The sequence below is a fragment of the Chironomus tepperi genome, unplaced genomic scaffold, assembly GCF_022539635.2.
Source record: "Chironomus tepperi strain 1889 unplaced genomic scaffold, CSIRO-AGI_Ctep_v1 contig_177, whole genome shotgun sequence".
Lineage (NCBI taxonomy): Eukaryota > Metazoa > Arthropoda > Insecta > Diptera > Chironomidae > Chironomus > Chironomus tepperi.
This window is the reverse complement of record NW_027226299.1, coordinates 1579954-2091516: the sequence shown is the minus strand read 5'-3', so window position 1 is coordinate 2091516 and position 511563 is coordinate 1579954. Positions and strand designations below refer to the sequence as shown.

At 31.2% G+C, this 511563-nt stretch overlaps 52 protein-coding genes and 8 long non-coding RNA genes across 81 annotated transcripts; 26 read left to right on the top strand and 34 right to left on the bottom strand.

The window, feature by feature from the left end:
- Positions 1-25783: 25783 nt before the first annotated feature.
- Positions 25784-28043, bottom strand: tj (traffic jam). Its single transcript, XM_070638998.1, has one exon. The coding sequence runs from the start codon at positions 27580-27582 to the stop codon at positions 26218-26220; it is 1365 nt and encodes a 454-aa protein (XP_070495099.1). The 5' UTR covers positions 27583-28043; the 3' UTR covers positions 25784-26217.
- A 1009-nt stretch (positions 28044-29052) lies between these two features.
- On the bottom strand, positions 29053-30772 carry LOC139089544 (ciliogenesis-associated TTC17-interacting protein). The gene is made up of 2 exons (XM_070639097.1): positions 30248-30772; positions 29053-29772 (listed from the first exon to the last, which is right to left on the bottom strand). Exons 1-2 carry the CDS (start codon positions 30554-30556, stop codon positions 29053-29055), a joined length of 1029 nt encoding a protein of 342 aa, XP_070495198.1. The 5' UTR covers positions 30557-30772.
- Positions 30773-31079: 307 nt separating this feature from the next.
- On the top strand, positions 31080-32964 carry Tektin-A (Tektin A). The gene is made up of 4 exons (XM_070639096.1): positions 31080-31172; positions 31229-31740; positions 31795-32316; positions 32373-32964. The coding sequence occupies exons 1-4, from the start codon at positions 31080-31082 to the stop codon at positions 32962-32964; spliced, it is 1719 nt and encodes a 572-aa protein (XP_070495197.1).
- Positions 32965-34628: 1664 nt separating this feature from the next.
- LOC139089369 (calpain-A-like) lies at positions 34629-37740 on the top strand. The gene is made up of 7 exons (XM_070638892.1): positions 34629-34763; positions 34828-35192; positions 35246-35693; positions 35750-36605; positions 36661-36888; positions 36946-37073; positions 37134-37740. Exons 1-7 carry the CDS (start codon positions 34719-34721, stop codon positions 37413-37415), a joined length of 2352 nt encoding a protein of 783 aa, XP_070494993.1. The 5' UTR covers positions 34629-34718; the 3' UTR covers positions 37416-37740.
- A 1400-nt stretch (positions 37741-39140) lies between these two features.
- On the bottom strand, positions 39141-41633 carry LOC139089370 (cuticle protein CP14.6-like). Its single transcript, XM_070638893.1, has 3 exons — positions 41512-41633; positions 39792-39925; positions 39141-39721 (listed from the first exon to the last, which is right to left on the bottom strand). The coding sequence occupies exons 1-3, from the start codon at positions 41521-41523 to the stop codon at positions 39466-39468; spliced, it is 402 nt and encodes a 133-aa protein (XP_070494994.1). The 5' UTR covers positions 41524-41633; the 3' UTR covers positions 39141-39465.
- A 17505-nt stretch (positions 41634-59138) lies between these two features.
- LOC139089382 (endocuticle structural glycoprotein SgAbd-2-like) lies at positions 59139-60976 on the top strand. The gene is made up of 5 exons (XM_070638915.1): positions 59139-59251; positions 59327-59376; positions 60092-60429; positions 60488-60560; positions 60621-60976. The coding sequence occupies exons 1-5, from the start codon at positions 59243-59245 to the stop codon at positions 60808-60810; spliced, it is 660 nt and encodes a 219-aa protein (XP_070495016.1). The 5' UTR covers positions 59139-59242; the 3' UTR covers positions 60811-60976.
- A 1596-nt stretch (positions 60977-62572) lies between these two features.
- LOC139089379 (rhoGEF domain-containing protein gxcJ-like) lies at positions 62573-140985 on the top strand. Of its 10 annotated transcripts, none has more exons than XM_070638905.1 (19): positions 62573-63210; positions 65677-66532; positions 69718-70126; positions 70482-70665; positions 121639-121716; positions 122786-123091; positions 125504-125604; positions 125855-125946; positions 126185-126453; positions 126539-126793; positions 129435-129569; positions 130168-130373; positions 130595-130715; positions 132907-133017; positions 133323-133469; positions 133656-133736; positions 133909-134212; positions 134695-135067; positions 135465-140985. In XM_070638905.1, exons 2-19 carry the CDS (start codon positions 65719-65721, stop codon positions 135760-135762), a joined length of 4284 nt encoding a protein of 1427 aa, XP_070495006.1. In that variant the 5' UTR covers positions 62573-63210; positions 65677-65718; the 3' UTR covers positions 135763-140985. The 10 variants fall into 10 exon arrangements, with proteins under 10 accessions (XP_070495006.1, XP_070495007.1, XP_070495004.1 ...); XM_070638906.1 differs by having other exon boundaries at positions 65600-66532; XM_070638903.1 differs by having other exon boundaries at positions 62573-63284.
- On the bottom strand, positions 72983-74639 carry Ssk (smooth septate junction protein snakeskin). The gene is made up of 3 exons (XM_070638916.1): positions 74451-74639; positions 73410-73736; positions 72983-73348 (listed from the first exon to the last, which is right to left on the bottom strand). The coding sequence occupies exons 1-3, from the start codon at positions 74499-74501 to the stop codon at positions 73241-73243; spliced, it is 486 nt and encodes a 161-aa protein (XP_070495017.1). The 5' UTR covers positions 74502-74639; the 3' UTR covers positions 72983-73240.
- A 13011-nt stretch (positions 140986-153996) lies between the features above and the next one.
- Positions 153997-160259, top strand: LOC139089541 (anoctamin-4). Its single transcript, XM_070639095.1, has 16 exons — positions 153997-154142; positions 155268-155467; positions 155545-156649; positions 157128-157541; positions 157627-157740; positions 157820-158053; positions 158236-158401; positions 158481-158628; positions 158691-158760; positions 158835-158904; positions 158980-159039; positions 159105-159197; positions 159298-159304; positions 159468-159513; positions 159582-160056; positions 160129-160259. Exons 2-16 carry the CDS (start codon positions 155277-155279, stop codon positions 160257-160259), a joined length of 3324 nt encoding a protein of 1107 aa, XP_070495196.1. The 5' UTR covers positions 153997-154142; positions 155268-155276.
- Positions 160260-163282: 3023 nt separating this feature from the next.
- bgm (acyl-CoA synthetase bubblegum family member 1) lies at positions 163283-169897 on the top strand. Its single transcript, XM_070638914.1, has 4 exons — positions 163283-163453; positions 166510-166930; positions 167208-168028; positions 168270-169897. The coding sequence occupies exons 2-4, from the start codon at positions 166578-166580 to the stop codon at positions 169073-169075; spliced, it is 1980 nt and encodes a 659-aa protein (XP_070495015.1). The 5' UTR covers positions 163283-163453; positions 166510-166577; the 3' UTR covers positions 169076-169897.
- Positions 169898-170944: 1047 nt separating this feature from the next.
- On the bottom strand, positions 170945-180202 carry LOC139089356 (DNA-binding protein D-ETS-6-like). Its single transcript, XM_070638873.1, has 4 exons — positions 179523-180202; positions 172930-173055; positions 172355-172463; positions 170945-172297 (listed from the first exon to the last, which is right to left on the bottom strand). Exons 1-4 carry the CDS (start codon positions 179917-179919, stop codon positions 171910-171912), a joined length of 1020 nt encoding a protein of 339 aa, XP_070494974.1. The 5' UTR covers positions 179920-180202; the 3' UTR covers positions 170945-171909.
- Positions 180203-189515: 9313 nt separating this feature from the next.
- mrva (minerva) lies at positions 189516-194002 on the bottom strand. Its single transcript, XM_070638968.1, has 4 exons — positions 193703-194002; positions 192699-193395; positions 191885-192309; positions 189516-191755 (listed from the first exon to the last, which is right to left on the bottom strand). The coding sequence occupies exons 1-4, from the start codon at positions 193866-193868 to the stop codon at positions 191484-191486; spliced, it is 1560 nt and encodes a 519-aa protein (XP_070495069.1). The 5' UTR covers positions 193869-194002; the 3' UTR covers positions 189516-191483.
- A 1152-nt stretch (positions 194003-195154) lies between these two features.
- LOC139089480 (uncharacterized) lies at positions 195155-197294 on the top strand. The gene is made up of 4 exons (XM_070639034.1): positions 195155-195407; positions 195463-195586; positions 195978-196689; positions 196753-197294. Exons 1-4 carry the CDS (start codon positions 195301-195303, stop codon positions 197190-197192), a joined length of 1383 nt encoding a protein of 460 aa, XP_070495135.1. The 5' UTR covers positions 195155-195300; the 3' UTR covers positions 197193-197294.
- A 271-nt stretch (positions 197295-197565) lies between these two features.
- LOC139089540 (uncharacterized) lies at positions 197566-198931 on the bottom strand. The gene is made up of 3 exons (XM_070639094.1): positions 198771-198931; positions 197919-198710; positions 197566-197860 (listed from the first exon to the last, which is right to left on the bottom strand). The coding sequence occupies exons 1-3, from the start codon at positions 198929-198931 to the stop codon at positions 197566-197568; spliced, it is 1248 nt and encodes a 415-aa protein (XP_070495195.1).
- Positions 198932-199740: 809 nt separating this feature from the next.
- LOC139089446 (uncharacterized) lies at positions 199741-200383 on the bottom strand. The gene is made up of 3 exons (XM_070638993.1): positions 200306-200383; positions 200163-200252; positions 199741-200104 (listed from the first exon to the last, which is right to left on the bottom strand). The coding sequence occupies exons 1-3, from the start codon at positions 200359-200361 to the stop codon at positions 199804-199806; spliced, it is 447 nt and encodes a 148-aa protein (XP_070495094.1). The 5' UTR covers positions 200362-200383; the 3' UTR covers positions 199741-199803.
- An 82-nt stretch (positions 200384-200465) lies between these two features.
- LOC139089457 (uncharacterized) lies at positions 200466-201150 on the bottom strand. Its single transcript, XM_070639008.1, has 3 exons — positions 201040-201150; positions 200847-200936; positions 200466-200793 (listed from the first exon to the last, which is right to left on the bottom strand). Exons 1-3 carry the CDS (start codon positions 201093-201095, stop codon positions 200499-200501), a joined length of 441 nt encoding a protein of 146 aa, XP_070495109.1. The 5' UTR covers positions 201096-201150; the 3' UTR covers positions 200466-200498.
- A 123-nt stretch (positions 201151-201273) lies between these two features.
- On the bottom strand, positions 201274-202530 carry LOC139089404 (uncharacterized). The gene is made up of 3 exons (XM_070638943.1): positions 202220-202530; positions 201653-202027; positions 201274-201589 (listed from the first exon to the last, which is right to left on the bottom strand). The coding sequence occupies exons 1-3, from the start codon at positions 202495-202497 to the stop codon at positions 201298-201300; spliced, it is 945 nt and encodes a 314-aa protein (XP_070495044.1). The 5' UTR covers positions 202498-202530; the 3' UTR covers positions 201274-201297.
- Positions 202531-202955: 425 nt separating this feature from the next.
- On the bottom strand, positions 202956-203889 carry LOC139089539 (uncharacterized). The gene is made up of 3 exons (XM_070639093.1): positions 203669-203889; positions 203306-203605; positions 202956-203250 (listed from the first exon to the last, which is right to left on the bottom strand). The coding sequence occupies exons 1-3, from the start codon at positions 203866-203868 to the stop codon at positions 202956-202958; spliced, it is 795 nt and encodes a 264-aa protein (XP_070495194.1). The 5' UTR covers positions 203869-203889.
- A 308-nt stretch (positions 203890-204197) lies between these two features.
- On the bottom strand, positions 204198-205115 carry LOC139089559 (uncharacterized). The gene is made up of 3 exons (XR_011544307.1): positions 204962-205115; positions 204471-204869; positions 204198-204413 (listed from the first exon to the last, which is right to left on the bottom strand). It is a non-coding gene; the product is annotated as an uncharacterized lncRNA (long non-coding RNA).
- Positions 205116-205413: 298 nt separating this feature from the next.
- LOC139089538 (uncharacterized) lies at positions 205414-206690 on the bottom strand. The gene is made up of 4 exons (XM_070639092.1): positions 206523-206690; positions 206161-206469; positions 205771-206103; positions 205414-205711 (listed from the first exon to the last, which is right to left on the bottom strand). Exons 1-4 carry the CDS (start codon positions 206660-206662, stop codon positions 205414-205416), a joined length of 1080 nt encoding a protein of 359 aa, XP_070495193.1. The 5' UTR covers positions 206663-206690.
- A 349-nt stretch (positions 206691-207039) lies between these two features.
- Positions 207040-208371, bottom strand: LOC139089431 (uncharacterized). The gene is made up of 4 exons (XM_070638974.1): positions 208163-208371; positions 207780-208100; positions 207429-207716; positions 207040-207369 (listed from the first exon to the last, which is right to left on the bottom strand). The coding sequence occupies exons 1-4, from the start codon at positions 208351-208353 to the stop codon at positions 207072-207074; spliced, it is 1098 nt and encodes a 365-aa protein (XP_070495075.1). The 5' UTR covers positions 208354-208371; the 3' UTR covers positions 207040-207071.
- Positions 208372-208840: 469 nt separating this feature from the next.
- Positions 208841-210204, bottom strand: LOC139089347 (uncharacterized). Its single transcript, XM_070638861.1, has 4 exons — positions 210028-210204; positions 209644-209967; positions 209227-209586; positions 208841-209166 (listed from the first exon to the last, which is right to left on the bottom strand). The coding sequence occupies exons 1-4, from the start codon at positions 210147-210149 to the stop codon at positions 208872-208874; spliced, it is 1101 nt and encodes a 366-aa protein (XP_070494962.1). The 5' UTR covers positions 210150-210204; the 3' UTR covers positions 208841-208871.
- Positions 210205-210584: 380 nt separating this feature from the next.
- LOC139089348 (probable salivary secreted peptide) lies at positions 210585-211176 on the bottom strand. The gene is made up of 2 exons (XM_070638863.1): positions 211025-211176; positions 210585-210870 (listed from the first exon to the last, which is right to left on the bottom strand). Exons 1-2 carry the CDS (start codon positions 211144-211146, stop codon positions 210636-210638), a joined length of 357 nt encoding a protein of 118 aa, XP_070494964.1. The 5' UTR covers positions 211147-211176; the 3' UTR covers positions 210585-210635.
- A 268-nt stretch (positions 211177-211444) lies between these two features.
- On the bottom strand, positions 211445-212933 carry LOC139089488 (uncharacterized). The gene is made up of 3 exons (XR_011544303.1): positions 212781-212933; positions 211842-212730; positions 211445-211784 (listed from the first exon to the last, which is right to left on the bottom strand). It is a non-coding gene; the product is annotated as an uncharacterized lncRNA (long non-coding RNA).
- Positions 212934-214074: 1141 nt separating this feature from the next.
- LOC139089487 (uncharacterized) lies at positions 214075-215597 on the bottom strand. The gene is made up of 3 exons (XR_011544302.1): positions 215441-215597; positions 214611-215388; positions 214075-214418 (listed from the first exon to the last, which is right to left on the bottom strand). It is a non-coding gene; the product is annotated as an uncharacterized lncRNA (long non-coding RNA).
- A 1368-nt stretch (positions 215598-216965) lies between these two features.
- Positions 216966-217543, top strand: LOC139089442 (uncharacterized). The gene is made up of 2 exons (XR_011544300.1): positions 216966-217104; positions 217162-217543. It is a non-coding gene; the product is annotated as an uncharacterized lncRNA (long non-coding RNA).
- On the bottom strand, positions 217134-217750 carry LOC139089440 (uncharacterized). Its single transcript, XM_070638986.1, has 2 exons — positions 217558-217750; positions 217134-217489 (listed from the first exon to the last, which is right to left on the bottom strand). Exons 1-2 carry the CDS (start codon positions 217689-217691, stop codon positions 217207-217209), a joined length of 417 nt encoding a protein of 138 aa, XP_070495087.1. The 5' UTR covers positions 217692-217750; the 3' UTR covers positions 217134-217206.
- A 254-nt stretch (positions 217751-218004) lies between these two features.
- On the bottom strand, positions 218005-218537 carry LOC139089339 (uncharacterized). The gene is made up of 2 exons (XR_011544289.1): positions 218390-218537; positions 218005-218327 (listed from the first exon to the last, which is right to left on the bottom strand). It is a non-coding gene; the product is annotated as an uncharacterized lncRNA (long non-coding RNA).
- A 370-nt stretch (positions 218538-218907) lies between these two features.
- Positions 218908-226152, bottom strand: LOC139089338 (activating signal cointegrator 1 complex subunit 2 homolog). The gene is made up of 10 exons (XM_070638840.1): positions 225670-226152; positions 225020-225177; positions 223737-223954; positions 223501-223675; positions 223374-223433; positions 223208-223309; positions 223047-223149; positions 219908-219999; positions 219526-219849; positions 218908-219465 (listed from the first exon to the last, which is right to left on the bottom strand). The coding sequence occupies exons 1-10, from the start codon at positions 225812-225814 to the stop codon at positions 219157-219159; spliced, it is 1686 nt and encodes a 561-aa protein (XP_070494941.1). The 5' UTR covers positions 225815-226152; the 3' UTR covers positions 218908-219156.
- Positions 226153-228822: 2670 nt separating this feature from the next.
- LOC139089283 (protein phosphatase 1 regulatory subunit 14B) lies at positions 228823-291542 on the top strand. 2 transcript variants are annotated; one of them, XM_070638763.1, is made up of 7 exons: positions 228823-228973; positions 242811-242946; positions 262832-262874; positions 287071-287389; positions 288333-288407; positions 290376-290423; positions 290493-291542. In XM_070638763.1, the coding sequence occupies exons 4-7, from the start codon at positions 287177-287179 to the stop codon at positions 290532-290534; spliced, it is 378 nt and encodes a 125-aa protein (XP_070494864.1). In that variant the 5' UTR covers positions 228823-228973; positions 242811-242946; positions 262832-262874; positions 287071-287176; the 3' UTR covers positions 290535-291542. The 2 variants fall into 2 exon arrangements, with proteins under 2 accessions (XP_070494864.1, XP_070494863.1); XM_070638762.1 differs by lacking the exon at positions 228823-228973 and adding an exon at positions 235644-236002.
- Positions 291543-296788: 5246 nt separating this feature from the next.
- EMC3 (ER membrane protein complex subunit 3) lies at positions 296789-297826 on the bottom strand. Its single transcript, XM_070638761.1, has 3 exons — positions 297614-297826; positions 297147-297556; positions 296789-297089 (listed from the first exon to the last, which is right to left on the bottom strand). The coding sequence occupies exons 1-3, from the start codon at positions 297760-297762 to the stop codon at positions 296890-296892; spliced, it is 759 nt and encodes a 252-aa protein (XP_070494862.1). The 5' UTR covers positions 297763-297826; the 3' UTR covers positions 296789-296889.
- Positions 297827-298057: 231 nt separating this feature from the next.
- Scgalpha (sarcoglycan alpha) lies at positions 298058-300618 on the top strand. 2 transcript variants are annotated; one of them, XM_070638928.1, is made up of 5 exons: positions 298058-298387; positions 298450-299238; positions 299314-299394; positions 299627-299755; positions 299928-300618. In XM_070638928.1, the coding sequence occupies exons 1-5, from the start codon at positions 298206-298208 to the stop codon at positions 300061-300063; spliced, it is 1317 nt and encodes a 438-aa protein (XP_070495029.1). In that variant the 5' UTR covers positions 298058-298205; the 3' UTR covers positions 300064-300618. The 2 variants fall into 2 exon arrangements, with proteins under 2 accessions (XP_070495029.1, XP_070495030.1); XM_070638929.1 differs by lacking the exon at positions 299314-299394.
- Positions 300619-301108: 490 nt separating this feature from the next.
- On the top strand, positions 301109-302462 carry LOC139089373 (uncharacterized). The gene has a single exon (XM_070638896.1). The coding sequence runs from the start codon at positions 301146-301148 to the stop codon at positions 302364-302366; it is 1221 nt and encodes a 406-aa protein (XP_070494997.1). The 5' UTR covers positions 301109-301145; the 3' UTR covers positions 302367-302462.
- On the bottom strand, positions 302361-304156 carry LOC139089374 (selenide, water dikinase 2-like). The gene is made up of 3 exons (XM_070638898.1): positions 303941-304156; positions 303762-303866; positions 302361-303570 (listed from the first exon to the last, which is right to left on the bottom strand). Exons 1-3 carry the CDS (start codon positions 304071-304073, stop codon positions 302750-302752), a joined length of 1059 nt encoding a protein of 352 aa, XP_070494999.1. The 5' UTR covers positions 304074-304156; the 3' UTR covers positions 302361-302749.
- Positions 304157-304517: 361 nt separating this feature from the next.
- On the bottom strand, positions 304518-305539 carry LOC139089518 (heterochromatin protein 1-like). Of its 2 annotated transcripts, none has more exons than XR_011544306.1 (3): positions 305347-305539; positions 305006-305290; positions 304518-304766 (listed from the first exon to the last, which is right to left on the bottom strand). XR_011544306.1 is itself a non-coding variant. In XM_070639073.1 (3 exons), exons 1-3 carry the CDS (start codon positions 305356-305358, stop codon positions 304519-304521), a joined length of 537 nt encoding a protein of 178 aa, XP_070495174.1. In that variant the 5' UTR covers positions 305359-305539; the 3' UTR covers position 304518. The 2 variants fall into 2 exon arrangements, 1 of the variants encoding a protein (XP_070495174.1); XM_070639073.1 differs by having other exon boundaries at positions 305355-305539.
- Positions 305540-313111: 7572 nt separating this feature from the next.
- On the top strand, positions 313112-320094 carry alka (glycine receptor subunit alpha alkaliphile). Its single transcript, XM_070639091.1, has 6 exons — positions 313112-313176; positions 313956-314278; positions 317936-318280; positions 318356-318532; positions 318933-319180; positions 319265-320094. Exons 1-6 carry the CDS (start codon positions 313112-313114, stop codon positions 319460-319462), a joined length of 1356 nt encoding a protein of 451 aa, XP_070495192.1. The 3' UTR covers positions 319463-320094.
- A 696-nt stretch (positions 320095-320790) lies between these two features.
- Positions 320791-327766, bottom strand: LOC139089317 (multidrug resistance-associated protein 1-like). Its single transcript, XM_070638810.1, has 10 exons — positions 327567-327766; positions 325707-326006; positions 325175-325647; positions 324296-325117; positions 324103-324233; positions 323201-324019; positions 323039-323138; positions 322742-322980; positions 322581-322679; positions 320791-322519 (listed from the first exon to the last, which is right to left on the bottom strand). The coding sequence occupies exons 1-10, from the start codon at positions 327597-327599 to the stop codon at positions 320964-320966; spliced, it is 4572 nt and encodes a 1523-aa protein (XP_070494911.1). The 5' UTR covers positions 327600-327766; the 3' UTR covers positions 320791-320963.
- A 724-nt stretch (positions 327767-328490) lies between these two features.
- Positions 328491-336868, bottom strand: LOC139089320 (multidrug resistance-associated protein 1-like). The gene is made up of 11 exons (XM_070638812.1): positions 336293-336868; positions 333612-333911; positions 333083-333555; positions 332129-333027; positions 331331-332075; positions 331058-331131; positions 330941-331001; positions 330639-330880; positions 330481-330579; positions 330266-330419; positions 328491-330205 (listed from the first exon to the last, which is right to left on the bottom strand). Exons 1-11 carry the CDS (start codon positions 336320-336322, stop codon positions 328783-328785), a joined length of 4500 nt encoding a protein of 1499 aa, XP_070494913.1. The 5' UTR covers positions 336323-336868; the 3' UTR covers positions 328491-328782.
- A 123-nt stretch (positions 336869-336991) lies between these two features.
- On the bottom strand, positions 336992-338435 carry LOC139089395 (uncharacterized). Its single transcript, XM_070638930.1, has 3 exons — positions 338039-338435; positions 337893-337981; positions 336992-337755 (listed from the first exon to the last, which is right to left on the bottom strand). The coding sequence occupies exons 1-3, from the start codon at positions 338403-338405 to the stop codon at positions 337495-337497; spliced, it is 717 nt and encodes a 238-aa protein (XP_070495031.1). The 5' UTR covers positions 338406-338435; the 3' UTR covers positions 336992-337494.
- Positions 338436-339461: 1026 nt separating this feature from the next.
- On the bottom strand, positions 339462-342223 carry LOC139089445 (uncharacterized). Its single transcript, XM_070638992.1, has 3 exons — positions 341634-342223; positions 341471-341559; positions 339462-341182 (listed from the first exon to the last, which is right to left on the bottom strand). The coding sequence occupies exons 1-3, from the start codon at positions 341896-341898 to the stop codon at positions 340871-340873; spliced, it is 666 nt and encodes a 221-aa protein (XP_070495093.1). The 5' UTR covers positions 341899-342223; the 3' UTR covers positions 339462-340870.
- A 1531-nt stretch (positions 342224-343754) lies between these two features.
- LOC139089482 (uncharacterized) lies at positions 343755-344787 on the bottom strand. The gene is made up of 3 exons (XM_070639037.1): positions 344516-344787; positions 344333-344421; positions 343755-344269 (listed from the first exon to the last, which is right to left on the bottom strand). The coding sequence occupies exons 1-3, from the start codon at positions 344772-344774 to the stop codon at positions 343994-343996; spliced, it is 624 nt and encodes a 207-aa protein (XP_070495138.1). The 5' UTR covers positions 344775-344787; the 3' UTR covers positions 343755-343993.
- Positions 344788-345256: 469 nt separating this feature from the next.
- On the bottom strand, positions 345257-371849 carry puc (dual specificity phosphatase puckered). Its single transcript, XM_070638980.1, has 4 exons — positions 371093-371849; positions 367107-367247; positions 360060-360284; positions 345257-347659 (listed from the first exon to the last, which is right to left on the bottom strand). Exons 1-4 carry the CDS (start codon positions 371151-371153, stop codon positions 346968-346970), a joined length of 1119 nt encoding a protein of 372 aa, XP_070495081.1. The 5' UTR covers positions 371154-371849; the 3' UTR covers positions 345257-346967.
- Positions 371850-376676: 4827 nt separating this feature from the next.
- SerT (Serotonin transporter) lies at positions 376677-387899 on the top strand. Of its 5 annotated transcripts, none has more exons than XM_070639149.1 (13): positions 376677-377293; positions 380303-380910; positions 381208-381236; positions 381301-381325; positions 381396-381420; positions 381485-381572; positions 384113-384156; positions 384226-384392; positions 384490-385237; positions 386051-386093; positions 386156-386313; positions 386372-386539; positions 386642-387899. In XM_070639149.1, the coding sequence occupies exons 2-13, from the start codon at positions 380576-380578 to the stop codon at positions 386717-386719; spliced, it is 1908 nt and encodes a 635-aa protein (XP_070495250.1). In that variant the 5' UTR covers positions 376677-377293; positions 380303-380575; the 3' UTR covers positions 386720-387899. The 5 variants fall into 5 exon arrangements, with proteins under 5 accessions (XP_070495250.1, XP_070495249.1, XP_070495248.1 ...); XM_070639148.1 differs by having other exon boundaries at positions 376677-377301; XM_070639147.1 differs by having other exon boundaries at positions 376677-377347.
- A 1534-nt stretch (positions 387900-389433) lies between these two features.
- Positions 389434-392084, bottom strand: LOC139089422 (uncharacterized). Of its 2 annotated transcripts, XR_011544295.1 has the most exons (3): positions 391923-392084; positions 389617-389743; positions 389434-389547 (listed from the first exon to the last, which is right to left on the bottom strand). It is a non-coding gene; the product is annotated as an uncharacterized lncRNA (long non-coding RNA). The 2 variants fall into 2 exon arrangements; XR_011544294.1 differs by lacking the exon at positions 389434-389547 and having other exon boundaries at positions 389607-389743.
- On the top strand, positions 389687-392879 carry dah (discontinuous actin hexagon). The gene is made up of 5 exons (XM_070638966.1): positions 389687-389838; positions 389904-390052; positions 390138-391523; positions 391941-392150; positions 392220-392879. The coding sequence occupies exons 1-5, from the start codon at positions 389804-389806 to the stop codon at positions 392327-392329; spliced, it is 1890 nt and encodes a 629-aa protein (XP_070495067.1). The 5' UTR covers positions 389687-389803; the 3' UTR covers positions 392330-392879.
- A 779-nt stretch (positions 392880-393658) lies between these two features.
- HDAC6 (histone deacetylase 6) lies at positions 393659-399627 on the top strand. 2 transcript variants are annotated; one of them, XM_070638867.1, is made up of 10 exons: positions 393659-394009; positions 394759-394935; positions 395000-395536; positions 395870-396112; positions 396307-396366; positions 396497-396693; positions 396766-397098; positions 397334-398570; positions 398632-398719; positions 398849-399627. In XM_070638867.1, exons 1-10 carry the CDS (start codon positions 394007-394009, stop codon positions 399166-399168), a joined length of 3195 nt encoding a protein of 1064 aa, XP_070494968.1. In that variant the 5' UTR covers positions 393659-394006; the 3' UTR covers positions 399169-399627. The 2 variants fall into 2 exon arrangements, with proteins under 2 accessions (XP_070494968.1, XP_070494969.1); XM_070638868.1 differs by lacking the exon at positions 396307-396366 and adding an exon at positions 396193-396252.
- Positions 399628-399874: 247 nt separating this feature from the next.
- LOC139089476 (uncharacterized) lies at positions 399875-400974 on the top strand. The gene is made up of 2 exons (XR_011544301.1): positions 399875-400385; positions 400458-400974. It is a non-coding gene; the product is annotated as an uncharacterized lncRNA (long non-coding RNA).
- A 1040-nt stretch (positions 400975-402014) lies between these two features.
- Positions 402015-420129, top strand: LOC139089536 (pupal cuticle protein 36-like). Its single transcript, XM_070639090.1, has 11 exons — positions 402015-402195; positions 405058-405389; positions 405462-405588; positions 405666-405786; positions 405962-406204; positions 407203-407255; positions 415302-415381; positions 415482-415599; positions 419477-419552; positions 419621-419635; positions 420011-420129. The coding sequence occupies exons 1-11, from the start codon at positions 402187-402189 to the stop codon at positions 420115-420117; spliced, it is 1281 nt and encodes a 426-aa protein (XP_070495191.1). The 5' UTR covers positions 402015-402186; the 3' UTR covers positions 420118-420129.
- A 4951-nt stretch (positions 420130-425080) lies between these two features.
- Positions 425081-426993, top strand: LOC139089342 (larval cuticle protein LCP-17-like). Its single transcript, XM_070638844.1, has 2 exons — positions 425081-425224; positions 426378-426993. The coding sequence occupies exons 1-2, from the start codon at positions 425216-425218 to the stop codon at positions 426738-426740; spliced, it is 372 nt and encodes a 123-aa protein (XP_070494945.1). The 5' UTR covers positions 425081-425215; the 3' UTR covers positions 426741-426993.
- A 708-nt stretch (positions 426994-427701) lies between these two features.
- LOC139089455 (uncharacterized) lies at positions 427702-430373 on the top strand. The gene is made up of 3 exons (XM_070639006.1): positions 427702-429456; positions 429633-429921; positions 429984-430373. The coding sequence occupies exons 1-3, from the start codon at positions 429442-429444 to the stop codon at positions 430307-430309; spliced, it is 630 nt and encodes a 209-aa protein (XP_070495107.1). The 5' UTR covers positions 427702-429441; the 3' UTR covers positions 430310-430373.
- A 3634-nt stretch (positions 430374-434007) lies between these two features.
- Positions 434008-436298, top strand: LOC139089433 (uncharacterized). Of its 3 annotated transcripts, XM_070638977.1 has the most exons (7): positions 434008-434157; positions 434539-434695; positions 434804-434912; positions 435518-435552; positions 435622-435685; positions 435857-435920; positions 435991-436294. In XM_070638977.1, exons 1-6 carry the CDS (start codon positions 434122-434124, stop codon positions 435891-435893), a joined length of 438 nt encoding a protein of 145 aa, XP_070495078.1. In that variant the 5' UTR covers positions 434008-434121; the 3' UTR covers positions 435894-435920; positions 435991-436294. The 3 variants fall into 3 exon arrangements, with proteins under 3 accessions (XP_070495078.1, XP_070495076.1, XP_070495077.1); XM_070638975.1 differs by lacking the exon at positions 435857-435920 and having other exon boundaries at positions 435991-436298; XM_070638976.1 differs by lacking the exon at positions 435857-435920 and having other exon boundaries at positions 434864-434912; positions 435991-436285.
- Positions 436299-442030: 5732 nt separating this feature from the next.
- Positions 442031-449968, top strand: LOC139089535 (uncharacterized). Its single transcript, XM_070639088.1, has 7 exons — positions 442031-442121; positions 442723-442838; positions 443477-443679; positions 447972-448026; positions 448367-448661; positions 448757-448853; positions 449830-449968. Exons 1-7 carry the CDS (start codon positions 442113-442115, stop codon positions 449889-449891), a joined length of 837 nt encoding a protein of 278 aa, XP_070495189.1. The 5' UTR covers positions 442031-442112; the 3' UTR covers positions 449892-449968.
- Positions 443752-444436, top strand: LOC139089354 (uncharacterized). Its single transcript, XR_011544290.1, has 2 exons — positions 443752-443872; positions 444098-444436. It is a non-coding gene; the product is annotated as an uncharacterized lncRNA (long non-coding RNA).
- Positions 449969-450924: 956 nt separating the features above from the next.
- Cpr49Ah (cuticular protein 49Ah) lies at positions 450925-458648 on the top strand. The gene is made up of 5 exons (XM_070639087.1): positions 450925-451329; positions 451891-451916; positions 457746-457936; positions 458028-458148; positions 458235-458648. The coding sequence occupies exons 1-5, from the start codon at positions 450990-450992 to the stop codon at positions 458454-458456; spliced, it is 900 nt and encodes a 299-aa protein (XP_070495188.1). The 5' UTR covers positions 450925-450989; the 3' UTR covers positions 458457-458648.
- A 414-nt stretch (positions 458649-459062) lies between these two features.
- On the top strand, positions 459063-461745 carry LOC139089360 (putative ATPase N2B). Of its 2 annotated transcripts, XM_070638881.1 has the most exons (7): positions 459063-459252; positions 459326-459624; positions 459712-460142; positions 460349-460375; positions 460449-460767; positions 460829-460948; positions 461491-461745. In XM_070638881.1, exons 1-7 carry the CDS (start codon positions 459153-459155, stop codon positions 461611-461613), a joined length of 1419 nt encoding a protein of 472 aa, XP_070494982.1. In that variant the 5' UTR covers positions 459063-459152; the 3' UTR covers positions 461614-461745. The 2 variants fall into 2 exon arrangements, with proteins under 2 accessions (XP_070494982.1, XP_070494983.1); XM_070638882.1 differs by lacking the exon at positions 460349-460375 and having other exon boundaries at positions 459064-459252.
- Positions 461746-461850: 105 nt separating this feature from the next.
- Dera (deoxyribose-phosphate aldolase) lies at positions 461851-463585 on the top strand. Its single transcript, XM_070638883.1, has 3 exons — positions 461851-461992; positions 462053-462406; positions 462886-463585. Exons 1-3 carry the CDS (start codon positions 461956-461958, stop codon positions 463431-463433), a joined length of 939 nt encoding a protein of 312 aa, XP_070494984.1. The 5' UTR covers positions 461851-461955; the 3' UTR covers positions 463434-463585.
- LOC139089362 (uncharacterized protein DDB_G0290301-like) lies at positions 463424-466008 on the bottom strand. Its single transcript, XM_070638884.1, has 3 exons — positions 465862-466008; positions 464569-465325; positions 463424-463709 (listed from the first exon to the last, which is right to left on the bottom strand). The coding sequence occupies exons 1-3, from the start codon at positions 465868-465870 to the stop codon at positions 463705-463707; spliced, it is 771 nt and encodes a 256-aa protein (XP_070494985.1). The 5' UTR covers positions 465871-466008; the 3' UTR covers positions 463424-463704.
- Positions 466009-467155: 1147 nt separating this feature from the next.
- LOC139089533 (proteasome assembly chaperone 4) lies at positions 467156-467512 on the bottom strand. The gene has a single exon (XM_070639086.1). The coding sequence runs from the start codon at positions 467510-467512 to the stop codon at positions 467156-467158; it is 357 nt and encodes a 118-aa protein (XP_070495187.1).
- A 16521-nt stretch (positions 467513-484033) lies between these two features.
- Positions 484034-484790, bottom strand: LOC139089474 (uncharacterized). The gene is made up of 2 exons (XM_070639030.1): positions 484677-484790; positions 484034-484619 (listed from the first exon to the last, which is right to left on the bottom strand). Exons 1-2 carry the CDS (start codon positions 484682-484684, stop codon positions 484052-484054), a joined length of 576 nt encoding a protein of 191 aa, XP_070495131.1. The 5' UTR covers positions 484685-484790; the 3' UTR covers positions 484034-484051.
- Positions 484791-485792: 1002 nt separating this feature from the next.
- trbl (tribbles pseudokinase 2) lies at positions 485793-507183 on the top strand. Its single transcript, XM_070638785.1, has 6 exons — positions 485793-486081; positions 487944-488953; positions 492527-492655; positions 493621-493781; positions 500634-500825; positions 503406-507183. The coding sequence occupies exons 2-6, from the start codon at positions 488285-488287 to the stop codon at positions 503719-503721; spliced, it is 1467 nt and encodes a 488-aa protein (XP_070494886.1). The 5' UTR covers positions 485793-486081; positions 487944-488284; the 3' UTR covers positions 503722-507183.
- The last annotated feature ends 4380 nt before the right edge of the window (positions 507184-511563 follow it).

The following is a 511563-nucleotide window of genomic DNA, read 5'->3' as shown; positions in this document are numbered from 1 at the left end:
TGAAAAAAAAATACAAATCCCCTCGAGAATGTTTAGGTCAATTTATTCGATTTCGATCATTACCTAAACTTTATTATTTTTTATTGAATGAGTGTTTCTTTCTGTTTTCTTTGCACAACAAATTGCTGTATACGGCAGTGGCAATAGCAGAAAAAAAATTGATATTGAATGAATGTGAGTGAGATAAAAAAATCAGAATCAGTTCGGGGATGTTTTGTCCTGCTGGTATCATTGATGATGACACTATTTATGGTGATTGAGATTGTGAGATGTTTATTAAAATAATAAGGCACAAGATAATTTTTTCTATACTTCGAATTCTACAGGGATGAACTTGCTACTGTTTTTTATTATCATACGATATACAAGTCCTGAATGCAGTCAGTGAATGAGTCTTTTTTATTCAGTCACAAAATGAAAATTTCGTTGAACAAAAAAAAGAAGAGAAAAGCGATCTGATTAGATTGATGTAAGGGAGGAGAAGGTACAATGTTGTTCAATCTATTCTTCTTCATTTCTCGTCTTCTTTGCAGTCACACAACATGGCATCGACAAATTGCATTCAACCCCATTCACATTATCAAGGTGGAAGACAAAACACCACAAAAAATAAATCTTTACAGTTTCGTCTCTGACTGACTCACTTGCTTCCATCTAATCATACATGCTTCATCTATCGATTCACTTTTTATGACAATTTTTTATGACATTCCAACAATTCACATTATACTCAGTGTCAATTATCTCCTCACTTTGATATTTCTCTAAGCAACTTTTGGAACTCCAAATTCTTATGTTAAATTTTCCAGCTCATAAATCAAAACCAAAATCAGTTTAAAGTTAATTTAAATCACAATTTAATGACAATAATGAAGTGATTCTTATTGTTCACAAATTAAAATCACAACCCTCAATTTAAAATCACAAAACGTGTTTTAAAAAGTACCAAAAAACAGGCAGGAAGAGTGCACTGAAGGTCAAGCATGCGAATCATCCCTTATCAATTTCTCGAAATGCACATAAATCGTGCGAGGGAGAAGAGATTCAAAACATTTTTCTTCTTTTTTGTTTAAAAAATGGAATAAAAAGTTGTGCTATTTTGATGAAGTGCTTGTTATTGAATTAATGGCTCTGTTCCGGAATTCACTGATAGACTGGCGAATAAAATGTGAATGAATTTATGTATGGAGAAGTCATGCGAGGAAAATCTTTGGGGATGAAAAATTTTACACGCTTCCTTTCATAATAAAATTGAAGAGCATGCAGGAACTAGAGATTTTAGTTCAATAAAAATTTTGTTGATATATTGCAATTGGATTTCTGTTCCTGCGAATTCAGTTAGATATCAATTTAATTGAGATTTAGAATTTAAGATCCGTGCATGATGCAGTAAATAAGCAGAAATTGATAAGGATCAAACGATTCAGATTAAGAATCATAAGAAAATCAAAAGTTCATCCCTCGATGAAAGGCAGACGAGGAAGAAGAAAAATGTAAATTTTCTCAATCCCTCAACTCACACACAACCCTCTGACATGCAATAAATTCACTACAAATCGATAATATATTGGCGATAATTACCCACATTCAATGCGACATGTTTTGAATTATAATTCAAGAGATTTTCTCCTTATCTCCTGTAATTGATCTGAAATTGATTTTAAAGGTTTAAATGGAATGGATAATAGGAATGAGAAAAGGATTCCGGATATAGAAAATTGTGTCACCCGCATTAAATAATGAAAATGATAAATAAATTAAAACAGGAAGACTGAAAATCTCAGTCAAAATGAGTAGTTAGAGATGTGCCGTAAATATTTTATTTTTTTACTTTAATGACTCCTTCATTCCATTCAGACATGCGCTTGGATACACAACTCTAAAATGGGGGGTGTGTTTATGAGATTTTTCTGTCTTTTCCGCAGTTTTCCATCCTCGACGTGTTACTAACGAAACAATTATGTGGATTATGATGGAAAAATGTTCTTCTTATTCATCGCCATGACTGTCCTGTGATGGAATCGACAGACTTATTGGATCTTCTTATGATAAGTGTCAAGTTCTTACATCTCATTGATACTAATATAATGATCCTTCACATCCTTAAGCCGATAATATCAATTTAGTTTAATGATTCCATATATCGGAATGTGCGTATGTTATCCCTTTCACATACATCCTTATTATCGTTGCCTATACTGGGGAAAAATATTCACACGAGGATTATTAATGCTTACGTAATGTTACTACATCAATTTCTATGGACAATATATTGCTGTGAATTTCCCTTTAAGTCTGAAATTGATGGAATTTTCATAGGCGAATTTTGGATCATTAATCATGGATCTTGTACATTGTTGCTTCTTCTAAAGGAATTGATTCTGAAAATCTTTGTTATTATGAGCAGCTTTAAGAATCTTATCAGTTTTCAAGAGATTTTCCTTGAATTTTCAATCGATCTAAAATAGTTCCAATCAAGTCTCATGCATGCACAAGAAAAACTTCTTAATCTTGAATTTTCCTTACTCTTGTAATTCAGTACATGTCGCATTGAATGTGGGTAATTATCGCCAATATATTATCGATTTGTAGTGAATTTATTGCATGTCAGAGGGTTGTGTGTGAGTTGAGGGATTGAGAAAATTTACATTTTTCTTCTTCCTCGTCTGCCTGTCATCGAGGGATGAACTTTTGATTTTCTTATGATTCTTAATCTGAATCGTTTGATTCTTATCAATTTCTGCTTATTGCACTACTGAATCATGCACAGATCTTAAACTCTAAATCTCAATTAAATTGATATCTAACTGAAATCGTAGGAATAGAGGAAATCCAATTGCAATAAATCAACAAAATTTTTATTGAACTAAAAACTCTTGTTCCTGCATGCTCTTCAATTTTATTATGAAAGGAAGCGTGTAAAATTTTTCATCCCCAAAGATTTTCCTCGCATGACTTCTCCATACATAAATTCATTCACATTTTATTCGCCAGTCTATCAGTGAATACCGGAACAGAGCCATTAATTCAATAACAAGCACTTCATCAAAACAGCACAACTTTTTATTCCATTTTTTAAACAAAAAAGAAGAAAAATGTTTTGAATCTCTTCTCCCTCGCACGATTTATGTGCATTTCGAGAAATTGATAAGGGATGATTCGCATGCTTGACCTTCAGTGCACTCTTCCTGCCTGTTTTTTGGTACTTTTTAAAACACGTTTTGTGATTTTAAATTGAGGGTTGTGATTTTAATTTGTGAACAATAAGAATCACTTCATTATTGTCATTAAATTGTGATTTAAATTAACTTTAAACTGATTTTGGTTTTGATTTATGAGCTGGAAAATTTAACATAAGAATTTGGAGTTCCAAAAGTTGCTTAGAGAAATATCAAAGTGAGGAGATAATTGACACTGAGTATAATGTGAATTGTTGGAATGTCATAAAAAATTGTCATAAAAAGTGAATCGATAGATGAAGCATGTATGATTAGATGGAAGCAAGTGAGTCAGTCAGAGACGAAACTGTAAAGATTTATTTTTTGTGGTGTTTTGTCTTCCACCTTGATAATGTGAATGGGGTTGAATGCAATTTGTCGATGCCATGTTGTGTGACTGCAAAGAAGACGAGAAATGAAGAAGAATAGATTGAACAACATTGTACCTTCTCCTCCCTTACATCAATCTAATCAGATCGCTTTTCTCTTCTTTTTTGTGTTCAACGAAATTTTCATTTTGTGACTGAATAAAAAAAACTCATTCACTGACTGCATTCAGGACTTGTATATCGTATGATAATAAAAAACAGTAGCAAGTTCATCCCTGTAGAATTCGAAGTATAGAAAAAATTATCTTGTGCCTTATTATTTTAATAAACATCTCACAATCTCAATCACCATAAATAGTGTCATCATCAATGATACCAGCAGGACAAAACATCCCCGAACTGATTCTGATTTTTTTATCTCACTCACATTCATTCAATATCAATTTTTTTCTGCTATTGCCACTGCCGTATACAGCAATTTGTTGTGCAAAGAAAACAGAAAGAAACACTCATTCAATAAAAAATAATAAAGTTTAGGTAATGATCGAAATCGAATAAATTGACCTAAACATTCTCGAGGGATTTACAGAAGGGATGAACGGATAGAAGAGAGATAAATAGGGGTGGAATCACAATTTTTCTTTATTCTTCTTCATGTTAAATCCCCCTTCCAACATTAATTCCATACATTTATCGTAAAAAAAGTTAAGAAAGTCAAAAGAAGTCAATTTTTATTTACTGAATTGATAAAAGAAACTTTCCAGAGCTCAACTGTCATCGATAATGTTGGAATTGACGGCATAAAGTAAATACATACAAGTAAAATTAGCATCAGAAAGGAAATTTTTTATGTCTTTACTTTGTAGTCAAAAGTGTCATAAATTTTGTATCCACTAGCTTCTATCCTCCAGTTCCTTTAAAAAAGAAACAAATGAAATTTATTGACCATAAAACCAAAAATGCAAGCAGGATAAGATTGCGTGAAAGATAAAATAAAGAAAATGTTTGAAACAAATCATAAATGTTGTTGATGCTCTGAATCCCGTACATGTACATGTATGTATATTGACCCTCTCTTTATGCTCATCTACCGTTATCATTATTATGCCAAACATGTGTCCTTTTATGGTCGACAGTATGAATGCATAAATATTCTTTTCAACAAGATCTTTAAATTATTCTTTCTTCTGCTTGTTGTTTTGCATTTTTACTGCGTGTGATGAACGCATGGACGTTTTTGTGAGCGTGGATTTGATGAATTGGAAGAAAATCATGAATTTTACGATAACGTTTATTTGAGATTTGAATAATATTAATTGTACTTAGTTGAAAACCCCTTTTCATATTAAATGTTCATTCTATAATTTAACACTGAAGAATAAACATCTTATTTATTAATAAATCTGTGATGAAGTCGTTTAATTAAACTTCATTGACCACAATATTAAAAGGTTTTATCTGTGCTTTGTATCATTTGAGTTAGATAGTGGATCTTAAGGAATTTTATAATATCTAACACTGAATCTTGATAAAATTTGTAAGAATTATAGCCAAACTTTGATGAGCAAGCCAAAGTTCTTAGTATAATCAAATTTACTATCAATTTATTCACTTTCTCATCACATCCATCAGGTTTCTGCTTAAAAATTCAAAACCATTCCAAAGTAAAATGAAACCAATTTACAGAAAATGTCTTCAAGTGCTTCTTTTACTCCAACAACTTTGATTAGTCTCGTTTTGATAAAAACGTAGGTGAACCCTTTCGTATTCATTCACACGATCCATGTCATAAAAATGATAATCATGCATACCAACAAATCATGAGAATCTCTTACCTTTCCATTTCAATGGATGATGACGATAACACTTGAACGATAATCCAACCAATTTTGTGTATACATTTATTGGAAAATGTCATGACTGTGATTTTACTATTGCTCATGTTGTTAGTGGATATACATATATTTCATACATGTGCACTTTTAACCACACGAATTGTAAATCATACAACAATAATAATATCTCTATCTTTTCGAGGATGATTATTGTGGATAATAATGGCTGCATTTGTTATTACAATAATGGTTTATGAAGTGGATTTATGTAATGATGAGAAATGCAATAAAAATTCAAGACGAACTTCTTTTTTTTTCATTAAATTGTCAACGACTTGTGTAAATATTGAATGCTTGCCAAAAAGATTATTTCAAAATGATATCATGAGAATGAAAATTGAGATTTACGGAAGAGATTATCTGTACAAATTATTTACGAGCTTATAAAAGATGACTGTTAGGTGAATTGTCTAAGGTTGAGAATTATGAGAGGAATTAATGGAAATGTCATGAGATTTTGAGGATGTAATGAACAATGGGTTATCGTTTTAATTTACATGCTCTAGATCGTCTAGATATTTTGAGGTTATGTACGAATTTAGTATGAAAACGGCTCATTACATCATACTTATTATTTGATATCACTAAATTTATATGGTTATCATACTTCTAGGGACTTCATTGCTGATTTTTAATCAAAATCGAGTCTAAAATACTCATTCAGGTCAAAAAATTCCAGAAAAACAAAGAACCGTCCTAAATTAAATTTAAAACAGGCACACGTGTAGTCATACTCAAATTTAAAATATATCAGATTCACACTCAACAGCTCGAAAGAATTAATCTACCCCAATTTAATGTGAAAATTTTATTTATTTATTTACTTTGGTCATTTTTGGGGTTTATAAATTTATGACATGGTCACTTTACTCTTGATTTAAATGGCATAGACAGATAAGTGTTTAAAAATCAACATCCAATTTACATACTTTACTTAGTAGTGCTGTAAAATGAGACCACTAAACTTCCTGACACGTTTCACAAATAAATTATGACTTGTTTTTCATTATTTAACCATAAAATATGTATTCGAGAATACACACGAACTCTATGGACGGAATCAGGTTAGTGGTGTAAACTGAGATTGACCAGAAGTAGTAGAAATATAGCCACAAGGATACAAAAATATGTTATCGAATTAAAGTAAAGTGAAATATTATCAGTAGTCTGACAAGAAATTCTTCTTTTCTGTTTACTTTATAGCAGCACATGAAGTTATTTATGGCAGCACAACAAATTACTAATCGCTGACAGGAAAAAAATGTCATAAATCTTAAAAATGCTTTTATTTTCTGTAAACAAAAAGAATTTCTTGAAGAAAATTTCTTGGGATTGTCCGGAGCCCATAAAATTATTAGCAGCTACTGATGAGAGATGATTTATTAGTTTTGATCGATATATTTCTGCTGGACGATAAAGTTGGGATTTTAATTTATTGGAATTAATTGATTTACTCGAGGGACACAAATGAAGAAGGCTTCGCCACGAAGCATTTAAGGCTCCGCTTAATCTCTTTTGGTAACAACAAATGGGAGCCGTCTATGTTTGGCGTCCTCGGGTGAGTCAATTTTGGATGTTCAACTAGATTATGTAGGGAAATCTCATAACATAACCTTCAAAGCTCGACGCGAGTTCAATGCTTTACTTACTTTGTAATCCTGACTGTTTTAAACAATCTAGTTGCAACTTAGTAGCAGGTTAAGCGATAATAACATGAATAAACATAGATAACAGCGGATATCTACCCATTTAATCCACAAATAGAGTCATATTGACTCCAATTTCCCTCAACCATACTGGATTATCTTCAATAAATTTACCCTCAATATACATCAAGTAAGTATCTAAGCATGAAAGTCAATAGACGAATTTATCGTCTTAAATAAAGAGAAAGTCAATCGAGAAAAAAAATATTTTATTCATTCCATGCTTCGTTCTTCATGTCACTCGTGTAATTTTCCTTTTTTCATTCTCGTTAACACAAAAAATTCATTCACCATAAATAAAAATTGAGAAAAAAAGGAAAAGAAAAATAAATAAACGAAATATCGTTCAGACATTCGATTGTCCTAATAAAAATATCAATTTGCAATTATAATTTTATACATGTTGTTCAATATTTCTATTTATAAGGGATGAATGAATTGAGTCGAAAGACATGATAATGTTGTTTGAATGGCTATAGAGGAGATTCTTCTTTTCATCTTCATTACATCTATAAAGGACTATGATTAGATGAAAATGCGAGTCAATTTGTTATGATAATTTAATTATCGACAATCTAGCGAGAGAAAAATTTTCAATCTTCTAATTGCTGTGAATTATTCTGATTGCGGAGAATGGATGGGAAGAAGTAGAGTGGATGAATAATTTTTTGGAACTTTATTGTGCATTTAAGGAGTGAATTATGGCGAGTTTTGGATTAAATTTAATTTTACTAGAGACTTCCCTTCAACATAGCTCGGATAGGGACTCGAACCCCATATCCTACGATTTCCGGCGTCATGCTCCTACCACCAGACCACCAGGGATTGCTAGGGTGCCTGGCACAAAGCACACTTAAATCTCCTATCTCTATCAAGTGCGCATTACACAGCTCTTATCGCTGTATTGGACCACAATCCAACATGAGCTTATCAAACTTGATTTAGAGCACAGTGCTCTAAACTTGAACTGACCTTAATCGACAAGAATGTAGATCTGAGATTGACTGTGTGCCGCGACCCACAGTGTGCTTACCACCAAGGTGTGCCGTTTTAAAAAGTTTCCCTCTTACTAGTCAAAATGCCTTAATTCCCACAACATCTACCCCTTCAAAAATTGCACCACAAAAAATATATCCACGAATAAAAACTCAACTGTGCGTTAAGAATGCGATTTACGAAGAAAATTGCTCAAACGTTTTCTATTCAACTGTCTTCATTTTCTCTCAGAACTCGTTACGTATATCCTTTTTCATGTGTTCATGCCGGTATATGCGTTGCGGGTGATTGTTATAATTCGATTTTTGAGATTGATGTGTTCGACTTTAAAGAGCATTTACGTGATTTTTCTATAATCAGATTCTTTGAATCGTCAAGCGTGAAAATTGTTGAATTTTTCTATTTATTTCAAAATACTAACGTAATTTTAGGTTTTCAGTTGAATTGTTCTTGCGGTTTTCCAACAACTTACTGTTTTTATGTATGCAGTTTATGTCAAGCATGTAGTCAATAGGTAAGACTGTTGGGAAACCTTAAGATTGCGAGACATAATACGATTGTAATTTTCTGTTTAAAAATGTAACTGCAAAAGGGATTTTGTTAATTGACTTTTTGCTCGACTTGACATTATTGACCCAAAATAGCAAGTGGGAATTAAAGTAGGTCAGTTAATAGTTGTGTTTATGATTTTGTTGGTAGTTAAATCAAAACGAAAGTACATTATCGTGTACAGCTAAAGCAATAATTGTGTCTTGTAAATTATCAAGTCTAATATCGTTGCCGAGATTGCTGTGCGGACAGCTGTGCATAAGAGCTTGTCATCTAAACATCGATATAAATGCCAATTGTGTAAATATTCTAAAGAATCACATTTTAAATACTTAATATGTGAAAAACAATAGGATTTAGTCAGTTTAAAACATTTTATCACACATTGTAAGGAACACAGTAAAGACATTGTAGAATCAGGTGTGAAAAGAAGCACAAAACACTTCATTTATGTAATCCCATTAAATAATTCACAAAGTATTATGCTACAATATCAATGCTATAAAGTAGTATCAAAATTCCTCTCGTTTCACATGAGCATTTTAGTAATTAACCTCGAGACTGCCTGTGTACTGTAACTTAATACATACAAAAATTCCCGAACAATGCAAAAATTTAGATATAAATGATCCTGCATAAGTCAGACGATTTCTCCAAACTATAAAAATGTGCATAGTTGCTTTAACTCAAGTTTCATGATCGGTCACATGTATTGATAAATGAGAAACAACAGGTATGATATGAAATAATTTATAAATAAATTTCAAAATTGCTAACACATCAGCAGCTTTCAATGACGTTAATATTGATTCTCAAATAACACAAAAGTAGAAATCGATTTTTTTGTCTATTGTCTTGTGTCGTTTTTCTTCTCAGCATTGGCTCAACTGCAAAATACTTTTATTAAACTTAAAAAGCAGATCCTACCTCCACTGGAGCATATTCACACCGTTTAACAACTTTTATGTAATTTTATTTTTGTTTACATTTTTGGAAGTTCAAAATTTGAACCTGAACTTTGTAGAAAATTCAAATTTTAACGTTTTTTTTTAGAATTTAGTCTAATAAACACATATTTTCCGTGTTTTTGGGTCAAATAAAATTATCAGCAAAACGGTTTTATCCCCATATAAAAGTATAACTCCGGCATGGTGTGAATATAAAAATCGTACGGAACTTATGCATAGCATGGGAATATATGAATTTTTGCTGATTATGGTGTTTTATGAAAGGAAAATTGAAAAATAATTTTTTATTTGTTTTAAAATTGTGATTCATATTAAATTTGTCTCATTCCATCCTTCCTGATGATTCTTCTTTAATTTGAATTTGTGAGAAGCTGGGTTATGGAAATTGTTTATGTGGGAAAAAGTAAGCTAGTTCGAGAAACTTAGAATCCTAAAAGAATCACAAAGATTCAAATCGACGATAAAAACTTCTTAAAGTTACAGTTCTTCCCAGATTTTTTTACAATCCAAAGAATATGTTAACTGCTCCAATAGGCACACATACATGCACGTAAATCTCATAAACCACAAAAGAAAATCAAATGAAAAATAAGGAAATCGGAGAGAGAAAAATCTTGTCGATAGATAAATTGAAACCCACCCTATTCACGTACAAGGTAGTTCAATTTTACGACTAAATTTCATTGTTGGAAATCTTTTTTGAGGCATAAAAATCGGAAATCTTTTATTTTTTGTGATTCTCCAATTCTTTTGCTGATTAAAAAATTTATCCAGCTTGGGAAGGAAGTTCTGTATTTACACATAATTATAAATTCAAGATAATACAGAATCAACTCATTATTGGAAACAAATTAATTAAATTAATGGCAATACAGCCAGCAAAAAGGTAGTCAATATTTACTTTGAATTAACCCTTTTCTCACTGCTACTCATTGTTGTTGCTCCTCTCAACAAGTCAAACAATTCAATTTATTACGAATTTTATGTTAATTTAATGCAAATAAAATGGTAATTATTTCATTTTTGCTATATCATCTTCCTTCTGCATGAGCTCATCGATGTGTTTTGCAAAAAAATAAAAGTTTTTTTTTTTAATTTTTTCTCTGTTTGGTCGGAAAAAGTTGCTAAATGAAAATGATTTAATTAACTTAATGCTGTTTATTGAGTTTTATTACATTGTTTATTGCATGCGATTTTGCCTTTCAGTATCAGAAGGAGGAATTGAATTTATTTTGTTGGAATTGATAGTTATTAGTATTATTGAGTTTGAAAATTGGATCGGGATCCTGCTTTTGAGGTTAACTTAAGTATCATATCGTAATCCTTAATTTTTTGTTACTCTTACTAACTTAACATTACTGAATCCGACATTATGCTGATTTCATTACCTAGTGTCATCCGTCATAGGTAATCTGGAATTAGATTTTGATTCCGTGCTTAAATATTACGATGCTGCTCACTCGAAGGCTCATTTATACGTAGCTACATATTTTGATAATTTCATTGAACTTTCTTATCTTTTCGTGTAATTTCCCTTAACAAAATATAGTAGATTTCAGCAGAAATTAATATTCAGCTGTAACTTGATTCACTTTATCATGATTTCCTGTAAATATTATGATTTGAAATTCTCGTGTATTTGACAAAGTCATTGACATGAAACAGCTTGCTGCTACTTGTTATCTCTACTTCATTTTTAAACAACTTAAATAAAGTTACTAGGTAAATAAAAATCACATCAGATAACCAGCTCCGCCTCCTTATTCCCAATACAATTGTAATTCATCACTCATCCATAAACTCCGTTTAACATTCAGGACCTTGAAAAACAAATAATAATAAAATAAATGATGTCATTAATCAATCAACATCCGTTCCTTATGAATCAAGTCATGATGTATTTATGAAAATGATTAGAGAAGGGCGATTAATGGTGAAAGGTCGGTGATGATGATGATGAAAAGTTGCAACACGCCACTTGACACACAAAAATCTTCATTGAGAATATAAAGGAACAAGAAGAATAATAGGAAATTACATAAATTGAAGGGGAATGAGTGAAAATGAAAAATTGATAGTAAAATTTGATGACTTAACACTTCCAATAGAGATGTTTGTGCACGTCTAAGCTCACACACATACACACTAAGCAATATAAAGTATGTACATGAACCAGACAGTTAGTGAAAATTGGAAAACGCAACAAGCAGCAAAAAAGTGCACATCAATACATACCAAAATGCTAAATCAAGATTTTTTTCGGCAACATCAGCTAATAGTTGGGTGAAATGGGAAGAAAAGGAATTTTTTAGTTGCTGAGAAGCAGGAAAATTCGTCCTTGAAAAAAAAAGTTGATGCAGCAAGAGCAAAGATTCCAACGGGAGAATGAGAAATGTTGATTAATCGATGAATGCGAAAATTGTGGTGAATAAGGATTTTTTTCTCTCTCTGTGTGCCTTTTAAAGTCTGCAGTAACAGCTGATTCCATCACATGCTTTTCACTATGATGGAAAATATCAAAGTCGGTGAACTTTAAGTCAACATAAGGAAAAGGAAATTCGTTCCGATTGCCATTTTTTTAATTTATAACATTGCAATGTTTTTTATGGCCTTTTTATGATGATAGTTTACTGTCCAATCGCCCACATTATGCTTCCTCTCCTTTCCATTCGTTTTAATTCTATGAGCACAAATCTTTTTATTGATTTCAAACAATGAAATTGAATATGCCGAGATGAAAAAGAATGGAAAAAAATATCTGTACAACATAATATTAAACCATGGCACATATTGTGACTTTGTGACTTATAAAAAACAGCACATTTAGATTAAAAAGACATGATTAAGGGACAAAATTTATCGATATTTATTTATTGCCTTTTCCTTCTGCTTCTTCTTCTTTCTACAATATCACTGATGTCTAAGACATTCGTCTTTGGATGATTCTGTAGTGCTGACTGCCTGAATGGTACATATTGTCCAGAAATTCGCTTTATTTCAATTGAACTTAATTAAGTTCAAATTAGTTCAAATCGGTTCAAATTTAGTTCAATCCAGTTCAGTTCAATCCAATTCAGTTTAAATAAGTTCAATTTAGTTCAATCCAGCTAAAATAAATTTTATTCAAATCAATTCAATTTAAATTAGTTTGCATCAGTCAAATCATGTCAAATAACTGCGTCTTAGTCCACATTCCAAGCATTTGAACTTATTCTTATCATTTTTTACTGATATTATGTCTCTCCATCCTCAATTCTGTGGGATGATTTGAATGTTGCGAAATTTCCATTCACATTATATCCAAAACTTTTATTTATGGAAATAATGATTCACATAACACTGAAATCATCCCTAACAGTCATACATGTATTCTTGATTCTTCTTATTCGGGGTAAAATGCGAAATGTATCGGAATAAAATTTATTAGGTGAAATTTATGGCCATTTCTTTGTTTGTGATATTGGCTTCCTCATATTGCGACTGAGATTTTCTTTCTCTTGCCAATATGTTACTGATTTTCAATGTCCACTACTGCTGCTGCTGTTTTTATCTTATTGGAAAATATAAAGAAAAGTTACTTAACAATATCTGCATGAAGGAAGTTTTATTTTTTTATTGAAAATCATCCTTTCAGGACTTTTTTTATAGATTTTAGTTGAATAGTCCATGTTTAAAATTAGTAAATTTGATTCCTTTTTTTAGGATAATGTAATTGACAATTTAGGAATTGAATGTTATGTGAAATCGATACTTTTTTATATTGATTCACTTATTCTACATGATGATACAATTTGAGGAATATTTTGGGAGATTTTTATGATTTTGAAACTACTATACTTTAATGGAGGACCTCCTTCATGCTCTAACACATATTTCTTATCTGACACTAACTATACGAAGCATTTTAAAGAGAGAAAAATCCCTAAAGAATCAAGGAAAAACCAAAAGTCACTCAATGACAAGATAATTTTAATTAACAGTTCCATAAACTTAACGATCATCGTCTTATGCGCGTTGAAAATCTCTTCTTATCAATTTTCATTCTTAAAAAACATGCCGCGTAATTCCAAATAGGATTCTCATTTTTGTGGCCAACTCATTTAATTTTTCATAGCGGTTGAAAATGAGCAGCCGAGAGGAAAGGAACATAATTTTAATTTAATGGAGCTAAGCTTCTCACCCTACGATTTAATGGGTAAGTAAATTGTGTGATGATGATTTTTTAAATATTATTTTGTGGAACCCCTCGCTAATTTTATTTGGCTCGTGAATGACTGAATGGAGAATAAGAACGACGATGAAGAGTACTTAACGAAAAATTTCTTAAATGAAGCAAGCATTCATAAAAATTTCCATAACTCAATTGATTGCTCTTCTAAACATCTAAATTGGAATTACATGCCAAACTTCTCGATTGTTTCTTCTTACTCTAACGCGCGTTATTGCTTCTTTATATATTTTTTTCTACTCTGCGATTTTGTGCTGCTATCAAATAACTTTCTTATTCGCTATATAAGATATCCTCTAAATATCAATTCTAGTTAATCGAGCAGAAAATGTATAAAGCATATGGAATTATAAGAAATAAATGGAATATTTCATAAAACCGGATATTACAGATTGAAAAGATTTCCTAATAAGATAAAATTTATAAGAAAAATTGAGTGTATGTAACATACATGTGCGGGGGAAAATCAAATTATTTCTTGTGTTTTTCTTTTTTGTTCGATTTGTGGCTTTTTTTTGTGTAATAAATAAGAAAACATCAATTTCTGTATTTCGTTTGGGAATATCGAAAAAGTTTTTTTGTTCTTGTTCTTTGCTTGTTTTGCTGCTCCTCTCGTTCAATTACTGAACAAATTCAATGATGATGAAGAAAAGTTTGGATATAAATATGAAAGTTTGATGGAAAATAAACAAAAATTTTAGGAATTTTCCTGAATTTGTTGAGGCGCATTTTAAAAGATTTGTGTTAATCAGAATGTAGAAATCCTTAATTTAGTTAAAAATTGGTCGATTTACTATTTATTGATAATTATAATAACAAGAACTTTCCTACAGATTTAATAAAAGAGATGTTTATTCTTTGAAATTCAAAATAAGACTAAATATTATATGAAAGGGTCAACAACTATGAAAGGGGAAAATCAGCTGATTGTAGTTGTTAATGTAATTTGAAAATCAAACGACAGTTGACGGAGAAAAGTACAAAGTTGAACTTCATGTAACAACCAAGTCCAATCAATAAGCGGATGTTATCCAGACATAGTTGCAAATTCAATTTAACAAACTGCAATAATATTCCACAGAAAAATGAGACCTCACGAGGTCAACAATGTGAATTTTTCATGATAATTATTGAATTATGATATAACAATTGGAATTGGAATCAAATTTCAAGAAAAATATGAAATATTAAGCGTAATTTTAAAGTCTGATATGTTTGTTCATTCTGATCTGGTGCTGGTAACGAGAATGAACTGGAAATTAATGATTTTAAAAGATTCAAAAGATACTTAGGATAGCAAAGTATTGTAAATTTTGGTCTTTGTAGTCTTGTTCTAATGACTGACAAGAGAAGACTTCTACAGACCAAAACGCACAGTAAAAGGAGCAAGAACTCCAACCACATCCTAAAAAATTGTCCTCTTTATTTTGCGATAATAAATTTTAATAGAAATAATTTCTTTCTCGTTCTTAATCCTCAAATCAATTTAGGTTATCAAAAGAAAGGGATCTTATACTTAATAGCACAGAATAGGAGAGAAACGACTGAGAATTATAATTTTAAAGACCTTCCTTTTTACAAATAACTTTCTTTATGTTATAGAACGTAATAATAAGTAAGTAAGTATATTCAAAGATGAAAGACTTAAATCATACTTTATGTCATAAAATAAATTCTCTTTTAAGTTGTAGAAATTTTCATTTCTATCTAAATTATCATCAACAAATGGATGGAAAAATTAATTTAATTTTTTTTGTGGGAAAATTCTGCATTATTTCATTTTTCTGTTGGATATACAAATTATTATAATTAAGTTGTCAATTAAACAACAATTTATAGCTGAAAAAAAGTCAACTTATCCACATGAATCAATTATATTGATGAGGCATAATGAGGAGTCACGTTTATTATGACATATGTGATTATGCTGCAATTTTTTTGCATCGAATTTCCAATTTGTGCGAAAAAATATATCGTTGATTGCAATGTGAGTTCAATAAACTGCTTCGAAACTTTTAAGTCCAAAAAGATTTTGTTTCAATTTTTATGTGTCAAATAAAATGAAGAGTTTTATGTTCTTTTTGCAAGAAGATTTTATGCTCATAAATCGGAGTATAGACAATATAATATTTTCTGTTTCACGATGACTCTAATCGCGATCTGAAATAACTTTGGGAATATTAAACCCGAACTGTACACTCAGATGTAGATTTATGAAAGGGCCTTAGATGCCTCAAAGACGTTCCTTACCCCTCCACCCGCTACCAATTAAAAAATCTGGCTTTTGCATTCTTCTAACCCAAATTAGCATTGGTTCAGCACCAAGTCAATGCCATGTGTACTCCATTCAATATTCTCATCATTAGATTTTTCGATTTTTTGAGCTACGGGTTTTCAAAACATGAGGAGTATATGCGACACACTGTTGAAGACCTTATAAAGGCCCTTTTCAACCTATTCTGAATATAAAATTCCATTTATGACCTATTTTTTTGATCCAGTTTTATTCATGCCAAAATCAAGAATAATCGCACATTCAACCCAACCCTCTCAAATATGTACCTCATACACGGCTCGGGACGCAGAACGAAGTGTGTATTAAATATAAAGAAGGGTGAAAAATCTTTTGCAACATTTTTGAACCAGAAAAAAAGGGGAAAAAATATTTTTCTCTCACTGTACGGAAAGAAAGAGGAAATTGATACCAGACGAAAACGTTTTAAAGCTCATAAATAAATGTGAATTAATATACACTTAATTTTCACATGAAAAATTGAATAACTGTGTAAAATTATTCCATGAAGGGATGTCTCAATATACTGTTAAGATAATTTTTATTATGCTATTCTGAATTTATATTTTCATGTTTGTACAAATTAGATTTGTTTCGCAATGTATTTAAAAATTTATATTTTTGATTGTTGGATGTGATATTTGATATGATTTTGAAGAGTTTTTGTGTTGACTTTTATGATTCGATTCAATATGTTTAAATGAGTTAAGGGTAACAATTTGATGTTGAGGTAGTTGACTTTAAGTAGATGTTCATTATTTTAGTAATTGCTATACAATTGGATGTTGCCGAAACATTGAAGATTCCTCCTTTCTATCGCCATTCGTTAAAAGCTTGAATTAATTTTGACCGTTAATTTTCAAAAAAATTGATCGTTAATATTGAACCTTATATTTGAACTTTTCAGACACAGACTAAACAAACAAATCATGAAAATTCCAGAAATTCCTTTATTATAATACAATCAAATGGCCTACAAAATTGAAATTCAATCTAGTTTATATAAATTTTCCACGACAAAATCTATCGACGATCAATGCCTTCGCGTTTTTCCAATAAAACATCAAGTTCACATGAATGACTTTAATCACAAATCTGGACTTGTTTTTTCATGATCGTTCCCACGTCCATCTAATGAACTTTTTTTTGTGTCTACACTGTTGCAAATTATCAACAAAAGTCACATTAAACTCATTTTAATAATATAAACTTCCTCTGATGATATCAATAAAATCTATTTCGTAAATTAAAGTTGGCATTGATTTTGTAAACAATGTAGTTCGTTGCTGTGTAAACTTTCACCTATCAGACACACACGACATTTTACTTATCAAGAGTCAATGACCAGAATAGGGTCGAATTTGATTAGAATCATAAGATCACCTGATGACTTCCTCAATTCTCATTTAGTCATGAAATCTATGCCGATTTATATTAAAATAGTCATTGCATTTCATGACACAAACGAGCCAAAACAAGAAGAAGAAATGAAACTTAAATTCCCTTTCCCCGAATTCTGCTGACATGTGTCGTTTCAGGTGGCCCGAGGACGTTTGAAAGGGAATTTTATTGTGCATAATTTTGCTTCCAACATCACATTTTTGCCGACGTCAGATCATTTCTGGCTTGAGCCACTTTTTTTTCTCCTCTTTCTCTCCTTCCAATTTCCTTACGGTACATGCTACATACATTTTTCAGTAAAAATCAGTTGATACTATTTTATATGAAGAGAGATCAACAGTGAGAAATTTGATGAAGCAGACTTATTGATCCGACTTTCTATTTTTTCCGGAGCTTTAAATCTTTTTTTTGCTGTTTTTGCTACTGTCCCGATTTAATCTAAAGCCACAGTCCACACACAAAGAATCGAAGACGATGAGGAAATGGTTTAATGAAAACTATCGATTTTTCATTCAATCCAAAGAACATTTTTGTGTCGTCCCTTTTGCCCATGAAAATTCGATCTTTGATTTGCTGTTTATTTCAGCTATGGACGACGACTGTTCATAAAATAAAGGAATAATTCTATGAAATTTTTGTTTTATTTTTTTATTATTAAATATCCTCACATGACCAACATGAGAGTGAGAGCATTATTGTACATTGATAGCATTATGTGGTCATAAGGCATTTACACTTTTAACAAGATTTTTTATGGCATAGACACACATTGCCTTTATGTTCTAAATATGCAAAAATTATTGTTTGTATGTGTGTAATATCACAAATGCGAGTGAGAGGAACTGAGTTGGATTTTATGTGATGAGGGTGATTATTGCGCATTTTTGGATGGCATGCCGTGCCTAAAATGCTAGATATTGGAACTCAAAGACCAGAGCTTGAAATCGACTTGGACAGTGGACAGTGTTAAGATCAGCTTAGTCCTCACCGAAATCAGTTTTAATTTGATCTGCATCCTGTCTTTTTCCGTTCATACATTTAATTACAGAAAAATCATGATGAATTCTAGAGAATATAAAGCTATGCAACATCTGAAACATATGCAATTCTCACTAACAAAGATTAAAGGTTGAACAGATCCAGTTTCAACGTAAAGCAGCATAATCAGCAATTTGTGAAACAGAACTGCTTGATAATTAGCTATAAATATTGAAATTTGAGCATATTCATATCAAAAGTAACAGCTAGAGATTGTAAAATATTTTATATAGTAACAGGTGGGAACAACTGGATTCCTTGAATGTCTATAAATAATTTTGCAAGATTGACTAATGTTTCTCAAGGATTTTGAAACTAGTTTTCATTGAAATTTACAAAGACAACTACACTTACACCTTTGACAGTTAAGAACCATCCAAAGGTATATGAAATATAACTCCTGAAAATCGAACCAACTTTAAGCCATGAATAAAATGATCAAGTATCAGACGCCAAGAATATAAAATTGATATTTGATTTGAATTATCAACTGCTCAACTCGTGTCACTTGAAGGCAATCGAATGTATTATAATCAGGCTTGTAGAATTTGATATTTGACTATTTTGTTGCTTTTTCAATGCATTTACTAACACTTTGCAGTCAACCTAATTTTCTGCCGGCAAGTTAGACAAAAAAAAAAAACAGCCATTACTGTGTCGGTTGGTCATCTTCCCATAATTTTGACGTTTTACTGTCAATACGGCTTATAGCGGTTCCTTATCGATCATGTTATGTCGCTAAGATGTGATCTAAGCCAGTGGTGGACGATGTTTTATTTTGCATGGCACACTTTGTTGGTAAGCTTCGATCGAAACTAGTGTGTCATGACAGTTGCCTACCATAGATCTACAATACTAAGAAACCATTTGATCTGGATTCTTTTGGCCCTCTTGAACCCTTATAACCGATTCCATTCAAACTGTATCAATAATCAACTTCATTCCCGAATAAAGTGAACTGTACATTCGCACATATTTATCAAAAATAAGAGTTCATAAAAAATATTAAGAATATAAAAAAGGGATGAATGGATAGATACACAGAGGATTACAAACCAACACATCACATCACATTTATGCAGTTAGGGAGAATTATTATTAAAAAAAATCACATGTAATGATGTGAGATGGTCAAGCTGGAAGAGATAAAGGACACACTGAATAAAAAAAAGGGGTTTTGTCCGTTTGCAGGAAATAATCATGAAATATTATGGGCGGTTTGACTTGTAATGTGTCGTCACAAGTGTAGAACGAGCATTTAAATCGAACGACTTACGGCAGCAGCTTTAAATGACCACAAAATAGCAACTCCTATCTCGTTTACTTTTATTTATTTGCGCAACTTTAAAATTATTGCAATTTGCAAATAAAAATCGAATTAAACAAAAATTTTTTTATGGACGTCATCAAGAAAAGGTTCATTGACATGAATTTTTTGTTCACTGAGCTGTTCTATTTGTGCACTTTAATCAAACAACTTTATTAATAATATGAAATGAATTATATAGACACTTTTTTTTTGCTCACATCAGCACGTCGTCTATGCCTATAAAATGAAATCGATTGTTAGTTAGAGCTCATAAAGACATAGAATTGATTTAATTAGCTATCGACTGTCTAATCAGTAATCGCGCAAAATCACCGATAAGGATGACGGAAATGGCAGCAAAACTTTTCAAGCTTGACTTAAGTTTTGCTTATTTATCGCCTGAAAAATCGGAAAAACAAATACAAAAATTTTCCCCCTTTTTTCTGGCTCAATCTCAATCTCATCTCACTTTTTATGTACATTTGTATCACGAAAGGAAGCGATAAGAAGGGAAAAATTATTATTTTTCATTTGATGGATAAAAACCACGCCTACAATAAATTTCTCTTCTTATTCTATTCCATCTACAAATGTCTATTGCTTCTCCGTCTTTGGATTGTACACTCAATGAATGACTGACGCAAACATTACAATTGAAGGAAATTCGTTACGCAATTTTCCGATTGTGATCTGTAATAAAAATTATTTTATTTCCTTTATTTTTTGTTTTTGAAGAATTTCGATTGTTAAATAAATTAAAGTTGTTACGTTTTATGTCATTTGTTATGGTAGGGTGGGTGATGAAATGGATGGGAACCTTTGAGCTGAAATTTGATGGAACTTATTAATGATTTGAGGTTCGTTTGAATCGCTCAGAAAGGAAATGGTGACAAATTGGCTGAAAATGAGAGTGAAGGATAGCGGTGTGCCGACTTGTTCCCATTACCAGGTACTTACTTACTTGGTTACTTCGTTGGTCACACAGCTCTATCGCTGGTAATCAATTGAGATCCAAGACCTTCCTAAAACATCCCTTAAAGCTGGCTCTATCGTTGGTCTCCATCTGACAATTTCCAAATTCAAATGCAATACTTTCTCGATGGACAGTTTAGTACTAAAGCGAAAAGGTTACAAAAAGGCTGAAAATGTGTTCAAACGATAGTCATGTGCTAACTTGCTCTCAGTTCCAAGGACTCCATCTAAATTTCAATTCAAGCAAGTCTTCAATACTGGACAAGTCAAATTTCATCCCTAAACCCCACAACGTCCATTAATACCTCATCAAAATTTTAAAACAAAAGTAATTTTTCATTCCAAACTCAAAAATCCCTTTAAGAACAAATAAAAAAATCCCTGCAACAATTTGCTTGACAAAGCCAATGAACGTGTTAACTACACAAGCATTACATCCCTTAATCTACCATGTTCAATGTCATGCACATGTCAATTTTCTTTTACACTTCATGACCTACAATTAGTGTCACTCAAGTTATTTAAAAAAAATTGAAATTCACACATAAACCAGGAAGGAAAAATAATTTTTTTTTGCTATGAAGGAAAAAGTCGGGTGAAATTTGATACTTGCTTGTTGTAAAACGTTCTTGGAAATTTTCTTTAAAGCCTCAAGAACATGTTTACAATTTCTTCATTCTGCTGAAATGGCTTCTCATATTTTTTTATGTTTTTACTTTACGTACAAAAACTTTTATTTTTAAAAAAATAGAAAAATAATTTTATATGTAATGTCATATGTACCACTTCAATCTTGATGATGATCAAATTTTGGCGCCTTTCAACTGTAAAAATGCTAAACTTACGGCATCTAAAAGAACTGAGAGAGATAATCAAATGTCTAAACACAGAATCAGATGATTTTTCATTTACAATATTTGTGCTTTATACTTTATCGCAATCTAATGCCATATACCAGTGGTGGGCAACCTTTGTGACACGGCACTCTTTACCAAAATTCTCAGGAAACACCATGAACAGTATGTCGTGTTTAATTTTGTCTAGGCTTACAACTTAAGTGTATCGGCAATAAAAGGTTGTCCACACCACTGCCATATACTTTGAAAGAAGACTGAAAATTGTAAACAACTTGATTCCCTTCATTGCTCCTCTTTCATTCACAATTCATATGATACATTTACGGCATAGAAAACGTAAACAATTTTTATGTACAAAAAAAATTATTATATCGATGTGTTGTTGTGCCTTACTGCCTTGATAAGAATATAAAGTTTTACTTTTATTGGATGTGCTGTTTTTAAGAAGGCTGTTGGTGAAGAATTTATGATTCTTGAAATCAACAACTTTAACGGTTTTAAATTTTTCAAATTTTTACCGGATTCTGAAAATTTTAAATTTTAGGTTCAAATTTTTTTTGAGGTTATACTTACTTTTAAAACAATGGACAAAGCGCCATGCCTAAATAACCTTCCAATTCAACTCATTCATACTCCATCCGCTCTTCTTCTTTCATGTGACAATAAACTGAAATGAAAAACAATAAAAAATGTCTGAAAATTAGATTGTTTACATTTCATCCCGAGAATACTAATTTTTTGTCATTTATTTCATTCTCGTATACAACTCTTGTTACTCAGATATGCTACTCATATCTATATCATGTCACTTACTCGAGTAGTTTCATTTTTGATGGTGTTTCATGATAAGATGAGATTCCGTTTCTGAAGTTTTGGAAAAATAACACCATTAAGTCTCATGTAAGAGGAAAAATAAGACAAATTCCATCAAGATTTTATTACTTTTTGTTGAGTTGATGGAACTTTTGGGTTCGGATGTGAGCTGTTACTGAATTTGAAATTCAAATATTTCAATTATGGGAATTTTGTCGTGTCAGTAGGAATTGAGTGGATTAATTGGAGTTTTGAGAACTAAATTATGCAGAATATGATGGGAAATGGGAAGCGCAGCTAGCGATAGAGCCAGTTTTAGATGCCATGGATCACAAACTGTTCTGTGCGACCATCGAAGTGAGTAAGTGAGAAAAATGCGAATTAAGTTTGTAGAAAGAATTGAACTTATTGTTAGAGTTTGAGAATATTTTTGGTAGATGTGATGATTTCTGGATATGCTGCATAAAGCTTCGACAAGAAAAGTCAATGCTGAAACTCAAAAATATGAACCAAAATTCAAATTCTCTGAAAAATCAATATAATAACAATCAACAAATACCAACGAGTCACAAAGCAGCTACTCCAAATTCCACATCATCCAAAGGTCCATTCTGTAAACAACTTAAAGCCTTAAACAATAAATTGTCATAAAAACTCTCATAAAATTGGTCTCAATGACTTTAAAAGCCATCTACAAACAAGTCGTATGCTATGAAAAAATTTATTAATTTTTTGCTGAAATAAGAAGAAATTAATTGTCGTGATCCTGTTGCTTTCCATCACTCATTCATGGCATTAACGAGGATGTTGATAAGGAAATAACTTTAGTCGTTACTTTAACATTTTTGATTTTTTATTTTTCTTAATTTTTGTGTCTTTAATTGTCATAAAATTTACAATTTTTTTTAAGATTTATGAAAGATTTTCTTTGTCTTATTTTTTAAATCCTTCTGATATTTACAATGAAAATTTTAATATTTTTCATAATTTTTTATTTACCCATATTCACATCGTATAACACTTCCTGAGCGACACAAATGAAGAAGACTCCGGTATGGGGTTTTTAGGCTTCTCCTAAACCTCTTTTATCAATCTCAAATGGAAACCGTCTGTTTGGTCTATTTGGTCTTAAAAGCTACTCGGCGGATCCTTCTTCATTTGTGTCGCTCGGGCTTATGTGAATTTATTTTATCATATTGAAACCAGAGCTCGAAGTCGACCCAAATTTTGTGGAATTTGGAAAAGTCGACTTGAGTCTGAATCCATTAAAAATTGAGTCGATTTCGAGCTCTGATTGAAACTTTTATTTTCTAGAATTTAAATTATTTGAGGAGTTTCTTGATCATCGACAGTCAATTTTAAATCAGTTCCTGTCAAGTTTCAAAAAATTTAAATAATTTCAAAGTTGAAAATTAAAAAAATTCTAAAGTTGAAATTGTTTGAAAATAAACAAAACTTATTTGCAGTATTTGTAGCTATGGTACCTAGATTTTTCATGAGAAAATGAAGAAATCCATAAAAAATTCATTTTTATGCATTATGTGAGTAACTTAAAACTCATTATTTACGGAACTATTCAACTTAAAAATAATATTATTTTAATAATAATCATAACACAACCATTTTTTGTATCAACAGTTTTAATGCAGGTTGCAAACTTCACTTAGAAACTTGATTCACTTAAAAAATTATTTTGTTGGAATTAAAATTTGAATTTAAATTAATAAAAATATTTATAAATTATTAAATTTTTGTTTTTTATTGCAAAATGTTTCAAATAAAATGGAAGATTTTGAAGCTTAGCTCTTATTTAATGAGTTAAGGAATGCCTTGCACCCCATCAGGCAATCGTCCATAAATACCAGCTCGGTACCTAAAATCGACCATTTTGCCTGTTAAGTCTACAAATCAATTTGTTTTAAAATTAATCGAGAATCTGTGCATGAATGCAGGAATAAGTCAGTGATTAGAAATTACATGACACAGATTATTGCAAACTCATCACTTTGTGCAGAAGTGATTAACACGAGACATGATAATGACATGATGAATGAATTTCAAAACAACACTTTGTACTCGTGTGAATCCTTACGCTGATTGAGACTTGTGAACTTGAATTTTTGCACGGATAGTTCATCGGATGTGGTCAATAAGTGTGGAGTTGCTTATTATTCACAAAAACTCAATCCACGTCTGTTTTAAAATTTTCCATTCGCTACAAAGATTCACATCCTTCAAATCTCAATCAAATCAGCACAATCACAAATTATTAAATCTTCCCTATTATTAGACTTAAATGATAAGAATGGTCATTTCCATATACAATGTAGTCACAATGCGATGGCAACAATGTAGTCTGATATTGAACTTGCACAATCAATCTTCCATCGTCAAGCTATTGCAACATGAATCTTTTGTTTTTAATAATATAAAAACTAGAGTCTTCCTCATTTATGCAGACACTCGGGGTCATTAACTATAGAGAAATTATCCCACACATATCGACAGATCAATTCAATGGAAATAGAAAGAAATTTGAACTTTAAATAGTATTATTTATATATCTAGACTCTCATTCATTCAGCTTTAAATCACATTATGAGATTAATTGCATTTACGAGATTGCACGTTGATCAATGAGAACATTTTTGTTTTGATTTAATTTGGATTTCATTGTATACCGGATACATCAATTGATGGAGTATCGATTTGTCGTTTTGAGATTGGAAGTTGGAGATGCATAATTGGAGCTGTGGGAAGTTTTAAATTAGGTAAATTTTAATAATTTGGAATTCTGAAGTTCAAAAATTCAATTTTTAACTAAAATTTTTGAATTTTGAAGTTCAAAACACAAAATTGTCAAAAAGTTGACAAATTACAAGCATTAGTCATAGAATTTTGCCACAATAGACTTTTGCTATTCATTATTCTATGATTCGTATGTTAAATAATCAAATTAAACTCAAATTGTCCTAAAATTATGAATTTAAATTTAAATATGAGAAAATATTCATAGCTTACTATTGCAAAAATTTCCTTTAAAACCTTCAAATTTACCAAATTTAAAGCTTTTAATCCTTACATCTCTGAATTATGCAAATGCAACTTCAAAACTTCCATTAATGTAAGTAAATAACAAAAAATCCAAATGAGTAACAACTTAATAATTAAAATTGAAGTGAAAAAGTTTTGTTTTCATTTTTGCGCGACAACTTTTTGGCATCAAATGAAATGAAAAATAATTAAAACAAAGAAATGTAATAAAAAGTAGAATTTCACACGGAAGACATTTTGCATGTATGTATGTATGACGAAATATATGTATAAGAATTTATGGAAATGTTACTTATTTTTTGATTCTAAAGAAAGGTAATGTGAACCTAATTTTTGTGTCTCTTTTTCTATGCCGTGAAACCTGAACTTCTTTTCTGACTTGTCTATCAAAAGAGAGAGAAAGAGAGAGAGAGAAGGAAGAAATAGAGAAAGAGAGAAAAAAAGACGACAAAAAATTGAAATTCAATAATATTTTTCATTTCTTGCATAAAAACTTATTTTTCATATTTCAATAATTTTTCTTTAATTCATAAACTTTCAAAATCGTCCGATCCACGGTGGAGGTTGCTGACGATCCATTTGCCTCTGACGTCATAGATAAAATTCGGGTGACGAATGTCCGTCGGAATGTAAATCTTGTTGACCGTTGCGTGCATTATTGGACGCCACCGTTCCACCACCACTGCCTGTCGACTGCAACTGTAATCTCTGCTTGAGTTGATCGCGTTCCTGTGAAACACGAGCTAAATCCATTTGCATTTTCTTTAACTCAACATGTAAATTACGATTTGTTATTTCCAAGTCATGACGCTGTTGAAGTCGTTTGCTGCGACAATTTTGTGCATATCCACGATTCTTCAGGGTTCGTCGCTTCTGCTTCAATCGTACAACTTCCTCACGAGGATATCCATGAAGACGCTTATTTAATTCACGTACTGTTAATGACATCAAAAGCTCATCATTTACAATGTCATCAGCATTTCTACCCACACACGAACCATTATAACTGCTTCCAGTACTACTTGTACTACTCGCACTCTCACCACGTCCATTATGATGATGTAAACTGCTATTATGATGATGTGGCAATCGTGGCGATAATGTTGATGCAGAACCAGCTGAATGTGGACGATGAGATGGTCCATTACAACTACCGATATTAGGACCAACTGATCCAGGATGTAAGTGTGCATGTGCATGACTGTGTAATGATTGTGGATGATGAATATTTAATGCATTATGTTCTAATTGTGTAAGATAACCATGTTGTAGTGCATATGATGAAGGTGGATTTGGATTAAGTCCATTCGGTAGTGTACCTGATGTCATAAATGGTAGTTGACCGTTAAGATTGTCTTTTCGCTCCCAGTCAGCAGTCTCTGGGTGCATATGGTAATTTAATGGACGTAAATCCAATGGTTGCTCACCTCTCGTTATTGCATGTGGTAAGAACATCATATCATCACATAAACTACCCGATTGTCGGTGTGGCTGATAATATGGATAATTTTGTGTGAGCGTAGGTGAACCAACAGGCGGCGTTTCAGGTGGTGTCGATGGCGCCCCATTTACTGATGGTGAAATTATGACTGGTTGACCATGAGTCGGCGGATGAGGATACGTATCAATAGCTGCAGGTGATATTGAATGTACTTTCCTCTCATCATTATGATACCAAACACCAGGACCAGCTGTAACTGATTTTATCCTTAATGCTGGACTATTTGTAGTGCTAATTGTGTTATTGTTACTTTCTGCTGATGGAATTGGAGGATTTATCCATATTTTTGTTGTTGGCGGTGTTGGCTCTTCTCGTTTGACATTTGACTGTTGTAATTGTTGTTGCTGTTGTTGCTGCTGCTGCTGCAATTGCAACTGTTGTGCTGCCTGCTCGGCATCTAGGTGACTCAGAACAAAGTCTTGCACATACTCATCGGCTAATGTATTTTCTTCCATTTTTTTATTATTTAACTTTTTTGTGTAAATTGTTTCTTTTAATTCACAAATGTTTGTTGTCTTTACTTTATGCAATTGGACGTTGCACAATAAATTATTTATTCACAAAACAAAGAATGATATGACAAACTTAAAGTAACTTTTTTAATGTTCTGTATGTTCCGGTTGAATTTTTAATTTCATAAAAAGTTGTTTTTAGTTCCACAAAAATCACAAATTCACAATTTTCTTATGGAAATTTCGTCACTAATTCTTTTTAATCCTCTTTTGTGTGGTTTTTCTATTCACTTTTCCACATTTTCATTTTTTTCAATTCCTTAGGAATTTTTCCATATTTTTTTTTAAATTTTCTTAAATTTTCCGGCTTTAATTCACAATTTATTTAATATTTTTTCATTTAAATCTCAGTTCATTTCACAAGAAATATACAAATATTAAGTCCCATAAGAGACGTCCGTTCACATTCGCGATGCAGAAACAAATGAGGAAAATTCTATGTCGACGGCTTCTAATATGAATGAGGATCTCTTTTATGCATATTATAATAATTATACGCTCACATGCACACACATACAGTACAATGTTGTTGTGGAGTAGAAAGAAAAATGGTGTACAAGTGAGCAGAACTGTGGATTCTTTTTTTTTTTGTTAAATTTGTGCTCCAATAAAAGTCAATGCTGAAGTTAAATACTTGAAAATTTCCCCTACTCGTTGACTTAAACACACCCACAGACGATGGTTGTTTATTGTGATTTGTGAACTCAATGTAAGGATTTTATGTGGTGTGGAATGATGATGTCAAGTGCGCATGGCAAGTGGAAGCTGTATTGATAAGGGAAAACTAGGGATGTGTGAGTGATTGTGTAACGAGATTTAGAATTTTGAATTGTTTGAATTTTTAAAAAACGTTAAATTTAATTTATTGAAATTTTTAAAACCAATTATTTTTAATAATTTTATGAATCCACGGCTGCAGACGACTGACCCAAAAATTCGAGGGTATTAATAAATCCCAATTTGACCCACCAGAGGTGGACAACATTTTATTTTTTTCGGCACACCTCGATTGAAATACTCGACCACATTCATGGCACACTAGTAGTGCCGCGGCACACAGGTTGTCCACCACTGCTTCAAACTGAGAAAATTCAATTTATTCGCTATACTAACTGCAATCTTTGTCAAGTCTGTTGCTAAATTTCAACATAATGAATCACGAGTAAATTTCGTAATTCAAAACTCAAATACATATGAGACTCTGCAAGGTTCTTTGAATCCGACACCTCATTTTCATATTTTTCTTGTTGTTTTTCAGAGCTTCAAAAATTTGTCATCGTCGCTATGCTGTTTACCAGAACAAATATAAACCAGATTTTAATTTCTTTTATATTAAAAAATAAGAATTGTGCAAAATTCAGCAATATTGGAACTGTTATTGTTTATTGGTGAATTTTAAATTGGAAAATTCTATCAATTTTGCTGAGTCCGTCGCTCGACTGTTTTGAATATTTGCAATTGGACATTGACGTTAGTGTTGCGTTCTAGTTTTCTTATGAACTCTGCTGTAAAGTTCATAATACCTTCGGGTTTGCATTTGATTAAGCTTAGGATGTAGTCATTGAGCACTAACTTCATTTGTGGACTTTCAAACTTTTTCTTCAATTCTTCTTTCCTTTTTGCTTTATATTCGAGAAACATTGACATAAGTTCGACATCATCTTGCCAATGTTTCTGTAGATATTTTGTGTATTTAGCTTGGAATGGATCAACCAATGGATTGCTGTGGATGAAGTAATTTTGACTTTCACAAATCTGCTTCAGCATTTGACCTGATTGCAGCAAGAAGAAGCTTGAAATTTTCTCAATTTTCTTTTCCTCATAAATGATTATCCGGTCAACACGTTTAACTGTCAGTGCGTGGTCATTCATAAATTTAAGTTCATTTCCGTGAAACCAAAACTGCGTCAATGCAAAATCTCCATCAATATCACATGTATATGCTTGAATGCATTTGTTAAAATTCTCAATAATCAATTTTCTAATCATGAGTGCTCTAGCACCAGCAGATAAAAAATCCCCAGACTTCTTCCATTCAACGTCTCCACTAAAGCATTCAGTGTCTTTATCCTTTGTTATCGATTTAGTCAATCGAAGTCCATTATCAGTTGAAATGATGAAAATTGTCTTTTCCTATACAATGAGTAATGGAATGGAATTAAATTTGGTAATGCATTGTGAAAGGAGATGTAACTGAGGTTGATTTGGATTAAGAACTGTAATTTTCAATATTTTTATGAATTACGCAATTCCTTAGGATTTGTGTTGAATTTTCTAAACATCTCTTGTCGAAAATAGCCAGAATGACTTTATCACTGAATTACTCACTAATTAAAGTTATGCTGTACAGTTAATCTGAATATTAAACGATGTTATTTGTTTGCTGATTAAAATAAAGTAAAATTTTTATATGAAAAGGGTTTGCAACTATGAAAGGGGAAAATCAACCAATTGTTGCTCAGATAATTCAAATATGAAATGACCGTTAATAAATTCTCATTAATCCTTAGCTTAGTCGCCTTAAATTCTTTCTAAGCTGCATTATCAAATAAAGTCATAACTTCCAACCCTCGACATCAACTTTAATCATTATTGAACATGAACATACCATAAACTCGCTATCGCTGCATTTTCTCTCAATCCGTTTTTCATGAACTAACTTCAAATCCTTTGTGACAACTGAAAGACTTTCATAAATTGTACGTTCACCATTGACAAACATTTGTTGTATTGAGAATATTAAAATATTTCCATCTGATAATTCCTCAATCATTAGACATGCACTGCCAATTTGATTTGTATTGTCTATGTCTGTTTCAGCTTCAATATCAGATGATTCAGAGCCATCTGTCTTCTGACTGATTATGAAGGTTTCGTAGAAGCTAAGGTCCTTGATATTATTTATTGGAAGTGACATTTGCTCGTGAAATTTTTTTGGAGCTTCATCAAAGCAGGCGGGTGGGGCGTTTCTTGATGAGTGATGTCTTTGTGGACTTTGAGGTTCTAGCCAGACGCTTGATGCTCGTTGATATTCTTTAGCAGGCTCCACTTCCTCCTCACCTTTTACTTTGATCGAGTCATTGATGTACAAAATGTCTTTGTCAACTGTTTTTAAGAAGTCTTGTCCTTCAAAATTAAAACTTTTGCATTTTTCTTCATCTTTCTTTGGTATTTCCTTTTTTGTTGTACAGTTTTTGACAATTTTAACGTTTTTAAATTCCATTTTAATTCTAATACTTCCAAAAATCAATTTTTTGATAAAAATTCCAAAATCAAATTTTGACTTCAACTGAAAATAAAATTCAAATTTTCAATCAAAGTTGTCATAGCATTAAAAATAAATATCCCTAATATTCATGAACTTCATTTCCATAATGCTCCAAAGGAAAACTTTACACATGTTTGATCGATTAAAAGTGAAGTTCAGCAGTTGAGTTAAAATGGCTTGCAATTGCTCTAGCATTAAACCGTGTACACCTTGTGGTATGTGTTCAGGAATGGGTGGATTATCGACATTTAAGAAGAATGATAATGTAAGGCAATTAAGAACTTTAAATAACTTAAATTAATACAAAATTTCTAATTCCAGTTCCGAGTTTCTTCAGCTCTTGACGAATTTGACGATGTTTGTGGACCTGAACGTGGATTTAAGCTTAAAGATCCTTTAAGATCAAGAGATTGTAAGATTCATGTAGAAGAAACTGTAAGGGAACCTGATCCATACCATCCAAAAGTTATGAGTATGCTAAGAGAATCCAAGGATTCATCCTTACAACCTCCATCAAGCAGAATTCTTCAGCGGCCACTTCCAGAAGATTATGGCATTCAAACTAGTCCACTCGGACTTCCAGCTGAAAAGCCTCAGTGCTACTTGCCACAAGAAAATGATGATCATGTCATTGTTCCATCAGCACAGGCGCAAATGATGCAAATTGGACCATGGGCTACAGGAAGAGTCGATTGGAGTCCATTAGGTGGATTGACAGGTACACGTCCTGTTGTTGATTCTTATTCGATTACAAGATTCAGCACGAATGAATGGAGAAGAAGGAATTATGATACATTAAAAGCTGCAGATGATGCTATTGCTAAAAGTATCGTGTAAGTTGAGTCTAGTTCCATAAAAAAATCATTTTAATTAATTCATATTTTTAGGGTCGAAAACTCAGCCAAGAACTCTATAATGAGATCATATGAAGTCACTGAACATAATCAGTCAGATAATTCAAAAAGACTTCAAAATCGAGCACGAGACATCGATGACTGGAAGCAGTGCCTTGAAAGAGCGATTCGCGCAATGACTGATGAGATTTGTACTTTAGAGGAACAACGCAGACGCTTGAAGCAAGCCATGAATGTCTTGCAAATGCCTGAATCAATTGTGACTGAATGTCTTGAGACAAGAACTCGCCGACCAGACAACGAGATTGTAAGAGATGAGCCTGAGGAGGAGCTGATTAAGGAAAAAGCATTGATATCTGAAATTCGATTGCTGTTCATCAAAACTTTGTCTGAAATTGAGGCACAACTCCGAGAAAATCGGACAAATAAGGATCGAATGGAATTTGACTGGAGTGACAAGTCGGATGCTCATGAGAATGATTCTAGGAACTGCCAATTAAGCAACAAGTCTCTTGCAATAATGTTCAAAGCAGGAGCTACTAGATTTCCAGCTGAGTAAGCTATTAAATTCCTGAAATTTTAATTCCTTACTTTCATTCTGTTTATTTTAGTCAATCCACTGAAATTTATTGGGAACAATACACAGTCGACAACCTTAATTCAGCTGAAAATTGTCGCAAAAAATCAATCCAGCTACGATCAACTCTCGATGCAATTCTAATGAATTCTGCAAGAGACTTGCGTACACAAGCTGACAACTGCGACAAAGCTCTACACAACAGGATCATTTGCATGGATGAAATACGTCAGCGTCTTGAAAATGAACTGCGAACTTGCCTTCGTCGTCTAGCTGATACTGAAATTCAGATTGAGAAGCTTCAAGTCGCCATCCGTAACATGGACTATCCAATGAAAGTCTCACAAACACGACTTGATAATCGCCATCAACGTCCAAGAGTCGAAAATTGCAGAGATGAGTCACAATTTGCTTTAATTGGTGAAGTCAAGTCCATCAATGATTCCATTTCCATTCTTAATGAGGAATTGAAGAATTCTCATGAAATGAAGAAGCAGTTGATGATTGAACGTGGCAATTTGGAGCGTGAGATCATGCTTAAAAGGAGAACAATTAATATTGACCGTGAAAGGATTCAGTTAATAAGGACTTCATTCCCAAGCACAACTGCTCTGACTGGATATTGAGGATCTTAAGATTTTGCACAGGATTTGATGATTTTTTTCATAGCTTAGTTGACTTTGTTAGATGCTAGTCCATAATTTTCAATTTTCAATAAAACACAGGATACAAGATAATATTTTGCAGTTGTTCCTTTGCTATGGCAAAATTCAAAACAAACGAGGGGAGTGTTTTGATGTCAATTCGATAACTAAAGCCGCTAAAAACTGTACGAATTCAAATTTCAAAAGTTCGTTACACAAAATATGTTCATAGTCTTCAAAATGGAACATTGGAATGGAAACTGGATTAATCAGGTTGGTCAAAATGACTATTATCTTTAGTATTATGTCACTTGCTTAATAGTGATCAAATTAGAAATGTAATTAAAAAGATAAATGTGGAGAAAACTTAGTTGCAACGGCCGATTGTGTAATGAATAATTTGAAAATTTAAAAGCCGTTATAGAATTTTAGAATTTAAATCCTAGATTAGAGATAAATCTACGGATTTAGATGCTATAAATTAAGCAATCTACAATATTAACACTGTAATGAGAAGGAGAATATCTCGGACTGTATACTCAACATGCTGAAAATTGGTTCTCTTTATCTCCAGCCATAGTAGTATCCAGCCCTTGATTGTGATTATAAGAATAAGAATATATGCTAAAAATAACGACTCATCAAAAATTTGTGACTACACATGAGGATCATCTATATTAACAAAGTCATTAACCAATTCACGCTTTGTGTATCGTAAATGTATCATTCATAATAATGCATCATTTTCGAAGTAAACCGCATGCATGAGAGAAACAATGACTTTTCGCTCACAATGCCACTTGTTCCTAGAAAATAAGAAAAATAAATTTTCACGACAATTTTCTCTTTTCCTCGAAATTTTCTACTTCTTTATGATTTTTTTGTTTATATACGAATCTTATCTTGTCAGACATAACATGCCGAACAAATCACATTTTGTCTACAGAATAATTTACAATAATTATTACAGCGATTAGCCATCAATGAGAGATAATAGTCCTGTCCACCCACATGTGGACATTACACACTTAATGAGAGTTTTATTGTTCCTAATACCAAATTATTGTGTACCTTATCGTAAACCAAACTTGTAACAATAATATATAAATAGATCACTTTTTAATGGGAAGGAAGCTGAATGAAAAAAAGTAAATATTTTTTGCATAGGTGGAAGCGTCACAAATTTTCTTTATTTTCGCTCATTTTTCTTTGAATTTCAGAGTTGGTATTGGGGAAGCTGGCTTGGGTATGGACTAGATTGAGGATGGTTACACTGTTTTGTCATCAATATGAAAACGAATACATGATTTGCGCAGTGTTTTCCAAACTTTATGCCGATATGTTTTGGAGGTGCCTTGAACTGCATACCGTGAGAGGTTTTGTAGTGGCTTAGCCCCAAAGTGAGCCGTTTGGACCTATTCAGCATTAAAATCATAAAAAATCAGATTTTAAGTAACTTCCGAGTGGCCGGAGGGTGCTTTCCTAATCCAGCTTACTTCAAGCATCCCGATCACCAACTCTGCCCGAAAGTGTAGCAAGAGTATAGAAACATGATCCCGAGACATGAGAATAATACATCTGGTACTCTGACAAATATTTTCTCTCATTTATTTTGTCACATAAACCTTACTTTGAACTGATATCAAAGGAACTTTAAAAGAAAATTATTATTTTTTGCTCAGTCTCGATTTAAATTTTCGAAAGTGAAAAGGTGTCTTAGACAAAAAATTAAGAATATGCTTAATCGAAGATATACGTTCGACGGTCAACCAATTTATTTAGTAAATTTTCCTCGAATTTTTGTGTCATAAAATTTATTTGTGCATTATTTGCATTTCTTTAAAGCTTGGCGAGCATGCATCTGAACTACATCGACAAATAGAAATTCAAGATTTTTATACTATACGACAGCAGTGTGTCAATGCTGGGAATTTATTCGAAGATCGTGAATTTCCGGCAGAAGATAAAAGTCTTTTCTACTCACGGCCAGCGGATAGACGATATAAGTGGCTAAGACCATTTGAAATTTGTAAGGATCCAAGATTTTTTGTGGAAGGATACTCTCGATTTGATGCCCGACAGGGTGAACTTGGTGATTGCTGGTTTCTTGCTGCAGTTGCAAGCTTGACTCAGGATGAGAAATTATTTTACAGAGTTGTATACGCTGACAATAGCTTTAAGGAAAATTATGCTGGTATTTTCCATTTCTGGTAAGTATGACTGCAATTTCATGCTAGAATTTCAATTCCTATTTTGATTGTAGCTTCTGGAGATTTGGAAAATGGGTTGAAGTTGTCATTGATGATCGCTTGCCAACCTATAAAGGACAACTAGTCTACATGCATTCACCTAATAAGAACGAATTTTGGTCAGCACTGCTTGAAAAAGCTTATGCCAAATTACATGGAAGCTATGAAGCACTAAGAGGTGGTAACACAAGTGAAGCACTTGAAGACTTTACTGGCGGAGTGTCTGAAAGATTTCAACTAAGTAAAGCTCCTGCAAATTTATTTGACATCATTGAAAAGAGAACTAAGAGGAACTCAATGATGGCTTGTTCTATTGATCCTAACCCCCACGTTATTGAAGATAAGACAGCTCAGGGACTAGTCCGTGGTCATGCTTATGCTATAACAAAGGTTCAGATGATTGACATTGTTACACCAAATACTAAAGGAAAGATACCGTTGCTGCGATTAAGGAACCCATGGGTAAGCAATTGTGTTCAGCAGTACATAGTCGAATGCTAAACCTTTAATACTTTTAGGGCAATGACATTGAGTGGACTGGATCTTGGAGTGACAAATCACCTGAATGGCGCTATATCCCAGACTATGCAAAGAAGGAAATTGGACTAACCTTTGAGCATGACGGGGAATTCTGGATGTCTTATAAAGATTTTCTTAGAAATTTCGACAGCTTAGACATTTGCAATTTAACTCCTGATTCATTTTATGATGATCAGCAAGCATCAAGAAAGAGACAATGGAATATGAATGTGTATGAAGGTCAATGGGTACCAGGAATAACAGCTGGTGGATGTAAGAATTTTATTGATACTTTTCATCGTAATCCACAGTATGTGATGAAATTAGAAGATCCAGATGAAGATGATGACATTGATAAGTGTACAGTCATTGTGTCACTGATGCAGAAGTATCGCAGAATGAAGAGAAGTATGGGGCTGGACTTTCTGACCATTGGATTTGAAATTTATCAAGTTCGTGAGACTGACTTGGACCAAAAACCGCTGAAAATGAATTTCTTTAGAAGCAATCGAAATGTAGCAAGAACAAATGAGTTTATAAATCTACGCGGAGTTTTTGGACGTTTTGAATTATCACCTGGACATTACTTGATAGTTCCATCAACATTTGAACCAAATATGGAAGGAGAATTCCTAATTCGAGTCTTTTCCGAAAGTAAGAATGTCTTTGAGGAAAATGATGAGACAGTTAGATTGGCAGATGTGGATAGAAGAGTTATAAGTGATCTTCCTGATGTAGTAGCACCGACACCTGAGAGATTGTCAATTGAGAAATTATTTTATGAGATAGCTGGTACTAATGCTGAAATTGGGTGGATAGAGTTGAAGAAAGTCTTGGATCAGTTTATTAGGAAAGGTTTGTATCACTTCTGTGTTGCTGCTCAATTTGTATTTCATACATTTCTCTATAGAACTCATGAAAGAAGGCAGAAAAGTCACATTCACAAGTGGCTATCCATTAAACTCAGAAGCCAAGGATAATGCCTTAATTGAAGTCATTGAAAGTCCTTTCCAAAACTTTTTGAAAATAGTCCGTGAAATATTTTGCTTCAGACATAAAAGGACTGAAACTCATTTACCAGACAGTGGTGCAGTAGAGGGATCTAATAGCCAATTATCTGCTACAGCTGCTCAAAATGGTAAGTTTTAGTCCAAGTTTATTTTATGAGTTGAGATTGTCTAAAATTCAATTTCAGAATCTGAAAATGGTGGATTTTCTAAGGACATGTGCCGTTCAATGGTGGCAATGCTGGATGTTGACAGGTCTGGAAAGCTTGGATTAGAAGAATTTAAGACCTTGCTGTATGAAATCGCTAAGTGGAAGGTAGTTATTAAATTCGTCAGTGCCAGAAGAATTTCAATTCATGCTTCTCTCAAATTTCAGGCTGTATTCAAGCTCTATGACAAAGACCAAAACAATAAACTCGATACTAATGAGCTGCGTGATGCCTTAGAATCAGCTGGTTATCGTCTTAATTATCAAATTCTGACCTCACTTCTTTATCGTTATGGATCTCCTGATAATACAATGTCTATTGATGATTTCATCATGTGTGCAGTCAAAGTTAAAACAATGATTGAGCGATTTAAGGAAAAAGATCATCATAACAGAAATACTGCGACATTTACAGTCAATGAATGGATTGCGAGAGCTCTTTATTCATAAGATTGATTTATTGTATGGTGAAATTTATATTTGTTACTCGGTGTTTGTTTGACTGTTGACTGATTTTATATTTTTGTTATTTTGACCCGCACATGACTAATGGTGTCCGCATGGTGGCTAACTGGATAGTATAGTCAAAATCAAGTGATATCTGCAACCACTTAGTAATCATTTGTTTTTAACTAAATTGTCGGTTGACCACCATACGGACAGCATTTGTGATTGTGCTGATCGGTATGTTAATACTTTTAGAAAGTAAATTTTTGTGAGTAATCTTGTGTATATTTAAGTATGATAAGGAATTTACTCACTAATGGCTTTATAATCTACTGAATTTGTTAATTTTATGAGAGCAGAGTAATACTACTTGATCTTTTCAGTTCTAAAATTTAGATTTAATAATGATTATGCCAATTTAAAATGCAGATCTAGTAGTCTGAGTCAAGCTACATCAAGTTAACCAAACATGCATTATAAGGACAGTTCAACACTCAATCCAATTTTATGACCGACTTGATGCCGTTCAGGTGACTGATTTTCTCTACTGCCGTGGTGGGCAACCTTTTTTTCGTGTCACATTGCTCTAATCCAACTCATCTGAGTCAGAAAACGTTTGTTCCTCAATAAAACCTTTTAGATTGCGGTTGTCGTCATTTTTTTATCATTCACAAGTCTGACCAGATAAGACTAGACATTATTTTTATTAGGATTTGACACAAAATTTAATTGGTTGCGAATTATGTCTGACAGAAAATCAATCTATTTTTATTAGTTTACTGTGATTTATAACTCAGTTAATACTATTAAAATATTATAACAGCCATAAAGCTCAATGAATATTTTAACGTCTGGTCAAATAAATCCTCGCGACTCTTGCACAAGGAATTTTTCAAGATTTTGTCATAGTAGCCGTAAGGTGCTCATTTATTTCCCATGCCAACGCATATTTACATATTCTAAATCAAATTAGTGTGTAGGAGTCGGATGATATCATTTCATAGCTGCATAAACAGTACAAAATGACAAACAATGAACAGATCTACAAGATAACTTGATGTAATAAATCAAAAGCCAAAGGAGTGGCTTCTAACGCATCTATTAATTTTTCTCACGGCGAATCTCAAAAGTCTTCTTATTTATTGATTCCAAATTTTGCATTTTATTAGCACCTAGAAAAATTAAAACTCCTCAAAATAAGCAATTCATAGCAAAGTCAATGCCATCATTTTCATCACGTAGATGCCCATCAGCTGTTTGCGTGATGTGTATCCATTCTAATTGACCTACAAAATCCGATTGTGTAATTTTAAAATACACACTGGGAGCAATTTCCATATTGCATCAGACACGGCGTCTCATCTTATTATCCGAGCAAATTGTCAAATTATTCGTGTTAATGGTATTTTTAAGATATAACTAATTACCAATATGCGTATAATAGTCAAGTTAATATGTTTGGTAAACTCATTTAAAAGTCTAAATAATTTCATTGTGCAGCTATAATTCATTCACGTGCTGTGAAAAGCTATGTAAATTTTAAAGATAAATCAGATGGGCTGCTCCTTAAGTGATCTTTTTCGCAAGTTTTTTGACCTTGTTTTAATTCAAAATTTCAACGAACTTTCTAAATTCAAACTTAAATTTATTTTAACGAACTTTTCAAATTTGAACTAAGTTTTCACAGCAAAATCTGAAAGACAAAGGAAATTGAAAACAAAAGCATACTTTGTGTTTTTGAACTCTTTAAATTCTTTGCAACCTTTTATTTACGAAACATTCAAATTTCTCAATAAAATTTTTACACATTATATTTAACAAGATATTTCATAAAGGAAGAGATGGCTTAGAAATATCATAAAAGATTTAAAATGGGTAGATTAAACAGACATCATTGAGATTTGAAGATGAAAAAGAAGAATAAGAGAAATGAATATGAAATAGTATTTAGCATCACACACAGTTCATTCATGAATGGCAACAATATTAATCAATCAACTGATGGCTGATGGCTATAAAAATGTTGATTAATAGTCAATCTAGTTGATATGATTTAGAATCGTCCGAATGGTCTGGCTGGTCTGAGTTGTGGGGCAACAGCTGGCAATGGCAATGGTTCGACTGGTTTTGGGAGATGAGCGCCTTCGGCTCTGAAACCATTTTCATCAGCGATGTATGTGACTGTGTAGACGATGCCATCAGGGCCAGTGTATGAGTAGCTTCCTTGCATGACTTGAGCTTCTACGTTTGTGCCTGGGTTCTTAAGATATCCTTGTTCATCAGCTCTGATTCCGTTGGATGTTTCGTAGCTGAATTTGTGAATTAAAAGATTTTTAATTAAAATTACAGACTCAGTCGTGATCAACTTGACCCATTTACCTGGAGACGTATGAGTTATCAACTGGATTTAAGTCATAAACTTGTTTCAAGATAATTGCGTCTTTTTCAAAGTTGGATGCTGGAACTGGACGGAATTGAGCAGATGCGCATGCAACAGCAATCGATAAAACAATCTATAGAGTATATTGGAATTAATTTAATTAATCATTCTAACTAGCTGCTTATGTATATGAAATATTGAAATGGCTGCTTATAGTAAAGTGCTACGAGGTATAATAGGTGATTCAAGATAGAATATGGGAGGTGCAATTGCTGTTATTTATTGATGATTACACCTGCTGTTAAGATGCAGTCAACTTCTAATGCAATTCTCAATGAGCAATTGGATAATTTAATTTGCGAATATTGAGTAATGAGATATAATTAATAAGTTTGGCAACTGATTTGTGTTGGATGTGATTGAAAACTTTAAAAATGATCAATTTTGAGCACTTAATTATGTGAAATCTTATGGACAAAGATCAATGGTGCTTTCATGGCTAATAATAAGCCCAATTTGTGAAGAAATAATAGATTCCTACACTTCGCGGCCTTGTCTGCTCGAGAAGATGGCTTTGGGAATTTTTCGTAAGCATAAAATTTACTTAGTCACTTGAAATTTAAATTTACAAGCTTTGAACTGTCTAATTAAAAATTTTTAAGTCATTTAAATTGTAATTTTTTATGATTGTTTAGCTATGAGGCAATTTCCTGAGTTCTATTAGATGTAATTACTGTGGTAATTGCTTTAATATTTAAAAATGTTTTGAAATTAATTAAAATGTAGCTTTTGGATGATGCGGGGCTATAGCCACTAAACTGAAATTAGTAGAGATTGAATTCCAAAATTGCTTCATATTGAGCATGCAATACATTGTAAAAATAGCCTACTTTCAGGTCAATACTTCCTTATCTTTTGATCTACCAGATCAATAATATTCAATAAATTCTAGTCTTATTGCTAAAAGAGCCCCTAAGGATCGATAATCCTAAATTATCATTCTCTATTAACAATATTTCACTTTATCTCTTGATCTTTAGCTTTCCTGCCGAGCACTTCTCTTCATTATCTATCTCATGCTCATCCATTGATCAATGCAACACCATAGATCAATTCACACCTAATCCTGTTATAGACCAAACGATTGTGGTCGGCAAATGATCGCCAATTTGCATTCATTTGCATATATTATGGCTATCAAGATGCCTCCTGCTGTCCATTTTATTAAATTATTGGCTTCATTCTATGAAGTTCAGTTATTGAATTTTTACGATCTCAAATTTGCATTAAAGGCTTTTTTCCTTAGAAATTTTAACTTAAAGTCATGAAATTGCTTCATAAATTGAAAATTATATAAATCCTCAATAGATCTAAATAAAGTTCAGAAATGTGGCGATAAATTTCTATTAAGGTGCATCGTGCAGGTTGGGCAATGCAATATTTTAATAATTTTTATGGAACATCACAAATTGCATCTTCAAAATATCACTTGCACAATTTATTTAAATGCAACAAAATAAGGTGAGAAACATTCAGGTATCTCCGATTGAATTTATTAGCACCATTAGCCTTTGGCTCATTTATTCTCACGCCGTACACGCTTGATGTAAATAAATTACACTATTAACAGTCACAATAATTAGTTTATGATGTAATCCAATGAATCGTCCTGTTTTTTAATCCTCACAGCACTTAATAATATTTTTGTAAGGAACTTACAAGGAATTTCATATTGAATATTTTTTTGTAAATTCTTTTACTTGACTGAATGAACTAATCAAATTGAAGTTTTAGAGTGTTTTGATTTTTTATGGGTCTGTGCATCGGTTTTTATATTAAAAAAATGATCCACCACTCATACTTACTGTGATGATTTTACTTTTGTTTTTTTTTTTCATTCCTAGATGCGGCTTCTCTCACTATACACGAAATATGATGAGCTACAACAACAACAACAATAAATAAAGAGCATTGAGACAGTAGTGTTAAAAACGCTAAGTTAAGTTAAGGCAGAAAATGATTTTTTTTAGAGTTTACGGCCAACATCTACTCAACAATTTGTAATATAAAATATATTTTTTTCAGCTTTAATCATACCACACTCTTTGCTATACACAGTCGGTTGTTGCAATACTTACTTGTTCGGGTAAAGGAGGCTGGAACATTTTTTACTTACTTGCTTCTCTCGATGATCTTTTTCTTTCGCGATCATATTCAATTACTATTCCATAAAATATATCAAACTGATTAGGCTGTAAATCTATATCAGCTGTTGATGTTACGCAAGTTCTGTGGATTATTGCACTAGTGATATAAAAATTTATGGACTTTAAGGAAGGCAATTTAGTGACATTTAGCTTTAAATTTTCAACTTAATTAATCATAAAGATGGCAAATGACAAAATTAGTCTGTGACACTTCTCACAGATTTTTGAGTGACTAAGGAACGTCAAGGCTGTAAATAAGTCTTCCAAATTTAGTTCCAGAATGCAAAACAGTAGCAAACAAGTTGCCATAAAGAGCCGAAAAATTATGACACTAATTTGAAATTAATCACAAAGGATTAATTCTGATGCACTGAGATTGTCATTTTATTCTCTCATCGATTGTCATGTACTTAGTGCTTTAATAATGTCTTGTTCTGAAATTGCATGATATTCTTGTAAATGCAGAGATTTTGGTTCGATTCTTGCAGTTCTATAGATGAACTTAATGTCAATCTTCTTATGGACACCATTAACATTAAGTCCCGATCAGGAATAATTCCCCATCAACGCGTAACCTGCTGAAAAGTAATTTCATGGCAATGAACATTAAGATGAGCCATAAAAGACATGAAAAGCCACAAGAGACCTATGCCTTGCGATAAATTTACATGATCTTGAAATGATCGATTAGCCAAAATCGATCGCGAATCTTCATTTTAACAAATAGCAATCATGCCTTGAACTTTGAAAGTTCAGGAGTTATTTATGCTTTCCGAATTTGAAATTTAGATATTAATACTGTTATTTATGCCTCATAATTCAAATATGAATGGTGCTCTTTATGCAACTGCATTAATTAAGATTCACAAGACTATGACAACCCCAAATTTTGCAATATAGCCTCATCTAAATCACACAATGGCAAAGAATCACCCCAATACCAAATGTGTCACTTCGTAGGTGTGATCAAAAGACACCGAAAGTTCCTTGAATATTGAATTAATTAAATACAGGTTATATATATTGTGCTGACTACAAGAAGTGATTTTTAATGATATGCAATGGTTACTAAAATGCACTTTTTGTCATAAACAAATCGATAATTAAGATAAGCATAAGTAAGCCCACTTAAAAGCTCATTACAAGTGATTGTCACTAAACTCAATTGAAGGTCATTGAATTAAGAATGACAGAAGTGCAATATTCTTAATCATATCCAACTTCATGGGTGTTCTTCAACCCGGATTAAACCTCTTCCTACACAACCTTCATAGAATTCATAAAATAAATCAGGAGCCATTCATGAATATCACGTTACAAGTTATTTCTTCCAAGAAGCTCCGTCACGGTTTTAACGGAAATTCCAACTTTGAAATATTTCGCATAATTTTCTTCATCATGTTCAACATACTTTTCAGCCACTCCCTCATTAAGCAAATAATATTTTGATCGCGAAGTTATTTAACGTGAAATTTATATTTTAAAGATTTAAATCACATTAATTTAATTAAACGCAGAAAAATATAGAAAAACAATTATATCCACAAATCAGTGACTGATTGGGGCAATTTAAAAATGCGATGTAATAAGCTTTAACGAAGGCTAACTTACTTCTTTTTTAATCAGAGTTGGTGAATATTGTCGACGTACACTTGAAGATCTTGGATGTACTCTCCTGAACAGCAATTAGTGTGATACGGCAAGAAATCCGATTCAAGGTCAACTTGACTCTGACCTGAGGTAGAATTTCATGGAATTGACCTAATGCAAGAGTCACGCTGGTCTTGAGCTAGATTATCAGTCGTTTCTTCGTCGTGTGCCTTCCGGGTCTAGATATTATCTCTAGTACAGATCACAGTCGGTTAAGAGTTTTTATGGAAAGCTTTAATAGCGCATTATGGTTGTAGGGACGTATTCAGGATTGCAGTAGCCTCATGCATGAGGGTATTGAACACAAAATAGATGGGAAGGGAGGTTTGAAGTTGTAGTCACTCCTAACATAATCCCAAGGTACCAACTCTGTCTTCAATATTTAACCTAATAATTTTCATCTCTTAGATTTATTGCATTAAAAATGTTAAATAGATACGATGATTAATTACATGTTATAAGTATAAGAGAAACTTTATAGGGTGAAGAAGATGGGAAGGAGGCAGGCGAATAAAATGCAAAAAATAAGCGTTGTTAAATCATCAAAAAAGATTAATAAAAATATGCTACGTGAGAAGATTCTTTTTCACGACTTTAAATTACTATTCAACATCCACACGACAACGAGATCATCTGAATTATTATAAAAGCATCTCGATGCCTAAGACTTAAGCTTGTCCATAATCAATTTGATATTTTATGTAATTTTTTTCAGCTTGCGGTGCTCTCAAAAATCTGTGTGTAAAATGTATCATCAAGCCATGCAACTAGCTTGGTAAAAGGTTGAATATACATTTTCATACTTAATGCTGTTCAATGTAGCGTCAAATTGCTATATTAAATGTTAATATTGAGTTCAAGAATTTGCATCAATATGCAAATCGCAGACTTGAAAAACGCATCATTAATGACCATTAAAATCAATTTTGTAACATCGAAATGTGTTATTTATGCCCAAAAATGTACAAATTTGTCTTTTACAGGAGCAATTTAATGTCTTCTTCTCGCTTGAAGCAATTACTGAGTGTGACTATTAAATGAAGCGGAAATTGTGCAAATTTGTCCAAACTTCAAGTCAACATGCCTCATTAATTAAGAAGCAATGAAATTTTTGGGCAGCTTTGAAGTGTTAGGAAGAGTTGTTGGGTAAGATACAGTAATTAGCACATTAATGTATGGGTTCTGACTATTTTCATACTACATCCTTGATGCAACGCTTTAGAATGCGAATTCTCGAATGCAATCATAAAACTTAATATTTTTAAAGTCACTGGAACTATTAAATGAGTTATTTTTATGTAAAAAGTGCTTTCAAAAATTTTGTCGTGACTGCAAAGAGGCATTTTAATAGTCCAGAAGCCATAAATGACTCAACATGTGACTAGACCACCATCAAAAGATTCAGATGCATAAGCAAGAAGCATGGATAATCTAGGCTTAAAAAAATTTTAGCAAATAAATATTAAAAGCATCTTAAAACCAAATTACACTGGATCAGTGGTGGGTAACCAATGTGCTGCTGTTCATTAGTGGGCAGACAAACATTTATTAAAGATTTTAATAAACGGAAAAATGTCAGAAAAGCAAATTTTGTGATGAGACAGCAATTTTGTGATTGTGACCTGAGACAGGAAATGCCATGAACTATAAATCATGGGAGGTTTTGGCCGAGGCTTACAAACAAGATGTTCCGTGACACACAGGTTGCCCACCACTGCACTAGATAAAATTTCATTAACCAAATGGCATTTAAGGATATTTCAGAAGCTAATTTAATTCACAATCCACTTTACCTTCGCTTATGCATTCATCTGCAGATGAAATAAAAATTCTTCTTAAACTTTTTAGCATGAGAAATAAAAGCTATTGTTTGTATTTCTTCAAAAAGCCGGCAAGATGATGATGCATAAGAAAGAGATGAAGAAGAAGAAGTCGACGTCGAATCAAAAAAAGTGTTTCAAATGTGAAAGAAAGAAGAAACAAACATGAAAGAAAACAAGTTGATGGGAAGTCAAGGTCATATTGAATAATACCGTACGACAATAAGATACAATTGATGATTTTAATTTACTCTTGTGTGTCTCTTTTGTTTTATGCTTCCTGAGAGTATAGCAGCGCCAAAAATTTATGATGAAATTTTTTTCTAAGAAATAGAAACAATAATAAATTTTTGAATTGATTCGAGACTCTATTTCAGTGCTGTTCAACCTTTTTTAACTCATGGCACACCTTGGAGGTAAACTTTGACAGAAATCATACACAGGTCATGGCTTTTTTAATGTTTCGGTATTACACTATTGTGCCATGACACACAGGTTGGACAATTCTGCTCTATTTCAAAGAGATTTTGAGTTAGATTGATAGGTTTAAATGTGCAATGACTGATGAAGTAGTTGAAGCTTTGGGATCATTGTTACTAGAAATGAGAGAATGGATGATGGACAGCACAACAATCTGGCTTTTTAGGTTCTTTTTCTAAGTTTAAGATGCTAAATTTTGAACAAGTATGAGTTTAAGCAGTTCCATTTCATGACAATTCCCAATTTTGTCACCATCTAATCTCCTCCAAACTATACCAAAATTGCAGACAAATTATGAAAATTATACAATTATTTTTGTGTCTATTGTATAACAAAGAAATAAGATCGCCCACCCTTGAAATGAGAAAAGAGAGTTGACCCGTGATCTTTTTTTGTATACAAAACAATCCATGTGATTCTATTTAAATTAAATTTGCTTGAGATGCTTCGAGCTGATAATTAGATTTAAATTTTAAAACGGAAATAGAAGGCAGTAATTTTTTTTCTTCTATTCAAATGAAGTTAGCTTATTATTTCGAGATATAGAATGGTTTGGGATGTTGAATATGGTGTTTTGGATATTCTCAAATAGAATTCAAGTTAGCAAAGCTTTTATGCAAGCTTTGAATAACATCATTAACTAAAAGTTTAATTTTAAATCTTACTTCAATTTTTGAACTTAAAAATCAAAACTTTGAATTTGAAGTTCAAATTTTGATCAAAAATTTCAATTTTTACGATTTTATCTTAAACTTTGAAGATAAGTATTGAACTTTAAACTCGTTTTTTGAACTTTAAATTCAAATTTTGAACTTCCAGTTTACATTTTGATAAATTTTTGATCTAGAAACTTACAAAATCTTCTCTATTTTGAATTGAAAAGCATCCAACAAAAGCGCTTATTAAAATTCCATAATCCTCATTCCTAATACTTCTACATCAACTTCATTACAGCAATTGCATCAATTACCAAAGTGGGAAGATACTATAATTAATAATATCAGAATAGTATGAAGTATTAATTGCAGACTGTCATTAAAAATGTGCATTCTCTCCCAATATTTATGATGAAATTTAATCTCATATGGCGATTCAAATATCTTCATCTTTTTTCGCTTACTTGGAAGCATTTAAATAGCTAGAGATATATAAAATAGTAAAATATGTGTGAGTGAATGAGAAATGCGTATTTATTAAACAAAATAATGCAACTGACATCAAATCATTTACTTTTAATATGACGATTTTATTCAAACGAATTGAGAAATGTGGAATAAATCGCATGCTGCAAAAAATGTAAATTAAATTAATGCAAAAATATTTTCATATTTACTTAATTCTGCATAAATATCTCATTAGAATGATTCATAAGGATCATGTCATCGAGTCTAGCCTTCAATATGCCAATGAGTTGATTGTGATCAGATGATCGTGTGTTGGGACAAACAAGAGAATTAATTGGATACAAAATGTGATAAGATTGGACATTTCTGTAAGGCTTGACTCATAAAAAATTAGAAGTAATTAAGGGTCATTAGATACTCAAATATTTCAGACATCAGATATTTAAATTTGTGAATTTTTACAAGACTGCAGAGGTGCTAATCAAGCGCCAACCGGAAAATTGAGTAAGGAAACAAAAATAAATTGCATGAAGCAGAAACTAAATGCCTGCAATTCAAGATGTGTATATTAAGAAATTAGCAACTCAGAAAAATATTAATGACATAATAAACTAGCAGTTGTGTCCATTTTGAGACACTGATGCATCCAATAAAGTTGTAATAAATCAACAAATGAATAATTAGCTTGAAATGTTCTAAACGGTATGATTTAACATTGATGTCTAGTCAGCAATAGGATTAAGAAGCTTAATGTTGGCATATGATCAAAACTGTATATTTACATCATTCGCAAATGACCCCCAAAAATAAATATAGTCATTTAATTGTCGCTCAAATAAAATGATAAAAATGTTCAGCATGAAGAATGTGATGATCACGATTAGAGGCGTGGAATTTTAATATCCATCACATGTGCATTCCTATCCACATGCCATTATCAAATGCTTACAGGAATCGACACTCTATTGGTTTAGGCAGAAAAACTCATTATTTGATTAAATCATGAAAACCTGCTGATTTATTTACGTGCTGAACTTAACAGAGCATGTCCATTCTTCATTTTAGATAGCATTGATGAATCTGTTGACTAAGACATGCACGCTCTTTAATTAATTATTCAACCTTTTCCTAGATTCTTTTATAGCACCTCAAAATCTCATCCGTAGATTAGATTGACAAATGATGACTATAGCTGATCAAGACGTTCCTTCACATTAGCATGTTTTGATGCATCTTACATAATAGAACAATCAACAAAGCATCACTCAGTTTACATTAAGAACTCAACAGCTGATCATCTAAATATCAGGAAGTGTCAGTTACTCCGAAATTCTTTCCCGTTCTCTTTTACTTCTTATTCTTCTACACAAGTCACTTGACCTATGAAAGAACACAATGTAAACACCGATGAATCAATGAATATCTTATGGATCTCACATTTGGTAAATGAGTTTCACTAAATTAAAATGATGAATTAAAAGATCAATAAAATAACAAGTTCATGTCTTAATATTTTTTGCGAGTCAATAAAAATCAATCATTTACTTTGTTTCTTCTTGCTTGTGTGGATTTTTTGGCGTGAGGTTGGAATTATGGATGCAAATTTTTGATACTTAATGTAGAGATTTAAATAACTCGCTCAAATCCTGGATGGTTTTAATATTTTGTAGTTGACATGCTTATTTTGCAGCTTACATAGATTAAATAAACATCCATTGGTCCAACTTATGCTTCAGTTGATCGATCATTAATAGAAATGTTAATCTCAGCACGCAGACTGTACGTGAAAGTCATGATAATAAATTGTTCCTAATAACATCAACGAAAATTACTTATGGCCTACTCATTGTTCAGTAGTCTTACAACTGCAATAGATGATAATGACACTCCTTACTTGGATGTCCGATGGAATTTTAATCATTATAGACATTACATTACCTTGAAATAAATTGAAATTGTCTGAAGCACCCCAGGTCCTTTTGATATTTTAAAATAATTGACTAAATTATGCTGTGTGTAGATAAAATTAGTTACAATATGCCAACTTAATGGCTTAATGCTCATCTTTGGAAGAATATTGCAATTGTAAAATCAACAGCGGAAACTAAGAATGGAAACGTGCAGCGATGGGCTATCTGTGTGTCGTGTGTACCTAAAAAAATTTAAATTTTGGAAATCCTATGAACCGTATGCCGCAGTGTGTCCAACATTACTAAAGTCTAAAAATAACATTTTTGCACTGTCATAACTTCATTACTTCATATTAATCGCAACGATCAATTAAACTATTTTGCAGCAATAAACATCTAATTCCTATGACCACAGATGATGGCCAATTTTGCAATTTTGCTCTTCCTTTTTGAGTCGACAATAAAGTTAGATCCTATTACTTCTTTAATTATTTGTGTAGGTCAGTTACTTCATAAATACTCGACAAAAATTTTGTAACTGATACTCAATTTTCTTGTAATGAGTCAGCGATTATTTCCGAAAAAAGAGCCGCGAGAAATAAAGGCAAAAGATGAGGTGACGGTGAGATTCATGAACTTGACATCCAATTAAACAAGTAATTCAGTCACTTATTGCACAGGTCTTTTTTAATTTCCACCAAAAAGATTGCCTGCATGTACATAATAAATGTCAGCACGAGCATTTTTTGATGGCTTATTTTAAACTATTTTGTTTCACTCAATATGGAATGTTGATCATCTTCTAGTGCTGTACACGAGTATATTATGTTTAATACAATTTTTATATAGAAAATATGGATATGTCGAAGTCAATAAATAATAAATTTTACTTTATATAATTAACTTCTGACAAGTTAATGTGAATCATGGTCATTTATAGATGAAAAACTGGTCTCAGTATAGTTTCATGTGAGATAATTGGAGTGAAGTTGCATGAGGTGCCTTTAGCCGGTCAGGTAGGCCACGAATCGGGTCATAAGCATTAATTTCATTATTGCAAGATATTTACTTGGAAGTATCAAATAACTAAGGGTGAATTAAAGCTTGATTAAAGCTGTTTCGGTTCCATATCTGATGATTCACACGATTTTTTGCCTTATATCGAATCCAAAAATATTTAAAGCATTTTACAAAAAAATTCCAATCCTTAAATGCTTAAAGCCCATAAATTCCAATCATACATAGTTTTCATAAACCCAACTTCACCAGTGGTGGGCAACCTGTGTGCCGGGGAACATTAATGTGTCCCTGAAATTGAATGAAAATGTCGTGAATCTCAAGCCGAGATCGGTTCTGGTCGTATCTTACCATCAATATGTGCCGAAGCACAAAAAAGGTTGATAACCACTGAACTATACATTACACATCATCCAAGCATCATCACCTTTTATTTCTCAATTAGTTCCGAATTAAAACACAATAAAAATTCCTATTATTAATACTTCATATATTAATCGTGATTCCATCCTTCTTTTCATCTCATTCATATGCAAATTAGTATGTTTCATGAGAAATTCAAACGACATGATTCCTACGACTTACGCAAAGTTCATGATGTATGTTATGGTTGGCATTAAAGAATATTTCAATTAATATGTTAAATTTTATTGTTTATAATCAGATTTGATTGATGAATAAATTATAAGGAATTAGGGAGGTGAGGGTGGAGTTATTGATTTATGAGCCTGAGGAGGTTTTGTACATTTTTGGATGTTTTGTTAGCAGTAAGTAACCCCAGATAGCAAAAGTGAGTTGATCGATACAATATCCGGCATCAGGTCGTCGTGACTCTAGCTCAGTGCCAAATCCGCCACAATTTAAAGCCACATTAGCTAATTAAGAATATTATTCAATGAATTCTCTGTCAAAACTGCTCAAAACCAAAGCCACATAAATATCAAATCCAATTCATTAATTCATCCAATAAATTATCGAATTATCAGCAACAATGTAATATTTTCAATCACATACTACATATACTTACACATCAAGCAGCTAATCCAGCATTTTATTAACTAAAACTAGTGCTCAAAAGCATCAATAATTATGATTTTATTGCGATAATCAAGTTGTAATAAAATAGAAAATTTTATGTGAAGTCATACACGATGTAAAACTTGATTCCAACATTTTTCCAATCTCAGAATCAATAAGATGTTGCATCAGTTACCCCTGAGCTGAATGTTTTCTTTATTAACACCAAAAACAATCATCCACGATTCCGAAAAAATCCCCATTCTTAGCCTTTACATAAAATTCGAAAGCATGACTTAATGAAATTAACTAAAACTTTTAGGGGTCGTTCAGTTATTACGTAACGTTCTCTTAAGGGGGTGGTTTAGGGGGGTTGATGAAGATTGCTAGGGAGGAAGGGTAGAAGAGTCAAAAAGTCGGCATTTCAAGTAACGTAATAAGCAAATAGACCTAATAACAAACAAATTTGTTTCTCTTCTTCTAGAAAGATTCATGATCAGCAACATGCAGGGAGCGCTCAATGCCAAATTCTACGTCGTTTTAGCCTGCGAAAAAATTTTGATTTCTCACAATAAAGTCATAATTTTTGTTCATTCATCATTTTTTATTTGTTATAGAAATAGTTAAGAAGATGATAAATGCCTGTGTGAATATCAGCAGGAGATCACAATATTGACTGCACATGCAGTAGCTAGTTCTGGGTGATGAAAAAGAGATAAAAAGAATTTTAATTGAATTTTCACGTTGAATAATGTATGGCCGTGATATTTGAATGCCTTCTTTGTGATGTAAATATTCGTGCATTGTGCCTGTCTATTTTCTTTGTTCAAATGGAAGAAATTTGTTTATTCTTCATAGACTGCGACATTTTGTGGAATATAAATTGTAGATAGTCTCAGAAAACTTGTAAATTGACACTTAATTAATTGCTTTTAGTGACGGAACAATTTTTAAAAATTAGAGAAGATGCTATGATGCAAGATTAATAGGCTTCATGGACAGAAATCTGCAGGGGACTGATTATTTTGACTAGTTTTTGGTATAAACATGTCAAAAATAAGTTAAAGTCGTGCATCAATTGTATTTATTGATTCCAATTTGTAGCTTGATTATGGCTTTTAGATAAGAATCTAGAACTTTAAATTATGATAAATTTGATCGATTTAGAGTAAAAAATTAAGACAATTTATAAGCGATGGCAAGCTTCACATTAAGAATTTCATAAAATATCATGATCCAATAAAGTTAAATTGCTTCCATCGATTCCAAATTTAATTGATTTTTTGCTCTTTCTCTTCTACTTCTATAACAATCACAAACTCTGATCTACTCAAAATAAAATGCCAACATTTAAGCTCATCCAATTTGCCTGGAGTTCCAACCATATCAAGGTCGAACGGAGAAGAATTTCTAAGATCTCAAAAACACAATTAAAGAAATTGACTTTGAATAAAATTTTAGTATTTTCCCAAGCCTCTTTAATGCCTCAATTATTCTTCGTCGCACCCTCACAAAAAGTAATGATATATATCTATGACAAAATATTTTTATTACATGCGCATGGTAATAAATAACATCACTATGATATGTAATTTGTATAACTGATCATTACATTATTACCAAATAGTGCAAATGGGATGCTATGCAAATGGAAATAATAGAAACAATAATCAACATTTTTGAACGTGTTTGGTTCATTAATTTATTGTATGATGTCTCTTGGGAAACTTTTGTTATAAAAATGATTAACTTATTAAAATTTGAAATTTAACGAACTTTGGAAATTTGAATTTTTATAGCAAAATTATAGCAAGTTTGAAGAATCATTTCTCAGTTTTATATTTGATTTTACAAAATTTAACGACTTTTTAAGAATTTGAATTTTTATATGAAAATTATAGCAACTGCAAATTATGATTTTATTAAGCTCATAACGAGCTTGAACATGCACATTAATCGACTCTACTTAAACTGCAATTTTACTTACAATTTTTCTCTCTTTTTCAATTCGCATCGTAATGACAAATTAAAGATCATAATTTATCGCTAGCGGATGCACTGTTCATTGTTTATAAGCTAAGTGTTTTGAGTCATCATCATCACTTCATTATGAATATGTCGCGTTCAATTAAATAAGGTGTAAATATGGCATCGAGAATTAATTTAAAAAACAGTATAATTGTCGAAATTAATTGAATTAGCAATTCATATGAATTAATTCTAGTTTTTCAGGTAGAGTCACGTAACAGGATCGTCCATAATTTTCATGAATTATTGTATTTTACGCTAAACTGCATGAGAATTCTAATATTATTTATTTTCATAGAAATCATTAAGGTTTAAATATCAAATTCTCAATGGAAGTTAATAAGGTGTTTAGGCTATGAATATTCATGACTATACGTGCTGATCTGATTTCCTGACTCATTCTCTAACTCGCTTTGTTGCTGAAATATTTTTATTTTTATTATGAGTACATCCAGTTTATAATTAAATAAGCACTGTCAGTTCCAAAAATCATTAAAATATTTTTACTGCAGTTGATGTGCCGCAATTACCGCTTGATCATGCTTTATGAGGTTGTGAAATTTATTCAGTTCCAAGAATTAGATCTGCATGGATCTAATTGCTTAGTAAAATCTGTCAAAATTTGGGTTTAGGATTCAAGTTCAGCTTCATTTGTTTCCTGTCCGTGCTCTAATTTTTTGCTGGTCGTTAAAATCGTGTTAATTATTTACAGTTGAACTTTATGCTGACTATTTGATCATTTTTGCAAATAAATCTTTAAGCAGCTAGTTTCCTGATTTTTTGTGTGACTCTCAAATCCAGTAGCAGTCCTTGATGACTACTCTGCCTTCAAATGTCTATATTAGCTTCCATTACCGTGCAAAAAGTTTGCAATTAGCTTCAAAATTGCTTAATTTCTGCGTCTTACTGTGTCTGCCTGAAGACGATTGAGCATCTGACCTACATGATCGACATATCTAGGATCATAGCTTTTAATTGAATTTTATCGCAAAAAACTCAACGGTTAAGTTCATAAATCCATTTCAGCCATAAACTATTAAAGTGTAGAAAGCAAGCTCATTACATGCTTAACATAATAGCTGACTTTGTTTGCACAATCTCATGCAAAAATAAATAAGCACACATACCTTAAGCTGATGAATAAAAAAGGTTCACAAAACAATTTCATTAAATTGAAAAAAGCACTTTAATTATTTTTAGTACCCGAGGCGTATCAACATTCATAATTGACATTTGTTCCAATCCACAATAATTATTTCTACTTAATGCAAATGAAACAGAAATGTCAAGAATTGACCTATATCAGGAATTACTGGGCTTGAAGATATTATGATGTGCGTTTCAAGAGTCTTTTGGTTTCTTAATAAGCATAAAGTTTCAATCTTTCAACAATCCTTGATTGTTCTTGCTTCGAGACATCAGTCAATTATATTTTTAAGCGATTCCTTTAATGCGATGACAAAAAGTGGAAGTTAATTATGACATTAATATTCTTAATGAAGAAGGAGGTAATGGTAAATGGGAATGGTGAGTTCTGAAGGTAATCAGAGAGGTTGAAGGACATTCAGGATGTGATGCTCGACTTAATGAACCTGTTTAAGTCAAATCTGGTCAAATCCATTTGTTAGATCATGACATAACCTCAAAAATTAAATAAAACTTTGAAACTTAGTCTATATTGTAAAAAGTTTACAACAAGTCATTCCAAAAGTACATCTCATTACCCTCCTAACCTCGATAACTGCATAACTTTGCCATTCCTCATTCAAAATATTCTTAAATCCATCATAAACACCATTAAAAGATACCCGACAGATTACATAATCCAGCACACTTTTCCTTTCCAAAAGCGTCTTCCAAAATATCACAAAAACTGGTCTTCAATAGCTTGCAAATTATGAAGTGAAAGATAGACACCATCCAATGGAATGAAAATTATGACTAGGCTATTAAAGTCCAAAAAGAATGATGAACTGATATAAGAAAATTAATGGAATAAAAGAGTATTACATAATAATTATATTCATAGTAGCAACTAAGCCACAAGCAGCACGACTTTTTAAATGTAATACGTATAATATTAATCAAAATAGCTATAAAGGTAAACGATGTGAGAAGCAAATTGGACAATTAACCTAAGCATAAATTGATAATGCAAAAATGATCGTCATTCTGACTTTATGCTGTGATGAAATTTTCAAACAATCTAATGCTGTAGTAACTGCAGTCATGCATGCGATTAGATTGATTAGTGTTATAAAGGAAAATAATGGACGATAAAATTGTTCATTAAGGGATAGAAATTATTAAGTGTGAATTAAAATGAATGGCTTTTATCACACGTTTGGCTATTTACAGTCATTAAGTTATTAGGAAAGTAGAAAGGAGATAAAGTATTAATGGATGTAGAAGGTATGTCGAATATCAGGTGTAATAACAGATACTAGACTTGCTCTATATACTTTTTATGGACTTACTTACTTTGCTGGCCAGACAGATCAATTGTGATTCATGGTCTCCCTCAGACGGCGTCTATAGCTGGCTTCCGTATGCCAATTTCCAATACCAAGTACAATACTGTTTCTATCGACAGCTTCCTTCCAGCTTTTAATGGACCATCTAAAAAAATATTTGGCACTAGCTCAATGCAGCAATTAACTTTGCAACTTAGTCACTTGAATCCCAACAACCATGAACTTAATACCTACAATATAAAAAATATGACATCCGTGTAAAGATAAATGACAACATGAATTACCTAAATAGCAAATATTCGATTAATATGAAAATAAGTAGAATGAATTGATGTACACGAGCAGCAATAATAACCATATTACTAATATTATTAATTCATTACATTGTAGATTGATTTGCAACAAGTTCATATTTAAATGAATTGCCATCAATTAAGTTATGATACATCTTGTTACATGTCTGATGCCGCTAATGTTCGATGTCTGCAACATTTAATTTGTTGATTCTATAAAGGTCACATGTCAATTTCTTCTTTGAATTTTCTTGTCCACATGTCAACAGCTTGACATCTTTACATTAATAATAAAAAAATGAGTTACGAAAGTTTTTGCATTGGAAAATTAGAGCAGTATAGCATGTTAGAAAATGATTAAGAGTAGTCTCACCTTAGAGCGTTATGTAATAAGTGAGTGACCTCTCAGAATCAGTTTTATAATTCAAATCAGCAGAGGCTCAAAGATTGATTCTCGGGACATGCAAATAGACCGCTTTTAGGTAACATTGTGGTCTTTCTGTACCATGACAGCATGCTCTATGCCTGTTAGGGATTGTTTCGAGGAATAAATTCAAGCAGACGCTCAACTAGTGCCAGATTATATCAACTTATGCTATTCGGGACTATTTTGCAACAAGATAATTCAATGCATGCTGAATATACTACAAAGTATCTCTTTCTCAAAAATTCGTGAATTTTTACATTAAACGATTCCATCAAGATTGTATGATTTGTATGATGCATGATTTCAGAACACTTAAAGACGTTTGATTCACACTTTGTATAATTTGCTAAGGGACCGTTCACTTATAACGTAACGCAAACAATCGACTTGAATCCAGCATCCTGAAAATGAATGCTCTGTCTGAATCGTAGCAAAATATAGATCATCTGTTCCTCCCTTCGTTAAGAGCGTCACGTAACTAATGAATGGCCCCCAACATAAAACTCTTCAAAATCCAACATTTTTTCTTTGGCATCTTGCAAAAGAAATTGAGATTTAATGCTGATCACATTGTCTTTTGCGAATATTGGGTGGCTCATTCAAATTTATGAGATATTTTTAGGTTGCGAAATTCCTTCAATCTTTTATTCCTTCATCTGCTGTATCTTCATACATCTTACGATCTGCATAAATGAAAATGTATTTTTAATTCAAGTTATGATAGATTCTTGTGAATAATTGAAAATTTGCCGCTGGCTAGCTTGAAGAAAACGTTTGGCAATGCAGGTACATAAGCAACTTAAGGTTTGATTCATTGCTGCAATTTTTTAATTCATAAATTGGCGAGATTGTTGTTAGAAAGGAAGAAAAATGTCAAGAAGAATAAAGCAACTAAAACAATGACCGGCAAAATATGAAATTGGAGTCTTTATGAAGTTATTAAGCAGTAAAAATTACGCAATTTTCCGCCTCAAAAATTGATACAAAATTCTTTAATCGACCTTCAACTTAATAGTTTCAAATTCAATAAAGGTAAAGGTAAAAGTTACATCCCGGCATCTTTTGTAGGTCTACTATGTTAACAATAAAGGTCGTAGATGATAATCATCAAAATTGAACTTCACACAATCTCTTCTACTTCTTTTGTTGCTCTTTAATTACACGATTTTTTCGGTAATGTAAAACTCAATGCGGCATGAAAAAAATATCAAAAAAATCATGTCAGTAGAAATAACAGAATTCGGAAACTCAATCGACATGGGAGGTAAGTTGAAAAAGTTTATGAGGTTGATGAACTTTGAACGCACTTGCAGTTGAGTAGACTTACTTGTTTATTGTCTTTGTATGACTTATCACAGAGGTGGGCAAACTGTGTGTTGTTTTTAGCTTCGATCAAGACTTATCACAAAGGTGTTCCACAAAAATAAAAGGTTGCGAACAACTGACTCATCAGATCGGTCACTATTGACGTAAAGCTTGAACCTGAATCATGTTTAAATCACTCCTAGATTATTGCTAGTACTGTCTGACAACAGTGCCCTCAAAACTATGAATGCTTTAGAATACCGACAAAATGCAACCCATCTCAAATTTTACATTCATTTCCAGCTACTCAAATTTACATAAACTGTACAAAACGTTGTAACATGCAAGTACATCAATACAGCATGGGTGACTTACTCTTCACTTCCACACATCAAACTTTTTTGCATCTTTCCTTTCCATTCTCTTCATCTTCTTCAATCTGCATCAAAATTTTCAAATGAAAATGAAAAGAATGGAACAATTTTTTGAGGCTTTAACATTGAAAAAAAGCGAACGTAAGAAGTGCAAGAAGAGGAAGAACAGAATAAGAAGAAGATTCGCGTTATGATTTCATTTCATTTATCAAGTAGGTTATTGGATGAAGGTTCTTGAGATGATCGGTAAATTTGAATATCTCATTGTTTGGCCAAGTGACGATGCATGTAAATTTTACAATGAAGATTTTCAAGAATGAATTTATGGATGATGGAGATGATATGGTTTATTGAGGTGTGTTTTTGGAGATGAAGGGGGTTTGCGTGGATGCAGTTTGACTGGATTTTTGGTTGATGTATTTGAATTTGAGGATATCAATTGCACAATAGAAAAATGTTGTCAAACTGTGTCAATTAGTGAGTTGGTCAGAACGGGATGAAGCTATTGAGTCGGTATGGCGTATTTTGGATGTACCGGCATTTACAGAGGAACGTAACAGACTATCCCGAAAATCACACGGATGAATTGATTCTAGTGTGAGGCCGATTTACAACAAATCATGTCTAGGGTCAGATTTATGCTGGTCTGAGGCTGGATTTTCAGCTTTTTCTACGCCATGTTACTCTAATGAATATGCCACTCGGGAGTTAAGTGCTTAATTCTTCACTATTTCATTATACTACTTTAGAGCAAGTCATAAAGCACCTGCAAATTAATTGAAAAATTCTTAAGCAACGGGAACAAACAAAGCTCAAAATAATCCAGGAAACCATGAATCAGCAATATCTTTTCAATTTCCATTCAATCTATTACACAGTATTGTATAGATACATACAGTTTAAATATCAAATGCGCTCTATGCCATCTATTCATCAATGACATACCTGACTTATTCTTATTAATTACCATTAACATCTTCAATTGTTGGTGTTCATTTCTTGCATCGCCCTCTTATTCTTCTTCTCCTCATTATGTTACTTTATATGTTTTATTAAATATGCAATTGTTGCGATTATAAGAATTGTTGTTGTTCATTTATTTCGTACATACGTAAGTACACATCAAAATATGAATAAACGCATCAAAATCCATTTCCATTAAAATTTTTCGTTAACAATAGTATAAATATAAACATCGCCGAAAACTTAGAGTATAGTCTCATTTCAATCATCTTAGATATAACATTAATAAAAATTAATAATCCTCTCCTTTTTGGTTAAACCTTAATTTTTATTTTGTGCAAAAAAAATATTTATAGAAGAAATGTTTGTGGTAATAAAAGTGGAATTAACAAATTTTTATAGTCGGTGTGCAATTTCAATTCTTATTTTTTTTTCTTCTATATAGTTATTGATGTTATCAGTGATGATCGCTATTGCGGCTGGATCGCATAGCAAGTTAGTATTTTTATTAATAAACATTTAAAGTTTCAAAATAATTTTATGAAATTTGACTCAAATTGTTATTCTTAAAAATGTGAATCATGATAGTCTAATGGATGTGTAAAGTTCATACTATGGGGTATATTCCTGAGTGCAATTTGAAGCAAAAAATGGAAAAAAAATATTTGGATCCATTAAACGAAGAGAGCTCAAAATTTGAAGGATTTGAACCTTAAATACTCTTAGTTCTAATGCATTTTCAATAATCGTGAATTATTTTTTTCTGAAAATTTGGATTCTATTGCTACATACTATCCAAAACACACGACTTAGAAATGCCCAAAGATCTCGTACCAGACAAGCGTAGGTAGTCATAGGACAGATTTGATAAAATTCGCTCTGATACCAGGTTCAAATCAGCTTGGAGCGGAATTTTCTGCCATTTCTAAGTCGTATGCCGTTTGGTATAGATAGCTTATAATGACAGTAGTCTTCACTTTCCATTAAGCTTCATCATTTTGTATCTTTCAAACTACTTTGTATCTTTCAAACTACTTTGTATCTTATCATATAAAATGCAACGCCAAACAAAATTTATGGAGCACGACAAAAATCACTATCAATTACATTTCGTTTCATAAATTCAAACTACCTCAATGAACTATTATATCCATAATTCACAAAATATAAATCATCGCGAACTTAAAAATTACATAAAATATTGTTTCAGTTACAACCAATTCAACAAGCAACAATACCAAAATGTGCAACAATCGCAATCGGGTCATTATCAGAATTACCAACATCAAGCTCATCATTCACAATTTAACAAGCCACAACAGCATCAACAGCCACCTCATCACTTCCAACAGCAACAAGCATTCCAGCCAAACAGAAATGTCATCCCAATTACATCTTACAAGAATGAAATGTCACCTGATGGCAGTTATCAATACAGTTACTCAACTGGAAATGGAATTAAGGCTGATGAAAGTGGATACTTGAAGAATGTCGGACAACAAAAGGCTCAAGTTGTTCAAGGATCATATTCTTATACATCACCCGAAGGTAAGTTAGACTAGTTAGTTAGGAATTGAGTTTCCGAACAATATTGGTATTATTTCAGGTCAACCAATCCAAGTCAGATATCAAGCTGATGAATACGGATTCAGAGCTGAAGGTGCACATTTGCCAACAAGGTGAGACTAAGATTTGTTCCTGAAATGACCAATTAATAACTTCCCAAAAATCATTTCCAGCCCACCAATCCCAGAAGCCATCCAAAAATCATTGCAATTGATTGCCAGAACTCAACCAGCTCCAGCTACTCATAATTATGGAGGATGGTCAGCACAACCTCAAAAGCAACAACATCAACAACCTCAATCACACCAAAATCAACAACAACAATCACACCAACAATGGCAACAACCAAAGAGATGGAACTAAATTGAACTAAAGATGACGATTAAGGATAAAGGCACTGGAAGATAGATGTATTTGATTTTTGAAGGATTCATTGGATGTCCAAGAATCTTACAAAACCTGTTGTAAATATGAAAAATTAAAGATTAATAAAATTGCAAATGATTTTTAAGAAAATCAAAGAAAAGAATTTTGTAGACTTACTTACTTCACTGACTATATGGATCATGGTCTCTCTTAAATGATGCCTGATGCTAAATCTATAGCTGAACAATATTTACTAATTGTTTATGAAAAGCGAATTACCCCTTGAGCCTATGCAATCCGAATTACATCATCATATCTTAAGATATATGTCTGATACATGCGATATTCGATAGGTTAAAAAATCATCCAATCAGTAACCAAGTTAGAGTCACACCGGCTTGGTGCCGGATTTGGGATCGATTAAATGTCTTGTGCTGTTCGAGTTAAATTCGATGGAAATCATGAAGATTAATGAAACCAGTCTAAAATTGTATAAAGGGGTTTGCAACTACACATGAAGAGGGGTATACAACTATAACAGAGGTAGGCAGAAGTAGCACTGCAACTTAATTGACTGTTGCTATATTTTCAACATTCATTATACTTCCTATTGTTTTCAAACTATCTAAGTCGGTCAACAGTACGTATATTTAGTATATCATACTCAGGAAGTTCTAAATCAAAGACATGTCTATGCTAGATTATTTATTTTTTGAGTGAATGCCAAATGTACATCTTCTTAAAATTATTTGCACTTTAACCTCAAAACGTCTTTCCAATCTTACACGTGCAGAGATGCTTAATGTTCTGAATCTAAAAAGTGTTCATTAGCAACGACTTTAAATCATTTTTTTCGGCATCTCATGCTTGTATTCTCAATAACAGATGTGGAAAACAGTCTAGAGACTTCTTAGTTCTGAAAAACTTTTCAACTTTATAAAACAAAGTTCTTTTTTGCACAGTTGATGAAACAAAAGAAAATTCAGCACAATGAAAAGTCTTTTAAGTCTTTTTGAGAAACAATAAAAAATCCACATGCGTTCAAAAACTTCTAAAGTTTCACAATTCATGAAGAAGAAGAAGAAATGGAAGAGAACATGCATACATAAAATCAGTCAGAGGAAGAAGATGATGAACTAAGAATCTATCTATGACAATGACCTATCTCAACCAATAGATTATTCTGATGTCGGTTTATACTCAATCCATGCATCTTATTATTTACATTCAACCACGTGCTCTTATGTTCTCTCTGTGTATTGTGTCTCATTTGTATGCGGTTTGCGTTTCCCCGTTTCCATGTATTGATTAATTCTCGATCATTAATTTTGCACTTGTGTGTTGCGCTTCTCGCTCGCAGAGCTAATAAAACATTCAGCACATATATTATTAATACACACATGTGTCACATGAAACTACTTCTATAAAAATGACATCATCTTATACTGCCTGCCTTTTTTTGAACCAAATGAGAGAGAATATCAATCACATTGTGGATGTATTTGTGCATGATAACTGAATTTCATCACCGTTGCCATTTGATTGCTTGTCTGAATATGGCAAGGAATTGATCACATACTCACAAAAGGCTTCCATCAATACAACATTGTCACATACGATTCCAACATTCTCAGTCTGAAAAACTGTGTGATCTACAAATGTGAAAACTTGATTATTATTATTATTAATTCAACGTGAATGCATGCAGCATTGCAATGTGGAATCGAGATGAGTGTGTAGATATTCACAACTGTATGTGCCGTAAGCTGTTCAGTTGAGCATTCAACTTCGTTCTTGTGTGTTGCAAAATAATAATAATAAAGAAATAAATCGACACTTTGATCTTGTAAAGCTATAAGATATATTCTTTATGTCATCATCCCTGACTAAGAAAAAAAAAAGCGAAACACTTTGAACATTCATCGTTTTGTAGTTTCTCATCATTTTGCCTGCTTCTCTTTACTCTCCCAAAGTGATTGACTCATTCAACGCGTTTTTTCCTTCCGAGTGAGGCACACAAAAATATTCAAAATACAAAAATTATTTGTGAAATCTTTTTCCTCGATCGGAAAACAATAGACAAAAAAAAATTGGATATACCAGTGTATGAAGTGATAACGTGAAAAATAAAGAGAGTAGTTTTACCAATACTGCCGCAAATTGTTTCTTTTATCACAGCAAAAAAGACCTTAAAATAAAATTTCATTTTACATTCTCGTTCCTCATTCACGACCTCCTCCTCAGTGTTTTTCATTTACTCAGTATTTGTTATTAAGATTGATAAGAATTCTGCCTTTTTTGCTTCGCGCATTCATACCTGTTGAATTTTTTTTTCCTCTTTTTTTCTTGTCGAGTGATTGAAGGAATGAAATGAAATTTAGTGCCGGACTATAAAAAGTAAAGAACTGTGTGAAATTTATTTGTTCTTAGTATCGCGAAAGAAACTTCCCTTCTTCTCATTCTCAATTCATGTGTGTAGTGTATTTATGCATAACTAGAGGTTCCAATAAAATCTCGGAAAAATATCGAAATGAAATTGTGGAGAAAAAGTTGACCATGTGATGCAGTATAGAGCAGAATAATACATTTGACATACAGCAACTCATTGTGATTCATTAAGTGAACTAGAACTTATTAATGAATATTAAATAGTTTGGATAGTTGTTTTCATACTTTAGATAAATACGCGGGCAGTGTGTATGTTGTGACATTTTACATTCAATGAAATATGACCGATGCACTAGCTTGAAAATATTATGCAGAAGTGAATCGAAATTCTTGAAATTTTTGTATCAAAATTTATATAATAGGAAGTAAAAATCAGCTGATAAACATTGTGATTGTGGAATCCTATACTTAAGTTGTGGATGAATATAAATCCTAGTGAGAATATCTATGGTTACTGAACTTTGTGATGAAATCAAGTTATATGGATTTTATTAATCAGTGCTGCTCAAAATATACACCGGAAGACACTAGTGTGACTAAGAGAAAGATTCCTTAGAGTCGTGAAATGTATTATTGTGTATTACATTAGCAAAATTAATACTAAATAAATGGTTCAAATCCAAAAATTGAATATGACGATTTCTCATATTAATCCAATAGTCGTTTAAATCAGTGATGTGCATCCTTTGTTCATGAAACATCTAAGTATCATCTTCCGACCAGATAAGGAACATGCTCATGATTGTACTCTCAAAATTGAGCATGCTCAATTAAATTGATTGAGTTTACTCATTGTCTGTTAGGTCTACAGCACATAGGTTGCCCATAACTGTCATAAATTGCAATTCTGACGACAATGCTGACCCTTTGTATTATTAATTTATTTATTTAATGCAACTAAATCAAAGCATCAGCAATAATTAAAGACTTTGACCTAATTTAATTCAGATTATTTATTAACTGTTCAATTAATGATTGAAAACTTTAATGTAGCTCTTGAACCTTTTACATACTGCGCATCACAGTTTACATACTCCTGATTCAAATCATGTTTCCCTACAAACACGATTTTACAAGAAAAATCGACCTTGTTTATCTTTGAAAATTTAGAAACTTAAATCTTAGATACCATTAATCACAGATAATATCAACAAATCTATTAATAAACCCATATTCAGAGTAGGCACATAAGTCACTAAAAATAAAGAATATTGACGATTTTAATGACCTGTGGAAATTGTCATTTATGATTGCCGAGACAAGCGAATCGTCGTAAAATAACATCGAATTAATAGTGATGTAAAATTCATTAAGTGTTTATTGCTTTTTAGATCAAAGGCATTGACGGATAGATTCTCGAGTTACGAATAGTATCTTGTACTTACTCATAGCTGGTCGATGATTCAGGAAATTCTGATTTTCACTCAAAATTCTAAAGAAATTTTTGTTAATTTTCTCCAAATTTCAAAGCCTACTTTAACCAGATAGCAGAATCCCTAATTATCATATCTGATTCACATCAGCACTCGTGTGTAAATTGTGATTTTGTTTAAAGATAATTAAACAAGTGATGATACAAAGATAATGTTTTTGTTGCTATAAGTTTAGTTATGTCATTAACTTATACTACAAGATTATTGGATTAAGAGAGAGATTTCCTAGTCTATATTTTTGTTTTGCGTACATAAAAGCCACGCAGTATAGTAATATTTGTATAATATAAACTGCCGCTTAGTTCGCAAGTCTAGAATGTAAATAATCTTATCAGCGTCGTAAATTCCACTACAATAGCAATTGCAACTAAGCAATAAATTTTCATAATTCAGAAGTAATCAAGTTTTTCCGAGACACATCACGATTGGAATCTCTACATACATATTAGTGTCATGTGTTTAAAAATAAAATAAGAAAAAAAGAAGTGAAAAAGAAGAAAAAAGAGAATTTGAACACACATTTGATATTATTGTTCATGTTATTGTTGTTATTGGATTTTTAGTCATCATTTATATGAAATCAATGAGCTGTCCTTTGTTCCTACTTAATTTTTTTGGCTATACGCTCAATTATTGTCTTTAAAATGAAACTTTGAATCGACCTATTGGCTTAGATTCCACGAAAATAATTTTTTTAATAGTTGTAAAGTGATTTGCCTAACTGGATCTTCATTAAATGATGAAAACAGCAATAACAAGCATAAGAATATCAAGTGCATGTGAACTAAACAAAGAAATCAACTCCAAAATAGCTGAAAATTGATTGTTTTGAATAATTTTCGAAAAATTCGAATTTTCGAATTTCGAACATTTTTTGAAATAGTTCAAATCATCTAAATTTTCAGTTCTTATTGGCTGTAAGAACCTCTAAACAACACGTAAACCATCTTTACGTTAATAAACAATATTCTTGTGTATCTAGATTAACGATAGCCTAATGTGATTGTGTGTATTTTGTGCAAAAATGAATACAAGTGGTAAAAATTCTCGTAAGAACACAGCAAAGCCCGTACCAAAGAAGAAGGTGAAGCAACATCAACAGAATCCAAATACAAAAGTAAATGAAAATATAACAAAAAGTAGCAGCATCAAGGCAAATAATAACAATAATAATAAAATCAGTATAAATAATAACAATAATAATGTTAAGAAAGATGTTAGTGAAATTCCATCGACAAAAAAGGCACCAGTTGTTGATGTGCCAACGACGAAAAAGTCTGAGGAACCAACGACAAAGAAACTTGAACGCTCAAATAGTTTTATTGAACGTACATTATCAAAAATTTATAATAAGTTAAGTGACAGTATTGACAATCTAACAAAAATAGGAACTGTAAAGGAAACAACAACACTTGATACACCGACACCGAATGTGTCATCGCCATTTAAATTCCAAAGAAGTTTAACATTAAACTCATTTCAATTGAAGAAAAATTATCGTAAAAGTATTCTCGAGAATTCTCGATTAGAAAAGTTGAGTGAGGAGAAGATAAGTGAAAGTGATAAAGCGCGTACGCCAACAACACCGCCAAAATCTCCAACACCCGTTACACTACGATCACGTTCACCGACAACGTTTCGGCAATCAATGCCAGCCGGATCGTATGATAATGTCGATTTTCTCAAACCACCGAAACTGGAACGTTCTGATAGCTTTATCTCATTGATTAAACGGAAAATTAGCTTCAATGAGAGTAAGCCACCCGCGACAATGAACTCCAATTGGGCTGTATCGTTGCAAAATCTTCAACAAATCGATAATATGGTCAGTTATGAAGGTAAGCTTGCTCTCTTCTTTTGTATTCCATTACTCACTCAATTTGGACAGTTTATGTCTTTTGAATAAATTTTTATAAGCTGTGAAGGAAATTATATTATTTCTTATGGCTGAGTTTTAGCACTTTTTTGTTAATGGATTGACGGCATTATTGATTCTGTTTGTCTATTTGTTCTGTTTTGATGGTCATTGACGGCTATTGAAAAGGAAATTGTCAATCAGATTCACTTTTTAGTTGAATTTGAAGAGTTTATGATAAGTTAATGGCCTTGTGGTACTGGTTGATGATTGTCCAGAGTTGGAATTAGTGTCACTTTCTTCTTGACTTGGGAAGATGTTAGCCAACTTCCGCGTGTAAAGAGGTATGACTGTTAAAATTTAGAACAGTGGTGAACAACTTTGTTTCTATGGAACACCTTTGTTGTAAGCCTTAATCAAAACTGCACATGGTACATGGTTCATCCACGACACTAGTCTACCGCGGCACATAGCTTCCCCATTACTGATCTAGAACATTAAAATAACTTCCTGGTTAAAATAACTAATTAGAGGTAATAAGTCGCTCACTGCACTTAACATGTCCATAAATATAACTTCATTGCCTTCCTCTTTCATCCACTCTCGTAAGAAATAACCTAAAAAGTATTTTCTGCATCAACAAATACGGCATTTTATTTATGCGGCCATATGAAAGATTTCATTACTTGTCATTTTATAAAATAGTGAAATTGATTCGCAGACATTTTGGGATTTAGTGATTCAATGCTGATTATTGAAGGAATGCATATAATTAGTTTTTAACTTTACCGGCGATTCCTCTAATTAAAGCTAGTTTTGTCATATGCGTGTACTATGAACTGAAATATTTATTCCTAGAAAGTCGGATTGATACAGAATTTACGGATAAATGCTTGATAAAAAGCTAGTGATTGATGGATTTCAAATTAGATTCAATTAAAGTTGTTTTGAATGAGTTTTGTGAGTCATCTGAAGAATTTAATATCTGCAAAAGTTTCTTAGTGCATGACTAAGGAGTTGACAAATAAATCTTGTGATCTCATGGACATTAAAATTCGAAGATTCACGGAATTGGAAGTTTAAACTTGAAAATCGCCGACTTCCGAAACTTATCGCAAATATTGAATGGGAAACAAAAACAATTTCACGATATTTACCTTTAATCAATAAGTACTATTGTTTTTACACTAATATAGGTGCTTTTATAGCAGCAAACAGAATTTTATGGGAAAAAACTTACCCATATATCGCTTCTTTTTTAATGACTTTATTACATTGAAATTTCCTGTCTTCATAATAAGACATAAAATTGGCAGAATGACATAATTTTCATAATAAGGCATGATCAATCAAGCAATAGTATTTATTCTCCGATTCCATAATTTGCTATCTACGAATCAAAATAGTGCAATCAGCTGGAAACAAGTGGAACTGATAAGAAAGTATTAATTGAAAGTTTTTTCAGAAATTTTTCGATTTCGTCATCTGTTTCCGTCAATGGATATTGAAGAAATGTTTTTGAGTTTCTCCTTTAAATTGGTAAAATTGGAATTAGGCAAGGCTAGGCAATTTTGCTACTAGTTGTAGAAACTTTTAGTATACTCCTTTTAGCATAATCCTTTTGGTATACTGCTTTATGTATGTTCCTAATAGTGTACTACTTTGAGTATACTGCTTATAGTATACTTATTATAGTATACTCCTTTTATGATGTTCCTATTTCTAGTAAAGTACAACTTCTTACTCTATATTAGCATACTTACACCCAGTTCCTGAAATATCAGTCCCAAATTTATCAGTTTATAAGAAATACATGTCAATAGTCACCCCAGACACGACAGTCTAAGTTTGTTGCTCAAAAAGAAAGAAACAAATGCCATTTTCGATGTCTGAATGTTATCAAAGCCTATTAAAAACTTTTATTTTTCTTCCACCAACTCAAAATTAATTAGCAGGCCAACGAGTTGGAAATTGAATTCAAACAAACTAATTATGGCCATTATTAGATAAATGTGATTCATTGAGTATTTTATAAATATGGACTGATATGACTTAAATTAACTAATGCAATTAGGTAATAAAAGGCATTGCGAATTTCTTGTGGAATGCTGCTTGCTAATTATTATTGAAAACCTCTCAAACGTTTAATCAAACAAAAAGAAAGGTCAACAACCTAGTCACTCAATACCATCAAAATTCTGTAGTTAAATGTTTCTCAAAAATGAATACATTTCAGTCAGCATTTCTTCTACGTCACTAGTAATTCAATTACATAAAGCTTAATAGTTTCGTGACAAAATTTAATTTTTTGACGTGTACTAACTTAAATGTATCATTGAAACAAGTCGCTAACATCTAACACATGTGAATCGAATGTTTGAAACATTTTTCGTGATTATTTGCCGCTTGATTTGTTGATTAATACAGTTTACGTTACATTAACTCGTGTTTTAATGAATTATTAGATGCTAATAATATTAATAATTTGTTCAGAATGTGTAGTACATGGTTTGGGGATTCTGATGTACTAAGTCGGTATGACTGGGAATTCAGGATGTTTCATATTGAATTCTAAGATTTTTAGTCGTTTAGGGTTTTGGTTCCTGTTGCTTTGGACTCTCAAATTGTGTCAAAAGCAGTGTTGTCCAAACTTTTTTACGTCAAGGCAACTCTCGACTAAAACTGCACACGACATATGGTCTATGGCTTTTTCTAAAGCATTCGGCAGCTCACTAGAGTGGCGCGGCAAACAGTTTGGGCAACACTGCTTTATAGATGATTAATCATTAAAGTAATTCAAATTAAGAAGTTAGTTTCAACTTAAAAATGTAAATTTTCAGTATATTGTGACATCCTATAAACCATTTAGAACTACTCAAGATATTGTCTTAAATGCCTACCTCCAGTAACAGTAATAAATAGTCAATCAATGTGAAATTGAGCTAACAAAAAAGAAGAAAATTAACACAAAATAGTACACATGTCATTTATAAATACTCAATCAACCTACCACAAATCCATTAGAACCTTTCAATAATCCAACATGTTCAATTTCCAAGAATACATGACAGCCAATCTTTATAGTCCATTAAATTAGAACATATTCTTCAATATGATATGTCTAACCAAAAACAAATTTATATTTTTGTATTCTCCATGTCCATTTAGATCTATCATTTGTTGATTATGACAAGTTTAATCGATACGAAGTTCAAATTGACAAGATGCTCAATCGACTGCATCGTAAGAATATGGCAATGAATGATGATAATAAAATTACAAAATCATCTCCGCAAGACACGACACAATCGTATGACAATAACAATGGTATTAATAATTCAGTGGTTTTGAGGCGTCGCATGACGAAAGTGTCGAGTGTGGGTGACTTCAGTAAGAATTTAGATCGTGAAAAGAACCTTTACCGTCAGAGCATTGACAGTAATAAACTGAAACTGTTGAGTTCCATCAATCTTGATACACACCGATGGAGTCAGGTGTTAGACGAGCACAATGATCCAATTGAATGGCTTTCACTTGAGAAGAACACACCGCAGCAAGGAAATTTAAATCTAATTTCGTAAGTGAAAATGATGAGAAGAGCTTTAAGCTTGTTGAGTAAATTTAATTCTGTCTTCTTCCTTACTGCTGATGGATATTGTTTGGATTCGTGGAAGTCTGTCTTGTCTGTTGCATATTTTTAGGGTAGTAAAAAAGTCATAGTAAGCATTGATTTTTCAATCACAAAAATTTAAGTTTTCCAAGAAAATCAGTTAAAAATACCCAAAAAGAATTTAACAGCCACCTGCTTCCATCTGAAAAATGTTCATCTAAGCAGCACCCACTAAAAAAAAGTTTAAAGTACAACTTTTCCATACCCAAAATCATCATCAGTTGTCACTTCCTCTAATTCTTCTTCCTTCTCTCACACTCAGCAACGACCAAAATGATTCACCTATAAAATCAAGCATATCAAGTCTACAGAAGCAGAAATTCAACGATTACGAAAGAATGTCAACGACGGACATCCATAAGATGGTAGTCACACGTAAAACTCAGTCATGCGAGAATTTTCAAAGTAATAAAAATCTGAACGATACATATGGGGATCTCATAATGGTGAGTGAACAAAACAGAAACTTTTTTTTTATTTATTTGGATAGTCACCTGTCAGAAACTGTCATTCCTTAAATATTTTATTATATTCAATTCAATGCAAGTTTGTGTATATAAATTCTATGATAATACTTTATGTTAAAATATGGATTTAAGAATACTGAAAATGGTTTAAAGAATATTGTTAGACTTAAAGTTTACGTGCTTCGTTGGATATAACAATTTAAGGAGGAATTTAGGTATTCACGTCGTTCATTCATGCTTTTCAATTCACCATGCTTTAAGCTCCAAGTTGAGTTGAATTTTGTATGAAGTCAGGTGCACTCTTGCAGTCTTTGTTGATTTCAAGCTCAAAAACTACTAAAATTTTACAATCTAAATAATTAAAGCCTTAGACCAGGTCAACTTGAATTTTGTATGCAGTCGAGTCGACTTTTCATACAAAATCCAAGTCTAATTCGTGCTCTTCCTTAATCAACTTGCCCAAACATGCATAGAGCATGCTTCCATGGTATAGAAATACCACTATGCTACATAAAAGCAGTCTGCTTGCATGTGAGGGTTGAAGCATCAGCATTAGCACTTGATAGTGTTAAACGATTATGTAAGGAAAAGCTCTTCCTGGAAGGCATATAGTCTAGAAAAAAATCCGACCTCAAGTCGGTCTTAGGTCAGACTCAATCCAGCCTGAGGCTTAATATTTCACCTTGTCTAAGTCTCGTGTCCTTCAGTCCCATGAGAAGACCAGACTACCTTACCCATTCAAAAAAGCATACAATCCCATACCCAAACCTTCCACAATGCTATCTTCTAAGCCTTACAAACTAAATCACTAAATTCATTTCCCATAAAAATAACTATAACATTGTGTAATACAAAAATCTTCTACCTTATCTTAAAGTAAATATTTATCTATTCCATACATATGTTACAACTATTACCAACACAAGGAATGCACGTAGTTCGTGCCAAAAACATTGCGAAATGTTCCAACTCTTACAAGTGTTGGTCTCGTTTTAACTTGTTGAAAATTTATGTTCATAATTTTTTTTTTCGTACCTTACAAGTTTGTTTGATAAAATTTTTATGATAATGTCTATGGAAGTTTTGTGTGGGAATTATTGATAAGGTTTGTACGAGAAATTCCATTAACTGGGCTTGTATATGATAGAAGTAAATTATTTTTCTGTTTGACTTTCAATGTTGCTGTTTATAATTTTGTTTGGTTGTTATTTCTCTGATGTAATTAAAAAGTTTTTGGATGCGACTCTTAATTATTAATGACATAGTTAGTCGTCTGTATGCAGCAACAGTTGATGGGACGAAAATATTTAAATACTGGACGTAATATGGACGTAATTCAGGCAGAGTTTCTGTAAGGTTTGACAACTTACTTCGTCGTACTTCGCAGACACTTTGTCAGACAGCTGTCGGGAAGCATATGATAAGAGTGCGCGATACTAGGTCTTAGATGCAACTAAAAATGAATTTTAAATGAAATATTGATGTGCTTTCCAATTTATCTTCAATATTACAAGGACATGTACCTTTAAATCCAGCTAAAGATAGTCCAGTACTAATACTACCCTTCCATTACCCTTTGATGATTACCCTTGAAGGTACACGACGTAGTTCTAAGCCAGTTTGACTGTGGTCCTAGACCAAATTCGATGAAATTCAGTTTCAGGCCATAATTAGGTCGGCATGTAGCCGGATTTGTGTCCATTTCTACTCCAGTGAGCTTTCCGGGCAGTATTGTCCTAGAATTCCATAATTTTCCATCTCATTGAAGCTAATGCGAACAATATCCTACATTACATGCTTTAAGCTCTCATGTAATATCACCCAGATCTTAATACTCCTAGCTCCAATACAAAAATTTTCAATTTTTACTGCCACTCAATGCCATTTTCAAAGCATCTACCTCGCTAGTAACACAATTCCCATTTTACAGAAGATGAGAAAAAAACAAGTTTCTCGTTTACTTCAGAATTGTATCTCATTTTCCACTTTCATCCTTTTGGCATTTACGATGCTGCACATTTAAATTTTGCACATTTTAAATTTATATTCCAACAGTAATAACAGTTTAAAGCTTAGAGGGGAAAATGCTTCGGTATATAATTCATTAGCAAGTTCACTATAAATTTTATTAGTCATATCTCCAGCTATCTACTTTATGGCATTATCTCAACACTTATTGGATGAATCATCATTTTCATTAGACTACGTATTTTATAGTCTTTCGTGAACGCGCGTAAGCTATTAAATCTGCCTCACATGTTCCTAATTCTAATGAATTTTTTGAAAAATGCTTGAATTTTTTGGGTTGTTGGCTTTTTATTCCTAACTTATTGAATGTTTTCACATAAAAGTTGACACATTGTACATTCCCTATATAAACTTAAGCTATAAATGTAATTATTTCTACTGCTGCATGTTTTTGTTTGTATTAGATAATACTGAATTATCCATAAAAAGTAAGTTCCTTAAGCTAATGTCAAATGTAAAAATGATGAAATTTAATTATAATCCATGAATATTTGTAATCTTAAATAGTAACTGCTTCCATCTGAGCTTAGTATTTGCTATTTTCATGCTTAGCATAATGAACAAATGCCAAGACTGAATCGGCGAGGTAAAGGGCTGCCACAAGGAGTGTCAAGTATCCCATAATCAAACCAATCTAGAATAGTAAGAGACATGCTGTATATTTTACAATAATTGTGCCTGATTTCCACACTTACCATTCGTTCTGATGCCAAATTGGCAAAATCGTGTGGTGCTTGATATCCGTGCCAATAATGAAGTGCTGTTCCTGCAACTCCCAACCACAAAAGTGTACCGACGACATTCATGATTGTGTCTGATAGCTCTCGCTTATGCTTTGTTGTTCCGAAGAGATATGTGAACAGTTGGACAGATGTGTAGATCAAGAAACCAACATAAACTCCAGATGCTATAATTTCGGCATCTGCTGACTTCTCTTCATTCAGATTCCACGTTCCACCAACACCCAAAAAGTCACCTCCATAACCGAATCGATAAAGTATCAAAACAATGATATTTAGGACCTAAAATGATATTTTCATCATTAATCATTGAATGACTAATTATCTTTCACTAATACACGCGTGAAAAATTGATTGCGACATTTTTGGTTTCTCATGAATTTTATTCTCTTATCGTAACCACACCTAGTTCATGATATGAAGTCACTCAAGCTTTCATTTTATTTCATAAATTATTAAAGAAGTTTTCTTCTACTTTTAAATCCTTTTCTCCTTAAATTTCCTTTGATATTTTAATATAATGGGAAGAAGAAAAGCTTACTTTATATCTTTTGAAATGAGATCCTTTTGAACTTTGAGCTTTGTTGATTCAAATTGTCTTTTGACATTAAGGTAAGGATTGCAGAACTAAGTTTTTTTCTTTTGAGTCTTGAGCACTTGTTTGTTGAAATTATATGGGTTTGTTAATTTTTGGTTATGTTCTTTGGAAGTATTCATAACTTTATGGATTTGTCATCAAAATAGGCTTGGCTTATTGCAAATTTACTTTTTCAAATTCTACAAAACCGTTAAATTTTTCAAATTCTACAAAACCGTTAAATTTTCAAATTATACAAAACCGTTACATTTTTAATTTGATTGAATTTTTCTCAAATCTTCAAACTGAATTTTTAATTTTTACTGCACTTTTTTGCCATTAACATTTTCTCAAGGTGATATCGCCATTGTTATTTTTCCATTTTCCACTTTTATTCACAATTTTTCCACATCACTTACCAGCTTGAAAACTTTGACAAATATTGTCGCAATTGTTTCAATTGACACCATTCTGAATCTTTCTTTTTATCCTCTTTGCTGCTGATTCTTTTTATGCTTCTCAGTTGAATCCACTCAGATTAATTGCAGAACTAAGTTTTTTTCTTCCTTTTGAATCGACTTTCGAATAATAAATGATGTAAAACTTGAGCACTTGTTTGTTGAAATTATATGAAAAATTTATGAAAATATCTTTGTGTATGTGTAAGATAAGATAAGGAATTACCTGTTTATATGACTATAAGTTTCGATTATCGACCTTTTACTGTACAAAATTTACTCACATAGTTAACTTTTTATCATTTTTGTGAAACTCATACCTGACATAGTTGATAAGATAAGATAACAGTAATGTTGCGTGATAAGATAAGCGGCAAGTCTCGTAAACAGTCAACGCATATACGCGGATTTTTCTTATATATAGCATGCTTATTCATATACACATAAGGAAAATGCTGTTAAAAATAAATTCGTGACACAATTTTTCTCCTCATTTTTTTAACGTAGCTAGAAACTGTTTACATTATTCAATGGAACATAAGCAGTATTTCTTTGAACGACATTATGAATCACACAAACATTAAAATCAACTCGCTGCTCGTGCCTTCTTTTCACTTTGTTGCTGTTGTGTGTGAGATTTACGACTAGAGATTTTTTTAAAATTGCGTAATGCACAGAATCTCGTGAGTAAAATTGAGATGGATTTGTCAAAAGCCCCATAAAATTATTCGATTATTTTTCCTTTACAGTAAACTGTAAATTGCTTAAGAGTTCGGATGTGGGTTGACGTAATTTTGCATGACCGCGGTTAATTTTGGTTCAATGAACTTAGTTTCTGAGGGATTTGTTCTCATTTAGAGTAAATATTAAATGACATTGAGACATATGGGAATTTCATTGTGCATACACTTGGAAGGAGATTTGATTATTGATATGAAAAGTGACTGTGTGGGATGGATGAAAGTGAAATTAGTGGATTTTGAAGGTATAATGAGTGGCTTGGATGGTATAGGGTGCCAAAAGGTAGCTTAATGCCGATTCTGTCTTTATATTGACAACTTGTGGTTTCCGGGTTTAGACTTGTCCATATTAGCACAAAATTAGCAAATATCCACAAGGAAGTAAACACATTCTAAATTATTTATTGAATTGACCAGTCTAGGAACTTTAGAAGTATATAATCCACAAAATTGACTCATGCATGGTTAACTCAATACTTCAAGCATTAAATAATGAAATGATCTAGTTGCTCTGGTAGCAAATCAACCAATCTAATGCATATTACATCATCAGACTCTAGTCTTAACATCCTCGTCTATGAAAAATCAAGAAAATCTAATTTTCTCCATTAAGCACTTTCCATTTCCTTGCATAAAATTAAATAGATTTAAGCACATGGATGATTTAATATCGTTCCTGTCTCTTAGTGTGCTTCATAAGCAGTTTTCACTCAAGGAAAATTTTAATTTCTAGTCTAATGAAATAATCTTTCATTTTTTGCTCTCTATAGCTGTAAAGTTGATGATACTGCTGATGTTAATGTTATTATGAATGACAGTTCATACGTACGAGAGTAATGACTTCATTTATGACATCATGACAGTGAAAAATTTGACATAAAAAATTTATTTACGGAAATATATGAATAGATGTAGATGTAGATGTATAATAAATAAATAAAGGGCTTTAACAGCCTCCTTCTTCTTGCCTGGATTAGTGTCTATTTTATTAGACAAAATTTAATTTCGAAGATTTTTCATTTATGTTAAAATATTCATGACTTTTTTCTCCTTCTAGTCTTTAAACTTGCTTATGCTATCTTATGTAATCAACATACAGCGAATATGTAATGCACATAACCATACCATAAGGTTGATGGTAATTGCCATACTAAAGAAAATATTTCTATCTAGTTCATGTAAGGAAAAAAGTCATTTCATTCTGTATATGAAGGGCGTTCTCTCTTCATTTGCTCGCTTTATGATTGCGATATTGTCTATTGAGTTTATAAATTAAATTGGTTTTATTGCAATTGACAACTCGTTTGATTACATTTTTCATAAGTCTCGAGAATATTCAGCATTTTCGTAGGATTTGAGTGACTTTTTAGGGAGAGTTTGAAAGGATGTCAATTTCTCTTAAAGTACGTGAAAATACACCCTGAAGAGACATTTTTGAGTTGACAGAATTTCTGTAGGATCACATTCTAGCACCAAGTCAAAGTGAAGTTTGGTGTAAAGCTAGATTCGAAGTTGAAATGGAACTAGCTCGTGTATCATCCAAATTTCTCAAACTCGTGTATAATCAAATAAAATTTTACATTTAAGTATCTTGGTATGGTTTAGTGATGCTGTAAAGAGTAGATTAATAAAATTAATCACAGTCATAATCCTTAAATCATACTTAAACTTGAGCTTATGGCAAAATCTTACTCATAAATTAATATACGAGCTTTCTGGTATTTTAATCCTAAGCCATAAGGCTTAAATTACAATTTCTAGTATTTATATCTTCACTGTAGCTGTAAAGTTTCAATCAAAGTACGTTATTCTTGCAAGGTGTCGGATATCACTGTTGCTATTTGCGTTAATGTTCGAGTATCTCAATACTTTTCGAAAAGTGCACTTAGTGTTGGATAAGGGCGTATTCAACAGGAGTGAGAGGGGTTAAAGGTCAAACCGATCGAGTATCAATCCATGCTCTGACTCTTTGATTCAATCGTTGTAGCATCTAGAAACGAAATAATTCCAAATTTGTCATTCTGCCAGCAATGCTTTCAATTTATCCGAAATTAATATGCATTAAAAATTAATAAATGATCAATTAAGAGTCATATCATCGTATCAAGCATCCCTCAACATAATATCCAGAAATAAATTTATTCATTTTAATGTCAAAATTACCATTCACATGTTGTCATACATTTTATTGAATCGAAAACAATTGAATTAATTTTAATTTTCATTTCAATTTTAAATTGAATTGCATTTGCGGTTGATAAAATACAATAATTGCTTCCAGTCGGACTGCTGCTGAATGAATTTTTATAAGCATTTAAACAACATTTAAATTAAAATGTCAGAACTTCAATTTTTTTCCACAAGAAAATGACTTTTTTCATTTGGAAAATAATTTTTAAGCTTAAAAGTTTCAAGTGAAACTTTTTGTGAGAGCTTTCAAGAAACTTTATCTTCATCGTGAATTATGAGCTTTTTTTGGAAATTTAAAAAATATTATGAAGACTTGATACAGACAATATTATTTTTACAAAGTTTTTTTTTAATATTATTTTAGCTGAATGGAAATTTTTCAGATTATGCTTAATGAGAAAATATAGTTTTTTATTGTTAATCCAATAAAACTTATTTTGTATTGTATATTTATTCAGTGCTTCCGTTTTTGTTTTTTGAATGATGGAATTTATGAGTAAATTCTCTTTTTTTTGGTTTATTTAATTTTTTGAGAATGGCTATAAAACATTTTATGATGTGTATTTTTTTTTGGTGTATGATATAGTCAAGGACTAGGCACTTTAAATTAATTTTTTGTTTAGTTTATTTTCACATGTGTGAAAAATTGACAGTGGAAATGAAAATTTATCGTCAGTCATTTAGACGTAGTTTATTGGATAGTTTATAAATTTGAGAATGCTTTTGATTGATTTATTTGTTTTGCTAATGTATTGTTCAATAAATCGAGGAATTTTGATTAATTAAATTTGTAAAGGAATTTCATTAAATTAAACAAAATTTCATATTAGACTCGAAGAGCACAAGTCGGTTAATCGATCCAAAACCCGAGATCAGGCTGACGTGACACTGACATGAAGATAGATTTAAACGGAATCCGACATCTAGAAATGTCTTTAGAGTCACGTCAGAGTCACAACGTCATTTTTGCTCTCGATCCATACCGAAAAGTGCGGTTCTAGATTTTTAATAATCAGATTGTCCTTTAACAATTCTTAACCCTTATCTTCAAGCTATAACTAAGCATCTATTCAAATTCCAAGACTTTTGTTACTTTTCCACAATTTTTATCAATTTCAAGCACAGACAATCTGGCAGTCAATGCCTTTCTTGTCACTATGGCGCCACAGTAGACATTATAATGATTTAATATCATCAATTTCCCATCAATAAACCAGATAATTTTCATGTTTAAAGCAATTTAAAGATTTGTTAAATTAAATAAACGAAAAAAATGATTAGATTCTGTTTTAATATACACAACAGTCAGAAGACGTGATTGAAAATTTAGATTGAGATTAGTTTACTGATGTATGTCGATTAGGGAGATATCGCGAGTTGACTTAATTGAATGAGTCTGACTTAAACTGACTTCTAATCGGATTATTTCAACAATTCTAGCAGAATGTTGAGTTTTATCCAAAAATGAATATGAGAGGTAGTTGACCCTCTAACCCCCCTTTGAAGACACCCCTTATTGTTTAGGAATGATCGTAATAAGCTTCATAATAAGCTTTTGTCATGTATAATCCAAGATTCATCAAATAACAATTCGTATTTGGATTACTAGGCATTAAGAATATGTATTTGAATGCCTGAATAACTGCCTTGACTTGAGAACGTCTTCAAAAATAATTTCAAGTTCAAAATTAATTTTTTCTTTCTAATTTGTTTAATCAACAAATAACCGTGTTCTTTCATCATTGCTTTTAACTCCTGAGAGTTCACATAAACACCAGACATAAACTTCCTTAATAATTCATACAAAAAAAAAAGAATTCCTCAAACATTTTCATTTTCATTGAGCGAGGAGGAACAGCAAAGCTAAAAAAAGAAAGAAAGAAAAAAATAAACAACGGAGCAGTAAAACTGATTTTCATTTCTCACTGTCTATTTTGTGAATGAAATCTTTTTTTTCCTCATTTCTTTTTGTTTCGCTGTTGCTGAAATCATAGCGCATGCCTTTATTTACAAAAATATTCATGAGAAAATTTTTCTTTTTAAACGAAAGTGTGAGAATGAAAGAGAACTAAAATTTTAATGCACGTTTAGGTATAAGCTCATCGATTTATATATTTTCTCTAGTATGCGAATAAAGTCACGTGGAGGAAGCATGTATGTCTCTCTGTTTACAATCGAATGAAATTCTCTCTCGACAGTCATTGAAAAGCTTTAGATTCGTTAAAAAAAGCTCGTCCGAGGACTTGGATGTTTTGTGAAATTTGCCAGTTGGAAAATAGCAAGCATTCAGTCATCATTTTGGTTTTTCCGATACTAGTCGATATAACTTTTAGTTGTTCCATTCGTGTTGTTGTTGTAGCATAAGACAATTTTCAAATTATTGAAAAAAAAAAAATTAAATAAATTAAGAAATTAAAAAAATAAATTTTTTTGGAAGTGAAATTTGAAAGTGAACGAATTTTTTTGTGAAGAAATGAATAAGGAATAAGAATGTGAGAAAATGTGCGTGTCGATCAGATGTTGAGAAATTCAATTACAAACCCTTAATTCCATCTCACCCTTACGCCTTTATTGTTTAATATCACAATATTTCTCGCAACCAAAAATGCCACAAAGACCGAAAATAAATTAAAATTAAAATGAGGAACGAAGTTCTTCATACATGATGTAATGAGATTGAGAGTGAAATGAGTTTACAAAATATGAATCCTTTTTGTTCTACTGTGAAATATTTTCTTTTAAAATAAAAAAGCTGCTTTTTTATGATTGATTGATGCAGCATGAGCTTGAGGCTATGAAAAAAAAAATTCTGGCACTTTATTACATCACTTTGTGAATAAAAAAAATCTTGTTATGATGGATTTATGAAGGAAATCTTGATTTTTAATAAGAACAATTTTTAATATTTTCTTCACGACTTATGTCAGGAAAATGTCAGAGCATTATGAAATACACGACTCATGTCATGAATGAAAAATCTTCACAGCTTAAAATGATTTGTTTATTTTGACATTTTTATGCGAAACAAATGTCATGCAATTTTAATCAATAAGTCATTATCTTATCTGTTGATAACCTTTATGGATAATGCAAAAATTAATCTAATTTTTCATGAAATTGATTTGATCACAAAATGATTAAATTTGAATGACAGAATTGTATTTGGATTGACTTTAACCCGAGTTGTAACCAAGGGCCTATTCAAGGAGTGTTTTGGAAGTCAAATCTCATCTCCATTTTTGGAAAATTCTTTAAATTGTCAAGGGTTTTTGACTCTTACTCTAGCTTCTATACTACGAATATAAAATTAGATTCAAATTTGTAGAAACACATTTCGTCTCGGGTAGAAAGTGAGTTTTTTTTTGTCAATGACACCTTGAGAATTAAAGCTGAACAAATAAAAAAAAAAAATATGGAACATTCCAAATATTTTAGATATTAAAGAAATTGTTAGGAACTCTTTGACATGAATAAAAAAATGATAACTTCTATTTTAATCTGTCAAGAGTATTAATGACAAAATAAAAGCTTTTTAGATTTAGAGCACAGCCAGAATTGAGCTTTATGACCCCATTTGACTCTGCTATACTCTGAAACTTGTACATAGGGTTTAGTTTTCTTATTAAATTGCAACTCTGGACTAATAAATTGACAACTTATCAGGAAAAAATTGTCACAAACATAAGAATGCCCCAACCCATTTGTATCTATCCTCCCAAAAAAAATCCTATTTTCTGTAACAATTCCATATAAAAAGTGTTTACGTATCACTTTCATTAACATTTATTGCTTATGAATTGTCAGGAATTTTTCATATCCATTCTATTATTTTCACTCAAACTCAATTCAACGTAGTCGCACGTACAGTGATTCCATATATAATTCACTCAGCTTCCATACACACACAAAAAAAAGAGAAAAGCCAGAACGTACCATGAATGAATAAAAAAGAAATTATTTTTTTAATTGAGGCAGTCATACTTCATGGAATTTAATTTTTTTGTATTCATCCATAAATCACTCAAAATGTGTGGATGATACATGAAGGATCATAAAAAATATTTTATTTGGAAATACGGAAAAAGGCATTTAAATTTATTTGAATATTCAGCGGGAATAAAAAACACACAGCACACGTGTGAGAGATGCGATGGGAATAAAAGTAAAAAATTCAATCTTTAAAATTAAATTTTTTTTGTGAGAGAATTAAAATGTGTGATTTAAACTTTTTAATCTATTTGAGTAAGATTGATCGGATTATACGATTTTGAGGTAATTTAATCAACCACTTGGAAGTTGAAATTCTTGGGAAATTTTATGGGATTTGGGGGATTTAATTGTTTTTTGATGTAGAAAATTGTATTATTGATGCCTGAAATGTTTCTGGGAATCCAGAGCTTGAAGTCATCTAGGATTTTTTATGGAAAAGTCGACTCGACTCCGTGAAAAAGGTTTCGATTTCTGTGGAAATCGTCAAAGAGTTTTACTGTGGAAAGCCACTTTCAGTCAGTTTGACTAAAGATGACTAAGTTTTCTCAGTATTATTTGAAAAATATGCGAGTTGACACCTTTCCACAGAGAAAAATCAACACAGTTTTGTTGTTGCTGAGTTGACCAAAATAAGCCAAAATTCCTATGGATGCGCTAATGTTGTCATGATGTCTGTTTTCAAATAAAAATGAGAATTTTTGTATTCGACTGAAACACTTGATATTTCTCAGATGATGGCTCTTCGGGTATTAACTCTTTGGGTTCAATCCTTCCCGCTAGATATATCCCTTGCCTAGAAATACTCTATTGTATGACAAGAATATTTTCTAAATATCTACAACAATCTAGACCTTATTAGAACAATCGAATTTTAATTCCTCTTCTGCAAAAAACTAGTTCATCATTAAATAATCTCAGAAATAATTTATTCGCAAGCATAATTAAACCTCTCATCCTTCCTCATTGTGCATACATCCCATAAATCAAACATTTTAGAACAGTCTTAAAAGAATAAAAACTTAATGAAAATAATTATAAAAAGTTCAAGGAATGAGTTTTACATAATTGGGGCTGCACATCATCCACAATATTGTAGATTAAACTAGCATAAAATTCCAAAGAAACATCAAAAGCCCGCCCGACATTCATGACACATAAAGAAGCACTCATGAGTGAGCAAACTTTTCTGCTGGCAACAACCATGAAAAGTATAAATATCAGCAATTTTTTAATGTGAAAATTATGCTAAATACAATTAAGTTTACCGTGCTCTTGTGCTTGCGCTCATTTTTTGCATATCAAAAGCATATTTAATGATTTTTTTTTAAAATTTTTTTACCCCATGCCACATGTGAAATTTGTAATATTACCAAAAAAATTCCTTAAAATTCCGTTTCTGTGAAAAACAAACACATTATTTCTTATAAAAATTTCAACATTGCATGCAATGCTGTTAAATAAAAAGTTGATAGTCGATTGCTTTAGGTCACTCAATAGCGCATTTAATGCACATAAATTCAGATCTAGATACATAATCAAATTAAATTAATTACTTCGTGAAAAGGTGCAATTAAAACATGAAAATTTATTACCAAAGTGAATTGGGACTGAAACTTTATTTTTTGTGAACTTTCTCATTCTGGAAGGAATTTCGTATGTAAGTAAACACTTGAGGACTTGAGTGTTGAGTGCTGATAAAAAATTTATAAACATGCACAAGTTGATATTAATGAACACAATGGTCAATATTGATATACTCTGTCATGAATATTTGACATTAGATAGTTTTATTTGACAGATAAGGAATTTTAATTTCGGAAGCGCTATACCCTTGGTGTAATTGTAGGTTATCAGGTCTTGTGCGTGGAAATTACTTTGATTGCTAGATTAATGAAACACTCTTATAGCTTTCTCATCAAAAGCTATTTTTATGAATGTCAATATTTATTCTGTGCGATGAAGTAATGAGTTTTTGTGTATATTTGTGGATTATCGATGTGCTGAAATTGGAATGTTAATGTCTTGACAATATGTTGTACGAAAATATTCTCAGATTTCTTGGAAAAATTGCTATTATGCTTGTGAAATTTCATTAATTTTCTATTTTTATGAAAACAGACTGTTCTGAGTTTTGGATTCATTCAGTATTGATATTTATAGAAGTCTAGAAGGAATAGGGGAAGGGCTATGTGGTGGCACAGAGCGTCATCTACATTTACAATGAGCTGTGATGCTCAGAAATACAGCCGAATGGGAAAACTACTTGAAAACTTGTTAATGTCACAAGACTGGACTTGGATATTCAATACTAACATCCTTGCTATTGATGGCTAAGTAAGAAGCCTGTGGGGCTTTTTTAGGTTTTATTGACCCAGCAAGCCGCCATACTTAACATAAAAGCGATGAATCCTAAATAGATACAACCGTCGTAATTGGTCAGCTGTCACAATTCCATTAAAGACCCACCTTAATGACTATATTGTCGAACAATATCCAACAAAACATTTAATATATCTCCTTTATAAACAGTCATTTCAACAACCATTTTTTCCACATGCAAATCAGCTCTAAAGAGCCAGAAAATCGCGCTATTATAAATGCGGAAATACAAAAAAATCCATTTGAAATGAAAATTCCGTGCCGTGCCGTAAGGTGAATGTTATATTAAAGCTGATAATTCCGTTATTATCTAACAATGCAGACAATCATACTCTCACACTTAATGTTCATACACATAGTTCAGCATGAAAAGTATTATTTTCACTCACTATAAAATGCAATTTTCATTTTTATGCGAGCAGAACAATTTCCCTATGAATGTTCCGATGGAAAATTTTCTCGTGAAAATGAAACTTTTTATGAGCAAAAAAAAATTTTTTTTCCATATGTAAAACTTTAATAAACTTGTGACCTTCCACCATGATGATGTCGACGATAAGTATGATTATCCCTTTTTTATTTAACATGTACTTATCCTACATACGACCTCATTACACCCAGAGCTTAATCTGTCTGCTAAATGTCACTGAAAGATGACAAAAAAAATTTCAATTAATCCTTTATGTATTTAATCACTCATCCATCACTCAATGGAAATTTTAATTAATGTAATCTTAAATTTAGGATGATTTTTCATCTCGATGTTAGGCTGACTTCAATCGGTAAGGGCTTTGGTTTGCTAATTTATCGGCAACTGCCTTTAAGATGAGGATTAGAGGGTTGCTAAGAAAAGCTAAGTCGTGTGGCTGCTAAGAAGAAAATGTTGCTATAATTGACTTTAAAACTGCAAAGAAGTTTTAAAATTTGAAATAACAAATTAAAAGCTTTACTTTGTGATTGACGAGAATATCTTGAGAATTTAATTTTGAACAAACATTCGAAATTCAAGAGAAATGAGGAAGTTTTCATTAGATGTTATTAAAAGCAGGGTTGGTAATCGGATAATTGAGACGATAGAGCTTGTGTAGGGCATGGTCAAAATCATTCAGGCGACGTGGTGAACCAATCCCTCCCCCCTCACACCTCTACCAAATTAAGATTTTGAATTCAAAAACCGAATTGGTTCCTCTAACAACTCTGTTTCAAATGTTGCTCAAAAGTAATCTTTCTCAAAACTTCATTCTCATCCAGACACAAGCGGAAGCTCGAAATTTCTACAATCTATTAAATGCAATACACGTTCCTCATCAAATACTATTACACAGCATGATTTTTTGCCTTTAAAATATTGATTTTAATTTATTTCTTCAACATTTTATGATTGATGCATAATTTGTGTATACTCGTACTTGTCTGACGAGCACTCTTTACATTGGAAATAACGTAAATATGCTGATGAGTAATGAAAAGTTTGTTTTTACATTTTCTTCACGCTTTTATGGCTGTTGCCTTTAATTTTCTAAATTACGATATTTTTCCCCGAATTTTTCAACACTTTTTTAGTTGTCAGGTGGATATAGTCATAACTTTATATCCACTGACTTTTCTTTTCGCAATCATTTTGTGGTTTTATCATGACGATGTCATAAATTCACAGCAGGAATCAACCAAATGTATTTTTATGGATTTAGCAGTTTTCATGTCGTTCAAGCAATTTATTTTGTTGCTTTTTATTGCTTTATTTTTATCAAATCTATGGGAATTCTTGTGGATTGTTCTGGATGGGGATGGGAAATTCATGAAGTATAAGCTTAAATTGGAAGGAATTTTTGCAATTCTTGAATTCGTTCGAGAATGCAGGGCAGTAGTTTTGGACAGCAGAAAACTGTGGTTCTGTGTATCTTAAACGCAGTAAATGCAGGTCTGCAGCTCTTGACACTAGTCTACAATATTCACACAGGGACTCCTTTAATTTGCACAAAATCAAGGCAAAAAAGAGCAACTTCCAAAAATAAATCACAAAATTCGATCAAATCACTAAAGCAAGCAACTTTTAAAGCTTCCTTTCCATCAACCCTTCTTCCTTCAACTTCAAAAATGCGTGAAAATGAAAACTTATGTTAGAGATAATCAATTTTAAAATAAATTATATTTTTCCCTTCTTCCATCCTTTCCTTTTCGATGACGTGTTTAAAGCAATAAGTGGAAACAAAGTATAATGGATGAATGGATGGGAAAAATGAGTTATGGTATCTATTACAACATAAATAGTTTCTTTTTCATCGTCTTTAAATTTCATCATTTTCCTTTTATATTATGGAATTTTGCTGGACGGAGAGGAGTTAAGGTTGTCTTGTTCTATCAAAGTATAAAGTGTATGGAGGAAAATAAGAATTGGGATTAAATTTTAAGCTGATTCTCTGGAAATGGGTCAGTGGAATGTATTCTGGATGTTTGGGCTATTTATATTGCAATAGAAATCAATGCAGTAGTATGAAATCAATTTACACTGATTTAAACATAAAATCAATAATATAGAAAATACTGACAGCATTCTATACATAATTGACATTCAATTGAATTAGCTGGATCTATCTAGTATTGACTATTATGCATTCATTGTTCATAATTCCATTTGATTCTCTTATTTATTTATAAATAACGGAAGTAATTTTCTACATTTCTATTGTTAACGACAAATTAAGGCGTCACACGAGTACAAATGGTGTTGGAGGATTATTACGCCTGAACAATTGATGAGATTGAATGTAATTCCTTAGCTAATTTAATGGAAATGAATTTGAAAGGTCAATCATTTATAGAAATCTAGTTGAGTCAATTTGGTTCCTTTTTTATCGATTTAAAGGCAATATCGGGCCTCAAAATCTAGGTAAAGCTCTTATGACATGTAAATTCTATAATCAGCTCCTAATTTCGACAATCTCGGTTGTAACTCACTACACGAAAAATCAATCATTCAAATTGCATGACTTCCTCTGTAAATTTACAACGAATTTCGCATTGAAATCACATATAGGTGTAAAGATAAAGCAATTATTGTACCTGTATAGTCATTAACCACCAATCAAGTATAAAATAATTCGAAAATCACATTATATTCACCGGTAATTACAGACTACACAATGAATTTAGCAATTTTTCATTATCAATTCTGTTCTATGTAATTACTTCTTACTGAAAATTTGAGAATTATCTAGACAGTAAAGTGAAAATCCATTTTTCATGTAGTTTAACTTTGAATTTATCCAGTTTTGTTGTAAACAAACTAACTTTCGTGCAGATAATTGACTTAAACTATTAACTTATAAAAAGCTCTTGTTTGTATGAATATGAAGGTAAAAGTTAATTTTTATTTTTGATCCAAACGTGCTTTACATGTTATTTAGTAACCAAAAAAACTGAAGGAAACAAAGTAGAATCAGTCTGTGAAGGATAATGCGCAAAAATAACAATATTCGACGTACACAATAATTTACTATGTAGAACGTAATTGCTTTCTTCAGCAGTTCAACAATTAATGTCGTGGCGTACATAAATTAGTTTCTTTACCCAAACTTCTACCTAACTATGTCATAATTTCCTCACGGCAACAAACTACAAAAATGACAAATTAAATTAGATTTGAAAGAAATTTTTGGCTGTTATTAGGTAAAATGCAATAGAGTGCGGGGTTGAGGTGGAATTAAGGAAATGATGTTGAGATATTTTAATATCTTAATCAATAAATGAACAGCTTTTTGTTTATGAATTTTGTTTCTATTTTGAGTTATTTATTGCGGAATTTGCGTTTGACAGGAATAATGATTGAATTATAAGCCTTTTATATTTGAATATTATTTAATTTGAATTTCAAAGTCCTTTGAGATTAATGTTCGAAAAGTTCGAAATTTAGTTCCGAATTTTCGAAATTAAAGTTCAAAAAATTTGAACCTTAAGTTCAATTTTTGAGAAATCTTGGCAATTTTTGTTCGAAATTCTTCGAAAATGAAGTTCAAAATTCAAAATCTTTCGATATTTAAGTTCAATTTTTGAACTTTGGCTAATAATTCAATTAAAATTTCTCAAACTATTTCCAACATCTAAATTAATCCCATCCAAAATGACAGATATAAGCATGTAGAAAAATAAATATTTTAAATAAATCGTAAAGACCAAGAAAGAAAGAAAAAAAGTTCAATGTGTATAATTTTTTTGTGAATTTTAATGGAGAGGCAAAAGTATGAATTGAGTTGAAACGAATGCTATATCTAGCAATTAATCATCCGCATCAACCCTATAGTTACCTTACTTACGTAAATCATATGACTCTTGGAAATTATGTCACCGTTCCTGAGACTTTTACTTTGAAATTGAAATAGCAAAGAAAAAAATATTTTTGTGAGGAAGGAAAAAAAGGCAAAAATCAATTCTAAATGTAAGTATTTATATCCATTAATATTCCAACACGAAATGATATTTGTGTACGAAATTCGTTGATTTATTGAAGTGCACAAAAGAAAAATTCCTTTATTACCATCATTAATTTAATTATTCATGCAGGTATACGAGGCAAAAAAAAATCTCAAAAAAACTAATAAAAATCGCCACAAATTTCCAAATTATATTAAACATGTCGACACACATAAAATACGCGTCATAAGTTCGTGTTTATCCAGTATTTCTCTTCTTCTCTCTAGTCTATTGTGTCGCACGAGAGAAAAAAAAGCTAATAAACTTTTCGCGTGCTGCGCTTCAAAAAGCCAACAAAAATAATAATGGTAAAAATAACATTTCTCATTTTATCAGTTGAATTTCGATGGGTGAAAAGAAGAAAAAGTTCGGGAAGCAGTCAAAATCATGTATTGTATTTTTCACGTAAAATTGAATAGAACAAAATTTCTTCATTGAATGTTGTGCGTCTCCCGCCTGCAATCTTCTTTATTGTCAGATTGGAAAAATATATAGGAACAGGGGTTGGATGAAGGTTGGGGGGATGAAAGTAAAGTCGCAATATTGACAGTATTGATGATAGTGGTTAGAGCAGAATAGAAGTTCAAGTGAGCATTCTGGTAAGCCTAGTACGCAGCTCACAATAGCTTAGTGACAAGAGCATACGGCTAAAAATCACATTTTAAAGCTACAAGACCTCACTCTTTAGCCGTTAGTTATGGTAATCCTAACAGACAAAGAGCATGCTTTCATGGTGTTGAAATACCACTACAAAACCTCAATTCTTAGCCCACTAGACACAATTACATCCCTAAGTTAATTTATTCTAAAATCCCAGCTCCAAAACCTGTCGTCACCGTATTGAGCAAATGTCAAAGTAAGTGAAACAGAGCAAGAGAATCAATAAATAGACACACAAAACGAACGAGAGGCACGACGAGGTGGAAAAATCGAGAATGAAAAGAAAAGCTGAAATTTAATTCAATTCCTCGTAATGTCTCCCTTTTTCCAGTCTTTTGTTTTATTTTGCTCAATTTTTCCGTTTCTCCTCTTTCTATCTTCACGGCAACAGTGTGATGTTTTATGTTCGATTAAATATCGAATTACATTAAGTGCTGATTCTTTTTTTTTTTTGTGGCTTTCTATTATCAGTGGGAAAAATGGACGAATGGATGAGTTTTATGAACTGGAAATTTTTTATTTCTGAGGTAGTGAATTTTAATGACGATTGGAATTTTTATCAAGTAAATTTGTCATAAAATCAATGAGAATCAAAGAGAAATTAGGATGATGATTTTGTGCTTCGTGAGGGTTGGGCCGGAAATTTGCATAACAAAGGGATACAGAAATTTCTGGTTTGTCTTTAAGGAAACTTCTTGAGTTTAAGTAAATTCAAATAAAATATTCATTATTCTGTTATTGCGTTAGGGAGATTGGGGATATGAATTGAGATTATTTTTATTTTTGGACTAGATGAACTTTGATGGAAAATCAATAAACGGACGTTGAATATGCATTTGATAAGCTACATACCCTGATAGCAAAGAGGCCGCTTTTAGGTACCGTAGTGGTATTTTTGGTAACAAAACTTGATACTAGCCAGTCAGCAATCGAGCCAGATTTAGACAGGAACTAAGGGAAGCTATGAGTTACAATTGATTTAATTCCTACCCAATATATACCAATACCCAATATACCAAATGGATTATGGAATTTTAAAATCCAATATTTTGAACATAAAGTAATGTTGCACCTGCATACTTTATAATAATAAAGAACAAATTCCAATTAAGCAGGAACAAAAAATATTCCAAAAATTTCAATATTCATATTGCAGTAAAATTAATATTTCATTCAGCACAATAAAATGCAATAAATTTTTAATGTTATTGCTACAAGAGGAACAAATTGTTTTATAGTACATGCACACAGGCATGAAACAATTCAGGTTAACGTTATAGAACTAAAATCGTTAATCCTTTCCGTTGAAAACTAACCGATGCATATCCTTAAAAATTGACTTCATATGGAAATTTTCACATATTGCAAAATTCACGCACAAAAACCACAAATCAATTTCTAGCAGTATTTCCACAAGACATCCAACAAAAAGTATTCCACAACACGTGTAATTTATTGCTATGTAGTACGCTCTGACGACTTCGACTGATGATGTGAAGTGTAATGATGAAAATTTACTTGCCGATCTCATTCTATTTGTGGCAGATTGGTTTTTTCATAACTGAGCGACTTTTGTCAATGCCTTCGATTCGTTGACATTGATTGCATTCAGTTTTCTTTATATCACTTTTTCTGATTTACTGAACTAAGCTGATCAAAATAAATAATTTTGTTGTAAAATAAATTGGAAATTGTTTTTAAGGAACATTTTTGGGTAATTATTTTAAAATCTATTAAGTAAATTGAGATGGAAACTGTAAGCTTCTTATAAGGCTGGAGTAGATTTGAATTATTTTTAGGGTTCTGGATCAGGAGAAGGGGATATTGAGAATTTAGGATTTTTTTTTTCTGTGGATACTTATTTACTTCAGTGGTTATATTTCGAATTTATCCTTCGAAAGGATGGCTCAGTTTGGGATGTTAAGTACTTTTGTGACAATTTTAAGTGTGTGGTCAAAATCTTATTTTGGACCACTAGGACCCCTATAGATAGGCAAATTCCCATCAAGTTTAAGACTCGTCATGTCAAGACTGCTTACTGCTTTGCGACTTAAATTTAGGCATTATCTCAGACCATACAGGCATAGCAACATATCGTCATTAAATTCTAGTCAAAACATATAACCCCAAATATTCAACTCTAGAATGTTCAAGACTAAAGATCTTTCGATTTTCTAATCAAATTACATCCAACAAAAACTATTTATAGACGAATAGTTTCACCTACCAAAAATTAACAGCAACTCTCACGACACCAAACAGACCGAGAAAGTTTTACACGTGCTTTGCCGAAAATTGATTAAGTTATTAAGACTGTTTAAAGTTGTTGTGTAAATTCATTTTGTACACGCATAGAATGTCTTCTAGCTGGATAAATTTCCGTAATTTCTTTTTCTCACCCAAATAAACACACCCACTCATATTCACACACATATTAAATTTCAAAGCCTTTTACGGTATCTCCTTGTGAACAAGAAACAAATATGTAGGAACAATAAATGGCAGAGAAATTGAGTCATAAGATATTAATGATGTCTATTAAGGATGTTGTAGGATGCTGATAATATTTCATAGAAATCAATAATAATATCCATTAAGTGATGCTGTTAACTGTTGACAATTAATGATTGACATAAATATTGTTGATATTTTAGTTGAATTGCGACATATTTGTATGTCCTGTTTCCTTTCCTTTTGTATTCAATTTTCGGTGTAAGTTTGATGGCTGCCTTAAATCGATATTTGATCACACAATATGTTTTGGGTTGGCTGATCATCTATATAATAGTAAATATTACACTTTTCGTCCTTTTCTTCTCTTCTTCTTCGTCTTCCTCCCTCGACTTGACATTTTACGGAATGAATGCCAACAATACTTTCTACTTTCTTTGCTACACTTCTTATCCTATTGAGATATTTTCAAGAGTAAGTTGACCGTAAAATTTCTTGTCAACGTTTCAAAGAAGGGGAAACGAAACGGACTCGGTATTAACAAGATGGAATGAAAAAGGATCTTGCAATTCTAAAAGAGAATTTTATTTGCTGGAATAGATTCATTCTTTGTTGAATTTTTGATGGCGGAATGTTTGATTTGACTTCCTGAAGTAATTCTCATTGGATATTGATGAAATGGGAAATAAGCTGTAATGTTTTAAAGTTAATACTTCGAATCAAGTAATGATTGTTAAGAATGGCTCATAACTCAAGATACCATAATGACAAGCTAGCAGAAATTCGTCCATAAAAATGGTAATTAAGGATAAAATCATTATTATATCCAACAGATAGGTGAACATAATAAAGTTCATTAAGTATCATCGATAAATTCTCATGTCCCATAAAATATGATTAATAATCTTACGTGGAATTTTCAGTCAGTCCTCGTACTAAAGGACGTAGTCAGAAATGAAGTCTTGCTTATGACGCAAAAAATAGAGGAAGTATATCATCCAAAAAGGAGTTTAATCCCAATTAAAGGTTTTTGAAAGGACACAAAGTAGACAGAGACCGGTATTATGAATCCATATGCACTCCATATAATCTGTGAGCTCCATTTGCCATCCGTATTGATAATAAATAGAGCCTTTGTTTTTAGTTCGTAATTACCATCCTACTTCAATTAACTCAAAATAGCCTGCCTTATCAACTCAAACTCTCTATTCAATTGTACCTACATTCACAGTCTACTGTAGAACACACAAAAAATCCATATTCAGTTGTAAAAGCAGCAAATAACCAATTCTTTAAGAGCCAAAAAGCGGAAAGTAAATTTGAAAATGTAAAATGCAAATATTCTTTCATAATATTCCCATAATGTCACGACGAAAGGTACATACATAAAAGGAAGCAAACGAGCAAGAGAGACGGAAAATAAAATGACATTAGTAGCAGCAGTCTCAATGCCATATGTGAACGTACATTGAAAATTGAATAAAAATAAGAGAGAAAATTTAGCAAGGCTGAATGGGTTGACACAGAAATTCCTGAATAACAGCTTAATTAGCGCTAACGAATTCAACTCACCATAAAAATTTTCATTTATTGAATTCATATTTTCAATTTAATTGATATAATTGAAGCTTTTGTTATTTTCTGTGCTTGCATATGCAAAACAATAACAAAAAATTGTTCAACTTTGCAGACTGCCGAACAATAAAAAATACTGTTTATTGTGGAATTTTATTGGTGCCTCCCTTTTGTGTCGGTGTTTTTCAGTTTTTCAATAATAATACCTATTATAGAATTGAAAAGAATGAATTGCACGTGGGGATGTCAAGGGATGGGAAGCTAGGGAGCAGTTTCCCACTGTCTTTTGTCAATATGGCTAGACATTGTGAACAAAACACATTTTCAATGCCTGAACTTACAGGTTCTTCTCAATGACAAGCACCACCGTCATTTCATGAGTTTTTATTAGACCATGAGACGATTCATTGTTCATTTATTGATTGCTCCGCATAGAGACAAGCATTATCCTTGATTATTAATTATCACAAGCTAATGAGTAACAATTGATGTTGTTGCTGAGACGAAAAAAAGAGCTTTAATTGATTTTCAATTTCGACAATGATGATGGAAAAATTACGGAAACGAGAGAAAGCGTAGGAATACGAAAATCAAGCTGTATAGTATTGATTAATTTTGAATAAAAGTATAATTTATATTGTCTCGGATGGATTTAATGACTAAATGAGAGATTGTTGAATAGTTTCGAGTGGGATAATTAGCTTGAATTATTTCGGGTTGAATGAGTTTTGTGGATAGGTCATGGATACATCTGATTGTTTTATTTGATGCTTAAACAATTTGTCAATTTTAACGACTTAAAATATTTTGAATTTTTTTAACGAACTGAACTTTAAAATTTTGAATTTTTAACGAACTTAACGGATTCTCGGCAGTATTTGAACCTTTAATAATTCATCAAAACCTGATGTGAATAGCAAGCACATCCATTTAGCAAAGCACATTAATGCATACAAAAGCTAAGAATATTTACGTTATCTCCTAATGACTTTTATTCTTCCTCATTATAATTTATAATTCATAATATCTAAAGATCTCTTTCCATATACTACAAGACTCACATTCTCTTTGTATAATGATGACTAGTCAAAACACACAAATGTGCGTGGATAGATAGTAACGAAGTAATGAATCATTAATCAAATTTATGCATATCTCTAGCATTTCGACTTGTACTTCCCACTCTTTTACTTATATAATTCTTCTTTCGCGCTTCCGTTCTTTTACTTATATGATGTATGTCATGTTGATATTTGTATGACGATGATTATTATTGTTCTTATTATTATAATTGCCTGAGTATTTCCACGTATGTAACATTAGTCTCTGCTTTAATTAGAATAACAAAACATGTTTGTATGCTTTTTGTACACAAATAAACTTTTACTTCTTCTTGTTTCCTGTTAAACAAAGTTTGTTAGCTTTAAAATAAACTTTTGGGGCTAATCTGTTATTTACAAACATATTTAGATCATCCTTGTCATTCAAATCACGTCAAATTAAACAGTTTTTTGTTTCAAAATGTTCGAATAGCCTTTCCGGCCTCAAAGCTTTAATTAAATCACGATATTCTGCTTGAATAAGTAGCTACATTTTAGTAATCATAATCCCATGCAGGAAGTAATTAGAATTCAGAAAGCATTCGTGCCAAGTCATTATAGCCAAAGCTTTTTTAAGGAATAATAACTATATATGTGATAAGGATCATTAGGGGGAAATTGTGCTTCTTAATTAAGTTTTGGGTAATGAATTTGGAAAATTTGAAATTTAGCGAATTTTTGTATTTCAAATTTTTAAGAAAATCTATAAAAATTATTATTTTATAGGAACTTTTATAGCAAAAACTTAAAACTTCAAAAATGCATTTGCTAATGATTCTTACTTAAATTTCCCTAAAAGCACATTTCATCACAAAGCTTCTAATGCCAAAATATGCATGTCTTGCACTAATTGAACCTTAGACAAACAATAATGTAGAAAATATGAGAATTTATGGATGTAATAACAAATATAATGCAATATTTATGACTAGTAGATTCTAACATCGCAATTATGGCAAGTGTGAGAACAAATGCAATCCCATCCTCATGTTTTGAATGAATAAAAAGGGAACTAATGTAATCAATGAGATTCTTGGCACATATTCAAATTTTTTTTTCATCCTTTTTTCATCAGGAAAACAAGGAAGATTCGAACGTCATTTGTTTACCAAGCATTTCATACCCAAAAAACCCACCCATCGTATAGTTTCCGTGACCCAAGAAAATTTAATCTATTCAATTTATCTATCCATTCATCTACAATAAAGTTTGTTCAGGTGAAGAATGCCGAAAAAAAGGAGGAAAGGAGAATCAAAAATTGGGGAAAGCGAGAGAAAATTTCCGCTGTATGAATGAACTTTCATTCTTTCATTCCCTTAAGGCGTTCGTTCGTTGTTCCTAATTTTATTACATATCATATCCGCTACATTACGCTCTCGTTGTTTTAAAGACGAGTTGAAATGAGAATGAGGGAAGAAAAGTTCAATTTATAATCCTCATAAAAATGAATCAGCAAGAATGGAAATTCTACATCTGAATAAATTGAAAAAAAAAAGATGAGAAAAAGGAATCGAAAATTGTTTTGATATAAAAAAATTGGAAATGGAAATTTAAAAGCTTATTATTTTCGTTTGAATGTTTATAATTGGAAGTAAAATGAGAAATTTGTGTATTGAGAATAAACATCTGCAGACTTCCTTTCACTTAAAGTCAAATGGCAATTTATGAGAGACTTCATATGACGTCAAGTGTTTAGACATGAAAGATGGTCAGGGACAATCTCAGAAGGCACAGTGGCCATGAATCCAGCTTCAGGTCAATATGAATCAGGCCATAGATCAGATCCGATAAATTTTGATTTCAGGTCAGAGTTAAGTCAGTCTGTAGCCGGATTTTCAGTCATTTTTAAGGTCATGTGCTTTCCGGGATCGAAGTGAGCAAGAAATCATAAAAATATTGTTCAAAAATACCAAACAGTACTTGGAATTCATCTTAATGCCAATGCCGTAATATTTTTGGAATAGAATTTACTACATCCGACCTTTTTAGAGCAGAGGTGTATTCAGTGGGAAGGCGTTTTGGTGGGGGTATCCCCACCTCTCACCTTCACTTCCTCAAAAATATCTTAGTATGCCTCTGCTTTAGTGCCATGTAGATATTTACTATGGAATTACATCACATAAATTCAGATAATTTTTACCTTTTAATTCCTCAACTGACCGACCAGATTCTTTGGATTTTCTGAAATTCTGATACAGCATCTAGAGATTCATCTCAATACCCAAGAAATATTTTATATCTCATTTAAAAAGATCCATCAAATCCAACTATTCATTAATATTCATTGAATATTAAGAATTTATTGCTTCCTACTCCGAGAATTCCAATCATCAAATCTGAATCAACATTAAAAGTCACCAATCCGAAATAAATCGGATTGTCTAAAAATAGCCTCAATTCATCTTCATTGCCAATATAAATACATTTTTGTGTAGTCTTTCCACGAAATATATTTCATAAATTTGAATTCGACTAAGGAAATATGACTTCATTCAGTCGCGATATTGTTAATCGAATTTGAATGCTGCTTACGTTCTTCATTGATGTTCAATTTCCCTTTCAGCGATGATTTTTCATTTGAATTTTCCGAGAATTTTCATTTTGTAATTTATTTTTCCTATGGGAATTCACCCCCAACACTTGGGATTTTCTTCTTATCTCCTTCTTTTTTTCTATTTTAAGTCATCCTGATTTCTTATTCCATTCGCTTCAATTCGCATTCCCACTCGTAATGAAAAAAGTTGAAATTGAGATGACAAACAAAATGTTTACAGAACGAATTCTTATCTTGTGTTGGCTTTTTTTGCGGTGCTGCTTACACAACTTCTTTCTCTTCGTCCTTAAAAAAATATAGGGAATTTACAAGTCACAACTTATTTTCTTGTTTTCGAATCTTAAAATGAAAATTTTTATTGTATACAAAAAAATAATATAAAATGGAATTTGAAAAGGCATGAAATAGAGAACTTACAAGTTATACTTATAGGAAGTGATGGAGACACAGTTTTACACCTCCTTGAGGACATTCTACCGAAAAGTTTTACTTGCTTCCCTTTTTGCTTCTTCTTCGTTTTTGATTTATCGTAGACAGAAGTTTGGAGGATGATAAGATTGAAGGGTTTATGGGACGCATCTAGATATGGGTGAGGGGATGGTTTGATATTTTCGAACATTTGTTGTTGCTTGAAATCTTAGGGGAATTTGATACTTAAGTTAAGGCTAAGCATGAGCGGTTATTATTGATTTTGGTACAATCTGCTCGTCTAGATGAGACGCTTGACTTTACCCCTGCCTGGTGCTGAATCTTCTCCATTTGTCCTCACCTCATCAGTAAATTACTGCATTGGACTCTACTATTTATCATTTTTCCAAAAAAACAGCATAATTTTAAAGCCATAAAACCTGCAGATCATAAAAACAGCACCAGACATTGTAAATGACCAGCAAAAATAATTTATTTCATTACCAAGAATTAAAGTCAGCATGATTACTATTCAAAAAAGTTATGTTTAATCAGTCAAATGCAAATTTTAATTCCCACCAAGGCGTCCACGCCGCATACTTGCTTATGCATAAAACAAGAATAATTCATCTATTGCAGAGTTGTCAATTCAGATCCTGCTTGAGTAAGAATTTTAATGTTTAGCTTTGTTACTATATGACTCATATCAGCATTAAGTCTCAAGTGTGTACTCAAATCCCAACTCTGATCCAAAGTGCCAATCAACAATTTTTTACATTCTTAATTAAAGCAGATATATTTAAAAACAATCCCTTGTTAGCCCTAAACAGACTGAATATACTTTATTCGTCAATTAAATTTACTTCATTTTTTATGTCCGTACAATTTTGACATTCTATGTACATTATCTGAAAATTATCGTCATAAACATCATCACAACTCGAATAATGAAGCTTTATCTTTTGTATAATAAAGTTGTGAATCTTTTTCATAAAATGTTACATAAAAATTCAAGCATATAATGTAGCCGAGGAAAGGTTTCATATATGAGGAGAAAACTTATCGTTTGAAGCCTTTTTATCTATGCAGGATTATGAGAATTTCGTTAGGCACAGATCCATTCAATGCAAAAGAAAAGAAAATATCATTTTCTGACCCACATTTTTACATGATTTCATTTCCATTTTTAGCAATAACTTCGTATCATGACAGCCCGCTAGAAACGACTCATATTTGATTTAATTCGCATCCATAAATTTCTTTTAAGCTATCATCATAAACCTTTATTTTTAAAACCATAAAAGAGAAGAAAAAAATGCACGAAATGGAAATGAAAATATTATTTCAGAAACTTTTTTCCGTCCGGGCTTTGCCTTTGCTTGTTTATTCTTCTTTTATTCGCATTACATTTCAACTTATCCATAAGTTCAATCTTCCGTTTATTGCTCGCTCGTCGTTACTGACGTAATCGAATTACGATAAAGATTTCAAGCTTGCTGGAAAATATGAAATTCAATTCGAAAGCAATTAAGTCGCAATAAAAAGCAATGAGTTATGAGAGTTGGAAATTTTTGTGAATATGTCTAATTGAATTTCTGTTACAATAGTTCTTACATCTGTAATGCTTCTTTGTTGATTAATTGCATTCTTTTGTTTGAAATAAATCGAATTGGATAGCATATCAGAGAGACAATTGGACTTGTGCTGCAAAGTAGCTTTATTACATGAATGACATTCTCCTGACACAGGTTCTTGTGACTCATTGATTTTTTAAGATTCCTTTGAGAACACAAGTAGGAAAATGTCTAGCACCAGGTCGACATAAGGTCGGATTATGCACATTCCAAGAATCAAGTATATTCCTATTGACACTCTAGGTTCAAATCCCACAATCATAATTATAAACGATTGACAATATTAAGTGATTGCTGATTCATATCCTTCAATCAATACAGATAAGCTGGTTCCATTTGACTAAAAAACATTCAAAACCCACACAGTAATTAATCCAATTCACAAATTAATCTCCATTTTCCCCATGAATCACCAAATATTTTCACCCCAGAAAATTCATTCCATCAAAATCCATGCATAAAGCATGTATGCATAGCATTTAATCTGATAATAATATCAGGAACGAATGAATGTATGGCAAAGCATAAGTATTCATTGTGCTGACACTTGAATGAAGTTTAATGCTGGTCATTAAGAGAGATTCTTATCAGCATTGATTCTAACGACCAATTCACTTTGCTGGCATTCTGACGAGAATCATTTGTGACACAAAAGACTTATTTTTGGAATAGGAAAGCATTAAGTCAGTTTTTATTGTAGTTTTTTTGTGTGTGGCTTTAATTGTATTGGAGTAATGTAATTTTGGGGAGCTTCTGTTGGGAGTGTTATGGCTTTAAGATTGTATCTATGATGTGATGGGACTGTAAGATTTACAGTCTAAATGGATCATGTGAACATGTTGGATGTGCTCCCTTTATCCCTAACGACCCACAAAAAATGTGATGCATTCATCCAGAATGATTTAACAATTTCCGATTCCTCACATAAAATTCCTTAACTGAATGCCTGCTCGCCCTTTTGTTTACTTCTATAATATCCCGCAAATACTGTAGGATATGTAGATAGTGAGAGAAGAAATATTATTTCATGGTTTTATTGCTGTCTTCATGACTTGCTCATTCACCTAAGCACTTTTTTATTAAGTATAATGGTTCTTTAATATTTCTCGCAACATAATGTTGCTTCGGGTGACAGCCTTCGAGGAAAGTTTATGCCTTATAATTGTACTGTTAAAAAGAAATCTGATATAATGCTTCTTTTTGTACAGAATGAAATTAAGGTCAGAGATTCATGACTTCTTTGTGAAATTAAGGAAAATGTAAAGAAAATTTGAATTTTAACGGTTTTGTAAAATTCAAAATTTAACAGATTTGTAGAATTTAAATACTTACAAATTTAAAAATTCAAATTTCTCAGAAACGTTATTTTAGGATTTTAGAATAAATCAAGCTTGAAACTTTTTAATTTATGCTTCCCAAAAGCATGTCTTAAACCCAAAAGTTATGCAGAACAAAATTAAATTACCTGATACCTTAAGACACGAAATCTCATTAACTTCTAATTATCATTAATAATTCAATAAAATGCTTCTAATTCTCTTAATGCTGTAAATGTAAGTCATAAAGCACATAATACCCACAAAATTGTAAAATAATTACCTTAATGTGAAAATCGACAGCCACATTTGAACACATTTCTGATTCAATCAACTTTTGTCGTTAATATTTTCATATGGATAAGTTGGAATGGCTTGATGTTAGTGAACTTTTGTCTTGAAACAAAATATTCCTCATTATAATGCTCAAAATAAATCAGAACTAAACTTTTCTCATCTTCAAAAAAATATGTTCAAATTTGAGTCTCTTTTAAAACTTTTAACAATGCGATATTATTTTTAATTCACGATAAGAGTTGAATATGACAGGAGCATGCAATGAAGTTAATTAGAGTTTCTTCCTTTTCTGCCTTCTCGAATAGCATACAGTAAATTTTACTAATCAATTTTACGAACAAGAATCAACTCAAAATGTGTACAAAATGAAGGTAATTTTCATGTAATTTCAAATCTCTGAAAATTTCTCCATAAAACTCTATGAGACATAAGATTATATTTTGAGGAAGTTTGTGCGTGGGAGTCAGAAACGACTTTTTGGTGATTTTTAGAAGAAGTTTCAAAGTTCAACGGACTTCAAGAATTTAAAAATTAACGATTTTGTAAAATTCAAAAATCAAATTCAACGTTTTTGTAAAATTCAAATTTAATAAAAATTTAACGGTTTTGACAAGTTTTTACAAAATGCAGACAAAACCCATACTGAAAATCTAAATTCCTTAACATTCTCAAAAGCTCCGCTAACAAGAATCTCAATGACAAGATCCGATATGTCGAAGAATGTCGCTCGCTTCTCGTGGAGGGGAAATTACATCTGTAATATTATTGTGCTAAGCAGCAATGCTAAGTGAAGAGGAGCCCCACACACAATGAACATTCTTGACGTTTTTTTCGTCGATTTACGTTAATTTTTCTCTTTACGATCTCGTAAAAATTAATTACCGTACAAAAAAATGGAAAGTGTAAGGAGCGAGACTCGAAAACTTTTCCCCTCGATCTTCCTCTAAAATGCCAAATTTTTTTCTGGTTGCGCTCTTAATTAAAAACATTTGACATGATAAATTAAAGCAAAAAAAAAGCTTTGAATTTGTTCATTTTGCTTTTGACAAAAAGGGCTTGATTTTATGTTAAAAATAGAAATTTTTCGAGGAAACCTCTAATGCCATTGTGTGGCATAAAGGCAAAAGAATAAAAAATGTATTTCTTATTTTCTCATTGAAAAAGAAAAAAATATTAATGTTAAGGGAGGAGAAAGTTGGTGGAACAACAATGACATAATAATATTATGTATAACAACAAAAAACTTAATTTATTAGCTTATGCTATTGTACTCACCATCATGATGTTGCTTTATGCTAAAATTGTTGTTGTTGTTCTTTTTTGCATATAATAGAATATTGTTGAGGGTTGTATGTGAAATGTGAGGGGATGAGCAACAGAAGGCAAACAATTTTGTGTTATTTAAAACAAAAAAAAGTCACATTTGTGAATGATCTCAAGAATTCCTTTCTGTTGTGGCTTTTTAAGTTTTCAAAATTAAATTTTTTTGTGCATGTTCATTTTTCCTTAAAATAGAATCAAATGTTTCCCTTGTATTTATTTAATTTAATTGCGAGAGAAATTTTCTTCTTTTTCAAGTTCCTACACGTGAAGCACAAGAGACAAAAATAATTACTAAAAGCTGTCACTAAGTTGAAATAAATGTTTAATGAAATAAAATCATATTTTGAGACAAAGAAAATTCCAACAGTTGAATTCTTATGGGCTGGGCTAAAATGACATTTTGTGTTGAAATAATGGAAGAAATTCTCTTGGATCTAATTTGATGCTTGTGTACATTTTTCAGTGGAATTGTGAATTTACGGCATTTGATGGACTCAGAAGTGAAATAAATTGTTCAGTTGGTTTGATGTTATTTTTGGATGACATTTCGAGCTATTTTGCAACTCGGAGTTCAGACAGAGGGCGTTCATAAGCTAATGCAACTCTAAATGTCAGACAATTTCGAATTTTAGTGTTGTGGTTTCGCGAATCATACAAAGTATTTTCAACCCACTCAACTTCACAGTCATGTGCCAATTTAAATTAATATCTCAAAAGCTCTTCTTACCAATTTAACATTATAGGTCAGCAAAATAGAATTCTTGATTCTTAATAAAAGGCAGAAAAATCTATAAATATCTCCTAAATTTAAACTTGATCTATTCAAGTTCATTACACTGAGTCATGAAAAATTTGAACCCACATCAAAACTTGAAAACTGCTTAAGTGAAAAATTTTCATATTTAGGTTAAAATGTCAGTAGAACTGATAACTCAATTTTTCCCATAACTTATTTTTCCGTACGTTATCATGAAAATGGGAAAATTCTTAAAATACTTGAAGCGAAACTCGAATTTTTGCCATGCAGGCAAATTCTATAAAATCAATTAAAATTGTTAATGATCAATATGACAAAATTAATTACTAAAAATAATTGCTGCATGTATAAATCAATCAAAAATTTACAATTATAACGAGGCTTCCATTTTATAGACAGCACATTCATTCCATAAATAAAGATCATATTAAAAATGTCAATTAATCCTCCATATTTAACCCCCAAAACACTACGTTAAATGAAAAATTAATGTCAGATATTTTAAGTGATAATAAAGATAATTGTTCATTATAACCTCATTTTCTCGGTTTATGAAAAGCGCTCTGAGAATTTCGACAATTTAAGAGCTTCAACCTTCATTATAAACTTTTTTAAGTTTATGATAAAGCTTTTGGGAATAATTTTGTTTTGCTTTACAGAAGTCATAAGCGTAAAGATATAACATGTTAAAAGTTTTTAATGCTTTAAGTATTGGAACATGCTTAATTAACAAAACTTTGTGAAACATTGCTTGTAGACTATGACTTTTAGAACTTTTTCGTGTACAAGCTTAAACGTTTCTTGTATGAAGTGACTCAAAAAAGTCTGTTTTACATGACTAGTTCATTAAGAGACATTATTGTTATGTCTTTCTATTTTTAGAATTTTTAGAATTCGGTTAATAGACCAAAACTCTAATCCAATCAAAGTGTGACTCAGATTTGGTATCAGATTCGATTTATGCCGACGTCACGACAAAGTCACGTCAGGCCTGGTGCCGGATTTAGGATCGATTAACTGCCTTGCGTTATTCGAGACTCTTAATTGATCAAAACTGCCGTAAAGCTTGAGGACTTATTTAAATTTAGCGTTGTTTAAGGTTTCAGGTAAAGCGACTCACAATTTTCAAAAGTTTTGCCTTAATACACAGTTAAAAAGCAATTATATTCTCAAATTATAATTACCCAGCAATTAGGAATCTTAATATTTAATAGCTTCTACGTAAACTTCAGTTCATTTTCTCCACGAGCTGCACTTAAATAACACAATATTGTTCATTAGATAATTATCTTCTAAACATCCACTTGAACAGCTTAAGCGTATGAAGTTAGTGTTGAATATTTATAAATCTTTCCATGACCTATTGTCATTTTGCGACTAAATTTACAGTCATTCAAGAATTCTTGTTGTCACGATTATTATTAATAGAATTTAAAGGTTTTAAGATTTTCAAGGCGATAAAACAAAAGGTTGAAACTTTTCTTTTGGCTGTTCGTGATTTGAACAATTGGGTTCTATTAATGAATGACAGAAATAATTTAAATTTGTTCTATTTTTTGTTAGTTCCATGAAAAACTGGGTCGAATTTTCTAAATTTAAAATAACTTTGTAGCCATAAATAAAGTTGAACATGTTTATTAAAGGATAAATAGTTTTATTTTTGAGTTGGTTGTAATCGAATAAATAAGCTTGAAGGCAATGGCAAAAACAACTTTATAAACTAATCCTTGCATGAGAATACATTGTTAATTCTATTATTGATGATTGACTTTATTGATGTCATCTACAATTTTCCAAGAATTTGAATACAAAAACAACTCCTCGAGTTATTGTTGACAATGCTTAATTCTTAATATCATGAGACATTGTGCTTTGTCTCTTTGATATTCACCTACACACTTCTACACCTACTCTGTGCATGAAAGTTTTCTGGCTGTTTTCAGCAAAATTTCAATTAATTACAAATCAACTCAATTATTCAACATCTTTTGTCATTTTGTGAAAGTAAACTTTGACTATAAACAACTGAGAATCGAATTCCAAGAAGGTCTTCCTAAATGTCAGACAGTTATACAAGCTTCATGTTCCTTTCTTTAAAATTAATTATTGCCAAAATGGAAAATTTCATAAAACATTTCAAAAGTCTAAACAAATCTGTTTTTTTGGCTAGGTTAGCTTATTTTTACAAAACATAAATTTAGCATTGCAACATATTGAATAGCAAAAATGTGTGGATTTACAATGATTTCAATAAAACAGCTTGTTGCATATGAATTTTGCCATCTTTCTCTCAACATTGTTCATAATTGCATATATTCATGTGCCAAAATGAGCATTTCAGAGCCAATAAACTCTTCGAAGTGGAAATTTTTTTCATATATCTCGCAAGATATTTTAAAACTTAAGAAACCGTTAAAGCTACAAGTGGTTCAATATTTACCAAAAAAGTCATTCCACTTAACTGTTGTTCTAATGCTTGCGTCTTGGCTTCCCCTCATGTGTATCTAATATGTTACACATTTTCGCACAAAAAATATCGATTTTGGTTTAGAGACGAATGTGAACTTTACATGAATAGGAAGAAAATTCACGAGAAGATAGAAGCATATTCACTTTATAAAATAATAAGAACAGAAATAAACCATAATTTCGACAAGATGTGCTGCTTTTTTGCACGATGAAATTTTCATAATGAAGATTTATAGTTCAACATTTGTCATTCATGATTATGGAAATTGCTTCAATTCCGCCTGATAAATGAATATACTTAATGTTGATTGCTGTTGTTTTTACGTATCAAAAGTTATGGTTGGAAGTGTGTGTGAAAATATTTAAATGAAATGAGAATTTCATGATGGGGATGATTAATTGAGAAGTGTAGTTGTTAGCGGGATTTTGAGGGATGAATAATGAAAGCTGTATGTCTATTTATTAAGTGATTCATGAAAAATTCAGAAAAAATCGATCACAAGCAGCTGTATACTGTTCCCGTATCCATGCTCCACATCTCTTAAAAAATAAGCTCAATAAGACATTTATGTTTAGCAATATATCCAAATAATGAAGTGTTACGTGACTGTAAAGCAATATGTGTAGACAACATCCTCCAATATTTGCTACCTCTCTTCATCTTGTGTCTGTATATTTTATACATCCTCTTCTTCTTCCTTCAAAATCATTTTACATTGTTGTGCAAAATATTATTTCCAAAAAAAAAAGATGGAAAATTTACTCAAACCATTTAGCTTTTGCTCGTCTTCTTATGATGATGCATGCCTTGAATGTTTATAAAAAATATACCGAGAAAAAAATATGGAACACAAAAGATTCCGCTTTCATATTATAATGGAGTTGTAATAATAGCAACGAATTTATCATTCAGCCTTTTAGAGCATCTAAATCTCGAAATGTTTCCAAATATTTTTAGAGGATTTGAAATGGAATGTAATGTATTTGAAATGGATTTATTGTGGATAAAACGCATTTGTTATAAATTATTCAAAAATTTAACGGTTCTTAGCAATTCAAAAAATTTACCACGTGTTTTTTCTCACTTCGAATATTTGTTGTGTTATTTTGCAACAATTAAGCAATCTTTGCACAAAATGAGAATATATCCTCAATCTACAACGCGGAGCAAGCGACTTACAAGTAAAAACATCAACAAAGAATGTCTGAATTCCAAAATTTGTGCAAAAATATTTTCACATTCTGCCTCTTTTTAATTCTGATTCATATTTTTCTTTCCTTTTTAATATCCCGTACACCATAAAATCTCAATTGGCAGTTTTACGACTTTAAAATATATAAAAATATCAGTTCGAAATTTTTATTCGTACATCTTGAATTTCTCCGTTCCTCAACACCTTCATTATTATATTTTTATTTCCTCTCAGCGGAATCTCTAATTTAACAATTTACAATAGAATATTTTCCGCTATAAAAATACAATTTTATTTGAAAAAGTGAGGAATTCTCATCAAGGAAATTTACTAGGAGAGCAAAAAAGTCATTTGAACACAACGACACGACGTAATGGACGAAAAAATAACAATAGTGATGAGTATAACAGGACGAAGAAACTCAAATAAAAGCTCGTAAATTTTTATGTCTTTGACATATTTTTCCGTTTTTTTTTTTCTTTTCTTTTCTTGTTCTGATAAAAAAGTGAAAGAATTTAACTTGAAGCATAAGCTTCCGGTGAATGTAAAGAGAGAAAGAAATCGTGGCAACGACATGAGTGTGAATTTATCATGTCGCATTTATTTAGACATTTTACTTTGAATTTAATTTTTTCCTGTTGTTGTTAAGAGACTTGAAGGAAATTTTGATATTCCTTTATTTAGCGACAGTTGATTTTCGTCTACACTTTCCTGCTTTTAAAGATAAGGAGACTTGAAATGAAGAATATTTGAAATCGTAATATTTGGAAGTTAATTAAACAAAGGAAGGCATTGAGTAGTTAGAGACAAGAAGCTTTTGTTCCTTATTCATAAAAACCTAAAATACGCTTGCTTACTTACTTACTTCACTGACAGTACAGATCGATTTTGAACATGACCTCCCCTAGATGTCAGTTCCCGATTCAACAAAGTCAAACTAAACGACCTCACTCAAAGTAGCTTCCACATGCCTGTCCATATAAAGTGAAATTACCTTAGTTACAATATAAAAATTCATATTCAACTCGAATGCAAATCCAATAGCTGTTCATTCAACTTGAAAACCAATACATGCTCTTCTATCTCATACCCTCAATCAGGTCAGCCATTCAAAACGGCTACCAACAAGAAAAAAATTGTAAGAAACATGATATTTTATTTATAACAGTACTGCATACCAAAAGCTGGAACTACTCGATTATTCTGATAATAAATTTGCCCCGATAAAACCCTTAACATTATCGCTTAACCTCACGCTGTAGGGGTTAAAAGCAACTTACAAAATTTATAAGTCGTTAATGCGTGTTCCATAGTTGAAAATAGTTTCATAAAGGGAAACATGAGCTGACTTTAACTTTTTATTTTTTGTGTTGCTTCATAAAATATTTTATATAAAGATATATCTGCCTTTAAAGGCAATCTCCACGTGAATGCTATGCTTTTCATCATGCCACATAGAAATAGTATAGAGCAAGTCTATGTAAATTTGCTGAAAAACATTTATATCCTTTGGGAAAGGAAGAAAAACTTTTGATTTCCTTTTTTTGTCCGGGATGAAAAAGCCCTTTCTCGTGTGCTTGTTTGATTGACAAACAACAAGGTTGGACGATTTGGAAGAATTCAATAGAAATTTTATAGCAAAAAAAATGATTTATATAAAATTGAGATTTTATGGGTGTGAAATGGATTTTACGTTGGATAAAAATAACTTTCTAAAAGTCATTGTGCGCCATTGATTTTTTTTTGGATTAAATTGGTTATGAAAATTCTTTATGGATTCTTTATGACATTCCCGAAATGACTTTGAAGACCATTGAACGTCGTCAATACTTTGAGGTATTTTTTATTCGAATAATTTGAATTGTTTATGATAGATTAAGAGTTTATGATGGGAATCGATATCATGCGGTTATAAAGTGGGATTTACCGAAAGCTTTTTGAAGCTTTTGAATGCAAAAAGTGATTGGAATCATTTGAATTCTATGTAAATTTTATGGTAAGCAATACATCCGTTTTTCATACGGGAGCTTATCGGATCAAAAGTTTTTCAGCAGAGAATATGCTGATAATTTTTAATGGAATGTGCTGTATGGGGAATAACATTGAGTAATAACTCCTTGAGGATTTTCATGAACAAAAGTTGAAATTTCAAAAATTACAAAACCGTTGAGAACGTAAATTTTAATAATTAAGTATGTGAAAATTCTCCCAATTTTAATCCCATGCAAGCAGCACAATTACCGTAACAGCATCCATAATACCACAATAGTTCTCTTCCCATTTTCACCAATTTACAAAAGCTTTAACAAGCTTACTGAATTTGAAGTGGAAGTAATGAAAATCCCATTTCAAACTAATTGAAAATGTACTTATACCCAGTGTATATCAGCAATCATTATGAATCTATAAAATCATTCAATTTAAATAAAGTCCCTTTTTCCATGACCTTTTTCACAAAAGTTTTCCCTCAGCTCAACATTAAATGTCACTATTATATTTCTGGCTCCTGCTTTTTGCCTTTAAAAATAACATGGCAATTTGAATTGAAATAGCCAATAAAGTCAACCATTGTACCAACCGCAGTTTGGAGAAAATTGTAAAAAGTATAAATTTTTATAATGTTTTGTGGTGTAAAGGAAGTAAAAAATCAATTTAATTTCCTTTCTTTCTTTCTTTTACTTTCTTTGATGAAATTAGCTTTTGTGTAAACGTGGTGAAAGGTAATGAAATTCTTTTGGTTTTAGTGCAGGAATTCATGTTTTGAGAAATTAAATTTTTGGGTTTAGATGATTGCTAAAAAGAAGCTGCATCACTTAAAGCAGTGTTGTCCAAATATATTTCTGCCATGGTACAATTATCTAGTGAGGCACGAATGAAACCGGACATGACAATCGGTCCATACTTAAAGTAAGAGAATGCCAAAAAAGAAAATACTTCGTAATCCCGCGAAGATAAACTGCAAGTTGGAAGAAAGTTCTTGAAGAAAAGTTTCTGAAATTCTTGAAAAGGAACTGGGGTGTATTCAGGCTTTCTCGATGTTTATCACATGACCATTTTGAGATCGATAAACTTGCAGCTCATTTCAGGTGTTGAAAGAATCACGGAACATGAAGTCATTGCCAAGTGACCCAACACCCCCTCTTTTGTTCCTTAACACCTCCTTTTCCTCATTTTCCTTTAAGAATAAGTTACCGATAATAAAAATATCATAAAAACTTTGATATAGTCATTCATAATCCTCAGTCAGTTTACTACCAAAACTATCGAACGGGAAATAATTTGCTAAGTAAATCAACAGACTGAATGTTCTATTTTTAGCACTGACCATTTCCTATCAATATTTACTCATGTCTATTTTAACTATAATCTTTTGAATTTCAATCGAATTTATTTACACAAAAACGGAACGAACATTGGAAATACCAATAAGCAAATTAAAATTCATGAGAACGGAAAAGCTTCAATTAATCAGAAAAGTCAATAAACATTGCAGTTTAGTCACTGCAGAAACAAAAAATTCAATTCATTTCCATTTCTCGCCGATAAATTCCTTCTTGTGGATATTGAGGCATTTATTCTCGTTCTGTGGAGTCTCTTGAGAATTGCACATTGTAAGCTGATCTCGTTTCTGTTTGTGCATGAATAAAATTTTTTCTGTTCCTTTCTTTTAAGCCACAATTTTTTTAAAAATAAGAAAGAAAAAGTTTGTTGCCATACACATTGGATGTTTATTTGAATTTACTTGCTTAATGGATGTTGGGGAACAGACTCGGGTTTTTGATGTTTTATGAGTGTGGATATTCAATGGAAATAGAATAACATTGCTATGAGATATGAGCAAATTGTGTAAATAAATTACTGGTCATTTGATGCATATTGGTGAATGTGTTTAAATATTTAGAGATTTATCATGCTGATGGTGTTGGATGTTTAGAGGTTTTTATGGTATTTATAAGGAATGTCTAGGATATCTTCATGAAATAACACTAAGGCAAAGTACCAAAATTACTCAATTAAGAGCTTGTTTTAGTCGATAGCCTTTAAAGCATGAGAAATAACAGATTGGACAATTTCAAAGTGCCGCGGTAATTCCTTAAGCACTCTCACAACATCCATACTCATTATTCCATGTTCTAACTCTCTATCAATAACTTTCTCCTCTATCCATCGATTTTTGTTTTCTAATGCCTTCGTTCACCCCATTCAATGCCTTTTTCTATCCATTTTCTTACGCTGCACGAAAACCAAAAAAAAGGAGGAAAAAAAAATAAAAGTGGAATCGAGGCAAAGGTGTGTTTGAATTTTTACGGTTATAAAAAGATATAAAAATAGTATTACGAGCTATCAAATTCCCATTGGTACTTTTTCGCATTGAAATTTACATAAAGGCTCTATTGATAAACAAGGTGTGCTTTTCTTATTCATTTTATTTTCCATAGACATCCATAGAAAGAAAATAAGAATCTCGAGGTTGACCTGTACCACACTCCTGTTCCAAACTCTTTCAAAGACGCAAATGTATTCACAATTGTGATCAAAGTACATCCACAAAAAATGCGCGTAATTCCTCAAGCACTCTCACAACATCCATACTCATTATTCCATGTTCTAACTCTCTATCAATAACTTTCTCCTCTATCCATCGATTTCTGTTTTCTAATGCCTTCGTTCACCCCATTCAATGCCTTTTTCTATCCATTTTCTTACGCTGCACGAAAACCAAAAAAAGAAGAAAAAAATAAAAATAAAAGTGGAATCGAGGCAAAGGTGTGTTTGAATTTTTACCTATTGGTTAGAAGGTAAAAAGATATAAAAATAGTATTACCGCAAAAAAAGCTATCAAATTCCCATTGGTACTTTTTCGCATTGAAATTTACGATAAAGGCTCTATTGATAAACATCATAAATTTATAAGTATAAGTTTGATGCTTTTCTTATTCATTTTATTTTCCATAGACATCCATAGAATTAGAAAATAAGAATCTCGATGCAGGAGTGTAGCCGAGAAGACACTGTACCCAAAATAATACACTCCTGTTCCAAACTCTTTCAATAGACGCAAATGTATTCACAATTGTGAAGAGTTCATAAAAGAAAGCCCGCTTCATCCTCGAACTGGAAAATTGAGAGGAACACACCAAAAAAATATTGATTTTAATACAGTTTTATTAAATAAAAAAGTTGTGCTTTATATGTTGTAAATTGAATTTGAATCGTTATTGTGTACCGATTTATGAGACGATATGATAGGATCTGGTATAGATCCTGTACATTGAGAGTGAATGAGAATGAATTTTCTTTTCATATTCGAGTTGTTTATGAAGTTGGACTTTATTAGAGATAGAATTGGGTGATATGGGAGGGCATTTTGTCTGTTAGAATTAGACTATAGCTTAGAAAAGTTCTACGAATAAGTCAGTTAGAAGCCAAAACGGATAATTTGTCCAAACTTTGTGATATGGCTAGCAGTAAAGTCAGATGAAAATCATGTTGTAGTGGTCTTAGCTGCACATCGGATCATGGTTTCGATAGTTTAATGCTGGAAATTCAGACCAAAACCAAATTTTAAACCACATCCAAAAAACTACGCTTTTCAACTCAACTCTCAAAAGTTTCCCAAACTTTCCCAACAAATAAGTGAATATGCAACATTTTGTGCTACGTTACAAATATGATTTATTGACTAGTTTATGAACCAGTTCATATATAAAATCATTTCTCTTCTTTATTCATTGAAAAATACTACATTGAATGAAAAAATTATTTTTTCAATTTTTTGTTCTCCTCTTTTGCTCTCATTTTACCGATTTTTATTTTTCAACTGTAATATATCACCCTCAACTATACAATTTTCAATAACATATCGTTTCATTCAGGCAACATACCGTGAAAGAGAAAAAAAGCTCAATTTGGTTTATGTTCACGCTCGATGGAGCTATATACATATACATACTATGGTTGAAATATGTAGTTATTGTGAAAATGAAAAAGGATTATAATGACGATATTGATGCTTATGGTAGCAACTTATTTTTTGTGTTATAAGGACATATATGAGTATATGGATGCATTCATGTAAAAGTATGAAATGGATTCTTGAGGGTTGTCTTGAGGCGTTACACTGTTAGTATTTTAAATAAGTTCAATTTTTCTGAAGTATATTCAAGTGGTTTTTGATGAATACGATGAATGGGGTAGTGAAGATTGCTTCATTTTGTGGATTATTATGAGCAACTATAAAGGAATCTCAATGCTATATTTATAATGGTTTGATTTTATGTGGCTACCAAAATTTCGTACGTGTCTATTCTGATCAATAATATCCCACAACTTACTGTTTGATCGAAAATTCTAGCAATTACATCCCCGAATCTAATACATGACCTAATTTCACATTATCTCGATTTGTTAGCAATAAATCAACTAGAATGTGTAGTATTAAGTTACATTCAAACATTTTCTGGCAGCCAGAATTGGTAAGGCTTAAGAAATCTACAAATAGCTTCAAACATTGCGTATGCTTAACGAAATAAATATAATTTACCATCTCTGGCTATACGATATCTACACATCCATTTCCTACCAAATGATAACATCACTTCATTGATTTAAGGAATCATTGACCATACAAAGCCAAATATAGGACACAATAAATTGCATTATCGAAATTAATTTGGGAAACAGATATAAAAAAACTTCTCGGACACAAATGTCGTATATGTCGACAATTCATCAATCATGCCAGGAGGATTAGTCGTTTTATTTCATGTCTCAGAGGCTTTCCTCTACCTATTCTTTTTTCTGTTGATTTGTCCGGAAATCCTCACAAATAGAAACTAATTTCCATGAGACAGTAGATACAATAATAAGTGTAAATCTACGAAATAACTAAATTCATTTATCTAGTCAGAAACAAAAAAAAAGTCGACATGGAGTAGGTATTCATTTGGGTTCCGTATTTATCTTTTTCATTATTGCAGCAAGAGGAGTAAAGTTGTTCTATATCAATTGATATAACGACAATACGACAGACAAAAAAGAGAGAAATAAATTTAATTTATTATCAAGATTTTATCATTCGTTCCGTGTCTTCTTTTCACTTCAGCATACATTTTAATATCTATTTTCTCAATTGTAGAGTCTCTTTTTATTTGACTATTATGAACAAAATGTTATTTTTGTATTCGATTTCCTTTTTATGCCTACCTTCTTACGTCATTGAAATAATGAATTTAAGTGAGTGAAGAGATTTACTGAGAAATACATTAAGTATTAGGTATCTTGATTCACCAAGTCCCTAGAGGCTTGAAATTGGACACTGATGATGAAATGCGTACACATCAACAGTAAATTGACAGGTTTTTGTCAGAAAAAAAGCTATATTCCCTTGAATCATCAAAAACCCAACTCGAAATTCCCAAAAATCCTCAAATAATACACCTTACCATAAACAAACTCCATAAAACCGTATCATATTGTAATCCTACCATTTCAGAAGCAGTAAAAAGTGAAAGAGTAAAGTGAAAATTTTCTGCCTTAAAAGTGAGGATTAAAATGAAAAAACAACAATCTCATGCGAGTCAAGTGAATAAAAGGCACGATTTTTATTACAACTAACTTTCAAATCCATCGCAACAACAAGAGATCGAACAAGCAATAAACATTTATTTACGTTTCTAGGGAGGGGAAATGAATGTCGGAAAGAGCCAAATTCTCATAAGAAGATAGAAATTTAATTAAAGGGGATTTTTTATGGTTGAGAATTTTTATTGTCTGATCACAATGATAATAATAATAGATGATGAGATTTTGCCGAAATAATTTTCTATTTTTGTCAGATAATAAGCTTGATTAGAATGTTGAAGGAGGGGTCAGAAGTCAAGAAAGCTTGGGTGCTAGGATTTAAGAGGATTGCTTTGTAGGAATTGATTTTTAGGAGACTTATTAATAGAATTGTACAGTAAATTCAACATTTTATTATATTTGACATTTGAAAAAACCCAAAAAGGTCCAACTGAATAACAATACATCCCAACATCATTCAAACTCTCCTCACTTTTCTAAAACTTTGTCCATTTACTCAATTTATTGTTCAAACAATTCCTGAAACATTTATCATTCTACTCCAACACATTCCCAGGAAATACTAAAGTTCACTTCGACGAATTGCTTTTGTTATCGTCCTTAATGTTGCCCATAATGTTTACTAATTTCCTGACAAATTATTCAAGTGGAAATTTATCGAAAATCCCAAATCAATAATTTAATGTTAGCAGAAAAAAGTTTGGATGAACTAATTAGTATGCTCATGATGACGTCACGTATTAAACACCAAGTATTGCCTTTATTCTGTCCACTTCATCCAAAATAATTTATGATACTTCCTAGTTCACAGGTTGTGGTGACAAATTTCTTAATGAGCTATATCTTAATGTATTGTGGTTAATATGTATGCTATTGATGAATAAATCATAGAATAGTGAGTTATTAGGCACACCTGATTAATTTTCCTTACAATCCTGGAAATAATTTATATTTCTAAGGAATATTTTCTAATTTTAGATATTCTGAATATCGTTACATTAATAAATCACGACTAAAAATCCAATAATATGCTTGATTATCATGACAACTTCCATTCTCAATGCACCAATACATCCAAACAATCTGATTACTTTTCAATTCACAAAAAACTTTTTCCAATCTCAATTTCACTTAAGTAAATACTTAAATTAATTGAATGAGCATAAAAAAATGTTCAGAATGGGTTCATTAGCCTCGTCGTGCGCCTCATTTCGAATTCTTCTAAAATCTCAATATTATCGATATTTCGAATTCGACAATAATGAAATTGAATAAATAAATTAACATAACACTCAATAAATTTACTCCAATTTATTGCCGTGAATTTCAAGCATGTAAAATATTCACATGATTTTCAAATTAATTGAGATGTTCAAAGCTCATTTAAAATTTATAAAGGGGTGTTTGCTTTCTTCTTCATTAGGTTGATGAATTTTGGAACGAGTTTGTTTACACGCTGTGCACAGTTCCAACACCTCAACATGGAAATCAAATTAGAGTTTTGAGGTTAAAAGGCGTATAAACTAGATTTTTGTAGTTTAGATGCCTTCAAACTGGAATTTTATGCTTTGAAACTAGAGTTCAACGATAAAGATGTCTTGAAAGTAGAATTTTGAGGTTAAAGTTGTTCAGAGGTCAATTTATACCTCCCATACTTATGAATTCTTCATACAGTAAATCAATTGACCCATACTCTAGTATGAGTATCAAAAATCTCTTATTTCAGAGTAAAACTTCAATTTTTGAAGACTTTCATATCATATCCCTTTGACTTGAATACCCAACCCTATCATATTGCTAAAAATATCAGCAAATTGAATTAAAAAGTAGACAATAAAGAGTAGAAGAAAGTCTATTGAGCACATAATTATTTACCCATCATTATGTATACAATAAACGTGCGTACGTATCTCGGAATCAAATGTTGTCGTTATCGTTATTTGTTATATTGATTATGATGAGGAGAGGAGGAGAAGGAGAAAGAAAATTAATCGATTTTTCCCAAGCGTAAATTTGACATAAAGAAAAGCTAAAGGAAATGGAAAAAAAAGTTGACGTTCACTCAAATAATTTGACATTGTCGATAATATGAAATTAAGATGCATTTCGTGAGATATTGCCTCGATATACCGATGAATGTTGATTCAATTACATGATATCTATCACGTTCACCAATTTTTTTCTTCTTTTTCTGTTACTTTCATTGTGTAATTATAGAATATAATTAGATACACACGTAGTGGGAGCAAGAAGAATACACACAAAAAAAATGTCAACAAATGGCAATCAAACATAAAACGGCCTAAATGTTCACATAAAACTGGGGGGAATAAGTCTTAAATATTCAATAATTTTGGCGAAAAGGATAATGAACGAGAAAAATCCACAGCAACGAAATGAAAAAAAGCATCGAAAGCTAATTAGAAGTCCTGAGAAATTATCACCATGTGATTTTGATCCATTTTATAATCCATCACTATTATCAGCATCAGCAAATGTCTTCATTAATACAAATCAATTTCAACCAACAACAAATCACAGTCGCTCATCGCCGACGAAAACTTATAATGATCAATTTCCGCCACAGCAACAAATTTGGTTCAACAATGAATCGCCGCAGCATCAGCAATTTTCATCAAACGCCACACTTCCGCCATCATCTTCATCCCCATCGATAGCATTACATCGTAAGCCAAGCATTACGATAAAATATAGTAAAGATGATGATTTACATCATACATCATCGACGTCATCTCCAGCACTTCATCAAAAGATATCAAAATCGATAGATTTAAATCATCCATTCATTATGACATCAAGCACAATATCAAGTGAAATGAAGGACCAAATGAGCAATAATTTTCTTATCAATTTTCCTGGATGTTATGATGTTAATTCATCATCATCGTCGTTATCATTAAAGAATCAACAACAACATCAACAGCAAATTATTGAGAAGAATTTATCGCCATTCAATTATAATGATGAATTTAATAACAGCTCAAATGTTTATAATACGAAATCAACTGACATTTATCATCAATCATCACCCGTATCACAGTCATCGCTTAACCTCAATTTAATTGTGAATCAGCATCAGCAGCAGCAACAACAAATCATTTCAAATAGCATTTGTGGCGGTCAAATTGTATTCAATAGCAATAATCCATTTTTGAATGATAATTTTGATTCAATTACGAACGACATAAGTGGTAATGATGGAAATAAATTGGATAATTTCTTCAATATCCATGATTCAAATGATTCAGAGCTTCTTTTTCTGTCCGATGAAGTTACGACGACAACAACAATCGAGCATGGCACGATGATGAAGGAAAACGATGATAATTTAAATCAGCAAGATGAACAAGCGCTGAAAAATAAGCGAGAGAAATTCTCAAACGCCTCGCCGACAATGAAAATTTGTTTGGTCGTCTCACCGCCTACGAATAAATTATTTCAAGTAAGTATATTCGATTGTGACACAAAGACGTATCAATTTGTATTCTGTAGAATTTTTGAGGCTTTACTTTCTTTCTTTTTTGTTGCCTTTTTTGCACAATTTTTAATAAGGGTTGCATAATTTTCAGGTTTGAATTTTGAACTTGAAGCGATGCTTCTAAAATTTTTGTAATTGAAGCGTAGCTTTACATTTTGTATTCAAAATTTTAATTTTTATTGTTTGAAACTAAAAGCGTTGCTTTAAAAATTTTGAACTTAAAGCATTGCTTCAAAAATATTCTGAACAGGATTTAGAATTTGATATTTTTAGAAATTAAATAAAAGAATTTCCACTCCCTGACTAACACTTCCAAAAGGAACTGAAACCTGAAAATAAATTCTCCAGATTGCCATCTCACTGATCTCAATACATTATAATTCAATTACATTTTTTCGTCTTTTCGTTTTTGTGTCAAAATTAAATAAAAAATTCGAGATGTTTGCAGAATTTATAAATAGCTTTAGATATGAATCCATACTTTCCATACACTTCTTATTATTTTATTTTGTGTACTTTTTCCGCCGTTTCGATAAAATGTTGTAGAATCTCTTCAAGTTTTGTTGTTTGAATAAGAAGAGAGAAATGTTAACAAGGATGATGTTTTCAGCTATTTTTGATGGACATTTCTGGGAATTTTGGATGTGCTTCGCTGTATTATCTGCTCAATTTGCAAATTTTGTTGACATGGTTTAGATATTTTTGGGTGGCTTTTTGAAATTTTCAATTTTGATTGTAACCATCATTACGATTATATGCTTTCAACCCACTCGCTCCCGATTGTAATATCAAATGTCTTGTATTTCATACTGCAAAATAACTGCCAGCTACTCAATTTATTATGGATGTTGAACAACAAGTTGAAAAGTTTCAAATTTCATTCCAATCAATTTTTAAAACATTCTCAAATGTCTCGGAAAAAAGATCTAAAAACTTGAACGTGAGCACAACACGTGCATTATTGATTTTCCTTTATTCCCAAAACAAGATATGATCCGCAAGAAAAATCACTTCAAAAACTTTAAGTTTTATAATTCAATTTTTCACCGATCAATAGCTAGTCAAGGTAAAGTTAGTAAAATATTTTGATTTTAATTCAATCATTTCCTTTTAACGATTCACGTTTTGGCACAAGAAGAGAATTTTTACTTCCGAAATGGATTTTTCTTCAAATATTTATGAGACGTACAGCTGTTCGTCCGTAAGGTTAAGAAATTTTTCTACCGTAGAGCAGCTGTGAATTTCGATTCGTTAAGTGATAAGTGAGTAAGGCAAAATTGTTGAGAAAGGTTCCAACTATCATCAATTTACGAAAATTTCATAACACAGCGAAAAAAAGGTACGAAACCATAAACCGAATAACTTTCAGTGTAAATTGATTAAGATTTGAAATGAAAACTTTTTTTGAGAAGAAACATTTAGTGTTCTTCATGTAATTAATTTCCAGCATTTTTACTGCCACTCCAAATAATTAAAGGTTAAAAACTGTTAATTCACATTATGTACCTTTTCATAATTCATGCTCTCGTGTTGTACGTAGGATGTTTAAATACACCCGTGAATTTTTGTACAAAAAAGTCATGTCAGGCACGTTTTTAACAGATTTTCAGACTCTTTTTATTTTAAAAGGCTTTTTGTTTCTGAACTTGACTTTTTGTCTAGCATTTCATTGTTTTCTTGTTTTCATGAATTTATGATCTGTGTAAATGGATACAAATTTAAAAAGTTTCGAGAGCAATGGTCTCTAACTGTCCCGAGCGGCACAAATGAAGAAAGGTCTACCAAGAAGCTTTTAAGGCTTCTCTAAATCTCTTTTATTAACACCAGACGGATGACGCCTCCAAATGGTTGACGAAGTTTCCTTCATTTGTGTCGCTCGGTGTTTTATCGATCCTCCCTTAATTTTGAAGGCAATGGAAGACGACCTCTTTAAATATAAATTCAAAAACCTTCCCAAATGCAATAAAGTTCTATCATCAATGACCTAGTTATTCAAGCATCAACACTCTCCTATTAATCCAAATTCAGTTGTAGTAAATTCCATCCCAACGAATGCGTCGTCACGTTCATTTTTCAAGTACCTTTCAAACTGATTTATTCGTTATTTCAATTCACCAAAACGTAGCAAATGTAGCAAATTCAAAAGGCAAACCTCGAGGAAAAAGAAGTTTTTTTGTACATCTTTAATAAATTCAATTCAAACTACAGCTATTGCTATCCATGCCTTAAGGAAGCTTGTAGCGGAAGAGAAGAAAAAGAAAAGAATTTTCTCAATACTTGGAAAAACTTTTCCAACATTTCAACTATTTATTTTTTATTTTAAGAAATTTCCTTTTCACATATTCGCTTCCTCCCGTGGGGATTAACATGAGACAATATTTTCCCTATGGTTTTGTGTATTTATTTATAGAGAAATGGGAATTTAATATATTATATTAAGATAGACGTGTGATTTAATGTGTAAGCTATGGAAAGCTTTACATGACAGCCGCATATCTACCGTTTTTTGAGTATAAAATTTAATATTCAAAGGAATTGATGAAGGAAGTAATATTTTTAGACAGATGTGCTTTTTGGGATGATTTTCAAAATTTTCTTGGGTGTTAGTAATGAAAAATGTTTGGTAATCCTTTAAGACTGTTTCAATATTCCTAATTTCCCCAATGAAACCCTCAATCTTTCGAAAATTTCCTGCGGTAGTCATGAACTTGTAGCAATTTCTCCATATAATCAATTTCTTCGTGAATGGATAGATGACTGAAATAGCAGTGATGATAAAAACAACATTAGTAGCTTATGCAAAGTGACTTAAAGAGCTTAAAACATTTTTTTTATTCTGTTTGTCGCACACAACAGCTTTGAAGATGTGTGGAGAAAGAATTTTCTCTTTTCCTTCCTTTCAATCTTGAAGTCAATGATTTTATTTTCTCTGTGGAAAGCTATCGATTTTTTTTCATTCATCCATTATTTATGGACTTTTCACAGACACTTATCATTGGCAATGCTTATTGCTTATTATGAGCTTTTTTTACGGATGAACGGAAGGATGAAAAGCAGCAAGCGAAGAATTTTTCTTATCAGCTGTAATTTACCTTGTAAAAAACGAGAAAATTTAAATTTTTGTGTCTTCAGTTCTAATGGAAACTTCTTAATCCTCTTATCTACATGACGCGAATTGAAAAACATATTTTGTGGAATTAACTTGTGCAGGTTAAGAAAGATTAAATGTAAATATTTTAATAGAGTTATTTCAAAGCATATTTTTGCTTGGTCAGTGCAAAATTCAGGAACTAAAATTAAAATTCTAAGAATTGAATCCTTTGAATTTGAAGCTCATGGCATTTCCTTTCTAGATGATTCTGTCAGGAAATTCAATTTTAAGGTTGAATCAACAGGAAATATTTCATTTCTATATCTGAGCTACTCAAAAGTTATTCTTTGAAAATTTATTGCTTTTATAAAAGTTTCATAGCAGCAGTCACATAACTGCTAGCATATAAGACACTAGAGTCATGTTGCGCTGTCATTTGATCATCCAAAAATATCCATTACATAAATCAAAATAAAATTTTCTCATCTATATCAATCACCATGACCAAATGTTGGTAATTGGCTGTAATTTGATTTGAACTTGTACAATAAATTCTATTTCTGACAATTTAACATGAAAATATATTATTGTAGCTATTAATGTTGTTACACAATGGCCAGAAAAAAATAGCAATCAATTTCCAAGAAGCTATCATGAGATTTCTCTGGTGTGAAAATTGTCAAGTGACTAGACTATCTTTGGAATTATTAATGTAATAAGCTTTTAGCAATCACGTTGAGTAGCCACATTGAGAAAACATTTGCAATACTTCACAATATGACTTGCTGTGCATTTTAAGTGTGAAAAACATTTGAAATGTTGGAGACAGAATGGATTTTCTAAGAATAAGAAAAGTTAATTACTATTCCACAAAATGGATTCTGAGAATGTATTGAAGGACATTCAAGATTTATGAAACCCTCACAGCAGCTGTACCTTAGTCAAATCAACTCAATGAATATTTTCGTAAGGCAACTATATCTAGATCGTCACATTGAAAATTCACAAAAAAGGTCAAATTTAAATAAATTTTGCTAATTTATTTAAGTAAAATGTCATCCATCTGCAAGAGAGTATTCATCACTGCTTATTGTCTATCTCTGTGCATCTTATAAATGTTGAACCTTTTGTTAAGATTTGAATTAAGCAACTCAAGTGGAATGAAAAATTTTCAAATGAAAAGCTCCGAGCAAGCAACTTTGTACTCTTAACATCATTATCCTTTCTGCTCATCTCGCAGCGATGATAAACTTTCAATATCATAAATGCAACTTCCTTTTAGAGCACTACAAAGCATAATTGACATTATTCACTATTCTTATTCATTTCCTGAATTAATTAATTTAATTATAAGTTTCATTCCTTATCTGTATGCACAAACTGAATTGAGTTGAATATATTTTTTAATCTAAGTAAACAATTCCATTCATAATATTTATTCATGAATATTAACTTAATTTCATTTACAGTTGAAATCGAAAAGTTTAACTCATCTGGACCGCATCCAACCGCAAATAAATATTTCATCAAACGATATTCCGTACAAGGTAAGCATAAGCAACAAAAGTAATATTTCTTGTGTTCATCCAAGACTGAAAATAAATGCGAAAAGAAAAGCCTTCATCATTCTTAATCCACTCCTATCATCATGATGAGATATTTTATGAGATTTCTTCTTCCTCCTTTTGTTTGCATCGTTCGTTTTCAATCGGATCACATTCTTTATTCACTTGATGAGGAGATTTACCTTTATCTTTATGAATAGTCCTTTTTTTTTTGTTGTTGTTGCTGAGATGATGATTATGACAGAAAATGATATGAAGTAAATCAATTGAAGTTTTGGGCTTTCTATGAGAGTATTTTAAGGATAAATCTTGTTAAAGATTGGTCTGATTTGGGCAAGAATTTACGTCATACTATAAACATGCTCTGAACTTTTCGTAGAATTTATTAAAATTTTCTTGCTACTCAAGAATTTTTACGTCTTAAATTAAATTTATTTTTCGATATTTTTATATAGCCGTAAGCAATAAAGTTGTTCATTGAGAAAAACGTATATCTAAAAATAATTCCATTTTCGTAGAAAAAAAAGTTCTGTAAATAGGAAGTATTGAGCGTTTTTTAAAAAGTTCAGGGAATATGCAGGCTTTGCATAAATCGTATTTCCCATAATTCAATAAGATTGAAGAACATTCGAAGAAAATTTCTTATTGAGTTACATGACTGATCTTTTGAATTTGCTTCATCAGTCATCCCAAACCAACAACTGCGTCACAACTTCCATTAAATCATAAATCATCATGAAATCGTACAAAAATAAAATAATTTGATCAATAATTCTTGCATAAATCACCATTATTTCATAAATTGCGCATTTTTGCCTCAAATTCACCTTTTATTTCTGTTTTAACTTTTTATTCCTACCTTGCTAACGAATTGGAATGACCAACGACGTCGATAAAAATACATTAAATGAAATAAAAATTGAAAATAATACTCTGAACATAATTTTATGTTTACTATTATTACAACACTTTGGTCGTCTATGACAATAAAAATAACATTTTCGTTCATGAACTTTCATACCGACCGTCTCACGTTCATAAACGTTAATAGAATACTAATGGCAACCTCGAAAATGGAACATCAAGTAATAGTCAGGCAGATAAGGCAGGTCAAAATACTAAATTTATGACCGCATTAAATTGTCATCAAAATGAATCTGCTAGCACTAATTGTATCGTTAATGATGCACCAATTTCACGTCATGATAGTACAATCACAACAAATCTTCCCGCCATAAGCTCGTCACATAGTGAAAGTCCAATGAAATCATCATCATCGTCTACAAATATTAAAAAGAAATCATCATCATTCCTACATCGTGATTATAATCGAAAACCGATTCTTGCAAGGAGTCAAGTGAGTAGTTGAATAGCTAAATTGCTGTATACACAAGAATCGATGTTATTTGCTTATGTTGCATGGTTTATGAACGAGAAAATGAGAAACGGAAGCTTTCTAGATTGTTATAATCCGTTTGAGTTCAAAGTAAAAGAAGGAAAGCTTCTTTACACAGATTATCATTTATGTTATTTTTTCCAGTGCTGTTCTTGGCAGTCTTCTTGAGCTATATTTTTTTTTCTTCTTGTCATGATTTTAATATTTAATCTAGAAAAATTAGAATTAAATTTCTGTTTTCTTTCTCTGTAATTTTGTTTATATTGTAAAATGCTCGTGATGTAACTGTCTGAGCATTTACCTTCTTATTCGTCTAGTTTGGAATGACATATTTTGTTTCTACAGTCAAGGGCAGTTGTTGAATCGAACAAAGAAAATGCTTTTGCTTGACTGTTTATTCTTAGAAGGGCTGAAAGACTCAAAGCAGGCAAGATTTGTGATGTCTTTTGCTAAAATAAAGGAGAAAAGTTTATGGACAAAGCTTTTCTGTCTTAGTTTGAAGAATTCAATTACTTAATTGAGTAAGCTTTAGTCTTTCTAAAAGATCTTCCAAGAATTAGCTTGAACCTTGAAATTTTTGGAAAATTCTTCAAAATTCAAAGACATCCTTTAAAAAACCTTCAATTCTGTTCTTTTTTACTTGCTAAATTCACTGTTTTATGTAACTGTAAATCTTGTTCTCCTTACCACAGTTAACATTCTTCTTATCCTCTTCATCTACATTTCTTGTATTTGCAAATTGTGAATTTGCTTCCACAAAGGAAAATAAACATTTTATTTCTCCTTTTTTTCCATCTTCCTATAGATGATGATAGAGATAGACTACAAAATGTTACATTCAGAAATTTATATTTACAAATAAAGCTATTTATATTTATTTTTTTCGTACTTAGAAACTTTTTTCTGTTTTTGAATAAATTTTTTTCTACAATTTTTGCATACAAATTTATTCAGAGAAAAATCTCTGAGCTCTTTTGGTTTTTAAAATATTTTTTAACAAATTTTCTGATTTCCATTTCGTAATTGAATTTTTAGATTTGAAAATTTTAATTTTACACAAACATTTGTTACTGTTTATTTTATTTATTTGTATAAAATCTCTGTATTAATGAAGTAATTATGATGAATTACTATGGTTACCTTAATACAGTGGTGGGCAACCTTTTTTGTACCACAGCAGATGCTGGTGGTAGGTCTAGAATGAAACTGAACACGGCTCATGGCACTTTTGTGCCGCGACACACAGGTTGCCCACCACTGCCGTAATATGTTAACATGTAAACACCACTTCCTGCATTTATACAATAAAAAATAAATGTTTACAATAAAACTTTTTATGAACTTTAAGTGGTTGTACAGACAATAATGAGAGAATCTTCTGAAAAATCCTCAACAAATTACAGTAATGCTTATGCATTCATGTCTCGTCCGAAAGTTCATACATTAAATAAATATTTCAACATCGTCTCAGGATGAAAAATGTCAACCTTTTCGCAAGAATATGAATTGGCAGATTCTAAATCAACTGAAAAGTGGTTGTTCTTACGGCTTATCATGCTTTCAACTTCACTGTGCACTTAACCTCTAGCCACCTGACCTTTTCTGGAAAATGATATATTTAATCTACCTTTTAACCCTTTTAAAATGTGTAACTTGCCATGTTAAAAATGAGATACAGGACGTACTACTCTCATTATTCTGGAAATGTGCGCTTAATGTAGATAAGGAAATAAAGCTGCGGAGTTAGGTTTATTAAAGGAATGAGTGTACAAGGGTTTGAATCATTTTTGTCATAAATTCAGAAGAGATGCCAATAATTTTCAAAAAATTGTTCATGCTATGTCTCTAACTTCCCAATAATTTCCATTTCTCACATTTCTTGAGGAAAAGTGCACGAAACTTTTATTGCCACTTAGTAGGTGATATATGAAGCATAAAAATATTCAAATATCCATGTAAATTAACGTTCCGAGACATGCAAAACCCATGAAAAATATTTTTTCACACCGAAGAAATTTCATTCCGCAAAATAATTCAATTTAAAAAACGTTCATTCTAATTAAACCGTCTGATATATAATGCATGTGAAATTCCATACTATATGTCTCAGCCATATACCGAGGAAGGAAAAATACTGAATTAAATGAAGCAGGACGAAAAGTTAAAAATAAAATTCAGTAATAAAATTAATTATGTATTAACGGTGAAAATATTTTTTTACTCTCGCTTGTATAAATAATCCCTTTTTAATTTGAGTCATTCCCTAGTGGAAATGGAAAAAAAAACTTTATTTTTATAATTTCGAAAACGGCAAAGAAAAGCTTTTAATTTTATTTCATATTTTATTCTCTTTTTCTCTTCGTATACGCTTAGGTGTCAAGTTCAGAGTACTTTTCCGTGTGCTTTGATACAGAGAATGGATTTAAAGATAAGGATGAAATATTTATAGCAGCTACAAAAGGCATTGCTCTTGGGTAAGTTATACATTTCCTTTCAGCATAAGTAGTTAAAGTAGGCCATAAATTTCGAAAAAGAAAAATAGGAAATGAGTGTATTTAGTTGAGAGTAATTAAAGCACTGAAAGATTTATTAAATATACTTTTTTTTTCTCTACCTGAACCTCTCTAATTTTACTCAATTTTTCATCCATTCCTTCTTTTTATATCCAACAATCCATTCATGAAAATGAATGAAAATTTATGGATTTCAAACACATAAACACAGAGATTCACTGCGTCAGGCAATGATTCAGCGAAGCTTGAGCTTTTCACGGATAAGTGTGATAGATTATGGCATGAATAATTCAAACGAATTGGGTAAGGATTATCAAGTTTATTACAATATACTTTAAACCTTTTTTTTGTGCCTCTTAGATTATATTCATAGCGATGGATGTATGAATATGTAATGTATTTGATTATTATATGGTCAAATATAATGAGTATCCACATTGTTAACCCTTTTTTCCAACCATACATATCTTTTCAACAAATGTGACCCACACCTGATATTTATGATCTTTACACATCTTTTTCATTCTTTATCCATTCATAGGCATACCACAATATTTTGGTCCACTTCATGTAAATACGGACATTGGCATTCTTGCTGGACATTCGTTGCTTGTTACGGAAAAGGAAAATGTACAAAAGAAATCTGGTCATTATGTGCTGAAGAAAGCGAATTCTGTAGGATATCGAACGACGACAAGTCGATTGTTTAGTTCTGTATCGACTGAGGAGTGTCTTGAGACGAACGATACAACAAAAGTAACAAAACAAACAAAACAGAGATTATGGTCTTTGCAATTGTTTGGTGTTAAGGTTTGTGGAAATTTGATTTGAGCTTTGTGATGGCTGTTGACTGAGCCCGCATTTATTCTTAAATTGTCTTCTAATTTCTATTTAGAATCCACAACAAAATCAACTCTGTGAACTTCTTAATACGTACACAAAAAACGGCGTTCCAAAATCAAAGTCTTCCTATATAAATTCCGAATACTCAGATGAAGCGCTCGAGGCATTGTATGGATTACCACAGTCGTGGAGAGATTTCGTCAATCCATGTGATATTAGTGAAATTGAAACAAAAATACAATCAGCAATTTGGGAATTAGTGGCAACAGAAGTGGATTATATTCATGCTATACAAACTGTAACTGATGTAAGTAGATTGTTTCCTTATGAATATGAGAAGATTTATAAATAAATGCAGAATTAAATTTATTATGACAACTGTAAGTGAACACAAAAAGTAAATGCATGTATGTATGTACACAAATCAAATTTATTGTGTACAATTCAAGTTATGCGAAACATCATACTCCGTTATTATTATGATATTCTTATCATATTACCGTAACATGTGTGTTATGTATGCAAAGCACATTTCATGATGTAAATAAAACTGAATAAATTATTTTTGGATACATCGAAGCCGTTGAGAGTTTCCAGAGGCACTGTTTTTCAAAACTTTTATGAAATTAAATTTTGAGTTCAAAAATAGATCGATTATGCATAAAATATTGAATATGAGTAGTGCAACGTGAATTATGTGTCCAAAATAATAATGGATATATGCTCATATTTTACGTCAAGATTAGACAAGCCCACACCATTTTGAAATGCAATTTTAATAAAAAAAATTTTCTTCGCTTCGTCACTCACATGCTACAAACATCCTAGACAATATACCGCCTATACATAAGAAAGCTTTTCATCCTTCCTGTCAACCAAAATTTGAAATATTTACTTAATATTCGTGTCGAACATTGATTGATTTGCGATGATATGCAATATGTATATATTTACATACGATTTTATTATAGCATTTGATCTGACTGGTGTCGAAAATTTGGCTGTGACGTACATATGAAAATAAAAAGACACGTGTCTCTTGTACTCTCGTCACCCGATGTCAACAATTTCTTTACTTATTCTTCTTCATGTTGTTTTTTCTGTCAGATTCTTTACTTCCTTGGTATTTAAAGGAAAAGTTAAGTACTTCAAGTTTTGTTTTCTTTGCCAATGAGATCTTTAAGTAGTTCATACTAGTTCATGCAGACAATCAAGAATGTAATTCAAGTTAGGTGATGAGACATAACTTATCTAGATTAAAGTTTTAAACTTTGGCAAATCCACTTGATGTCTAAGTATGAAGCAACAAATACCACAAGAAAACAAAAGTTAAGAAAGTCTGCGGTTTTTTGGCTTCATTTACCGACTGATTATTATCATTTTATAGATGCTTCATGTCTCGTTAATCACAAAATTAAGTATCTTCGAAAGTGTTTCTGATTAATTTATTATACGGAATATTTTTGTGTCAAAAAGTTTCGTAGCTATCCACAAAAATTTTAGACTATATTTCTAGGAATACAATCTTCATTGGCTTCAAATTTTACCATAAATTTCGTCAAGAGCAATTCAGAGTCGCATGAATAAATGAGCATAATAATGTTGAAATTTGAACAAATCCCATGTACACAACCTAGTCATTGAATGAATTCCACATACATCATACTTAAAAAAGCACATAATCTTCTACATATTTACATTTATAGCTACTCAAACATTCCTCATGTCAAAAAGTGAACAAGCAAATGTTTTAATTAAAATAGTTTTCAAGCGCTTTCATATTAGTTTCATTTTGAAGCATAAATTAGGAATTTTACATGATGAATAAACACAGCATTTATGACAAAAGGCTCCGAGCACGTGTTTACATGTCATTCGGAATTACGATTGTAATACATTAAGTTTTTGATTTTCCCAAGATTTTTCAGTCCAATAGACTTTGAAAACTACTTGACTAGATGTTTATCAAATTAAAGTTTGAGAATTAGAGTCCAAAAAGTGCTCCTTTAATTCAATTTACGAGCTCACAAATTTCATCAATTAATCAAATTTATTCAACCGTAATCATGCAAAAAGTAAACAAATTCTAAGCGAACTCTTAAACATAGCACTACACGACTCAGATTCAGCAAATGATAAGAAGAAAATAGCAAACAAAATCGATAAAAATTCAATTACTGCCAACCAAAATGAAAATTTATGTTTGAATATTAAGAGCATGAGAATTGAGGAAATAATCGATTTCGCGGGGAAAAGAATAATAATCGTGCTTTATGCCCTTTTGCTGTACTTTCTATTATCCAAATTATAGAGCTTATGATACGAATTAAAGCTATTGAGAACGTATGAATGGTCACAAAATGCTTAAATTTGTTGACAACATTAAGATTTTGATCTTGAGTTGTGATTTGTAGTGAGATTGGTTGGCAACAGCAGTAGTATTTGGTATTTTCAAATTCTTAAGAAGCTTTATAAACTCATTGATTAATTCGTCCTATTGATAACATTAATAAGGTCAATTAAGAGCTATTAAATGCTTAGAAATGTCCTATAACTGACTAATCTATTGCTCCACATAAATCGACTCTATTTAAATACAATTTATATTCAAAACAAATTCAACTTAATTCTTAATAAACTTTGTAGAATATTTATTGCCTTTTTGTCTTAAATTGCCTCCAGCACTCAACACATTTAAGAAGAAAATTGATAAAATCTCAACGGAATAAAAGGATCTACCAAGAAAATACAAAATAATAATAAAGAAATTTGTTCTTGCCTCAAGATTAAAAATCTGAAAAGGCAGCCTTAAAGCACAATAACACAAAAGCTAATTGAATCGAATAACGAGCAATAATGATTGTTGAAAATAATGTCAGACATAATGATTTGTAATTTTTACTTTACTTTTCTAATGTATTTCTTATTTATTTCTTCCTCACTCGCAGCTTTTTCTTTCGTGTTTGGAGGGAATTCAATCTGAAAATCTACTTAAGGATATCGATCAACATAAACTTTTCTCCAACATTCGTGATATTGTTGATGCGAATCTAAAATTGTGGTCGCTTTATTTATATCCAATGGTGAGTGACCTTATTGTTCTTCTTGTTTCCTATGGCTGCTTCATACATTCAACGCCATTTGATATGTCTCCTTAAATTTTTCCTTCTTTTCTTTTAACATTTTTTCGGAAATAAAACGAGGAAAAATTTATGATTGAGGCAAATGGGCCGACTTCCTAGTTAGATAACATGACTATATAAATACATGACCATCGTAATATTTTTTTATGTTTTCCACTGGCATTTCCTTAAAAATTCTTCTAAATAAATAAAACTAAGTGCAAAAGCTAATAAATTTGTCAAGTCTCGAGGCCTTTCTAGGAAGACAGTCTCTCATTCACTTGTTTATGGGTAAGTCTACGAGAAATTGATGGTTTATAAAAGCATGGCAGTCATTTTAATTGATAAGTGTCAAAACAGTCAACCAGAGATTTACAAATCAGAAATATTCAAAATTGAAAATACATCCCCAGAGGTAAAAATAATGCTCATGCTGCACAAATTGAGGAGCAAATATCTCGAAATCAAACAACAACCCCATCAGAATCTCGTAGATATACCCATTAAAACATATATACATGTTCAACTAACAGCAAATATGTATCTATAAATAATTTAGGTCAAACACAGCATGCTAACCGGACACTTAATGTGCATCGATTATTTTCAACAAGGCTTCACAAATTTTGCTTGCATTTTTGAGCCATACACAAAGTATTGTGCAGAGCAAGTGCTATGTCAGAATTATTGTAAGGACTTGAATCGAAACAATGCACTTTTTACCTCATACTTAGCATGGTGTGAAGCACAGAAAGAATGTAATAGGTAGGTTTTCATTAAATACGTTTAACCACCACAAAATGCATGTTTGCAAATTGAATTTTAATAGCTATCAGGTGTAAAATTACTACCAATTTCAATGAATTATTCAGATTAATTTAATTTTTCGGATTTGCTCCTGCATTTGTCAACTGTGTGGTTGTAAACTAAATTTACCCGCAAATTGATTTACTGAATATTTTATTTTTATTTTTTTCATTCTATAGACTGCGACTTGCTGATATTCTCGTTCGTCCAATGCAACGATTGACCAAATATAATTTACTATTGTCTGCCATACGAAAGCATCTAACGGAAGAGACTGAAGCGGAAATAATGGATAATATGGTAAGTTATCATACAGATGTTTTACTTATTGTTCATTTGTTCGCTCTCTACTCCGTCAACATTAGCTGATAAAACAATTTGTTAGCTACGAGGAAGTGCATCATGACTTTTTCTGGTTGAAATGACATTATTCAGTAGAAAAATGCTTATGTAAATGTAGCATTGTGATTTGTTAGTGGGAGATAAAGCTTGAACGAGGAATAAGAGTGAATAAATTGGAGAAAAGTTTAGAGATGGGAGAACATAAGCGCTTTATAACATAGATTTTTTTAATGCTTTAAAATCAACATATTCCTATAAACTCCCTTAAGCCAATTATCATACATGATTTATCATAGACAGGCAGATCAAATTAAGTCTATTAACCCTACTCAAAACTCTGCTAATCCCTTTTCTTTACATGCTAAATTCATACCATGTCAAAGCGATTGAATAGCACATCATGACTACAAATGAGCAAACACGATGTGTTTTAAAAGCATCATTCAACCAAGCTTTAATCTATTTACACAATGAAGTCATGCATACAATGATTTTCTATGGAAAAAATAAAATAGACGAAATATTCTACACGACGATGAAGATGAAAATTCCTTTTTTGATTGCATTGACTGAAATGTTATAATAAGCTGAGGTGACAGCATTTAGCAAGCTTTAGCATGTAACTGTCAATGCATAAATATATTGATCGATTTAAAAATGCACATTAGAGAAAATTTTCCTGATGTATTTGTGCAAATATTTATTTATGAAGAATATGGAAATGATTGAGTTTTTCTCACATTTTCCAAGGGATTGGAACCTCTCAAAAATCCATTTTAAGCTCAAAAGTGGCAAAACATGCACGATATATTAAAAGCTTTGTAGACACTTCAGTAATATGAATAAAATATTTCTATGATTCACTAGACAATTTTTATGTCCAATGAATTTTATATGTAGACAGAACTCATCCACACCTTTCAATTTCACTTCTATATCATTCCATATGGCTTATACATCATCATAAAAATATAAAATGTTTAATTTTCCATACAAATCGACAGATTTGACAGAGAAAAAAAATCATATTTTTTATGCGAATTTATCCTCTATGCAAATGCTACAGTATGCAAACAAGCATAAAATTCTTCACCATAATAAAAAATCATTGAAAGCAAATTTCAAAAGAGAAATTTCAACATTGAGGTTTTCTTTATTATGGTGTATACGTATGCATTTACTCACGTAAGCCACAAAATGAAATGCAGATTGAAAAAATAAAATCTATTGAAAAATCATTCATTTGAACTTTCTGCATCTGTATAAACTTGCAATCGGTTAAAATCATTTCCTTTTTAACGTGTTCCGTTTTATGCTGATGTTGATATTCATTTGAATAAACTTAGAAGTGATATTGGTACTGCTGGCAAATGTTCAATGATTTGTTAGATTTCGTACATGAATGAGTTTCAATCTCTTTACAAATTGCATTATTGATGAATTATAAGAGGGAACTTTAGGTCATGTTGATTTATTTGAACATGACGGAATGTATTTTACTCAAATTAGCAGATTGAGGAATTAAGATCGATGAATATAGTAAACAACAGTTGTTTACAAGTGAAGGTTTCAGGCATTATTGAGGAATGTTTTATAAAAATTTAGGATATGATCCGGCTATGATCATAAACCCTAAATCAACCGGATTCATGAAAGGTTTCAAAACCTTAGAAGGATTAAAAGCAGACATCCTTTAAAAGCAATAAGTCATGATATGCATATTTAAAATGTCTCATTCAAAAATGCAGCATTAGCATAATAAGTATAAAAATTTTTCTTTCATACTTGACTTGCATTTTTAAAGATCTCAAGAATCTGCAGTAAGCTGCATTTTTCTACTTTTCAGAGCTAGCCAGTTCCTTTCATTCGTTTGTGAGTGGAAAGCCGTTGTCACATTTTAATTGAAAAATTTTTCTCTGTGTAGCACAAACGCCATCAAAAAATAAGCCATCATAAACGTATCAAATTGTCATCAGCATGTTTCTTTTTCATCTTAATTGAATCGTTAAATATAAAAAGAGAAACATAGAGTAAAAAAATGTAGAAGAGAAAGTCATAAAACATCCTTATCTCCCTCTTTTCAATCTCAATTTTCTCGTTGAAAAACATAAACTATTTATTTATTTATTATTATTTTTCTCAACCATAGATACACTCGGTAGATGAATTTGTTTGCAGCGTTAATTCACATCTGACAACAAGACAAGAGAATGAGCGACTGAAAGGCATCATGGCACGAATCGAGAGTTATGATGTTGTGGTAAGTGAAATGACTGAGAAATTGTTTTATTTACCTTAAAAAATGAGAAAAAAAGTTTTTATTCATTCACCAGCACGAGAAAGTTTAGCTCAATAAGCTTTTTTTTAAAGGAAGATTGAAACTTTTTCTTATTTTTCTCAATTCAACAAGAAGAAAAGTTCCATTCTTATCGCGTATCAGCTCTTGAATGAAAAGAATTATGTTGAAACGTGTCTGAATATGTTAAATACTGATATATCTCAACTTTCTTTTATTCACTTCATTTCCTTTTCTTCTTTATCCTAACAAACGAAAAAAAAATAAAGGATTCAAACAATGAAAGCCTGGAAAAGCTTATAAAGCAATATAGTCAGATGTTCGATTTATGTGCGCCAATGAAGGGTTGTGCCATAAGTCAAGGTCGATATTTATTTCTGGAAGGCGATATGAAGTACAAAGATAATAATGCTAAGGTAAATATAGAGATAAAAATAACATGATATGATTAAGTATTTGACTGAATGAGATTGAGGGTGATTCTATTATCTGATCGTGTATGAATGAATATGTTAGTGAGACTCACGAGGATGCATAGAAAATAATCAATATTTATTTTTTCCTCCTCTCTTCTATATTTCGTCTATTTTCGCTAAATGAAGATGGATGTTCATTGCTTCCTCCTGACCGATATATTACTAATTTGTAAGCAAACTGCCAAAAAAGGTCATGGAAATCTAAAGGTAAGGATTCTGATTAATTTAAATTGTCACATCAAAGTGTAATGCTTTCTGAACCTAAGTGACATATTGAAACCTCTTGATACCATGTCACTTTCGTTCTACTTTATCCTTGCATTCAACATTTCTGACATGTATCCTCCACCATCCATTTAATTTCATATCAAATTTAAAGGTGATACGACAACCCTTCATGACCGACCGATTGGTAATCAAACTTAGAGAAAAGGAAAATGCAATCCATTGTGTGTACCTGAATGACTTTAATATGGTCATCGCTGCATTTGTATTACAATGTCCGGAAGCTAAAAATTGGTATGAAGGCATCACTAAAGCACGTCATATCTTTACCAAACTCAAACAAGGCACATTTGTTGATGCACAAGGACATTCGGTTAAAGTTCCACAACAACATCATTATTTACTCAACAATACTGATAGTATAAGCATCAGGAAGTCGCCTGTGGGAAGCTCTATTGGTAAATATTCATTAAATCTTTGGATATATTATATTGCTGCAATAAAACTGTGTTTGAACACCATTGTAATGAAACTGTCTAATGTGGTTAGGATATTTTGGGAAATATGTCGGATTAATACTTAGTAGCATCAACAGCATTGGTTTAATTATTTGAAACCGGCATTTTAATCTACTTAACTTTGATTTTCTTCAGCAGACATATTTATTATGTTGCCTGAAACGTTCAAGCAATTCCATTGTTAAAGAGCTGACAATAGCTCTCTTGAGAAGGTATTCAAAGTAAAATTGCAACTTTAGTATTACATGCTATAGACTCAATTCTTTGAATCAGAAGATTTTAATTAAAATTGTAATTGATCCCTGTTGAACATTACACACTAATTGTGAAAAAGTTTACTTCTTCTCCCTTTACTAATTACTCCTTCTACAACTCTACACTCAATTCAAAACTTAATTAATTTAATTTTTCCACTTATGTAGTCTCATCACTCAACAATAGTCATAGTGGATCTGTTGAATTAAATGAATCGAAAACTGTGTCGGTAGATTTCGATAAAACAAATTCAATATCAAGCGATGAAGGCTCATACAATCTCCATAAAGCACACTCGTCAGCAAGCAATCGAAAATTGAGGCAGACATCGTCAAATTCACTTACTGTACAATCATTTAGTACACATCTTAATCAATCTATGCCGAATCTTACAAGTGGTCCTTATCATACAAATTCACATAGTACATTATTGTGTGTGCCGGGTGCAACGAAAAGTCATTCAGCACATTCTAGTCATTCTGGGAACTTGTTATCGCCTAGTCAACGTGGAATATCATATCCACCACCAAGTCCAACAAGGTATGTAGAGAAATTCACCCCTAAGTACGGAATTCTGATTTTATAGCATACATTGCACTTAAAATAATTCCTCCTACCTCTTCAAAACTTACTCATCCAGAAAGATTCGTAATAAGGATGAAAATTCATTTTCACAAATTGATTTTACCACAAACAATCCTTAAAAGCTTTTTGGCATTTCTATTTGAAATGTTTATGTATACAAGTCAAAATTTATTTAAATTAATTCTTTGAGTGAAATTCTCTTAAGAAATTCGACGGGGTAGAAATGAAGGAACATAGAATTTTTTTAGTATAATTAATGAAACTTCAAGACATTCTCATTTAAATAAATTTTTCATTTTATTCTCCTTATTTTCTTCTTCTTATTCTTAAATTATATACACACAACACACAGAGCAACCCTCCGGCGTGGTTTTGCATTTTCATCTTCAATTAACAATAAGAACCCGCCACTAATTAAATCCCGTAATGTAACATCACAACATAGCATAAATTGGACTCAACAACAAAGTATGGCAGCACAGCAACAACAACAATTAGGTTTAATGGCGACAGCAGCTGGAACTGCATCATCGACATTACAAGCACAATCGAGTCAAATTCAAGTTGTATACGAACCCGTTGAACAATCAAAATCTACAGATGCAACAAATCAACAAGATATCGATTCAACAAGAAATGAAACAACATAATACATGCTAAAACTTAAGAGACTCTTTAGAATGCAATAGTTTTAGTAGTATAGGGTAGTGAAATGATGATAATGATGATGATTTCTATTATTACGGTTGGATATAGATAAAAAACAAAACAAAAGAGAATAGTGTCTTAGTGAGCGAAAGATGTCGAGAGTTGGTTGACTTTTTGATTGTATTTTATTTCTTCAACAAAGTGGAATGTGTATTTATGCACAGTACGCTATGGTTTTAGAAAGATATAACTATTTTATAATATTGTATAAGAAATCATCAATGAATCGGTGAACTTGTGGTGAGTGAGATTATTACGGTATTTTAGTTCGGTTTTTGTTTTTCTATCACTTTTTTTTGATCCTTGATATGATTTTGTCAGATTTTTGTGCTTAATATTCAGATCAATTGGTGTAGAATCTACAAAATTTTATGATGAAAAAGCATCGCCCGAGTTCGACGAGCAACATCCTACATATTGATTGAGGGACCAGTTTCTGATGGGAAATTCTAATTATACAGTCGATTAAACTTGATAGAAAATTGGAAAAGCTTAGTGAAAATCCATAGAAACTTAATTCAAGACTTGATCTTTCTTTTCAGTACCTAAAATATATTAAAAATGCTCAAAATCTATAAATTTTAAAAGAAATCTGACAAAATCATTTCAAGCATCAATTTTTGCTGTACGGGGTAGAAAATTGATCGAAAAATTTTCATTCATGCAATTTAATGGGGGAGAAAAATAAAATGTTGTTCAATATCAATATCGTGAATATCAAGCACACACACAAACTCACAAACAAAGTATTTTTTTCTGATCGTATGTGGATCTATAAAAGAAAATTTAAACCATCCCATCGCAAAAAAAAATAGAAGTGAGATAAGGAGAAATCTTTTTATCTTCTTTGCTCTCATGATGGGTGATATAATATAATAAATAAATTTATTCTATGAAAAAAAAGATGAATTTCACATTGGATATTTTGTACTTTTTGAACAAAGAAAAAAACAAAAAATGATGAATATAAGAAAATTTTATTCTGGGAAACTTTTTTTTTGTGATTTGAGCTTTAGGAAATTTTGTGAGATAAAAAATTTTTGCTTAAGATTCAATTTCTTTCGGCAGATTTGATTTTATGTTTGAATGCATGTAGGTTGAAAATGATCAACAATCTTTTTAAAAGCATTTTTTGTCAAGTTGCGTGGGATAAAATTGTTTGACTAATATTGATTCAGGACTAACTAAACTAATTTTATTTTTGTGTAGATCCACAATATTTTAATCTTGAAGATTTTTTTCTTATTCCTTGAGGGTTTTACTAAGGCTTTAAAAATAATGAAATCTAGTGATTTTGTGGATTTTAATTTTCAAAACATCCAGTTTATTAATTAAATTCTCAGAAGGTGTTATACCTTTTCTATGAAAGAGCTCTGACCCAATTACAACGGAAATGTTAATTAGTATTCATCGCTTTTTCAGCACATGCTGCTTTTGTGCTCCATCAATCATTCTAAAACCTTTACAATATAGTATTTATTATAAAATCCCGATTGACACAAGTCTTTTATGGCATCCAAGTGACGGCCACATGACGTCTAAATGTCAATTTTTATGGCAGTTAACATGATTACCTTGGATGCTATGAATTAGTTGTGGAAATGAACATAAAATCCATTTCGAAAATTTTATCAAATCCAAAAATTTAAACTCAAATCACAAAAAAGCTTCCCGTAAATTAAAAAAATTGTTTAGGGAAATTTTTAAAAACAAACCAATTTTTTTCAAAATGATCAAATTTGAGAAGAAAAAAATTTTTTAAGCAAAAGTGGAAGATGAAAAAAAAAATGTAAACGAATCTATTTCCCTTTTTGTACTTGAACCAAGCAATATAAATGAAAAAAAAAACTTAAACAGAGAGAAAAATTATTGATGAAAAATTCCTAGTGATGTATGTAGTGTTTTAACAGATAAATAAATATATTTAAAAGATTTATTAAAAAAATTTATTCCAAACATAAACAAATATGACTTTTTATAGTATAGTAAGGAATAATGAAACTTAAAAGACAAGAAAACAAAAACTCACAACAATGAATATAAAATTTGTTTGAATAAGAAATTTTAAAAATGAAGAAAAAATAAATTTTTAAAATGAAAATTTTAAAAGCATTCCAAACATGTACGCTAAACATTTCGTTTTATGATTGTTCCTTTGACTTTTTTGACTTAGAAAATAAGGAAGACAAAGAATAATAAAAACACACGACAAAAAAAGTTGGAGGAAAAATGCTGTGTAAATACAAATAATCATAGATTTTAGGACGCAAAGAAATGAAAGAAGATGAAATTGAAACAAAAACCCCTGTATGTAAAAAAGTAATAATATAAAAAAGTAAATTAAGTTTGCTCTTTTCTAATTTTCTTCTTGTAACATAATATGATAAAAGATTTAATGAAAGTTAGTACGATGGTTGAATACGTATGACGATGTTAATGAGCGACATGAAGTTGAGATTGGGCGATTCCTTAAGTGAATGCAAATGTTTCAAATTTTGTTAGTTGTTGTTTATTTTATTGTTTTTAGCAAAAAAAAAAGTTCAAATTAATAAGTAAAATAATCAGAATTTGATGCGAAAAATAATCCAAAATTGATTAATTCTGCTTCATAGATGCAAAAACTTCAATCAGATGCAAACCCTAAAAACTCTATTTTGATGAAAATTTGAATTTAAACTTATTTATCAACAGTTATCTAAAGCAATTAATATCAATCTAACCTTAGCATTCAATGAAAATCAAGTTCCTATTAAGAAATTAAACTTCATTCAAAGGATTTCCCATTTTCAACTTCTTTCTATTTCGTTGGTTCTCAGGCGATATATAATGTGAATGCATGCACATTTGTATGCAAGATGTGAATGTACTTAAGTACTCTATCATTGCATAAAAACGGTTGTTTTTGTCTTTTTAATGTTGTGGAAAGGGTAGACTTGGAAAAATAATAAAAAAGCTTTAAACTTTAATGACAAGAAGGGCAAAAAAATATTTTTCGAAGGGGAAAGAAACTACGCTTGTGTGTGATTTTAATCATTCCTCTTTATGAAGAATAAAAGTAAATATTGAATAATAAATGAGAATAATCATAATAATATTCATTAATTAACCTCTTAATATTAAACATTCATGAAATCAAATTCTATGAAGTATGTTATATAATGGAGAACTTTTCATATTTTTAGACATAAATGAGCTTTTTGAAAAAAAAAAAAATCGCTACTTTTTGAGATACAAAAAAAAATATTTGCGTAGTTTTTCTCCCCTTATTTCATAATGAAAAAAATAATGAAAAAACTTTTAAAAACTTTTTCATTTTTTTTGCTGAATCGTTTTTGATTCAACATAAGAATAATGGCACTAAATATATCATATAAAAAAAGTTGAAAGACTTTGATTCATTTGCTTCTTTTTATTTTTCTTTATTTCCTCCCTTTTTTCGTTCCATCATGTGAAAAGCTCATAAGACACTTTTTATACGTAAAGAGCTTTCTTCCTCAAAAAAACAGTATGAATCCACAGCATCTCTATTTTCATTTCATTTTTTATATAACTTCTTTTTTTGTTTCGGTAGAGAAAGTATCAAAGTTAAAAACATCTGCTGTTCCTTGCGTCAAATTGACGACTCTATATTTCTTGCCTCCGTAGTAAACACTTAAATAATGCCATCATACCGTAAATCCATTAAAATATGTTGGTAAAAAATTTTATTCTCTTAAAAAAATATGAGTTCTTTTTTCTCATTTTAATTATGATAATTTTCACTGTAAACTTCCTTTTGCTACAGCTTTTACTCATAGAAACAAAGAAATTCAAATTATTTAATGAAGTCTCTAAACAGAACGAGAAGGATTGTGTGTTAAAAATGGGTAGATGATTTAATTTTACTCTAATGAAAATGTAAATCATTATGCTGATGTTTGTTGAGGGTTTTATAGAGAATTGAGAATTATATGATGTGGAGATTTCCTGTTTTGGTGGGTTTGTTCTTCCGAATTTCAAGTTTTATTTGTGCTTTAATTATTTATATTACCAAAAAATTATAAAGAATTGAAAAACTCTTCACAATTTTGAAAATCGATTCTTCCATTTATTTCAAATTAATCCTATAAAAACCCACCCCAACCGCTGTTATTATCAACCACAACTTTTAAATTCAAACACAATAGTCCACAGAAGCAGATAAGGGAGTGAAAAAAAGTATCATTTGTTTTAAAATTATTTACAAATAAGATGGGAGAAGAACAGCAAAATCGAGAGTAGAAGCTAAAAGTGATTAAGTATAAGTGATCATTATAAATCAACTTTTGAATGAAACTTTACAAATGAATCAATATCAATTCATAAACTTTTCGCGACGAGAGGGAGAAAATTAAGAAAATTTTTGTTTCCTCGCGGGAAAAAACTTTTTCATGTTCATTTACAGTGCGGTAGATTCTGCCACGTCTGTTCACTAATTTATAAGAGAAAAAAGAAAAAAATGTTTGGAAAAATTTCTCAATAAGTTGCTCATTTTTGTGAAATTGATCGTGTTTGTTTTCTTGAGTTGATGATGTCCTAGTGTCGAATTTATTGGTAATATTTATGAGTTTATTAGATGAATATTCACTGTCTGTCCTTGATGATCAGCTGTGATTTCTTCTTGTGACGACCCCAATTTTTCGCTTGAAGAAAGTTGCTTTCCTTCAATTTAAAGCACCTTTCGGTAAATTAAAAAGGGGTTGCACAAGAAAAATTCAACACTGATTCTCAAACTGATAATTAAAGGTACCAAAAATCACACCCATAAAGTTATTTTCATTTCTAACCGAATAAAGTCACAGACAAACAGAACAAACAAATAATAATAATAAATTGATCACCCGATTAAAATGTCTATTGAAAGAGGGGCTCATTTGAAGACATTTTATTCTGATTGTGATTAACGGAAGTAAAACAATTTTTTTGCAACCACAGAAAAATTCAAAGCCAAAAGCTATATATTGGGAAAAGAAAAAGTTCATTTTTATTTATGTTATGTGATTGTATTAATTTCCGCTACCCTCATTTTTATTTCGCAACATTGTTTCCATTGAAAATAAAAATGAGAAAAAATATGGTTTTAAATTGAAATAAAATAAAAAATTGCTAAAAGGCAAACAGAGAAAAAGGGCAGAAGCAGAACAGAACATTATGGCTGTTTCATTCATTTTACATATTAAATGCTTTCAGGTCATAAAAGGTGCTAGTTTAATTTGCAACATCAAAGGTAATTAACAGAGTTTAAATTAATGAAATTTAGCTTTTAGTTAGTTGCATGTTATATAATTAACTGTTTTGTAAAGCTACGGTTTTGTGTGAAGTATTGCAATTATTGAAATGAGATTATTTACTAGAATGTGTTGCAGAGTTGGAGATGTGAATTTGATATTCTGGTTCAAGGTATTTTCACGCATCAGTAAATGTTGTCGAGGAGGGAAGGACATTATAGATTTAAAAGATGAGAAGTAAAGTAATTCTTTAAGTTTATTGGAAGTTAAAAAAGGAAATTCTTATGCTTTTTATTACAGAAAATTCCAGCAATTCCAAATGAACTTATGTCAGTTTCATGACGAAGCTGTATAAGTTTTAAAAATTTTTTTTACAAAAATCAAGGACAATGCCTCATAAGCATGTGTATCGCACTCCTGAACTTATCGATAATTCATTATTTGCATAACATTGAACCTCGCAGTGAGAATCATTATACTAATTAATAAAAGTCCGATAAATCATGATTAAATGAATGGAGTGCAGCAGACAGAAAATCCTTCATGCTCTTGAAAAATTTAATGAATAATTTATCATATTTAAAAAAAAGCATAAATATTGAAAAACTTTTTCATCCTACATATGAGAAATAATTTATTTTAATTTGTTTTCTAGTTGCATCATTTGCGCCCAAGTTTCATTTTATAAGCATCATTAATTAAAGAATAAAAGAAGCGAATGAATATGCTGCTCGTGATATTGATATTGTTTATAATAAAAATTTATATCACAACTTTTTTTTGTTTTATGGCAATCAATAACTTTTATAGTTCAATGTGGAAATATATTTTTTGTACATAGATATACAGGATTAACATGAATTATGTATCTATTTTAGTTGAGCAAAAAAAATGTTGATGAAATTTATTAATATTGAATGTTTTTTATCTGAAGCATGTAAAAGATCCCATCTGGAATTATAGCTCTTCTCGTTGTTATGGATATTTTTATGATATTATGTCATTTAATCAAAATTGTTCTATAAGAAAAATCTTAAACTGTCTCTCAAATTTATTTGAGTATAAACTTTTCAAAAAAGTGTCCCATTTGCAGAATTTAGCTCACAATGCACAGTAAAATAAGCAAAGACAAAAACTACAACACGATTATCGTAATAGTATCATATTATGCATCTGGGATGTGCAAGGACATCTCTTGTTTATAATTATTCTGCAGGTGTGAATTGCAGCTTTGAGATTTATTTAACTGGCAAAGTTCTATCCATAAACAAATGAGCAAGGGTTTGTGTTTCTTTATGATGCAATTTGAATAATAAAGTACTTCAAGGTTTGGTTTCAACTTCAACATAATATCCAGAAATGTGAAAATCACCAATAAGTTCATCAATAAATCATTTTCTCAAATTTTCATTCATCCACACTTTTATCATCCATAAGCATACGTCACATGAGCGAGAATAGGAATAAATCATATAAAATATCCCATTAATTCATAATAAAAAATGTTCGCAAATTATAAACTGATTTTACGATCACGTACCGAATATTTAATCAAATATTTCCACCCCTTGAACACAATCATTATTATCAGCATAGCACGTTCGCATAATGTTCTCACATAAATAGTTAAAATTTATGAACGTATTTCGTCATGGCAATGAAAATAAATTTTTGCAGCTAAATTTTCAATCATTTTTATTTTTGAATTCGTGGCATATTTGTCAGAAAATTGTGAAAGTAATAAAGTACTATCATCAAGTAATATGGGAGGATACAAAGGAAATTTTACAGTACAAATTTGTCAACTTCTTTGATTATGATGTTTGAAGAGGAAGTTTGGGAAAATTACGTTATATTTACAAAAAGAATGACTTTTATGAAGGTACGAATTATTGACAAATGATGAATTTTTACCATAAACTTGAAATTAGTTTGAATAATCTTCATTATGAATACTTTTGTAAACTTTCACTTTTTCACAGTCGAAAGGTGTTTGACCTAATCGAGCAACAACTAGTCATTAAAATTCTCATCACGGAATATAAAAACGCTTCATATTCATCGATAATCCTCAATCCCTTTCCACGATTCGATTTTATTACAATCAAAGGAGATAAAAAATTCAATTCCTAATGTAATTTATATCTGATGAAATCTCATGAGATATAAACGTGCATACGAATCGAAATCCAAGATGTAGTAATCCACGAGAGAGAAATGAGATGAAAGAACTTTTTATTACAGCTCACAAAACCGTAAGATTTGAATTAAATAAGCCATTTAAAAAAGATTGTTAAATTTTTTTCATTGGAATCATTAAAAAGTTTTTCTTTGAAATTTTAAAGTTTCAAATTGCGCTGCTCGGTATGATTTTTATGTCGTCGACGACGGTATTCCAATTGCTTATTAAAATTCACAACTATCTGCAGACAGCTTTTGAGTTCTCATTATAAGAATAAAAAAATGTTCAAAAAAATTTAGAGGTGTTTTGTTGAAGCGCATTGGTAATTAGGCTAGTTGAATATTAAAAATTTTGATGAGTTTAGCTTAACTAACTTCATGTTTTGCATAGTCAACTTTCTTTATCTGCTGTGTATAACAGTTTCATCCCATCTACTCGACGTTACTAGCCTAACAAGTGGAAAAATGTCGGGAATATTAAACATGATTTGCAGCACTTATTAAACTTTAAAAATATGCTACAAAAGTTTCTCTGTAGCACAATTGCGCTTTTGCAAACTTATGATTTTATTCATTCTAAGAAAAAGTCAGCAAAAGTTCTTGTTAAAAGTGAGAAAAGCACAAGTATATTGCGAATATTCGACGACTATGAAATAAATGCAAACGACTAGTCAGCTAACTTCAAAGTTCTTCCGTTTTTTTATATATTCAAATATGAAGGAAATGTGGAGCACATGGAGAAAATCTTATTAAACTTTTTTTACGTCTTTCTCCTGGAAAAAACTCAAATGTGTAGCACCTTTATAGAATTAAGGTAAAAGGAATGGAATTATTACATTTATTTTTAGCATCACAGCACGAATCATTGCCGTGTAAAAAGGTTCGTTGTACTTTTTTTCGGCTGACATTATATAGAAAATGAAACAAAAAAGGAAAAAAAATCTGTGAATCATTCAAGTATATTCATCGCATTTCATTCATAATTCCTCACTTACTCTTTCAATCTCCACCGTCACCTTCCTCTTTCTATTCTTCTTTTCTTTTAAAAAGCTTTTGTGTGTAAACTTGTTATATGAATGGAAGTGACGATGATAAAATGGAAAAAAGCAAATAACTGTGAAGAAAAGATGAGAAAAATTGGAGTGCGTAAAAGGAGAATTCTTATTTTTAATATCATGAATTAGATTTTTCGCTTTTACTTTATGTTCCTATTGTTGCAAGGTTAAAGCATTAAATATGAAAAGGTGTTGCTATAAGTGAAAGTATACGAGGTTTAATTCTTTTGAAAGGGCACGAAAAAATTTTGTATTCACTCTTCTTTAATGCAACCAAATATATTCCATCAAAAGGTATGAACTGTTTGAAAGATCATAAAGCTTCTCTTTGATCCATTGTGTATCCAGTAATCATCATATATAATTCCGATACGATTTCACGTTTTGCAGATTGCAACAGTATTTTGAATACAATGTAATGAGATTTCATGAAGGTAATTTGAATACTTAAAGGATTACATGAGTTGTTGAACATTTATATATAGACGTCTGCGGTTTATCACTGGGTGAATTATTCTCAATACCTGTCGAATTCGAGACGATAATTAATTGTTTTCAATGTACTGTTCAGATATTTTACATAATTTGTCTCTTGTTACTAAAATTTCGAGATACTTAATTACTTATTTATGTAACATGGAATGATATAAATTTTTGGCGAAGAAGTTGTAAAACTAAAGAGGCGCCAGATGTGTCTATATTATCAGTTTCAAAGGATTTTACTGTAAATTATTGTACTAAACCCTTTTAATTCATACCTCTATAACGGAATCTTTTCCCCACAGTCATTAATTTCTGTATTAAAATAATTGAAATTAAAATTGCCTCTCTTTGTATTTATATGGAGCCTTTAGTACACCAAAACGTAAATAAAATTTCACTTCCAAATATAAAATTAGTTTATTAAAAAAACTTTTGTAATACCGCTTAATAGTCTCCATGGAAATTAATTATGTAACAACAAATAACCTTATTTTGCAACACGTTTATAATGTTGCTAATGGTAAATATTATTTATATATAGGCTTATAAATCAGCTGAGGGAGAACAAGCATCACACTTGTATGTATGGTCAAAGCTCTATTAAACTCCAAAATAGTGAAAATATTTTGGGTAAATATTCATCGAATTTTGCTTTCAAATCACGTGCTGATAATAAATGACTTTGGAAGAAAATAAGTTTTTCCTATTCGCATTTTATTTTTGTTGTTTATTTGAAGCATACGGAGGATTGAAAGCTGGAAACGTTTGAGATTAGAGGAAGTCTAGTCAAGATTAGAAGATTTTTCATCATGAAAATTGATTGCATTTTTGGACATGTTAAGGTAAATGCTGATTCATTGTTTTAATATAATGAAGTGTTCTGATTTTGATCACATATCAGCCTCTCCTAAGGCGCATTTTAGGGAATTGTCACGTATGTTTCCGTGACATAGATAAATAGTTTAAATTCCCAAAAACTCAAAACCAAAGGATTTGTTTCTATAGTGAATTCCAATTACAATATAAGGACTGCCTTCAAAGAAAGATATTCTATTTCATCCAATACATTATAAACACAAATACAAAATCAAGATGTTCCGCATATATAAGATACAAATTCAATACCAGAAAATTGCATTCTTAAATTTCAAAGAATATCGATTTGCCTGCAGAAAATTTCAGTGCCATTCAGTTTATGTCTATGATGAGCCATCAATAACAAATGAACAAAATTTTCTGCAATTTCCTTTTCATTTGTTGTATTTCGAAGTATTGTCATTAAAGCAATTGAAGAAAAAATAGAGTACATAATGTATGCAGGAAGATGTATTCTTCATGCAATTTTAAAGTCGAGACACATACGTGAATGTATTCAAAATGATATGTATTTGAGGGAAAAAAAAATTTCATCATAAACAAAGGCAATAAAATTTTTATGAGACTAATTTCATTTTATGGGAATTTAATCAAAACAAGAGACAGAGACAGACACGTCGAGAGGGTGAATATCTCAGTAGAAAATGTTTATATTAATAATGACGATGAGGAAATGTTGAAGACATGCGAAGATGTCTTTTAAAAATTGAATTACGTATGCTTTCGTGATTTTTTATGCTTGAAGTATATGAAATAAATACTTCAATTTATGTCTTTAAACAGATAAATAAATAAACAAATAAGTAATGCATTTGAGCACTTAGACCTGATCCTGACATACAAATAGAAATCCAATATTAATCAATTATTTTGATTATGATGATGATAAATCTACTCTAAGAAATTTGACGTCAATAATTCAATTTACTTTTTATTATGTGCATAAATGCAATATTTTTTACAACTCAATTTTCAGTATGCCATGATGATGATGATGAGGAAAAGCAGAAAGGCAAATATTTATTTAATATGGAAATAATTTAATATGAGAAAATTTTTACAGTTCAACTGAATATCTTCATTAAGAGACGAGTAATGAAGAAAGTAAGTTGTCTATCAAGATTCTCATCAGTCATTGGTGACTAGAACAGATAATTTAATTTTCAGTCTTAATTATGTTTTATTAAATTTTAAAACGAGAATGATTATATTATGGAAAAGAAACTTGAGTTAAAATTGAAAGTTGGACATCTAGAAATGAAACAATGCATTTAAATTTTCATTTACAAATGAACTGAAACTGAAATTTAACTTTATTTAGTTTTCTTAGTAATATCAAATTGAATCAGAAACATTTATAAATTCGTTTAAAATTTAAATTATTCATAACAAAAACCAATAGACTTGACGATTATGCAGCAATATTTTTGAATAGATCCTTCCGCATATTCTTTTATAAAATTATTGAATCCTTTCATATTCAATTTTTGTGAATTTTCTTCATATACAATCATTTTTCGAAAAATTAATGATACATATCAAAAATATGAAATATACAAAAGTGCTTGAGATGTGGGCTGGTATTTATTATAAAATTGTATTGAAAAGCATTTTCGAAGGATTTTTGTACAAGTTTTTTTAAAGCTTTTAATAGTATTCAAAATCCTTTTTACTACACAAAGTAAAAATAGTTCTCATATTTCATAAATAATCTACAAAAATAAATCTGAATCTCCACGAAATTTCAAATGCTAAAAATGTAACAGGAATTTTTCTTCATACAGATTTTTCATCGTTAGGATATTGCAATATTGTGAATATCTGTTCTAATTTATTTTACAAGAATTATTGTTTCACATTCACTAATCTGATATACACGACAAAAATATATTTTTTTTCACTCAACAGTTGCAATTCTACAACTCTTAATATACATCATGTATAAATAAGGATAAAAAAATATATATTCTGCAGAGACGAAGCTCTACAGTTCTGTGCATTCAAATATAAAATAATTTATTCATTCATTCATTGTGAATATGATATGTGATATGGTACGAAACACTGCATCGCTTATGTTATGTGCATGTATATAAAGATAAATAGAAATAAAAGAAATTTCAATGAAATATTTTAAAATAATTGTGGATGTGTAGGCGTTTTCATCAATTCATAATATTCAAAATAGTAAACAACAGGATTATATTGTATTTATTTTTAAAATTGTATAGACATGATTATTAAGAAGAAGGAAATGTACAATAAAATGTGAAATGTAGACATGAACTGATCATACATATAAATTACACGTGCTGAAGGGAAAAGTTTGCATGTTTGTAAACCTTTTTGTACTTTTTCATGGACATGCTATTAATAACTCTTTGAAAAAAAGCTATGTTGAATAGAAAAGCTTCCAAAACAATTTAACAAAACCGCAAAACAATGTTGATTCCCTGACCACCATAAAACATTAACTGAACATGAAAGGGATGAAAATTTTACCAAACTTAAGTACTTCCATAGAAGATTCAATTTATATCATCGCAAAAATATTAAATTGAATAATGAACCACACAATAAATTGATCATAACTTGATGAATGTGAGCATAAAATTTTTACGATCGAGTGTGACGCTTGAATGACAAACATTATTCCTTACAGTTTGGATTATAACAAATGACTGACGGTGTGTGAAATAAAAATCAACTTCCTTAACATCATTGAGCTTTTTTGACGAAGCAATCATTAAAACAGACATGCGCGATGAGTCCTTATGAGGTGAATTGTCGTTGATGTGAGGACTTGGGTGGTTTAATTAGACACTTGATTATTTGTAAATAAAACACAGCAGCACATTTGCATGTACTTAAGAATATTGCATAAGAAATGCATTGCGGAAGTTAGTCAATTATAAATATTGCAAGTCAAGCAAAGGATCAAAAGTTTAAACTCATAATCTTTCACTTTTTTGTGATGAGATAAGTCAGTCTATGAGAAAATGAGGAAAATATTTTAAATAATTAAGAAAAATCATTAATTATGAGAGAATCCTGCATCTTTTTCTTTCCTTTCAAACATAATTAATTTTTTTATCGCAATTTTTCTTTCTTTCGTTGAATTAAAGGAGCTGCCTGGAGTATTTATTTATGTGGAATCATTATCGTAAGTATGAAGAAGAAGAAACTAATGCAAGAAGAAGTAAAATAATCGCTTCCAGAAATTTATTTTTATGTGAATAATTTTTCCAAACAATTTTGTAATTTATCTTCATCACCGTGCTCTCAATGTACTTAGTCTTACGAAAAATACAGGTATAAAATAGAAAGAAACCCAAGTGCATCGGAATTTTTTTTTCCTTTTAAGAAATTGGAGTACTTCAAGATATGGAAAGTATTGCAGAAGATGTAATAAATTATTGAAAATTCAAAAAGGATGTGAATGAATAAGACGCGTTTATCAGAATGAATGGTATTTAAGTTATGACATTTTGAAGGATGGCAGGCTGTAAATTTATTGTTTAAGGCTCTTTGGGAATCTTGACTGACTTTTATAAGTTTTCGCATAATGTATTCAGTTTAGACTTATTGTACGATTAATGCTTGTTGAATTAAAAAGTTATAACTGTTTATGACAAATACCTGTTGCCTTATCATTGCATGTCTATCAGCATTGACAGTAAATTTGTTTAATTGTTGTTTTAGTTTATTAAATGAACTAATTGACATAGATAATTATTAACGAGCAACTGTTCCACTTTCAAAATTAATATATTAAAGAATGAATTATTTCATATATAATTTTTCACACTATATTTCAACCTGTCGAAGAAAGCTTTAATAAATTACAATTCCTTCTTATTACTCTCCAAAGCAACGAAGAAGAAATTAATCCAATCTCACAACATAAAGAAAGAAAAAAAAACTTTCAAAAGTTCAGAAAAAATACCATAATCTCACTTAACTATTTTTCTTTCATTGCACTTACAAAATTACTCACTAGCCTTAATGTCGACGATATAACAAAAAACGGAATAAAAATAGATGGAAAGTTTTAAATGAAATAAATTTTTCATGATCATTTAAAAACTTTTTTCTTTCTTGAAATGATAAATCCTTCGATAATTACGATACTTTTTTTGGAAAACAACTTTTCAATAGATAATATAACGATTAAGGGTTGGGAAAAAATACAAAACATCGTACATGGAAATAATTCCCTTTACAGCTATGATAAATAAAAATTTTAGCACATTTTTTTATGAAAGCAGAAACATGAGACATTAAAATCCCACTTCAACTAGCAAAGCATAACATATTGACAAACTTCAGCTCCCAGAACCGCAATGGTATGAAGTCTCATACATGAGAGAGAACATTAATTTGATTTGTGTTATTTTATATCGGACCCTTGAAAAAATTTACTGTTGAACTTTATAAAATAAAATGAAAAAGTTTTGTTTTGAAGGATTTGGATGATGTACATGACGTGGGAGCTTAAGCATATTCAAATTCAATCAATTTATAGGGATGAATATGGTATGAAAACTTACAAGGGTGTTTAATTTTACATGTTTTATTGCTGTCAAGTTAAATTTAATTTTAAACACCCAGAGAGAGCAGAAAAAAGCTATAAAAATAACCAGACATGAACACATTCACATTCGATTTAATATGACAGATTTTTTTACTTTTTATTGACTTAAACGATCGTAAAAACAACAGTTGTCGGTAAACGCATAAAATGAATGTAAGTACAAAAGAAATAATTGTATTTATAGAACAATGAATGGCTCAAAATAACTATTACAATGAGAGGTAAGAGGAAACATAAGTTGAATAAAAAGAAAATACCATGAGAAACTTCCTCAATACGATAGTTAAAATATGTATCAGGTGTGGACGGAAAAATATAATTACGAAGCTTACGCTATGATATGATCCTAAATATTTCATGAAATTTTTCTTTCGTTATTGTTTCCATTGAAAATCTAAGCTCATGTAATATGACGTAAAGGCTTTTTACGAGTCTCGCACGCTATAATGTGTTGTTTGTTTGTATTTTGGTTACTCTTCATGGCTGTTTCCTTTTATTTTTGTAACTAATACCAAAAATATACTCATAGATACTTAAATATTGTGGCATTTAAGTGAGTGGGTGGTTTAAAATTTATGAGTATACTTTTACTAGCTCTATACTTGATTTTTCGGTTATTGAATCTATATTTATTTATTATTGTGTAAATATATGGGAAATTAGAAGCAATTTTCATATCCTTCGGTTTTCCTGAATTGAGTATTTCAAAGCTCTTTACCCAAAAAATTTCATCCCCAAAAAAATATCATTTAAAATTACAAAGTCAAAAAAAAAATTAAATTTATCAATGAAACTCATTCAATTTAATTCTATTAACTGAATGAGCAGCCACAAATTTATTTTTAACAAAATTAATTCAATAAAATCATAATCGGAAAACTCATTTATTCTATCCATTAATTTCAATTAATGATGATTTCCGTTTTGTCGGCGTAAAGGCTTTTAAGTATCAAATCGTGTAAACAGGATTATAAATAATTCAATTGAGTACCCTTAACCCATTTCCCGAAACTCTTTTCGTATTCACAACAATTTCAGTATTTTTTCCAGTACGTCATATCAGCGACATTTGAAAATTTGAGCATGAATGTTTAATATAGTTTCAGCCTTTCGTTCTTTTGAAATAATACTCAATTTACATGAAAACTTGAACACAGAAGCGATAATTACTAGGTTCTAGTTAAATATCAAATTGTTTAGTAAAGTGTTAAATATAACTCAAGAAACGGTTATATAAATAGACCCTCAGAAATAATTTATAAAGTACATATCATAAAAGTTTTAAAAGTTTGTTTGCTTACAACAATGACGCACTTATACACGTGGGTTATACTGTCTATTTTGTCAATGAGTTTAGAATTTCGGAATTTTGAAGTTTAACAATAACTCCTACTTATCTTAAAAAATAGCTTAAATGTCAAAAGACCGGTCAATTTTCATGATTATCTTTCAACATTCAATGAATAGATTTTCAATAAAATCGAACCTTCAAACTACAGGTCAAGTATAATAAATTGGAATAATAGATCACGTAAATCAAGTTATGAAGCATTACATATGCGATTTCATCGAACGATGAGCACTCGAATTAAAAGTCTATCTAGCATAATTCCTACTATTCACATGAGCAATCATTGCAGGCTTGCATACCGACATGCAAACATCATTATCATAAAGAATAATTCAATTATTGCCAAACAATCATCATGCACGCAGTGATATTAAATTTCATATGTGTTGTTCCTTATTCGAGTATTATCCTGGCAATGATTTAGCAAAATACGTCATAAAATATTCATGTACATCATTGTCTTTATCGTGACCAATAAAGCACAATAAATAAAAGTTCGGTTTCAACCTTGAATTTCTATGAAGCAAAAACATTTATGGACATGCGATTAATAATTAATGCATTCCGTTGGAAGTTTTTTTTTTCAGTTGCCATCATACATTCACTATATATCATTACAATTGTCATAAAGAAAATTTATTCCAAAAGATAGTTTATTGTTGTTTACATACAAAAAGCATGTGTATTTGTAGCTTTCCAATATCCACACGAATTGAATAATGTTAAAATCCTTTTCGAATTATTTTTGTATGGAGAGACTTACAACGACGTTTGGCAAACATTTTCTTCTTTAAAAGATAAATATTTAATCATAACATTGACATGCTTTTCAACGACAGCGTAGGAAGTAATAAATGTGACATTTCTAGAGTTGTTTTGTACAGTTTTGTTGTTGCATGAGATAATCAAGTATTTAGTATATCGTTACACAATTGCTATCGACGTAATCCTTCAAGATCAAGAGGGATTATTAAAGACCATCAATTTGTTTTTCTAGATAATGCTGAGTTATAAGCAAGTCTGAGATGGTGGGCGACCAATCGAGCGAGTGAGAGTGTTTTTTTAAGCCTTATTAAATTTTTGATTAATCTGCTTTTTTTAAGAGCAATACCTCGTCTGAATTTGAACATACCCGATCACCACATTTCATCAAATTAAAGCTTAAAGAACTTTCCAAAAATAAATTGTAGGTAGAAGACAATGTTCTGATGTGAATGTATCATATTATCACTGCAAGCATGTAAGATAATATAAGCTATAATAAATTTTCCACAACATTCTTCAACAGTTCCTAAGCAACAAGCATACAAGTCAACCGCATTGCAATACAGCTGCATAGAGAGCAATAATGAACTTTCACCATGACAATGTGTGTCATACACAAAACATACAAAATAGTAATGTCCTTTGGCGGTCAATTTCGATACATTGTCATTATCAATTATGTGTAAGAACGATGGAATACTGTTCATATGGTTGTATTCACACGACAGACATACAACAATCACTTTATAGCAGCTGGTCTTTCCATTGTGCCTTTAATTTATTTCATTTTTCCAATACAGATACTTTCATTTTACTTCGGGAAATTGTAGTGAATGGACATAAAAAAACGGTTTTTCAAAATCTATTTTTTTCAATCTACCATATTTTTTATTATCTGTAAAGAAGAGGTTGTAAATCAATCAGGACGAATATAATTGTGCTATTTTTTATAGTTTCGTATTTTTATCCTGCAATGGCAGCTGTGTTTGGAAGATAAATGCTAAAAATATAAAATATAATTTATAAGTTTATAGTACAATTCCGGATTATTTTAAAAATATTTATTAAGTGCTGTCTACTCAAGAAAACTTTATGATTGAAATTATCTAGCTAGTCAATATAAAAGTTTTACAGAAGTAAGCAAGTCAATGAAAAAAAGTTAACTAAATTATTCAAAACGATGAGAACAATTGATATCAATTTTTTAAAATGCCAACCTATCTAGGTTAAAACGTGAAGTGAAGTTGCAATAAAAAGAGTAAATTGTTTATTGTGCAAAGGAGTACTTTGAGAAATGGCAGTTAAAATAATTCATATTTAAAGACCAGTCAATAACTAGAACTTATTGAATAAATATCACTAGTTATTGATTTTTTTTTTACCTTCATATGTATATCCACACAACATATTCGGAATGTGAACTTTTTTCTGTGATAAATAATTCATCAATCACTTTATTTTTTTTCTTCTACATATGATGACCATAAGTTTTTATTAGAACCAAAAAAGTTTATGTTGTGACAGTTTGTGCCTTTCTAAAGAATTTACAAATAAAAAATCAATTTATTGATGGATAATGGACAAAAATAATGAAATGGATAATAATGAAAATTTTAATGGTACAAGACCAACTGGAAATGATAAAAAATTCTTAAAAATTTATTCTGGTGGATATGACGAATCATTAGATACTGGTGAATTCGGAAGAAAAGCACATTCAAGTCCGAGTAAATCGGGTGGATTTTTTAATGAGGAAGAAAAAATTTTTGAGGTGAGCTTACTTTCTTGTTCTGTCAACTTTCAAGGTCCCGTAGCTACATATTTTGAATATTTTAAATGAATGTCATGCTTTTGATATTGACTGAATTAGAAGTGTATAATTATCACTCATATCCAATCATTTTACTCTTTTTCATTGTATGTAATTACGCGATGTAAGAGAGAAATTTATACAATAAATGTCACATGTAATGCTTTCATAATTCATACTAATAATACCAATATCAACAAAATTATTAATATGTCCTGAGTGAGTTTAACTGATAAAAAAAAAAAATATTTTATGTAATTTCACAATTATAATGCTATAAATACTTTAAAACGTTCAATGAGAATCAGTTAAACTATTTTTAAAATTTATACTAAATAAATCATAGCAAATTGAGTTAGCTAATTTTTTGCTGTTGTTCTAGTAAGGTCTACATTAAAGCAAAATGTACTTTTCAACAGGTGGATTGTCTTCTTATCAATAGAACTATAATCCTTCATTTTTTACACTTAACATGTACATTGTATCCCCTAAAGCTAATTTCAACCCCAATTTCTTGACATACACCGAAATTCTTAAATTAGCCTTGACACAAGAACAAATCAACGGAATTTCATCAACAATTCTAATTAATCGTAGATAAACAAGCATAATAATCCCAATAGACTGTAGAAGTTCCATTAATAACCTTCGCATGTATGTTTTCCCAATATTTACATGATCATAAAGAATTAATAGACACATGCGAAATAAAATGACATTACACAATACAGTCGTTCTATTGATGATTACGATGATGGTGCATGCAATAAAATATATATGAATTTAGAAAGGAACAGACATGAGTTGTGACATGAATAGGATACTACTAACAAATATTGATTTCATGCGAATACATCTGCGATAGAACATTACAAAGTAAATTACATCCACGTATTGAAATTATATTGAAATTGCGTGATTTAATTTCTTACTGTTTTCACATTCACGTGCGTAAAAAATTAATACGGAAAAAAATCATTTATTGAAAGCTTGTTGTAGTCTTCTTATTTTTAGCTTCATTCAATCATTCAGTAATTTTTGTTTGATGTTATATTCTTTTTATAATCCTCATTTTCAATAATGTAGGAAGGTAAAATGTACAAGCATTCATCCAGTCGACAACGTCAAACCCGTTCAATGGATAACATTGTTGAGAAAACTGATCGTTGGCGTTTCAACAATATGAATACAAATAACAATCCACATTTAGTATTTATTAATGAGAGAGTCCACTCGAACATGAATAGTGAAATTGGAAAATCGGGTAGTAATGAGATAATTGAAAGGTAATAACATACATTCTCATGTCTATTCTATTTTCGTGTAGAGTACTATAAATTATTCAAAATTTACTTAATATTAGTGACGCTTTCGGACCAGTTGTTAATCTTAATCAGTTGCCAGGCACGCCAATGATAGATGATACATCAGACGTAACAAAGAGTTACGAGTCAGGTTTTAGTGTGTATATGAACAGTGACAGGCATCCGTCAATAAATGGAAGTTACGATGAGACTTATAATTCATTACACTCTAAAATTGGTCTCCTACAGAGATTTACAGAAATTGAGAGCATGCATCCGATGGCACTTGAGAGAAAAATCTCTTATAAACGCCGTAAAAAATTTACGAGTGCTGAAGCAATAAAGGAAATTTCACCCGACAGTGGTCAAGGTGATGAAATTTCACTTTATGCTGGTACACAAGACTATGATATTGAAGTCATCCATGGCGAAGATAGTGCCGAAAGACGCCCAAGTAAACAAGATGCTGAACTTAGAGACGATCCCGATTCACTTTTCTTTCGCGATGGACGACGTAAAATAGATATGATTTTGTGTTACGAAGAGGAATATGATGGTGCAATGACAGAACAACAAGCAATTCAACGTGAACAAAGAAGAATATTTCACGAAAGTCTAATTAAAGAGGGTCTTGATCTTGAGATTGAAGATAAAAGTCAGTCATTTGACGAGAAAACATATTTCGTAAAAATTCATTTGCCTTGGAGAACAGAATCAAGATATGCTGAAGTGTTGAACCTTAAGTTACCCGTTAAACGTTTCATTACAATAAGTGTAAAGCAAAACAGCGATGAGAATCCCTTATTTTTTAATAAACACGCGTTTCTTCGAAAATTTTATGCTCTCTACAAGAAATATTGGACAAGTTTTAAAATAATTACAGAGTATGACTACAGTTTAATAGAAAAAGAACCGTCATTCTACGCAGCAACATCTAGTGGAAATCGCGAAGAGCAATTTATCGTAAAAGATCGAATGACACATTACAATGGTTCTCAACGTAGTATGATAGTGTTTCAAATAATGTTACGAACAAAATATGATGATGGAGATAAATGTGGCATAAGGAGATTACTAAACGATGGAACATATCTTGCATGCTTTCCATTGCACGAGGGACGTTATGATAAACCGCATTCATCAGGGGCTATGCTCGATCGAAGAGTACGTTGAAACAGAGAAAATTTATTAACTTTATAAGTCGGGTCTTACTGAACGATGGAGTGAGAGGGTGAAGAGCTTTTTTTGCATTTTAGTTATGACAATGTTGAACATGCTAATGGAAAGTTGGTCGCCACAAAAAAGGAAACTTTTCCACTTAACTTGTTTTTCATCTCATTTTTCAATGCGACATTTATCAATTGAAGTTTTTTTTTGTCAAATAAAGATATTATTCTGTCAGTCTGGTCTAGTAATTGAACCTAACTCCATGACTAGTATTCATATTCAGATAAAAAAGTTTTGAGGCGATAGAATTTATATAGAATGAAAAGTTTAAGAGATGTAAAAAATGCTTAACAGTCACCCCAAGCCTTAACTTTTTCCACGTTCAGTTTTTCCCATAACCATTTTTCTTTTAAATACAAGCACATATTTTACACACAAAATGATTATAAATTATCAATTTAACAATTTATGACAGCTCTTATATAACGAGTGGGCTCATCCATTTAAGACATGGTACAAAAGACAGCCTTTATGTCTCGTAAGGAAGTATTTTGGTGATAAGATTGCATTGTACTTCTGTTGGCTCGGATTTTATACATATGCACTCATTCTACCAGCAATTGTCGGTTTTCTTTGCTTCATTTATGGTATATCAACAATGAATAGTGCCGATAATACGCCAAGCAAAGAGATGTGTGATGAATTTGGTGTAGGTCGAACAATTTTATGTCCTTTATGTGATAAAGCATGCAGCTATCAAATATTACATGACTCATGTTTATATGCTCAAATTACGTATTTATTTGATAATCCGGCAACAGTATTCTTTGCAATATTTATGTCTTTATGGGCTACGACATTCCTTGAGTTATGGAAACGAAAGCAATCGGTAAGAAAATTTAATATCCGGATCCAAAAATATATATAGCACATATACAACTTTTTTTATTTACTACAAAATAATTTGTCTGTAGATAATTATTTGGGAATGGGACTTGCAAGGTATTGAGAATGATGAAGAGCCGAGACCGGAATTTGAGACATCTGTCAAAACATTCAGAATTAATCCTGTGACACGAGAGAAGGAGGTTTATATACCAAAGCCAAATATAAACATTTTTACTAATTGATTTATTTTTATGTATGTTTCTTTTTTCCATTCCACAGCCCTATATGACATATTGGAGTCGATTTTTTCGTTTAATGGCAACAGGATCGATTGTCTGTTTCATGATTTCCGTCGTAATGGGAGCAGTTTTGGGGACAATTATATACCGTATATCATTGGTATCAATTATTTATAGCGGATTTGATGGTGCTTTTATTAAAAGTCATGCCAAACTGTTTACTTCTATGACTGCTGCTCTAATTAACTTGATAATAATTATGCTTCTTACGAAGGTATATTTGGATTTCTCCTTGTAATGAGAATTTATTGTTATGACTCAGGGGTGAAATTTGGTTTATTTGCTAAAAATAGTTCTGATTCTCACCTCAGAGTTTTTTTTTTCTGGAGGATAACATTCGAATGCACATTGAATAAATTAACTTTTTTCTCTCTATTTTCAACTGCTGAAATGTAGCTTTATCATCGTTTAGCAATTTATTTAACATCATTGGAAAATCCACGAACGCAAACAGAATACGAAGACTCGTACACATTTAAAATCTTTGTATTTGAATTTATGAACTACTATTCATCGCTTATTTACATTGCATTTTTCAAGGGGCGCTTTTTCGACTATCCGGGTAAGTTTACATAGCAGATATGTAAAATGTAATTCAATTTGAAATATGAACTTTTTTTCTCTATTTTTCACAAACAAAGGTGACGATGAAGCGCGAAAAAGTGAATTTTTCAAACTAAAAGGTGATATATGCGATCCAGCTGGATGCTTGAGTGAGTTGTGCATTCAACTCTCGATTATTATGATTGGCAAGCAGTTTGTAAACAATTTTATGGAATATCTCTATCCGTAAGTTCAATTTAAATAATTTTCAATTCAAGTTTCATTGCAAATTTTTATTAACTTCGTAGTGCTTTTTATAATTGGTGGCGCCAGTTCAAGCATCGGAGGGAGACAAAGGATCAAAAGCATATGCATATGGTAAGATAAATCAGAATAGAAAGGATAAATGAGTCATCACTTTCATAAAATCGTATTTTTATTATTCACGACAGTCATGGGAACAAGATTTTCATCTCCAGGATCCTGGTCGATTGGCTTTATTTGACGAATATCTAGAGATGAGTATGTTATTGAAAAATATTTCAACATAAATCCTTTGAAATGACTTTTTTAATAAAAAATTTCTTTTTATCACAGTCATTCAATATGGATTTGTGACATTATTTGTTGCTGCATTTCCTTTAGCACCTCTTTTCGGTAAGTCTAATTTTCTCTCATCTGCTATGGCACTTGCTAATCTTTTTCTCTCTTTATCTTCACAGCCCTTATTAATAACATCACAGAAATTAGACTTGACGCATACAAAATGGTCTCTCAATCTCGACGTCCTTTGGCAGAAAGAGTTGAAGACATTGGTAAATATTTCATAAGGAATCTTCTCTTTTATAGTCCCGTCATTCTCTTAATTATTTTAATTATTTTCTTTCTTTTCTTTGAACGCATTAACAACATTAGGCGCATGGTAAATATAAAAATAAGCATAAAACATAGCCTCATTAAATTAGATATTTAGAATTAAGCACATTCTTCCTAGTAAATTATAATGCTTAGTCATATAATCTGCACATCGCTTTGTAGAAAATTCGTTAAAATAACTAATTCTCTTTCATTTCATTCATTAAAAGGTTTGGGATTCTGAAAATCATAACTTATGTTGCTGTTGTCTCAAATGTAAGTATCAACAATGTAATAATAAGGATACTAAGAAGCAAAAAAAAAACTTTCTATTTTCATTTCAGGCTTTTGTGATAGCATACACTAGTGACTTCATACCAAGAATGGTATACAAATATGTTTATTCGCCAACAAATGACTTGCAGGGCTATATATATCATAGTCTATCATTATTTAATACATCTGATTATCGTGAGGAGTGGGGCACAAAAAATGAAAATGATCCTGATACGTGTAGATATCGTGGATATAGATTACCGCATAATGATACAGAGCCATATGGATTAAGTCCTGTTTATTGGCACGTTTTTGCTGCTCGTTTAGCTTTTGTTGTGGTTTTTGAACATTTGGTGTTTGTAATAACAGCAGTTATGCAATTCGTCATACCCGACATACCACGAGAACTAAAAACTCAAATGCAACGTGAACAATTATTGGCCAAGGAAGCAAAATACCAACACGGTCTTAACAAAGCTCAAGAGTATGACGATTTATTATCAGCAATACGAGATAATAATAGCAGTCATCGAATGGCGAGAAGTATGAAGATACACAAATCACGTTCTATTTGCAGTTCATCTTAATTCTTTTCTTATTAAAATTTACTTTTAGGTATCGGCAAAAGCAGTTGGGGTAAGCGATTGCGAATGGGAGAACATGATTCAGCAATGGATGTAACACACAAACATAAATCTAGAATGCCACTGGAATCAACAGTTTGGGAGACTGGGGAAAAACCCTAAGAATAATTTCTAAATAGTATAATTTTGGAATCATTAATAATAAGCATTAGTGCTGTTCATTTGAAATTTAAATGCAATTAAAATTATAATAATCATTCCTCATACATAATATATTAATCATTAATAGAGAATAATTTTGAAATAAAAATAACGAATCTTTCAATTTCATATTTATAAACTGCTACAATTTTTCTGCTATAATAAATTTTTTATAGCACTTTCAAAGCGTAACTGGATTTTACGAAGAAGCAAAACTTTTTTTTAAATTTGACTGACATGTGACAAAAAACCCATGAGCAAAATGGAAAATTTATAATTATTTCCGAAAATATCTTTACTAATTTATGATAAGAGAAATCACTGAAGATTAAATTTGTTTATTTTTGTTTTGTGATATTGCGTTACTTAATTTAAAATGCGCAGATAGCTACCTGATCAATATTGATTTTGACATGACCTTATTCGGTTTATTTATTAGCTAATATGTGCTTCCAGAGAAAGTTCTGTCAACTTCCTTATTACTCCTACGAATGTGTCTTGACTGAATAAAATTAACCAATATTGAAGTCAAGAGCAAACCGACGAAAAAAGTTGTTTATTGCATCTTAACGGTGGCAAACCTGTTTATAATTGCCCAATTCAATCATGAATGCATCAACGTCAGGCACCTATTTTAGGATATACTTCATCATTTTTTGTTTGTAAACAAAAAATATATATACCTTGCTGTGCATAAAAAATTCAGCTCGTGTTTATAAACATTCAGATAATTGTCGATTAATTCCGTATTTAAAAAAGTACACTGGTGAAGGATAAAATACTTAGGCACATTGGTAATTGCTATTGAATATTAATTAATTGATAAATCTATACTAGGACATTCATAAAGAGCAGAAGTAGTAAATGAGGTCATAAATTTGTTTTAATTCGCACTAATCATGTATTATTCATAAAGAGATGATCATACGATGTTTTGTTTTCTCTTTCTTTTGGATGTATTGATGGAATCCCCACAATGTTAGTGTTTACGTCATATGAATAAATTTAACAATATTTAATACATTTCACACTTTTTGGCTATCGGATGATTTTTTCCATGCTGGCGTTCTGACTACACGTATTGCAAAATTCCGTAGAACTTTTCATAATAGATTATTTATTTACAAACAAGACCGGTGAATCATATGGCTTAATTAGTTTCGTCATGCTCGAGAACTTTAAGAATGAAAAGAAACGTTCAATTATTTAACTGAGCAATCCTGACCTATCGCAATATTCTTCAATCAGTTTTGTTTCGCTTTCTATCTATTTTTATATTTCATTATCAACTTTTGCGTAAAATAACAGAAATCATTTCACATTAAGAACATGTGAACTTCATTTTTCTAAAAATATCATAAGAAAAGTCTTTCATGTTGCTAAACGCGATAAAGCGAACCGAGTTAATAACAAGAATATTCAAAAGAAGGCATGTGCAAATTAATATTTTTACCGTGGCTAGCATGTGATTTTGAGTGATTGGTAAATCATATAGCAACCAGAAAGTGGCAATTTTGTAATCAACTATGTTTACTTGAGTCTACAGTACAATACAATGTATGAAATCCTCCTAGACGACCAGGTCACATTCAGTACATTTTAAGACTTTAACTCCATTAAAATTAAATAATTAATCTTTCAACAACAATTTATGATGACATTTTTTTGACCCTATCTTTTGGAGTTTCTTTTCGTGATTGTAACTTATTAATGTCATAATATTCTAAAGTTCATTCTTCTTATTCGTCTATCCGGTTCTAAAGTTTAAAAATTCGATTTATCAGGGTTTTGAAGTAAATTTCTAGAAATATCCGGTAACTGCATAGACCGCATAATTATCCAACAAAATTACCCCATACAATCTAGATAAACACTCTCAGATAACAAATAGAGTAACTTTAGTTATTATGATTTTATAGACGTCCATAAAAAAGTCATATCCCTGCAAGATTCTATAGTTTCCTACTGATATGCTTTAGTGATAAAAATTTGACTTTTAAAGATGATTTATGGAGGCTAGACATTGATTTCTTTAAAATGTTTTGTACAGGCAGTGTTTACATTATTTTTAATTAAGTACAAAGTGCATCTCGTGCCTTAAATTACGCTGATAAGTAAATAAATTTAAAATTGATACGTGATTAGTGTGGACGAGGATTTTTGTTTGTCCACGTCATGCCAACATTGGCAGCATTTCATAATTTTCCTTCTAAAATCGTAAAGTTTTTTTGTTAGCAATATATGATGCTTTATGCCACGCTATAACTGCGTAACTGAATTTTTTTGAGAGAGTAAAAAGTATCGTACGATATTTTTCCGTCCAACTGTTGAGTTTTTCCCCATACAATTGTTGTTGTAATTCTCTCCCGGCACATTTTACTCTCTCGCTCTCTCGATATAGTATATTCAAACAAAAATAGCGAGTAAAATAAGCATGAATAAGGCGCATTTTCTTACGAAATGATCGGCAATATTACACTCATGAATTTTAATATCATAAAAACTTATTTGCTGATTCATTGCATGATAAGTACTTTATTTATCCACTTACCGTGTATGTGATGTGTTTTTCAGCTTTATATTACTGATAATACCTTCTTAATTTAATTAAACTCACAAAAACTCACTTTTTTCACTTCAAAACAATATTTTTTTCAGTTGAACTAAAATTCGAATGAAGAATTCAAAGGTAAGGCTTTTAAAATAAATCGTCGCTTTATAAATTTCAAATTATTATTTTTCGTTAATTGTCATAAGATTAATTACAGTAGTTAGGTTACATTAGTAACTTAAATAGGTTAGGCTAAATGTCCAGCAAGCATAAATTAATTCAATAAATCACAAAAAAAATTAATCATACAATCAATTCATCATAGAAAAAAAATTTAGTCAGCCAGACAAAATGTAAATCAATTCAGTCCGCGCACAAAACATTTTGAAGCACATTGCCTGAATAGAAGAAAAGTGTAAAGAAATCGAGCATCTCTGCATAGTCTAAAAAGATACTTGGTGTTGAACAGTTGAATTTTTGTAAAGCTGTGAAAATAAAGGAAAATTTATAATAGAAAGTTAATAATAGTAGATGAAAACAAATCTAGTGAAATTGCATTAGACAATTGCAATAACAAGCATTCGAGTGAAATTAAATAAAACTGGTAAATAGATAAATCATAATAATTTAAAGTGTGATAAACGAGGAAAAAGATAAAAGAAAACCGTTCAAAATAAGTTTCGCAAGAAGTATGCATCAACACCAATCATACGATATTTCTTTTTTCCTGTTAAAGTGCCTTGTTCATTCGCGATATCACGCGGCTGACAATGTCCCTCAAATTATCGACGACACGTTGCATAATTTCTTGAAAGCTGTCATTAATTGCTTTTGGCCGACTAATGAGCATTTAAACCTTCAAAATTGTATGCAAAATATTGCTCAATGTACAATATTTCTTGTTATTAAACAGTTTTAAGCTGAGACAGAACAATATCAGCGCTTCCCGAAAGTTTTATTGACACTTTTAGTGGGAAATATTTAGATCCAGTAAATGTTTGAATTTTTGGCATTTGTGAGTGAAATAATCAGTGATAATACACAAGGAAGTGACTAAAAGCATTAAGTCACATTCTATAAATAATAACAATAGATCCAGTCAGGATCAATAGAATGCATGCCTGCATATTAGACCTAACATTCCAAACGAATAATCTCTTTTATATTAAACTAATTATTCTCTCATCTCTCTCTTTATTTCACATCGTACGATGTCTTGTACTGTTTATTTTGCTATATACAGAAATATTTCAATGCCAAACAATGAACGGCCTTCAAGGAATTCTGATTCTAGCTGTAGAATGAAACTACTGTATTCTATCATGTGTCATACTATATACATTTGTGAGATCATCTGATTATTTTGGTCTACCTTATTTATGCGCAATTAACGACATATCTCTTGATTGCTTAACTGTCATAGATCTGTCGATATGTTAACATAGTCTGTCGAAATAACGAGTCATTTACCTTAGTTTTAGACTCAATTAGTAGTGGGAAAATCAGGCTCAAAGTAGTCCAATCGAAAGATATTTCGGCATTTTTGTATAATTTTTATTATTTAAATTCGCATAGAGTTGCAAAAACAACAAGACATAAAAAATATCGTACGATGTTTTATTTTTAGTAGATGAATATATACTTTCAAAAGAGAAACCAAAGGGGACATTAGTCAGTCGCAGACATACAACGAATTATATGTAATACAACGGCATCGTACGATATTATTGCCATAGTACCACACCCTCATGAAAAAAAAATATCGTATGATTTTTACGGTATTTCCTTTTGACTCTCATTCGCAGTCATTCGCTCGTTCTCTTTTTCTTAACATCACATGTTGTGAATGAAAGGCCAAAAAGAAATAGTCAAAAAATGCATTTCGAAATTCCTCTCTCTTCATTTCTTTTTTGTTGATGGTTCGGTTGTTTCTTCATCAACAAAAATATTTAAAGAGCTTGTTTTGTTGAGTTTCCGCATTTTTAATTCCTTTGATCTAATTTGTCAATCTTATCGATAATTTGATGATTTTTTAAGCTTAAAAAAATTATTGCAGCAATCGAGATTTTTCAAATAATTAGCACATGACTGATTAGATAAGTGCGAAATGAAGGAAAAGCGGTTCTGACTGACTAGCATGTGATTAAATCGTATTAAGTTTTTTGTGTCAGACTGATATGAGCATTTTAGGAAAAACCCTATAATACCGTCTTAATTATTTTTGAATATTATGAAACTTTCGTTATAGTTAGTGTCTTGGCTAAGTTTTTATAAATTTAAATTCAAAATATCCGTTAATTTATAAATTCAGTTTTATTATCAATTTATTCAAATAATTTTAATCTCTCTGCATATTTTCTCAATTAATTAATTCATCGGAAGTCACGATGAGCAATTCAATTATTCACAACGAAATTCGACGATACTTCATCTCAATTTCAATTTTTTCAAATGAAACGTGCGCTTTTGTATCTCTGTCTTTTTAGAATAATAATATACACGTGGAGCTTCCATATTCTCTTATAAAGCCTATAAAGATAATTGAGAACATCTATGCATCACTCTTATTTTTATATGAATGAATGAGTCGTCATCTCCAGTTCTGTGTTTATTACTAAAATACTAAAATGACAATGGCAATGACTTTGTAAGAAAAAAATCTATTTTTTGATTGAATAATAGCAAGTATCAAAGTCTACATTTCTTTTTATATTGCTAATATATTCAAAACAATCAACGTCACTCAGCTAGACTGATAATTTACATTTACTGACGATTATTGAACAATTTGTGTCATTATATGCACTTTTGATATCGATTTTTTTAATGGACTATGAGCTTCTGGTAATCGCGATATTATCATCATGTCCTTGATATTATCGTTCTAGAATTTATTGACTTGCAATAGGAATTTAACGAAGACTAACGGTTTTTAGAATAATTTTGAAATCTTGACTAAAAATTGTGTCTTGGCTGTTCAAATCTAAAATGATCGTTAAATTTTTAATTACAATATTTCATTGATACTAAATATAGAATCATACAATAATTGCTGAGTTGAAGTTAAATAGCATTTTGTGTCGCAACTTTGAACCTTTTCAAGTCTACACGAGTATGCATTTAAGAGTATAATAGCACTTGATAGCTACAAATTCTTACATTTTGTTGACATAGCATGATAATTAAAATTGGATTAAAGGAACAGTAAATATACGAATTATGATGATCTTGCAAGTATTTTTAATGAACTTTGAGCCTTGTCTGATTTCGTGTGGACAAAACAATCGTGAGAAACTATATTGTATCAGGTGCTGACACTTGAAATTATATTTTTGATTAGTGTTATTATTCTATCTACATCCATTATCAATTTTGTACTAAATGAACTTTTTAACAATTATTTGTAAGTCCACATATAAAGGTTGTTATTACAAGTACATCAAAATTATTTTTTATCATGATTTGTTCTTCATGAATTGGTTTGTTATTGCGTCTAATTCCTCAAACTGATATTAAGCTTCGAGTTCTTCAAACTTGAACAATTTCTGCCAAACCTCCAAGTTTTCCTTTATCTTATCGCGCTTTATTGCATAGCTAGTAATATATTTTATGTCGTACGCTAATTAACTAACAGTTTATTTCTATTCGTTTCAATTGCAGGTTTACGATAACAAAATAATAATTTTTTCATAAATTAAGAGGAAAAAGAAGAAACAAAATAAAGAGTCATGACGAAGCAAGTAGCATTGCGCGAAGCCACAGAGTTTCGTGTTACAGATCCAAGAAAGCCAGTCAAATTGTTTGAAAATAAACGTGACAAAACGGCATCTGTAGATCCAATCACAATTCCTGCACTGATGAATCGTACTGTTGAAAATTATGGAAATCATCCAGCACTTATGCATCAAGATCCAATTACAAAGAAATGGCAGACAATTACATATAGAGAATATAAGGAACGAGTTGAAAAGATGGCAAAAGTTTTCATTAAACTCGGTTTGGAACGTCATGGAACTGTCGCAGTTCTCGCATTCAATAGTGTTGAATGGTTTGTGTCGGAACTAGCTGCAATTCATGCTGGGTAAGTCTTTATTTAACTATATTCATAGAAATATTGCTGAACAAAATTTAACGGATTTATAAAATTTGAAAATTCAAAAACCTTCGTTAAGAAATTTAAATTTTGGAAGCCCGTTAAAATTTGAATTAATAAAATCCGTTGATAAATTCAACTGACCTTGTTAATAACATATGTCTTCAGCAATCTATCATGTATGCACGTATACATGATATTTCTCTCATTTTTAATTGATTATATAATCTGATTGGTTTCATTTCATTATTTATTTCGTCATTAGTGGCAACATCGCTGGAGTTTACACAACAAATTCAACTGAATCAGTTCTTTATGTGCTTGAGAGTTGTAAAGCTAACATCGTTGTCGTTGACGATGCTAAACAAATGGAAAAAATTCATGCAATTAAAGATAAATTACCACATTTGAAGGCAATCATTCAGACCTTATCACCTTATGCACCTTATGTTAAACGCGCTGATGGCTATTATCGCTGGAGTGAACTTGAGGCTATGAATACATCAGACGTTGAAGATGAATATCAAAGAAGACTTAAAAGCATTGTTGTAAATGAATGTTGTTGTTTAGTCTACACATCAGGAACAACTGGACAGCCTAAAGGCGCTATGCTTACACACGATAATTTCACATGGGATGCATACAGTTTTACAGTCTATGTTGAAGGCTTACAAATGGGAAAAGAAGTTTTAGTTTCTTATCTTCCACTTTCACATGTTGCTGCACAAATTATCGACATTTTCATTTCAATGACAATTGCTGCTACTGTCTATTTTGCTGACAAAGATGCACTTAAAGGTACTTTAGTAAAAACATTGACTGATGCTCGTCCTACATGCTTTTTGGGTGTACCACGTGTTTATGAAAAGATTCAAGAAAAAATGATGCAAATTGGAGCACAATCAGGTGCATTAAAACGTGTTGTTGCTGGTTGGGCAAAGAGTGCAACACTTAAACATCACATGGAACGAATGGCTGGTCGTCCATCCGCTTCATTACAATACAAACTTGCAACAAAGTTAATTATGAGTAAAGTTAAGCAAGCTTTAGGCTTCAGTAGATGCAAATACTTCATAACTGGTGCAGGTAAGAGAACTTTCCATTATTTTACAATAATACATTTAAAATTGAAGAAAATATAACGGTCAATGTAAATTTGAAATTTACGATCACAAGAAATTCAAATTAAAAATTTCCGTTAAAACTTAACGAAAGGTTGTTTGACTTTTTTAATCAGCCTTAATGACCAATTAAAATATTTTCTTCAATTAAAACACAAGTTCATGATAGTTCAATGCATTAACATAAACTTTCCATTATTTTTCAGCTCCAATGAGTGTTGATACAAAGAAATATTTCATGAGTCTAGACATGCCAATTTTGGAAGCATTCGGTATGTCGGAATCAACTGGAGGACATTGTATGGGAGCATTACATGACCCAACATTCGAATCAATTGGACGAAATGCACCTGGAACACAAACAAAGATTGTTAATCCAGATGCAAATGGACATGGAGAGATTTGTTTGCGTGGACGTCACATATTTATGGGATATATTAATGAAACAGAAAAGACTAATGAAGCAATCGATGATGATGGCTGGCTACATACAGGAGATATTGGATACATTGACAATGATGGATATATTTTCATTACTGGAAGACTTAAAGAAATTCTCATTACAGCTGGTGGAGAGAACATTCCACCAGTTCATATAGAAAATCTCGTCAAGAGTGAATGCTCAGCAATATCGAATGCATTACTTATTGGTGATAAGCGTAAATTCCTTAGCATGTTAATTACATTAAAGACTGAAGTAGACAGTGAGGGAGCACCAAAGAATGACCTCGCACCAGAGACTTTAAAATGGCTTGAATCAATGGACCTTAAATACACATCATTAAAAGAGATTCTTGCAGCTGGTCCTGATCCAAAAGTCATGAAAGCACTTACAGAAGCCATTACACGTGCTAACAAAAATTCAATCTCAAATGCACAAAAGGTACAGAAATTCGCTATATTACCACACGACTTTTCCATTCCAACCGGTGAATTAGGACCTACAATGAAGACTAAGAGAAGTTTTATCGTCGATAAATACAAGGAAATTATAGATAAATTCTATCAATAAATTATTATTATGTCTCATTAATTAAAGTTAAATACATCACAAATGCATACTGTCTAATCATAATTTTATGTCCAATTTGCTGTTCGCAATATGCCAAATTACATTAACTTTCTTACATGAGATTTTATTTCTTGTGCTTAGATATTAATTAAAAGCGATTAAAAGAGAAACAAAGAAGGAATGCTTGTGTAGCATTTTTACGTTAGATTCCTTACGTATACGTAATAATTTTACGTAAGACGTAAGGAATGTATACGTAAAAGTTTTACGTACTCGCACATTTTACGCAAAAATTCAAGTTCAACAGCGTAAATATAATTATAAATGTCAATTTTTGGGTCTTTTTGCTCTATTACTTTAAGTTATTTAATTATGAGTATAATGTACGATTTTATTAGTATGCTATATAATAGATTTATAAGTAAAAAATGTTTAAATATTGTTTTAAAATTATCAAATTTTATGTTTTAGCTCCTATGCGAGTTGATTTATGTCATAATCTCGGGAAAAATACAAAACAATTATGTAAAAATGGGTTGATTAAGATTTAAAAGAATCACGAAAAGAAATGCATAAATTAGTGATAATGCCTATACAATAATTAATTTATAGCTTAAGGGCAACTTTTTAAAAACAAATGTTAGTTAATGTAATTAATTAAATGAAAAATCATACTTAAAATTGTAAGCTTAATTCATAAAAACAATTTACAATTATCATGTCACTAAATGTAAATTGAAAGATTTAATTAATTTGTAATTGATATACAAATAATAAAGAATGTAAAATAAAATAATAATGCTTTATATATTCAAAAATTAAGACATTGATGAGTATACTTAGTTTATTTATTAGACTTTACAGAAAAATGTCAGTTATAAATGTGGCTTTGTTTGAATTTTCACAGCTGTTGTTCTTCTTTCTCACTCTTATGGTCGTTGCTTATGTGTTAGAAAGAGACGACTATATGCTGCACGTAGATTAGGGGTTCTTGTGATGCCGCATGTCGTTTATAGTGAATATTGTTAAAATTTTCAATGTGAATTGCTTGACAAATCAATGTGATGGAACTGATTGCAACTTACTGAATAATTGTTTAATTAATATCCAAAAATGAATCTTGGATCAATCAGAATTTTTTTGGCATTTCGGATAGTTCAGAAGTCTTTCCGACTGCTTAATCAAGTTAATTACTTGTTTACTTACAACTTCCTCGATTAAGTCATTAAACAAAGTCACCTGTAATGATAAGAATTGTTGACTTCAGCTTGATATATGATACACAGAAGATACTGACTTATAAAAGCAAATATTTTCAAGATATTATTCATAACACGATGCATTATCCTCAGTTATTTGAATGACGTGAGAAATATTCTTATATTGATGACTTCAACTTCCTTCTTCTCATAAAGGAATTTGAAAATAATTTCAATTTAGATTTCAAACCTAAAAGCGAAGAACAGGAAGTAAAATAATCAAAACAATCTGCTTGGGGTCAGTAATGACTAAACAATGAATTCTGATTTCATTATGAATGGACATCAATATTGAAAATAAAGCTGAAATTTCCAATGAATCATTAAGCTTGTTATCAAAATTCTCTATCAATTCAAAAATAATCAAAATAAATCGCAAACAAATAAACAAAACTTGTGATTCACTTGCCAACATTGTAGCTGTAACAGAAGATTGTTAATGGAAAGAAGCTGATGACCAAGATAGCATTGCATTTATCATTAGAAATTTGCAAGCGGAAGCCAGTTTCAGGGGGCATTTGAGGGAGACCATGGATCACAATTGATCTGTACGACCATTAAAGTAAGTGAGTAGACTAGCAATGGATTAATAAGGCAACAAACAAAAAGCTTAAATTTTTAAAATTTTAATTTTTATTACAACAAAGAATTTAGTTAAAATTGAAAAAATTACAAAAAAACACCTACTTAACATCTATAATGATAATTTATTTGATTTCTAAAGAGGAAAAGAATTGTCCTTTATTACTATTAATTAATAGTTGAGCATTTGATTTGATTTTCTAATTAATTTGATTATGTCTTAAAAACTATTTATTTTAAAAATAGTTGAGGTATTTATAGAATGAGAAAATTGTGGCTGGGAATGGAAGTTTTTGAGATAATTTATGGAATTTTAAGGATTTTTAACTTAAATTTTCATTTTGAATTGCGATTTTCCCGGAAATGATTGATTCTAACTTTTGCATCAATCGTTGTCTCATTTGAACAATCAAATTTTTGTGCGTCTTTTGCAATTAGCATTTCTGCTTCAATTTCTAACAAATTTCTACTCTGCTTCATTTTTAGCATCATTTTGAATGAAACAATCTCAAAGATGCAAATCTCTGCATCCACTTTTGCATCACCAATTTAAAATTTGATTCAAAATCCATCAAATTACCAAAATTACCTTCAAGTATCCAATTACTTCCGATTCCAACCAAATATGAGTAATTAAAACTTAATAAAACAAAACAAAAAAATTGCTAATGTTGACAAAAAAAATTAAATAAAATATTACGTATGACTCATGTTTCTCATATAAAAAGTGATTCATTATTCACACAGAATGTGAAGTTAAATTTCTCTACAATGTGAACGAAGGAAATGAAAGCAAGAAAGGTCAGATTGTTCATTAGTCAACAATTCAATTTACAGAAATTATGAGACAAAAGAAAGGAAGGGACAGAAAAAAGGAATTAAATTTTTTTCTCGTAAAGTTTGTCCTTTACGTATTTTTTAAACGATTTTTGAGATCAGAATAGCCTTTTTTAATGCTGACAATTAATATTACAAATAAGCTGAGATTTGAATTTAAAAGTTTGAGGGTGGCAGGTATGGCCAAATGTGACTCCTGTCCGAAACACTTGTTGTATTTGGCGTATGTGATGCTGTCGTTTGAGGAATTGTCGATGTTGGTAAAATTGTCGACATTGACGATTGGATTGGTTTAAAACTTGAAACAGCCATCGGGGCAGTTGTTTGATTTGTACTGGAAGTTGGAATTGCTGTCGATGTAGATGCATAATTGGAAAATTCATTTGACATGAGTAAATGTGGATGATATTTTGGTATCAAACTTGTTGTTGGATCACAACCTTGTGCCTGAGCGTGGCATGCTGCCATTAGACCATGAAAATCGAATTTGTAAGCATACCTTTTGCCATGGACCTTTGTCATTATTGATTTATCGTAATAATATCTGCAAATAAAAAGATTAATGACTTCTTTACAGTCTTGATTAATTGCAATTTCTCACCTCAATGCACGACTTAATTTATCGTAATTCATATTTGTTTTGTTCTTCTTCACACCCCATCGTCTAGCCACTTCATCTGGATCAATTAGCTTAAATTCACCAGCTGTACCTGAATTTTAAAGAAATAATTAATGAATAAGGATGAAAATTGGCAAATTTTGCACAATTTTGATAGCAACGGTCATGAAATTTTCGAATTTTTCGCATCAAAGTTAACTTTGATTTTTGCATCATTTGCTTTATTTTTGTTAAATTTTCAAACAAATTAACAAAGTTCTGTTAATTAAATACATTTTAGTCAGCAAAATGAAGGCAATAAAGCTATACCCGAACGATTAATGCGTAGACAGCTCATCAAAGGTAAGTTGCCATCACATTATACGACGAAAAATTCCCAAAACTCATCTCCAAGCCATTTTGAATTAAATTAACATCATTAAACACTTTGGATATTCAAAATGAATTCATAATCACATTAATTTCCCCAAAACTAGCTAGAACCTGCTTTAAAAATCTTAATATTTGCTATCAACAAAGCACAGCACAAAAGAAAATCGATAATTTTTCTTTCTTACCCTCCCACTTTATAAAATCAGAATTCGACGAATCAGCTAAGAGCTCCAACAAAAATTGCCATAATTGTATCTGCCCTGAACCTTGTGCAACCAATCTGTGTGTAGCGTTTAATAGTTGATACGGATCTGTGGATGAAAAAAGACAGAAAAAATATTTAATTTCACTTTAAAGCTTCGCAGTTTTGCTCATTTGATTTCGCTCATTCAACACACTGCCTTAAAATTCCTAAATCATCTCGTCAGGAAACATATTTTGTGTAGGCGACGAGACTGTTGTGTAATGTCTCTAAAAAATCTAAAATTCCACACATTGTGTGTCTATAATATTATTTTTTGTACACTCTGACAGTTCACGGAATTTACCCGGTATCTGTTGAGCTTCTTTTTTAATTCCTTCATTCTCATTCGGCGCCATATTTTTTGTCTCTGTGAATTTAAATGGATTCTCAAAAGCCAGAAGGTCGTAACGAATTAATGGCTATTTTCGCGACGATACAAAATGATTTATGGAATAAAAGCGTCCATTCGGGAGAAATTAAAGCATGATTTGCTGATTTTTAAGATTATTTAATTGGAATTGAATTTATTGCTTCTTGGAGGTGTTGTATTGAAATGTGGGAAATGAATTTGATTCACATTAATATTAAAGTTTTAATATTATTTCAATTCTTATTTGGAATCCTTGCTCGGACACTATCTTAAAAATTGTAAAAATCGTGATTTTCAATCATTGCTTGTATTACACTCGGTATTAGTATTGAAAGTGATCAACCTTAATTTAATTATTAGACATTTCGAATCAAGAAGGTTGAAGGAAGCAAAGGTGGAATTTGCATGTGAATTTTATACACTCTTAGGGTATAAACACCCAAAAGGTAGCAAAAAATGCTAAACCAATAATAATTCAGTGATTGACTTATCAGCATAGCGCTTTGGATTTTCCTTATCACTATCTCTTCCAAGAAAACCAACTGCACAATTTATTGCGGATTATTGATTTTCTGGAAATCATATCAGTAGGGGAAATCAAAATACAATCTTGTATAAATTTTGTAATTTAATAATTTATGTAATGCTCTGATATCTTATCAGTTGTACCGTGTTGAAAGGTTTTAATTTTACGGAAATTAATGACTAATATGTTTTTAAATGTTTTTGGACTTAAATTCATTTAAGTTAGATATTGTTGATAAAGACAGTATTGCACTACGTAACCAGTGATAGATAAAGCCTTAGGTGAAATGTTTGGGAAGTCGTGGGTCCTTTAGTAAATTTAAATCACATCTAAGAATAAGAACATAATTCATAATTTTGAATGTCCGTTGGGATGAATCTTACATCATCTAACATTACAGTATGAATATCAAAAGAAGCCTCTTAAGTCAAATCTCCAAATTAATCCATGCATATCGAGAAGACATAAAAAGTAGCTTAATAAACAAAGTTAACAGGTCTGTTATTGTATTAAATTCTGTCTCGACACATTGTCGATGATATCATTGTTAATACAAAATTGTCTCATTTCTAGGAATTAAGTTTAATGTCACAAACGATGTGGTGCTACTTCTAAAAATTTTATGTGAACGGTTATCGAATGACTTAATAGTTTTTATTAAGAAGATTAGAAGTGATGGCAAGAAAATATCAACTGAATATCTTAATTTAAAATTAGACTAAGCGGAACCCAAAGTAAATCAATTGAAATTCTGGACGTACGATGAGAAATTCCCAGTCCATATTCCCATTAGAATTGCTTCCGTTTTAATCAAATATTACGAAGTAAATGATTCCAATAAAATTGGGGTTTTTACCAAGTCTTACTAGAATTTTTAATGCAGAACTGTCACGATTAATTTAGTTCACGTGTTTAGCTTGTTTATTAAGAACAGTTCTATCCACAATGAATTTTAAATCCAATAGGATCAGAATGACTAGATTTATGTGATGTTAACATATCCACATCTTAAATCACTTAACACAGATTCATAGGTAGAGGAAGAAAAGAAAAATAAATACAGAAAACTCATACTCAACACATGTATTTCAGCTAATTACAAATTCACATCACACATGTCGATTATTTCACCGAAAATATCGTTTGTGAATAAGGTGCAATTGAATTTAAATCAAACAATATATTTGTTGGGTTATTCCCAAACGACTTTTTTCACTTAAAAAATATCACATCACATAATCTTTTGCTCTATGAATCAGTGGCGATTTATAACAAGACTTCCTTGCGTTTGAATTAGCATTTTCTTTTAAAAACTTTATGACACAGTATTCTTGTAAAATAATTATGCAAAAGCACCATTAATCATACGCGGTAAACTGATGACATGATCATTGCATTGTTGGTTCACTGATAATTTTCTCAGCAATTATTTTGAGAATCAACAATGAGATAGTTCTCATGGAGTTCAAAGTAATTGACAAATTCGACTTCAAGTTTTTACCTTTACGGACGTGTAAATTCGCACGTAGATGATTTAGTAACATAACTGGATTTATTGAGAACTAATGGATCGCAGGATGTCTAAGTATCTTTCTTAATATCTCAAACTTGCTTGAGGTTTTGAAGGGAAGAGCCAGCTTTTAGACGTTTCTTATGCGTGGCTTTGGACTCACATACCATAGAACCAAGAAAGTATGCTTTAAACCTATATAAGCAATATTAAGCTAAGTTCTTCATTAAATTTGCGCCAACAGCTCATTAAGTCTCGATCATGGCGCTCAGTTTGGACAACACTTCAATAGATTATCGATTCAAAATGATCATCCATACAACTAATAGCTTAATAATATGAATTATCTAGTAATGACTCTTCATAATTCCAAGTAGCCATTACAAGATATCACAGTATCGATTCCGATAATTCATTAACTTAAGAGTTCATAAATTGAACTAATTGCATAAACCAACCCACTTTATTAAATTCAAATCCGCTAACATTGAAACTAGTTATGTCTGTTTCTTTCAAGTCTATATTATAAACATTAAGCAAGTACATTGAATGAATCATGAATAGGAAAAAAATCACGTCGTCATAATTTCCTAGAAAAATGAGCAACTTTCCAACAAGTGACGTTATAAGATGAAATTTTTACCACTATATAAAACAGGACAGTGTGGCTGCATTCGTGCAACGGCATTAAATCGTCGTGCAGTATTAATATCTTCAGAAAATCGCCACATATCAACACTCATATTTCACTGTATACAATTCATTAAAAATATATTCCACTTTATATTCTTTTTTCGTCAGCAGCCTCTTCTGAATATTTTGTTGTTTTTGAACTTATGATTCACAACTTATTTATTTATTTGAATCCAACAAGCGATTCATAAATTTTATTAGTTAGTTTGATTCACAATTTAAATAAATTCCATTTCAATGTCATTGTTTATTCCAGTTTGTACTGAATTTCTTGCTATAACAACTTTAAACGTTCGTATCAGTCAAAGGACAATGAAGGACTGATTAAGATTGCTAGAGTGGATTGCACAAAAAAAATATCCTAAGCAGAACGACGGAAAAGCTTGCGGAAAATACGATTTTTCCGCTTTATTTGTGAGCATTTCCTCACGCACACAACTTTTCCTGTGCCTCCTATTGTTCTTATTTCTTCTGTACAGCACACAAATACAATGAGAGGAAGTTTTTCCTGTACTATTGTTGAATTGTGACTTTTGTTTGCACAAGAATTAAGGATGTGATTTCTCATGGCATGTGTACGGTAAAATAGTGAACTCTAACTGCTAAGGGGTGAACTAAATTTAGATGTTGATTGCAAAATTATGCGGCGATTTATTTTCAATTTATCAAGATTTCTGTTAACTTAGTTCTTGAGGTGATTCTTAGCTATTAGATGAATTCATGGGAGTTGAGAGAGTTAGAATGTTTGATGGATATGAAGGCGCATTTTTGGATGCATAGAGTCGAATTTGTGCATTTATGATGAGCATACATACAACATAGCAGTTGAGGCGTAAAGCTCATAACTAGGATTAAGACATTCCTTACAATAAGAAACTTAGTTTAAAAGGAAAATTTCAGTAAGTTCCTGAAAAATCCAATTATTGGACAGCAGGACAGAATAATAGGACTTCAATCCATTTATCTATCGCACAATTCGAAGACAGAACACAACTATCATGATAATATGGAATAAAATAATAATAAAATCGAGTGAGAATGTGAAACATTGTTGTAGAGGATAAAGAGAGGATTCATACATGTCATAGATTATGTTATCATTTAGCATGTTCATTTATACGCACATAAAGTTCATTAAATGCTTCTTTCCTTTAAGTTAGTGAGTTAAGTTGAGATTTTATCTTGACATCCAATCAAGGGTAGCACATAAATCCTAGAATTGGCTATTTCGTTAGAAGATTTAACAGAAATAAAAGCAAGGATTGACTTTTCATTAAATGATTCCAATTTTTTTTGTGCTGAAATTTATTTTAATGCTGATAGATTTTTGGTAATAGAAATCAATAGATAGGATGATGTTGGATGTTTGCATTCATGACGTTCATCTAGATACATGCTGTGAGTTGTGTACAACAGATTTAATCCTGTTCATTATCTATTTTAATTTAATATTGCCAGGATTTTCCCCAGTTGATACTTTTGGAAATTGAATTGTAATACAGACATTTCTTGAGCGGATGTACGCATATGCGGTGAATAAATTATCATACCTATAAATCATCAATTTAGTTGCCAAAATTCCAATGCAAGTTACTGAAATAATTGTTTAAAAATTGTCCAAAAATCAGAAATTTCAATCCATCCTCCGAAAATCAATATCATCCTCGACCCCATCCACATGCCTCCTTAATTCTCAGCATAAAAAACAACAACAACATCCCATCTCTAGCATAAATTTTTTTATTTTGCTCCTCTGTTGAATGTCAAATGTATTCGGAAGCTCCATGATCCTTTTATGCAATAACATTTGACTTTCAAATTGACTTCCAGCAGCGATCGGATGGGATTAAGGACATGCTCCGACCTGACATTTTTGCCTCTTTGGGAATGAAAATTTTTTTATTAGTTTTGTTGACTTTTTTTAGGGGAAAGGAAATAAATTTCATTTGAGAGCGCCTGTACTGTCTAATGTCGATGATGAAAATTGTTAAAAAAGTCAACATTTTTGTAATAAAAAAGATTTTCTAGGATTCTTGTGTCATATTTTGAAGAGAGCATTTAATAAGTTAGAAAATGAGATGAAGCGTGTTGAGGTTTAAGTGTGAAGATTATGAATGTTAAATGAAGAATGTTTGTGAATCATAACAAGGAAGAAGAATGAAATCAAGGTCGTGCCGTCGGCCCTTTGCTGTTTCAGTTGAATTTCGTTGATGTTATCAGCTAGACGCGTTATAGGGAATGATTCTGCGAATTTTGATAAGCGATTGTTATATTTTGTTATTTAATTAATTAAAGTGATAACAAGAGTGAAATATTGTTATTTAAATAATTGATTCTATTCAATCAGAACTTAAAATTTTAAATATTTAGATTTCTGAATTAATTCATTCAATGAATTATTCAAATGATGAAATCAGATAATGTGATTTAATAATATTATTATTTAACGAGCCTTAATAAGCTAATGTTATACTTTTCCCAACGCAAACTATCTAGAATAGTTATACTCAAACTATGCTCGACGAAACTTTTGTCTTTGTCGTTGTGCTGGTTTGAAAACGGCTTCAGAAAACCTAGACGTCGCGCCATCGTAAAATTGGCGACTTAGTAAATTTACACTAGATAAGATAGAATCCAATACCGAACTTATGTTGACTCATGACTTTCATCAAGAATCCTGATCAAGATCATAAATTAAACCTGTCGATTGTTTAAATTAAATTGATATACTTTTCTTCAAATAAGGAAGAAACCAGGTAAAAAGTCCACAACATCAGAATAAATAAGCTTCCAAGAAATATTCCATATAAGGGCACAATCCCTAAATTGCTTTCCAATAAATTCAATTTTTCCTCTCAATATGCATTTTCCTAGAAATCATTCTGCATCGATTAACTTTCTTGACCTAAGTCAATTTAATAATTTAATTTTTCATTCAATATTATTAATCATATTACTGAGAATTCCTCAAACTGTTTGAAATACAAGTTTAAAATTGTATTATATTTCCAACAAACAATATATTTTATTATCAGGAGCCTGACATGATATTGAATCCCCAGAGACTCATTTTTCACATGTTTTTTTATTTCCTTTGATGTAATCTTTATAACAACTGTTAACAACGATGTTGAAATAATACATTTTAGGTTCCTTTGTCCAGTTCCAGTCCAAATTTTCCTTATCTTGGAAATGGAGTGTTGAATTAAACGAGTTGACTGATTTATCACCATAAAGCATAGTCCATAAATCGTCTGTTACGCTTAAATACAATATTCATGCAAGTAGCCGTTTTGGAATTTCCCAAATTTAATGCGGATGTTTTCATTATTTTCGAAATACAGCTTTTGTTTGTGTTGACAAGATTTTTCGTGTTTGTGACTGAATGAGCAGGAAATTTTCACAATATCATGTAAATAAAAGTATATGCCATACCTGGATCCTCATCGCCTAGAAGAGTTTCATCAAACTTTTCCGACACAATTCCCATCATGTATTTATAGTGTTCGACCACCAATTTACCCCCTTCAAACGACCCGCACACGATATAAAAATCAGCCTTTGAGAATTTTGCCAATTCATCACCGGTTTTGGGAAATCGTGAAGCATCCAATGGCGGCTTAATATCAAAATTTTTTGATGCCCATTCCGTCCACTTTTGTATATCTTTTTCATCCCATGTCTTTGGATTATTTGGAACATAAATGACCTCATCATCATTGTCTTTATTTTGACTACACTTTGATGATTCACTTTCATTTCCATCATTACTATTATCATCATCACTTATTTCAACGGGTTTTGCACTATTTTTATTGTCATCGCCTTGCATTTTGATGGCATCAAATCACAAAATAATCTTTTTATTCGTCTACATTTTGACAAAATTCTCATTTCATCCATTCTAACAGTTTTTTAAATGGAACTAGAATTTTCATAAATGAATTTCACAATATTTTATCATCTTATCACTTCCATACATCCTTATCATTTTTTGTTGATATTTATTTAATAAAAATTCTCTGAATTATTTTAAATGTGCTTAAATTGTCGTCCGGATTAATTTTATTGCATTATTTCCCTAACTAACCTCGTCATCGTCGACTTAAAAAATTATAACTGACTTATTAATTTCTTTTTCGCGTATACAGCAGATCTCTTCGATCTTCAAAGCTCTTGGCGGGTAGAAGAAAAATTGAGATCGAAAATACATTCACAGATATTTCGGGAGGAGAGAATTATGAGCGAGTATTGAGTATAGTGGGGAGAATAACGTATTGCACATTTGCGATCTTTATAGCACACATTCTTATTTGACTTACATTTGCGTAACTCTTATCATTCTCATGCTCTTATAGTATTTCTCCTCTCACAACACGTCTACATTTGTGTTTAGTTTTCATTCATAAAAAACGTAGTACGATGATTCATCAATGAACTTCGGGGATTTTTATTTCTTTTCTACTCTTTTTTGATGTTGCACGTTTTTTACTGAGCATAATTTTGAGTATGTTTCATGACATCATATCCCATGCGTGCTGTAATTTGCAATGTGGCTGAGAGTAAGAAGAAAATCTGTAAAAAATCGAGGAATTAAAATTTCAATTTAATATGATCGCGTTTCTTGGAAACTCTTATTGATCATACATATTCAGTCAAACTAGTATTTCTGTTCGCTGTAATATTATTGTGCGGGAGATTTATGACGCATTTTTTTCGTGTGACCTTGTGTTGAATCGCTGATACAAAATTCAAAGTTTAGGTCCAAATTCCAACTTATAGCACAAATTGTGTGTAGGTGGCTTGCATTAATTTACTGAGTCAATCAATTCGGCATAGTTGAAAATCTATTGGTTTCATTGACAGGGAAAAGTACCTTCCTTGTTACACGCGGAAGTTAACAACAAATAAATTGGCAGTTGCGATGAGTTCCAAAGGATCCAGACCCCTCTTAAGAAAGGAAAATTCAAAAATTTTGCCTAAATACTTGTCACGTGTCCAGATCTACACAAAATATTTCCATACACGACCTTGCCTTACACACTTATCCACAGTCATCTTGCCATTATAATAACAATCGAAGCACATCATTCCAAGAAACATCCACAAAAAATACGTTGTGCTTGCTGTTTTCTTGTGATTCATTACTATTCACATTAATTTACAATAGACTGATAGAGAAGTCGTTAAGTGGTTGTCTTAATATTCGCTATATCTACTTATGTCTTTTATTTTGAACAGTCACATTTACATAAATAAATGGAAGTTTATGAATAAAAATTGGATAGACAAAATTAATTTAATCTAAACGACTTTCATCGATGAAATGCGAGATTATTGTCTCATGTGAGGTAAGTCTGTCGCATAATTTGATACTCTCGTTTGTGAACATACAAATTAAGATGATACATTTCCCGATATTCTTTAATGATTCACAAGAATAGTTCAAATTATTACTTAATAGTCTGAATTATATTTAGGTCAAAATGTACATGATTCATCGTCAAAAATTAGTATATAAGTATAGCATAATAACATAGGCCTTAGTCATGAAGTGATAGAAACATACTCAAGTCTTAGAATTTTGTGTACTTTTTTATTGCCAGTTTCGGCTGAATAATTTGAGGATGAATAAATTATCGGAGTGTTGGATGAATTATGTTATATACATCCAGAATGAGTATCATAATGTGGGTTGGAATTCTAGTTATCCTTTTCAACTAGCTCTAGTCATAAAGCTTCATAATTTTCTCATTAAGCTTCAAATTGAACAAGTTTTGACATGATTGATCTATCCGCGGCTAGCTTAAATAATTTCATTTCATTCATTCCTCTTTCAAAGGTTCAAAAGGTTACACCTCTTCACAAAAGGAATCTTTGATGTCTTTAAAGTCCATTTAAATCTATTAATCTACAAATCCAGTGCCACGTTCAAACAGGATGAAAGACTAGATTTTTCCCACCAAATAAACAATAATATTGAACCAACAAGCTTCAAGCTTCCTTCATTAATTAATTATTTCTTTGCTTCCATTCCTAATTTGGTAATCATCAACGGCACGAAATATAATATCTGTCTATAATGTCTTTGCAGATCTCGTTCGCTGTTTCAAAAAAGATTTCAATAATACATAATATTTACGATGAATCATGTTCCCATACAAGAGTCGCCTTCTTTCCTTTTTGTATTTTTTTAAAATTAAGTCTATGATCAACGCAATTTTCCACGAATTGTCAGTCTGCTTCTCGCACAAAATAATGAACTATGCGAACAAGTGGTATTGAATGATTTTATATTGCTGTAAATTCGTTCAAAATAATTATATGCTTGGTAGATTTGACTTGTTACATTTCATGATTGCCTGCCGATCTCAACACAATGAATGGACCCGTTGAGTAAATGCTGCTTTTATGTGAATCACTACAATACAATTTTTATGAATGAATAATAACAATAAATAAATAAGTGTAGATGCTTTGGAATGGAGGTAAGGTGAATTTGCAGAATGTGGTAAGATGTAGTTGAGAGGAACGCATTTTTCCATTAATTTTGAAATAATAACGGTCAAAATAAATTTGGAAAAATAACGGTCAAATTAAATTTAAAATGTAACGGTTATGATATTTTCAAAATCAAGGGTTGTTTCGAGAAATATGAATCAAAGCTTGCTAGTCAGGTCTGACATAAAAATCAATTTTGATCATTAAAAACACCCAAAATGCAGCCAGGTGACTCCAATACCTGCAACAAAATTAGCTAAAAATAAAGAATCGAAGACGTTGCGAAGATAAGCATCGCTTGAGAAAAAAGTTTCTCATGTAAAGGCAAGGAATGCGTGGAATTCGGATGAAGAGAAATTCTGAGAAAATTTCGATACATTTTTTGCCTCCAAATATCGTACACATATATATTATCACATGGAATGTTTGTGTGCACAATATGTGGATGATTCATTAATTTCATTTCGCGCTCTTCTTTCGCCTGAGCTCGTTCTGTTGTTGATTATTTCCTTTCATCTTCTGTCTTTTAACAAAAATTTCTTTTATATTGTAACAAAAAGGTATTGAAATGACTTTTCATTTTTCTCTTCGTTCTTATGTGGATATTTGAGAATTTGGCGCTTTATTGTTAGCATTAGTTCGGCACAGATACAAAGGTGTTTACGATAAAATTATTATGACATAACTCTCAAGCACGTTGTGTGGCGAGAAGAATAACAAAACAAAAAAAGCTTCTTATTGGCACCGCAAAATTCATAGAATTCCTCAATGTGAAACCGCGAATTAATTTGAAGTGAAATTCGCAAATGCCAATCTATGGATTCCTGATAAATTGATTTTTTAGGAAGAATTTGAATTTATGGTGTGGCCTATCAGCATTTTTATGTGTTCTGATAATCTCGTTTTTGATAATGCTGATTTTTAAACGTTTTTTATTTAATATTATTTCTGATGAAATAAGTTTTGTGGCGACAAGTCTTTTGTATAGTCTGTATAAATTTAGTAATATTTCCTCAATCGTGTGCCTATATTTACCTTGTAAATTTGAAATTATGTCCAGTAATAAACAAATAATTTCAATTCAAGTTGACATCCATAAAATCAAAAATCCAAACTTTTCGTTCCTTAAAAAGCTGATTTTTCATCATCAATAATCAGTTTGATCGAACTTTTTGGATTCAAAAGATGAAGTTTTTAATATTTTCGTTTCTTATTTTGTGGATAAGCTTTGCTGCTTCAGAACTTCCATTGGAACATGAAAGTAAGTCATTAAATTTCAGTTCATGAACAAATTATTTAGTTGTATATTTTTAGTGAGATGCTGTTCTGGAGATATCTGCTGGTGTACTCCTACTTTCGCTGATTCTGAGGTCTACAATGTCAGACTTGGATCAATGCATCGCACTACATGTTGTGATCTTGATTTGTGCTTGTGTTAAGCTTTAGGGCATCGTTCATCTTAATTGGAAATTCTATCTTAATTGATCTATATCTGAATTATCTAGTGCTTCTTATTGCATTATGTAAAAAAATAAATTTTTAGACCCTCCTTGTTAAAAAGATTCCATACTTACCTACTTACTTTGCTGACCGTACAGATCAATTGTGATCCATGGACTTCCTCAGTCGACTCCTGAAGCTGGCTCCCGCTTGTCACTTACCAATTCCAAGTGTGACGACAGCTTCTTTCCATGAGTTCTTTGGCCTACCAAGGCACAATCTCTTGAAAAAAGCTTCCATGCAAATCGTAAAATATTTTATCATTAAATGCACTCCTGGATTTGTCCTTGACCGATGCCAACTCTAGTTTTAATTGATTTATAATAAGCGTGAACTTTTTTGTCGTCTAAGCCCAACTACATATAAAAACTTATGTATCAATAAATTGCAAGCCTAATTCAATTGACAGCCAACAAGTTACAGATGAAATATTTAAAGTATAAATAAAGCAGGTTTTTAGCTACAGCATTTTTGTTCCTTTTTAAATTTCACTTCAGAGCATAAAAATGGATTTAAAAGTTTTACAATTTTTTGCACTAATATTTTTGGCAAGCCATTCAGCGTTGGCAGTTCCATTAAATGAACTAAATGACGTTATGTCTCGATCAAATTTAGAAACAGAGGAGTTCATCCCTAATATGTATGATGGAGGACAACATGACGAATATTACATCGCTCCTCAAATGGATCAATGTGTATGTGTCAGGGATCCTTGTGATTGTTAATATATAGGAAGCAATTCCCGAAAGTTGTAAATAAATGCATGAATTAATTGAAGAATCAAAAATAAAAGAGTTTATTTGATATGGATATGATGAATTTTAATTCCATTTTGTTTGTTCTATTTATAATTCATTCGGTAACAGCAGATCTACGTATATGTAGAAGGGATACCTTTGGAACTGATTTGAATTAATTGTTTATATTTTTAGACTGTTGCAATATCAATATGTTGATGCTGACAAGTGTGAAATATTAATTAACCTATAAATGCTTCTATAAAAACAAATTAACACCCATGAGATTCAATAATCATTCCAAGACTATATATATAAATTGAATTTTAATCAAACATTCAGTAATTTAGTGATTTTCAACTTAACAGGAACTAGAAAAATGTTTTGGAAGATTTTGATTTGCCTCGCATTAGTATTTCAAATGATATACTTAGCTTCTGCTTCTCCAAGTATGATCAACCGATAAATTCCGATTCAGGAAGCCACTGGCTTAGTAAAGAAATTGGACTCTGAAAAAAAATTTGTATCCGTTAATAAGCCATTAATTAAACTAGATAAAATAATTTTTTCGATTTTAAATGACATATTCGGATATAAACAATCAGAAAGGACTGGAAGAAATTAATAATTTTTAAGATTTCCATTAAAAATTTCGATTTTTCTTCATTTGTTTACATTTCTTTACTAAGCCACTACTCGTTATTAAGTCTTTTTTTACGATTTTGAAAATTTATTTCTTCCGATAAACCACTGGCTTATAACGTAAATTCAGGATATCCAAATTCCGATTCATAATTATTTTTATCTATTTAGTTTGTTGTTCAGCTTTCCACTGCTTTTGCCGCCCTATCCCTGGTTATAATTTTGCAGATGATATGCATCATAACTATCAGGATGACGAATTAGATCTGATTAATTATTAAATAGAAGCTTAAATAAGGATCAATTATATTATTAAATCAGCGAAATTCATTATATTTGGAGTCATGGATCTACAGCTATGCTTTTGTTGGAGAAGTCTTAATGTGGTCTAAACATCACTTCTGTTTTTAAATTATTGCAACTTTGTTTAATTTTGAATTTTAATTATTCAAATAAATTAATCTATAGCAAAAAATTCTGAAACAAATTACATAACGCTCGTAGGGGAAGAATGAGGGAGATGTTGGACAAAAGTCGATTGCTTACGTCTCATAATAAGTGGACGGTCCCTTACATACTGTCTTTACAGAATTTACAGATCAATTGTTATCTATTACCACCCTTAGATCTTTATTCATTTTACAGATTAAATACTTATTGAATTGGCACCAATAAAATCTAAAACATGCTTTCTAAACTATCTATCGACTTACTAACTACTGAAAATTTACTTCAGCTTTGGAATCACAGTCATTGAGTATAATGAAAAGTGTCGTTGCATATTACGACAGTTCTGCATTTTTGAATTATTATATTATTATTATTTCTAATGTCAAGTTATATGAATTATTTTCCTCATTCGTTAATTACTATTGTTCACAAATGATTAATTATACAATATTATAATATATTCACAATCGAATTATGTTGAATAAATTGTGCGATGATATCTAACGGGCTTTACGAATTCAAATATTCGCATCTCTTTTCGAATCTTACGTTGAGACCCCGTTTACGAAAATCTGGCCTTTTGAAACCGAACGTGAAAGAGTAAAGTCGCGTGTTCGCACAATTTTTCAAAAAATTTCCAATTTTTTCTATTTTAATATTTTTGAGTGTTAATTAGTGCACAATAAATAGTAAAATTAAATAAAAATTATGGACAAACTTTACTCGTGTTCACAGAAAAGATTTCATCACTTTCGCCTGCCATTAAGGTGCTCCCTAATATGCTCGGTTGTTGGTGCGATGGCTGAGACTTACAAACTTATTTTTAATCAATATGTTGATGCTGACAAGTGTGAAATATTAATTAAGCTATAAATACTTTTCAATAATCATTCCAAAAATAAAAATTGAATTTTAATAAAATATTCAGTAATTTAGTGATTTTCAACTTAACAGGAACTAAAAAAATGCTCTGGAAGTTTATGATTTGCCTTGCATTAGTATTTCAAATGATATACTTAGCTTCTGCTTCTCCAATACGTATGATTTGCAAATAAATTATCAATATTTCAATTCATAAACATTTTAATCGTTTTAGAATGTTGTGGATTATCATGCTGGTGCTATGATGATGAGAATTATCAGAATGATGACTTGGATCTGATAAATCAACATTATTAAATCAACGAAATTCATTATATTTGGAGTCATGGATCTACAGCTGTACTTTTGTTGGAGAAGTCCTAATGTGGTCTAAACATCACTTCTGTTTTTAAATTATTGCAACTTTGTTTAATTCAGCTTTTTATGCAAATAAATTAATCTATTGCCAAAATTTCTGAAACAAATTACATAACGCTCGTAGGGAAGGAATGAGGAAGAGGTTGGACAAAAGTCGATTGCTTACGTCACATAATAAGTGGACGGTTCTTTGTTTACTGCATTTCCTGAGCTTGCAGATCAATTGTTACCCATTACCACTCTTAGATCTTCATTCATTTTACATCCAACAATTTACAGATTAAATATTTATTGAATTGGCACCAATAAAATCTAAAACTTACTTTCTTAACTATCTATCGACTTAGTTACTACTGAAAACTTACTTCGAGCTTTGGAATCCAAATTAAAACTGATATATAAAGAATCAAAAATAAAAGAATTTTTTTGATATGGATATGATGAATTTTAATTCCATTTTGTTAGTTCTATTTATAATTCATTCGGTAGCACTTTTCTTTCGGACTCACCAGTACGTACCGTCATTGAGTGTAACGAAAAGATTTCATTACTTTCGCCTGCCATTAAGGTGCTCCCTAATATGTTCGGTTGTTGGTGCGATGGCTGAGATTTACAAACTTATTTATAAATAATATGTTGATGCTGACAAGTGTGAAATATTAATTAACCTATAAATGCTTTTCAATAATCATTCCAAAACTTTAAATAAAAATTGAATTTTAATCAAACATTCAGTAATTTAGTGATTTTCAACTTAACAGGAACTAGAAAAATGCTCTGGAAGTTTTTGATTTGCCTTGCACTAGTATTTCAAATGATATACTTAGTTTCTGCTCAAACACGTATGATTGGCAAATAAATTATCAATATTTCAATTCATAAAAATTTTAATCGTTTTAGAATGTTGTGGATTAGATTGCTGGTGCTATGATGATGAGAACTATCAGAATGATGACTTGGATCTGATTAATCAACATTATTAAATCAACGAAATTCATTATATTTGGAGTCATGGATCTACAGCTATGTCTTTGTTGGAGAAGTCCTAATGTGATCTAGACATCACTTCTGCTTTTAAATTATTGCGACTGTGTTTAATTTTGACTTTTAAAAGAGTCAGCCTTTAATTCAAATAAATTAATCTATTGCCAAAATTTCTGAAACAAATTACATAACGCTCGTAGGGGAGGGATGAGGAAGAGAGGGAGATGGTGGACAAAAGTCGATTTTTTATGTTTCGTAATAAGTGGACGGTCCCTTACTTACTGCCTTTAATGAATTTTCAGATCAATTGTTATGACCACCCAATCAATTGTTATGTTATCCTTAGATGTCAGCTGAAGCTGCCTTTATCGCCAAGTACCCTTTAAATGCTATATGTCGTCACTATTATCACTATTAGTCTACTTACCCACAAACAGTCGACTTCAAGCTCTAGCTAGCAACAAATAAAAGTCCTTAAATTTTTATTTTTTTTTTTTTTTATTTCTCTTCATTCTTCATTTTTTTTAATAGACACTAAGAGATTTAATGGTAATGTATATAAATATTATGTATAATAATATAATATATCTTGCGTAAGTTCCATTTTTATAAGTTCATTAAAAGGATTGGCTTAGTTTACAAAACTTGAGCTATCAAAAATAAATTTTTGGACATAACAAATGTAGTTTCAAAATTGGATGAATAAGTTGGAGTCAATTTTGGAAGTAGCCTAGGTCTGATACTGTATTTGAGAGTTATGACAAATACTGACCATTTCGGTGGATTCAGAAGCTTATTAAATGAAGAAAATCAATCCAATTTGGAAAATGGCTGCAAATTTTCATCATTTTAACTGCAGCTTTTGTTCCTGGCTAATTATTTACGACTCAAGTCTATCTTAGTACCAAAACTGCTCATCAACTTTTCCATCCAATCATTAAAATTTAACAGAAAGTTTTAGAATAAATTTTTGATTATTTTACTCCATAGTTCATGAATATGAGCTATTAATGAGAATAGTTCAATCCATGAGTCACTTGAATGCAATGATTCAACTCCTTTCCCAGTTATAAATACCTTCGAGATCATAGATAAAGATCGCGAGTAACTTACTATAGCAATGAGAATTATTTGCTAGGGTGATGACTTGACTACACATTGTAGGCAAAGTCAGATAGTCTATGTGAATCTTATCTGCTGTTTTGAATTGGGTCAAGGAGAGTTTGCTTTAATTACGTTTAAATTGATATTGGATTTATTGAATCTCAATTGTAGGGTATTAATGATTGGCTAATCAGTTTCAGTTTTCCATTCAATGATTAATCCAGATAGTATTTGAATTTTAGAAAATCTATCAAAAATATCTGATTATTCAGTTCCTTGTCATGGCATGTTCCATTCTGCAATTTTGATATTTTTAACATATTACAGATGTAATGTATGGGTTGAATTTTAGAAAGTCTATCAAAAATATCTGATTATCCCCTGAGTACATACTTCATGCCTTGAATGCCTTTACAGCTTACATACATCATTTAATTCAATTTTAAAACAACTTTACATGACTTTTAAATGCATTTATAATTATAAAACATTATTAAAAGCGTGCAATGACTCTACATGCAAACTGATAAGCTTAACATCATCTGATAATCAAACTCAGCGTGCTATGAACAGAAACTGCTTAGATTCTTCAATAAGCTTCACCTAATCTAGTAGTTTTCCATTTTCTGATTATTGATTCATTCCCTTAGTCAGAATGAAGAGGTCAACAGTTCTTAATTTATTATTTTCATCTGTCCAGCAGTTAATAATCATTCTCATTGCTATAAATATAATTTCCACCTTAGCTTACAGCAGAAAAATCTACAATACAAAAAAAATTGTTATTTTTTAATATCCAATAAATTACAACTTATTCCTTCACGCTTCATTTCTGTTCTACGTAATCAAGTTCATTCCTCTATTACAAGCTTGAAAAACTGTCAAGTGAATTGAAATTCTGCCCTCAAAATGACTCATAGCTTGTTCATTCTCATTTTACACATTCAATTAATTATATAAAATTTGAAAATAGACTCTGATAATGTAAATTTTGGCGAAAAAGAAGAAGAGATTAAATAACAATTTGTTTGTTTTTTTGAGAATCAGTCAATGACATACTTTTTATTCCTGATAATGACGCTGTAGACTCGAAAAACAATTTTAGTAAGTCATTTGCGCATTGATTTAGATTTTTAATTTAACTACAAAAATTATTCTGGGTTTCGATGATACACAAAATTCAATAGAAAAGCCTTTTTAGGGCTATAAAAACAAGATTGACATTTACGGTTTGTGCATCCATTTTTCACATGTCTCTTGTCTTTGTTTCATAGGACAGAAACTTAATGTCAACTGGGTCGTCAACAAAATATATTCAATGAATACAATTTACATTAATGTCAACTGTCCTACATCCAGAGAGACGTAATACGGATATTAATGAGTCCAAAAAATATTTAACTTGTCTGTGCATCATCAAAAGAAATTAAATATTTTTTAAAACGACAGGAACAAGCCTAATCAATATCATATGTGGTGTAGCTTTAAGAAATGATAAATTTGTCGTTGGAGTTCTTTTGTCATAAAATAACTAAGTTTGTCAATTTATATTTAGCATTAACATAGCCAAGTCAGTCAATTTTAAATTTGTTGGTCGAGAGTATATCCCGAAACTTTTCATTTATTTCTTTAATTCATTTTAAATTATTTCTTATAAAAAAATATTGATCATATAGGCTTCTCCTGCATCTAAAGTTGTCTAAATTTGAAAATTTTGTGGACTGAATCTAAACCTTGTCCTTCAAATTTATCAAAACAATTAAATCTAGGGGAATGCAAAACTAAAAAAAAAAAGATTTTCCTAACTTATAATTTAATATCCAGTAAGGAGATTTTTGGAACAATCAATTTTTTGCTATAACTAACAATATTAAACTTATACTGCTTGATTACACAACAAATTACATAACTAATCGATGCTGAATTATCATTAAGTTAACACAACTAGCATGATCACAATAAGTAAAGCAAAAAAGAATCATTTTTGCATTCAACTTTGCGCATCTTGTCACATTTTTTTGGATGGGTGGAAAAAAAACACAATTAAAATTATTTTCACTTAATTAAACTAATTAATTAAATTTTTCGTCTATCAAAGATTGAAATTATAGGAGATACTGATTGAATTTAATAAAAGTTTTTGTGTGTATATGAAGATGATTTTGTAATTGATCCTGTGTAGTAATAAGATATGTTGCCTAATACATAATTACCAGATTACGTCCATCATTCATCTTCTTTACTGTAACAGTGGCTCACAATCATCACTTGAATTTCCAGTATCACTAACGCCAATTCTCTTTAAATACTTATTTCGAACTTCTCTCGCTTGTCCTGCTCCGTTATCAGCTTCGTCGTCATTTAACGATCTTGGTGATTCATTGTTGATAGAAGTTGATGATGTCGTGAGAGCTTTATGTGCTATTTCTTCTCGATCACTTGGCGACATATTGAGAATTCCATTGTTGTTAAAGTCATGTAACCAGATAATGACTGCTGCGAGAAGTGCAACTGAAAATTGAATTAGAAAATTGTTAAATTTTTAACGGACAAATATTATTTAAAAATTAACGGTCGAACAATATTTGAAAAAGTTTCGTTAAGAACCGTCAAGATTTAAATTAAAAATTGCATGCTTACTACTCAGCCATCCAATAAAGAAAAGTTCCAACATCAAATATCCTCCATTGTCCACAATAACACCGCCAAACATCGACACAACTGCTAATCCAAGATTCTGTACAGCTTGACATATTCCATAAGCAGTTCCAAGTTGATATTCAGGTATGATGAGCGCAACTAATGGCCACAAGCTGCTTGCTAGCATAGAATATGCAAAGCCCATAGTAATTGTACCAACATATGGATTTACAAAAGAAAATGCAAGAAGTGCGTGGGCACCGATTGTCACAATAGTAGATATAAACACCCACATAACATTTCTTCCTGTCTTATCAACAATATATCCACATATAGGACTTGCAAATGCGGCAATAAGATAAATGACAGAGTTCACGGCATTTGCCTCTTCCGGTGTATAATCGAATTTCCTTTCGAAGAAAACTCTGCGTGAAGAAAATAAAATAGAATTTGTAAGGAAATTGCTATTGATGAATAAATAATGAGCATTATTGTGGATGAATAAAAAGGTTTCAAGGCATTATTTAAAAATTAGGATTTAACCGATTCTTAAAATTTGAATATTAACGGATTTTCTAGATTTGAAAAACTTTCGTTAAATTTTTGAACTTTCAAAACTTTCGTTAAGTTTTTCAAAATTTAAATTTAACGATTTTTAAGCCAGAATGAATGTCACAACACATTCAATTTTACTAAGCATTAATCATCTAATAAGTCAACAAGAAATGTATCCAAGAATTTTTTTTTTCATCCGCAAAAAGTGCTCAAAATTTCAATTTTAATATTCATGATTTATGATTCATGTCAGACTTACTTTCCCAAAGCAATGAACGGAAAGATAGCAACATAATATGCTACACATATTGCCGTCACCATCCAAAATGTAATCTTGAATGTTTTGACATCAGAAAGTCTTGGAATTTCTCCTTCTGCTGCAATAGCTTGTCTTCTTAAAACTCTTTCAGCTCGTTTGTCCATCCATCCGAGTAAAAGTGCTGACGTAAAGCTCATAACACATGTTGATGCTGCCGCAAAAAGCACCATACCTAGAACGTATGTGCCTGTATAATATTGTTTGACATATTTATAGACCGGCTCCATAACTAAGAAGTTGACTGTGCTGCCAAATCTTGCAAATGATAATTGCAGACCAAATACCATGTTCAATTCCTTTCCTTTGAACCATAAAACTGCATAGTTATTTTGTGCAACTGCCAAACTTTCAGCTCCAATGCCGAAAATGAATCGTCCCAGTAGCATAATGTAGAATGCATTTGTTGTTGTACCGAATGCAAAAATCAGCTGTCCAATCATTAGAATAAACATGTAAATAATTGTTCCAAGTCGAATACCAAAGACTCGATCGATTAAAAATCCACCAATAAAACATAAAATGACATTTGGCCACGAATATATACTGTAGAGCATAGCAAATTGAGTCGTTGTGAGATCCAGATCCGATTTAAAATTGTCCTGAAGTGCACCGGGATTGTCATAACAGAAATATGATGCTGAAAATAAGCAAATATGCGGGTCATTACTCATTAACATATGGAAACATTTCTAGTTCCTTTGTTTGGGCATTTCTGCCTTATCATCAATAAATTTATTTCAGACGAATATAACACAATGAAAGTGAGATAATATGAGCAGTTTTTCAATTCCGCGATAAGCAAATGATGAATTGATGTATTAATTATTTCAACAAATTGATTATGTGGGATGTGGGTCTTCACTTTCATTGTACATAACATCCAGAAATGAAAATATTGATGATCCAGTAAGCTTTTATTCATCACAAAGAAATATGATACTTACCAAATCCAACCAAGCACATAAAAATTAAAGCAATAAATCTATAATAGGATTTTCGAGGATTACAGCAGGTAAATTCATGATCTCCCAATTCATTGTCGTCGCCATTATTATCCTCTTCATTTCTATCGAGAATTGGCTGTGCCTCTTCATTTCTAATCCTAGGCATTTTTCACTTTTTTCGCACTTAATCACTTATTCACTGTCAAGAATTAAATAAAACTAAAAATTCAATAAAATATTTGTTACTCTTTCTTCTCTCTTTTGTTGACTATTTTTTCTGTGAACTGTTCGAAAAACCGTATACTGTTGCGCATCAACTGTCATAAAAGTTTCGAATCTCTTCAAGGGAAACTGTTATAATAGTTTCTGAAAATTTTGAAAATTTCATGACCGTTATTTGAATTTATATTTTGATTGTAAAAGTTTCAAATAAATTTCAAAGCTCACTATTATTAATTAAATTAATTTACATAACAATTACACCCACATTATCCATACACAATCACATGACACACCTTCAATTCAACTTTCACTAAAACAACAAGCCATCAATGAAATCAAATTCAGCATGCCACACAAAATCTACAATCACATTTCACACAAACACACGCCAATTCAATGCAACGAAGAAATTTAGTCATCATAATCAACAGTAAGCGTCTGGTTTTCTCAATTGAAAAATTATTTTCGTGCTCTCTCTCCATTCCGCTTACGTTAGAGCGCGTAATAATCCTTGAATTTTGTTTTCGTCTCAACATCAACAACGTGTAATTATTTTTTGATATAAAAATGCATTAATGCTGAATAAAATATGCATGTGTGTTCATTTTGGATAGATTAAAATGAATTTAAAGTATTGATTTTTATGATGACTGGATCAATTAACTGTTTGGAGGCTTACTAGTCGTCAAAATATATAATGACTTAATCAGATTAAAATTTAACAGACATTTTCATTTTGAAATTTTTGTCCAATTCGTATTTTCAGCTCCGATTGTTTAGTTGGATACCCTTTCTTGTAAGCAATTTGCAGAAAACTGAAATTGGTAAGTTTAATTAGTAATTACAGCTGATTAATACAATTAACAAACTTCTTTAGCAAATGAGAAGTACAAGAGTCAATATAACTCTAAGATTCGAAGCCAAAAAGCGTTTTCAACCCATTCAATTGACCAAACTTCTTCCAATTTATTCATCCACATAAACAAATACCGTTTTATAGTTTTACTTTGTCGCCCGCCGTTTCAGATCTCTCAAAAATAATTTAATGCACTTAAATGTGAATTAATTCAATTGACTGTATAAAAATGCTCTGTGTATTGCGCTACGCACAACCATATGGAGAATATGTATGTTCTAAGGACATCCTGACTGTTGTTTCCATATTGCAACTTGAAATCATAACGAGAAAAAGGCAGTTGAGATTTGAAATTCGTTGAAGTAACACGTTTATCTATCGAAAATACTAAGCAGTGCGTGATCTAATTTTAGATCCATTGTTATTGAAAATAGAAAGTCGTGAGCGTACGTCTCGTGATATGAGAAATCACATCAATTTACCACAATAAAAAGCATCATTAGAACTGATAAACTGAACAATGTATTCAGTCAACATAATTGCATTTATATTACTCATGCTGCTATGGACATATGTGACATGCACAATTGAATTGACTGGTGATCATGTTTGTCACAAGCAGGAAAAGTAAGATAATTTTTAATGAATTGACATGGAACTTAATTGAATCATCTTCTTAAAGCTATACCGAACCCGTCAATGCAACAACAACAGAACCAATGCAAGTGAGAGTAAATTTCTGGTGCATTGAGAAAATTCGCTGCTCTGAGATGCAGTCAGAAACTAAGGAAGTCGTTCGTGTCGAGGTAAAGACATTGAAGTTTGTACTGTTAAAGTAAAGGCGTACTTATACAATGCAACTATAACCTGTCAATGCTGCATTGTGCAAATGCGTTTTACTTTAATTCAATGAATTTTATAGTGCAAAATGTGATTTTAATTGGGCTTTAACTAAATGAGAATCAAGTTGCTTTAAGTTAGTCGGATTAGTTCCGTTTGTAATCAGATAGGGTCAAGTTCTCCCTCACGCTTATTCCTACCTCATACCTAAAACTCAAAAGCCAGTAAATTAGGTAATCATAACAAGATTCCGATAATATTTCTCTCAGCTCAAGTACCTCACAATATTCTCATGCCTCTCATTCACAATCACATTTAAATTATTTTAATCTATTCAATATGTACTTTTATTTCAAGAACGTGACAAGATCGCGCGTTATAAAATTCTGTTGTCCTGGTTATGAAGAATTTGAAAGTGATGGGAAGAAAATTTGCAAATCAAATGAAAATGAAACAACTACACTTGAGCCAAAAAGTTCTACAAGGAATTCTAAAAAATTTGAAGAGTGGGTCTTAAAAGATGAAGATAATTTGGATTCAAGTACAAAACAATCAAATGCATCTGATAGCGTAGACTCGGCAACAACAAATGCCGCATCAAAAAATGTCACTTTAATGACGACAGAAAAGAATCCGTACATGAATTATTCCGGAGAATACGGAAAAGACTTTAATCACTATATGCAAATGGGACTGAATGAATCTGACACTCAGCAAAGTGTCAATAAACTCTTGGAAATGGAAATAAATAAGGCAAAGGAAGATTATGACACCCCAGAGGAAGATGAATCGTATGTATTTGTTGATGTTACCGGAAATGAAATTGAACCTTTAAAGCATCCACAATATGTCATGGAGCATCACTATTTTGCTAATAATCATGATGAAAATCTCGCTATGGTGACTGTTGGATGTGTTATTTTTGGAATGTGTATTTTTCTTATGCTGATGGTTTACATTTTAAGGAAACAGCAACAATATGATCGAGATATTGAAGTGATTGATCCTCGATTTGAGTCAAAGAAGACAAAATTACCACCTGCAAAAATTATTCATGATCCATTGCCACGTATGTAAACTTAAAAAATATATAAAAGTTTCATTCTACATCCTCATCTTCTTCAATTTCCAGGAACACCCAATCGTTCTTCATTAAAAAAGCAGAGATCAGTTACATTCGATGAATCGATCGATGAAGTTGATGAGTTTAATCGCAGAAGAACTAAAAGTCTTCCAGATGCTTATGACATTCCAAGAAAACAAACATCTATGATGGATCTGGTTGCGCAGACAGTCCCAATAACACCAGTAGATCTGGCAACATATGCAATATCTCAGAAATCAATTTATAATACATTCCCAAGAAAGAATGTGTCTAGAAAGCAGAGCCTAGAACATATTTATGATGAAATTCCAACAATCGCTGAAATAAGAGCAGCTGAAGAGGCATCAAAGTCGTCAATGGACTTAAAGTCAGATGAGAGTAAATTGACTGAAGATTCAAAAGAAACAGAAGTAACTTATGCGAATGAAATTAAGAAAGATGAGAACATCGAAAAGACAAAAATGTAGGAAGATACAAATTAATTGACTCAAAATTGAAATTAATGATGAGACTTTAACAAATTTTTAATGATATATATTTTTTTAATTCAATCATGTATTTTTGCATGCAAAATGTATTTCAGACATTTATAAAATTGTATTTAAAGACACATCCAACACATAGTAGGAGTTAAAGTATTAATAATAAACTTAAACTGAATTTATTACGTATTTTTGGAGTTTTTCTCAAGTGTACTACAATTTAGAACATCTTATCTCCTTGAAAGAACGATAAGTTGTAAGTGGCACGTGTAGCTTGCTTTGAAGATAATAACAATGAAAGCCTATCGTGACTTTACAAAAAAATATTTTTCAATCAATCTAAGCAATCTTAGCAAATTTATTTGAAAAAGTAAATCACAACATTAAAAATTAATACTAAAACCACAGACAAGCTTTTGGTAACAGCACTATTTCCAAAAAGTTCAAGATTGAAGTCATAAGCTTTAGCTACATCAGTTCCTTTAAAATCAAAATTGACAAAAGTGTAGTTAACACCTCCGCTGGTTAGATTTGCGAATCCATCAGTGTAATTTAAACTGGTAAGTCTCATTCCTAAGATTAATTTTGATATTTCTAATGTTCCATTTCCTGTTGCAGGCAATCCAGTTGATAAATAATTATGGAATCTTCGTCTGTAAAAATAATGTCAATCAGCAAATAATTAGGTAAGTACAAAATTCAAAATCTTACTCTTCAAGAAGAACTGAATCATCATTAATAACTCCCCATTCCTTGATTCTCTTTTCTGGAAGTTCGGTTGTGGTTGGTGTTGGAACTTCTGTAGTAGTGGGAGCTTCAGTTTGACTTTCAGTTGTGGTTTCAATTTCATCAGTTGTGGTATTAATTTCATTAGTTGTGGTGTCAATAGGTTCTAGTGTAGTTTCCTCTCCATTTTGATAGATTTCAATGAAAAATGAAAAGCCTTGACCAGGAACAAAATTGTAAAATCTGATTATCACGTAATCATGATTGAGTCCACCATCATAAATCGCAAATAATCCAGTATTAGATCCTAAACCGGAAATCCTAATTCCATGAATGATAGTACCATAAAGTGTGATTTCATTGAATGTGTTAAAGGTTTGTCCTGGCTCTGCTACTTCAGTCATTTCAGCGCTATAAGTCAAGACTGAAGATTCAGTTATAATTCCTATAACTGTTTCTGATGTGACTGGCTGAGATGTGGAAGGTAGGGTGGATGTCTCTGAAGTTGTAATAACCTCAGTCGTGCTTTCTGTAGGTCCTAATGTTGCTCCTGGAGTCGTATAATATTCCACAAAGAATGCATAGCCTTCTCCAATTCCGCCTCCAAAGAATTGAAACTGAACCTGTTGGAAGTTGATTCCTCCGGCATGTATTATTATGTTTCCTCTAGTGTTGTTCACTTGATAGACTCTAATTCCAGTTAATACAGATAGAAAACCACGAGAAGCAAAAGAAGTGACAATATCTCCATCCCAACCATCTTCTGCGAATTCGTCGCTGTGAATAAAAGCTTAAAATGTAAAGTCCCATCAATGAAATTTATTGATCGATACTTACTCTCGCAATAAGTCAGACTCTTCATTTATTATTCCAAATTCTTTAAATAAAACATTTTCTTGTGCTTTAATATTGACATTAGAATCTAACTTGAATGTAGAAATTAATGGAGCTGCTAACAAACTTAATACAATTATAACAAAAATTTTATTTGTTGCCATTTTTAAGTTTTGTATATCTCCGGATAGAAGCTCAAGAGTTAACTGAAACTGTTTAAAATTTTGCGGATTATATATTACAAGACTAAGTATCAACATTTGAAAATATCGTGAATTGACACAGATAATGGTCAGATTGTTTGTTCGATTAGGTTTTGGTTTTGAAGTTACTTAATAGGTACTTGTTGCTGGAGTGCTTGTTATCAAAAGAATTATTAAGTTGTTTAAGATAAGATGCTTAAGTGTGTATCCTAGCACGTAATGTTATACTCCTTTTGGCTCATTATTAGGTCATTACCTGGAACTAAACAGTACTAAATTACTTAGAAAGCTTACTGTAGGATTTTAATATTCATCAATTTAATATCGTCCAAGATTCTATTGACCATACAATTGCATACTTAATTTGACATGCGCGCCTCAAAATACAACAATAAACTTTTTGAAGTATCTGATACTATGCTGATTAGATAAGCTTTTAAAACTACGTAAGCGGAGATTTCCTTCAATTGTTCGTATGCAATGAAATGGCAATTTTCTTAATAATAACTCAATTGGAGTGAGTAATACTGAATAAAGGCAGTAAATGTATAAAAATAAACCATATCACGTGCTGCAATTTGCGCAATAAGCACTTAAAGGAATTCAGTTAATGAGCTTAGGAGTTGATAAGGTATTTGATGATATATGCACAAAGAATTCGGAATTAATTTATTGTTTGTCATAGCTATATTTAGAAATCAAATAATTAGGCTGAATCTATTTTTAGAGTTTGAATTCGACTAGGAATTTGAATGAAAAAGTCAACTCTATTTTCCTAGTTCTGGACTTATATCTTTATTTATTTAATTAATTTTCGTTCAACATTTCAATTCTCAACAAACAAAAGATTTTATAAACATTATCACACTTGACAGAGCGACTAATACGATTGAAATACTTTTAGTTGCACCCGTTCCAAAAAGTTCAAGATTAAAATCATAACCTCTTCCAGGTGCAATACCTCTAAAATCAAATCTCACAAAAGTATGATCCAATCCACCACTTGTAAGTGCCCATGATCCATCAGTATTATTTAGTCTGGTTAATCTCATGCCACGTATTATGTGGGAAGTTGACATTGATCCAGTGCCACTTGCAGAACCTCCTGGTGGAGGATAATTGTGGAATCTTTGCCTGAAATTCAATTTGATTTTAGATTTTAGAAATTTATTGCCAAAAATTATTTCCTTACTGTGCTATGCGTCTTGTTTGATTCACATTTCCCCATACAACTGGAGCACTAGCCGGTTGAATGTCTTCGAATCCTGTACCAATTCCTAGACTGTAAAAAGTATAATTTGGAATATTTAATGATAATTAAGAATTGATACTTACATTGAAAGAATGACTAAGCTTATAAAAATAACTTTAAAAAATTGATTTACTTCCATCGTGCTGATCAACACTCTTTGATATCGCAAAATAGACTGAACATTGATTTCGGTATATAAATAAGATATAAAATTAAAGATAAGATAAAGTTCAAAAAAAATGATTAAATTTAAACTTTCGCGTTATTTATTTTAATTCAATAATAAAAAATACAGCACAATAAAAATGATAATCCAAGAATAATTCCAGATAATCCTTTGATAGCAGCACCTCCATAAAGTTCAACATTAAAGTCGTAACCTCGTCCAAATCCAACACCCATGAAATCAAAATTCACAAAATCATGATTCACTCCTCCACCATTAAGTGTATGTAGTCCATCAGTTCCATTCAATCTAATCAATTTCATTCCAAGAATGACATTTGAAATTGACATTGATCCATTACCAATTGCAAAAAATCCTGGAGCTGGATAGTTGTAAAATCGTTGTCTGAAAATTTTCATTTTTTAATTATTTTGGATGATTAGTAAAAGTAGTCTTACTGTGCAAGAAGTCTAGTTGTATTGAGATTTCCCCATTCTACTGGTATGGTTGATGGAACTAATGGATCTTGGCCATTTACGAGCTCATGACTGAAATTTAAAAATTCTTATAATATAAACTACGTCCATACACAAAGATTTAGATCTAAAATTGCTCAAATTTCTAGAATAGATCCAGCATACAGTAATTTACCTGAAAAGTATGACTAAGCTCACTGAAAGTATGGAAATTAATTTATTTGCTTCCATTTAGTTGGTTTGAACACTTTGACACTGCTGAATAGACTAGTAATTATGACTCTGTTCAAGCAGCAAAAGAGTCAACTACATATCTTAATTAGCAAAACTTCTAGATAAGATGTCAATTTCCTGAAAATAATTATAGCTGATTTGATTGATGAAGAAAGTAAATTTGCACATTTGGGCATTTCCAAAAATTATAAAATTCATTTTATTTCATGAATAAGTACAAAAAGCTAAGACACAAGACTAAGAATCCTGATAAGCTTTTTGAAACTGCGCTATTGTAAAGTTCAAGTCTAAAATCAAACGCTAAGCCAATTGACTCTCCAACAAATCTGAATTTTACAAAGTTATATCCTAGACCTCCTTCAATCAATGCAAAACTACCTCTGGTTCCATTCAGCGCATAAAGTCTCATTCCGTTAATGGTTTTTTGTGTATATTCCGTTATTCTTCTATCAGGCATTGTCATGGATGTTGGATATTCGTAGTGTCTATTACTGTAAAAATTGAGATAAATTTGAAAAAATTTCAAAAAAATTAATGGAAATAGTTATAGCTACTTAGATAATAATTCTGATCCGCTATGAATATTTCCCCAATGCAGAACATAATAATCAGGAATGGGTGTTGTAGATGTAGTAGATGGTGTAGTGGTGGTGATGGTGGTGGTGGTGGTGGTAGATGTAGTGAGTGGTGGAAGTGTTTCAGCAGTTGGATCAGTATAATATAAAATTAAAAAAATCATGTGGTTTGTGCGGCCAACAAGTCGAAATTCAGCAAAATTGTAGCCAACTCCTCCACTAATAATATCGCCAATTGCTCCTGTATTGTTCAAACTTCTCAAGTGAATTCCATGAATTATGGTCGGGTGAAACGTTATAGTAAAGTTCAGTGCAGCTATTCGATCTGGTAATCTGATATATTCTATTTCTTGTCTATTAAAAAAAAATATTTTTTTAAAAAAAAATTATGAATATCTGGCTCGGTCAAGAAGCGCAAGCCTGCATTTTCTTAGTTTTTGATGTACATGCCACCAGTTTTTGGCTATGCCTTATAATTCGTACAAGGCTGCATGTCTGCAATTTATAAATAAAGGCTTGAAATTTTCGATGAATCTAACTACTTACATAAACTTAAGATCTGTGTGAGTGACATTTCCCCATATTTTGTCAAGGTCCAATTGTTCAGATACTATATGATCTGGTAATTCTTCATTTATTTTTACAACTGCATCTGTAGGGTAAATCATATCAATGGTACCATCTGTAGTTTTCAAATTTATCGATCTGATTAAGCTTGGTGTCTCTTGTTGATCATCCTCAAATTTTTCAATTATTTCACTTGCTTCATTGAAATTGATTGCTACGAATAGAGCAGCAATAGAAATTACAAAATTAAATCTCATTTTCACTTTCAACAACTTGAGCTCAAATACTGTACTAAACTGAGAAATGCTGTTGGTATAAATACAAATAAAAGAATTTAAATCCATGATTGAAATCTTAAGATGATAACTTATCAATAGATAAGTCTACTGATACATCAGTAACAATGACATTTTTGTTTTGGTCATTGGAATCATTATCACAGGTTCATTTGATTTTGACGTCAAAATTGGACGTAAATAATGGGAAACCTTATCAAAATGCGTCACTAGAAGTGAAATTTTGATTATTTGCTGTTGTTTCCTGTGAGGAACTTAAAGAATAAGAAAAACCTTTCAATTTTTATCACATTAACTGATATGATTGAGAGCACGAGTACATGAGTGTGATTTTTTACTACCTAATCATTTCATAATCCTAGGATTTAACTCAAAAACATTGTTAATGAAGCTTAAGCTATATCAGCTTAATTTTAAGTTTATTTAATTAATATACCCATAATACTTGATATTAAGATAACAATTATTGACATTTTTATGCCTTTTGCTTTATTTCCGAAGAGTTCAAGCTTAAAATCATAAGGTCTTCCGGGTCTTTGTTCATTAAAGTTGATAGTTACAAATCTTTCATTGAATCCACCTGCAATGATTGAAAATGAACCGAATGTTAAGTTCATACTTGTCATCCTCATTCCATGAATAATTCCTGATGCTTCTAAGGTTTCATTTCTATTTGCAATGACATCATGTTCCGGGTAATATGAAAATCTTTTTCTGTAAGTTATTTAAGATTAATGAAATATGAAAAATAAGGTGAATTGATACTTACTCATTGAGTTTAGTGTCTTCATCAGTATTGCCTTGATCCATAACAACACGATCTGGAATCGGTGGATCATATGTTCCATTTTCAAATCTCTCAATCAAACAGTTAAGATAATTTGCATATGCTATTACTCTCATTATTAAAAAAGTATGTCCAATTCCTCCGGCAATAAGTTCTCCACTTTCAATTGTGTCATCTATGCTAGTCAATCTAATACCATCAATGAATCGTCGTGAATGTATAGTGATATTCCATTCCAATTTGATATTTGGCGTCGTTACAAACGAATAATAGGAACGTGGACTGTTAATAAAATTATAAGTTATAAATGTTATTGTGACTCAAATTTTATAATAAATTACGCACAAAATTATCATTGATAAATTATTTATTGTTCCCCATTCATCTATAATTCTATCTGGTATCCGCGTAGTAGTTGGGAAGAATAATCCTGTGCCTTCACTTGTGTTATATTCTGAATCGACTAAATTTAATTCAGCACAGAAATTAACATTAAATGATATTAAAAATAGTAAAATTCCTATTAATTTGTAAAGTGCGTTCATGCTGTACACTTAGTGCTTCAATTTTCAATTTCAAACTAAAAACGAGGAGTAACTTGTTCAAAATATTTATTCAGTAGTAAAATTTGATAAAGGTTTTAACACTAAGGCATTGAATTAATGTTTATCTTATCATAATCATGTACGCGAAATGATGATTCATGACAGTCCAGTGTTATGCTTCCTAATAGACAAAAAACATGTTACAAAATTGAATTGTGAAATTTACAATTTTGGGCATTTCCAAAAATTCATTTTATTTCATAAATAAGTACAACATGCTAAGACACAAGACTAAGAATCCTGATAAGCTTTTCGAAACTGCACTATTATAAAGTTCAAGTCTAAAATCATAAGCTAGGCCAACTGACTCTCCAATGAATCTGAATATTACATAATCATGTCCTAGGCCTCCGTCAATCAATGAAAAAGCACCGCTGGTTCCATTCAACGCATAAAGTCTCATTCCATCAATGGTTTTTTGTGTTTTTTCCAAGATTAATCTATCAGGTCTTATCATGAATAAAGGATATTCGGAGTGTCTATTACTGTAAATATGAGATAAATTTTAAAAATTATTCAAAAAAATTACTGGATTTAGTTACTTAGATAATAATTCTGATCCGCTATGTACATTTCCCCATTGCTGAAGATAAAAATCAGGAATTGGTGTTGTTGTAGATATTGAAGATGGTGTAGTAGTGGAGGTGGTGGTGGATGTAGTAATTGGTGTAGTAGTAGATGTTGTGGATGTAGTGTTTGGTGATGGAGTAACTGTTCTATTTTCAAATCTTTCAATCAAACAGTTAAGATAATTTGCATTTGATACTACTCTCATTATCAAATAGTTATAGCCAATTCCTCCTTCAATTATTTCTCCACTTTCAACTGTGTCATTTATGCTCGTCAATCTAATACCATCATTGACTCGTGGTGAATTTATTGTGATATTCGTTACGAATTTGATATCTGGAAACGTTATGCCTTCATAATAGCTAATTGGACTGTTAATAAAGTTATATTCTAGATTAGCATTTTTTTGATTGGAACTAAACCTTTAATTTTTAAAATCAAAATTATCTAATAAAATACGCACAGAATTATATTTGATTCATAATTAATTGTTCCCCACTCTTGTATAATTCTATTATTCACTATAGAAATTCCTTCATTTGTGTCAAATGACTCGACTGTTTTTAATTCAGTACAAAAGTTAAGACTAACTGATGTTAATAATAGGAAAATTCCGATTAATTTATAAACTGCGTTCATACTGTACTGTTAGTGCTTCAATTTACAATCTCAAACTGAAAAGGAAGGATGAATTGCTCAATATATAGTAGCAAAGTTTGATAAAGGTTTAAAATTAATACAATGAAGTAAAGTTTATCTTATCGTAATCAGTAACGCAAAATGAATGATTATTGACGTCCAGTATTACTCCTAATGACTAAATCTGTGTAACGTAGTGTTGGAGATCATGTAAACATCTACACGTGGTTCTTATATTCTTTGACATGATAGCAAAATGCACTAAATCTTCAAAATTTATTTATTCAATAAAGCTAGTAAAATAATTGACATAATGACTGCAAATGCCGATACATTCAATGACATTGCACTATTTCCAAATATTTCAAGATTGAAGTCGAAAGGTTTTCCGACATCTGATCCCTTAAAGATGAATGTCACAAAATCATGGTTGACACCTCCTCCAATTTCTTCCCACAGTCCACTAGTGCTGTTTAAACTTGTCAATTTCAAACCAAGAATTGTTCCTGGAACTTGTATGGTAGTATTCATTTCTGCTGATTCATCTGATTTGGGATATTTTTCAAATCGCTTTCTGTATGAAGAATTGGATATGTTAAGAAATATTCTATGGATTAAAGACTAGAATCATACTCAACAAGTTTAATTTCTTCATCAGTATTGCCTTTATCCATGACTACTTCATCTGGCTTCTCAGTTGTTATAATATTGTTTGTGGTGGATGAAACTGATGTCGTATATTCTCCAATTCTAAAGGCTTCAAGTAAACAGTTCAAATAATATGAATTGGAAATGACTCTGACTGTGACATAATTGAGTTCTAGTCCACCGTCAATAATTTCTCCACTCGCAATCGTTCCATCATAACTTGTCAGTCTTAATCCATCAATTTTTGAAGATGTAGTTATTACTAGATCCTCTTGTTTAACTTCAGATACATTAGCGTAGCCTATATAGAATCTTGAACTGTATTTAAAAATTAATCTTTATATTGTGGATATGTGTGACTGTAGATTAACGTACTAGAGAACTACTGATGCATAATCTACTGTTCCCCACTCCCTAAAAACTGTATCCGGAACTTTTGTAGATGTTGTTAAGCTTGATGTATAGTTTTCAAATGCATCAATTACAAAAGAGATATAATTTGATTGTCCAGAAAGGTTTAAAACTGCAAAATTGTAGCCAATTCCACCATTGATGATTACACCAACTGCTCCAGTAGTATTTAGACTTCTTAGTCTTATTCCGTCCATTATTCTAGATACTTTTAATGTGTAATTGAAAGATGCTATAGTACCAGGTGCTGTGTTTCTCGAAAAAAGATTTGGACTAACACTTTTAGGTTATTTGATTTTTTTCGAACTTAATTTTTCATGTCTAACCTGCCAATCCTGACTGAATCACTGTTGATTGATCCCCATGTTATATCTATGTCTTCATCTGCAGCTAAATTATATCCAAAAGTTATGTTAAACGACAAAATTATTAATAAAATATTAAAAAGTATGACAATTGATTTCATTTTTGAACTTAATTCCACTTAATGCTTCGAAAATTGCCAAAAACTAACTATTAAAAGTTGTCACACAGTTATTATCAAAGCACGTGAAAATTCTAATCTATATATTATCAGTAACTCTTATCAATGCTCTTTTGTTCAATTGTATGTATTCGTCAATTGATTGCTCATTTCCTATAAAACATGGGCATGGGGCCACTCACTTATTAGGTAATGCTCTTAGCGGGGAGGAGTGTCCTTTTTCGACTTTATCCATGGAGGAGTGAGGAAGGGTCAAAATGTCGATTTAACAAGTGATCGGCCGATCTATATGATGTCGATCAATATGATGTTGCTGTGAGTTAGGAACAAAATAATAATTCTAATTTTTATTTTTTCAATCTAATTTTGAACTTTATTTATTAAAAACGTCTTATCTCAATAAATTAAATAATAAAATCAACATAGCAACTAATGTTATTGAGACTTTTAAAGTGACAGCCATGCTATTTCCAAAAATTTCAACATTAAAGTCATAAGGTTCACCCGGATATGGTCCTCTAAAATCAATTGTCACTGAACTTGTATTCAATCCACCGTTGCTGATATCATAAACTCCATCAAAAAAGCCTAAGTGAGTTATTCTCATTCCAAGAATTATTCCATTTGTAGAAAATGTCATATTTCCTGTCGCATAAGTTCCTGTGGCTGGGAATTGAGTATATCGATTTCTAGAAAATTTAAAGATTATTTTATTTGAAATTAGTTGATATTGCTTATCAGAACTTACTCATGAAGCTTTGTATTATTTGTGATTGTGCCATAAACTCGTTCTCTAGTCTCAAGATTAGTTCCATTTTCAAATGTATTGAAAATAAAGTCAAGAAATTCGCGATTTCCAATAACTCTAAATTTAAAATAATCGAATCCAATTCCTCCTTCAAGAATTTCAGCACTTGCTACTGTGTTGTTGCGGCTTGTTAATCTTATTCCATCAATAATTTTTGAAGTATTTACTTTATGTATATATTCCGATATCACACCAGGATTGTCCCATTGTACAAATTGTCTTGTCGCACTAATAATTTTATTTAGAAATCAAGTAAATTTTAAAATTTATATTAAGGCTCAATATACATACTCAAATTGTTTCGATGCATAGTTTATAACTCCCCATTCTTTAAAAATGATATCTGGAACCGGTGGCGTAGCAGTCGATGTAGTTAACAAACTAGATGTGTAGTTCTCATAAGCATCAATAAGAAAGCGAAAATGATGAGAATGTCCAACTAGCATGAATTTTGCCCAGTCATACCCGATACCTCCATCAATAATATCACCAACTGCTCCTGTGTTATCTAAGCTCCTTAGTCTTATACCGTCCATTATTCTAGGTGCAAAATATGTAACATTCCATGCTGCAATTGTTCCTACAGTCAAATTCATTGAGTATCCAAATGGACTGTATGGATTTTAAGAATCATTAAGTATCATAAATCACATTTTAACAATAACTATAATTACATTCCAACTCTCACAGAATCATTATTGATTGATCCCCATACAGTATCTATGTCACCTTGAGCTACAAATTGGTCAAAATATTCTTCATTTTCAGAAACTTCAAATTCATGACCAACTAAGTCATCGCCATAAATTAAGGCAAATGACAGTAATACTGCAAAAAATGTAACAAAAACTTGACTTGACTTCATCTTACTTCCTCAACTGAAAACAATTGACTGAAAATTGGATTTTTTTCTTTAACTAAATACTTAAATACCGATTGGTTATCAATTATCCAATGCTTTATCAAGTTGCACTACGCGAGTAAATGTTTTGTTGACGCTCAATTGATAAGCGTCAAAGAGCAAATAATGACTCAACATGTCTGAAAGAGGGGAAAACCTCGATTTGGGAGCTTTAAGAAGCTATTTTAGAGAATTTTTTAAATTTTTTATGCAACAAGGTTTCTATGGTTTTATAAACCATATAAGAAAACCGTATGGCTACATATTCGAAAAAAAATAAATGCGGTTCCTCTCTAATCTTAAGTCAATTGCGTAAATCAATTATCTGACTCATTGATGTGAAGTGATTTTACGTAGGTTCTGCTAATTGATTATCTGTGATTCACGGAGTCACATGGGCGTAGTTGAAGGTGGATGTTGAGGTGTAGTTTTGGAAATATTAAAAAACGCCTTTTAATTTTTTGGAAGTATTCAATTTCTGTTTATTTTATTAAATTATATATTAAAGTCAACATAATAATTAAAGTCATTGACATTTTAACTGTGACTGAACTATTTCCAAAGATTTCGACCTTGAAAAGATACGGCGCTCCAGCTCGAGATCCCCTAAAGTTGAAAGTTACAAAGTTTTGCTCTAAACCTCCATCAATGAGTTCATAAAGACCAGTAGTATAGTTTAAACTTGTCAATCTTATTCCTAAAATAACACCATTAACTGTAACTGTAGCATTATCGTTTGCCGTTGACCAGATTGGAGGGTTATTTTCGAAAGTCTTCCTAAAAATTTGAAAATTATTGTAATTTTATATTGCTCAAATGACATCATAAGGAGCTTACTGTTCAAGATATGCAACATCTTCAAGCTTTCCCCACTCCTCGACCCTACTTTCTGGAATTGGTGTTGTTTCAACTGTTGTGGAAACTGTTGTGCTTACAGTTGTAGTAGTAGTTGGTGCAGGAGTCGTTGTTGATCCATTTTCATATAGTTCAATCGAAAAAGTAACAAAATTTGACCGTCCATAAACTATAATTGTTGAAAAGTTTGAACCAATTCCTCCATCAGTGATTATTGCGCTTGCAGCTGTATCATTGTAACTAATCACTCTTATTCCATGAATGATTCTCTGTACGCTATTTGATACAGTATGCTGTGCAATCTGTCCAGGACTTGCCGTTGCATGATGGTAAGTTTTGGGACTATATAAAATAAATATAGAATTAAAAATATATTTTCAGAATCTTAAAAAGTCATACTTTAAAGTCACTGATCCACTATTTACTACTCCCCATTCTTGAAGGGTTTTTTCGGGCATTGGCGTTGTTGGAACTGCAGTAGTGGTTTCAATACCCGATGTATTATTCTCATAAACTTCAGCAATAAAGTAGAAAGAGCTTGAGCTACTTTGGAGCATAAATGTAACAAAATTGAAGCCAGGTCCACCTTCAATGATTTGACCAGAAGCTCCTGGACTATTTATACTTTTAAGAGTAACTCCATGAATTGGCCTTGATGCTCTCATAGTTGCATTTTGGCTTGCAATGGTTCCATTAGTATTATTTATTGTATAATGTGCTGGACTGTAAGTAAAATATTGAGTTACTATAAAATCGAGCTAAAATCCTTTAAAAATAATTTACACATCAATTCTCATAGAGTCGCTGTTGACAAATCCCCATACTAAGTTTACTTCTTGTCCGTAAATTGCATCAAAGCACAAGATAATTGTAAAAAATTCCAAAATTATTCTAGACGACCTCATTTTTGATATTACGTCTTCAACTTACAGTAAGTGACTGCAGATTTATAAAATGTGGTATCAGTTGGTTCCAAAATCATATTGTTGATAGCCTATCAATAAGTTGATTAACCCGATCAATGCGTCAGACTAATTTGTCATGAATTTGACACACTGTATACTTAAAGTTACAATAAATAAGCAATCAGTGCTACATGTAGTCATATGAAGTTCGGGAAAAATATTTGATTTACTATTAAAAATATTTGTTCAAAAGAAATCAAATTGATAAGTATAAGTAGGGATACTAAGCTTTTATCGGCTATTTCAATCTCAATTCAATTGCGCAAATATTTCTGTGTATTACTCATTTGTAGACTTTGGGTTGGGTAGATATAAGTTGAAAAATATTTCCGAGTATTGATATTTACAAGCTTACGAAAATCAACTTTATGCTAATTTTGGGGGAGGAAGGTTCTATTTATTTCATTTTATTCTTCAAAACTATATTTAAACTCCATAAATATCAACATTAAATGTATATCCACGTCCGACTGCAGATGAACGCAAATTGAATGTCACATTTCTATGTCCAATACCTCCATTTACAATATATGCATAACCTCCTGTATTATTTGTGTTCAAATCAAGTGCACGGAATAAGGTGATGTTTCTAAACTGATTACTGAATGCATAGTTGTTGCTGATAATCTGTCCAGGAATGCCTGTTACGTTGAAAATGTTCCTGAATAATAGAAAGTTTTAAAGTTAGAGTTAAATTCAAAAATAGAGTAAAATTCCCTGAGTGGACAATTAGACACAATGTCTAGTCGACTAATGACATTATCTCCGGTTCATTTCATAAAGTTTGTCATAAGCCTTGACACACATTTACTTACTGATATAACAAAACAGCATCTGGTCGATACGTTCCAAGAATCAAGTCATTTCTAGCCCAAACTACTCCAATAAATCCAATTGAGATTAAGGCTGCAAAGATTACAACTTTACGATGCTCCATTTCTTTAATTAGCGATTTATTCTTTAACAAAACTAAATCAAATTTTGCAAATGTGCAGCCTTTTATAGGCAATGATGGTCTGGTATCTTATCATTTACTTTTTAAAAACATTGTCTTGATCAATGAAAGTATGTCTGGCAAAGATGATCAATTATTGTTAAATTTGTATTTATGACAGTTTACATACTATCATTGACGCACTTATTTCAAGTCATTGGATGTATATTAGACCAAATTCCATATAAATAGCAAAGAACTTCGATCATTTCTGCAAGAACATTGACATTGACTCGATATATATTTTTTAAAAACATTTTATTTGAATTTACGTGATATAATAACAAAGAATTAAAGAAGCAACAGTAACAAGCACAGCAAAAACTCTCAAAATTGCATCATCAGCTAGCACAAATCTAAATTCAGTAAAATAATTTTCATTTTGTTTCTCACTAATCGGATTTGGTTCACTTTTATTGGTCCAAACTATTGATTGCTTTATATAATCTGGATCTTCATCTTCCAGACATTCTAAATGAGTTGAATCATTTGCTGCTCTAGCTTCGCTCAGCTTTTGTGATAGTTGTTTAAAGAAACTTGTTAAGTTTCCCTTCATAAAGTCTTCGTCTGGAATTTCTCCACTGAAAAAAACAAAGAAACATGAAACTCAATGTTTGTAAATAAATTTAAATCTATACCTAAAAAATATCACAATTCCATCGTCATGATTTGGGTTTCTTCTTTTCTCAAACGGCGATAAGCCCTGAACTACGTAAATGATTCCAAGTAAGAGAATTATTTGCGACAATCTCATTTCTCAATTTTGTTCCTCGTCGATTTCTCATTTTACACTGATTAAAATATAGAATTAAACTGATGTTCTGAAATAAATTGTCGAATTAAAAAGTCACTGCGAGATAATTCTTTTCATGTCTCATAAATGTTGACTAATTCATATGAACATGATTTTTTTTGTGGGATTTATTTGTGGTTTCTTGATTGTGTGTGAAGTACAAAATCTACTGCGATTAATTATTTCAAATTTGTAGTTTATTTTTAAAATTAACTAGTTCGGGATGAATGCTCACTAGAGACGAAGCAAGGGAGAGGGCGTGTTAACGCTTCCTCAATGCTCTTTTGTTGAAAATTTAAATTAATTTTTATAGACAATCCTGAGCAATACAAATGAATAAGGGTCCGCTTCAGAGCTTATCAGGCTCCACTAAAGCTCCTTATTCCTCCTCTGTGTCGCTCGGGAATTATACAAAAGTCTCTTAACTTAAAATATGACAAGCAATAAATGTCAATAAATACAATACAGTTGTGATATTTGCTGTACTAGCCATGCTCTTTGAGCCTCCATAAACGTCAATCATAACTGAAATATCCTCTCCAGTAACGAGAGATTCAAATTTTATTTTCATATGAGTGCTCCTCATGGTTCCATTTAAAGTAAACATAAATGTTTGTGTTTCATCCATTTGCTTCAATTTGATTCCATAGATTGGTTCTTTTACTTTAATATCAAATTCTCTTGATGCATTCCGATATGGCTCAAGTGAGGTGTGTGGGACGTAATAGTAATTTCTAAAACGAAGACATTAAGAACTCTATTTATGTGCTTTATTTCTAATTACCTGTAAATCACTCTTTTTGAATGATTATCTCCCAAAATAAAAACATTGGAAGCAAATGTGCAGGAATGGAAAATAATAAAAATTAAGAGACTTGCTATAATTTTCATGATTGACGCAAGTCCTTAGTTTATCAACGATTTAACTGAACTAAAAATTTTCATAAAATCACTTGCTCTTTCTGATGAGTTGATTAATTTAATCAAAAGTTGATGAATAAATGAAATGACAAATTTAACTGATTGAAATACAGCTCAGAGACTGTTCATTTACCAAATAACGGGGACGGGTAACGGGGTCGAAAAGGCAATTTGTAATAAGTGAACGGCCCCTCGCATATTCTCTGAAAATTTAAAGTTAAAGCCTCATTATACAAGACTTGCACAGCTCTATGATGGAATATTAAGTTTTAAGGTCTATAAATTTTATTTAATTATATTCTTTATTTTAATACTTTTCAATTTTTAATACATTCTCATATACTTAAATGATAAATTTCGTAACAACACATGCTTTTGAGGATACAACTCAAAATGCAAATCCAATCAATGATACCATAACCATCATTAAAGACATGGTGATGACTGTTGATCCACTCTTCTCATATCCATATACTTTAATAAAAGCATCAATTTCCCGACCAATTTCAGAAGTAAGTCTAATATCAACTTCTGTCTTGTTGATTCCTCCACTTTTAATATCAACCGTACTATTAGTGCCATTATTATTAATTACCTCAAATCCGGCAATTACTTCTGGAGATTTTAATTCACATACCTTATGCGTAGTTTCGTTAGCATTGGAATTGGCTTTTTTACAGTTTTCACTAATTTGAAAATTCATTAAATTTTGATTTTAAATATTTTAATTAAAAATTACCCTTTTATCATATTATTTGTTATAATCCCAAACTCTTGAGAAAATGCTAATGCAACAAAGATTGCAAAAATTGGAACAAACTTAATAATCGCTCTCATTTTTAGTTTATTATTTGCGAACAGAACTATCGAAACTAAACAGTATAAAGCATTGTGATCTACTTAATATCAGGATTATGATTATTTTCTTGAATCATCTGTACATTTAGTCATTTGATTCTAAAGCATTACTCGAGCTTCTGCATAATTAAATTGATGAATCAAATCTAGAATTTCGTGACGAAATGTACAATTAATCATAAACTAGAATTGAAATCAGGATTTATGGAATCACTTTTACATTGAACCCGGTCAAGGGTTCTAAGTTCCGCCCATCCTGCCTGACGAAACTGTACTCTAGTAAATAATAAAATCCAATATTTTCAGATAAATTTGATTTTTATTTTAATTTAAAATACAATTAATTCCAACAATAATCATAATAACAAATATCGACCAACATCCATTCCTTACACCTCCATTTTCAAGCTTATCTTTGTCAGCATTATACATCTCTAACCTAAACTTTAAGTTTTGGTCTTGTGCTGTTGAATTAATTTGAAAAATAACATATTTGTTATAACGACCGCCATCTAGAATTTGACTTGACAATCCTGTTTCACTCTCATCTATTAACTTGATGCCGAGAATTCTCTCAGTTGTATTGAATCTCTCTGTTATTGAAACGGTATCGTATTTTACTGCTGGATATGTGAATGATTCACTATATGGTGAAATTTGAAAGATATCAATTGTTATATAGCTTTAAAATGTTTAATTTTATCAAATTGTCTCAAATTTTACTCAAATAGTTATAATTAAAATTTTGTTTTGTGGTATCAAGGATGGATTGTGCCAAATAGACTCAGATTTCGTATGACTTAAATCCTAATAATCTATAATTTTTAAAACTTACTTGTAAATTAATTTAGAATATTTATTAATTATTCCAAATATCTGTGTATTATTTTGATCACTAGCAAACACCAATGGAAGCGATATTATGAAGAATTGCTTTAAAATATCACAAAACTTCATTTTTTTATTAAATTTTTAAATCGAATTTCAATATTTTAATACTGACTTTAGCGATATTCAAATCCGACTGACTGAGAATATCATACAAACTACGATACACAACTAATCTTATAAAACTATCCAGGGGGAAATACGTTGATTTAACAATTTCGTATTCATTTAACGACAACAACAATGATCAAAGAATAAGCAGGCTATTCATTGTTTTTGGCTTAGTCTCATTATTTATCTTATGCGGTGAGTCACTTTGAATAATCATCACACATTTTTGCTGCACAACTATTATTCTGATAACATGCGTTGATACGTCAGTTATGAGACAATTCTTAGTGTAAAATCTTTTAATTAAGTTTATCAACATTTATTCAAATATCCAGCATACAATCATAGAAACAAATACAGCAACAATCGACAGTCTTAGTTTTATGCCATGATTAGCATAAAGTTCCATTCGAACATCAAATCCATAACCCACACGTGTTGAATTGACTTGAAATACTACGAAATTTCTATTTATTCCACCGCTGATTAAAGTCAATTTACTTCCTGTAACATTTCTTTCTGAGAATCTCATTCCGTGGATGATTTGCGTTGTGTCCATTGTATAATTTTGCGATACTGTTGAGTTGAATCGTCCATTTGTGTAGTAATCTCGTCTAGAGAAAGAAGATATTGTTATCCGATAATAGACATACTAAAGATGTTTACCTTGAAAGAAGCTTCGATTTGCTATTTATATTTCCAAAAGTTTGACCAGAAATGACCGTTAATAAAGTTACTAACAGAAAAATTCCAAATAAATCTTTTAAAAAATTCATAATTCCAGTAATAAATACTTTCTGCTCTGGCTTTAACAAATGATTGATACTTGATTACCAAATCTACAAATTTGCTATAATTTTGTTATCAGCATAAACAATAATACAGAAGGAGTTTTAATCAAACACATTTCTACATTTATGAGATTGTTAATGACAATGATCATAATTATATTTATCATACATCGAATCCCGAGCAGTTAAGATACAGCTACGTCACTGTTTTAACGGTAAGACGGGAAGTGGACATATGGGCACCGTGACGAGTGATTTTGACCCATGTTTACGGCAAAAAATGCGTTAAGCTGCATTGAGTCACTCGAGAGTGTGAATCAGACTTGTTTCGACTTCTAATCATCTGTTCCTGAAACGTTTTAAGGTATAACAACAAGTCTTTTTAATATAAATGTTTATTGATCATAATTGGTTATATTTATTGAATTATAAAAAGCTCTGAATTTGAATTTTTAAGCTCTGTCTGAATAGTTGTATAAGTCAAAGGGGCTTCATATATTTTGACAATTTAGACGTAAAGGCATGCTCGATGTCTGCTGGGGATAAATAACTTTACTTCAAAATGTAAGAAATACCTCCAGACATAGTCAAAATAACAATTGAAAATTTAGTGAGCATTGATCCATTTGTATAAATTTTAACTTTTGTGTCAATACTTCCAAAGCCAGTTGAATAGATTTTCACTGTTTTATATCCAAGTCCGCCATAATAAACTGTAGACACACCAGACAAAACATCTAATTTAATTGCATGAATAGTTTCATTAACATCAAATGAGTGTTCAAGGTATAAGGCTTCGGAGTTGGCTCCTGATTTCGTCAGACGATCACTGTAACAGAAATAATAATTTACTTAAATTGTTAATTAAACTAAGGTTTTCCTTACCTATAAATAAGTTTAGAATGTTCATTATATATTCCATAAATAATAGGAATGCCATCAAGGCTTAGAATTTGATGAAGCACAAAACAGAATAATAATAATTTCTTCATTTTCTTGTCACACTTCCACTTTCTCAAAATTTCTAATTGATTCTAAATCCAAAAAGTATTTGGACATGCTTTTATCTTTGAAATCGAACCCATGTTTACGTGCATCAGATAATGCAGGGAAAGTCAATAAAATTATTGCGTAAATGTGACTCAAATGGATTAATCATTGATTGTTATTGTTAATTAAGTTGGTCACGCTTAATAAGATAGCAGTTGATAGTGAGTTTATAGAACTATAAAAATTTGACAAATTTGTGTAACGGAATTTTGATTTTCAAATTATAACTAAAGTTATAATAGTATAACTAAAGGGTATAAGACTTCTACACTCAGTAGAATGGCATTATTGCCTGTATGAAGCCTCCAAAGGAAGTCTGTGAACCGCGTTTCCACTTCATATGATTCGAGAAAGGACAATTGAAAAATTTCTCCTGCCGAGTCTCGAACCCTTGATAACAACGTCGGTATGGCAGTAATTGGATACCGAGGTATTAAACCATTCCGCCACCAAGCCGTCACTAGGACTCAACTTGATATTATGCTGAAAGTACGAAAATAAGTCAAACCAACTCTACATTTACAAAATATTTATCTTTTATTAAAGCCCTGATTAAAACTTAAAATCTACAATAAATTATTAAATAACATTTTATAAAGCATAATAAACTACACATAAAGCAACCATCAATATCATCGACAAACTCTTTACCATAGCTCCATTTCCATAGATTTCAATGCGTGTTTGAAGCGGTGCACCAGCAAAGTAACTTAGTGTTTCAATTTTGCAGTAATTATGATTAACACCGCCTTCAATTACATTTATAACACCATTAAATGATGTTAATCTGATTGAGTCGATGTTATGCTTGAGTGTTATTGTCTTTTCAATAGCTACGATAGCATTTGGATCTCCGTTTTTGGAAAAGTCCTCACTGTAATGGACAATTGAAAATTGTAAATAAAATTATATATACAATTGAAATAAATCACAATTTTTGACCTGTAAATAATTTTAGAATCGGCAGTAATAGGCTTTCCATAAGAACTTGATGTTGTTGAACTTGATTGCGGTTCTGCTAATGCCAAATATTGCACAAATAGTAAAAATCCCAAAACTATTTTGATTTTCATCATTTTTAATTGAATTTTTTGTATGATTTTCACAGTTCAAGCTTTCTTTTAGTACTGATTTTGATGACTTGCCGGTATTTTTTTACTATCAAAATTTTTTGTTATCTTTATTTACAGGTGTAGCTAGATAAGATAAAAATATTAAATCATAGAGTAAATTTTAGGAAGATGAATAATCGTAATTGTTTGCTAAGATTAGATAACTAGATAAAAAGTTAGGTTTTTGGAAAATCCAAAAAAAGTCAGAGCTGGAAGTCGGCTCAAGTCATTTCGACTTCATATAAGACTTGAGTCGACTTTGAGCTCTGAAAAAAGCTTTCAAAAATCAACAGTTCGTTTATTTATTCTTAACATATTTGATATATAAGTGACACAGCAACAGATACAGCCATTAATAAAACCGACACACTTGTCTGAATTGCACTATTGTAGAAAAGTGTAATACGAGTGTTAATTCCTCCACCAACTCTGCCACTAAGAGTATTAAAAATTATATAATTCCTGTTCATTCCTCCATCAAGAATTTCAATTTGTCCATCACCCCACGTATATCCCATAGCTTGAATTGGTAGATCAAATGTTATGTTTCTGTCGACTCTTAGTACTTCCCCTTGCACGCCTGGAAGTTGGAATGTTTCACTGTTGATGATTAAAATTCCATTAATTTATAAACATTAAAAGCATCAAATCTATACACATACTCATAAAGCACTAGTGAATTTGGATTCGTCGTTCCTATAAAAGTTGAACCCCAAGTTTGTGCATTTAAAGAATTAAAAATTTGTAAAAATATCACAGCATATAAAATATTTTTAATCATTTTGGAGAAACCCGACTATACTTGCTAATATCTCGATACTTAATGGATTTGGGATTGTTTCATTCTCTTATCAGCATTGAATAAAATTGATATGGCCATATCAAGGGAATTAATAGCTTTAAATCATTGCAATTAAAACAAGCAGTTAACTTAGTCACGTTTAATCCAATTCTGTTTACTTTATGGTGCTCTCTTATGACAAAGAATTTCAGAAATGGTCGGTTGCCAGCTTTACTATCCCTAGCTCATTTATGGGACTGCGACCCTTCAGACAAAAATCTACAATTTAAAATCGAGAAAAATTAATGGTTCTAGCCAAACATAAGACTTAATTTCCTAGAAATGAGATTATTAATATGAATCACAAGACTAGTCGGCATTTGTATGGTAAATGTTCAAACTTCAATTATGTCTTTATTTCTTATTGTTCCTGAAAGATTACATTAATACAAAATAATTAAAGAATTTCTTTAATTGAAATTAAATATTTCTCAAATAAATAACCCATTATAATTCTTAATAAATAAAATAGAACAAAAGAAAATGGAAATTTCATGGGAAAGTTCTTATGTAAATAAAATTCAATGGCAACAATTTACAATAAGTAATAAAAAATGGAAAAATGATTATAAAATAATCATAAATTTTTTACAAGTACATTCCATTAACAAGAAAGTCTGCGTCGACTGCCTTTCCGTGTCGTCGTCTTCTCACATGTACTCGTTTCATACGACATCCAATAAGTATGGATAATGCGGCAAGCACTAAGCAACCTAGTGTTAGTGATAAAATTGCACCCGTAGGCTTCTCAATGCGTTCACTATATTCAGATATAAATTGAGCATCATCATTTGCTGTATTTTTCAATTGTTTCAGCTGTTCGTGCAATGGCTTTTCATGTGCCTTCACTTGCTTCTCTTTTTGTTGGGCCTTTTGCTTCTTGTGTTTTCGTGTTTTCTGGAATTAATCAAAATTTTGATGATTTTATAATCACTTCATGTTGATTGACTGACTTACCTTTTTTGGTGCCACTGTAGTCGTGACATCTTCTCCATCAGACTGACTCTCATCTGCTTCTACATATTCTTCTGAATATTCAGAATCTTTTTGTTGCTGTTGCTTTTTATTGCTCACAACTTTATCCTCAACTGGAACTTGCTTTGGTAATTTCTCACTCCACACAGGATTACTCTGTTTCGGCATTTGTGGCATAACAGGTTGCTGCTGTGGTTGCGGTGGCATTTGGGGCATTTGTGGCCAGTCATTGCGAGTCATTTGCAATTGATCGCGATAAACTTGATCGTCAACTTGCTGTGATTGAGGCATCATGTAAGGATCTCTATCAAAAAAAGTCAATAAAAATGTTTTATATCTGAGAATTGAGAGACTACCTGAGTATTTGGTATTTTGGTTGATATTGAATATTTGGGAAATTATTTCCGGATAGAAGATTGTTTTTATGGCTGAATATGTGACTGTCTGTGTCAGTGTCTGGAATAGAAGGAGAATAGGGGCTTAAATATGTTATTTTGCTAAATTTAATTAATCTAAATATACTGTATTTTAAAAATATGTGTTAATGCCAAGGTTCAAATCCTATAAATATAAAAATTCTAATTACGTGTGCTAATTTTTCTTTTCATAACTTGTAACTTTTTTGCTATTTTCAAAAATTATTTTTTTTTACGTCAACAATCCACAATTCAATTTTAAAACCAGAACAATCGTGACCTAAGAGTTCATCCAACCAATTACCAATCAATCATTTTCGAATCTTTAAATTCATCAATTACAGAAATATCCCAAAACTAAGCACGTTTGACTACCAAATCATAAGAAAAAGAATTCACTCGACCTTATACAATGTAGTTGAGTATTTAGAACTTCTTCATTAAACTGTTGAATCACGAATCGAACAAAAGATGCGCTCATTAAAAGTTCATTGCTTTCCATTAAAATTCAATTTAATTCAATAATGGATTTTATTTAAGTCTGTGGATTATTCATTGAATTGCTTCTATTGCATTTCATTGTTCTTAATTGAAAGAATGAGCAAAGAAGAGAATTATGCTAAGCATGTATGTATGTCATGTTCTTTCGTTTTCTCTTTTGCTTGCAAGTTTGTAGCATAATTTATTCAGTTTGGCGAAGAGTGTTGAGTGTCTATTTGGATGACTGGATATGTAAATTGAGCGTATAGATGGGTTGTGGCTGAGTTTTCCGTGATTTGAACATTTTTATAGCAAAAAATGCAAAATTTCAATTCAAATTTCTAAAATACGTTAAAATGTTAAATTTTGAAAAAACGTTAAAAATTTGAATTTTTAAAATACGTTAAATTTTGAACTTCAAACCATGAACATTGATCAATTGATCTTGCCACAAGTAGGTTATAATACTTAAGAACTGCGCTTCATCCCCTCAATCCCAACAAATTACCATTCCTCCTCGACAATCTTAAGCCCCATTTCCAAACAGAATGTCCAGATAAAAAATACATTTACCCGCATGCATGTATTGTAGGCACGCACTCAAGTCCGTTCATTAATCTTCTTTAACTTCATTTTTTCATTTCTTGAAAAAAAGAAATTCTTGAAAATTGGTCAATTGTCGTCTTTATTTCAGTCACTTATTGCTCACTTCCGCTTCAAATATTTCTTTATTTCATGGCTCCTCTTATTCTTTATTCTCTGTCTGTTTCATATTTACTTACTTTTTTTTCAAGAAAAAAATCATAAATTAGAATGTGAGAGATATTTTTTCGCGAGTCGTAAAAAATGATTTTATCGCATTTACGTTATGAAATTATTTAGTGTCTGAGTTTGTAATGTGTAATTCTCATTCTAGTTGATTGTTTTAAATTATAGCTTGAAAATTGAACAGTTTGTTGGACGTTTGATGAGATTATGAAAATTGCTTTGGGCCATTTTACTGGATTTAATATTGTGTTTTTAAGAGTCGGTCAGATGAGATTGTGACTCACTTGGGATGAGAATTTTTGTGTCAGTTCTGGTTTAGAGTCGGATATTTTGCTATGTAATTGTTTACTAAGATTAAAATTCATGACATTCGTAATGAAACCTTTTCTGTGCAAATTTACATACTTCTTGTAATTTATTTATTTTTAGAGAAGTTCTTGGGAGTTGTCCATAAATGACGTCTATCATTACATGACTAAACTCCTGTCTCTTCCTCTCACATCCAAAATAAGTCAGCATTTTACGAACTTCCGTATCAAATCTCTAAAATTCCCTAACAGACACAGTGAACGCTTTCAGGTGTCTTAGTGGTATTCCTGTGAATTTACATGCTCTTTGTCTGTTAGGGATTATGTCAATTTCCATGGACCTCATAAGTGAATGACCCACCAACATGTAAATCGATTTTCTTCTTCCTTTGCGTGTTTTACCACATTACAGTTCAAGTTCAAGGTCAAAGACTCGTGTACTTATTTAATTCCATACACGTTTATTTAGGTATATGAATATTTTTGTGAGAACTATGAGCAAATAGAGAACCTAAACATGCAAAAAATTCTTTTTCATCCGAAATTCACAGACATATAAAAATAGAGATAATTTAATAGCCGAAACTACACCAAAGAGTCATGACTCTACTTTTCATATTGGATGTAAAAATTAAATTGAATGATCTGCAGAAATTTTTTTGCGTACTGTTTTGAATATGATGTCTACATGAAATGGTAAATAAAATGTTATTTTATGGGTTCGTTATATGTTTAACATGTCTTCTGCTTTCTAAATAAATAGGGAAGTAGTTTGGTATTTAGGTCTAAGTCAAGTAGTGTGACTGAGATCAAAAGAGATAAGATAGAGTTGATGGCTAGCTTGAGTATGAGAAGTTTATTTTTGGAATGCAGAGATGTGAGTTTCTACTAATAAAGGAGTAAGCAGCTCGAAAGCAGGATGAGCTCTTTTAGTCACTTTTTGAACTCTATTGGTCACATTGTAAGCTAAATTGACCAAATTTTGAGCTCTTTTCTGAAAAAATGTCTTGGATACTAGCAGACGAAAGCCAGTGATAGAGCCAACTTTAGGTGCCATCTGAAAGAAGCCATGGATCAAAATTTATATGTAAGGCCATCGAAGTAAGTAAGTGTGTACTGATGAATACAGCAACTCATCTTTGATCAAATCCCAATTAATGCTCAGCTCCAAACTTTCGACAACTTCCCGAAACCATAAGCCTCAACCTAACCAGCTTCATCCCAAATATAGATACACAAAAGCCATTCGCAGAATAAATTAGAACAAAAAATCTGTTATAAAAGTTTCACGTTGTCTTCGTGGCATTCATTAATATTCCTTATCAAGATTCTCATCGAAGAAACTTCATAGAGATACACAAAAGCCATTCGCAGAATAAATTAGAACAAAAAATCTGTTATAAAAGTTTCACGTTGTCTTCGTGGCATTCATTAATATTCCTTATCAAGATTCTCATCGAAGAAACTTCATCATTTAACTCGGCTTGAGATATCATGTGGTAAAAGCCACATTCTGTTTGTAGTCACTCACCCGTATATTGTGCAACATGATTTTGTGAATATTTTGGCGCCGACATGGGATCTTCTCGATTATGAATAATAGGATGAGGCATTTGATTAAAATTATCGTTCATCTAAAAAAGATATTCATAATTAAGACGATAAATGGATATATGAAGGTTGTGAACTTACATTCGAAACTAAGCGATTCCTACTTATTTGATTATCTACCTTTGGTTGATTTTCAACGCCAGTCAAAATACTTTTCACGGTTACAGAATTTGTTGTTGGACACTGTAAAGAAAAATTAACATTTTAGAGTTCCTTTTTTTGTACCTCATTATTCATTATGTCTTACCTCAGGCCCTTCATCACTTGCATCCTCACACTGCGCTATTTGATCACAGACATTGTAAATCTGTAAGAGACAAGCAAGTTAATAACATTTCACATTAATCATTCTTCTTATTGCATCAATATCTCACCGCAATGCATTCTTTGGATGTTTGACATTGAAATTGAAATCTGCCACATACAGACGATGATGATGATGATGATGGGGATTTTGTTGTTGTTTGTGTACTAGATACATCAGACAGACGCACACCAAGTGGTGGAATTGTTGATGTTGTTGATGGAAGAGCTATGAGCTCTGATGACCTAATTGATATAATGAAATATGATAGAAAAATAATTGAAAAAATTATAATTGGATACTTACTTTTGATATGAGCTCGGACGTTTCAGACTAACTAAATCTAATTCATTTTGCGATAGTTTAGGTTTAACAGCAATATCAGAAATTTGATTAATCATCATAGATTGCAGTTCATTACGCGTGACTGTCAAAATGCCGCTCGTATAATTTGTATGGCTTGTAAATTTGCATCGAAAATCATCCGAGAGGCCACAGTGGAAGAGAAAGCAGGTTCCAGAACTCTAAAAAAAAGAATAAATTCAAATTTATGAGGTAAAAATTTTTCGATATTTTGTGAAGGTCAATTGAATATTCCAGCACGTATGAGATGAAAATGAAGCAAAAAGTGAAACAAATTGGATTCGAGAGAATTTTTTTACTCTACATTGAGCATCCAGCGTTAAATTATTCCACATGAATGGATGGATGTTGTGAATGAATCAATTTAATTAGTTTAGGATTTTTAACGGGTCATGGTGAAGAAGTTGAGGCGATGATTCTTGATTAAATGAAGGAATTGGGGATTTAAAAAGGTTAGACATGTTTTTTAATGCCTTAAATACTCTTTTTCTGGTCTGTTTAGTGTAATGACAGGTTTAAGGTTCACGAATTCTCGTTTATACTAGATTTTTTGCCATAAAACAAAATAAAGTACCAGATTTTATCAGAATCTCCTTCAACTTACTATAGTCTAGTACAAAACTAGATTTAAAGAGAAATTTGCTAGATTTTAGAATAGATTTTTGAAATTTTGGACTAGAATTCTCTTGAAAATTCCCAAAAAGCAACTCATTTAAATTCAACATTTCTCTTTAAGTGACCAACAAATTAAATGTCTGATTCCGTTTACCAAATATGTAATTTAAATCCCCCACAATTTAATTACAATAAATTTTAATCTTGAATTTCCAAATCTTTTTTAAAAAGCACACAAAAAATTATCATAAATCCTTTAATTATAATCGTATTTATAACATTAGTCATCTCACCATAAAGTCATTAATAAACGAGTTCGAGAAATATTTAAAAAGAAGGCAGAGAAACACAATGATGAGGAAAGACAAGAAGAAGGAAAGGTCTGAGCATTAAAAAGGTTTCATTTTCTGACCCCATATACAAAATGAAATATAGCTCGATGATATCATCACATGCCGTCTAACAACAACAACTGAGCTTGTTTCAGATTGTTTTTCAGCAGACGGTTTGGTGCTCTCTTTTGTTTCTTCTCATTCTCATTGTGCAAATAAGTGCTTTAAGTATCTCATGACTCAATGATTCACAATGTCCGTTTCAATATCAATATTTACCTTCTCTTCGTAAATGAAAACATCGCATTCGTCTGTAGCACAGCACATTTTCATGCAAGCATCGTTGGAGGCGACTTCTTCATCATTCAAAAATTTTGCGCCCATTGCCTTCGATTCTTCAGTACGAATTATCGTCGATGAGTGGATTTTGAAGTTTTCTAAAATGAGAAGGAAGAAGATTGTTGTAAAATGATGGATGGAACATGAGAAAATTTTTGATTAAAATTTAATAAGATTAGGATGTTGAGGAAGATGTTTGAGAAATTGGATTAGATTAAGAAATACTAGAAGCATGTTCTAGATTATTTTACAGTGTAAATTGAGATTTTTGACTAAATTAGACTAGGTTTTTAGAAGATGGTTCTAGATCTCCCAAAATGTACTAGAATTTTGCAAAAATCTTCCGAATTGAACTAGAATTCAACTCGTTCTAAAGAAAGTTCTTCCTTATAAGGCTTCATTACTACAGAATAATCAATAAAGGAACAACACAAATTATTCCTCAGTACATAACACTTCCACTACATCGATTCGAAGAAACTTCATGAAAATTCAATAGAAAATCGTCGAATAATCCCATCACATTTAAATGAGATAAAGGCAAACCACAACAAAGTATTTGATAATTAATTAAATTAAAATATTCATACCCGCACAGACGTCCACATCCAATCGCTTAGCAACATTGTGCGTATCATCGTGATAAGCAATAGTCACGTAATGATTTAACAACAACAACATTAATAATGTATGATAAAAATGCAAAAATGTGTGATTAAATGAATTAATGTCCATCTTTGGTCACAGTTACAGGTTTCCTTAATACCACAACGTTGTTGCAAAGATTGAGAAATTCAATATTGTTGAACTTTTAAATTTTTTTTATAACTTTTTTTACTTTAAACAAAAGAATTTCTTTCGTCACAGTAAATTTTGCCTATAAAAACACAAAAATTATCTCCTTAAAAGTCACACGGTAATGAATACATGTTATGTATGTTATTATTGATGTTCCACTAGTTTAATTTCAACATTTAAAAACAATTTTTCATCTAAATTTCCCTAAATACGACTTAAAAAATATCAGAGCTCTTTTGCAATGTGGCAGATATCAACAAACTTTTCTATCCGTCTATTTCGTGAAAAATCGATAATGAAAAACTTTTTATCGAATTTTTCATTCATTCTTTTCATTTCCACATTATGGAAGGAATGTTGACTAATGGTATTTCCCCTCACTAACCACGAACTTCCAATGCGCATGAATCATTTGTGTCCATTTATATTCTTATGCATTTGGAACCTATGACAATGAACACACACACGAGGGAAGGAGAGGAAAGAAAGCACATGAATAACAGAATTATACAGTAACGAATGTAAGCAAGTAAGGAAGGCATGATTGGAATGTTTGGACTGGATGTCGTAATAGGCTGTTCATATGACTCAATGCTTAGTTAGAGCCTTGTTCATGATTCTTGATTCTGTTGTTTATTGTGAGACATGATAATATTAAAGCAGCTTTGGTCAACCTGTGTGCATGTCCCATTCAAACTCATAATCCTCAACTGGCTCATCATGTCTAGCCAATAACCCAAACTGATCATCATTCTAACCCGATTCCAATGGAAATTTAAACACCAAAAAAGAAATGACAACAACAATCATCCCAAAACAGTAAGAATCAGTAGCATCAAGATCCGGAAAATGAGCAATAAATTCCTTCTGTGTATGAACTTTTCCCTCATCTCGCTGAATGCGGAATGTGTTAATGAACTTCCACGACCTCTAAATTGTATCATAAATAGAATACAAACTTTTATTCGGATGCAATGAAGTCGAATAGAGATAATTTGTGTCAATTTGTTGGGTCTTCCTTTAATTGGATATAAATGCTGGATTAGTCGATTGGGAATACAAAGGAATTTATGAAGTCATTTGGAAGTTCACAATTTTATTGCTCAGCAAAATTTCTAAATGGTTTCTTACCAAATCTGATGAACTTAATTTGAACTCTTAATTCTGGTGTCTTCCTACATAAGCCAAAATAGCAATTAGACATTAAAATTGTGGATGTTTCTAGCATGACCTGAAACTTTATTAGATCTTTGTCATTGTAATTATTGTCTGTCGTGAATTGTAACATTGAACCCTTTTGCAAGACTTGTTATTGTCTGTAGAAAATGTAGCAAACAAGTTGATGAGCTTTGTTTTATTTTGTGCATATTTACAGGATGTAAATCTCGTCTGGATGTTTTTATTCTTTCAATTCAATTAATTTTTCCAATTTTCAATTAAAATAAACTTTTTAGGGAGCAATCTGGATGATATCTATGTAAATAGCTTGAAGATATGCAGGAACAATGTTACTAGGTAAGCAGCAGCATCTGATAATAAACATTGACATTAAACATTCCCCTTAAATACAGCATACTAATCCAAACTGCTATAAACATAAAGTTTGCCAATAAATTGACAATCTGCTGACATTCCAAATGGCATCATTGGCATCCAGCCCTTAAATTCCAAAGGTCAGGGCATGAACTTTAATTTAACCAAATCAGAACTTTTGTCACTGAATAATTTTTTCCTTATTCTTCATCCTGCTTATTTATATCCCTTAGGAAATATAATCCTCTTTGTCAATACGATACTGTCGATGGATTGAAATGTATCTTGCAATGTGTCTTTTAATTCCAAAGCTTTGTAGGTATGGTAAAATATGTAGGATACAGTTACTGAGTTCGTGGAAATATGGATAAAAAATGTTAAAGGAATAAAAATTATACAAATGTAATGAAGATGATGTCTCAGTGCTGTATAAATAACAACTGAGGATATTTACTGTTGGAATTGCTTTGATTTCTTATGAAATTGTAAATAAATTTGTCATTCATCACAATGAGTCATTGCTGAAGAATGGAATTGATGAGATTTGTGAGGTAGCTGCTGATTTGGAGCCAATATAAAGCTAGATCATGGATAGGAATTCGAGGAATCATCAATGTAGGGTAGTATGACATATTCAGCCATGGACGGCAAACCCACCCCATCCCCTGCATTAAATGAATTTCTGGCTACACCCTTGCATCAATCTCAAATCTAGATCTTCTGGATAATGGCAATTTGCAACAATTTGCTATAGATTTTGATTGGATTAATGACCTCAGTTTAATGGGTATGATGCTGCTTGAACCCTTAATTTTGAGAAGTAGCAGTAACATAAATGGCAAAATCATGTGGGAAGGCATATTGAGTAGTTGGAATTCCAATAGCTTCTGCAAAAGGCTGTTTAGCCTACATTTCCATAGCAACTATACAGTATTATTTAGTTCCTTGAATCCAAAGCCACAATAAACTCAAACCATCCCTTAAAATCACCCACAAAAACGCTCCTCAATACCAATTAACGCTGATTACCACAAAAAATATTCAGTGCAAAACTCCCAATGCATGAACACCAAGACGAACATTTTTTGATGCTACCATTGAACTTCAACTATTTTCATCGCGAAAGATTTCTATCATCATTTATTTACAGATCATTCGCCTTTGCCCATGAGAAGATGGTAAAGTGCACTTTGCACATTGCGTCACATGACAAAAGTTCATAGAAACGATATAAATGAGAGTAAAGGATGAGAAGCACAAATACAGTCAAATCAAATTTTCCAGTGCGCATCCTGGAAGGAAATAATTTTCTCTCATAAAAACTGCATGCTTTACCGTACAAAATTTTCTCGTGTCTAAGATTAGTTCTCATTCAAGCTGCAAGTCTTCAAGTCACGTGAAAAATAACAAATTTTTTTGATCTAATATAAAAAATTGTTACTTGAAGATTCTTGTAGCTGAATTCTTTGTTCTTCAAATTGCTGGAATTCCTGAAAAGTGTGAAAAATTTGTTCGTGCTTTGTGTGAAATAAGATTCATTGAAGAGTTACTGGATATAGCTAAGTGAGTATATAAATCATGAATATATGCTTGGCTGATTTGCAATAATAATCTACATAATCTCCTCACTCTTATGTCTTATTCTTAACACGCATAATGAGTATATCTTAGATCACGTCAATTAACCCTTGGGAGGAATTTTGAGATGATTTTTCTATGGTCCATTATTTTTGAGTGTTGTGGGACTGTTGGGGGATATTTGGTATGAGACAAAGGTGTGTTCAGGGGAAGTTGATATCCAGCCCCATACCCCCTTACCCCTCCCATCAATTTTTATAATCCGTAGTAGATTCTAAGAGCTCTTACAATCCAACGTGCTTCCAACATTAAGTTAGAATACTTTGTACCCTCAACAGCCTTCCTGACTACACCCCAGACCAACAACACTCAATTTCCAGTCAAATTTTCTACCTAAATTATCCAAAATGACTCCGAAAATTTCCCCTCAAAATTCCCATAAGGACAAATCATTCATGAATCATAAATCCATTCATTATTCCATCAGTGATGAAAATTTATTTTTAACTAATCCAAAGTGCAAACATTAATATGTCTCAACATTAATCAAATGTGATATAAATGAAGATAGCTCATTAAAAATTCAAACAAGTATGTATGATGTGAGCAAACAAAGAAAAATAAATTTTATGCTGCATTCTAAGAAAAAATTTTCTTGCTTGAAAGTTATGTTAAAAGCTTTTTCTGTATTCTTGGTAGAAGATGATGTGATTTTAACGGAACAAGGAAAAGGATGAAGGAAGGGATTTTTTTTTTGGTGTTAAGGGAAAATGACTTTTTATGGATGTGGAATGAGGTTGGAGGTCTTATATGTTAAACTTAAACTTATTTGTGACATTCCCGAGCGACACAAATGATGAAGGCTCTGCGATGGACCTTTTACGGCTCCGCTTAATTATGGTAGCATATGGACGTCAAATGGAGCAACTTCCATTTATTGTTAATAAAAGAGATCATTTGTGTCGCTCTTAGAAAGACATTGATCTTGTGTCATTTGATTTGTGGAAATGGATTGACTTGATACTAGATGAGCATGTTCGTAAGCCATGCTCTCAGTTTACACTGCTCTTGAGAGCACGCTCTTTACCTTCTAAGGATAGGTCTAAGATTGATAGGATAAATGATAGTCTGTGCATCGCTTAGATCTCCTCAACCCTTGAAATCACTTAAAATACTACGTGGGAAATAAGAATCCTTTAATAAAATTCCGAGACAGAAGATTAAAGTCAACATTTTATTGAATGAAAATTAAATTACTTCCTTTTGTAAAGAAATGTACTTTGTTCATGAACATCATACCTATTCAGCTAACTCAATCATTTTTATCACAAGGCTTTCATGTTCTGTACGATAATCAAGACTTTTTTACACATAAAAAGGAACTAATGTAATTCATCATTTCATCTCCATTTCTCGAAGACACACCTAAGGATCTATCCAGCAATAACCATAACGAATGAACAAAAGACATTAATTAAAGATTATGAATGAATCTCTATCCTTTAACCAAACAATGCTGAATAAGGAAAAACTTTTTCATTTTTTTTATGTGTTTATCGATCAGCATGAAGGAGATGTGAAGGCAAAAAAAATTAATTTAAAACTTTTTCTTATTCATTTATTGCTGAAAATTTTCTTACTCTACACGTGAATCTACCTTATTATTTAGTTTAATAGAACAGTAGGATATTCCCTTTGACTGGCAACAGGCTTGCGGTTTCTAAAAAAGTTCTCGTGGGAGTAAAGTTTGAATTAAACACTTCATCTTTATTATCTTTGTTGTCTTATTTAAGGAATTGAGAGGGTTGTTGAAAGAATGGATTGTAATTATTTTATTCTTGGAACCCATTCTTATCGATTTAGAGGAATTCTTGAATGAAATGGGAGCTGTGAAAAGCTTAATGAGGCAGTACATTAAGAAGTTTGTTGAAGTTGAGTTTGGTTAAGGATTATGCAAGTTCGAAAAGCTCAAGTCAGGGACGAAGTCAAGGAAGGGGGCCTTAAAGTCAGTTCTAGTCTCAAAGCAAGCATCAAAGTCATGTTAGTTAAGTGTAAAGCCGAATTTTTATGTGAACATTTTGTCACAAAGGGTGAGGGAAGGAAGTAACTTGATAAGTGAACAGTCCCAGAATATTTTCGAAGAACTTTTTTTCATGGCCAATGAATTTCAAGGCTGTAAAGTAGATATGTACCTTTTATAATATTCTATATTAAATTTAATGACCATACAAGTAGGTACTTCCATTTTTGATAGCATAATCTAGATGAAAATTTAGAAGGTCTTAATCTTCTATGTATATCCTTGAGAAAATTCTAAATGATAAGCATGTGATGTTCTGATGCCTCTTTATCAATATTATTGTGTCTTAACATTCCTTATTGATTATTAATCTACGCAAATTTACACCCACACATTCTCAAGCTTTGTGGGATTGAAGTGACTAATAAGCTTGTTGTCAAAACGAGATTCTGTTGATGTTGCTACATTTTGATACCCACATGCTGATTAATTTGCATTAAAAATTTTAATTTTTTTATCATCAAATTAAATTAGGAACAAAATGTGAAGAACTTTTTTAATTTCCAGGTATGTAAAGCCTTAAAAAATGTTAACTTACTTGTATGCAGACTTGACGCAGCAACTGAAAGTCAAAAAGTCACCTTTGAACTGCATCCATAGCAATTCCTCCTCCAACATAACAAAAAATTTTTTCTAGATTTTCATCTGTTGACAAAGCCTTAAAATCAAGCATAAATATAAAATTTCATGTCGATTTGAATCTTACACAACAGTCCATAAATCTCTACAGCAACAAGACACAACAAATATTTAATAAAAATCGCTTAAAGCCTCACATTTTCTTTTCATTAATTCCTATGAACCCAAAAGTCTTAGCAAACAAGCAATTGTTTACTACTTAATAGTCCGTAAAATTTAATTCCATTGCGTATGATGGCTCAAAATGATAAAGTTTATGGAACGTATCGAAGACCCAATTTTATATCCATTATCCTTAATGATTACTTTTGAAGGAACTTGAACATTGTAGACAAGGAAACTGGAAACTGGATGTACGTACATGACTTTTTTTACATCACTATGTGAAACTTGAAACGGAACACGTGTTATGGATAAATTACTTTTTGAATTCGATTGTGCATATGTATGAAGGACAGAACTCTTTTATTTTATGGTCAAAATGTGCTTATAGAATAAAATTTAGTACTGTTTCCTATTCAGACTTGTTACTAAGGTATTGTGCAAGTAATAAAATAGTAAACTGCAGGGTGTACTGTTAGGGATGACAAATTGTCAATGAAGTTGCCAATATTTGGGTATGGCCTGTATTTCGTAGGAATATAAAGCTGTCAACTCATTAAGACTATTTCTAAGGGTCTAGATAGCCTAAGTACAACTTCCCTCAACATAGTCCGAGTGGGACTCGAACCCACGTCATACGATTTACGGTCGCATGATCCAACCACTTAGCTACCGGAGGATGTTTGCCATAAAGCACACTTATCCTTTTTTTCCTATCCAATACTCATTACACAGCTCTTATTATTGTAGTGAACCACAGCATAAACTCATTGTTCCATCCCTTGTATTAAATATCACAACTCTGATATCCATTTCCATCTAAAAATTCAGTTCAAGTTCCACAATCACCCATTTAATCCAATTAAAATTCAAAAGAAACAAATCAAATCCAAAATAATCTATAAAGGTATTACAACCTACATAGATAGACAGCTACCAATTATAATTATTATTTAAATCCAATAGTCTTGCATATTATTCCTGCATTAATCTACAAAGTTGCAGAAAAAGAAGCCATAATTTACATTCCAGCTTGAATCATTCGCCTGATCGTGTCTGAATAATGAATCATTAAGTAACTTTTTGTTGTCGTCATTTGGAGCTGCACAAAAAAAAGTGCAACAAAAATTATTTATGACAATGCAGTCGCTTGATTTGTGCATGTATTGAGAGAGTGAGCGTGGAACGAAAGCATTGGCATTTTTTTTGTAAATTGCAATATTTCTTTTATCAGTTAGTTCTATCTGCAGTTCATTCCACTTTTGGGATTGACGAAATTTTTTATGGGAAGGTGTTTTGGGGGTTTGTGACCTCAGTTTGGATGTTGGATTAAGTATGACTGGGGATTAACTGTTCATGCATGAATGTCAGTTTGAATATAATGTAAATGGAGATTGGGTTTAAGGAATTGTCAGGGATTTTTGGGTATGGTTGCATTGTGGTGGAATAAAATCAGTTCCGTAAGCTTTAAAAACCAACAAAAAATGCATAGAATCCCTGAAAAAAAGCGTTGAATCAGCAAAACTGCAAACTAACCAGTCTCAACTTCTTTTTTCTCGTTCAGTCACTCTTTAAAACATGCCTGACCTGATTTTCTTCCTTCCCGAAAATATATATCTCTTAAATTTCTTTCTTTGTTCATTTTCATGTTGCATGCTATCCCGAAACATTTTCTTCTTATTTCTTCTACCCAAAAAAAAAGAAAGAACTTAATACTAAAGTAAATAGAGTAGGTTAGTGAACGAAGCCAAAGCCAAATTGTATACATAAGGAATGTTTCTTTTTTTTGTCGGGAGTAAGGATTATATAATGTATACATATATGCTCGTAGGAATACTTCTCTCAATTTATCAGGAATGGAGACACAAAACGTAAGTGTTGCGCAGAATCAATGATGAGTATTAAAAATGTGCCCAGCATCCTTAAATAAATTCCACATTTTTATGAAGAAAAATTGGATACGGAAACAAAGGATTCATGGAAATTGTATATTGTTGCAGACTTTAACCTCATTTAAACTGGTTCCATAAGCTGCAAAAAAGGAAAAAGTTCAGTCAATTGAGATGTTTATCTTCTTGGAAAAGGGATCCTTTATGTCTCTTTTTTTGTGTGACTCATCATCATCACCTCATGCATCAAATTATTTTTATTCTTATTCCTGACTGACTTCTTCTATTTTGCGTGTTTATTTTCACGTAGGTCTTTGTATTTCATTCAAAGTCAGAACAAAAAGTGCATAAATGGAAAGAAAAATATGCTTTGTAAGATTTCCTTTTCATTATTCCATTCTGCTTTCGTGTGCTATTGTGTAACTTCTTTTTTTGGACGCTTAATCGATGTTGATTCAAAGGGTAATCGTCTAATAATAGAAAGGTCTTTGAGATCATCATGTAAAGGTATTATTCGCCTTTTGAATTCTTAGTAAATTCGTATTTCTTTTGTGGATGTTATTCGGGCTGTGAATGCTACATTTTTGAAGTAGACTTTTGAATTTGAATTTTGTTTAATGCTTTGTCATTCGTACGACACTTGTGGATTTAAGTGAACATTCTAAATTTGAGAGGTTTTTTTATTGCTTCTAAATCCATCTCTTTTTACTCATATTACACAAAATTTGAATTTAACTTATTTCTGTAATTCAAATTCGAAAATCATACAATTTCTAGAATTTTATAGTTTTATGCCCCTTTTTTGTTTTGTTTAGTTTTTGGAAAGGCTTAAAAATAATTCTGCAAAGTATAATTCTCAAAAACTCTTGTGTCAAGTTCAAGAGCTCTTAATTAGTTCCATTACTCTGACAATATTAAGTAATTCATGAAAAGTACAAACCACAGAACCAAATCTAATATTGCTCTGACATTTACGAGACAAACACATTAGTTAAGTCTCCTGGAAGTGGATTTTCTATAAAATTTCAATTTATGCTTGATTGTTTACTAGGAAATACTTTTTTCAAAAAAATATTATTCAATTTATAAACAATTTACAGCATCAAAATTACAAAGCAAATTAGTTTTACAAAAATAAAATCCAAGGAAACAGAAAGCATAGCAAAAACTTTTCAATTTCAATTTAAAAAGGCACTTGTGAGTCATGAAAAATTTCTTGTCGAGCAATTTAGAAGCCATAAATGAAATTTAAGAATCTAAAATTCTCAAAAGGTAGAAAATTTGTTATTTTGTAAAAAATAATAAGGCAATGAGTAACGATATCGTGAGCGATAAGATCTTTCAGAATGAATATGAACAGTAAATTGAGCTCATAAGTCAGCAACAGATTTAAATTGTGTTAATATAAAAGGAGATTTATGATACGAAATTATATAAAATGCATCAAAATTTACCATATTAGTAGCGTGGCCTTGCGTGGGTTTTGTCAGACTTTTGTAGGATCTTTAAATTTTTTGAGGAAATTGGGTATTTTGGGAGGACCAAAAGCAATAAATCTATGTCATTACGGCAGTTTAGGAACTATATAAACACGTGCCGATCGATCAAAATCATGTAATTTTCAAAAAAATTAAATCATTTAAAATTACAGAATTTAATCAATAAAGCATCTCTGTAAATCCAATAATTCACAACAATAACCCCACCACAATCACAAGGGATCACTCCATAAATGCAAAAAGTTCATGAAACTTTAAAAATTTCATTGCTATTTAAGTTTACCACTTTTTCACGTACATAACGCGCACTCTCAATTGACTGCTTATCTCCCACTCTCACAACAAATGTCATCGACTCTCACGTACGATACGCTCAACCTCTCTCAAAAAGTTATATTGTGTGCAGCACAAGCATAACAAATATACTTCAGTCTTCTTGAGTATCTCGTGCCGTTTAGTCGAGAAGAATCGGAAATAAAAAAGCAAAATTGCGGAAAAAAAATTTTATTAAAAAAAATAAGAAGGAAAATAGTGAGAAGTGAGGAAAAGGAAGAGAAGCATTAGTCAGTGATAAAGAGAATTTTTTATGAGATTAAAGAAGAAAATTGCGTGAAAATTTTTGAAAAATTCAAAGCTTACTAAAAAATATTTTTAAAAAATTATCGAAAAGTGAATCTAAAAAATTGACCAAATAAAGTCTTTAAAGCACCAGCTGAGGCACACAAAAATATAGTTGGAAAAATAAAAAAATTGTGTACAAAGTGAAAAGCAAAAGAAGTAAAAAAAGTGAAGAAGCAAAAAAAATGTAAGAGAAAAAGTAATAAAAAAAATAACTGATCTTCTTGTTTCATTCTTTCCATCAGTTCTTTCTCTTTTAATCTTTAACTGGTTATTTATAAATAAGAATAAGAAGAACGCACACACAATTTCTTATATTCAATTTTTTTATCGCTTTTTCTTTCGTTGCGCGGATTCTCCTTCGTTACTTTATTTTACTGTCGATATTCTTCTCATATATGGAGAGGAACTTGACGCTGTTTGTGCTACATTTGATGTCGATATCATCGAGCATCATCTTACTAACCAACAAGTTAACTTTTCAAAAATAAAATATCATTTCATATGTATGAACCTTGTTTAAGTTTCACTGCTTTCTTCTTGGATGTTTTTATTCCTGTTGGATGGTTTTTACGGATGAGAATGGGAATAGAGTTGAACAGGATTTGTAACTTGTTGCAATTTTTGTAGTGTATTTTTGGAATTTTTGACGATTTTTAAGAGAAATTTGTTCAAAATTTCAAAGAATTGTGTCCATTTTGAAGCTAGATCTGTCCAGTGCTTGTCAATGTCAAATCTAAATGTTTGCAGACTCAAGTAGTCAGTTAAGTTCGTCAACAGCCAGTCAAAAAACCAATTTTCATCGAAATAATTTAGTCCCTGACGCTGCAAGCTACATACTATCCAATAAATCAATGCAAACATCCAAAAATAAATCACCATCTTCCACTATACCAGATAATAATGAACTAGTGTTCTTTGCGTTCCACAGTGAGAATTCCAAAGCTCTTTCCGAATGGCACTGCGATCCTGATCGAAAATAGAATCTATAGAATCCACTAAAAATTCGTATTTTACGCAACATAATAAGTGAACTGTCCCTAAACCAGATCAGAAATCAGTCCTCACTGAAAATTCATCATTGATAAAAATCAGCTATTCCAATTTTTTACTGAATTATTTTGCTACAGGTCAGAATAGCCGGGAATATAAAACCGATAATAGTCGATTAGATTTTATCAAGATATTTACTTAAATATGTATTTATTTAGTAGACTAGCATCGTCTCACGTCTGCATATATAATATTTTTTAATGGCTAATGATGTTCTTTATCATAAAGTTGGTATCGAGTTTATGAATAAATAGAATTTGAATGCGGGAATGCTGGCTAATTTAAGGCATGTCTTGGAGGCCGTTCACAAAAATTGCCTTTTTTCATAATTAAGACTGTATCTTGAGATACAATGGTCAAATGCCACAAGTTTGTTGAAAATTGTTCAATTCAAGTCTATCCTAGTTGGCTTCTCGACTCATTGTGGATCATCAAGGACTTATCATCGTCATCCTAGTCTTAATCCACAATCTAATCCCAAATCAGCATCAAAAACACCAAATTTCCAGTCAGAACTTTCACACCAGTTTGTAAATTAGTCACACCAACTAGCACAACATATCAGAAATTGCTTGATACCTCCTTCATTCATATGTAAATTATTCACAGCTAGTAATAATCAAGAAAGAGAAGACCAAAGTCTTCAAAACAAAACAAATTGTATAATAAATAAAAAGATATCACATTTCTGTTTAGCATATGATTATACAGACATGTGAGTGTGTGGCTAGTTGTGTCCACTTGATATTTTTTTTTTAAAAAATCGAGATATCATTTCACTGAACACACCAAGTGCATTGAACTAAATCTACCCAGAAATGAACACACAAAATAACTTTTTTTCGTGCGATGCTTTAGCTGTAAAACAGTCACGAGAAATCAAATTATTCATGTGACGCGGCGATATAAAAAAATACTAGAAATGGGAAACAAAACAGAGAGAAGAAGAAGAGAATTTTTTTATTAGATTAATTCAGCATAGGGCTGTAGGCTAGTGTATGCTTAACTTTTTTTTTTGTGACGTAAAGCAATATGCTCACATGTTCTTTGTTGTTTATTAAGCTATAAGGGATAAATAGAAGTGAAAAGTTCCAACAAAAAAGTTATCCTGGGGAGATGTGAGGATGCTATTGTAGTTTTAAGTTACGTAAGTGTTGTGTCAAGTTTCATGATGCGGACATTTGTTTAAGGGCTGATGGCAAAAAAGTCATCAAAGGAGTGTTCCTGCTCTAACTTTAGACCAGTGTTGTCCAAACTGTGAAATCAAATGCAATGAACCACATCTGATGTCCGGTTTAGATCATGACTGACCACCAAGGTGTGCTGTGGCACAAAAATGTTTGGACAGCATTTCAATAAAGGGTCAATCTCAGTTTGAGCGACAGTTCAAGCTTGTCTTTAACCCATAGCTGTGGGATCATGAACTGCTAAAGTCTCAAAATTGCATCCTCGATCTGGCAATCAGGCACAAAATCATCACTTTAAAAATATTCTTAAACATAAACAATTTTCCTTTCAATTCAGCTATAAAAATTGAACATAAAAAGCTATTGAACTTCCCTAAAAAATATTTATCTCACGTGCTATTAATTTTTTAAGATGAAGGCAGCACGTGATCGACAAGTCGGAGCTATTCTGAATTTGAAGAACAAATAATTTTTCCTTTTATTTTTCTTTAAAAATTGTTAGGAAGGTTCATGCTTTTGCAAATAACTTGAAGCTGTTTCTGCATGGAAAATATTTAATGTTTTTTGGGGTTTTTCATGAAAATTTGAAAATTGTTAAGAAAGTTTTTCTTGTGCTTATTATGTAATTTTGAAAATTTTATGCAACAACTGTTCTTTTCATGTGTCTTGATTTCCGAGCGGCACCGTCCTAACAGTGCCGTTAGAGCAACATCGAGTCGAATCGTTAATGTGCCGATATTCCGGTGTCTTACCGAAGACGTTGTGCTGTTCGGGATTGTTCAGTATTGCTCATTTTGTTCCAAAAGTTTTCTTAACTATTGACCGGGGATATCCAACAAATTAATAGTAGTTTTCCACTCAGGATCTTCCTCCCACTACAAATTTATCTCATAAAATTCATATAAGTTGTTAAGGTAGCATGAAGCTTACTCACCTCCTGACTATAATATAAGGTTGAAAAGACTCAAATTTAATGCATCCTTAAAAAACAATTCCTTAAGGGTTTCGGAATGTTTAAAAAAAGTTTTAAGTGAAAAGTTTTTCGATTTTTCTTTTAAGGAACTGAACTGAGTTTATTGATCTGTTTTCGTCAATTTTTCTACTTTTATTGTGTTATAAATTTTTATAAGAATCATGGATGTAGCCAGGGTGTGGCGGATTGTATGGATCCCCCTCCTTCCTCTGAGTACATCCTTAATAAGAGCATGTGATGAAATATTGGCATTAAGTCCATAAATTGTTGATATGGAGCATAAGTAATTTCACATTATTTTGAGTGATTCCTACTTTAGTGACCAATTTAGTTCTCAGAACAGCTAAAAGCCATTTTTGAACAAACAATCATATCCAATTCTTGAACCTTTTTTTTTATCAAATTTCAAACCACAACAGCAACAAGAAATAAATGTCAAAATTCTGTTCCTTGCCTTTTCGCATTTAATTAATTTTTCATCCTCCCAACATTCTTTTGGTGTGTTCTGGCGGGCATAAAACTTCATGTCGGAGCAATAAGTCACATTTAATTTCTTTTTTCGCACGAGTTTTAATTCTCCTAGCGGATATACAATTCACAATTATGGTGGATTTTTTAAGACTTTAATGAGGGAATTTAATTTGCAAAATTTAAATTTAATCTCAAACAATAAGATGAGATTGTTCCCATTGAAAGAGGATATCCAAGACATTCTCTTTGTTTCAAGTCATAAAATTTAATTCTGTATGGCATAATAGCTCATTTTGTGACTCATTCAACGACACTAGGTCATTTCAAGTGCGGAATTTTATATTCTTTGTGCTTTTGGGTGTTATGTCAATGCTTAAGTGCTTAGTCAAGTGGTGGACGTCAGTCGCAAGCCTCGACAATGGACTTGGAGCCTATTGCATACTCCATGTTCGTGGCTGGTATAACTGGCACATTTGTTGTTCTGGGATCCATGCGTCACACAGGTTGTCCACCACTGGCTTAGTCAAATGGAAAAAAGGAGGTCCCAAGCTTCCATCACTGCTTTTGGGATCTTTAAAATTATTATTGTAGCATAAAACCTATCAATTTTGTTAATATTTTCTTTTGGACATCTTCAAAAAGACTGAAACTTTTTCCAATTCATCCTTAGAACTTTCTGTTATATTGCAAAAAATAAAATGAAGACATAACTTTTTTCATAACAAGTTGATTGGAAAATATTTCCAATTACTGCTGCTGTCGATCAAAAAAACATAACTTTAGATGATGTAAGGATTGAAACTTTATTTTTGTTAAGAATTTATTTTAATTGATTTATGAGAAAAATTTCCTTTACAAAATGGTCCACAAAAAGGTCTCGAAGGAAATGGTCATTTTGTATCAAAATGATGAAATGCTTTTGAATGTTTGGAAGGGTAATTATGTTGATAATGATGATGATGGGTATTTACGCCTACTTGAAAATGTTTTGGGGATTGTGACGTAAAAGTTTGATTGAAATGTATGGCTTCTGAAGGCTTATTAGTTGCTCATATGACGTCTGTCTATGAAACTTTGCTATTTTGCAATGCTCATTTGGGATTAATACCTTTTAAGTTGGTTATTTACATGATAAACAATTCTTAGAAATATCAAGCATTGCATGCAGTTAATTGAATGATGGAAGTTTGGTTTATCAAAGAGTCTAGCTGTTTTAGACTGAAACAGCAAAGGTATCATATGACTCGGAAAGCTAAAATTGATCAAAAATCCGGTTCCAGGCCGGCGTAACTCTGACTTGGAGGCAGATCAGTTTGAAGTTGACATCATGCTATATTCATGCCATATTGATGCTCGATCGATATACTGACTTGTGATATTTGGACTTGTGAGAGTTTGGGGATGGGGTCAAAGGGGGAAACCTCCACTTTCTGGAAAATTCATGCAAGATTCTTAGTTCCTGTCCATACTTCAGTCATTCAATGTATATAATCATAGAAATTTCAAGCATGAACATCAACAATTTCTGTTATTCATCCTTTGACATGTCATTGATTCCAATTATCAATGGAAAATATTTTCCTTCCTTTAAATTCCTATTGAATTCAACAAATCTATTATGTCCATTTGACCAACTCCGATCAGATAACTCGACAAATTGAGAAGAAAGGAACCCAAAAGTAAATTGACATCGGACATTCCAGTTCCAAACCACAAGCTTGTTAAAACTCATTAAATTTCCACTCAAGTCAGTTAAATTCATAAAATTGGCAATTCTAGTAAATTTTATTAGATGTCCATACGGAATTAAAATCTCATTAGCTATTTATTGATTTTATATGCTTAATAAAATTGTGGAACTTGATGAAATTTCCTCATCAGTGGAAATAAATCAGATAAAATATTGAATTAATTTTTTGTTTTACATAAATTTTACATTCATGACCGACCAGACGTGCGACACAAAAGGAACATTTTTTGTCATTTTACATCCATAAAGCACCCACATGCGTAGTTGTTGTTGGTTTTACGATGAAAAATTTTTGTATTTAAATTTATGGATTTTGGTGGAAATTCTGCATTTAATGTGGATTTTTCCATTTCTATTCAGCTTTTTTGTTCATATTTCATCGAATCGACATTAATGGCTTTATTGCACATTTACAATGAATTTTATGACATGTGTAGGTTCTGGTTTGGAGGATTCTAATATTTTAAAGCTTTAATGAGGCTCTAGTGGCTGTAAAAATTTCGCATTAAAGTTTTAATATTTTTAGCCTCAATAATTCCTCGGTTCTCAAGTACATCGAACGTCGAATGTCTTCAATATATCAATTCTTGTCGATAAGATAGCATTATTTGGGTATTTATGGGGCTTTTTCTGCCTTAATCTTCTGTCAATCACACGACCAACTTCCCTTTTACATTCGATAACTTTATCTAAATCCCATAAATATGAACTTCCAATTTCACCATTATCCAATCAAATTAAATAATTTAGGACACGTCAGGAAATCTTTATTTATATCCGACAATTTACGTATTATAAAAAAGCAGAACATTTGTGCATTGGCAAAAAAAGTCTCAATTTGTATGAAATCTTACCTTTGAGTTTATAAATTTATTTATATCTACTTACCAGCCTACTATCTTTTTCCATTAGCCATACGACCACAATATGATGTTATGGTAGACAATGCGGGGCGAAAGAAAGCAATCGACACAAAAAAAGAATCTCATTTTGCGGAAGAAGTTGGCAAAATTTTGAGTACGGTTTGTTTTGGGTCGGATAGACTTTTTGAAGGGATTATGGATTAATGGGGTCGAAAGTTTGAGTTGATTGTTGATTTTTTGGTTCTTTTTTGAGGATTATTGATGGATTTTGCTCCATCCAATAGTGTTGGCTAAGATTGAAAACAAAACGAAGTGTGCCATGATTTTTCATTTGAAATTCTGATAAAATCACAATAGCTTTGCATTTTTAAACATAATTTGTTATTTACAAGATATTTCGGAATCAACGCACTGGAAGTGTAAGCCAATTCATCCATAAAGTAACAAATTCTAATCCACGAATCAAATTCAATCTTCTTCTTGATTGAAAATCTTATTTAAGTTCGTTGTTGTTTAAGGAAATCCATTTATTCACTCACAAAAAGGCTTGACATTCACCACAGTAACCAATTCATCTCAGCCTATCTTACTCGTTTTTCATTTCCTTAATCCTAAAACACACCTACTCAATTTGAAGAAGTAAACTTTTATTTCATTGCTAAACTTCCTTTCTTTTCTTCTTTTCATTTTCTTTCTAGATTATACTTTATAGAGCCTAATTCCAAAATAACAAGAAAAAGCAAATTTTCTATCGAAATTCAAGCGATAGAAAGGAAAAAGATAGAAAAAAATTTTAAATTGTTCACCACACAAGTTAAATCGATTGGAAAATTGGTGAGTATCTCGATCAATTTAATGTCACTTTTTTATTCTCATTCTCATCACATTTGAAACGATTGCTTACATTCAAAACATGCTTGTATATCATCATAGAGACAGGCATTATGTAAGCAAGACAAATTTTTATTGAGTCGTGTCGTTTGCTGTCAAATAAAAATCCAGTTTATTGCCGACATGTAATTATTATTGATCCTCATTAAATGATTCCTTCATTTCCATGTTAAGACGATGAATATACTATAAAAATGGATATAATTGTTGTGACCTCGAGTTGCCCCATCCATGTCCTACATTTTTTTAAAGCTTTCCTTCTACATACACAGAAAAAATAATGAATAATCGATGAGCCGATTGCGTTAATACAAATTTCATTTCGAGGCTTATTTCTTTAACTTGATGGATTTTTTCCTCCTCACGAAATAGAAAACTATTTAATTAATTTGCGAGATCAATTATTTGAGAATCATCAATCATTGTTACATAAACAAATTAGTGCTTATGATCCGTAAATTTTGTTAAATTAACTTTTTATTGTTCATGGAAAATTAGTTTTGAAATTCGTGACGATTTAACGGTTAATTTAGTTTTGAATTTTTGTCTGGAATAGTTTAGTGCCCTTCGTAAATTGATTGAATTCATTTGTTTTGTTTTTAAGAGTTTAATTGCAATTAATTACTTTAATTTAATTATTAGACATATTGTAAAGGTTTGTAGCAGTTTGTAGCTTCATAAGACTCAAAAGAACATGTTATAAGTGCTTTTATCGTTAGAATTGCAAGCAAATGGCTCATTTCTGACCAATATTCTCTCTAAAAACATTCAGAGTATCTAAATACTTTAAATTAAAATTCTAAAAAGACGTTAATAAATTATTAAAAATTCAACGAAGCACAAATTCACTCTCAAAGGACGTTCTCACAATTACCAATTAAAAAAGTCTATTGCTACCCAAAAATTACACCAATTAACGACTGTAACACAGTTATTCAGTTACCAAAACATGACAAGCTTTCAATGATACAATTTAAATAACATGCTTATAATTTATTCAATCAGAATTTTCCTTCACGAAAAAACTTTTTCGTTTGACAATTGTTCAAGCTAGCGAGAATCTCCGAGAACAGATTTTTCCAGCAAATTGATTCAAAAACAAACTCAAACAATTAGAAAATAAAATGAGTTCTACTTAGATGTCTCATGTCTCGTTTTATTCATCATCTATTTTTGTCTCATTGAAATGCATGTTTTCTTTTTCTCAGCATGTTTGCTTTTACATTTTTCGGCACAGATGGAATGAACGAAGTGTGTGCTCATGAAAATGTTAAATATTTAAAAAGAATAAATGCTTGAAGGTTGCAAATTTGTGGAATTTTTTTGCGTTTCATGAGATGAGGAAAAGTTGTGAAATTTTTCTGTTGATTTTTTATAATGCTTGGATGTGTTGGAATTAGAGAATTTGAAGGTTAAATTCTTCAGTTTGGAGAATTTGTGCAATTTGTGTCCTTAAAGCAGTGGTGGACAAACTTAATTTTTTTGGCACGTTTTGGTGGTTTGGCTCGACAGAAACCAAACACGCCATGTGGCAACACACCAGTATGCCGTAGCACGCAGGTTGTCTATTACTGCTTTATAGATTCTAACTTGATTTCTAAGTCTTTAAATACCTAATATCATTAGCATTCATAAATCAGTCCCAAAATCATCAAACTCAACAGTCTTCAAAGAATATCCAGCTCTGCTTACACTTCATTCATCCATCCACGAACATTCTCGACTTCTACCACAAAATTTGTCCCATGTGACCCAAAAAAATTACTCAAAATAAGCATCCATCCCCTCAAAAATTATTGTTTTCGCTCTCGTAACCGCCAAAAATTGTTTTATTTTTCGCCACAAGCATGTACGACCTTAAACTGCTCATTCTTCTTTGTTTATCTTTTTTTGACGCTTCAAAGTCACTTCTTCTATTTACGATTATTATTCAATTCTATTATTCCTTTGGTATACCTATAAAAAACTTTCACATTTTTTGACAGCATTATAATGGAAACAAAGCGAAGTGAAAGAAGAGAGCACTAAAGCTTTGATAGCTATGGGCATTCATATACAATCGCTAGTTACCCGGATGTTCCTCTCCATATAGCACATAGGTAGTTGCGGTTCATGTGATTCACATGTCATAATCTATGCTGCAAAATCTTAATGAATCATCATCTAAAATGAACTTTTATCACTTTTTATAATGTGGAGACATATGTCTGAATTGAGAGCAATTTAAAACTTGAGGATGAATCTTGATATCATTAATCATTTCATTTAATCATTTTCTAATGATATAATGCATAGGATTATGATGAAAAGTTCACATTATGCTGGAAAAATTTATCATAAGGTACAGACAGTTTGGAAGATTAATTGGAGAATTACAAGGGGATGGTGTGGGATTGTAGTCAAAGTTCCAATTGTCTACTAGATTTTCACCAAAATTACTATCGATTCTCATAGTAACAATCATTCAATTTCTCACATTAATCCGTGACTATCTTGCTTTTCCCAGTAAGTGACCAAATGACCGACTAAGTGGTCGATTATTATCCGTAAAAACACAAAATTTAATGAAGCATTTACTTTCACATTAGACTATATGATGTGTTATGATCACATGCTATCCGATAAATTTCATTTCAACCTCATGGGTAGTTCCAACAATTTTTTTACTCGGACTTGAGATCTGAAAACGACTGAAAGGAAATCATCACGCGATTAATGCTCATTGAGCTCATTTTGACTCTTTTATAAATTATAAATGCTAAGTTACTTAAATTATTATTATTATTTGTAATAATCCTGCATTTTATTGGAATATTCGAGTAGAATTGGGAATTATTTACAGATGAAACGATATTGGATGTAATATCATCATGTATTTACTATTTAAACTATAAACAGAAGACGTTTGTAGCGATATTTATCTTGAATTTAGTACACATGTTACTTCTATTAATGTAAACAAGAAAATGTAATTTTCTATAGTTTTCATAAGCAACATTGTAAGTTGAATATTGTTACTAGCTCAAATAGTATTGATTATTTAATTATTATTGGAAAATTTAGGGCATATTTACTTTTTAAAGTGAAGCAATTATCAATGACACATATAGTTCTTAAAAATTTCGAAATTCAATAGTAACATTTGAAATTTCGAAATTCAAATTTTCGAATTTCAAAATTAAATTTTCGAATTTCGAACTTCGAAAGTTCAATCTTTGAGTTTTGAACTTCGAAAATTCAATTTTCGAATTTCGAAAGTCAAATTTTTAAATTTCAAAAGTCAAATTTTCAACTATTGAAATTAAAATTCAGAATGCCAATCGCAGTATTGCAATATTGACTTTACTTGAAGGTATTATATGTTAATCATTTAGCTTGGCATTTAAATATCAAATTAAGAATAATCTTCTAAGAAAATGGGTTTGAAATTTTCACTGTGATTTTTCCTCCATTTCAAACCCTTAAAAAAGCGACACAAGCAATCTCATTTACTCAAATTGTTTGAATAACTTCCCACAATCAAATTCTGATCCAATCTGTGCTCTAGTAAAGTCAACGTAAAAGTGATTCACACTCAATTAAATTCCTGTTCTACATTTAAATGCACACAATCTTCGGAAATTATTTCTATTTACATTTGTTCCGCACAAAAAAAGACTGTTCAATCTAATTAATGTCATAAGAAAATGGGAATGTTTACATAAACAAATGGAATGTAATTAGATTCAGTTTAAATATCTTAGTATTATAATAGAATAATCAAAAAGTTAAGTATAACATTAGAAATCATATTGTCAAGATGTTATTTGTCGATTTTGAGGCACAAAACAAATCCATTTGTCATTTGAAATCATGTCAAAGTGTTTTTCCTACGAGGAAATCGGAGCGAATAAGAAGAAAAATAACAAAATTAAACATCACAATTGAAAGCACGCCAAAAAATATATTTCAATGCAGAGTCTTTTTCTCATCTTCTCCGTTTCCGATCCAATTCCAATTCGCTTTGCGAAATAAGAATTTTATTAACACCCACACAAGACAAACACGCAAATATGAGCAGCTGCAGCGGTGTTTATATAGGGAAATGCGGATTGTTTGGATTGTGGCTGGAATTCCTGTATCTTAGCATCTTTTGACTTCAAAAATGATTTAAAATTCATGGAAAAATTCCAAAAAATGCGCCTCAATCCAAACTCATCCGACAGCGCATCACTGCCTTTTATCTTTAATTTATTTTCGTTACGGCTGTCGCTCAAAATGTGTAACAATATGAAAAAATCCACAAAATAAAAGCTCAAACGCTATGACACTTTAATGCAAAAAAACATTCGTGTGTGATCACACAAAAATAGATGGAAATAAGTGGAACAACGGTAAAAAGACATTCAAGTGTTGAACGCATGGGACCGTAGCTAAATCGATTTGGAAACACTATCAAAATCAGCTTAAAAACTGAAAGTTTTTTAATTAACATAAATAATTAATTCTATATTTTTCATCTCACTCGCTCATACGTAACTTAATTTTTATTATGGTTTTTAAATCCCCTATGTGTGTGATTCAACATTTAAGCTGCTGATGACTAAAGATTGCGATGATGTCTGGTGATGAAAAACTTTCCTGTGGGGTATAAATTTAATTAAGTTGTTATTGGAAAATTATCAAGTGATGCAAAAGGTTTCAATAGTGATTCAAAAGACACAAAAGTGATGCGAAAAGACACGAAAATGATGCGACAGGCACGACAATGATGCAAACTATGACAAAAGTTTCAAGAATGATGCAGATTATTTCAAATAACGCAAAACGACGCAAAGTGTTCACAAATGATGCAAAAGTCTTTAAATTGACGAAAAAGATGCAAAAAATTCCCCAAATAATAACATTGACAATGATAACAACAAACAGGTTGCTCGTGCGCTCTGCCCATATCAATAAACTCGCATTCAACGAGCCAACAGAAAATTATAATAAACAGAAAGAGAAATGAAGAGGATTAGTGACGACTGCAACGTGATTTACACATTCTTCCGATTCATTTTTGATTTCATTTGGCATCAATTTTCATTTTCAAAACCACACACATGGTGTGGGATGTGTGGATAGTCGTTAAAAAATTTATTGAAATAATCATTTTTATAGTTTTTCGTGTCGTTATCATGAAGATGTTTACTAGGTGAAGTGTGTTGCATATGATATTCAAATTTGATAAGCATAGATAATGAAACCTAATTCGAAGCAATTTACGACGACAAAAGAAACTGCAGCTACTATCCAAATATCCCAAAAATTAACTCAATAACATCCATGAATGCCTTAACGATGATGAGTAATATCTCAATTATGGTCAAACCTTTGTACCGTTACCGAAAAAAATGCGTATATTGAAAAGATCTTTTTTCTGTGATTCTGAATAGGCGGCAAGAAAAGATGAGATAAAAATCATACTTCACGGCGCAATAACGTAAAGTATAGAAGAAGAAAAAAAGGTAAAGTGAAGATAAAAATGTGATTTGAAGCGAGAAAACAACACAAAAGAGAGCTTTATTTAGATTTTACAGATGCAAAAGTATACCCTAGCTAGAACTTGATACAGATTCTATGTAATTAGATTTGAAATTAAATTTTATTTAATATAGCAAAACTCTGTAGGTATGGAACGTATTAAAAGTTTCTAAGCGAATTTTAATGGATTTGTGGGAAAATCTGGGAAAAATTACATTTTTTCCGAAAGCTAAATTTTGGAATTTCGAAATTTAAAATTTCGAATTTCGAAAATAGAATTTTCGAATTTCGAAATTCGAAACTTAAAATTGAAATTCTCTGAAGGGTTCACTCCAATAAAAACCTTTTCATAGACATTAAAGCAAAGTAAGATACAAGCTAATGATGAGCTACTCATTCATTGTAATGAACGCCAAATCATGATATTTTGAGGCTAATTTCTTGACCAGCATCAAAAACACATTTTCTTCTTCCATCAATCACATCTCGCACCATGAATGGATGAATGAAATCATTTGAAGACGAGCGATGTTTTTTCTAGCAATTCAGATCACATTTTAGCAACAATGGACACAAGACTTACTGGAATAAAATGTAATCGATCAATTTCTTCTCTGTGTAGAAAAAAGAGGCTTCAATGCCTTGATATATAGGCAGAATGATGGAAATATTATGGGTCAATTATTCTCTCTCGAGATTCTTTTTCTTTTCACATTTTTTATTGCCTTCTCCATGTCGAATTTCTCAAACATTCAGCTGTCATCTATTCAGATATGCATGGGTTGAGAGGAAATTTATAATATTAATAATTTTTATTGCTATGGATAAGGAGGGTTTGAGTATAAAAACTTGACCTTCATTGAATTTGCAAGACATTTTTTTGCTCAATATTTTGAGGCTATAAAGTTGACAAATTTCCCTTAGCTACAGCCCAAAATCATCAAATCAACTCCAAAAACAGTAAAAGACATTTTGCATATCTACTTCTTAATCCAGTGGTGGACAACCTTTTTTTGCGACAAAACAGACTTTGGGGGTAAACTTCGATCCGAAAGCGCACATGACATACGGTTCATAGCACATTTGTGTGTCGCGACACACAGTATTGACAACGCTAGCTTAATCTATAAAACCACTAGCTATAATATCTTCTAAATATAGAATCAAAGCAATCGCTTCTTATAACGTATTTAACAGTTAAAATTGCCTCAAATTTGAGATTTTTATATTGAAACATGTCGAATTACGTTTCAGTATTGAAGGTTGTTCATGAAGAGAAAATTATTTACCATAGATAAAATTTTAATTGCCAGTCTTGTATTCACTTGGGTGTGAGAAAATCAAAAGAAGAAGTTTGAGGAAGAAGATGTGAAGAATTTTTTGCGAAAATTTTTGTTTGGTTTCTTATTTGCTGGAAAGAAGGTTCTTATTGAGCTTTAAAGATTGAATATTAAAGAATTTCTTAATAAGATTTTCGAAAGACAAATTTTTGAATTTCGAATTTCGAAAAACAAATATTCGAATTTCGAAAGACAAAAATTTGAACTTCAAACTTCGAAAATCATCAATTCAAGTTTCTAATAATGAAATTAAAACTTCGAATGTTCAAAATTCGAATATCGAAAGTTGAAAATTCGATATTCGAAATTCGAAGTTCAAAAATTGAAAATCTCAAAACTCTTGCGAAAAAATCTACAACTTTATCGTCTCACCTAGATCTAAAATACTTGTATCTTTCACACCAATCTTGATGTATATCAAAAATGCTTACAACTCATTTAATTACGAAAAAAAAACTCCAAGATTTACACAATCTTTATCTCACGATGTATTTAAAACTGTTTCTTTTTTCCTTCATTTTAAGTCGTAAAATTACGTCAATGCATAAAATGTCAAAGGTATCAACTTTTGCAAATCTAAAAGACAGACCACAATTAATTCTCTAATTTTCTTTCACTACTTTGCATGCACATTGTTCGCATAGTAAAATGAGGACGTCTAGGGCTCCTCCAATTTATATGCCACAGTAATTTAAAATAGACACAAAATGTTTGCTGAAAATTACACAACAAATCTGGTTTTCAATTCAAGTTAATGCTCAGCTGTAAAATGCAAAAAAAGTTCAAAGCATGTTTGTGCGATTTGCGAATTTCATAGCGTGAACATGAAACATTTATTTCATCCTCCTCGAAATGCGAAATGAAATCGTGTGTACAGAATTTTCTATGGGAAATATTTCACCTCAGCTTCAGAAGTTTAGTGAGTAGGTGTTCATGCTTCTCAATCTAATATAAATTGTAATGCCGCAGTGCATTGTGAGATACAGCAATAAATTATTGAGCATAAAGGAATAAAAATAAAAAAATTACGGAAACCATAAAACTCAATTGTTTTTATTTTACATCAAGATCAATTGGAAAAGTTTGTACGTTGTTGAGTCGATTAAGGTCCGGTCATGATTTCCACTGTGGAAAAATTAAATAAAAATACAGCATAAATAAATGCTCAGTAGTTTCAAGGTCTCGTAGGATCGATTTATTTCATATAGTAGCCATTGTTTTCCATTTTTGAAGAGCATTATCGCACCTACATTAATTAACTTTTCTTTATTCATGTTTTGTTGTACAAAATTGTCAATGTCAATGGTGCAGTTAAATCTGTTTTGTGAGTAATGCGCATTTGGCTCAGTAAATCATTCAAGCTTGATCTTTTTTCGAAGTTCAAAATTTGAACAAATTTGAAATTCAACGAATTTTGAAGTTCAAAATTGGAACTTTTTTTGAAATTTAACGGATTTTGAGGGTCAAGTTTTGAACTAATTTGAAATTTGATTGATTTCAAAGTTCAAATTTTGAACTTTTATCAATTTTAACGTATTTTGTAGTTCAATGTTTGAAAAAATTTGAAATTTAACTGATTTTTATGTTCAAAATTTAAATTTGAAGCCAGATCCAATAAACCCAAACTGTAGACTATATCCCATCGTAAACTTGCTAAACTAAACTAAAAATAAATAATATAAGCAACATTGAATTTTATACACAAAAAATTATATGATTTAAATGGAATCTATGGACAATAAATAACAATTAAGTAGCAAAAACTACAAACATGACAAAGAAAATTTAATTAAACGCTCTTTGAATAATTCTCATTCAAAAAAATAGTTGACAATGAAAAGTGACATCTTTATTTAGAGCCCGAAAAAGGTGTTGCGTGATAATTGTTGTAGCTAATTATTTATGCAATGCCTCACAAATTGAATTACACTTAACATTTATGCTGTGCAATTACAAATTGCTCATTACTATTATTATTTTTTAGCAATAAGCATGGCAAAGTAATTGAAAGTGTCACAAAAGATCGTTGCACAAAAGAGCAAAAAATGCTTAATTAAAGAAACTATTAATCGCAAATTGTGAGAGATTATGACGCCCAGTTTTGATCATCGCACAGCATGAGCTACATTTTGTGTACTGCTGCCATAAAAGCGATGAAATGAAATTCTGACAATAGATTTTTTTGCCAGTTTTTACGACGTATGTAAGGCTGGACTTTTTATTATTAAAATTTCTTTATGCTTTCGTTGGGATTTACAAATTATGGAGTTGATGGCTTGGAAGATAGATTAATGGACAAAAGGACTTCCAGCTACAAAAATTAAACGAATAACCTCAAAATTTAATTAAAAAATGCTTAAGCAAAGCCACATCCATTGAGATTCAATCAAACTTTGCTCCCATTTCATTAACCACATTGAATAAAGCCTAATTACATGCAGCATATGCATTAGTAACCAATAAATTGATTTCGTAACCAACAGTCTTTACAATTTTTGCACAAAAATTATGTGTATCTTAACCTTGCGCTAAATCGAAGACTTATTTGATTGAATTTTGCGTCAGATAATCATCATTAAAATGAGTAGCTGAATATTAGCAAAAAACTGGTAAATTATGGATCATATGTGTAATAGGAGTTAATTTTTGTAAAGATTGAAGATTAACGAGTAATTGGCTACCTAATTCGTGACTGACAGACGCTCCTTGTGTCTGAAAATTGAAAGTATCATTTCTCTTTTTAAAGTCACTTACAGACCACAGATTCTGCTAGCTTTCATTCATAATGATTAAAAATTCATCTGTTCTGGACAGAAATCAAGCAAAATTTAGTATCATAACAGACTGATTCGTCTGCACAACTTTTTAAAAAGTTTTTGTTATTATTTCATCTCCTGTATTTCATAATAATATTAATAATTCATTTTATCATTCATGAGAAGTTGATGAAAAAGTTTTTATTTGTATTATTTGCTCAGTGAATATATAAAATAATTTTTTTAAACATCTTTATCATATGCCTAAATGCCGCGTGTACAAAGCTTGGTGTTGTAAATTTTATTATTTTACGTGGAAACAAAAACCTTGAAAAAATTCATGAAATTGCTAATAAATGCGAAATTATATGAGGAAACAAATGATTATGATGATCATGTTTATGAGCATACAACACATACATTTATTAATTAATGAAATCGTAAATTGTTTTGATGAACAAGAAGGGGATGGAAAGCATAAGCTTTGATTTTTTTGGGGGGATTTTTCAAAATTTCGCAGAAAAAAATTGAAAAGTTCAAAATTTGAATTATTTAAAAACGGTTATAGTTCAAATTTTGAATTCCTTAAAATAGTTGAATCAAAAGTTATTAATCCAATTTTAATTAAAATGCAGTCAGTAATATTCACTACAATAAATTTTAAATGCAAAACAAACAATAAGATTAATTCTGTAATATTCCCTTTTGTCTCTTTCCTCTCCGGCAATCATATATATTATTACAAAAAACACCAATTAAACAAGTATCTGAAAATTATCAATTAAAGCCGTAGTAACAAAATGCAATAAATTTCTGTATGCGTTTTCAAAGATAATGAAGAATCTGAACGAGTATCGAATAATAATAAATTTGAATTGCCCCAAATAATCCTCAAACACAAATGCTCCAGATATATTTATTTGGTTGTGCCTAAAGCCACAGACTAGCTGGGTAAAAATCTTTTGTTGCTCGTGTATTGGCTTTTTTATTGTCTCACCATGTCATATAACCAAGAACGATTGCTGTTTGACGTGCGAACGAATAATTAAATGGAACGAAATGAAATAAGTTGAAGAATTAATTAATGTAGTAAAAATAACAAAGTTTTTAGCAACAGCATCAAAATCCCTATAATAAAAACATTGAGTTTAATGTTGGATGTTATGCTTCAGAATGATATTTTCTTGTAGGAGTTCAGGCTTACGTCAATGGAATTCATTTTAATTGTTTTTGTCAGTTTTTGTGATTTTTTGGCTTTAAGAATTGCTATTTTTGGAGTTTTGTTGATTCTAAACTATACGAACTTACCGTAAACACCACAAATTGGTCGAAAATGTAGTTTCAATACTAATAATCAAAACAACTTCCTTACGAATTTATAATTTCACAATGATGTTTATTCTTTGAAGTTCAAAAGCAGACTGAACAATTCATACAAAAAGGGCCTTCAACTAAGCACAATAAATATTATTCAAATCCCAAATATACGTTATAACATTAACAAAACAGATTTAAATCAAAAATCTAATTCCATTGAGATTTACAATGTCAAGAAGACCTTCAATTCTTCAAAAGAATAAGAATTATTACGACTTTATATCAAGATTCTTTCTAGAACCCATGAATATTTAACAAATATTGATTTTTTGAAAAATTAATCATAAATTCTCATTAAAAATTCACGAATTTCTGCCTTACTTTGCGGAAATAATTAATGCACAGCAAGCAAGTTCTGTTATCATGCTCACAACACAGAAATTCTATTGGATCAAATGAAATTCTCAGAAATGAAAATATTTTGCTATACAGAATGTACGCATTATTGCTACAATAAAAATTCCTAGGACAACAATAAGAATTATGCAGAAAAATATTTTTCTTTCTTTTTTATTTAATATCTCGTCAGCAACGGCATTGAACCGATTTTTATGACTGTTTACCTCTTCTTGTGTGGAGGAAAATTTCATTTATGTTCTTTTTTTGGATGTAGAAAGAGTTTTGTTTCCAATAAGTCATGTTTTTTGTTTATTTTGGAGTTGTGGAAGAGTGTAGTGGATGGGCTGTGTGCCTTGTTTGTTTTTGTTGACATAATCTGCTTATTGATTTTTCTGATTATTTATTGAATTTAGATTAGAATTTTTGCTAGTTTAGCTAAATTTTTAAGTTGTTTTACGCATGTTCATGGCTTTTCATTGAAACTTTAACACTTAGAACTAAGACGCTAAGTCAGAAAACTCTAGAATTGATCATAAAATCCACAATAAATCATCCGATAACCTAAAATTCATCTACCATTAAAATCAACATCCAGAACAATTTGAAAAGATGCAGAACGTAACTAAATTACAATCTCATTATCACCGCATCATGCAAAACAAGAAAGAAAATAAGAATGAAGCACTAAGACTTCTTCGTACCACGACATTGACAAAATGTATTTCATTACATTCGAAAGGTGTTTGAACACATTTCATTTTTGGGGATTTTCACATGCAGTTCTTTGAACTTTCTTGGTTATTTTTTGGCTGTTGATCTTCTCGCTGTCTTCTTTGTTGTAGATGAAAAATTTAATACTGTCAACATCCATAGACGATGAACAATTTTTTCTTCCGTCTGTGTGCAAAAAAATAATGAAATTTTTACGGATTTGAATCATTTATTATAAAATCACTACGTACATCTTATTTCCTCACTTACATTATTTTTTATTTTATTTGAAGCGTGAAAAATAAAAGATGAAAGTTTCATAGATTTTTGATAAATGACTGAAAATTAATTCAATTCAATTTAAATTTTTGACGCAGCATGCAAAATATATTGTGAATAAATTACTCGCGATTTTTTTTTCACTTGTGAGGTTCCCTTGTGGAAGATTTTGTGCAAAAATTTCCAATTTTAAAACTTCAACTTTTGTGGATAATTAACGGTTTTGAAATTTAAAAATTTTGAAAATTTGAAATCCAAAATAACGGTAATTTTTTATTCTAAAGTTTGAACTTTGACGAATTTGAATTAGTTTCGCATTCAGTGCCTACAACTTTCATCCGAAATTCTGACAAACTCAACCTACGTCACATTATAAACCCAATGCAAAATAAATCATCGACAGAATAATGTTGTATTTTTAACAGCAAAAAACTCGGAAAATGACAGCTTTTGTCTCTATAGAAAAAAAATTGAATTTCAGTTCTACGAATATTTTGTTGACATTAAAAAAAGTTTCGCATCATGTCAATTTAAATTGACAGACAGCAGTATTCAATTTCAATTTTAAAGTATTTAATAACATTTTGATATATAATGTAATGCGATTTAATGAATACTTTGACTTTTTTTTATTATTTCTGTCCAGGGTGTGGTGACTTGATGGGTTTTGGTGGACTTGTGCAAAATAGCTCATGAATATTCATCTCAGGCTCAATAATCGACCATTTAATTAACAATAAACATTTTAAACTCCAATTTCCTTCAGACAGCAACAAAAACTTACGCAATAAATCAAACAGAAAAAATGACCTATAATTTAAAGCACGTTAGCATTTTTAATGCGCAAAAATCTAGCAAATGTTGAGCATTTCATAATTTCCTATATGAGAAAATGATTGCTTTTTACACTTTCCAATATTGTTGGATGTAGCTTGCAAAGCTAAGTATTAAGTAATCTCCTCTAGTAGACCATATGTATGAGTCGAATGCACTTGAATTTGCCAATATCATGTAAGTTACAAAAAAATGTGCATAATTAACATTAGTTAATGAAAAGCAGCACGACTATTAACAATTACTTGATGATATCATAAAAATTATTATACATTTACGTCTGCTAATTGTTGTAATATGCTTTAAGAATGAATAATGATGTTTTCTGCTGTGCTGTACATCATTTTCTTTTAATAACTTTTCATGAATTTTCTCTTCATAAAAAATTTCTTCAAATTACTTGAAAATTGAATTAAATATGAAACAAATGGGGTAATTGATGTGAATTGTGCTGAAGAAAATTATTTGCCATCGTATGACGATGTAATTAAGAACTTCGTAGAAGAACTTAAAGTCTTTTATGAATGAGAATTGTTCAATAACGGTCAAAAAATATTTAAAAAATAACTGTCAAAAAATGTTTGAAATATGTTCAAAAATGACTAAAATTTCAAATATAACGGTCAAAAGTAGTTCAAAATTTTGAACTTTTTTCAAATAACGGTCAATTTTGAACTTAAATTATACAATTTTCAAACATAATCTTTCCGTTACAAACTCAATCATCATTAATGAACATTTTATTACAAATTTAATGTATTTTACTTTACAAACGGATAATTCATATTTAATGTTCCTTAAAAGTTATACAAAAACAAAACAAACATAATAATTTTTTTATTGCCATTGTTTCTCACTGAACTGTCAAGGTTGCCGGATGTATGAAACTTTAAATTTTATAAAACTTAAAAATGATGAGGAAAAATTAGCATCTGACGAAAGATTGAGAGATATAAACATCATATTTTTACTGTCTACAGCACACGAAATATAAAAAAGTGATTATTAATTGAAAAATTTCTTTTGATCATTCATTTAAATCTTTGAGAAATTTCTCTCGCCAAAATTAGCAGAAATTCAATTATTTGAGTGTGTCTCTTTTCATTTCCATCCACCCTCACAGACATTGTACATTTCCTTTCAAATTTTTTACAAATGATGAATGATAGATTCATTTGTTTTGTTTACATCATCCAGCATGTTGCTACAATTTTTTGCTCCAAATGAAAAAAACGAGATAAGAAGAAATTTGAATTATTTTTAGTCTATTTTTTATTTACGTGCTTGTAAGTAGGACGATATCATCGTTCATGCAAAAATTTCTACAATTAATATTCTGTGAGAAAATGTTGACAAATTTATGTTAATTTTGAGGTTAAAATGGAGGACAAATTTTGAAATTCTTCTGGATCTTTCAATTTCCTTCTTATTCAGTCATTAACAAGCCTGGATCTATAAAATACAAAAGTTCTAGTCGTACAGCATAAGAAGATCATTATTATGATTGCAAGAATCGATCAAAAATTCGATAAAATCCAAATTTCTTCAATCCTGATTGTTTGTAAACAAAACTTAAGAAATCCCAATCACTTTGTAAGCATTAGTAACTGATCAAATCTTTATCAACCCAATTCAATCTTAACACAAAACTCCTAAAAATCTCAATTTCAAGACACACCAATCAACTCATCACTAATTAACTTCTAAAAACATTTTGTAAAGCATTAAAATTAAATTGAATTTCTTCCTTCCTCTGACCTTACTGGCACAAAACATTACAAGTATATCTATATCATCGGAAGCATCGTCACGATTATTAAATTTGATACTTTAAAAGCATTTTTCAAGGTTTTTATGATGTAATTATGAGCATCTTTCATTGTCTCTAATTTTTCTTGTGCTTCTCATGTCTTTTTTTGCAAACTTTCAAATGCTTTTATTGCTATCGTGAGTGAGTAGATGTAAGAACATCCTCAAACATGTTAGAAAAACTTTCATGGTAAACAATAAAGTACTTTTTTATATCAAGAAAAAAATGAAGAGCACTTGTCATAGATGTTGACTGTCTGCTGCCCTTAAGGACGGAATCTGAAGAAGCAACACATTAAGTACAAAGAAGTATATTAAATGAGGAGAATAAAAAGAAAATTGAGACGGGAAAGGAAGTGAAGATTGAATGTCGTTTTAATCTAAGAGGATGGCAGTGAAGGAAGGAAGAAATTGTCAGGGGACGGAAAGTTAATGATTTTCAAGGTAGATTATGACATTTTGAGATAATTTTCAAGGTATTTAATCCTTAAGTTTCTAGATAACATGTTAGTTCCTTCTGAGTAGACAAAATCACATGCCAACCTTGATCCATAAACTCATTCTACCCACTAACCATAAAAATGTGACTTTCCATCCCTGAAAATAATATAAAATCTGCTTCCAACGATTTTCTTTCCATTTTCGATATTCAAACAAAAAGAGCATGAATGAAGCTTTAAGCATAAAACAGAGGGAGAATATTCATATGAATGCGATAAGAATAAATTTTCATTAAATTCATATTCAGCTGGCGCCTTGGAAAATTCCTCAATGTGACACGAGAGTATAAAGTTTGAAGGCAGACAAAGATGTGAGAGTAATTGAATTTTTGTTCAATGATAATGCAAAGGAACTGAATTTTTTGTTGATTGAGTCGTAACTTGGAACTGAATTTGTCATAAAATTGTTGAGAATCAGGTTAAGGTTGATGGATCTAATTGTCCTAGATCGTTTTCTACTTGAATGTTGAAGCTGTTACTGGATGTTAAAACTCGAATCCATCTAAACTTTCCAATTCAGCCATAAATTTGCCAATAAAACAAAACGCAACAACATTTACTATAAATAACAACAAAAGTTTCCTGTGTGGTCGTTGAGAAATGGCGAGCAATTTACAGACTTTATGGTTGCTCCGTCACATGCTTACACGCTATTGTAGCTTATTTACTTGAGACGCACGCACGAAATAAGAAATATTTCTTGTTGTTGTTGTGCACGCTACATTAACTTTGCACATCAATCAGCTGCACACATCATTATCTGTAGCAGCATACATATGTATATTAGTTTTGGAACAAGATGGAATCGATTTACTTTAACTTCCATATCAATGTTAATTACTTACTTCATGCAATAATGATGATGATGAAGTTTCATAAATGAAATATGTGTGTCTGTGCTTCTTGTAAATCAGCAATTTAACAATTTTACACTGACTTGATTCAAGTTTTTCGAAATATAAAAAATTCAACTTTCATGTCAATTTATCGTCGACTTATGCTTGCCATCATCAATTTTAATATCATTTTTATTTCAAATGTTAATGCTTTGCTCTCATTTGTTTCCGTCTTCACATTATTAATAATTTATGAACGAAATGAAAAGGTGAAATAATTTTTTTTATGAAATTTTCGAGCACTGGATCGAATGACTTGATGAAATTAGAGATTTTTGGATGGATTACGATTGTAAAGTCGTTAGTTGAATCATTTGATTTTTAAATTTAAAGCTCTTCTTAAGAAATTGAGCTTCCAGAATATATTAACTGTCATTTAATATTTAAATTATATTTGCAGTTGACTTTCCCCTTTCATAGTTGCAAACCCCTTTTGGCTTACAAATATTTAGTTTGTTTTCAATCTTCAAACAATAAACATCATTTAATAGTAATATTAATTACAGTGATAAACGTATTTTAATTATCTTCAGCAATTCTTCATAGATTCACTACTTTACGTAGATCAATTTGCTTCTGAATTGACAAAAACAAAATAAGTAATTAACAAATTTTGGAATTGTTTACCAAAAATATCCATAGAAATCAAATAACAAAGATATTTAAGGTATTTAAACTTACTGACTGTGTCAGAAGCTCTATTGTTCCTACAATAATCACAGTTCACAACATCCAACCTTTCTGATCTAAAAACAGCCCATCAACATAAAAACAAATCATTCAAGGAAGTTTAAAATTAATTTTCTCATACAAATTAAAGCAAAATCAGTAAAATGTAAATAATCTGCGATCTCAAAAGTCAATTTTATTTTTGTACCGTATTTCCATTGAAATCATTAAAATATATTCTACTCAAGTTTCATAAAATAACTTTTTATCTCAAAAAATTCTCAGAACCATAACAAAACATAGAAAAAAAAATCACAAACTAGCTCATTGTTCCATTCCTTTCATCGTTCCCTTAGGCATTTGAATGCCAATTTTATTTTGCACTGAATATGCATGAAGCTTAGAACTTTTTCATATTCCATCCATCAGCGTTTTTTGATGTTGAAAAGAAAAGAATTTAACAATAATAATAAATTGTTGCCTATTTTATTAAAAATATTCTTCTAAAGTCAAGCTACACGCTCAATAGGGAGAAGAATGGATGGAATGCAACACATAGGAACAACCGCATAAGCAATTGAGTTGTAGAACAATGAAATTATTATTATTTCTCTTGTTCCTTCAGCATTCTCTTTTTTTTTGTTGTATTTTCATTTAATTTATTCATCTGAAATGAAATACAAACACAAGAAGATTTTGTAGGAACGAGCATGTGGATATGCATGATAAATTAAAAGAAGAAAGAATTCTATATAAATGAAATTGAATCTTTTTATTTATAACAAAAAAAATCAACAAAATGGAAAGAAGAATGTATTTTTATGTGTAATAAAATTTTTCTGCTGATGGACTCTCTCACGCACTTTATAAGTAGTCTTGTTAGTAAAGAAAAGCTAGAATTAAATAGTGCCTAAGGGATCTCTGATGGGTTGGCTGATTTTATTGTCTTATAATGAGCACTGCTCTTAGTGTTCATCTTTTGATAAAGACTCAAGGTACAACTGAAATGGTGATTACAATTTCTGACTAAAGTTCCAAGCTCATGATATTAAGTGTAGATCAAATACATAGCTTGAAACAGGAACACGTATTGAGGGTCAAGCCCATCCTCATACCCTAACTTGATATGTAGCTCTAGACAAACCATGTAGATGGCAACCTAATGTAAAACTATAAATCATCATTAAATTTACAGCAATTATCCAACATTTCCGAATTCAGATTCAACCTTTAATACCCTAAAAACCATTCAAAACATTATAATCTCCACAAATGAGCTGCATCTCCCCAGACATTCATTAATTCTTGCTCATACCCAGAAAAAATTCTCTCTAGCAATAATTTGTAAAAATTCATGCAAGGCAGAATTAAAAATATTTTTTACCGCCGATGAAATGTGAATCTCGTGATGAAATGGAGCTACCTTGTGGTAGGTGAGAGAATAAGGCAGGAGATTAACATAAAAAAAATTAAAAATTTATTCATTTTTAAAAACAATGGAAAAAATGGGAAGAGACTGGGTGGCTTTTTATGAAATTTTTATGGCCAAAAAAAAAGTGGAACTGACAATTTTTTGTTGTGGTTTAGCGAAACATAAATTGGATTTTTAAAAGTAGCAATTAAATGTACAGGAAAAAAATTATTTTTTTGTGACTCCATTGTGGCTTTCATGCCTGACCATTTTATATACTGCACAACAAAATGTCAATGGACTTAAATTTAATATGCATTTTGTTGAATAACCTCAAAATACCAACAAACTTAACCTTAAAATCTTGACCTAAACGATCTATTCCCTCCGTCCAATAAAGAAACTTTCACAGAGTTAAATCAATTTGCGTCAGCAGTAAATACCAACCTCAATAAAAATTCTCATAGACCGACTACTATCCACACACAAAAAAAGGTTAACTTAATCAACACTTTAGTTTCAGTCCGAATCGAATGAGATTTCTCTGTCTATCCTCTCGTTCTCAAATTGGAAAAGGGCATGGCAATCAAGATCATCCACAAAAATAATAATGAATTTTTCTAGAATAATTCAATATTCTGACCATTCATCATCTGTACATATTTTCCGCTCTAGTCCCCCCTCCCTTTTCCTCTGTCTCACTTCCATTCCGTTTTCGTGAGAAATTTCTTGACTGTCTGTTATACTACTGAGAAATTTGTATCAATTTATTACCGTCTTAATGCTAAAAGGAAAAAGAGAAAAATTTGATAAATTATCAGAAAATGAGTTTTTGACCTGCGGCATATAGTTGGCCTATACATTGTATGGTATACTATAGACCATGTTGCTGCCTCGTGAAACTCTGTGATTTAAATTATAGTCTAAACTATGTTGTGTTGATTCTAGTAAATTTTGAGGTTAAGTCATCCATTGAATCTCCGTTAGACCATAGTTCCCTAACCTTGCATCAGACTGTCTGTCTATAAATAAACCAATAATTGTTAATTCATGCACAATCGCAAAAATAACATCAATAATCATGAATAATATGAATAATTAAATTGTTAACTGTCGGCTGATCTACATAATATTCATATAAAGCATAGACCAATGTCCCCTTGCACTGAATGAACTTTAATGTCGCAATCATTTCCAATGAACTGAGAATGAAAATAAAAAATGACAATAAAGAAATTTGCATATTTCACGAATGCTAATTATACGCCATGAATCAGTGAGCTCTTTCGATGCGTCAATAAAATATGCAGAATACAGACACAAAAAACAACTCAATTTAATATTTTTTGGCAACTCCAAAAAAAATTCTAATATTCGACATATTTTTTGTGTATATTTTCAGATTGCTGTTCGCTGAGCTGCTGTCGATATTTCATTCTATAACGGTATGTTGAAAAATTATCTTTGTTATTCACATGTCCATGGTACATTATATAGAGAGAACAAAACAATGTTGAATATAGTGACTCTATATAGCTCTGCGTAGATATTAATAAAGTTATTATTCAGAATAGGTTAGAATAATTGGATAGTCACAAGAAATGAAGCTATTTTAGATGATTATAGGTTAAGATAAGTATCGAGTCATTATATGGATGTGCTATGCTGCTTAAGAAGCTCATTTAAATGAGTAAGCTCGAACAGCTCGATTTGGAGAATTTCATAATTTGGCGGAGCACTGTAGTGACTTTTTGTAGACTTATTGGACGAACAGTAAGGTACAGACGAATACTGCAGTTCTGCCGTTCTTGACCGAACCCTAAAAAGTGCCAAGTTTCCACCAAAAACCTTTCGAAACTTTCCAAATCTAACTCTTGTAGCTGTATCTTTTGATGCAGTTTCAACTCTTCTTATATCTGATGTCTATATCCACGAAAAACATAAATCATTCCAATTGCTTCAAAACTTCACAACAATAAAGAAAGAAATTATTAGTGTGTGGATGACATATGCCTTTCTTTTTACTTCATTTCTAGTTAAAAGCTCATTTTTCTTCTCAAAACTGAATAACAAAAGAAAGTCAAATTTAAATACAATGTGAGAGATTCACATGACTGATATATTCTAGCTCCAATTCATTTGTATATTGTCTTAATTCTTTATAACTCTATGTATAGCATAACATAAATTTCATGTAAATTTTAAATGAGATCAGTTATCGCTGTTAATGCATTGTTAGAGAGTATCTAGTAAGATAATTAATATTCATTCATTAGTTTCACTCTACGTGATCCGTTTCACTGTATATGAATGATTGAACAGTGCCCTACGTGTCTAAGTCAACAATAATATTTATATGCATGCATAACGTTAATGAAAACGTCCGCGATTTACTCAAACATTATACAATTTTATCCTCAATTTTACATGTGAGTAAGCTCAAAAAATTCTAGTTCATTCATCGCACGTTCCAAACCCAATATTGTGTCACACATTTACATCACCTCTTCATTTACGGACTGCAAGTGTCAGTCATTCAATCTTAAGTATGTTCTCATATCAACAATATTTAAATGGTGAGACATGTGAAATATGATCAACATGACAAGCCTTTTAAATCTACTGATTAATGATTGTGTCGTCTCCCTAAAGGTATTTATAATATTTACAAACAGCTTGTGTGGATGCGAGACTGAGATTTATGGCTAAAATTCCCTTAAAAATTATTTTGAATTCAAATTTTCAAAAAACGTTAAAAATTCAAATTTAAAAATTCCGTTAAAATTTCTCATTTAAATCTGAACTAAACTTTAACTCCTCCGTTGCCATGACCTCACCCAGCTTCTTCTTCAACAACTCTTTTTCCACCTTCCATTTACATGATGGCTTACATCGTGTTAAAGTTCAAATCTCTGCGGCTTCCAACAAAAGAACAAAAAGTACTTTTTAGTTAGTAGAATATATGAAATTTTCAACCTTAGCATGCATATTACAACCGCATGATATTATGCTTCACATACAAGTACATATTTATTTATGCATGTGTATATGTAAAGCACTCAACAACCATTTCCCTTATAATTAAATTTGAATTTCAAAAATAAAAATGAGTAAGAGTAAGGAGAATGAAGTCGGTAGAATGAAAAGGAATAGTCAAAGAAAAGAAGCATAAAACCACATGAATGCACATAATGCACACAATGCTTGATCGTTAATTTGATCAAAAAGGCATTTATTAAATGTTTATCTCAAGTGTGGCAAGTGCTCTGATGATGATGGCAAGGTTAGGGAAAGTTCGATGCTGTATATAGCATTGAACATTGTTAATAAGTGTTGCAATGTCCATACCCTGACTCAAACACAACAGCATAAATAATGCTATATTTTATGCATTAATGTGCTTATCACTCTATGCAGTATCGCTCTATGTATGATGACAGGTCAGTGACCTTCCGACCGAGAACAAAAAAAGTACACACATGAAAATTCGTTTATTGTGTCTCGTAGTGTGAACATAATCTAATTCCTAGCGGCATAGAAACATCAGCCAGAATTTTATACACAACGGCATAGAAAGTGAGATAGTGAGCGAGTAGAAAGGGAGGCAGCATAAATTTTCAGCTTTATGAATATGTAAAAATCAACGACGTTGAGTAATGACCCAGATATATTCATGATGCTCAGAATATTATGTGATATGAAAGTATATCCATTGTCAATGAATGAGAATTTTATGCTCAGTGAATATTTCAATTAACTATGGACGTAATTGATGCTCATGTGAAGTGGTTTTTGAGTAATTCAATTTGTGGCCGAAATTTAATGCCTGATTGAAGAGGATTTGATGGTTTATGAAGGGTTTAATCAAATTTTCACATATAATGCCTCAATTTTTATTGCCATTCTTGATTAAATGACTCAATATACCCAAACAAAATCCATAAAATGCTACTCAAGCAAATGAGACATCATGTAAATATTGTCACAACACGAATTAAGTGATAAATTTGTCAAGTAATCAACTTTTTAATTATGAGTTATACTCATGACTCATTCAAGTCGTGTTCCTCAATTTTCAGTCGAGCAAGCTCATAAATAAGCATTCCAAATGTCACAAAAAATCATAAATTATGTCATAAAATTACTGATTATAATTAACTTTCATTAAAATCCACTTGAACTATTTTCACTTTACTGATTCTCCGTCGAATGGCACACAGGCCTCTTGTGCTTGACCTTTATTTTTTGACAACCTTTCATTTCTTGCTTGTTTTCACTTTCTTTTCATGTCTACATTTTCTTTAAAATTAATTAAATGGAATTGGATGTGTATGTGTGTGGGTTGGAAATTTGTGGGCTTTTAATTTGTGTCAGTTTTGATGATTAAGTGATTCGATTGAGAATTGGATGGTCATTTTTTGACAGATAGGATTTCACTTTCTATAACATATTGATTTATGATTCGAGAATCTGCAATAAATTTCGATCAAATGTTGAGGATGCTCATCCTTAAGACTGCTTTTATATATTTGCTAGGGGTATCCTCTATTAGATAGACTACACAAGCTACATAAACTTATTTTCATTCATTTTCATAGGAAACCAACATTTTACATCTATTCTGCAAATCAGACCTAATCCATTAGAGATTACAGCACTGTAGATTCGCTAAATAAATCCGATGAATGTTTGACCTATACCTCGAGGGTTTTCCGTTTCCATTTCATCGTGATGAATAAATTTCTACTACATTAGACTTTCTATGGATTGTTTTAGTTCAATGTCTTGATGCCATAGATATTTCAGTGCGTGGGACGAGCGATACATGTAGTACTAAAGGTGTAAAATATTTCTCTAATTTCTTCATGTTCTACAAGCTTCTTATTGATTTATTTTGAAAACAATTCATTAGCATGTTAATTTGACATGTCTTGCTGAGTCATGTTCTTGTCGGCTTGTGCCAGAACATTTAAATATTATTTAAATATTTTAAGCTTAAACGACATTCCGATGACAATTTTTTGCTCCAATTAAGAATTTTTTGGGATATTTATGCGAGGTGTGGATGGAAGTGAAGCAGATTGACATTTGGTGACTGTTGGACCTCAAAAATGCTGATTTTATAGTAAATTTAGATACCATCTTATAGATGTACCAAATTGGATAGCGGCAGTAATTCTCAAATTTCCGTTAATACCTTTCCCATCCACAGACATCTCACCTTCAACCTTACAACTTCTGTTTTGTCTAAAAATGGATTTTCATGCCATCAATTGCGGTATTTTCACACGTTCTAAAAAGGAAATGTTTTCTCTTCACATGCTAGCTAATCTTTTAAGCTCATTTAATTCTATTTACAATGAATATTTTTCTATGCTAATCAGATATCCGATAAAGTAGACGATCAAACTATTAATAGCATTATGAGACAATACTTTGGTCGAAAATTAATCAAAATATGATTAATTGAATGTCATAAATTCTCTCAATGACTTGTTAAAAGGTTTCATTGCTAAGTATCGTCAAACTACGATGAAAAAAAAAATAAGACACAAATGCTATTAAGTTAATTGACCAGTTCCATAATTTAATTTTGTATGAAATTCACATTCATTGATGAAATTCGATTGATTTGATGTTTTGGAAGTGAATGTTGGAAGCGCATTTATGAGGTTTTTTGGAAGTTGCATTGGTTGATTAGCTAGCGACACAAGAAGAGTAACTTAATGTTTGTAGTCAAATAGCCGTCATGGCAACTTCAATGTAATCCAAGTTCTGATGGCTTCTAGCCATTCAAACGGTGATTCACAGCTCGAGATGCACAGTTCAAGTATTGTCATTCATTTCCCTTAACAACTTAAATACAAACCAATTATAAGACATACTGTACAAACAAGACACTTCCAACATTTAACAAGATTTCGTTAATAAGAAACTTAAAAAATTTCCCAACCTCTGTAAGATCCATAAAAGATAAACTCATGGAGAGAAAGAAGGTAAAAATTAATTGAAATGTCATGAAATTTTATACCATCAGCATTCAATGTCATACAAACGAGGTGTGCTAAGTGCTGCTAATTACATAGTAAAATCAATTGTTGATCATAAAAGTCGAGCTTTTTTTCTTCGTGGTATAATCAATGAGAGTGTTAAGAAGATAATGGCAATGTTCTGTAGATATATGTAAATATTTGTGTTAATTGAATGCTGGATGTGCGAGTGACAAACGGTTAAATTTGATTATTGTGGTTTGAGTCATTTAGAGCGATGGGAATGTTGCTTACTAATTTTCGACTTTAACTTGTGTGGTCTAATGGGGTTGGGTTTAATGAACAGTAACTTCAATGATTCATTCACTGACCCAGGTTAACTTTTGTAGTCTTGTGACTGAACAATATTGAGGAATTGTTTGGGGATTGTTCAAATTCTATTGGAAGAATTTCAAAAGTTTTAAGGATCACAAGCTGCACATTCCTATTCTTGTCTGCATTCAGTCATAGATGATTAAAAGTTTGCAGCACAAAAGTTCAAAAACTTACTTGCAAGTCAAAAATCTCATAAATTCAAACTATCTTAAAAGCCATGACCAATCTACAGCCACAAAGAATCAACTAGTAAGCCATTAAGAAACTTTTATAACTCCAATCAGCAAGAAACTTGGTGTGTGCATTCGATAAAGCTATTATTATACAAAGGTTAGCTTTAATTCCATTTCATAATCCTTATGAGAATGCAATACATGGACTCAATTGTCAACAGTCTATGTCTGACATGGGCTAATAATTTATAGCATTTCATATGTGTACAACTTGGAAACAGAACAAAAAGTTGTCATAATTTTTTTTTCTTTTTATTTCTGCTAATTGCTTTAATTTTAAGCCAAACAAAATCCATACAAGTCGTGCCATAGCCAATGCATTTTATTTATTTTCACAAGCTTTTTATTTTGTACTTTTTTTGTGCTGAACTTTTTCTTGTTATTATATTTTGTACAAATAGCTTGAGAAACATTTAGTCACTCACTCTCTCTCTGTGTATGGAATATTTGAGTCTGATGTTTATAGAATGAGGTTTGTGGATGAATACTAATGTGTATTTGCTTGGGGGCTATTCATCAATGACGGCTAACTACGAATTTGATTTATAGACCGTCCACAAGTTGTTCTTTCACAACCCACTCAAGTATGATACAGTTTCAATTGGCTGTATCTCTATTGATCCTTGAAGAATTAGACGTCATTGATGAACGACCCCCAAATTGTGAAAAATTCATAAAATTCTTGTGAATTATGCAACATATTGCAAATAAAAAGGATATTTTATATGGGTCATGAGATTTTATCATTGCTCATTCACAGGTTTCAACATTTTTCAGCATCCAGGTATGCAGCAAGCATGTTAAAAATAAAATACAAAGGAAAAACCACAAAAATTTTATTTCAATCATTAAAAGCACTCCATTATGTGAAAAATGTTGCAAAATTTCACTCTATTAAATTATTAATGGCCATTTAATTCCACATCCATTTGCGTAGCTGAATTAAAAGCAAAGTAGATGAACAATTCATTAATCACATTCGCAAAAGCTTTGAAAGACTATTAGGATTATGTGGAAGATTAGTCCATTAAGTACAATGTAAGCGTCCTCGACACCATACTCTGATTTTCATTGCCTTCCTCTATGTTATTAAAGTAACAAACAATCTTCTTATGATTTACTTAATTGATACGTTAAAGTGTCGCTATAAATTGCAGTTGGCTATTTTACAGTAACAAGCACGTGCTGTTGTGCAATTATTTACAAATATCATGAAGAAATTAAATTTCTTCAGTATTCCCCTCGGTGATGTTTTGAGTACTAAAGTTGTAGCCACGTGTAGGCCTTTAAAATATGAAGAATAAGATGGGAAATTTGGCTAACAAGTAGTGGATGGCTAAGGTGACTTAAGCGCATTTTTAGGTTAAGAGTCATTGGTTCATGTCACTTTTATAGCCGTGGGACTTCAGGATCAGTATGTTGAGGGACATATGTTGACCATCAATAAGGATTCATGTAATATAATAGTTGGATATCAAGACCATAGAAACATGACCAAAATGTCCATCAAAAGACCAAAAAATCATGCTTATCACAACTTTTCCCTTCCATAATGTAGACCTTGCGTAATTTTCACGAAACAAACTTTCCTTAATGTTATGAAAGCACCTCACATACATATATAACAAGCTCATTCCATTTCCAAATCCGCCTTTCCGTTTCGTCCCCATCATGAAGAAAGCCTCCGAAAACTTCTTTGTCGGATGTGGAAGAAGAAAGGAAAATATTTTCTCTTTACGCATTATGTAAACTTCTAAATATAGAGCCCAGAATGAGCAAGATGATGACTGTGATCATGTGAATATTTTTCCTTATATTTGTAACTGATGCGAAATGATGTAATCTTCATTCATGAATTTTCATCCATTTGATTATATTATTTTTCTTATTTTTTTGGCAAAATATTTATGTTATCCATTTGCTATGAATGGCGATTCTGTTTACTTAAGTTATCAGTGATGGAAAATTGTGTCTTGAAGTTTAGATTTTGATGTTTTATTGACAGTTTGTTTTATGAAATCTGATTGATATTGATGGATTTAGCTACTTATATACTTATATTGCTAGTCTGATAGAGCTGTTGTAATCCATGTCATCTCTTAGATGTCACCTGATGTTGAATCTATAACTCGTCATGTTCGATCCTGTCTCTATTTTTAACATCATCTTAGAGTACATAGTTCAAGTCTTGCGGATAGATTCTCTGTCATTAGATATGATGTTGAGGCTCTTACCCTAAAACTAAGCACCATGGTCAGTATTACTGAAAGATTTTCTCATTGTATGCTAGGAACAGTGTCTAAATTATTAGAATCACATGCCAAATATTCAATTGTACGCCTCAATCCTCAAAAGACTTCCGTAATTCCACTCTAAATTCACAAAATCCCCAAATACTCCAAAACAACAACATCCAATCGATTGACTTACAAAATAATCTTCTAAAAATGACCTTTAGAAGGAACAAAGCAGAACCTCATCATTTGATAAAAATTCAGAACACAGCATAAAAATCAACATCGATTTTTTTACTTCCCATCAGTTCAATTATGTAAATTTTCACAGATATTTTTGTATAACATCAAAAAAAAGTTCTTCTTCTTGCCTGCATACTAAGAGATAAAGGAATAAGTTGAATTTAAATTTTCATGTAGAATAAATTGTGTATATAAATAATTCATTGTGTACATGGATGTCTTAAATACCTGAGAGACGTGGAGAAGGATTTGAAGCAAGAATACACTTGATATGATCCATCGAATGGAAGTGGTTAGGATTTGATACAGATAAATGTGGTTTACATGCAAAAATAATTTTGTGGCATCCGTTGGTTGTTTCAAGGAGATGCCAACATTAAGGTACCATAAGTGCCATATTGCATGCACATTTGACAACCTTGAAGCTTGGTGCTTTCCACACAATCAATTTCAAGTCCAAGGTTATCAAAACCATAACATTTTGTATAGTCTACTCATTACACATAAGCCATTCATTAAATCTCTTTCTAAATGATTAAATTTCATAAATAGCACGTTCGCGGTTTTGTTCATCCGACAAAAAAAAATAAAGCAAACTACCTCACATGCGCTTAGCTGTTTATGAGATATAATCCACATCATTGGTATGTGATCATATGTGATGAAACAAGAGAAAACAAGCTGGCTTGAACGTGTTAAATCTCAAATAAAATAATCCACAACCTAATTGACTCCATCTGTCGTTATGCAGATGTGATGTTTATGTTTCCGCCTATTGCAGATTCATACTTAAATTTTTACCTCAAACAAAGAAATTCGCTTAACCGAGTGAAATTATTTTCCTTCTTGCTGCTTTAATTGGGCGATACGATCGATGGTCAGACAGAAAAATAATATTTGTACAGCAGAAGAAGCAGAAATTGTACACATATTGGAACTGACATATGGCTATCGATATTAAATCTTTGCTGTATAAATTTATTATATCTGGTATATCGCAAATCATTAAGGTCAGCGGGGTTACAAAGCAACAGCGAAAACATTTTTATGAGTCATGCTGGATTAGCATTTGAATTTCAATTATTTAGGCTAGTGGTGCTGAATATTTTCTCAGTTTTGTATGATAATTAGGATTGAAAATGACAAACAGCTTTTAAACATCCATTAAAAGGGAATAAATTAAGATTTCAGCTATTAGGAAGTGAGACTTCAGGTATTATGTAAGCTAATCTTTTCGCCTTTAGTCTTTGTTTTAGTGCCGATTAAAATTTGTTAGGGATGTTGTGATTTTTAATGGTTGTAAAATGGATATTATGATTTTATGAAAGATTAAAGCATTTATCTCTTGTGCTTTATGGTGATTAGCACAACACCACATGGTGATTAGATACAGCTACTAGCTAGTGGCGTTGCTGAGCTGTGTATAAGGATGTAGTTATAAGGGGTCATTCAGGTCAAAGCCCATGGCTGAACACTATTGGATTCTCTCTGATTTTCAATATATCTGTTGAGAATATGCCAACGTTTATTTTAAATTTAAACAGGATGCAACTTTGTTTAGTTGTTTTCCCCTTTTATAGTTGTTAGTCCCCTTCATAGAAATATTTAGTATTGTGATTCAAAATCCAACAATATCAATAGTTTTGTAAATTATCTCAAATCTAGCTTTTTAGCACGAATATTTTGCTGAGAAAAATTTAATTTAAATAACTTTGTATCTAAGGAACACACTCGTGCATAGCTAAATCAGCACGAGCTTTTCAAAAACCCTCAAATTCGAGTTCACGTCGTTGATAAAAACACATCAGATCTTGCTGAAATTATATATTGAAATGTCGTTTGGATAGATTCTTCTTCACACTCTGTCATAACCAAACCGAGAATAAGGTAACCTGAATTTTGGGTATAGAAATCCAGCTGAGATTATTCATAGTAATATTGAAGACTGAAATGAGCAAAACAGCATATTCAAGTTGTTAATCTTATGTTCCAAATTCTCAGCTATGACAATACATTGAAGTCATTCTGTTGTCGCCAACTATTCCCATAAGCATGGATATAAATAGAAAACCATAAATTTGAAGCTAATCCTAATAAAAATTAATTTGTTAATGGCTAAGGTCAAGGACGGAAGTTTTCTTCCAAATGGATGTAATAACATAATGAGTTTTTCATGGCAAATTTATGTAAATATTACCTCTGTAAAGGAACAACAAGAAAATATTCCTTACCAAAAAAGTGAGCATCTCATTAATTATGTATTAAAGGTACGAAATAAAACTTTTTTTTGCCATGATGTAGACTCATTGTCTCAATAATGTCCACAAAATTAATTCAATTTCCATGTTTTTTTCTTGTTTACTTCCTCCCATCCAATGCTCCATTCAATGAGATCCATTAATAAATTATGATTGACCTGAATTTTATATTAAATCTACATATTTTTACTTTGCATTTCTAATGTCAAATTTTATGTGATATGATATCTTGTGGAGATGCCATAAAAGAAATTCTTTTTGATTTGATAAATATGGAAATGCCTCTAATCAAATCAATATTGTGTACATAAAAATTATTCTATTTTTGTTTATTTTCTCGGCGTTCAATCAATATTGGAATAGTAGTGGGAAGGGCAAGTAGGGAAGACATGATACTTGAGTGTTTAGAGCGCATTTTTCAAAAGCTTCTGGGAATTGGATTCAGTGATTACAGATAATTAATATCTTTAAGATAAAGCTAGATGCAGATCCAGAAGGGATCTCTCTAGACTCGGTCTTCATTACTCTTTGATCATATAAGTTATGTGGCAAATTAACGTCATCTCTTAATTACTTCCTTTGATGAGGCACACGTGAACTCATTACCGAGATTAGTGAATGTCTCAACTGGCTCTATCCTTTAAAAACTTCAGCCAGTTCTATAGTACTTAACTAAAAATAATCCGAAGCATAGAAAAGCTCTAAACTCTAAACTCAAAGGATTAGAGACAACTCTAATAGTCTCACTTACATCCAATAAATAGAAGCTAAAATATCTCCAAGACGAAAATCATTTTCCATAGAATTGACATAGAAAAGCTACTCAAACAGAAATTGTACAACAGTAGCAAAAATTCAATTGAAGACGATAGAAATAATTTCTGTGCAAATAATTTATTGAATTACGTCTTCAAAAAACTTAAACATTTAAAGGGAAACAAAACTGCTACGTGCTTTAAAGTTTTTTCGTTGATGGGAAATCACGACAAGAACTTTTATGGCAAGAATAAATATATTTTTCAAAGTTCCGCAGCGATAATCAACAAGAAAATCTCGTTTTCCGTCGATGTAATGATAAAAATATCAAATTGTAAGACATAGCCAAGAGCTTTTTCAAGCTGTGTTCAAAAATAGAAATAATATTTTGTTCCTTAATTTGGAAATTTTTCTGTATCTTGAAGACGTGGAAAAGTTTTCAAATAATATCCAAAATTAGAGACAATTTTAATTAAAAGAACAGCACCTAATGGATGTTGAGCAATTTCCAAGCATCTGTAAAAACATCAAAGATGTACGGAAATAGCGAAAATCATCCTTCCAAGAAGGTATTCGATTGAGAAAATTTAATTAACTGAATATTAATTGGTTAACCCAGTGATGGACAACCTGTGTGATGCGGCATACTATTGTGAAGCTGATACTGCATGCTGTGTGCAGTTTCAGTCAAGGCTGACCACAAAGTGTGTCGCAGCACACAGGTTGCCCACCTCTGACTTAACCCTTTCATCCTGCGATTAATTTCATTTCATGCTTTTAATCTACTTAATAATTCACGTGATTTAATCAATTTTCTGCCTGTTTGATTCCTTTCAGCCATGAAAATTTAATAACTTAGAAATTATTGTCGGCGATAAAGCAACACAAGCATGATTTATAATTTATGAAGAAGATTTTTTTTCTATGTCAACTTTTTTTTATCACATTTGAGTCATAAATCTCGTTATGCTTGTATAGAGGAAGAAAATTCTCATTTCAAAGAATCATTTCCACATGTGTCATGCTCATCTACACAATAAATCCTTACTTTGTACGATTTCAGTTCTGTTTATAAAACCATAAAGCTTTGCAGTCATAAAATTCAAGGAAATATAGCTGGAAGCTCTATAGATATAAATTAAATAAAAGTTTATTTAATTTCTGTCATAAATGACACGAGCAGAAGATTTTAATGGAATTTCTGAGGAAACCATCAATAGAAGATGATCCTACAGTACATGCTGATGAGATGCCGAGCGATGCATGTGACCAAGGCTCTACTGCATGTCATATGTCAGCCAATTATATGCCAAATGGAGATGACTTCCATTTGGAGTTAATAACAGAGGTTTAGTGGAGTCTTCTTCATTTGTGCCACTCGGAGATGATTCTGGGAATATGTAGACGTGTGAAATGCTAAAGTGCTTTCTGGTTTGATAGATTTTGTATAGAATGTCTCTTCAAATTGTATATTTTTGATGCTTTCTTAGGATTTATTGAAGATTCAGTTCAGTCTGATTGTAAGCTCAATACATTTTTGATCAAAGAGTCTTAAATCAGTTAGAACATTCAAGAATGACGTCATACAATAGGAATAGGTTGTGACCCGAAGAACCCGTCAAACTGCACTTAACATCCCATCAACATCTTGCTACTCAATCATGACAATTCCAGAACATTTCTGAACATCTTTCAAAAATTTTATGACATTCATCGATTTTCTCATCATCTACACTAGTCATCCTTCCATACCCTCAATCAGCAATATTTCCATCATTCATATAATAAAAGACATTCCTTGAAATGGTTTCTGTTGATTTATGAAACAGTAAAATGAGAATCCTCGACACTACATAAAAAAATCCACAATATTGAATGGTAAAAGTACATTATCGAATGCTGTTGAACAGAAGGCTTTCCATACAATTTTTCCATTATTGAACCATAACTGCAGTTTACTTTGTTCTTTATATAGTTCATTGTTCAGCTTCAAGTGCACATCTTGAGTGCGATAATGACTTTCTGTGTGTACATTTGAGGTGGAAAAAAAGTATTTCAAGCATATCATTGTGCACAACTGCACATAAATGTTTGCATTTTCAATTCACACCGACATGTCTTGTCTTCCTTTGCTGCTTCCATTGATGACATTATATACATTGTGGATGTTAGCATTCTTTAAAGATAATATGGTTGTGCTCTATAAAATGAGGAACATAACAAAGGAAAATGATGTAAAAATATCTTCGTCTTCCTTATTTTTTTGTTTAGCTGCTCTAAACCTTCACTCAGCCATGAACTATTTTTTTGTGTACATAAAAAGTATCGAATGCAAATATTTCCTAATTGGATTTTTTTTTGTTTCCACTTGAACAGAATTACTGTGTCTCATACTCATTATTGCACTCTTCATTGTACACTTTTTTCTTTACAATCAGCTAGTTAATGAACACAAGAGAGGTTGATTGGTATTCATGGCACAGCACATAAACTTGAAATAGATTAAATCAATTCAATTAAAGTACAAAGTTGATAATGAAATATGTGAAATTGGAATGGCTGGTACTTTGTACATAGTTGCAGATACTAAATTGATTGCTGTGTAGGTTGTAGAACTATTGAAAAATAATTAATTAAAGGAAGTAACTAGGAAGCTAGTTCGATTAAAGTTAAAAATACTTTTTTTGCAAACTACGCTTGAAATGGAAATTCCCACAACTAAAAATGGATATACCTAGCTACAAATACAATACTAAATGCAATTAAGATACAAGTACCAATTTATCAGCTCTGCTTATTGCAACCTTATTTGATATAAAATTAATGACTGCAAGAAAAAAAGAGTCAATAGATTACATCCATTGATACAACACCACCAGACAATAAACATTGAAATTACTGCAACTGCAGACACCTACAAACATTACTCACATACACTACTGCTACCATTGACTATAATTTAACTCGACTAGACTCGATGACTAGTGAAAGCGTAATTTTTATGATCGCAATTATACTCTTAAGGCTATACGAGTAGGAATCATATGAGTATGAAGATGTAAACAAAAAGTTTTAATAGTTTTGAAGTTTTTATAGACAATGTTAATGCACTTTAAAATGTGTTTTTGGGAGGAATGGAAGCAGATGTTGTTATGTAAGAGTTTGGTTTGTTGGATGTTAGGTAAAGAGAATGCATGGAAACTTATCAGAAATGCAGATGAATTCCAAGCAATTTTGACTAAAATCTTGAAATACACATCTTTAATATAGATCAACAACCTGTCCGAATACCAAGCCGGTGGATTGATTCAAAATCCGACACTAGGCCTACGTGACTCTGGCATGATATCTGATTCAAACCTAATCTGACTCTAAGTCAGATTTATGCCGGTCTGGGCTATTGCTCGAGTTCTAAGCTCCCTATAGTGGAAAATATAATATAAAGCTACTTTTATCCATAAAATTTCATGGTTCCTGCTTCTCATGAGCAATATACACGAAAAATGAATACAAAATTAATTCATGTAAACTTTAAATACTAAAAATTCCACTAAAGATAATCAAATTCTAAAAATATTCTCAACAGTAGCAAGTAAACACGTAGGCATTGCAGACTTCTTACTTTATTTTTAGGTATAGTCGAGTCTATGAGTAGAACCCTTTTTCATGTCACGAAAATTTCCGTGCAAAATGCCGAGTTAATTACCAACTTTTATGACTCAAATTGCTGAGGGTTGCCTTAGCGCGATTCTTGACACTTTAGGCTGAGTTTAATCAATAAAAGGAAGTTTGCCGAATTATCTGATCAAATTTGTTGGTTCTACTTAGAAATTACCCGAAAAAATTTCAATGTCAAGAATAAGAATCAATAAAAAAATTATAAATTCAAGTCACAAATCTCCATTACTTCCAAAATATCTACTCGATTAAGCAGTCATCCTATAAATTCATAAAAATCATTTTAAAATGCAAATATAAATTTGAAAATTTCCTAGAAATTCAAAATTGACTCAGCCACACCAGAACAGCCAATAAATTTTACAACAACAAAGAAATCATCGTCTCCATGCTATTAGGGCTTATCACGCAACATCAATTAAAAAAACTTTTTTTCCTCTCTTCATATTAAATTCATAAATAAATGCCTTCGGTGTGGTTTATGATTATAATTTCAAAAAAAAATATTTCCGACATAGCCGCCACCGACATTGCCTTTTTTCTCTTTTCTTGCTTCATTTCCATTTCATTCAATAGACTTTTTATTTTGAAGTAACAACTCAAATATGTGTTTTAAAATTACACAAAAAACTACCTTTTATGCAACGCATGTGTAAAGTGGATTGCTGATAAATATGAATAAGAAGAAGAATGTAGAAGCCGGGTGGAAGGCATACATAAATCAATATTATTATTCGTGCAAAGAACGATATAAAGAACATGTAGACATTATGCTTGAACATATATCTAAATGCATTTTAAATGGAAATTTCAAAACATGAAAGGGAATCAATAGAATTGAGGATTTGAAAGTTTTATTGCAATTTGTGAGGAGTTGGCAGGCACAAATTTTTTATTTGGGTTTTTGAAATACTCGCAATTTGCTCATTAAGGTTGGAATTGGTGTGGCAAATCAGATGTTGTTTCCAATTTGTACTTGAACTATTCTGACGAGGACTGTCCTCAATACTGAATTAAGCTGGTTTATAACCCGAATAGAGCAAATCGGTTAATGGATCTAAACTCAAGGCCGACGTGACTCTGAACTCGTTCCGGATTCGACTTTAATATTTGAGTCAAGCCGACCGGTACCGGATTTTTGATCCATTAACCGATTTGTGCTATTCAGATAACCATCTCTGGTATTTAAAAAGTAATTAAATTTGCGCATGTAGACTATAATCCTGACTGAAATCAAGCTTTCAATTGAAAACACTGCCACCGACTATAAATCCATCCAAAATTTTCCACATTAAGCACTATAAAAACACATAACTCTCAAAAACAACACAGCCTGATAGTATGAAAAGCCTTCGAGTCATGTGACCTTTAAGGCTTATTATTGATGAATGATTGGAGACAGAATTGAATGAATTGGAAAAATGAAGATTCACGGTCATTTCATCAATATCATGGCAACAGATTGATTGACCAGGATTCTATAAATAAAATGTATATATGTAGATGATTGATAATGGATAACAAGCAAAGACATCCAAACTGTTTGATTTCTCTCTGATAGACAATTGCCATTGAGTTTACATGAAATTTACGTCATCGTGTCTATGAATAAATGGAAATTTTGTGTAGATGCAAAATGGGGGATGAGAATTTTGTGATGTTTTTGATAGACTTATTTTTAGAGTTATTGGAAATACTGCGATGCAGTATGTAGATTTAATTAACGGATTACTACGCAAAAAAACCCTAGAACTGCCTTTGGAAATTGGATTTTTTTTACAAACAACATCTAGTTTTCCACGAAAAAAATTCGATTAAAAATTGAAACGTGAACCAAACATTCAAATCTGCTGCTCAAGTTCACTTCCAAATATCCAAGAATACTCAAGCTTTAACTTCAAATTTCTCGGATCCACTTACAATTGCTATTCTTATTATCACCATGAGGCATTTGCTATTGGTTACGAGACTTCTTTAAACAATGCTCTCAAAATAGATACATAAGAGTAAGAAGAGGCATCGCGTCATGTTAATGAACTGCTATAGACTGTTGCTTCAATCATAATCAACAGCGGGGTAATTTTTTCCTCTCTGCTGTAATGTAACAAGTCTTGTGTATATATTTTATCGTGTATTTAAAATAATGAGCACCGAGCAATGACTATATGGTCAGCAAGCAAGCTGAATGGGTTAATATGTATATAGACAGTCTGTAAACATCATCATGACTTTGTGTAAATATTTGACAGACAATGAACGGCAGATTTATTGATTGAGTTGAAATATGAGGCATAAAAGTTGTTACAGATGATGAATTTATGCCTTAATGAAATTAAATTCAATGCCTTATTAAACCTCAACATCACATCATCTGACGATAATCGTTGTAATGATCATTATGAAATCATGGAAAGTAAGTCAGCAACCGACAATCGTAAATCTCCAAATTTATTAACAATAATCCTCTCATCACGAAATTTGGATTTCAATCAGCATAACAATCGATGAATTTTAATGTTTTTGATGCTGTTTGTGGGCTTGTGGGATGATCTTAACATTTATTGGACATAATCTTATGAAATGTTATTGGACATAATTTGTCGGATTTTATTGGAACTGATTCTCTGAATTTTGCCACTTTTATCATCTCATCACATGAAAAATTCATGCAATTAAGAAAAGTCTGAAACTTTTTCGTCTACTGTCGATTTTCATCACATACCACAGCCTCAATCAATCAAACTCTAATTACAGCATGTGTCAATGATTAAGCATCGTTGAGTGACTTTAATGATTCAATCAAGTGATTTATTTTACGGCTTTGTTGGTAATAATTTGGATCTCTTTGAGAAGCTTTGCTTTGAGGACTATACAGCATATAACTAATTAAAGTCATAGCCATACTACTCGCTCATGCAACAAATCATTAATTAGAGCAATCTGTAGTCAAGGATTTACACAAAGGATTTTTCTTACTGGATCTAGCAAGCTAAGCTAAATCGAATGATTTTCCTACGTTAATTGTTCTGAATTTCAATGAACTTAGTTCTGCCTCATGAGCTGATAATAATTTGCAAATAAAAGCTATAAATATCTGCACATAATATTTTATAGCTTCCTGATTTTGACGTGATTAAGATTTGATGTTTGTTTACAAATTGCCTCGCCCTAAATGCTGATAAGCTAAATATTAATCGCTATTAATAAAACAGAAGTGCTCTGAGGCATTTTATTAGCATTTGAACATTCAGCATGCAAAATAAGTTTTGAATTAAATTTCAAATTTTCAAAAGAATCGTGTTGGATGAATCTGTGCATAGTGGGAGGTATTCTAGTGAATTTTGTCTGGGTAGTCAAAGAAGAGTAAGAATCAGCATAAGATTGCGGGATATCAGACTGAATTTTATTGGTTTACTTACTAATTTAATTTAAACTTCTTAATTAGACTTCTGTAACTTTTCTGATTACCCATCAGCTTCAGTCGACTTTCTAGGTACGTCATGAATCACAATTGATACTTGATTCTGATCAATTGGTCAATAAACTGATTAATTGACCTTTGAAGTGAGTAAGAAGCTGTCTTTAAATTCCAATCTGTATCATATTTAAGACATAACCTCACTTTGGATAAAGACGTTATAAGCCATGATTATCAGATTACCCTTCTTGATTTGGGGCACTTAAAATTTAATCTATCATAAATTTCCATTAGCTGTAAAGTTTAAAATTCAATCAAAACAACATCAATAAATCCAAAAATTATTGGATATTGGGACATCAAAAAAGAGCATAGAGATATCCATTTATGGCAATTATTTCGATAAATTAATTTACAATTCTATGCATGCATAAAAGGAATAACGACATGTTTGTTGACATTTTCAAATAAAAATAGCTTAATTTGTAGCATGGCTAGGCACGTCATTTATGGACAAATGTTTGACACGTCTTTTAATCTTTATTATTAATACAAATCTCCTTTATAAAGCATCCGCACAATAAATTTCCGATCATCGTCCAATTGATATTGACTTATGGCAAACCTTTTAAAATTCAGTTTGCTTACTACAAACAAACTTTTGTGACTAATTTGTAAAACAAAGCAGCAAGAAAAACTTCATCTTAATTGGGCATATGCCATCAACTAAATGAAATTATGAATGCTTCATCTCCATAAGCATTCCAAATCCATAAATTCCAATCTGTTCAATAAAAAATCCAATACAATGAGCGTTGATTCTGTCTCATATACATATGTGCCTCACCTTTCCTATCATCGCATGACATCAATGAATAGAGAGAGTAATAAATAACAATAAACAATATAAAGATTAGGAACAATTTTTTGACGCACTTCTTTATTGGATTCTTTTGGGATATGAATGGGAATGCTTTTGTGTTGGGAATTCAGGTGTCAGAATCAGAAGTTAAGAATTATGATAGTTGATGCTGGATGCTAGAATTATTGTTTTATTATGGCTTTGCAGTGATCACGTGCATTTTATTTGAAGAGGCACTTTAGGTAGATGCTTAAGAGCTACTGCCAAGTAGTCTATTTGTCTGGACTCTCCGCTTGACTACCGTTTAGTAAACATTTCAATAAACACTATTTAAACAGAATTAACACTAAGAATGTCAGTAATCACACCTGCCGGCTATATACCTCCCAGATAAAACAAAATCCATTGATACGGAAGACTAGCTGCAGACCAACTGCATTAAATTCCATTGAATCAGATCATCCAGCCAATTAACTCAGGAATTTCATTATCACGTTAGAAAACTCCAAGAATGCTTCTTATTTTTAAAAGCCATGACTTCTGATCATGAATCCAAGTCAATTACACAGACAATTTATGATTCATTTATACAATACATGACATATTTATGGCAATAAACAATTCCAAAAAAATCTGTTATTGTAATATTGTTAGTATTTATGATATAATGGAAGCTCAAGACTGATAATATAAAGCAACTGCCTCAACTAATGAATGATTATGAAACCAGTGCATTAAAAATATTATTCAATACAATGTATGTTGTATGAAGCATGTGAGAAAGAAAGAAAAGAAAAGAAATAAACTTTCCGGTAGTTGTTTGTGTTTGATTATCATAATTTCTTTTTACTTCGTGTTTGTCATTCCACGTATACACAGCATTAAACATTAATAGCATCAGATACATTCATATATGTATGTCTATAGATGAGGAGGTAATTTTAATCATATACGATGAATGGAAAGTGTTCTTTGCCCATTCATAGTTGATATGTGTGCATGTATATAGTGAGTCTAGCGATTCTGATGTCAGAGCTGTCTTAAAGTGATCTACTTACTTACTTCCTTGGTAAAGGTAGATTGTGGCATCCAGATTCACCAGAAAAGCCTTAATTTCAGGTAAATGCGAAACCATACAGCCATTCTTTGAGCATTTTGGCCTGCCCTTAGATCCCTTCCTATCCAACAACTATCCCTAACTTCTGACTCCACCTCTTCATCTTTAGTTGTAAGTCATTTGCATTTATGATGAGTTTTTAAGTAAATCCAGTCATAAAGTTCAGAATTTATTGATTTCAACGGAAGTGCATTTGCATGTTGATCATTTTCGGTCTGTTTGATCATTATAGCCGCACAAGAAGCTTCATATTCTTAAAATATTAAGTCTCAAGTCAGTTTACTCAAAATCTTAATTAACGACAATAACTTTAGTGCCATGATGAGATCATCAAATCCCAAATACCACAAAATGGATTTCATTTCCTGCAAGCAGTTCCAATTCCTATATCTTTTTAGAATTCCACAAAACCACAATCATAAAAATTCCAAAATAAATCTCAATAAAAAATCTTTTGGAACCCCCTAATCACGGAACCAAACCTTCTAGATGTCACAATATCTATGTATCTATGTGAAAAAACGTATGAATGAATAAGTGATAATAAATTATAGAGCATTCGACCTGTTATGGTTACTTGCTTACTATCATTCTCACATCTATTCATGCTTATAAAAATTGTAGCTTGTAAGTCATGCCGCAATTGTTGTTTTATGAGTCTCACAAGTGTAGTGGATAGTAAGTGTGAGGAATATGAAAGGGAGAGATAAAGAAAACAAGTTTGAGGAACAAGAAGACATTATTTATGGATTTGTGGAACAAATGAGAAAGAAGAAATTCTTTAAGAATGAACTTGACTTGATGACATAAATATACTTCTTTGGAAGGCTTTTATATAAGGTGAAGCTTATTTAGGCTTAGGAGATGACTTTATGATTTAAATGCTGTACTTTAGACATCATTTTGAGGGATTTAAGGCTTTGAGATGTAATTATTGTCTTAATAACTTTTTTTGAAAAAGTCGTTAACTTCAAATTTTGAATTTTCCCGCACTTTTTCACGTATTTGTTTATAAAGCATTGGAATTGAATTTGGACTCAACTTTTGGGCTGATAATTGCAATTTTAAGTACTTTAGCATTGCTAAACAGAAGCTTCCAAACCTTGAAATCACTTTTCAATAACTCAAAGGTCACATCAACCTGTTTTCTACATACATTATCGGAATATCCCGGAAATTTTGCTGTTTTCATAAAAAAAAATCATTCTTTCTCACTGTGCTTGCTTTTGACACACATAATACTCAACTGACATGTTAATAAAAATAAGAGCTGTGGTTCTTTTTTGGCATATTGGCACATATTTGAGCAAATTCTCAATTTTTTTGTATTTTTCATTTAAATAAAAGAAGTTAAAAATAAAACTGAACAGGCATTTGGCAGTTATGACATCAGACTAAGAGTCGTACGATAAAAACTTTTATATTTTTGAGAGGAAATGAATTTTCTGGTTTTTTGCCGGTAGAATATGAGGAAATTGAGTAAATGAGTTCCATAATTTATGAATTTGAAGTTGTGGCTTAATAACATCCATTGAAATTTGAGAAGTTGATCTATAAATTTTGTTATGGAACTGCATTATTGATTTTATTGTAATTTTTGTGGCCACACATGCCATACATTTGCATCCAAACCACAGATGGTAAATATTTTAGATCCATAAATTCGTCACTGACAATCACGAATGGAAATTGCATCCAAAAACAAGATATTCAACCTTCCAATTTCATTGAACCAACTTTCACTTTCAATTCTTGCTCATTTCCAGCTATACAATTCTAGCAGCAATTGACATAAAATTAGCACATTGAAAACTCACGTCACATTTAGTGTCGAAACACTAAAATAATCCAAAACAGTGTAAATCACGCATGAATGAAGTTAACAGTCATTAAAACAAAAAAAATTGTTAATTGCTGTGACCAATTGCGTACGATTTGATTTGACCGTGGAAATAACAGCTGCAAATTTTATGTAATACTTAAGTTTGACATTGCAAGTTACTTCCTCTTATTAGATGAATGAGCTTTAACTAGTCACAAGTATTCGAAAATTTATTAGCACTTATCACTGCTTTATAGATCCTAATCAACTTCTAAACTGCAAAACTTGCAAAAATTATCGCTCAAATGTCCTCCAAAAATGATAATCTACAGCAATCCACACCAATCTGATTATGAACATAAATAATTTTCACATTATTAAATTTTATTTGTACATAAATTTATTTGGCGTTTATTGATTTTTAAAATTATCATGCCGACAGATGGAAGAAGAAGAAGGAAATGACCCATTAATGTCTAAAATCAATAAATCACTCAAATTTGATTTTGTAACGTCAACTTAGGGTTATGCAAAAATTCAATATTCAAGTAGACAGTAAGAGTGATGTAAAGAAGGTAATCTGCTTTAGATTCGATTAGATTGTAAACAGGAGCTGACTGTTGAGGCAATTTTGTCAGATTTTTAGTGCATTTTTGAAAAATTATTCATATTTCATTTGTAAACATACCTGAAGTTGGCTGCGAATATATGTTTGGAATCCTTGACAGTTTTTTGATTGACCAATCCACATACTGGAGCTACATATGTGCTGTCCAGTTAGCAAAACCTCAAATCTCATTACAACTCATTACCTAACTAAACTCTTTTGAAGTTCTGTGATTGACGTTTATTAATCATTAATTTGCAAATTATTTACATCAAGCATCCATTCATGATTCACCATAATTTACGTCCAATCACGCGAATTTGTCAGATCTGCAATAATCGTCAGACACAGGCAAAGGCTATGATGATGAAATTTTTTTGTAATTAATTTTTTTCATTCTCATTGTAATTAAATTTTTATGAAATAAATCAATGAGGTTATATCATTTTGTGAAAATTTTATTAGCTAATAATGGAAATTAACATTGTGGATTTACGGAAAGAATAAAAATCTGTTGAATCGATGTCTTGTAAGACTTCGTTTAGTAAATTCGTTCTAATCTGCTTTTAATGAAATCTGCTAAATACCGTTTGGCTCTTGGACCGAACAGTGAATGGTGAGATTGATTAGGAGTCCGAGCAACATAGTCTGTAAGACAATCGACAAGATGCTTTCATGTCTTCATGACTACTAATGTTGCATGTTAGGGAATATCATGATTTTTTCACATTCGACACTAATGAATGCCAACTTATTGACTACAACATGCAATTGTTGAGCAAGCCTCACGAAGCCTACTCCCGACTACCGACAGCTCGGACAAAACAAACGAAAATGAAACAAATGAAAAGTTTAAAAAATGATTTAATTGATAAATGCATGAAAAATTCCGCATTTCGGAAATTAAATCCCATGAAATTGTACATTTACATCGGTAATACGAGAATGAAGGAATAAGAAAAACTTTTTCTTGCATTTTTCATTTAATGTTTGATTTTCTTCATTCGAAATGGAAAGAATTTCATGCAGATTTATATTTTTTACGGATTTTTAAAACCTCTTTAAGGTGATTGAACTCTTTAAAAATTAAATTTTAATTGATTCTTTGCTCATTTTAAGTATTTTTTACGACAATGTATCTACTTAAAATGAGGAAAATTGACTTCAAGTTTCAAGTGAATAATTCTTGTACAACTCACATTCTTACTCTATAAATCTTTCAAGCTTCATATTACACGGAATGACGATGAACAGAGCAAAATATTTCTGGAACGGAATTTTGTAGAAAATTTTTCCTGAGATTGGCTGAGAATCTTGTTACTGTGGATGAAAATGAGGTGATGCAGAATGTTCGCTTCAGTGAGATTGATGATGCGAAGGATTTAGGTCTTTAAATTTGATGATGCGAAGTTTTTTGCATCTTAAAATTTATTTTGAACTTCTTTGCATAAATAGATTCTAAATTTCTGCCTCAATATTAAAAAAGATGCAAAATTTTTGCATCCAATTCTAAGAATTTGAATCAAATTTTACATAAAAACCCAAAAACCAATCTGAATGCGCATCAGCAACAACTCATTCATGCAAAATTCCTAACCAAAGCCTCATTCCTTACTCCATCCAAATGCTTGCCATGAGGAATCATTCAAATGAAATTCAATACATTCTTATTCCATTTCTCGCATAAACATTTCCCGCATTAAACAAAAGACACGTAAAGAACTTTCTACAGCTATGTTTTTTTTCCGATGACTCATGGCATTCAAACATCTCAATCTATCCATTTGTATGTCCGCAACTGAGCTCAACTGACAATGAAAATTTTCTTCTTTCCATTTTTGTTTTATTTACTGATCGGATTTGCACGCGCGTTTGTATAATGGATACGATACCAATAATATTGTTTTGTTCTCTGATTTCAAATGTATCAATCCATTGTAAGCCAATGATGAATTGCGCTAAAAAAGAGAAAGAAATTTTTATGCCTTTGTTTAGATTCGTTTGATACAAAAATTCATTGAATATTTTTTTCATTTATTTACTTACAGTGTGTAACATTTTGAGGCAACAGTGCATCACTTAAGGACCAAAACGTTTACCCGGATATTAAAAGCAACAACAACCACGAAAACTAAAAATTTAAAAGAGGGAAAAATGCAATGTGGTGTTGAGACAATGAATGACTGTGAGAGATCCCCAGGACGCACAGGACTACGAGTCAATTTTACAGAAAAGGGTGAAGTAAAGGAGCGCCGAGAGAAGTTCCTTACTGCTAAATATGGAACACACCAGATGAGTCTCATCAGAAAGAGATTAGCTGTCGAAATGTGGCTTTATGATGAATTACAGAAATTGTTTGATCCACCAGTGAGTATTTTTAGACTAGCTATATAGGAAGAATAGAAGGCAGCAACATCATGTATCCTAAGAACAGCAAAATGGGACCTTTTTGATTAATTCTTAGAAATTTTTAACGAATACCAAAATATTGACATGTTGAGTCTCCCCCATCAGCAGCACCCATCATCTCTATAAATCTTCATATCAACAGACATACGCGTACATGTACATAATTCAATTTTAATTCTGTCATATGATACAATGTTCAATATCAATGGAATAATTAGATTTATTAACAGTCAATTCTATTCTGAATTGATGCCATGATAGCATGTCGATGTTCTGTGAAGTATTAACATAATATTCTCGATGCAGCATATACTATTGTGCCGCATATTAACATTCATTCAACAGAATGATGGGGAGAAAAGAAGAGAAAATCGATATGGATGATTGGAGGAAGTTGGAAGATGGAGGGTGTATAAGCGTGTAATGTTTCTGTATCCAAGTTTTCGAATTTTTCGGCATTGAATTTTTCGAAAATTAACTCCGAAATTTTCAAAATTACCTCATATTTTGGGTCAAAACTGAATTTCGAATTTTTCGAAAATAATTTCGAATTTTCGAAATTGACTGGACATTACTGAAAATTCTAAAACTTGAATTTTGAATTTATTTACTCTTTTGATCCAACATTCCAACAAATTTGACCAAACACGAAGCCAAAGAAAACAAAAGCCCACCAAACTTCTGTTGGTAATTCCAAAAAGTCTCTGGGTAATTTATTTTCGGATCAATAAGAACATTTTTGATCATGACACATAAAAATACCATAAATTATGAACTTATGTACGCTTCTAATGATACAAAAGAGGATGATGATGAACGCTAAGCCTTCCTTTTCTTCATTTCATTTTCCGTTTCAACACAATCTTTATTTTTATTATTCTCTTTATTTCTCTCTTTACAGAATGAAGCTGTAGATGTCGATATCGATGAAATTTTAGACATGGATACAGATGATATCAGACGGTCACATTTATTTGTAAGTGCTCTTTTATTTGATTCTTTCTCAGAAAACATTAAATGTCTTCAAAATATCACTCGTGTAGTTGTAAATACCATTCGTAGGCGAGGGATGCATGCTCATTGAACTTTATGAGCAAGTGGACGCATAATTCAATAAAAATTTAAAGTTTAAATGCTGCAACCTTTAATGATGTGATGTTTTTGCGATGGTAACTGCGATTGGAATTCTCTGTGGGCAATGAATCATGTTGGATGGGAATTTCTTTATTGTTGCATGGATTATATGATCAATTTGGGCAGTTATCAGCGCACAAACAGTCAATTCAAGTTCAATCTGAACAAACTCTCAGTCCAACACTTTAATTCCAAAATACAGAAAATTTAAGCATCAATAACAATCTTTGAGTCCAGATTCTTACAAATTAAAATCAATCGTCTGAGGATTATTCAGACTTACAAGTACAACATTCAGTAAATCATAATCCCTTAACGAAAATGAGCAATGATTCAAACTAACAACTAGCAATGTTTACTAAATGTTGTGAAAAATTCATGTTCTGTTTCCCCAAGAGACAATGACGTGTGAAAAGAACAGTCAGAAGCAAGATGAATTGTTTCAAATCTTATGTTATTGTTTTGCTAGTTTAATGGTGGTATATCAGCCACTATATGACAGCCATGAGATTTCATATCTCTAGAGTTTTCAATAGCCTTATGAGCTGTAAATTCTTCATCATTTTTCATTGCTTTCTTCTTGAATGAACGAAATGATTTGTCTATTGAGACAAATAATCGGATGTTTTGTTAACAATTCATCTTCATGACTAACTTCTTGCATTTCAAAAGCTGTAACAGACATTCTAGACATTCAAACTTGTACAATCGATAAGACTGAATGAATATTGCAAACCACAATAGCTCAAATTTCAAAGCATTTTTGTTGTTTGTGTAGTCTGAAAAGTTTAGCGTATAATTGTCTGGTGTTAGTTGATATCTACGAAAGTCACCTGATATCCTTGCTATTATTTAGGTAGAATTTTGTCAATAAAGACTTAATTTACAGAAATTTTGCAATTTTGAAAGAAATTTTCGTTCCACTTGGAAGTTTTGTCATCAAAATTAAGCTTAATTAGATGTTTAATAGTAATCTAAATACTAGCAACAAATTAAGCTGTAATGAGCAAGGGATTATCTTCTATTTTCCAATGAATAAACAGCCTAAAATGTCCAATAACTGAAGAAACTAAATGTTGCAAATTTGTAAACAAATTCATAGCCAAAAATTTGAGAAAATTCAAATTTTCAACAAAAAAGACGTTTAATTTGTCAACATCTTACAAAAACCCTTTGCTGTGCTCATTTCCTGCCAAAATCAACCTCAAGGGAATGAAAAAGTATTTTCACATTAAAAACTTATTCAAATAAGCACTCGACAACCCCTAAGATGATAATTCAACACCTTCTGTCATTGAGATTCAAGGAGCTTCTTAATCCTTAATTTTATGAACTTGAAGTTTTCACATAATTAAACGCAAGACTCGACAATTCATAAAGTTCTCTCATATTATACTATATGATGATGAATAAAACATGACGATGATGATGCCAAAAATTACGAGATGAATAAATAAAGTAATGTGCACGTTGTGACATTAATGGTTAGCGGAAAATTTTCTGGGGATGTTACATTGAATTATGACTTCATGTCTGAGACAGGAAGCTGAAAATGTCAATTTTACTTGACATTCATGATTGTTTGGACAGTAAAATTTGTGGGTTTAATGCCAGGTGAATTATTGATCGAAAAATGTCACTGCTTACTATATTAAGTATCAAGACATGAAATCTCAAAGGAAATGACTTCCAATAACAAGATACACGACGCCTACGTACTTGATACCTTCATTATAAGAGAACTGCAAATATAAATTATCCACGTGCTTATAACATCACTTTATAATCTCATTATTTCTTTTCCTTACAGAGTCTTATATCAAATTCAAGCTGCAAGCGTTCCGAAAAGGACATTTCGGTGAGTAAATTAGTCAAACGTCAACTAAAGTTGTGCTCATTAAAATTGCCTTTTTTTTATCTCTTCCAGAAATTTATCACCGATCTTCTGGATCGTGCAAAAACGCTTTGAGCTGATGTAGAAATTGATGTTTAAGAAGAGAATAAGCAGTAAAAGAAATCAGGCGCCATCAGTCTCTCTTTAACCAGCACTCTTTGTATCTTCTTTAACAAATTTCTTATATATTTTTTTGAATTTTTGTACTATTTTATTTACTCGAGTTTACAAATTTTAAGTGGATATTCTGGATGGGTTGGATTTTGTGGTGTTTTGGGGATTTGATGGATTAGATTTTTTGGCGGGAAAATGCATTAACTTGGATTTTGAAGAAATTCTCAAAACTTTCTGGATCTTATCAAAATAATTCAAAAAATCTTCAAAACTTGCGTCTGTTGACCAGAAAATGACCACAAATTATGAAAATCTAAGAATTCCATCAAAATTCCCCAAAAACACAACATCCAGCACACAGAATTTCCATAATTGGATTCAATTTTTAATGATAAAAAAATGTGTAAAAAGATTTTCCTCAGAAAATCTTAGAAAAAAAAAGTTTTAAGTTTAGTTTTTCAGTTTTAAAGTTTAAGGACAAAAGAAAAAAAGTTTTGTAGTTAATGAAAATTAAAATTAATTTAAGACGTAATTGCATTTTTGTATAAGAATCAAGGAAAAAAAGAAGAAAAAAAATCAAACATATTTAATTAATTTTTTTGTTACAAATGAAGCTAATTTGAGTAAGAAATAAGATATACGTATAATTGGGTATTTTTTTCTACATTTTACTGACTTTAATTGGGTATGGTTGGGGATTGGAGGTTGGTAAGCAAGTCAGGAATGGATCTTTGGGCATAATTTGCATCTTTTCTTTAACCCTGAATACATCAACCCATCGACTCTAATCATCCCAAAACTTATCTATTTTCTATCCTTATATTCATACTAGTGAACAACTTTAAGCCCAAAAAAACATACATATACAGATAAATGTTGATACAGATGAAATATGATGATAATTACACACATATGCGTAATACGCAGGAAATCAAATTTATGACTTTAATAAAAGCTATTGTGCAGTAACGGTTCGTTGTCTTATCAATTGCTCATTATACCTGTCTATCCCGCATGAAAAAGAACGTGAATACATTATTTTTCCCAGGCATAAGTGGCCACAATGAAAATATCGATTTAGCGGGTCTGTGGAAGAAGGCAGAACAAAGTTTTCATGGTAAATAAATAATTACAGCAGCTGTTGACCAACCATAATAACTAAATAATTAGTTCCAGAAAGTGAATCAATTTTCTCAACGGACATTTCAAATTCAAATTTTTAACGAAGAATTTCAAACTTCAAAAAGTCCGTTAAATTTCAAAAATTAAAATACCGTTAAATTCAAATAGACAGAAAACTTCTTGCACATCATTTGTAAATCCAATAAAATTTCATTAAAGCATCAGATGAACTAGTGGGAACACTGCCAAATTTAGTGAAAACTGTTTATGTCGAGAATCTCAACTTGAAATGGAAAATTAAGTATGTGAGAAGGCGAGGGAAATGAATGAGGAAAATTCATGAGAAAATATTCGTCAAAGGAGCTTTAAATAATTTTTTTAGTGCTTGAAGAATAATAGAAAAAAATCCCAATGAGAAACATATTTTCTTCTTCTATGCTGCTTGCCTCTGTTGCTGCTGGTTACATTACAATTGAGAATGAGGAAAAATACTTCTGTGATTTTCTTCTTCCTATGTACGATGCTATGAGTCGAGAAAAAACTTTTCAAATATGAATAGCAATCTTGCCTTTTGCTCTAGTTCCTTCAAACTGCCGTAAAAAATGAACAAGTCAGATTTTTTTATGACTTTTTTTTTATTCACGAGAATCTTCATTCATAAGTTTTTATCCATTGAGGACATACCACATACTGACTGTAATTTCATGTCACACAGTATGTCCTTAAAGGCACTGAATTGAAGTTTTTAGGCTGCTATTAAAATGATAATCAATGATGGAGATTCGAGGACGGCATGTGAAAGTTACTAGGCTAGAAATGAATGCTTGAGTCTATTTTTACTCTAACCTACATAATCTCAAGCAATTTCCATAATTTTCCGTCAAAATCACCACCAAAAAATTTCCATTTCCTCCTTCCATCAAACCAGCAATAAAACCTGACTTGCCATAATTTCATCGATTTACAAAATGCTTTACTTTCTCACAGTCCCTCCTTCTCTTTCTCTCTCACTTAATTGATGAATGTTCCGAAGATGTAATAATGAAATTAACGATCTTATTGCCCATTGTCGATTCTTCCTCCGTCGTCATTCGTGTGTATTATTCGTCATAAATCTAATAAAATGATGTCTAAATAGAAGAAAAATGATCTTTTTATATAAAATTAATGAAGAAGCATTTTGTGGATTCTTTCATCTCATTAAATGGATGGAAAGTCAAACTACTAAAAATTGATTGTCGATATTAAAAAAAAAGTAAATAAAATTTTTAAATTGAGAAGGGAAATTAGAAATGAGATGGATGTACTTTTGTGGAGTTGGCTTGATTTTTAATGTTCGATAGGATTTTCTCCTACATTTGCGCAATAAACGACCTATTACGATTTTTTGGTCATAGTGCGCAATGATATTCGGTTTCAAATCAAAATTTGTGCTCATAATACGCATAAAATGTAACTTAGAGTAAATCGTTCTGTATTTGTGTACATAGTACGCATCACAAATTTAATATTTCTTTATAATACGTTTTGTGCTTACAAAAATTGCGTTGATAATAAGTATTCAAATATCACAGTTTTGAACTCTCAAAAAAATTCAGCTAACTCTTCAAAAGTCCACTGAAACGTACATTTTAAACAAATAGATTCGTAGTGAAACTGAATGAACTAATAGTAAAGAAAATCAATTTTAATGGAGACTAATCACCTTTAATAAAGAAGAAGAAGTAAAAAAAAAACTAAAACTTAGGCAAATATTCGCTCACTTTTATACACGCCAAACATAGATTGAAAGTAAAATAAAATAATAAGATTTTTTGCAGACACAAGAAATAAAATAAAATAAAATAAAATCATTTGATACGTCGTCATTGGTTCGTTAAACCTTCAAATATTTACAAAATAAAATAATAAATAAAATTAAATAGTAAGAGAAATTCTTTTTGTAGGAAACACTTAGCAAAGCATCTTGAAAATAACAAAAAAAAATGTAAAACCCTTTTGTAACAAGAGGAAAGGTAACTGAAATTGTGGACAAGAAGATTTTCTCTAAGTGGACTGAAAGTATTCTTGGAAAAAATGACATTAAGTGCTTTTTGGACGTTCTGAATAAAATCAATAGCAGCTTTTCATTTGGCTTATTTATGATAGAGTGCACAATGAGTTATTTATTCATTTTCCAAGAACATTTATAGTCCACTGAAAATCTGGGAATTTATAAATAGATGAATGATTTTCACGAATTTTCCCAATTTTTCATGATACATTGTTGTGAATTGCTTAATGAAAAGTGCTCAATAAATTCAATTCCAATTATCATCAATTTTCATATAAATTGAATTTTGAGGTTAAATTCTGGAAAATCCTTTACAACTCAAAAATTCGATGTCTATGAGATCAAAAATTGTTTGCATTGAACTTTTGCTACATTTTTGTTTGGCTTTGTCATCGTTAGAGACTATTAAGTCGATTCTATGAAGAATTATTCAAAAAAAACTTTTCGAAGTGAGAAATTTTCACTGGATGTACTTTTTAAGTCTCTGAATGGACTTTATGAAGCATTGAAGCTGTAATCACAACAAAAATCAGAAAAAATTGAGAAAATGAACGAGAAAATTTGAATGAATATTGCAACTTTTTTTGATATCGTGCAGCAACTGTACTTGAATTTAAAGTAAAAAACTCATTAATAGAAAAATTTATACCAAAAAATCATTACAACGCATTTTTACAAAATATGATGATAATGAAAATTGCCCTTAATAGTCGTAATGCCCTGAAAAAAAAAAAGATATTCGAATAAAATTAAAGATAAAATTTTGTGTGTAGGAGTAGTCGGTTAAAATGGAACCACGATTATATCGCAAGCATGAAGACATTAACTGATCAAATTAGCTATTCATTGTCATCGAGTGTCATTTTACAAGATGAGGTTTATGGTGATTATAAATTGCTTAATTTTCGGTAGTCACGAATCATCTTTAAAAAAGATTTTATTGCTCACAATGTTTAAAGTAGGAGAAAATATGGAAAATTTTCATCATCACTAAATTAAATTTTTTTTAAAAATATTTTATGTAAAATCATCGTTTATGAGTTGGAAAAAGAGCAAAATCATCATCGTTACTTGTTAAAATTCAATTTACTTGGGGGAGCTTTCATTTCCAACATCATACATGCTAGTCGAGCATATCATATAGTTGATGCTCGATTGTTGGAAAAAGCAAATAATAAGAAGCTTAATTTTCCCCATTTTCATTTTCATGCAGCTTTAATAGAACTTGAAATTTGCTTTAATGTGTAAATCTGGTGGGTAGTTTTGTGGTCATTAAGGTTATATCTTTGATCAAAAATGCGAATTTGAAGCAAATCAAGACATTTGGAATTCCAAGTTGATTTTTAACAATCCTTGCCACTTTTTTACAAATTTTCAAAGCAATTAGAAGAAAGTTCGGCATTTCTATTAAAAATTATCACAGAAAAACTTTTTGAAGTGAGAACTTTTTTACTGAACACAAATTTTTTGCTCACTGAATGAAGCCTTAATACAAATATCCATAAAATTCACATAAATTAGAACTTAAAAACGCCTGGCAATAACTCCACGAGTTGCATAAAAATATTTTCGAAGAAAATAAATTTTCCACCCGAAAAAAATTAAAGAACTAAAGCAAGCACAACGGAAACTGCTAAACTGAGCAAAAACTGCATGGAAAAAAATTAAATCGAACATAAATCATCATAAAATTGCACACTATAATATAATCATTTAAATTCTGCACCATTTCTTGAGCTTCCTTTCCTTATTTTCCATCTAGTAACTACAATTCATTGTATATCTTGATTCTATCATGGATCATTATTCCTTCATGATTACTTTGATTAAAATGAGATTTTGAAGAATCGCATAGAATTTGTAAAGCCAATCATTATCATAAATATGAGAACTGATTCCTTAATGACTTTAGCAAGGTTGTTAGGAATTGATTGGATTGGACGAAATTCTTTAGTTATCATAATACTAAAATCACATGGATGTATAAATCTATCTCTTATCTATCCCTTATATTCATTCATAACAAAATAATTTCTAGCTTTAATGAAATATCAAATGCAAAACGTAAGAAAGTAATTGGAAATACCTAAAAACTTATGATTGATTTTAAATTTATAACGGAAATTTCAGATTTAAATCTTCAAAACTTTACAAATTCTAAAACATTTGTAGGGTTTTTAGACAAAATTCAAATTTTTTCCGTTAGAAATTTCAATCGTCATTGTTTAATTAAATCTCAAAGATAATATCAAGCCCAATTTTTAATTTAATTATTCGAAAGATAATGATAAAGAAACACACAGAAGTAAATGTCAAGAAATAATTGATTTAAATTTAATTAATTAATAATTATGATATCTTAATTGTAATGTTTATGTTTTAAGGATAAATGAGATAAAAATAAAGGATTTAATGTAAATATTTCCCAAAAATACTATCTATTTTAGAATATTCTTTGATTTACAGCTGTTAATTGTGAAACTAAAACTCAAAACTGGATCTTTTAAAAGAGTACTTCAATTTACATCCTGGAACTTTAAAACTAGCATGCAGCAACAATAATCTTTTATATTACAGGAAAAATCACTTAGAATTTATTTAAATAATACAGATCAGTCACAAAGTAATCATTTAATTATCTTCCATTTTCGTTTTTTGTTTGGAAAGTTGAGCTATTAAGTATGAAATTGGATCAGCTGGACGCTCTTTGGCTAACGCTTTTAATGCCGGTAACAAGATTGGATTAACAGTTTGGTCTAAATATTGACGAGTAGGCAAGCTATTTAAATCAGCTCTCTTCTTTTGTTGGTCCATTTCCGGATGTTTCTATTGGATGTTTTTGGCTGAAAATAATGACGATTATTAGTTTTTCAGAGTATTTGTGAATTACAATTGATTCTACCTAATAAATTTTCACTAAATCCAATGGTTTTATATTGTTAATTAAGCTATGCTTACTATGATTTAGATTTAAAACTGCAGTAATTTTTAATGTTTACAAGGGGACTAACAACACAAGAAAAAACAGACAAAATTTCATTCCCCTTGAATTTTAAATTAATTTTATTCGTTAATTCCTCGTATTTTATTATACCCAAATAAAGAAATTGTTTTACACAAATTTAAATTAATTTAATTAAATTAATGATGAATGTTGTTTTCAATTGGTTCGTGACTATTTGATGCTAAGAGATCTTCACAAACATTCTGTAATGCACTTTTGTACTCGACTATTTCCAGAGCTTCCCATTCATTCTTAAATGCTTGCTTTGGATCTTGTGGCATTTGTCCAGCTGCGTTAAGAGACATTTGATCTTGCATTGATTGTGTTTGGTCAGCAGCTAAATAAATAAATTCATTGATTAAAGTAGAAATAGTAAGGAACAAGCAGAACTTACCATTATTTTCACCTAGAACTAATGTATAAATGTTCCTTAAACCGAAAACATTAAGGAAATACCATGAAGCTGATGAAACCCATGACGCATCTAAGGATTGAAGCTCGACACCACGTTGAAGCATAGGCTTGAAACGGAAAGTAAGTGGAAATGGAACTTTTGTTGTGACGAATCCAGAAAACATCCAGTTGATCCAGCCTCCAATAACTACCATAGGTAATACATTAATAAAATTTCCTTTGACTAGGTCTGTTAACATAGCTGAAGAGTTAGGAGTTGCTGGTGGTCGTTTCTGTGTCTTAAAATATCCAGATTCCTCATTATTAAAGAAGTGCTTTCTCATTGCAAATGCTTGTGGAGTTAAATATTTTCCATTTTCTCTAAGCAGACGTGCTCGAATCATCGCTTGACTAGAATATATACCAATATTAGCAATCCAGCTGAATATTTAATGACTAATTATTTACCTGTCCTGTAATTGTGTCATTTCAACTTTTTTTGATGAAGAAATCAAAATTGATACATAATGTCTGATAATTCCTACTAGGAAAGTGATAACAACGATCGGTAAAAACACCCATCCACGAATTTTTGGATCAATTAACAGTTCAGCCATGTCTAAATTTATTTAAAACTAATTTTTCTGATTTTTTCTTTGATAAAAATTTTTCTCGTGAAGCAAGTCCGTGTGAAAACGGCTAAATTTTAATTGATTATTGTTAATTCAATTTTCTGTAAATTTACGAATTTTTCAACAAAATCAAGTGACATCCTAATTAATTATGCTAAAAACAACTAACTTTCATTGATAGAATGTAGAATCAATGCGAAAATTCTGACACATTTACAATGTTGGATTCATCAAGTTTTTCCAAATAATACCCAATATCACCCAATTTTTCTAAATATTTTCCCCGAATTTTCCAAAGAGTAAAAAAATTTAATTAATTCAATTAATTCGAGCTTAACAATGATAAATACATTAAATTAGACAAGTTAAATACGTACACAATAGAAATTTCTAGTTTAATCCGTGAAAATCCTACAAAAACATCCAAAATGTGTGAAAAACTGTTAATTTTATTAACTTTTATTATTGCCATAAATAGTGTATCAAGTGCACACGATACAAGCTTTAAAATCGAATCAGTCGAGCAAATTCACATCCATGAGCTATTCACGTTAATGATTAAGCCAACATTATTCAATTTCTCAAATTCATTGTCCAATGAACAGATTCGGTAATAAATCATTCATAATTCCTATTGATTTTTTATAGACTCAAAGATTCTTTTCTTTCTAGCTATCGTCCATCTCTCCTTGGACGTCCATCTTTGCCTAACTGGATGAATTTTCAATTTTCTAAGGAACGTAATCTCGGCTACCTTTATGGATCAGCAACTGAAAAGTATGCAAATCGTGAAATTAAAATAGAAATTATAGCACTTAATAAGCTAACGTATGAGACTCAACGTGTAGTCATACCATTTCGTATATCCTTTAAACCAGCACCGATGAATAGAATTGAGATGAAAATTACGAATTATAATTGGGAACACATGACGGACATGGGACGTGTAAAGAATTTAAAAGGTATATTTATGGAGTTATGGCCTGAAAGTTATAGAGACTTGAGTATTGTATTTATGGAATCTGCTGTAAGACTTGGTGCTCGTTTACCATTAAAACCATCAAACAGGGAAGGTGTCATAGTTCATTTAGGAAGTAATGCACAATTATCAAATCGATTGATTGAACTTGATCAGGAAATCAAGCCATTATCGAAGCTTACAACATGCACATTTAAAAGAACTAAGGTACAACATATCTTCCAAACTGCTGGTTTCATGATCGATTGGTGTGCATTTAAAATTATTACACCAGAAGAGACAACCACTTTATCAGAAGAATCAACTATATTGCATGAATCAAGTATGCTGACCAGCAAGAAATGGAACGGAATCTCTAAAGACGAACTTCCAGCAAGGAATTATAGTGAGGAACTTGCAGTGTCAATTGCAATTCCAGCTGTCATTTTCTCATTTGTTGTTGCTCTTTTAACAATCGTATTGTGTTTCCATCACGAGAAATTGTGAGTATATTTATGGCTTATTCCTTGATATCGATGTTTTATGTTGTAAAATTTATCATTTGACACGACATCTAGACATGATGATGAATCTGTTAGATATTTCCGAGATTTATTTGAAATTTGTTCTCGATGTGCTCCAGTTAAGAAAGCGACAAGGTTTGGATATGAAATATAACATAGAATAGCCGTTTTACTTAACATTCTAACGGTTTTTTAAAATTCAAACTTTAACGGCAATTTTTAATTCAAATGTTTAAACCATACAAATGCAATAAATTATGAGAAAACATTTGTATGGTTTTCTTTCTAATTTTCTGTTTTAAATTGTGAATTCTTACTAAACATTGCTGGATAGCATAACTAAATAACGACTTTCATGATTTTTTAGCGAACAACCAAAATCTAAAGAGCCAGTCCAAATGGTACAATATTCAGGAACGAACAAAACTCCACCAACAACAACTTTGAAAAGTCTTCACGATCCATATTCGGATAATTTGAGTATTGATTCGGACAGGTAACTAATTTCAATGAATCTTAAGTTTTGAAAATTTCAAATTTTAACGGGTTTTAAAATTTTGAATATTATATGGACTAAGTTTGAATTTCAAAAGGCCGTTAAAATTTGAATTCTTCAAAGCCGTTATTTTTGATATTTTAACATGTTGAATTTTTCAATTTTCTTCCAGCCCATCAACAAACATCTTCCAAGAAGGAAGTCCAAAACTCAACGCATATTACAGGCCAAATCCACCAGCTTATACAGGTAAAATCACATTTCAAGGACCATCAACATCAACAGTTCGCTTTGACAAGGATATTTGACAGAGCGTTCAACAACCACAACCGAGAATTCTTTATTGTTAAAGAATTTACAGAAAAATTAATTAATTAAACTATCAATTCAATTGACATATCTCAAAAATTTTACTCTACATAACTTCGACCATCGACTTTAAGATGTCTTTTTACAAACATTAGAAATGAATTATTAATTATATTATTAAAAGAATTTGATGTTAAAAATTACTGCAAGAATCCGTCTACAAAAAGTAAATTAATTAACTAATCATATTTGCGCGAAATGGATATAAATTAGAATAGCTTTATAGTGACTTATCACATCACATCTTATAATCAAATTGATATTATAATTATTTATAGTCCGATTAATCTAATATGAAATAATAAGGAAATATTAAAATCCATAGCTGTGTATAGCAAATGCAGCAGCACAATCGTTAAATAACTAAATAGTTTTATTGCACCGTATTATAATTATAATCTGCACTTAATTAAACTAAATAATAGAAAAAATTTATGACCTACATTCAGACAAATTGAACACAAATAAACTCATATCATTTTTCGGAAATTTAATTAACATCTTGTGACTTTAAAATTTCAGGAGTTAAGAATTTTAACGGTATTTAAAAATTTGAATTTTAAAACTGTTGTATGGCTTTAAGTTGAATGTTCAAAACCATACAAATGTTTCTATTGTAAGGTTTTTGGAATTTTAAAATTTTAGAGAATAAGAAAAATCGACAATTTAATTGACTTCTGTGATTATTTAAGCTTAGTAAGGCTCAAGTTCTATAAGTTTTATTTGCATGTTTTGAATAACTGAACTATAAATAACTGCTTATCTTTCTTCAAGTCCGTAATCAGTTGACATTGCAATTTTATCTACGCAAAATCGTCGAAAAGGTGAAAATATAAACATCCAGAACATTTTAATAAATCAAGTGGCATTTTTGGTTCGTTCTCCATTTTTATTAATCAGATAGTAAACAGCTGATTAAATAAGTATATTCTTTACATGTATTCTTAAAAACATTTTTGTTCCTGAATATAAAACTTGATGATATCTTACATGATGCTTAGTACGATAAAGTTCCTTTAAAATGTCAGTCGCCGTGGAAGTAACAAATAACGACATCAAAAGCATTGTTGGAAAATTACCAAAATCATTTGGTGGAGTTAAAAAATTTGAAGTGGTTCCGTTAAGTGACAATCTTGTTGGATTTTGGGGTGATCATTTCATCCTTAAAGTCTATAATGATAAATCAGTCAAGCATGACTTTTTCCTCAAAGCTGTTCCTCGTCATATTGAGAGTAGATTGGAAATAATTCGAGAGACTGGATTTTTCGAACGGGAAATGAAATTTTATGAACATTTTATTCCTGGACTTCAAGTGCTGTCATCAATTTCATGGGCACCAAAGATTTACTTGGCTAAAGCAGATTATTTTATCGTTTTAGAGAATTTAAGGGATTATCAGCTGTATCCATCTATCACTAATGTCTGGGATTATGATCATTTTGTGGTAGCCATAAAGACTTTAGCTGTTTTTCATGCATCAACTGTGATTTATGAGGAAAAATGTGGACCTTTAACAAATGATGAACTAAAGTTATTAGAGGAAGTCGCATATCCACAAAAAGAAGGTCATATAAGATATAAAGGTGTTGAAATGGGAATAGCTACATTGCAAAAATTAATTACATTAATTCCAAAATACAAAAATTCACCAAAACTTGCTGACATCATTCAAGCCTTCCCAGATGTTTTGAGGAACATTTTCAAATTTGTAGAGTCATCCAACGTCTACAGAAATGTAATTTTACATGGAGACATCTGGGTAAATAATGTAATGTTCAAGTACGAGGATAAAAAACCAGTCGAAGCTAAGTACATTGACTTCCAATTTGCTCGATACGCGCCTCCAGCAATGGATCTTGCGACATTCTTCTATGCATCGTCAACTGTTGATTTTCGCAAAAAGCACTTAAAGGACTTGCTTGATATTTACTGTGAAACAATGGAAAATGAACTGAAAATCAACAATATTCCAATTTCAGCACTTCCACGTGTCGAAATATTGAAAAGCTTTAAAGAATATAAAGTTGCTGGTTTAGCGGAATCTGCGATATTTAATCATACAACTTTACTTCCATCTGATGTTGCAACAGGCATGATGAATTCATCTGAGGAATATGAAAAGTTTTTCCAAGAATGTCGCAAAGCTAAGTGTGTTAAAGCTTTTGAGGAACCTCATTATAGAGACCGAATGACTGAAATTTTAAGTGAATTAGTCGATGAATTTATTATTCCATACTTGTGACTTTTTTGATTCTTCGACTTTATTTAATCTTTATGTGAAAACTGTCAATAATTAATGACTAATAAAAGATCATTCTAATATACACGTGCTGTGTGAGCCTTTAGCGTATATCATTCATATGTTTATCAAACATTATCATCGACAATTTTATGAAAAAGATTTAACAAATATTGTTGCAGTTTTGTGTGATATTTAAATTTTAACGGTTATAGAAAATTCAAAAATTGAACGGAATTTAGAAATTTAAATTTCGTCAAAGTTTCGTTAAATCTCAAAATTTAAATTTTAGTATGCCGTTATTTTTTGAATTTTCTAACAATGGAAAATCTAACACTACACAAAACTGCACTAATTAACACTATTAAAAAACAACAAAATAAAATTTATACCTCAATAATTTCAATATTTTCTAAAATAACTTTCTTATTGCCATTTACAACACGTCCAACAATCCAGCATTCATCACCAGACATATCGGCAAAATCTTTGCAATAGTTTTCAGCATTTTCGGAAGGCAAAGCAATAAGGAGTCCACCAGACGTCTCGACCATCCTTCCATTCATCATTTTTTGTTGCCTATTGAGGATCTCAGACATTTTCTTGACATGTTTAATTAGTGGCATGTGCGTTAAGACAAAATCGACATCATTTTCTTGAAACAGCAATAGATTCTCACAATGTCCAACTATTCCAAATCCTGTAACGTCCGTACAACAATGAGCATTGTATTTTTGCATTAATTTAGCACCAATGTGATTTAAAGTCTTCATTGACTTGACAGCTTTTTGATATGCTTCATTAACATCTTCACGACTTAAATGTTGGCTCAATTTCTTCCAGTTTTCATTATCTTCAGCCATCCAAATTGGTGCATTTGTTGCTAGCTGAACGCCGAGTGGCTTTGTTAGAATTAATGCATCGCCAGAAGCTGCTTTAGTTGGAAATACAATCTCATCTTTTGTACATACAGAACTGGCAATTCCACCTATCATACACCAAGGATTAATGTTGATCCTCTCTATTGTGAGTCTACATTTGATCAATTTGGCACTTTCTCGAAATCCACTTATAATATCGTCAGCAACTTGTTGTCTTTCATCATCATTTAGTTCCTCTGGAATGCTCAAAATTATCTTAAGTTCGTCGATCTCCTCTACACCGCACGAATAAATGTCGCTGACAACATTTGCGAAAGCAATAGCACCTGTAATAAATTTATAGTCATATACATTTTAAGGCATAGATAAGATAAGGAGTTCATGTTGTTTTTTGGTACTTGAACTTAGTTTCAAGTAATACGAACTCTTTATTCTCATTCATTAATGATGTCCATTATAAAATCTCGTATATTCATTTGTATGAGGACAGGATTAATGAAGAATACATTTAACTTACCCATTGTAATTGCATCATCTAAAAGTGGATAAAAGAAATCTACTGATTGTACAAGGTATAAATTGTTGTTTTTTAATGGTATTATCGAAGAATCAAGGCCAATTCCTGCAAATTAAAAAAATAAGATCCAGTTGACATTTGACATCCAGTAAAGATAACAAATTTCGTAAAAATCTCACCTATTGAATCAGCTTTAGTATCATTTTTATGTTCGTAGACTTTATCAAGAAGTTTATTTAAGACTTCTTGACTTATCTTACATCCTCACCCACGCAAAGTACTAAATTTTGTTAATTTTACTTTCTCACTCATTTTGTTTACCACAAATTTCAATTATTTGTGTTTTTTGACTTTACTTTGTGTGCCGGTAAACAGCTGATGCGAAAAATAGAGGCACCGATGGAAAGTGGAACATGGAATTTGAAATGTGGATGCGGGAAAAAAGCTTTTAAATTAATTATTTGTTATTATCTAAAACCACATAAATTCTAAAAATTTGAAGTTTTGAAAACATTTATATGGTTTAAAATTTTAAATATTGAGAATCCGTTAAAAATGTGAGAATTAATTTTATTATTTTCTTTGTAATTGAAGCTTTCTAATTAAAATCTGCGTAAAATATAAAAATTGACAAAATTTGAATTTTAGAAAAAATTACATGCTTTCTATGACATTAAAAAAATTTGATTGACTTTCCAATTTAAACTATTTGTGATAATTAAAAAAAAAATTTAAAATAACAGGATGACATATAATTTTACCAATTCCCGTCGAAGAAATCATAATCATCTGAATCATAAAAATCTAAGCTTTCTTCATAAAACTTAAAGCGTTCTTCAAAAAAATCAATCAATTTTTGAGGATATTCGCAACGTACTTCATCATATGGAACCAATGAAAATTTAGTCTCGCCCTCAAACTTCACTACCATGCGTAACTTATTATCCTCAAATTCCTTATTTGAATATCCTTTGATAAATATTAATCGTCGCTTTAGTTTTGTGACTGTAGAATAAAATATTTTTAAATTACAAACTTCATAAATTTAAAATAAATTTTTAACGTTTAAAATTGTTTGAAAATTAACGTTAAAAAAATTTTTGAATTAGGTATTTAAAATATTTTAGGAACTTAAATTTTAAATAACCGTTATTGAATGTTTTAGAAGCTATCATCACTTGATGATAAGCGAAGATTGTTCAGCTTTTTAGTCGGATCTTGTGAACCATTAGTTCCATTATAACCTCGAGAAGTGCTGGGCTGATCACCAAAATCAAAAACTTCCAAAGGTGCACTGTTTGTTGTATGCTCTAAATAACTGTAGATTGGATCTTCTTGGTACGCATCGACGATATCAACTGGATCTTGGCTTCTACTTGGTCCAGCTACATTTTGGGCTTGTTCTGAGCTTTCTTTATTATTATCCTTTCCTTCTGGATCTTTATTTTTCTTTTCCTTGTAATAGTAGTCAACTAAAATGGAATTAATGTTTCTTCTAGGTTCCCATGTATTTTCTTCATCATCATAGCCTGAAGAATGCAAATAATACTTTCAAGAAGATCCTAAAGAATAAGAATTAACTTACTTACCCACCCATTTTATTAAAAAACGTCTTTCTCCATTGATTATATCATCGTCCAAGATCTTTTCAACATAGTATATTATTTTTTTCTTTGGTTTTCTTTTCGTTTTCTTTTTCTTTCTCATTTTTAAATACTATTGAGTTGCTTTATTGTAAGTTAATTACGTTTCTTTTTGATTCTTTTTTGCTTGACTATGATTAAAATAATATTTTTGTGATGGGGTTAGTAACTTTATTGTGTTTGTGTTAGTTAAAAACCGTTGAAAGTCCGATTTGAATAAAAAAGTTTCGTTTAGTTTTAAAATGTACAAAAATTTCAAAATAAAATTGACTGTTACAAATGTTGCTAAAGTTCTATGAAACTCATAAAATTGATTAAATTTCCTCAAATCTTCTATATTATCCTAACAAATTTTCTCTTATGAAAGTCATATTAAATTACAGAAAGAAGAAAAATATATAAAAATTTATGTACAGTCAAAAATATATGCATGGAAAGTACAGTGAGAAAAATATGTCTCAGGAGAATTTCCCTCATTGGTATTTTTCGACTTCGTAGTTGTGTAATCGGTCTTTAATGCCATGAAATTTAAAAGGATATTTACATTTTGGGTAAATGACTGTCTGCACATTTTCCTGTTTACTACAATTTAAAGTTCGCGTCCGGTAAAAAATTTCGAATAAAAAACTCCAAAAATTTGAATTTCAAAAAACCGTTGAAATTATATACTAACAAAAAATTTAAATTTTGAAAAGCCGTTAAAAACATTACCATCTAAAATGCGCTTCAAATTCAAATAACATCACATAGATCACGATTATTCGACTAAATTTTCATTCTCTTCTTTTCCAATGAATATTCATACGAATTCCGATTATTATGAGTTAGCAAACTGCTTTCATAATTTCATTTAACTCATTCGTTGCTTAAATTCACAGCTGAATGGTCGCGGAAAATTTTCATCCGGATAATTAGGGATTAAGGAAAGGCATTGAAACATGCTTGAGTTACTGTGTGAAGGGGTAGTGAACTTAATTAATTAAAAATTTAATAAAATGAGTGAAAGCTTTAAAGTATCACAAAAACATGTTGGAATAAAGGCAGGCATTAAAAAAAGGATAACAGCTACACACACTCCCACAAGTGATCATATAAACCGAAGCTTTCACGAAACATTTAACCAATACAAAAGCAGAGCTTTGACTCACCTACAGCAGCAGAAACCGATGTGCATTCATTTTTTTCGTATATGCTGCACTAGTTTTTTGATTTTAATTGTATATAAACTACATGCAAACATTATACTCGCTTTACAGTGCCGTAGGTCATGTTGATAGTCTCGAAATAATAGTGAATATAAAGTTTTTATACTTTACGTATGGGAAAGCTTTAATCGCATGTCGACAGCGCTGCATATACATATTTCATTCTATCTACATAAGAGAGAAATAATTTTCATATTTTGTGCAATTATTTTGATGAATTTGAGTTCATTTTGGTTGACTGGATGATTGTGAAGTTTGTCTAATGGATTTTTAGACAGAATTAGGGTTAGAATTGATGAATATATGATAAAAGTTTAGGATTAATAGGTTAGCTGGATGATTTTGAAGTTAAGTGGATTATTATGAATCTCATTAAAATAATTTGAGGATTACTAGAAGAGGTTAGGTCAATCAATTTGACATCAAACGCAGTTCTAAAAATTCAAAATGCGCCTAATCCACCCCACCAGAAATTCCGAAATTTCAACTTTCTAACTCATTTTCTTTCCTCTATTTATTTGAGTTTAAGTTTTTATTCTCCTTTTGAAAAAAATGTACTGCGAGCCAGAAATGCTATTTTTTCATGTTCAATTTTGCCTTTAGCCAGATTGAACGCGACGCTCGGAAGGAAAAGTAGCAAAAAAATAAATCGGAAAATTTTCTTTTTTTGTCGTTGAGTTAAAAAAAATTACTCAAGTTAAAGGAAAAGAAGTGGAAAAAATAGGAAAGGAAACAAACAAGTGTTTAATGTTACAATGGAAAAAAATGAAAGAAATTGTTAAAAAAATAATGTTAATTGATTTCTGTGGCCAAAAATAAAATTTGATGGTGCTTTTCCGGCATTGCATTTTCCAGCACACAAATCAGACCCAGAGAGGAAGAGAAAAATTATAAAAAAATTTATATATTTATGTACACCGAAGTGGAAGTGAGATTATATAGGTTGGGAATGAAAATATGACATGTTTTGTGAATTAAAATATGATTTTAAAAATTATTATAGCGGATTTCCAGACTGTTTTTGAGATACATGTGCAATTTAGGAATGTGGAATATGCTGATTGTGGCTTTGGTTGTGATTTTTAAATATTTAGTGATTTTTTGAGTTGAAATGAGACTTTGGATATGATTATCCGATTCCTGGAATTATATGGACTGGATTAGTGCAAAGGTGTCTTTGATCCGATCGAAATTCTTAAGATTACTTCGATGAATCAATAAATAATCTTAGTAGTCTTGGGAAACAAGGAAAGAGAACAGATTAGATGAATACAACTACATCTATATTAAAATCAAGCATTGCTACTCTAGTGTCTAAATATCTCGTGCAAAATTTGTAAATAATCAAATAAAACCTTAATTTGAGCTATTTCAATTAAAGAAAAATATTGAACTACAGACAACAGCTGTGCAAATGATATAATCTATATCAAGTAGAGACACGATGTCTGGCAGAATTTTGCGCGTTTTCTTTCTGCGGTTAAATGCATATTTCCTCAATTTCTTTTTTGCTAAACAATAAATATCTAATAAAAACAATTCTAACCTCAAAAGTTTCCAAATAAAAACTGCATTGCCAAAAAGTGATGCTTCCATCCGTTTTTGTGGATATTTTCGTGACACATACATAAAAAGAAATCATATGATTAGACATTTACGTCATTCATAAAATGATAGATCACTGACATTCTAATTTTTCACCCTCAGTGTGTAATTTCCTCGCTCTTCCGATAGAAAAATATATGAAAATGCTTATCAAAATTTCTAAATTAAACATAACCTTCAATAATTGAATAATTTTTTATTTAATCCATAATTTTTACAATCGTCTGACTTGAAAGCAAGTTCAAATAGCAAAAGTTTTCATTTCTGGATTTTCCCGCAATTTATGACATCGAGAATGGATATGCCTTTGTCAGCATACTATCGATAAATAACATAAGAACCTTCAAATAATTTTCAATTTTCCAAATCGGTGAAATTATTGAATACAGTTAAAGCTTTTATGCCATTATAGTTGACAAAATGATCAGAAAAATTTGAGTTCAAAGCAGATTACAATTAGCACAAGTTTTATTGATTATTTGAGAAGCTGTCAATTAGGTTAGCTATTTATAATATGGAACACTTATTTGTTGCTGTATTTAAAAATGGAAAAAAAAAATGTGAAATATTTTGTTTCTAATTGATTTTTGCAAGATCAAATGGATTTGATCACTTCCAGACTCTTATAGGCGCCAGCTTGTATGTAAAATATTGTATTCTGAATGTTTTTGTTGGCCAAGAATTATAAATTTTCTAATTCTGATCTTTAAATCGCAGTAAACAGGAAATTTTTGTATTTTAATCTAAATTTGTGTAAAACGGGGTTTGCAACTATGAAAAGAGGAACTAATTGAAAATATTTAGAAAATTTGAATATGAAATGACAGTTGGCTTGGAAAATCAATTAATTCAATACTCAAATTTGAAGAAATTTGCGAATAATTAATCAAATTATCCGTCAACCTCTTCAAAACTACACTTCATTCCACGTAATTAACCAGCCACGAATAATAAATTCCTTAACGTGTCCGCAAAACGATTCCAATTAGCAAAAAAATTAAATTAACTTCATGCAAAATGAAAAACTTTTTCCACAAATAAATCACAAGAAGCCATTCTTTTTATTTAATTGACCCGCGCCACAATCACAACATTTTTTTATCGACTATTTTCATAGAAACAGAAATAATTGCACAAAACATGAAAAGCTCATTTAGCTCATATTCATAAACAAAGAGGATTCACTGTACAAAGTCTGAACATTCTCGTCGACAAACAATTTTTTAATTTTTTTATATAAAATAAAATTTATGGATATGAGTGTCAGAAATCGTGGTTGGCTTTGTTTTGGAAAATTTTCATTTAAAAAGGATGTGTGAAAGCTTTTGGATTTTTGGGTTGCAACATTTGGAAAGAGGTTCTTATCACTTATCCATAATCCCATCACAGTAACCATATGAGCACGCTCGTTGTCAATAGACATTAGGCAAAAATACTGTAATATGAAGTTTAATGAGTTATTGCTGATACGTCTAATACATCAGAAATAGAGATTGTATATGACAATTATAATAATTGGAGTTCGAATCTTTATAGTAAATCTTGAAAATAATCAAGTTTTTTGGTACCCGGTTTTTTTTTTTTGCTTAAAAATCCAAAGATTCCTACGAAATATAAAAACAAACCGTTTATATCACGCATGTATTCTCACTCCACATCCATAAGTTTATCTGAAGACACAAAGTATCTCACCAGCAGAGAAAAAAGCTCAATTCGTGCTCGAACAGCATGCATATAATTTTAAAATCATTTCTATTTGTAGCCAATTAAAGCACAAATTGTGTGAAAAAAAGGAGCGAAAAAGTTAAAAGCTCACGAAGTGAAAATTGTTGACATTTATGTACAGCACTTATTATTGACTAATTCTAAGGAAAAGTGCAAATGAGATTTAAGAAGAAAAGAATTAAAATGAAGTGAAACAAAAAAAGCAAGTTTTGTTTATGAAATTATTCAAAAAAGGAAGAGAGAACAAGCTGAACTGTCACGAAAAGTGCAGTTGAGGAAGAAGAAGAAAAAAAATTTGTGTAAATTAAGAGTGCAGCAAAAGTGGAGCAGTTCAAATGGTGAACAGAAAAAAGTTGAATTAATTATTTTATTGAAAAGTGGAAGGAAGAATAGAAATAAAAAGTTTTGCGGAACCTCCAACATTCTACCCGACTTACTTATTACGCAGCATAAAAAAAGGAAGAAAAAACAAGGGAAATAGGCAGAGAGAAAGAAAATAGAGTGAAATATAATTATGCACATATGCACTATAAACCTTCGCAACATAAAATTCATTCTCGCTTTTTTAATATTACGGTAAGTAAGTTCAGGAGTGCTTAGACATTGAATGAGTTTTAAATGGAAATTTTACTCAATATGATCATGGTCTTCAAGATTGGATTGATTTTTTGATGGAATTGGATGGAATTTTCAAGAACATTTATGAAAATCAAATAGCATGTGTTGTTTGATATCCGGTTTAAATGCCTTGCTGGATCATTGCTACTCAAAATTATTTTTAAAGAGTCCATCTTGAAGTTGGCCGCAATATATTGTTTCGAACATTGACAATGAAATTTCAAAGCAATCTTGATCCATAATTTTTCAAAAATGTGACTGAAAATTCCAACAAACTCTCAACATCCAGAAGACCTGAATCATTATAACATGCCGTTCATTCATATTCAAAACCAAACTTTATTGACCTCGTACATGATCCACTTTCGTCTTTAATGCAGTTTTATATTCCTTTTATAACCGTGATCTAGAAATAAATACAAAGAAGTAAATAAGCCGAGTGATTTTGAATATAGAGCAAGTGATGTCATCCGTGTTGCCCTCCAAAATTCCTTCAACAGAAACTTTCATTTCAATATTTTGAAGCACAAAATTATGCTTGTCTTTATTTATGCTTGGAGAAGAAAAAAAGGCTCTAATAATAGCATTAGTTAGTGATCCTTGCGTGGTGATAATGAACTGAAATGTGCAACTAAGATCCATAAATCTTGTTATGTAATGTTTGAGGCAATTTGGATGTCTTAATGTCTAGGGATGTGCAATAAATGGTTACCTTAATTGTTAGAAGTTCTAGTTACGTTTACATGCATAGAGTGACATAAAAGGGTTTACATTAAGACACAAGTACTAGTTGCTCTGCTGAAAAATAAAGGAACTGACAAAAATGTATTTATTGATACGTAAATTTTAAATTCGGCGCCAAAAATCTATGAACACTTGTTTATACTGATTAGTCAAGCTCATATAAAGTTCAAGGCCAAGCAACCCACACCTCCTGACAAAACAAGTCACTATCTCTCAAAATTATTGGCCTTAGAATTTCCAAGAAAAATCAAATTTCCGTCTCAAGTTTCTCACCCCATCCTTTTAACCTACAAAAGACTTTAATTCAAGTGATTGCATGAAGAATAAAAATTAAAGATAACATCCATCCATATTTAATTTGCCAAAATTCATTATGATTGTGATAATATTTTCCGACGAAAAACTTTGAATTGATTTGACTTTATTATGGCATGGAATATTTTATGGAGATGATTAAGACAAGGAACTGACAAACGTTTAGTTTTGTACTTTTTTGGCACGTGGCATCTTGAATATATTTCTACGTTCATAAGAACATCTTCAATGTCAACAATTGCACGATGACATTGCACTTGAAATTGTGCATACATACATGAAGACGATTGTAAAGAATATTGCATGAGTTGCTATAAAAGAACCACAATATAACTAGATTGTGTGCGAGTATGTTTAATTTCTAATGATAATGTCTCATAAATATTTACTTACATTTATTTAACAAATTGTTTTTGATGTTGGTTTACGTACACAAACCACGAATAATTTATTTACAATGTCAATGACTGACCGCTATGAAAGATTCACATTAAATTATAATCTGGAAATTAAAGTAAGCGCAATTTTCATTCATTTTGGTTTTTTATTGCGAGGAATATAGAATGGGTTTGGCTGAAAATCAAAAGGGGCTGTTTTGGAATAGTGTTTACTGTGGTTTATTGGATTGTTGACAATTTGAATAGTTATCATGGATTGCTGATCTAGTTAGCATGTTGAATTGTTTTTCCAAGTTGTCTGTGACAATTTTTAGTGGAAATTTTCATCTAGTAATTTTAAATTTAGTGTCAATAGACTTTTGCCAACTTTTTTAACCTTTTAAGCTCCAATACTCAACAGTTACTTGCCTAAATTGAATAAATTTTTCGAAAAACTTTTTGAAGTGTAACAAAAATATTTTGGGGCATGTGGCTACTTTTTAAAAACTTACTTTCAAATTCAAATTGTACGTTAAATGTTTAAAACAAATTTATCATAGTAATTGTCATAAATGCGCCCAACTGTAATAAATCACAGTAATATAGACTTCCTTACAAGTTTTTACGTCATATAATCGCCAACATGCAATTCCTCCATACCAAAAGTTCCTTAACATCAATAGAAATGCAATAAACATTGAAAAGAAGAATTTCTCTAATGCCAAATTCAACCTTCATGGAATTATAAATGATTGCATTTCTCTTTTTGTAAATAAACATCAACTATATCATTGATCTTGATCTACAAGGCAAGTTACAAACGACTCATAGTTTGCAGTTGAAATTAAAAGTGAGGCATGTATCCGAATAATAATATTATCAATATTAATAATGAATGAGCGCATCTTCTATGTAATGATTGTAGTTAAAACCTACAATAGAGCAGCTCTTTATGTACTCTTTGTAATTGTTTGTAATTGGAACTATCTAAAAATTTATCACAGATGAAATGCAAGCGGAAAAAGATGATGATAAATGTTGCAAAATAATTTTTTGATTTTGTAGAAATTTTTATTGTATCCCATAAAAAATGATTTTGAGTATGTAGATAGAGAAAAATGGAATTGACTATGCCTAGTGACAGTTTTTATCTCGATTCTCGTCAAAATGTCAATTTATCTGAGTAAAAATGTGACATTCGTTTAATTTGAATGTCGCCTGTGTAAATCATTAAGGGATCTCATAGTAAGGCTTCTTAAGAGCTAATGCAGAGGCTTATCACAGAGGTATGCCTAAATGCTTATGTTTTTGGTAAAAATCATAAAGTTCCAGCCCAACACTTGTCCACATAAAATCACTTAAATTCCATCATTAGATATAAAATAACTTTAGCGCCGATGCAAAGCAATCTATTTGAAGATCCAATCATCTCGTTGATTTGTTCTGACACCTTAAACGAGTATAAATTGATGGAAGGCATTATCATATCACATTATAATATCAGAAAACAAATCACATACAAGAAAGATATCGGTTAATAAATTAGTTTTGATTAATTTTAATTAAAAGTTGCACGCAGTTCACTTTAGTAAGTGTGCAATTGAGACTAAAGCTTTTGAAGACAACGAAGGAATGAATTGAAATGAAAAGATAATAAACGGCGATGACAATTTTCACATCAGAAACAAATTCTCTATTGAGATTAATGATAAGAAAGAAATTGCTGTGCCATGAGACATAGCGGAATCAATTTTCAGAGTCAGAGAGTTATTTTATGTATATAACTCTATCCACATCGTGTGACGAATGTGTATCATGTACAGAAAATGTGCATCGTATTACATACATAAATATGAATGATACATAGCACTAACGAATTGATTTTTTTTTTCGTTATTTATGCTTAATGTCCTTGACGTTGCCATCTGATTTTCACTTTAAAACATGCAATTTTCATTTCAGTCAATTCGATGTCGCAGCAACTTTACATGAAGAAAATACAACAATAAAGCGAATTGTAGTGCCGCCTGAGAAAAGACCGCCATCACATAATCACAATCCAGTTATGATTGAATTTAGCATATTTGTTGTCGATATAAATTCTATTAATGTTGAGGATATGGATTTTCGTGTTGATATGTTTGTACATCAAAAATGGAGAGAATCACGATTGACACTTACCGATGATCTCTTTGAGGATGGCGACGATTATGTTACATTGCCGCCAGAGCACTTTGAAAATTTATGGCAACCCGATCCATATTTTTTAAATTCAAAAGTTGCTGGTGAGTAAAAGCTTTTTTCAGTCATGCTTTACATTCGACTTCCTTTAATGCATTTTTTCTCCATTGGAATCATGTGATTTGTTTCATTCACTTTTTGTGGCTGTTTTTAGAAATTTAGTCGACTGGATTTGCAATTTCAAGTAAATTTGTCATTGATTGAGTTAAATTTAGATCCTAGGTCCTATTTGTAGACTCTAAGATTATGTATTTAACATTGTTAACTAGATCCAGACACTAAAAATTCAATTAAATTAGATCCAGTCAAATTGGCAACTTCCAAGACATTATAAACAAATCCTCTTCTGACCTCAACTCCTAGCCATACTCAGAAGCAGCATAAACATGAATCCAATGGGGAATTCAAGTGCAATTGACCTAATTTACGGTGTTATCATATTTATCATGCAAAGTTTTAATACAATGTTACTATAAGTAAGAAAATTCAAGTAAATATTCATACAATTACAGGCCATAAACCTTTCTAAACTCTTCCTATTACTGAAAAATTGCAAAACATAAATTTTGCATCTTGAAAAAAACTTTTTCTCATTCCAAGTTTTCAATCAAATTGGAAGTGAAAGTAGCACAATGCAAGTCTTAAGTGTTGCAATATTCTTAGACATAACTTTCCATATTCACACACGTGATTATTTGGCATTCACGATAAATCAATCATTCTACATATTGATTGATTCATATAACAACATTTTTAGTAGCATTAAGCATGTCCTCGTGTCGCGCGATAAAGAAAATTTCTTTTCGGGTTAATTCACCTTATTGATTTTCATTTCTGCTCAAAATTGCTTTTTTAAAGGAAAACTCAAATGAAAAAAATAATCCATAAATCTACTATCATGATGGAATTGCAATAAAAAATTACTAGAAAATTCGCCTCTTCCTTTTCCTTATTGCATAAATTTCTCATTTATGTTGCTAAGTGGCTACTGATAGATAATGAAGTATGCTGGAAAAAATATAGCAAAATTGAACCTTTCGAAATTGTGAAATTTATGAGCAGCACGCCACTGATGAGTAGGTGGAATTGATGGAAAGTTTTGAGTTAATTTATGTCTCGTGCGCTTAGTGTCTTGCTGTCAATTTTAATTAGAAAATCTGAATTTTGTTAATTTTATGTCTAATCTATTGAATATTAATGCTACCAATTGAATGCCAAGAGTCCACAGCAACAAAAGACGCTTGGTTTTACTTAAATTACTGCCAAATAGAAAATAGTTCAATCTGTCCAAAAGTTATTTTCAAAGTTTATAGAATTCAACTTTCTTTGTCAAAGGATTCTATAAATGTGAATGACCAAAAGTTTTGTAATTGTGGTGACTGTAGTTTAAATAAAACTGTTTTCTTACGGATTTATAAATAAATAAGTTGTTTATTCTTTAAAGTTCAAAAACAGACTGAAAATTTCATATAAAAAGGGGGTTTCAACTAAGCATAATAAATATTATTCAAATCTCAAATGAACGTTATAACAAAATGCTTCAATTTATATGCAATTCTATTTCCGCCAGATAATTCATTATCCATAGTATCAAACTAACTACCCACAAAACAAAACATCTACAGCAATAAAGCATGCTAAAAAAAGTTGCATTTTCCAATTGTCGGAAAAATTACGAAAAGAGAAAAAAAAGTTTTTCTTTAATCATGTTTTGATTATTTACCGTGGCTTTCATCACGTCTAGAATATATAAATATAGAGTCCATGGTTCATAGTAAAGTGTATTTATTGGAAGAAGAAGGTTGCAATGTGCAATAATTCAAGGGCATAAGGAAATATATGTTTAATTTATGCCGCGTGCATAAGCGCGTATGAGCTTGATCATGATCATAAAAATTAAACATTTCAATGCTTGCTATAACAAAGATTTATGTTATTTCACTTTGAACTTCATCTTGAATGCATTACACCACCCATGGCCATCCATTTGCATTACATCACACATTAGTTAACATTGTATTAAAGAATTTTTTATACTTTTTTTTCTTTGTTATGTTCAATCTAATTTATTTCTTCTATCCAACTTTTAACGACGTGTGAAGATTTACATGGAATTTACATGATACAAAAATATGTTTATGGGAGAGGTAATAAATGAGTCACACTGACTGAGGTCGCTAGGAATATTGCTTTTTTGCATAAATTTTCATTTTTTTAAACTTTTCTTTATTTTTGTAAATTTATTCTTAAATATTCAGCTGGCACTGCCGAGTACTCGTATCGAAAGAAAGGCTTTGCTGTATGACAAAAAGCTTCTTTTATTCAACTTCATTATAAATGAAAATTTAATTCAAGGGTCGCATCACATATAAGGATATGTGACCTTTGTTCTGTGAATAGAAATGAAAACTTTTGCTGTGCATTTTCACTTTAAATTAATTTTTTTTTTACTTTATTTTGAAAATTTTCCTTTTTTCTTGGCAAGTTTTGGAGTTTTGGTGCGCATTATTCTTTAGACATTGTTGGAATTGGAATTCTTTTGGAGGTTGTTTACTTATAAGGCCTTCCTTTTACTCAAATTCATAGTGCTAACTAATTCTTTTGGCCAGTGACCCTTTCCTAAAATGAAAAAATTAAATGTCTCGAACAGCACGATGCAGCAAATTGCAACTCACGTCCTCACATCTTTCCGTCTATGCGTTGATCACATCATGCTGCTCGAGTACCTATAGCTTTATAATCTTAAATTTAAACAACCCAACAAAAATCCAAAATTTTGCAATTTGATCTTGCAAGTCAAGAAAAATGCGCTTTATCCACTAACACGTGATTTTTTTACTTACAATAATTTTTTTGCCAATTTCTTTTCTATTAAATAAACTTTAAAACTCTAAATCATTTTGCTTATTTTTTCATTTCAATTATTTTTGTGTACATAAAACAGTTTGAATACTACAAACCCTAGCAACTTATCCAATATTTACATCAATATATCAAGACACAGAAAAAAGACATTTCAATCGTGATTTCTATAGAGAGGAAGTTCAATGCAGAGAATATAAAATAGGAAGCATCAATGACACCTGGTATTATATAATAAAGATTTTAATGATACAGCAGGAACCAAACTTGAAAATTTTCCAAATTTTTTCTTTGTTGACCTTCATGCATAAACATTTGGAGATGTAGATTTGTCATCGTATATCCGATCTATCTGGGATGTCCGCTTAATGAATTTTTGTATTTCATCTTAGCAGCTTGTTCCAAACAAAACCTAAGACCGATTTAAGGAATGACCTGAAGCCGGGTTCCATTTTGGACTGACAACGGTATGCTCTTCTAGTAATCTAGTTCAGCAATCCCTAAATCTCTTCCTTAAGTGCCAGATTAGCTATCCTTTAAGTTTGCATTTCCACAAATTGATTCTAACCCAATAATCCCCAATATTCGATTAACACGATTAAAAAGTTCATCACGACAGCTACAACCGATTGAAATGTCTTATAAATAAACAAATTTGGACACATTCAGTGACAGTCATAAACGATTTTTGTATCATCATAAAAATCCCATTAAATTTTTTGTGCTTATTTTTTTACCTTTAGAGTGCTTTATTTTATTTATAGGAAATTCTTAGCCGTAAAAGCTCAGGCATAAAAATTTATTCATCAATTATAAACATTTTTAATTCCTCTAAACAGAAATTGCAACGCTAACCCACCCGTTTAGTTCCGTAACACTGTATAAGAATAAAACAATTCGTTATGCTGCTCGTTTGCATGCCATCATTGCATGTCAAATGGAATTTCAACTATATCCAATGGACATTCAAATTTGTCCAATTCATATTGAAAGCTTTTCATACAGCAACTCAAAGGTACGATTAAAATGGGCCGAGGCCGGCGTTAATATTAATCCTGAGCTGAAGCTATTGCAATATAATTTGGGTGCACCATTGCAACTAGAAGAGACGGATGGATATATGCCAGAAAAAGATGGAAACTTTTCACGCTTGACTGTCTATTTCCGTTTTGAGCGCCAAATAGGTAATGATGCTAATAATTCAAAAGGCTACAATGATTTTTATTGCTATCGATTTTTGCCATTTCTATTCAATTTAGGACATCATTTAATTCAAACGTTTGCTCCATCGTCATTAGTTGTTATGTTAAGTTGGTTCAGTTTTTGGCTCGGACTTGATGCGATACCGGGTCGAGTAACTTTGCTTGTTACATGTATGCTTACACTTGTGACAATGTTCACTGGTGCTGATATTCCACCAGTGGCATATGTTAAAGGTAATAATTATTTCTTATCATGAATGTTTAATTAATTGTTGATCGAAAAGCTTGTTTGCTGATAAAAAAGGAAAAGTTGTTAGGAATTTAAATTTAACGAATAATTTTTATTCAAATTTTTGCATCTTTTGAAGCGAAAAATTTTCACGTGTTTTCTTTGTTATAATTGCAAAAAAGTTTAATTAGTAAATAACTCCTTATTTACGAAGCATTCTTGGCAAGTTTTATGAAAAGAAGGTATTTAAATCTCTAATAAACTCAGTAATTGGAAAAGCAAACATACTTTTCTGTCATCTTTCATGTAATTCAGGTCAACAAACGCATTAAATTTAATTTCATGCTAATTATTCAACTTTTCTTTATTTTAATTACTTATTTCCGTGTTTACACATTATCAAAGCTATGGATCTCTGGATGGCTGGATGTATGGTGTTTGTATTTGCGGCGCTAGCGGAATTTGTTGTCGTAAAAGTCCTTGACGTTCAATATCAACAGCAATTGAAATCCACATCAAAACAAACGATTCTTCCACTTCGTTTGACGAGTACAATGGAGAAGGGACAATGTCAAACAGTGGCCATGTTTGATGGTACAAATGTGCGATCACGAAAGGCCAATGCACAAAATACACCCACACCAGTTGGTCAGGTAAATTATAATATGCAATTGTTTAACAAATTGCATGTAATTCTATTTCTATAAACAAATTTTACATTCTCGATTCTATTGTAGACAAACTTACAAGGTAACGGAAAGCCAATAAACAGAAGGCAATCCATATTATCTGTATCGTGGACAGATAATGACACAGGGGTTGAAAAAATTATGTGGCGTGAAATTGATAAGCTCTCGCGTGTTATATTTCCAGGGCTTTTTCTCGTATTCGTAGTTCTATATTGGCCAATATTATTATTTAAGACAAGTTCCTAGCAAACATCCCAAAATGAACCTTATGTTTATGATAATTCGACAAATGAATGCTTTCAAGATTGTTGATTGACAAGCGCATAAAGTGAGATTTTTTTATTACTGTTATTTACTTTGTTTACTGCTGATGTTCATAGAAAAAGCTCAATTTTTAATTTTTATGAATTAATTTTTAAATAATGAAAGCTTTCAAGTTGACAAATAAGTTTGGGAGAAACTACAAGAATGATGCAAGAATTTTTATATAAAACTATCGCATTGCAATCTAGAATCCAATAAAGAGGTGCTTATTTGTTTAAAATCGAATGATCCTGGCAATGAGGACCCCTAACCCAAATAATAATTAAAAGAAAGCTTACAGCAACAAACAGAAATCATTTATGACAGTATTTTAGTCTTAAAAGTTTCTCCTTTTCTAATATCTTTCTTATTCATCTCAAGCATAGCACCAGTTCAATCCTCAAATAAATATAAAAGTATGACAAAGATATTTTTTAGCATAAATCAATGACAGTGTCTTAAACAATACATATATGATGAATGATATATCAAATACAGTTTTAAGCAAAAGCTAACTGAATCACGCGCATACAATAAGAGAATACTATGATAATAAACAAAAAAAAAGTTTTATTCCTGAGCTTTTAGATATGATATAAAGAAGCTTTCTATAATGACAGTACAACTTGCATTTGGAAAATTTATTGTTATAATTTTAAACCAAAAATTAGTTTATTTTTAATTTTTAAAAGAATTTAAATGGAAATTTAATGGGTATGGATGGAACTTTTAAGATATTTTTGAGCTACAAGCTGGTTTTTTGAAGAAAATTTTAATTTTGGATGGAATCACCATATGAAAATTGAATAAAAGAAACAATAATATATTCAAATCTTATGAGTTCTGTCCATAGCCATATGTAAGAAAACTAAGATAATACTGCTCCTTAACATTGTGATATTGTGTAATTATCAGAATTGAATTTCAATTAAAAAAAAAATGTAAATAAATAAAATATCTAATAAGCGAAAAGTTCAGTTTCCATTTAAAGCTTCCTCATACTCTGACAATGCAAAACCAAGTGAAGCATGAGTACTTGTTATCAACTGTCGTTTGATATTCAAATTATATTCACCACTACAACTAGTTGATTTTCCCCTTTTATAGTTGCTGCCCCCTCATGTAAACATTTAGTCTAATTTAGAATTTCAAAGAATAAACATCTCATTTATCATATCCGTAAGAAAGTTTAACTAAAGGACTTAATAGTAAATAAGAATCGTCGATTTACACTGCAACAATACTCGACAAATTTAATTAAAATCAATAACTTGTTTAATTTTATAAAAAGTTTTATTTCGATAAAAAACAGGAATGGATAGGACAAGTGACATGATGTATAAAATGAATTTCTCAACATGACAATCTCTTGAACAGGAAGAGTTTTGTACTTTTGATATGTTTAACAATATCTTATCTTGCCAATATTAAATATCTTAATTAATTAAAATTCTGTCTCTTCTTTAAAGTCATAGCCATTATTATCACTTACAAGTCCGGCATTTCTGGCCATTCCATAGAATATCGAGTTTTTATTATCCAATAGTGCCTTTGGTGTATCAAATTCGGCAATCATTCCTGCATCTAAGACAATAATTCTATCAGAGTCCATGATTGTGTTAAGTCGATGTGCGATTGTCAAAATTGTGCAGTCATTGAATTGACTTCGGATTGTCTTCTGGATCAGTTCATCAGTTTCAAAGTCAATTGCTGCTGTTGCTTCATCCAATATCAAAACGCGCGTTTTACGCAACAAGGCACGAGCTAGACATACAAGTTGTCTTTGACCGACTGACAAGTTTTCACCGCCTTCTGTGATTTTGTAAGTCAATCCATCTGATAATCCTTTGACGAAAGTTTTTAAATGTGAATGCTCAAGTGCTTGCCAAATTGCATCATCTGAGTATGCATTGAATGGATCAATATTCATTCTTAAGGAACCGCTGAATAGGACTGGATCTTGTGGAATGATTGTCAACCTTGATCTCAATGAATGAAGTCCGATTCCAGAAATGTCAATATCATCAATAATAATTTTACCGCCAGCAGCTTCAACAATTCTGAACAGTGCCAATGTCAATGACGATTTTCCAGCTCCAGTTCGTCCAACAATTCCAATTTTCTCTAAACTATTCGTCTTGAAATTGATGCCTTTCAGTACTAGATCAAGACCCTCACGATATCTGAATTGATAGTTACTAAACTCAACAATTCCACTTTGTGGCCATTTTGGATTGACTTCAACTGTCTTCCATGCAGCTTCTTGTGGCAAGTCAGCATATTCTTCAACTCTTTCAACTGATACGATGTTGGATTCAACCTCAGTAGCAATTCTTACAAAGAAGTTCAAAAGTGATGAAATTTGTAAGGAATAAGATATTGAGAGACCGACAATTGCACTTTCGATTGTAGATCGTCCAAGAACAGCAAACATAGATGCAAAGAGGACAATAAATGAACCAATAATTTCCAATCTGATACCAAGCCATCTATTTGCAACAATATTTTGATAAGCTACAGCCTGATTATGGTCAACTTTTAATTCAGAATCGGCAATGAATCTTTTATCTTCATTGTATGCACGAATAGTCGACTGTCCATTGACTGACTCGCCAAAATGAGAATAAATTGGTGACCTTGTGATTGATTCAATTCTCTTCAATTGTCTCGATGTTGCAATATAAAATCTTTGAATGAAGTAGTAGATAACCATCAATGGAATGATGACAGAAACGAAAATTGGAGTAGAGTATGAAATGACTATGATTGTTCCTACTAAAGCAAAAGCCATTGAAAACCAAGTTCTCATCATGTTAGGTAAGAAAGCATCAATAACATCTGTATCTCTGCTGAATCGATTGATAATACGTCCTAAAGGTGTTGTGTCGAAGAATGAAACTGGAACTCTGAGAATGTTGTGTAGAAGACGGAAATGAAGGTGACGAGCTGCCTTAAGAGATCCTAATGCGAATAATACTGTTCCAACCAAAATCGAAATACCTGGAAATAATGAATTATGGATGATATTAACACTCTTAATAGAAAGCATCATGTTACTTACCTTGAAGTAAACCAAATGCTCCATACACTCCAACGTATAGATTTCTCCAAAAATCTTCCAAGTATGATCTACTATCCTGTGTCCAAATTGTTAGCCAGACTAGAATTGAAACATACATATTGCTTATAATTGTGACCCAACTAGACCCTAGGCATACTTACAATTTCCTAAAACAGAAGCAGTTTGTGAAATAATGTTGAACAAAACGACAATCATAACATAAGTGACTCCAACACTCTTAAAGTAACGAAGGTAAACTCCCCACGATACACTTCCAATTGCAGCTTCTTCGGATGTCATTAATTTGTTTAGTAAGGATTGCTTTGGTACTTCTTCTTGTTCACTCTGCTTTGATGATCTTCGGCTGTCTCGTCTTTTTCTTAATGAGTTTGTTGGGGATCTGGAAAAGGATGCAAGCTTAATATTGTATTTGGAAAATAATTCATATCAAGACTTACGATTTATCTCCTCTATTAATGGACATAGTTGACACGGATCTAAGGAATATTTTCTTCAAGTCTTCATCATCGCCTAATTGACTTCCAATTTCAGCTAAATCTACAATTAAGATATTAGAGAATTAGACTCAAACTCAATTCGAATATTGAGGATAGTCATACCTTCTTCGTCTTGATGTTCTTGAAGATATTGAACCAAAAGTTCAGAAAATGCTCCTTTCCTTGCCAGCAGTTCCTTGTAAGTTCCACTTTCTGTGATTTCTCCATTCAACATAACATTGATAATGTCGACTTTTGGTAAGTAAGATAAAGCATGTGTCACCAAGAATCTCGTTTTTCCTCTAAGCATTCCTTCATGGCTCATAACATTCTCAAATATGTGCTTTCCAACATGTGAATCAACAGCAGATAGAGGATCATCAAAAATGAAGACTTCAGCACCACTATAGACTGCACGAGCTAATGATATTCTCTGTTTCTGTCCACCTGATAAATTGATTCCTTTTTCACCAATTTCTGTTTGATCTCCACCAGGCAACATTGCAAGATCAGCTGTTAATGCGCAAGCATGAATAACTTTTTGGTACAATTTCTTATTCAATGCCTTTCCAAATAAGATGTTATCCTGAAGCGTTGCATTTTGAATCCATGCTTGTTGTGGAACAAAAGCGATTCTTCCATCAAGATTGGCAGTTCCGCTAAGTTTTTCCATTTCTCCCAAAAATGCACTAATTAAAGAAGATTTTCCAGATCCAACAGGTCCAACAATAGCTGTCAAACTACCTTTTTCAACCGATATGTTGATGTTCTTAAGTATTTTTTCGGTTCCACCCCATGTGAAATTGCCATCTTCAATCTTCATAGCATGTTCACTTGGATTTCTTGTGACATTATTTGGATCAAGTTCAGGAGAGTTCATAAACTTATTTAAACGTTTTATTGACACGTATGCGATCATTATGAAGTTAATTCCCAAAGGTACTAAAATGGAATTAACGTGAGAAAGATGTTTGAGTATTTTTGGCTATGATTGCTTCTAATTGCTGAGATTAAAATATACTTACAGAAAGTCATTGGCATTCTGAGAATGTTGAACAAGGCAAGTGATACAAAAGCCACATCAGGTGTTAGAGGATTGCCAAGCATAACATAAGTGGTGAATGACACAAATGAGACCAAGAATGGAGTCAATCCCCTAGAAAGGAAGGACAACAATGTATGATTTAAAATATTACTTCAAGAAGTCAAGTCACTCACCATTGGAACTCAGTGATTGCATTATACATAGCTGCATGTCTCAATGTTTTGATCTCAATTTCACGGGTTTCACCGATATTCTTTTCAAAACTTGGTTCCCAGGCATAAAGCTTCAATACCTTAATTCCATTTAAGATTTCATTGATCAGCTTGACACGTTCATCTTTAATTTTCATTTGACTGAATTGGATGTTCTTAAGCTTATTAGCAATGATACCGGATAGTGGGAACATGATAATTAAAACAGCAAGACCTGCAAATACAGCAACTCCAATGATTCTCCAGAGTAAGAAAATGGCAAGTGCCATAATAAATGGAGCTGTAATGGTGAGCATCAAATATGGAATCATTTCCAAAAATCTATTTGAATCCACAGCCATTAAATTCACAATTTCACCAACTGTTGTTGTTCTTTTAGCTGCACTGGATATTCTTAAAGCTTTTCTATAAATTGCACTGATCAAGGATGTTCTCATGCAGAATCCAACTCTGTATGCAATAATTGACTGATGTCCGTTGAAAATTGCCATCACAAAACTTATAAGGAACAGTCCAAATGTCAATACAAGTCCTTTCCATAAAGCACCATCTGAGTCCACATAAGTGATCAATGCACCGAGGACTAATGGGGAACCAAATTGAAGGATATCAATAACAAATCTCAGGAACAATGCAAATGAAAATGGACCAATAAATGATCCAACTAAAGCTGCAAGAACTGATCCTTCTGGTTCTGGTGACGGTTTTGGTTCAGTTGTGCCATTCGGAAGTGATTTATTCTGTTGATTTCTTTGTCGTCGCTGTTGATTCTTATAGATTTTCCTAAAAGTATGAAAAATGAGTAGTAAGGGTAGTTATTGACTTAAATCGATAGCTTACTTCTTTGACTTCTTGACACTTCTTTCGAAATAATAATCAAACTTTGGAACAAGCTCAGCAGATGCATTTTCAGGATTAATATCATAAATATCTTTTTCAGTAAGTGGTCTTCTGTATCCTTTCCATGCTATTGGCTCAAACCATGCATAGAATATTTTAATAATTGCACCAACTCCCAATTCAGGTGATGGATTGGAATATTTTGGATATGTTGAATTCTTCGGTGGTTTATCAGCAAAACAGCAAAGGAACCATTCGATTGAAATGAATGAGAAGTACAGCACATAGTTGATGAATTGAAATCCTGACCAAGTCATGCCACCATTGCCAAATTCTGCACTGTTAAAGTTCCTGATTTCTCTCAATAATTGAGGAATGGCACAGATGACTAACATCATCCAGAATATAAACAAGAATATCGATGTTCTGTGACCTTTTTTCTTATGATACAGCTGAATAAATACTATAAAGATCTATAAGCAATAGATTAATATTAGGAAATATCTAATTTAGAAATGATTGTAGAACTTACAAATGTGACGAGTTTAATTCCAATTGATACATATTGAACATCGTAAATATCTTCTCCATCGGCGATCGCAAACATCATACTCAAATCGACGATTGATAAGCATACCAATAAAACCGAAAATACTAATTTTGATAAATTTAGGAATGACCATGGAATGTCACTTCGTCGACTTCTTGATCGTCTTCTTAAGTCTACTATCGAAAGTAACCATAGATATAGACATGGCACCCATATCAGCACAGTTTGTTTAAAACAAAACGTAAAGTCGGGATTTGTTTCTGCCCATGTTAGATCGGAGTCCTATAAATATACAGTACAGAATAAACAAATGTTGGAATGAGAGCTGAGAGAATGGAAATTAATTTGAGTATCATCATTTCAATTAGTTGATTGATAGAATTGTGTGAGAAACGCACAATTAGACTGATTTGAATTGGAACTAAAATTGATATACTTGATGTTCTGTAAGATTGTTCATCACTTTAATAGCAATTTGTTTAATTGGATATTGAATTTCATTGGAAAGAGCGAAAGTTATTGTGACTAAGAAAAATTGCTAGATTGAAGCCATGTGCATTCTATGACGTGAAATTTTGGAAAAAATGAAGATCTATAGGTATCGTCCTTATGAATTCAATCACAGCGATGCAGTATATGGCTAGTCTCGACTTTTTTTGCATTGTCATTATTCTTTGCTTTTAAGTTGATTAATATGACTCATAAGTGGAATCAAAGTCGCTCGATAAGATAATGGTCTCTTTCGGCATCATGTCATATCGGCTCCCACAGCAAACTGTAGATCTTGATTTGTATTTCAGCTGTTGTAATATCGTTGAACATTGTGTAAATCCTTGCTATATCAACAGGACTCTATATAATTTTTGAGACTTCGATATCTGGTAGGAATCGAACCCACGCACTCACAGGAGAGTGTTGCAGATATCCGGTTTGTATCCTATCTCCTCGGCTACAGAGACGTTTTTCTTGCACTGACAGATTTACGTGTGTATGACTCGATATCCTAGATTCACTTCCGTTCTGACAACACACCAATGGATCTTATGATCTGAATAGTTTTTTATTGCAAGTTGACATCCTCAGTTACTAGTCTCATACTACTCAATCATGAGCTAATAGGTCTCCGTACTATTTAACAGTTCTAAACTAAAAGTGCACAAATTACAAGGAAGAACCTTGAGAGCAAGCTTCCGAAAACAAGATATGACTGAACGTTTAACAGACACTATGTTCGTTGACTTACTGACAATTTTTAACTACTTGATGTCTACTATGTATAAATAAAACACTTCACAAAAAAAGCGTGCCGAACTGCCTAATTATTCAATGATAAGATAAAGCATGACTTTCTCAAAAATATTATTTGCTTTTTTTTCGATTCCAAAAATGAGGTCTTCAATATGACTGATAAGAAGCCATTGCCCAATTATGGGGAGTTCCTTATTTATATAGCTACTCCAAAAATGGTAAAATACTCAAATATTACTCACGAGATTCATGGCTTATCATGCATGCGTAATCATTTAATTGTTTTGGAACCTCCAAATATGGATATCAGTAAATTCGGCGACAAGTCATTCTTCTATGTTATCTTATCGATGAATTATACAATGACAGAGTATGTGCAAGTATAGCAATTTTAGAGACTAGATATCAAGGAATTGTACGAAATTTGTGAATGAAACTGATGCAATTTAGGGAATCAATTATAAAATATTGACGGAAATGGCTTAAGTTTGTAGACATAAGACATGAAATGTCAGATTCTGAAGGTTAAATCGTCCGTTCACAAACTCATCAACTTATTGCATCACTTAAAATTCCATTAAAATTTTTAATTACCCAAAATGGACTTCCACAAAATTCCTCAAACATGATTAAATGATTTGCAGCTATTCCTCATCCAGATTTCGGTAATATTGTGAAATCAAATGCTTTTATCGGTTCTCCTCTTCTTGTTCCTTTATATCTCTAATCAACAATCTTCAAATTCCACACTGTCTTTAATTTTTCCAAGATTTTTGTGATTTCCACAGTTTCACGTTCCTACAGCGACTGAATGAGAGTTGTGAAAAATTCTCAATTATATTAGCGAAACGAAAAAAGTCTTTATCGCAAGTCAAACATGTGTAAGTGGCAGTGGCAGAGAAAAACTGTAAAAAAAAACAAAAACATTCTCAATGAGCTGATTATTTTTGCCACATGGTTTTTGATGTCTTTATGATACAAATAAATAAAAATGTGTAGTAATCGGTAGCTCTCTGTTTTGTTTTGGTGTGCCTTTATAGTTGATAGAAATTGCGATGAGAAATCTTCTCTCATTTTTTTCAGATTCTAATTATAGACGGCGATTCTCTTTTTTTCGCTCTGGTGCTTGAGTGATGAACATTGAAGGTTGAGGTTGTTGTGGGGTCGAAGTTTATTTTTGGGGGAATGACATGTCTATTCATCGGAGGCGACATAATGATGATGAACTTTATGTACTTTTCCAAAGAACAAGGCATGTAAACTACTTCTTAGTACTCATTAAATATAGAGCAGTGGTGGACAACCTGTTTGTCACGAGACATTAATTTGTGGTTTTGGTCGTGGCTTACCACGTGGATGTGCCGACTTACATAGGATACCCATTATTGCTATTAAGCACACTATTATGTCCCGACACACAGGTTGCCCACCACTGCATTAGAGTGAAACAAAGCTTTCATATAATTTCATGGCAATCTTTGACTGAAAATTCAAATTAAAGAAAATGTCAATGGTAAGTACGATAAATAATTTCCTTTATTAATTAAATCCTTGCCTATCTATTCCTTTAAATTACAGTCATTCGTACAATTGTACCAGCTACATACATAAAATCCATAAACATTCATAAAATTGTGGTTTTATACCAATAAGAGCATAATAATTACTTTAAATTTGGAAAATTCTAAATTCTGATTCCAACATTCTTCATTGAGTTTTGTGCATGCAAAGATGCTTAAATTTTGAAGACATCATATAAATTTTTGATAAATATCATTAATTAATTTAATTTAAAATTCGAAGAAATGATTCAAAGTTCTGTTTCCTCGTGCTCTTCCTTCAAATGCTCGTACGGCCTCATTGGAATTTCTTCATTCACTAAACCTGCATTCTTAGCCATTCCATAGAATATTGAATTCCTATTTTCCAATAATGCATGTGGTGAGTCAAATTCAGCAACCTTTCCTGCATCTAAGACAATAATTCTGTCAGAGTCCATGATTGTGTTAAGTCGATGTGCGATTGTCAAAATTGTGCAGTCATTGAACTGACTTCGGATTGTCTTTTGGATCAGTTCATCAGTTTCAAAATCAATTGCAGCTGTTGCTTCATCCAATATCAAAATTTTGGTTTTACGCAACAAAGCACGTGCTAGACATACAAGTTGTCTTTGACCGACTGACAAGTTTTCACCGCCTTCTGTGATCTTGTAGTTTAAGCCATCAGGAAGTCCTTTTACAAATGCTTTTAAATGTGAATGCTCAAGTGCTTGCCAAATTGCATCATCTGAATATGAATCAAATGGATCAATATTCATCCTTAAAGAACCGCTGAAAAGAACTGGATCTTGTGGAATGATTGTCAATCTTGATCTCAATGAATGAAGTCCAATTGTTGCAATGTCAATGCCATCAATAATAATTTTACCGCCAGCAGCCTCAACAATTCTGAAAAGTGCCAATGTCAATGATGATTTTCCAGCTCCAGTTCGTCCAACAATTCCAATTTTTTCCTCTGACTTAACAGTGAATGATATTCCTTTAAGGACTAGATCAAGTCCTTCGCGATACCTAACTTGATAATCTTGGAATTCTACAACACCTTTCTGTGGCCATTGTGGATCAACAGCAATAGTTTTCCATGCAGCTTCTTGTGGCTTGTCGGTATATTCCTCAATTCTTTCAATGGCAATAATATTGGTCTCAACTTCTACAGCCATACGAACGAGGAAGAAGAGTAACTGTGAAATTTGTAAAGCATAACTGACTGACAATCCAACAACAGATGGTCCAATTGTGTCACGTGCCATAATTGCAAATAAGGCAGAGAAGAAAATGACAAAGGAACCAATAATTTCGAGTCTCAATTGAAGCCAACGATGTGCCACAAATCCATGATAAGCAATTCCTTGATGGAAGTCAATTTTCGAGTCTGATTCTGAAATAAATCTCTTCTGTTCACCATAAGCACGAATGACTGATTGTCCGCTTATAGTTTCACTGAAATGAGCTAAAACTGGACTTCTTGTAAGTGATTCCAACCGTCTGATTTGCCTTGATGTTTCAATATAGAACTTCTGTAGGAAATAGTAGATCAAAAAGACAGGTATGACAGTAACAAGGAACCATGGTGTGGCTATAGAAATCACGATGAAAATGGCAATGACAGCAAACAACATGAAGATGTAGTTCCTCATGAATATGGGAATGATGTTGTCGACGATATCCATGTCCCTAGAAAAAGATAATTTGGATGTAAATATAAGATTAAGGAAATGGAAGTAGTAAAAGAACCTTGAGAAGCGATTCAAAATTCGTCCTAATGGAGTTGTGTCAAAGAACCACATCGGAAGTCGAATAATGTTGTGCAGCAGATTGTTGTGTGATACTCGGGCAACTTTCAGACATCCGATGGCAAGAGTTATGGATGCGATGATTAATGTAACGGCTGAAATTTGAAGCAAAAGAGTTATGGATCAACATCCAGTAAGAATCACAAGTTTAAATACCTTGAAGACCACCAATTCCACCGTAAATTCCAGCATAGAAATTATTCCAAGTTGTGTCAGCTACAGCACGCTCACTAGATGACCAAATAGCCAGCCATACTGAAAAATTTATGATTAATTTTAAACATCCAGTAAAAATTACAAGAAGTCTTCCTTACTATTTGATCCAACAGCAGCAACTTGAAACAGAACGTTGGTTCCAAACGCAAGAAGTGACATAAACAATCCAGCATGTTTGAAGTACTTGAGGTAAATTTTCAAGCTTACTGTACCAGCTCCAGCATCTTCATTCTCAATAAGTTTTGACATAAGTGACTTCTTGATGTTTTCATGTTCATCCTCGATGGTTTGAGGGAAAAGAGACTTCCGGCGACTGTCGATGATTGAAATTGTGGATCCACTGTATGATCGAAAGGGATTAAAGTTAGTTATTAAATAATAAGGAAGAATGTCTTTTTACCGTCGGAAATCCTTAAGTGAAGCTTCGCTATTTAGTCGATTCCTTAGCTCTGGTGGAACTTCTGTAATATTTAGGATTTGTAAGTTAATGAGTTATCCAGTAAATTTATTGGTTTACCTTCTTCCTCTCCTTGTTCTTGCAGGTATTGAATCAAAAATTCAGCAAATGCGCCATTTTGTGCCAGCAGTTCCCTGTTAAATGTTAAGGATCAAATTATTACATTGATATTAATCATAGTAAGCATATATGCATGATTTTAAGCAAGACAACCTTTTCCCTTCCGGATATAATTTTATTCCAACTTGACTAAGCATGTTAAGGACATTAAATTTCATGATCAAGGACAAAAATTCAATAAAATGGACATAACAAAGCATTTTAATTACTTACTTGTAAGATCCACTTTCAGTGATTTTTCCATTCAGCATAACATGAATTTCATCAACTCTTGGTAAGTACGACAAAGCATGAGTAATTAAGAATCTGGTCTTGGTCCTTAATATTCCAGTATCGCACATTAAATTATCAAAAATATGCTTTCCAACATGTGAATCGACAGCAGACAGAGGATCATCAAAAATGTAAATTTCAGCATTGCTATAAACAGCTCGAGCTAGAGAAATTCTCTGTTTCTGTCCACCAGACAAGTTGATTCCTTTTTCACCAATTTCAGTTTGATCTCCGCCAGGTAACATTTCAAGGTCAGCAGTTAATGCACAAGCATTAACAACTCTTTGGTATAGTCTTTTGTTCATTGGTCGTCCGAATAAAATATTGTCCTGTAAAGTGGCATTTTGAATCCATGCTTGTTGTGGGACATAAGCGATTCTTCCATCAAGATTTACATTTCCACTGTGCTTCTCCATTTCACCCAAGAAGGCACTAATCAATGAAGTCTTTCCAGCTCCAACAGGTCCAACAACAGCAGTTAAGCTTCCTTTTTTGACAGCAATATTGATGTTCTTTAAGATTTCATTAGATCCATCCCATGAAAAGGTTCCGTTCTTGATGTACATAGCTTTATCGCATGGCATATGAGTGACATTATCGGAAGCAATTTCCTTTGAATTCAAGAATTTATCAATTCGCTTGCCTGCTACAATTGCCTGCATCAGGAAGTTCATCAACATAGGGACTGTAAATAAATAAGTTTAAGGATATGCCATAATTTTAAATCAATATACTTACAGAATGTCATCGGAAGTCGAAGTAAGTTGAACAGAGCAAGCGATACGAAAGCTTTTTGTGCAGTCAGAACGCCGCCAAGCATAACATACGTGATGAATGAAACCATTGCAATAATAAATGGTGCCAACGACCATAGGAAGTATGCGAATGCATTATAAAGTGCTATCGTCTTTATTACTCGCATTTCAATTTTTCTTATACCAAGAATAAGCTTCTCAAAACTTGGTTCCCATGCATAAAGCTTCAATACTTTAATGCCGCCAAGAATCTCATTGACCGATTTAATCCTCTCATCCTTGTGGATCATCTGCTCAATCTGGAAGACCTTCAACCTTGCTGCAATTATGACTGATGCAGGAAGTGTCAATAAAGTCACAAATAGACCAGCAAAAACAGACATTCCAATATAGCCATAAAGTAAATAAGTCACGATGCCAATTGTCATTAATCCAGACCACATTATGTGAATATTTGGCATCAACTCGAAGAATCGATTTGCATCCACAGCCATTAAGTTTACAATTTCACCCACAGTTGTGGTCTTTTTGACACTGCTGGATATTGTCAGTGCTTTTCTATAAATTGAAGCCATTAAGCCTGTTCTTATTCGATGTCCAACAGTCAAGTTGTGATGATAATATTGACCGTTCATGTATGGCTGAATGAATGACACAAGGAACAACATGCTAGCCAAAAAGTATCCTTCCCATTCTGGTCCACCTACTTCGATGTAAGTGATAAGCAAATCCAGCAGTAGAGGTGTTGATATAAGCAACAAGTCACAGATAACACGGAACAAGGCTGAGAACCAGAAAGGTCCACCATAAGCTTTTATGACTGACATGAATGTCTTTCCGTTGCTGACTATTGTTGAACCTTCAGGTTGCTTTGGCATGCTCCTGTGGAAGTGAAATTATTAGAATGTTAAGCTATGGATATAGACATAGAACTTACTTTTGATTCTTCTCAATGCTCGCTTTGAATGCCTTATCAAATGGTGGAAAGAGTTCAGCACAAGTGTCTTTGGGATTGCTGTCATACAAGTCATCTTCACTCAATGGACGCATAAATCCCAACCATGCAGTCTTTGTAAACCAATGGAAATTAATTCTATCCAAAATGCTGACTGTTAATTCAGGTGATGGATGTGCGAATTTTGGATAAGTTGAGTTCAATGGAAGTTTATCACTGAAGCAGTTAAAGATCAGCATGATGGATATCAGTGAGAAGTAAGTGCAATAGCTAAGGAACAGCCAAGCATCAAGTGACAATGAATCTCCTTGGAAGTAATCGTCCTTGTAATTTATGACTATATATCGGAATTCGGGTATGGCAAAGAATGTCAGCATCAACCAAAAGCTGAACAATAATCCAGAAGTGTTATGACCCTTTATCTTGTGAAAATATTGAATGCCGGCGACGTAAATCTAGACGAAACATAATAGTAATAATGACATTCAATTTATTATACATGTGCACTTACAAAAGTAGCAATTTTGATTCCAATGGTCACAAAATGAACAGGAAAAATGTCTTCATGATCCCCCACGCTGAGTAGAATCACCAAGTCTGTTATTGACAAGGCTACTAATAAGATTATTAAAAGGAATTTCGAAATATTAATAAATGACCACGGGATGTCGCTGTATCGACTCTTCAGTCTCCACATTATGTCGAGTCCTGAAAACACCCAAAGAAATATGCATGGCACCCATATGAAGACTGTCTGCTTAAAGCAGATTGTTAAGTTTGGATTGCTTTCTACCCATAGAAGGCTCGAGTCCTGAAAAGTAATAATAAAGTATGTAGTAAGCTGTGGAAATAAAATTTGTGCTGATTAGTCAGCAAGGCTTTTGTCGTAAATACAATAGACCAGTGGTAAGCAACCTGTGCGGCACACTAGTGTTCCGGTAATGTCACGAACCATATCATGAACTGTATGTCGTGTGCGGTTCCTAACAATTCTTATAATCAAAGTGTGCCGTGAGAGATAAAAAGGTTGTCCACCTCTGCAAAAACCACTAATCTCTTCTTTCACAATTCCGCGTAATTCATAATTTTGAAAATTTCCAAGACGCATGATTATCGTCTTTATCTTTACAGCATATCATCTGATTCTGACGCATATCGATCGATAAGAATGTTATTATCGTAAAAATTTCACAATGTAATTCTATATGCATATTGTGTACGTCTACATACTTCAAATCTTTACTTAATAGTATGTAATTTATCAATCATAATGCTTATGAGCTGCATATCAAGTTACGAAGAAGAAAGAAACTTACTGGAATGTGTATGCATTGACATTTTTTTGGGGATATAAAGACGTACGTTGCGTATGTAAGAAAATCCTGGCGGTTCCTATATTTTAATTGGATTAAGTTTCAACTTTGAAATTAGAACACGGAATTTCTATGGTAAATTGATTGATTAATTTTATTTTTATATCCGATAAGAAAATTTTTACTGATAAAATTTGTTTGATTAAAAACAAAAACCTGAATTAAATTATCTAGCTGCCCACATGTGCAAAGTTCATGAATGAGTTTTTCTCAGAACTGGCTGGATTTGAGACATTGAATTTCCATGTGAAAAACTCATTTGTTTTTCTTCCAAAACGCGCCAATTTTTCACATACACAGTAAGTTTTTGTTGTTGTATTTGTAATGTACACAGAAATTTGGCGACAAGCCGGCTTTTGATGTTCGAGAATTATCGACCGAATTTTCATGTTTTCACAGTAGCTGTAGCTTTAAGTTTTTGTTTTGATTCTTATGAAAATGTTAAATTGAAGATTGGAAAATTGCATTTCCCGAGCGGCATACTGTAACAAATATATTTTGAAATGAATAGAAGGCAACCTCACGCCGACGTAGCGACTTATCTCATGACTAAGCTGTGTTGCTCGGGTTAAAGTTGGAATTTAAGACTACTTAGATGAAATAGAAAATTATAAATCCTTGGTTCTTTCTTGTGGATAATAGTCTTGGATGTGCGAAAGGGTGGATGGAGGGTAGGCCCACTAGAGTATGAAGGGGTAAGGGGAAGGAGCCAGAGTATGACATTTGTGTAGAATCATCATAATTAGAAACTATCAAAATTGTATATTAGGAATTCCTTATCTTGCAGTCTACATTTTTATTTGAATTATAAATAATGCCTAATATCCATTTTGCAAGTTCATCTAGTTTGATGGTTGCCGAATTAACCATAAATCCTACCTGTTATCTATTGACTGTAAATAATTTTGTTCTCATTTGAACTAGATCAAAGACTTTTTATAAATGAAATATGTATAGCGCAGGGATTGATACTTTAGTCAGAGTGTAGCTTGAATTTTTTCGAAAGAGAGGATGGTGATGGGATGTTAGGTTGACCTCTAAACCATCATCATCTCCGGAATACGCCTTTGTCATAATCAACGCCTAATATAATAGAGAAAGTATTGCACTTTATGTTTGACGCATAATTGGCAAGTGGGAGCCAAAAAAAAGCATCATGTAAAGAAACTACAAACTAAAATAGATTTTTACGACTGACGTAGTAAGTTTCAATTCCTAGTCTGCTGATAGAAAACAGGTTTTTCCAAAAAGATCAAAAATTTGAAAGAATTTCATGCAAAAATCTTGGTATTAAATGGCATTAAATACTCTTTTCGACGCTTTGTTGAGCTTTTAAACTAAGGCATTTCACTTAAGTGAGATACACGTGAGCAAGCTTATAAGCTTTAATAATAATTTTTGTGTTATCAGGTGTAGACTTAGGTTCAAATATTCTTAAAGACTGCGCAATAATTCAATTTATTTTTAGAATCATTTAGTATAGCTTGAAGCAGGTGTGTGTTTAGGAGGGGATTTGGGGGAGGGTTTGTCAATTTAGAAGGAGGTGGGGTTTGGGTGATCTTTTGTAACTACGTTCTTGACTTGAAGACGTTCTAGTCAACATTTTAATCCAAAATCTAAGTCGACTTTGAACTCTGCAACTTCACTTCATTGTGACCTTTTCTTCAAAATACCAACTCTGGCATCAAATCAGAATGAACTGTAAATCTTCTCCAATTCTCATTATTTAGCCTTAATTCCACACCGCAAAACATATGTTCATAGTTTATTAGATAAATATCTATTTTAACATAATCAGTTTGATCGATAAATAACTTACCCACAACACACTCCCACAAAATTCTTCCATTATTTTCCAAAATATTTATTTTTATACAGTTTAAAGCCACTTCATTCATAAAATGAAAATCACCGATTAAATTTTTTTGATTTATAACTTATCTTTTGTTCCTTTTTTTGGCGTTCTTATCAGTTAATCTTTTTATCAATTAAATAGTTTATCACATGTCTATTCATAGGATCTATAATCTCCACTTTCGGGAAATTCCGAGAAATTTTTTCATTAAAATTTAATTAAATCCAATTTATTTTAATTATTTCGACAGATTTTGTCAATTTTTTAGATGAAAATTAATTAGGTCGATGATTGACATGTGCCGTAAGTCAGTAAGGGGTGTAGCTTAATTAATTCGAGTCTATTTATAGATTAATTCGTCAAAACACATAAATTATCTGCCCAAAATCATAAAATCATTAACACTACACTAATTAACATCCACAATCACTTAATTGACACAGATATTGACCTAAAAACACTCAAATTTCACTTAATCCATGGATTAATATAATGACGTTGTTTTACATTCGCACTTTATGTAGAATCAACTGTTCAAAAGCACATCCAAACGCAGACTAACTGCAAGAGTCAAAAAAAGGTGTACGGTATACCGTCTGCGATGAGATAAGGATCGATAAGATACGATTGATAAAAATCAGGAAATAAAAACCATTCAAATTTTTTCTTGATTTCTTTTCTTTTGGCATCAAATGTTAAAGCGCTTCCCAGTAAACAAATGACTACTAAGGATAGCTAGTAGATTCACTAAGTGATACTTTAGCTAGCTTTAATAGCCATTTAGTTACTGGATGTCGAGTATTTATTGAAAAAAACTTAATACTGAATTAAACTATATTATTCGATTTGAAAAAACTTAGTAAACTTTGAACTTTACAATTTGGATTAGAAAATTGTTATTTCAGTGCTGTAGCTTAATATCTTCAAGATTTCCGAGCAGTACATCACCATCAAGTGGCAGTTGATTAATTACTGATGGAAATGCCTTTAAAGCTCAAATTCCAAAATATTAAGCTACAGACACCAAAACACGTTAAGATTATCAAAAAACAATGAATGCTCACCTTAATGACATAAAAATGGAGCAATACCCTACACAACCCTTAATTTTAACCTAACCTCAAAATTATTGTCCATTTATCATATTATTAAGGCAAACATAAATCCTAAACAGCAGATGATTGCGCATCCAGATAAACGATTCCTTGTAAAGCTTCAGCTGATGCAAGTTTTGACTTTTCACGTCGTATTTTAATGAATATTGACACAACACACATTTCAACATAAGTCTTAATGATCAGGAACATTAAGCATATTCGGAAGAGATGATCATATGTAATTATAAGTCCAGTTACACATCCGATGAAAGCCAATGATAGAAAGATTGCATCAAGTGTGAAGTATGGGATGAAGAAACATGTCTTGCGCTAAAAATATGAAGCAGAAGAAGAGAAAAGAAAGAGGATAGAGACAAATTAAAGCTAGGCACTTAAAGGCAATTAATATTTGAAGTTAGTTCCTTCAGAAATATTTCATTTATTAATTTTAATCTATTAATGCTCACCATATGTATTCCGCCGATTAAAATTCCACAAAACAATATATAAATAACGAAGAATAAGGTCAAGAGTAAGTAGATTATGATGACATATGCTGCAAAAGTAAAATATTCAGTTTAATGTATCACAAAAATAAAGTATTATCTCATACTTCGTATAGCATGATCGACATTCTCAACTCGGTCACCAAAAATCATCCTAAAATGCCATCGGTCCATTAAGTCACTAAATTCTAGTAGATCCACTTCATTAACGAGTATGACTTCATAATAAAATGTTGTACATGCCAGCAGGAACCAAATGAATCCCTCAATGCTCAACCAAACGTATAATCCGTACTTTAAATTAAATATGAAGCAGCACTTGTCAACTTTTGGAATTTCAGCTTCCGATAAAGAGACGTGTAACATTGCTTTTGGCACGTGAACATGTTCAGCAAATTCAGGCTGTAACTCATGATGTTCCTGAGGCTCTTGATGCTCCTCTTCTTGTTCCCTAACTTCGCTTAATTTTCTCATTTTTTAACCGGTCGATCCTTTCAGCACAACACACCGTACTCAACTAAGCTGAAACTATGTTCAAGAGTTCTCTGAACAATGAATGAGAGAGGGAGAATTTTTTGGAGAAGAAATGAAAGTCGCAGCGCATGCCAAAGACTGTTATTGTATGAGAATATAGGATGTTTTTAAATTGTGACTTGCAACGCATTTGAAAGCATTTGTTTGTTATTCCAAGATAATAAGCTTGCACGTTTAACTTCTATAGTCGACTATAGTCTTGTAGATTCCTCCTTTTAAGCTCATTTACAGTTCAATTAACTTTTTCAATTGTTTACATTCATTGTGAAGTTCAAACTTTGAACTTTAGATTTTTGTAGAGAATTTAAAAATTAACGGTTTTTGGAGACTTTTAGAACATTCAATTGTAGTTACTTCTTAAGTCTTCTGAATTCGTGCATGCTTTTACCATCAATGCTGGGCATATCCAAACTGGCATACGCTCAATTCTTTTCAAAATAAAAGAATGGAACTGGCAAAACTGGAACAACAGCATGCGTTGGCTATTAATTTTTAAAAAAATATGCTAAATATATCACTGGAGTCTGATGAGTCAACATGTTGTTAAAGCAGAGAAAAGAATTGAGAGAGAGAACATGAAATAGAGGAATCAAGAGAGGGATGCTGACTAACAAGAACAATACAAATCTTTAAGGAAAAATGTTTGCAAAATGCGATTTAATGTTTCTCTCCCTATCATATCGACATCTATGTTAGGGATATAATGAAGGGAGCATAAAAAACTGGCGCCAAAAGTCTGAACTCCTTAACCTACATATCGTTGAACGTAATAAACTGCTGCGAAATTTAAGACATTGAATGGAATGAAAATCTGAAATAATGAGGTCAAAGATTTTTCATTAAAGTAGGCCAAAAAGAGTTGTTTTTTCAGGGGGAAATATTTAAAAAATATATTAAAATTTTTATTTTCTTAATCCTTAACACAATTAACATCAAAAATGAAATCCACACAATAAATTTAAATACATCAAAATTTACTTAAATACTATGAGCCTTTACAATTAGTTTAATTAATTAATTTAATCCTACATTTCCGCATGACTACCAATATTCAATAAATATCATCAAATTTGCTTTCATTTCCAATTTCCAATTTCGCTTATGAATATAAATATTTTCATTTCCATAAAAGCGCTGACCATTATTACAATTTTCATGTTTTATGTCTCAAACTGAACTGTATTGAATTACTAATAAAATGCGATCATTTTATTTAATATGCTGATGTATTTCATTGGAACTTTTTAGACAAGAAATAAAGGAGGGCTACTTTGTTATAGAAAATTAGATTCATTAAGTTGTCAATCAAATTTGTAATTAGAGTTCGGTAAACTTATTGACTTGCAACACCTTTTCCTTTGAGATTTGGGTTTTGTTTAAATTTACAGAGGTTTACAGAGAATGTTTTGAATTTTTTAAGACATTTTGTATATTCAATTTCATTTGCAGAGTTCACAAATTGCTTGAAATTCATGAATTTTATCAAAAAATTTGAAATTGAGTTGAGAATATATCAACGTCATTTAAAATTCAAATTTTATTTGCAATTACAACAAGTTGATTTTCCCCGTTCATAGTTGTATACCCTTTTCATCAAAACATTAAGTCTGTTTTCAATCTTCAAACAATAAACATCTTTTGGTTAAAATCAACTTCATTGCTGATAAACTGAACATAATCATTAGCAGATTCCTCAATTTAAATCAAATAAAATACACTATAACACAAAGATTACTTGATTTTGCTGATTTGAACTCTAAAAAAAGTCAAAGGTCTAGATTGGAATTTGTTTAATATTTGTCATATTGCTAATGTTTATCAAATGATCACTTCCTTAATAGTTGAATACGTTCAGTTTGTTACCATTTTGCACATTTATCATTTGATTATCCATCAATATTCATCATATAAAAGCGTCTTGAATATCCGCATAGTATTTTTGATAAAATTTCCATAAAATTGATTTGGTTCACAATGGAGTAAATCCATTTTTGTTAAAAATGCTAATTTGTAAAAGTTTTGAGTGTTAAAAATTCTATTCTAGTAGCGATATTGATTGATGTATCATTAATTTTCACAACATTGATGTTTTAATTAATTCATGATGATGTTTTGGGTGCTTCAGGAATTTTTTCAAGGATCTAAGTTGGGATTGCTATGGAAACAGGTTAATATGTTTATTGCTAGTATGACTGCTAAATTTGTCAAATATTCTACGTTTGTTTTGAGGTATTATGTTAGATATGCTGGCATTTTTCACTATCTAGACTCTAGTCTTAATGAATCTAGTATGTCACCTCACAAATCCACCAATATTTCACAAACTATCCACTAAAGTTGTTGACCTTAAAGCATTCAAAAATTCCTGAGCTTTTAAAATAATATTTTCGTGGCTGACCTCTTACTTAAACAGCCACAGCCATTGGGGCTTCACCAAGTCCAGGATTAGTATGAACTGGGCTTGCATCAATCGGTTCCAATTGTTGATGTTGACTCAATGAGCTGTGGATTGAAATATGCTCACTTGAACGTTTTCCAGCATAGTCCTTGAACAGTGAGTAGACACACACGGCAAAGTAGAACTTGATGAAGAAGAAAATGATGCAGATTTTGGCAATTTGTAGTCTGAAGAAGATTCCGATGAATCCAAATGGAAGGGCGAATGTTAGCAAGAATATGTCACAGATGAGGTATGGCAAAAATAGGCGACGTGAGTTCTACAAATAGAAAATGTAAATATTATGTGTGAACTTGTGTGGATGTAAATGAAATGTTTTGGATATTTTTGGAACAAATCCTTGTGTGGTTTATGTTAGAATTTAGAAAATATTGCCAAAATTCAAAATTTTGAAAACAGTTAAAATTTTGAACTTTGGAGATTCGTTAAAAATTTGAATTTTTGAAAACAATTAAAATTTCAAAAATGTCTAAAATTTGTTTGAATTCAGTTTCGGATCCTTTGACAAGCATGCTACTCAAAATAATAAATAAAAACAATGACCAACCTTCGTTATTCCAATTACAAGCATCAGCGTAAACACCAGATAGAGGAGGAAAATTAACGCCAAGAATAAATTGCCGACGATAAGGTAGGCTGCATAAATAAACATTTACAAGAAAAAATTTAATTATAATTTCCATCATCATAATTAATTTTGTCATCCTTACTTCGAATCCACTCATCAATTAATTCCCGTGGGTATCCAAAAAGGACGAAGTAATACCAATCATTATCCAATACATCGCTGAACTCTGCAATATCAACATTAATGATGTACTTAACTTCACTGTAGATTGACGCGAATGTTAAAACAGCCCAGAACAACGTTTCAAATGAGACGAAAATTAAAACACCACTCCTTAAGTCAAACACAAAGCAACACTTGTTTAAACGAGGCAATTGATTCTCTGAACCATCAATTGTTGAGACCATTGTAGCTTACAATTTTTTATGCTGTTGTCACGACAATTTCCTATACGTTACTAAATAGGACTATTTATTTTTCTATTTTGTGAGAGGAAATTCCTTTGATGAAAAACTTTCATTGATGAACCGCGCATGGCAATATTTATATTTTGGAGATTCTCTCGCATGACTCATGTAGAATTTTTTGTATGTTTAGTTTCGGGGGAGTTGAATGCAAAGTTTCATGATTTTGGACAATTATGTTAGGGGTTGATGAAATTTCTCAATGAATTTTATTGTTATTGTGCAAATGAACAATGAATTTTGGGAATTCATGCAATAAATGGACATAACTTGCATTCTTGCAGTCAAAAACGCATAAAATTGAGATTTAAAGTTTTAACGGTCAAAATTTATTTGAATTTTTTTCGTCAAAATGCTCAGTTTGAATTTTTTCGTTAAAATTCTTAATTTGAATTTTTGAAAACCGTTAAATTTTTCAAATATCTTAAAATTGATGGAACTATATAATCAAAGTTGACTGTACACTCAACAAAACTCAAGCTTACCTATGTCAAGCCACGATAATTTGCAAGCATAATTGCCTGATTTTATGTAAATAAAATTTATATTGAAATCAAGGCTGTTGTCGATGTCAACAAAACATCGACAATGTGCTGCATAATATGATTGAATAAAACATGAAAATAACAGCACCACACAGACAAGAGAATTTAAATAACATCCTCAATGGGATGCTTTATAAATAAGCGTTTAAAAAATTAACATTCAACTGTTCCTGCTCAGTGAAGGATGAAGGATCACAAGGTCTCGCATAATCTATCATAATAATTTAAATGCACAATTGAGAAATCAAGGAAGAAGTCTTAAGAATCTGCAGTAACTGAGAGAGAAAGGAAGAGAATCAAACAGCAACGGGGTGGAGAGAAGATGGAAAAAATACACAAACTGGCGCCGACATTCTGTCTCCCACCACGTTACTTCTTCTTCCTCGTCATTCTCATCATTTCTAATTTTCTTTGACAGTATTTATTCGTTCCTTTGTTTTTCGATAATGCGTGCATGAAATATTTTCTTTTCAGTCCGGAACAAATATGTCGTTGTGCTGTTTATTATTTAGTCCTGAACCAAAAATTCTTATCCTGTGCAATTCATCAGTGAATGTATTTAATGAGGGAAGTCATTGATAATATTCGTGATCGATGATGACTGTAGTTGGTCAAGCGGAAGTTACTCATTTGGAAATTTTTTGGAAATCTACAGTAACTTAGGGAGAATCAAACTATTGGACTTATGATTCAAGAGAAGTCGACTGAACTAAAATTCGTTGGAACTTGTGATTAGTCAGTGGTAAAATTACATCATACTCATGATAGAGCCTACTATGATGCTCATGACGGGCCTTACGTTCTGGGTCTAAACATTCCTGTTTAATTTTTCATTTCTTTTTCCAACAGCGTTCTTGTAATTATCTAGTTCTAGTTCTAGTTAGGTCGAGTTTTAGGTGCAGTTTTGGGGTCTTGGGCACATAATGTGTCTCTCTTGCTTGGTACATCGATAAACTAGTTTCTGGATGACTAGGTGCTTTAGAGGGTACATCAAGTCTTATGATGTCCTCGTATCCTTCCAATGTGCAGAGTATGAAAATGGTTCAAATCCCACTAGGAACAGTAGGTCTTTAGGGTGAAGAAAAATAGCAGTGCCTCTAGCTTATAAGACTGAGCCCCTAACAAGACATTAACTTCTCTACAATTTTATAACATACATGCATACATCCTTATCCCTCGTAACATTCTGTAAGGACAATCGTAAAAAAAATATCAAATGTAATGCTTATTGATTACCTCAAATGAGTCCTTACAAATGCAATCGTTTCTACATAATTTTCCACTTTTTATTTCACGCATTTTTATTGTGTACACAAAATAAATTGTTTTTTTACTTTTCTATAACATTGAGGAGGGAAGTGCCAAACCTTCACATGGGGTTACAATATTTTATGTTTTATGATTTAATTAAAGGAACTGACTATTTCCTTTATTGCCCGAAAGCAATTTTCTTTTAAATCACTCGTAAAGCTATGAAATCATTAAGGAATGCTTTATACATTTACAGCCTCACAAATACTTTCCATGGTCGTTGTTGGACTGATGCCACTTAAGTATGAAAGCTCAGAACTGTCAGCGACCTTGCCACCCTCAATCTTATAAACTGAAAAGACGCCAATCGCTGAGTTTAACTTTAAGGCAAAAAAGATGAAGCATATCCAAAACATCCTTAAATTCCATACAATAATTGCGACTATAAAGAAGCATCCTGACAAGTTTATCATTACTATGTCATAGATTATATAAGGTATAAACCAATTAGGACTTGACTGCAATGGAATGAGAAGAGATTTTTATGGCTTAATAATTAATGTTTATTGTATGCTGCTTACCTTCATGATGCCAATTAAAAGGATAGGAGTAAATAGGAAGTAAAGGAGGAAAACTATCACGAGGATTGTGTTGAGGAAGATTGTTGAAGCTGTAAATGATTTAATTTAATTATATAGATTATTGGATATGACTGTGTGATGCTTTTGAAGGTTATTTCCTTTGTCTTACTCAAGGATACTCACATCTAGCATTGGCATTATTAATTGGATCTGGTGGACCAAATATGATATTATAATACAAGTCCTTCCTTAACACTTCCTCAAAATCCCTCAAATCCGTATTCTCGATACATTCAATTTCTAAATTTACAGCTGATAACAGCAACAATATCCACATAATATACTCAAATGATACATAAAATCCCACGGATGGTTTTAAATCAAAATAAATACAAAACTTTTGTGCTGTAGGCAGAGGATCATTTTTATTTGGCTTATCCATGTTTCACTTACAACCTGATATAATCGACTACTGAGAGACATCATAAGACAAAAGATTTGATGATGTATCTCGTGCTGTAACAGTTTCATCTTGTGCGCATGCTGAATATTTTTTTGTACAATCCTCTCTGTTTTTGATCTCATATGGAGGCTGATGATTCATTCCGAGATGAAACGAATGAAAAGCGTTGAAATTTTTGAGTTCTTCTAGGCTTAAACATTTTTGAATCGACCACGTGGGTTGAAAATGGCGGGAAAATGAAATAAAACACTTCATGCTGTGAGGTTTTAAATTTGAATTTTTCAAATACGTTACAGAAAATAAAAATTGTTAGAGAAGTTCTAACACAAATACATGCAAATTTTATGCAGAAATACTGAAACAATTCCTTGAATAACTAAGTATTTGTCGTATTATTCCTGGAAATGACTTTAAATAATAAGACAGCTTTTTATTTTTTATTCAAATTACGATTTTTTCTTCTTTATTTTTTTTTATTTTTTTTTTTAATTCTTGATCAAAAAAATCTGCATTATTAATGATATTTCTCACAATTATCTAAGATAAAAGAAAGCTTTAGACTAGATTTTTAATTTGTTGGTTGTGGGTGTTGTGTATGTATATATATTTAGCTATTAATTATGATGAAATTGCTAACTCTACTTCATCGTACTGCAACTTATCGTCCTAAAAATTATTTTCACTCTGCAATTATGTACAAATTTTCACGATGAATTGTAAACATTTTCATCATCTTTGTTATAAAAAAGGGGGAAGAATTTTTGCTATTTTTTGTGACTTTCTTTCCTTTTTTTAACTTTGCTTTCTTAAATGTTTGACTTAAATTATAAATTTTCAAATTATTATTAAGATAATTATTAGCATTTATACTTAGACAACATAAAGTAAAATCATTCTGATATCCACAGTAACTAGAACTAATCATTAGCTGACTGAAGCAAGCAGTTAGCTATTAGCTGGGACTAAATATTGGTAATGAATTTAAAATCCGACTTTTTTGCTATGTAAAAATTTTGTAAATTATTTCAATCTTTATATTTTTGCATAAAATAGCAATTTTAGAAATTGTTTTCATGTTTAAAATGTAGCTTTTATACGCTACTTGCAATTTACTACAAGATATGCTTTCTAATTCTTTGCATTTAAATTAATTAAGCAGAAAAAACATTTTTTCTGTCAACACACGATTGAATTGACGCGAAAATTTCGCATCCGTAATTACGTAAAAATTTGAATTTCAAATGTTCGTTAAATTTTCATTGATCCAAAAAAAGATTCTAATTTGAATTTTAATTGTTCGTTAAATTTGAATTTATGTAAAGTAGGAGTTTTTAGCAGACAAGCCGGATCCTAAGACATTATCGTCAAAATTATGTATTGAAAAAAGAGAAAACAAGCAATTTATAACAAAAATAAACTCTCTCATGACATACTCAAAGTTCAAAAACTGTATTTTTGTATTATATTGGCTTATCATCTCTAATAATCAATCATGATCAAAGCAATAAAAGAAATTACGACATTAATGACAACTGAATATCGTCGATGATTCATAGTTCAATTTACTTCATATTTCCTTTAAATATTCTATGCTAATATTTTATTTTACAATCCCATCTTCACTTATTTGACTAACTAATAATGAAAAAAATGAAATTAAAAAACAGAATGAAAATTTTTAACTTCTTTTTACAAACAAACTATCATTTTGTGGGGGTGGCAATAATAAAAAATTTACAGGGTTTAATGATTGACGATTGTTGACTGGAAAATTTCCCAAAAATTTCATTGTTTTCTCTTCAAAAGTCTTTGAAGTTTTTAATTAATGAGCTGCTAAAACGGTTTTGTGTCTTCCAAATGAATAGAATCGACATCGACAAAATTATAAAATTTTATAAGAAAATTCATCAGTCAACAAACAGTTCCAATCGACCTTTGACATCCCTGAATCATTATTTTTATAAATTAACATAAGTTTTTTCTCTCTCAGCAAATGAAAAATATGAATTCTTAATATATGATTATGTATGCTTCCTAATATGTGACTTTTTTTTTTTTGATTGGATAAGCAGCTTGCCAATCCAAATTCAGCTACCACAGCAATAAATAAAACTTTTATTCTCATTCTTCCTAGTTTTTTTATATGTAAAATTATGGCGATTATAATAAAAATTAAGCATATGTGTTTGATACATCTGGCGTGAGGCTTGTTGGTGAATTCGTCAATGATGAAGGTGATAATGATGATGATAGACTACTCGATGTTGATATCGATGACGGTGACGAACAATCATCGCTATTATTACCGATTCCATTTGACGTTAAATTCTCATTCTCACAATCAACTTCATTAATGATAATCATGCGACTTGAGTTTGTCGATGTCATCTCAACATCCTCATCGGAACTACCCGACTCTGACGATCGCGAACAATTAATCATGTTTCTATTATTATTGTCATCATTGCAGGGCACTCGTAATGTCAGCTTGTTCTTATTAAATAAATTCTTACGATTACGATTCGGAAGTGTTAGTGGAAATGGTAATTGAGTTGACGATGATTTTGTATTATGTGGCTCTTGAATAAGAAACGGGTGTTGTCCGGTTGGTGGTACTGTTTGAATCGATGGCGGTGGCGGCCTCAGTTTGCCATCAGCAATGAGACTCTGTTCCAATTCTAGCAATTGACCCATGAAGTTTAAATTAGGTGATATTATTGGACGTGCAAGTTTCACAAGCTGATACGCCTCAAGTAAGGAAAGCGATTTGTATCGCATCACATATGCAATGGCAATTGTTGCTGAACGTGATATACCCGCCTGACAATGCAATAAAACTGTTGAACCTTTTTTACGGGCTTCCTCTGTAAAGAGATTAGAAAAAAGAAGGGAAAAAATCAATTAAAATATTCACATGAATTGCTGTTTATGTTCTTAATGAACAATATCGAGTCGCAACGTTTTTCCATGCTCTGCTACCTCCTGTTCGACGAATTCTTTTTATTTTTTGCAAAATACATGCGGTTTTATGTTCATTTTGTTTTTATGGCTTATTCTGAGAAGAATATGAGTGTAAACTTTAAGAAAACTTTATTACTTTATTGCTGCCATATTTTAAATGACTGCAATTTGATAATTTTATGCTAATTCATTGTTAACTTTGATCAAATTACAGAAAAACTTTTTGAAGTGAAGGAATTTTCCCGCCATTTTCATTAGTTTAAATTTGAAATTTCAGTTGAATGGACAATTAAGTCTCTGAAGACTGCGCTTTGTCAATCAAATGATCAAACTCGTGACATTAATACCATTTTGCAATTGCCACAATCAACAATTTTGCATTCTTTTTCAATATTCCACCAGGTTGAATGGAATTAAAGACGTAAAGTGAGTGAGAAAGAGAAGCCAAACAATTTCTTGGCAAGAACTGAACGACTTTTAAAGGTCGTTTGGTTTTCAACATACATAAATTGTTTTGCACACTAAATGTAGATATTTTTCTTATTCCTCTAGTCGCGCACATTTTTGTACTACTTTTCCATTAAAATTATTATAATTTACCGCTGTTTTTTTTTGTTCTTTTTTTTACAAATGTTGTGCTTTGTTTTTGTGCTATAATTAGCTGCTCTTATTTCAAAGAGAATGTTGCAAACTGTGAACGGAAAGAATTTTAATTGTTTTTGTTCATATCCGTTGACTTTGAAAAAAAAAAGTTTGAAATTATTTTTGAATTTTTAATTTCCGTTAAATTTTTAAACTTGAAAAAATTTTAATTATAGAGCAAATTTGCCACTTTTTATATAATATTCATAAACAGCAGCAATAGCGGTAAAAGTTTTGCAAAGCAAGGCAGTCATGTGTCTAGTTTACAACAACGATAGTATCAATTACCATAACCGATCAAATCTAAAATGAATTAATAACGATACTTGTAAGCACAAGGAACTTGATAAATTGATATTTCTCAATAATTTCAATTCAATTTTCAATCAATTTTTTTCTTTCTTGCAAATATTAAAATGTAAATAATCCTTTTTAAATGCACAAAGCAATTTTTTTCGTTTGTTCTGTTTTCATCGCTTGTATGTAAAGTTGAATGCAATTTATTACGATCAAACATTTAAATTCCATATTTTACTCGTGTTTATTTAAGCTATTAAAGCGTAAATTTTGTGTAAAATGAGTAATTTTTGATGAAAAGTCATAAAAATATTTCAAAATTTTAACGGTTTTCAAAAATTTGAATTTTAACGGTTTTCAAAAATTTGAATTTGACGACTTTCAAAAATTAGATTTTCAAATTTTCAAAATTCGTTAAAAACTAGAAGTTTTCAAACTTCAACAATAATTCATCAAAAAAGTGCGCTCCACCCACCCACAGTACTTCCTCATTTACTTTCCAATAAAAAGGAGGAAAAATCAATTTCAAAGCATACTGAGGAATTTTTCTCATTTTAGTCACTGACGTAATGCCTTTTTATTTGTGTAAATGAATTCATATTGTGATCAAGAGACGACGGCATGGCCTTTGAATCTATTTCTATTTTCTAGGATTTCTTTCAAAGCATATTCATAACATACACCATATGAGTATGAAATAACAGATTCTGTGATTTTTACTGGAAAGATAATTCATAATGTCTCATCCAATTTACCCAGAATAAGATTGTTATTTATTACAATGCCTGATGAAATGACACGATGTTTCTACTTTAATGGGCATCAAAAGAATTAAGTTAATGATGAGGATGAAACACATGATGAATCAATTAGTCGGAATTAAGGTATTTTTACTAATGCACAAAAATTCGTTCCCACACACGTGTGTTTGATTTTAGAAATGTAAAAATGCGCGTCACCCGCATGATGTAAAGGAGAAATTCTTCGACGATTAGTCACCAAAGGCTGAATTAAAAAAAGTTTTGCGAAAGAAAAAGTAAACTGTCACACTTTATCGATCAAAGACCTCGATTTGTATACTTCTTGTTATGACGAAGAAGAAGCATTGTGCGAGCACCTAAGTAACAATTTCAAGAACATATAAAGCCGTTGTACTCTTAAACTCGCAACATTTTCATCACACTAAATCTATGACTCATCCTTTCATTGTCTGAGATTTCTTGTTATTTTTTTCTTTCAAGTCTTAATTCCTCGTGTGTACGTCGGCATATTATAGTGACGACTTCTTATTCATTAATTTACGAATGTTTTATTTGCCAATTTACGTTTTTTGAGGTGAGAATGAAGACTTATGAGTCGTAAGTTGGGTAAGTGGGAAGGTGACATTGATTAGATTACTCTACCTTGGACTATATTTGAATGATTTAGGGTCTGATAAGCTACTTAGAAAGTGAAATGCGCCATTAATAATGAACATCAAGTACCTCCCAAACTCAGTCTATTCAAAACTCTTCAAAAACTCCTCAATGAATTTTGTTTTGTGAACACTCGAAATTAAGTATGAAGAAAATGACACAAAATTGCCTTGGGGTTCGTTCATAAGTTATGTAACCTTAAAAATCGACTCTTTGACACTCTTCTCCTCAGTTTGAAGGAGCCTCTAATGTTCAATATTTGAAGCGTATACCCCCAAAGGTATAATGGGTTACGTAACAAGTGAACGACCCCACCGAGCACATATGAGAGAATCATATTTCGTTTTGCTTATAAAGCAACAATATAGCACAAAAGTTTTGACTAAATATGTCATTCAATAATGGATGAAATCATAAACGTCTGTAAATCAAGCAAATTTTTATATTTTGTGGGAATGAAATTTACGAAAGAATCTGCAACATTGAAAAATATGCAGGAATGAGCTCATGATTTATTTTTGAAATATTTTCCAGTGAAAGTGTGTAATTTAATCGGTTTTAAGAATCTGGGTTGAAATTCTAGACTATTAGGAGTTTCAAGTGGATTTTGGTGTTGGATTGAGGTCGAGCTTTTTGTAAGTTGCTGATCAATCTCAACTGGATGTTTAACAAAGTCTTCAAACTATCCAAGTCTGTTCATATTTTCTCAAGCAATTATGTGCACATAATTTCAACACCAAATAATCGCCACAGACTAATTCAGTCGGCAAACAAACATTTCATTATAGCAGGCTTTGAAGTCTTGCGAAGTCAAATAACACAAAATTGAGAAGTTTTCATTTGAATGCGCGTGACATTTTGCAGAGTTTACAAAATGGCAAAAATGTATAGTTTTGGAACTCAAAAAATTCCACTTCCGAAAACGAAATATTTATGACAAAATTTCCAAAATATGAAAATCACTTCCATAAATTTTCCTTCTTTGTGAACTTCTCACAAGGTACGATGAGGTAAACAAACAATTTCTTCTATTAATAGTGTATTCAAATATTTGAATTTCATATTTTCTAAGCAAGCACCTCAGCTATCATGGAATTAATTTTCGCAATGATTTGTACCTCGCACCGACAATGACTGAATATCATAAAAAAATGTATCGATCAAAGAAAAATATTCAGCATTTTTCTGAGTAAGCGGCTGACATCGCCATCCGTTAAACTGTTTAAGTATTCATAGCTTATGAAATATCATATAATAATAATGAGCTACTGGTGTTTTATATTTAAAATAAATGTATGACAGTCAACTTGTCACAAAGACATTTTTAACATTCAATCAAAGAATTCTCTCTTGAATGATTAATTCAAATTTACTTTTAGCCCATTAATCATGGGATATTCTGGGCAATGTAAAGCAGAGTTCGTGCATTATTGTGTAAATATAGTCACACACGCACACATATTCTTGTTACAAATAAACGCACTAAATACGCGAAAAAATAAATCGTTGATAGTTTACGTCAGCTATAGTTCAGGGTAAAGCAGCAACGTGGATGATTAGTCATCGTATGTATACACACATTGCACTTCGTTGTTTACTATTTACAATAAAATTTTCAATACTGCATTAATTTTTGTTTGTACTAAAAAGCGCCCTTCAAGGAAAATAGTCTCTGCTTTAATGAGATTGTGAGGTTCTTGCTTTGTAAATTGATTTCCTATTAGTCAGATTTGCTAATAATTAAGTTAAGGCTTTAAAATTCAATTATTTTAATTGATTTTTCAATAATTTTTAAGGAACTTTGACCGAATTTTGACGATTGTTTTGAAAAAACTTAACGAAGGTTCGATAAATTTAACGAAAATTTCAATCATTTCCGAAAGAATTTTACAAAACAAAAGAAATCTTGCAGACTGTTGCAGACAATAACTGAAATATCATCGCAGACTACACAAAAGTTCTATTGATCATCTTTCAGGAATTTCCTGACCTTTACAATAACAAAAACTTTCCATATTTTAAATCAAAAAGGACAAGTCGCAATAATTAATTAGCTATAAGATGATCTCACAGGGAATTTCTGGAGATACCATATGGAAAATTTCTACTCACAAAAAAGAAGTCATTCATATAATTCGTAAACAAAAAGGCAACAACAAAACAATGAAAAATAGTAAACATTATTCATGAGTCGCATGACTCAACTAATTGATTTAATTGACGCAATTAAAAGTGCAATAAGCTTTATATAATTGAGAGAACCTGCATCGAGTTCTAATGAAGCGAGTTAAGAAAAATGTAAATCAGCAGGTTGTTGATGACGAAAGAAACTTGAAATCTTGGTTTTTTGTCGTATAGAAGATGATATGAGCAGGTAAGTCATGAGAATGTATGAGTCATTTCATATCCGCAATGCTACATCTTCAAAATGCCGAAAAAACAAATAATTTTTTATAGCAATAATCGTCAGCATCTTATTAAATTGTGGAGTCATAAACACCAGACGATTCCGGTATGTGCCATTTTGTGTGATATTGTCGAGCCTATGACAACATCTGGTGCATTTTAATGCTGTACTTGCTCAAGTGATTAATAAATTTACAGAATCATGAACAGCAGCATCGGGGAGAAATTCTTTTCTAGTTCTGTCCCTAACTGTATTATATAAGACTACATGTGTGTTTTTAATCTAACGGAAAGTAGCAAGGAAATGAAAGAAAAACATTAAACTCCATTACAGCTATTAAATCAGCACTTGAAAGTAAAGTTTCATTTTTCGAACCCTCAAAAATTTTCCGCCCTCAAACAATTTTCCATTTTTTGCTGTTACATTCATTACATCTGACAGAAAGCGATTGTTCCACACTCAAATTCAATTTATGCGGTTCATCTGTTAAACAGAATATCTAATAAGAAATATATACACAAAAATAACATACATGGGAAGAAGGGATGAAAAAAATTGAAGGGAAATTGGATTTGATTCCTGGAGGAAAATTAAATGCGTCATTTTTCACAATTTTCTGATGAAAATATTTATTTGAAGTGCTTATTTGTCAATCATTTGGAGAATGATTTGAATCTTTGACGTCATTCGGACGCTTGTTAGCTTGAAAATATTATTTTGTTGATGCAGAAATGAATTGAGATTTCTGGATGTTTTTGTGGAGATTTGGACTTTGTAGTTCTTAGAAGTGACTTATTGTTCAAACTCTGTGCTGTACTTGAGTCTAGAATGGATTGTTTGAGTACTAATTGTGAGATCCAGTAAGATCTTAACTAAAATTGTTGAAATTAACAAAATCATTGATTTTTTCAGAACTGGATCTTAAAATTAGCAATCTACAGTCATAACTGACCACAAAGATCATAACAATCACGAACATTAAGCTTAAAATGACACAAAATCAAATTCGAATGTTTGTAAACAAAGTAAAAATCTGCAATTTAGTCACTATTTCCTAGTGATTTCCATAGAAACTCTCGAAATCACAACCTGCTATATAATTTTCAATTAAACTTCATCTATAACGATGCAATAAAGTCGCAATTTTTATGACTTTTTAAAAAAGCACTTAACGACTTTATTAAAAATTTTATTTTGCCAATAAAAACAGAACTGATGCACATTTTCTTCCCCTTTTAAAGTATGTTTAACCTTCCTTTTCTTCTCTTTCCAATTTTTATGTTCGTCAAACGATGACTAATACTTCAAATAACCATTATTTGCATCTGTTTCGGAACTCTGAGCAGCTGAGGCCGCACATTTCCGATACAAAATATAATATGGCGCGCAACTTCATTCAGACTGACTTCCTTTCAACGAATTTAACAATTCATTCTAGTTATACCTTGCAATTTATTGTCTATTTAAGGAACAAAAAATAAAGTGGATTTGTTTTGAAGGACATGACAATCATGTCGTGTATTTAAATTCACTTTCATATTTTCACATTAATCATGATTAATGCTGCAAAGTGATTTGCACGGAATGGAGAAAGCTTAACAAAAAAAAATTTCTATCATTTTTTCGAATTTTGAAGCACATGAAATAAGAAGAAACGGAAGAGAAATAGAAAGAAACTTTCAATATTGAATTGCAAAGTGAATTTCATGAAAAACAAAAATAAAGCAAATCTCATAAAAAAAAAACATTAAGCACAACTACATTTACAGGTGGCAGCAACTTTCAACACACATACATCTTCAATTCATTCAGAATGACCTTTCAATAAAAGTGACGTCATGTAAAGGCCGCGGCAGTTGTTGTTATTCCTCTCTCTTCTCTTCTCTACCGCAACACTACTCAATTGCCAACTTCATATGAATGTGGTTTGACTGGTTTTTTTTTCATGTTTGTTGTTGTTTCTGTAGCTTGTATGTATACATTCGCTTGACTTGATCTCTCTCATTTTAGTCATTCTTGCAGACCGATTGTTGAGAAGATATTTCTTCAGCATGTACCAAAAAAAAAGCCAAGCACAAGAGAGGAACAAAATAAAAATAAATAAAAGCAGGTACTGAAGTGGACATAGATGACTTGTGGAAGCGCATTATGTTTAGTTTTGTAGATTGATTGTTTGATTAGAGACTTTTTGAAGAACTGCTGGATGTTGTGGGATGAGTTATTTACTTTTCATCATCAATGTCTACTCTCATGCATTCATAGCATTCAAATATGCGTCTATTGACTAAAGTACAGCATGCATTCATTGCATTCAAATATGCGTCTATTGACTAAAGTACAGCATGAAAATGAATTGTGATGATTCACTGTCCACTTTATTCTATCCACATCAATCCTATCTATCAACATCAACAATGCAAAGCTATAAATCATAACCCGACCAAACCGCCCATCCCATTAGCCACCCAACCCTTAAAAAATTCGCTAAAACATCCATTCAAAAACTGGTTTCATTTCATACCGATGAATAATTTTTGCTCGAATCTTTTTCCACAAGCTGTGATGACTGTCTTTTTTAAGTCTTTCGACCATGATGATATTTGATGAGATTTTTTTGTGCTGCTTATTTTTGTCATCAAGGAGTGTTGAGGAATGTCTTGACAAAATTTTGAGACTTTATTTTAAGGAAGTACTCTTAAAACCGCGACTATGAAATCATATTCCATGCTATTCCTTCATACATGTAGTCAATGGTTAGCAAATGCTGTAGTTTTTATTATGATTAAATCTCATTTAGTCATAAAGTTGTTATGTCGATACAAGAGGCAACTTACTCACCGTACTTAATTGTACCAAGTTGTAAAAAACAGAAAGATTAAAACTAAAAATTTACCCGAGCCGAGTACCTGATTCGATCTAATGACTTACATGACTCATACTTTTACCGAAAAAAAAGTTTCTATTCTGTCTTCTTTGTTCCCATTTTTTTCTAGTTACAATAAACCACATGATTCATACACATTAGGCAAAAAAAGGATTCAACACTGTCGCCGAAATCAATTTGTTGCCAGGAAGTCATCACAGTCATGTTTGTCCAAATATTTACACTTTTATGTTCGAGAGATCAACAGACTTGATATTTTAACAAGAACGAGAGATTAAACGAATTTAACCCCCAAAAAATAAGCAGCATCCTTTTACAAATAAAGCAAACAAATATGAATCATCATAATGGTACTTAATAGGATGTATGCTATATACACATAATGATGGTGCCATTCCATTCCGTTCTCTAAAGATCAGCGAGACATGAAATTTTTCTATTGAGGGGGTGTTGTTGTGATTATTTTGTCAGATTTCTGTTACTTTGTGCTCATGCTGGATTTCAATATTTTTCAAAAACTCAAATTTAACGGATTTTAAAAATTTAAATTTTAACGGTTTTCAAAAATTTAAATTTTAACAATTTTCAAAAATTTGAATTTTTAATTTTCAAAAATATAACGGTTTTCAAAAATTTGAATTTTGTCAAAATCATCCAAAATCACCGCAAGAACCTCAAAATAACAACATTTGATATCAGAACCCCTTTTCGATTATATGCACAACATATTAAAATTTGTTTGTTATTTTAAGCTTGTGTCGTGTACTCCTACTAACTAGTAAATATAGAGCTCTAGTGAATATTGTAAATGCAATGTGGCACCATAAAAATATGGGTTGATTAAAAATAACAATGAAAGGAAATGAGAAGAGAATAAGGGATGCAGATTTTTACAATGTAAGGATGAGTCATCGTCGTCGACAACAAATAGGATTCCAAGGTAGAATGTTTTTTAGCATTTAGGGATGAAATTTTACAACTTTTACAACCCCTCAAGTAAATCAAGGAACAATACATGTTAAAAATTGTTTAGAATCCCAAACAAAGATGATTCTGAGTCATAATTTCCCTCACATTTCTTACTGTTCGGGCAATAAAATGTTTCCTGCTAATAATTTCATCATCCTAATAAGCAATGCGTTGGTTGTGTTTGATGAAATTTCTAACATATTTTCCCATTTAATGTTTATCTAGAATACTACGGATTTGTGTATGAAATTCTATAGAAAATGTATGAATGAATAATTTAAACGACATTCCCTTCACGATGCGTCATACTTCATACTTCCCCAATGCATATACTTTCATAAAATTACTTAATATTACACCTAATTTTATGAATTATTATCTAAAATGAACTTATTTTTTCTTTCATTTATTTTATTGGTGCCGCTTATCAAAAACGTTAGTCATGTTCAATTTTCAATGCTACACATTAAGTTGTTCGAGATAACAGGATCGCCTATTCAAAAAATGTTGTCAGTTATGTCTTAAATACTACTAGTAGGTATTACACATCATAGGAATTAATTGAGTTTTTAGAACAAAATGATGTCGTAAGCTTGACTTAATCCGTCCTTAATAGTCTCTAATCGTGCTCTAAGAATTTGTAGTAAATAGTCTCAGAAGATGTGACTCAACATGAGCTGAGAACATAAAATATTGAAAAGTTGATGACTGTGCATGAATCAACAGAATTACAGGTGCATTCTTGACTGTTGGCACCTGCAAAAATAATTGCGATTGAATGTTCATGATAAATTTTTGGAGAGACACTCGAGAAAATAAAAGTCGTGAACTTGTTGTGAGTTCGCTACTGCTTGATATTTATTTTAAGTTATGGAGGATGTGACGTGTAATTTCATGATAACTTATCTACCTGACAAATATTTCTAATTGTTGCTGTTTTGTTCTGTACAGGAAATTAAGTTTCTTTTTTATGAAGGATGTGCGGGATTTGCTGTGTGGGAATGTTAAGCATGATAAGAAATCATATTTTATATTTTAGTGACGATGCAATTTTTTGAGTCAAAATTATCAAAAACCGTTAAAATTCAAATAATTTGGAATTTTCTTAAGAATTTGAATTTTGGAAAATCGTTAAAATTTTGAATTTTTGAAAACCGTTATACAGAATTTGCACATTTTTGTATCACGTGATTGAATTTTCCCACATTAAAGTCATCAATACCCTTCATGCCTTTCAACAAACTTTTAAAAAAGTTCAATCAACTGCAACTTCTTCTTACTCCTTCACTTTATTCGTTATTCAGCATTTATTTATTATTTTTTAAGGCATAATGTTATAAATTACTTTTTATAGTAGTTTCAGTTCTTATCAGCTCAACGGAAGAGACACCAAAAATGAGCGATATATAACACATATACACGGCTGACGTTCAAATTTTATAAATCAACTTGGATATTGTACATAAAAGAAATAATTCATTCTGTTAAGCATATCAGCACAATATAAATTTTCCATAGGGAAAATAAAAAAAAAAGCTGGGATAGAGTCACGTGTCGGTGGATGAATGATGAATTATATGAAAAAAAGTAAATATTATTTTGCAACTCAGTGCAAATCTAGTGCTGAATATATGACTGATGATGTTAAATTGTCAATGTAAAGCAAATTATTATTAAATAATGAAATGTACGCGAAAATTGTACTTATCAGTATAGAAGTGAATATGCAAGGTTGATGCAATTTACATGATAATGAAAAGTCATTAAAATAAACGCTATAATAAGCAGTCGTTCATTCATTTACTCTGTTAGTCATGACAGTATAAAATAAACACAAAAATTTCACGTCAAAAAGTTATACCTTCTTTTTTTGTGTACACATATTTCAATTATTACTTTTTTTTGAATGATATCAATTTAATTTCTTTTATGGTAGACGAAGTAAAAAACGTTGTATAACATCGACTATATGGTGATGACACCATCATACAGACTGTATAGTATTTTGTCGCAATATCTGTTTTTAGTGGTTGGCTTATTTTATGGAATGATGTGTGTTTTATTGGTTGCTTTGGGTCAAGGGCTGCGATGATGAGTAAGAATGCTTGATCGAGACATGAAGGTGCAATACCGTGCAATATTGAATTGAACTCTAGTTTGGGTTGAAGGACTGAGATGATTGAATAATGAATGTAGAATGATATTGAAGGAATCTGAATTTTGAAGCATGAGTCACTATTGGACTGGATTATGCGGGGTTACTGCCTGAAAACGAAGATCCAGATCAGACCAATCAAATCATGAAGATGACTGTGAAGTTTTTGGATCAGAAAAGTCATTAAAGTCTTTAACCTCCCTAACTGATAGACTTGGAGGATAGAGCCGGTTCCTGATGTTCCTCTGATGAGGCAATGAAGTTACATGTGTCCCATCCAAGCAAGTCAGTGAATAAATTAAAATTGACTAAGTTCCTCATCAGAATATTTGGGAAATCTGAGGGAATCCCCTAATAAACTAACAATTCCTCAAATCTGGACCAACATAGTCGTGATCTAAATTTCATACCTAAACTTCATACCCATGACTATGAAGCGAGCCCCCGGCCCCTTCCAAGAAAAACAATAAGTGCCTTACAATTAAGGAACATGGTCGTTCTTTTTATCAACAATTATTATTTATACTTTATCAACAACACAACATTTCGTTACAAAAAAAAAAGACTTCCAAAATTTCTGTTCTTCTTCTTCATTTAACCACCTTCATAATCATTTTTTAATAGCTATCCACAAACACACACAGCCTAAACGCAATGTAATACGATTGTGCGCAAACGAAATGTATAAATGTATATATAATATTATTTGATATGACTCATAAAGGCCACAATAAAGGCACATAAGAAGTTGTGCTGTATTCTTTATATGAAAGAGGAAGGCCAGGGTACTTTTGAAATCGAAGACGGTTAAGAAACCGATAAGAGGTATAATGAACTGCAACATTTAATGGATGTTGACATTTATGGTGCTACTCATCTTAAGTCAATTACAATCGTCTTATCGTAATCGCCTTGTGATGTCTCATCACAACAATACAAGCATGACATGTTATTCATCGCATTGGCATGTCCAAAATCCCTTAAAAACCTTCTAGCATATCGTAGACCCATTAATTGTACCAGATCGGTCGTCTGCTATTCTATTTTACGATAAAAATGCAGTCAATGTTGTTGAAATAATAATAATAATGGGGATGGCAACAACAACAACAACAAAGAAGAAACGAAAAAATTTGTTCAAGCAAAAAGACTGAATTTGTGTATGACTCATCGCATGAACGTTGGCAAATATACACTCATACAGCTATGAAAAATATTTCTCACACTTTATGGCTGTATGTGTACATGAAAAAACATTAAAAGCAGTTGTTTTTATGCTTTCGCTTGTTGTTTATTTCATTCTTACTATACTTTATTTTATTCATTTTCTATGTGTCTTAATGGAACATTACCGTAGTGTAACCTGCACTGATTTATAGCACAGAAATTTACAATTTCTTAATGAGGAAAAAGAAGAAATGCGGAATTTTTTCTTTCTTTTCTTTTTATAACTTTTTTTTCGAAAAAAAAGAGGCAGCAGAAAGCATTGGAAATAATTTTGTGGGTCAACAGAATGGAAATTATGTGTACTTACCGATAAACTCAAATGCCTCTTGAAAATATTGCTTAATGTTCTGATGTGGTGTGTCATTTGCAGGTATCTGTTTATATTTCACGCCTGGTTTTGTTTGTGTATTTGATGGCTGACATGTTACATTTAGAACACAATTGGCACCAACACTTGATGGATCGATGGCATCTCGTCCATTGCCGAGCAGCAGATGTGGAAATACGGGTGAAGCTGGATGTGTTTCAATGTCTGGAATTATAAAAATGATAATAAAATACATTAGTTAAGCTATTGACGTAGATCGACCGGTATAAAAAATGTGTATGACATTAGTGCAAATATCTCGTGAATAATGTATTGTATTGGAATGAGAAAAAGAAACTGGCTAAACAAGAAAAACATATGAATGTTTATCAGTTTCGCAGAAAATACGTGAAGCTTCTCACTAAATGGCATTTTATCGCGATAATACTCGAACTTTGCAGACTAGAGAAATGAGTTTGTATCATTATTGATTGACTTTTTGCTGATATTATTGATGATCTCAGAATATTTAATTTTGTGTTTACTTATTTTTACGTAAGTACTCCTTACGTATTACGTACGTATAGTCTACGTTTAACGTACGTAATAACAATATTTTGATCATTAAATACCAAAATTCATCGATTATTTGCTTGAATTCCACGCCCACGAAGCAAACAATTTATGCAAATACAGACCAAAAATGCTTCCTGCGCAAGAGTCCTCAACAAAGCATATTCAATTTATTTTATTTTCGCTAAAAACCCAAAAATCATGAGCAATAAAACTAAATGATCAAGAGTGACTTGCTAAATGGTCATATGAGAGACACACATTACCCGAAGAGTTAATGCCAAACTCCCCCAGAATTAAAAGTTAATTCTTTCTCATCATTTCAATTTTCCCTACATGCATTCGTCTGAATTTGATGATGGCCTGTCACCATCACACAGTACGCAGCATGCAGCCCATTCTATTCATTTTCTTCATCATGAAAATAAATTAAATTCAATTGAGCAGTGAGAGAAAATTGAATGAAAACTTGTGAGTCATCGCCTGTGACATAAAATATGATTTTTCCAATATTCAGCATTATCTCGGATGCTATCAAGCAACTGAACGACACTTGCATCATAGTACTCTATTGTATTGAAATAATGGAAATAATGTCGATAAGTATAAACATGAACGCGCGTATTGTGCAAGACAGAATAAATTTATTGGTGAACCGCAGACCGAGAGGGTGAGGATACATAAAAGTATATACAATATGTAATATTTGAATCACACGCGAATCAATGAAAAATATCTCAAATTTCAAGGATACATAATGTGACTCAGCAACGTGAGATGAAATAAATAATGTATAACCACTGGTAATCGTGACAATAACATTAGCACTTAGCACTCACACTTTATTCCGCTATATCTCTAAGTCGTTAATTAAGTTAAGTGGAATGAATCCCAAATATGGCAAGAATATATATATCTACAATTGATGTGACTCAGACATTAAGGATGATAATTTTCAATTGATGATTGTTTCTCATCAATATTAATTAATCATATCGAAGTTTCAATTTAGATAGTTTATTGTGCTGTGCAGGAGAATAGATGATCAATTTTATGGTATGGCAAGGGAATTGAAAGATATTCTTTATGGCATCTATGTATAACTGTTTTTAATCATTGTTCTCATGATCTGTTCTATTCTTTTATGGTTCTCAAGACTTGCTATGATACGTCATTTTACGTACGTAAAACGTAATCAGATATAAGAATTAATTGAACACATTATTCGCATTATTGACACTTTACCGACCATACACAACAGCGTCATCAATATTCATGGCTTCCCCATATCCAACAACCGTTAAAGATGCTTAATCTAGTGGAATTTTATGATTATTATAAATTGATTCTAAGCATCTTATGAAATATTTTCTACATTCAGCATCACTAAACACAGGAAATTGAAGTTTACCAAGATATGAAATAAATCAATAATCATTCTCTTCCTTTATTAATAAACATAAGAAATTTATTGCAGTAGATGAAAGATAAACGAAAGTTTAATGGCCACATTGCAAACAGGCAGGAACAGAGAGCGTCAATTATTTTTAGATGGACGAGAATCTTTCACATGGCTTCTCATTCAACTTGCGCAATATACAGAACAGCTCATAAGAAAATGAAATGAAATATAAAAGTCAGAGAGAAGCTATGACTCATCCATATGAGCATTGTAGATGCAATTGCACGTTCTATTAATCTGCCATTTAATTAAAGATTCATCAACTGCGACATTTCGTTTATATATATTTATTATTATATGCGAAATAATGTGTACGATGACATGGATCAGAGATTTGCATTATAGTAGCTCATGGGCCCGTAAATGGAAATGAGCATTTATAATGAGAATGAAAATTGAATTATGAAACAATTTTAAACTATTCATAAACTTCCGTTCGTTCTCTTTTAAGTCACATTTTCATGCTGCATTGCCGCTTTTTTTTATATTGTTTTGAAATCGTATGTCCTCCAAAAATTCTATAATATCATCCAGCGGAAGTAAGCTTAAGAGTCTTTGAGGGATTCAAAAGAATAACAAATATGGAAAAAGAAGGAACAGGAAGCATAAGAAATAATTATTATTTTTTATAGTCTTTTAACAATCGATTGGTTTTGTCTTTAAGTTAAGCATGCATGCATGTATTTTGGAATATTGTCAACAGTCGTGAATGTAAGTATGTTTGGGGGCTTGGTACTTTATGATTAATTCTGGATATTTGTAGCTTGTTAAGATTGTCCACTAATGAGTTCAATTGTCAGCTTTAACAACTTAAATCCCTTTAGTTCCAATGTCAACATTGCCATAGTCTGATTCATAACTCAAACATATTCCACAAATTGTTGCTTAATTGAATATGTGTGACACGTGATTACAGTAGCAATTAAATGATTTTTTAATAGCCATCTGTCCAAAAATTAATGTTTTAAGAATGAAAGAAATAATAAATTGTGTGTATGTTATCATCGGCAAGGAAGTGCCATTAAAAATACGAACACATTTTTTTTGTCTAAAATAACATTTTTTTTTGTTTTGTGTATGTTCATCAGACTAACAGACGAGCTTTTAATTGTGCTAATTTTCACAACTTTTTCTCACATCTCGCCAATGCTACATGCTATTCAGCAAGTAATGCACAGCAAATGATTTAAATTTTCAACAGATTTATTTGTCACCAGCATGAGATGAGAAATGTTGTTGCCTTCACAACGATCGGGTATTTGATGATGATGCCAAAAATAGATTAGGCAAAGTGCCGAAAGGAATTAAAATTTTCTCAAGTTTATTTTTATACTACCGACAAAACCAAAACAAAAAAAAGAAAGAACTAAAGTGGAAGTGTCAGTGGGTGGAATGTGAAAGCGCATTTTTCCATACATTGTGGATATACTGAATGAGGTGATGACGAGCTCGTTTGTGCTCTTAAAGATCTAATTGGATTTTCAGATGGTTTTGGGAATTTCACTGGAAGTTCCTTTTGATCAATCGTCGACTTCAAGCTCTGATCCTGAGTCTCAACTTTGTAGACTGCCAGAGCATCCCTCATATTTGCTAGATTTATGTGCTCTTCCGACAGATCAACGAACATCTCAAAATATTGATGACAAAAACATGAAAATGTAAAAGAATTTCAAAATACACGAAAAAGATTTTGCGCGGGAAGAGACTAACAACTTTTAAAATACATTTGACTGCTTTCAATGCCATTAAAGATTCTCCATTCAATACAGCACACCAGCAGAAATGTGTGAAAAAATTAAGAAATCTCATATTTTACTTCAGTATTGTATGAGACACTGCTTATTTATATGTCAGTATAAATAAAGCAACAATTATAAAATGACGACTGATGAGTCACACATCTATTCGTTACATATTCTCAATGCTTCTTATTTATTTTTGTTTCTTTCTCTCACTTGCCTTTATTCTCAATTGCACGAGCTCGGGCGTACAAAGAAGAAATTTTTTTAAGATGTGAAAATCTTTCAATTTTAATTAAATTCACATGCAAATGCTGATGCGTAATGCTCAAAAAACATTCTCGTCATGCCACACACAAGAGAGAGATTTCCTATGGTTTATTATTAGATCCCACTGCTGTCTTCATTCTTCCTCAAAATATAATAAATAATTTATATTATTATTCATCTCTTTTTCCTACTTTTTTAATGACTGACTGTAATGTTCAACTTTTGCAAGCGTCAAACATTACCCTGGCAGACTGTGTGTCCGTTCTATGATGTGATTTGCTTGTTATTTTATGAAACTTATGGGAATTACTTTTATGGTAATGTATGCATGCATGTTTGTTGAGTTTGCTTTTTCTTGCTGTACATGAATGAATGAATGGAAGAAATGGCTTTAGTTGTGGGAAGTAAATGGTGATAAGAATCGCGGTTTTGTGGGCTTTGAAGAATTCATTGTTCAGTTTATGGACGGAATTTGTAAGGGAAGAAGGAATTTTTGTGCGGTTTTGTGCATTGCATTTGGAACTGAACTGAAATTTCGGTGGTTTAGGTCTGTTTCGTTTCATTGGACATGCATCAATGTTAAGCTCAGTTATTTAATGATCATCATGACTGGATCTTTATTTTATGATCAGTTCTCATGTTGATTCTCAAAAATTCAGCAATAAACCCAAAAAAATCCCCAAAAGAAGCTGTCTTAAACATATCAATTATACTAGATTCCCCGAAAATCCCCAACATAAAATGGAAAGTCCCATCAAAAACTTCCCAGGACTTAACAGCTTTGTTTCCAAAACAGATTCCCAACTCAATTGCAATGTATCTTGAATCAATTTTTAAAATAATTATAATTTCAATCAAATTCAATTGAGACTGAACAAAAGACACTGAAAAATGCCAGACTTCCCCATATGTAAAATAAGAGTCATGTTCAAAACAAAAAAATAACACCAAGTCAGCTGAATAATTTTAATTCGATTAATCTTAATTCGTATTACTTAACAAAATTCTTGAATGCCATATAAAGTAAGCTACACGAGTCAACTGTCATCTACGCGTAATGGAAGTTTTCATTTTTAACATTTTCGCTCTCAATATTTTTGACGAAATGTGGATTAGTTCTTAGAGTGCGAGATCTAAAAATATAAATAGTCAACCAATAGGTTAAAAATCTGTGTGGAGGTCAGAATGAGAATAATAACAACACCCGAAATAAATTTTTTGGCACGACTCAAGACACTTTGGGGTATGTCTTTCAAATAAACAGAGAGCGAGAAAAAGAAGACATATTTTTTTTTTTGGCGTGTCTTTTGCAAGACGCACGCACACAGTTTGACACTCAAATAGAAATAAAGAAGTTTTTGTTCGATGACTCATTCGACTTGTTGGCGATTTCGATGTGTAGAGGAGATGAAAAAAAAATCTTTTTTATTTTGCTATTAAAAGTGCTTTGCGGAAATATGAAGGATCTTTTCACTTGTCGTGTCGAAGGTTTTGACCGTTGGGTATAATTTGTCAGGTTTCATGTGTGGTGATCACGTGCTGTGACTTAACATATTTTCGGTTATGTTTTGAAAGCATTTAAAATTGCAAACTTAACAGTCTGACAAAATCACCAGTCAAGTGCCTTACTCAACATGCCCGATCAGCACAGCTCATTCATGGCAGTCAAGTGGCTGCCATATGGCATTCAAGGGGCTGCTTTCATGTTTTCTGCCATAAAAATTACATTGTCACTTGGATACCATGTAGTCACTACCTTCCATGTACCGACCGGGCACATTTTTTTCACCTTCCACAAACATCAAATAAGGATGTGAAGTTAAACTTTATGGAATGATTTCACGATGATCTCATAAAGTCAACCTCGAGAGGCTTTTTTTAAAAATAGATGTCAATTCCTCATTCTCATCGCCCCGAAATAACAACAGTGAACACAAAAAAGCAAAGAGTTATGAACGGATTCTTCAATCATCAATGGTGACGGATATTAGGTCAGATGTTAATGAGATACGAAACTGTTTTAACGAAGTATCGCAATGTCAGAAAAAAATATTTTTAACTGTGTACGACAGTGGTGGACAACCTATGTGCTGCGGCACACTAGTGAAAATGCCATGGACTATGTTACATGTGAGGCTTGGGTCGGGGGTTACAACTAAGATATGCCGTGATAAAAAGGTTGTCCACTCTCTGGTATACTTTTCGGGTATTTTGCACTTTTTTTGAAAAAATAAAAGTCTTTCTATTCCTCGTGTGTCTTTGAATATTTATGAACTATGCGGCAGTGGCTTTTAACGGAATTTTGAACTTCACTTTAATGGCACTCGATCAAAAAACTATGCTTACAGACATGATTAATTTGAGTACCTGAAAGTATTAGTTTTAAGTGATGAGATCATCAGTCATAATGCCTGATATTTCCAATAAATCTCAAAATTTTGTGATTAAATCATCATGAGTCGTCAAATTGTGATTAGTCGTCTGACTAAAACTTTCTCAATTCAACCACAATCACCTCAAAACAAAAAAGCATCCGGAAATCCTCTCGCGAGAACAAAAAACGATTAAAAGCCACAAAAATAAAGCTATGAATAGCAATTGATAATCTCCATTCTGTTGTGTTTTTATCGCACAATAACTTTATGAATGAAAAGTTTTTTTTCTAGTTTTTCTGACTCTATTTTTTGATAGACGCGCCTTGTTAGCTCAAATGACACACATTTAGAGCAAGCAACAATAATAATAAACACAAAGAATTTTTCTGCCATATGCTGGAAATAATTTTCGAACTTTTCTGTCAAAAATGACTTAATTCTTATTCGTGTCAATTATCATTAAAATTTTTTTCCTACAGGAAACATTCAGCATTGCTGATAATCAACAAGTCAAGGTTGAAGGAGACAATAAAAAATTTTGGAATGACTTCGGAATTTTACAATATTAAATTTTGATATCATATAAGGTATTTCCCCTAAAAATCCATAATATTATGACGTAACTCACCATGTGATACTGCAGGACTAGAACAGCTACGCGATAGAGGTATCCGTGAGCCGCTGGGCGTTAAAGACGAGTCATCACAATGTCTTTTGTTCATGTTTGTTGTACCACAATTTGAATTTGTTGATGCATTGTTGTTGTTGTCTGTAAAGGAAGGAATGAACAATTATAATTAATCTTTGTACGATTAGTAGGCGCCTTAATTGTGACTAAATTTTTATATCCATTTTAGTTTGACGAAACCACAAAAACGAGTATTGATTAAGAACAAAAATTCCCATGCGTCGTTACTCACTGCAATAGAAGCGATAACGATAACAAAAAAAAGTTTTGTTCGTTATCAGCATTTTGGTCATAATGTTCAATAACATTAATGTTTTCCGATGATTCAATTAGGAATCCGTATCGATTACTCATTAAAGCATTAATACTGAGTACTGGACCAAAACAGATTATCATCATCATGTACTCCATTCAGAATGAACATTGTCATTTATTACTTAATTACTTGATAACCTTTTTCACTGTTTACTGTACGCTGAGTGTGATGCCACTGGCACATATGTGTACAAGCAGCTGAACAACAACAACAAAAAGACATAAAAAGACGTCAATGAATGAATTAAGAAGAATATTCTGTTGTATTGAATAAATATTAAATTATTAAGTTTTTTCTACTCGTGTGGAACATGCAGATGATCCAGTATTACTATATACAATTAAGCAACGTCATTGTGTGTCTGGTTTTTACTCTGTAATGAGGTAAATATTGTGTGAAATTTTTTCTTCCTTTCCACTGCCAGTGAAAATTGAAATTACGTAGTGGATGTTCAAGTTAAAATTGTCCACAAGACTCATATTATAATGCGAAAAGATAAGATCACCCTCAACCTACAATCGTTGACTCAACAATCCATTCCTACATAATTACGAATTTTCCATTAAAATTTCAAATTCACATTTCTATGTAACACCCCCAAAACTACGTCAAATATTTTCATGAGTAATACACTCAACAATAGACGTATTTTTTTCTGGACAAACATTCCACAACTGATTCCAATAATACAATCATAGCATTAATCATCATAATACAAACTTCCAATTCTTATTAATTAAAATTATTCCATATATTTCACCATTTAGATCAACAGCTTGCAATATGGACCATATTTTAATGAAATTTGACTTTTTTATCAGCATATCCTTACATAACTTATGGTAAGAAGTGCGAATCAAGTAACAAGTTTCAACTATCATGAAATTTATTTTCAAGGTTTTTCCCGAATGTTTTTCACACCTGTGATTAATCTTTAAGTACACACATTCGGGAATAGAAGAGCATTGTGTAGAAGAAAAACACTTAAAATGATTCAAAAACTGCTGATTGATATCAAAAGTGATTCATCCGTAAGTAGTCACAAGTAAACAGGTTAATTAATTATTGTCATAATATTAATTACTTGTCTAATCAGAACATGGCTATGAAAATGACTTAATCTCTCGATCACATGTCACAGAACATTTAAGATGATTCTACAGATGTTTGGTACATCCACTTAAATATAAGCAATCAAGAATATTTTTTGTGTGACTTTTGAAGCCCTGGCTACTATTATTAAATCATTATCAAGAGAATTTCAGCTTCAATAAACATCAATTTTGTGTGTGTGTGATGATGTGTGCTTCTGTGATTGCCAACCGTTATTTTTTTGGGGGACTTGTCATTGGAACCAAATTAAAAAGACTTTCAAGGATTCGAACTTCCGTCATACAATCTATCTATGTACAATCATCATCATCTTATCAGTCGCTTTGCAAGTCATCATACGTAAATGCTCTGATAAAATATCATTTGTTGATATGATAATCAGCGTAAAAGAAGTGACTTATTTGTACGGTACTTAACAAAACTTTAAATAATGTCATTTTATTGTGTATTGTAATATCAAACGTCAACAAATCTCGAGTACTGTACTGATATGATAAATGTGTGTATTTTTAAATTCACAATGCCAGTAGTACAATTATTTTTTTCATTTCTGGAACTGAGGAGAATGTGCCAAAATCCTAAATATGCGTAGTTGTAAAATGAGTGACGAATAGCAGAATTATTCATAATTTGATAAATATTGGCGGGATGTGCTTTGTTTTGAGGATGGAAATTTGCATTTGAGATGAATTTTTATTGTATTTTATCAGTTACAGTTCTCAGAAGTGATGCATAACTGTCGTTTAATATTCAAATTATATTACAAGTATTTACAATGAAGTTGATGTTCCCTTTTATAGTTGTTAGTCCCCTTTTTGTAAATATTTAGTCTATTATTAATCTCTGAAGAATAAACATCGTTGTTATTAAATTAAATCCTTGAGGAGTCTTTAATTAAACTTATAAGCATCGTTGACTTAAAGTCCAACACGCAAAATTCAGAAGGTCCACAAAAATTTCACAATTCTATTCCAAAAACCTCATTTACTCCTGCAAAGTTGATTCACAGAAAAGCTTATCGATATCAAAAAGTGCCTAGCCAACTGGCCTTATCTAACCTTCTCTCCTGATATGGAATCAAATCATTTAAAGCAAATGACGCAAATCCAAAATTGTCTGAAGGATTTCTCATAAAAAAGGATCATTAAAATTAATTTTATTGTGTCAATATTTTAATTAACAAAGTTGACGTGGATCCAAATTGACTGCAAATTAATTTGAAAACAGTTCCGCGAACTGATCGCACAAGAAAACCACTTATAACTTATCTACTTATCAAGTCGCGATATCAAAAAAAATTGTATTTACGAAATTACAGTTTTTAATTAGAGTGGATTAAACTTTGAGTTATGCTGAACATTTATTTATTGCATGAAACGTGCCTTATTTACTGCAGTAAATGATGGATATTTTGATAAACTTTGAGACATTGTGCCGTCGACAGACGTAAATTTTTGAATTTCAAGCATAAAGCTAATCATTTAGTAATTTATATTCTATTCAAAATCTCATTTTAAATGTTTGTTTACTGATTCATAAAAGCATGCAAATCAATCATGTGAATGTAGGAAAAGGCATGTAAATGTGAAGTTCGTAACTGCGATTTGGCTGTTCTTATTTTGGACAATGCAAAAGAATTCGCTGAATCACTTCGAGATTTGTTTATTTGTATAGGTTTTCCCAAAAATAAGAGGTAAATAAATAGATTTGTCATGCTGAATAGATGGTCTGGTTTGGAATTTACAGCAATTCAATATCAAATGCGTTCCAATCAACCAAAAAGTCGTGATTTCAATCTCAATGTTTACATTTTATTTCACATCATTGTCGACGCAATCAGACGCAGATTTGTTGAGATATTATCATGATTATGAAGATGAGTAAAAATTTCATAAATTTCATACCCAAGAAGAAAACTATTTTTAAATGGTCGAAGAATTTTTTCCGCCTATTTAAGATGAGGAAAAATCATGAATTTCTATTTTCTTTTCTTATTTTATACATCGCTTAAAGTTTTCTCTCTCGTGCACGACTTGATTTGTAATATTTCATGCCATTTCATTTACTCTAATAGACCAGCATGTATGACTGTACACCGCTAAAAAGGTAATAAGATCATTCCGTCTCTTTCATACGAATAGGAAATAAAGGCAATGCTATAACGTTTACTATACAATGTGTCTGTGTATACACATTCATGACTGCGATGTGGATGACTCACACTGAACTGACACAGACTAAAAATACAAGAAATATTTTTTTTTTCTTCGTGTTTTCGAATTTTTTTTAAGAGAAATTATTTTATGAAGGCAAAGAAATTTGCTAAATAAAATAATAAGGCTTAGAAGTCTTCTTAATACAATGTAGATTCTCAATCAGATGGATATAGTAAATGGATATAAATATTTAGTTCAGTTATCCAGTTTTGGATTACAAATACAATGATATATTGATGATATCATGACGTCACGAAAGTAAAGTAAATATATATACTTACTAGGCAATTTGATAGGCATGAATCTGAGAGCCAAGCAGGGACTTTCACGTTTTATCCTCATTGGTTTAATTGTAGACTCCGTTGTAATATAAATCCACTGTCGCTTCCAATTTCAAGAATGAAATTTCGCGCGAATTTTTTTTTTTTTTTTTGTGTTATGCTAGCGTTTGTTCCTTTATAGCTTGCACTAAGATAAAATTTCAAAGAATTCTATATTCTATATTTTATATATCTGCCTCTTAATTGACTTTTATGGTGTTGGTTAAGCACACAATTTATTTAACTTAAAAAATATATAATTTTTTTTTTTTCGTTTTCTTCACATTCACTCAATAACTTGGGTCTTATGTCACAGATATATATTTTAATAATCTTCACTTCCAAAAAATCTTTGCAAATACACAAAAATAAATTAATAACAATAAACAATTATACGCAGGAAATTAAATTATTTTTTGGCATTAGATTCTCTTATAGGCTAAATATTTATATATGCTACACTAATTTCAGTTCATGTGGCTCACTTTTTTTTAAAGATATATTTATGTTTCTGTTCTATAAAGCATTTTTAATATGCAATTATTCAATGTTCCTTTTCTTTCTATTTTGTTTCACTTATACTCGTTGTTAATTAAATTTATTCAAATAAAGCTCAATATGAGAATTTTTCCACTATTCTCAATTTTTTTTTATTTTATTTTATTCAAAACTTGATTTTTTTTTGTTAGAATAGAAAAAATATCGTAAATATACGACCGACTTTGTTGATGTCTCACAAACGAATGAATGAATGAATGAGCGAATGATTTTCTGTACATGAGCAATCGCAGTAAGCGGTAAAAAAAGTATGTATACAACTCGCGCCATCTCTTTCAAGCTACAAGAAATGCATATAATGAGAGAGTCCGTTTGAGATGAATAGAATGAAATGTTAAGTTTAACATGAGAACAGGTAAAGTTTTGTGATTAATGTGATTAATTGTATAGCAAATAAGGCTAAAATTTATTGTATTGCACTTAATGCATTACTAAATGTTATGAAATTATTAAATCTATTGTTTACTCATAATGACGTAGATTTTATTAAAAAGGACTCGAGATGATATCATAGATGATCTTACTGTATTACTGACGAGTGATTTATACTTATTCATATTGCATTAAATAAAGACAGTATTGCACTATATATTTTTGATTCAGCAAGCTATATCCGGCGATAAAGTCAGCTTCAGGTGCAGTCTAATGGAGGGCATGTGCCACAAATGATCTGTAAATTTGTAAATTTCTGATAATATTTTTAAGTTCATCGAATTTTATGAAGTTTTCGATTCATCGGTAAATTCCTAAACATTGTTATACTAGATTCTCAAGAAACTAAGTTACCTCAGCATTAGGTTTATTTTGTCCGATTCTCAGAATTTGATAGATTTATTGAGAAAGATAACATATTTTATTGATTGGAATTTGAAAGTTAGTGTAATTCAGTAGGAATAATAGATAAGTATTTTGATAATTGAATACTTCAGCAGTAGGAAAATACTTAGAGTTGTCTTATAGTCAATAAGAATCCTATGCTGATATATTTAAACTTATAATGTTCTTCATTCAACAAATCAACAATCCTTCCTCATATTATACATACTTCATCTATTTTTATTGACTTCCTATGCAATTTTGTCACGTTAATTGATTAAGAATGAGGTATCAGATTAAGTACTAACAAAGAGAAACAAAATAGAAAAAAGAGACATGAAAATAATAAATTCACGGAAATGCTTAGTCCAAGGAAATTGAGTGTAATGTGAGAAACTTATTATTCATATTCTAAATTCTTTTTCGTTCATTGTTATAGATTTGATAATTTTTGAATTTTAAATGAACAAATTAAGCATATGTAATGAGATTATAGATCAAGTTGATTCCTTTTATTGGATAATGACGGAGTTCTAGACATTAAAAATTTTTAACACTCGATTTACGACGGGAATCAAATGGAAAGAATTCTATACAGCACGGTATAATGGAAATCAAAACTCGAAATCAAAGAATTTCTATGACTCACTCTGCTGCTTATTATTAATCAGTTTACCATCAATAACTTTTCTGTGAAATTTCGCTTCCTCATTTTAGTTCCCCGACCTTGTGTGGAATCTCTCTACATCATTTTTGTCATAGCTTTCATCTTTTAGTGTTAATGAATATGCATCATCAAGGATGAATGCGTTGGAGTTGCCGATTGTCTACGCATCTATTATGAATAATCGTGAAGCCCCCGATGATTTTTGGACATTATGAAATATTTAGAGTAATATGTCATCGGATTTTTGGATTTTTGATGCTGTAATGATGTTTTATGGTTAGGGGAAGGACCTTGTTTGATGATGAAAAGGATTTTCTTGATGATGATGTCATTTATTGAGCTTTAAGAATCAATTTTCGTCTTGAATTACAATTTTCCATTTCGCAGTAGCCAAAATGCCATTGAACTTTGCATCATAGCATTCTGAGTCAGAAGTCATCAATTATTATTCTAAAGATGCTAATAAAAAGCCATTACATAAAATATTCTTAAAGCTGACCGGTTCTACCAACATCCGAATGTGTCATCCGTATCACAACCTAAGTCATACCCAAAAATTCTCAATAATACATCCATATATGCATGATTACTAATTCACATCCTGATAACCTTACAACGATTGCTAATTATGAATCGTTCATCGAATCTAATCTACATCTGCTATACGATGAGTCAGAGATTCATCATTAATGTCTCTTGAAAAAAATACTTTTGTAGTACATTAAAATATTCACACAATATCGCTAAAAAAGACAAAAATCATTCCCGTATGATGACGAAAAAAAACTTGACCCACACTTGGATTTCAGAAATTCTTGGATATACTCTAAAAATAAACAATGTGACATCATCAGAACATTTTCGATGTTGGGAATTACCTGAATACCTTTCTACAATTTCACATTCCAGATTGCATGTCGTGTTTGTAGTAATTGACCAGAATGCTTTATTTCTCATACATTTTCATTTAAAATTCAATTTAATATCCATAAAATTTAATAAACTCAATCAAAATTTGTTTTTCTCAACAAAAAAAAACTATCTCTTACATTTAATTGGAATCAATTAAACTTTTTCGGTTAGACATTGACATTTAATTCTTTTATTTCTTTGTTTTTATTTGCTCTGTGTTTGTCTCTTTGATAAATTAAAGTGCTCTGCTTAGTATTTTTGATACTTTTTGTCAATTTTATTTAGTTGTGTTCTTGTGAGCCTCGGTGGCAATCAGTAATTTTCCATGTGATGTTATTGAGATAGTTTAAACTATTAGTTATTTAGGTGAATATGCTGATATCAGAGTGATCTTGAATTTTTATAAAAAGCAAGGGAACAAATTAAGAAATCAAGTGAAAATATACAAAATCATTAGATTGAATTGAATTTTGATTATTACCGATTATTACTCAACCGTGGATAATTTTATGGGTTACGGCTAATACTATCTTATCTTAATAGAGAGTTTAAATTTAGATAGAGTGTGGTGTACTACTTTTCAGTGAGTTTAAGCAAAGTAATTTAGGAATTTAGTAAGCATTTAAAAATTCTTATAAGATAAATCTACTATAAAATGCAAACTGGAAATTGAATTAACCTGTTGGCAAATTGTCTGTTGAGGAGATAAGTCAACAATGCTTATTTAAAAAAAAGTATAATTAAAGAACTTCCTTACGGAGTAAATAAGGATAATGTTTATTCTACGGAGTTCAAATACAAAGTAAATATTTACATGAAGGGGTCAAAAACTATAAAAGGGGAAAATCAACTAATTGTAGTTGTAAATATAATTTGAATACTAAACGACCGTTGTCAACATTATCACTTTTTAGTCAAAACATTCCGATTTCCTCAAAGACAAAAGACCACAATGATGTAAATATTGACATAAACAGCCATTACATAATATAACATGAATTTAGCAAAGTTAAATTTTTTTAAACAAAAGATATTGTCAACAAGTTGTCATGAATCACTGAAAGAAATTCATTAACACCAAATTCGTTACAGTTTTGCGATACATTCATCAATTCTTTTGTTTATTTTACGATCGTCTTATTTAATTAAATTAGCTGCTCATAAGTTGAAATAAGCAGAAAAAAGTTTTACAATGTTACAAGCATTTCCCTTCATCATCAAACGACGATTCATATTGTTTGTTTATGAAATAATCATGATCTCATTACTAAAATTACAATAATTTATTAAGATTAATTGCAAAATTCAGACGAAGATGAAAGAAGAGATTTTAAGACATTTTTTACTGGCATGATGTGACTGATTTATGACATAGGAAGTTCCGAAATGATCGATTGCCAATGGAATGTGTAAAATACCTTAAAAAAAAGCTTAAATTTCTTAAAATCATTAGTTTATATGCAAACTTTAATCAATTTATAACCTTAAAAGGCATATTATCTTATTATTCTACACACAACTCTTCTACTTCCACATCTAAAAAGCCGACTCATCTGAAAACATCGCGATCATCATAATAGCAAGTAAAGTAGCATATTGAATTGTTATAAAGGAGTCAAGTAGATAAACTCATTGTTATATTAATGAAAGAGAAGAGATTTATGAATCATTTATATTATTTTCATAATAAATGTAAACATAAAATAAACATTTGACAATTCATTATAATTCTAAGTAAGTAATGAGTCAAGTAACATATATGTACACTAATTGTTTCATTATTATACATCGATGACGAATTTAGGTAAAATGTTTATACATATGCAATATGATGCACATTTGAACTTTGATGATTATGAATAAGTCTATTATGAGTAGACTTCATACTGCTTATTATTAACATTTTGTTGCTGTGTATGCATTGTTATCGTTATGCGGAACAAAGGAAACATTTTATGAATGAATTTAAAAGGAGTGGAATGTGTCTTGGCTAAATATACACGAAAATGTATCTTGACTTTCTATGACGACTATGACAAACAAATCTGTTATACATTTTGATGACAGATGATCCTCAACAGCATTGGTATTGAGAAGAAAAATTGAAAAATGCGAAAATAATAATTTTTAAGTGATAACTCATTTCAAGTCTTTTCATGTTTACCCGTCGATGTGAAAAGTGCTGTCTAAAAAGTATTCAAATAATGAGATTTTTATAGAATTTTTTGAAGAAAATAATTGTGAATCAGTGTGACTAACTTGCAATATTGGTAAAAATAAATTCTATAAAAAGGTAGTAAAGGCGACTGTTTAGTTGGATACGGAGTGAATCCTAGTGATGCAAAAATATAGAAATAGTCGTCGAGAAACCTAGACTTATGAACAGGTGTTTCGAGTGTATTCGGTCAAAATTTTGAGATTTGCTAGAATTTTTTGAGGTTAGAATTTAAGTTCCCCGTGCAGAGTGTGGCTGGTCGACGTTATGTCTGGCAGTTAACTTGGCGAACTTGGTCACGAATAGTATGAGCAGAATGCACATCAGACCAATGTTTCGATATTTTTGGTAACTGATGCCAATCTATTAATGCTAAGTACCACATGCAGTGCCATCACATACAGATAGGAAGCAAGGAAGCTTAGTACTACTTAAAATATTAAATTTCAAACAAAATAATTAAGCTGTACGTGCAAAAAAATAAACAATTTTAATAAACTTATCGGCAGTGCTAACACGCCCCGTCTGCATAGTATTTGCTAGATATTTTTGAGACTTATTTTTTCGTAAAAAGTAAAAAGAAAAGCTATTTACTGCTACTAAATGCCAAAAGAAAATCTTCATAAACGACATAATAAATAATCTTAGTAAATTAAAAGTGCATAAATCAAATCCATTTCTCGTCCAGCTGATTCATGAGTGATACAAACTCAACATTTCATATGTTATCACATTCTTCATTTCCACACACGCTACATATGATCGCGTAAAATTTTTTTTTCTTTCAAAACACATTTTCTCTCCTTCGCTCGACGCATGAAAAAAGTTGCGCATATTTTACGAAAAATTTTCTCTACTTTTGTCCGTAAGAACAGTATAAAAAGGATGCAAGTGATAGGAAAATGATCAGTCGTTGTGGCATTAACGTGAGGTAAAGAAGGAAAAGAAAAAAAAGGAGTCAAAGTTAAAGTGGAAATAAAGTGAAGAACAAGAAGTACAAGAGTGAGAAGCTTTAATAGCTTGTGATAAATGGGATAATGGTCCCAATGTAGAGTAATTTGTCACAGAAATTCCTCAATAATCATTTTTATGAAGTCTGAAATGTCTTTAATTATTTATTATCATGTTTATCGCTAGTCGATTTTTATTTCAAATTAAAAATTTTTATTTATTTATTTTTCTTTGAATTTCCATTTCTCATGTCATTCTACTAATGTGGCAAGTGATGGCATGAAATAAACATACATTTGGCTTGACAAAAAACGAAAAATATTCTCAGTGATTGTGAATAAATTTTTTTTTGAGAGAAGCGACAAGAAAATTTAAAGAAAATGTTTTCCTAATTGATTTTTAATATTTATTTTACTATTAAGTGTCTCATGTCTGATAGTCCCACGTCTCTAAATGATATAAATAAATATTTTAAATCAATGTGGAAAATATTATTTTTTTGGCTTTTATTTGCAAAAACGCAAAAATTGTCACGTTAACAGTCATTAAAGGATGTCCTAAAGAAAATTTATGGGTCACTTTAAAGAGATGTGGAAAATTTGCGACTTTTTGATTCAGATGACTTAGTATATTTGGTTGATAATCTTTAGTTGTTGAATATTTCCTAAGGTACATCGACTTTTGATGTTAAAAATTGATTTTTGAATGTGTCAAAATTTTAAATTTGATAAATTAAAATCTAAGATCTACAAAAAGTTGAATTATACTCAATTAAATTTAGCTAAGAAAATGGTGCAATCACGATTTTCTACTATATTCTCTGAAGTTTGGTGAGAAATGAACTTCTGTCAGTATTCTTAAGAGATTCTCATCTTATCAAATGTTCAGCAATCGAATCCAAATCAACTCTAAATACAACAGTTCTCGAGATTTTTTTGTGTTCCAACATGTTATATCATAACAGGCAGTTGTAGCAATTCTAACTAAAACAGCGAAAAATTCGCTTTATTTTCCATCTTAAGATGAAAATTGGAAGAGAAATTTAATTTTTCTCAAGTTAAAAAAATGATTGAATTCAAAAAAACCACAGGAACGTCCTTCACATTCCTAAATTCATTCATATATCCATTCATTCATTCATTGAGGGTGATCAATTAGTGAAAGTAGAATGAAAAATTTGCCGTGTTGAAAATTACGTTAACGATTCACATAAAATGAAAATCCGGAAGTAATTTCTTTATGTTTGTTTGGTTTTTTATATATGTACACATACAATATTAATTTTTTTGACAACAAAGAAGCCTGAAGAGAGAAAAAAATCAATTAATATTCAGACATGTATGAGTGTAAATGGAAAAGAAAATTCACGCGAAAATGTGATGTTTTTCATATATTCATATTTTAAAGCGTCTAATTGCCATTGATGAAAGAATAAATGATTGTACAGCTCATAATTTAACACTAAACTGTTTTAATTGCTCTTGATTAATCCACTAGCTATCGTAAATGAGTTGCAAACATTAAATGAGCGATGAATTATTGCAATTTACAGAAATTTTATTACATATTTGGCATTGACATTAGAAAGCATATGTATGCATGCTGCCGTGATAACGTAATTGAGTTTAAATGCTTTATTCTATAGGAATAAATTAAATTGAGCATAATAATCATAGTTGTTGAATTTACATTCATTTATTTGATAATCTATTGTACTTATTCATGTAAAATTACTTATTGTGACTGTGAAAATCGAACAAAAATTTATTCTGGCTTTTTGGTTCCTATTTTCACTTTTCATGATGGTTAACCAGAATTTTTAACAATTTTCCTGTAATTTGCACCAATTTATGCCAGATAGAACAAATGAGATTAAAAAATTAAATCTACTTTAAATGCTCTCAACAAGGACAATTAAGCATAGGCATCTGTTGAATGAAACCAATAAAAAAAATCACAGAATATTCCTTTTTATCCACTCAACTATTAATATCATCAATAAATCCAACCAGTCGTCATTTCAAAAGATTTTGTTTGCACAGGAGATTTATGCATTTTTCCCATCATGTATACAGAGCAATAATGATGATTATGATTGCACTTCAAATGGCTTTATTCTTCATATCGACAACATTTTACTTAAAGGATTTTATTGCGGTTTATTTGTTCCACAAAATCTATGACAATTTTCATTCACATCATTTTCCTTTTAACAAACAAAAAAAGATGCAGGAATTGAATGTAAAACGTTTGTTAAATGAGGATGATGGGCGGAAATTCAAAAAAAGGAAAGTAAATTCCTTTGTACTTTACCTTTTCACTTGACCACACAATTTTCATTAAAATTAGATCAAGAAGAAAATGGAAATAATTAGAATGAAAAATCTAATTAGAGTGAGCTTTGTTATTTGGTTACTATTTTGTATTTTAAAGTTGATTAGTTCTCAAAATTAGAAATCAAATCCGAGATACTATTGTCTCGTAATTGTGGTCAATGTAGTTTAATTAAAACGACTTCCTGACGGATTTATAAATAAATGAGATGTTTATCTATCCGAGTTAAAAACATACTGAACTTTTTATACGAAAAGGGGTTTCAACTATGTACAATAAATATTATTCAAATCTCAAATGAACGTTATAACAGAATTCAAGAATAAACTGAACGAGAGTCCTATATCGAGCTCCTGGCTCCACCAAGAGTCCCATATTATAGCCATTTGGATGCCACATAGAGACGGCTTCCATTTGGTGTTAATAAATGAGCCTTAGCTTTCTGGAGCCATTTTAATTTGTGTCGCTCGGATACAATCTCTAAAGTCCCTAAAAAAATTGTAAAGACATTTCATTCTGTTTTGTCCTTAATTCCACTTTCATTGTTACCTTAAAAACTGATTCCATAATTTTTCCCTCATTAAGTCCTTCTAACCAGAAACTAATTAAAAGTTACATTTTTGTGGTCAACAAAAGGCACTTCAAAAATGTCATGTAGATCAAAAAAAATGTAACAAGAACAGACAAAAAAAAGTTTTTTTAATTGAATTTTCAACAGAAAACTCACGACGATGAGTAATGAATAGCATCGCCAAGTAGTTAATCAATAAACAGCAAAAAGAGTGAACAAGAAAGATTTTTATTTTTCATCATAAGCCAAAAAAAAATTCTTCAGTTTTTCATTTCTCTCCTCAAACGTTGCGGCTTGGGTGATAAATTTCGACAACATCCGTTAAATATTTGAGTCACAGAAATAAGAGAAACACAAATTGTCTTCAGCATCAACAGCCGTGACAAAATATTTCTTTGATGTGGATTCATCAGATGTAAAATGACAAATGAAAATACACTCGACGCCGCCGAGTCCACGACAAATTTAACTTCACCAGCAAAAGGAAAAATTCAGCAACTTAATCATAATGAGGTGAATAATTGTGATGATTCAACAGCTGATGGATATGAGACGTGGAATGATGAGAGGAAGGAAGAGAAAGAAAGCAATCCGTTAAATCCAAATGGATCGAATGGGACAAAAGATAAAGAGCGGGAAGAACGAGCTTTGATTGTCTCATTGACGCAAGGACGACCTCGAGAGACGTGGGACCAAAAGGTTGAATTTCTCCTTGCTGTCATCGGATTCGCTGTTGATCTTGGAAATGTGTGGCGGTAAGAAGACTTTTTTGTGTTTTCGAACATGCATGACATTAAAATTGACATTTTGTAGCCATATAGTCCAAAGATTTGACCTTTGGTCTTATATGGCTACTCATTAAAGTTCAAGATTCCCCAGTGACATATTTTCAATACTAACCTACGACATATAAAACCCAAAACATCTTAACATTTCCGAAAACTAATTACAAAACGTGAATTAGAGCTAATGACAACAATACACGAAAATGTCACTGTCATTAGCTCTTATATCTCCATATCAATCCTAATAATGTTTCTTTAATTTGCTAGGTTTCCTTATATTTGTTATCAGAATGGAGGTAAGATAGAAGATTTAAAATAAAAGTGAATTATTTTAAAGAAATATTCTAATTTTCATTACAGGCGGTGCATTCTTAATTCCATACGTGTAAGCTCATACATGACCTGACTGAATCTTAAATTTCTTTACATTCTCAAATGTTTTTTTTCTGATTTAGCGTCATGTTGCTGTTAGGTGGACTTGTAAGTTAAAAATCAAATTTAAGTTTAGCAATTTAATTTTAATTCCATTAATTTATCAATACAGCCACTCTTTTACATGGAGCTCGCGCTAGGACAATTTCATCGATGTGGATGTCTATCAATTTGGCATCGCATTTGTCCAGCATTAAAAGGTGAGTGATCAAAAACAAATTAAATGTTCATATGTAGGGGACTAACAACTATCAAAGGGAAAAAGCAACTAATTGTAGTTACATACAATTTAAAAATAAAATAACCGTTGGCATATTCTCAGCAATCAATTAATATAATTAAGCGTACTCCTTGTCTGTTCGTGACAATTAAAAAGTGTTACGAATTATTCAACTTAATGCGTGTCTCATCCTTTAAAGCTTTAACAAAGAATTCCCAATCAAATTAATTCTAAATTCACTTCCGTTATTTCTTAAACGTCTTTAAAATCTACACACTGCCATTATTTTTACGTTCATCGTAATATTATTCAGTATAAAAAGTGTTATAAAAAACTTTACCTTTTCACTCCTGAATGAATAAACGTGCTTTATTGCCTTCATATAAAATACGATTGCAGCACAAATTTTTCACTCCTATTTCTGTGGTGATGTGTCATGTAAGAAAGAATGAAAAGCATTTAACATTTTTTTCATAAATGTATCGATTTTTATAGAGATAATGAAGAGATTTTTTATGTTTCTGTGAGATACAGTAAGGAATTAAAATTGTTGAGACGACTCGACAGAGTTATAAGGGTCAAAAACCCAAAAATGTCAACTGCAATTTGTAAATTTTTTAATCAAGATGAAACGAGAATTGACAGAAAATTATGTTGGAGACAATTAAACACAATATGGGATAGTATTTTGTGTAAGGATGATTGTGATGACCTTTAATCCTTTTATCTATGTAACACAGATTGAAATTTCATCGCATTTATCTTAAATTGTGGTTACTTAATATCGTATTATACTGATTAATACTGCATGTATGTCTTTTGTGGTGGATGGAAATTAGGAACCTGACTGGCAAAGAGTTAGTTTCTTAATGGTACACTACGGTACCTAAAAGCAATTTTTGTCACTAAGCATAACTACAACTTTAAACTTCCTTTGAATCCTCACAATTCACATGATAAATTTGAATCAATAGACGTCTTGATTGCATTCTCTAATTTAATCAGCTGAGAGAATTTCTCACCCATTCATGATTTTAAAATAAATACATTTTAAACAAGCTACTGGATGTAAAATGGATATGACATACATTTTAAGATTTATAAAGTCATTGAATATTCAAGATGAAGAACTTTAAATTGAGATTAAATTAGCCATATCATTTTGGATAGACATACATGCACATCTTACAGTTCTATTATCATTGTAAATATCTTGATAATTAATCTTCAATAGACTCACTTACCACGATGAGTTTGTGAAAAAGTTGTCTATTGTAAGGATTTAATGTCATATGATATGTCCTCTATCTTAATGGTAAATTGAAGGACAAAATTTCCAAAAAAAACGATAATCTTCTAGTGAAGAAAGTTTACGTAGCACTTTTCAGGCCATGTAGATAGAAGTTTTATAATAGAATCATGAAATTCGTATTGAATTTCGAGATTAGGAACTGCTTTATAAGCAAACAAAGTGGATATGTTGAAGCAACAAGTTAAACTTATGGAATGTTTTGTTTAAATAAGAAATTGTAATACTTACAGACACGATTAATGCAATTTGAGATTGATAGACTTTTTGAAATGAATGTTCCTGTCATTTATAGCTTGTATGCTGATTATTTACTTAAATTAACAAATTAATTGCACAATTTTAACGAAAACTGAGATTTTATGAATTTTGAATTGGTTACTTTGATTGAAAATTTCAAAGGGTATTAAACTATGAATTTTACATTCAATTAAAACAAAAATCTCGAAATAATAAGCAAAACTGCATTAATCAGTCACTGTCTATTAAATCTCATCAGCAAATGACTGAAAATTCAAGAATTCAAATAAAATTTTGCATCGTTCAGGAATAAAAGACTAAAAAATCAAGTAAATCTCAGCAATATTTGAAATGTTGAAAAGTAAATTTAATAGAAAAGTAGAGCACACAGAATGGAAACATAATTATATGTCAAGTGGCTGAAGGATGATGATAGTGATGCTAACAAAAGCAACAGAAAAGGAAACTTATCACTAGAAGTTGAATAAATATCTTTTCTTCGTTTTAATTCTATTGCTATGTGGACAAGATATAGAGTAAAAGCCGTTAAATGTTTATTTTTCTACTTTTTCATTACATTTAACACACATCTAAGAGTAGTCGGTAGAGATGTGTGTAGACCTCTATGCTCCACATTTTCTTCTGTTCATTTTTATGGACATAACATTGCTTTAACATTTAACAGCATTTTCTTTTCTCTAACTCATCCTATTTTCAGTCACCTTAACTGATGTTTACTATTTACTATCCCTTCACTTTACTCCCCTCATGAATAAATTTATAAATTAGATGAGAGCAAGCAAAAAAAAAGAAAAAATATTCTTGAGAGAACTGGAAATACCTCAAGTTGTTGAATTGATAGGAAATAAATGTTAATGCATTTGTTAGTGTCTGAACAATGGATATATGTGTATGGATGAGCGTTAAATATACTACAAAATGTATAAATTATCTCATGCATTTCTTTTCAGGTGTTGGAATGGCAATTTGTATCATCGACATATATATGGGAATGGTAAGACATACAGCATAAAGTGAAAAAAGATGCTTAAAAATAAAGGAATTTAATTTAATTTATTTAAAGTACTACAATACGATTATTGGTTGGGCGGTTTATTACTTCTTTGCCTCATTCACAACGGAGTTACCGTGGAATAAATGCGGAAATGAATGGAATACACCAGCGTGTCTGTCTGTTAACATCTCAACGAACTTAACCAACACATCGAGTCCTGCACGAGAATATTTTGAGTAAGTAAGATACATACATCGCGATAAATATTAATGTGTACATACTTGAATTTCAAATTCATTCTCGTTAATCATTCTGTTAATTTCTTCTCAACAGACGAAATGTTCTTGAGCAGTATAAATCTAATGGATTAGAATATATGGGTCCGATAAAACCATCACTAGCATTATGTGTATTTGGAGTTTTTGTTCTCGTATACTTTTCATTATGGAAGGGAGTTAAGAGCTCTGGAAAAGCTGTATGGGTAACAGCTCTTGCACCATATTTCGTCCTTTTTGTTCTGTTAATCCGTGGTGTTACCTTAGACGGTGCAGATGAAGGAATTCGGTATTACTTAACACCTGAATGGGAGAAACTGAAGAATACAAAAGTATGGATTGATGCAGCAAGTCAAATCTTCTTCTCATTGGGACCTGGTTTTGGCACATTACTGGCTTTATCAAGTTACAATAAGTTCAACAATAATTGTTATCGTGATGCACTGCTGACTAGTTCCATTAACTGTCTAACAAGCTTCCTAGCTGGTTTTGTTATTTTTTCGGTAATAGGATATATGGCAAAGATACAAAATGTCGATATAGATAAGGTCGGATTGGAAGGTCCTGGACTTGTTTTTATAGTTTATCCTGAAGCCATAAGTCTAATGGGAGGCAGCACATTCTTCTCAATTATTTTCTTCCTAATGTTAATAACCCTTGGTCTAGACTCAACATTTGGTGGCCTCGAAGCTATGATAACTGCATTATGTGACGAGTTTCCCGAAACAATTGGAAAACGTCGAAAGCTGTTTGTCCTAGTTCTACTTGCATTTATCTATATCTGCGCTCTACCGACAATGACATATGTGAGTAATTTTATAGATTGATTCCTTAAAGATTTTCTCATATTGATAGTCATTAATTAAATGATTTTTCATCGAAATGATTCACTTTTCAACTCAATTAGATTCTCCATTTCACTCATCATTAAGTACGATTATAGTACAAACATATTTTCATTCTTTAAGTAGACATTTATCGGTAAATTTTCATCTATGGATTAAGAGTTGTGTTGATTGTTTGCTTTAGAAGTTGGAAAATGAGTCGAGGAGTCCATCACTTTGGGTTAGATGCTCATAAGTTGAAAAATGTTAAGATTTGGAACTTCTTGGCTGTTGTAACTGCTTTATGCCGTTTGGGAGATTCGTTTTTATACTTAATACTTTTATGATATGCTTGCTATGGCTTAAAAATAAAAAAAAAATAATTAAATATGGAAAATATTTAAAAGTTTTTGAAAATATTTTTGAATTTTAAAAAAGTCGTTAAATTTTTAAAGCGATGCTTTATTTTGTCACTCCGCCTTAGTTTTCCAACTTAAATCTTACGATTGTTTCACAAACAAAACAAACATATCCACAAGTTATCGATTCTTTTATTTCACACACGATATCATTGGAATTACAAATTTAATTTGCACTAAAACCACATCTAGAAGCAAAAATTCAACACAAATAAAATCAAAATAGACAAAAGGCTTATAAATAAAACATTGACCATGAGCATGATGAGTGGAAAATCGAATTTATCGGAAAAACAGATTTTTATGGCTATCAATTTCTATTTACTGTAAGCGATTTATGTATGAATATTCACTAACTATTTACTTTTAATTAAAGGGTGGCGTTTATTTGGTCAATTTTTTGAATGTCTATGGGCCAGGTAAAATTTGATCAATATTGCTGATGTTGCTAGAACTGAACTGTATTTATAAATTTTTGTAGGTCTTGCGATTTTATTCGTCGTCTTTGTTGAGTCTGCTGGAGTCTTTTGGTTCTATGGAGTCGATAAATTTTCTGCTGATATCGAGCAAATGCTGGGACAAAAGCCGTCATTATATTGGAGAGTTTGCTGGCGTTATGTATCACCGACTTTCCTTTTTGTAAGTCTGACATTACTTATACATTGTGGACAGTCTTACTAATCTGCTGTACTTTCAGGTTATTTTGATATTTTCAATCATTAATTCAGGAAATATGTTAGGAGATGAATATGATTATCCAGACTGGGCATTTCCTTTAGGATGGGTATTAACACTTTCATCTGTGATTTGTATCCCACTTTATATGATTTACAAGTTTGATAAGAGCAGAGGAAGCTTTAAGAGGGTAAGTAACTTCTTTGAATTTTAGCTGTTGTATGGTTCAGAAATATTTCACATTGCATGGTTCAAAACCCTACAAATGTTTTATTTTCATTTGAATTTCCAGAAAATAAGAACAATGTTCAAGCCAGAGCCTCTTGTACCAATGACTGGTCAAATTAGCACAATGATTAGCACCGTTTGACAAGGCATACAAACAAGTCAGAATCCAACAGTATAGGACCATCAACAACAACATCATAATTGCTATCTAAAAATAAAATAATATTAAAATTTGATAAGGAAAGTTCCCAACAACATTAGATGCTAACTGAGATGATAACAAATTTTTAGAGTTAGAATGTAACAGGAAAAAAATAGAATTTTTTGCTAAATGGATGTTAAGATTTAAGAGTGATTGTTCCTAATATGCGAATGTTGAATTTGCTATTGAGATGGACGAGATGAAGAGTTTTATTTTAGATGAGAAACAAAAAAAAATGGAAAGAATCTATTTATTCTAGTCATAAACTGTTGTCAATGTTGCAAAATGATTTTCTAGAGAAATTTTTAAGTAAAACATTCCATTTTCATATTGAAAGCTTCAAATTTAAGGAAGAAAATCCCTCGTACAACGCAAAAACGTAAAGGATATGATATTGAACCAACACTGCATAATATATTAATCTACATTATATCAAATGTTTCTATTTATAGTGCTTTTTGCATTCAAAAGAATTATTATTGATGAAATTTCGTATTAATTGGAAGTATATGAATCATATTACTCAGATTAGGATAAAATATACATTTATACACATTAATTAAACTGCTATGAGAAAACAATAAGAAATTGTGGACGTTTCAAGGTTGCTGGAAGTTCCTAAAATATTATTTTGACTAAAATTTAGCAAGTCTCAATCAGAAATCATTAAATTTACCAAAGGAATCTTTTCATTCACTGGATCTGAGATCCAGCCAACTAATGCCATTAGACTTCCACAACCTTGATAAAAATTAATCAGAAATTATAAATATAATTTAAAAATAGGAAAAGGCTGGGAAAAATGGCAGCATGCAGGAGATTTCGATTACAGCCATATCGAAATTTTCACATAAGCCATTTCAGGAACGACTATTAGATATTATGGAATGTTAAAATTCCAAGCAAACTTGAACGATTGTCGAATTTCATCGCAGCTATATGATTTTCAAGTCGTTCAAGGCATGCAAGGAAGTTATTGTTTTTCGGATATATCATTTGTTATTATTGTGTCTATGTTCAAATGCTTTCAATGCATTTTTTCACAGCCATAAAAACTGCATTGAAGGCATTCATGAGATATATAATGTGTTATAATAAAGAGATTATTTTAATTTCCTTAGATTGTGACTGTTTTACTGCTTCTTATTTCAGAAATTTGATGAATACTGAATGTGTCATTTTTGAAATTGTAGTCTTTACTGTTTATAGGGTGCTTCATTACTGTATATTTACATCTACCTAAACTGAACAAATTGTAACGTGACTGAACATGTTTATGCTTAATTTTAATGTTCGTGGGTCATTAAATTTTTTACAATTTGGTCGTGTATTTGATGAATATTTGTTGGCATCATGTTCCTACATGCTTCACATATCCTACAATACTCTAGAAAAAAGCCTCAAAACCTGAAATATTCTTAAATCCTAGAAACAATTAATTAAAGTCAATTTAATTATGTTTACATAGTTTTCTCACAAAATAAACCAACTCTTTATTATTATCTTGGTAAGGTACATCAGAAATTTCATAGACTAACAAAGTTGAAATAATATTTTAATTATTTTAGAAAAATATTGAGGAATTATGAAAACTCTAGTATTTATATGGTCTTCATATAATTTGAAATAGAATTTACACTGGTTTTAATGGAATGTTGAGGATCAATATGGCTTTAAGACATTTAATCGTATTATTTAAATTTAAAACTGTCGATAATTATATACTGGATTAATTCAATAGATTTTTAATTATATTAATTCATTATTGGACTGGTAATTTCAAGGGTTATTTTATGCTTTTTTAATTCATGATTTTCATTAATTCACTATGTAATTCATGTTTAATCTTCAAATTGAAGTTACTTACTGTTTTGGATTATTTGGCTTGTAGTTGCGGAATCCTTGATTTGCATTTTCATGGAAAGTATATCCATCAGGTCCTGGCTTACGATAAAATCCATGTCCATTCCCATCATTGAAATAACGAGTTGGTGCTTGTCCATCTGGACGTGGATTTGTGTATCGATATTTCCCATTATCATAGGCAGTATATTCATTGCCTTGGGAATTGGTGCCTTTGTTATGAATGTTGCTACCGTTCGGCATTTTTGCGGATCAACTGGATGATTTAAAACTGTTTGATTTAATAAGTATTTTGACTTTTTGGTTAATTTTCTTTTGTCTTACCACAATATCTCAGTCTCTAATGTTCAAATAACTTTGAATGAATGGCGATCTATTGTTTGAGAACCAATACTTATAAGGAATGAAAAATATGTGTAAACACACGAAATAATTCGGGACATATTTGATCGTGTCGTGCTTTCGTTAAGTTTTTTTCGTCAACTTTTTGTGCAATTAATTATATTTTTTACTGATTTTGTAAGTATTTTTTACTTTCTTAACAACATTAATCATATCATATGCTGCTTAAGAATCAATTTCATGTAAATTTCTGTAAATTACAGCTTAAAAATGTCTCAAAAGCAAAATCCGAATATTCGCTATGAAGGAATCAATTCCGATGGAAATAAGTACACTGTGTACAACGATGGGAGATATAGATACGTAAATACTAATGCTGAAGGCAAGAATACGTCCTCATATTATAATGCTGGCAATGGACATGCTTTTTATCATAAAAATAATCCAGAAGGATATAGTTTTCATGAAAATGCCAATAAAGGATATCGTGACTATAAGTTCAAAGTTCCAGCTGAAAAAGGAAGTAAATCTAATGCCAAAGACACTAAGTCAGTTCATATTTCCTGGTGAAAAATAATATTAATCTGAAAATTTCATAACTGCTAAATATTATTTAAATAAATGTATTGAACCTGAATTTGAATTTTATTTGACCGTTAAAACCGCGCTAGAAACGTTAAGTTGGTAGTTCCTTTCCCCATGTTATTTAGTCAGTTTAAGTCTTCATTTCAAACTCGAAAAACGTCTTTTGAACATAAACTTGCAGCATAAATAAAAAAAATCATTTTTTTGTGTTAATTAAAGTAGAATAGTGACAAAATGTTTGAGGAAATTGAAGATGAGAAAGGATATCGGTAATAAAAGCTTGAATTTATAGTGTAATTAATATATTTATAAGTAAATTTCATGTTATTCACAGATATTTTTTAAATCGTGACGGAAAAAGGCAGAAAGAATGTCCAATTTTAATAAGCATTATTAAAAATATCAAAGCAAATTTTCATGACATTAAATACAGCACATATCGATGTGTTGTTAAACTAAAGAAATTAAAACGTGAATTATTCAGTAAGTCGCAATAACATAATATTCCAGAAAACTGATCGCATCAACAAGTGGTTCTTCTTCTTATTTCTTTTTTCCCTTTCTACAGCATATTGCATATCGTATAGGAATGTTGTATCTATTATACAAAAACATAAGAACGGATCAATGCAAACACAGAGTATAAGCCCTAAACAGTTGACTGATATTGTTTATGATATTTTCTTTGCGACGCAAAAGGCTGGATTTTATTTCGATAATAAGGCATTTCGACTAGAAATGGCAGTTACGATATTAACGAATTTAATATGGAATATCTTTGACTCGAAAAGAATGCAGAATATCTCATTAATGGAATTTAAATTGGCTATGCTGGTACTTTGTGAATTGGAACCCCTTAATACATTTAATCAGATAATTGATGCACATTTTGAGATGGCTAAGGACTTTAATCACTGCATTACTAAGCCAAGATTTGAGGAATTCATTAACATATTCGGAAAGATCCTCAGTTACTTAGGCGAACCACTCTATTTTGACCAGAAAGTCATCTCAGACATATTAATTGAAGCATTTGCAAACTCACCTGGCATCAATGGCATTTGTCAATACAATTTTTATAGTTTGTGGACATCTCATCAAAATACGAAATTCTCAACATATACAAACATTTTCCTACTTTTAATACGCTTCAAAAAATCGGAATCGATTATTCATCAAAACGAATGTGCTGGATGTAAGAAATTTCCAATTACTGGTCTGCGTTACAAATGTCAAAAATGTAAAGGAATGTCATTGTGCTTTAAGTGCTTCAGTAAAGGATTTACAAACAAAAGACATTCATTTGGACATAGATTCTTTGAATTGACATCAAATGAGAAGGAACATGGCAAGATGTGCTCGATATTATTAAAATTCTTGAAAATATTCAAACGAACATCGAGTACGGCAAGTCTTAATCAGAGTCTGCATTCAAATAACGATCACGATCAAAATACTGAAAATAATGGAAATACGAAATTAATTGAGGATGAACATATTGAATTGGTGCAAATTGACGATGACATGGAGTGTGGCACATCCATTCATTATAGACAACGTCGTGGGACAATCAGATCTGAGATATTTAACAATTCAGAAAATTTGCTCATTTTGCAACGAAACTTGATGGACAAATTGTTAAATGCTGTAGAAAATCTTAAAACGGAGACCGAAAGCTTCCAGAAAATGTCGAATGAAAACAAGAAAATTATTGCATCAGACACGGAATTCGAAAAGTACTTAAATTCTCATGGACAATTTTTGTTTGAGCAGGTTGAAATTTTGAAGCAGATTCATCAAGCCACGATTCAATCATTCTCATCCAATCAAAATAATAAGACTATTAAATCATTCTCTACACCGACAAAGTCAATTTTCCTCCCATCTTCAACTCCGTACAATACTGCTAAGGAAAAACCTAAGCTTATGGTTGATCCGATTTTAGCTAACTCAAGTGAGTATTCTTAACGAACTTTTAATATTTAAATTTATAACGGTTTTGAAAGATTTGAATTTTTAACGAAATTTCAAAATTTGAATTTTAACGAACATTCAAAATTCAAAAGTTTTCGTTAAAAATCCAAGACAAAAATTTGAATTCTGAAAAACCGTTAGAATTCAATATTTGCGGAACCGCTACAGAATTATAATTTCAAGAACCGTTAGACACGCGTAAGACTTTCTCAGAAGCGATTTATTTATAAAAAATCAAAACAAACTTTTACTGACCAAGAAGAATGCAAAACGTGCCAGTAAGCATATGATTCGAAAGACTTTTTTTAATAACCGGCTTCGAAACATGAGAAAAACAAAACAACATGCTGAAATGTAGGACAATAAACAATTTACTTACTCTTTTTTTCCTCCCCAGTTAATGGATACGAATTAAACAAGTCGTATGTTGCGAAAGATGAAGAATATTCCATTAGTGATATAAGTACATTCTTCCAAACGAAAATACCGTCAAAACAACACGGCAATAATAATAATAACGGTCTAAAGAGGAACGATCTCGACCAAACTGAAAGTAAGATTGAGAATTTCAAGAGATTATTTGCCGAAGTTAAGGACATAATTGATGGTGAGTATTTATGAATGGAAACAGCAATTCATTCATCATAATAACAACAATTGTTTACTTATTTTGCAGATTCCTATAGTGACAATATCGAGCTCGCACGTACAACCGAAAAGTTTTCAAAAGCACTTGATCAAATACTGGAAGATGAGGAAAAGAAGCGAAAACAAGACGTTCACTGATATTTACTGAAAATTTCTGACATTTTTATTTTAATTTATGTAAACATTGTCATTTGATTACTTAATTTTCGTGTCTGTTTGAGTATGCTGAGATTAATCGTGCATTGCGTAATTACTTTTAAAATATATTGTGGATTATTATCGCAAAATCCAGTTAATCGACCCACAAAAACAAGTATTGTTTTGGATTAAATCTTAATAACTGAACAAAATCGAGTATTCACCGTCCTTTGAGTATTATTGTTGGTTGTGGAACTGATTGAAATTTTTAGCACATTAATCATTAATCTCAGCACTCAAACTTTACTTAAGACAGCATTTAATCAAAAAATGTGGCCTTAAAAACTTAGCAATTAAGTTTAGATATTAAGTACGGTTGAGGAGCTTCCATAGTTGACAATTCATAAATTGTCACGAATGACTTTAAATTCTAAGTTAAGTTGAAGATTATTTGCACCAAAATAGATATTAAGCAAGGAAAGTCATTTCTTATTTCATGACAATTTAATAGATTTATATTAGTAATAAATGCACAAAATTACAAATTAAATAGCCGTCTTGAAATTTGATATACTTAAAAATTATGTTGATTTTCTTTCAGGTTTATAACGATCGGCTCAAGTTTCAGTTCCTGTCAGAATAAATGCTAACAACCAGAAATCGGATTTTAATTGGAACAATAAATTGAATAAATTTATTTCTAATACCAGTGGGATATTTAAATTATTATAGTTGATGTCGATTGTGTGCAATAGAGGCATTAAGCGCATGAAGCAACTGAAATCTCATTTTGACAGTCAATGTTTTTAACGAACATTTAAAATTTGAATTTGAAAACCATACAAATGTTTCTGAAAAATTTCAAATTTTATAAAGTCGTTAAAATTTTTCAAATAAAATTCATTCAAAACGAAATCAACTTCAGAAAGCGATTGTACAACGTAGCTCTAAAGTCCTTGAAAAGATCAGATTATAATCTGATAAGCTTACAAGATTACACAAACATACAATATTACTGTAGATCACATGCCCAAGTCATTATTCATCATTATTTTGTTTACATCTCAATCTCCATATATTATCATAAACAAAGCATACCATGGAGCTCGAATTATGTACCGCAAGCTATAAAGAAGAAAAAAGTTTAAAATATAAACAACATTAACAACAACAACAAAGTATGAGCCGTAAACACGTGTTACCTTAAGAAATTCGTTGAGAAAAAAAGTCCGTTACGCTCCCGCCGTTTTGAAAGATTTGAATTTTAGCACAGACACAGTGTTCCCCTGAAAATGACGTCATTTATTATTGAAAAATTGTATATTTCTGAAACTCATCATGTTTCGTATTTTATTAATTAAACTGCTGTCCTAGAAGTATATTGTGAGATTATTGAGCGAGTATCGTGATAACAAGTGCGATAATAATTTGTGGAATATGAAGTTTACACCATTCAAGTGATTTAATATGGAATAAACATTAAAATTGTTTTTAATAAAATTGTGTAGGAACAAAGAATTTAAAAATATAAATTATTAAATACACCCACGATTAAATCCAAATAGAGATACATTAATCAAGCAGTGGATAAATTCATTTGTACCAATTGAAGTGAATAAATTAAAATAAAAAGAAGTTTTATCAATACAGGGAAATTATTGGAAAAATAACAAGAAGATGGTAAGTGTAAATACATAAATCTCAACTTCCCATGATTTTTTTGAGCGCCAAACTGTTTATTTTACGAATTCATCTATTAAAGTGCTTTTTGTTGCCATTGATTACTGTGTTAATTAACTGTTAATTTCATTTTCTACAACTTTATAACTAATATCTCTATATGTGATGCTTATTATTGCTTTTGTTATAGCACGGTACATAAATTATTACTATTGTGCTGATTGTAATGCTGAAAACGCTTTTTCATTGAGAATATTGATTAATTTGATTGAAAAAAAATATTTTTAAAATTTAACGATCATTTTGAATTTGAAATATTTAACGAAACATTTTGTGTCAGGAATGATAAATTTTGAATTTCAAATGACCGTTTATCTTTAATTTGAGAATTCATTTGATCTCGCTTAGCAATTAAACCGCATAGAACCACTTGAAATGTCAATTAACTGTTCTGTGTTAAATGAATTACGACACTTTCCACCTACCTACAGCATAGAGTGTTTTATTTCTTATCAATTCAACCTTGATTAAGCTTATTTAATTGCACATAAAACCGGCTGTTGGAATAATATGATAATACAGACGTTTTGTCTATGAGATATTACTTAATACAGTTAATAATAAACACCTAAATAGATAGATAAATAGATTAACTTTATTTACTGGATCTCAATACAAATTGAAGCCAAGCATAAAATGAACAGTAAATCACACAATACTAACATAAAACCACCATATTATTATTTCAGCAAAAGACTGTGATTACACGCAAAGATGCTCAGGAAGCAAAAATAAAAACAAGATCAATGGCAAAAGAAAGTGAGAAAAAAGTTTCACTAATGGAAGCAAAGCGTAATAGTCGCCAAAAAATGCTATTAAAAGGGAATGACATTAGTACAACAGCAGTCAAGGATATTTATGGAAATGTAAAGTTTCACTTGTTTAATTTTTTAATATCATTACCATAAACGTAAACATTTCATTTGATAGGCATTAAGCTCAATAAATATGGTTCGCGGTAGGAGTGGAGTTATTTACGATGAGTCAATGACTCAACATTTCTGTCTTTGGGATAAAAATTATCCAGAATGTCCCGAAAGATTTACATCTGTGATAAATCGCTGCAACGAATTGAAATTGTTTGATCGATGCATTGAACTCAAACCGAGATTAGCGACCAAAAAAGAAATTTTATCGGTGCATACTGAGGAGCATTATGACTTGCTGCAAACGACCCGTGATTTTAAAACTGAGGACCAATTAGAAGATCTCTGCTCACATTATGATGCAATTTTTATGAATAATTCTACATTCGACCTTGCACTTTTGGCTTGTGGCTCAACTATTGAACTTGTTGACAATATTTTAGACGGCAAAATACAGAATGGAATGGCAATTATACGACCGCCCGGTCATCATGCTATGAAAGCTGAATATAATGGATATTGCTTATTTAACAATGTCGCTGTGGCTGCAAAACATGCACTAGACAATAAAGGAGTCAAGAGAATATTAATTGTTGACTGGGTAGGTAGATGATGTTTGCATATTTGTTTAATGGTTCCTGTGCAATTATTTTGTGGCTTAATTTTCAGAATTTTTAACGGTTTTTGAGTTTTTGAAAATTTTTATTTTTGTGTCTTGGATAATTTTCAAAAATTTAACGAATATTTTACTTAATTCAAATAAATTAAAACCGCTAAAAAGTCCTTCAATATTGACGATCTAAAAATCAGTTTTGAAATTGATCAAACAGTCAAAATAGCAAAATGATTAGCATAGCAAATGAACCGTAAAAAGCCCCCACAAAAAGAAATCAATTAAACTAAAAGAAAAACATTTTTATTATTTTTTTCTAAGGACGTTCATCACGGCCAAGGCACACAAAGAGCTTTCTATGACGACCCACGTGTTGTTTACTTTTCAATTCACCGATTTGAATTTGGAACATTTTGGCCAAATTTACGTGAATCAGATTTTGACTATATTGGATGCGGAGATGGAGAAGGAAAGAATATAAATGTTCCACTAAATAAAGTTGGCATGACGAATGCCGACTATTTGGCAATATTTCAACAGATTTTGATGCCAATTGCAGTCGAGGTAAATAGATATAATATCCGATAACATTTTATGTCATCATCATATCATTTCAATCAAAAAAATCAATTCCATTCATTTAGTTCCAACCAGAATTAATTTTCATATCAGCGGGCTACGATGCTGCATTTGGATGTCCTGAGGTTTGTTTTTAAGGATATTTATTAATTTTTCTTTTTTTTTGCAATTTTTCTCAGTTCTTACCTGAGCTTGTCATTATTTCCTCCGGATTTGATAGTTCGTTGGGCGATGAAAAAGTGTGTATATAGAAAATTCATGGCTCAGGGATTTCTTAACTGTCTTGTGCATGTTTACTTTCGCTTAAATTTTTCATTTCTCTGTAAATTAATTTATCAATTTTCTACATTCTTTGCATGCTCAACACAGGGCGAAATGGAAGTTACGCCAGCTTGTTATTCACATTTGCTTTCACCGCTCATGTCTTTAGCTAATGGTCGTGTTGCTGTTGTGCTTGAGGGCGGATATTGCCTTGAATCGCTCGCAGAAGGTGCTGCTTTGACACTCAAAACACTTTTGGGTGATCCATGTCCAAAAATGGAACCGCTTGAAGCTCCATGTGAAAGGTTTCTATTGTTATAATATTCTTTGATTTTCTATGCTAATTTTTACGCTTCATGTCTTGCTAATATTTTTAGTATACAAGATACAATACTCAATTGTATATACTCTCATCGACAATTTTGGAAGAATTTGTGCCTACAAGACATTTACAATATTGAAGAACTCAATAATGTTAATCCACAATCAAACTTGCATCACGTTCCACATGATAGCTTCATTGGCGGTGATCCAATCCCGGAACGATTTTTAACACGTAATTGCTATCCAGTACAAAATGAAGCATTCAGGAAAAATGTTGCTGATCGCTTAATGAAGTTGAGGTTTTTTACAAATCTATCATTCCCAGTGAATCGAGTGTGCTATGTTTATGATGATGTTATGTTGCAGCATAAGAATAATTTTGAAAAGTAAGCTGGAAACTTTTATTTTATAACGGTTTTTTGAAATTCAAATTTTTTAACGGGTTTCGAATTCAAATTTTAACGAAACTTTTTAAATTTTATTTAACGGTTTTTATCTCCAAGCAAATCTTTAATTAACTTTTATGGACTTTTATAAATCTCAAAGTTCATCTCAGATAAATACTCTCAGACTGCAACAATCTCAAAATTAATTAATCATTCTTATCTAATCTAATTTTAGCGGACATCCAGAACAACCTGACAGAATACGCAAAATCAAGACTCGCTTTAATGAGTATAATTTATTAGACAGAATGAAATATTTACAATCCAGACAAGCAACAGAAGAAGAACTTTTGCTTGTTCATTCCAAATCGCATTTGAAGAACATGCAGGCACTTGAAAAATGCGATAATTTGGCAGCTTTAGGAGAAAAGTACAATTCAGTCTATTTCCATCCAAAAACTTATGAATGCGCCAAATATGCAGCTGGTAGTGTTTTGCAGGTTGTTGATGAAGTTCTTAGTGGACAGTCACTAAGTGGAGTCTGTGTTGTTCGACCACCTGGACATCATTCTGAGCAAGATGAGCCTCACGGATTTTGTATATTTAATAATGTCTCGGTTGCTGCTCAACATGCCATAAAAAATCATGGATTAAAAAGAGTTTTAATTGTGGATTGGGATGTACATCATGGACAAGGAACGCAGCATATTTTTGAAAATGATCCAAAAGTTTTGTACATTTCAGTCCATCGTTATGATGATGGACACTTCTTCCCAAGGAGCACAGACGCTAATTATACAGAAGTCGGAAGTGGAAATGGAAAGGGATTTAATGTTAATATTCCATGGAACAAGAAAGGAATGGGAGATATGGAATATTCCTTAACATTCCAAAATGTAATTATGCCTATTGCCTATGAATTTGATCCAGAATTAGTGCTAGTCAGTGCTGGATTTGATGCAGCTATTGGAGATCAACTTGGAGGATGTAAAGTGAGTCCTGAAGCATATGGACATTTCACACATTGGCTTTCTAGTCTGGCAAATGGAAAAATTATTCTTCTTCTTGAAGGTGGATATAACGTCAACTCAATTTCACATTCTATGACACTTTGTGCTAAAGCCTTACTCGGTGATCCACTGCCAACATTCCAAATATCATCAAGATGGAATGGGATCAATTCAAGTGCATTAGAAACTCTTAAGAATGTTATTAGCACACAAGAAACTTATTGGAAGTGCCTGAAGTTCAACAAGAAATTACCAGATCATGATGTCAATGAGAATAAGTTGCAGGATGATCTTGTAAAAGAGATGGAATCAATAAAACTCGTAGATTCTGATGATAAAGGAAATCAATCACAAAGTTCAAATATGTCTGTGACAAGCAGTTCCGATTCGTGTGAAGCTGGATCTTCAAAACCAGTTGAGAAGAAACAGACATTGACGGATTTCCTTAATGATAATTTGGAGGTGAGTTTGAAGAATTTAGATAGAAAAAATGTTGATATTGATAAGAATATCTTTAATGCAGGCATTGAATAACGAGGAAATGTATGCAATTGTACCTCTCAAGAACTGTCCACATTTATCACTTCTCCGTCCAGAAGAAGCACCTGAAAGTAAGAAAAATTGTTTAAAAACCTTACAATTGTTTCGAAGTAATTTGTAGGGTTTTGACAGTAAAAAATTCAAAATTTTAAAAAACGTTACATTTTCTAATTAAATTTTTTCAATTTTCCTTGTAACAGCAATCGACCACACCAGTGAATGCACAGAATGTCACACAGCAATAGAAAACTGGGTCTGCCTGATTTGCTACAAAACCTTTTGCTCACGTTATATTAATGAACACAGTCATTTACATTTCATATCGTCTGAAGAGCCATTAACACTAAGCTTTAGTGACTTATCAGTTTGGTGTTATAAATGTGAAGCATATGTCGACAATCCACAGCTCTACAAGTACAAAAATCTCGTCCATCGAAGTAAATTTGGCGAAGATCTTGTGTGGAGTTATGGCGATATTCACATTGACTTGACACAAATGGACGAAGACGACAGTGAATGATATTTATTTAAATTTTTCCCTATTGCCTTAATTTTCCTACTATTTCTCACGAAACTTGTTACGGTCGGGTTTCGTGATTTATTATCGAGATTCTTTATTTATTAACTGAAAATACTTATGTCCTCAACTTTGTTTCCTTAACAATATTGTTGATGATTTTATAAATATTGCAACTAATACCTCCGGTTATTGACGGTACAATCGCAGATTAATAAATATTTTACACGATAGAACTTTTTTTTCATATTTTTAATTGTGGATTGAAATTGAATTTTATTTCCGATAACAGAGAAAGTATTAATTGTAACCAAAGCTAATGATTCTTGCTGATGATGACTAAAAGGCATGTAAAAAATTGGAGTTAACCAAAGTAATTTTATTAATTAATGATAATAAAATTTTTTGTTTTGTATTGTTTATATTTAATTAATAAAAGTACATTTAATGTTTACACAATAATTGGTTGTTCTTACTCGACTTAATGCTATGGACGAACGTTCATTAAGTATGTATTTTTAGTCCTAATAGAGCTCTAATAGAAAACTTCAGCATACAAAGTGATTATGGGGGAAAGAGAATTTGGTCAAGGAGTCAATTTTACCCTTTTGTAATCAGCTTGCGGATCTCTTAAAGGAAAGAGCTAGCTTTCATCCCTAACAGACACGGAACCTAAAAAGGTTCGGACCCAAAGGTCTCTTTTCTGTTTTAAGCACCAATACTTACTTATAAAAATATTGAAACATCAAGATTCCTTAAAAATAATAATTTACTCCTATATATAGGCAGCACGCAAGTCTCATCAATACTTTACATTCAATTCACTTGCGACTTGGTCGTCCTCAATCCGTAAATGGAAATTAATTTATTGACTTAATGAATGAAAAAAAAGCTTGACTTTAAACATTGTTGTTAAGCATGAAATAATTTTTCTCAGTAATTTAATGGAGAACTCTGGTTTGAAAGATCATCCGCGTAATTTAAAAGTAAAATTATGCTAGCCATTAGAGAATTATTTACAAGTCATTAAGTTAAGTATGGTTGGAGTTGTCATAGAAGCTAGGTAGAACGCATTTGTTTCTAATAATTGATTTAATAGGTTGATTCCGCATGCCTAATCAGGGTTGACTTCTCTGGGGATTATCTTGTCATATTATGGACAGTGACAAGCTGTTACACTATAGCAAGGATACAATAATTAAGAAGAACACATTGAAATGGTAATTAGATTCCGGAAAAGCTGTAAGCCTTGACTACTCAAGTAACATAAGTTATAATTCCATCTCCCACAGACATTTAGTACCCCCTACTGCCAACCAAATTCCGGTAGGTCGATAGGATTCCTGCTGACTAGGTCGATGAAAGAGAGGATAAGAAACTCATGGGCGTCCATCCTAACTTCATCCCTGTACCATGACAAGGTTCTCAGTCATCTAATTATTCAGAACTTTTCCATAAATTAATTTCAATGCCTGATCAAATCTATGTCTTACTACTTGCCATTACATCCTCATGGAGACAATGTACAGCAAAAATTATTGAATTATTTCAATAGATCAGCAACAGCTAAAGAAAATGAAGCGCTAATTGCAGTCAATTAAATCGCGAAATTAAAAAATTTCGCAAAGTCTACACAAAAAGAGAACTGAACCTTTAGGCCCAACAATCAATGATAAATTGCATTTATTACGTAAAATAAATTTTTAAGCAATGTAAAAAATTTTAATATTTAAAATGGCATTTTACTGATGTAAGTAGAAAAGAAGGAAAATAAAGTCGAGAGCCAATCGTGATATGTTAAAAAGTAAAGCGATATATTTCATGTACAGAACAGAAAGCAGGCAGACGATGAGGAACAAAAAAATTGCAAAAATTTCTTCTGAAATGATCTGCAAATGTGCAAAGAAATTGCACGGAAAATTATTAATTTAGATGCTGGACGATACTCTGTTGATGCCGCACCTTCTATGCTTTTTACGGATCTAAATACTTTAGGTGTTTATGCTCTTTTTTAGATGTGAACATTAATGGGATTTAATAATGTCAAATATGTTACAATAATTGTTAGTGCAGAACCTACAAGTGTTATGACAAAATTTATGATGAGCTTAAGTTCTTAGTCGTAATTCCCTTCCATTACAGCATTTTTGCTAGCTGCTAGCTATTGTGTACCTCATAAATATTTGATACATTGAAAGTAACAGCAGGGGAAAAATTGATGAGTTTGAAAGGATTTTGGTGGTACAGGGCGCATTTTCCGATAGATGCTTAAAGCTTTTGTGTTTATAAATGCAGCGACATTAATCTAGAGATCGTTGAAAGGTTCAATTATTGCAATTCAAATTAACGGGTTTTCAATATTCAAATTCTAACGTATTTTTCAAATTCAAATATTTTTGATCTACAATCAGTAGAACTCTCAAAACTGGGCTTATCCACTAACAAAATGGTAGACACAAGGGAAATTAGGCATAATGATGCTCTGGCCAAGAACCAAACTGCTCACACTCATCTTCAATTTTCCAGGCATAAACTGCATCAATAAAAGCAGTCAACATTTTATAGGAAAAAAATGGAAAATTTCATCAATGATGTTATTTTGTTTTTTCTATGTCATCGTGACTTAAATCCGTATTGAATAATAGAATACTAATGCCTCCTATGGCACAGCATCAGTTCCATCAAATTGCATTCTTCTTCTCCTCTCTATGTGCAACAGCATCGAATTCTCCTCTCAATTTGCGGAATTGTGAATTTGTGTAAAAAAATATTTTAATCTAATGCACCTAGTTCTGTTTTTTGAAGGTATATATAAACAATGTCTCACCATTTGAAAAGCGTCATTTTGCTGGATATTGTCTTACAATTAAAAAGGTCTCGTGATTTAAAAAAGTGCATTTGTGAATTATTTTCTATATTTGTGGCTTACTCGAATCAAATGAAAGTCAATTTCTGAAGTTAAAGTGAAAAAAAGCGATCAATAACAATAGCTAGCAAAAGAAAGGAATCAGGAAAACGAAAATGAAATTGGTACGTGTCAAAAATCTGTGTTAAGTGCACGACTTACATAAGCATCAATTATTTGGAACTGATCAAATGAAAAATTGATAAATTAATGATTCTCAATTGTGTGGCTGAATATATGTGGCACAAGATGTTCCTTTATTGCCCTAAAATCATTCGTTTCACTTCTCAATGAATAATGACCAATAATAAATTTACTTTTTGTGTGTTAATCTGGAGTTACCTAAGAAGCTTTGGTCATTTATAATTTTGGATAGTGACGGAAAGACACAAGAGTGTGTGGTCAGCATGAAAAGATTTGGATCTTGTGGAAAATTTTGGAAGTAGCATAATGTGACGATTGAGTTCCTCATATTTTAGGAATCTTTTTGTTATTTCAATTCCCATGGCGACAATCAATCTCCACAAAAATTTCTTTTAAGCGCCAACTTTTGTGTCTCTTTTGTCATTATCATAAAAGCTCCATAAAGAGTCAAGTATATTTGTAATAAAATGAAGTAAGGAAATTGTGAATATTAAATAAATGATAAATTTACTTTATGATTATTGGATGATTGGATCAAGCATACTGTGAGACAAATTGATCTTCAAAAGCTCTTATTTGGTCAGCGGCTTTATGATGTCTTCATTGAAAATTTACTTTATGAACTAGCTTGAGATTTTGGGTAGAATTAACGAATTAGTTAGAAACTATTGAAAGGAAGTGCTGGAACGAATTATATTAAATTTTTTCTGTATTAGAACTACAAAACTATTATTGAAAATACAATTACTGAAGGATAGAGAAATTTGAATTTCTAGACTACATCCTAGAGCATGGACACATCAGTTCTTACAATTCTGTAAAATTCAAAGAAATTACTTAAATTGAAATAAATCCAGCATTGACTTCATATGAACTTTTATATCCATAAGTACCATCCATGACACTAATTGACTCCAGATTCATTCAATATGTACAAAAAGTACTTACCATTTCAATAATGACAATAAAAAAACTGTCAAAATTCAATATTTTTTCCCACAAAAAATTTTATTGCATTTCATTATTTCGCAAAAAAATGATTGTTAAGATTTCGATGTTAATGATTTGTGTAACCTTTATTACAATAAGTTTCATGATGAGGGTTTAGATTAGGATTCGCGGAATATTGGAATTCGGTAATTTAATTAATAGAAAGTCATTTTTGCAAGATTCAACATAACTTTTTCAAACTATGACTTTGAAATTGATTAGATTTATACGATAACCTCCAAATTTCGAATTTTAATGTATGGAATTGTATGGAAAAGTCGAATCTTGTCGACTTAATTTTATGTATAATTTGATTCGACTTATAGCTCTGGTCTATGCATTTCTCTAAATTTCTCAGAAAAAAAAAAAAAACTTCAATTAATCTTCTAGATAATTCATTAAGACTACGAAAACAGCGTGTTAACCGCCTTCTTTCTTGCGATAAACATCACTGAATCAGAAGCATTCCATGACACTTCATACATTTCTGTTACTATCTTGCAAAATTCTTCATATTTAATCTGTTTTAGCTTTTATTAATATTCATACAAAAATGAGCATGTTAGAGGAAATAAGAAGAAGCTTTCAAAACAATTTCATTTCGTGACTTATAAAAACTATAAACATTATACATTCTCAGCGTGATGTCCCATGCAATAAATAATATAATGGGAAAAATACAAAGCAAATAGTAATAAACTCATCTGAGTATGTATCGATTCGAAGATGCAATAAAAAGGTCAAAATAGATCATAGCAAAAATAAATTATTTATGAAATCAATTAAAATGAGAAGTCTGTAAATTCATACACTGGATTTATTGTTGATTTTTGAAAGCAAAATGAGCAATTAAGATGATGAATCGATGATTGTATGACAAAAATTTCAATTCTGTTTTAGATGTAAATTGAGGATTTGAAGATCTTGAAATGTCTAAATACATGTTTTGCCATCTTTTTGAACATATGAGCATTGAAAAGTTCATTCAATTCTATGCTACAGTCAATGAAAAATGAGAAAAACTTTTTGAAGTGGAATGAAAATTTCCACGTGTTTTTTAAATGTCAAAAAAACCGTTAAATTTGAAATGCAAAAGTTTGGACTACAAATCATACCAAAAGCATATTCAATTGAGCCTTCGATGCCTAAATTCTCATCTTCACATATCCAATTCAATCCAATAGAGTGTAAAGTGTCACATGGATCGTGATCAATTTGACATATCTCCCCTCATAAATACGATTCAATATAAAATGTATATTATTGTGGCTCCTTTCTGCCATACATATATGGACATGGTAATGAAAAATATAAATATATGAAAACAATGGCTCGTGTACATGACTTCATGTTTCTCATTGTTTTATGATGTTACTCACTTGCATATTCAATTCCCTCCTTTATTGCTTCGAGTTTAAATTTCATCTTCATTCATAAAAGGCATCAGCATCAACAGATGCAACAGCAGCAACAAATTAAAAGTTCATATTTTATAAAGGCGCGTGGTTATTTTTTATGAGATGTAATGAGAAATATTTCAGTTTGACTCAATTAAATGAGTTCTTAGCTGGATGCAATATTTATGATGATAAGGGGAATTATTGCAAATGGATATGCGATTTTGATTGGTGTTTGGCGCCTGTGATGACATTTGTCTTGTGAGGAAATTCCAAAAGAATATTGTCATCTACTTTGAGGTGAAATTGAATCATTTGGCTTTAAATGCCTGAATTTATTTTCGCAAGTCTTAAAGTCTTTCTAAATAAGACTATAAATGTCAACTAAACCCACACCTTTAAAATTCCATGATATGCGCTATAAAACTCAAAAATATTTCTTAACTCAATTTGTAGTTCATCACCACCATATTCGTGGCGGCATCATTATGTTCAATAAACTGTGCACAATTGAACAATAATTACTTGCCACCAGCTGGAGCAGGTCAAGCAGGAGGTGGTCCAGGCTTGCAGGCACCAAAAGGACCAGGTAATAATGCATTAGGTGGAATCTCGCCTTCATATCCTGGAGCTAATCCTCCACCGGCACCAAATCGACCAGCACCGCCTTCTCCAGGACGTCCAGCACCACCAAGTTCACCCTCAGGACCTGCAGCACCCGCAGGACCAATAATTGAGATTATATCTTATGAAAATGTGAACAATGGAGACGGATCATTTAAATGGAGGTAATAAAGTTATCGATACAATCTCTCAATTCCATTGATTTCACTAACCATAATTCATTATTAAAAATAAAGCTATGAGTCTGCAAATGGCATAAGAGCCGAAGAAACGGGAGATGTAAAAAATAAAGGATCAGAGAATGCCATTCAAACTGTTCAAGGTTCATACAGTTACACGTCACCTGAAGGTCAAGTCATCCAGGTATGGAAAGCTTTTTTCTAGCGTTTCACATGCTTGACATTTTATGGATCATAATAACTATTTAATTATATGTCTAGATTACTTATACGGCTGATGAGAATGGATTCCAAGCTGCGGGAGATGCACTCCCTACACCAGTTCCACTTCCGGAGGAGAATTTGAGGGCTATTGCTGAACATGAAGCTGCTCTTGCCACGGGTTAGTCTTAATGTTTATTATGTCATTGACGTAATTTGATTTTGATTACATCCGAACGTGTGTCCATTGAGATTGCTTTATTAGGATGTGAATCATTAACTTTTCGATCATACCTTTAAAATAGTCATTAAAATAATTCAATGTATGAATTGTGATTGCAATGAAATATTTTTAGCTGTTCCTGACACAGCTGGATCTCCCGGAGGACCTCAAGGAGGAGGCGCAAGACCCCCATCTGGACCAAGTTCTCAGCCAAGACCACCATCCGGACCAAGTTCACAACCAAGACCACCATCCGGACCATCTCCACCTGCAGGCACATCATTCGGAGGTCAACCAGGAAGACCAGGAGCTCCATCACCTCCAGCACCAGCACCAGGATTTTCAAATCAACCAAGACCAGGCGGTGGTAGTGGAAGTTACAGCCCACAGTCCGGATATAAATACTGAGAAACCAAAAAATAATGACGATAATGCAAAGAAAAGTTTAAAATGCTGTGAAATTGAAATTTTACGTGATGTCTCCCTGACCTTCGTCTTTAACCGCACACAGACTAATTTTTCATGCACACTCACTTCCTTTACTAACAATTAATTAACTTAATTAAGCTCTTTTTTATTTATTTATGATTGAATTGATGCAAGAGAAATAAATGAAATATCGTTTTATAAATAAAACCATAAAAGAAGTAAAATGAGACAATTTTATGCATTTAAAAATAAATACAATAAATTGGAACATGAAACACGATGCAACATGACAGCAACATTAACAAGACATGACAATTATAATCCATTTGTTGTGACAATGAAAATAATGAACATTAAAGAGTAGCTTTCAGTGCATATGATGCGGTTTGTACTAGTAATGAGAGTCGTGATTTTTATGGCCGTTCCAGAAGGATCTTGCATGCTGTTTCAAGGTTTGAATTCAGAAGCCTTTGAGATGTCGTCAAGTTGGTGTCGTAGTCTACTTAGCATTCTACCCCAAAACCTTAATAGATTTAGAACCATCCATTAGCTCCTTCCAAACCAAATCCAAGTCCACAAACTGAACAAGTCACTAAGCATAACCAATAAAATATGTAGCTAGTAGCTACAAATCGTTTGATGTAGTGCGCAGCAAATTCAATGGGATTGGCATGTCTTTGACTTCTTCTCATTTTACCTATAAACGTGCATGCACATTCTCAATTGTATAACAATCATCGATCCAATTATTTATTGTCTTAATGACTATGCACGCAAAACTATCTCGCGTACATGAACAGCATGAGATTGAACTTGAAAATGCTGCAACCTTTTCTTTTCTTTTGTACTCATTTCTGCTACTTGAGTTAAGATGAAATCATCCTGCAATGAGATCGTGCATGAATGGGTAATTTTTAATGCCTTTTTTTTCTTTTTAAATTTGAGGAATTGATTGCTTCTCACATTACATGCTGTCGCTATTTGAACGATATGCCTGTGTGAGGCATGTATGGTGTGAAATTGAAAATCATCTGACAAGAAGATATTGTCAAAAAATTCGAATTGACGGTGAAATGGAGCTGGGGAATTGTGTTGTAATACATTGAGTTGTTGTTGATCTTTATGTGAGAGGTGTGCTATGCTCTCTTTTGGATATGGAATTTAATTGGAATGAACTATGAGAATTGAGGTTTTCTTTTGTTAAATATTGGAAGTTTTGGAGACTGTTGCTCCTCAAAAACATCCAGTAATGTTACAAAATCTCCCATAGCTTCCCAATCAACACAACCATATACCACACGTTTAACCTCTTGCCCTATAAAAAATGACTTCACTCCATAAACATTTCATCAGACTGAAAGTCCATTTTCTATGACCAAACTTGCATCACAAAGCATTTCTCATTTTCATTCATAAGTGTACAATTACGATAAATCATCAGCAACAAACAAAGATTCCAGTAATCATATACAGTAGACAAATCTGTGATTAATCTTTCTAGACTCATTGTCTGGCATGAAGAAAGGTGGATAAAGCAACCGATTAAATAATATTATATTATATTTTGGAATAAATTGCCTGTTATAATTAGCATGTACTTATATCATAATTCATATTTTTCATTGTGCATTTACATGTATGAGCTTTTTTGAATATGGCTAAACTTATCTCAATTACTCTGTGATCGGCGAAAATGATGAGCTACAAAGAAAACATTTTAATGCAATGCTGTGTGATGAAGATGGTCGAGATAAGGGAGAGTTGTGGATCAATTGGAAGTAGCTGACTATAGCGCTTGTTCAAATTGGAATTAGCTTTGTTATATGTTGAGGGCTTTGAGTGTTCATCGCTAGATGAACATACAATTCAGATTGACCCACATTCCCGAAGATTCTAGCTATTGATACTAGATCGTATGACTAAATGTTGATTCTAAGGTCATAATCATTAAACAGTCTGTTATGCTGTATATTGTCATGCTATGCAATCTTCTAGTTATCTGCTTGCAGCTGACCATCCTTACTTAATTAACTACATTAACATTTAAATACTATACGACAATGTTGTATTTTAATATGCCATTCTAGTCTAATTATAAGAAGGATAGGATATTCTTGAGGCATCATCAGAAGCTTGCATAGTAAAATTATGCTATACACCCAATGATTTATTATATCAATGTCACAACAATCAGAAAGTCGAGAAATTTTTTCATTATCTTCTTTTTTTTACTATCTCATCATCGTCGTGAGCTATGAATTAAGGTCAAGAGAAGATTGTTTTACAAAAGAAGCAATTATTCTAGCTTGTAAAATGTGTTTTAAGTCTCTCATTATGTTGACCATTATGTTACTTACTTTACATTTGTCTTCTGCTGTAATTTTATGCGCCACGAAGAAAGGTCCATTAAATTGACGAAATACTGGATGTAACGAAAACATTTCGTAATTCTTGATTCATCACAGCCAAAGGACAGTGAAGAAAAGTGTGTTAATACCTTCATTGAAGCAAACACGTAGGCTGAACGAATTATATTAATTAAAATACTTTTTAATGCGTCCATCACTTTCAATTTCCTTCGGCGCAATCATTCGATGAACTTCGTGACAATAAAGATGAAGAAACTTTAATTAATTTGTTGATCCTTACACATTTGATTCCTTTCCTGTCTTGAAGATATAAATAAAATTTATATTTCAACTTTTAATAATTGGAAATGTCATAAGCATATTTACAGTCTGTTTGAGGAAGATCATCTTCATACATTACAAAATAAATTCACTTTTTATGGATAATTTTGTTGGTGGATTATCTTTTACGTGGAAGTGTTGATCGGATTGAGACATTTTGTCTATAAACTATTGGATTTATATGAATTGATGGTGTAGATAAGCGTGATTTGACAGGACTGCTGTATTTATTTAGTCATTTAATAACGGACAAAATTCAAATTTTTCATACAGTTCAAGAAAATGACAAAAAATCTGCATTACATTAATATCACGTCCAAAAAAAAAGTCAGCTGCATGAAGACGAAGAAAGAAGGTTGCTAAAGGTCATCACAATTTGTCTTTTCTGTCGTCTTTTACATCACCTTTTACATGGGTCTTATTTATATTTAATGCGTGTTTTATGAACTTTTACACATATACAAATTAACACACTAGCTTTTTGTGCATTCATCGATCGTCAACAAATTGTTGATGCTTAAACATATTTTATTAATTTTTTTATTCGGTTGCTTAATGAACGACAATTTGACCCACTGAGAACTGTCAATCATTCCTAGTATCCCACTGATTTTTTAATGTGTACATATTTTGCATTTTTGTTTCGGATCATCAACAAATGATGACAGGAATGGGAGGTACATGTTGTGAATCTTTTGAATTATTGAAATTTCGCATGGGTTTATTGGTATTTGCGGGAGTTCCTCATTGACTTTTTACAGTAGTCTACTGCTGATAATATTTGGAAATACAGTTTGGTAATGAAATTTATGTCTGCAAAAATGCCAAACAATATGAAAGCTTTGACATTGATATTGATTACCTCACATGTCACTTTAGGGTGCATTGTTCTTCAAGGAGTTCTGCGCGGCTATTAAATTACTAAAGTCTTCGTCACCACTTTAAGTAACAACACCTTAAGAATCTTAATACCTCATTTAGCATCTTTAGTATTTACTTACAAATTTATCCATAAAATAACAATAAGTTGCAGAAACTTTACGACTTTCCTCTCTGATTCATAAATTAATTTAAATCAATAATTACGGCTATTAACGTATTGATGTCTAAGTAGCTTATTCTGTGCACAAAATCACCATAAAAGTCATTACGAATCACATTCTATTCTATATGAATCAATTACGAACAATTAAAAGCCTGTAAAATATGGTAAAGATTCAATATAAATCCCTCATAAAAATGAAACAAGTAGAAAAGATCAAAAATCTTTTGCAAGAGTTAATAAATATCCAGTCACAAGGCTTTGTCAGGTAGAAAAGAAAAGGAGTTTGAAGATTTGACGCATTTCTCTTTGAAAAATTGAGAATTCTTCTCACTTTTTGAATTTTGATCCGGATCAATCAGCATTGAACCGGATCAATTAATTTAGAACCGGAAAATTTGAACTGGATTAGAGGAATTTCAACCATATTTTTGAATTTTTGAACATAATCAATCAATGTAAACTGGATCACCCTAACCGCTACTTGTATTACCATCAGATCTTAAGTCAAAACCCATTGATCGAGATTAAAATTTTTATGTAGTCACGACAGCAATTTTTAATAAATAATGAACTTGCTTCAACAATAAAAAACGCAATTAAATTATGGACATTGTGTCATCTTAAAAAAGAGAAGCTTTTAAGCTCCTTGAGTTTTTAACTATAATTAATAAACAAACAGACAATATACATTATATGGAATCGTCTTGCAGACTGCTTCCAAAATGTCCATAAATTAAATTCGCTTAATTGTGAATTCCAATAAAAAGAATGTCAATAATTGTGCAGTTCTGATCGATGCCCGAAGGCTATGATCGTCTTTGACTCATCACTTTCAATAGTCATTAATTTTTCTGGTCTCCGTGGAAAAGTTATCATCAAAAAATTAAGCCGTAAGTAACCTTACGTAAAAAATAAAAATTACAGAATTGTCTGGAGGATGCTGTTCAGGTCAAGTAAAAGGATAAAAAATTACTTTTAAACGCGTATTTCGTGCGGGAATATTGAATATTTATTTGATTATGTGATAGCTATAAAGAGGCGTGCTTGCCAAAAATTCAACATCCCAAGAAGCAATAAATCTGACAGATTAAAGTATGAAGATTAATTAAATTGTCGACCTTTAATATTCGACAACTAAGGAAGATGAAAAGGGCCAACATGCTTAATCTTATGTTTACAAGTACCTTTTGACCGGCAGAAATAAGATTATTTATTCAACAGAGATATATACGAGAAATTAATATTTCATTGGGTGACTTAGTGTGATATTGTAGTAGCTCCAGCATGATCTGACTATGCATGATCAATTGATTTTGTTGAAATGTCATCAAATTTTATGTCTGAATCGTATGCGGTTTTTGTCGAATCTCACCATTAAAGTGTACCGTGCCAAATTTCGACCCCAACCAACTCATCCAAAAATATTAATCCCAAATAAAATAAATGAATGAACGAAGAAGATGAATATACCGCTCTTAAACTTCTCGTGGCATCAGTGCTGTCATTCAATATGTTAACATTTCTTCTTTCCCGTCCATAATACAATTCTGATGATGTTGAAAAGGTTTCGATTACATAATACTATTTTTTTACAAAAAACATAATAAGATCATAATGTTAAAGAAAGAGAAGATGAAGAATAAATAACTTTGACCGTCAAAGATTATGTCAGGAAACTGATGGATAGATGTTTATATAGTTTTTAAACTGAAATTAAAGGTTGATTGCCGGTTGATTTGCAGATTTCTTCGATTCATTTGTTTGTTGAGCTAATGTTTTTAGGATATTTATGACACATTAGCGCACGTGAGATGGTTAATGACTTGATAGACATTTTCGATTGAAATTCGGGAAGTAAAGCAAAGTTGTAAGCTTCTTTGCTAGTGCTGATCGGAATTTAATAAGATTAATCTCATAAACTGATTCTTAAAATTTAATCTGCCTTAATGTGCTGATGCCTGACTATTATAAGGTGTTAAAACACAAATTCCAGTAAATATCCGACAATATCCTTTCAATGACTGTAGATGTCATCTCCTTGAATCTCATCTTACAACAATCGTCTTCAATTTATCCGTATCGTACATCAAACTACACAGACCAACCACATAAATCTACTCAATCATGACTAACAATAAACATGACTAAATAACTAGTCTTAAGATTAAAAGAAAAATCCTAGAAAAACCCGAGTGACCCATATGATGACATAATAGTGTGATTAAAAGTACAGGCATTTGTACAATTAAAACAAGACAAGACAACATAAAACATCAATGTGGTTACTTACAATGAAAAATGTAAATAAATTTATAAAACAATTTTTCAAAAAGAAACTTTTTTTAAAAAAAGAAATAATTTTTATGTGGCTTTTCTGAGAATTGTAATGGAAGTAAAGTACATAATGTTCATCACGTGGCAAATTGGTTAGGCATATGAATGAATGAGGTGTTATGTTATTGATAGAAGAAATATATAATTGGAGTGTGATATATCATGGACTTTAGGCTGAATTTCGTGGATAAATAGACAACGGTCGAAAGCTGACTAGCCTATTATGACAATGATGAAGAAATGAGTCTGTCTTGTATTATTATAGATGGTCGATATTATGGTTTGAGCAAGAAGTGGAGTTGAATTTTGTATAGAGTTGACTAGACTTAGGTCAATCTTAGTCGACGTTAAGCTTTAACTTAGTCTAACTTTCTCGATGATTCCAAATTTTCCAACCCAATCCTAATCTAAACCTTAAAAATCAATATTAATTTCAATTTTCAGCAAATCTTACCCAAATCCTGCGCCTACTATCACTGAACATTCAATCAAATTTTTCAATCAATTTCCATAGTTAGGCTTATTGTTCATTTCTTTCAGAAAAAGCATCAATAGCATTTAATTACGAAGAAATTGAAGGACATTTCACACTAAATACTTTCGATTAGTCATCCCCAAAAAAAGTCTCTATTATTATTGACGATGATGAGCATAATCACAAATTTGAAGGATCGACTGCAATCAACAATAACGCCAACGATAAATGCTACGCGTGCGATATGCATGACTATGAGAAATTTTTATTTTTATTTTCGGCAATTAATGTGTAAAGAAAATAATTTTGTTTTGATTTGATTGACGTAGGGTCTTTGTCAAGGAATTTGAGCTTATTACCATTGAGATATGTTACAAGGAATCTACCATGAATGGAGTGTGAATTGAGTTTTGATTGATATCTGATTGAAACTTTTTTTGGATTTGCTAATTGGATATGATAATTTTTAGGAGTTAATGAGATACTTTTGGAGATTTTGATAAGAATCGGGTTTGGCCTTTGCTTTACTTAGTCTGAATGAACTTATTGTTGCTGAAATTGAAGCACTTTTATCTTCAATGTTGAGTGTTAGGTACTTAAATTAGCTTTTGAGTTTTGAATGACGACTGGATTGCAGCTGAATTTCCATGCTCTTATCTGAATATCAGGATCTACCAAGCCTTCGAGGAAAATTCGAATTTGCAAGCAATTTAAACTAGAATTTCATGCAAATTACAAGCTCCATAACCCCAACATTTATGCGTGGGAATAGAAAAATTTTATGTGAATCTTCAGAGCCTGTATCCTGCTGCTTTTACACCACATTTTATGTAAACGATCACGACCATTATCAGTCATGACTGTTTTAACAATAAAAAAAATCCAAGCAGAGAATAACATCAAGCCTTACCCTCAAGGAAGATGAGCTTGAAATGAATATTATCCTTAAGTTGTTTGCCTTTGGAATTCCGGAGAGTTCGGTGACATGATCATCCCATGCAAAAAATATATATATTTTATTGCTCATAAAGAGCCGCATTTTGTTATTTTTTTCCTCTTCTTATTGTTGTTCACTTAGACCATAGAGAAAAATATTGTCGAATATTCGAATTACGAGCTTGATAGTTACTCATGCTCAATGCAGATAGCAGAAAGAGACGGAATGATATGAGTAAGCGCTGCACAAGAGAAAAAAAAGTATCATGTAGATGTATCGATATGTCTGCATGTAAAAAAAATCCATGAAGATGATTTTTCAATCCTTCCCAACTGTGCATGCACAGTAACAAACGGACCAATGTACATGATGGGAAAATTGTATAAATAAGGAATGTAATTCAGTTGTGATCGTGCAGTCTTTTTTACACGTTTGTAGAAACAACTTCCGATAAAGAAATTGAATATAATTTTTTCAGTGAATTATTATATTTTGTGAAATAATCAAAATGAAATACCTTGTAAGTGAATATAAGAAGTGATAATCGTTAAATTTAAATAAGAATTTATTGAAAGTTTTTGAAATTTTGAAGAACTTTAAAGGATTTTGAAGAAAAAAATTTAAATTTCATGGATTACTAAGATGAAATATTGTGGAAAATTTTGTGAATGAGAAGTTTGAGAGCTAAGCCCAAGTGGAACTAGGGAAAATAGGAATAATTTGAAATTTTGTGCTGATTTTCATGCATGGAACTATTTCAAAAAACTGAAATTTCTGTGATTTTCTAGCAGATTTCATGTTTGAGAAGAATAGATGTCATTAAGGATTAGTTTTAATCCTGAATATGACCCCCTAAGAATTATTCAGTTCATTTCAAATTAAGCTATATTTTCAAATTCTCGCACTTTAGGGGATGTTAACCAAAAGATTCTTGAAAATCAGCCAAAGTCTTAAACTTACAATAATGAATGGTCTCCTAAGTCCTCATATTAAAAACCCATCAAGTCATAACGATGAAGAAGAAAAAGAAAAATTTCCATAATGACAATAATCATACAAAATATCCATAAAATATATCCAACATTTCATTAAATTTAATGAACGATTTAATATAAAGAAAAAATCACAAACGACACTTCACTTTTAATGGTTGCAATTTACTCATCACGTATGTTTTACATCGTGTCCATTATGCTGATGTTCAAGGGAAAATATTTTATTAAATTAAACTTTTTTGGTCATCGTTTTTGCAACTTTTTTGCGTGTTTTTGTGAAGTTCATTACCAAATGTGAAGTGATTGTGTTGATATTTTATGATAGCTGTCAAAAGCTGGGTTTGAATTTTAATCTCTTTGACGCCTCTCAAGTTTACTGAAACTATAAAATTCATATAAATTTGCAAACTATAAAAATCCACAATTTTTAAATATTCAGAAATTTAAATCTTCTTCAAAAGAACTTCCTTATAAAGCTCAAATTTCAGCATCGAAAACTTTCATCTTATGCAATGCATAATGCCCTTTTTGTAATATACATATTAAATTTCCTGCATTTTATCTTCAGATTGTAGCATTGGCATTTATTGCCGTTACATCAGCAGCTCCACAAGGAGGTGACACAACCACACCAATCCCAATTCTGAGGTAAGTCATAAACATCCTTTTGCTGCTAAGAATTTGAATAGATTTGATATTAAGCATTGAAATCTAAGATCCTTACTCATTTTTCCTTAATTTTCCACAGACAAGAACAAGAAATCAATCCAGATGGATCATACAAATACGCATATGAAACTGGAAATGGAATCGTTGCCGAAGAAGAAGGACATCTCGAAAATGTTGGAGCTGAAAATGAAGGCATGGTGAGTATCACAACGAAAATTGTTTAAACGATCTCAAAAATTTTGAATTTGAGATAAAAAATAATATTTTTGGCTGTTCCACATCAACGAAAAAAAGCTCCAAAGCTTTCTAATCTTTGTATTTGCTTGTTGTGTGATATACAAGATATATTTTGTGTTGGCCATAGCTAGTGATAGATTTGATATGATATTAAATTATCATGTATCTATTTTGTGCCAGAAAATTCAAGAAATTTTAAGACTAAGTCATTATTGTGTCCCTAAATCTACCCTTCGAGTCAAATATTGACTCAATCGTTTTTACCTCATATTACTGACTATCTTCAATCTCAAACAGTTTGAACTCACAAAATCGGTCAAGAAATCATGAAGATTCTCGAAATGTCACAAGATCTTCCTCATCTGCCAAAAGGCCATTGAGATTTCGCTACACACGCCTTGTACACAAGATTGTAAAAATTTAATTTGCTGATTAACTGCACAAAGTCATTGCTTGCAGCAGAAAAAGATAAATTAATTAATTATTTTGCTTAAATGTCTACATTTATGAGATTTTTCAATATTGGGCAATTACGTGAAGATGCGCAAATACTATCTATGCTTATTAATCATTATTCGCAAATATTGAAGTTTTTACGACATAAATATTCCATTTTTCTGCAAACTCTTCTCGAAATGGAAATGAAAACAATCACGACACATTTATAGTCAATTAGTGCACGTGGCATGAATGAGGTAAAGCTATAGATAATATAATTAGATTCAATGACAAACTGAATGAGCCATTTAATATCTTCACAGCCACGAACCTAAACATATTGATGACGTCGTAAAAAATATAGTTATTGGATAATTATTCATTCATTCATTAACGGTTTTTGTGTCTAGACTTGACTCTTGAACATTTCAACGGATATTCAATTATGCTTTTGTGGTACTTATAAGGTAAAAATGGGATTATGAGCTCAGAGATCATAAATCGCATGCGTGACATCAATATAATATCGTGTGTAATTTGTGGAAGCTGAGCATGACTCAAGAACCTATAAAGGCATGTTAGAGCTTCCATTCCGCAATATTCAGTCAGACACACCATATATAACCCAATAACCCCCATATTTTAATCAAAACAAGTCCCCCAAAAACTTAAAACCAGTTTCTCATCACCAAATCTCTCAAAATCATCATATCTTAACCGAAAGTAAAAGCCAACCTCCGTGTGTTTGGAACATGATCGTTATGATAACTTTAAAATTGAGTATAAAAATAACAAAAAGAAGAAAAATCAATGTCAAATGTCTAAATGCTGTTTTGCCATCTCCAATATTCAAGTCAAACACAAAAAATAATAATAATATGATATTGCGCAAGACATCTATCGACACTCATAATTGAGTCGTTTCTAAGTGCATGTTCGTTTTCTTTACAAGCATTGAACTCTATTGATGATGATGATTCAATGAGTCTGTATATTAAATTATGACCCGATCTGCAGGCTGTTTAGTTATGAATATTTTCATCGATTACTATTAAAACTTCATGTATAAATCATTTTTTGTAAGGGAATTGCATAAAGATGACAAAAAGGAAAAAATGCCGCATATGACGATAGTCGTGAGAGAAAAACGAATAATGAATGAAGGAATGACTGGCTATTATTAATATGCACACAAAATGTGAATGTTTTTCTTCTGAAATAATAACCGATGATGGATATTGGAGGTGATGCAATATTTAAATTAATTTGAGAATCTTTTCTGCTACTGCATTGCGGTTTACTGCGTAAATTCGTGGAATTGGCAATGTAGATGCTTGTGTTCGAGTATCAGAATGGAAATGTCACAACAGTTATTGATTTTGCGATAGAATCTGAATATTCTTTAATGTTATGCAATAATCCAGATTTCAAAAGTAAATAATAGATTTATTGGATAGGTCCAGGATATAAATGATTATTATTCAATTCATTCACTGTACTATCCAACACAAAAGCTCACTTTCGCTTTCAATCGGTACAACAAACATATTCCATTCGAAAGAATCTCAAAATATTCAAAGTAGTTCTTCTTATTACAATTTTCTCTCTGCCTCATTTGCAATAAAGCCTTGGAAGATGCTCCATGTGCAGAAGAATGTCGGTTGAATAATTTTTATATAATTAATGCAATAAATTATCGAGAAAATATGCGAATTTTTTCACTTAATTTTGTTTATATTTTTAACTTAATTAGCAATGCTAAATGGAATAAATTTATATTTAATCCTTAAATGAAATGGCTAATATGGTCGATGGTTAGCAACCAAACTTGAGCATCTGATGTTATTGAGAAAGCTGCTGAGTAGGAAGATTTAATTTTAATCAATAAATTCTTCAGAAAAAATTCTGTTTTGAACTTCAAAATTCAAATTTATTCTTGTCGGAAGTAGATTCTCATAAAATATAGAACTATTTAAAATTCAAAAAAGAACCGTAATAATATGATATTGAATTAATAGGATTAAGATACGAGCTGCATTCTAGTAGCCAAAACTATTTGCCAATAAGGAAGAATGTCCGGCTAAAGATATTAGCAATTTAAATTTTAGACTCGTATGCTAATATTAATATATGCTAGAATCATATCTAGTATCGTAAATTTCTTAATCTGCCAAGAATCATAGTTAATTTAAAAAATATATGGCTAGGATTAGGGGGATGTAGCTTAATTTCATAAGATTTCTTAACTGCTTACTTTGCTGCACCTTTTCTTAAGAAGTCACTAAATAATGATGTGAATCCAGTTCCATTTTCCTCCACAATTTACTACCCCCTAACTAGAAATATCTTTCCTATCTAAGAATAGATCCAGAAACTTGAAATGTTAATATCATTTCACAATTTGAATCATTCTTAAAACATGATCCGGTTTGATGATCGTGAAAAGCAATGGCTTCAGGAATGTTCCGAAATAAAAAGATTAGAATGAAAATGATTATGCAAATTAGGGTCTGAATAGAAAAATTTCTCGTTTTTTCTTCATTTAGAATCGATTTTATTATAGCGAACAGGTCTCGTGAACAGAAATTTCAAGGACATTGGAGTTGTTATGTCATTTCTGTGGATGAGTTTGGGAAGAACTTTTTCTTAATTTCAATGTTTTTGTTCTTCCTAAAGGCCAATTTTAGAACTATAAACATAAACATACTTTTTGCTTTGTCATTCTATTTTATGGTCTGAAGTCATCATTAGTGTCAGAAAATCATGTCATGTTTATGGCACAGGAGAGTGACTTAAAGCTTAGTTTTAAGCAAAAACCATAAAACGAGACAAAAATCTATGAATTTTCTAAGATCACTAATAAAAATGCCATAACAAGTCAAATACATTTTTGTGCACATTTTTATTGAGGAATTAATGCATAAGCAGCAAAATATTTCCAGTCTTTTGATAAGAGCTATTTGAATTTTTATGCATTATAAATCCAATAAAAATATTTGAATAAATATCGAACTTTTGTGGAATCCGGAAAATCGGAATGATTCTTGTTCAATAATATCTGTGACAGCATGTGATCTAAAAATTTAAATTTTTGTGAGAACTGTCAAGGAAATTTATATAATGGCAAAAAATCGCAGCAAAACATATCCTCGATTTTATCATACAAGTTGTGTCATATTACACTATCTGCTTAATTTCATCGACCATTATCATACAAAGAGCAACAAAGGCATCTCCTTGAATGATTAAAGTAGCTTGTATCACCTAAAAAAGCAGTATAAACTTTAATTTCTTTATTGATTTATGGAACAGCTGAACTTGAACCTCGAAACACAAACAAAATTTTTGAGTCCAAATATTGAACATTTATTGATATAATTAATGTCATTAAATTCGTAGGTTGCACGTGGTAAATACTCATATACATCACCCGAAGGCGAACTCATAGAAGTCATCTGGGAAGCTGATGAAAATGGTAAATCATCTTTAAATGCTTTATTTAATTTCATGATATTTAACGATTTTATATTTTTAACCTTATAGGTTTCCGTCCACAAGGTATGTCGGAAGTTCCACAATATGTCCATAAATAAATTTCTCCATATTCGGAATTTGCTTTTTTCATCTATAAATTTTAAGGAGTGGAAATGTCACTGAATGACTTTTTAACACTTTTTTGTGTATTTTAAGCAAAACTATTTTAGTCTTTTTTTGGCTCATTGACATCTGAAGATGAACAAGTATTAGTTTCCTTACTCATTTTATGGATTAAACGGATTACTAATTAAGTAGTTCAATAATTCATGTGCTGAGCTTTGAAGATTATTCCATTTTTGTAGAATCTAAAGAGCTTTTCATGATCTTTGACTAGTCATTCTGAAGACATTCCCAAAAAATTTAGAAATCTAACTCAATGTTTGTACTTTATTTTAGGCGCTCATCTCCCAACACCACCACCAATCCCACCAGAGATCCAACGTGCCTTGGAATATCTTGCCTCATTACCAGCAACAACAGAGACTCCAAATAGAAGAGCATAGACTGTTTAAAACACAATATACGTCCAATTTAAGCCAACAAGAGAACGATTATGTAAATTTTTTTAAACTAACTGCCATATTTAGAGATATTATACACATACATACTGATTGGTTAAGGAAGGATAACAAATGTCAAAGAACCAGATAACATGTTCATGAGATGCTGAATATTATTTTAGACTTTTTAACACTTTTTAAAGATTTTCACTTTTTATTTTTTTTAATATTTGCTCATCGAAATGTGAACCTTAAAGTTTAGACGAAGAAATTAATATAAATATTGTGTATACGTTAGTGGTATTGCAGAATAATCAATATGTCTTTTTGAGTACTAAAAGATTGAATAAAAAAATATTTAGAAAAAATTAAATTTTATGCATATTTACTACTAGAGAGGAATAAGGAAGAATCATTAGTATTATAAGGAAGATCATTACTTAAATTGACATCCTGTTACTGCAAACCTATACTTAATGAAGAACCAATTTACCTACTTATTGTGTGCTGACATTCAAGTCACAGCTTGATTGTTATTAATGCTTAATGAATCGAAACAACAATAAATTTTGTTTAGCACAAAATTGTTGATCAATTTACAATCATCAGCTCATCATGTCCATTGTTCTTGCTATATAAGCTTAAACTGTTTCCTTAAAGTCTTTTGTTTTTGTCTTTATAGAGGATCAAGAGTTGTCGCCAAGATTTTATTGAGTTAATTATACTTAACCGAATGGACAGAATTTAATATGAATAGTTGTAGCCGAAGAAAAATAAAAATATCCTTAAAATCTGGATGATGACCATTACCACCTACATTTAAGTTATTGAATCTCAAATTGCATATACTTTATTAATTCCTCTACTGAATTGCATAAAAAATTGTCAAAAAATATCAGTTCAGTCCAGATAAATAGAAAAGTTGTTTCGTTCCGGGAACATCTACTAAAAATTTTTTATTCGTGTTTTACATCACAAATTGCCGTAGAGCGATAAATCAAAACCACAAAAAAATCATAACTTTGAATATAATTTTAAAATTTAAACTCCACCTTTGCCAAAACCATCGATGACCAAATAATATTAAAAATCGTAATAATATTTAAATTTAATAAAAAACTCTTTTTTGAACGAGATCGAGGCTACCGAACAGAAAACTATTAGTTAATTGTCATTGAATATAAATTTCTTTGATCTCAATAAAAATCGATCGCATCTTGTTATATTTTTATTGCCATTATAACGTGTGAAATAGATGAATCGATAAGGATTTGGTTATGATGTAGCTTATTAACAGATCATGCATATTTTTTGCATATACTTTTATGGTCCGTGAAGTTCGATAAGAGCTTGCATTAATTTTGGAACATTTTGTGACTGAGCAGCTCGCCTGTTCCTCAAAATAAATATACTCTAAATTCAACGTTTGGCATTAAATGAAATCACAGAATCCCATAAACTATACATATCGACTTAAAACGTTCCCTGTATATCCCGACTTGAAATTAATCAAAGCCGAAAAGTTATTGCATTGACTGCAAGCCTTGACTTTATAAAAGGCCATGCTTTTAAATGTGCCAAAGATTAGTTTTTTGTGACATTTTGTTTTATCGGCTGCTTTGCCTAACAACACAATCGATGCCATTAAAAATTTACATTCAACAGACATAAAATTTTTTTATCACGCAAAATTTTCGTAAATCATAAATTTGTCTACTGTAAAATATGTCGCGGACATTGATTAAATCACTAACCTTTCCAATTTGATAAGTTCAAAGGATTAAATAATTTATCTCTTTTCACCGAAAACGGTTGTTGTCTGCTCACGTCCAGAATGAAAATGTCACTCGACTCCCGGGAAATAAAATATTGATGTTGTCATTTAAGGCTGCATTTAAGTTAACGGATTAAGATTTTATTTGCTGATTGTTTGCGTGCGATTTATTGCTTATTTTGGAAATTTTTGTTGTAGTTCTACAGTAAAATACTGAATTTTCAGCACGTCCAGATTAATTTATTCAAAACATTTTGATTGTTGACAGTTTAAAGCAAGAATCTTGTTGACTTTTTTATCTGTTCACAGCTATCAAATTTATAATTGCGGAGTATATCCAATTCTCATTTACAGTTTCGTCTCCAAGTCTACTATTCAACATAAATCCACCAAAATTGAGTATCATTTCACTTTCAGCTCATAATGAACATATGCAAGTAAAAGACAACTGAATGCTGTACAGATATTCATAATATTGACTCAAAAAAATGAAGGTCGAAAAATGTATGAAAAGAAGAGGACAGAAGACATTTATCAAACAATATATTGTATATATCATGAACGGGCTTAAATCTCAAGATCCTCTATGATAAATCTATTGACCGCGTTTAATTGAAAGCAATAAATGCCATCATAATGTGTGCATTTATATGAAGCCATTTAGCTAGGCATGAAGTCTCAAGTACCTTTAATAGCTTTTATTTTAATTATCATGTATTGTATCAATGGATGGTCGAACTACTTGAATTTGTGGCTGAACAAAAGTTAGCGAACTATATACATAAGGTTATATCAGTTAGACAAGCATATCAAGGAATTCATACACTGATTTACATGAGTTTTTACCACTTTTTCGTACATTACTCCCATAATGGATGTTATCTGCTTCATCATCATTATTTAATTACATGAATAAGAAAATATAAAAAAACCAAAGAACTTCGAGGTTTCTTTGGCAATAGCTGCAGAGGGCATCACCTTTTTGGAAGGAGTTTCTTTAAATGTTGGCAAAGACGTCCTCAATCTTAGAAACTTTTAAGTATGACATTTATGGAAATAAAGTATTTAAATCATCAAATACTTTTTGTGGCTAATGACTTTTTGTGCATTTTTGCAAATTAGCTGATAAATGTCCGTGTATGTCTGCCGACTTGTATTTTACTATAGTTGCTTGGACGGCAAAGTAATCTGACAATTTGTTGTCATTTTAATCAATCAATCATGCACGAATGGCGTCATTGAATGTTAAATGGGCTTGCCTAGAAGTCAGACAGTCTGTACACATGTCACTTTGACAAACAATTTATTAACTTATCAATAAGCTTGTTGTGTTTGTCAGGCAATTATTAATCCAGCAGTTTTGAGAATTGCAGTAATTCTATTTTTGTAGCATGATAAATGATGCAGAGGTTCCTATAGGCGTAATTAAGTTCTAGACTTATTGTTATACAGCTCAGAATACTTGTAATTTTACAACCTGGCTTTAAATTCAATTAATTAAACATATCATCACATTTCCTGGCTCCAACAATCCATTGACAATTCAGAGTAAGCATAAAAAATATTGTACAAATATTCAAAAATGCATTTTTTATGCGATAATCTTAAAATAATCACAGAAATTATGAATAATTTCTAAACAACTTGATTATTAATAGAAGCATTAGATGACACAAATTTCTGTATAGTAAAATTAGCATTACCAGACACTGATGATGATGGTACATCTTGACAATATGTCAATAAATAATATTTTATTTAAAAAAACATACAAATTGTTTCTTGAATATCAAGGCAAACCCGTGATAGAGGTTTGATGACCATAATAAATATTTTTTTATGCAGCAGCTTCATTTGAATTGAACTGTCAATAAACTATGATGTCGAAGGCAGTGATAGAGGGTGTATAACTCTAATTCGTGACTCTTTGTATGATTTATTAATTCAGATGTTCGGAGTCTCTTAGAGATATTATGATGAATTGCAATATGAGTGTATTTATGGCTAAGCATTATGGATTTGAAAGTTCAAACTTAAAGCTTTTTATTTGCGATGATTTAATTTAGATGATGTCGATGTTGAAATTTTTTATGGGATTGGTTGGAATTATTTCAGCTGTGGATTTAACATTTCTGCTGATGATGGTGAAATATTGATGAAAGTTACAGGATTTTCGAAAATTTGAGATGAATTTTATAGAGCATGATGAATGTGAGAGTTAGAAAGTACAAAAAAAATTCTAACTTCAATTTCCTACCCTGGCTTAAAAACCATTCTTAAGAAACTATCAGAATCAGAATTGGTTAATTCAAATTCCTTCACAGTTTTATGACTCTAAACGACAGAAGCAGCAATAAATCTCCAAGTCGATAGCTCAAGCTCAACTGAAAATTTATTAGACTCTATAGAACTCAATAATTTTTTTGTTATTTTCCATCGATGCTTAAGACAAAAACATAAAAAAATGTCTAACCTTATTATCTCAACTTCAATATCACACACCTCGTTTCTGGTTTTTTTCTTCTTGAAGTCACATTATTATTCACGTAGATACACATAATTATAATATCGTAATATTATAGACCGTGGTCTCATCGACCGAAAAAACTGATCAGCTTTATCTTCTTTTAGAGCTGGGTTATGATAATTAGGAGAATTTTCTTGCAGTTTGTCTGACTGATATGCTTACTTAGAACTCTATCGTTGTAAATATGAATGACTTGATTATGTTTTAGAGAATAAACTTGATGATAAGAGAATAAATATGCTTAAATGATATTGATTCAGATTGTCGAAGTATATGACACGACAGAAGCCCAATTGTATAATTTTTGAAGGTTCCAGCATTGACAAAATATTCAATGGAAACTTTTTCGATTGCCAAAATTGACTAAAATATGAAATTAATTCTTTCCTAATATTTTTCATGAATTTCTCAAGATTAAACTCTTCTTATCTTGATAACATATACAACAAACACCATATATCCATCCCCATCTCATGTCTCTTCTACTCGCATCATATCTGCGATTGTAATGGTTTATTTTTTTGCATTGCGAGCGAGTTTGTTTTGTCTCCTTTCAATGTGTGACATCTTCCAATATCATATTTTTACACTTAGACATTTGTCTTTGTTGTTGGGGCACAAGATTACCATAAAATATATGTATTTTTTTTTGGACTCTAGTTTTTCTTCTCGTCGTATGTTGTGTTTTTGGTCGAGGGTTCAGTATAAATATCTCGGCAGCTTTTAAAATTTCATCAGATTACAACTCAGTGATCAGTGATAAAGTATCAAAGTCTTTAGACAACAAAAAATATTTAAAAATGAAATTCGTGAGTAAAATTTTAAAAATACTTAAAACAAAAAAGTAGAAAATGCACAAAAAGACTAAAAAATATTCATTGAAGTGAATTACTTGAAAATATATAAAAATGCATAGCATTATGTGAATTATGGATTGTGAAATATATGTCAAATTTAAGTGCCATTTATCTTTCATATGAGATAATCGAGTGGGCATCATTTATAGCCCTCTTTGGACAATAATGCAATGTTTTAATAGTTACATTGTGAAATCTTGTACAATAGTGCAATGAAGACGATTTAGGACTTCATCAAGTTCAATAAAAATCAAAAGAACATGAATTGTTGGATATAAACTTAATTTTTATTACAACTTGTACAGCAAATTCAGTTGTTTAATGAGTTTCATAGAGATGGATAGTCTCAGTTGTAGATTTCATGTGAACATAGATACACGGTGCCTTAGAACTAAAACTAAAGTCAAGTTTTTTAAGATCTTGATAAGTTAGTATCTTACGATCAGAAAGCTAATTTTCATAAAATTTAAATTGCTCAGATAGTTCTACAATGTATATAAGATTTAGCACCTCGTTTCCCATATATTCCTCATAAATCCTCCAGAAACCATTAATTTAAGAATTATTAGAAATTTATTACAAATAAGTAATTATGAGCTAAGATCATAAAGAGAAATAATCACTGTTTTTAAAATTTACGACACTTTAATATTTACAATAATCAGGTGTCTGATCAAATTTATAGTTAGCAAATCGACAATCAGTTTATACATTGTTGCATGCTACATGCACATATTGAGTTAACGCTCAGCAGGTCAAATGGTCAAAGATTTATTAATTACATAATAAACACTTTAAGATTTGTAATTGTTCATTCATTCAAAAAGAATCGATTGACTTAGATTTATGACCTGATAAAAGTATAGGTTTGTCGAAGGCACAAGCTGATCCATAAAATATTTCAAAATCGTTAAATCATAGCAACTTCAATGAATATTGATCATCAACAAATAAAAAAATGATGATACTGCTCCCATGAGCTATTTTTACATCAATTCAACGCAAAATATTTAAAATTGAATAATCGGCAGCTTCATTTCCATAAAAAAGATGTCAATTTGATTTTATAATGCATTATTTAACAAATAAATATTTTCGTCAACAGATCGTCCTTTTCGCCTGTATCGCCGTCGCACTCGCTGATGTCAGCCACTTAGACACAGTTGTCCGTTTCGACTCAGTCGTCAACCCAGACTCATACAACTATGCCTACGAAACATCAAAGGGAATCCGCGCCGAAGAAGCTGGTGAATTGAAGAACGCTGGATCAGAACAAGAAGCCATTGAAGCCAAGGGACAATTCTCATACACATCACCTGAAGGCGAGAACATTGCTGTCTCATACATTGCCAACGAATTAGGTTTCCAACCAACTGGTGACCATCTCCCACAACCACCAGCAATCCCAGAATTGATCCAAAAGGCTCTTAAATACCTCGCTGACCACCCACCAGCAGCCAGAAAGTAAATTGATAACACAATTCTTCTCGAAGTAGTATGAGTGCCTAAGAACTATGTAGATTATAACCTTTAAGATATCTGTTTTTATACTTCTTCCAATCTCCAAACGCTCTCTGCTTTTTTATTATTTGTCTCTATGAGCTTATTTTGTCTATAACAAAATGTTCGATTCTATCGATCAACAAATGAAGATGTGTTCAAATTACGTGTAAATATCAAAATATCTTCAAAACGACAAAAAAAACTTGTTCCCAAAACTACCTCCAACTATGTTTTTTATTGTGTATAAAAATTTTTTGTTATATTTTTAAAAAAAAATCAACAAAAATCAACCAACATCTTGAATTCGATCTTGAAATAATAAAAAAAGTCGAATTTTATAAATTCGGAAAAAAAAATTATTGTCTCTTTGTATTTAACAATTTTCATTAAACAGATTAATATTTTCAGCCGATTATCTTTTTTCTAGGTTAAAATTTCAAGGCTGCACACGAAGAGAAAGAAATAAAATAAAAATGAAATTCGTTTATCAAGGATGACTTCGCTCATCTTCTTCGTCGACATGATTAAAATGATTATGAGGTGATGTTCCCCTTTGAATAATTTTAAACTAGTTTGCTTATAAATTGGTCATTTTAATCAACTATGGCGTCATTTAATTTGATAATATAAACTAGTCTATCATTAAAAATTTACTTTTTCTTGAGAATATTACTTAATAGTTGCTTATTTCCAAAGAATTATGCAAAATATTTTAAATTTCAAATTGGAAATCCAATAAAATATGCAAATGAATCTAAATTTTATAGTTATTTGTTTTTGAGAATTTCAAAACATCAATAAAATAATAAAAATCCAATTTTTGCCTAAGACAGTGATAGTTAACCTGTGTGCCGCGGCACACTAGCGTACCATGCTTAGAAAGATCATGACGACATACGATTACGATGTTTACTACAAAGGTGTTCCGCAAAAAATAAAAGGTTGCCCACCACTGACTAAAGATGACGCAAGAGTAGATGTTAAATTTTAAATTATCATTTTGAATTATCAAAAATTCACCACAAGGAATCCCATCCAAGACATTATTAAGCCATTCAGCCGAAAGCTCCTCAAGTCAAGATTATTACGTGAGACGACAGTAAGTTCATTTACCGTCTCTCACTTGAAGATGCAAATTCATTGTTGTATGTACACGATCAGCTACAGCAATCAGAGTAAAACTGGTTTTCTTAAGCTCAGCATTGTACCGTCTTCAACACAATACCTATCTTCTTTCTCTTTCACTTAATTTTCATTTCCGACATGACCCACTTTAATGCTTTGACCGTGAAATGAAAGTGAAAATTGTGTTAACGTTTCGCTTTCATTTTATGGCTGTTGATGATCATCATTAACTACATTATAGGCAGCCTCAATTACATAATGACTATTTTGCTTCATTATAAGGCTCATAAATTCTGGTAATGGATGTACCATTATTGAATTTTATGAGACATCGATGGATATAAGTTTTTGAAGCAAATGTACGCAACATTTGTAAAAGTGAATTAATTTAATTACAGGTTAATTGAAAGTGTACTTGTGATAAGAATTTATGGCATATTGCATTGCCTGCCTTGAGCTTCTTCCTTCTAATCTCATCATAGATGAGAAAAAAAATATATAAAGCAATTCACTTATGTAAATTAACTCTCTCAATTATTTATTATTAATCGCATTTTGTCTATGAATATCATCCACTTGTCGATGATTATTGGAATGGATACGATAATAATAAATTTCATTTAAAATTGCCAATTTGACTATGATGATATGATGATCCGGTGTTTCTGATGTGAATTATTTATCTAATGGATTTTTGTAGGTTTTAGCACAATTCATGCAAAAATTATCGAGGTAAGAATAAGTCGTAAATTAAATTCTGACATTCGCCGTTATGATTTTTATATCCATTATTCTAAAGAACTATATCCTGAGGAGATATTGGGGATTAGAAGAGCGTCAGAACCTCAAAAAGGACTAGTTTTCGTGTCTTAAGTTCCATACTTTATTTTACAAATTCACCATTTTTAGCTGGTTCTAACTCAGTGTTAGACAACACCTTGGTGATAAAGAACCACACACAGTAAACAATTCATGACATATCCAGCATTTTTTGGAAGCACATAGGCTGCCCACCATTTTTCTAACTCCTAATTTGGCAAATTAATTTACATTAGTGCCCTTAAATTAATTCCTTCTTTAAATTTATGAACATCTCTAACACGTGCTTCTAAACTTTTTGCATGAACTCACCTCAATCAATTTTCCCTCAACTCAAAAATAATGTTAATCAAACTCCACTAACTTACTTACTATTTTTTTCCATCTACTTAAAGTGCAATTGCATAGTGATAAATTATGAATGAACGATAGATAGTCTATAATTAAGTGCTTAGGTCCATATGATGTAAATTAAGATTATTAATTCATTTATCATTCTCATCTTTCCATCCTATTGTCAAAATAATGATGATATTTTAAATTGAAAAAAATTAAAACAGGCTGAGAGGTGTCTAACAGGGAAAAATGTGATAAATTTGTGTGCTTTATTGCTAATTGCAAATCGGTAGCTTAGTATATAAGATCGCTGCAATTGGGTATTTGCATTCAAATTAAATCAATTGCAGTAAGGATAAACATCAAGTAGTGATTTGAAATTAAACATGAAGTTCTTAACAGTAAGTTGAGATTTAGAACCCAAAATTTGAGAAAATTTGGGAAACTTTAGTGATTTCATTAAAATATAGAACAAAATTTGTGGATCCGATAATTTGAAAAGAAACTTAAGACAATTAATTGTTCTAAATATAAAATTAGTGACAGAAATTAATTCTTAACTATTTCTCTTGAATAGCTCGTAGTTTTCATTGCCGTTGCCGTTTTGGCACTTGCTGATGATGACGGAAAATACCGACCAGAAGCAACCACCAAAACTCCATTGATTGTTCCTGTTACAACAACCCTTCGTCCAAAATGGAATGATCCACGCTGGAGCGATCCACGTTGGGCTGGACATCAAGGATGGAACAACAATCACTGGAACAATAACTGGAATAGATATAACTCAACATGGAATGACTGGAACCGACCAGCTGGAGCCTGGGGAAGCCAACCATGGACTGGCAACCGATACAATGTTGATGGTAAATATCTAAATATTCCTTTCTTATTACTACTAATTTCCAACAAAAATGCCTAACTTTAGCTTTAGGAAGACCAATCACAAGACACCCAGATTGGCGCACAATCCGTTTAGATGAAAAAGCTGATGTCCGTGGATACCAATACGTCTATGAAACCGTTGGAGGAATCTTGGTTGAAGAAAATGGAACATTCGAAAATATTGGACTTAGACATGAAGGAGTTCGTGCCGTTGGTGTTATTACAATTACAGACCGTGATGGTGTTACTTATAAACTCACTTATCAAAGTGACAGCAAGGAAGCTTATATTCCACGTGGTGCCCGCGAACCTGACAGAATCCCACCATCATTGACCAGACTCTTGGCTCTTATGGAAACACATAAGTAAGAATTTTGTCGAAAATTTGATCTTATTGAAGGAAGAACTTTAAAGGATTTAATATGAATGATCTTTGCGCCTCTCTTTATTTGTTAATAACGAATTTACTTTGAATAAAAGCTTCTCTTTATTTTACTTTTTGCATGATAAAAAAAACTTTTTGTTTATTCGCCTGGGAGTTATACTTTGTTTGTGCTTTCTAGTGCTTGAGGACGAAAGTTGTTGAAAAGTTCAAAAAAGCTTTAAAGAAGAACTTTTTGTGAAAAACGGATCTTAATATGAAAGCTTTGGTTGCATGGAATTTTAGGTGAATTTAGGAATGCCTGGGGAAATCCATCACTTTAATATAATCTTTTTAACCTTTTCCGGAAGTAATTGTATGGTTTATTTGGAAAATCTAGCATCTGATCTCAAGATTTATTAGAAACGTTAATAAGTAAGGATTAGAAGTAAGTTTTGCAATATTTCCTAAGATTTCTGAAAGCCTCTTTACTTCCGAGACATTTGCTGCATTTAAAAATCCATAACTTTCTAAATATGAGAATAAACGATAAGCTTCATATTACCAATTCCTCGTCTGGACTGAATATCTTTATGCTAACATATTGTAAATATTTACTCATCTCAGCCTTCAAAGACCGTTGAATCTTCCAAGAATTTATTCAGAAAAATTTATGTCAAATATTTAACTTCCCATTCATTAGACTTTCGGATTTGATGGTCATTAAGAGAATCATACCACACGCAATAAGTTAATCTGATTACACAGAAATGTCATCAAACTGAATGTTTATTTTACAGCACAATTGATTTAGTTTCTGCCATAAAATGTTTGCAAAATTGGTCATGCATATGTGGCGTTGCTGTAAAGAACGAGAGTTTATTGACACAATAAATTTTTGACGCGTTTTTCACTGACTTTTATTACATTATTTTCTGTCTGCATTCCTAAGATTGAGGCTGCATAGGGTGAGAGATGAAGTGAAATTTTATTAAGTATTTATTAAGTTAAGACCCCTGCTGGTTTTATCTACACCTGCCAAATGCGCTATTAAAATTAAACATTTATAATAGAAATATCTTGTCATTTAATTTGATGTCTGATTCACTTACAAGAAGTAATTCTGTAATTATCTCTTTTAAGTTTACCTACATATGTGTGTGGTACGGCACCATGAACAGACGGAAGATGTAATCGATTATAAAAAAGAAGCTGACGACAAAGATGGAGACGAAGGAGAAAACTCGAAGAAAAATTTATCTTCCGATTTCATTTACCGCTAAAATCCATAGTCAAAGCACTTAAAGTATTAAATGACATTATTTACCGAAGAAAACATAAACAGCGGAATGGTCAAGCAGAAAAAAAAATATTTTACATTCTTCATATGTAATAATTCAAACAGCATTCGTTGTGATTCATAGTCAAGTGGCTATTTTTATACTAGGATAGAGGGATGATACATGAGAATGCAGTACCGTAAGCTCTAAAGATGAATTTCATAACGTTTGTAAAGTTTTATTACATCATGCATTGTAATTTAAATCGATTTACGATCAAACAAATGTAATAAGTTGAAATGATGGTTAAGGACGATTGAAAATAGCGCAATTGTGATGGAATGTATTTAAATGGAGATGTGCTTATAAAAATGTCTTGTTTTTAATTGATTGAAATTTATAGTTATTTTCACAATTTTGAGCAGTTGATGATTTCTAAGGCGCCATTTGTGAAAATATTAGAAATCATCGCTGATATTTTTATTGCCTTAGCAGCATGAGTTTACTTGATTGCACATCAAGTTGTTACACATCATTATAAGCTAGTTAAGAGAAGAATTTAAAGAATTCACATTTGTAATTGACCTAATGAGAGTAAATTTAGATTTAATGGAATCTATTCCCGACCAACCTTCCAAATCAAATTTTAAAATCAACAATATAAAGACAATATTTTACGACCTTGCAGAAGTACGATATGGAAGTTAAGTCTACGTCTTCCAACTGTTTTTTGACTCTGTCACATTTGCTTCTTGACCTACCGTAGTATAAATATGCTTAAGTTTTCATTTGTATTCAGATTTACGATATTTTTATTGAAATAATCAGCAAATTCAAATTGATTCCGGCAATTTTACTTTTTTGTGCATTATGGGAAATTTTTGGCGCCTTCATAAACTTACAATATCCGTGTGTCATGGTAATTGGATTAAATTGCTCTTAATTAACAGAAAGGCTTGTCAATGGGGGGTTCAATCATAGGAAGTAAAACGTAAATTTACAATTATTTTCCGTGAGCAATAAAATTGTCATTATGAGATGAATTGAGTTTATAGGATGAATCAGAAAGTTGGGAATCAAACATTCAGTCAAGAATTTCATGTGAAATGTATTAATCTTCAATAACAGAAAAGCAATAATCATTTCCTTCACATAAACAATAATCCTTAGTTTCATTGAACTGCATAAAAAACATTTCTTACTCACTGTCTCCATTTCCACGAATATACCCTATAAAATGTCCAAATATGCAACAATTTAAGAATTCAATTTCGTCAACGACTGCCAAGTCATTTCCTTCGTCGCATATTTGGATAAAAATAAAATGATTAAAATATCTGAATACCCACACTTCAACGAATTGCTCATTAAAAAATTCTCGATCTCATTTCCATTAGTTTATTCAAGAAGAAATATTTTTTAATCGAGCACAGAAATGAAAGGACCATAAAATCGGCGCCTTGATTATTTTAACACTCCCGATTTTTATCTCAATATTTTATTTTAAGAATTCGACTACAATTTTTTTTTTGGAGATGAAATTGATTATTCAACGGACAAAGAGATAATTCTAAAAATATCTTTTTCTTTATTTGGTATCAAGGTAGGGATTTCTCAACCATATGATTGTTCAAGTTTCTTTCATCCAATCAGCTTTTGTAAATCTATAATAATGAAAAAGGAATGCAGTTAAAGTAAAAAAAAATCGCGGGTGTGTATTCAGATCTATTTTTGGAATATATGGATGTATGAATGCATACGATGAGTAATAAGTGTCCCGTTTAGAATATTCAAGATAGAAATTCCTCTACAAACAATGAACTCTCATGTATTCCCCCAATGACTGGTTTAGATTATCACAATGGCCAAGATCAATATTAGTGGAATGTCAATAATGAATGATTTATCTTAATTAAGTCATATATAGCAATTGGCTACTGAATAAGATCGAAATAAAAGTGATAGTTGATAGGCATTTCAATGAACTTAATCCAATGTCTCGACGATAAACATCAATTGTCGTCATCATTGCATTCCAATGAACAAACAAAGCTTCATTCTTTATTAGCTAGAAGTAAGAAGTAAGAAGACGACATGGAATGTTGTCTAACAAGAATCAATAATTTCTTTATAAACACTAAGCACTTCCCGGTAACGAATCAAGAATGGATAGAATTAATCATTCTGTAGGAGGAATATTTTCATATTGTTGGATGTCCATTAAACGTAACAAATCCTCTTTCGCGTGTAAAAATACGATTCCTTTTTGTAATGGAATCTATAAATTTTCTCTCTTCCTACAAGAAATTTTATTCTACTTTTTATCGGAATTGAATGGTATGGAAAAATATGTAAATTGCTATATAAAAACGGATGGCTTGCACACAAAGTCTTTGTAGTATACTTTTACTCTCGGGTTCGAAAAGAGTTTAGAGAAATTTTTCTCTTACAATTATTTATTTTTTTTAATTTTTTCATTTTAAAATTGTGAAATTTGCCATTTTATATTTAAAGAAAAGACAAAAGGAAGACAAAAAAATATGAAAATGTCGCAAAATTATATCAAGTTCATTACAGTAAGTGAAAGTTTTGTTTTTATAGACAACTATTGTGATTGGTGATAAATTTTATTAAAAAATTATACAAAATTGTACAATGGAATGTGAAAACTCATTACAGTGGAAGTAAAGTGTTGAGATTGTAAATTTTGAGATAAAATTTAAATAATTTTTTTAAGGATGTGAAAATGATTTTCACTTTTTGACACGTCAAGTGCAGTGCGCAGCAAAATATTCAAAATTTTAGTACAATGTCGAATTACTTCCTTGTCAAAATGGTTGCCAAGGCTCGAATTAATTTAAAAATTAGGAATAATTAGTGATAGAATAAGGACAAAATAAGAACAACTAAACATCTGTATACAAATTTCATTGCTGTTTTCTCAATCATTCATCTAGATTTTCCTCATCTTATGCCAAATATTCATCGCGACATCCCTAAATGTAGACAAGAAATCAGCAGTTGCAAGTGGAAAATACGTAGACAACAGTGGAAGATATAAAGACAACAGTGGAAAATATGTTGATAATAAGGGAAAATATGTAGACAACAGTGGTAAGATTAATACTAACTTTTATCCAATCGAACCTATTAAGACTGGCTGGATTGAAAATTTAAAAAAATAGAATATTTTGAATAAAACTTTTAAATTTAAAAATTCAGCAAAATCAAAATTAGACTTTTCTAATTTCTCATCTAATCAATATCAAACCACAACTGAAGGCAAATACATTGCGGATCTTGAGAAATACGTTTACAAGCATGACAATAGGTGAGAGTTAAATGATTTTATTACATGATTTATTAGTGCGATGTGTTCACAAGCATTTATTAAAGCTTGACATCTTATTGATTACAAGACATTAATTCTTATGAGATATATGGGGAATTAATGTATATATGCACTGGGATATTTACGAGAAAATGAGAATTTATGTGAAACAGACAAGAATTAATGAGTTTTTTTTATAGATTCTATGATTAACTATGATAGTCCCGTATTATTGTTATAAAGTCAAACAAAGTTATATTGAACAAACTGTACTTTACCGTCCATATTGACGATTTTTTAAGGATTTCTTGCTCTTCCCCTTGATATTTAGGACAAACGTTTTAGAACTTTAAAGTGTTGTTGTCCATTAGAAAAAAAAGAAATTTGATAAATTCTCTGGATTAGCCAGATCCTTACTCTTTCACTCTCTCATTCCCAAAAGTCAATGATCGTTCTTAATAATAATTAAACTGTGAATCATTCAATTAGCTTGGAAAAAGTCCAAAAATGGTTCCATTCTACTTTGTTCAACTTAATAAGACAACACATCTCAGATGCTATTGATCTCATATTATTAAATTTATTTTTATTCTTATTATCCACAGAGGAAAATATGTCCATGTCCACATTCCATATAACGGTAAGATTGACTTTAATTTCCTTAAAAATCAGGCGTTCTAAATGTCTTTATTTGTTTTTTCCTTTTTAGGAGGTTATGGACCATTCAAAAACCCATACGAACACGATGGACGACCATATATGCATGACGATAAGTAAGAATTTAAGCAAGTGAATCTTACAAGCGATTTTTCTTTACACAACACAATTTACAGAAATTTTTACTTTTTTTGGCAAAACAAATTCAATTGCAAAATTTCATTGAAATTTAAACAATTATACACTTCTCTTTTCACTGATCTGCTTTCTTTCTGATTTGGATCTAGGGATATGTGTTTTTGCATGTGCAGAAACAGACAATAATTAGACAAATTTTTATCAATTTTTCCGGTAGTTTTGAAGTATTAATTTCCCTAATTTCATCTTAAAATAATTGAAATTTTTTTCAAAAATTTTCCAGCAAATACAACGACCCCTTCCAAGTTGAAGTATTCACTGACAAGGCGCCATCAGTCTATAGGGAATATGGAGCACCATTATTTAATTATAAATTCCAGAGATAAAAATGTGCAATTTTTCACATCTCAAAAAAATCTGTGATTTCATGAAATCTCATTAATAATTTTTCACGAAATTTTCCAAGACTGTTTGTTAACGCAAAATTATAAATTATATTAAATCCATTTTTATCCTCATGTATGTGAATGTAATTTAATAAAAATAAAAAATATGATAATATTTCGCCTTAGGCTTAGGCAATATTGAGAGTATAGTATTGACCATTGAGAGAAAATCTTGTTGTTTTTATACCTTTTGTATGGTTACAGAAAATTCTGCATCAAAGCTTTTGGAGAGGTCCTTGAAGAAAGCTCGTAATGAGCTTTAAGTTTGCGAATTATTAAGCTTTGAGCTTTTAATAAGTAACATCTTAGGATATTGATGCTTAATACAATTGTTTTGAATAAATTCACTGTGCTTATTAATTGGCATCTATACAAGAATTTTTAAACTGAGCAACAGCTTGAATTCAAAGCTTCTTCAGTGATTTGTGGCACTAAATATAATTTACAGACAGAAATGAATATTTAGCAAATTTTTCACAGCATCTTGTGTGAATAAATTTCAATAAAATTTTTATAAATTGTCTTTTTGATTTTTATGGGAATTATCAAATGTTTCCTGATGCTGTTAAACCATAAACATTTCAAGTAATAATTTAAATCGAATAATTCTGACTTACCTCAGTGTAACAATAATTGAGATAGAATTAGTCACATTTTATTTTATTTTTTTGACAGTTTGCAATTTCCTTGAAAAATTGAGGTGCTTCCAATTTTTTTTTGTTTTATGGGCACGTGGCATAATGTCCGTCAATTATCTAATTTACCAAACCCTAATTTTTACAATTTACATTAAATCGCATGTCAATCTCAACTTAATATTTCAAATCTTCTTACAAAAGGATTTTTACATTCAATGAATCTCATTATTGCCTTTTAAGAGCATTGAAGTCTACAACTACAAATAACAGTCTTAGCCTTTTCAGTAAAAGGCAATAAAGTAACCAAAAATATAATAATAGTGATGATTTTGCACATTAAGCACAACAACTACCGTTGCTGTTCGTATGATGAATTGCAAGTCTTCATAAATAATTTCATTTAATGCAAATAGATTGACAGTGTATTGTTCCTGAACTCAGTGTTGCTAATTTAATTCAAGGAAAATGGATTTTTAATAGAATTCGTTAGAATAAGAAGAATCTTTTTGCATTAGTGCTGGGAATTTTTAGATGAAGATTTAGAGCTGATGAAGGACAATCGTAAATCAGTTGAACTAGATCAAGCTGTGTATTTTGGACAGACAGTGAAAGACTTGAAATTAATATAAATTGAAGTCATAAACATTTCTAATGCGATCCAAAAAATAATAAATCCCCTAATTACAAACTTACATCCAATAAACTCTTACCAAACAATTCACATAAGTGTATCCAGTTAGTAATTTAAAAGACCAAAAAGAAGCCAATTTGTGGCGAAAACCAGCCTACCTATATCATTGAACATAATTACACGTTAATCTAAAACATTCAAAATGAATCAGGAGGAAAAAGAGCAAAAGTAGAAGCGTTGATGAAATATTTTTTTTTTTTTTGTGTTTCTTGTCGATGAAAAAAAAATTCACATTGGGGATTGCCCCTAAGTAACCTTCACATTTTCCATATAAAATGTTTATGCTTTCGTTTCTAAATAATTCATGAATGCATGAATTGAAAGAATATTAAGAAGAAAATGAAATAATAATAACATTAAACAATCGAATGCTCAGGTAATGCTCGTCGGTAAATGTATTAGAAGCTGAGTTTATGACTTTTATAGACTCAACAATATTCCACATATGCGAGATGAATAAAATAAAATAAAATATAGAATTAAATTTCAATTGCAGGCTTATTTGATCTTTGTATTGCAACTTATTAATTAATTTACAGATGATCAAGGCTTATTTCAATTTTATTAAGTTGAATGTTGATTGACTTAATTATTGATGGGTGGCTATGAGAATTTATGATTCACCTGGATATTATAAATATTCTAGTCTATTTGAATTTATGATGAATTTTCTGAGGCTCATTATCTCTTTTTATAGAAGCAAATCGACTAAAACCAGTCGTGACGAAATTTGCAATATTTGCATGTACGATGTTAAAAAAAATTGTGCCATCAAGTGGCATTCTAATCATGTTATGCACATATTTTTCATTTCAACTTTGTGTCTTTCTATGCATCGATACTCGAACATGTTGATTAATTTTTCATTTTGTAAATTTTTGTCCGAAAGTTCACAAGAGTTAGAAACATTTTTTCAAGTCCCAAAAGAATTGTCTTAGAAGCACTCAAGAAGCTGAATACAAAGTTGCTAATTACATATATAGAGATTCAATACTATCAAAAAGATTGACAATCGATAAACTGTCAAATCTGCCAATTTTCTGATATTTTAACACGAGATAAATATTCATCTATTGACCGTCACGTTCAACTTAGCTAGTACAACATTCAAATGTTCACACGCTTGCTTTTTATAAATTTGTCATGTGTAAAACTCATCGAATCATCAAAATTAACCTTTTTATCGGCAATATTTCCAGTCCGGTTCTTCCCCATAAATAATAATTTCTTAATTTGCATCATTAAATTTTCTTATTAAAAAAAAAATTGAGAGATTCGACGAAGAAAAGATCACCAGCCTTCAAAGGTCAATTATGTGATGGCAAATTTATTTGAAATTTTTAATGTACGCTCAGTGCTGGAGCAAGAAGAAAAATTTGCTTGGGGGTTGTTCTACCTCGTTTTTAACATTTTATGCAGCTCGTGCTGCTCACGAAATGTTCGGAATTAAGACATCTCTCAATTCCTTAGAGTTCATGAATCATGATGGTGATTTCTCTTCTTCAATTTTTGCTGAAATACTATGTACATATCATTGAACTTTAAGGCGCATCGACACCTAATATTTTGGCATTTAAAGAATAGAAGAAGTTACGATAATGTTAATTTGTACAAGACATAAAGAATTGACTTTTTAGTGCATTGTAAAAATAAAATAAGATAATGATGTAATTCGCTTTTTTCTCTTTTCCTGGAATTGTATGGTTTTTGAAAACGAACATTTTGACGTATAATATGTTTAATAAAACATTATAATTAAGTATTTCTGACAAAAATTTGGTACTTAATCCGAATTTCGACATAATTTTATGAATAATGAGTTCTAAGGAACAAAAATTAGTCGTACTAGTTTATTTTTTAGTGCTCTACGTTGTGAAGTATCAAAAGTTAGCCTAAAACCTGTTTAAAGTATTAAATTAATGAAAAAAATTTTGATTTTACAACCAATGAATTCAACCAATGAATTCCGGTTGACATGCTGAGCCACAATGTGTATGTCTGCAATTCCACAAGACTGGATGGTATTTGAAGCATCAATGTCAAGAAATTGCTAGTACCACAAACACACAGGTCGACACAGAAACCCAACTGCAAGTAAATTCCAATTGCAAAAAAATAAATCTGTTGAACTTAGACATTTGAGATTTGCCTCACACTCTCGTGTGCTCCTGTGGCGACGACGTCGATTCATTGTAAAATATCAAATGTGCACATCAACTCCAGCATTTAATTGCTATGGCTTTGCCTTATTGGTTGACATTGAAATTATAATTTACAGTTTTTAATAATAATGGACGATATTTAGTGCACTATTCCGGGAATGGATGTTTTAGGAGTTGGGATGATTGACAGTTTGTCTTACGAAGTCTACCTTTGTTTTTAGGGTGATGATTGATTTGAAGGTTTAAAAATTCTTAGTATTTCTGAATTCTAGAAAGGTCAAACCTTTTAGACAGAATTTTTGAGATGAAATCTGATCCAAATCATTAAGCCAGACATAACTATTGTTCACTTGAAATTCTATCTACCCTCTAGCTACCCCAGAAGTAGAACAAAAGACGACCTTTCCCCATCGATTCCCTCAATTAGACATTGAGAGAGAAAATATGTGTCTGTCTGCCACTGAATGTCGTAATTGGATACAAGTGTGGTAAAAACAAATAATATTTTATGTGTCAAGCCCTACCGGTGTCTACATTAGCTACTTATTATTTATAGTAAAATTATTATCATATTTTAAATACACACAGTACATTCAGTTCACACATGACATGAAATCTTAAACGCATTTGAATGCCATCGATGCCACTGTGTCATTGAAATCGACACAATTATTTTCACAGGTTATAAACAAAAGGTGACTTAAGGAACGAAGATTGTACTAGAGAAAATAGCCAAATGTTGCAATCCTAAAAAGTGATAAAATTATGCAATTTGCTAAAAAAAGACTATACTCATCGTCCATTTACCTACTTTATACTTCGCTAATAAAGAGGCTACAAAATGCAATAACCACAGTAATTTTTTGCAAGGCTGACTGGCTTAGGAATTAGCTTACGCTTTGTCGGTAGCTGAAAATGATCTCTAGAATCTAAATGCCAAAAGATTTGCATCAATTGATGGATATGAGCAATTGAATTATATTTTGCAGTTTGATTAATGCTGACGATTAATTGAATTTGATGTGCGTATGGAAATTTTTTTATGCAATTTATCAAAGAGTACATTGTATTGTGATTTTGTGTCAATGTAAACTAGCATGCTTAATCAACCGAACACATAAGTTTCGATAAGATGTCTAAAAAATAATTTTATTACTATTTTGGCACTTACGGCACGGTTTTTTTTTTTTAATGCTTCTAAAGCTACTTAATCGTTATTTAATCATTTGGACTTTACTTTAAAAATTTACTTGGATGTTTCTGCAATAAAATTCTAATAAATCACTATGTCAACTGTGAAATTTTTCACAACTTATTCGCACTTACCTTCAAATGAGCAGCAAAAATTACACAGCTCAAAAATTTCCCAGAATTCACAAATGTCATCAAAGTGACAAAGCCTAAGCAAAATTTTTTTCTTATTACTTATTTTTGTCTTTAAATTTTTCTTTCTTTCATTTTCTTTCCCGCTTTTGGTGTATTAAATTAATTTAATGTATTCCTCATAAAGTTGAATCAATTTCGGAATCGAAAAGAAGCAAGTAGAGGGAATATGAAATAAGAAGTAAAAATCTGAATGCCCCATACGTGATGCGGCGCAACAAATACCACATTGCCATTAAAAAATGTATAGTTAATGTACTTTGGTGACCGGGACCAATAGCCGTAAATACCTGGTTTGTATTTATGATGATGAGATGCACATATAATAGAAAAGGATGGGAAATAAATACTAAAGACTGAAAATGTTAGTAAGATAGTGTTAGAAATAGTTTGAGAGATGAGTATGGCGCATTTTCAATGAGATTGGATGAGCTTAATTTTCCTATGAATTCATCATTCTAATTTCGAGCAAATTTTTATCATAATATAAAAATTAATAGAGATAAGGATCACATTCTTTACTAATATTAATATAAATCCATTTCAATCAAACTATATTTGCTAATAATCTCTCAAAAACTTCCCAATCCCTCCTAAATCTCTTTAAAATAGACAAAATGCCCCCAACACTAAATTTTCGCACCACAGCATCAAGCCAATTATGACATACATCAGACGGATTCTCTCATGTTCATCATCATAGATTTGTATGTAATGTAAATTTTTCGTACGAGAGATAGATACAATTTCAAATACCACTATATTATTTTTTCGTTAGTTAGTCAGATCTGAATTCAAAAGTGTCAGAAAAGTGCCTTTTTTTCAAGTGAGTCTGTATGTGAATAAACAACATCTACAAACAATTCAAATGTGATTGTTTATATTCCAACATTCTTCATGTAAAAATGCAATTAAACACTAATATTTGAATGAAATGTCGATAAGTGTAATTTTTATGCAGGGATATAATATAAATAGCGGTACACTTGGCATACTCATCTCATACTTATCGATTGCCTTTAGTCGATTATAACTCCTTCAAATCTTTTTTTCGAGTATTAGAAAAAACTTTATTTCAAGTAAAAATGAAACTTGTAAGTGGAATTAAAAAAATATTATTATTAAGTTTTTAAAAAAATACAAAAAGGACGCAAAAGTTAAAGTGCTAAGGATAATTTATAATAAAGTTGTGAATTTAGCATTAAGAATTCAAAAATGAATTTAAAGGAACTTTTTGAGCAAAATTGTGGATTATTGTGAATAGATGCCTAAAAAAAGAATTACCAATGACATCTGAATTCGATTTGTTCTGAATCGTCGGATGAAGTGACAAAAATAATTTTAGTTTAAATTTAATTGATAGTGCTTTAAATTTTAGTCAAGAATTCAATGATAGTGCAAAAGAACGATTTTTAGAACATCTTCCCTCCCATAAACGTGAAACTGTTACAAGATCGCGGATTCCTCTCCTTAAAGAAGAACAAAATAAGTTCACGGCTTCTGCTGTCTTAATATGACTATATACAGAACATAACAAAATCTTGATAAAATCAAACAACAAAGCACAGAATTTGACACCTAATAAAATATAATAAGCATAACTAAACACCTAATGAATTCAATAATCATCATATCCTACACATTAAAAATATTCTATAACCTTCTCACGCCTCATTTCTTTTATCTCAATTACAGATCATTGTTGCCGTTTTGATTGCATTCGCAAGTGCAGCTCCACAATTAAACAATCAAGAAATTCCAATCATCAGCCAGAATTCAAATCAAGAAGCTGATGGCAGCTACGTTTACAAGTAATAATAAGCATCTAAACATTAAATTTATTGTTATTTAATTGACATTTAGAAGCAGCATGAAATGGATGGAAGTTAAGGCATGAAAAATATGTTTTTTTGTGTTCGATTAAGGAAGTTGAGGAATGATCAAGATGAGATTTATAATTAGATATAGTGAAAACGCCCATAATTTATTTAACAATTCATTAAATGTCAGTCAGTACTTAATAATATGATTGGAAGTTTTATATTTAATTTGATGAAAGTAGATCGATGTGGATTAGATTTCAAACTTTTAGGCATTTTATGGATTATTAGGAAGTGATTTTAATGATTCATAATCTGTCAGACTGGCATTAGGAAGATATGAAGTTGATTATTTCCAAATCTTCAAGAATTGCGCTCAAAATCCCATTTTCCAAGCAATTTTCCGCATCAGAGATCAAACGAAAAGATCAGATAATTCCATTGACAATTATACAAATGATTTATGACGAAGCGCTTCCCAACGCCAATTATCTTTTATTAAAATATCATCATGCTGCAAATAAGTGTTAATGATATGCAATTATTCATTTATTCAATATAATTCATATCTTACGACACGTGAGATGCTAATTGTAATTTAATTTCTATTTTTTCCCAATGCCTTAAAGCTATGAAACTGGCAATGGAATCAAAGCTGAAGAAGAAGGTACATTGAAGAAAAATGCTGGTCCAGATGCCCAAGACGTTATTGTTGCTCGTGGTAGCTACTCATACACATCACCCGAAGGCGAACTTATCTCAATCCAATATGTTGCTGATGATGAAGGTGGTTTCCAACCAGTTGGTTCCCACATCCCAACTCCACCACCAAGTAATATTTTTTTAATGACATTAAATTAGAATTTTTATTGATCCCTTTCATATTTTTCTTCTAATTACTAATTTGCAACTTTGAATATGCTAATTCAGTTCCAGGTAAGTTTCTTAATTAATTATCTTTGTGTACTTAAAACTAATTGTTCTTAATTAATTTCTATCACTTCAAACAGCCGCCATCCAAAAAGGTAAGCCTTAAGTTTCATGATATCTAAATCAATGAATAGCAATTAAAACATGACATTTAATTGATCATGTTAATTGCTATTTGAGCTTTGATGTATCATGATTGAACTTAGTTTCTAATTGCTTGAGTTAAGGAGCTATGAGCATGATTCTAAGTTTTGTCATCATCACAAGTCCCAATTTTATTCAGAAAACTAACAAAATATTCTTATCTTATTCCAATTCAGCTCTTGACTACATCTTGAGCATCCCAGCCAACCAACGTCAAGGAGGTAACTAAAGTGGTGATCAAGTACAACAATTCCCATCCGTTCATCCATTTCATCCATCACTTCCCATCTCCCATCTACTTTCTATACTGCAAAAGAATTAATAACTCATTTGCATAGTGATACATAATTCTTCATAATATCAGCGAATCTTTTATTTTGTATGAAACAGCAGCGATACCAAATTAAAATTTGTATATATAGCTCGCGAAAATGTATTTTTTCTGAGCTTATTGTTGGATGAATATTTTTTTGTAAAATAAAGAATTGAGTCGCAAAAAATGTAATTAAATGAAATCTTTTGATTGAATGACTATGCGTTGATTTCACTTTTCAGATAGTTATGTGACTGTGCATTCACTCCATTGAAAAGAAATGAAAAATGGCAAAAGTGCAAAAGTTCCCACAATTCTTCTTCTATGCGTAAATATTTCACGATTTGAGTCAATGTCGAAGAATTACTTCGTGGATGGTAAATGTTATGACATATTTCATGTCTTGGATGACTATAAATCATTTTGGAAGGTCTGATGGGAAAGGCTAACAAACTCCTGGCGTGATCATTGCTACTTCTTTGTGAGATATGCTCCTTTGCTTCTCAGCATTGGAATTGACTTCAATGAAAAAATTTGCTCGACTGACTCAGCAATTTTAGATAGAAGCAATAGAATAAAATTGACATTAATTTACAAAATAAATTCAGGAATTTTAATTTTCTCGTTTAATTTACGCAAATCTGACTGTGAAGATGTACAACTTATTTAGCTCCAATGACACTTAACACAGAAAATATTTGCTTTAAATTTGCATTTACAAATCAAATAAGTTTTAATTTACAGACATTACAATTTATCGAGTTAGGCATTAAAAGTTGTAACAAAATTAAATATTTTTTATAAGTAAATGAGGAAAAGTTTTGCAACTTTTTACGACATTAAAATGTCAATAAATCATTGAGAATTATTTATCTATTTTTAGTGACACTAAGTGGCATCTGATGCACAGCATGGGATAAAGATGTTTTGCACTTGACCTTTTGAATCATTTAGGAAGCTTTGAAGAAAGCTTCTTAAAAAAGCTTTTTAAACTTGAAAGCACAGACACGAGATTATCGTGGCTTTTTATGTTGATCTATAATTCATGCGTCTAATGAAATCATCCACAGCTTCCTTTCACGTTTTAAAACTTATTATCATATTAAAATTAATTAGCATGGAGTTCAACAAATTACATACCGTAAAATTTTAGTCGTGCAAAGACAATTTGTTAATAATTTAATCGACATATATAGAAAACAATTTAACTACCTAATGAAAATGCAATTTTCAATTTCAAATCTCATCTTCAACATTAAAAGCGTAAGTTACAAAATACGCACGAGATGATTCAATGACATCAACTTTAATGTCATCTTTATACCGCTGACATCGGTCACTGCCATTGGCTGTTTTCTATCTCAAAAATGACAAGATCATTTATCACACAGTCAATTTCTCAAAGCCCCAGCATCACTAATGTCAAGTTCAATTAAAATGAAATCAAAAGTTCACAAAAAGATTAAAACAAAAATTTTACTAAATTTTTTTTCAATGAACTTTTCGATTAGCTTGATCATTTGCCAGCAGTTATAGTCGGCATCATGCTGTATGTCGCTTTATATGGGATGTTAACTATAGCAATAATTTTAACAGATGAAGATATTTGTTGAAAGCTTTGTAAATATAAATTAGCAAATCTGAAGAGTTGAAAATATCAAATAAAATAGTCAAATAAATTAAAGAATTAATGTTTCTGTTTCTGTTGACATTTGGAATTGTTCATAATTTGATTTTAATTACATTTGTGATTTTTTTATTTAGTATGAAAAGTTTTATTGGATTCATAGAAGTCTACGTGGGTTAATTGCTAAGGTTATGTATTGAGTAATGAAATGTCGCGAAGACTTGGTAGCTTAAAGATTCGAGTTTTGTGGTAGGTCAAAATGGCATGTGATTTATATGACAATGTATCGTATCATTTCAATGAATTGGATGTAAAAAATGCTAATTTGATTCAGTGACCGGTGAAATTTTTTTTGTTAAGGTAAGGCTGATAAAGGTAAAAATTACTCAAAAATCTCATATTTCTTAAGTCTCGAATCACAACAGCTTTACATAAGAAATCAATTCTTTCGCAACAACTGTCTGCTTTCTACCTGCCAAAAAAAACTTGTTAACCTAATCACTCATATCTATTTTCAGGTATAAATCTATATTAAATTTACTTTAATAAATTCACTCAAACCTTTTTTCAGCCCAAGCGACAGTTACAAGAACTATTAAATTTAATAACATTTAATGACTACTCAAAAAAGTTTCAATCATTCATTGCTTTTGTTTTTGCTCCCATGACAGCGCATTTAGCTGAATAGCTCTAAGCGAAAATTTCCATTGAGCACATTTTAATAATAAGAAAAGTTTCAATTGCTCTGATCTACCCAAAAGTTCAATGTGTTTTTGACAATAACAATGAGTTTTATTTTTTTTATCCTCCATTTCACAGCATGCAGGCGTTTGGTGTTTTAAAGAAAGTATGCAAAACGAATGAAAAGGCTTTTGGTTATTGACTGGGGTGAAGTTAATTTGATATTTGCTAGGCTGTAGCACTTGGTTTCCTTTAATTTCCATGTTCTGACTGGAGTTTTGATTCATTATGCAGCATTCAAAACCTGCACCGATTATCTCATCAGAAATTGACTTTTAATCTTACGCCTTTCCATGATTAATTGCAGCTTCATAATCTCATTTGCATTTCGACTTTATCCAGACAAAAATAAACCTGTCCCTGACATGTTGTGTCGATCAGATGACATAGCTCTGATTAAAATCAAGAATAAGGTACATAAATCGTATAAATTTCATACAAGTAACAGATTCAACAAGATGAATAACCCTGAGCCATAGTAGAAAAAAAGAGTGAATAAAAATAAAAGCAATAATAAAGAATTATGCAAGTCATATTTCAAGAAGAAAGTAAAAATGAGTACAGCATGCAGAATTGTTTCTATTAACACATCGTTTATTACCTTTTTTCATATTCGTAAAGGGCTCATGAATAAGAGGCGATGCATTTGTGAATGGATGACGAAATAATGGCCGCAGACTATTATGCTACTACATAAGTGCATTCAAAAAATGAAAATTTGAACTCATTTGATTTAATTTTGGATTTATTTTTATGAACGAGGTGAGATTAGGGGTTCTCTTGGATTATATGATAGATTTCATTCAAATTATTTATAGCAAGACTAATCAAAAACGTACATCCATTTTGCAACTAGTACATGATCATCAACTCTACACCGAAACTCAACACTTGGAATCTCTAGTTTCAACATAAAAATGAAACAAAACAGAAAACGTGAAATTACTACAAAGAAAAATGGTCCATAACTCACAATAGACACGCCGACATGAAAAACATTTCTTACATTGTCTATTTGTCGACATTATGACATTATTACTTTTGAATCATATGTGTGTAAAGAGTCTTAGCCGAAAAATTGAGTATCACTTAAACATCAAAATATTACAAAATAATGCAATACTCTCTCGTCTCGTTGTTTGTACTTTTAGCCATGTATTTATGCTCTATATGTACATTATACAAACGTTTGCTAGTTTTGGTAGAAAAGGAGGTTAAGGAGTTGCCTTTTGACTTCTGAGGTTGACTTTTGTGGTAAATTTAATGTAGACTAGTCTTAATATATGACATCTGATCTCTATAGATTCAAAATTATATTAGACCAAAATCATTATGAGTCCTCCATACATTTCTCTTGTTTATACTTTAGTCACGATCATTCAACATGAATTAATCTCAGCTAAGTGCGCTCAAGTCATCGACCAGTAAGTGAACTTTTTTCTAATTTTCTTCTTCTCTATTTCTATTTCTTCAAAAGATTGATGCCAAAAAAGAGTGGGGCTACATAGTGGTACAATCGCATGCAATTTTCTTTCGATATTCTAAAGTTACATTACAACAAATATTTTGTTTTATTTAACATTAGACATATTTTTTGCTCTCTATATAAAGCACGTCTTGTATGATTTAGGTGCAGTTTACTTTGGAAGTGCACAAAGGTTGCCATTTCATTTTTCGCTCCTCATTAAAATAAACATTTTTATTAGTTTATTTTTCAACTTCTTTCGTAACTAATTTTTCTTCTTGAACTCTCTCTACTATGAGATTCATAGTGTTATGTGGATTCTTTGTTGCTGTCATGGCTCAGCGCCATAACCAACAGCAGCATCAGCAACAACAACCTCAACAATATAACAATAACAATGTTAATGACAACGATAGCAAATATAAGCATATTCCAATCGTGTCACATCAACAAAATTTGGAATATGACGGTAGATTCAATTATGCATTCGAGACTGGTGATGGTACAAAAGTTGAACAAAGTGGAGCTTTGAAATCAAGCTCATTCGACCCAAAGAGTGCTGGAGAAGCTGTTGAGGGATCATACTCATATGTTGTAAGTAGATGTGAATTGATAGAAGCTATAGTGAATTATAATAGTTATAATTCAATCAAATATGTGAAATTCTAATTCATAATTTACATTTTTAGGGTGATGATGGTCAAACCTACTCAATCTCATACAGAGCTGATGAAAATGGATACCAACCCTATGGTGCCAATTTACCAACTCCACCACCAATCCCACGTAAGTATTTTTAAACGTGCAACTCGAAGTGCAGCCTCATTTATTGAAATCAAAGTTTATGAGGCATTAAAAAATATATTTTCAAACCAGTTTGAGGTCATTCTAAATAATAATCAATATTTACTAGATAATTAATATTTTAATTACAATAGCTTGCTTTAAAGCTTCACTGTCCGTGTATACTATCTATCTATCGCCCAGAATATACCTAAGACAACTTATATACTTTTACACTCTATTAATTATGCAAGTACCTTCATATTGAAGATGTTAAATAGAAAAAAAATCAACTAGAAACTCAAGATTATTCAATATTAGTGGACAATTATTTTTTCTTCTTGAAGATTCAAATATAATATTTGAATGGCAAATAATTGCAAAATAGTAGACGAAATATACTAATCGATGAGTATTTTGCATACATGTTTCTTTGATTAAGTCACTTGTTTTGATACTTTGTATAGAGATGTTGTCAATACTTTGTAGCACATATGAATGTGGATATTTTCAAGAAAAAATTAAATTGCTAAGAATCAATGCTAATTTACAATGTCTCTCAATATTTTAAATTGAGTGTCCAAGACTTGCTCATCATATGACTCACTCTATTATTTCACGAATTATTACCCATAAATCAACCAGTTAAATGAACCCCGCAAGTAATTTCGATACCCAAATCAATAAATTTAAAAATTGCTTCAACATTTCATTCACTTGTGACACTCTTCAGCAAATAACCGCTTAAATTACATCAATAACCTGTCCACATTACAGACATTTAAAAGACAACTTCATCCCATTAAATTAAAGCTTTTATGAATATCGATCGTAAATTTTTAACAGAAAAAAATGAGAAAAAAAAGAAAAAAAACATTTTACATTTCCTGCAAGAAGAACCTTCTCATAAAGAAACACAAGACGTCGTTGTGAAAGTGCAAGTGACCTAAAACTAGTTTTTTGCTCTCTTCATTTTCAGCTGAAATCGCCAAGGCTGTTGAATATCTTAAGTCTCTTCCTCCTCATAAGGACAACCAATAAGAGGATTTGAGGCTGCTTTTGTTTTTATACTACATACTCATCATGTTACTATCATCATCATCTACATTAAAAGATTCTTAATTGAGAATTTTAAGTGATATAAAAATTTTTAATTGTTTTGACAGTCATGAAATAAAATTGGATTTTCTACAACTTCTTTTTTCTATAAAAAAATATTTTATGATCATTTTAATATTTCTTCATTAAACCCTAAGTAGTTCAGGCCATCAAGCTTGGAAATAATTTTAATTATCATTGCAAAATGAAATTTTAGTGTAATCAGGGGATGAATTTATTGAAATATGCACTTACTTAACCAAATAAGTGCGTTGAAAAGGCCTCTGTTTTATCTCGCTTTATAACTTTTTTTTATTGAAGCACGACGAGACATTGAATTCTACTATAACTTTTTCTTTTTCCTTTTGACCTGGTGATGCATTTTCTGCATTTTGTTCTCACAATGGAGTTGCTTTTTGTAGGGATTTTCAGATTATAGAGGTTCTTAACTACCGAGAATGGCACTAATTGAATTCATGGACAACTAAAAATTAGAATCTATTCCCGGAACCATTTGCTGAATTGCTAAAATCCAAATAATTAATGCAAATTTTCGCATTTTAGATAAAAAGATGCAAAAAGTGATTCAAATGTCATGAATCTCATAAACGAAATATTGTGCAGCTTCAACTCGATATTTTATAGTAAAGTTAATTAAAATTCAGTAAGATACATACAGTAGCCTTCAAGGACGAAAATGATATCAAAATTATCATACGTTTTACATATTGGAATTGAAATCTGGAACCTCAAATTCAGATTATCATATGAATGAATATAATGAGATTGAAATTCTGCAACTTTTTATTATAATCGTCGTGTATTTCGCATGTATGTAGAAGGGCAATGCAACAACAGTTCCACATACGAAGTATCATGAATATACCACGAAAAAAAAAGATGCTAACTACTTGAGTAAACAAGCAGTACAATATAAAAGTGTTAAGGTATCGACTAGCCATATCAGTTCAACTTCAATCTTCAACCAAAACAGTTCATACTCAGTAGAAGTATTTTTTCAAAACATTAAAAAAAATCAAAATGAAGTTCTTCGTAGTTCTCGCTTTCGCAACCTTAGCATTGGCTCGTCCACAACAACAAGATCCAAGCACAACAGCCGCATCAATTCTTGAATACACAGCCGATGATGATGGTGCAGGAAACTTCAATTTCGCATTCAAGACCAGTGATGGAATCAACGAACAAGCTACTGGATCACTTAAGGATATTAATGTACCAAAATATAGTGATGATGGTCAAGTTGTTGGAACAGAACAAGCTAAGGGATTAGTCCAAAAGGGAACATACTCATACACAGCTCCTGATGGACAAAACATCCAAGTCAACTGGGTTGCTGATGAGAACGGTTTCCAACCACAAGGTAAGATCGAACTAGAACTTAAGCAATCTAAAGAAACAGATATGAGTTTAGTGGAGTATCAGAATATTGAAAAGTCAAATTCTAGTCTTAGAATATTTTCAATAATTGAATTGTTCTTAGCTAATAGAATGACAATTCCAAGAAAGCTAGACTCTAATTAGAATAGACAAAACAACTTTTGATTCATTTCTTCAAAATTTAATGAACAAATATTATTTCAAGTTCATGTCTATATTATTTACTCAATCATTCTGAGAACTATGTGTGATTTGATATGTGTCAATAGATTTCATCATATTTATTTACCTGACACACTTCTTCACTCAAAAATTTCTGAATGAAGAAATAATCAATATATGTTTTCACACCAATTCACCAAAAAGATATAAATTAAATTAGCAGCTCTAGTTACTCATAAAGCCGATTATGTCTTTCGTGAATCTAAAATTTAAATATTGAATTTTTTGAGACATTTTGGCGTGGTCATTTTGAAGTAATTTGGGGATCAGAGGTGTTTTAAAGGATTTTAACCAATTATTTTCATTATTTTCTCATCAACAGGTGCTCATCTCCCAGTCGCACCACCCGCAAGACGATAAGAAGTAATTCAATGAATTTAGAAAGTCAACCATGCAAAAAACCTTAAAAGTCACAAAAAATATATTTTTTTACAAAAAAAATTTAATTGAGCAGTAAGTTTAAGCCCAAAAAATATAAAAATGCATCAAGTAGATCAAAAACTAAGAAAAATATCAAGCAACAATGTAACAAGTTTACCATCAATTTACATGATATAAAATGGAATGATGAAATCTCAATGGTATAGATTTCAAGGTCGGATACAACTCATACAGTTAATTTTCACACATTATAAAATATTAAATTAAAACCTTTCGAATAAATACTGCTGGTGATCATGAAGACGATGATAGAGCAAGAGAAAAGACAATCAAGGTTAAAGAAAATTAAACGACAATAAAAAGAAGTCTTGCATGCAGCTTCTTCTTCTTCTTTACCTCATCCATAATTGAATTTAATACAACAACAAGGCACGACGACTTAAAGATGTCGCAAAAAGAGATCGCCCGAGCGATGGATTAAAAAAAACTGAAAACCGCTAAAAATTGCATAACTTTAACGTGATTACGTTGAGATTCTCCATAGTGTATGGATTAACAGACAAGTTATAAATTTGACAGTTTTGCTGTAAGCTTTTTTTGGGTCATCCATCCTTATATGTGCTTAATTAATTAGTGTAAATTTTTATCGCCTATAATTTCACGGTATCATCATCAACATCGACTTAGGAATGTTTGAGATATTTGGCTATGACATTATCATTCGGACTACAGTGAATTGATAAATTAAACTTTTTTACTTTGGTGCTTGCTGTACATAATTAATAAAGATTTTTTACTTATGTTGCTGTGAAAAAAACAACTTTTTGTACTTTTTGAACTTGAGATTTTCTTTCAGAAAAAAAAATATATTTCTACGCATTGATCTTGGCATTACTGATGTGCTCAATATGCGTTACGCGTAAGTTTATTAGTAAACAATAAATATTTGCTTTTGTCAAGCTATTGTTTATTAATAACCTTTTTTAATGATGCTTTGTTTAGTTATTATGACTTTTTGTGGACATTTTACAATTAGCCGCAATTAGTTTTGGAAGATTTTATGTATAACTCGTTCGAATTTATGACTTTGATGTTGATTGTCTCATTGAAATAGCATTTACATTGCATTGATGACATTTACAGAAGTTAGTTTTATATTGTGGCTCATGGTCCTTTGAATTTTAGAGAGTAAGCTTGAACTATATGGTTTCATGATTCTTCTGGTTTTCATATGCAGATCATTAAGACTGGATAAGTTTAATCTGATCCAGAAAAGCCTTTCAACTCGCATATTACAAATTTCAACATTCCTTAACCCTTCCTTCCAAGTCAAACCTTCAAGCTCAAATCCCTGCCTACTTAAAAACAATGTTTTTCCATTTGAGGATGTTTAGTGATGATTTATCGAAAACCACCTTTTCAAGATGTTTATCTCTTAATATTGCATATTTAAATGTAATTTACTTTACTAGTACACATTATGACAGCATGATACCATATATGCAAGAATCTGCATCCATAAAATATGCAATTTATTCATATTGCTGCAATATCTGAATGACTGCTTACAATCATTTCATTTAAATTTTATTCGCAATTAATTTCATCTTCGTGGCGTGATAAAGTAGCGATTTGGCAAATTGAATGCTGTGAAATAAATTTATCATTATGTTGCTGTTCATGAATCGTTGAAGACGTTAAAATTAAGCATTTAAATCTAAAATCAATTTATATGTTAATGTTGTGATTTAAGCTAAATTTCTTCCTTCCTATTTTTACTTCGGTAATAATAATCATCAGGTATTGCATAATCGTGTCTACTTTTTCTTTTGTTTGGGTTTTTTTCGGTTATGTCGTTGAACTTGATGAATTGAAAATTCACTCACATCTTCTCATTTATCTCTCACCGTCATCAAAATCTGTTGGATGTCATCGTAATGTTCGGAAGAAGTTTGATATAATTTATTAAAACATATTAGTTTACAATTTTATCTCTTTAGGGGGTCAGTGGTGGATTGGTTCTGTTACGTCACATATTACATCACATAATCCACGTCTGTTTATTACTGCACTTAATTTTTTTTGAGTTCCATAAACTGAATTTGCATAAGTATTTTTTATATGAAAATAAATATTTAATAAAGATGAATTTATACTTTTTTTTTCCTTTTAACCCAAAAAGGCATTTTTTGGATATAAAAAGGAATGGTCATCATAACAAGCCTGCATAATGTCATGTAAATGACTATGACAAACATATCATAATCAAACAATTTTCAATATTACGCAATGATGACTATCGAAGAAAAAATTAATCAATAAACGACACAATGTATTGTTGGTGCCGCAAAGCATTAAAATAAGTTTCCATTATAATGATGATCATGATTCAAGTAAATTTACTGTAGGTGGATACTTGTAGCAATTTTTTTATTGGTCTGCAAAAAGCCGATTAGGTCTCAAATGGGCAAATTCAAAATGCAACATTGTCATTTGTAAGATGTCTTTGAAATACATTCATTTATGTCCATGAATGAGGATGAGCATGAAATCATCTATGATAATGTCCTTTTACTCCACATTATAGTCTTTTGTGAAATTTCAATAGATTTTAAGGTTATCTTAATGAATTGTGAATCAAATAGCTTCACTGTTGTTTCATTCATGACTAAAAACAATGCTTTAAGTTCGAATCTTTTCTTAATTGTTTCAAAAGATTCCGATATTCTCGTTCTCCTTGCTCTTATGCACAATTACGCATTTCAAAACAAATTCCAAAACATTTATGAATAAAAGTCGAATATTGCTACAAACACTTCTCTTTCTATATTTATTTAGCAAAAATGTCAATATATATATCAAATGCAGAAAACAACAATACAATAGTTTTGATAACAGCAACTTTGCTGCTGAAATAAATATTGACATTTTTGTTAATTAAATTTAAATTAGAAAAAGAAGTGTTTATAACAATATTTGACTTTTATTCATAAAAATATTAAACTTTCTATAGAATTCCATAATATTTGCAAAATATTAGTTAAATTCCAAAAGCTTTTCTCATCAAAAAACTATTTAGCATTGAGCCCATCTTTAATCCCATCCTCAAATAAAGTTCAAAAGAATGGCAAAAATTTGAATAAAAATCAAAAAAGTTGCTTCAAGTTTCATCCTACAACAAGAAACAAGTTGAAATGAGTAGTAGTCGTATGCTTATAATGTCCCACATTTGGTGGTCGATATCTAGATCCTTGCAATTTTTTGCGAAAAAAGGAAAGGAGGATATAAGAGTTGTGTAACAAACAGTAATGTAGCAAAAGGAAACCCCCAAGGTCTGATAATATAAAATTTTATGGATTACGTAATGTAATAAGTAAATGACTTTTTCAAGTCATGTAACTTAAAGATCCACTATATCGGAAAACATCATTTACAAACGATCCCCAAAAGCATTAACATATTTACAGCTGACTTTATGAAAACTAGATTTCTGTTTATTGCTCATGTATTGCTAATTTTTATAACGCCGGCATAGTTACACTCTTGTTCATAGTTAGAGTATGAGAGAGGAGGTTAGTAAATGTCTATGATGGAAAAATCTAATAATTTATTCAAACGATGACATTTAATATTGTTAAACAATTTCAAAATTATAGGCTCCGCACTTTTTTCTCTTACTTCTCTCGATAATTCTTTTTTTCCCTCTTGCAATTTCGCATAAAAGATCGCTCTTTAATAGCTTTATGTCGGTAAGAAGGTAAAAAATGTAGAATTGATTTTGTAATATGAAAAAAAAATGCTAATAAATTTAATTTAATTTTATTTAATCTAATTTCATCTCTTCTTTTTTTGTATGTGATGAGATGATGAAGAAATTATGTAAGCGACGTAGTTTTTATTTGATTTCTTATTTGAATAAATTTGTTTTACATTATGCGTCCATTAAGTCGGTATTTATTGTGGTTTTTAAGTTAGAAGGAATTGTTGTGAAATAGGAATGAGAAATGTAATTGTTGTATGGGTTTTTTTATTATTAGAAATATTAACTTTCTGTCTGCTCATGTTTGAACAATTTGAATAGATACCTTGAAGATGTTGAAAAGATTTCTGAGAATTTATTGACATTGATTGCAGTTGATTCAGAAATTAACTGGAAATTTTGGATTCACTTGATGGAAATTCATGTATTGCTTAATCATTTAGTCGTAGAAATATAACTAAGTTTGGGACCTAAGCAGGGAAATATTGAGGAGAACTCATTGTCAATATCATAACTTCATCCATTTCGCTAAACTAATCCAGTTCCCAATCAGATATCCCTAACAAAAAGCACTTTACTACAATGTACTGAGCTTTGAATAATTTCTAAAGCGATTTTTTAAAATTTATAGCATTTCATGATTTCCTTATATTCCCGTGGAATTTTCATGATTAATGGAGTTCACTTAAATTCAATAATTTCACAAGCCATTCAATTTTATGAAGCATTGAACTTTTCCCAATAGCATTGATAATCTATAAATATTAATAGTTAGACATTCTTTGCAAATAGTTTATAATTTTCCAGGTATTTTCTCTTTCTTAATTCCAACAGTTTCAGCATTCAGTCGAAGATCTACTGCTAAAAATTATATCATCTACAAGCTGAGCTTTCTCGCGAGGAAGCAAAAAGTTTATTCTCTCACATTTTTTAACATCTTCCTACCTTCCAACTACCAATCAAACCCCAAAACAATAACAATGATTACTACTATTCCGATCCAATTTGGTATTTTGAGTGAGTAATTTTTTGTGTGAATAAACAGTGACTGTATGCAGCTCTCTCGCTCTTACCTGTACAGACATAGGTGCGAGATGTCATTGTACGCGGGTTTTTAAGAGAAAAAAAGCTTTTCATTTTCAAATGATGCACGTGGTGTGTTATGGAATGATAGTAGTATATTTGATGATGAACATGACAAAAAAATCTTATATAAAGTCAAAATCGATCCTACAATTTCTGCAGTTTGAAATTTACTTTCTTAGAAGACGGTTAAATAGTTTGAAGACGTCTAAAAGATAAAACATTTTTTTGTTTGTCGTGTGAATATTGAATTATTTAGTGACGAAATGAAAGTTATTGTAAGTGATATTCATATAAAAAAAAACAATATTTTGCAATCTTTGTTCACCTATGAAAAAAGCATCGCGTTTTAAAAATAACGAGAAATAAATAAGAAGAAAAAAATTGAAACAGAAAAAGATCATCGAGATTGCAATGCCGTATAAATGGACATTTAATTAAGTGAATATTGCAAGTTCGTTCCTGACAGTTTTGTGATTTTGACCCAACGATTAAACCATCATTATTGTGGTTTTCTGCAGATTGACCTGAATTCAGTTCTCTTTAAAAACGAAAATTGTGGATAAAAGCGATTTAAAAGGAATTTTTATGTGCAATTTCGAGAATTTTTCCAAGTACTGAAGTTGATGCTCGTAGTATGAATTGGACATGATAAAGACTACTAAAGCTTCATTTATGTCAGTCATAATTAATTATCGTATAATCTAACTGATATGTCCATCCTTGTTAATAAAATTCTCTTAAATTAACAAGCAAGCCCATTAAAGACTTATCGTGTCGTGACCAAATTGTATGTTCTGATTTGATGTGATTAAATTCTGAACTTTCTCTGCCGGTTAAGCATCATACCATTTATGCTTTTTGAACAAACCCAAAAAATTATTAATTTTTGCAATTCACATCATCCAATTAAAAAGACCCAACTTTAAATTAATTATCACTATACTTTCTAGATTGTAGTGCTAGCTTTTGCATTAGTGGTCAGCGCCAGACCACAAGACTATGACGATTACGATCAACCAGCTCAAAGACAGCAACAGAAGCAACAATATCAGAAGAGAACAGAAGAACGTGAAACATCAACATTCATTCCAATTATCCAATATGATAAAGAGCAAGAAATAAATGGAAATTACAAGACTCAGTAAGTGATAATGCACAGATTGCTTTCGAGTTCAACAAATGAATTTTAATGATTAATGACAATCATTAAATTATTTTAATTTCATTTATAGCTATGAGACTGGTAATAATATTGTAGCCGAGGAAAGTGGCTTTTTTAAAGACGTTAATGAAGACGGTGATGGTACTTTAGTCCAAAAGGGAAGCTATTCATACGAAACTCCAGATGGACAGGTAAGATGAATTGCATTACATAATAAATAATCGTAAACATTTATATTACCATAAAAAGTAATTTTAACTGTAATTATTACTTTCAGATCATCAATGTAGAATATCAAGCCGATGAAAATGGCTTCAGAGTTCAGGGAGATCATTTACCAACACCACCACCAGTCTCACCCGAGATTCAAAAAGGTCTCGATCTCATTTATGCTGGAATCAGATTGCAAGAAGAGAGAAGACGAAACAATCCAAATTATGCAATTGATGAGGCAGAGAGAAAGAGACTTAACTATTTAGGATTATGGACTGGAAACTAAAGTTTCTCTCTATTTCCTATTTATCTAACTTTCCTTTGTATTATATCTTTCTTTATTTTCCACTCACCATTCATCTTAGACTGTGATTTTTGTTACCTTCTATCTCCCTCTTTGTTGTTTTCCATGTCTTGTGAATCTCTTATTACCTATTTAAAAAACAAAAAATAAAAATGAAATAATTGTGAGAAAAAATTAACGGTTGTTTTTATTTTAAATGTTTTTCGTGGGAAGAACGGTTGATGTTCCCCTATCTAACAGCTGATTGATATTAAAACCTTATTTTCTTCTTAAATGTTTGTTTTCATTGCTTTTCTCTTTGACTGACATACCTGTTGCACATTTATTACATAGCTGGGATGGTTTTACACTGTATTATTGCTTTTGAACGACTTTTTTTAATTAATTATAAATTCCGAAAAAATTTTGATGAAAATTTTTTAAAAATTTTACCGCGAATAAAATTTCATAAAATTCAAATTTGAAATTTCGGTTACTATGACATTCGGATAGATAAATTAGGTCAAAGTAATCAATAAAATTAATTTGTGAGAAAAATGCGCTTAAGTCGCGAAATCAATATTTGATTAGTGACTTTATAACCAGTTTTTTGGCTGCAAACTGACGGAATTTTATATAACGAAGGAAGTGCGTCTTCCTCATTTAAAATGAAATTTTGGTGCTTCTACGTGTTCAAAAATGTTGTACTTGACTAAACTTAAATATTTTAATAAACTTAACAATCGAGTGTTATCAGATAATTTATTCAAGCAATCAAAATGCTGTTTTTCAAGTGATAGTAAGTGAATTAAATATTTTAAGATGTTTGTCACATAATCCGGATCTTGATTATCATAATTTATTAATTCTAGACGGACCTTTAAGTGTTCTTAAAAGAAAATACGAAAGCAATGAGCTGAAACATGACGATCATCAATTGAAAATTGCACAAGAACTTCAAAGGATTTATGAGCAAGTCCATACTTATCAACCACCTGATATCATTCCAACATCATCAAATGAAAATGTCTTGACAAAGTGGTTACCATTTATGAGTCAGCCTAAATTTAAGCTGGATCCTTCAAAAAGATTACAAGGGCTGTATATTTATGGGTCTGTTGGAGGTGGAAAGACTATGTTAATGGACATGTTTTTCGATTGTTGTGAAAATGTAATGAATGACACTTACTATTGATCTATTTTTAAGATTAAACGTTCTGATGCATTGTAAACAAAAATAATTTTCCGTTATTTTTAGATAACACACAAGACACGTGCACATTTTAATTCGTTCATGACCGACGTTCACAAGGAAATTCATCGCATCAAACAACAGCAATATCGTGAAACTGGTGCAAAGAGCAATGTACTTAGGCCTTTTGACCCTATCACACCTGTGGCACAAATCATCAAGAATAAGGCTTGGCTCATCTGTTTTGATGAGTTTCAAGTTACAGACATTGCTGATGCCATGATCCTTAAACGTCTATTTACAAAATTATTTGATTATGGTGTTGTGGTAATAGCTACAAGCAATCGACAACCTGATGATTTGTACAAAGGTGGTCTTCAACGAAGTAACTTCGTTCCGTTCATTCCGATACTTAAAAATCATTGTCAAGTAGCTCAGCTAGATTCAGGAATCGATTATCGTTCAACGAATAAGGGAGTCGGAGAACACTATTTTGTGTGAGTTCTAATTTCTATGGTACAATATTTGCTATTTAAGTAACAGCTCGCAAACATCTTTTTCATAACATTGCTACCTTTAAACTTTTCCATTCTATTCACAAGCTTTTGCTTTATAACGCTAAGTTTAATTTTTTTAGCATTTTAACCATCATTTAGGATTTAAGTTACTAACAACCAATTATTTTTTCAATTTTAACAAAAAGCGACGCTGTCAAAATCAAATTAGAAAAGTTCGGTATTTTGAGTTTTTGAAATCCGTTAAAAATTTCAAATTTTTAATAATTTTTTAATACAATTTTCTAGCGACGACGACTCCGAAGCAGACTGTAAAATTGATACAATTTTCAAAGTTCTATGCTCTCAAGAAAATGACATCATTAGACCGAAGACAATAACTCATTTCGGTAGAAACATCACATTTGAAAAAACTTGTGGACAAATTTTAGACACAACTTTCGATGAGATTTGTTGTCGAGATTTTGGTGCCAGTGATTATGTGCAATTGGCTCAGTACTTCCATACAATCATCATTCGTTATATACCGCAACTTAATTATAAGAGGAAAAATCAAGCTCGAAGATTTATTACCCTTATTGATTCTCTTTATGACAATAGAGTGAGAGTAAGTTGGAAGTGAACATGCTGGGTTTTTGGATGTGATTAATAAGGGATATAAATTACAGGTTGTTATCTCTGCCGAAGTACCTCTACAGTACTTATTCTCTGATGAGAAGCCTTCTGATATTTACTTACAAGATGAAAACAGAGCACTTATGGACGATCTTGCATTATCGTCAGGATCTGTAAGTTTTTAATGACAATTTTGTATGCATTGAAAAATTGGCAAATAATCGAAAGCTTCAATGCCAAATGAAAATACATTTTGTTATATATTCATTCAGGATGCAACAATTTTTCAAGTATCCAATCCATAATTAGATTCCAAATTAAGCGAAAAAACCGTTAAATTTCAAAAAATCTAATCTCCAAGTTTCGTTAAGTTTTCAAATCTGATAAGTCCGTTAAATTTTAAACCTTCAAAAGTAGTTCAAAGCAAAAGTTTGTTTTGAGTTCATATAAAGTTGTTTTGATTCCATAATCATTATTTAGCATCTTTTTGAGCAATAGAGGAGTGTGTTACAAACAGATGTTGATCAATCAACAACTAAGTGATATCACAAATGTCAAATAAACACACGAAAAATGCCGTAAGAGGCTGTGAAATCCATAATAATAATAGTATTGTTATTTGATGGAACTTTCCATTCCCAAAAACATAAAAGTCAATATTTTGATGCTATTCCTTGATAAGAATAATTAATGATTTTCTTAATGATCATTCCAGGCTGACTTATCTGCCAACGTCTTTACAGGCGAGGAAGAACTTTTTGCATTTGAACGCACAAAGTCAAGATTGAGGGAAATGCAAACAGCTGAATATTGGCAATTGTGGGAAAAGTGGAAGTAATATCCATAATTCCATTCGAATATTTTTTTCTGTGTTCTTCATATCAAATTATGAAACTTAAAATGTTTATTTTTCCAAAAATGCAATAAAACCTTCTCAAAGAATGATTTATTTTGCTTGGTGTTGGTTAAATATGCGTCTTATCAATGTTTGTTCTCCTACTAGATGTGGCCTTGACATTTTCTTTTCACTTGCGCATTCCCGCACATGTGATTAACGAATTTGTTAGAAATGCGTACGTATTTTTGGGGTATTGTGTATTGAGTGTTGACTGTAGTGTTTATATAGTCGAATTTGTTGGAACCGGCCGAAAAATTCAAAATTTTATCGAATTTAATCAGAATGCCAGAATTTGAAGTCAATCAACCAATTCCATTCGGTAAGGCACATCAAATTATCTACAAAGACAGTTAAATCATGTAAAATTACTCGTTTTTAGAGGAATCATGGATTGAAAATGTTCATGTAAATCTTCGAGGCCTCGAAGCATCTGTAAAATTGATTGTATCATCATGTCAAGTCACTTCCGATGTTAATAAGGTTGCCTTTGCATTAAAAGCATTGACATTGACAGATTTAACTACTTTAGCCGGTGATGATTGTACATCAAATGTCGACAGATTGTGTATTCGTGCTTGCTATCCATTCTATAAACATTCTATTACTAATGACTCTAACGAGTTCTTGAAAAAACTTCATGTTGCTGCTGTTTGTGTCTATCCAACAAAGGTCAAAGATGCATATGAAACGCTAAAGAGATTAAATATGCTGGATGAAATTCAGATTGCTTCAGGTAATTTTTTATGGATGTTCTGTATGATAATTTATGGAAGATAAGATATGGAAGTGATTTATTGAGTCTGCTGATATGATTTAGTGAAATAGAATTTTAATTATCTTACGCGGAAGCGAATAAAAGACATTTAATTAATAACTGTCTCGGAAGATTTCAAAAATGTTTCGTTAAATTTTTAAGAAAATTTCGTTAAGAACTAAATTCAAAAAATGAAAATACGTTGAAATTTATTTGAATCTCAGAAGATCGTTAAATTTAAATCTTAAAAGTCCGTTAAAAAAGTCAAGTTTCAGTTCAACAAATCTAATAAATTTAATTTAATTGAACATGATTGTCTACATAACTTTTATTGCTTACATTAAACAACTTCATGAATGCACGCAATGAATTTACTTCCATTTGAGTCGATAAAATCAAGTAATTAATTCATTTCAATGCTCATTAACTAACGTAATAAATTTTATGACGTTTTGCAGTTGCTACTGGATTTCCTACCGGCCTCTATCCCTTGCAGTCTCGTCTCGACGAGATCACTTATGCAATCAACAGCGGTGCAACCGAAATTGACATTGTCATTGACCGCAGTCTCGTATTAACGCATCAATGGAAGAAACTGTACGAGGAAGTTGTTGAAATGCGTAAAGCTTGCGGAAATCGTGCACATTTGAAAGCAATATTAGGAATTGGAGAATGTGGAACGATGGATAATGTTTACAAAGCATCAATGATATGTATGATGGGCGGTGCTGATTTCATTAAAACAAGTACAGGAAAGGAAAGTGTTAATGCTAATTTAAATGTCGGATTGTGCATGATTCGTGCCATACAAGAATTTAATCGTCAAACTGGAAAGAAAATTGGATTAAAACCAGCTGGTGGGGTTCGTACTGTTGATGATTCCATTCAATGGCTGATTATGGTAAAAGAGACATTGGGTATGGAATATTTAAATCCACATTTGTTCCGTTTTGGAGCATCAGGATTACTTGATGATATTGAAAAATTTGTATTAAGTAAATGTTGAAAAAGATTTGATTTTATTTAACAAAAAATTACATTCCGAAAGGTACGGAAGCTTTGGAAAGTCTTAAAGCTACTAAAAAATATCACAAACAAGTTTTGTATTAAAATTATAATAAAAGTTGGAGAAATAAAGATCTATGAATGAACTCTAAAGCCATCTTTTGCTGTAGATGTGTACCTTACTAATTTGTATTTTCCTGTTCTGTCATAATATCCATACTGTCCATGAACATCACCATTCTCATCCCTCTCTTCTACCCGAAATTGACGGTTTAATCTGTGTTAATTGGGTTTGTGGATTAATAATTGTGCAATTTTGATGTTAGATTGGGTTTGGAGGCTGGAAGTGACAATTTATTGAATCTACAGACTGGCCACAAAACATCATCTCTTCCACTCCATCCAAACCCTAATATCATTAGAAAATCTTGTTAATTGTTACCCAGCATTCGATCCAAAGTCAAATCCAAACTTATAGCTCTTAGGTCCTTTATGTCCTTTAATTGTTAGGTCAATTTAGTAGTTATGTTAGTCAAATGTCATTTGGTGTTAGCATAGACTGACAAATTAATTGGTCTTTGGCAATTATGATAATTGTCAGTCCATTAATATTAGTAGAAAATGTCAATAGATGCATAATTTGTTAAGTTCTTCCGGATATGTCCCAGATGCTTTTGATATTTATACTGATCTAAAAAATTATGTCTTGCACGCGACTAGATTTTGGGTGTGAAAAGTTGTATAAATTTCTTGAGAAACTGAATTTTAATTTTTAGACATGACCGGTTCAGAAGATGTGATTTTGATCATCATATTCAATTTCATTCAAAGAATTGATTGTTGAAAGGAAGTAATATTTAACGGGATTAAGATGCAGAGTTGGTTCAACGGGAAATTTGATTAAAAATTTAACGTATTTTTGACATTCAAATTTGAGAACCATACAATTTTTTCATAACTTTAACATTTGTATAGTTTTTAACTTATAAGCTATTAGCCTCAATAGATCACAAACATCACTAGCTACTTTAGAACAATCCACAATTATGCAAATCATTGACCTCATTACATATATTTTTTTGAACGGAACTTGTTAGTATTGTACTTAAAAAATAAAATTTAGTCATGTTAATTACCATGCATCTGAAAATCGAGACGAGATGTTGGTTCACTTTGTTCAACAACATAATCTGTCGATTCTGTTAGTAAATCATGCTCATTATGTTCATCATTATTATGTTGTATTAATTCAGGTTCATTGCGCTTTATTTGATGCTTAAGCTTAAGAGTATCCTTACGGGCTTTTAATTTCTTGTCTGTGACTACTTCCTCGATATATTTCTTTTGTTTTCTTGGTTTGTGAAGCATGGCATAATAATTTGGTTCCTCTTGGGATATAGCTGGTGGTGCTAAATCTACATACTCATGTGATTCCTCTGAGGACGGTCTATACAAGACGTACGAATTTTTTTCTTGGTTTTGTGTATTTTGGTCGTCGCTTTTTCTCTTTGGTTGGCTTTGTTGTTGATTCTGTGACTGTTGACTGTTGCTGTAATGGTTGGCTCTGGCTTGCTCCCCCGAATCCGATGATATAAATTGGCCTGGATATAAAAAAGGTGTGATTTGTGCCTGTTGGATTGGCTGAGATTTTTGTTGTTGTGCCTTTTGCTGATTAAGTTGTGCCTGATAAATTCCAAGCAATTGGGCTAAAGTTTGAGGTGATTGAAGCTGCTCTTGTTGCTGCTTTAATAGTTGAATTTGAAGCAATGCAGGTGGTTGATAATATTGCGATAGACTAGACGCGAGTGGTGCATTCAATTCTGTTCCTAATTCACTTTGTATGACTGCTTGATGGGCCATCGAATTGGCACAAAAGGCCATAAAAATTACGAACTGTGTGATAATAGAAATGATAATGATGTGGTTAATGCCGAAATGATTGTTTTTGTCAGCTTTGTTTATTTTTCAAAGTTTATTTAAGATATTTTGCATAATGCATGTATTGTATAATTTTTAAGTGGCAGATTACAGGGACAGAAAGAAATTTATCTAACGGAAATTTAGAATTTGAAAATTTTGATGAAAAATTGTGTCCTGGCTAAATTTTGAATTTTTAAAATACGTTAAAATTTAAACTGCAAAAAGTTATTCAAAATCATTCCTATTATTTTTTTAGATGCTTTAACACATTAATTAAGAGTAAGTACACTTTAATTTACATAAATTGTAAATCATTATCCAATTTTTAAGCACTTTTGAAGATTTTGATTTAAATTTTTAACGAAAGTTGTGTCCCGACTAAATTTCAAATTCCAGAAATCCGTCAGAATTTTATTTAATTCAATGTATAGTTCCTTAATTTTTCCAAAAACTTAATTTTTTGCCATTAAAACTTCAATAAATATTAACACTGAGTAGCAGCAATTTACCAAAAACATAACTGCACAATAACACTTTCTGATCGGAACTGCAATAAAATATAAAAATAATAACTAACAAAACACTCTTCACTCCACCACTTTGCTTGTTGAACGATAACTAAATCGGTAAGATCTTGACGCGTTTTATTTATAATAAAACAAAATTCCAGTAGCCAATCAAGCTGGTCAAACGGAAAGATATTGTTTCTTAGAGACGATATGATAAATACATAGCAGTCAGAGGGAGAGAGAGGAATGAATACGCAAAAAAAGAAGTAATGTAAATATAAAAATCTGGTTTTTGATACAAGCATAATTTATGCAGACACAAAAACAATTGTTTGCATTGCAAATGTAGTCGCTATGATGAATACATTACTTTCAATAAAGATTATAATCATTATTATCTATACAGTCGGTTGCAGACAATTAGAGGAAATTAGGCATGTCTAGTGGCTTAAATTTGATATTTTTTGTTTTCTTACGTTTGTTTTGTACTTGTTATGAAGGGCCACGCTCTATTTTTAGTTAATTTATTTACGAATCGGATTATTTGTCTTACTTTCATGACCATTCATCTATCAAAAATCTTAATAATTTGTGTAATCGTCATAATCGGTGGCAGAAAGCATTTCTCTTTCAATTTCATTTTTGGATCTTATAGGTCGCAGAGCTTAAGGTAATTTGCTGTAAGAAAATTAACGAAAATTTAACGGTATTTTGGAATTCAAATTTAAGAACCATACAATTTCTCAAAATGGTTAATCATTTGTATGGTTTTATCAGAACATTTGTACATCTCTCAACAATATTACTATAAAGTTTGAATTTTTGGAAACCGTTACGATTTGAATTTTTGAAAATCGTTAAAAATTGAATTTTTGATTATAAAATAATTTTTAAAATGCAAAAGTTCTGATATAATTCATAGACAATGTTGTCAAACTAAGCATTAATATAATCATTATCTACGCTCTATAATCCATTGATAATCAAATCTTGTGTGCAGCAATAAAAAAACTCTCACTCTATAAAATTGCATAATAAAAGCAATTTTCTTTTCATTGAGTCCGAATATAGTGCAGTAATGTTTGATCGACATTCAAGAGGTGGATACAACATGGATGAGAATGTCGCATGCCGCTAGTCTATTTCTTTCCGTTTCCTCAATTAAATTCAATTATAAAACTGGTTTTCACATACTTTATATCAAACTTATTATGCTTTATTGTGTTGCATATTGATAATTTAGAGAAATAACATGTGAATTAAGTTAACTTAATTATGAATGAATTATTAATGTCTAAAAGAATTCCGGCCTTTCCTTGATTTCTTGAATTAAGTGTGATTCGAGTACTGGAGCTATCAATCTATCAACGTTCATGTTACAGCTTACAAATACCGGCTTATTGAGTTTAACTGCAAGCTTTTGTGCGATATCAAAAGATTCCATACTTTCAAAAATTGATGTTGTGACTGCTTCACGATTCTGATATGGTGATAAAAGTCCTACGGCTAATCCATCTAGCACTTCTTCATCCTTTTTACCAATGTAAATAAATACAGAATCTTGCATCCTTAAGATACGATAATTCACAACTTGTCCTGCTACTTCTCCAGTAAATAAATGCGAAACAAATGTCGAGGAAGTTGATTTCATGGTTTATGCGTTCTCTAAAAGAAACTAAAGTATTTAAACAATGCTGTCATTTATAATATAATTAATACAATTAACTACCTGCTTGTTAAATAAATTCACTAAGTTTAGTGATTTTGCAGAAATTCCGAATTGTCTACTTTTAGTTGAGACTCAGCACTGAGCGATTTGAATTTTTTGAAACCGTTAAAATTATGTTGACATGAAAATTTTCATTGCTTCAATAAATTGGAAAATAGGCATTGTTCACAGCTGATAAAATGTACTGCTGATAGCGAATATGATAAAAATGAAGGATATTAAGATCCAGTGCAAAGAAAAATTTTCAAATAATCAAATTGATAAAATTCCAATTATTTCATACAGTTTTCCAATGAAATCATCGCTATTTTCAGCTTAATTAATTACATCAACAATTAGAAAATCACCCAGACAAGTGAAATCATAGATGTGACCTAGAAAAACTTAAGCACCCTCTCGCGGACAAGCACACAAGATAAAATTCCATTTTCAACTTCATTCCTGTATCTTAGTCAATAAAATTTCTACATCATACAGCTCACTGCGGCAGATAAAATGCAGAAATGAGAAAACCGGTCACCAAAATGCTAACATTTATGAATAACTTGTGAATTTATAAAGTTACAAAGAAGATAATCTTTTATGAAAAGAAATTGTAAAAATAATGCAATTAATAATGATAAATGCCTTAATAATTTGCAGGTTCCTTTCGTAAGTGACTGACTTATTGTTGCTGCAACTTAATAATTCCATATTTGGAAGACATATTAAGCAATTAAGATTACACATTTTTAGACAAAGACGTGACGAGATCAGAAGTGTTGTTTGCGGACAGGAATTGCACTTGCTTCCAATAAATTGCATTGTATATTGAGGGGTGAAGTATTTAATGCATTTTAAACAAGTTGAACTCCAACCCTCATTTTTATTTCACAACAATATTCAGCCCTTCCGTACTCAATAAATCGAATTATGATAGAAAATTGCTTCGGCTTCTAAAGTTCAACGTCCTCAAAAGATTTTTTTGCATTTATGTGCCTAGAAATAAGCACATTGCTAGACCATTCACATTTTCTCTTTTCTCTCTCTTCCCGTCTCTTTCCACAATTGGATTTTTACTTACTGCTGCTTCTATCTACGCCATCAATGTCATGTTCAAACATGAAGTCGACTTCTTTCTTCTTTTCACATCGATACAACAAAAAAATGTGCAGCACGTCGTTGAGAAAAATTCACAAGCTACAACTTGTTCTGTCATGTAAGAAGAAGAAGACGAGATCAGCACAAGTCAGTGACTAATTATTGTCTTGTTTTTTGAGATAAAAAATAATAATTTTTGGGTATGAGGCTTAACAATATAAGGAATTAAGCTTGATAAACAACATTCTAATGAATCGAATGGAAAGAAGACATGAAGATCAATAAATTTACATTTGGGATATGCCACGCTGCATCTCAGTTGCCTCATATTTTGCGCATCAGAACTGAATTATACAATAAAACAGCGAGGAAAGGAACACGCGATGCAGCAAATTTGTCATTTTGAATTTACATCTTATGTCAATCAAATTCTGTGGCTGCATTTCAATTTAAAGTGATGAAATCATTTCTGAATCTGCGATAAGATCGCAAAAAGTTTGATGCTGAATAAATAAATTTTAAATAATCCATCCATCAACAGCACTCAAAAAAAGATCCAGTAAATGGAACTAAAGCAACAGCAAATATTCATTAATTGATATTTCATAAATTAATTGAAAGACAAAGAAGTAAAGTGATCGATCGTTGCCTTTTATGTATCGAGCATTTATTCAAGTGAAATGTGAAGATGTGAACTGGAACCTTCATGTAAGTTATGACTGCAATTACTCTTAATTCAATATTGAACTTCTTTCTATTGTTTACAGATTCCAAAAACAGTCATGAAGATGATCAACATTGGTCAACAATGCTGCAACTATGGACGGTCAATTATGCTTCTGTTGCGCATTATCAGCAACAATGATCAGCATAGACGTTGAGATTTGGAGCACAATAGAAGAATTTATGCAACAAGCAGTCACTCAAGTGATTATTGCGTGTGCAAATGTCATGTCTATTGTTCCATTAATCTTTTTCGCGTCATTAGCCTTTCAACTTTCAAGCTCAGCCTTACATAGAAATGATATTATAGTTTGCCACTTAATTGGCACTAACTTCACTATTTGCAGACCATTTTCGAGTCAGTTTTTGATTAAAATCTGTAAATCCAACAAACATCAATTACTGCAATTCATTTGGCTTCTCATTTCGCCTTGTTTTGTCTTTCCATTGCTGTTGTATGTGTGTATGTCCACGCTGCAGACACACTGACTAAATGTTGAAATAAATTTTTGACTCGAAATGTTAAGGACAATCAATTTACGGCAAATTTATTGCAAAATTTACAGTCAGAAAATTGATTTGAGAATTACAGCAACAGCAATGAATTTGTTATTGTGAACATCAATCCTTTATGTCTGCCTTTATTTACGACCATCTGCGGATTTCATCATTTTTAGACAAATTTCCTTTGCAGGGTGAGGGGTAAAATCCCCGAAAAATATTATTCCCACAGCCCAGCGGGATAAAAACCCCGAAAACCGCAAATTTTTATATGTTCCCTGCGGGATAATATTCCCACTTAGAAATGTACGTGGGATTATTATCCTGCCGGGAAAATATTAATCCCACATATATTTTCAAGTTAGATTTTTATCTTCCAGGAAGATAATATTTCCACTTACATTTCCAAGTGGGAATATTATCCTCGTGGGCCACGATTAAAATCCTGGTTTAACAAATCCGGGAATTAAAAGAGTCCTTGTGGATAAAAATTCCACTTGTATTTTCAAGTGGAGTTTTTATCCTCAAAGATTTTCAAAGATAAAAATTTCGCTATTGTTCGCTTATTTTAGCGAATTTGTAGTATTGTAGAAGGTTTAATTCCAGATTTAGTTCGTGGAGAAACTGGATTTGTGTTTATGGTCGAGGAAGAGACTAAGACTCTACGCGGAAGAATTATGTCAGCAACAGCAATGAATTTGTTAGCTTGTGTACATCAATCCTTTATGTCTGCCTTTACTTCGTATTTCTTATTTTCATGACCATCTGCGGATTTCATCATGATTTTAGACAAATGATTCCTTTGACAATAACAAAAATATGCAAGAATGTTGCACAATCAGCACTTAGACGGAATCAATTTTGAGTCCACTTTTATTTGTTGTCCTCAAATTTATTCAGCGAAGCTTTATTCTTGGAAATTACGACACGTACCCAACTTTACACTCAGAATTTATTCTACTTCATTTCGAAATTCATCAAGACTTCAACAAACAAAATGCAAATTTCCTTAAATAATGGAAGTGAAGCAACATGAAAAATTGGTTTTGAGACGTACACAAATGACTTCTTATTTCTAAGAGATCTTCTTGAATATTTTAAGAGTTTATTGAGGTAAGAATGTGTGACTATTAATAGACACAGTGTTGATCATGAATGGACATGATTTGCAGACTGGAATCTTTGAGCTTTTGACTTTTTTGAGGATTATTTCAATGTTTTGTGACTTTATATCATATTTGAATGATCCAGTCAACATCCAGTACCGCAAATTCATGAAATATTGCATGTCAGGCACAACAAAAGCTTGTCATCCATAAACATGCAACGACAAACTTCCTCTCCTTTTCCCATTCCTAAAGCTCTTTGCAGGTAATTCACAACTCAGCACAAAAGGAAATCCAAAGCACAAAAAGTTCTCATGCATGCCACTGCAAATATTTGGAATTGCACAAAAACAAGGCAGAAAAAAATTAATAAAACACATTTGATGTATGTGTCTGCTTCCAATGCGTTCATGTTCAATTTTTTGTGTTGCCTTTTCATATGCAGCACTGCCATTTTGCTTCATATTTGCCATTCACAAAAAAAACAAGCATTAAAAAATCCAGAATTGCGGTCAAATACATTGAACTTCTCTCTGTCTAATGTGCATAAATGGAATTGAGTAGATACAGCACAATACTGCGGCATAATGTGAGACTTGTACTTGATTTATGATGGCGTGAATTGGCAGGGCAATAATCATAAATCCAAGTCAATATTTCGATGCAGTTTTTGCCTTCTTTTCTCACTCAAAAGTCACAACTTTTATGAGGTGAAGAAATATTAAATGAGTTACAGTTACTGCTGCTAGCTGCTCATTTTCAAGTCCTTCTAGCCTCAAACGCACACATCATAATGAAATAAATTAAGCAAATAGAAATGAAGAAGAAGAAATGAAAGAGCAAAAGGTGCCGAGTACGTCGATTAAGTATTTTGTCATGTCGCAAAAAATTACTTTTTAGTAGCAGTGCTTAATGCCTTTCTGTATGTTTTGTAACACACTCCATCCATCCATCGCACTACTATTATTGCTGCATTGTAATTCATTTGACTTAATTGAGAAAGATCAGAGGGAAGGTGTGTTAAGTTATGGCGAAAAGTATGGCAAGTTCCAACTTTTTTTCGTTCCATTGTGTTCGACTTTTTGGGGGCATGCTTGAGGAACTTGTTATTTCCAGTGTGCAATCATATTGAGGATTGACACTTGATTTTGACTAGATCCAGTAATTTACTCAATTAAAATGCGCTTTATGGACCAAATTAATAGAATTTCCTGACTCGATCCACAATCTTCATCGCGCACATTATGTGCCTTTATTTATGTCTCATTATTGCCTCAACTACCTTTCTCCTTAAACACAAATAAATTTTGTAACCTTACATCAGTTACGAAAGCACTTGAGCGTATGTGAGATGAGCGACATAATGACTCAATGGAACCGATAATCGTATTAAGGCACTGAAATTGTAAAGTGACAAAAATAGTTCCAGTTGATGCTTAATTGCGCAAATAAATTTGCCGAACGCAATCAAAGTACATTTCTCAATTAATTACTCCATCATCATCATCGAGAGTAAGTAACAGACACCCGGCAATGTCGACAGTCGTGTGCAATTTTCATATTAAGTCATTTATCACATTTTAACTTCAGCGCACTGTGTTGACATTACGAAAAATGTAAAGTATAAAAAAATTTGTTTAAGCACAAAAATTATGTCACATCGAGTGACGAAGTCTCATCTTGTTGCTGTGTGCTGCATTGTTTGCATTTTGTGCTTTTGAAATCTTCTTCTTTTGCTGTGTTGTGCTTGTTCTCGTGTTCTTCATGGACCATTTGTTGTTTAGCTTTTTTTCGTGTGTTAAGCATGGCAAGAAATAGGAACAATAAGAAGAATAATTGCTGTTGGCAGTGACACCTAAATTGCAAATCGTAATTTGATTCTCGTTATGTTTTATTTGCTCTTTTGTGCTTTCAATTTTCTCACTCGATCTGTGATCTGTGACTTAATAGGAGTCAAGAGATAGAGAAGCACCCGAGTGGCACAGCATGTTGCTCAACACGAACTTTATGTGTCTTTGTACTTCTGAATCCAAATCTGAACATCCAGATCAAGTAATAGATAAAAGAGAGCACTTTCTATGGCTAGCTCAGGACATGTATAGCTCGGGCAAGTTAGTTGACACTAAAAATATGCAATTGCATGCTAAATATCGCACAGCAAGCACCAACAAACGAGACAAGAACAGCAAATTGATGTAAAAATTAATAAAATAAAATCGAAACGGCGTTGCTTAATGTCGAATGATTCTTGCACCATCTCATTTGATTCAATAGTAAACAGCAACAACGACAAGCAAAGCTAGCAAGTTACAAGCATGTTGAGTCAAAAAAAGAAGTGACGCAAAGTGACTCGCATTAGATTTTGCAACAATTTTTCATAGCTTTTTCATCATTTTGGTCGAGTGCCAATTAATGTGAGTTTCCTCTCTCTTATATCCGATTACTAATACCTAGGTGATTTCCATATTTCATTCATAGCTACTTCAACTAAACGACTGTCCATGTCCACTGTGTGCGGTTTCAATGAAAAAGGTCAGAAACAAAAAATTGAGTCAATACTTTTTTGTGAGCTCATTTCCAAATATTTTTTATTGTTGCTGCTACATTTGTGTCGTCACAGCAGCACTCAGCAATAACATGACATTGCACACATTCGACAATTTTGCTCTCGCTGCTCAATTTTTTCGGAGTTTTGAAAATTTTTCGAGTTTTACAAAATTTTTATTTAATTTTTTTCATTGTTCCTTCTTCTTACTCTTGTTGTTACTGCTCCGACATTGAAATATGAAAACATCAGCACAACATAAACTTATGCTGACTCTAGCCACGTGAGTTTTGTGTCAATAAAGTATAAATGAGTATAAAACATTCAATGTTGCAAGCAAAACATTAAAACATTGAGCATTAAACATTTCCTCAGATGTTTTGTAACATATGATTTACACATAAAAATATTGTACACAGTAAAAAAGATCAGAATTATATGCAGGCACATGTAAACACAAAGTCTCGACACAATCAAGTTATGTGATGAAACAATCAGCATGGAAGTAAATTGAATGATTTCCACACAACACAGAAAACATTGCCATTTTGTCCAATTACATCATTTTATTAATGCGGCAAGCACGATGTTTTGTGAAACTGCTATAGCTCGTCGTCGACGTTGACGAGTTGCTTTTTTTGAATGCGCTGGTGACCGAAAAAATAAAACAAAATCGATTTTTCTTGCACAATATCTAAATGCATATCAGCACTATCGTAGTGCACTACACGAATGTTTATCATCATCGTTGTTGCTAGTTGACGCGATGTGAGAATTTAAAAATAGAACTAGAAACTGCTACTCGAACTTGCAGCTATGGCTTTACTAGTTTATTGACCCACATACATTTTCGTTATGTGAAAAACATTCTAAGCAAGCATATTGTAGAACGTAAATGAATGCTGAGATGATTTAATCCTTTAATTAATCAAAATGCTCCCACATATGGTTGATTGATGTTGCGTACCGTATGTTAGATCATGGATATAATAGCCGAAAAAAATCTAATTATTGGTATTAGTATCATGAAAGAAAAATCCCCTTGAGATTACCATATAATAGCTGACAGACCTCATTCATCATATAAATCACTCAAAGCAAAGTTGAAATCAATGCAACCTTTACACATGTCATCGCAGCACCTACACGGTATGTGAAAGTAACAATCTTTGTGTAATGGAATTTTGAAATATTTTTTTTTCTAAAATATGTAAATCCAATTCATCATTCAATTCGCACAGCCCGCACATAATTCAAAAGGATTTCAACACACACATTTTTTTTATTTTCTTTTACTTTTCGACATATGAACGGCAAGCAATATGAGCGACCTGATATCGACATCGAGATATACACACAATGTATTTGCAAAATATTTTATTATTTCTGTGCTTTTTTTATAGTCGCAAAAAGGCAATGGATTGTGTCATGTATGTAAGACAGTGCACTTACAGCAAACAGTATATGCGTAAAATGCGAGATGAAAGAGAAAAAGGCGAGGCTGAATGGTATTGAAAATGCCCGCAAGAACTAAAAGCAGGACACACGGTGCGGTACATAATGAAATGGCAAATTCAGACTTCAATTTCGATTTGAGTGCGTTTTGCGCAATGTCTTCAAATTGCTTACGAAACTGAAAAATTGAGTCAAATCTGTTGGATGGAACTGACTATTGCACTCAGAGAAAGAGAAATGCGGAACTGCGTTAGGCAACTTACTACTTTCTTCCATTCATTTTTGTCAGCTATTTTGCATTACGTGAAGCATCAATTTCATTCACCTTTTTACTTTAATTGCCTTAAAAACTTTCTTGTTGACTTTAAAATAATATTTTTTATACACAAAATAATCCAATTAAATATGACATAGCATCGCCCACACCAGTCACTGACTTCGAAATTGTATCAGGTTACTTGAAGCATTTTATGAATCAAAACTGACAGAAACAGACGACGAAACGAGTTTGAATGGATTTGATGGCTTTTGTGTATCAATAATCTGTCATAAATTTGTCATTATCATTGGAACTGATTCCTCCTATGTTTTTATTATGATAATAATGGAATCTGATGCTGATCATCCTGTTGATTGTTATGATTAATCTATTATTACTGTAGCATGTGCTGAATTCCAAAAAGATTTCCTTATCAATAACAAAAACAGCATCAAATTGTGCAGCATGAACACTTTGACAGATTTTTTACGTCATAAGCAGTCACAGCTCAATTGTAGTCACGTTGCTTTGTCGAATTATCGATGTTGACTCAGAAAAAACAAAGGTTTTGTCAACTCAGCTTTTGAAAGGTAATCGGCTAGGGATTGCAAGAGATTTCAAGATGCCGAAATCATGCAGCAAGCACATTTACATGTTTTGTGGATTTACGTCTCAAGACAGATTGATGGATGTCATGTATTATTTAATTTTATTGGCTGTTGCAATTTCATTTTCGGATACTTTTCATCTCATTTTGGATATTTTGGAGCTGCTTTTTGATTTATGAAATTTCATCGATCAGTTATGTACACACATACACATCTCATTGGAACTTGAAGTCTGTTGACATTTTAACGCATTTTGATTGATTGAAAATTGTCTTGTTCCAATAATAATTTCATAATAATTATCTAGTGCTTGATGGACATAAGAAACAATGATTTGAGTTAATTAAATTTACATCACAATGGGATGCTGATTGGTCTTAGCACGTGTCATTTAGAGGCTTCAAGAACTACTTTTATGCGTAGGAAGAAGAGGCATAGACTGTGATTTTATTGAGGAAGTCAGTCTTAACCATAAAATGTTGACCAATTATGATTCATGGATCAAATTTCAGCAGTTTATTGACCATTTGTTCAGTTTGTAGAACTAGACTTCCATCTGGATTCTCAATTGATGCTTTAACATGATTTTCTTAATTTATGCCAAGCAACGTTCATCAAGATTTTGCAGCAGCATATCCACTTTGAGTTCTAAGAAAATAGAAAGGAACTTTCCTGTTAAAACTATGCAGCTGGACTTTTTAACTCGAATTCACTTTGCATCAATTCACTTTCATGTCCTTTCCCTACCATAAAACTCCTTATTTGCATAAATTAAATCATCAGCTGTAAAAGAAGGAATAAAGCAAGTTTTATGATTTTATGAGTATTGCGACTAAATGACATCGACATGAAACCCTCCCACAATGCTTGTGTTGGATATAAGATGAAATTCTCTTAATTGCATTTAACGTACACAAATATTTTTATGGTGCAAATCGCATCGAGAAATATTTCTTACCTGCTACATCTTTTGTTCCTTCTTATTCCTTTATTGTTCTATTTTATTTTTAAATGGAAACTGATCCTGAATAGCATAGAAGAGAACGGCACATAAATGGAACACAAAAGACTAGAAAGATGAAAAAACAAAATGCAATTTCGGAGATCCTTTTGATAAACTTCATCATCATCACCATCGATTGTGTTTTGTGTGTCGATATACAAACATAGAAATGTAGGTAGTAAGATGCAGCAACAAGGTAAGAATTCACTTCGTGCAGTGAAAAACTTTGCATCGTGGATAATTTTTTTATAAACTTCTCTTCATCTCTGCCTTCCTACATCCTTCATCCTGTACACAGGCATAAATTCCAGTGCATAATGACTTGATTGTGTTAGTAAAAAGGTTTATGTTTGGACTCAAAATGAGTCGGTGGTTGTAATTGGGATTGTACGACAGATGCACAGATTGCAGATGCATTTTTATGCATTTCGTCGTTTCTATTTTGGTTGTTCTGCTTTGCAACATTTTTCAGTGAAATTTCACATGATTTTAGTCCAAACGATGCTCTGTGCCTTCATAGAGTGCATGATAATTGACAAAATTACATTAAATGTGGACATAAATCAAATTAGAACTGCTAATCTCAAATTCAATTAAAATTCGTTGTCCAATGAGACAATCCTGACACCACTTATTGAATTACGTCTAAATTAATTTGCTGTTTCTTAGGCTGTAAATTTAAGTGCTAAATGAATTATCTGCTATTGCACAAGAGCAGGCAGTGCCGCTTAAATTAATTAAGAAAAATCCTCGTAATTCAATTTACTTCCTATTTAATTTTTTGTATACTATTCTTGTTGTTGCTGTTCCTTATGCCTTTCTCAATTGTGATTGCCAAGAGTATATCCAAAAAATAAAGAAATCAGCATGTAAGGTATAACGCCATTATTAGTGTAAATTGGTATAAGTTACTCAAAACAAATTTCATAGAACTCTTTTAACAAGTTCTTTGGGTGCGTATTGAGGAACAAGTAAGGAAGACTGTCTATAGATTGCTGAATCTTATAGTGCATCTCAGTTCCTTTAAAGATACAAGTCATTTAAAAACAAACAAAATGAAACTCAATTTATAAAATTCAGTACAAAACATAAAGCAGTCATTGAAAAAAAAGGATCGATTTTGGATGTGTGTAGTGTCGTGTTCTGTTGTTATTGCACAGACATTTAAAACTTTTACATTTTTTCTCTCCTTTTGCTCTTCTTTTCCTACCAAAAAAAATTATTTCGATTTTTTTATTCCATAGAAATTTTGTAAAAGGTATTTAAACAGAAAAACGAAGGCAGATGTTTCCTGTGAGGAGCCTCAAACAATTTTCAGATGCCTTTAAAATGTAAATAACTATACTCTGTCTATACTCATACATTTGTATGCATGGGAAGAGAACTGATAATTTTTTCAGATAGTCAGTCAGTCAGTGAGACAAATTTTTAAAGTCAATTGGATCGATAAGAGGCAGCGCTTGAATTTCTTAACGGATTCACGGTCAGAGTCATGGATGGCATTAAGTCAGAAATAATATTTTGAATGAAGAAATAGAAACAGCGACAACAGTTATTAACAGAAGTAGCTATGAACTTGAACAACATCGAAAATGTTTGTTCGAGGTGATGTGTGTTGCGGTATTCAAGAGCGAAACTCTTGCGAAACTATGGCAATGAACATTTTCAGCTCTTTTTTTTCTTCTCTCGCTCAGTCTTTTTTCTATGTCTATATAGTTGCACAATCAATAAATGTTCAAAATAGAATTGATGTTGATTTATTGAATTTTCATGTATTGCATGCTCAATACTTGTTTGTTGTCTGGGACAATCTGTGGACATCTTTAATTGTTACTAATTCATATGCAAATGATGTCCATTTAATCCTTAAAAAGTAATTTGAGTGACAATATTTTCGGGTTTTAAGCACCTCAAGATTCTCATTTTAAGAGTTTTACAAGGATTTATGAAAGGATTATTGACACAATCGTATCAGTCACATGCACAGAAGTCTCCTATCACTGCCTGAATATATTTATCTAGTCATAAATCCTATGAAACATTCACCTTAAAGCTCCTTATGAATGTTTTTATTTCATTTCCATCCGAACAATGAAAAATCGTGTTCCAGTGCACGATGGATATACGGTAAGTAAGTATAAGAAGAGACAAAGAAATTTGCAAGCAAAAGTTCATTGATAACATAAAACTGAACTGCATTGTAGAATAGAAAGGAGTTCCATCTGATTTTCTGTACTTACATCGGATCAAAAATTCAGTCAGTAAAGGCAACAAGCTTGCTTATTTTTAATATCGAGGTCAACAACATAAAAAAATTATGCAACAGAATTTAGTTGGCGAAAAAATTTTGTGCTGTGTGCTGTGCGTTTAGTATTGAATGCCTTGCGATGGTGGTGATGACGAAGATTACGAAATGTCGGTGCTGACCTCTAAAAATTAAGAATTCGTCCTTGAAAAAATTGAAAATAAAACATTCAATGGCTAAAAATACTTTTTTTTCCCATTCCCTCTCACGAATTTCGGAAGCATGCGTTTGCTCTTATTACTTACAATGTGCTGTAAAGTGTTTTTCTGATAATTTTTACGACTTGCAAAGAATCCCATTCAAGACTTATTATTCGATTTGATGCTTATTAATTAAAGACTCATAAATTCAGGCAATAAATAATATATGGAGTCTCAAAAAGTAGGTAAATTGCTACTGCCGTAACATAATAGTGAGCAATTCTACTCAAATAAATCGAAAATGCAATTAATAATTCCGTTGTGCCTGTATTCGTGCAAGTTTGTGATGAAAGAATTAATTCAGATAATCAATTAAGACATGAGATTGTGTCCGCAAACATTCAGCACATGTTTGAGTTTAGTTTAAGCGCCAAGTCATGTGAGAATTTGCAAAAGAGCAACTTTTGACATTCTTTAATCTTGTTTTTCATGTCTCTTTGTGTTTGAAATATGCACGTACTCTTTGTGGTCTAGCCTAATTTTATTAATTTATTGGACATACCTGGTCTAGAATTAAATGCCTAGTTGTTGATAGAAATTTGGAATTTTTAATGACGTCATTTTCGAAGGTTGCTGAGATAAAAATAATTTTGATTTAATTTAACTGTTAGATTTTCAAATAAATTCTAGATCAAATATTCAGCACGATTAGTGCCTATTTGTGAGTATAATTGCAGATGGATGCAAATAAGATCGACCTTAAATGTCTAAAAGTAAAACAGCAGCAGCAAGCAGCAATAAGTACCAGCAATAAGCAACTCGTTGATTTCTTCATCGATGTAATGTTAATGTTAATCTAATTTGGAGTTTTATGCTTTATGGAGGTCAGCAACTTTGAGGCCAATTCTCATCATTCTCATTATTATTAACCAAACCAGCACACAACACAGCACAAAGTCATTGAAATTCAATTAATTTTCTCTTCGTTTTTTGCATGAAAGATTTTGGACTAATTTATGGAACTGCTGCTAATGCTGTAATTGTTTACTTCCTGCCAGCATAATTTTCAGTTGCTGCAAAGAACTCGCAATCTTCTTTTTTCGGGAGAAAACAGTCTTTCCGTCTGCATTGCTGAATCATTTTATGCTTTCTCTATCTATTCCAAATTCACCGCATTGAACAGCAATGTTGCGCAATACGGATTCGCACACATAAAATTGAAAATGGAAAGGAAAATTTTCTTCTTTTTTCTTTCGTTTTCATTTTCATTCTCGTGGAAATTTTCACTTCTTTTTCTTCATTTCATGTCTGTTGCTGTTTGTGCTGCTCATGTTCTATAATTAAGGCATTTATGCATTACCATTTGAATGTAAATGCAGACCTGATGAATATTACTGTGCAGCAGCATAAGAATATCCTGCGACAAGAACAACTTACTGCATTCAATTAAGCGATTAAATTCTGCGTCAAAAAACTTTTTAGTTCCTTTCTGGATGTTCGAAAATTGACGCGGCGTCAAAAAATCAGCATTGAACATAAACATTTCCGACATGCCAATCGACTGCAATGCAAAATATGAGAGAGTTAAAAAATGTGGAAGCAGAACACGGCACAGACACATCAGCAGTGCGAAAAATAAAGACAAGAAAAAAAGACCGCGGCAGTTATGGCAGCACAAAATACAATTCCAATCATGAACATGCATTTATGAGACTATGCTGATATTATGCAGCTTGTGGCTTATACTGAATCTTGGATGTAGCTGGATTCTTGTTACTGGATGTGATTTTGAATCAGTTTGTTTGACTGGCTGTTAAGTTTATATCCACAAGCCCTACAAATGCGCTATATTAAGTATCAGTTCCATACTCGTCCCATTTTTTGCAGACATAATGCACAATCAAGTAATATGGCAACATAGCTGTCTATTAAACAGCACTAAAATAAATGCAATGCATAAAAATGTTTCTTTCTTTTTTGCTGCTTTTTATTTTCGTGTTGAACTGCGATTGTTTTATGTTGTCGCATAATATCGTTGGATATTCTTCCTGTATTATTTTGCTACTTCCTACAAACTACTTGTACATTATGCATCGTACATAACCAACTGACATAACAATTCAGAGTAATGAACTCGGTTGTTTTGCAATTAACTAGATTTGTTCCTTAACATCAGCTCATGATTTCATGTTAAGTGCTGTTTTGAAATTTCAATGGAAGTTGCCGAAAAAAAAGATAATGCTGATGAGCGTAGGTACGCATTTTACACCTGCCACATGCTTCCACATAAATTGTGTATTTTTTGCATTATTTTTATGTTCTGTTCTGTTCTTCATTCGATGATCGCCTTTAGGCTTCACAAGAGAGCATTTTAGTTGAATCTTCTTTTTCGTCATCTCCTTATGCTTATTATTATTCTACTATATTATTTTATACACAAAAATATACGTAGATTGAGAATTGAAAATGAGTCTTTGAAATTGGAAAGAATCAAAAGAAATGAGAATAAAAATACTAAACAGATGGTAAATATTCGTTAAAAAATATAAAAAGTTCTCCTTTGAATTATTTAAAAGAGAATAAGAAAGACATGAAAATTAATCCTGTTTTTGTACATATCCTTTTGATCCATCTGCATTTGATTTCTTCACCCACATTGCACGAATCTCTCTTTGTGGTAAATGTAAAAGGTAAGAATGGAAAGGAAGTGAAATGAAGTTTTTTATGTAAATCAAAATGTTACGATACATAAAATTCAACAATCAGACATAATGGAGAAAGAGTGAAGGCATTCCAATCATTCAATATTTGTTCTTCCCAAGACATAATGCGCTATGGCTTGAATTACAGGCCAAGGTGATCAAATACAGACTGAACTGGTGTTTTATGAATTAATTTTTTGTGCCTCAATTTGAAAGGATTTTTTGTTGCTCTGTACAAGAATGTAAGTGACGCCTTCCTATACCAATTTGTTCAATTACTCGTGGGATTTGCCGTTAGTTAGTAGTGCAAAAATAACTGTAAATTATTTTTGTTGTTCCTTAATATTGAGTACTTCAAGGTTAAGAACACTTCCGGCACCCATGAAGAGACACAACTATTCCGTAATAGACAAAAACTGACCTGCCTTTGCGATAAGAAGCCTTTGAAATATTAAGGTACGGAAGTTGATGTCGTAAATTTAGGAGAAATTAGACATAAAACTTTTCTTTTATTTTTACTTCCATTCAATTGCATTTGGTTCTTTTGTGAAAGTAATTTTTGTGTTAGACGTGCATTGCCAACTTTCTCATGAGTTCATCATCGACTCAATTCAATTTTATTGAAGAAGAAGAAGTAAAAAGAAGTTTAATAAAAAGAAGAAGTAACTCACCTTCCCACGAGCATTGTATATAGAATCACACCAAGCGACCACATGTCAGCAGCTTTGCCTGAGTATGTAGTATTTGCTCTTAAAATCTCTGGAGATACATATGCTGGACAGCCTCTCTTGTCATGCAGTAAATCTTCTGTTGGATTATCAAGCACTATTGCATCCTCTAATGACTCTAATTTAATATGTGTTCTGGAAAATAAATTAAATAAAATTAAGTATTGGACATGACATAAATTTCCACTATTGTCTTCAATTCCTTGCCATAAGAATTCTAACCTCGAAAAACTGAATCAGTATGCAAAAAGTTGCTGTTAATAAATTTAATTAATGCTCATTTTTGAACAGAGCTAGACCGACACCTAGACGGCCTTTAGCAAATTACTTGTGTTTGTCAGCAATTTTTATGTAGTGCCATTTTAGGATGCACGTACACAATAAAGAAAAGAAGAAAATATTAATCTTAATTATAGTCACTTCCATTATTATTCCATTTTTTGGCTATCTTATTGTGCTTAATTAGTCAGCCAAAAAGTTTTCTTTTCATGTATTCATCATAATGCTCATATGAGCAATTTGTGTGGTTTTTCGATCTTTATTATTTTGGAAGTCTTTCAAATTCTTTTCATTTCTATTTCGATGATTTATTCATTACAGACAACAAACTCAATTGATGATTAAATAATTCGCTATGTCGCAAAAAATTTCAGTTTCAAATTTGAGTATATTTTGATACTAAATTTAAATTTGAAATACTTTCAATTATAACGATTGTGAAATTTATGCAGGAAAACGTGAACAGAGAACGAGAATGGCTTCATTTGCCCTTTCATCTATTTAGCATACAATTAAAATTAAAATTGTTAGATTTTAATCTGTATTTAAGTTTGATTTGAATGTTAGCACGGAACACTAATTTGTAGTATTTAAATTAAGTTTCTGAATAATTGTGATCTTAGCGATCTCAAATCTTGAACTCTCAAATTTTATGAGAAATCCGTAAGTATGCAAAATCACATAGAACCCACACAAAGTAAACCGCAAATCGAATTCTATTGCTGAAGGATTCATAAGTATCTTAATAGTTCTCACGAAATCTAACTCAAGATCACCACAAGAAAGTCTCAAAATGTGTATATAAATTAATGCGGTGGGCATTAGACATTCCCATTTTATGATTGTCCTTTTGAATTACTTATGAAAATCTAGTCGTTGGATTTATTGATAATTTTTGGAATCCAATAATGCACTTACATTTCAGTGAAGAACAATAACGTAATGAAATTATTGAAGAGTATTACTAATATAAAGAGAGAATTATATGATGTATCAAAACTTAAGTAACTAAATGGCTTATTGATGTTTATTCAAGAAGCTCTTCATCACGCTTCTTCTTGCAAATTACACAGCACAGCTTGCAAAGGCATGTAAGGACAACGAGGGTAGCAACTGCAGCTATAATTATGTACCAATAATGATCAGTAACGATCTTCCAGAAATCAGTTTGTGTGAAATTGTTCCACCAATCATTCCACCAGCCAAACCAGTCAATACCTTCCGACTTGTCAGCATAACAACTCTTAATTTGATCAACAATTGCTTCCTTTGTTGCGATCAATAGCAAACTTGTAAAGTTTCCTGGATCTTTAGTAGCATTGCGAAGAATTTTTTCGATGCACTTCCATTCTGTTGTATTCAACTGGATCTCATGTAGATAATTAATTACTTTCAATGACTGACACTTTGGATGTTCGATTGAGCCAACTGTTGAATCAATAGCTGGTGAATTCATATGATTAGTGCCTGTTGGAATGTATGGCTTTTCTTCAAATCCAAAAAATGATTTAATTGATGCAAATGCATTTTCACCAAAATCTATTTCACTTTTTGTTGGTGAAACCAAAAAGATTGCTAAGGCAACCAAAATTAAACTAAAAATGATAATCATCATTAGTAATGTATCTTAATTAATAATTTATGCACGTTACCGATTCATTTTGTACTCTAATTAACCAAATATTTTTTAATTTGTCAGAAATTTTGTTTTCAGTTTTAACCTCGTTTTTTTCGTTAAATATTCGTTAAGATTTTTTCTCAAATTTACTAACACATTGAAAAGTTTGCGTAAATATAAATTACTAAAATTTAGATGTAAATAAGCAGAATAAAAGAAATAAACAGTTACTTAAGCTTAGTTAAGAACGTAGACAATAATTTAAATATAATTTAGAATGACAAAAGTGATAATTTGTGTAATTTATTGCAAAAAATAAAAATGAAAATATTTTTTGCTATTGTTAGTCAGTGTTAGTGTACAAAAATCGTTAAAAATTTGAAATATTAAAAAATGTTGATAGTTTAAATTGGTGTTGAATCAATGAACAAAATTAATTAATTGCTGATTGAAGATAGCTTTGTTTAAACTCGATCAGCACACATGTTTTACGATAATTTAAAAATACTAAACATAAATCTTTACTATTGCAACAAGTTCTAATTTAATACAGTTTATTTCTTAACATGAGAAATCAAGTGAGTAATTTCTATCATCTTCATCCGTGATGAATGAAACGTTCAAATAATGCCAAAATGTGTAGTTAATTAAAATTCACATTTTATTAACAATTTATATCTAGCAATACATTCATAATTTTCAACAACAGGCAAATAAATTGCAATATTTAATGGGGGTCTACCCGACATCAAGCTGAAAACCTTGAATACATTGCAACAAAAAATAATGTTTTTTTTATCATGACGACCGAGATCTAATGGCCATGAACCACATGATTCATTCGATAAGAATTTTGCCAAAAATCGGAATTTCCTGTCGAGACTTGCTTCGTGCAAAAATTCTCGGAAGAACCAAAAAAAATTTATGCTGCATGAATCATGCTTCTGAAAGTTGCAAAATGATGAAATGTAAAAAATACGAATCAAAAAATGAGAGAGAAGAAAACGCACATGAAAAAATCTCAGTAACGCTTGATTTCAAGGAACAGCAGCGACAACTGACGGATTCTTGCCAAACTAAAATTGAGTTTCATTTTCTGTCATGTTTCTCTGTCTCTTTCTTTATTTTGTTCAGTAATATTTCTGTTTCTGTGAGAGTAAGACGTCTTTTATGTCCGCGCGTTATACCGGCTTGAATTTTATTCTATTTAGCCGACTTGGATTATTCTAAGAATATTTGTAGATAATTAAAATCATCTACAGTCATCGATAAAATAGAAAAACGCGAAAGAACGGCAAGAAATCGTAGGAATATAAGGAAAAATACTGAAATAAATTGCTCAACAAAGCCTACTTTGGAATATCAAAAAAATAAAAAATATAAAAAAAAGTCTATGTGAATAAAAACATTCAAGCGTCTCAAAAAAATAAAGAAAACAGGTAAAAAAATAAAGTCAGCAATTTTTGTAATCGGACAAATTCACAATAGAAGTTCCTTTGTGCAATATATATTTATTTTTTGTGGAAAGTTTAAATTGTGATCCAAAAAAAGAGAAAAAAAGATTTTTGAAGCCACGCATTGAGAAAAACATTTACGCAGAAAAAAAATGTCTACGAGGCTTCTCGGGTCCAAACAATGAAAATTCCTTTGTGTGAGTTAGTTTTTATGCTTCGGTCGCATCGAGCATGCAAAAAAATTTTATGAAAATTTAAAAATAAAATGCCTATAAGTGATTGATTATTTTAGGCTGGAAACTATAATATTTCATAAAAAAAATTATCGTCACATCCGGTTCAATTAAAATTGAAGCAACTAAAAGACCATTTTTGGTAGTGCGAGAGAGATAATGAATGCGGTGATGACGACGCCGAAAAAAATATTGTATATTTTTTTTTCCTCTCAATGTGACTCAATGTGAAGTGAAACAAAGAATTGAAACATGTTGATCTAAACAGACATATACGACGCTATGCTTGCAGCGTCCCTTCATTTTCACACAATCTGTGAATATTTTAATGTGTTACATAAAAAGTTTTAATACTTTAAGATCGTCTATAAATAGACGTTTGTTTTGCAAAAGCGTTCTTTTGATTACGTTACACAGTATATTTAAGTAATAACGTGACGTCATACAATTTCCGTAGCAAAAACTCATTACCCAGATTCGATTTTTTTTTCATTTGTTGTTTTTGTATTCGGAAGGCCGTGAAATTTTTTAGCGCATTTTTGCATAACGAATGCATTCAGTTTGGTCTTAGGCTTTATGCTTAGTTGAAATAGATTAAATAGCTGACTAGACAAATGACTAAATATACCTAGAAAATAATAATTCAGACATAAAGCACATCATTTTCTCTGAAAACATTAACAGCCTATAAAAATCGTCTCAGTCAATTTCATGTCATTTTTGCTACTACTAGTTGATTAGCATCATATTACACGTCGATGTTTAAATAAGTGATTAGCTCCTCACGTGCATTATTCGACAAGTGGATATGATATCCAATATCATTACTGATAATATGTATGAAATAGTTACTAGACACAAAAAAAAAATTAAGTGCGCCTACGACTATTGTTTCCATAGAAACCAAATTAATAACTTTTCATTATATTACTGTAGCAACTAACATCATTAGAGGAGTAACTTACAAGTTAAGAAGATTGCAATTTGTGCTTTTGATCATAGATTTTCAATTAGTAATTCACTCATCATTAGCGATGCATGACATGAGTTATTTTAAGAATTTCACAAAATGACTCTCTCGCACGCCTCAATTGAGTCGGGTAAGAGTGATAAAAAATATACATCACGTAATATTGGGTTTTTATGAATATTCTTACGAAAAATTTTTTAATAAACAAGTGCAGGAATTTTTTTATTATATAGTTGTGAAAATAAAAGAAAATGTAAAGGTCACCTTCTAAGTGCTTGATATAAAATGAAATAAGCGCACGTGTATTATTTCATATAGTCGGAAAAATCTGACAAAATAAAAACTACGTTGCAATTAATATCACGAGTCATTAAATGTGGTGATTAACGGATAAAAAATATTTAAAATAAATCATCGCATCCTTTGATCGATTCTGCAAATAAACAAACAATAATATTAATACTACTAAGAGAATCAAATCTTATCAGCCTTAAAATGTGAATTTTGATAAAAAGAAGAACAGAACAAAAGAAAATATATATTGCGCAATAAAACCGGCTTTGTGAATTCGTAAATTGGATACTGCAAAAATGAATAATTTTATTTATATCAACTCATCAATTGTATCTTATTTCTATTTTCAGAAATTTATACCTGTTGGATTACAGTGTCTTTTATAGTGTATAAAAATAAAGAAAAATTAAAGTGTTTCAATATGAAATCAAGCTAAACAAAAGAGAAAATAAATAAAAATATAATAAAAGAGAAAGAAGAAAAGAAATAAATTCTTATAAATGTGAGTGTTTCTGAAGATTTTTTTTATAGAATATCAAATAAAGGAGATAAGAATAATAATAAAAAAAGTGATTATCTGTGACAAAATATAAAAATATATATATGTGAAGAAAAAAATTATTCAAGGCAATTATTTAAAAAAATCTGTGAGCTGAGAAATAATAAAGAATAAAAAAAAAATTAAGTGATAATGATGAACTCTTCGTCAACAAATACGGCGTTTCAAAACCCGCAACAAATAATTCGTATAACTTACCCGCGTACGGTAATTGATCATCGAAAACCCGATGAACAATCGTTAGAACAGCGACTGAGTAGCTTTCTAGTCTGTCCGCCACAGACATCGTCGTCAGGTACGTCATCTGCAACGGTGCCTCAAATCGTGAACATTCTAAATCCGGTTGCCTCAACTGTGGCCACGACAAATACAAATAATGTAAATGGCATGCTTCCAAATGCTAAAAAATGTACATTTCATCGGCAATGCCTGCACATACAACAAACGGGACAACAACAGCAACAACAATTAGTGCAAAATGTCACCCAAACACAACAACAGACGCATCAAAATTTTATGCCATTACAAACGCCATCTCAACAGTTGCTGCAAACACAATTGATGCAACAACAACAACAACAAGCTAGATTAAGCAGTAATCAAACACCTGCTAGTACCAATAATTCAATTACTAATCGTAATAGTACACAAGCAAATCGAGATGCCATTTCAACAAACACTCAACCACCTCAACTAAATGCAGCTCTTCTTCAAGATCGATATTTATTACTTGATATGGTTGATGGAAGTTCGTTCTATAAATGTATTGATATCCAAACACAAAAGCTTCTCGTATGCAAGGTAATTATTTATTCATCATAAATTTTTTTATCCGGCTCGACGTTTTGATTTTTATCAACACGATGTTTTGCTTCTTCGCCTCTTAAAACTGTAGTTTAGCCTCATACCCGAGTAGCATAATACAGTAAACCATAATTATGGTTCGAAATGAACCGTCACGTGCTCTTAAGGCATCTTCGCGTTTTACCGTTACGACGACGTTGTGGTGCCCTAACGAACACATTGTGCTGTTCGGGATATAAGGCATTGATTTTGTTTATACAAGAAAATGTAGAATGATCGCAAAAATGACGGAGAATCCAGATTTAGCTATTCGAAGAATCATATTTCAAGGACAATTTAAATAGAACGCAATATCTTCATTTCCAAAAAAACTTGAGAGACTTAATAGCTTATAAAGATACGAAAAAAGACGCATGCACGCGAAACATTTTCTGTCTTAACGTAAATACAGTTTTTTTATCGTTCTTAAATCTTATCGCAAAAAATTGTGCAAATTTTTTTGACACCAATGTTATTTCTTTACTTTGTGCTTTAAGCAAACCGCTCTCATAAATGACGTAAAGGCATTTCTAGATTATCTTTATATTTTTTTACTGTTTACTTTATAAATAGACCTGATACGTCTCTCTCTCGTATGAGCATACAAACATTCCTTGTTATTTCTTTTTCCTAACATTCGCAAATCTAGAAAGAAAGTTCACTGCACTGAATTTAGTGCGAATTCTTTTTTCAGCTAAGCTTTATTTTTCTTTTCTTTATTTTTCCTTTACTATTAATCTCAATACACAATATTTTCGTGATATCATTTTACACTTTATTGCTTTTAAGAGGAATATTTATACTAAAAAAATGAGGAGCGTTTAAGGATTGTCATGCGAGTGAGCGCAAGCAAATGGGCTTGGTTCTTAACAATTTTAATCGCGTAATTTTAGTTATTGTATTATATTTTTTGAATTCTTGTCGTCACTAACTGGGCACAATCAGTAAAATCAAAAGGTTTGGCCTCTTTGTGTGATAGGCTTGAATGTTTGTTTATCTCATTCATTCATAGCTTAATAATAGCAATAGAAGAGAATAAAGCGTCGCCCATGAATTGTGTTGTGTGGAAAGTTCATGGAATGTGCTACTGAATATGTGTAAACACCGATTTAAGCTAGTTAGTTAGATATGTATGTGGAGAGAAAAAACATGTTCATCCGGAATACAGCCAGTAACTTCTTCTTTTTTTCATTTTTTTCATGTACATACGATAAGAACTTTACGCGATATTCAGTAATTCCAAGATTTTTATGTTCTTTTTTTCCTCCTCTTTTTAATTTAAATATTTATTTTTCTTATGTCCACAACACGTATGGGTAGGAAGATAAGTTTAACTTCTTATTTTGTGACGCGTTTGGAAGCTTTGAATCTATTTTGTTGTAAATTAACCTTCCAAGAAATTTTTCGAGATTTCACAGAATAATAACCTCAAATCCTTGAGGTATATAATTATAGATTTCAAAATCACCTTCACCTATTCAAGTGAAACTATGTATCTGTTTATGGCTATATTTTTCTGAAGAATCTCATCAATGTCAAGATTGTTGAAATTTATGGGATTAATTTTTCAGTTTTCATTCAAGAAAATTGCGTTCATTGTAATGTTTATGACGATCATACGAGAATTGTATAATGAGATTCTTAACACAAATATTCATATTTGTTTAACGAAGAAAATTGCGAGAAGACACATACTGAACAAGAACGAGAGAAAATAAGCAATGATGAGAAAAGTTCAAGGTTAAAAAATATTGATTTTCTTTATTCGTTCTCTCCTTCATATAAACAGCAAGTACAAGCACATGCTATATCATGTAAAAAAGTTTGTCAGCAAATGCTATTATTCCACATGATATTTTGATTCGGTAAATTACTTTCGTGTCATATTTTAGTCGTTTAAATAAAAATTAATAATACACACAATATTTCCACACACTACACACATTATAAGTTGTATTATGAACAAAGGAACATTAAATTTTATGATTCCAACAGCATTCTCACCATCATTAATTTGTGCGAAAAACTGCAGACATGACAAACTTATTTATAAAATAGTCTTATAAATATCCACTGATCAACCTACTTTCTAGAAAGCAACACTTTATCATCCACCATTGCTAGTTTTTTTTTGTATATTTTTGAGTCTCTTTGCTTCATTTGTTACTCTGTTGCTCACTCTATAATATTATACAGCATCGGACGATTCATTATTGAAATAGACTTTTATGAGAAGCTGAAAAGCACGTGGTTATTCATGATCTCACTTTGTCTTTGACGTATTTATAAATTTTGAAGGACATTGCGATAAGACACTTTTCTATAAACAACTTTTGCTATTTTATAGATGTAGCAATCACTGATATTTCTATTGATTTCGTGACATGGAGATAAAAAAAATTGCGAAAAACTTTTCGAGGTGAGAAATTCGGAGCCATTTTTAAAAATTTTGAAAAGTTCTTTTAAGGTTAGAATTTTCAAGAATATTCTTTTTGATCACGATCAAATCATTCAAATCAGTTCTAGACAAGTTTACATAACTATTGAAAAAAATGCGCCTGAACTGTCTGCCCTCGAGCAATCATCCTACTCGACTTTGTTTTTTTGGCTGAGTGAAAATAAAAACAACTCAGACACTACGAGACATTTCTTTGTTCGAAGTGAATAAAGCGGCTAGTCAGTACTATTGGTCATATATTTTGTCCAAAAATAAAAAAAAAAAAGAATTTTCAAATGCGCCAAGCAGAAAAATTGTTTCAAATATGATTCATGCGCTCACGTTTACGAAAAAAAAATTATAAATATCTCATGATATTTTTAAGGGGTATTTTACGGAGCAATAAAAAAGCATTCCGAACAAATCTCACACTTTGCTACTGTATGTTTGTAAAGCGTGCAAAACTTCCACATGAAAAATTTGTTTGGCTACTGTACAACTTTGTAGTAAATATTAAAAAATAATAACGAAAGAATACAGAATGATTGCTTATGACTTGCTCCATTTAAAAATCTTTATTAATGACGTGACTAATCGTAGTAGTAACTAATGACATTCAGAAAAATCTAAAATAAACAATTCTCTGTCTGACGCCGTCTGAATTGCAAAAAAAAAAAATCATGAATGAATCGAAATTATTCATCTAATTACTAGATGTATAATTTTAATATATGTATATCTGTCAAATGTAAAGTGCTGTGAAGGCTGTATAAAGCAACTGGAAATCGGTGAATTCCACACGCTAAAAAATATGAAAATTGTAATGTGGTGTTTATTTGATTAAGCGGCTATTCATTGTGTGTATCTCAAACAGCACACAAATTCATATCGATTACCTAACTAGGAAATACATTTTTTTTTGTACACGGAACCAACGAAATCTTAAATTAGATACTAACACGGTTGAGGCATTTTTTTTTCATTGTTCCGAGAAACGGGAAGAAGCAAAATAATGATTTAGACTTGACTTAAGGTTATGCAATTGGATGTTTTTCATCTTCATCTTAATAATGATTTCCTTCTTTATTTTACAGATTGCAACCAATCCATGTTCAAACCTCCTAACTGCACATTTCCGACTAGATGGACATCCAAATGTAAATTTTCTCGAGAAAGTCATTCAAAATTCAACACAGTCTTATCTCTTTTTTGAACCATCACAGGTAAGAATCTCCCAGAGTGCATATTTGCAAAAAAAGTCATTAACCCGTCTTAAGGTGTTTCTGTTTGTCTATTTAGTCCTATAAGAAACAATTGTAATGATTCAATTAGTTACTCAGTCGGTAGCTCATATGTCTGGCACCTGTCGTAATCGAGAATTTCGTCGAGTCATGTAAATTCTCTTATACAGCATTTAATTGTTTGTAATAAACATTTAAGTGGTTTTATGGCTAATTACTTCTTTTTGCCTGCTATTTAAGTATATTCAAATCCTATCACGAGGGGTTGTCTAGAATGGAATATAGAATGATTAAATTAAATCAGAATTAAATGCTAGTTCGGCACGCTAAAAGTTGTATAAAAAGTCACGAGTGCTAAAATTAAAAAAGAATTAAGATAAGGAACAAATAAAATGTCAATTTCGAGATGATAAAGCTTGTTAGGTCATTTGACATTACATACGTGGAATTACGGAGTTTCATAGTAAAATGATAACGATAGATTGAAGGTGGTTGTGCTGCTTTCAAGGTTAATTTTTGTTGCGTATATGAAATTTGTGTAGAACTATGACAAAAAGTCATTTAAGAACCTTAATTCTGCCTAACTAAACCACCTGAATGTCACTTCAACATATGGCTGTGCTGAGTAATTAATCTGATACTGCATTCATTGCAAATAAACTTTAATCGTGCTGAAACAGCACTGATAGACAGTTGCCACTTAATTTCTATGCATTTCGAATGACTAGCCGAGCTTAGAAACTTGAAAATCTATTCATATTTATAACTTTATCCTCATATGAATGAGTGAGTCATTAACAAACGTAGCCTGTTTGCCAGTCTCTCACCTTGTCTAACTCGTGACAGAAGAAAATGCATTTCATATAAAAGATGACCTTATTAATGCCTGTTACATGCTCAATTGAATAATCATTCAATTTGTCTCTTCTTTTCCAATTCCTTAATAGGGTGATCTCCATTCACATGTACGAGTACGAAAACGTCTACGTGAAAATGAAGCTCGACGATTATTCCGTCAAATGTGTGAAGTAGTTAAGACATGCCATGAACAAGGAATAGTACTGCGTGATCTCAAACTTAGAAAATTCGTTTTTGCAGATGCTGAACGGTAAGTTGTATAATCATATTGATTTATATATTTCCCTGTTAACCACTTGAAACTAAATACCTTGCCATATGTTTATCGCACGTAAATTGTCATAGATACGTTAAGTACGAAAGAGAGAGAGTGAGAGAGAAGAAGTATATAAAAAAAAAATATTAGCGCATACACACGAAAACTGCCGCAAACCGCAAATAGTCAGAATTTTTTTTTTTATTTTTATTTCTCCTTCATCAGCTCTTGAAAAATTTAAATTCCATTTATCATTCACGTAGAGCTGATAAATGATAAAAGATTCGTACTTGAAATAATAATTTTTTGGTGATATGGAGCCATTAACAATTTAATTAAATGTACACACAATTGTGACACGTTGTGAAATAAACTTGCCAAATCTCTGTCGTCATTAGAGCTACGAAATAGTTTTTTTTTGCCTTTGAATTTTTTTTTCTCAATTTATTATTGTTTCGACATTGAAAATACAAAACATACAACTCGAAACAGACACACCAAAACAAAGAGAAGAAAAAAAAATAAAGTTATGAATAAAAAATGTATTCACCAACACATCGTTATGGCATATTTTTCAAACTCAGAGGCGCATATATATAAAGTGTGAAGCTGAGCGCGAGCTTGAGAGAGAGAAGCTTGCTATATAGCATAAAATAATAAAGTAGAAATCTGATGTTGGCTCATACACAAGTAACGTTGTGAAATGAAAAATTCTTTCATCGTGTTTCAATGCTTATAAGATATTTCTCTTACATATATTGCAATAGAATCATTGCTTAATAGTTACAGTTAGTTATAAAGAACTTGAAGGAATGTGACGAAACGTAAACATTGCTATTATTTTATTATTTATTTTGTCATTTTTATTGCATGATTGAGACAAAAATTATTGATATTTAAGAGAGTAGTCACTCCTGTAGTCATGCACATTCTGTGATACAAAGACTCATTCAAATGAATTATTTAAGGGTGAAAACATAAGGTACATGTGCCTCATATCTTGTACAATCATTGTCAAATATTTATATAAGTAAAATTGCTTTTTGAATAAGGAATAATGCACTTTGTCGAGAGTCGTTGATATAACATATTCCTTATGAATCATTTATCAAGCAGCTTTGATGATATCATTGAACCTGTTCACGATATTAGATGTTATACTGAGTGGGATTAAGTGGATTTTAGAGGAGACGTTTCAATAAGATATGAGTATCAAGTTCTTTGTTAAATGCTACCAGGATCTGTGCTTACGACAATTCTATATTAACTTACGTTAAATATTTAAGTAGATTTCTAAATTGAGTTGAAAAAAGTGGATGAACGTGATCAATTTTCGGGAATTTAAGTCTCGTGCCTCTTTGTAAAAATTCATGAATCATGGCAAACAAAAGAATTCCGAATTAATCCATCCTTAAATTCAATTAACAAGAAATATTTATTTGGACAACAATAAACAACTACATTACTCATTCCTGCCAAAAAAACAACAAAAGCTAGTCACGTCATCAAAAATAAAATAATTCCAAGATATTCTACGTCGTACATATGTAAGGTTCTTAGAATTTTCGTCATCTTATCATGAAAATGACGACTGTGGCTATCTCGTGACAACATTTTATACCAATTAACTGGATGTAACATGTTAAAATATCTTATGGAAGCATACATATCCACATAAAAATAAAGAAATTGAGTTTCATTTGAGGTCATTCAACCAAATATGTATGCTTATATAAAAATTTCTTCTTTCTTTTTATTTTATTCGCTTTCTTTCTCCTCTTTACATGCTACATTCATGTATAATACTTGTTTTCTAAAAAAACGCACTTGGCTTATTCATACATTATGAAGTAACCGTGAGGTTGAGAAGAAACAAAAATTAAGATTTAGAAAGATAGAGAGAGAGAGATGAGGAAAATAAATGCCATGGGGAATTTGTTAATTTTAGCAATCCCAAACAGGCAAATCGCGAAACGACGCCAACATTTTGGCAACCATCAAATTTTAATGATTTATTTAAGCAATCATCTCTATTCTCTTTGTTTATCGCTTTGTGCTGTTTTTACAGTAGGAAATTGTGTACAATATACAGCAATTTCGCGTTTTTTGCTGAATTTTTTTAACTACAGTAGTAAAACAAAATTGAGGGAACAAGAAGCATGAATGAGTAAATGAAAAAAATCATTTTTATGAAATATTTGCTAGTCGTGTAGGTGTGGCTTTTGTAAAGAAAAATTCTGTAATTTCTCAAAAAAAAAAAGTTATTTTTAAAAGATTTTTGTTTCTTTCATCTCAATATATTCATACATGCTGGCAGTTATGCTTATGTTTGTAGAGCAATATTAATGTTTAACTAATTTCTACATCATAAATTCCGCTGTGTGAAATAGTTTCGCAAAGTGCTACCAAGTTTATTTCTTAGTCGCTCATTTATTTTCGTTTATTTTGTTGCTACTTCCACACACGAGCTGTGAGCATTATCGAAATGTATAAAACAAAATTTTGCAACATCTTTGTTAATGGCAATAAGACCTTCGGTGGTTTTATTAAACAATAACATGTTATACATAATATCTGCCTTATCTTATCATCATTTTTTATTATTTATATGAAACTGGTTTCGAGGTTTTTTTGAACAAAAATATATATTGAGTGTGTGAAATCGATGAAAAAAAAATCATTTCAACTGTATATTGTCGAAAATGCATGGCAAAATTATTTTTGGGCATGATGGAGTAATTTGATGAAATCTTCGAAGTATTGAGGATAAATTACCCAATTTTTTGTTCAATATAGGCCTGCTTAACTCTTTCTTAAGATCTAAATAAGGTTTTTTGCAAGCATATGCTGTAATATTTGCAGATTTATTTAAAACATTATAAAACTGCCACGTGGTCTTCATAAAATATATTAAATAAACAAGAATCTCAAATATTTGTGGGCTCGCCTTAGTCGCATTAATTGTTGCCACTTTTTTGAGTAATTCTCAATCTTTAATGACTCTCTATGATCATTCATGCTTGAATATTATACGAAAAACTTTTCGAAGTGAGAAAATATTTTTTTCAAAATTTTACAATTTCAAAAATTCGTTAAATTCTAAATAATTTATTTTCATGCTCAAACGCTACTGACAACTCGCAGTTGTCAATATATTGCTTTGTTTAAATTTTTTTTTGATTATGTTAACACATTCGCTCGTATTTTTTTTTTTTATTTTCTTATTGCCAATTCTCTTCTCACATTGCTGCGTAGTTTCTCGGTCACATTGAAAAGTTATCGTTTCGCAAAAATATAATGTATTATATATTAATTTTTTCGTAATCAAAAATCATGAAAGGCAAATGTTTACATTTCATATAAGCCACACCATATTGGTTTTGATCTCGTGAAAATTTTTTGTAGTTTAGATTACATTCTTAATTTGTAATGTGAGAGTGAGACGGAAAGCGAGAAAATGTGAAATAATCAAATTTGTTTATCTGCGTAACCTTTTTTTTTCATCATCAGCTTATGTATTTTTATTATATATTTTTCACATATTATGCATGTGGTAGTATTCGAATATTTATGCAAGTAAATATTTATAATTCTTTTGAAGGAGACGTTCTAGGTTGTTCATTCATCAATGTCAAATTGTGTGTGACGACATAGTGTAATTTAATAATAATAATAATAAAGCGGGCAAATTCGTGAAGTTAATGAAAATGTTTTTTTTTCTTCTTCTTCTCTCTCTCACTTAATATTGTGAATTATTCCAACCAGATTGAGTCAGATTCCAAAACCACATTCTGCAAAATAATTTTTTTTTATCGCGGCCACGGCCATTCTATTGTTGCTCAAAAATTGCATAAATTGCCTTTTGTGAATATTCATTTTTTTCGTATTTCTTTCTTTATCTAATGGATTTTTTTAACAACGAGCATTTAATTAAAAGCTTTTAATAATAATGTCGAGGGCTCTCTTGCTACTTTGCTTGTTTTTTGTCCTACATTAGAAATAAATAAATATAATTGTGCAAATTTATTATCAGTCGTTAGTAAAACTAGTTTAAATACCTCTTTTGTTTTCTTGTTATGCAGATAGATACACATAATGCTATGAGCAAGCTATTAACTAGATTGATTGATTTAAGTAATGAAAATAATCTCCTATTCATGGAAGGAGGGAATTAAGAATTTTTGTTCTTGATCTCGAGACATTAAGTAGAATTGTAAATTCTCGTTTGAATTGAAATTTTGCAATTTAGTTTCGTACGATAACCTACATAGAGTCCATAAAACAGTGCTTGTACGATATTTCGAAAAAAAAAAATTACAATCGTAATGAAAAATTTATTCAACTCTCTAGTGTGGCAATTTTTACAATACAAACACCTCGATGAGTAATCATGAATATTCACAATAGTCGTGATGTGATCACCATTCACTAATGCATGATGTAGATTGAGAGTTTATGACACTTATTGATGACATGAAGTTCTAAAGTTCTCGATTTGTATCCATGGCAACAATTTATGAGCTAAGAAGCCATTGAGTATTCATAGCAAAATCGTGATATACTCAAGACTTGCTTTATTGCACAAATAGCCTTCTTGAAAGCTCGACAAATTATTGAATTATGGCATTGTTGATGTTAATTTTTACAAAATTCCTGAAATATTGACGAGCTATGAGTTCAAAAATCTACTAGATTCACACTCATAAAAGTGACATTTCACTATAAAATTCCTCACATAACATTAATGTCTCCTACTTGGCAACGATAGAGTCGATAATTTACAGACAAATGTGATGCATTCATAATCTCCTATTCCCTCAATATACATCTTTTTTTATGGGTACATCGACGTATAGCTTTTTCATAATATCTATTTCATGTCTTTCCTTTCTCGCCATCTCGCGTTATAATCATTAGACATGAAGTCGAGTGAAAGTTTTTCTTCTTTCTTTTCTTTCTTCTCTTTCTCTATTCACCTCTTCTGTCTATTTTGATAGCTTCAAGTTATTTTCACGAAATATTATATACATAATGAAACTAAATCGCTTCATATTATTATTTGAGAAATTTTTTCGAGTTAATTTAATTCGTGTTTGGTATAAGGCTTTTGCTATAGCCAAAGTAAAAGCACCGAAAGGTTCATTGACACAATCGTCGCTTGTCGACGTAGCTTACATATTCAAAATAAACTATCATTGCACAATATGCTTAATATTTATTTTTTCTTTGAAATTACATCATAAAAAGTATATTTTTTTTATTTTACTTAAACGTTTTTGCATTTATATGACTCATTATCACTAATTTAAATGAAAAGGAAAGAAATATATGATTTAGAAATATTCATATGGCACAATAGTCGTCAGTCGTCAATCGTTTCTTCAGGTCTTTGGCTTCCATGAATTTTTAGCGGCTAATTTAGATTGTAAGGTGCTTCACTTTGGGGATTAGAGAACGAATTTCAAATAACAAACGTATACTCAATCATCATCTTAATTTTGACCCATGCTTTGCTAATTAGAATAGTTATTTAGCAATTTATCATCCAGATGATGTCCAGATGCCATCATAAATCCTCCAAAAATGCGCCAATACCTTCTTATTCCTTGAAAAAAGCATATGCTCAATTCATTTCATACCACAACGTGACATCAATCATTGCTGTATTGGCAACAGCTTTAATATACTTACTTTCGAATCCACTGACTAAATTTTCGTTTTCGCTTTGTGGCGTAAACGTGAGCAATACTGAAAATTCAAAATAAATTTACTTTTACATCAAAAGTTTCTTTTCTTTCTTTTTTTTGTTTGGGTGATGAAAGGAAACTCATTTGAAAAACAAATTCAAAGTTGATGAATAAAACGAAGCAATCGTAAAATTTTATAAAGAAGACAGGCAAAATAGTTTAATTTTTTATTTATAAATGTGTAAGAAGATGAAGACACTTTGCATATTTGAAAGTAAATGCCCTCAATAAGAGGTGAATAGTAAATTAATTGGCAATAACAGATTACGCGCATATTTCCGTTTATAAGTAAACTGCCAAAGTCACACTTGTGAGAGGAAAGACTTCGATGATTTAAAGATTAATTTCGCAAAAACTGCAATTTATCAATTCTGACGTCCATCAATTATAATTCTTTGTCAATTGTAATGTAAATTTTTGGCATTTTAATTGTATGCAAAATAGATGAAAGGGCAAACGAAGCCATTCTCGTTCTTTGTTCACGTTTGCTTAAATTTTACTTTTAAATTCAAATTTACTATCAAAATATTCTCAAAATTGAAACTGAAATTCACATACATAATTTTTTTGCGACATAGCGAATTATTTAATCATCAATTGAGTTTGTTGTCTGTAATGAATAAATCATCGAAATAGAAATGAAAAGAATTTGAAAGACTTCCAAAATAATAAAGATCCAAAAACCACACAAATTGCTCATATGAGCATTATGATGAATACATGAAAAGAAAACTTTTTGGCTGACTAATTAAGCACAATAAGATAGCCAAAAATGGAATAATAATGGAAGTGACTATAATTAAGATTAATATTTTCTTCTTTTCTGTATTGTGTACGTGCATCCTAAAATGGCACTACATAAAAATTGCTTAATTCGTCCTTGGAATAGACAAAAGTAATTTGCTAAAGGCTGTCTAGGTGTCGGTCTAGCTCTGTTCAAAATTGAACATTAATTTGTGGCAAATTAAATTTATTAACAGCAACTCTTTGCATGCTGATTCAGTTTTTCGAGGTTAGAACTGTTATGGCAAGGAATTAAAGACAATAGTGGAGATTTATGTCATGTCCAATACTTAATTTTATTTAATTTATTTTCCAGAACACATATTAAATTAGAGTCATTAGAGGATGCAATAGTGCTTGATAATCCAACAGAAGATTTACTGCATGACAAGAGAGGCTGTCCAGCATATGTATCTCCAGAGATTTTAAGAGCAAATACTACATACTCAGGCAAAGCTGCTGACATGTGGTCGCTTGGTGTGATTCTATATACAATGCTCGTGGGAAGGTGAGTTACTTCTTCTTTTTATTAAACTTCTTTTTACTTCTTCTTCAATAAAATCGAATTGAGTCGATGATGAACTCATGAGAAAGTTGGCAATGCACGTCTAACACAAAAATTACTTTCACAAAAGAACCGAATGCAATTGAATGGAAGTAAAAATAAAAGAAAAGTTTTGTGTCTAATTTCTCCTAAATTTACGACATCAACTTCCGTACCTTAATATTTCAAAGGCTTCTTATCGCAAAGGCAGGTCAGTTTTTGTCTATTACGGAATAGTTGTGTCTCTTCATGGGTGCCGGAAGTGTTCTTAACCTTGAAGTACTCAATATTAAGGAACAACAAAAAATAATTTACAGTTATTTTGCACAACTAACGGCAAATCCCACGAGTAATTGAGGCAGCAACAAATTGGTATAGGAAGGCGTCACCAACAGTAACAAAAAATCCTTTCAAATTGAGGCACAAAAAATTAATTCATAAAACACCAGTTCAGTCTGTATTTGATCACCTTGGCCTGTAATTCAAGCCATAGCGCATTATGTCTTGGGAAGAACAAATATTGAATGATTGGAATGCCTTCACTCTTTCTCCATTATGTCTGATTGTTGAATTTTATGTATCGTAACATTTTGATTTACATAAAAAACTTCATTTCACTTCCTTTCCATTCTTACCTTTACATTTACCACAAAGAGAGATTCGTGCAATGTGGGTGAAGAAATCAAATGCAGATGGATCAAAAGGATATGTACAAAAACAGGATTAATTTTCATGTCTTTCTTATTCTCTTTTAAATAATTCAAAGGAGAACTTTTTATATTTTTTAACGAATATTTACCATCTGTTTAGTATTTTTATTCTCATTTCTTTTGATTCTTTCCAATTTCAAAGACTCATTTTCAATTCTCAATCTACGTATATTTTGTGTATAAAATAATATAGTAGAATAATAATAAGCATAAGGAGATGACGAAAAAGAAGATTCAACTAAAATGCTCTCTTGTGAAGCCTAAAGGCGATCATTGAATGAAGAACAGAACATAAAAATAATGCAAAAAATACGAAATTCATGCCAACATGTGGCAGGTGCTAAAAGTTTTTGAAACCAAAAAAACACAAAAACGTCCGTTGAGACAAGATAAATTTATCTAAAAAATTCAATTCCAAACGACACGAAAATTTCAAACCGCCTTTTTCTGCTTGATTATTAAATTTTCCATAAAAGGATGAAGACAGCAAAAAAGTCAGAAATTGATTTGCTTTGTTCATTCAGTTCATTCACGCATATTTTTGCTGCCATTCATTGAATAAAAAAATAATAACAAGTCTGTCGCTTAGGAACTGTGTGAATTAATAATAATAATCATAATAACAATTTTTTTAGAATGAGGCCACTTGCCTTATTAAAAATCATGAAAAATAATACTGAATAATAATTTTTTCAGTCAGCCTACACAATGAGAAGGAAATTAAGGGATTAATTATTTATATAGAGTGTGCGTAATTGCCAATGATTTAAGTGGTTGAAAAAGATTTTATAGCCGTATCATACTTTCTTGTCTATTAGTCAGTCTGTTTTTGAAAGGGAGATGCGTCACGATGCATTTATGAGCACTGTAAATGAGAATTCCGTTGAATTACAGTAATAAATGTTCTACTTGTAAACATTTAAATCTATTTGCAGTTCATGCAATGTTTATAAAGTGATTTGAGCAGTTTTTGCGAATCTCTTAATGAGCTTTGTCGTAGTTCTTCCCCTTTAAAAACTTGTAAGCAGTTTAGTAATGAGATGGGTTGACTAATTGCTTCAAAAGTAGTTGTGAACTGTTTTTGCCAACTTTTTTAATGCTTCTGATTGAAAAAGAAACTTAAATTGTACAAGCTGATTAAAATAAGAGCAAAAAACAATTCGAGATGAGAAAAATTGCAGGGGCTGAAACTACGTCCAAAAATATTTCAAAATTTCAAAATTCGTTGAACTTTTTAATTAAGTATAAATAAAATACATCCACTCAGTTCATTGAAATACAATTCTAGAGAAAAAAATCCTGATTCACAGTTTATTCATCTCTAATTAGTAAAATAATCTAGTTTTATCCTGATAAAGCATTCACATTTCACCTACAATAACTACTCATTTCCATATAAAAAACAATGCAATAATTATTAATGATATTTGTTTTGTTACATCAGCAAATATTATTTATTTTCTTACTCCCAGCCTGACGCCAAATTAGTAAAAAAACTGCCTTTGTTCCTCGTTATCAATCAAGTAGAAATAATTTGTAATTCCTTTTTTGTTGCTTTGTGTTATCTCACTGCATTGCCCTTATCACAAGCGGAATTTATTACATTATTATAAAATAATTAAGCGCCCTTTTTGATGAAGTATGATGGAATATTGATACGAGCTAGGTTGTAATCAGATGATGATGTCGATTACTTCTCATATTTCATTCATTACGACTCAACTAATTTTTTTATTGAAGAAAAAAGGAAATAACTCTTTATGTGTGTGGATTGAATAATTAATTAATGAATAATTTTTATTTATTCTTATTCTTTTTTTAATTCCATTTCCAGATATCCGTTCAATGATTCAGAACATGCGTCACTATTTGCGAAAATATCAAGAGGTGTATATGTTGTGCCCGAATGTCTATCGTCAAAGGCACGCTGCATAATTCGTGCCTTATTACGTCGCGATCCCGAGGAGAGAATAACAAGTGAAGACATTCTTTATCATCCATGGCTTAAGCAGGATGATGAATACCGTGAAGTGATAAGTTCTAAGACTAGTTCGACAAATGACGATCAATGTGTTCCTGAATGGCACGGCGATAACGATTGTGATGATAGTGAAATGAATGGTGGTGGTAGTGAATACGATTTAAATTGAAGAATTTAAGATGCACACAAATACATACAAAAACAATTTAAAATATGGATGGATACACCGATAGGCCAATAGATTTGGACTCTAGCGATTTAAAAACAAAATTATGTGATTATTAGGAGACCACTAATTAGAATTTTTATGTGAATTTGAAATCAATTTTTTTTTTCGTTGAACGGTTCTTGCGGGAATTTTGAGATCTGATTAGAAAATTTTGAGATCTCGCAAGAATTTAGCCTTCAAAAGCCTTCTTTATGTTCTGTGAAATCAGGAACTTCTTATCTTTTTGTTGACTACTGATGTAACTCCTTATCATGAACTTACTTATCGTGAAAAAAATACTTTTTGATAAAAACTGACCAAATAACTTGTGGCTTTTCGTAGTGATTTCAACTTCCTCATCTAGCAATGAAAAAAATTGATTTCTCATGAAAAAAATTAATCGATGCACTTGTTGTAAATTAGCAAGTTTTTTTTATTTGTTTTTTACATCAGCTAATTTAATTTATTTTGCATTAAAAAACATTTTTTTTTGTTATATATTTTTGTAACTTTTTGCTCTTCCCTTTCTCAAAACACTATAAAATATATTATTTTTCATCTTGACTATATTTTAATTGAAATAATTTCTTACAAAATGCACAGATGAAAAGTTTTTGCTGTGCAAAAAAATTTCTTTTAAAGAAGAAAATGCTACAAACGAAGTACAATTTTAATTCTTAAAGTTTCTATTTCTATTTTCTCTCTTATCTTTAAGGCTTAATTATAGAATGTCTATTTAGCTATCCGTAACCAAATTGGAAATTTTTCTACTTTTATTGGCTTTAATTTTCACTTCTTTATTCTACTTTTTTTTGGAAAAATTTTCATTTGGAATCAACACTTAAGTGGTGGGCAACCTTAGTGGTTAGCCTCAACTGAAACCGTTTAGGCAACACATAGGTTGCCCACCACTGCCCAAAAGCATATAATTCAGAACAATTCTTGACAGCATTATATAAAAAAATTTGTAATCCCACATTCATTTCCATTATTTCTCAACTAACTGTGCAATTACAATTATATGGAAGATTTTGTTTCTTCTCAACTTTAGTTCAACAATATAACAAACAGAATGAAAAGTATTCAATTTTTAATAAAATGTTGCAAAAAGGAAAAAACTGTAAAAAAATTTGCTCTAACGTGAAAGATTACTTATGAAAGAAAATAATTAATTATGAATTGTAGTCTGCAACACAATATAGTTCCTTATGCTACACATGTACACTATAAAGAAATATGACTTTTTCTTATTGCATGAGAAAATGAATGAATTTGTTGAGTGGAGAAATTTTTTAATGCTTCAATTTCCGGAGTGGAACCGAGATATGATGGGAAATTTTTGAGGTTATGAGTTGGCTGACTTGTAAAAGTTTAATAATTGGATTTTCACATGATGTAGGTTTGACATATATGATACTGCCGAGGATATTAATCTAAGAGTAGAGCATGCACATTTTGTATTGTAATACTGTGTATGCTTCATTCTTCTGACAGGATGTATGTGTAGGTCATCATTATCTACTCTATAAAGCAAAAGTCATCAATATCAATCATGTTACTCTATCCAATCTCAAAAACTTTCTACATTACTCGGTACCAACTTCTTTGTCTATCCATAATCACAATTAAAAACTGTTTCCTTTCAATTTTCTCTCTTCCTCTGTTTCCACATATTCTACACTTCTTTTTTTAAATAGAGCATAGACTGAATTGACTAATAAAAAGAAAATCTAATTAATAATAATTATTGTATAAATGATACATTTAATTAAAGAATGAAATTGATGATTTCATTCTTTTAACTATTTTTAATCGATTGAAAATTACGATCGATTATTCTTAATTTCTTCCCATGTTTTCTTACCTGATCTGTATTCAGTGTTTCATGAATGAGATCGTTTCATATTGAAAGAAAAAAGAGTTTTTATTATGAAGAAGAAAAAAAAATTTAATTATAGAAGCAGATAAATTGAAACAAATGTTTTATGAATTCTTTTGTAACTTAATGTGATCGTCAATTTATTTTGCGTATTCTTTTCGATTTCCTTTATTGTTCTTCCTAACACACACACACTCACATGAAATGCGATTTCTTCTTCGAGTAAAAATGATGTTTAAAAAATTTATAAAATGCAAAAAAACTTTAATAATGATAAGTTAACTGGAAATCAAAGGGGGTGTAAGGTTTCTAATGGCTGCGATTTATTTGTATAAATTTATCTTTAAAGGAATGTGCCTGGATTTAATGATTTTCTTAATAAATTGTATCGATAGAAACAGAGGACATATGAGCTGCTCTTAGGATGTTATTTAATGACATTGCCTCAAGCATGAATAAGACATAACTCACAATTAATTTATTTACAAACTGATGCATTGAATTATATTAATTTGAACATTTAAAAACAAGAAAATATAGGTTAAAAAATGTAATAAAAATAAATTCATACTGAAGTGGATTTACAATATGCAGCTTGTAACAGATCTACAATGTTGTAGTTCTATGACTCTTAAATTATAGTTTCGATTTCCCTTTAAGTTGACGCATCAAATTTGACCTGCATTTTATTTAAATATGAGATGAATTGAGAGTGACTTACTTTTATAAAGAAATATCTTCAATTCAGGATCTCTAGATGCAAGTTTTAAATTTCTAATGGTCAACTTATTAAATTTATTGCCCCTAAATGTATGATTACCCTTATAAAATCACTTGATTCACAACCTGGGGTGATTAATAAGTCTAACGAATTTTTTGTGTGAATTTTTCACCCTTATTGATATGAAATTTTGATATAATTATGAAAGGTTCTCATTAGGGCTACCTCAAAATTAATCATAAGGGTATTATATATCAAAATTTCTAAAGATCTTATCTGTCCGATATTATCGATACAATTACAATTGCAATGACCAGGAATCATAAAATCCACAGCACTATCCACATCCTCCTTGAGAAAATTTAATAAAAAATCATTCTATTGTGTCATTTCAATAAACTATATTTATATACATAAATTTATATTTAATAGTTTTATAAAACTTGTAGGAAATACTAAAAAATTTAAAGTAGTAACTACAAAAAAATGAAAAACACAAGAAAAAGTACATCAATTAAATGTTTAATTTATATATAAATTTAATGAATTAATATTAGAAATTTAATAAGAAAATGTGGATAATGAATATTATTATATTTTTAAAAAAAGAAAATTGATTTAAAAAAAATTGTAAAAAGTTGGTAACAGACACAAAAAACTAATTCGTAAATGGAACTTTTTTTTTATTTTTTAAGGCTAAAAACAACAAAAAAATTTCTGTTATTAATAATGTTATTTGAAGGAGATAAAGAAATAATAATAATATTAATAATAATGATAATAATTTAGAAAAAAAGAAAAAAAAAGAAACACACACATTTTTTGTCAATAAAAAAAAAAACAAACTATGAAATGAAAAAAATATTTAAAAAAAACTTCTTTGTTTGTTCTTCTTTTTTGCGTGTCTATTTTCAGCAAGTTTTTGTTTTCTTGAGCTGCATTTATTTTTTTAGATCGGGGTTGTTTGAAGTAGGTAATTGCTTTGTCTAGTGATCTTTACAATCTACGTTGTTAGTTTGCTTCAATCATCAAATTGGATTCCAGATTTTAAGTTTTTCTTTGCTGAATTTTATGTCTTTAATCGATGCTACAGCTGCTTGCCATTCTGTTAATTCAATTTACAAAAGAATAATCCCAAGAAATGCTCTTGAATTTGAGATAAATCCAAATTACTTTTTGAGATGGAAAAAATTTCAAAACACGTGTTTTTGGCAATTCAGTAAAATATTCAAATTTCAAAAAACCGTTGAAATTTTGATAATTTGTCTCTAAATTGATATTGACTCAAAAACTTCTTAATTTCCTTCCAACCACAGAATCAACTTTATTCATCACCATTAAATAACCTGTAGCAGTTAATTCACATCACTCACGTTCCTTTACACCGTATTTCATACTTGTCCAAATCCTTAAAACGATAAAAGTCATCCCCTATTAAATCATAAACCTGCACTTTTGCATTACAATGTGAGTTTAAATCAGTTGAAGGATCAAAACAGAAAAGGGTTCAATGAACCTTTTCCTTTTATGTGCTGCAATTTTCTTGATTCTTATGCGAGCAAGTTTTATGAGTAACAAAAGACGAAAAACATAATAAAAAGAAGAAAAAGGGGTGTGAGTGCACGAGAGAAAAACTGTGTCAATTGTAAGCGCTTGTTAAATAATATCAGTTTAGAATGAAGAAACATTGTCAGCGTTGTCGATGAATTACAAACGACGAAATAAAAAAGTAACGAAAATGTGCAACAGCCACAAGATCGGTTGAATATTGTAGCATAATAGCGCAATAAAATGACCATTTAAGGTGGAGTTTGAAGTTATTCAATGATTTTAATTAGTGACAAAATGTAACGGATTTTTTAAATTTAAATTTTTAAAACACGTGTCAAAAATTTTCTCACCTCGAAAAGTTTTTTCGACTTATTTTTAGATTTACAGCCTAATTAATGAATATTTCAACTGATTAAGAGTCAATAAGATGGCAAAACTTGATCTTAATATTCATAAATCTCAAAAACTATAGTTAAATTATGTCTCAATCTCAGATGAGTTAACTGACTTGCCATGAAATCAATCATTAAAATTCCTAATAATCTACATAATTATTCATAGCAAGCTCATCAACATTCATAAATCATAATCAAGTTTCATACGACCCAAAATGCCACCAACTCTACACTTTTTTTGTGCAAAACATCGTAAAAAATTCTCGAGATCTGTTTAAGACAAAGAAATAAGAAAAAAATAAGCAAACAAATTCGCAATGCTGCTTGTTCTTTGTTGTGCTTATAGAGCTAAAGTTTTTCTTTATACATTTTTTTCAGTAGTTTACCTTGTCGAAATAAAAAATAATATTTTTGTAGTAGAACTCGTATATTTCATTATTTTTGTGTTAAAGTCGATGATATTCTTTGTTAAGTAATTTATATATTTTTTTGTTAAAAAAGTACATGCCGACATTAGCCTTGTCAGTTCTGACGAAATGAATGTATGAAAGTTATATGCACATCGATCATCAGAACATTGAACAAATAAATGAATGCCAAGTTGAAGTGGAGTAGAGTAAAGTAAAAAAAATTAAAGTCAATCAGTTCCGCATAAATACATATTTGTGTGACTAGAGATGCTAAAATTGGATATTTAATATAGTCTTTTAAGTATTAAATAATTTCAGATGCATCGCAATATAATTTTTATTATAGATGTACACTTAATTCTCGCGAACAAGTAGACATGATGTTCATAAGCATGTAGTATTGTGTACACAATAAATTTTTGCGGTTTTGTTATTCTAGGAATTTACAATTTTGTGATAGCTGAATCAACAAGTAAACTACATAAAAAATCTAGCTAATAAACTTCTGGAAATTACTCACAAAACCTCAATTGCTGCAAAAATATGTGAGTATCTGGAATTGTTTTTTCAATGACATATGACTTGGTGACGTAAGCAATTGATGAGGAAAAACCGTATTGGAAATTGTTTCATCGTTTGAGTAATGTTGGGAATTTTGAACTATTTTTTAGTTCTCAAGGGTGTGAAGCTGATCACCATAACTAGTTAAAGACAAGTTTATGTCCAGTTAATGTCTAAATCTAGCCAACATTCCCAATTGCACCTAAATAATCCCAAATGGCACAAATCGTTTGAATGATCAGGACGGTGTGAGAGTAAACCAAATCCGGAACCAAGTCAGAGCGACGTCGGCCTTGGATTGGCTATTTGCTGACACACGCCATCCACAGATCCTCACAGAATTTCCAAACAAAGACTTTTGCTGAGTTTCAAAAGATTCCGATCTTCAACTTTTACGACTTTTAAGAAACTGCTTAAAATTCCTCAAAATACAAACAAAGTCGTGAATTTCCAATATCTGGAAGTATGCAATGATTTAATGACAGGATTAAGAAAAGAATTTCAGCAGATTTAAAGTTTTGAAATATTTCTCGAAATTCCGATTCAGTTTCAAAAGTTCCTTTTTGTTGAATGACGTGTGTCGTGATACGAGAAACTAGAGTAACAAGTCATTGAGAATTTATGAATGAAATGTTTACTGTCTGAAACAAGAGGCAGCCTAGACACCAAAAAAAGTTAATTATATTTTCTATAAATCATCTCTGAAGTCCGCTCACATGACGCATCTTCATATTAATAGAAAATACACAAATATCAAAGGAATCACAGCCAACGCGACTTCATCAACATTATCATCGTAGATGTTTATAAATAAAACCAGGAATCGACTCAAAAAACCTCATCACATTCTATATTTAATCAGCATTCTTTTTCATCGCTATACTTAACTATGCAATCTTGTTTGATTTCCGCGTCAAGCACAAAATCATTTTTTATCTAAAAAATCACGTATAACTTTAAAAGGCAGCTTTGAAGTCGGAGAATATATTTATGCAAAAAATGAACAAAGAACAGCACTTCAGTCATCGCCACGTGATTAACTTTCCCTTTTTACTCTTATCATTACCTATCACGATTATTTATATAGTTAATAATTGTAATCAGTTACTGTTCTCTTAATTATAGAAATTTATTATCATCACATAATTCAACTGGCGCTGCATGCTGTTAAAAAAAATCACGTTCTCATCATCTTCATAACAAATTTATTAATTATGATATTTTTTTCGTAGTCACAATATTACTCATCATCATCATCCCCATTTTAACAATCAATAAATTAAAGCCTTTGTTCGATATACGCAGCACAGATCAGTAAATTATCAATAGTGCATTCACACCAGATTGATTTCCTATTTTTTTTTATGTGCAAATGATGAAATTCTCTTTTTTGTTGTTTTATTTCTCGCGATCTGTATTAAATCAAGTTTATGCGACTGCACATATAGGCACAGCAGTAACACTAATTAAGTCAATTTATTTTCTTTGTGCGACTGAATTAAATGAAAAAAATTCTTTCAAGAAACAAAAGTTTGAATGTAATTAAGGTTGGGGTTTGATATGAAGGTGGGGCTTGAGCGCTTTTGTTGAATGTTCAGATGTAAATCTGGGGTTTTGGATGCAATGAAATCGTTTTTGTCTTGATCTGAAGCATCACTGACATGATCTGGAAGTATCATAAGAACCCCACATGGAGAATCATTAGTAGGACATGGAGTATCATCCGAATCCCTTTGCAATGGAAAATCATACATGGAAACCTGAATCTGGCATGGAGTATCATCCGAACTGCTGAGATGGAGTATCATAAGAACCTCTGGCATGGAGTCTCATTCAAAGCTCCGATATTGAGCATCCTCGTAAACCTTGGTGCTGGTGCTATTGGAGTACCTGACAGGGAGTATCATCAGGATCCATGACATGTAGTGCCATCAGTATCCCTAGCATGATGTGCCACCAGAACCCCATCGAGTACGCTGAGGATCTTTTATAAATTAGACTTTAAGGACATCCAACCTTTATTTTCAAATTTCGCAAGTCACAGTCACCTTCTCAACTGACTCACTACAATAATCCTTTCCAAAGATCCACATTGCGACATTCCTTGATTAACAATAAACACCTCATTACACCTACAATATCTCATAAATCCTTTTAAATTACAATAAAAAGATTCCAATGAGGTCATCGGATTTGACTAAGGTAATTATCAAACAGTAAACCTTCCAAACTGAATAATCAATTGCCATTGTTTTAATATAGAAAGTTTTTGCTAAAAAATTTCTC

What these genes read in the sequence shown, in the direction of transcription:
- tj (XM_070638998.1), bottom strand. Translation starts at nt 27,582, where the DNA reads ATGGAAGAAAATACATTAGCCGATGAGTATGTGCAAGACTTTGTTCTG.
- LOC139089544 (XM_070639097.1), bottom strand. Translation starts at nt 30,556, where the DNA reads ATGTCACTTCCAATAAATAATATCAAGGACCTTAGCTTCTACGAAACC. An exon ending in GCAGCGATAGCGAGTTTATG is followed by an intron (nt 29,773 to 30,247) that starts GTATGTTCATGT and finishes CTCATTGTATAG; the next exon opens with GAAAAGACAATTTTCATCAT.
- Tektin-A (XM_070639096.1), top strand. Translation starts at nt 31,080, where the DNA reads ATGGCTTGCAATTGCTCTAGCATTAAACCGTGTACACCTTGTGGTATG. An exon ending in GCTATTGCTAAAAGTATCGT is followed by an intron (nt 31,741 to 31,794) that starts GTAAGTTGAGTC and finishes TCATATTTTTAG; the next exon opens with GGTCGAAAACTCAGCCAAGA. An exon ending in GCTACTAGATTTCCAGCTGA is followed by an intron (nt 32,317 to 32,372) that starts GTAAGCTATTAA and finishes TGTTTATTTTAG; the next exon opens with TCAATCCACTGAAATTTATT.
- LOC139089369 (XM_070638892.1), top strand. Translation starts at nt 34,719, where the DNA reads ATGCTTAATCGAAGATATACGTTCGACGGTCAACCAATTTATTTA. An exon ending in ACGGTCAACCAATTTATTTA is followed by an intron (nt 34,764 to 34,827) that starts GTAAATTTTCCT and finishes ATTTCTTTAAAG; the next exon opens with CTTGGCGAGCATGCATCTGA. An exon ending in ATGAAATCGCTAAGTGGAAG is followed by an intron (nt 37,074 to 37,133) that starts GTAGTTATTAAA and finishes CTCAAATTTCAG; the next exon opens with GCTGTATTCAAGCTCTATGA.
- LOC139089370 (XM_070638893.1), bottom strand. An exon ending in GATAACTCATACGTCTCCAG is followed by an intron (nt 39,722 to 39,791) that starts GTAAATGGGTCA and finishes TCACAAATTCAG; the next exon opens with CTACGAAACATCCAACGGAA.
- LOC139089382 (XM_070638915.1), top strand. An exon ending in GCGGCTGGATCGCATAGCAA is followed by an intron (nt 59,377 to 60,091) that starts GTTAGTATTTTT and finishes ATATTGTTTCAG; the next exon opens with TTACAACCAATTCAACAAGC. An exon ending in GGTGCACATTTGCCAACAAG is followed by an intron (nt 60,561 to 60,620) that starts GTGAGACTAAGA and finishes AATCATTTCCAG; the next exon opens with CCCACCAATCCCAGAAGCCA.
- LOC139089379 (XM_070638905.1), top strand. Translation starts at nt 65,719, where the DNA reads ATGAATACAAGTGGTAAAAATTCTCGTAAGAACACAGCAAAGCCCGTA. An exon ending in CATATGGGGATCTCATAATG is followed by an intron (nt 70,666 to 121,638) that starts GTGAGTGAACAA and finishes TTTCATTTACAG; the next exon opens with TTGAAATCGAAAAGTTTAAC. An exon ending in AAGGTCATGGAAATCTAAAG is followed by an intron (nt 133,737 to 133,908) that starts GTAAGGATTCTG and finishes TCAAATTTAAAG; the next exon opens with GTGATACGACAACCCTTCAT.
- Ssk (XM_070638916.1), bottom strand. Translation starts at nt 74,501, where the DNA reads ATGGTGTCAATTGAAACAATTGCGACAATATTTGTCAAAGTTTTCAAG. An exon ending in TTGTCAAAGTTTTCAAGCTG is followed by an intron (nt 73,737 to 74,450) that starts GTAAGTGATGTG and finishes ATATCATTTTAG; the next exon opens with GTCCTAAATATCATTGTTTT. An exon ending in ATTTGGCATCAGAACGAATG is followed by an intron (nt 73,349 to 73,409) that starts GTAAGTGTGGAA and finishes TTACTATTCTAG; the next exon opens with ATTGGTTTGATTATGGGATA.
- LOC139089541 (XM_070639095.1), top strand. Translation starts at nt 155,277, where the DNA reads ATGTACAAGCATTCATCCAGTCGACAACGTCAAACCCGTTCAATGGAT. An exon ending in TAATTATGCTTCTTACGAAG is followed by an intron (nt 158,054 to 158,235) that starts GTATATTTGGAT and finishes GCTGAAATGTAG; the next exon opens with CTTTATCATCGTTTAGCAAT. An exon ending in ATCAAAAGCATATGCATATG is followed by an intron (nt 158,761 to 158,834) that starts GTAAGATAAATC and finishes TATTCACGACAG; the next exon opens with TCATGGGAACAAGATTTTCA.
- bgm (XM_070638914.1), top strand. Translation starts at nt 166,578, where the DNA reads ATGACGAAGCAAGTAGCATTGCGCGAAGCCACAGAGTTTCGTGTTACA. An exon ending in CTAGCTGCAATTCATGCTGG is followed by an intron (nt 166,931 to 167,207) that starts GTAAGTCTTTAT and finishes TTTCGTCATTAG; the next exon opens with TGGCAACATCGCTGGAGTTT. An exon ending in ATACTTCATAACTGGTGCAG is followed by an intron (nt 168,029 to 168,269) that starts GTAAGAGAACTT and finishes ATTATTTTTCAG; the next exon opens with CTCCAATGAGTGTTGATACA.
- LOC139089356 (XM_070638873.1), bottom strand. Translation starts at nt 179,919, where the DNA reads ATGCAAGGCGATGACAATAAAAATAGTGCAAAACCCGTTGAAATAAGT. An exon ending in TCTAGGCGATGAGGATCCAG is followed by an intron (nt 173,056 to 179,522) that starts GTATGGCATATA and finishes TTTCATCCACAG; the next exon opens with ATCCGTATCAACTATTAAAC. An exon ending in AAATTAAGTCGTGCATTGAG is followed by an intron (nt 172,298 to 172,354) that starts GTGAGAAATTGC and finishes TTTTATTTGCAG; the next exon opens with ATATTATTACGATAAATCAA.
- mrva (XM_070638968.1), bottom strand. Translation starts at nt 193,868, where the DNA reads ATGCCTAGGATTAGAAATGAAGAGGCACAGCCAATTCTCGATAGAAAT. An exon ending in CCGTTCATTGCTTTGGGAAA is followed by an intron (nt 192,310 to 192,698) that starts GTAAGTCTGACA and finishes TTCTTCACGCAG; the next exon opens with AGTTTTCTTCGAAAGGAAAT. An exon ending in CTTTATTGGATGGCTGAGTA is followed by an intron (nt 191,756 to 191,884) that starts GTAAGCATGCAA and finishes TTCAATTTTCAG; the next exon opens with TTGCACTTCTCGCAGCAGTC.
- LOC139089480 (XM_070639034.1), top strand. Translation starts at nt 195,301, where the DNA reads ATGTATTCAGTCAACATAATTGCATTTATATTACTCATGCTGCTATGG. An exon ending in GTTTGTCACAAGCAGGAAAA is followed by an intron (nt 195,408 to 195,462) that starts GTAAGATAATTT and finishes ATCTTCTTAAAG; the next exon opens with CTATACCGAACCCGTCAATG. An exon ending in TATTCATGATCCATTGCCAC is followed by an intron (nt 196,690 to 196,752) that starts GTATGTAAACTT and finishes TTCAATTTCCAG; the next exon opens with GAACACCCAATCGTTCTTCA.
- LOC139089540 (XM_070639094.1), bottom strand. Translation starts at nt 198,931, where the DNA reads ATGGCAACAAATAAAATTTTTGTTATAATTGTATTAAGTTTGTTAGCA. An exon ending in GAGTCTGACTTATTGCGAGA is followed by an intron (nt 198,711 to 198,770) that starts GTAAGTATCGAT and finishes TTTTATTCACAG; the next exon opens with CGACGAATTCGCAGAAGATG. An exon ending in GATTCAGTTCTTCTTGAAGA is followed by an intron (nt 197,861 to 197,918) that starts GTAAGATTTTGA and finishes TTATTTTTACAG; the next exon opens with ACGAAGATTCCATAATTATT.
- LOC139089446 (XM_070638993.1), bottom strand. Translation starts at nt 200,361, where the DNA reads ATGGAAGTAAATCAATTTTTTAAAGTTATTTTTATAAGCTTAGTCATT. An exon ending in AGCTTAGTCATTCTTTCAAT is followed by an intron (nt 200,253 to 200,305) that starts GTAAGTATCAAT and finishes TACTTTTTACAG; the next exon opens with TCTAGGAATTGGTACAGGAT. An exon ending in CAAACAAGACGCATAGCACA is followed by an intron (nt 200,105 to 200,162) that starts GTAAGGAAATAA and finishes ATTGAATTTCAG; the next exon opens with GCAAAGATTCCACAATTATC.
- LOC139089457 (XM_070639008.1), bottom strand. Translation starts at nt 201,095, where the DNA reads ATGGAAGCAAATAAATTAATTTCCATACTTTCAGTGAGCTTAGTCATA. An exon ending in AGCTTAGTCATACTTTTCAG is followed by an intron (nt 200,937 to 201,039) that starts GTAAATTACTGT and finishes TTTAAATTTCAG; the next exon opens with TCATGAGCTCGTAAATGGCC. An exon ending in ACAACTAGACTTCTTGCACA is followed by an intron (nt 200,794 to 200,846) that starts GTAAGACTACTT and finishes GAAAATTTTCAG; the next exon opens with ACAACGATTTTACAACTATC.
- LOC139089404 (XM_070638943.1), bottom strand. Translation starts at nt 202,497, where the DNA reads ATGAGATTTAATTTTGTAATTTCTATTGCTGCTCTATTCGTAGCAATC. An exon ending in CACACAGATCTTAAGTTTAT is followed by an intron (nt 202,028 to 202,219) that starts GTAAGTAGTTAG and finishes TTTTTTTAATAG; the next exon opens with ACAAGAAATAGAATATATCA. An exon ending in GGATCAGAATTATTATCTAA is followed by an intron (nt 201,590 to 201,652) that starts GTAGCTATAACT and finishes CAATTTTTACAG; the next exon opens with TAATAGACACTACGAATATC.
- LOC139089539 (XM_070639093.1), bottom strand. Translation starts at nt 203,868, where the DNA reads ATGAACGCACTTTACAAATTAATAGGAATTTTACTATTTTTAATATCA. An exon ending in AATTTATCAATGATAATTTT is followed by an intron (nt 203,606 to 203,668) that starts GTGCGTAATTTA and finishes TTTTATTAACAG; the next exon opens with TCCACGTTCCTATTATTCGT. An exon ending in GAAGACACTAAACTCAATGA is followed by an intron (nt 203,251 to 203,305) that starts GTAAGTATCAAT and finishes AATAACTTACAG; the next exon opens with AAAAAGATTTTCATATTACC.
- LOC139089538 (XM_070639092.1), bottom strand. Translation starts at nt 206,662, where the DNA reads ATGAAATCAATTGTCATACTTTTTAATATTTTATTAATAATTTTGTCG. An exon ending in GATTCAGTCAGGATTGGCAG is followed by an intron (nt 206,470 to 206,522) that starts GTTAGACATGAA and finishes TAAAAGTGTTAG; the next exon opens with TCCAAATCTTTTTTCGAGAA. An exon ending in TATGCATCAGTAGTTCTCTA is followed by an intron (nt 206,104 to 206,160) that starts GTACGTTAATCT and finishes TTTTAAATACAG; the next exon opens with TTCAAGATTCTATATAGGCT.
- LOC139089431 (XM_070638974.1), bottom strand. Translation starts at nt 208,353, where the DNA reads ATGAAGTCAAGTCAAGTTTTTGTTACATTTTTTGCAGTATTACTGTCA. An exon ending in GATTCTGTGAGAGTTGGAAT is followed by an intron (nt 208,101 to 208,162) that starts GTAATTATAGTT and finishes AAATCCATACAG; the next exon opens with TCCATTTGGATACTCAATGA. An exon ending in TATGCATCGAAACAATTTGA is followed by an intron (nt 207,717 to 207,779) that starts GTATGTATATTG and finishes TAAAATTATTAG; the next exon opens with TGCGACAAGACAATTTGTAC.
- LOC139089347 (XM_070638861.1), bottom strand. Translation starts at nt 210,149, where the DNA reads ATGAGGTCGTCTAGAATAATTTTGGAATTTTTTACAATTATCTTGTGC. An exon ending in AGTGGATCAGTGACTTTAAA is followed by an intron (nt 209,587 to 209,643) that starts GTATGACTTTTT and finishes TATTTTATATAG; the next exon opens with TCCCAAAACTTACCATCATG. An exon ending in GATGTTGCATATCTTGAACA is followed by an intron (nt 209,167 to 209,226) that starts GTAAGCTCCTTA and finishes TCAAATTTTTAG; the next exon opens with GAAGACTTTCGAAAATAACC.
- LOC139089348 (XM_070638863.1), bottom strand. Translation starts at nt 211,146, where the DNA reads ATGGAGCATCGTAAAGTTGTAATCTTTGCAGCCTTAATCTCAATTGGA. An exon ending in GATGCTGTTTTGTTATATCA is followed by an intron (nt 210,871 to 211,024) that starts GTAAGTAAATGT and finishes TCTATTATTCAG; the next exon opens with GAACATTTTCAACGTAACAG.
- LOC139089440 (XM_070638986.1), bottom strand. Translation starts at nt 217,691, where the DNA reads ATGATGAAAATCAAAATAGTTTTGGGATTTTTACTATTTGTGCAATAT. An exon ending in GATTCTAAAATTATTTACAG is followed by an intron (nt 217,490 to 217,557) that starts GTCAAAAATTGT and finishes TGTCCATTACAG; the next exon opens with TGAGGACTTTTCCAAAAACG.
- LOC139089338 (XM_070638840.1), bottom strand. Translation starts at nt 225,814, where the DNA reads ATGGACATTAATTCATTTAATCACACATTTTTGCATTTTTATCATACA. An exon ending in GGAATCGCTTAGTTTCGAAT is followed by an intron (nt 223,150 to 223,207) that starts GTAAGTTCACAA and finishes TATCTTTTTTAG; the next exon opens with ATGAACGATAATTTTAATCA. An exon ending in CTACAGTGGCACCAAAAAAG is followed by an intron (nt 219,466 to 219,525) that starts GTAAGTCAGTCA and finishes GATTAATTCCAG; the next exon opens with AAAACACGAAAACACAAGAA.
- LOC139089283 (XM_070638763.1), top strand. Translation starts at nt 287,177, where the DNA reads ATGCAATGTGGTGTTGAGACAATGAATGACTGTGAGAGATCCCCAGGA. An exon ending in AGAAATTGTTTGATCCACCA is followed by an intron (nt 287,390 to 288,332) that starts GTGAGTATTTTT and finishes CTCTCTTTACAG; the next exon opens with AATGAAGCTGTAGATGTCGA. An exon ending in GTTCCGAAAAGGACATTTCG is followed by an intron (nt 290,424 to 290,492) that starts GTGAGTAAATTA and finishes TATCTCTTCCAG; the next exon opens with AAATTTATCACCGATCTTCT.
- EMC3 (XM_070638761.1), bottom strand. Translation starts at nt 297,762, where the DNA reads ATGGCTGAACTGTTAATTGATCCAAAAATTCGTGGATGGGTGTTTTTA. An exon ending in ATGACACAATTACAGGACAG is followed by an intron (nt 297,557 to 297,613) that starts GTAAATAATTAG and finishes TATATATTCTAG; the next exon opens with TCAAGCGATGATTCGAGCAC. An exon ending in AGTTCTAGGTGAAAATAATG is followed by an intron (nt 297,090 to 297,146) that starts GTAAGTTCTGCT and finishes TTATTTATTTAG; the next exon opens with CTGCTGACCAAACACAATCA.
- Scgalpha (XM_070638928.1), top strand. Translation starts at nt 298,206, where the DNA reads ATGTGTGAAAAACTGTTAATTTTATTAACTTTTATTATTGCCATAAAT. An exon ending in TTGTCCAATGAACAGATTCG is followed by an intron (nt 298,388 to 298,449) that starts GTAATAAATCAT and finishes TTTTCTTTCTAG; the next exon opens with CTATCGTCCATCTCTCCTTG. An exon ending in CCAGTTAAGAAAGCGACAAG is followed by an intron (nt 299,395 to 299,626) that starts GTTTGGATATGA and finishes ATGATTTTTTAG; the next exon opens with CGAACAACCAAAATCTAAAG.
- LOC139089373 (XM_070638896.1), top strand. Translation starts at nt 301,146, where the DNA reads ATGTCAGTCGCCGTGGAAGTAACAAATAACGACATCAAAAGCATTGTT.
- LOC139089518 (XM_070639073.1), bottom strand. An exon ending in TCAGCCCAGCACTTCTCGAG is followed by an intron (nt 304,767 to 305,005) that starts GTTATAATGGAA and finishes TTTATTCTACAG; the next exon opens with TCACAAAACTAAAGCGACGA.
- alka (XM_070639091.1), top strand. Translation starts at nt 313,112, where the DNA reads ATGGAATTGACTATGCCTAGTGACAGTTTTTATCTCGATTCTCGTCAA. An exon ending in CAAAATGTCAATTTATCTGA is followed by an intron (nt 313,177 to 313,955) that starts GTAAAAATGTGA and finishes TTTTCATTTCAG; the next exon opens with TCAATTCGATGTCGCAGCAA. An exon ending in ACCAGTGGCATATGTTAAAG is followed by an intron (nt 318,533 to 318,932) that starts GTAATAATTATT and finishes ACATTATCAAAG; the next exon opens with CTATGGATCTCTGGATGGCT.
- LOC139089317 (XM_070638810.1), bottom strand. Translation starts at nt 327,599, where the DNA reads ATGTTTGAGGAATTTTGTGGAAGTCCATTTTGG. An exon ending in GAATTAAACTCGTCACATTT is followed by an intron (nt 325,648 to 325,706) that starts GTAAGTTCTACA and finishes TATTGCTTATAG; the next exon opens with ATCTTTATAGTATTTATTCA. An exon ending in ATTAATAGAGGAGATAAATC is followed by an intron (nt 322,981 to 323,038) that starts GTAAGTCTTGAT and finishes ATCCTTTTCCAG; the next exon opens with ATCCCCAACAAACTCATTAA.
- LOC139089320 (XM_070638812.1), bottom strand. Translation starts at nt 336,322, where the DNA reads ATGGAAGAATTTTGTGGGAGTGTGTTGTGG. An exon ending in TTTGTGGGAGTGTGTTGTGG is followed by an intron (nt 333,912 to 336,292) that starts GTAAGTTATTTA and finishes ATTACTTTTCAG; the next exon opens with GACTCGAGCCTTCTATGGGT. An exon ending in GAATCAAAATTGCTACTTTT is followed by an intron (nt 333,556 to 333,611) that starts GTAAGTGCACAT and finishes TGTTTCGTCTAG; the next exon opens with ATTTACGTCGCCGGCATTCA.
- LOC139089395 (XM_070638930.1), bottom strand. Translation starts at nt 338,405, where the DNA reads ATGAGAAAATTAAGCGAAGTTAGGGAACAAGAAGAGGAGCATCAAGAG. An exon ending in TGTCGATCATGCTATACGAA is followed by an intron (nt 337,982 to 338,038) that starts GTATGAGATAAT and finishes TTACTTTTGCAG; the next exon opens with CATATGTCATCATAATCTAC. An exon ending in TAATCGGCGGAATACATATG is followed by an intron (nt 337,756 to 337,892) that starts GTGAGCATTAAT and finishes TCATATTTTTAG; the next exon opens with CGCAAGACATGTTTCTTCAT.
- LOC139089445 (XM_070638992.1), bottom strand. Translation starts at nt 341,898, where the DNA reads ATGGTCTCAACAATTGATGGTTCAGAGAATCAATTGCCTCGTTTAAAC. An exon ending in AATTGATGAGTGGATTCGAA is followed by an intron (nt 341,560 to 341,633) that starts GTAAGGATGACA and finishes TTATTTATGCAG; the next exon opens with CCTACCTTATCGTCGGCAAT. An exon ending in TTGTAATTGGAATAACGAAG is followed by an intron (nt 341,183 to 341,470) that starts GTTGGTCATTGT and finishes TTCTATTTGTAG; the next exon opens with AACTCACGTCGCCTATTTTT.
- LOC139089482 (XM_070639037.1), bottom strand. Translation starts at nt 344,774, where the DNA reads ATGGATAAGCCAAATAAAAATGATCCTCTGCCTACAGCACAAAAGTTT. An exon ending in TAATAATGCCAATGCTAGAT is followed by an intron (nt 344,422 to 344,515) that starts GTGAGTATCCTT and finishes AATCATTTACAG; the next exon opens with CTTCAACAATCTTCCTCAAC. An exon ending in TTTTAATTGGCATCATGAAG is followed by an intron (nt 344,270 to 344,332) that starts GTAAGCAGCATA and finishes ATTCCATTGCAG; the next exon opens with TCAAGTCCTAATTGGTTTAT.
- puc (XM_070638980.1), bottom strand. Translation starts at nt 371,153, where the DNA reads ATGAGGATAAAACGTGAAAGTCCCTGCTTGGCTCTCAGATTCATGCCT. An exon ending in CATGCCTATCAAATTGCCTA is followed by an intron (nt 367,248 to 371,092) that starts GTAAGTATATAT and finishes CTTCCTTTACAG; the next exon opens with ACAACAACAACAATGCATCA. An exon ending in TAGTCCTGCAGTATCACATG is followed by an intron (nt 360,285 to 367,106) that starts GTGAGTTACGTC and finishes TTATAATTCCAG; the next exon opens with ACATTGAAACACATCCAGCT.
- SerT (XM_070639149.1), top strand. Translation starts at nt 380,576, where the DNA reads ATGACAAATGAAAATACACTCGACGCCGCCGAGTCCACGACAAATTTA. An exon ending in CATTTGTCCAGCATTAAAAG is followed by an intron (nt 381,573 to 384,112) that starts GTGAGTGATCAA and finishes ATTTCTTTTCAG; the next exon opens with GTGTTGGAATGGCAATTTGT. An exon ending in TATCACCGACTTTCCTTTTT is followed by an intron (nt 386,314 to 386,371) that starts GTAAGTCTGACA and finishes CTGTACTTTCAG; the next exon opens with GTTATTTTGATATTTTCAAT.
- dah (XM_070638966.1), top strand. Translation starts at nt 389,804, where the DNA reads ATGTTTGAGGAAATTGAAGATGAGAAAGGATATCG. An exon ending in GAAGATGAGAAAGGATATCG is followed by an intron (nt 389,839 to 389,903) that starts GTAATAAAAGCT and finishes TGTTATTCACAG; the next exon opens with ATATTTTTTAAATCGTGACG. An exon ending in TCCGATTTTAGCTAACTCAA is followed by an intron (nt 391,524 to 391,940) that starts GTGAGTATTCTT and finishes TTTCCTCCCCAG; the next exon opens with TTAATGGATACGAATTAAAC.
- HDAC6 (XM_070638867.1), top strand. An exon ending in CTTGAAGCTCCATGTGAAAG is followed by an intron (nt 396,694 to 396,765) that starts GTTTCTATTGTT and finishes TAATATTTTTAG; the next exon opens with TATACAAGATACAATACTCA. An exon ending in TCCAGAAGAAGCACCTGAAA is followed by an intron (nt 398,720 to 398,848) that starts GTAAGAAAAATT and finishes TCCTTGTAACAG; the next exon opens with CAATCGACCACACCAGTGAA.
- LOC139089536 (XM_070639090.1), top strand. An exon ending in GACGGATCATTTAAATGGAG is followed by an intron (nt 405,390 to 405,461) that starts GTAATAAAGTTA and finishes TTAAAAATAAAG; the next exon opens with CTATGAGTCTGCAAATGGCA. An exon ending in TGAAGCTGCTCTTGCCACGG is followed by an intron (nt 405,787 to 405,961) that starts GTTAGTCTTAAT and finishes AAATATTTTTAG; the next exon opens with CTGTTCCTGACACAGCTGGA.
- LOC139089455 (XM_070639006.1), top strand. An exon ending in CAACCGATACAATGTTGATG is followed by an intron (nt 429,922 to 429,983) that starts GTAAATATCTAA and finishes GCCTAACTTTAG; the next exon opens with CTTTAGGAAGACCAATCACA.
- LOC139089433 (XM_070638975.1), top strand. Translation starts at nt 434,122, where the DNA reads ATGAAAATGTCGCAAAATTATATCAAGTTCATTACA. An exon ending in TGTCCACATTCCATATAACG is followed by an intron (nt 435,553 to 435,621) that starts GTAAGATTGACT and finishes TTTCCTTTTTAG; the next exon opens with GAGGTTATGGACCATTCAAA. An exon ending in CCATATATGCATGACGATAA is followed by an intron (nt 435,686 to 435,990) that starts GTAAGAATTTAA and finishes AAAATTTTCCAG; the next exon opens with CAAATACAACGACCCCTTCC.
- LOC139089535 (XM_070639088.1), top strand. An exon ending in TGCGCTCAAGTCATCGACCA is followed by an intron (nt 448,027 to 448,366) that starts GTAAGTGAACTT and finishes CTCTACTATGAG; the next exon opens with ATTCATAGTGTTATGTGGAT. An exon ending in AGGGATCATACTCATATGTT is followed by an intron (nt 448,662 to 448,756) that starts GTAAGTAGATGT and finishes TTACATTTTTAG; the next exon opens with GGTGATGATGGTCAAACCTA.
- Cpr49Ah (XM_070639087.1), top strand. Translation starts at nt 450,990, where the DNA reads ATGAAGTTCTTCGTAGTTCTCGCTTTCGCAACCTTAGCATTGGCTCGT. An exon ending in GAACGGTTTCCAACCACAAG is followed by an intron (nt 451,330 to 451,890) that starts GTAAGATCGAAC and finishes TCTCATCAACAG; the next exon opens with GTGCTCATCTCCCAGTCGCA. An exon ending in AATGGAAATTACAAGACTCA is followed by an intron (nt 457,937 to 458,027) that starts GTAAGTGATAAT and finishes TTTCATTTATAG; the next exon opens with CTATGAGACTGGTAATAATA.
- LOC139089360 (XM_070638881.1), top strand. Translation starts at nt 459,153, where the DNA reads ATGTTGTACTTGACTAAACTTAAATATTTTAATAAACTTAACAATCGA. An exon ending in GTCGGAGAACACTATTTTGT is followed by an intron (nt 460,143 to 460,348) that starts GTGAGTTCTAAT and finishes TTTAACAAAAAG; the next exon opens with CGACGCTGTCAAAATCAAAT. An exon ending in GTCAAAATCAAATTAGAAAA is followed by an intron (nt 460,376 to 460,448) that starts GTTCGGTATTTT and finishes ACAATTTTCTAG; the next exon opens with CGACGACGACTCCGAAGCAG.
- Dera (XM_070638883.1), top strand. Translation starts at nt 461,956, where the DNA reads ATGCCAGAATTTGAAGTCAATCAACCAATTCCATTCG. An exon ending in CAATCAACCAATTCCATTCG is followed by an intron (nt 461,993 to 462,052) that starts GTAAGGCACATC and finishes ACTCGTTTTTAG; the next exon opens with AGGAATCATGGATTGAAAAT. An exon ending in TGAAATTCAGATTGCTTCAG is followed by an intron (nt 462,407 to 462,885) that starts GTAATTTTTTAT and finishes GACGTTTTGCAG; the next exon opens with TTGCTACTGGATTTCCTACC.
- LOC139089533 (XM_070639086.1), bottom strand. Translation starts at nt 467,512, where the DNA reads ATGAAATCAACTTCCTCGACATTTGTTTCGCATTTATTTACTGGAGAA.
- trbl (XM_070638785.1), top strand. Translation starts at nt 488,285, where the DNA reads ATGATGAACTCTTCGTCAACAAATACGGCGTTTCAAAACCCGCAACAA. An exon ending in TCTTTTTTGAACCATCACAG is followed by an intron (nt 492,656 to 493,620) that starts GTAAGAATCTCC and finishes ATTCCTTAATAG; the next exon opens with GGTGATCTCCATTCACATGT. An exon ending in GTTTTTGCAGATGCTGAACG is followed by an intron (nt 493,782 to 500,633) that starts GTAAGTTGTATA and finishes TTTATTTTCCAG; the next exon opens with AACACATATTAAATTAGAGT.